This window comes from Chiloscyllium punctatum, chromosome 11 (genome assembly GCF_047496795.1).
Source record: "Chiloscyllium punctatum isolate Juve2018m chromosome 11, sChiPun1.3, whole genome shotgun sequence".
NCBI lineage: Eukaryota > Metazoa > Chordata > Chondrichthyes > Orectolobiformes > Hemiscylliidae > Chiloscyllium > Chiloscyllium punctatum.
In genome coordinates, this window is record NC_092749.1 from 61,630,681 (window position 1) to 62,118,267 (window position 487,587).

The window sequence follows — 487,587 nt, forward strand, 5'->3', positions numbered from 1 at the left end:
ACAACCACTCATGTAACAGGATCCTCAACATGGTACAGTGTCAAGTGTCCTCGGGTTGACAGTATTTTTACAAAGGGGAAACATTATTGTTGCTGATAATGCTTTGGAGTCATTTGCACAAACAAATGTCAATTTTTGTGTGCTTGCATGTTTAATGATCTAATTTGATTAATGAAACTGTACCAGGGTGGGAAAAGATGAATGCATTTCACACATACCTCTGACAAGTGCAGGAATATTTTAAGAATCAGAATTTAACATCTCTTTGCTTTTTCTTAGGTCGCTCAGGAAGGATATGACCTGATGACCAAGATGAAAGGAAAGGAACAGCTGCAGAATTTAATATTGTTTTCTTGCACACTTTTCTCTATGCTGGTAGTGCCACATGGAAGATCTAATGCCAGATGACAGTAAGAAGAGACATCTCCTTCTGACCAAAGTAGCTTGGGTGGATGTTGCAATGGAAGTCAATAACCTTGGCTCATCTTTGATGCAGATCAAGGAAAAACTCAATATCGTTAATGATTCTGCACTGGTGAGAGAGACTATACTTCGGAGATACACAAAACTGAAGAGATGTGGAAAGACCCAATATGTGTGTTATGTTGGCACTGATTGAAGTGCAAGATAAGTTGATGCACTAGAGTGATTGTACACTGCCCTTGAATTTTTTTTGTGGAGGAGAGACAAGAAGTGGGGAATGGTTGCTGTCAGTTTTGCACTGCAGACACCTAAGTCTGTTGAGTTCTGAGAGGTCAGAACAGTGATTGCAATGATTTGGTAGATATTGCACAGGTTGCATTTTCTTTGCAGGAGAAAAGGGGCATACAACACCCATCAAAAATTAAAGATGCGAGGCAGTGTACTAAATCTGGCAGTCCTCACATCAATAGAAAAAGAGTCTTGCATACAACAAATCAAGCAGTTCCGTTGGGGATGTACATTGAAAGGAAAACACAGGTTTGTTAAGACCTGTACAATACAGAGCAATTTGTCTTCACACATTAAGGGCAGGGGCATAGTGTCCTGCGTATTGCATGGAAAGGGGAATGATACCTATTTCTGAACACTCTCATCTATTCGGAATGCGTGTTGGGATCTGTGAAATATGAACATTGGCAACATACCCCAGCACCTGTGTTTAAAATGTGAATGGTGGGACTCGGCAAGATGGCGGTGATTCTGTAGAACTGCTGTGGACAGCTCTGCCTAACAGCCAAGGAATACTGGTGTTTTTGCCATGTCTGGTCAACTTATGTGGTGGAATTATTAGTTTAAAACCTTACAGAACACATATTTGTTAATATTTGGGAGTGGGAAGGAAGCCAAAGGGAAAAGGAGTGAGCAAACAGCAGCAGGGAGGACAATCTCCTGCAGCACCGGGCACACCAGAGACAGCAGCAGCAGCAGCCTCTCCTGAATCCCGCAGGGACCTGACAGACTCACAGGAATTGGCAGCAGCGATGGAAAGACTTACCTTGAAGTTGGGGCTGCGATTGAGGAGATCCGTGGGGAGATTCGTGCCCAGGTCCAACCTATCACCTCCATGCTGCAGAAGCATGAGCAGGAGATCCAGGGCCTCGGGGAGAGGCTGGAGGAGGTGGAGGGTCGATCAAAGGCCTTGGAAGCTGCGATGGAGTCCTCTTCCAGTCAGATCCGGGTGCTGGAGCAAGAGGTGCAGGCCTTGCGAGACCATATTGATGACCTCGAAAATCGAGGTCGGAGGATAAATCTCCGAATTGTTGGGCTCCCTGAAGGTGAGGAAGGTGAGCGGCCAGTCAGCTTCTTTGAAACCTGGCTGCCAAAGTTTTTGGGCCCTCACATCAAGTGCAGCAGGCTGCAGATTGAAAGGGCTTATCGGGTTACAGTGCACAGGTTATGGCCGGTGCACCCACGCTCGGTCCTAGTGCACTTCCATTCATATAAGGACAAGCAAAAAGTTATAGAAGCTTCCAGATCCTTGGAAAAAGATCTGCAGGAACTGCTGTGCAAGGGGTCAAAATCTTGTTTTTCCAGGATTTCTCTGCTGCTTTAATTCAAAAGACGAATTCCTTCGATGAAGTTAAAAAGAGGCTGAGGAACCTGGGCATCCAGTACTTCATGATATACCCCCGCAGTACTCCATTTCAGCCACAAAGACTCAGTTTATACATTTGACTCAGCAGATAAAGCTAAAAACTTTGTAGACTTTTTAAAATAGACTGATTTTAAAGAAGAATACAGTTAATGTTTGTTCTCTTTTCCTTCTTTCCCCTTCCTTTTTTTTATTCCTTTCTTTCTCTCTAATAATTTCTTTTTTTGGAAAGGGGGGAAAATACCTTGGAATAAGTTGTTCCTACTTTTTTTTAATAACTGGATTTTCTGATGGGAAATTTTGTGGATGTTCTTTGTTGTCTCCCCCCTTTTTTGTTTGTTCTGTTTCTCTTCTAGTCACAAGTAGGGGTGATATGAAGCCAGGGATGGGTGGACTGCTCATCCTGACTTTGTCTTTTTTCTGTTGATTTAAGGATCATCTCCTTTTTTTTCTGGCCTAAGGTTCGGGCACAGTCCGGGTTTGAAGGAGCTGTGAAGGGAGGGATGGGTAGAGTGACTGCCCCCTATGGGCAGGGGGAAGAGTCTTCTATTCAAAGTTTTATAGTTGGTTTTCTTTGTAGTTTTTTGGTAGTACTATTTGTTAATAGTTATGATAGAGTAGTTTTTGTATATATTGTTCTTCGACTCCATGAGTCTTTACTTACGCGCGCTTGGTGCTTTGTAAGCAGGGTTCTCCCTCCGAGGGGTTCAAGACTCTCTGAAAGGGGATATGGCTAAATGTTTTATTAAATGGTGCACCTGGAACATTAAGGGAAGTCATTCGCCTGTTAAAAGGAAAAAAGTGCTTTCTAGTCTTAAGAGGGAAAGGGTTGATATTGCTGTGTTGCAAGAAACCCATCTTGATGATGGGAAACACCTGCAATTACAACAGGGGGGTTATGACCAGGAATTCTTTTCATCCTTTACTACTAAAAGTAGGGGAGTGGTGGTACTTATCCAGAAAAATCTTCTGTTCACTTTATGAGAGCAGGTGAAAGATGAGCAGGGACAGTTTGTGATACTGAAAGCCCTGATACATAGGGAGGAATATGGCATTTTAAATGTCTACTGTCCTCTGGCGCATTCCCTCAAATTCAAAGTTTGGGAGGAGATTTGTAGCTCGGGTGCTCGTTGTTATGGTTCTGTTCGCCGAGCTGGGAATTTGTCTTGCAAACGTTTCGTCCCCTGTCTAGGTGACATCCTCAGTGCTTGGGAGCCTCCTGTGAAGCGCTTCTGTGCTGTTTTCTCCAGCATTTATAGTGGCCTGTCTCTGCCGCTTCCGGTTGTCAGTTCGAGCTGTCGGCTGTAGTGGCCGGAGGCAGGAATTAGATGTAAGCCCAGGCTTTCATCAAATGGTGAGAGAGTCTGTAACCTTCAGGACAAGGGCAAGGGAAAACTGCAGTAAGGGCAGAATTACCTTGTGGATGGAGCCTCTGGCAGTACACTTTACTCTGTTTCATTCCTACATACAGCAGGCACTCATCCACAGACTCTATCAACAAACGCAGTCTCATTGCTGGTGGCACAGCTGGGCTATGAATCTACCTTCCCTCTTGTTGTCCAGAATCTCTCCTCCTGGAAGAGGGCAAAACACCTACCCTGAACAAGTTGAAGATCTGGTGTCTATTAATTAAGATGGGTTTACCATTAACTTTGCATCAGAAACATGGACATACACAGAGCATAGAATTCAGCCTATTGTGTACAGTGAAAACTTTCCAAAACTTAACTACGTAAAATTTGTTGAAGTGATGGGACTTACATGAGACCAAAGGTTGGATTCTATGAATCTTCTCAACTTGAAGAGCCATTTTCCCAGGAGAGTGTGTATAGTATGCTGGGGGACACTGCCCATTCTGACCACAAGTGAACTGGTCCGTATAATATGGGGATAGTTAAGATGCCAACTAACCCACCCACTTTTAAGGTCATTGAAGTCCTCAGGTATCCAACTAATGCCTACTTAGGCCGTCATCCCACCTCCAAACCAGAGAAGTTATTAAACACCTCTGGAGCAAGTGGGGCTTGAGCTCAGATCTCCTGGCTCAGAGGTAGAGCCACTGGCACTACACTATAAGGGCCCATAACTTGCTGAACAATGCAAGGAATATGAGAGTGAGAAAGCCTCCTACTAATAAAATAATTGAAAATTCTCTAAGGAAGCAAGGCATGTCTTTTGAGGGGTGCATTGAAGAGACCATCATCCTTCCAAGATCTTATACCCCATTGCCTGCCAGGCCTCTCAAACCCACTGCTCCACCTTACCTCTACCATCACTACACACCCTAATCCGGTCCCAGCTAAATGTCCTTTACATCTTGTGTCCTCCTTGCTGTTCCAGCAGCTCTCGTTTTTGTTTGGTGCTACTAGGAGTGCCCGGGTTGCTGGTCAGTTTGGATGGACACTGTTGAAGATGAGGCTTCCACTCACTGAGGGGTGACAATCCAATCCTTACCTTATTAAAGCCATCCAGAGTGGTTAAAGGCTGCAGCAGAACCTTTTCTGAAATTACCAGAAGGTTCTGAGTAGTAGAAAGCCTAGGTTCAAGTCCCACTGTTCCAGAGGTGTGTTAACACTTGTCTGAACAGGCGAATTGAAAATACCTATACCATCCAAAAAAATAAATCCAACAAATCAGTGAAAGACATCACAACTTGCCTGAACAATGAGGCAGCAGCACAGCTCTGTTTCTAGTTGGTATCAAACGAGGGACAACATGTGAAATGTGATCACCGCTACAATTACAAAAACACAAAAAAAATGAGCAGAGGGTTTATAATTACCTCAGCTGAAAACAAAACCAGTAAAGAAAAAGGCATGTATTCCTGGTAAACACAAACATTATAATGAAAGAAGAACATTACATTCCCATAGCTTCTCATCATTCACCATTATTTTTACACCCACTTGAATTCAAAAATTGCTTGTCTGGTGGCTGTTGACTTAATAATCTATTTTTAACCTATTGTCAATAAAACTAAGCGTAGATGAGGCATGAAATGGAAACACACATCAGTTGTACTTACAAAAGAATTGTTTGTCTAATTGTTATTATCAGAGTCTGCTGTGAAATTGTTACAGCAGATGAACTTTTAGTACCATCACACAATAGCTAGACGTAATTCATTTTATTGCTTTGACAATGGTCTAGCTGAAGCAGTTCTTCAACTTTACACCAGTGGCAAAGTCTGTGCCCTTTCACATCCTTGAATTCAATGAGTTTGCCAGTTAACAAATGAAAGAGCTTGCCTTCATTTAAAATCTTAATGTGACTTGTAAAGATGTCCCGATCACGTCCTTCATAGTGAATTAATTTGAATTTCAGCCATTTGCACTTTGTGGCTGAATGTAGCGATCAGGTTTTGTTTAACATACCAAGGTCCAACAAGCATTAATGGGATAGGTGATCAGTTAATCTGTTGTTGATGCTGTCAGCCTGAAAGGATTGTTGGTTAAATAGAGTCAAGAGTGTGGTGCTGAAAAAGCACAGCCAGTCAGGCTGAAAAAGCAGCATCCGAGGAACAGGAGATTCGATGTTTCAGGCATAAGCCCTTCACAGATTGAAGGTGAGCCTCATCCTGGATGAAAGGCTTATGCCCGAAACATCGATCCTCCTGCTCCTTGGATGCTGCCTGACTGGCTGTGCTTTTCCAGCACCACACTTTCGATTGCAGTCCTCACTTTCTCCCTGTTGGTTAAATAGAGTCTGGAGAAAAGGAAAGCACTGATTGACTCACTGTGTTTGAAATTATAGTTGTGGCAATATATGGTTGATTATAGTCATCAAGGTTTAAATACATGGAAAATAGGATCAGGAGTTGGGAACTCAGAAATTTCTTCCCCAGCTTCTCACAAAGCTCTGGGAAACACCTGACCATGTCCCAGGGATTTATCTATATTTATGCATTTTAACACTGAAGTTTATTTATAACACTAGCTAGGAGAAAGTGAGGACTGCAGATGCTGGAGTTATAACACTAACTATCTACAAGGTTACAATATCACAGACATACAGACATTGTCAGGGTTCTGTGCTTTCTGATCTTACAGTAGATTATACACATAACCGACTAAACACACTGATGCTCTCACACAGAAAGTTTAACCAAAGGTGAAGTTGGGTACCTTTATACTGGATTGCTGTCGGATGAGTGCCATGCCTCTAGGAATTCCCTGGCTGTTCTCTGTTTGGCTTGCCCTATAATGGTAGTGTTGTCCCAGTCGAATTCATGTTACTTGTCGTCTGTGTGTGTGGCTACTAAGGATAGCTGGTCGTGTCGTTTCGTGGCTAGTTGGTGTTCATGTATATGGATCGTTAACTGTCTTCCTGTTTGTCCGATGTAGTGTTTTGTGCAGTCCTTGCATGGGATTTTGTACACTACATTAGTTTTGTTCATGTTGGGTGTCGGGTCCTTCGTTCTGGTGAGTTGTTGTCTGAGCGTGGCTGTTAGTTTGTGTGCTGTTATGAGTCCTAATGGTCGCAGTAGTCTGGCTGTCAGTTCAGAAATGCTCCTGATATATGGTGGTGTGGCTAGTCCTTTGGGTTGCGGCATGTCCTTATTCCGTTGTCTCTCCCTTAGGCATCTGTTGATGAAATTGCGAGGGTATCCGTTTAAGGCGAATACCTTGAATAGGTGTTCCTCTTCCTCTTTTTGCAGTTCTGGTGTGCTGCAGTGTGTTGTGGCCCTTTTGAATTGTGTCCTGATGCAACTTCGTTTGTGTGTGTTGGGGTGGTTGCTTTCATAGTTTAGGACTTGGTCTGTGTGTGTGGCTTTCCTGTAAACCTTTGTGGTGAATTCAGAAGGAGGAACAGTGGTTGAGACGCGGTTGAAAGCCGTCGAGACGGCACATTTTGCGCAGCCTTCGGTGACTAAGCTACAGTGGATCACAGCCCTCCGGGCTGCCTTGAATTCAATACTGACACAAAACGCAAAGAAAGAACTTGCTTTTGCTAGACAAAGGCTGTTCGAATATGGGGATGAGCCAGGGAAGTATTTAGCGTACCTGACTAGGAAAAAGCGTGCTCACCAATCCATTACTGCAATCAGAGACAGCACTGGGGTCCTTACGATGCTAAAAAGATTAACAAGGCTTTTCGGAGCTTTTAGTCTGAATTGTATTGGTCTGAAGGTTGCAAGGACAGGAGGGCTAAAATGGAGGCCTTTTGTTAAGAACCTGGACCTCCCAGGGGTAACCTTGACAGTTCTGGAAATACAGGAGGCAGCTAGGCAACTTCAGAGTGGGAAAACACCTGGTCCTGATGGTCTCTGGGTGAGCTTTATAAGGAGTTGGTAGGGATTCTGTTGTTGGAGATGTACAACCACTCCCATATGCATGAATGCCTACCACCATCTTTGAGAGAAGCTAATATTTCCTTAATTCTTAAGAAGGGGAAAGTTCCTGAGGATTGTGCCTCATACAGACCCATTCTCTATTAAATTCAGATTTCAAGATTCTGTCCAAGATCCTGGCGCTGAGATTGGAAAAGGTATTGCCTTATATTGTTAAAGAGGACAAGATAGGCATTATAAGGGGCCATAGGTCCTCTAATAATATTAGAAGGTTGCTGAATATGAATTTTGTCAGCAATGATAGATTCAGGGGTTGGTAATTTCCTTAGATGCAGAGAAAGCATTTGACCGGGTGGAATGGCCATATCTTTTTTATGTCTTAGAACAGTTTGGGTTGGGTGGGGTCATTGCTAGGTAAGTGGAGGTTTTATATTGCCACCTTCTGGCCGCGGTCATCACCAATAAGGTGAAGTCTGGGAATTTTAAGATTGGTAGGGGTAATTGGCAAGGCTACCTCCTCTCACCTTTGGTGATAGAGCTGCTGGCAGAGGCCATTCGTCAGAAGGTCCACATTACCGCTCTGGAAGTGGGATCGAGGACACACAAGATTGCACTGTATGCGGATGATGTTCTCCTGTTTTTATCAAACCCGATGACCTCCATATCCCATACCTCCGTGCAATGCATCAATTCATTTCGGGCTATTTCAGGATATAAGATTAACTTCGCAAAATCGGAGGCTATGCCTTTGGGGAACCTTAAGGATGTGCCAGAAATTGAAGGTGGCCTGAAGTTCCCTTTTAAATAGTCACAGGCAGGGTTCCAATACCTAGGCATTTTTGTTACCCCAAAGTTTGATCTGTTATTTCGGACTAACTTTGCTCACTTGCTCGACAATATTAGGCGAGTTCTCCAGAGATGGGATGCTTTTCCAATTTCTTGGCTGGGCCGAATATACCTCATTAAGATGAATGTTCATCCTCATTTGCTTTATCCTATGCGTATGCTCTTTATAATGTTTCCCAGGTCAACGCAGTGGAAGCTTATGGGATGGTTTGGTTCCTTTGCCTGGCATCGTGGGTGGCCCCTCATCAAACTTACTAAACTGCAGTTGCCTCAAGGAGAGGGAGGAGTCAATTTCTCAGACATCAGGAGGTATCAATTGAGTTCCCTGCTGTCCTTTGTCTGTGATTGGGTAGGTAATGATCCAAATTCAATATGGCTGGATATTGAGGCCTCCCAGGCAAAGTGCCCTCTTATTAATCTATTGTTCATGGATAAGATGAGGACAGTTATGGACCACTGCCAGAACCCCGTTGTCATTAGTACAATCAAGACATGGAGGGCGATGAGTCAGAGTGAGGGTTGCTTATCCAAGACTTCACCACTTATGCCTATAGTTGGCATGCCAGGGTTCCGACCAAGGATGATGGACTCAGGGTTCAAACTATGGGCAGCGAGAGGAGTTTCTAGTTTGGGAGACTTGTTTGAAGGGGAGGTTATGATGTCTTTTGAGCAACTGAGCTGCAAATACGGGTTGCCCAGCAAAGATCTTTTCCGGTTTTTTTCGGGTTAGGGATTTCATCTGGAAGAAGACGACGCTTCTCACTAAGCCCTATAAGCCTGATACAGAGAGGTTGTTGCTACGTTCCACAAGCACCCTTTCAGTTAGTGCCCTCTATCGCCTGCTGGGTGTCAGGGCCTGGCCTTGTGAGGTCTGGAAGCAAGAGCTAGGAGTGGAGATCTCTTCTGAAACATGGGAGAACATATGGGAGAATGCTCTAAGATCTCAATTTGTAATAGGACATGCGCTAGGCGGTTAAAAGTCCTGCACAGGTTTAATCTGGCACCAGACCATCTCGTGAAGTTTAAAAAAAGGGGCATCTTCAGTGTGCCCCAAATGTAAAATAAGTGTAGGCACTCTTACCCATTGCTTCTGGACAAGCCACAGACCCCATGTTTATTGGAATGCCGTGGCAGGAAGGATAGGGAGGGTATTGAGGACTGAAGTCAAAGTAGACCCAATATCTCTCCTCTTAGGTCTACCAAATTTACCATCTTTAGATGGGCATGGGAAGAAACTATTTAATATTCTTGCATACTGTGCACGGAAGAATATTCTGATGAACTGGGTTGTCTGAAAACCCGCCGGGCTTGCTGGGATGTCAGAAATTAATTATGGAGCACATTCCCTTGGACTTTTTTTACAAACATGGTGCATCACACAACAGACCATTTTTATAAGACGTGGCAGCCCTACTTGAGTTATTTGGATATAGAGTTATCAGTTATCTTAACTAGGGCATTTGTTTAACCAGGATGGTTAGGTTTGTCAAGCCCTGGGCCCTGGAGGGGGGGGGGGGGGGTCTCCTGAGTTAATACGGGTATATATACAATGCTCCCATTCCTTTGTTTGGGAGCTTTGCGCCGAGCTTAGCTGTTCTGTATGAATTAGGTTGCTTTGCGCAGAGTTAGAGTTTGTTTTATATTATAGGGTAGGTTAGTAGTTAGTAAACAGTAGTTGTGTTGTAATTTGTGTTTTTTTCTTTTTATTATACTGATTTTTTTTATTGATTGTATTTTTCAATAATTTTATATGTTTGTAAAGTTAAAAAAATTTGCTAATAAATATATTTACAAAAAAAAATGTGAATGGCAGTAATGTTCCTGGGTTTTTTTTTCCTGTGCAGGTGAACCATCTGATGCTGGCACCAATCCTTTACTGGTTCCCAGATTAACATCTGAGGAGGAACAGGAAACCTCATCTGGTGTTCTTGCTCTGTCCAAAGCATCTGAGGAGGTACTACCACCTCAGGAGGGAACTGCACCTTGGAATGAGGAAGTCTTGGAGTGAGGGAACATTGCAGCATACATGCAGCTGCTAGAGATTGATTTGAAGCAGGGTTTGGGTATTCAGAGTAACACTAGAAGTAATCTAAATGCTGAATCCTAGTCAGAATATGATCCACTGGAGTAAATCAGTAATGTGGAATATGCAAACATCAACATATATGGCAATGTGGAGGGGATAGCACAGGGATGGATGTTCTGGCACAGAATTTGAGGTGCTATTCAGGCCACCAGCTCTGTGATTGTCCAGTTGTCAGAATGCATAGCTTTCTCCATGGATAGACTGCTGACTGACTCGGAGGCAAAACCTAGGACTTTGCAGAAGCAATCATAGGGAAGTATTCTAATCATTACTCCATCATTTTGTTTTATATTCAGAGAACCAGAGCCGGAACTATAAAGGAATTGGAAGAGTGGAGTCACATCTTGGTTCTAGTTCCTCAGGAAAGCCAGTTTATAGAATCCCTAGAGTTCAGAAAAAGACAATTCAGCCTATCAAGTCTGCACCAGCCCTCTGAAGATGATCCTACCAAGATCTTGTGAGCAAATGTGATTCTAAAGGTCACTGTTTAAAAATAAAGAGTCACCCATTTAAGACAGATATTCGAAGTCTTTTTTTATCTAACAGAGGGCTTAAGTCTTTGGAATTCTGTTCCTCAAGAGGTGATGGAAGGAGAGTCTAAAATGTTTAAGGCAGGGATACATAGGTTTATAAACAAGAGGGAACATGTTGTGGGGGTAGGTAAGAATGTGAAGTAATCAGATCATTAAAGATCTCTTATTGAATGGAGGAGTAGGCTTGAAGGGCTGAATGGCCTACCTATGTTTTCATGTAGGTATGAAACCAAGTTGTAAGTATACATAGAGACTACAAAGGAATATGGATAGGTTAAGTGAACACACAAAACATTTACAGGGGAATATAAATTGGAAAATATAAGTTATCCATTTTTGGTAGGAAGAATAGAAAGAGCAGAATGTTATTCAACTGAAGAGAGGTTGCAGAATGCTGCAGTACAGAGGGATCTGGATGTGCTTGTGCATGAAAACATTACATTGTATGCAGCAAGTAATTATGAAGGCAAAATTTAAGAGGGAATAAATATATAAGTAAGGAAATTGTGCTATAGGACTTCAGTGAGGCAACATTTAGAGTCCGGCGTACAATTCTGCTCTCCTTACTTATGGAAAGATATATTTGCATTAGAAATAGTTCAGAGAAGATTCACTAGGCTGATTTCAGAGGATAACGGTGTTGTCTTATGAGGAAAGGAAGCGCAGATTGGGCCTATACTTTATTGAACTTTAAAGGTTATCTGGAGTGAAATACGTGAAGCTCTGAAGGCACTTGAAAGGGATATGCTGAGAGGATATTTCAGTTCATGGGGAATCTAGAACTAGAGGGCACAGTTCAAATTTAATAAGTTTCTCATTAAAAATAGAGATGAGTAGGAATTTATTCTCTCAGTGGGTTAGAATTCTTTTCCATGTAAAACAATTGAGACTAAGTCATTTAATGTATTTAAGGTAAAGTTAGACAGATTTTTTTTATTGATAAGGATTAGAGGAGACAGGCATGTAAGTGGAGTTAAGACCACAATCTTATGATCTTATATGAACTGTGTCTGATTGGCTTGCAACAACTATTCCAGCTCTTCTTAAACAAGAATGAGCACAATTGAATGAGGGCAAAGGGTATATTGTTTGACTACAACTTAATCACTCAATTGTCATTTCAGATAGCCATTGTGATGAAGAGGAAAATACTCTCAATTTGCAAAAAGAAGCCTTGCAGCCAAACTTCTCACTTCAGTTGAAAAGTATTTATTGACAAATCCTTTAAGATCTTTTTATAACACCATTAAATATTATTTCTAGTAGGATGCAAGATAGATTTAAAATTTTAACAAAGTCACAAAGGTGCTTTCTTTGTCCCAGTCAACCTATGGCAGAAAAGCCAAATCCATAAGACTTTATTTTAAAGAAAGCTTCGAGATACATGTAGGACTGGCACAGGCGATATTATGATTAGACTGTATTGATGTTCCCCAATTTATGACAGTTCCAGAAAGATATCTGAAACTGTTAAGCTCTTGTTTGATGGGGAATGAACTGCCCCCCCCCCCTCTATTCACCCACCCCCTTATTGGTCGCACCAGGTTCATTTGAAAAGATCCCTTCCTTGTGATGCCTTTTTCCCAGAACAAATAAAGTTATATTTTAAGAAAAGCCAATTAACCAGGCTTTCTTGAGTTAACAAAAGAATGGTTTATTAGTTACCAAACACAAAATGAATTAATAATGCAAGGCTCATACACAAGTTAAGAATAAGAAGTGAGTCAAAACAAAAGATAGAAATTTAAAAAATATATGGATCAGTCTCTCTTGGTTGTTTGTGAGGAGTAGACCATAAAATATTAATATTTGGGATTCTTGGTTTATGCAGGTCAATTGAAATCTTTATTGTCCCATTTCCTTCTGTCTAGTTTGTTGGCTAGTTGGCTTCTGGCACTCAGACTAAGGAAACAATTTTACTTGCAATGCAGGGGCAATACATGGGTAATTCTTTAACAAGCATTTTCACAGTGTGCGAGGGCTCAAATCCAGGCTAGCACATATGAACCACAGTTCACGAGCACACTTTCTCCCACTAGCACAAACAAACCAAGTCTGCAATTTTTAACTCCATTTTTGTATATTCCGAAGAGCAAAATACAAAAAATGGCTGCAGCACGTAGTTTTCTTCTGATACTTGACATTATTGGCATTATTGCTTCATATTGTATCTCTCTCTGAGTTTGAAATTTCTCTGACATTGTATAGGTGTGACATTCCATGGGTCCAACATACGACTTTGCCAGACAGCAATGAAATTACATCTGTAGCTTATTTTGTTTGTAGCAGTCCTCTTTGGGGGAAAAAACAGATTTTGAAATCAAATGTTAAAATAAATGTTGGTAGCACATGACAAAGATATCTTTCAACTTTGTATAAAAGATGGCAGTTTCCACCGCTGCACCAGTTATTTCTCAATGATCTTTCAGCAATGAAGTTCCCAGGAAACATATCTTCTAGGAAGATATGTGGCTTAGCCACATGGCTTCCAAATGTAGTCATAGACTGGTTTCACACTATTCCGTTGTCTGTAATGTACTCCTAGTTACATTGTAATTTCATCCTGACCAAATAGACTTGCCTGGATTTTCCTATTTAGAAACATATTAGACACAATAGTGTTGCTGAACCAAAAACTAACCTGAGCAAACACTATTTCCCCCCCAATGATTTAAAGGTATAGATCTGTGCTTATTTTGATATTCTCAGACCTTACAGTATTTGTATTAGGTGGAAACATGCCAAATATTTTAACAGCAGGTAAATAGACAAGTTTTCACCAATAATACTGGCAGGGATGTGTAATTATAACACAAGAAGTTTACAAAGATCATTTGCTTTTAAAATGTGTTTATAGATATTTTTATGGAAAGATTGACACAAAAATATGGCAATATAAAGTATGATTTGTAGAAAGAAAAGGAAAGTGGTGTGAAATTTTATTTGTACATATCTTGATCTGGGCAGGATCATCTAATATTCTGTTCTGAAGCCTCACTGAAGCATATCTGAGTTAATTTGAGAATGTAGTTTTTTCAATTATTTTTGTTCATTCCTGCACGTCATGAGCTGTGTCCAATCTCCTGTTCTCTAGTGGTTCTCAAACCTTCAACCTTGACAGCCTGTTCTGAGTAGCAAGGAGGGAGGTGGGACATTGTAGAGAGATGTTTGTATACTGCTTTTATAAGAACATTACTGTTATCCGAATTTGGTATGCCGCAGACGATTTGAAACCAAAAGCCTTATGCTCTTTAGAAATGCAATGATTTAGGTGGAGTCAATTCTTATGGTGTGAAAAAGGATGTATTGGCTATAGCTTTAAATGTCAAGCTTCCTTCTCACGTTCTGTTATGACTCTGCGGAACTAGATGATGAGAAGGAAAATCGAACAAAATTGGTTTCACTTATATCTAGTGCAAATTAAAGGTGAAGATGCAAAGTTCGCCATAGCTGAATATATATATATATATATATATATATGTATAGTGCCGTCTATCGGCCTTCATAATCATGTGTTAGGCTTGCAGGTTAAATTCATCTAAAGAGCTAAAGCTGTAATTTTATGAGAACTCTCTTACAATAGCGGAAAACAAAATGCCTCAAGCTGTTGGAACGCTCCTTGCAGCGACCTGCCTGTTGCCATGTTAGAGACGCGCGTGTGTAACCTAGCAACTAACAGGCAACATGACATTCTCCAGGTGCACTTTGACAAAACAGTCCTGACGAGCAGGCTTCAGGTAAAGCTCAATATCTCTGTTATCACTGCCTCCACCAAAATGCAGCAGGCTCCAAAGGAGCGAGCTTTCATCGAACAAATGGTCACCAGCCGGTTTTAGTAAGTATAATCTTAACAGCATTCCAACCAACTCGAAACTCACCAAGACAAATTAAAATGAAGAACAATGTCCTCCCTGTGCTGCAGTTCCCTGGCATATTTCTCGACGAAAATCAAAAGGGAATAGTCAGACCACCAACAAACTCCAGGCCGAATGCAAACAAAAATCGTACCACCTTATTTATTTGGGAACGGAACACAATAATTATATTTATGCTAAGGCACGATCAGGCATTCTTTTCACGCAAGAGACGTCCTGGGATGCAATTTAACTAATTAGGCCGTGCGCTCACAAGCAAGAACCGTTGTACGTGCAAATACTCTTAAAAAATAGCAGCCCTCTGAAAGGATTTTTAAAATAAGTTTTGCTCTGATTATTACGTAAAAATGTTGACACTAGGATTCACCTAAACGATGATTAAACCCATCACCAATACCAATAATAACTTTGTACCTCAAATACATTAGACGGTAGTGTTTACTTTTGATTTTAATTGGAAAACTAGGTACTGACAATTTTGCGGAATAATCATACGCTATCTAAACGCTGAATATGGTGTAGAAATATGATTAGTAATATATTTTAAAGTCAGATGTTTGCCTTGGCTCCAGAAGTTTATTTATTTGAATATTTATTGAAGATACTTCTAATTTGCCAAGTAGCAGGTCAGTTTCTGTAAAGCAGACTTTCCATTTAGCCATATGCCGTATCGCGGCTCCAATTCTCATAGATTATGATAATCGTTTTTATAATTCTGTTGGACACAGCACGTCTGCAGTTGACAGTGATCAAGTTGAATTGTTAAAAAGGCGAATTTGAGAGAAGAGCTGTGTCTTTAAGTGGTCTCACTAAAGTTAATGTAAGATCCTCCCCATGTTACACTTAAAACATTTCTTGTAATTTACATAAAGTTAAGTAATTTTCTGGGAAATAATTATATCGGTCTAGCAAAAAAAATTGAAGTGATCATAATGCTGATTTAATTGTTTTTCACCAAATGACAAATATTTAAACAATCTTTCTATTAACTTGGAATAAAAGTCAGATAAAAATGTATATGCTCCACTTAAAGCATAATTAATTATATTTTGCAAAATATAGCGTGAATGTGGATTGTATTTGCTTACAATCATCAACTAGTCTATCAAATATTCACAGGATCCAAGCCATAGACCAGTGAGCCTGACAATGGTGGTAGGCAAGTTGTTGGAGGGAATCTTGAGGGACAGGGCTTACATGCATTTGGAAAGTCAAGGACTGATTAGGAAGAGTCAACATGGCTTTGTGCATAGGAAGTCATGTCTCACAAACTTGATTGAGGTTTTTGAAGAAGTAACAAGGAGGATTGATGAGGTCAGAGCAGTGGGCTGATCTGTTTGGACTTTAGTAAGACATTTGACAAGGTTCCTCATGGCCGACCAGTTAGTAAGGTTAGATCTCATGGAACACAGGGAGCCATTTGGATACAGAACTGGGTTGAAGTTAGAAGGCAGAGGGTCAGCGTGGAGATTTGCTTTTCAGACTGGAGGCCTTTGACCAGTGGTGTGCCAGAAGGATAGCTGCTGGGTTCACTGCTTTTTGTCATTTATATAAATGATTTGAATGTGAACATAGAAGGTATGGTTAGTAAGTTTGCAGATGACACCAAAATAGAAGGTGTAGTGGACAGCAAAGAAGGTATTTCAGATTACAATGGTATCTTGATCAGATGGGCCAATGGGTTGAGGGATGGTAGATGGAAATTCATTTAGATAAATATGAGGTGCTGCATTTTGGAAAGACAAATCAGAGCAGGACTTATACACTTAATGGTAAGATCCTGGGGAGTGTTGCTGAACAAAGAGACCTTGGAGTGCAAGTTCATAGTTCCTTGAAAGTGGATTCACAGGTAGAAAGGATAGTGAAGAAGACATTTGGTACACTTTCCTTTATTGATCAGAGCATTGAGGATAGGAGCTGGGAGGTCATGTTGCGGCTGTACAGGACACTGATTAGGAAGCTTTTGGAATATTTTGGGCAATTCTGGTCTCCCTCCTATGGAAGGATGTTATGAAACTTGAAAGGGTTCAGAAAAGATTTACAAGGATGTTGCCATGGTTGGAGGATTTGAGCTATAGGAAGAGGCTGTATAGGCTGGGATTGTTTTACTTAGAGCATTGGAGCCTGAGGGGTGACATTATAAAGGTTTATAAAATCGTGAGGAGCATAAAAAGGGTAAATAGACAAGGTCTATTCCCTGGATGAGAGAGTCCAGAACTAGAGGGCATAGCTTTAAGATGAGGGGGGAAAAGTTTAAAAGGGACTAAGGGGCAACTTTTTCATGGAGAGGTGCGTGTATGGAACGTGCTGCCAGAGGAATTGGTGGATTACATCATTTAAAAGGCATTTGGATGGGTATACGAATAGGAAGGGTTCGGAGGGACATGGGCCAAGTGCTAGCAAATGGGACTAGATTAGGTAAGGATATCAGTTGGCATGGACGAGTTGGACTGAAGGGTGTGTTTCTGTGCCATACATCTCTATGACTCTATATGACCAATCTAATGTTATCACTTGTTCCTAAGTACAAAAAGTATATATTGTTGATGCAGATCAGATGCATAAGAACATGAGAAACAGGAAAATAAGTTGGCGATCCAGCCATTGAATACTTGATAATTGACTCATCTTTTATCTCAACTACACCTTTAATGTGTTTACTATGAAGGACTTTCCAACCTGTTCTCTCATCTGAGGCATGGTGACCCTCACTTCTAACCACCACCAGTTGTCTCTCTCCAGTAGTTTGGTCGGACCATAGCGACTTTACCTTTGATTTGCCTTCAACTTTGATTTCCAAAAATCCAAGATAAAATGTTTGTGGCAAAAACGGAAGTTGCTGGAAAAGCTCAGCAGGTCTGGCAGCATCTGTGAAGAAAATTCACAGTTCACATTTCGGGTCCAGTGACCCTTCCTTAGAATGGAACTGTATGTGCAATTGACTGATTTGAACTCAGCACCCTATCGGGGAAATACTCTTCATATAAATTGGCTCGAAAATAAGAGTTAAGACCTATAAATCACTTCAGTTGAAGCCTATGTAAATTTTGTACTGTGTTTTATCAGAAAATGATGTCAACGACATTGTCAAGGAATAACGTTATCATTACATTCTCTAATAAGAATCATTTTGAAGTTACAATAAAAATCAATTAGAAAGGCATCTTGATGAAATACATTTTGCCCCATTTATACATTGCTCTGGTTAAGAGAAGCATATCATTTTGAATTGAACGTCAATTGTACAATCTCCCAGAATGCAAAAATGCTTCTTGTAATTGACTGTTGTATTTGAGACCACTCCACTCCATTAGCATTTCACTGCTTAGTCATATTGAAGTGAATTACCAAACCATTAACCATTGGCCCATAAAACCAATTGTGGAAAGAAATGCTTGTAAGGAAGTTGTCCAAATATAACAGACAACTAATTTTTCTGGATGCTGTTTAGTGATAAGAGCTATAATAGATTGTCAGTCATAATTGAGTACTATTTGTAATCTAGTATTAATATATTTGACACACTTTGATAGAGTCAGACCGAACAGATGGCTCTGAATTCTGAATTCCAGTGGGATAGTCATGTTAGGTGGATGGCCCTTCCATCGTTGTATGAATAGTGGGAGCTCATAAAGTTGTTCTTCTGTGTAGGACTAACTGTCTTATTGACTATATCAAAATCATTGCAACCATCAAGGAAAGTTCACATTGTGTTTCTTAAGACTATTAGTCAGCCTTTGAATATAACCAATGATTCACATTATAGGTCTGGGAAAAAAATGAAAAGATGTTTTAAAAAAAATGACGAATTAAACGAGCCAACTCATTCAGTCAAGTCTAATGGGAGAAATGCCAGTCCAATTAATTTAAATCATGCTGAATATTTGGAATTTCAAACTGACATTCTTTATCATCATTCATCAGACTTTAACTGCAGCATTAAATGGAAAAGGTTTTGCTTCAGAAGAAAGAACATGGCACATGCCCCTGTACCAGAGTAATTATACTATTAGAACAACGTAAATGTATTAGAACAATGAACATGTAGATTGAGGGAATGGAGAAAATGATCTTACACCAGTGAAAGGGTACCAGCCCTATATGTACACGTATTATAGGAACACCTTACAGTGAGAGGTGCAGACCTTCCAGGAGGTACATGTGATGCAGTATATCAATGGAATAGAAGTGACTCTTTGGTCTGTAGTCGCAGAGGTCATAGCAGTCAAATTGTGATGAATTTTAGAAGTACAATTTTCAGTCCCAGTTAATTTTAATCAATGTTCAGAGATGTTATTACACACCTGCAAAGCAGGCCTCCTAGCTCAGAGTTATGGACACTGCACTGTGCCATGAGTGCCCTGTGTCCAGGCAGAAACATAGCTAAAATTGTAGAGTTACACCTGTATCATGATTGATCAGACGTCAATCTGTTGTTCTCCTTTTACTATTCATTTCAGTCTTTACTTTCCTGTTTCTTCATTTCTTTTTCTTTATTTCTTTATCTTCCATGTTTCTTAACTGTGCTTTCTGTTTTCATGGCCTATTTGATTGTGAAATTTAATTTCTCCCTTGAGGAACAGCAGTCATTACTTGCTTGGTAATTAGATCCATTAAGGGATATTGAATGAATTGTTTGTACAGGAAATGTGTTCACTTGTATTGAAAAAAAACTGAAGCACGAATCACAGGAAAATTTTGGAGAAAGGAATAATAATTTTGTACAATTGCTACTCTTATCAACTCAATTGGATACACTTGATTTGCATATTCACCAGTCTATTCAAACCACAATTTGATGATATTGAGAGTGAGATTCCTAGACTTTGAAACTTTAGCAATGGTATACTATAGCACCATTAATTTAAGGAATTGCAATCATTATTCCAACATTCACTGTTTGAAAAGAAGCCTCTTAACCATCTGTGAGTCTACTGTAGACAAGGTTCTGTAAAATTTGCGACTTTGAATAGGACTTCCAAAATGACTTGAGAGACAAGTTGTTAGTTTCTGTGTGCTCAATTATCGTGCATATGGTGATTCTGAGTACTACTGTATTTGCTTCAATCTGTAACAGTAACAGAGCTTTCAGGAACAGATGACAGTGGTGACAGAGGGCTGCTGGGGCAGACAAATGGATCCTGTCTGGAGGAAAGGGTTTCTTTGGGGCCAGAGACCTCACTGGGAGAAGGATCAGACAGACAAAGAGTTTCCTCAACTGGATGTAAAAAAAAGGCTTAATTCCAAGTGAATACTGTGTCTTCCATGTTTGACTTTAATTTGTCTCATATTTGTAATGACCCAATATCAGAGGAATAAAGATCCCTGCTTTATGTTCTTTTGGGCTGTCTGTATGTTCAAATCTCATGGCGTAATCAACAGGAGTCCATCGCATAACTATCAAGTCATAGGAGATGAGGTTGAAAGGTACCTATTTGAGATGGAACAGATGGTGCAGGATTTGAAAGTGGCAATTTCCACGCAGGAAGCTGAAGCTCCTCTGGCATAATTCAAAGCTCAGCAGACAAAATTGGACCTTCGGGGCCCTTCCATCTCCATTCCTTTGGCACTGTAGAGGAAGGAAGTAGTATTCCTGTATCCCGGGATATTCTGTCCATTGGAGTGGGAAGCTGGACAGATTATGGGGAAGACACATTGGAAAGTGACACCAGTTTCCTCAGCTTAGGAACAGTGCTATCACAGGCTTAAGGCAGAAGAAAAGTGGTTATAGCTCTGTCAGTTGGAATCTCAAGCCAAACAGAAGGAATATGGAGAATTACTCCAGTATGACACTTGAACTGCTAGCTTTGAGGTGGGTTAGTTCCTCGAAATTTAGAGACGTTCTGATCGGCGCAGACTTTGAAATGTTTACAGGCAACAACCCATTCAGCTACTTTCAAACAGCTACCACAGTTGAAGCAATAGAGACGCAATAGGCTGCTGGACTCACTCAATTTTGATTCTAGATCTGGGACAGGTCAGGCAAAAGTAATGCAAATACTGATGCCCTTATTTGGAGGTACACCCTGTCCGGCTGGAAGGCATTGTGGGTGACAACATGTCCACGGTCAAAGGCAGCATTCCAATTCCAATTCCCTCTGATATCAGTCTAAGATGCAGTGGAGTATCACCTGCAGTTATGAGTGAAATTTGAACCTGGTCAGACAAGTAGCCCCAGATATGGTTACACCTTTATCATATACAGGTATCTTGAAAGAAGAACTCAGGCAGCTTCAGCTGATTAACATGGGCATCAATAGACAGCACTATTATTGGAAAGCACACCATCCACCAACATAGTACTAGATGATGAAGGAGTCCAAAAAGGTACAGTAACATTTGAGATGCTGGAAGAAGATCTGGGAGGAGAATGGAGTCCTGTGTCAGCAGGTTCATTTTAAAGACAGAGAGATGAAGCAACTCATTTTTCTTGACATAGAGTCATAGAAATGTACAGCATGGAAACAGACCCTTCGGTCCAACCCGTCCATGCCAACCAGATATCCCAACCCAATCTAATCCCACCTGCCAGCACCCGGCCCATATCCCTCCAAACCCTTCCTATTCATATACCCATCCAAATGTCTCTTAAATGTTGCAATTGTACCAGTCTCCACCATCCTCAAGTCTCAGGTTTTCGGAGCAAGCCATGCTCAAGCAACAATCCAAACATCAGAAAAGCAGATTGTGCTGACTGGAGAGTCATGCTACTTGCTCAGGGTGATTGCTGATATTGATAATTACTGTCAAATTTGAGAGGATGTACTTTGGCCAAAATGGGATACCTGGTCACCAAGAAATCTCAGGAGATCCTTGCAAACAATTTTATTGAGCATAACCCTAGTAGTAATGGGACTGAACACATTCTTGTACTCGGAGACGATTTCAGCTAGTTCATGCAGGCCTTTTCCACCTTTGACCTAAAGGCCTCAGCTATAGCCAGAGTGATAGTGCAGGATGGATTTGTCCAATTCATTGTTCCATGTCAATATTACAATAATTTGAGAACAAAATCCGACAAGACCTTTGCAAGTTAATGGCAGTGCCATGAGCCACACCACTGTCTATCATCCAGAGGGTAATGACATTGTGAACAATTCAATCATTCTTTGCATGATTGTTTGCACACCTTGCCTGCGATGAATAAATAGAAATGGCTTAAGTATATTCTGGATCTCAATTCATTTTCTAATAGCATTCTGCACTCATCCATGGACTATTCTCCCCACAACCTTTTCTTTAGACATGTCCCAGCCCATCTCTTGGATCATCTCCTGGCATGAATCACGTCTTCTGATGGAGATGATCAGGTCAGTGTGTGGATAGCCAAGCATCACATGAGGCTCAGTCAGGTGTTTGAAATGGTATCCAAGAGGATGGAGAGAGAAGTACTGAGAAAAAAAGGCATTAAACAATTGGAAGCCTGATCACCAGTGTAGAGGGATTGTCCTATGAGCAAAGGTTGAATACATTGGGATGTGACTTGTTGGAATTTAGAAGCATGAGAGGTTCTTAAGGGGCTTGGCAGGGTAAATACTGAGAAGATGTTTCCCTTCTAGGACTAGAGGGCATAGTCTCAGAATAAAGGAGTGCCAATGTAACACTGAGATGAGGAGGAATTTCTTCTGTCAGACAATTATGAGTCTTCAGAATTCCTTGCCACAGAGAGCTTTGGAGCAAAACCCTTGTCTATGTTAATGATTTGGCGATACCAGTGTTGGACCAGGGTGTACAAAGTTAAACATCACACAACACCAGGTTATAGTCCAGCAGGTTTATTTGGAAGCACTAGCTTTTGAAGTGCTGCTCCTTCATCAGGTGGTTGTGGAGTGTAAGATTGTAAAACACAGAATTTATAGCAAAAGTTTACAGTGTGATGTAACTGAAATTATATATTGAAAAAGAGCTGGATTGTTTGTTAAGTCTCTCATCTTTTAGAATGAACATGTTGGTTTCAGTTCTTTCATATGTAAATCACAGAGCTTTTTTAAAGTTTCATTCTCAAGTGAACTTTTAACAATCAGTGTCATGTCAGCCCAGATAATGCATTTAAGGTGTAAGCTGTCCTGTGTGAGACAATGTTTAGACTGATTCTAATCTTAAAAACGCATTTACAGAATCTTACATGGATTTGTGCAGTTTTTGAGCAAAACGAAATGTAATTCTGCAAGTATAAATTCACCCCACAAATGTATGTGTGTATGTGTGTGTGGTGGTGGGAGCTTATGAGCGACTGTGAGAGGGTGCATGTGTGCATGTGAATGTATATGTGGGCATATGAGAGAGAGCTTGTGTATGACAGAAGATCTGCATGTGCGTATGGGTCTGTAGGAGTGTGTGTGTGCATGTAGGAGCGTGTGTGTGTGCATGTAGGAGCATGTGTGTGTGTCTGTGTGTGTGTGTGTGTGTGTGTGTGTGTGTGTGTGTGTAAGTGGCCGAGCTGAGGCTGATAGCCAAGTTCGGTCCCCATGGGGATGGCCTCAACCGGGACCTTGGATTCATTTCACACTATAGGTGACTCCACTGCACTACACACAGACGCACACTCACAGACACACACTCCCACAGAGACACACACGCTCCTAGGAGGAGGAGTGAAAGGCAGGAAAGTGAATGTGAGGAATGGTCAGGGAGTGAACCAGACAGAGAGCTGGAACAGTTAAACTAACCCTCTCTGGACGAAAGGGTGTCTTTAATGGAAGCAAGGCTCATGGGGAGGTGGATCAGACACGGAAAGGATTTTCTCAACCAAATGTAAAAAAATACGCAGGCTTAATCCCATGTAAATACTGTGCCTTCCGTGTATACATTTCCTACTTTGTTGAAATGATCGGATGTGAGTAAAATAAATAAACCATACTTTATGATCTTTGGTTGTGTGTGTTAAGATCTAATGTTACACATCTTCATACAGTTGTCCTTGTTGATTGTGAGAGATATATTGCAGTAGTCCACAGGAAGAAAAAGATATGTGTTGGAAGCATATTCTATTACCTTAAGGAGTATCAACTGTAATGCTAATGCATACTTATTGATCATGTCAGTATGAAATAATGCATCATCCAGGCATTGTACTGGTGAAAATTTATGTAATCGATTCCAACGTTGTGGTGGTTCAATATCTGCTTTCATGGAAGTGAATCTTTTAATCTTTACTATTGTCAGTGCTGGAAGCCCCCACACCAGCTACTGTCATCCCCTGCCAGCATTCCAGAGTAACTGCATTTTCGTTTACAACAAGTTATATTTATTTAGCACTCTTATTTCGTAAAGCTTCCCAGGATATTTTACAGGAACATTGTCAAACAGAACTTGATATCAGTCTGCATAACAAGATATTAGGGAAATTGTCCAAAAGATTGGTTAAAGAAGTAGGTTTTAAAAGTGTATTAACAAAGGAAAGAGGGTTGGAAAGGATTCAGGAGGGAACTCCAAAGCTTTGCTTTTTGGCAAACAGTTGATGTGGGTGCAATGGTGGTGCAAGAATGTATTAGATACCAAAATTGGAAACCCTATCTCACAGGGTTATGGAGCTGGCTGAGGTTATCGATATAGCAAGGAGTGAGGCCAAGAAGTAATTTAAATATGAGGATGACCATCTTAAAAACAAATTGATGCTCAACAGGGGAGACAATGTATCATGCAGGAGCGACAGATTAATAGAATTCAGTGTGAGTTAGAATAAGGTAGTGGAATATTGGTGGCACATAATTTATGGCAAGTGGAAGATGGAAGACTGACCAGGAATTAATTAGAAAAGGCAAACAAAGCTATCTCTGAGAGTATCCGCATCACATAAACTGAGACAGGATGGAGTTGGCTGATGTTAATGAGGTGGAAAAAGACAGCCTTACGTAAGGACAGCTAAGTGGTCAGAAGCTCATCTGTGCATCAGTCATGAGAACAGCGTTTGAAGGCATGGTTCAACCTCAGACAGTTGCTAGGAAGAAGAGTGCAATTGGTTGCTAGGGAACAGAACTTATGTCAAGGAGTAAAGACAAAGACTTTGCTCTTCTTAGTGTTTGTTGGAGGAAATCTTTCTTCAACTATCTCTGGATCTCTGATAACCAGTCTGCCAATTTTAAAGTTTGTGGAGGATTCAAAAGAGGTAGAAATGTAATAGAGTTAAGTATGGTCAATGTACTTGTGGAATTTGATGTTTTGTTTTCAGAATATATCACCAAGAAATTAGCATATAACAAGAAACAGGTCGGCCACCACCTGTTGGTTAGAGGTGAGGATGGGAGTGTGGAGGTTTGGGTGTTATGCCAGTTTGGAAGTGGGACATAAAATCCTGGCAACTGCTTATCTAACTATTTGAGAATATATGATAGATAGGTATGGGACCATACAATGGAATCCCACTTAATTGAAGGACAGAGGAAATGAACTTTAGGGGTGCTTTGCTAATGTGATCATTTATGTCAAATGCTGCAGACAGGTTAAGATGGATGGCAAAAGAGAGCTTACTTTGTCACAATCAAATAGAATGCCATTTGTGACTTTGATCAGAATCAGCTTGGTACTGTGATGTCTGATTGGAGGGATTTAAACAGCTCTGGAATGATGAGCATATATTTGCTAAGCAGCTGCATCTGAAGAGAGAAAGTCAAATTTCAGGAGATGAAGTGAAAGTCTCCAAGGGCAGTGGGGCCAACGGATTTTTTAGGAGACAGCAGATGATAGCAGATTTGAAGCGATGGGGTTAGTACCTGTGGAGAAAATCATTACCAATATCGGCTAATAATGGAGTAAGGAAGGTATGTTGAATAGTCAGTAGTTTAATGGGAAAAGGCCAAGAAAGCAGGATGTAGTCCCCATTCCATTCCAATTTTTCTTGCCTCAGAAAGTTCTGTTAGTCATTGCATTAGTTTTTAATCTGTAGACAAACATAATTCTGCTTGTTTAGGAACATTTTTCTGATTTTTTCGACTGTGCAGCAACTAGATCTCCAAGAGTCAGGGTTTTCAGCTGACAGGACATTTTGTCCACCTCTGAAAAAGTCAGTTTTGCAGCAGCTCTGCCAATCACTGCAATTCTGCAGCCTTTTACTGCTCTACTGCACATGGATTGGCTGAAGATCATAGAATCCATTGAATCCCTACAGTGTACATGGAGCCATTTAGCCCAAGTACGAGCCAACCCTCCAAACAGCACCCACCCTATCCCTGCGACCTCACATTTGCCACAGTTAACATCTCTGGACACTTACAGGCTAATCCACATAGACACTGGGAGAATGCGCAAACTCTACACAGACAGATGCCCAAGGCTAGGTTCCTGGTGTTGTGAGGCAGCAGTGCTAACCACTGTGCCGCCCTGAGAGACATTATCTTATTACACGTGGAATCCTGTCTCTGAGAACCAACGGCCATTTGATTGGCCAAGCTTTGTATTTCCAGTTGTGCCACTTGGAGCAGTGGTGACTGCTGGGACCACCAAGGACCTCCTAAATTCAGAGAGTCATAATTGGAGTAGAAGGGGACCCAAGTCTGGGTCAAAGGTGTAGGGAGAGAACACCCAAGGAGGAGGTGAGTGAGCAGACTTTAGGGTGGTTGCATAATCTGAAAGATTATAAAAACATGGTAGATTGAAGGGCCTGTTCCTGCGTTGTACTGTTCCATGTTCTATGATGGAAGCACCTTTTGCCCTCTCAGGTCCAACCAAGCTAACCAACCAGGCTGATTAGTTATTGGCAACTTGATAGCCTCAAATACGAGAGTTTCATTGTGAGTTTCAATTATCAACTATAAAATTGCAGACAGGGCAGAGGCAGGTGGGTAATTAGTTGGAAGGGCAGATGGGAAATTTATTGGTGCTTCTGGCTGCAGTGGAGGCCAATAATACACTATTCAAAGAGCTGTCCCACTGCAGATTGCAAATTGTTTAAAAAATCAATCTAACTGTGGAATAAGGTACCATTCTGAATGTGGGGTGGACTAATAGGAACTCTAGTCCTTTGACTTGAAAGTCCTTAGAGTATAATTCCCATAGTTCCAAAACACCTTTTAAAAAGTCCTGAAGGTACCAGACTGAATTAATGAAGAATTGCTAATAATTTGAGAGTGTGACTGCTTAGAATCAAAGAATCATTCAGCTCAGAAAGAGGCCTTTCGGCCCATCAAATCTGTACTACCAAAAATACACTAAATCTTCACTAGTCTTACTTTCAGCATTCAACCCATAGCCATGAATTTTCTAACACTTCACGTGCTCATCTGAGTACTTTTTAAAGGCTGTGCGGTTACTCAACAACCTTCCCAGGCAGTGCACTCCAGACCCCTACCACTTATGGACACTGTATAATGTGTTTTATGTATTGTGTATATTATACATAAAATTGTGTATACACTAAATATGTGAATGGACCAATCTGCATCATCAGTGAGGTAAGATCAAATGGTAACAAAGCCCACTGAGGCTCAAGCTCTGCCTGACCATCTACATAGTTAGTAGTGTATTCAGTACAAAAGTAGTTTCTAGCTGTCCCCATTGATCTCAACTAAGGAAAGCCCAAGTTAAGATCCATAGTGATGGTAACAGATGTACTGAGCTTGTAAATAGCCTGCTGATCCTAACACACCAACAGAGGAGAGATGTCTGTACCTCCTTCCCTCACTCAATGTGGGAACACTGAGCCAGGTGCATTTTATAAGGGATCTGAACAATGTGGGCTATGGCAAGATGTGTGGCAGTTTCGGACAAGTGCAGCAAGGCCTGGTGCTGTTTATGGCACGCCTTTCTCCACACCTCACCAAATCAGGCTTCAGTACTTATGATTATTGAAATTTAATGGCTAGGAGCTGAACTCTCACTAGTTCTGTAAATCCAAGTTACAGTTGAATATCATGATTCAGCAATTGCCAAGTTTGAATTGATTTAGGTAATGCATCCTACATTCACTGCCCGTATTTAATAGAGATGCTAAATATTGCACTATGATATGATCATGACTCATGGCAACTGTTTTGCCATTGCTTGGTTAATAAGTATATACACGCGCAGTAGCTGAAATGTAGATATATTTTTCGTTCATGATTTTGAGGTTGACTTTGGAAATATGAGGAATTAATCAGTTTTACTTTGGTTGCTGGGTACCTGTTAGAAATTGTTTGAAGATTTCTACTCGCCTGATGAGGAGTGCGTACTGTCTGCCAATGATGATGTAGAGTTCCATAAAATATACATCTCGCTTATCAATCTTCAAAGACCTTAAAAGCAGATTGGCTGGAAAACTGTAAGAATTCTCATCAAAAAATCAGACTTGTATTTATTGAGCTGATTGTCATGACAGTTAGAGTCACTCTAAATCATTTTGCACAGAATAAATTATTTTGCAGCGCTTGTTGCTATGCAAAGGGAGTTAAAACATGCTCAGCTTGATCACGCAAATGAAGATGAGGAATTAGTTTTTTTAAAAAACTATATTGATGGAGAGAGGAGTATTAGCCAAGATATTAGAAGAACTTTTTTTTTCAAATAGCACCAGGAGTCTTTAACATCTATCTGAACCATTGGAACAGGCATACAAGGTCTAATGTTGTTCATCCTCCAAAGGACAGTACATCCAAAAATACTTAAATTTCTTAGCACTGATTTGTGATATAAGCTGAAACCCTTGGAATATTATTATCTTAGCTACTCTGGTCTGTTATTACTAGGAAAATGCATATTTTATTTGTAATGTATAACATTTTCTCCCAGGATGTCTGTTGTTCTTGAACAAGGCACCTTCTATCCATGATCTCATTATAATTAAAATTTATTTTTGAGAATGTCACCTTATTTCAATTTGCTTATACTTTCTGATCAGTGCAAGCTGTGACAGTAATTTGGTGACCCTTATAGCGAGTCACACATTGGCTTTTGCTGTCATCTAATGTCTTTTTCTTATTCTTTCGGTCACTAGACCTTAGTTTGTTTTAACTTGCCTTCTGCATTTCTTTTGAACTTCTCATTCTTTTCTATGCCATCAAGATCCACCTCTGATACCCTTTTTCTCTCGCCCCCATCCCAAATCTGTATAAAAAGATTTCTCATCCTAGACAATTTCAATCCATATCTCAACTACCTGTGCACTTCTCTTTAAATGCTCCTAATTATATTCGCATCCATTGTCTTGACCTCAACATTTCCCATGGTTTCTTTACTCCCATTGTCTGAATGAATGATAAGTCACAAATTTCCTCTTATCCTCTTTTAACTCTACTTATTTCTGCATCTTTCCCTGGAAGCCTTTTCCCCGCCTCGTAGCTGACAGACAACTGCATTTGTTACATATCTGTATATATCTTACTTTGCTTCATGACTTTCTTCTTAATTAAAAATCACTAAGGACGTAAGGAGATGGACTAGAGGCAGAGAATCAGTTAACTTAGTTCTCCAGAAAAATGGTGTGGTTTATTTGTAGAGACAGCAGGGTGCAACAGAGACATTCAAGATTTTCCCCCATCTTGAGGCAGGGGAATGGAGGAGTACAGGCTAGAATATGAAAAGGGGAATATTGGGAAATGGAATAGAGATTTTAGTCATGACAAAGACTAAGCTAAGAAAAGAGTCATGATTTGAAGATGCTGGTGTAAGACTGGGGTGTACAAAGTTAAAAATCACACAACACCAGGTTATAGTCCAACAGGTTTAATTGGAAGCACAAGTTTTTGGAGCGCTGCTCCTTCATCAGGTGGTCATCCACCTGATGAAAGAACAGCACATTGAAAACTTGTGCTTCCAATTAAACATGAGAGACTATAACCTGGTGTTGTGTGATTTTTAACTTTGTACACCCAGTCTTACACCAGCATCTTCAAATCATGACTCTTTTCTTAGCTTAGTCTTTGTCATGACTAAAATCTCTATTCCACTTTCCAATACTCCCCTTCTCATATTCTAGCCTGGTACTCCTCCATTCCCCTGCCTCAAGATGGGGGAAAATCTTGAATGTCTCTGTTGCACCCTGCTGTCTCTACAAATAAACCACACCATTTTTCTGGAGAACTATGTTAACTGATTCTCTGCCTCTAGTCATCTCCTTAAGTCCTTGCCATTTCCTCCCATACCTTTAACAACAACCATAAGGCGTTTTTTTTAAATCAACAAATTAGAGGCCACTCATTCAGCTGTCTCTATTTATTCCCTCATCTAAACATACATTGATCTATAACTCTGTCCTCACCTCAAACCCTTGTTTCTCACCCAAATTTTCATTCTCCCTTCAAGCTCATATAATGTAGGGCACCCATCTCCAGCTCATTCAATCTGACCACTGAATTTCCTTTCCTGTCCCTTATTTGAGCTGATATTGTAAAAAAATTTCCCTAACAAGCACCATATGCTGCTTTCAAATTGGCACCTTCAAGACACTACAGAGAGTGCCTAGCAACGAGCTATTTTCCTTTCTTCTCTGTCAAAGAATGTAAGTAGTGTATGGAAACAAATCAAGAGAAAAGCAATTACTATCAAAGTGAAAGCAATAAAATATACATAAATAAGAAAGCTTATTTTGATTAATGTTGGTGTTTGAAATGTATTTATAACTATTTAATTAAATAACTGTTTGGTCTCCATGGTTTCAGCCCAAATACTTCAGGAATATTCTCTAATGTCCATGATGGCATCAAGGCTTTCCCTCAACGTCCAAGATCACCAAATCGTAATAAACCCCAACCCCACTATGTAAGATACATTAGAAGTAATACAAGATTTATCAATGAGCCATTTGCATATATGGAATCTGAAGATACATTGTCAAAGCAGGTAAGTCTTATGCATCTTAGTTCATGCACGCATCATATTAATTTTATTAATTATTGAATACAGCAAAATTCTTACATAAATGATAATACACAATTATATATTTTATTTTATAATTTATATAAATATTTTTTAAAAGTCAAAGTATTCTGAGTTGGATTTGAACAACAAATATTTGTCTTTATATACAGTCTATAACATAAGCAAATATGATATTTTGAGGAGCTGAAATTAAAAAAAGTGAATGGTAAGCTAAACTGTGAGATATTTAAAGTATGTTTAATGATATGGGTTTGAGAGAAACTTCAAATGGAGACAGGAAGGTAAGATAATTTAAGTCAAGAATTCTGGGTCTAAGTAGCTGAACCATGGCTACCAAAGATGTCTAGAAAGTGAGAGATGCAAAAGAGGTTAGATTTAAATGAATGGAGAAGTTTTCTTGGATTTATAGGGCTGAAGGAGATTATAGTAATAGGTAGGACTAAAATATGGATGAATTTCAACACAATGGGAATTTTGAATTTAAGATAGTATGGGAATTGGGAGCCAGGGTGGTCAGCCGAGGTGATAGGTGATTGTAACTTAATGCAGACTAAGATATGGAAAACAGAATTTGGAATGGCATTGTGCTATGTTTTGACAGAATGGAAAAATTGTAGGTACATAATATAAAATGATGTAGTCAATTAAGTCAAAATGCAGTTCCAAATACATATTCTCATAATATGAATTAACTAAATGCTTGCTAAGAACTGTCAAAAACTCCAGACTTAAATCAATGCATTTCTGTCAACCCTGTTACTCTTAAGGTTAAAATGTAGGTTTCGTTGGCAGCTATGAAGACAGATGCAATGTTGGCAATCATTTCAAGGGATTTACTGCTGAGGCCGTGTAAGCCTTTGGTCAGACTGCATTTGGAATATTGTGAGCAGTTTTGGGCCCCAAATCTAAGGAAAGATGGACTGGACTTGGAGAGGGTCCTTAGGAAGTTCACAAGAATGATCCTGGGAATGAATGGCTTGTCATATGAGGAGTATTCGAGTACTTTGGGTCGGTAGAGTTCAGAAGATGAGAAGGGGAATCTCATTGAAACTTACAGAATACTGAGAGGCTTGAATAAAGTGAACATGGAGAAGATATTTTAACTAGTGGGAGAGACTAGGACCCAACGTCACAGCCTCAGATTGAAAGGTTGACCCTTTAGTACAGAGATAAGAAATTTCTTCAGCCAGAGGGTAGTGAATCTGTGAAAACTGTTGGGTGCAAAAGGCTGTGGAAGTCAAGTCATTGAGTGCTTATAAAACAGAGATATATAGGCTCTTGATTAGTCAGGGGATCAAGGAATACTGGGAGAAAGCAGGAGAATGGAGAAGCACAACCATGATTGAATGGCAGAGCAGACTTGAGAGCTGAAGGGTCTAATCCTGCTCCGCTATCTTATGGCTGAGACTACTTTGAATGCTCTGGTATATATTTCTAAAGTCCTACTGGGAAGATCAGAAAGTTGCTTGTTAACTCCATAGAAGGTTGTTACTTAAAAAAAATTCTAACAAGTATTTATTGATGCTGGGCATTTGATTATTTTCATGCAAATTTTGCATTTCCCATTAAATAATTGTCACAGTTTTCAGCTGATCAATCTAAATAGCTCAAAATGCGTAAAAATGTTTTGAAAAAGTATCTGGATTCTGGAGAATGATTTGTTGAACGTTAACAGGAATTGTTTTTGCCCTGGAGTGCATGAATGGATACAGCTGACACATGCAACTTGAATGTGTTAGGCAACAGACTTGACAGATGATACATTTGGAATTAAGATCTTGTATTTACACAACCACCTAAAGTTTGAAGAACATTCATGTCTACACCATGATCTGAACATGATTATTGTGTAGGTGTTTTTGTTGCAAACTATGCCCTGGAGCAAAAGTGTTTATACATACACAGATATTAAATAATTTACAAATCTTTATAGCACTTTAGTTAATAGGAAAGCATAATTAGTTTTTATTGTAATATACACATTTGCCTCATCTTAAGGTAGATATATTAGCTATATGAAAGGTGGATATTTCCTGTACTGCTATATACAATACTATGAATATTAGCCAGTGAATTATTTTCCACCATACTTTTCCTTTCATGTAATATCATGATACTGAATAGTCAAAATTATGTCCATTAGCAGAAAAAGAAAAAAGAATGGACAATATAAGCACCATTTGCAAAGTGTAAGTAGGAAATCACAGTAACAAGCAAAAATAAATGTGGAACACCTGAATAAAATGAATAAAAAATCCAGCGAATCTTTCAACTTTTATTCTTACTGAAACAGTTTAGAAAGTGTTAGCTGCTGAGAATCAGTTTCTTGTGCTTCTTTTGCATTTCTTATTAAACCACTGTCATGGTTCTTAGTTGATTGATCTGAACAGCTCAAAATAAGTAATAATTCTGTATTTTAAAAAAATCCTGACTCTAGTTATGCAGCATGATTTGTAGAATGGAACTGGGTTATTAGGGTGTGACTCTCTCACTGCCTCTTAGCTATTCAAAACACACTCAAGCTTTACTGATGTAAGTTTGTAATGAAATCCAAGACTCTCACAAATGTTATATTCTTGGACTGAGCCCTAACCATGTTATTGTGAATTATGGACATCTCTGTCAGCTTTTACACAACATGCTCAAAAATCCTAGAATATAATCATACTAATTCCCTTTACGCATCCAGGATCCACTCTGTCAAATATTTTCTGCACTTCAAGGAAATACTGGGGATATTCCATGTAACAGAGCATTGATTGTTGCATTAGCTATTCCTGGCATATAGAAGCAATCATAATTCCAAAACTCTACCATCCACATTTTATTTTGCACATGTTCCCTTACTTAGAGTCATAGAATCATAGAGATGTACAGCATGGAAACAGACCCTTTGGTCCAACCCATCCATGCCGACCATATATCCGAACCCAAACTAGTCCCACCTGCCAGTACCCGGCCCATATCCCTCCAAACCCTTCCTATTCATATACCCATCCAAATGCCTCTTAAATGTTGGAATTGTACCAGCCTCCACCACATCCTCTGGCAGCACATTCCATATACGTACCACCCTCTGCGTGAAAAGGTTGCCCCTTAGGTCTCTTATATCTTTCCCCTCTCACCCTAAACCTATGCCCTCTAGTTCTGGACTCCCTGACCCCAGGGAAAAAGACTTTGTCCTATCCATGCCCCTCATAATTTTGTAAACCTCTATAAGGTCACCCCTCAGCCTCCGACGCTCCAGGGAAAACAGCCCCAGCCTGTTCAGCCTCTCCCTGTAGCTCAGATCCTCCAACTCTGGCAACATCCTTGTAAATCTTTTCTGAACCCTTTCAAGTTTCACAACATCTTTCCGATAGGAAGGAGACGAGAATTGCATGCAATATTCCAACTGTGGCCTAACCATCCATCACATACTGTTGCTGTTGCAAATTCCTCATCACTTTTATCTGTCTCTCCAACCGATCCACTCGATATGATAAGATTCGCATCCAACAGCATTTATGGCAGATATAATCCGCAGTAACCCTTAAACTCTCTTTAAACTCCCACGTCTGACAAGAAGTACATATCACTGCAAAGGCCATTTTTGCTCCTTCACAATCTACAGACCCAGAAAATAACACCGTCTTATTCCTCGACAAACACTGTCCCAGGTTAAATTAATAGCTAAGGCTTATATTTTAAGTTTAATCAAGAGACTTATCTCCAAAAACATATAATCAAGAAAGAATCCACTGTACTCACTATTACAACCTTTCTCTTGGACAGACTTAAAACAACAATTAACTTATCTGATTGCGTGCTGTGAACTTTGCCCAACAGTTCCTCCAAGATTAGTTGTGAATTTCACTGTTTGTTAATTTTCCCAGATGCACTCCGATGTCCAGCAATACACAAATTCAAACAGCAAAGGTGGTAACTGTGCAGGTTTGTTTTCTCTCTCTCTCTCTCTCTCTCTCTCTCTCTCTCCCCTGCACTGTCCTCACCATGTGCTCCCTTTGTCTGCTCTTCTCCCTTTTAAACTGCTGTTGTTTTGCCTTTTTTTCCCCAAAGTTCCAAAACAATGCAACAGCATATAAAACAGTAATTGCTGCTCCTGGAATTCAAGGAAATCACCTCCATCACTCTTCCTCCTGTCTTGACCTGTCTGCTATTTTACTGCATGAGACCTCAGCCAACTAGCTGCCTTTGTCCCAATTGTGGTCCTTAAGTGGGCAAATAATGACAGCTTAAGGGCTATTTTGCACCCAACCTCAATTTTGAAGCTGATGAGAGGAGGAATTCTAGCAAATCACTACGCTTGAACTTAAGGCAGGAAGGGGAGTGCCTTCCTCAATGGGCCCCTTTCCAGAGCAGGTATACCCTAATAAAATTGCTCTCCAACTAATTAATACTTCTTGGTGAAATGGCCAATCCTACAATGGTTTTCTGTCGGGTCTTCATTTCTCAAAGATCACCTCCGTGATTATGTTAATCACAAGGACTTTATTTAGGTAGAAGTGCAAATTAGTAAATGCAATTCTATCTTGAAATTAAATAGACAATGTAAAGTGTTATCATTATCGAAATCTAGCATTTCTAATATCATCTGAGGAAACTTTGGAAACTAACAGTCTACCTGCACCAATACAGCTACTCAGATCATTGTTTACTGATGTAAGTATCTTCCAACTGCTTTACAGTAAAACAACCTCAGCCTCCTTTTAGCCTTCAACAACAGGTAACTTGAACTCCCTCCTTCCCTTCATTTTATAGGTATCCCCCGCTATCTGAAAGTAAGCTGAAATGGTGTAAAGCGAAGAAGCATTAATTTATTTGGGGAAAATTTCACCTTTTCTCGTAAAAGTGGAAATCCTCTTTGGATTTCTTTTGGTAAGCAAAAACAGGTACTAATGTTGGTCTTTTATAAAGCGAAGTGGTGTAAAGCAAACTTTCAAAAAGTAGGGGATACCTATGCCCTAAATTGAAGAGTGAATCCCGAAACACAAATTTGTAGCGATAAAATAAAAAATGAAAACATGAGAAACAGCTTAATTGTTCCTGTTCCATTTCCTGGCATGCTTACATGCCTAAGAAATAAATCAGCAGGTGGAACACAGGGAAACGATGTGGCAAACAGGATATATCACATTTTTAAAAACTCAGTAAGGAAGGAGAATAAAGATTATCACTGCTTTGTCATTGTTTAACAGTTTCATTGGATGAAACATGAATCACCATTTCTGACACAGCATGTACCAGCTTACAGTTTGGAAAGCACCCAAAGGCATGATTACCAGAGAATAATCTCCAAACCTCATCTTCAAACAAGACATGGATGTAATCCAAACAAACATCCTTGTTCAGGCATAGGTAAGCTGCGCATTGGTTGAAAGAATGTAATTTTTATTCAATTGTCACAATCTTCTAATATTGCTGTTAGAAAATAATATTAATTGCAAGTAAGTAGTAGTTTGGAAAATATAGCATTATAAAATCACTTTAAGCTTGACTATTGAAGATGGTGAACTGTAATCATTCTTAATAATTAAATATAATGGTGTCACAAATAGGAACTGATATATTTGGTTAAAACATTGCCCTTTCATCTCTCCTGCATAGATTTGAAAACAGCCAGGAGTTTGGGATATGGCTATTACCTGGTGCTCTCATGGTGTAAGAATTCTGTTTAGATGAAATTGGGCAGTTTGGACATAGTACCTTTTGGGTGTGAGGTTACACTGGAAATCTGTCCTAAAATCTGTCCTAATTGGTGCTAAATTGACAATAGAAATTTTACAGGATATAGATAGTTAGTAGAGAAGGCAGACAAGTCACAGAATTTATGTAGCATTTTTTAAAAAAGTCCTTCATGGGACAGGGGCATCACTGGACAGGCCAGCATTTATTGCCCATCCCTAATTGGCCAGAGGGCAGTTAGATATTAACCATGTGGTCTGGAGTCACATGTAAATCTGACCTGGTAAAGACAGCCATTTCTTTCCCTAAAGGACATCAGCGAACCAGATGCGTTTTTGTAACCATTGATTCATTGTCATCATTAGACTCCTAATTCCAGATATTTATTTAATTCAAATGCCACAACTGCCATGGCAGGATTCAGGATTTCCACCTGCAGTCAGAATGTCTGAAATAATTGCCTGACATGATTTTTGAAGGAATGCAGGAGTGTGTAATGAGGTTTCGTTAAGAGTTCGGCATCCATTAGACAGGTTCAACAGCTGTGCTCTTGGGAAAACATTGCTTGATTGACACCTCTTGCTCTGTGATCTATTCAGTCAATTGCAGTACACTTATTTACAAAAGATAGAAGTTTAAAGTACTTGTACTTTCTGTAATTGAAAATTGATGGATGACAATTTTATAGTGCTGTAGTGAAAGGAGAATCTTTTTTATGCCAGTGGAAAGTTATGACTCTTTCTCCACACATTCTACAATTAATATAGGATTTACTGGCTGTCTATAGAATTTAGAGTGAGTGAATTGACATTGAGGTGGCTTAATGTGCTGTGGAGGCATATGAGGGTCCATGAAGATAGATGGGGTGAGGAGGAGAAGAGACATCAGCTGGCATGGATGGGACATGGAGATGAGGGCCAAAGAAATGCTTTGGTTTTCTGTTATTACTAAACCTGTGACAAGTTCTCAGAGTTCAGTTGCTTTTAACATAACCTGTCCTAGGTTTCAACTGCTTCTCTGTCTGCCCCTGAATTCTTTCCAGGGGTGGTGGGCCTAACCTTGTTATCACCCACGTCCCTGCGAAGGAAAATCCTGCATTTAATGACTGTTTACCCTGAAATGGGCGCAAGGAAATTTCCCAACTCGCATTACCCCCTTTAAGATGAAAATCCAACCAATTGTCTCCACATTCAGCATTGATGCAAATATGGAATAATTTTGTATTGATGATGAACTTGTAGGATTAATACACTGTAACAGTTTTCTCCAGAATGATGTACTGCAGATGTGGGTGTCTTTCAAGTTCCAGCCCTTTCTTTTTGTTCTTGTAATAGGATGTAGGTCACATCCAGAGTACTTAATCGTTGACTGTTTTATTATTGACTCCCCTGTGTTGCTCTTACAGTCATAGTCAGCCAAAAGGTAATGGTACTAATGGTATAACTGGAATTGTGACTGCAAAGTTGAACATTTTATATACATAAACATTTCCGTTTCCAAACCACACAACATTTGATCTATTGTTTCAGGAAGGCCCTGTATGGTTTCCAAATAAATTTATGTAATATTATTTCAAGACAACATGCTTTCAGATTCAGTGCCAGAAACAGTCCAAATATCACCGAGATGTTAAGTTCTATACTTTTTAACTCTTTCTACTCTAAGGCTTGGATTTTCAGTTCTAGTTCAGTAACTCGGTCATCAAACCAGTTCTGTGTCCTGACCGCATAACATGTCACACTCTTTCCAAATAGATATGAGCTAATTGATCCTACAGATGCTTTGGCAGATTTTCTTCCCAGGCTCATTTCAGGAGATCAGAAGTGCCTGGCTGGAAGTGGAGGAGGAGGTGAATATTTCCATAGTAACCGGGAGAACATGGGTCCATCCTCCAAGCACTTAAATCATCCCATAAGATCCAAGATGGTGAGTGTCATGGGCCACCTAAATAACAGGCCTGCATGATACACATCGTCACAAATGTGTAGTTATATTTATTTTGAAAAGAAAGCTTATCTGTCTTTAAAATGGAAGCACAGAACCTTACAAAGTGGCTCCAAGAAATTACGTGATGACCCTGCCAATTCAGTTGGTATTGGGTCCAAATTGTAATTATCCCATAAAGACATTATAAAAGACCTTCTGAAATTCAGTTAATATTTCCAAAAGTAAGCAGGAACTCCTTGACAATGGTTCCTGCTCCTGTTTTATCAACAAACTGACAAGTTGAGAACTATTCAGTTAATTACCTTAAATAAAAGACAATTGATGGCCCTTTTGTGGCACACTGGTGGTGTCTCTACCCCTAGACCGGGAGACAGGGTTCAAATCTCACCTGCTCTAGTGGTGTGTAATAGACTCTGAACAGTCTGATTAGAAAAATAGGTTAAATAGAAAGAAGACAATTCATTGGCCTAAACCATAGATCTAGATTAGAGTGGTGCTGGAAAAGCACAGCAGTTCAGGCAGCATCCAAGGAGCAATAAAATCAATGTTTCGGGCAAAAGCCCTCCATCAGGAATACAGGCAGAGTGCCTGAAGGGTGGAGAGATAAATGAGAGGAGGGTGGGGGTGGGGAGAAAGTAGCATAGAGTACAATAGGTGAGTGGGGGAGAGGATGAAGGTGATAGGTCAGGGGGAAGGGTGGAGTGGATAGGGGGGAAAAAAGATAGGCAGGTAGGACAAGTCATGGAGACAGTGCTGAGCTGGAAGTTTGGAATTGGGGCGAGGTAGGGGAAGGGGAAATGAGGAAACTGTTGAAGTCACATTGATGCCCTGGGGTTGAAGTGTTCCGAGGCAGAAGATGAGGCGTTCTTCCTCCAGGCATCGGGTGGTGAGGGAGCGGCGGTGAAGGAGGCCCAGAACCTCCATGTCCTCGGCAGAGTGGGAGGGGGAGTTGAAATGTTGGGCCACAGGGCGGTGTGGTTGATTGGTGCGGGTGTCCCAGAGATGTTCCCTAAAGCGCTCTGCTAGGAGGCGTCCAGTCTCCCCAATGTAGAGGAGACCGCATCAGGGGCAACGGATACAATAAATGATATTGGTGGATGAGCAGGTAAAACTTTGATGGATGTGGAAGGCTCCTTTAGGGCCTAGGGTGGAGGTGAGGGAGGTGGTGTGGGCACAGGTTTTGCAATTCCTGTGGTGGCAGGGGAAGGTGCCAGGATGGGAGGGTGGGTTGTAGGGGGGGCGTGGACCTGACCAGGTAGTCACGGAGGCAATGGTCTTTGCAGAAGGCAGAACGGGGTGGGGAGGGAAATATATCCCTGGTGGTGGGGTCCGTTTGGAGGTGGTGGAAATGTCGACAGATGATTTGGTTTATGCGAAGGTTGGCAGGTTGGAAGGTGAGCACCAGGGCGTTCTGTCCTTGTTACGGTTGGAGGGGTGGGGTCTGAGGGCAGAGTTGCGGGATGTGGACGAGATGCGTTGGAGGGCATCTTTTATCTAAGCCCTAGATCTAGGCTAGCAAAATATCTAACATGGAAGCATGATTTGACAGTTTTGTCAAATACCAGTCTATAATGTTTAGAGACAAAAAAAATCTGCAGATGCTAGAATCCAAAGTAGACAAACAGGAGGCTGGAAGAACATAGTAAACCAGGCAGCATCAGGATTTGGAGAAGTCAATGTTTTGGGTATAACCCTTCTTCAGGACTAGGTGTGGAGGTAAGGGGAGCTACAGTTAAAGAGAGAGATGAGCATGGGATGGGGAAAGTAGCAGAATGGTGGGGTAGTGATAGATGAACACAGGTAATGGGTATGATCGGCTTGTTCGATGGGAGGGATGAATCTGGTTGGTAGCTGGAAGGAAGGGTCGGTAAGTGGAATGGAAGGGAGGTAGTGGGGCTGGAAAGGGAGCCGGGGATGAGTGGGAAGGTTACTTGAAATTCAAGAACTCAGTGTTAAGTCCTTCGGGCTGTAAGCTGCCCAGGCGGAAGATGAGGTGTTGTTCCTCCAATTTACAGTCTTATTCACTGTGACAATGGAGGAGGCCGAGAATGGACATGTGGGAGGGGGAATTGAAATGGGTGGTAACCAGGAGGTCAGGCTGGCTCTTTCAGGCCCAGTGAAGATGCACAGTGAAATGATCATGTAGTCCACATTGGGTCTCACCAATGTAGAGAAGACCACATTAGAGCACTGGATGCAGTAGACTGGGTCAGAGGAGATATAGGGTGAACCTCTGTCTCACCTGGAAGACTGTACAGGACCCTGGATAGAGGTGAGGGAAGTAGTTATGGGCAGGTATTCCATCTTGTTTGCTTACAGGGGAAGGTACCATTGGGCTGCAGAGGTTGGTGATGTGTGGAACAAACTAGGGAGTGATGAAGAGAACAGTCCTTGCAGAAGTCAGTGTGGGTGGGGAGGGGAAGATGTTCTTGGTGGTGGGGTCTAACTGGAGTTGGTCAAAGTGTTTGAGAACCTTATGTTGGATGTGGAGGCTGGTGGAGTGGAAAGTGAGGACAAGGGGCATCCTATCTTTGTTATATTTGAAATGGGGATGGGATTTAGAGGAGTGGAGTGGAGAATAGAGTAGGTACAGTGGAGAGCTGGATGACAGAAGGAGGACAAAGACGTTGTTTGAAATAGATTGTAAGTTTCAAAACAAATCTCTCTGCATACTCTTGCCACCTATCCAAAAGTAGATTGTTATTTATTTTTTCCCCCTCTTTTAAGCAGTGTGGGTATACTTCCCTTACTCCTGCTGCTTATGAGTTCTGATTTTGCAAGGACTACAGGAAAACTGTAGTAAAGTTAAGCCACACACTCTTAGATGTAGGGGAAATCTCCCGATACAAGCACAATATAAACATACAATGAAATGTAAAAATCAGAACAGATAATGAGAGTAAACAATTAGCAACAATTTAAATCCTGTAAAACTGAGGGGTACCAGGTTATCAATGTTTTTACTTTTAGGATGCAGTCCACAGGTCCAAAGTTGTAATTCCTTTAAAGTTGTGAATTGATTGGTTAGCTAGCAGTTGAGGAGTACTAGGTAGAATCTTCTCTTTAACATTTCTTCAAAAGACTTTATAACAAGTTTTGTTGAAATATGACTTCCATTTTACTGTTTTGGCAAAGGGAGGTTTTTACTTCCAGGATACACAAATACAGATTAGTGGCTAATTTTTACAGGCCAGAGGCTTTTTATTCCCTTTACAGCCTGAAGCTAAGGAAATTGACTTTTTCAGTAAATGTTTTATGGAACAGCACTAACTACTAAACTGCCTGCTATTTCAAAATTCTAGTTAAAAGGCTGTTGGGTTTAATACTGTGGAAGTCATATGAGCAAATACCTGGGGAAGGATTAGCAGATAGCCAACTGTCTATGACCCATTCTAGTGGTTGTGGAAAGACATTAACACATTTTGTTGTAGGATAACTGTAACCTGCCAATTCTGTCATGTGAGGTGCTTTTCCATAGGACATTATAACACATTTATTAGCATTCCAGACCAATCAGGCAGTACACAATATTGATTGTCTGGCTGACATTGACTTTGGAGAAGCTTCTAGAAGGTTGCTTTTCAAATTGATTCATTCGTTGGGCTTGGGCATTGCTAGCTGGCCTGCATTTATTGCCCATCCCTAGTTGCAATTGGAAAGATGATGGTGAGCTGCAGTCCCTATGCTGTGGGTTGACCCACAATGCCATTAAGGAAGGAATTCCAAGATTTTGACCCAGTGACAGTGAAGGAATGACAATATATTTCCAAGTCAGGATGGTGAATGGCTTACAGGGGGATTTGTAGATGGTAGTGTTCCCAGGTATTTACTGCCCTTGTCCTACTAGGTAGAAATGTTTGTAGAATTGGAAGGTGCTGTCCACCTTGTAGATAGTGCACAATGCTATTACTGAATCTTAGAGGTGGAGAGTGATGGATGCTTATAGGTAAAATGGTAATCAAGCTGGTTACTTTATCGTGGATTGCATCAAGCTTCTTGAGTGTTATTGGAGGTAAGTGGAGAATTTCAAGTCAGAGCACTGGCTATGTTAAACCAGAGATTGTGAATTCAAATCTTACTGGCCCCCATTCTGCTTTACCCTGGTACACATAGAGTATAGCCTTGTTGAGAAGGAAATGGAGAAGATAACTGAACACTTGGAAAAACAAAGCTCAATTCATTAGTGTCAGCATGGTTTTATGAAGGACAAGCCATACTTGACAAACCTGCTAGAGTTCTTTGAGGATGGAACCAGCAGGGTGGATAATGGTCATCCGGTGGATGTGGTATATCAAGAATTCCAAAAGGCATGTGAGAGGGTGCCAAATAAAAAAAACTGATCCAGAATGTTAGATCCTAGGCAATTAGGGGTAAAGTATTGGCTTGAGTAAAGGATTGGCTGACTGAAAGAAAGCAGAGGTTCGGATTAAATGGATCCTTCTGTGGATGACGAACTGTAACTAGTAGGGTGCTACAGGTTTCAGTTCTTTGACCTCAACTATTACAATCTATATAAATGATCTGCAAACAGGGACAGCATGTAACATAACAAAATTTGCAGATGATACTGAAATAGTTTGGAAAGTAGGCTGTGATGTGGATATAAAGAGTTTACAGATGGATGTTGATAGGCTAGGAGAATGGTCTAATATCTGGCAGATGGACTTTAATGTGGATAACATTCAATTGGAAAGCAGATTCAAAGTGTGTCAATGCAGAGAGATCTGGGTGTCATTATGCATGAATTGCAGAAAGTGGGTATGCAGGTGTAGCCTATAATAAGAAAGGCAAATTGAAACTCGCCATTTATTGCAAAAGGACTGGATTATAAAAGTAAAGGAGTGCTATAATTATATACGGCATTGGCGAGACCACATCTGGAGTAATGTGCCCAGATTTCATCTCCTTGCTTGAGGAACAGTGTGGTGGTACTGGAGGCAGTTCAGAGGGCATTCATCAGATTGATTCTAGGAATGCTATATCAGGAGTGGTTGAATATCTCGGGCGTGTACTCACTGGAGCTCAGAAGAATAAGGGACCATCTGATTAAGATATGTAAAATACTAAAGGGGATTTATCAGGTGGATGTTGAACAGATGTTCCCCTTGTGGGACAGTCTAGAACAAGAGATCATAGAGAGGACATAGGTTCAAAATTGAGATGTGGAGAAACTACTCTTCTTAAAAGTTTGTGAATCTGTAGAACTCACTGCCCCAGAGTGCAGTGGAGGCAGAATCAAGAAATAAATTGATATGTTTCTGATGAAAAGTGGGATAAAGGGCAGTGGGGAGCAGTCAGGAAAGTAGAGTTGAGATCAGGATAAGATCAGCCATAATCATGATAATTGGCAGACCAGGCTCAAAGGGCCGAATTACCTACTCCCAGTCCTGAAACTTGATGGCGAAGAACTGTTTCCACTTGTTAGATTCAAACTTAGGTATTCCAAAGAAGATTCAGCAGGTCGACAATGTGTATGAAGGGATTTTCTTATAAGGACAAGCTGAGGGCTGATACTGTTGAAATTTAGAAGATTGAGATGAGATTTTATTGATGCAATTAAGATTCTTGTGGAGCTTTGATGTGGAGGTGCTGGTGTTGGACTGGGGTGGACAAAGTTAAAAGTCAGTACAACAGGTTTATTTGGCAGTACTAGTTTTCAGAGCACTGCTCCTTTCATCAGGTAATTTGGGGAGCTTGACAAGGTAGTTTTGGAGAATTTGTTTACTCTTGTGGGTGAGTCTAGCACCAAACAGCGCAATCTTAGAATGAGGGGTTACCCATCTAAGCTAGGGATGACGGGAGTGAAACTGTGAAATTCTTTACTGCAGAGGGATGTCAAAGCTGTATCGTTAAGTATATTCAAGGCTAAGATAGATAGATTTCTAATCAATAACGGAATCAAGGATATGGAGTTAAAACAGGAAAGTGAAGTTGAAGACTATTAGATAAGCCATGATCTCAAAGAATGCCAGGGTAGACTTAACAGGTTGAATGACCTACTTCTGCTCTTCCATCTTATGGAATAGTGGAACTGATCATAGCACTGTGGTCCAGAGTGCATTTCTAGTTAAATGGGAGGCACAGTTAGGGGAGTGGATACTTTTTGCTGCAGCAGAGACAGAGGGTTACAAAGGCTGCATTGTCTACCTGGTATTCCGATTTAAGAAATCTCTTCTGAACCTAGACTAGGAAGGTAAAGATCCAGTTGTTGTGCTCCTTTAGGTACCAACAACATAGATAGGACTAGAGAGGCAGTTCTGCTGAGAAACCATGAGTTACTTGAGATTAAGTTAAAAAGCAGAAGTAGAAAGGTAAAAATCTCTGCATTACTACCTCAACTACATGCAAATTGACACAGGGTAAATAAGATTAGAGAGGTTAATGCATGGCTGAAATCTCAACGTGGGAGAAATGGGTTTTGATCCACACGGAATGAGCATTAGTGTTGGGGAAAGAGAGAACTGTTCCATTAGGATGAATTTCAATAGAATAATGTTAGTCCCAGTATCTTGGCAAATTGTACAATTAGGTTTGTAGATAGTGCTTTAAACTAATTAGGTAGTGGAACTATTTGTCTAAATATTCCAGAATTCACGAGATTCCCGAAGGGTTCTAGCCAATTGGAAATCTCCCTGTTCAAGAAGGGAGAGGGACTGGAATGCTAGGACAGTTAGCCAGTCATCTGTTGATGGGAAAATGCTAGTATGGGTAGAGTTCAATTGAAGGAAAGTTTAAAAACATCAAAACAAAACAAGAGAGCAGAGGTGAAGATGTGAATGGGCATCCAAGTATGACGGGAAGGGATAGAAAATCTATGCTGCAGCAGAAATTAGTACCCAAGAAAGTAAAACTGGTAAAAAGACAAAGCATAAATCTCTTTTTCTGAATGTACACAATTTTTGAGATGGGTGAGTTGATGTCACAAATAGAAGTAACAAATGAATTGCTGGCTATTTTGGAGATGTCAGAAAATGATCAATACTGAACATTAAAGGTATTCAGTATTCTGTAAGAATAGGCCTAAAGGAAAAGGAGGTATGGTAGGTTTGCATAAAGGATTGCATCAATGTATTGAAGAGCAGCGAAGTAAATGCAATAGATCATGATGTAGAGTGAGTTTGGGTGGAATCAGAATAGCAAGGGAAATAGGTTGTGGGTGGGAGTTGTCCATAGGCCTCCAAAGCATTGCCTCTCAGCCGGACAAAGTGTAAGTAAAGCATAAACTTGAAAATAATAGAGGTGTGTAAGGAGGACTGTACAATTTTCATAGGTGATTTTAATCTGCATATTCACTGGATAAGTCAAATGGGCCAGAATAACATGGAAGATGAATATCTACAGTGCATCAGGGATTGTTTCTTAGAATAGTATGTTACATATAAAATAGTATATATAGCAGTATACTGACCCGATAACAGGCTATTTTAGATGTTGTAATGCGTAATGAGTTAGGATTCATGAAATCTCATAGTTAAGGATCATGTAAGGGTTAGCCATTACAACATGATAGAGTTTCATATTCTGTGTGAGGAAGAGGAACTTGGGTCTCAAACTAGTGTCCTCAGCTTAAATAAGGGCAATTATAAGGTATGAAGAAACAGTTGGCTAAATGGGCTGAGGAAGTAGACTAAGGGAAAGTTATTTAATGATCACCAGCAGATGTTGAATCAGCGTAAAAATTTATCTCTGTCAAAAAGGACGATATGAGAAGAAGGAACCAACCACCCATGATCAACAAAGGCAGTCAAGGTGAGTATCCAGTCAAAAACCTAAGAGATTCCAAGTGGCAAAAACTAGTGGTAGGCCAGAGGTTTGGACATTTTTAGGAACTAACAGCAGATGACTAAAAGGCTAATAAAGAGGGAGAAAATTGAATTTGAAGAAAAAAAAACAGATAATGGGAGGAAAGCTCTTGTAACAATCCATCACAAGGGACAAAATATTTGACAAACTAATGGAACTAAAGGCAGACAGATGTCCAGGACCTCATGACCTGCACCGAAAGGTTTTAAGGAAGTGGATGAAGAGATAGTGGAACTATTTGTCTAAATACTCCAGAACTCACGAGATTCCCGAAGGGTTCTAGCCAATTGGAAATCTGCTGATGTTTCCCCTGTTTAAGAAGGGAGAGGGACTGGAAGCAGTAAACGCTAGGCCAATTAGCCAGTCATCTGTTGATGGGAAAGTGCTAGTCATTTATGAGGGAAGAAATAGAAGGAAATTTAGAAACGCTTAACACTGCCAAACAGAGTCAACATGGTTTTATGAAAGGAAAATCGTGTTTGACAAATTAGCTCGAGTTGTTTGAGGGTATAAAAAACATAACTGGCAAAGGGTAACTGGTAAATGTTGTATATTAGGATTTTCAGAAGGCATTTGATAACGTTTTTTTAGAAGGTTGCTGCACAAGATAGGAGCTCACAGTACAGGGGGTGACATATTAACATGGCTTGAGAATTTGTTAACACATACTAGACAAACATTTGGGATTATTGGGTCATTTTCAAGTTGAAAAGATATACATAGTCCCCCCATACCTGCGGGGGATATGTTACAAGACCTATGTGGAAACATGAAATCGGAGGTAGTAACAAACCCATTCATTTAAATGGGAAATTTACCTTCCCAGCAGCCCTCGGTCCGTGGTTCTGGAATGTTCCCTGTAATACGTTCGGGCTGCAGTAAACCATGGATAACTGAAACAGCGGAAACCGATTCCACAGATACAGCAGTCACCATGTAATTATTGGAGTGCCACAAGGATCAGACCTAAGGTCTCAATTATTTATTATCTAAAGTTATAAACTGGAGCAGGAGGCAAACTGGGATGAATGCAGATTGGCTGATAATACATAAATAGGTCAAAGGATGTTGTGACATTAGGAATCTACAAGGGGATATAGATAGGTTGACTGAGTAAGTGAATGGAGTTTAACATAGGAAGTTGGAAGGTCATGTAGCTCGGTGGGAGTAATCAAAAGTCAGACTATTATTTAAATGGAATCCCCCACTATCAACATCCTGTGGGATACCATTAACCAGAAACTCAAATAGACTTGCCACATAAACACAGTGATTACAAGAACAGGTCAGAGACTATGAATATTGAGGCAAGTAACTCACCTCCTGACTCCCCAAAGTTTGTCCATCATCTATAAGGTACAAGTCAGGAGTGTGATGGAATACTACCCACTTGCCTGGATGGATGCAGCTCCAACAGCACTCAAGAAGCTGGACACCTTCTGGGACAAAGTAACCTTCTTAATTAGTACTATATTCACAAGTATGCACTCCCTCCATCACTAAAGCTCAGTAGCAGCAGTGCGTATTAGCTACAAGATACACGGCAGAAATTCACAAAGGTCCTTAGACAGCACCTTCAAAGCCATAACCACTTCCATCTGGAAGGGCAAACACAGCAGATACATGGGAACACAGCCACCTTCAAGTTTCCATCCAAGTCATTCACCATCCTGTCTTGAAAATATATTGCCATTCCTTCACTGTCACTGGGTCAAAATCCTGGAATTCCCAAAATCCTGTAATTGTAGGTCAACCCACAATAGGTGGATCACAATGATCAAGAAGGCAGCTCACCATCACCTTCTCAATGACAGCTAGGGATGGGCAACAAATGCTGGCCAGCTAATAACACCCCCATCCCACAAATGAATTAAGAAAAAGAGATTCCAAACATGTGCAGCATTGAGGGACTTGGTGTTCTTGTGCTTGAAACGCAAAAAGACAATAGGTTGCTGAAATATATAATTACCTTTGGCATTTATTGCTTGTCAGTTGGTGTTTAAAATAGAGAAGTCCTCTTACTGTCCAAGGCACTGGTGAGGCTGTACCTGTATTACTGTGTACAGTTTTGGTCCCCATATTTAGGAAATGATACACCGGCATTGCAGGTGTATCATTCAAAGAAGCTGAAGTTCACCAGACTAAATAAGGGATGAAGGGGATGACTTATAAAGATGGCGAAACACATTAAGCCCTTATTTATTGGAGTTTAGAGGAATAAGAGCTATCTTATTGATTCTATAAAACATATAGGATTCCAAGGAGTCTTGTTGAGGTAGATGTTGAGAAGGTATTTCCATTAGAGGGGAAATTTCAAACAAGGGTGTATAGTTACAGAATAAGAGGACACGCAGATCGCATTGAACAAGGGGCAGGCTCGAGGGGCTGAATGGCGTATTCCTGTTTCTATTTCCACTCTTTTAAAACTGAGATGTGAAGGAATTTCTTCTTCCAGAGGATAGTGAATGTCTGGAATTCTCTACCACAGAAAACTGTAGAGGTTAGAATATTACAAGAATTTAAAGAGAGAGATTTTTGAAATTTCAAGGAGTTGACAGCAATGATAGTGTTGTGGGGAGGGATGTTGTTGGCAGTTTGACAGGTTACTGGCTGCCAGCTAATGTCAGGTCTTTGTTTAAATCAGGGCCCAGTGCTGGTGGCTCACGTTGCCAGCACTGCCTTCTGCATCAGGAGACAATGTGGCTGCCCACTTCCAGAAGCTGAGTTATCGACATTTCCAGTAACTGGTTGTTAATATGCCAGCTAATGTGAGACTACACCTCAGAGTAAGAGGGCCTTGGCCCCAGCTTGTAGTTCTGCCTCTGCATTCCTGCTAGATTCCAAAAATCTCAATCAATATTTCTTCTCTTCTCCACTCATTTTGTTTTCTTTTTATTCAGTCTGTTATGGTTGTCTTATATACATTAGTTTTAATGGTTTATGTAAGAAGGATTAATCTATCTTTTCAAAATGCTGCCTGCTTTGTATTTCTAACATTTTATTTCCTTTGTTTCACAATGGCTCTATCTTAAATCAGTTTAAAGTGATTCTTAACTCCCAAAGGTTTGTTCCTGTGCCTTTCTTTTCTCAGAAAGCTAACATTTAAGCACAGAACTGTGTCTCAGTGAGAGTTTTCCCTGGAGATTCTACTGTAAGTTAGATGAATCTTCTGACCCCGTTTCAAATTGAATTTGGTCATTACAGTCTGAGTGCAGGCTGTTACCTGCATTCATGTACAATGAACTATTGAGACTGGCTTTTCTCACTCTCCAATACTGGCAATCTAATTTGTCTTTCAATTTCAGAAGTATCTTTTCTTGACCCTGTGGCCCAATCCAACACATAGATCTATACGGACTTTGCCCTTCTCAAGACCATCACAGTGTGCATTTTAAAAACATACTCATTCATGGGATGTTAATATCTCTAAGACAACATTTATTACTCACCCCTAATTACCTTCAAGAAGAAGATGGTGAGTTGCTGCCTTGAACTGCTGCAATCTTTGGGGTCACTCACAGTGCTGTTAGGGAGAGTTCCAAGATTTTGACCCAGCAGCACTGAAGAAATGGTGATATTGTTTCAAGTCAGAATGGTTTGTGAAAGCCAGCTCCTTCTTTGCTGTCTGCGTGAGCACGGAATTTAGTGTAGACCGCAGTGCTGTAATCCTCTGTAGTTTGACAAATGAGAGTCTGTCAAAATAGACCTTCTCGGCTGCCTTCAACCGTGCTTCAAGGAGACGTTGCTGCTCACCCTTCTGCCGCTTCCTACTGGTGAAATATGAAATAACTAACCCTCTGGCATAAGCTTTGGCAGTTTCCCAGAGAACAGATGAGCTATCAACTGAGCCGATGTTGATGTCTAGGAATGCCCGAAATTCCCTAGAGAAATACTCCACAAACATGCTGTACATGAGAATAAAGGGGTCCATTTGTCAGTACCTTGAATCCGCTGTAATATCCTTAATTTCAACCATGAGGTACTCTGGAGCATGATCAGAGATGGCAATATAACCAATCGTACAGGATGCCACCAGATCCAGGGTTACCACAGAGGTCAGAAAAAAAATCAATCCTCGTGTGACATCAATGCGGATTGGAGAAAAATGTGAAATCCCTACCTGTATGGTGGAGACACCTCCAGACGTCCACCAATCCTAATTCCCCACACAGACCCAATAACTGTTTATTGAGGGTATCGAGGGACCTTTAGGCAACCTGTCTACTGTGGGGTCCATGAGGCAGTTAAAATCTCCCCCTATAATGATGTGCCGAGACTTGAGACTTATCAGTTTAGAAAAAGCATCTACCAAGAATTTAAGAGGATGACCTGGGGGACAATAAACATATTCTTCCCCACTTATCAAGGCTTTAAGAATTACAAACCTCCCTTATGAGTCTTTAACACATTCCAACAATTTAAATGAGAGATTTTTCCTTACCAATATAGCCACTCCTTGTTGTTCTGGTATTAAATGATGAAAAATAAACTCGGTCAAAGCCAATCTGCTGTAATTTCAGATGCTCCTTGTCATCCAAATGTGTCTCCTGTAACAAAGCAATATCCACCTTCTCCTTTCTAAGACTCAAGAGTACCTTCTTCCTCTTAATTGGTGAGTGACTTCCCTTGATATTCCAGGTACACCATTTAATCAAATCATGAGCCATAATCTTCTGCAATTACATTTAAATTCCAGAGACGAGGAACCCGAATCACAAATTGCTGAGCCTTAGGGTCGCATGGTCCACCAAATATAAAAACTACGTAAACTAAAACCACTACATTGAACAAACATATGAAATTATTAAAAATAAAAAACAACAAAAAACAGAAAACAAACCAACATATAAAGCGCCAATAGCGCTGAGTAGGGGAACTCACCCCCTGCCTGGAGGGGGCAACTACCCATCCCAAACTGCCCATAAATAGACATCTAACCACCTGAACCACCTTCACTTCTCCCAGCTAGAGCCGCATCGCAAGCACAAGCTAAAAAGAATAAATACCCCACAGAATATCAATATGAATTTTAAAAATTCTTTCTTAAAAAAAAAGGGGGAATAAATACCCCACCCATCCTTTGGTACGCCCTAACTTAGAAATTTAAAATGTACATCTTAACCACCGCCAGACATAGTTTGAACAAAATTATTATCAAAAGAGGAAAAAAAAGGGGAAAAACAAAGTTCCAACCAGATTTCCTCCATTTCTTTAACAGAATGATAAACATATACCCAAGCAACAATATTTATACATACTACAATTGTCTAAATTAGGTTAGTTTGTCCACAAAATCTCTTGCCTTCTCCAATCTGTCAAAGAGATGCATGGATCCATCTAAGGTGATCCGAAGCACTGCCGGATATCTCAGGGAGTATTGAATCCCAAACTCCTTTAATCTTCTCTTGACACCATCATACGATTTTCGTTTCTGGATCACCGCCGCTGAAAAGTCCTGAAAAAACATAATCTTAGACACCTCGTAAATTAGGGCCTTTGGATCCTTCCCCTGGAGTCTGGAAACCTCCATGACTCTCTCCTTATCCCGGTGATGATGGAACCGCACCAGGAAAGGATGAGGGCGTTGACCCAGACCCAACCTCCGTGCTGCGACCCGGTGAGCCCTTTCTATCTTCAATCCTCTCATGCCTGTCTCCAAGTCAAGGAATTTCAGAAGCCAATCTTCAACAAATTCCGCAGGCTGCTCACCTTTCTTACCCTCAGGCAGACCGATGATCCAAATGTTTTTTCTCCTGCCCCTGTTTTCAAGATCATCCACTTGGTCACGCAAATTATGAACCTGCGTCTTCAGGGCTTGGATCTCTTCCTTGAATGAACTGGCATCAGCTTCCACCACTGTGACCCTGTGCTCCACCTCATCCGTCCTCTTCTCCAGGTCTCCCAGCTGCTGCTCATGCTTCTGCAGCATGAGAGAGACTGGAGCCAGCTTCTCATCAATCTGTTTCCCCAACATCTCGCGAGATTTCAAGAGCTGGTTCACCAGGTCCTGGAGAGTAATCGGCTCCGAGGCTGCTGCAGGCTGAGCTGCAGGCCCGGCCTCAGATGCTCCCCCTCTCTTTTTAGGCATTTCTGGACAGCTGAAAATACAGGTAAGTCAATTTTTAAATGTTTCTTGGGGCTCCACAATCTTTCCAACACCCCAAGAAATCCTGAAGACCTGGGTTGGGTGGGTTAAAGGACCGTCCTGCTCCTGCTGTGATGCGAAGCTCTGCAGTGTGATCTTCTCAGATCGCCGCCATCTTAGATCCCCGGTCTCTGAGCATTTTAACCTGGTGCTAATCTCCTACCTTAACTCCTTAGCCCAGCAAATTGTTTCTACTTAAATAATCATCCAGTGCCTTTGTGAAAATCAAATGAAGAACACATGGTGGGGATTCCCAAAGATCTAATCAAAAAAGGAGTAGAGTTGGAAAAGTATTGCAATTTGGGAAGGGAGGAGACCAATGAGGGATTTGAAAATAGGTATGAGAAGTTTTAAAAGTAAAGCTATTGCTTGACCAGAAGCCATTGAGCTAATCTGTACACTTCTAGACCTCAGGATTACACCAGTATTAATCAAAGTAAAAACAGCAGAATATATCAGATGAACACTGGTTAAAGAGATGGAGTGAAGAGGAGGGTTTTAGATCCCTGAGGCATTGAGACTAGTTCTGGGGTGGTGGGGCCAGTACAAACTGGACACGTTACACCTGGGCAGACCAGGACTGATTCCTTAGACAGAGTATTTGCTAGGGTGATTGGGGAGGGTTCAAACCAAATTAGCAGGAGGATGAGAACCTATACAAGGAGTCAGAAGAAGGGAAATCAAAGACAAGAGCAAAAGACAGAAATAGAAATAAGAGAAGTGATAGGGAGTGGAATCAAGGGCTGGATTTAAACAAGTTCATAGTAAAAAAAAAATTGGTATCTGAACATTAATTGGTAAGGAACATTAAAAAGACAAGCTTTAAGGCTTTGTGCCTGAATGCACAGAGCATCAAAATAAAGTGGATGAATAAATTGCACAAATAGGTGGAAACAGATATGACATAGTTAGGCTTGTGGAGTGACGGGGAGGGAGGGGTGAAACATCCAGAGGTATTCTGTATTTAGGAAGGATGAACAAAAAGGAAAAGGCAGTGGAGTTGTCATACTGGTGAAAGAGGGTATAAACATAATATTGAGGAACGATATTAGCTCTGACATTGTAGAATTTATGTGGGTAGAACTGAGAAATATCAAGATGCTGAGAATGGCATTCAACAATTAGAGAAGCATGCAAAGAGGAACATTTGTAATTTAGAATTACAGAATTCCTACAGTGTGGAAGCAGGTCATTTGGCTCATCAAGTCCACAGTGACCCTCCGAAGAGCATTCTATCCCCATCCCTATAACCTTGCATTTCCCATGGCTAATCCATGAAACGTGCACATCTTTGGGCTGTGGGAAGAAACAAGAACAGCCAGAGAAAACCCACACAGACAAGGGGAGAATGTGCAAACTCCACACAGTCTCCTGAGGGTAGAATCAAACCCTAGTCTCTGGCGCTATAAAACAGCACTGACCTAACCACGGAGCCACCATGTCATTGTAGGGGTGATTTTAGTCTGTATATTGATTGGGCAAACTAAATTAGGCACAATACCATCAAGGAGGAATTCTAAGAGTGTATACAGGATGGTTTCCTGGATCAATATGTTGAGGAACCATCTCCAGAATAGGCCATCTTTGTCTGGGTACTAAGTAATGAGAAAGGCATAAGTGGTAATGTAGTTGTGAGAGACCTCTTGGGGATAAGCAATCATGATATGATAGGATTCTTTATCAAGGTAGAGAGTGAGGTAGTTGATAATGAGACTAGGGTCAGAAGATCTTAATAATGGAAACTATGATGATATGAGACATGAGTTGGCTATGAGTGATTGGGAAATGTTTCTGAAAGGAATGACAGTGGATAAACAAAGACAAACATTCAAAGAGTAAAGGTGTGAACTACAAAAATTATTTATTCCTGTCTGGCACAAGAATGCAAAGACCACAGTGGCCAAATCATGGCAAATCAGTATTAGTAGAGAAATAGTGTTGGATAAATTGATGGCATTGAAGACTGGTAAATTACTAGGGCTTAATTATCTACATTGTGGAGTACTTAAGAAAGTGGCTCTAGAAATAGTGGATGCCCTGATGGTCATTTTCCAAGATCCTTTAGACACTGAAACAATTCCTACAGATTGAAGGGTAGCTCAGGTTACCCCACTATTTGAAAAAAGAGGTAGAGAAAAAACAGGAAACTTCAGATTAGTAAGTCTGACATCAGTAATGGGAAAGTCACCAGAGTCCTTTAATCAAGGATGTTATTGCAGAGCACATAGACAACTGTGGTAAACAGAGTCAGCATGGGTTTACAAAAGGGAAATCATGCTTGAGAAATCTACTGGAATTCTTTGAGGGCATAACTTGAACAGTTTATCAGGAAGAGCTAGTGGATGTGGCTTGTTTGAACTTTCATTTACTTTCAACAAACTCCCACATAAGAGATTAGTGTGTAAAATTAAAGTGCAGGGGATCAGTTCGTGTATTGAGAGGGAGAGAAAATTGGTTAGTAGGCAGGAAACAAAGAATAGGAAAATGGGATCTTTTTCTGAAAGGCAAGCAACATCTAATGGGATACGATAAGGAGTGGTACGAGGACCACAGCTTTGGCAATATATGTTAATGATTTAGATGAGGGAACTGAATGTAATATGTCAGAATTTAGAGATGACACCAAGTTGGGTGGAAGGGAGAGCTGTAATGAAGATGCAGAGACGTTGCAATGGGATTTGGACAGGCTGAGAGAGCGGGGAAATACATGACAAATCCAGTTTAATGTGGATAAATGCGAGGTTATTCACTTTGGTAGCAAAAATAGGAAAGCAGATTATTATTTGAATGGCTGCAGATTAAGAGAGGGAAATGTTCAATGAAACCTGAGTGTCCTCGTGCACCAGTTCCAAAAGCACACAGGTGCAGCAGGCAGTAAAAAATGCAAACTGTATCTTGGCCTTCAAGATGAGTACAGGAACAAAGATGTCTTGTTGCAATTATACAGGATACTAGTGAGGCCACACTTGAAGTTGTGCATGCCATTTTGATCTCCTTATTTGAGGGATGATGTTCTTGCTATGGAGGTGGCAAGGCAGATGTATGAGGAGAGATTGAATCAGTTAGGATTATATTCACTGGAGTTTATAATGAGGGGGATCTCATACAAATCTATGAATTTCTAACAGGATTACACAGGTTAAAAGCAGGAAGGGTGTTTCCAATTAGAGGGGGAGTCTAGAACCATTACATAAGGAAATGGGATAAACCTTTTACAACCAAGATGAGAAATGTCTTCACACAGAGTGGTGAGCTTGTGGAAGTCACTAGCACAGAAAGTGGTTGAGGCCAAAACATCATGTTTTCAGGAAGGAGGTGGATGGAGCTCTTGTGGCTAAAGGGATTAAGGGATATGTTGGGGGGCAGGGGAGGGGGGGAAACGATGGTGAGGGGGTGCAGGATTAGGATATTGAGCTCAATGAATAACCAGAATAATATTGAATGGTGGAGCAGGCTTGAAAGGTCAAATGGCCTTTTTCTGCTCCTATATGCCTCAGGGATGGAAATATGTCATCCTTGCCCAACTCAGCATACATGTGATTTCAAACCCATAGCAACATGTTGATTTTTAACTGCCCTCTGAAATGGCCTAGCAAGCCACCCACGTCTACTAAATCTCTACATAAAAATTTAACAAGAATAAAATTGGATTGACTACTCTGCATCAGTCTCAATAATCGAAATGAAAAAGCCACAACCTATACCTGATTACCCTGCAAAGTCTTCTCACTAAACATCTGGCAACTTGTCCCATAATTGGAATAGCTGTCCCACAGGTTGATCAAGTAACTGCCTGACTATAGTAAAGTCCCAGTTTTCAAAGAGGGTGCTTTCCGAGAAAAAGTCACAGTAATTTCTGAACAGCAAGAATGGCTGACTGTATATGTGAACTTCCAGGAAACTGCAGATGAGAAAACACTGGAGTCACACACTGTGAAAAGGCGCACACGAGATATCACTTAGGTAAGCAAATGGTGACAACTGTGATATTCACTCGAGAGCAGTAGTCATGAGAGTCATTAACATTGACTCCAGTCTCCATATGTTCTCAGGCCATCAGGTGAAACATGGACAAGTAATATTTCTGGCGATTACCATCCACTGCTTTCTTCATCTGAACAAGCAGTACTCCTACATGTTGAACACCAAGAATGGGAAGGCCATAGCACATACTCTGATTGCAGGACTTTAATGTTCATCATTAAGATTGGCTTTGTAGAACCCGTACTGAGAGATGTGGCTAAATCCTGAATTTCCAGCAGGCAGTGAGAAAAGCAACAAGAGAAAAAAGCTTGCCCTTAACATTCTACGTGTGATAGATGCATCTGTCCATGACAGTATTGGTAGCAGTGTCCATTGTACAGTCCTTGTGAATGTAAATTCCCATTTTCATACTGAGGACACTATGTATCCTCGTATGAAGCTCCACTGCATTCCATATGGAATTGATTCAGAACAGATCTATCAGTTCAAAATTAGGCCCCATGACATGCAGCAGAATTATACTCAACCATGATCTTTAACTTTTGGCCCAGCATATCTCTCATTCTAACATTGCCATCAAATCAGGAAACTAAATTTTTTCAATGAGGTGTGCAGGACAGCATGGCAGAAGTAGTGCTGGCATATTTAAAAATGAGATGACAACCTAATAAAGCTGCAAGACAGGAGTGTATGCTAAACAGCCAATGAAGTACTTTCAAGTGTAGTCACTCTTGAAATGTAGCAAATGTGGTAGCCAATGTAAACACATCTCCCATAAGCACCAATGTGAAACTGACAATTTTCTTTATGTGATGTTGACTGAGAGATAAATTTTTGCTAGGACACCCTGCTCTTATTGAAATAGAGCCGTAGATTCTTTTACATTTACCCAAGCAGGTATATGGGGCCTTGGTTTAATGTCTTATCTAAGAAACAGTATGTTCAGCAGTGTAGCACTCCCCCTGTACTGTACTGGTGTATAGTCTTGATTTTACACTCAATCCCTTGAACATAAGAAATGGGACTGGGAGAATAGGCCATTTGGTCTCTGAGTTATGCCTTACCATTCTACAAGATCATGGCTGATCTGCCGCAGGTCTCAGCTACTTTTTCATAGACCTCAGCCCATAGAGAGTCATAGCAGTTTACAACATGAGAACAGGCACTTTGGCCCAACTTGTCCACGCTGCCCAGTTTTCACAATTAATCTAGTTCCATATGCCTCTATTTGGTCCATATCCCTCCATACCTATCCCATCTATGTTCCTGTCCAAATGTTTCTTAAATGACCGAATTGTACTAACTTCCACCACTACCTCTAGCAGTCCATTCCAGACACTAACTATCCTCTGCGTGAAAAAATTGCCTCTGGATCTTTTGTATGTCTCCCCTCCCACCTGAAACCCTCTCATTTTAGACTCCCCTACCATGGGGAAAAGCTGTTGGCTTCCTACCTTCTCTATGCCTCTCATTATTTTCCAGACATCAATAAGGTCAACCCTCAATCTCCTCTGCACCAGGGAAAAAAAGTTCTAGTCTATCAAGCCTCTCCTTATAACACAAACCTTCCAGTTGAGGTAGCATCCTAGTAAATATTTTCGGCACATTTTCTAATTTAATAATATTCTTTCTTTCCACAGTAAGATGACCAGAACTCATACAGTAATCCAAATGTGGTCTTACCAACATCTTGTACAGCTGCAACAAGATGACCCAATTTTTAAGCTCAATGCTCAGACCAATGAAAGCGAGCATGCCCAAAGCCTTCTTCACCACTCTGTTTAACCATGACTCCACTTTCAAGGAGCTATGAACCTGTAACCTTAAATGTCTTTGTTCTATAACACCCCAGGGACTCACTATTGACAGTGTAAGTCCTGCCATGGTTTGACCTATCAAAAAGCAAAATTAAACTCCATCTGCCATCCTCAGCCCACTGGCCCAGTTGATCAAAACCTTGCTGTATTTCCAAATAAACTTCTTCACTGTCCACTATACCACCAATCCAGGCACCATTCACAAAGTTACAAACCAAAACTCCTACATTCTCATCCAAATCATTTATATAAATGTTGAATAACAGTGGCCCCAGTACTGATCCCTGTGACATACTGCTAGTCACAGGCTTCCAGTTTGAAAAATTTCAGAGTCTTTAAACAGTATTTTAATAGTCTGCTTTGTTTGAATATAGAATGAAGTTCAGAGTCTAAAGGGTAGCGATTTAGCATTTCTACCTAGATAAAAAAAAAGGTCCTGTCTCCTGAACTAATTGCAGGCCAAAAAGTGGAAATAGCAAGCAATGGTCAGAGTTAAGTGATCTCACAAGCAGCAAGTCACATCTAAGCTTTCCTATCCTGCCACATCCAGTTGTGACTGGCAGTAAACAAAAGACGTGAGGTAAGATGAAACTCACTATCCTTGGTAACAAAGTAGTATCTGAACAAGTATGACATCAAGGAGCCCAAGGAAAACTGGAGTCAACAGGAATCAGTAGGTAATCTGCCTGCTGGTTGGAGTCATACATAACACAAAAGAAGGTTGTTGGATGTCAATCATCTCTGCTCCAGGACATCTCTGCCAGAATTCCTTTGAAGACTGTGCTAGGCCTAATCTTCTTCAACTACTTCATCAATGACTTTCCCTCCATCATAAGGTCAGAACTGGGGATGTTCACTGATGATTGCACAATGTTCAGCACTATTCGCAACTCCTCAGATACTAAAGCAGCTTGAGTTTATCATGTAGCAAGATGCATAGAACATTCAGTTCAGGCTGACAAGTGACAATTAGCATTCCTACCACAGAAGTGCCAAACAATGACCATCTCAAACAGAGAGAATCTAACCATGTCCTCTTGACAGTCAATGCTGTTTCCTCCTATCAACATCCTGGCAATTACCATTAAGACCATAAGACCACAAGACATAGGAGCGGAAGTAAGGCCAATCAGCCCATCGAGTCCACTCTGCCATTTAATCATGGCTGATGGGGCATTTGAGCTTCACTTATCCGCATTCTCTCCGTAGCCCTTAATTCCTTGTGACATCAAGAATTTATCAACCTCTGCCTTGAAGACATTTAGCGTCCCGGCCTCCACTGCACTCCGCGGCAATGAATTCCACAGGCCCACCACTCTCTCGCTGAAGAAATGTCTCTGCATTTCTGTTCTGAATTGATCCCCTGTAATTTTAAGGCTGTGCCCACGGGTCCTAGTCTCCCCACCTAACGGAAACAATTTCTTAGCATCCACCCTTTCCCAAGCCATGTATTATCTTGTAAGTTTCTATTAGATCTCCCCTTAACCTTCTAAACTCCAATGAGTACAATCCCAGGATCCTCAGCCATTCCTCGTATGTTGGACCTACCATTCCAAGGATCATCCGTGTGAATCTCCGCTAGACACACTCCAGTGCCAGTATGTCCCTCCTGAGGTGTGAGGTTATACGAGCATGGTGACAAGCCAGACAAATACTTAGCATACCTTGCCAGAAAGAGAAGTGCTCCACAAACCATCACAGCGATTAGGGAAGGGTCTGGGAACCTAACATCTGATTCTAAAAAGATTAATGTGGCGTTCCAGAGATTCTACTCTAAATTATGTCAGTCTGAGAATTGTGAGGAGGGGCAGGCCAAAATGGAATACTTTTTTAGACATCTGAAGCTCCCGGGTGTGACTCTCGAACAACAGTCCCTTCTCAATGCCCCATTATCAGAGCAAGAAGTGCAGGAAGCTGTGAGGCAGCTTCAGAGCGGAAAGGCGCCCGGTGCTGATGGACCTCCCAGTAAATTCTATAAGGAATTTATAAGTATACTGTCAGGCCCGCTGCTGAATATGTTTAATGATTCATGCAGTCATGTTTGTCTCCCACGATCTCTGAGAGAGGCCAATCTTTTACTTAGCCTTAAAAAAGGGAAGGATCAGGAAGACTGTGCTTCATACAGGTCCGTCTCGCTCTTAAATGTGGACTTTAAGATCCTCTCTAAGACTCTTGCGTTAAGGCTGGAGACTGTGTTACCCTCTATTATTAAAGAGGATCAGACGGGCTTCATAAAGGGTCACAGATCCTCCAATAACGTTAGGAGGCTGCTTAACATAATTCAGGCATGCCAACAGCAGTCAATATAGGGATTGGTGATTTCTTTAGATGCAGAGAAGGCATTTGACCGAGTTGAGTGGCCGTACCTTTTCTATACTTTAGACCGGTTTTGTCTGGACAAAGTTTTCATAAGATGGATAAAGGTTCTCTACAGTGTACCTCTCGCTGCGGTCACTACCAACGGGGTACGATCAAGCAATTTTAATATTTCTAGGGGCAGCCGACAGGGCTGTCCCATTTCACCATTACTTTTTACATTGGTGATTGAACTGTTGGCAGAGGCCATTCGTGGGGATCTCAAAATATCAGCTGCAGAAGTGGGGTCAAAATTACATAAGATCTCGCTGTATGCAGATGATGTTCTAGTTTTCTTGACAAATCCAGCCGTCTCAGTGCCTTGCCTGATACAATGCATTCACGCGTTTGGCGCTTTTTCAGGGTATAAGATTAATTTTTCTAAATCAGAGGCTATGCCTATGGGTGGTCATACGAAAGAATTAGCTCTTGAGAGTGACTATAGATTCCCATTTAGGTGGTCACAGGGGGGTTTTGTGTATATGGGCATATTCATTACTCCAGTTCTGGATTGGCTGTCAAAGCCAATTTTGCTCAATTATTTGAAAAAATTAAACAAGATCTCCAAAGATGGGAGGCACTTCCAGTCTCATGGTTAGGTCGGATAGCGCTTATTAAGATGAATATTCTCCCTCGTTTGCGATAGCCTATATGGATGCTCCCCCTGATTTTCAATAAACAAACACTCAGGAGACTGAACAGTTGGTTCAGCTCCTTTATCTGGCACCGTAAACGGCCCCTCATTAAGTTAGCCAAACTGCAGTTGCCTCACAGATTGGGGGGAGTAGACCTTCCGGACATTAAAAATGACCAATTAAGCTTGCTTTTGACCTACGTAAGTGATTGGGACCCTCTTTCAATACGGCTAGATATCGAAGTCTCCCAGGCAAGGTGTCCCCTTACCAATTTGCTGTTTTTGGACAAAGTGAGGACAGTTAGGGAATATTGCCATAACCCAATAGTCATCAATACTGTTAAAGCATGGAAGGCAATTCGGCAGAGGGAAGGTAATATTGGCAAAACATCGTTGTTTACACCTTTACTGGGTATGCTGAGTTTTCCTGAAGAAGGGCTTATGCCCGAAACGTCAATTCTCCTGTTCCTTAGATGCTGCCTGACCTGCTGCGCTTTTCCAGCAACACATTTTCAGCTATGCTGAGTTTTCAACCAGGTATGATAGATTTAGGATTTAAACATTGGGCATGTAGGGGTATATCTTGCACGGGTGATTTATTTGAGGGAGATGTAATGATGTCCTTCAATCAGTTAGTACGGAAGTACGAGTTACCTAATAGAGACCTCTTTTGTTTTTTTCAAGTTAGGAATTTTATTCAAAAAAAAGACCACACTTTTGACCGACATAAAAAGAGGGGTACTAAGGGCTAAGAGTACACTCTCTGTCAGTACTCTATATCACCAATTGGGGGGTGCCACCTCAGATGAGTCTGATCGACTCTGCAAGATGTGGAAAAGAGAGCTGGGTGTTGAAGTTTCTTCAGAGGCATGGGAGGATATTTGGGAGAATGCAAGGAAGATATCAATTTGCAATAGGACCCATGCTTTACAGTTGAAGAGTCTCCACAGGGTCCACTTAGCCCCAGACCATTTGTCAAAATTTAAGCCAGGGGTATCTTCAGCATTTCCCAAGTGCAAGGTCTGTACGGGTACTCTTACCCATTGTCTTTGGTCTTGTGACAGGCTTCAAACATATTGGAGAGCTGTGGTGGGTGCAATGGAGAGGATTTTAGGTGTAGGGGTGGAGAAGGATCCTATTTCGCTCCTTTTGGGCCTACCCATTGCATTTCCTGCAGACTCGCATAAGGAAAAACTTTTCAATATTCTTGCATTCTGTGCAAGGAAGAATATCTTGCTAGGTTGGATATCAGAAAACCTCCCCAGGCCTGTCAGGTTGGCGGAAGATTGTTATGGAGCATATTCCCCTGGATTTTCTCACAAATATGGTACACCACAAAACTGAGAATTTTTACAAGACATGGCAACCCTTTTTGAAATCTGGACACAGATTTATCTGCCACACTAACAAGGGCTTTTATATAGCCATAAGAATTGTGTTTCATGAGTCCAATATCCAGGGAGGAGGAACTGTGAATGTATGAATGTTTGGTTTGGCTGGGCTGAGTTATTACTATTTATTTGTTTGTTGTTAGGTATTTATTTAGTTAAATAGCCTGTTTAGGTTTTTAAAAATTTTTTATACTTCTTTATATATGTTTATACATTCGTATAGGAGGGTGGATTGGGGAATTGTTTTTTATTATTTGCGTTTAGTTTTGTACTATTTTTGTACTGTTTTGAATTGCATAGTTTTGTATTTGTTGTCATATTTAAAAATCTATTTTTTCTTAATAAAAATATTTAAAAACTGCTCAGAGACCAAGTACAGACATGATGGTTCAAATGGTTCCCTTCTGCAGTGTATGGTTCAATGATTCTACACAAATGTAAATTATTTGCTGTCATTTTAAGAATCAGTTTACATTTCAGAAATGATGTGATATTATTCTAAGGATTAGCCACAGAGCTAGCAACTACTGGTTATCCAGTACGAACTGAATGTGTAATTCTGGACTGAAAGAATCATAGAAACTATAGGCTTATGCCAGTGTTAGGTGTGTAACTGGAGTTATCCACTCTAGTTTTATTTTCTTGCCCTTTTCCCATATCCTCTTCTAGGACATGGCTTCCAGTTGGTGAATAGTCAACACCATTTACTTGAATTAATTCTCCAACATTTTTTCTAATGCAGTATTTGTAAGTATTTGTATTTGTAAAGCAACCCTTGTCTAATTAAGATAGTTCTTTGGAAAGCTGATATCCAACCTAACAAGATATTCTTCCTTGCATTGCTTATGGGCTGACTTCCTATTACGATGATCAACCATAAATTGCACACACTACAAAAGCAATCGGTACCCGTAATGTTAATTTTTAATTTTCAAAAATCTTCTAAAGATTTGTATGACCTCTAAAAACTGCATGAATCCATGTAAGATTCTGTAAATCCATTTTTTTACATTAGAATCAGTCTGACCATTGTGGCACAGAGTTTCTCACAGGGTAGCTCACACCTTAAATGCACTATCCGGGCTGACATGACACCAATTGTTAAAGTTCACTCGAGAATGTAACTTTTAAATGTTCTGCCATTTACATATGAAAGAACTGAAACCAACATGCTCATTCTAAAAGATGAGAGGCTTAACAAACAATCCAGCTCTTTTTCAATATATAATTTCAGTTACATCACACTAAACTTTTGCTATAAATTCTGTGTCTTACAATCTTATACTCCACAACCACCTGATGAAGGAGCAGTACTTCGAAAGCTAGTGCTTCCAAATAAACCTGTTGGACTATAACCTGGTGTTGTGTGATTTTTAACTTTGTCCACCCCAGTCCAAGACCAGCATCTCCAAATCATCTCTAAAAAATGTACTGATTATTTACAGATGTCTTGACAGACAGGATTTTAGAATAAATTTCAATAAATTCACATAATTTTAAGACTAGGACAGCAATGGCAGAAAGTTCATACTCCATGGACAAGGCTGCAATTATATCTAAGAACAGAACTGTCAATTGATTTCACCATGCAATGTAATCAAGGCAGATAGTCAGTAGTGGTAGTAACTGTACTGAAATAAACAAAATGAAATCTCAGGGAAATTCTGGAACAAGCAAAATGACAAGCACCAAAAAAAAATCTGATAAGATCTCTGTGAAGTCTTTTTAAATATGCAAAATTTGTTTCCTTTAAGTGGCCATGTTAAAAAATAGAAATATTCTCCATGGTAAGTAGAGATAGGCAATAAATGCAGGCCTTGCCAGTGATATGCATATCCTACAAATTAAGTTTTAAATTACAAGTAATATAGAAGTTATTTTTGTACATTTTGATCTCTAATATTCTCTGTTCTTCACTGGAAGCCACTAAATCCTGCTTGAAGTGATGCACAAAAACCCTAAGGTACTTTGTCATAAAAGACATTCTCCATGACATGACTTACACAAGAAATGTTTACAGGCTATTGGCAGTAGAGGAAATTATAGCTAATCCCAACCTTTGCAGCATCTAGGAACTAATAATATGCACCTTCCAGGAGGTGTCACTGGACAGGAAACCACAATCTCTTTTGCCAGCCAAAGATCAGAATTGCAATGTTGCTGTTTAAGTGGTAGATTTTATTTGAATGGTCACAGAAGCCACCAAATAGTACAGTGTGCAACGAATGGTCATCCAAATTTGGCTTTTCCATTGGGCAGAATCTTACAGATTTTTGGCTGTCCAAGTGAACACTATGTTGTGTGGAGTGATTCATGCCATGAAAACAAGGAAGCTTTCTCACCATAACTTACCAAACATCACACATTAATTGTTGTTTGAGCCTTTGCAGCAAGAATCATGCCTCATCTTTGCCCCCACCTGAGTTCACATTGTTCCCAGAACATCTCATCAGTCATTGAATATCCTAAAATTCACTGTGCCCATGCCATCTTTAAAAAGCCATTATGTTATCAGATGAGCACTGTCGGTCAGAGTCACCCTGTACAGTTCCTGACATTTGCCCAGACAGGAGAGAATATGGAAAATTGGGTCCTGGAGGTCCTACTAGATGGGATGGTGCATAGGTGGCATGTCCTCTTCCCCAGGATGAGCAATGGAGGCCATGACAAAGGTTGACACCCGGGTTAAAACATTCTCAGCTATTTGGATACGTGACACTCATTTAATTATTGCTACTGTATCTACCTTCCACCAAGGGTTATGCTCTACTAACTCTCATCATTGCCTACAACATTCTGCCAACTTGCCCTTATCTATCATCAACCCTGCAATACTCTATGCTGCCTACTCATTTATTCAGGAAACCTCCCACCTGCTGTGTTACCACTTTTGGTTTTATGTAATATCTGTGCCTCTGCCTCTCATTTCACAAGGAAAACAGCCCACAATAGGGCAGAAATACACCAGTGGGTGGTGTGCTATCCATCATTCATCTCCTTAGCTCTTATAAGAAAAGGATCCTGATTTGGACTACACCGCACAGACCCTGGATTGTGAGGTGGTCCTTGATTTACTATGCTGGGATCCCATAAGCAAGGGCTATCCCTCTTGAAGACCGAGGTTTGTTGACAATCATGACATGTTTCTTCCCATTTTATCTATGTTAAATGGCATGGAAAGACAGTAATAATACTGACCTGAATTGCCTGGCTGAAGGGTCAAAATGCAAAAAGGCAAGGAGGTGTAAGATAAAGAAGTTGTGATCATCCAGGTCGGATCAGAGTGAGTGAGCACTATGACAGCAAGCGCAGAGCCTATAGATACAGCTGATACAGTCTAGGAGCTGGATGTGTTCCCTTGAGCACACAGTGTCCTTGCAGTGGCATTAAAATGAATTGCAAGTGCAGTTCAAGGTGCAGCACTGAAGTTCAGAAACATCCTGTAAGTTGTTTGGAAATGATCCTTACAGATTCTTGGAGGCTGGCATATGTTGGATGCCAACATCCATTGTTTTGGATTCAGTGCCTTTGGAGTGGGTCTCGAGATGTTGCCCTTGGTGTCCAACATGGCGGTCATTTGGAGCAAGCGGCAGTTGAACCTGTCAAGAACTCACTCTAGTTTTCATGTTTACTTTTTGCTGATGGACAGTTTGTGAGGTGAGTTTAGTAAAATCACCACCAGTGGCAAGCTAGAGAGTTAACAAAACATTTAACAAGTGATAATGATTGTCAGCTGAGAACTTATTCCTGCCTAGTTAAAATCTCACTTGAGGAAAGTGCATAAAATGAGATGGAAGGCCTGGTTCAGATCCCACCTGCATTTGAGGTATTAATAAGACATTGAATAAGTTGATTAAAAATACCTACAAGATTATTCAACATTAAGTTGGGCTTGCGGAACTTCTTTCTCCCAATTCAGCCACACATCTCTCCGTAATCCATGTTACTCAAAGCCTGGTTAGATTATCCCTACTAAGTCCAAAAATTGGGATTGACCCATTATGAAAAACAGCTCACAACAGAATTTTGAGGTTAGACTCCAAGATCTCTCAAAACCACGACTGAATGATATTTGAATGTAGTAATGACTGAAGGTAAGTGTGATTTCTACAACATTAATGGGGAGACAGGTTGCAACATACTGAACTGACTTGTTGGTGATGTGAAGGTTGTGGTCAGAATTATGCACTTTTGTCCAATATTTAACTTGATATGAGTTTCCTTAATTTTGTTATTTTATGTAAGTACTTAAAAGTCATCTTCACTCACAGGAGAATAATCCAATTCACTTCTGAATTTAATATATGGTTATTTAATTCTATTTGGTCTTGATCTGAAGTTAATCGTCTTTTTTTCTTGAAAGGCTGTCTGGAGTCTTTGAAGATAGTCAGAGGTCAAATGGCTTCCATATATAGTGAGCAAAAGAGCTAGTAGATTAGAAGAATGACATATCATAAACCGGCAAAACAGTTTCTAATAAAAGCAGTTTGCCTAACTGAATTACTGCATGGTAAATATTGTTCGCAACTGTAATCTAAGGCAAGGTCTATCATAGTGTTATTCTATTGTTTATGAATGCAAGGACCATCCCTTGGAGATATGAGTTAGAAGCAGTAGTTATCAATCTTAACAGGAGTTATTTTATTTTGACTTGAGCACACTATTGATTTTACATACTCTGGAAAGTGGCTAGTTAATATTGAAATTGTTATGGATCAAGGGTATGGTGCTGGAAAAGCACAGCAGGTCAGGCAGCATCTGAGGAGCAGGAGAATCGACATTTTGGGAGTAAGCCCTTCATCAGGAAAAGGACTTGTGAGCCAGGGGCTGAGAGATAAATGGGAGGGAAGTGGTGCTGGAGGGAAGGTAGCTGGGAATGTGATCGGTAGATGAAAGTGCGGATGGAAGTGATAGGTTGGATGGATGGAAAGAAAGGAAGATGGACAGGTTGGATTGGTAAAGGGGGTGGTGCTGAGTTGGAGGCTTGGGACTGGGATAAGGTTGGGGGAAGGTAAATGAGGAAACTGGGGAAATCCACATTGATCCCATGTGATTGCAGGGTCCCAAGGCGGAAGATGAATCATTCTTCCCCAGACTTCAGGTAGTAAAGGTTTGGTGATGGAGGAGACCCAGGACTTGCATGCCTTTGGTGAAGGAGGGGGAGTTAAAGTGTTCAGCCAAGGGGAAGTGGGGTTGGTTGGTGCAGGTGTCCCAGACATGTTCTCTGAAATGATCTGCAAGTTGGTCTCCTGTCTTCATGATGTAGAGGAGACCATGTCAGGTGCAACCAATACAGTCATAGTAGCTGAGGAAAAGGTGGGGAATGGTGCTGATGTAGCTGCAGAAGATGGATTGTTCCATGTACCCGATAAAAAAACACGCATAGCTGGGGTGCATATGGATGCCCATGGCTACCCCTTTGGTTTGGAGGATTGGAAGGAAAAGTTGTGGAAGGTGAGGACCAGATCAACCAGGTGAATGAGAGTGTCAGTGGAAGGGTACTGGTTGTGTTGGTATAAGAGGAAGAAACGGAGGGCTTGGAGGCAAGGACTGGATACCTATGGTGAAGATAAGATGTTAGGGGTCAGGGAAATGAAAGTCTTGGAGGAGGTGAAGGGTGTGGGTGGTGTCCTGAACATAGATGGGGAGTTCCAGGACTAAGGGGGACAGGATGGTGTCAAGATATGCAGAGATGAGTTTGGTGGGACAGGAGCAGGTTGAGGTCTGCATCACATGTGACATCACTTCCGCTCCTCACATCATCGCTGATGTCACATGCTCAGTGACTTCCGCCACCCCTACGGTCGTGTCTGCCACCACTTCTGCCCCCACCAACGCCACTCACCTGCATTCTGCTGACAGGCCCCCCACAGATCCCACTGTCACCATTCCCGGCCCCCAGAACCCTGAGGGGAACACTACCCCTGCTCATGACTCCACCCCCATTCCCCCTACCATCACACCCACTCCAGTTACTGGCTCCACCCCCACCCCCAGCTCTACACCCACACCAGATCCCAGCTCCCAGCCCTGCCGAGTTTTCACCATCCCTCCAGACCTTCCCCTCACTGAGGACGAACGGTCAGTCCTCAGCAAAGAACTCACCTTCATCCCCCTCCGACCACGCATCAATGAATTTAATACACGCTGTGATGTCAAACATTTCTTCCGTCGTCTCCGCCTCCGAGCTTACTTTCACAATCAGGACTCCCACCCACCTTCCGAGGACCCCTTCACACCCTCCAGCACACTGCATCCACCTGGACACCCCGCGCTGGCCTATTACCTGCCCTCGACCTCTTCATTTCCAACTGCCATTGGGACATTAACCGCCTCAACCTGCCTAACCCCTCCCCCACTCCAACCTCTCACCCTCACAACGCGCAGCCCTCCAATCCGTCTGCTCCAATCCCAACTTCACCATCAAGCCAGCAGATAAAGGGGGCGCAGTGGTAGTCTGGCGCACTGACCTCTACACTGCTGAAGCCAAACGCCAACTCGAGGACACCTCTTCCTACCGCCTCCTTAACCATGACCCCACCCCCATCACCAAACCATCATCTCCCAGACCATACAGAGCTTCATCACCTCAGGAGATCTCCCACCCACAGCTTCTAACCTCATAGTCCGGGAACCCCGCACTGCCCAGTTCTATCTCCTTCCCAAGATCCACAAGCCTGACCACCCTGGCCAACCCAGCATGCTCCTGCCCCACTGAACTCATCTCTACCTACCTCGACACTGTCCTATCCCCCCTAGTCCAGGAACTCCCCACATACATTCGAGACACCACCCACGCCCTCCACCTCCTCCAAGACTTCTGTTTCCCCAGCCCCCAAAGCCTCATCTTCACCATGGATATCCAATCCCTCTACACCTCGATCCGCCATGACCAGTGCCTCCAAACCCTCTGTTTATTCCTCTCCCGATGTCCCAACAGTACCCTTCCACCGACACTCTCATTCGTTTGGCTGAACTGGTCCTCACCCTTAACAACTTCTCCTTCGAATCCTCCCACTTCCTCCAGACCAAAGGGGTAGCCATAGGCCCCAGCTATGCCTGTATCTTTGTTGGCTATGTAGAACAGTCGATCTTCTGTAATTACACCGGCACCACTCCCCACCTCTTCCTCCGCTACATTGTTGACTGCATTGGCGCCACCTCATGCTCCTGCGAGGAGGTTGAGCAACTCATCAACTTCACCAACACATTCCACCCTGACCTTAAATTTACCTGGACCATCTCTGACACCTCCCTCCCCTTCCTGGACCTCTCCATCTCCATTAATGATGACAGACTTGACACTGACATTTTTTACAAACCCACCGACTCCCACAGCTACCTGGATTACACCTCTTCCCACCCTACCTCTTGCAAAAATGCCATCTCGTATTCCCAATTCCTCCGCCTCCGCCGAATCTGCTCCCAGGAGGACCAGTTCCACCACAGAACACACCAGATGGCCTCCTTCTTTAGAGACTACAATTTCCCTTCCCACGTGGTTAAAGATGCCCTCCAATGCATCTCGTCCACATCCCGCACCTCCGCCCTCAGACCCCACCCCTTCAACCGTAACAAGGACAGAACACCCCTGGTGCTCACCTTCCACCCTACCAACCTTCGCATAAACCAAATCATCCGCCGACATTTCTGCCACCTCCAAAAAGACCCCACCACCAGGGATATATTTCCCTCCCCACCCTTTCTGCCTTCTGCAAAGACCGTTCCCTCCATGACTACCTGGTCAGGTCCACGACCCCTACAACCCACTCTCCCATCCTGGCACCTTCCCCTGCCACCGCAGGAACTGTAAAACCTGCGCCCACACCTCCTCCCTCACCTCTATCCAAGGCACTAAAGGAGCCTTCCACATCCATCAAAGTTTTACCTACACCTCCCCCAATATCATTTATTGTATCCGTTGCTCCCGATGCGATCTCCTCTACATTGGGGAGACTGGGCGCCTCCTAGCAGAGCGCTTTAGGGAACATCTCCGGGACACCCACACCAATCAACCACACTGCCCTGTGTCCCAACATTTCAACTCCCTCTCCCACTCTGCCGAGGACATAGAGGTCCTGGGCCTCCTTCACCACCGTTCCCTCACCACCAGACGCCTGGAGGAAGAACGCCTCATCTTCTGCCTCGGAACACTTCAACCCCAGGGCATCAATGTGGACTTCAACAGTTTCTTCATTTCCCCTTCCCTCACGTCACCCTAGTTCCAAACCTCCAGCTCAGCACTGTCCCCATGACTTGTCCTACCTGCCTATCTTCTTTTCCACCTATCCACTCCACCCTTCCCCCGCCCCTGACCTATCACCTTCATCCCCTCCCCCACTCACCTATTGTACTCTATGCTACTTTCTCCCCACCCCCACCTTCCTCTAGCTTATCTCTCCACGCTTTCTGCCTTTATTCCTGATGAAGGGCTTTTGCCCAAAAAGTCGATTTTACTACACCTCGGATACTGCCTGAACTGCTGTGCTCTTCCAGCACCACTAATCCAGGAGCAGGCTGAGACAGTGGGTCAGCCAGGGCAGTCAGGTTTGTGAATCTTGGAGAGGAGGTAGAATCGGGCTGTGCAGGGTTCTCAGAGTATCATGGAGGAGGCTATGGGTGGGAGATCCCCGGAGGTGATGAAGTTGTGGATGGTCTCGGTGACAATGTTGGGAAGTGATATCGTGGTCGAAGGGGCAGTAGGAGGTGGTGTCTGCGAGTTGGAGCCAGGTTTCAGTTGTGTCGAGGTTTCAGAGAACATCTCTGGGACACCTGTACCAACCAACCCCACTGCCTCATGGCTAATCACTTTAACTCCCCCTCCCACTCCACCAAGGACATGCAAGTTCTGGGCCTCCTCCATTGCCAAACCATTACCATCCAACGTCTGGAGGAAGAACGCCTCATCTTCCGCCTTGGAACCCTGCTTCACCAGTTTCCTCATTTCTTCTCCCCCAACCTTAGCCCAGTCCCAAGCTTCCAACTCAGCACCGCCCTCTTGACTTGTCCTACTTGTCCATCTTCCTTCCTTCCCACTCTCCCCTCTAACCTATCACTTTCACCCACACCTTCATCTACCTATCACATTCCCAGCTACCTTCCCCTCAGCCCCACTCCATCCCATTTATCTCTCAGCCCCCCCGGCTCACCAGCCTCATTCCTGATGAAGGGCTTATGCCCAAAATATTGATTCTCCTGCTCCTCGGATGCTGCCTGACCTGTTGTGCTTTTCCAGTACCATACCCTCGACTCTAATCTCCAGCATCTGTAGTCCTCACTTTATCCTGAGTTTATTGTGGAGCAGGCCAGACACCCCCCCGCCAACCCCCAGCACCCAAAAATATTTCAAGAAGGTAGCCCAGACCGTAACTTTGCTAGTTGTTTACATAGGTCTAAAATGGATATTCTAGGAGTGATGCAGCTGGCCCAACCATTTAGTTTTTAACAAAAACATAATTCATTTGCAAGATTACCGAATGGAATATAAACAAAAGAGAACAGAATACAGAATAACATTAACCACTTCAAAAACCCAGCAGATTATCCCAACTTAATGATACTGTTCCAAATTCCTGCAACAATCCCATTAACACAGTTTCTTATGGGAGAGATGTCAGAGAGAGCGAGATGTCAGAGAGATTCAGCGTGGAACACCTTTGTCCACATAGCTGTTTCTTGGACCAGCTGCCTCAAAACTGACTAGTAGCTCTGAGCAGCCAGACTGCTACAACCCAAAACAAATCAAACCAAACCAGAGAAAAGGTGAGCTGAGAGAACTGGCTGCTCCCCTTTCATTGTACAAGTGTTTTTTTTAAACTTGAAAGCGTTTTGCGTGAGGCAGTATCTGTTAGCTATAATCAAATTGGCCGTAAAACCCATAAAAACCAGACCTCCTCAGAGCCTCAGTATTTATGACCACTCTGAAAAAAAACCAAGGACAACATGACCTTGTTGAAGGAGCAGCATCATCCCACCTCCCCCCCTTAAAAAAACATCAATATCCAAAGATAGCTTCATTTTAAAATCCCCTAATCATAAATTTGCAAATGTATTACTGCAGTTGTTATGGGGGATTTCAACATGCAGATAGACTGGGAGAATCAGGATGGTACTGGACCCCAAGAAAGGGAGTTTGTGGAGTGCCTTCGAGATGGATTCTTAGAACAGCTTATACTGAAGCAATTCTGGATCTGGTGTTGTGCAACAAATGGGATTTGATCAGGGACCTTGAAGTAAAGGAACCATTAGTAGGTAGTGACCATAATATGATAAGTTTTAATCTGCAATTTGAGAGGGAGAAGGGAGAATTGGAAGTGTCAATATTGCAGTTGAACAGAGGGAGCTATGGAGCTATGAGGGAGGAGCTGGCCAAAGTTCAATGGTTCAACACCCTAGCAAGGATGGCAGTGGAACAACAATGGCAGGTATTTCTGGATAAAATGCAGAAGGTGCTGAATCAGTTCAATCTAAAGAGGAAGAAAGATCCTAAGGGGAGGCAGGGGCAGCAGTGGCTGATGAGAGAAGTTAAGGACTGTGTAAAGATAAAAGAGAAGTATAACATAGCAAAGATGAGTGGGAAGTCGGAGGACTGGGAAACTTTTAAAGAGCAACAGAGGATAACTAAAAAGGCAATACATGGAGAAAAAATGAGGTACAAAGGCAAACTGACCAAAAATATAAAGGAGGATAGTAAAAGCTTTATTAGGTATATGAAAAGAAAAAAAAGGTGAAGACTAAAATTGGGCCTTGAAGACAGAAACAGGTGAATTTATTATGGGGAGCAAGAAATGGCAAAAGAGTTGAATTCTGCCTTCTTGGATTCTGCCTTCACTGGGGCAGACACAAGCAATCTCCCAGATGTAAAAGTAGCTGAAGGACCTAGGGTAGTGGAAGAACTGAAGGGAATTTATATTAGGCAGAAAATGGTGTTGGATAGACTGTTGGTCTGAAGGCTGATAAGTCCCCAGGACCTGATGGTCTGCATACCAGGATACTTAAGGAAGTGGCTCTAGAAATTGTGGATGCATTGGTAATCATTTTCCAATGTTTTATAGATTCAAGATCAGTTCCTGCGGATTGGAGGGTGGCTAATGTTATCCCACTTTTCAAGAAAGGAGGGAGAGAGAAAACAGGGAATTATAGACCGGTTAGCCTCATGTCAGTGGTGGGAAAGATGCAGGAGTCAATTATAAAAGATGAAATTACGACTCATTTGGATAGCAGTAACAGGATAGGTCAGAGTCAGCATGGATTTACGAAGGAGAAATTGTGCTTGACCAATCTTCTGGAATTTTTTGAGGATGTAACTATGAAGATGGATAAGGGAGAGCCAGTGGATATAGTATACCTGGACTTTCAGAAAGTCTTTGATAAAGTCGCACAAAGGAGATTAACAAGCAAAATTAGGGCACGTGGTATTGGGGCAAAATACTTACTTGAATTGAAAATTGGCTGACTGACAGGAAGCAAAGAGTAGTGATAAACAGATCCCTTTCAGAATGGCAGGCGGTGAGCACAAGGAGTAAACAGTGGAGTACCACAAGGTTCAGTGCTGGGACCGCAGCTGTTTACAATATACATTAATGACATAGATTAAGGCATTAAAAGCAATATTAGCAAATTTGCTGATGACACAAAGCTGGGTGGCAGGGTGAAACGTGAGGAGGATGTTATGAGAATACAGGATGACTTGGACAGGCTCGGTGCGTTTAATGTGGATAAATGTGTGGTTATCCACTTTGGTGGCAAGAACAGGAAGGCAGTATCCAGATGAAGTCAGGTTAGATAAAGGGGAAGTAAACGGGATCTAGGTGTTCTTGTACATCAGTCAATGAAAGCAAGCATGCAGTTACAGCAGGCAGTGAAGAAAGCTAATAGCATGCTGGCCTTCATAACAAGAGGAATTGAGTAAAGAGGTCCTTCTGCAACTGTACAAGGCCCTGGTGAGACCACACCTGGAATATTGTGTGCAGTTTTGGTCTCCAAATTTGAGGAAGCACATTCTAGCTATTGAGAGAGTGCAGCATAGGTTCACCAGGTCAATTCCCGGAATGGCGGGACTATCATATGTTGAAAGATTGGAGCGACCAGGCCTCTATACACTTGAGTTTAGAAGGATGAAAGGGGATCTGATTGAGATATTTAAGATTATCAAAGGATTGGACACTCTGGAGGCAGAAAGCATGTTTCCGCTGATGGATGAGTCCAGAACCAGAGGACACAGTTTAAAAATAATGGGTAGGCCATTTAGAACAGAGTTGAGGAGAAACTTCTTCACTTAGAGCATGGTGGATATATGGCATGCTCTGCCCCAGAAGGTAGTGGACGCCAAGTCTCTGAATACTTTCAAGAAAGAGATGGATAGAGCTCTGAAAGATAGTGGGATCAAGTGTTATGGGGGTAAAGCAGGAACAGGATACTGATTGTGGATGATCAGCCATGATCATAATGAATGGTGGTGCCAGCTCCAAGGGCTGAGTGGCCTCCTCCTGCACCTATTGTCTATAAATTGTTAGTACATGACAACACCCAAATACAGTACATTCACAATAATCATGCAAACATGCACTACTACACTCTGTTTCAATCTGTTTTATTCCTGCCACTGAATGCTTCCATTTCTCATTCATTTCTTTTTTTAAATAGATATTTTTATTAGAAATTTAATATTTTTACAAGTTTACAAAAATAAACACAACTCTCAAGTACAAACATTGATATACAATTACATCTTAAATAAATAATAACCAAAATTTAACAAAAGAAAAATACCGAGAAAGAAAAAAAACAAACCTCAACTAACTACTAATCTAACCTACAACTAACCAGAGTGTATATTTAAGTCTCTTACATTATTCAAATAAGAGAAAGAAAAAAAAACAACGGATAACACAGAAATTGGGTAGTGAGATACATGCTCGGAATGTGTTAACATCAAATGTAACAAAACCCGTATTCGTGCGGGATTCCTCTCCCAAGGGGCCCTGGACTGGCCAGGTTTGTAATCTCAATTAAATAAAAGCCCTTGTTAGGATAGCCAAAATATCTGTATTCATATAATTCAAGAAGGGCTGCCATATTTTATGAAATAATTTGGTCTTTCAGTGCACCATATTTGTAAGGAAGTCAAGGGGAATACATTCCATAATTAATCTGTGCCAATTTGAAAGTCCAGGGCGGGCCCCAGTTTACCAAAATATTTTTCCTTGCACAGAAAGAGAGAATAGAAAAAAGTCTCTTCCTGTGCATATCTAGGGAGGGTAAGTTCGAAATGCCCAAAAGGAGAGATACAGGGTCCACTTTAATTTCCGTTCCTAAAATTTCCGTCAGAGTACTTGCTACTTTAGTCCAGTATCTACAGATCTTATGACAGGTCCATAGGCAATGTACAAGAGTGCCCACCTCTATTTTACATTTGGGACACATTGGAGATGCTCCTGCCTTAAAGTTTCCCAGCTCGGCGAACAGAACCACAACAACGAGCACCCGAGCTACAAATCATCTCCCAAACGTTGAGCTCCTGCCTTAAATTTTGCCAATCGATCCGGTGCTATATGGGCCCTATAAAGTATCTTCAGCTGGATAGCCTGAGTTCTGTTACAGATGGTGATTCTTCTGGCGTTTTCCCAAATGTCATTCCACGTTTCTATAGAGATTTCTAGTCCCAAATCCTGATCCCATGTTTTAAGCAGATTGTCCATATCTCCCGATACTTCATCATGTAGTAAATGATAAATAGTACTGATGGAAGATACCCCCGTTGGTCATAGTACTCTACATTCTCTATCTGATTTATAAAGACTATCTAATAACGTAGTCTTCTTCTGTATATAGTCTCGAATTTGGAAGTATCGAAAGAGGTCTCCATTAGGTAATCCGAATTTCTGACGCAGCTGTTCAAAAGACATCAGGACCCCATCTTTAAATAGGTCCCCTAGACATGAGATACCCCTGGATCTCCAGAGTTTAAAAGTGGCGTCTGTAAACCCCAGTTGGAATTCCATGCTCCCACTATCCGCGCATAGGGGGATGTTTTATGTGAGTTGCCCTCATTTTGCCGCATTATATTCCAAGCTTTAATTGTGTTTAGTATTATAGGGTTTTTACAGTGATCCGTAATAATTTTCCTCTTGTCTGAAAATAAAAAGATTAATAAGTGGGCATTTTACTTGAGAAGCCTTGATGTCCAGCCAGATTGATTGCGGATCAGACAAGACCCAATCAGCTATGTAACTTAATAGGGAACTTAACTGATATTTCCTAAAATCTGGGAAGTCCAATCTTCCCCTTGCCTGTGGAAGCTGCAGCTTCTTCAGCTTAATGAGGGGCCGTCTATGATTCCAGATAAAGGAACCCAACCAGCATATAATTTACATAGTGCCAGCCTCGGCAGCATCACCGGAAGCATTCTCATAGGATATAGGAGACAGGGCAGGACATTCATTTTAATTAGTGCTATTCTACCCAGCCAAGAAATTGGAAGGTCTCCCCATTGCTGGAGGTCCTGCCTTATCCTTTCCAGTAAATGCACAAAGTTAGCCTTGTATAACTGACCAAATACTGGGGTAATAAAAATGCCTAAATATAAGAAACCCTCCAGGGACCACCGAAAGGGAAAGTGGGATCCGTCCACTAAGTGGGATATCATAGCAAGGCCACTCATTGGCATAGCCTCCGATTTTGAGAAATTAATTTTATAGCCTGAGAATGCACTAAATGTATTAATAACTTGGATTAAGCGAGGTACGGACATCAGAGGATTACTGAGGAATAGAAAAACATCATCTGCATACAGGGTAATTTTATGTTTACCTGTACCAATCCTCAGGGCCGTTATATTAGGATCAGCCCGTATAACTTCTGCTACTGGTTCAATTATTAGCGTAAATAACAATGGCGAGAGAGGACATCCCTGACGGCAGCCCCTACCCACACTGAAGCTATGCGAACCTAATCCATTGGTAACCACGACTGCTTTGGGATCACTATACAATGTTGAGACCCATTTGGTAAACACCTGTCCAACGCCAAACCTTTCCGATGTGTAAAACAAATAAATACCATTCAACCCTATCAAATACCTTTTCCGCGTCTAATGAGACTACTACTCCTGGTATCATTCCCTGATGGCAGGCTTGAATCATATTCAAAACCCTTCTAATATTATTGGATGATCTCCGGCCCTTAATAAACCCTGTCTGATCCTCCTTTATGATATATGGCAATACTCTTTCTAGTCTCAATGCTAACGTTTTAGAAAGGATTTTAAAATCTACATTTAGCAAGGATATTGGTCTGTATGATGCACAATCTTCTGGATCCTTTCCTTTTTTAAGGATAAGAGAGATATTTGCCTCTTTCAGCGAAGGCGGGAGACAGCCCTGACTGTATGCGTAGTTATACAGGTCCATAAGTGGACCAGCCAATATTTCTGTAAATTCTTTATAGAATTCAGCTTGAAAACCATCTGGGCCAGGTGCCTTACCGCTCTGAAGTTGCCTGATTGCGTCAAGTATTTCTTGGACTGTTAGGGGAGCATTTAAGACCGATACCTGTTCTGGAGTTAGGTCTGGAAAGGTCAAATTTTTAAAAAATGATTGCATCCTCCTAGTCCTGTCTTCACAATCCTGCAATTTATATAAATCAGAATAAAACTTTCTCAAGATTGCATTAATCCTTTTATGATCATGAGTCAAAATACTCGTACTTTCCTTGATAGACGTGATGGTTTGAGGGGCCTTTTTTTCTTTGCAAGAAATGCTAAGTATCTACTCGGTTTGTCGCCAAATTCATATAACCTTTGTTTTGCAAATAATACTTCCCTCTTAGCCATTTGGGTAAGCGTGGTGTTTAGAGCTGTCCTGAGGGCTGTAACCCTTTGCAATTTGATAATAGAAGGTCTATCAGCGTATGCTGTTTCAGCTGCTTTTAAGTGAGCTTCGAGCAGACGCTGTTGTTCTCCCTTTATTTTTTTCTCAGTTGCCGAGTAGGAGATGATCAAACCTCGCGCGTAAGCTTTGGTCTCCCACATCATTGATGGGTTGCTAGCTGTACCTAAATTAATTTCTAAAAAAAGTTTTAAATTCTTGAGAGATGTACTTTACAAATTTACTATCTTTCATCAGGAAGGGGTCCATACGCCAATGCCGAGGGGATGTCCCGTTGTTTCTCGCCTTGATTTCCATATATATAGCAGCGTGGTCGGAAATTGCTGTTCTACCTACTTTACAGGATGATATGGAATTTAAAAAAATCGAGGGGGCAAAAAACATATCAATTCTGGTATGACATTTATGTGGATTGGAGTACAAAGAAAAATCTCTGCCCTGTGGATGAAGACATCTCCATACATCTACTAATCCTAATTCTTTGTTCAGATCTACCAATTGTCCAGATCTGGGAGATATTCCTGCAGTACTCTTGGGAATCCTATCTATTTCTGGATCCAGAATACAATTAAAGTCTCCCCCTATAATTGTATGACGGGCACCAAGAGCAATCAATTTTGACAAAGCTTCCGTTATAAATTTAAAGGGGTGTGCCGGGGTGCAGTACAAATTTAAAATCCCATATTCCTCTCCATTTATAAGGGCTTTAATCAGAATATATCATCCAGATTCATCTTTTATCTGATTTAGGATTTTGAAAGGGAAATTCTTCCGAATAAGAATAACAACTCCCTTCCTTTTTGAGCTAAAAGAAGAAAGAATGGCCTGATCAAATCCACCCTGTCGTAATTTCAAGTGTTCTTTATCCAATAGGTGTGTCTCCTGTAGGAGAGCTATATCAACTCTTTCTTTCTTGAGATTTGATAATATTTTCTTCCTTTGGACTGGCGAATTACTCCCCTTGACATTCCAGGTGCACCACTTAACCGACTGATCAACAATAATCGTCCAGGCAAATCCGAGACCCCTCAGGAGGGGAAACCCTATCCAGAATATCCCGAGCATAGAGCATATAAAATTCACAAAGATAAAGGCTCTCTAATACATTCACAACAGTATAATAAAAAAACTATTTCTAAATAATTTTTAAAAATGTATTTAAATGGAGATTTTCCCCCTTGTTCCTAGGGGGTGTCACTTCCTTTCCAAAGGTCGATAGTATCCTCTCCCAGCCAGTGCCCCACCCTTGACCCAGGCACTCCTCAATAGGATGAGGAGAATTCAAATATACTATTAAGCTAGAGTTAACAGTGAGCACCCTACCCGCCACCTCCCCCCCCCCCCCCCACCCCCACACCAACACCTGGATATATTTGGTAATGTTAATACCATGTATAAACATATATAACTATAAAATTACAACCTCAACAAATAATAATTAAATATAATAAAACAAAATAACAAGGGAAAACAACCCTGCTCCTAGAGACAGAGGTAAAATAGAATAAGGTAACCACCTCCTCCCACCAAATTAGCTAGACCCCCCCGGCTTATATATATATATATAATATATATATAGAATAATAAAAAAACCCAAGGGAGGGGAGAAAATCATTAAATAGAGAACAAATAAATAAATCCGTCTCCCCACCCCCCAAGATAATATTAAACAGTAAGGTAAAAAAAAGGAAAAGGGGGGGATATAAACCGAAGTGGGGGGAAGGCAAACCAACATCCATTATCTCTTACAATTTATCTAAGAGAGTCCAAAACTTCCTTAGCCTTTTCCAGCGATCCGAAGTTATACACGGATCTTTCATGGTTAAAGAGTAGCGTCGCTGGGTAGCCTAAGGAGTACTGAATATTTAAATCCCTTAAATGCTTCTTCGCCTCGTCGAATGCCTTCCTCTTTCGGACCAGAGCTGGGGAAAAGTCCTGGAATAACATGATCTTGGATCCTTTATAGATCATGGCTTGGGAATCTTTTCCAAGATTTTTAGAAGCTTCTAGGAATATCTGCTTCTCCTTATAACTCTGCAGCCGGAACAGGACCGGGCGGGGACACTGGTTCGAGCCGGGCCCGCGTATTGCGACCCGGTAGGCCCATTCCACCCTCACCTGGCCTGATCCAGCCTCCAGATTTAAAATCTTTTGAGCAGTGGCTCAGTGTTTAGCACTGCTGCCTCACAGCTCCAAGGATTCAGGTTCAATTCCAGCCTCGGGCGACTGTATATGTGGAGTTAGCACATTCTCCTAATGTCTGCGTGGGTTTCCTCCGGGTGCTCTGATTTCCTTTCACGACCCAAACATGTGCATGTTAGGTGAGTTGGCCATGCTAAATTGCCCATAGTGTTCAGGGATGTGTAGGTTAGGTGCATTGGTCAGGGGTAAATATAGGATAATAGAGTAGGTGAATGGGTCTGGGTGGGTTACTCTTCGGATGGTCGATGTAGACTTGTTGGGCCGATTCTATGAAGCCTTTCTTTTAAAGGTTCATCTATCACTGAAAATAGCACTAACACTATTATCAATAGCAAAGTTGCGAGGTTTTGATTTCTTGTCTGCTTCCTGTTTGATTGTATGCTATGATACTTTTAAATGTTGCCTATCCAATTCCCCCACTCTGTTTAATTATTCCCTAAAACTTGACACATAACCCAAATATGTTGGTCTGACTTATGACTTATCAATTTATCCTTAATCAATTTAGCAGTCCTCTCACTTCATGCCCAAAAACTAATTCAAATGGACTGAATTCGGTCGAATAATTTGATGCATCTCTGATCACATAAAAGTACAGATGGAATTCCTTTATCTCAATCATCTGGATAGTTTTGACTATAAGCCCTCAACATGGTCTTTAATGTCAGGTGCCACCTTTCTAACACTCCGAGACTCTGGATGGTATGCAGTAGATTTGAATTGTTGTATTCCTAAGCTGTCCATAACTTCCTTGAATGACTTTCATGTAAAGTTTAATCCTTGATTTGATTGTATCTCTATGAGTAGTCTGTATCTAGTGAAACATTTGAGTAACTCCTGTACAATCCTTTTAGCTATGATATTGTGTAATGGAATGGCCTCTGGAAATCTAGTGGATCCATCAATTATTGTTTACAAATACTGATTTCCACTTTTTTGTTGTAGATAGCGGTCCTATGCAATCAATTAAAACTCTTGTAAAAGGTTCTTCAAATGCAGGAATAGGTATTAAAGATGCATGTTTTATTACTGCCCGTGGTTTTCCAATTACCTAACATATGTCTGGCAAAATTCAACAACATTCTTGTGCAATCCAGGCGAGTAACAATGTTTTTGCATTTTAGCTTGAGTTTGTCTTACCCCTAAGTGACCCTCTGTTGGTAGTTCATGCCCCACCCGCAACTCTGCCTTTCTATAACCCACTGATTAGATTACTTACAGTGTGGAAACAGGCCCTTCGGCCCAACAAGTCCACACCAACCCGCCAAAGCGCAACCCAGACCCATTCCCCTACATTTACCCCTTCACCTAACACTATGGGCAATTTAGCATGGCCAATTCACCTAACCTGCACGTTTTTGGACTGTGGGAGGAAACTGGAGCACCCGGAGGAAACTCACACAGAATGTACAAACTCCACACAGTCAGTCGCCTGAGGCGGGAATTGAACCCGGGTCTCTGGTGCTGTGAGGCAGCAGTGTTAACCACTGTGCCACTGTGGCGATATGATTTGATGGACTTCTGCCCCTTTCTCATCTGCCTGAATATGTGATGGTCTCCATTTCCTCATTAAGACATCAATTTTAAGATGGTAGCATTCAGGGATACATTCAGATTCTTTTTCCATATATGCCGTTTGATACAACTGGTTTAAATTTTAATCTTTCTGCTGTAACTCAGTTAATTTTTCTGAACTAAAGGTGTCTGCTTTGTCATCTATCTGCTCCTGGTTCGTCTCAACCATCTGATCAAACAGGGTGTCTGCTAATTCTGCTTTAACTTTCTTATCTGTACTCTTTGATCTCTCCTGTTTCAGCTGGTAATTTTGTGACCTTGTTACCATACAGTCAGGAAAAGTCCCAGGATATATGTTATAGTTCAGCTGCCTGAGTTTTCACTGGCATTTCAACCACACTAGGCAGCTCTCCTACCTGTGAACCAGCTATATCATTATCAAGGACAAGTTGTATGCCTGGAGCTGAGAATTTGTCCAGTACTCCTACCATGACTTCTCCACTCTTCACTGGACACTCTAACCTCATTCTACATAATTGAATGTTTCTTGTCTCGCCGTGAATTCCGGGTACTCGCACCTTTTCTGGCAATAGTCCATCAGAGGTACATATCTCCTCATCTTTCAACATCAAAGATTGTAAGGATCCTGTATCTCTTCATATTGTAACCTCTTTACCTGCTGCTCCTGGCCTATGCGAGTAAACTTTACCTCTGGTTTAAGAAGATCAGGCACTTCCTCCTTAACCAACCTCCGACCAGGTTGTACATTCTGATGGAGCTTTTTAACTTCTATTGTGCTTTCTGTTACCACTCTAACAAAATTCACTGGCTTCTTCTGTTTTCCTACATGTGGCATCCAAGTATGTTTCCTAACCCACCAATGCTGTGATTTCATGTGGCCTATTTCATTGGAGTGAAAACACCTGAGCTTTTTAATTTCTTTCCCCTTCAAGGGTTTCCTCTTCACCCTGTGGTAAATTGTCCTTATGATCTCCACTGAGATCTAACTTTCCTTTTCCACGTGAGGATATCTCTTTTCTCCAATTTCTATCCCTCATGGATTGAAATTGATTTTGGAAGCCAAACTTTGATTTATGGACTAATTCATAATCATCAGCCATTTCAGTTGCTAATCTTGCTGTTTTAACTCTCTGCTCTTCCATGAGTTCTCACTACTTCAGGAAGTGAATTTTTGAACTCCTCCAGAATAATCATCTGTCTATGCCCTTATCTACCTATTAAAATTGCCTTATTTGATGCTTTCAGAGTCAATGTAGTTTTGACCAGAGTACCTCCTTAGATTCCTGAGATGTTGTCTGTAGGCTTCTGGCACAAGCTCATATGCACTTAAGATAGCTTTCTTCACCTCCTCATAATCCCCAGATACCTCCTCTGATAGTGATGTGAGTACCTCACTAGCCCTACTTTCAAGTTTTGTTTGGATCAACAATGCCCACATGATCACTGGCCACTGCATTTGTTGAGTCACCTTTTCAAAAGAGATGAAAAGGCTTCCACATGCTTCTCATCAAATTTAGGCAATGTGTGAATGTATTTAAACAGATCCTTTCAGCTACCATGAGTTTGCTTACCCTCATTTTCTTCCTAACTAAACTTACCTTCAGCCTTCATCGCCATTTTTTTTAGGCTGGCTTTCCTGTCTAAGTGGAGAAAGTGAGGACTGCAGATGCTGGAGATCAGAGCTGAAAATGTGTTGCTGGAAAAGCGCAGCAGGTCAGGCAGCATCCAAGGAACAGGAGAATCGACGTTTTGGGCATAAGCCCTTCTTCAGGCTTATGCCCAAAACGTCGATCCTCCTGTTCCTTGGATGCTGCCTGACCTGCAGCGCTTTTCCAGCAACACATTTTCAGCTTTCTTGTCTAAGTGTCAATTTCTGAAGGTCAAACTCCCTCTCTTTCTTCCTTTCCTCTCTTTCCTTTTCTCTCCTTTCTCTCTCTCTCTTCTCTGCTTTTAATCAGAATTCAAACCATTTCATTTCTGTTGCCTTTCCTTGTCTTTTGCCTCTAACTCAAGCCATCATCAGGTTTATACCCAAAACATCAATTCTCCTGCTGCTTGGATGCTGCCTGATCTGCTGTGCTTTTTCAGCACCACACTTTTAGATTCTGATCTCCAGCATCTGCAGTCCTTTCTCCAAGCACATGAAGGAGAAAGGAAAAGCTGCTTAGATGAGAAAAGATGGGAAAAGGCAAATGTAGTATGAAAACTGGTGTGAACTAATCTTGTTTCACAATACTTGTTTCAGTGCCTGAAATCCCGTCCATGAACTTACTCCAACAATTGTCAAACAACTCAATTAGTGGATTAAAGTATTAACTGTTGCATTCTTATGCACAAAAGAACAATATATAATTTCCCAAATGATATGCTACAGAGGAAATTTTCATTTAGCAGTATGAGCTGTTTTAGAAACAGCCTACTCTGCTGAAGTAATACAGGAAAATGATAACAATGAATAACAAGAAAGAAAATAGCAACTTTCCCCTCAGTCAGTAAGATCATGATTGATCTGATGTGTCCTTAATTTCACTTTCCTGACTGTCCATGGTAACCATTGACTTCCTTGTCAATCAAAAATCTGTGCAACTCAGCTTTGGGTGTATGGGTATTTTTATAATGCCATAGTTTCATTTCAGCGAAACCTCGCTTAATAGAAAATCACTTATTGTGAATAATGTGGCCTAAGGGGAAAGTAGGATTAGGGGTAGATCAGCAAAAAATGTCACTCATGATTGCTCAGAAATCACCCAAAAGTCGAACACAAAGAAAGGTGAAGGTTGAAATAAAATTTATTAACAAAACAAAAGAAAATTTAACACAATACATTTTTTAAAAATGTAAGAAAACTGCTCTCTGTACAGCACGTTTCGCAAAATATTGCTCTGTCGGCAGCTGACATTGGTGCATGTACAGAATGACATAAAGCCTGGCACCAGTGCATGCGCAAAATGGCAAAAGCACTGGTGCATGTGCAGAACAATACAGAGATTTCAACGTGCACAATGGCACGTGCGCAGAACAACGCACGCGAGCGAATCCCTGCTGGAATCACACTATTGCCAATGAAGGTAAGCGTTTTCCAAAACACCATTCCCTAATTCTTCAGTGATGTTACAAACAAATCATACTGCCAAAACACGTGTTATCCCAGAACTGCCTGTATTAATTGACCCAAAGCCAACTCAGTTCCAGGACATCTCTGCAGGAGTCCTTCAGGGTAGTGTTCTAGGCCCAACCATCATCAACTCCTTTATCAATGACCTTTCCTCCATCACAAGGTTAGACGATTGTGCAATCATTAGAGAAAATCCAATGTTCAGCACATTCATGACTCCTTAGAAAATGAAGGAGTCCACATTCAAATTCAGTAACATCTGGACCATATCAGGCTTGAGCTGACAAGTGGCAGGTTACATTTGCGCCACACAAATGCTAGGCAATGACCATCTTCAGTCAGAGTCAATTTAAATACCTCCTCTTTATATTCAGTGGAGTTATCATTACTGAATCCCCCACTTCAAAAGTCTGGAGTTTATCATTGACCAGAAACTCAACTTGACTCACCATATAAATACAATGGGTGCAAAAGCGGGTCAGATGCTAGGAATACTGTGGAGAGTAACTGACTTTCTGACTCTCCAGAGGCTGTCCATCATCTACAAGTTACAAGTCAGGAGTATGATAGCAGACGTTAAACTCTGCTTTCTTCCCACAAATGCTGCTGAATCTTGCTGAGTTTTGCCAACAAATTCCATTTAACTTCATATTTCATTACAGCTCTAGTCCAAAATAAACAAAAGTACTAAATTTTGACAAGTAAGATTAAAGTGACTTTTCTTGAGCCTAAGCAAAGTTTAAATCAACAGTTCACTAGTCGGATCCATTTAGAACACATTGGAAGATGCTTGTGGTTGCTGAAAGTCATTCATCTCATTGTTGAACATTTTCCTCTGAGTAATGTTCTAGGCCCAGTCATCTTCGGTTGCTTCATTGACAACCTTCCTTCCACTATAAAATCAGAAGTGGGGCTATTTACTGGTAATTACCTAATGTCCATGTTCCATTCACAACTCTTATGGTACTAAAATAAAAGCAGAGTACGGCAGATGCTAGAGCTCTTGCAGAAAGAAATTTACCACAGTCAAAAATATATGTAAGCTTCTTCTGGCTTATTCTGAGGTGGTAACTGGAAAATTTGATGGAACCAAGGAACATAATATTTAGGTGCTGGCAGGAAAGTAAGAGTTTGGATTTGCAGAACTAATAGATTGTTCACCACTTAATCACAATATTTTAATATCATGCATTCTCTTCCTCAGTGAATTGATGGATTATAAAATGAATTGAAATTCCCTAATGGGCTTCAAAAGATGAAACTGATGAAAGAAATTTAGAGTAATTTGAATTAAGAATATTCTTTTAACTGACCAAAATGAAATTGACTATCAGGTGCCCCATATACATTTCCTGTCCTTTTGCTGATTAAACTGTGGTTTGGAGGTTCACAGGAAAGCATTTGTTGTAAGAATCTGGGGTAAGTAATCAGTTACAGTAATTGCAGTTGCTTGAGAGACAAATTTTGATAAACATTGCAGATATTTTCTTTGCCAATTAAATCTGTTAGATCTGTTAAATATATTTAATCACAGTAAGGTAAGAGAAGGAATTGAGGACAAGCAGACTTGATGAAATTAAGTTCTTGTTATGTAATCAAATGGTCATATATTAGCAGTCTATGATATGTATTTAATCATACCCAAACATAATTAATGTCAGGGTCAATTCTGATTTAATAAGTTGAATTATGTAACATGAAACCTGCAACTTAGAACACAGACTTTATTGTAGAAATAAATGTTGATTATAGTTTGACGTTGGGGATATTAGTACTCTCCATGTCATGCATATTCTTTGGAACAATATGTTTTTTCATCTTAAATCAGTGACATATTGTGTAAATAATTGCTACTTAGGAAGAAATTTGCAGTTATGTGTGATACCTTATTCTGTCCTCAGTCCATTTAGAGTATGTCCCACAATAAATCATTTTATTTTCACAAACATGAATGTCAATTTGTACATAGCAAGGTCTCATAAACAACAAATTAAAGTTAATCTCTTATTAGTGATGTTAGCTGTGTAATGATTGTTGGCTGGAGCATCAGAAGAACTTCCTAGTTTTCTTCTAATAGGACAATGGAATTTTAGTATATTTAGCAGAAAAGCCCTTGATTTAACATTTTTACAGAATGATACACCTCAGTATAGGCTTGGCATTGCACTAAATCAAGCAAGCCTATTGCTTTAAAAAAGCTTCTCAACTATACTATTTAAGTAACATGAGAACTCTTAATTTTGCAATCAGGTTTTGAAGCACAGTTGTAATCAAGGTCTGACAGTGAAGTTCACAACAGTGAAATTCAGCTATATGTAATCTAATAATGACCTCTAGTATATGGTGTTTATATTTTGTGTTGAACTTATCTATTTCTTAAAAATGTCACCAAGTCCCTCAGGCGGATCCTAGGGAATTACTGTCTCCTCCAAAGAATCATCGAGAATACATATCTTTCATTCATCAATACGATGCAAGGAAGTGTCCAAATGAACCCATCAGAGGCAAAGTAAGTTTAAGATTTATAGTTGTGCAAACTGTACTAAAGTATTATGTGACTAATTACTGAATTTGCATCAAAGGCAATTCATGGGCTATGAACTTCAAATGTACTTGAAGGGACTTGTTCAATGGCTAAGAGAGTTATACAATTTGGTGCGGAATGAAACCTTAAAGTTATGAAAGGTTCTGAATTAAATATTCAAGCTGGTTTTTAACCAGCTTTTTTGATTAGATTAGATTACTTACAGTGTGGAAACAGGCCCTTCGGCCCAACAGGTCCACACCGCCCCGCCGAAGCGTAACCCACCCATACCCCTACATCTACCCCTTACCTAACACTACGAGCAATTTAGCATGGCCAATTCACCTGACCTGCACATCTTTGTACTGTGGGAGGAAACCGGAGCACTCGGAGGAAACCCACGCAGACACAGGGAGAACGTGCAAACTCCAAACAGTCAGTCGCCTGAGGCGGGAACTGAACCCGGGTCTCTGGCGCTGTGAGGCAACAGTGCTAACCACTGTGCCACCGTGCCGCCTTATCTTAGCCAATGTGAGTAAAGGAGCAGAATGTGGAAGTGAAAGCCAAAGCAAGTAAGGAAAGAGTCAGAATTGGTGAGAGAGTCAACTGTTATGTACTTACAGCTATAAACTTAATGACAAATTGAAAGTACTAAAGGTAAGAACTTTATACTCTGAGAAACATAGAATCCCACAGTTTGACCTCTGGCTATGCTATTGACTTGCTCTACTAAACTGAGCCAAAACTTCACTTGCTTACTCATAGATTTGGTTTCTTTCTCTAAAACTGAATACACAATAACTTTATTGTCAGACAGTGCATTTATATTTAGTATATGAAATAATACAAATACTCTTGATCCTATTTTTCAAGAGTATTAGAACTGTCACTGCAACTGTACTCATGTTTTAAACCTTTTCGACTGAACTAACAGCAATTACTGTTTTCCAGTGAGGTAGCTAACTAAGAGCAACAAGATCATGATAGTTTATAAAAGTTTATATAAGGCTATCATTACACCACATGTGCTGTTTTAGGCATGCCATTTGGACGTAGTCAGTGCCATTAGAGACAGTCAATATAGATTACCAGGATATTGCTAGACTTAGAAACTATATTTATGACAAGAGAACACAGGAAATAAGAGCAGAAGAATGCCATTCTGCCTTTTGATTATGGCTTCTCTGATTGTGGTTTTGACTGCACTTTTTAGCCTACTCCCCATATTCCTTGATCCCCTTGTCAATCAAAAAGCTGATTCACACAGTCCTAATATATTTAATGACCAGTGTTCACTGGGGAAGAGAATTCCACCTACAAATGATCTCAGAGAGAAGAAATTCTTTTTCATCTATGTCTGAACCGGAAGACTTATTATTTTTAAACTGTGTCCCCTAGTTATAGATTCACTCAAAAGAGGAAACAATGGGCAAAACTTTCTATTGTCTCTGCTGGTAGGTTTGGAGGCAGTAGAATAGAATAGATTAGAATAGCAATCTAATGTCATGCATTTTCACAAAAAAATATGAGTTTTATAAGTCATCATACCACGGTGCCTGTATTCATGACTTAAGTCATAGATAAGAAGAAAAAAAATAAAAACTAAGACAGAGTTCATCGAAGAGAAACTTCAGTTTGGGTAAAGTTGATTAAGACGATGAATGTTGGAATACCCAGAAGCCACTGCTGAAAAATACACATCTAACTAGGCAGGATGGTGGCTTACCTGAGTCTCACCTCTTGTCTGCCTTTTCCAGAATATGAACAAATGGCCTGTGGTCAACCTTCCTACCCTGCTGCCAGTCACAGCTGAAAAACCAATTAATGACCACCTAAGGAGTGTCTCAGCCTGCTTCCACAACCATACAGAGTGCACAACAGCTGCAGCTATGTTGTTAGCTTGTAGTATACCAGGGTGTGGAGATCCTTTGATCAAAGGCACTCAGTGCCTCCTAGAAACTTAACTTTGATAGGGTGAAAGATGCCCACTGGGAACTGCCACCCTCCATTCACAGACTCCATCCCCAAAACTCCTCCCAACAATACTTTTGGTCTGGGTTGTTCTTTGATCCTTGAACTCTGAACTCTTTCATTCCAGCAGCAGTCACTGCCTTCCCTTTAGGGTTGAGTGTGATAACTGATTGGTAAGGGAGATTTCCAATCCTGGAGTCTTGATTCCAAAGAAAGGCATGCTGCCAGCCTAATTGGTCTTTCTCAAAAAAGAGGCAGTACGTGTCTTTCACTGACTCTCAATCCGGTAGAGGATAGGATCATTCTAGGCAACAGATTCTGTCCATCCTCTTAGCAAGTACAATGTCAAATCTCAATAACATAATTTCTCACCTTAATGAATATAGGTCAAATATTCTCAATCTTTCCTCAAAGGAAATGTCTTCATTACAGGGATCAGCTTGATGAACCTTTGCCAAAATGTTTCCAATACTAGTTTATCCCTTCTTAAATAGCTTATAGTCCAACAGGTGTATTTGAAAGTATAAGCTTTTGGAGCATTGCTCCTTCATCAGGTAACTAGTGGGGCAAGATCATAGGACACAGAATTTATGTTAAAAGATCAAAGTGTCATACAACTGATACAATGTATTAAACAAACCTATATTGCTGTTAAGATTTTAATCACTTAGGATGGGGATGCAGGTTTTGATTATATTTTTAAACAAACCTGTTGGGTTATAACCTGGTGTTGTGTGATGTTGAACTTAGTCCACCCCTGTCCTGCACAGGCGCCTGAACATCATGGCCTTCTTAAGTAAGGTGACCAAAACAGTACACTGTGCACAATGTGTGGTTTCACCAATGCCTGTGTAACGCAGACCAGTGTTTCAATTTTCATACATTGTCCCCTTTACAATAAAGGCAGGCATTTCACATGCTTTCCCTCTGTACTTGAATGCTGATTTCTTGTGATTTATATACAAGTACACTCAGATCTCCCTGTACTATAGTAATTTGCAGTGTCACTCTAACTATTCTGCTTTTTCTATTCTTCCTGTCTAAGTGAACAATCTCATATTTGCTGATATTATACTTGATTCACGTTTTTTGTCTATTAATTTAACCTATCAATATTCCTTTGCAAATTCTTAATATCCTCCTCACAACTTGCTTTCCTCCCTGTTTTTGTATCATCTGCAAATATTGTACTATAATAATTGGCCCCGTCTTCTGGCAATTTGTACATAGTTGAAGCCTCAGCATTGATCCTATGGCATTCCACTAATTACTCTTTTCCATTTTGAAATTGGCTCATTGATTATGTGCTTCTTGTTAGTCAGCCAATCCTCTAATCATATTAATATGGCACTTCCAACATGAGGAGCTCTTGTGCAGTAACATTTTATGTGGTACCTCTTATCAAATGGTTTTTGCAAAGCAAAATAAATTACATGTACCAGTTCCCCTTTTTTCCCCACCTACTTGCTACATCCAGTTTTACTTCCAAGGAATGGGTTCATCAGAAACTCATGAGGAACCTTCAGTTCAGGATTCTCCCAGACTTGGTGGGCTGCCAATCCTGAGAGGGATTTTTTTGGCTGGCCAGCAGTAAGTGAGATTGGAGGGCTAATGGCGTCAGTGGTCCATAGGCCTCAGGGAGGATGGTAGGGGCATGAGGGATGGAGATTGGTGGATGCCTCTGGTAAGGGGCAATCAAAGGGTTGCTGCTGGAGATGGGGAGTCTTGTGGCGAGGGAGATTATGGTCTGGTAGCAGGATCAGAGGCTTTGGGGAAGGAGGTTATAGATGAGAGGGGCTGTCTCTCACAGAGGCTGCAGGCAGGCATCTGGAACTAAAAGGCAAAAATATTTAGTTCCTGAGCGCACCATCTTCATCCCAGTAAACCAGATGGGTTCCATAAGATGGGAGGAGCCAAGTGACCAGAGTTAAACTTGAATGAAAGTGAGGCTCACAGGCTCCTTTTCAAATTTAGAGTTCTAACCCACACCCTCAGAGGAAGTTTGGGTCAGGATATAGCTTTTATTTTCAGATTTGGCACCTTGCACAATTAAACAACTCACTGGTGGAGGAGGCTCCAACATTATCCCACCCTGAGCAATGGGGGAGCCTTGCACATCAGTTCAAAAATTAAAGCTGAGGCATTCACAAAAAAACTGCATCGAGATGTGTTGAGTTCATGATCTATTTTGGCCTCCTCCACAGGTCCCCAGCATCACACCTGCAAGTCTACTGCTAATTCAATTTAGTCCACATGTTATCGACAAATGATTGGATGTGCTCGATGCTGCAAAGGCTATGAGTCCTGACAACATTCCAACAATAATATGTAGAACTTGCTACACCCCTAACCAAGCTGTTTCAATACAGCTACAACACTGGCATTTAGCTAACCAAGTAGAAAATTGCCCAGGTATGATCTGTACACAATAAACAGGCCAAATCCAACCCACCCAATTACAGCCACATCAGTCTACTGTTCATCAATAAAGTGACAAAAAGTATTTTCCATAAGTGCTATCAAGAAATACTTGCTTAGCAATACCCTGCTCACTAATGCTCTGTTTGGCTTCCACCAGGGTCACTCAGCTCCTGACCTCATTACAGGCTTTGTCCAAATGTGGACAAAAGAGCTAAATTCCAGAGATGAGGTAGGAGTGACTGCCTTTGACATCAAGGCCACATTTGATTGGACTGTTACATGAAGGAACTCTCACAAAAGTGGAGTTAATAGGAATCAGAAGGAAAACTCTCTGCTGGCACAAAGAAAATGACTATGGTAGTTGGAAGTCAGTCATCTCAGCTCCAGTACATATTTGTAGGGATTCCTCAGGGGATTGTCATTGGTCCAACCATCTTCAGCTGCTTCAACAATGACCTTCACTACATCATTAGTCAGAAATGGGAATGTTCACTGATGACTGCTCAACATTCAGTACCATTCGCAACTCCTCAGATACTGCCAAATGCAGCAAGATCTGGACAATACACAGTTTTGGGTTGACAAGTGACAAATAATATTCCTACTGCACAAGTGCCAGGCAATCATCTCTCACAAGAGAGAATCTAACGATTGCCCCTTGACATTCAATGACATCACCATGACTGAATCCCTCACTATCCTCCACTGTCGGTTACCATTAGATAAACACTGAACTGGACTATTCATCTTATTACAGTGGCAACAAGAGCAGGTCTGATGCTAGGAATCTTGCAATGAATGACTCACCTCCTGAATCCCCAAAGCTTGTCCACTATCTGCAAGGTACACATCAGGAGTGTGATGGAATATTCCCCACCTGCTTGAATGAGTGCAACACCAACAACACTCAAGAAGTTTGCAGGCTTGATACCACATCCACTTCTTCCACTGAAGCTCAGTAGAAGTGTGTACCATTTACAAGATACAATGCAGAAATTTTCTAAACTAAACAGTATCTTCTAAAACCATGACAATAACCTAGAAAGACAAGGGCAGCAGATATTTCACCTGTAAGCTCCCCTCTAAACTACTCACCATCCTAACTTGGAAATATATTAAGGTTCCATCAGTGTCATTGGGTCAAAATCCTGAAATTCCCTCTGTCATGGATTGTTGGTGTACCTACAGCAAATAGACTGCGGCTGTTCAAAATGCTACCTTCTAAAAGGCAACTAGGGATGAGCAATAAATGCTGGCCCAGCTAATGATGGTCACGTCCCTTGATTGAATTTTTAAACAATGATTAAAACAAGTTCAGTCATACAATTCTGAAGTCATTTGGCTCTAAGGGGAGGGAGGGAAAATCAGAAAGCTCGTCAGTCTCATGTATCTCCTCGTAGCATTAGAAGAGTTGCAGGAGCAGCCTCTTTATTCTTCTAATACATGTATTTGCTTCCTGCTTGTATGAAGTGTCCTAGAAGAAAAAAATTATCAAAATTCTAAATCTGTCAGCCCACAATATAATCAACGTGTAACCAAATCATATCCATGCTGCAAGACATGAAATAATTAAGATCAAGCACACCAGTGTAATATTCTAGTCACATGCATTTGAGTAATAAATAATAAATGGATTCAAATTGTAACAGAATAAGAGTCTTATTCTTTTAGTTGTTTCTGAGCCAAAATCTTAATACTTTCCATTGTTGTTTAGTTTCATGAATAAATTGAGCTGACAGAATATCCATTATCTGCAGCCTGTAGATAACTGAGCTATGGTTGATGGCCAGTGGAGTGGGAGAAGCAAGCCAGTGCCAGCACTTGAGCTAATAAATGAACTCAGCTCACAGCTGCATCCAGTAGATGCTTGTGTTCCGCTTGTTAAAGCTGAATTTGTTTCCTTTTCTAGCGTCATGGAGCCTTTGTGTGCGCACAGATAAACTCACAGAGTGGAAAGATAGCTCCCAGAGGAGGAAAGGCATTCCTGGTTACTGAAGGGTCACATTCACTGGAACAGTTAAAAGAAGAAAAAGGAAATGTGGGGGAAGACATATTGGCCTCACCCAAGCCCGGCTCAATGAATTTTCAACAGATGCTTTGTTCTGGAACTTGCTTATCAAAACCAGACCCTGAATAAGCAGCCAAGGTTTATCCCAGAATTCTTACTGAAGGACAAAACAGCTTATGGTCACAGACAGCTGAAGTCCACAGAAGACTCAGTGAACATCAGCAAGTTGCTCTGGATCTTACATCAACAACAAAATCAAAATGTAGCCATGTTAGTACAACTGTTAGCACACCATTGTGTCAATCACTTCCGACAGGGGGCTTTCTTTCTCAAGCAATCGTTAACATGTTACAATCAGCAACAAAACATTAAACAAGCACTGGCAGCAGTCAGCACTTTAAAAAGTATATAATTTGTTTTTTTTTAAATGGCAGGGTTATTCAGTAGTTTAATCTTCTTAACTATCATCATTGTACAAAAAATGGTTTTCTGCATGATAAATGTATAATCTGGTTAATTTTGCTTAAACTTTATTGTTGGAGTACCAATAAAGTATTCCAATACTTTATTGTGGCTAAATGAGTTGGCTACTGTGGCTATTTATGTATTGTTGCCAGCTGCAGCTTTGCTCATGGGCCTGTGCTTCTCAGTGTATTTTATCAGCAGTACAAAGCATTCAAAAATTCTGGCTTAATTTTAAATTGAATATTTTCATTATTCTTGTATACACTGTCATTGCTGCTGTATTCTGTCCTGAGTAAGAACAGACCAGCCATACAGAATATCTATAACTCTGACTTATGCATTACATTCTTATGTGGTAGTGTAAAAAATTGCAATCACAAATGTGAAATAGTGTTGGAAGGTTGAGATATTAAAAACAGGAATTAACTAATTATTCTTAGCATTAAGTGCTGTAGTTCCACATGTACCTCAACAGCACGCAGTTAAAAATTGCATGGTTCCTTTTGGGACTAGAATTGCATACACTTTTTCCTAAACTATCAACTTCAATTTCAATACACTTTTTTGAAATTAGCATATGAACCACTCACACAGTGCCCCAAATATTAGGTCCAATGAGGTCATTTGTTATCCAATATTAAAACAATCAGATGTTTTAGGTTGAGTTTTGGACCCCACTAATGCTAGTTTGTAAATTTGAAGTCAGTTTTTGGAAAATGAAATAAATATAGAATTAAATGTTTCTATTTGCAATTGTGACTGTGTAGCTGCTTATTATGACAAGATCGGTAGTTTACTAATGCCCTTCAGATAAGGAAACTTGTGAACATATCTCCAATTTGGCCTATATGCAACTGCAGATGCAAAGCAATGTGGTTCGCTCTTATGCGCCCCCTAAAATGACTGAGCAAACCTTTCATTTTTCATTTTGCTTCAAAAAATTATAATAAGAATAAAATTGGGTGGTACACACAACATCAGCATGGATGTTGGATTCAGGTACAACAAAGTTCAGTCAAACCTGCAAAATCTTCCAAAATAAAGCTTGGAGCATGTACCAAAGCTATAAGATTTGGAATGCATTTAACAACATTGTGAGGAAGTTCAAGAAAGCAGCATACCATCACCTTCTCAAAAGCAACAACGAATAAGTAAGAGATGCTGGCCCAGTCGGTGACAACCACATCTATGAAGAATAATTTTTTTAAAGTTTATGTTACATGCCATTTCTGGAATCAAAGAACAGGTTTCTTCTATGCTAAACATTCCCCATTGGAGCAGTGAGGCCAAAGCTCAACTTCATTGGTAGCATTAAATGGTAAAATAGTGAATAGCAGCCTGCTTTGTGCCTGATCTGAATTTATTTTCTGTAAGGACGAAAACCAGGATATATAATAGTATGTGCATATCCAACTTACTCACCAATACTCAGAGAGGCTAGATAGGTTGAGACAGAAACAGAAATTACTGGAGACACTCAGCAGATCTGGAGCATCGTGGAGAGAAAACAGAGTTAATATTTTTAGACCAGTGACCCTTCAGAATGGATTCAGTTCAGTTCAGAATTCTTTCAGTTCTGAAGAAGGGTCACTGGACTCGAAATGTTGGCTCTGCTTTTTCTCCACAGATGCTGCCAGTCCTGCTGAGTTTCACCAGCAATTTCTGTTTTTGTTTCGGATCTCCAGCATCTATGTTTCTTTGCTTCATTCTTGACAGGCTGGATTGTTTTCGTCAGAACCGAGAAGGCTGCGGGGAGACCTGAACAAGGTGTATAGTGGTCAAGTGGCCATGGGCCCAAATGTGGACATTTTAAATTGACCCAAAGCTGGGAAAAAGCATGCTTGACAGAAAATTGGCCAAACTAAATGAGAACATAGGACACAGAACAGAACAGAACAGAACAGTACAGGCCATTTGGCCCTCGATGTTGTGCCGACCTTTTATCCTAGTCTACGATCAAACTAACCTATGTACCTTCATTTTACTGTCATCTATGTGCCTATCCAAGAGTTGCTTAAATGTCCCTAATGTATCTGACTACTACCACTGTTGGCAGTGCATTCCACGTGCCACCACTCTCTGTGTAAAGTACTTGCCTCTGACATCTCCCCTAAACCTTCCTCCAATCACCTTAAAGTTATGACCCCTTGTGATAGCCATTTCTGCACTGGGAAAAAGTCTCTGGTTATCTACTCTATCTATGCCTCTCATCATTTTGTACAACTCTATCAGGTCACCTCTCAGCCTTGTTCACATCAATGAGAAAAACCCTAGCTCCCTAAACCTTTCTTCATAAGACAGGCCCTCCAGTCCAGGCAGCATGGTAAATCTCATCTGCATCCACTCAAAGGTTTTCACATCCTTCCCATAATGAGGCGACCAGAACTGAACACAATTTTCCAAGTGTGGTCTAACCAGGGATTTCTGGAGCTGCAGCATAATCTTGTGGCTCTTAAACTCAAACTCCCTACTATTGAAAGCCAACACACCATATGTCTTCTTAACAACCCTATCAATTTGGTTGGCAACTTTGAGGGTTCTAGGATATGGACCCCAAGATCCCTCTGTTCCTCCATACTGCCAAGAATCCTGCCTTTAACTCTGTAATCTGCATTCACATTCAACCTTCCAAATCACTTCACACTTTTCTAGGTTGTACTCCATCTGTCACTTCTCAGCCTAGCTCTGCATGCTGTCAATGTGCTGTTGCAACCTGCAACAGCTGTCCACACTATCCACAACTCCACCAACCTTTGTGTCATTGGCAAACTTACTAACCCACCCTTCCTTATCCAAGTCATTTATAAAAAATTCAAAGAGCAGAAGTCCAGAACAGATCCAGAACACCACTAGTCACCCAGCTCCAGGCTGAATATTTTTCATCTACTACTGCCCTCTGTCTTCTATGGACCAGCCAATTCTGTGTCCAGACAGCCAGATTTCCCAGTATCCCATGTCACCTTACTTTCTGAATGAGCCTACCATGGGGAGCTGGATCAAGCGTCTTACTAAAATTCATATACACCATATCCACTGCTCTACCTTCATCAGTGTGTTTTGTCACATCCTCAAAGAATTCAGTAAGGCTTGTGAAGCATTCTGTCCCTCATGCTGACTATCTCCAACCAAACTATGTTTTTCCAAATAATCATAAATCCTGTCTCTCAGAATCATCTCCAATAATTTGCCCACTACCAACATAAGTGTGACTGGTCTGTAAATCCCAGGGTTATCCCTATTCCCTTTCTTTTACAAGGGTATAACATTTGCCACCCTCCAATCATCTGGCGTTGCTCCAGTGGACAGTAAGAATGCAAAGATCATCACCAAAAATCTCTTCCCTCCCTTCCTGTCGTAACCTTGGGTATGTCCCATCTAGCTCAGGGTACTTATCTATCCTCATGTTTTTCAACATTTCCAGCACATCCTCCTTCTTAACATTAACCTGTTTGAGCATATCAGCCTGATTTACGCTGTTCTCACAAATGACAAGGTCTCTCTCACTAGTGAATATTGAAGCAAAGTATTCATTAAGGACCTCCCCTACCTCCTCCCACTCCAGCACAAGTTTCCTCCACTATCCCTTATTGGCTCTACTCTCACTCTGGCCATCCACTTGTTCCTCATATAAATGTAGAAAGCCTTGGGGTTTTCCTTAATCCTACTCACCAAGGTTATATCATGCCCCCTTCTAGCTCTCCTAAGTCTATTCTTCAGTTCCTTCCTGGCTACCTTGTAACCCTCTAGATCCCTGTCTGATCCTAGCTACCTCAACCTTAAGTAAGCTTCCTTCTTCCTCTTAGTTCCACATTTCTTGTCATCGAAGGTTCCTTCATCCTACCATCCCTTCCTTGCCTCAGTAGGACAAAGCCATCCAGCAATCGCAGCAAGTGCTCCCTAAACAACCTCCACATTTCTGTCATACATTTCCCTGAGAATATCTGTTCCCAATTTATGTTCCACAGTTCCTGCCTAATAGCTTTGTAATTTCCCCTTCCCCAATTAAATACTTTCCCATACTATCTGCTCCTATCCCTCTCCATGACTATAGTAAAGGTCAGGGAGTTGTGATCACTTATCACCAAAACGCTCTCCCACTGAGAGATCTGACACCTGACCTGGTTCATTACTAAGCACCAAATCCAATATGGCCTTCCCTCTAGTTGGCCTATCTACAAATTAAACAGCAGCAATCAGCAACAGAGAACAGTGGAAACCAAGATCAAAGAGGTTACAAAGGTTCAACGGGAACCAGTTACAACCAGGCTGAGAGTTGTGTATTGGAGAATTATCAATCAGACGTTCTGATCTTGACTGCCTGAGTATCTACTCTTAACACTTGCTGGAGCAGCAACAGTGAAGGGTTGCATTTCCTTGAGAATATCTGTTCCCAATTTATGTGAAGGGTGTTAGTGCAAACACCTAGGATGATTTGAACCAAGCTCGTGATCCTACTGGCCAAAGGCAACAAATCATTCTGGAAGTTCCAGGACGAGGGGGGATAAAAAACACACACATATCTGGAAGCCAGCCACTCAGTGAAGACTTGCCAGGATTACTCACAGCAAGACTTGTGGCAGAAGACTCAAGGGAAGATCTGCCCTGACATGCAAGATCCACCTTGGTGAAAGAGAGCCAGCTCTGTGTTTCAGGTGAAGGAAGTTTCAACGGCCCAGCTCAAACATATGGATTGTTGCAGGTATTATATCCTTTCTCATATGGATAGAGCTAAATAGAGAATAACTATTGTGGGAATTTGGGAAGTGCTCACACAATGGTTTTAATAATGAATATTTTGTTCCTAAAATCTGATTGAATTGTTAACCGAATTATGAGTCTCTTTGACTGCCTTACCACCAAGAGTGCTTGGTAAAGTGTTTGTGATACTAAAATCCCTTGGCACGTCCAAAGCACAGACAACATTGGCTTCCCTGGGTGGCTTTGTTTAAAAGTGTTTGTATAACTTCCAAAGTCGAATCACACCAGCCTTGAACTCTTGGACATCCAGCCTAAGCCTGAATTAAGTGAGCAGCTGCCCCACGTGATGGCCAGGATTCTAGCGGGTGAAAGAATGTGAAAGTTTTCGACCAGTGATTGGGCCATAAACTAAGTGATTGTAACATGAGAAAGACAGCCAAAGTTAGTACAGGAACAGGAAATCTAGCAAAGGCTAGTACAGGATCGGGTCCTGTAGAAAACAGAGGAAAGGAAATGGAATACGGGGTCAGAGGACCCACATGGTGGTAAGAATCCAGATAATGGGGTCAGGAACCCACACGGATAGAGAGAAACTAGAGTAAGCTCAGGAACCCAAAAGGTAAGAGACAATGAAAAGAATTGGGGACACGGATGTGTAGACAAGCAAAAAAGCAGTTAATATAGGATCAGGGACCCATGAGAGAGGGAATGAGGAAACAGAAAATTAGAAGGATACAATAGGAGAAACGTCACAAAGCCCAGAGTGGATGAGATAACAAAGTATCAAAATAAGAAGTGGCCCAGGTGGGTCGACCATTGCAGTGAGCAAATATTGGGTCCGGGACCCATGGGACAGAAATGCTGGGAGGTGGCACAGAGGGCTGAACAGAAACATGCTTTAAAACTCAGCAAGACTATGGTGATAGTCAGCTGCATGGAGCAGCTGAGAGGTAGAGAATGGGAGAAAGTGAAGCTAAATAAGGGCTGGAGGAAGTAAGAGTCAAAGCATTAGAACAGGAGAAGAGGAACCAGATGAATGAGGTACACTTGGCACAGTTTCAGACCCAGAGTGATAGAAGGTACCAGGAGGAGCAGACACGGTCAGTGATTGGGGTGCAGCCTAAGAGCTGTTAATGAGCCGAACGAGAATTGCAAAGACTGACTGGTTGTGCTCAGAGTCCTACACCAGACAGGCAAAGAAAACAAAGCTACACTGCGGACCATTCAAAATGCCAGTGCGAGATTGAAAAATTAAAAGTCCCAACTTTCCATGCAAAGGGAAATAATATGCACATTTGGAATAATAAAATCAGATGGAATCACGATTATGTGATAGATTGGGAGGAAATGGAAGTATATATATATTTTGAGAGTGGCGAGATTGGGGAGCCCCACCTCCTTTTCCAGTGGGAGTAGGTCCTTTGACAGTCCCAGGATCTTACCCTGCCTCAATGAACAAACTTACCACAACCCATAAGGATGGCCAGAACAGTAATCCAATAATTTATATAATCCCGTTTACAATGTTGCAATTGAAGATAGCAAAAAAGATTTGAACCCATAGCTGACCCACATATATTTATCAATAGCAACCACCAACAAAGGGTTCTCCATGGGCTTAACAATGTCGAGGAGGTAAAATGAATGTTAATGTGCCTGAGTCCCGCATTCCATTCTGCCTTAATGTTCCAGGATACAAATGCTACAGGAAGGATAGAAAGGGAGGCAAGAGAGGAGGGGGAGCGGCATTTTTGATAAGGGATAACATTACAGCTGTACTGAGGGATGATATTCCTGCCCAGGAAAGTTATTTGGGTGGAACTGAGAAATAAGAGGGGAATGATTACCTTATTGGGATTGTATTATAGACCCCCTAATAGTCAGAGGGAAATTGAGGAACAAATTTGTAAGGAGATCTCAGCCATCTGTAAGAATAATAGGGTGGTTATGGTAGGGGATTTTAACTTTGCAAACATAGACTGGGACTGCCATAGTGTTAAGGGTTTAGATTAAGAGGAATTTGTTAAGTGTGTACAAGAAAATTTTCTGATTCAGTATATGGATGTACCTACTAGAGAAGGTACAAAACTTGACGTACTCTTGGGAAATAAGGCAGGGCAGGTGACTGAGGTGTCAGTGGGGGAGCACTTTGGGGCCAGCAACCATAATTCTATTAGATTTAAAATACTGATGGAAAAGGATAGACCAGATCTAAAAGTTGAAGTTCTAAATTGGAGAAAGGTCAATTTTGATGGTATTAGGCAAGAACTTTCAAAAGCTGACTGGGGCAGATGTTCGCAGGTAAAAAGATGGCTGGAAAATGGGATAACAAGAATCCTGTTAGGATGAAAGGCAAGGCTAGTAGGTACAGGGAATTCTGGATGACTAAAGAAATTGAGGGTTTGGTTCAGAAAAAGAAGGAAGTGTATGTCAGGTATAGACAGGATAGACTGAGTGAATCCTTAGAAGATTATAAAGGAAGTAGGAGTATATTTAAGAGGGAAATCAGGAGGGCAAAAAGGGGACATGAGAGAGCTTTGGCAAATAGAATTAAGGAGAATCCAAAGGGTTTTTACAAATACATTAAGGACCAACGGGTAACTAGGGAGAGAATAGGGCCCCTCAAAGATCAGCAAGGCGGCCTTTGTGTGGAGCCACAGAAAATGGGGGATACTAAACGAGTAATTTGCATCAGTATTTACTGTGGAAAAGGACATTGAAGATATAGAATATAGGGAAATAGATGGTGACATCTTGAAAAATGTCCATATTACAGAAGAGAAAATGCTGGATGTCTTGAAACGCATAAAGATGGATAAATCCCTAGGACCTGATCAGATGTACCTTAGAACGCTGTCTGAAATGAGGAAAGTGATTGCTGGGCCTCTTGAGACATTTGTATCATCGATAGTCACAGGTGATGTGCCGGAAAACTGGAGATTGGCTAATGTGGTGCCAATGTTTAAGAAGGGTGGTAAGGACAAGCCAGGGAACTATAGACCAGTGAGCTTGATATCAGCTGACTGATTTGGATGTGAGCATAAGAGGTATAGTTAGTAAGCTTGCAGATGACACCAAAATTGGAGGGATAGTGGACAGTGAAGAAGGTTACCTCAGATTACACAGGATCTTGATTCGATGGGCCAATGGGCTGAGAAGTGTCAGATGGAGTTTGGGTGCTGCATTTTGGAAAAGCAAATCTTAGCAGAAATTATGCACTTAATGGTAAGGTCCTAGGGGGTGTTTCTGAACAACGAGATCTTGGAGTGCAGGTTCATAGCTCCTTGAAAGTGGAGTCGCAGGTAGGTAGGATAGTGAAGAAGGCGTTTGTTATGCTTTCCTTTATTGGTCAGAGTACTGAGTACAGAAGTTGGGAGGTCATGCTGCGTCTGTACAGAACATTGGTTAGACCACTGTTGGAATATTGCATGCAATTCTGGTCTTCTTCCTATCGGAAAGATGTTATGAAACTTGAAAGGGTTCAGAAAAGATTTACAAGGATATTGCCAGGATTGAAGGATTTGAGCTATCAGGAGAGGCTGAACAGGCTGGGGCTGTTTTCCCTGGAGCTTCGGAGGCTGAGGGGTGACCTTATAGAGGTTTACAAAATTATGAGGGGCATGGATAAGGTAAATAGACAAAGTCATTTCCCTGAGGTTGGAAAGTCCAGAACCAGAGGGCATAGGTTTAGGGTGAGAGGGGAAAGATATAAAAGAGACCTAAGGGGCAACCTTTTCATGCAGAGGGTGGTACATGTATGGAATGAGCTGCCAGAGGAAATGGTGGAGGCTAGCACAATTGCAACATTTAAAAGGCATTTGGATGGGTATATGAATAGGAAGGGTTTGGAGGGATATGGGCTGAGTCCTGGCATGGGGGGACTAGATTGGGTTGGGATATCTGCTCGGCATGGACGGGTTGGACAAAGGATCTGTTTCTATGCTGTACATCTTTATGGTTATGCAATCATCAGAATGTGGGAGATGGGGAGTTGCAGGCCATGCACTCCTTGCTGCTGTAGAATACAATAAGGAAGACCATGGAAGGTTGAAAAAAGTGTAGGCAGCAAAAGGGCGAATACCCAATTGCATTTGCCTAGTGCCTATGGACACTTCACAGGAGTGTTCGCTAACCTGGATCAGACTGTGCTGACACCATAAAACAGGGCGAACTGGCCACTGAAACAGCAAGGACGGCCTGCAAAAATGTTGATCCCAGTGACAACACCTACACAGAACAATGGCTGATTCGGAGGATGTCCCATGCTTGGGAGAAAGAGATTCTTGAATCAGAGCACTCCAAAGCAGACAAGGGAGAAATGCAGGAGAAAATGAGGACTGCAGATGCTGGAGATCAGAGATGAAAATGTGTTGCTGGAAAAGCGCAGCAGGTCAGGCAGCATCCAAGGAGCAGGAGAATCGATTTTTCGGGCATGAGCCCTTCTTCAGGAATGATTCCTGAAGAAGGGCTCATGCCCGAAACGTCGATTCTCCTGCTCCTTGGATGCTGCCTGACCTGCTGCGCTTTTCCAGCAACACATTTTTAGCAAGGGAGAAATGCATCCATAAAAAGCCCCAAACTCCAGTCCCTTGTGGAGGGACAAAGGGGGTGACCAAAACAAGGGAGGTATTATCGGAGCCATTCTCCTCTGTATAGAGACAAAAAACCTGCAGATGCTGGAATCCAAAGTAGACAAACAGAATGCTGGAAGAATACAGCAAGGCAGCATCAGGAGGTGGAGGAGTCAACATTTCAAACCTTCCCATCTATCCCCGGCTCCCTTTCCAGCCCTGCTTCCTCCATTCAATTCCATCTATTAACCTTTCCATTCAGCCATTAACTGGATTCATTCCCATTATCGACCACTACCTGTGTTCACCTATCACTACCTCACCATTCTGCTACTGTCCTCACCACCCCCCCCGCTCTCCCCCTTTACCTGTAGCTGCCCCTACTCCCACATCCAGTTCTAAAGAAGGCATATACCTTATGACTTCTCCACCTCCTGATGCTGTGGCCTGTTTGTTCACCGCCGTATGCCTGCAGTGAGAGATAGGGATCGGCAGCAGAGAGGTTCAGGGCACCAGCAGCTACTGCAAAGGAAATGCCACAATTGTGGAGACACAGGTCACTTCACAAGGACTGCAGAGTACCCAGGCAGTCAGCTCTGTCACAGAGCCAGGGTCACGATCCCTGTCCATCCTGCTGGAAGGACCAAAGAGGCAAGCGGCAGTTAATTTTGGTTAGTCAAAATTAGTGAAGGAAATTCTACTGTCTAACTCCTTATACCCCCAGTTGGATACACTCCCTAAAGTGTGATGGAGCTGCACCTCTCCTCCATAGGTGTGCAACACTAGATGGGACAGTGTGGGATGGCCCTTGGTCGATGGCGAGGTGGAAGGCCAGACTGTTGACTTCTCATGGGACAGAGTGGAGTCCAGAATGACCAGACATTTTCTTAACACATGGCACATCTATAAGAAAATTCTCCTGAATATATTCCCTCGACACCTACAGGATGGGATAGAGGCAGAACTTATTGAATTGTTGGTTAATCTCTATATAGATGCAGAGCACATTTTAGGTTTGGATCTTATGAGGAAGTGTAATTTATTTTTTGATCCAGCCAATTGTATTTGGCAAATGCCAAAGTTTGATGACGACCCAGAAGAGATTGCGGCACACACATGTACACAATGAATTTGTACGGTGGAGGAATTGTGGATTAGGCACACTGCACAAGCAGTTCTCATCAACCACAAATGTATGTTTGCCACTGACAAACATGACTGCAGTCATATAGAGGCAGTTCTAGGTGAACTGCACCCAAAGCTACAAAACCAATACAGTGTCTCCAAGCAGGCAGAGGGGCAAGTGACCAATGTCATTAGCAGCTTGTTAATGCAAAATGCCCTATACACTATAGCTTCAACCAATAACTCACCAATATGACTGGTGGATAAACTGGATAGCTTTGGCAGCTCACCATCAATTACAAGGAACTAAATTACAAGGAACCATAATCACACACTGACAGTAGTGACTAGCCCTAAAACCATGAGGATGCAGGACTCAATAGCAAAATATTTCACCATGCTGGATATTAGTAATGGACTTTGGTCCAATCAAGATGGTGATGGAGTAGGACGCTTTCACCAGAGAACGTCTGCTCTATCCGCTCCTTTAATTTTGTTTTCCCTTTTTTTTCTCTCTCTTTTATTTCCCTTCTGTTCTTCTCTCTTCTCAGCCTCCAGCCTTGGACCTCATGGCCGTTGACATCCCAACCTTGGAACTTGTGGCCTTCAATCTCAGAACACACAACCTCCAATTCTGCAGCTTCAGTGTCTCACGGCCTTCGACCTCACAGCATTGGAATTCCTAGCCTCTGAACCCGTGGCTTCGGACCTCCCAGCCTCTGACCTCATGGCCTCTGCTTAGACCTCAGGCATCATTTTGGCCTGGCGTGGAGGCCTTTTGTTTTCTCTTTTTTTTACTCTTTTGTCTTTTTTTTCTGCTCTTTTATCTTCTCATCCTCCTGGCCTCAGACCTCCAAGCTTCAGAACTCATGACCTCCAACACTGTGGCCTCGAAAATCATGACCTCACGACCTCCGAACTCACGACCTCCAACCTCACAGTCTCAGAGCTCCTAGACTCCAAACTCTGAAATCTCATCCTCTGAACTCTCAGCTTCTGCTTAGACCTAACGAGGTGTCCTCTCAACTTGGCGTGGAGGCCTTTTGGCCCAGCATGGCAGTCTCTTGGCTTAGCGTGGCAATCTCCCAGCAGCCCATTGGGGCAGTCTCTTGGACTGGTGTAGCCTCAGCGTAGAGTTCTGGTCTCAAGGTGATTCCAGGGTGATCTCCCGGTCTTGTGAACCCTGAGTTGAAACCTAGCATAGTCTAGAGTCAAGTCTTGCTGTGGACTAGAGGCTAGGTGCCAACATGGATTTGGTTGGAAGACCGTTGTACTGAACATTTTTTTTCCATTTTAATTGCATAAAATTCATAAAATGTGCAATAATTCTTTATTTTTCTAAGAACTGTAACTGAAGAAACTGTATCTAGGGACCTTTTACCTAAGATGGCGACGTAAGCGGCAAATTATACACTTTTTACTGGATTCATTTGAGTACGTGACAATAAAACTAATTCTAATTCTAATTCCATTCCACTCCACTGACACTGCCAATATAAATTCACCTTCACATTTTATGGTTAGTAGGACCTGCTCGACCCAAGTTTTCACAATTCTCCAACAATATTGGATGATGGCTGAAGGATTAGATAGGTTTTCTCGACCAGACAGTTTGGTACAGTATGTGGACGATGATCTCCTGTGCACACAGACAAGGACTGAACGTTTGACACTCGTAAAGAAACTGTTAATCCTTGGACTAAAAATTAACCCCAAGAAGGCACAGATCATGAGGTTCCAGGTCTCATGCTTGGGAACTTTGAAAGCTTAGAGGGAATTCAAAACAGTGAATTGATGCAATAATCCATTTGCCACTCCCCAGGAATGTGAGCTCACTGTGTTCCTTTCTGGGTTTTTGGGATACTGTCAGAACCACGTCAATAGTTTTACCACTAAAACCACCCACTATCTGAACTCTGAAATGGCCTGTAGGAATGGACTGAACAGCACATAAGCACTGTGGCGGAATTAAAACAGGCGGTAGTGCAGGTTTCTGACTCAGAACTTCCCTTCATCTAGGAAGTTGCAGCCACAGATGCCTCACTGGTAGCAGTGCTTAGAACATAGAATCTCTATAGTGTGGAAGCCACTTGGCCTATTGAGTCCATACTGACTCTTCGAAGAGCACCCAGACTTACCCCACTGTACTTCCAATGGCAAATCCACTTAGTCTGTACACCCCTGGACACAATGGATAATTTAGCATTGCCAATCCACTTAACCTGCACATCTTTGGACCTTGGGAGGAAACTGAGCACCTGGAGAAAACCCACGCAGACATGGGGAGAATGTGCAAACCCCATACAGACAGTTGCCCAAAGGTGGAATCGAACCCAGGTTGCTGTGAGGCAGCAGTGCTAGCCACTGAGCCACCATGTCACCCGTACTTTTCCAAGAACGACACAATAAACTCGGACCAGTAGCCTATGTCTCCCAGACTTTTTCACCAGTAAAGCACGACTTCTCTATGTGTGAGAAGCAATTATTAGCTGTGTTCTAGGCAGAACAACGCTTTGCCTATGTTATTGAGCTGAGCCCCTAATAAGTCTGACAGAGCATGCCTCCATTTGCTGGATGGCAGGATTAAAGATGGTATTGTCAGCCAAAATCACACAGTGTACTGGACCCTAATGCTACAGGGTCATGACAAATGTACCAACATCACTTTGAGCTAAAACAAGGCAAAGGCTGAGTTAAAGCAAGTAAAGGAGGGAATGATTCCTGCCTCGTATATCAAGTAGTAGGACAAGTACTAAGGATGGACTTGTTCTCAAAGGTGGATGCTCCGTGCTCCCAGTCAATGAACAAATCAAGTGATATATCAATGCCATGATTCCAGGGTCATCAAGGGACAGAAACCACAATTGACTGAATTAAGAAATTGTGTAGGTAGCTAGAAATGGGAAAAAAATATAAAACAGTATTTCAAGAATTGTATCATCAAGAACAATGCAGATAAGTATGCCAACAAAGGAAAGTTAAGGCATACTTTGACAGTAGCAGGACCACTTCAAATAGACCATGTCTACCTCCTACCAAAGTCGGGTGTAAATATTTCCTGGTCCTCATGAATGTTTTTAGCAAATGGATAGAGCCATTTCCCCTTTGAATGGATACTGCTAAAGTTGTAGCAGACATTTTAATTCAACACATATTCACTAGATTGGCAAAAATTCGTTCACAAAAATAACTTAACCTGGAACATAGTTTGACCTTTTGTCCTGATACTCATAAGGAGCTCACCTTCTAGTTCAACTGGATTCACTCTTCACATACAATTGACTGGATGCTCCATGAGATGTATTGAACCCTTAATAGGACAGGATGAGACAGAGCCCAAGGTCGAAGCTCTCTGCTTGAGAAAACCATGAAAATTTTATTAGGAAATGTCAAGGTTGCACACAAAGCAGTGGCCATCAGAATGACAAAAAGAAAAAAGTGGAGAAAGGCGTACTTTGATGCGAAGGTGAACTCGGTAGAGTATGAGGTAGGGCAGTGAGTGATGTTACAAACTTTCCAGCCAGGAACATTTCTTTCTCTGAGATATTTAGGTCTCCACTTGGAAGGGGACAAGACCAGCCCATCCATGCACAGAAGTTTGTTAGATTCACGAAAAACTGGATGGTACCACATTAATCAGTTAAAAGGTCTACAGAGCCCAAGGCAACAGCCACTAACCCCATGTGTTTATCGGGGAACTGGAGGAAGTGGATGCTAAACCAGTCCTAATCCAGACTGCGGACCTGTTTTGGTTCAGACCCAATTCAAATTCCTGATCCTGATCCAGAAGCAGCCCCATTTACCGATCCAGCCAAGGATCCTCGACCAACACTGGAAAGTGTCCCTCTTGAAAGCTCAACCATGGGAATTGAACCACAGCTGGCCCCACCAATTCAGGTTAGAAGAGGCACGCCTCAGCATATATCAGCCCTGAAGCGAAAGTGATGGATAGAGACAGGTGTCCAAATTTGGTTCAGTATTACAGGAGGATAATTACAGAGGCCACCTTGATCCATTCTCCAAGATGATGATATACAGCCTTTTGGTCTCAACTGGATTGCCAGGTTACAATTGTCAAAAGCGTTATTTGGGCAAGGGTATACATACCCCGGCTGTAAGTGTTTTGTCCCACCAAAGGCAAATGAATATTTGTGGGTCCATTCCAACAATCCATGATGGGGGGGGGGGGGGTGTTGAGTGCAAAATCTAGCAGGATGTGCACAGAAAGACAACTAGGAGCTCAGATTATTGCTACCAGAGCACAGACACTATGGGTGACTGGTAGGGTTTTCCATAAACAGATATACAGAAATGGGATGTTTGGCTACAGGCCCAAATAAAGGGCTACACATTTGGCAACGATGCCCCAGTAAGGTCATGGGGGAGCAATGTCCCATATGAAGTTATAAATGGACTACAGCCAGACAGACGTGCACCCCTACACATTCGTTTGAGGACTACCCAGGACCACAAGATGACATTGTTTTAAAACACACAGGCAAAATGGTGAATGACAGCATACACAATAAATTGGTACCAGTGCTATTAGATTTATCCAGAACCCAGCTGCTAGAGTGGTGTCTTTCCCAACTTCAAAAATTATATCTGCATTGGACCCATTGGCTATTAAGATGGAAAACATGAATTGACATGGGAAGGCCGGACCCAGGCCAGCGGGGCGTAGTAAAAGAGATATGTTGAATGATTTGATATTTACAGAGCAAGAGTGACCACAGTCAGTCCCCTTGGTTTGTCTAATTTGAATCATCAGCTCAAATGTTTAACCCAGCAAGTAAAACACATCTTAGATAAAATTAACCTGGACAGTCAGCAGATGCCGAGGAGGGGAATTTAAAAAAAATCAGGCAGACCAAAATCTGGTAAAGGTGCTTGGAGGGCATGCCAGGTCCATAAATTAGATCACTGGGGAAAGATAGATGATGACAACAGGCAACAGAATATGACCATGTGCAACATTTATGGCCAGTTAATGGTCAAATGGTTGAGGGAGAATCTCAAGCAGGTTAAGCAAGGACAGGTCTCAATCTTGGATCAGTGATGAGCAGATAGAGCACTTATTCCATGGGACTAGGCACCCTAATATTTCAAAGTTGTCGATTACAATAATTGATCAAGGTCTGGTTTAACAACAATTGAAAGGGAAAGGTCATGTGAATGGTACTGAGGACTCGATCATAACACTCAAAGCAAAGTGGGTTACAAGTCTTCAAGGTAGAAAATGTCAGCATTATTTAAAGGGGAGTGTGGTTAGAATATGGATAGCACCCTTCTGTACCCTGTTGACAGAGGAAAGACTCATAGATACCACTCTAGATAAATGTAAGCAGACAAAATAAGTCATTTTCTGCCCCTAACCCATATATTCAAATGAATGTGCTTTGTGAGGTTTTTGGACAAATGAAAGTTTTAAATTGTACTGTAGAGATCCTGACCTGAACACAGGAGGAGTAAAATCTTTGTCAATGTCAGTGACAAGCTCAGACAAACTTCAGGACATGACTAGGAGAAGTATGACACCAACATTGAACTCCTACCAGAAAAATTACCATAGGTCCAAACAGTATTGGCAAATACACATAAAGTTTTGCTACTGTTATTCAGTAGACAGAGCAAATTCAAAAGGTATCAGGAAAATCAAAGTGTCTAATTGATGGGATAACTTCTGGAACTGGAACTTAAACATGTAGATACACCCCTAAATATGTATTTTATCACACATGGTTGTATTGTTCATCCTGTTTACATTGATCTACCTCATCAACCTCACAGTTAAATTCATCTGCTGGAAGGAAGAACTCATGCAGAAACTACCTATGGACTGTATGTTCCTACAGCAGGGAGCCAAGGGATTAATGACCTCGGACTGCAACATGAAAGAACTATGTAACTTGTGCAGAATGAACTTCATTGAATGCTGTTAATCACCGAAGAGGTTTACAGTTCTGCCAGTGTATGTAAATAGCAGCTAATTCTCAATTTATGTATTAAGATATTTGTATGTAGTACTGCTAAGCTTATTGATGTGCGTATTGATAGTTATTGTACAGGATATTATTGTTTATGTACACTGGGAAACACAGATACTCAGGGAGTTAGATTAACCATCTGAGACTTGATATGTGTCTGCTTGAGAGTGTGGTCTGAACCTGTGATCCTGTTTTCACTAGATGCTTCAAGGGATCAACGGGAGTGTGATGAGACTGTGCCTCTAAGAGAGAGGTGTTATGCGCAGTTTCTCTTACAGAGGAGTATTGCCAGAATGGTGCCAGAAAGTCTCCTTCAGACAGGCAGTCGGTAAACAACTTTTGAGTTCTCCTTGGGTCTTTTTAAAAAGTGTGTCAAAAGAAGCAGGAGTGGGTGGGGTCAGGGCTTATGCAGTCGCAGGAAGACTTTCAGTTTTGTTTTCACAGAGTCATAGAGTCATACAACATGGAAACAGACCCTTCGGTCCAACAAGTCCACACCAACCATGTTCCCAAACTAAATTAGTCCCGCCTTTCTGCATTTAGCCCATATCCCTACAACTGTTTCCTATTCATATACTTATTCAAATGTTTTTACATGTTGTAACTGTACCTGCATCCAACACTTCCTCTGGCAGTTCATTCCACACATGAACCACTCTCTGTGTAAAAGAGTTGTTGCTCGTTTGTCCTTTTCAAATCTTTCTCCTCTCACACCCTAGTTTTGAACTCACCATCTTAGGGGAAAGACCTTTGCTATTCACTTTATCTATGATTTTATAAATCTCTATAAGGTCACCCCTTTGTGGGCGGCACAGTGGCACAGTGGTTAGCACTGCTGCCTCACAGTGCCAGAGACCCGGGTTCAATTCCCGACTCAGGCGACTGTGTGGAGTTTGCACATTCTCCCTGTGTCTGCGTGGGTTTTTTCTGGGTGCTCCGGTTTCCTCCCACAGTCCAAAGATGTGCAGGTCAGGTGAGTTGGCCATGCTAAATTGCCCGTAGTGTTGGGTAAATGTAGGGAAATGGGTGGGTGGTGGGTCAGTGTGGACTTGTTTGGCCAAAGGGCCTGTTTCCACACTGTAAGTAATCTAATCAACTTCTTAGCTCCAGTGAGAAATCCCAGCCTATTTTTATAACTCAAACCCTCCATTCCCAGCAACAACATGGTAAATAGTATCTGAACCCTCTCCCAGTATAGTAACATCCTTCCTATAACAGGGCAACTAGAACTACACACAGTACTCCAGAAGAGGCCTCACCAACATCCTGCACGACCTCAACATGACATCCCAACTCCGACACGCAAACGTCTGAGCAATGAAGGCAAGTGCGCCTCTTGCTTTCTCAACCATTCTGTCTACCTGTCTTGCAAATTTCAAAGAATTGTATACATGAACCCCTTGGTCTCTCTGTTGTACAACATTTGCCAGTCCTTACCATTAATTGTATAAGTCCTGCCCTTGTTTCTTTTACCAAAATGCAATACAGTTAGTGGAAGGTTTCTGTTAGTTGGCTGCTGGAGCTGAAAGCTTATGTTTTCTGCTGTTTAGATAGCAAGGTTTCTTCTTAAAAATAAAAAGGGTTAGATGGTTTCTTTCTTCTAGACAGGAGAGAGACAGCACCTGAGAATCATAATTGTTATGCTGAATTTCATTTTTGCCAAAGGGCATACTTATGGGCTGCTGCCTACATTAGAAGAGTTGATGATTAGTGATTGAGTAATACATTGTCTTGTAAAGTATTTCAAAACAGTTAAAATTTTACTAATTTTGTTTTGTATTTTTCTGTGTTGAAAGGATGAAGTATGTCTTTATTAAAATCTTGACTGTAGTGCTGGAAAAGCACAGCAGGTCAGGCAGCATCCAAGCAGCACGGATATACACATTTCAGGAATGAGGCTTGTGGGTTGGGGCTGAGAGGCAAATGGGAGGGGGGTGAGGTTTGGGGAAATATAGGTGAGAAAGCAATAGGTGGATGAAGGTGAGGGAGAAAGTGATAGGCTAGAGGGGGGGAGTGATGGACAGATCCAGAGGATGGTGCCAAATTAGAGGTTTGGGACTGGGATAATGTGGGGGGAGGGGAAATGAGGAAGCTGTTGAAATCCACATTTATCCCATGTGGTTGCAGGGTCCCAAGGCAGAATATAAGGCGTTCCTCCTCCAGGCATTGGGTGGTAACGGTTTGATGTGGAGGAAGCTCAGGACCTGCATGACAGAGTGGGAGGGAGAGTTGAAGTGTTGGGGTGGTGGGGTTGGTGGGTGCGGGTGTCCCAGAGATGTTCTTTGAAATGATCCACAAGAAGGCATTCTGTCACCCCGATGTACAGAAGACCACACCAGGTGCAATGGATGCAGTTGATGACATTGATAGAGGTACAGGTAAATTTCTGCTGGATGTGGAAGGATTCTTTGGGGCCTTGGATGGAGGTGAGGGGAGTGGTGTGGGCACAGGTTTTGCACTTCCCGCAGTGGCAGGGAAAGGTACCAGGAATGAGTTGTGGGCTAGTGTGGGGGTGTGAACCTGATGAGGGACTCACGGAGGGAATAGATTTTCGGAACACTGGTGGGGAGGGAAATATATTTCTGGTGGTGGTATCCGTTTGGAGGTGGCGGAAGTGGCAGAGGATGATGCCACCCCTCCCAACGCAACAAGGACATGCAAGTCCTCTCTGTGAAGAACATGCAGGTCCTGCGCCTCCTCCACCGCCAAACCGTTACCACCTGATGCCTGGAGGAAGAATGCCTCATATTCTGCCTTGGGACCCTGCAACCACACTGGATAAATGTGAATTTCAACAGCTTCCTCATTTCCCCTCCCCCAACATTATCCCAGCTGCAAGCCTCCAATTTGGCACCACCATCCGGACCTGTCCATCACTCCACCCTCTGACCTATCACCTTCTCCCTCACCTTCATCCAACTATTGCTTTCTCAGCTACCTTCCCCCAAATTCCACCCCCTCTGATTTATCTCTCAGCCCCAACCCACAAGCCTCATTCCTGATGAAGGGCTTATGCCCGAAATGTCGTTTCTCCTCCTCGGATGCTGCCTAACTTGCTGTGCTTATCTAGCACTTCACTCTCGACTCTGATCTCTAGCATCTGCAGTCCTCACTTTCTCCATGTTTTCATTAAAACCTAGTCATGGACCAATTGAATAACATCTGGAACACAATACCTTACAGTTGCCTTTTATTAAATATAAAATTTATGGACTAGACCATTTCCTTACAATAGTTTGCTTAGTGATGGCGGGGGTGTACCTCTGGTCCAGTCCAAAACAGGACAGTTTGTGGTCAAGGAACCACAGTCCCCAAAGTTGAACATTCTAAATTGCCCCACAGCCGGAGAAATCAAGCCTGACAGAAAATTGGCCAAACTAAATTATACAGTGACCAACTATATGCTACAGATAACAGTGAAAACCAAGATCAAAGAAGTTACAAAGTTCAAGAGGAATCCAGTTACAACCAGCCGGAGGGTTGTGGATTGGAGAAGTAATGATCAGATATTGTGGCATCTTGATTGTCTACATGCAATTTATATCTTCCAGCATGGTAATAGTGAAGAAGGTTGATGTAACTCTGTTGGATGATTTGAGTCCCATTGGTCAAAGGCCACAGAGCATTCTAGAAGATTTGGTGCAAGGGAGATAAAAACTCACACACACACACCTGGAAATGAGCCACTAAGTGAAGAGTCAGTGAAGCCTCGCAGCAAACTTCATGCTCAAAGACAGTGCAGCAATCTGTGATTCCCAGAAGGTCTGGCCTGACCCATGGGACCCAGCTTTGAAGAAGTCAGTCCTATGTTGTAGAGGAAAGTGATTTCAACAGCCTTCCATGGATCGTTGCAGGTAATATCCTTTCTCAAACATCTGGAGGTGGATAGAGAGTAAATATTGTGGGAATTTGGGAAATACTCATATAGTGTTTTTAATAAAGAATATTTTGTTAATAAAATCAAAGCTGAATCACAAACTCAATTCTGTGTCCCTTTGTCTGACTCACTGACTTGAGCACTTGGGTTAAGTTTTTAATACATAAACTGGTCAAACTATCCAAAGCACAGATAACAATACAAAGTTATGAAAAATATGGATAAGGAGAAATATTTCCCCTTAGTAGAGATGTTGATAACAAGAAGGCACAGTTTTAGAGCAAGGAGTAGAAAGTGTAGAGGGGATTTGTGGAAAATATTTTCACCCTGGGAGTCATGAATATTTGGAACTCATGCCTAAAAGGGTGTAGAAGGTGTAAAACTCAATACATTCAATAACTATTTAGATGCGCACTTCAAACACTACAGCATACAAGGTTAAAAGCCAAGACCTGGAAAATAGGATTAGAATAGAAAGAAGCTTGATGGCCAGCATGGACACAATGGGCCAAAAGGCCTTTTACTGTGCTGTGAAAACTGTGACTCTCATAGCTTCACATAAAGACTTAGCATGTTCAACAAATTGGCCTTCACCTGTTTTCTGATTTAAATTTCTCTGGTTGAATTTAAGATTGATTTTTAGCTTCTCTTGTGCTTCAAAGCATGATTGAATATTGTATTAGCTTTGTTCTCAAGCGCTTGTGTCTAAATTTCAAAATGTACAGAACTAGTACATTTGGCTGAAAAATAAGACACAATCAAAATTTAATCACTCCTAATCAGTCATACTCTAATAAAATATTACTTCTAAATAGCTTTCTAGATACAAAGTACTAATTCAATCACCATTTTATAGTTTAAATATCGGAAGAATTCAATAAGGAGTTTCATGCAAAGAGAATGCAAATTGAGTATTCAGCCATGGAGGTTCGTATGCCCAAATTTGCTAAGTCTATTATGGATTCATAGAATCATACAGCATGTAAGCAGACCCTTTGGTCCAATTAGTCCATGCTCACCAAGTTTCCCAAACTATATTAGTCTCACTTGCCTGCATTTGGCCCATATCCCTCTAAACCTTTTCTATTCACATACTTATCCAAACGTCTTTTAAATGTTGTAATTGTACCTGCATCTACCGCTTCCTCTAACAGTTATTCCACATACGAACCACCCACTGTGTGAAAAAGTTGCCTCTCAGGTGCCTTTTAAATCTTTCTCCTCTCACATTAAAACTATGCCCCTGTCCACCCTAGGGAAGGAATCTTTGCTATTCACTTTATTTATGCCCCTCACGATTTTCTAAGCTTTTATCCTCAACTTTCTACATTCCAGTGAAAAAAGCTGATCCAGCCTATCTTTATAACTTAAACCCTCCAGTTCTGGCAACGTCCTCCTATATCTTTTCTGAACCCTATCCAATTTAATCATGTCTTTCCTTAAGCAGGGTGACCAGAACTGTACAGAATACTCCAGAAGAGGCCTCACCGACATCCTGTACAATCTCAATATGACATCATTGTTGATTCCTCAATTTTTCATTCTTAATGACTAAATTTTATAACTGGTGCCAAGAGCAGAGCTGCAGTGGGAATATGTCACAAATGTTTTGCAGATTACTCAACAACTGAGAAAGACGGATTACAACAGAAAGTACAGAATATTTTTGGGTGTATCCCTTCATCAGTTATAGCAGGTTACCATCCATTACATTTGCCTTCTTTTCTCTCAGATGCCAACAATTCCTGGTGAACTTCCAACATTTCATACCATTTTATTTGAATTTCCTAGCAGTTACAAAATGGGAAAATGATAAAGAAACTGTAAATCTACCAAATAAAAAATAGAAACTACTTGAGTTTGCTTTATTGCTATATAATTTAAGTGTAATGCATTAAACTTGCAAAGAAATACGTTTTCACAATCCATGTCATCAAATAAAAATAACAAGTTACATGAAAATGTTTTCTTTTACTAAATAGAAGACATCACAGTCTCGTGTGGGAGATCTGAGTTTGAATCTATTGGTTTTAACCTTACTGGGTTTAAGAGTTTTATGTGAAATAGGCTTTGACATTCTCAACACAGTTTCTGCGAATTTGGATTTCTATGAATATGGTCTCAGATTAGAAAACTTCAGCCTATTTAGAGCATACTAGCCAAAGTTAACTCAAAGAAAACAAAAGTGCTTGTTACAAATTTGAGTCTAATGTAGATACTCAAGTTTAGTGACTGTAAAATCATCACATTTATTTAGAGAGTTATCTTACTGTCCTGCATCTAATTTTGTCATAACACTTTTTTTACATTATAATAAACATGCAACAATTAGAGATGAGCTTAAATCCCAGCCTTAAATTCCACATTTCAAGAATCAAAACATATTCAAAAATATTCTAGGTCTTGGCTGTATGGCATGTAAAGCATGAGACTCCAAACTTAAATGTGTGCATCAGATACTCTGAGCTAGTTACAAAGGTATAAATCCTTGTAAAGAAATGTTGCCTGGCCTTACTTGAGATGTTTACTCATTTGTTGTTTTCCATTAATTGTTTCATTGCAGTAATTTTCTTTTTTGTCCACAGTTTTGGGGAGCAGCTGCCTAATGAGTTGTTGGCATAAGCTTCTGCCCCCTGGATTATCAAAACTGCCACCTGAAGATGATTAAATATCAGAATACCAGAGTCTGAACCCAGGAAGGCACATCCTCTAGGAGAAGCCAGATTCACTGGGAGCAGTGCATAATCAGAGAAGGGCAAGTGTATAACTCAACCAGTTAACCATCAACATAATACCTACTTGCCTCCCTCTACCAGAGGAGTATTTGAACTTACCCAGAAGCCCTGGTGTCATTGTGTGCAGGTGAATTACTGGGAGAATTACAACTCTGTCTCAGATGTGCCCTTCGCCTGTTTCCACAGCTTTATAACAACCTGTCTTTTTCAAACATAGCACTAGTGATAGTTTCCAATTGTCATGAACTTTCCAGTCACCATATTGTCCATCACACAAGTGAGAACTGTGTTGATTTGAGCCAGGTTACTTAGTTAGAGCAAAGAAGGTATTACTTTTGCCTAGATATTAGCAGTCTCCTTGAAACCTTCTTATAGGTCCCTAAAGAGTTGATGGACCCTAGGTTGAAGATCCTCTGACAAACAGAACAGGAGATAAATTTGATAACTCTCTGAAAATTAATATGGACATTGCAATGCAACAGTAACCTGTGCCTATTGTTTACAATACAGACACAATGCCACCTTCATTTTGACTACACATTTCAAGGATTTTGATAATGAGGCACACCTCCTTGCTGTTCATAAATAGAACACTAATATCATGAGCCTTCAGAAATATTTAAACATATTTTGCACATTTTAAAGTTGGAGTTGGTGTTGGGCAGTGTGCAAGCAATGAATCTAATCAGGGAAACTTTGAACATAGGAGAGTAGCATTCAAGTGTTTTTTTAATGCTGCACTGGAGTTTGTAGTGGAGATGGGGAAATGATGAAAGATACATCAATTGGGGTGGAGGAAGTTATCAAAAATATCGGCAAAATGGGAACAGATAGCCATGGAGGTTTATACACAAGTTTAGTCCTCAGAATCTGGATGCAGTGCCACAATAGGATAAATGGCTTCACGTGAGTGATCAAGGTCAGTGAATGTGTCTTCAATTTCATACCTCAATAGCTGCACCACCAGTCACAGACAATACTCAATTCACTGCACTCCTGTCACTGACCTACCAACAAGCTTTATCAATCAGGTGTCATAATGTACTTCACAACCATATGCTTCGCTGCACCTTCACATACACAGTACTGTGCAAACTCGGAATTTATAACTCGCAAAAACAGCCAAGTATTCAAGTACCATAGTTAAACCATATAGCAGATTTTATAATATGAATGGATACACTTTTCCCTCTTACAGGAAAAGATAGCATTCAATCATAGAGGGCAGGTATGTAATGGAGTATACTAGACTACATTTCCTAAACTCCATAGGACAGATAGTGTCAGCCATTTTTGAGATATTAATTACTGAGGTTGTTCACAGAGCAGGATTAGAACCATCAAACCGCATAGCTAGTCCTCCTTCACATATTCCACCACCCCCAAATCACACATTCTAATCTGATTTATAAGCACATGTTGTCAGCATGGATCAATTTTTCACCTCCCCGGTCACCACAACTTTAAACATGTGCCTTACTTTTCAGCTACCCATGATTTGCAACTAGACCAGACAATCAAAGAACAGCAGGAAGAGAATGATGTTGAAAATACAGTGTTATGTCATTTCATACTCTCAGCCACCAGATCAGATACTGACATTGACCATAATTTAAAGAATAGCCTTGGTGGTGAGACACCAGATATGAGTGACCGGCAAGAAGGGTAGAGAGCAAGGATAGCAAAGATGCCTGGTTGCTGGACAGTGAGGTTACACAGGGGTTCTGCGTCAGGGGACTCAAATTAACAGCTTGATAAGGTTGCTTACGGAAGAAAACTGTTGCATTTGCTCAATTAAATGCTAAAGAAACCTGATAGCTAATCTTCTACCAATAACTATAATAATGGCACAACCATTCTCCATCTTTTCTGCCATGGAAGTGGTGGCCAAGTCCCTTTACACATTCATGGATTCAAACATGATGGTTAATGCTGCACCAAGTTTAGATTTCTGCCATTCTGGCTGTGGATTGCCATGCGCAAAGGATCTTGTGAAGTATCCTTGCAATCTAGCAATTTGTCCTCAAACAATAAGATTGCCAATGCACTGGCCAGGGCTTGTAGCAGTTTTCTAAGATTAGGGAGGGAACTTAGACTTAGGGAGTGGAGGGGAACCTGCTGACCTCTCTCAAAAAAATCAATACATGCTCTCAGTTGTACTCAGCTATCCATCCATTGCTGTCATGACAGCACAGTCCAGAGTCAGGACTTCTAAATCCAAAGTTGATAAAGGTCATCCTCCAAAGCCATTTACAGTCTATGGCTCTGAAAATAAGCAGTCTTGCATCAGCCATGCTGTAGCCACTTGAGGAACCACTGAGTAGGAGCTCTGGAGCAGGCAAAGGTATACAGAGATGTGCCACTAATGGAATGCACAAGGGTGATGAGTTGACTTCTGCATTCAATTTGCCAATGTTTGATTTAAATATTTGATTTGAAATATTTGGTTTGTGGTAGCCTTTGTTTTAGTTTTGTTGTTAAGAGCATGCTGTGACAGTTAAAAAAGGGAAGGCAGGATGTGGGACTGTTCACCATACTGAAGTCACATGAGTCGATCAGTTGACCCATACAGTGATTGTAATGAGGTCGATCTTTTGGGACTGTTAATCTGGTCCAATCAGGGAGTGCTGGCTGATAGATGTAAACAAGAGTGTCAGAGATTCTGTTCACCGTGAGAGCTGGCCCTGAGGAAGCTGGATCAGTATCAAGGAGTTTCCACGTGTAAATAAAGGGTGATTTGGTGATAGGATACCAGCCTCTGACGTTAATATAGTCCAGCTGGAATGAGGCTGTATTCATTGCCATTCTCTCCATCATCCTCTTGATCCTCAAAGACTCCTGAGCTAGTCTCCATGTGGTTGATGGCAAGGGTTTGCCCTCATGATAGCAAGGTTTTGCAGCGTGGAGCAGACCACAATGAACATGTTCGGCTGAGCACAACAAGGAAATTCCAGAGATGTCCAAGTAATAGAGTTTATGCATCCCAGTGATCTGCTTGATAATATTTCATATGCTGGTATGACTTTTGCAATATGTAGAGTGCGATGCTGGGAAAAGCACAGTAGGTCAGGCAGCATCTGAGGAGCAGGAGAGTCCTAATGAAGGGTCCTACCCAGAACGTTATCCTGATTATCCTGCTCCTCAGATGCTGCCTAATCTGTTGTGCTTTTTCCAGTGCCACACCTTATCTACTCTGACTGTCCTCACTATCATCTGACTTTTGTAATATGAATATTGTCCATGTGTACGGGGGTTGTGCATTTCAATCATGAACCATATGTGCCAACAGATATCCCATTTCATTGAGTAGCATCCTCTACTTTGTTGTAGTAGCTTATAAGGAACTGTGGACTGTTGCTATATTAAAGCATTGTGACTGCTGCCAGAATACATAACATTAAGGTATGTGGGTCACTGCATATGTTTGTAGTAGGATGTTAAAGGCATGGAATCTCTTCGGGTTGACATGCAATACCTACAAAGCAATGTTCATGCAGTCAATGGCACCCTGCACCATGGGGAAGGATGCAATCTTAGTGAAGACGTTCTCACACCATTTGATTTTCGCTGATAACAAAGAATGAGTAGTGAGTTCCATGTCCTTTCTTATGCAACAATGAACAGTATATTCCAAGATATTGCAATAATCTCCAATTCTAGCAAAAACATATAGGTAAGCCTAGATACTAGATTTTCAATGAAACTTTACTATTTTAAGACTATTTCCATTTTACATTTACTGTAGTAAACTAGCAAGGTCAAGGTACTATTTTGTACTAACATGAGGCTAAAGAAACCATTTTGTAATCTGTACTTCATAACTATTCCTGTATTCATCAAGAATTAGTAATCAGCCTGAAATAACTGATTGACTGACATAACGTACCTCAATTAAGCTATAATTGAAGAATCATTAATTAACAGTACAGTTATATTATTTAGCTGGGTTTTGTTAAGAAGTTAAGTTTGTTTTAAAGTACTAATTAGCTGTTATAATGTTCTGTCTAAGGGAACAACATGTGATCAACTACTGTGTGCTAGCTTGGAACATCGATGTCCTTGGTAAAGTCAAGATGAGGAAGTGAGGACTGCAGATGCTGGAGATCAGAGCTGAAAATGTGTTGCTGGAAAAGCGTAGCAGGTCAGGCAGCATCCAAGAAGCAGGAGAATCGACATTTCGGGCATGAGCCCTTCTTCATTCCAGCAACACGTTTTCAGCAAAGTCAAGATGAGCACTGGATTGCGAATAGACACTTGTACAAAATCAGAGAAACTCGTTTCATGTTTTTTGGACGGTTTTTCACGTGTGGCCTTGCAGAATTTCTCCCCATATCTTACCAAAACCACCTCAATGACTATCTACCCCACCCCGTGAAGTCCCATTTGCCCAATTCTAGCTTCAACTTACCACAAACTCTTTCCAGAATAACTCGCCAATCACTGGATATCCATTATAAGATCAGCATCCCTCGTGCCTGTGCCATCCTTAAAAGGCCACTGTGCTTTCTGGTAAGTGTTGACAATCCAGTGTTGTTCCTCATTGGCAATGTAATGGTATAGTAGCCATAAAGGTATGCTGCTTAATCATGTAATCAGCATGGCTGACACTCCCTCGCACGTACAACCCATTGTCTCACATAGTTACTGTTTAACCATCAGGCCACGCGGTTTACCTGCCCTTAGCTACATTCCATCTAATCATTCTCTCACTGCCACTCTATCTCCAATGATGACTGGCAACCTACATCTTGCCCAGTATGAGAACACCACATCCTGGCAGGCAATGTGATAATTTGAAACACAAGCTTTTATCTACAAACAGCAAAAGCGAATAGAAACAAAATGAATAGATTGCAGTTCACTTCCATGTTGCAAACTAATGCTGGCAACATGAGCAACAATTATTTTACATTCCATGATGCACCCATCTTTCATCTATTAGAACTGGGTTTCAATCAGGTTCTATTTGGTTTGTAGCATCTGATACAGTTGACCTTTGTCATGTGCAAGGGGAGCTTCCTTCTCCCCAATGTTCTTGTCTTCCTCCAAAGATTGCTCCTGCTGTCCCAGATCTTCAGCATCTATCACATCAGCTTGTCATCTGTACCAATTGTGCAAGGCACAGTATGAGGGGATAATGCGGAACACTGTCCAGCCTATACTGGAACCACATCTTCAGCAGCCTTATTGTCTGCTCCACCCAGACCCTGGGCAATACATAGACAGCCTTGTACTTGCACTCCATATCAGCTGGAGGTTGAGCAATGGTAACATGAGCCATAGTCGTGTTATTTCCAGTAACCAACTCTGTAAGGCACCATAACCCTGAAACATACCTTGTAACTGAGACTGCTCTAGGATGAGGGAGTTGTGGTCACTTCCAGGGTAGCAAGTACATATCTCCAGATTACCTGATACAACCCTTACCTGTTGATGACTTCCACAGCACTGCAATACAGTCCTCTTAGTGCCATGTGAGTGAACAATGGCACCCTGCACCTTGGAAAAGCGAGCTGATTCCAAATCCTATTGCTCAGACTACAGCACTGACCCCATTAGCGGGAAACAAAATGAATTGATGAGATTTTGCATAGATTACATTATTCACTGTCCCAATGAATTTGTAGGTGCATGCCTGGGAGATCTCATACAGGTTATCTATCACTGGCTGAAAAAAGCCAGACATATAGAAGCTCAAAGCAGCTGTGGCTGTCACAGTCACTAGGAGAGGATCTCCTCCAACTTTTGCAGCCCTCAGATCCCATTGTAGTATCTGATATAGTCCCATCACAATGTCCAGGGACACCCAGAACCTGCCTGATACTGCGCTTTGTTTATCCCCAGGAAGTGAAGTCAGGAGCAAAAACACTTTGATCCTTATGTGGACCTGGTGCAGCCTAAAAAGGCTCTGTGGTTGTGATCTCTGCCTGACCCGGATGTTCCACAGCCTCCATGTCAGTATGCTGCTGTCCCTGGATTTGCCACCAGCCCTGAACCTGCTGCATTTGCTTTGGCCTCCTTAAGAAGGCAGGTACAGTGACAAACATTCCAACTGGGAAAGGGGACATTGCCCTTGCTGGAAATGATGTTCAGAACATAAGGAGCAAAACAGGTTCCTAGGTCTCAGAACAGTCAGTAATCATTTACCCTGGAGCTGAAGGCTGCACATTTGACTCCATACATTGAGACATGCAGCACCCCATACCAGCATCATTCATTTAGCTTCAGCCTCAGCATGTGCACCCACTTGGTTAAGGTGCCACAGCAGTTGTGTGACTGACACTACATCAAAAGGGAGTACCTGCTGAACTCTTATCCTCTTTCCACCCCAGGCCCACATCATTAAACTTTTCATTGCATTCAGTTGTATCTGTCATTATACTTACAACATTGGTGATGAAGTGATTCTCTCTGCCCCCCACAGCACCCTTGGAAGTTGCACAAGTGATGAGTCATTTTTGGCAGCATCTGCCTCTTTTTAAGTCATTATTTCTAACTTCTGAATAATTGAAATACTAATCTTCAAATTTCACTGGTACAAATCACTTTGACTAGCATTTGAATCCTAAGCATGTTCATTTTGCAGGCATTGCAAATGAACAAAGAAATTATTGCAAATTAAATGTACCTGGAATTTGCAAATTCATGCTTTTTGTATTTGTCCATCAATGTCCTAGCATCCAACAGACATAGATCCCATGCTTTCCTATCAAACTAACACTGATTTCACCAAGGCATTTTGCAGCTGCATTTCACATTTAGAGAATTGCAAGTGATGGCAGTGGAGACTGCCCATTAGGTCTGCTCTACCATTCAATGAGATTATGACTGACCTGATATTGATTTTATTTTATTTTATTTGATTTATTATTGTCATGTACTGAGATACAGTGAAAAGTATTGCTTTTCATGCTATCCAGACAAATTAGACGTTACATAAGTACATTAGGATAATAGAATGGAATGCAGAATATAGTGTTACAGCTACAGAGAAGGTGCAGAGAAATATCAGCTCTAAAGGTCCATTCATAAGTCTGATAACAGCTGGGAAGAAACTGTTCTTGAATCTGCTGGTAGATGTTTTCAAACTGTTGCATCTTGTGCCCTATGGAAGAGAGTGGAACAGAGTATAACTGGGATGGGACGGGTATGTGATTATGTTGGCTGCTTTCCCAAGGCAGTGGGAAGTATAGACGGAGTCAATGGAAGGAAGGCTGGTTTTCATGATGCACTGGACTGCGTTCACAATTCTCTGTAATTTCTTGTGGTCATGGGCAGAACAGTTGCCATACCATGCTGTGATGCATCTGGGACAAGATGCTTTCTATTGTGCGTCAATAAAAATTGGTAACAGTCATTGTAGAGATGCTGAATTGCCTTAGTCTTCTGAAGAAGTAGAGGCTTTGTTGTGCTTTCTTCACTGTAGCATTGATGTGGATGGACCAGGACAGATTACTAGTGATATTTACTCCTAAGAACTTGAAGCTGCCAACTATCTCCACCTTAGCACCATTGATACAGATGGGGCTGTGTCCTCCACTCCACTTCCTAAAGTCGATGACAAAACCTTCATTTGTTGAATTGAATAAGAGATTGTTGTCTTTAAGCAATCTATCTCTTTCCCGATCTCTGTCTTGTTGTTGTTTGAGATCCGACCCACTACAGTGGTGTCATCAGCAAGTTTGTAAATGGAATTAGAGTTGAATTTGGCCACACAGTTGTAAGTGTACAAGGAGTATAGAAAGGGGCTGAGTATGCAGCCTTGTGAGGCACCAGTGTTAAGGATAATGGTGGAGGAGGTGTTGTCTCTAATCCTTACTCATTGCGATCTGCGGGTCAGGAAATCAAGGATCCAGTTGCAGAGTGGGGGAGCAGAGTCCTAGGTCTTGGAATTTTGAGATGAGTTTCATTGGAATTATGGTGTTGAAGGCAGAGCTAAAGTCAATAAATAGGAGTCTAATGTAGATGTCCTTGTTATCTAGATACTCCAGGGATGAGCGTAGGGCTGGGAGATGGCATCTGCTGTGACCTATTGTGATAGTAAGCAAATTGTCAAGCCAATTATCAAGGTTGATCAATGCAATCTGGGAATCTGGAGTTAATGTTTTGATTACAAATCTCTCAAAGCACTTCATAATGGTGGATGTCAGAGTCACTGGGCAGTAGCTATCAGGCGCTGTCATTGCGGCACATTGCCTGATTTTTCTTTGACACTGGGATGATAGTGGTCTTCTTGAAGCACGTGGGAAGCTTACTTTGGAGTAGGAAGAAGTTAAAAATGTCTGCAAATACTTGCTGGTCTATGCAGGATTAGAGTGCATGGCTGGGGAGTCCATCTGGGCCAGTCGCTTTCCATGGGTTCATTCTCAAGAAGGCTGATCTGACATCTGCTGCAGTGACTGTGGGTGCAGATACACCTACCCAAGGGGAAGGTGACATCATTTCACTGACCTCCTGTTCAAAATGAGCACAGACTGCTTGAGCTCACGGGGGAGGGATGCACTGTTGTCACCAATTCTACTCAACTTTCCATTGTAATCCATTATATCATGCAGGTCAGTTGATGTGAGTTTGTGTGGTCAGTCTGGGACTCTAATTTAATCTGGTATTGTCTCTTGGCTTCCATGATGGCTTTGCGAAGATTGTACCTAGATTTCCTGCTTAGGTCAGGATCACCCGACTTAAACATCTCAGATTTGTAAATCCTTACTAATTGCAATCTGTGGATCAAGAAGTCAAGGATCCAGTTGCAGATTGGGGAACAGAGTCCTAGGTCTTGGAGTTTGTCAATTTCTAATTCAATGACTTCTCTATATTTTGTCTCATAGTTCAGTGAAAAATCTTTCTCCTCTCACAGCCCTTTGCTGCCTAATTTTTTCCCAGCTCTATTTTTATTGAAGACATGATCCAATGTTAGCTGAAAGGGTTAAAACTGGTTGCATTTCACAAGCACCATCCACTGTGATGATCTCACACAAATTAGTGGGCAGATTAAGAATTTTGATGAAGTCAGATCTTAGACCAGGTCCTCCCAACAATCTTCATAATAATGCATACCAAATTCTTGTCACATGTAAACAGTTGCAGAGATGCAATAAACTATGCTTTGTTTACTACAAGAGACTCTTCTAGTTAGACCAGAAGGTAACTATCCTCATCTACAGCAGTCCACACTGACCTTGTAAGAAAGTATTCCTCAACATACAGGTGGTAGCTGATACAACATAGTGAGTAATGATAGGGATCTAAAGACATGGTGAGCAGTGGTGGAGATCCACAGATTTAATTTAGTTGCTGCACAGTACAACATGGTAAGCAGTAGTGTCGAACTAAATATTTGCTTTAGCTTCACTATATTGTATGGTGATCAACGGTGGTCATCTAAATGGGATCGGAAGAATAATCTGCCGACACATATAGTATTGTGAACAGCACTATGAAGGTTATCAGCAGATATATGCAGGTTTGATGAACTCTTGAGAAAAAAAACCACATAGCAATATTAACATTGAAGAATACATCAAAGACATTTAGAAAGCATTTCAGACCTGATGTGGGACCACTGGAACACGAGAAATATGCTGCTCCCAGGCTACAAGTACAAGCTGCATTGCAACATCTATGGGAGCAGTCCTGAGTTTAAATTCAGACAGTAAGTGAACAGACGTCACAGATTGTTTGAGTCAAAAAATTAAAATCCCTGGTACCAGGGGGAAGTTATCAATGGTGCTGTATTCCAGGCTTGAAGGAAAGCATTTAAGATATAAGTTACAGTTCAGATTATGCACCACTGGTGAGAGGATTTTATGAAGCACAGTAAGAGTGTCAGGGATATTGCAAACCCAGTAATTAAATGCAGATAAGCATTGGGAAAATTAAAGATATGAGCTACTCTGGTCTAACAGAGAAGCCTTTAAGGAGACTTGATTAAGCCTGTGGAAGGCTGGAGATCCTTGATTAAAGTCTCAATAAGACATCATTCATAAAGACACCATAAAGAAAGATGAAATCATGCAGTAAAGCCATAAATAAATACATGACCCTTAATTTATGCTGCAAATGGTGGAAATCCTCCATTAAACCCATACAAAGGTGGGCATCTGCTAGTAAAGTTCTGGGAAATGTGATGATACTATGGCTTTAAGAAATGCATTTTGTCCAGTTTGTCTTTAAAGAGAGGTCTTGAACCATAGGTGGGAGCTGTCTGGTCCAATCCAATAAAGTAACAGCTTGTGAGTCATTGGGTACTTTTTAAAATTGGAACAATAGAGGCAGCATGAATGGATGGAATCAGGCTCCCACATAAACATGGTTTTAGTTTAACTTTCAGCAGTTACTGAGGTTTTGAAGCTGGTTGTAGAAACTCCTACATCTTTCTCTGTGTTATAACTAAACGCTTGGGTGCTCTTTCTGCTGCCAGAATTGCATGTGAGACAATTTGTTCTAATGACTTTGCCTTTGCAAAGGGTGTGTTTATAGGATGTTACTATATTGGAACAGTTGTTGTTTAGGAATTAAATAATCTATTATCCTGTTAAGTTTTCCAAAAGAGTTAGGTTATTCCAATTCTTATTACTTTTGTTTGTGTTTTTACTGGGGGTAAAAATAAAGTGTGATTTGCTTGAAGCCAAGTCGTATGGCTAATCAAATTACATCCAGAACACAGCACCTTGTACTTGCCTTTAAATAATATAAAAGTTAGGGTGCAGATTATCTTCCAGATACATTTGAAGGGGTTTGGCCTGGTTCATAACAGAAGGCAAAATAACCTCCAATCTGGTGAAAGTATAGGAAAGGCTTGTACAACAGCAAAGTGCAGGAGAACTTCAGGATAAAAATCTTTGATAAATATTGATAAAAATATTAAGGACATTATGCAGCTATGGCATCGGAAGTAATATTGCCAGGAAGATTTAATTTCTGGGATGGCCCAATTAGAATACAAAATTGGACATCTTGGAGGAAACAGTTCTTGAAGAAGACATGGAATAACTTCATGCTAAGGTGGAATCTGAGTAAGTAAATACACCCTGTGTATTCTATACAACTGGGACTATAGAAGATGATGTTATAGCTTGCCACATTGTAAAGGAAGCAATCGACATATTTAGGGAGATAAGTGGTGGTGATATAAATGGGATTTGAAGAATAATCTGCCTACTCACATAGTTCCTTCTTTGCTGTCCACTATACCTCCAATTTTGGTGTCAGCTGCAAACTTACTAACTATACTTCCAATGTTTGGATGTGAACAAGTTTGCAGCTGACACCAAAATTGGATGTGTAGTGGACTGCAAAGATGATTACCTCAAAGTACAATGGGATCTTGATTAGATGAGCCAATGGGGAGAGGAGTAGCAGATGGAGATTAATTTAGGTAAATGTGAGGTGTTATATTTTGGAAAGGCGAATCAGGGCAGGACTTATACACTTAATGGTCAGGTCCTAGGAAGTGTTGCTGAACAAAGACACCTTGGAGTACAGATCCATAGATCCTTAGAAGTGGAATCTCAGGTAGATAGGATAGTGAAGAAAACATTTAGTATATTTCCCTTTATTGGTCAGAACATTGACTCTATGTGTTGGGAGGTCATGTTGCAACTGTACAAGACATTGGTTAGGCCACTTTTAGAATATTGTATGCCATCCTGGTCTCCCTCCTATAGGAAGGATGTTGTGAAACTTGGAAGGTTTCAGAAAATATTTACAAGGATGTTGCCAGGATTGGAGGGTTTTAGCTATGGAGAGAGGCTGAACAGGCTGGGGCTGTTTTCCCTGGAGTGTTGGTGGCTGAGGGGTGACTTTATAGAGGTTTATAGAATCATTAGGGGCATGGATAGGATAAATAGACAAGGTCCTTTCCCTGGGTTGGGGAGTCCAAACTAGAGGATGTAGGTTTAGAGTGAGAGGGGAAAGATTTAAAAGATGCCTAAGGGGCAATGTTTTCACGCAAAGGGTGGTGCGTATATGGAATGAGCTGCTAGAGGAAGTGGTTTAGGCGGGTACAATTGCAACATTTAAAAGACATTTAAGTACATGATGAGGAAGGATTTAAATAAGACTAGATTAATTTAGGATATCTGGTCGGCATGGACGACTGGACCAAAGGGTCTGTATCTGTGCTGTACATCTCTATGACTCTATGACTATGACTCTACTGTAAGCAACACCGTGAAGGTCATCAGCAGTTATTTCAATTACTTCAAAAATTATTTCAATCTCAGAACTAATTGAATAAGAATTAACAGAAGAGTTCAGCATCCACAGAAATCTGTAGATGACTTAATTACTAATCTCTACAGACTAATGAAAAGATGTGACACTGATGACTTAAAAGTTAGAATTCATAAACGACCAAATTGTTGTAGGTGTTACTGATGAGTCTTTGTTATACTTATTACAGCGCAAAGATGACCTAACTCTAGAGAAAGCCATTCTGAGTGAGCAAAGCAGATGTCCAGAAACAACATTGATAAATCTAAAGAATCAGCAAAACTTGGCATGGATGATATCAGACACTTTTCAATTCTTAAGTTAAGAAACTGCACAAGACATACATGAACAGCTGATGCAATTTGTAGGAAAACCACCAGATAGTAAAATTCCTTGCAAACGCAATAGAGCAAAAAACATTCAGAGGCGCAAACTGTGATCAGCTGTTAAAACCAAATGCTTTTATTGTAAACAATAGGAGCACTTTCAGACAATGTGCCAATGCAGGCCACAGACACAGAAAAGCAAAAAAAAATCAAAGAAATTCCCACATAAAGGAGTAAATGAAGTGGAATAACATCCAACATTTTGACAAGTGGATATTTATATCAAAGGATGTCTCATGAATCGCAAGTTAGACATTGTAGCAAGTGTCACAATATTTCAGAATGTTGAATAGATACTTTCAGGTAGAGAAAACATCTTCAACTGGCTGAAGTGGAAATGCAAGGTCTGGGGCAATAAGCACTTAATGTTCAAACTATGCTGCAAACAACTCTCTAAAACAGGTGACACCAAATACTTGAAAACCTCTATGTGTTTCACAATGAGGAATTTTTACTCCTGAGTAAAAAGGCATATGTTGACCTCAATGTCATTCAAAGGAAGAGGTCACTAAAGGCCATCAAACACCCTGTCAAGGAATAAGTGACCAAAAAACAGACAGTAGTAGATTTTAACCTAAACAGAAAGCAGAATCCCATGAAGTTAATACAAGGAATTTGCTTCATACTATCAATGAGATGGAAAGGTGTAAGCATATTCATTTTGTGGTAATGTTTTCATTGCTTTTAACACTGAAGAGAGCTCAAAATGGTTTCTGAGAAAACACAAATAAAAGGACAGCAAATGGACAGTCTGCACTGCATGACATAATCAGAACTCAACACAGTTTAGTGAACAACCAATTATATTCATGTTGAGGTAACACAAAAGAGACAAATTCAAGTTGAACATCTCACCTCCTTATCTTCCAATGCAGAATCCCCCAAAATAATAATGGTGAACACACCAACCAATAATTAACATTCAAATAATGGAACTGAAGAGGTAAACCAATTGGTTTCACCAATAGTTCAATTGTTGAGGGCAGATAAGAAAGTCCAAACTAATCAATAAATAAACAGCAATGTCCAAATGTTCAGGATACTGCAAAGAAAAAGGTGCCTGCTCCAACGAGGACAATGTTTTCTGTAAAGAAACCAAAGGGATTAAAAGTTTTCCATTTGGAAGAGAAACTCAGATAGTAGTCCCTGCAGCGCACAGTACAATACAACTACCGTCTACCAAACAAACGATATATCTAGGTTGAAAAGTGTGACGTGGGATAAGCACAAGTCAAGCAGCATCTAAGAAGCAAGAGACTTTTCGGACATAAGCCCTTCATCAGGAATGGTGGGGTGGGGGATGGGGGGGGGATAAGGGACTGAGAGATAAATAAGAGGTGGGTGGGGCTGGGAAGAAGGTAGCTTGGAAGGTGATAGGTAGATGCAGATGGGGGGTGAGTAAGGAATATTTGTACAGGTGATCAAATGTTACTGTATAGAGTGGCATTGCCAGCTTCACATTTATATTCACTCCATGTGCTCTTGCAAATGTGTTTTAACAATAGACACTGAAGAAGCCCTTTACTCATTCAAACTCATTATCCTGAATTGAGCCCATCAATTTGAATTTATTTATGTTGTTAAGCAGTGGATTCTACATTTGGGGTGACAGAAATCATATTTTGTCATATGGCTGTCACCAAAACCTCCAATGTACATATTTCTCCAGGGTTTAGTGTGGCCCGCCTTCTGGTCTCACCCTGTACAGATATTCTTTACCAAAAAGTACACAAAAATGCATGCTTGACTCCATTAAGAGCTATTTGAAAATATGTAAATGTCATTTTGTTTTAAACATCCATTTTAAATTCTGTTTTTTTCTTTATCTGTTTAAGTTAATTATTCCTGAATCAAGTGAATTAGCTGTATTCCATTTCTAAAGCTACGTTAATGCTGCTCTGGCCTACTATATAGAAGCAGCACAAAAATTCACTGTCATGTCTTCCTTCTTTCCCAATGGGGTAAGAGATTCCCTGCAGTCCAGAGCTACTCAGGAATTTTGTATTATCCTATGATATTAGCAATTCGCACTTCACTTTATCAACAATCCTGAACTCTCAGATCATATCAGCAAACTTCGAGATTATTTGTATACCTTACTGTACATCACACTATATTTTCCAGTTTCTGTGTATTCAATGTGTTTGATTTGTCTTTAAGTAGACCAATAAGCACACAGGAAGCTAATTTATTTCATAAGTTCAGTCATAATACAGAGGAGTGAATTTTTGTTTGCTTTTAGTTTCTTTGGCCACAATACTTTAACCTAAAAATTACTTGTCAATATTAGAGTGTGAGCACACATCATAAACATATGATGATCCTCTCTTTGTTTTTTAATGAAGGCTTGTCCCTTCAATTTTAAATATATCTCCCCCCATTTAAGTAATAGATACACAAACATAATTTATTCCTGATTAGCATTCGGCTTCCAGTCCATCATCACTGATGCATCACCACATGTTTTGAAATTCCGTGAACCACTGACTCAAAAGAAAACATTTAAACTTCTATTTCATATTTTTTTGTTCTGGGATTTTGGTCAACTGTAAAGATGGAAACCACAATACTTAGCAAATACAGAGATAATATCTGTTTATTTGTTGAACGCTTTCTGTGCTTCAAGAATGTTTTGATCATTTTAATCAAGTGATTGTTATTAGCAGAGTGGGGATAGATTTACTTTGTTCTTCCTATACTTGTATCTCATAATATCTAATTATTCAATCTTAATAACCTTTTCCTGGAAAAGATCCAAAAACAGAAAATCAGAAAAATATTGTATAACTAGTCCTCATAAGTGAGCTCCAAACCTGTCGAAAGAATAGAGATATTTTAAATATCATGTTTCATGCACAATTTTTCTCATCTACTTAAGTTCATTACTATCTGATTTAGGTGTACCACAACATTTTTTTTAATGCTGATTAACCCTCGGTATTGACCAATATCAGCATCTTCAGATCTTGAGTATATCATATATTTGGATTGGATGTGTGTACTTACTCATTCTGGTAACTGTCTTTGCTGAGGATATTGTTTTTCTCTTCCGGGAGGCATAGATATTGTGGTTATCAAGAGTCCTTTCCTTTCTAACCAAGACCATTCCAGATTCTAGATTTCAAATCTCAACTAGGACTAACAGGCCATTGATAGGAGAACTACATCTAATTGTCTTTCTCTCAAATGTGAAAGACACTTTATCCTTTAATTCCGTTAACACCCTTTATCATTTAATTTCTTGTTCTATGAGTCTAGATTTAATTATATCTTAACGTTTAATAAAATTTAAGATAAGTTAATTTCTCAGAAGTTAGATGAACACAAAAAAAACTAAGGACATGACTAATACTAGAAGTTGTTATCACTTCCTGACCAGAAGTTTGATCCTGACTTCTTCATCACAAAGACTGTCTACTTGCACATCTGTAACACTATTTACCCCTGCAGAGCCTCACCCATATTTTATTGAAACTCTCCTCACTGCCTCTTAACTCGAGGCTTGGCTATCTGCTGTGGTGTCTCGTTTTGTGTTTCAATGGTCTGTTGGCTTCAGCACATCCACACTTCAGCTGTTTGATACTTATTGTTTACCAAGTACCACTTAGCCAACATTTTAGACCTTTTTTAGCTACATTTACATTTGTCCTCCAGTATCTTCAATAAAAAAATGTTGTCCAGATACTTTAATCCCTTCAAGGTATTGTCTTTCTGCATCTATAACCCCCCCCCCCCCCCCCCCACCACCCCCCCTTCATTCCGAACACCTCTTCCAGAACTCTGAATTCCTCCACTAATTGCTTCTTGTACATCACTTTGCTCCCTCTTTGGCTGATGTACTTTTAGCTATCTAGACCCCACATTTTGAAATTTCTTCTCTAAGATCATTTGCCTTTCTACCATCATTACGTTCCCAATAAAACACACCTTTGTTTTGGTCACTTGCTCAAATATTTGCTTTGGCTTGGTATCTTTTTTTTCTCTGATTATCATCTTTATTAAGCTTTTTGAATCAATCTAAGTTTAAGGTGGTATATGAATGCAAGTTGTTAGTGCACAACTACTTAGTATGAAGAGTGAAAAGACCAGAGTTTGATTTCTATTTCATCAACTGGCAAATAGGAGAATAGAACTTTTGAATTCCTACAATGCGGAAAGAGGCCATTCAACCCATCATGTCTACACCTTCCCTCTGAAGAACATCCCACCCAGCCCCAGATCTCATCGTAGCCCCATCACCCCACATTTACCATGACTAACCCATCTAAACTGATGATCCCTGGACGCTATAGACTGTGTGGCAAAGAAGTTAATCTGAATGTTCCTCAATGGAAAACCATGGATGAACCAGGAGATCCATTGCCTACAGAAGACCAGATGTGCAGCATTCAAGTCAGACGACCTTAATCTTTAAGGGAAATGCAGCATGGTTAAATGACTTGGTGCTCTGACCTCAATAATTATGAAGAGCTTCGAGAGGTTAGTAATGGTTCATATCAACTCTCGCCTCCCAAAATGCCTTCATCCCTTGCAATTCACCTATCATCACAACAGATCCACAGTGTGTGCTATTTCCCCGGCCCTACATTCATCCTTGGAACATCTGGATAACAATGATACCTACATCATACTCCTAATTATTGACTACAACTTCAACTTCAACACTATAAATCCAACAAATTAATCTCCAGACTCTCAGACCTAGATCTCTGCTCTATTCTCTACAACTAGATCCTCGACTTCCTGACCCATAGACCACAATCAGTAAGAATAGGCGACAACACCTCCTCCGCCATAATCATTGACACTGGTGCGCAATAAGTCTGAATACTCAGCTCCTTACTATACTCCTTATGGACTCATGACTGTGTGGACAAATTTTGTCCTAATTCTTTCAACAATTTCGCTGATGACACCATGTTGTAGCATGGATCTCAAACAATGACGAGACAGAATACAGGAAAGAGACAGTGTTTGATAGCGTGTGTAGGGATAACAATCTCTTCCTCAATGTCAGCAAAATGAAAGAGCTAGTCATTGACTTTAGGAACAAGGTGGAGGTACCACCCCCCCCCATCATCTGCATTAATGGTGCTGAGGTGGAAATGGTTGACAGCGTCAAATTCCTGGGAGTGATGATCACCAACAATCTGTCCTGGTCCACCCATATTGATGTGATAGTCAAGATGGCACAACAATGCCTCTACTTCCTCAGGAGGCTAAGGAAATTCGGTATGTCTGTAAAGATTTTCACCAATTTTTTTTATAGATGCACCATAGAAAGCATTCTATCTGGATGTGTCATGCCTTGGTTTGGCAACTGCTCTGTCCAGGACCATATGAAACTACAGAGAGTTGTGAACACAACTCATTCCTGATGAACGGCTTTTGCCCGAAACGTTGATTTTCCTGCTCCTAGGATGCTGCCTGACTTCCACTACTCTAATCTTGTCTCTAATCTCCAGCATCTACAGTAGCCACTTCTGCAGAGTTGTGAACACATGAAAGCCAACCTTCCATCCATTTTCTCCACTTATACTTGTCATCAACTTGGAAAGGCAGCAAACACAATCAAAGACCATTGTACACAAAACATAACTTCTCAAAGTACCTAGGTACGTGTGACAATAATAAATTAAATCAAATCTGCCCAATCTACCTAACCTGCACATCTTTGGTCAGTGGGAGGAAACTGGTGCACCTGGAGGAAACCCACACAGACACTAGGTAGAACATGCAAAATCCGCAGTCACCCAAAGCTGGAATCAAACCTGGGTCCCTGGTGCTGTGAGGCAGCACTGCCAGCCACTGAGCCATCATGACTTTTATTTTCAGCAAGTGCAAAATTGCAAATGACATAATATGCTTGGCTATATTTAACGTTTTCTTATTAATGCGACTTTCAAAACATAAAATCCATTAAAATTTCACAATTTACCAAATGTTTCACGGTTATTCCAAAAGTTGAAAACTTCAATGTTCATTCCATAATAGTCATATACTTTTGGTCTTAAATAGTAAACCAGACTTTTACACAGAGTAATAGCCAGCAGTAGCAATTGGCAGCAGCTCAAAGAGACTGTTACATAATCTTTTTGTATTCTTGTGTAGCTTGAGTTTAAAATTTCTGGGATATGCTAAACACAAAATACTTCGTGTTATTCCAGAAATGTTTTGTGTATGCATGTTGCATTGAAATTGCTTTGAGGCAAAATTGTCAGTCAGCGTGTCCACATGTACTAGAAATAGATTACTAGTAATCACATGTAAGTGATTATTTTCACTGATTCTAGCTTTTCTAAATCATTTGGTGGACAAAAACTAGAAAAGAGGAAAATGTCAAAAGTTTACATAAAATGAGAGTAGATCTTTTTATCTATGATACCTAAACGAAAAACGTAAATGAAAATACAGGAACGATTTTTTTCTAAAAGGCAGCATCCCTCATGAAGCATAGAATAACTGTAATAAACATTTCAATAGCTGGAGATAGTTCAGAGTATGTTAGAAGCTTAATTAGAAGGCAATTGCATGTGATAGACATACTTTAGCACATTAGAAATTGAAAATCGAGAGAACAAGGCAAGCTCAATGAAGGTTATGTGATAAGTCCTGTAACTTAGTGGACGTCAAATTTATTTTGGCAGTGATACAAAGAGCACATTAGCAGCCTGTTTCTTGCACAACACAATTTTCTTCTGAGTCAGTAAACAAAGAGGTGCTGGGGCAGGGTGCTGTAGTCGCCCTTGATAGTTTTTGGTTAAAGCACTACTGCTAGTACAATAAGATCTGAGTATTCCCTACATGTTACTCAATGGGTAAGAAATCATGAGGTTGGTTCTCGTTAAGACAGAGATCTTTAAACTTATTAACAACACTATTTACAATACTATATGATCTCAACTTACACATAGAGCAGTCTTCTTAACCCCTAAATGTTGTGGGCTATGGCAAGAAAAAAATTGTGAAAATCAGGTGATATTCGATGAGGCTTTCTCAACATTGAGACCAAAATGTTGCATATTTCAACAAAGTCCTGGACGTTGATACAAGATCCTCATTAGTGAGCAGTGAAAGCCTATTAACCTGAATTATCATTCATTTTCACCCTTACTACTCTAATTTGCAGATTTTGATTCTCTTAACTACTGGATAGAAAATAGACTCTGAAATTTTGTAACATGAAAGCCATGAGACATGGCGACTCTAGCTTGCTGCTTGTTCCTCCAACTGTCATCTTGGACATCCAGCACCAACTTATCAGGGCATAGTCCATGGTCAGTGGCCGCATGCACCGCATATCCATGGGCATTGTACCTGACACATACCAGTCTCTCCCAATTGCGATATTATAAACTTTAGAACTTTAATAACTGTTCATGGATTGAAAGAATCAACAAGGATAAACTGTTACACATGGAAAGAAGCAGCAACAATTGTCTGGAATAAACTATTAAGATATAAGGACAAACTTATACAGAAATTGAAAGCAATTAGGTATGTCTGGGAAGAGAAGGAGTTGAGGCTACATAAACAAAACTGATTCATCAATTATTTGATGAATGGCTGCCTCATGCAGAAGGACAACTGATTGCTTTGCAGAAGAATTTAAAGCTATGTCTTCAAACAGATAAGTTAATGCCAAATGCAACAAGGAACAAAGAAGCTACTGCTGATACTTTTGATAACTTGCACTATTTTGGCTGAAGTAATCTAAAGAATCAGCAATAGTATCACATCATAGAACTGAAGGATAAAAACAATTGTATAAGAAATGAACACCAGAACAATTCAGTAGCAGAACTTCAAAGAACAACACTACATAAGGATCAAATCCTGGACACTTCCAAGGACAGAGACTGTTAGTTTCAATTGTAGCTAATTTCCACCATTAATCAGATAATAGCCAAGTTGTGAGGCTTAACTTGCCTACTTGAGGGATCTTGTTTTGGTTGCTGCATGCAATAAAGTTTGTCATTGTTTTAGTACTTGAATGTCTGTGAGATTTCTTAATAATTAGCTGAATTAAAGGTAACTTGTGGTGATTTACCCACAACACCAACATCATGACACCTCTCTGATCCACTTACAGAACATTTCTGCACATTGGTGCTATACTTTGGAGCACCTTGGAGTGCAGGTTCATAGCTCCTTGAAAGTAGAGTCACAGGTAGATAGTTTAGTGAAGATGGCATTTGATATAGTTTCCTTTATTGGTCAGACTATTGAGTATAGGAGTTGGGAGGTCATGTCACAGCTATACAGGACATTGGTTACGCCATTTTTGGAATATTGCGGTCAATTCTGGTGTCCTTCCTATCGGAAAGATGTTGAAAGGATTCAGAAAAGATTTACAAGAATATTGCCAGGTTTGGAGGATTTGAGCTACAGGGGGAGGTTGATTAAACTAGGGCTGTTTTCCCTGGAGCTTCAGAGGCTTATAAAATCATGAGGGGCATGGATAGGATAAATAAACAAGGTGTTTTCCCTGGGGTGGGGGAATCCAGAACTAGAGGGCATGGGTTTAGGGTGAGAGAGAAAAGATATAAAAGAAACCTAAGGGGCAACTTTTTTAATGCCTAGGGTGATGCATGTGTGGAATGGGCTGCCAGAGGAAGTGGTGGAGCCTAGTACAATTGCAACATTTAAAAGGCATCTGGATGGGTATATGAATAGAAAGGGTTTGGAGGGATATGGGCTGGGTGCTGGCAGGTGGGACTAGATTAGGTGAGGATATCTGGTCAGCATGGACGAGTTGGACCGAAGGGTCTGTTTCCATGCTGTACATCTCTATAACTCTATGACTCCAGCACCTCCAGTTGAAGTGATGCTGCAAGGACACTTTTTACAGGAATAGGCACTTGGATTGAACTAGATTGTAATGTAGGATTCCTCATTTGCTCCCTTAGCAGTCACTTTATGTCTTGCCTGCATTTTTGTGCTTTGGCTCCTCAGCCGGACTTTAAAGATTCACAGCACTTTAGTCTTATCTTTCTATCTATCATGATCAATGCCAGGAATAACTGGTCAAGAGGTTGGACATGTTGCTGTATGGCACCAAATACATCAATGTTACACTTGCACCATGTGTCAGCCATGTAAGTGCATGTACCATGTGCCAGTCATATATCTGTGTCTAAAAGTCTAACTGGAGTAGTCTTCAGTCAAGTCCAGAGATTCCTGGCCCAGTAAATCAAGGGTAGCTAAAATTAATGGTATGTTGGACGTTTGGGGCGGTCAGGGTTAGATTCCTCTTTTTGTAGGGTTGAAGAGAAGAATGCTAGGCATTCCACCACTTATCCTGGCTCTTTTGGCCCTAGTATGGACAGTTTCTCCTGGACTGTGACAAAGGTGAGGATTGAGTGAAATGAAAGTGGATGGCAAGACTGTAGATGGTGGTGGTCCAGAAGAGGCAGAAATGGTGAAATATCCTGTATGAATGCACAGGCAATGCAGGCGGCATGTAGGGTTAGAGAGAGTGAAGCAAGATGTTGCATGAAACATTGAGAGTGGTAGAACATGAGCTCTAGTGAGAAGTGGATGCATAGAAAATGAGGTAGCAGAGAGAAGTTGGTGACATGTATCTGGTGGAATAGAGAAATCGTTGACCTCCTTTTGGCATTGCTAGGCATTTCTTGGGACCATAGAGTCTGCACTGACTCAGGTGACAAGCTTGGACCAGGCTGTAAGGATTTAGTATCTTGTCCTAATCTGCCAGTTCTGGTTGAAGAGAACATCCCTCTTCTGTACCATACCGTACAATAGGATCTCTAGGTGCCTTTCTGCAAAACCAACATCAATGTCCCTTTGTCTGCCATATCTGGGATCAATAGCTGGGACAGGTCTGGACTGTCACCCTGGTCCACATCAACTTCTTAAATCTGGAGCCAGCTTCAGGGATCCAGATGTGGCATAAGACCATATGACATAGGAGCGGAATAGGTCATTCAGCCCAATGAATCTGTTTTGCCATTCAATGAGATCATAGTTTATCTGATAACTTTCAATTCCAATATCCTGCCTTTTCCCCATAATTCTTGATTTCCTTATTGATTAAAAATCTGTCTATATGAGACTTAACTATACTTAATGGTCCAGCCTTGACAACCTTTGTAGTAACAAATTCTTCAGATTCACTATCGGTTCAAAGAAGACATTCCTCTTCCTCTCTCCCTAATTCTGAGATAATGCCCATTGCTCCCAGACTCATAAGAGGAAACAACCTTTTCACATATGCCCTGTCAAGGGAATTTCAAGTACATCTGCTTATGGTGAGTCGGAAAATCCAGCTTGCATCGGCTAATGGGGGTGCCAAATTTGGGATGATGACATACAAAAAGTTGTTAGACCTTGCAAAGAGAAACTCTCAATGAAATGTGATAAAAATAATATTTAGCCAATAAACTGGCTTCTGTGATTACTGCTTTTATTGTAATTACTGCTACTCTTGTCTAGATATATGCTTTTGAGGTTGAAGCAAATGCCTTTTTAACGGAATATCACATGTTGTGATGTAATTTAACTGTGTTAAAAGTACATTTCCTTCTCTGATGTGTAATCAATGCAATAATACAACATTCCCCCATTTAAATAATTTATCATAAATGGGTACAAGAATGCATATGGATATATTATTTCTACACATGAAGCTAACACTGTATGTAATGTATGGTATGACCAGAATTAGTCCTCATATAGTTATCATGACTTGACTGTGTAGCTTCATTCTATGCTGTGCTGTCTGCTTTCACATATAAATAAGCATCATTTATTGTAAATGTGTTATGGCCATGTAGCACTAAAATAATGTTCCTGTTGACACTGTCAACCTGTGTAATGCGTGATTTGATCATATGCAGTTCGACTATATCACTTATTTATTCACAGGGCTTGACTATTGCTTATTACAGTGTCGGCTGAACATGATGATTTAGCATTTTTCACAATGAAAATGATATGAAAATCTCAAACATTTATTTCTTGCCCTGTTCAAGTTAGAATAAGTATCCACATTAATGGTAGGGTCCTGGGGAGTATTACTGAACAAAGATACCTTGGAGTGCAGGTTCATAGATCCTTGGAAGTGGAAGGATAGTGAAAAAGGCATTTGATATGCTTGCCCTATTTAGTCAGTGCATTGAGTATAGTAGTTAGGAGGTTACATTGCGGCTGTTGGTTAGGGCTCTTTTGCAATACATGTTCAATTCTGGTCTCCCTGTTTTAATAAGGATGTTGTGAAACTTGCAAGGGTTCAGAAAAGATTTACAAGGATGTTGCCAGGATTGGAGGGTTTGAGCTATAGGGAGAAGTTGAATACACTGGATCGTCGGAGGCTGAGGGGTGAGCTTATAGAAGTTTATAAAATCATAAGGGGCATGGATATGGTAAATAGTCCTGTGGTTGGGAGTCCAAAGCTACAGGGCATAGGTTTACGGTGAGGGGGAAAGATAAAAAAGGGCAAAAGTGAGGACTGCAGATGCTGGAGATCACAGTCAAGATTAGAGTGGTGCTGGAAAAGCACAGCACGTCAGGCAGCATCCAAGGAGCAGGAAAATCAATGTTTCGGGCAAAAGCCCTTCATCAGGAATGAGGCAGGGAGCCTCCGGGATGGAGAGGTAAATGGGAGGGGATGGGGCTGGGGAGAAGGTAGCTAAGAGTGCAATAGGTGGAGTGCAATAGGTGGAGTTGGGGATGAAGGTGACAGGTTGGAGAGGAGGGTGGAGCGGTTAGGTGGGAAGGAAGATTGGCAGGTAGGACAGGTCATGAGGATGGTGCTGAGCTGGCAAGTTGGAACTGGGGTAAGGTTGGGGGAGGGGAAATGAGGAAACTGGTGAAGTCCACATTGATGCCCTGGGATTGAAGTCTTTATCCCCTTTATCCCCCTCCATCCACGCATCAACAAATTCAAAATGCGTCTTCCACCTTGGAACACTTCAACCCCCTTCATAAACCTTGCCACATTTCTAACTCTATTTCCCCTTTAAAGGCTTCCTCTTTAACTAAGTTTTTGCTCATCAAATCTAATAGCTTCTTATGTGGTTTGGTGATGAATTTTGTTTCATAATGTTCCTTTGAAGCGCTCTGGGATATTTTATTGCATAGTGTAAAAATGCTTTTCATTTCGTACAAAGTAAATTTAAAAAATAATTTTCCCTTAGTAGAGAGAGCAAAACAATTTTGCGGATTAAAAGCAGTTAGCTTTGCATATATAAAGGAAACTGCACAAAAAGGAACCTTTGATCTTTTATGATGAACTTTTGTTGATTTTCAAAATTTTTGTTTATTAAACACTACATAAGTTGGCCAACTCACTAATTGTGAACTTTAAAGCAGTAACTTGTAAGTAGTGGATGGATGCCTAACAGTTCAAAATGAGTTGTGAAAGGGACAGGGTAAGGCTGGTCATCGGAAGTGCAGTGGATGATGGCTGATTATCTGAAAAATTGCCATAGTCAGCATGAACCTCTTTATATTGGAATGGGTCCACTGTATTCTTGACACTAATCCCAGCCCTGTCATGTCACAATGCCACAGTCCAGCCAGACAATTGATTCTGCCACTATTCAATTACCAGGACTTCAGTTCAATGACATAATCCTTCCCTGGACTGACAAGTCCTTAAAGTGCCTTCCCATTGTTCCCATGACAGAATCACCTTCCTCCACACTCCCAAGTTTACACACCTAGTTCTGCTGCTATTCTGATTAGGAATGGAATATAGTTGAATTGCAAGCTTTAAAACGTCCTGGCTGGAAAATTCTGGTCATTTACAGTGTGACCTGTGCATGCACCCTGAATGACAGCCTCAAATGAATTCTGATTTGATATCCCAAAATTTGCTGTATTTGAGCTAGTGGCTCTGGACGTTTGAACAAGTGATGTTGACTCTTCATCAGAGGTTTGGTTTATTGCTTGCCCTTCATGATGAACTTGCGATGACTGTCAGGCACCTGCTCTTGGACATCTGAAAGCAAAAATGCAGAAGGAGGAAAAGTGAACTGCATTGAGTGATTACAGAATGCAAGAGGTCTGTAATCACACCATCTACAGATTACATTGTGCACATCGTGCAAGATAGTAAGATTAGGGTAGGATATGTCTTGATAAGGAACTCTTTTGAGTGAGGGGCAGGATACCTTGAGAAGTCCATGCTAGCTGTATGTTGTGTTAGCCACATATGCTGCTGATGTTCATTCTTGAACATGCAGCCAGTTGTTTTGCATTAGGCTGTCACCTGAGATCATATCAATGAACATGCAGCACCAAGTTTGAGTATTGCCTATCTCATTGGAACTGGATACACGGCCATTCCACATTGCAATTCTCAAACCTGAAAACAGGCCTTAATGATTTTCCTTCCCTAGTATGAGGTACAGACACCAATTTTAGTGCCCTAAAATTCTTATCCAGCTAATATCAACTAGCTCAGTACAGAACCGAAACTTAGCTATAAAGTTGTTGTACATCAAGAGATTGCACTACTATTAAACTGGACAAATTGCTGTCCTCAGCAGTCTTGGTCCCCTTATTTAATGAAGGCTATTTAATTGGAGGCAGCTCAGAGAAAGTTCACCAGGATGATCCGTGGTGTAAAGGGATTGTATTATGAGCAAATGTCAGACTCTACTTGTTGGAATTTAGAAGAATTAGAAGTGATGTCACAGCCCTGGAAGCTTACAACCAAATGGCTTTAACATAGAATTCACCAACTCCCAAACCTCCCACCCCGACTTCATTCCAGGCACGCTCCTCCCTCTCCAACCCGCCCCCTTAACCTGACCCTACCTGTCCATCTTCCTCCCTACCTATCTGCTCCACCCTTCCCACTGACCAATCACAGCCAACTCCTACCTGCATCTACCTATCACCATCCCACCACCTCCCTCTATTTATTTTGCAGCCTCCATCCCTCTCCCAATCCTGATGAAAAGTTCTGACCTGAAACATGGACTCCCCTTCTCCTCTGAATCTGCTTGGCTTGCTGTGCTTTATCCAGCTTAATTCTTTATCCACTCTGACTCTTCAGCACCAACAGTTCTCACTCTCTCCTTGTTAAAGGATTTGACAGGGTAAATGCTGACAGGATATTTTCCCTAATGGGGGAGCATAGAACCAGAGGGCATAGCCTCAGAATAAAGGGGCTCCAATTTAAGAATGAGAAAATAAGGAATTTGTTTTCTCTGGCTGTTGTGACTTTTTGGAATTCCACACCACAGAGAGCTGTGGGGCAGATTGCTTGTGTATATTTGAGGCTGAGATTGATGTATTCTTGATCAGTATGGGAATTAAGGTTCACAGGGAAAATCAGGAAAGTGGATGTGAGGAATGCCAGATCAGTCATGATCCTATTGAATGGTGGAACAGGTCTGAGGGGCTGAATGACCTACTCCTATTTCTTATATGGGCTTATATAGATTAATTATCAACAGAGGTATGATGTGCCAAAGAGGAAACTACACGGTTCCTGAAAATCTTTAATTGTAACATAAACTTGAAATCTACAACAAATGTGGTGGAAAATTACTTTTAAAAAATCTTGGTAGTGCTCTTTCTGTACTTCTAACTATTTTACAGACAAGGAAATCTTTATTAAATTACATTTTAATGAAGTTATGTTATGTAGCACAGGGGCATAGGAATGCTGGATGTGGCAAGAAGGTTATCATAGCATAACATATCAATTTAGTAATCTGTTGGACTGGGTTGGCCTCCCAAATAAAAACAATAGATTACCTTATGGGAGAAAATGTGTATTTATTATATTGATATCACAATATATATGTCACATTCTTCAGGTTGAAGAACAAATTCTCTAGGGTTGCTATGTGACTACAGATACTGGAGAAGACAATTACTGAGGAAAGTATGAAGTATACACTTTAGTTACAACCGGAGTTATTTAAGAATACATAGAAATATTTCTAAACCTCTTCATAAAATACAATGGTTCACCACAAAATTGAAGAAGAATACATTGTGGCTAAATAGATCCACCAGATCTCACATGAAGGACAATTGGCATTTTTTTTACAAAGTGAGATTATTTGCTATATTATGTAATGTCAATGCTTTTTGTTGATTTTCCTTTGTTATTAGAGATGACAATTTTGTTTGTATGTAGAGTTGTGCACTCTCATATGGCGATGTGACTACAGACCTGTGTGGTTCCCATCGTGTTGGCAAGAATGAACTGTCTGATTTTGTGGGGACACATTGTTAATAAGTGCCATCCAAATTGGGTGAGGTAACTTTCATTGTTGAATAGGTTACAGTTGTAAGCTGTGAGATGCAGGTGTGAGGTTTGTAGGAGTTGTGAGATTGGAAATTGGAACATATATATGAACCATGTTTGATAAAGGCTGGGTGAATTAAGGGAGTGTGATGAATTAAGCAGTTTTAGGGGCTATTGGGACACTTGTAGGAAACGATGACCTGACCTTGACCATTCATTTGAGGTCATTCTAGCAGTGCTAGGTTATTGGATTGGAAATTCACTTGGCATTTCAAGCAGCGAAGGAAGCATGACATTGCAGTTATAATAATCAGGAAAATTATATGGCTGCTAAACATTCTTACCTGTGTGTTGCTTGCATTATAAGCTATTTCCTGCCATTGATGATCTCCTAATTTGTTGACTGCTTTTAAAATTTGGGTGTTTTTGTATGTCTCGACATTTCTGAGAAACACTATTTCATTCAATTATGAGCATTAAATTATAAAATGTCAATTGAACTGAAGGCCCAAGTTTCAACATATCTTTTAGGACTTTATATTATATCAGAAAATATTTGAATATACTTGGGTTATGTTATGAGTTCTTATGGGAACTAAATAAGCATTTCTTGCTTGACTGACTTTATATAGAATTGACTCACAAAATTGGGAATCTAACTGTTTTCAATTACAGCTGCAAAACCATATGTTTTCTCTATTTTTGAAGATAGACTGCACCTTTTAAAACCAAATTTCCTGGGACTCAGTGTAAGTGCTATTTACATTGCTCCTTGTTCAAGAATGGGGAGGTTACTACAGATGAGCCAGGTAAAGGGACATCTAGTCAGCAACAAATAGCTGGTTGCTCTGTAGAATGATGAATGGTTGTTGCTGACAAGTCTTTCAGCCTGCCAACAAATATGTGATTGGCTCCCAGGAAGCTGAATAGCCTTTGAGTGTGGATGTTGATCAGAAGCTATCAAACCTCCAAAAAGGAAGTTGTCCTTTTCTCCGCAGTAAACTTAAGTCCAAAAGAAGCCAGTTTATTTTCCCTCATTGGTTGCTGTAAGCTTTTGTGTGTAACCAATAAATTATAGACTTTATAAGTGTGGACAAGTTGATGTGCGTCGGATGCAAGCAAAAATACCCGTAGAAGGAAGATTGAGGAGTGGCAAGTCCTATTAAGCCAAAAGGACGACCTCAGCTATCATTGAACTACCTTCCAAGCCTTTCCCTCCCCCATCATGCTCACGATTTGTTTTTGTACGTATGTGTAGAGGTGTTTGTAAGAGGATTAGAGTTTTAACTCCTGGAACTTAGGGGTAGCACCAAGCACCTGGGTTTGATTCCATCCTTGGATGACTGTCTGTGTGGAGTTTGCACATTCTCTCCATGTCTGCGTGGGTTTCCTCCGGGTACTCTGTTTCCTCCCACAGTCCAAAGATGTGCGGGTTAGGTGGATTGCTTGTGCTAAATTGCCCATAGTCTGCAAGGATGTGCAGGCGAGGTGGGTTAGCCTGGTTTGCAGGGATAGGGTAAGGAGGTGGGTCTGGATAGGTGTGGACTCAACGGGCATAATGGCCTTCTGAAGGGATTCTATTTTATTCTATTCTAATTATATATCAATGGTTAATAACTGTAGCTAGAATATATTTGTTTGTAATAAATAATAATTGTTAAGTACAGAATCCTGACGCATACTTTTTGTCAAACTAGATCTAAAAGAGAAGTGAATTGAGGAACATTGTGTGATTTTATAAAATCTTAAGCTTTACAATGACTCTGGGAATAGTGGGTCTTGACTTCTAGTGCTCTATCCCAGTGAGGTTTAACACGGCCAAGCCTTTTTAAAATGGATTTACTTGTAAATATTTGAATTTATTTGAATGTTCTTTGTTTAGTTCAGTTATCCTCCCATAATGTTCCCATGTACTTTCATTTTCTTCTCATGTGCTCCATAATGTATCTGTTGCTTGCTTTAACTTCAAAATACTGTTCAGCCCTGCAGGGTGTCAAGTCTAAACTTTATCACTGTCCTTTCCAGTATTCCTTTCCGCAAAGGTCTTTACCATTTCTTTAATATTTGCTCATGAGATTGGGTTTCACTCCCTAGGCTAGCATTTCTTGCCCATCCACAATGAGCCTGAGGAAGGTTATGGTGAGCTGCATCTTTGAACCACTGTCGTCCAGCACAGGTAGGTTGGAATGGAATTTCAGGATGTTGACTCAGTGACAGAAAAGATATGTTGACATAGTTCCAAGTCAGGATAGTGTGTGGCTTGAAGGGAAACATGCAGGCAGTGGTTTTCTCATGCATCTTGTGCCCTTGTCCTTCTAACTCAGGGTTATTCAGCCTTTTACCAATAAGCTGATAACTTAAATAAATTAATTTTAAAAATGATAATTCAAAGTGCCAAGCAATAAAGATAACCAATATAAAACCCTTTAGAAATCCTTTTTGTTTAAGAAGCACAGCTAGAACCTGTCATTCCAAAGTAATGAAGGGTTAAGCCCAAAATGTTAACTCTCTTGTTCCTCAGATGCTGTGTGACCAGCTGTGCTTTTTCGAGTGCCACACTTTATCAACTCTGACATCTCTAGTACCTGCAGTTCTCAATATCTCCCTCATGACCAAGACAAACACCTTTGAAGACTCTTAAAATCTGTCAACTGTGATCTACAAATTTCTTGTTTTAGCACACAAATTGGACTTCCTGTATGAGTTTCACAGACGTTTTGATTTTTGAACTGAGCCTTGTAGATCAAAGAGTGAGCTGTCAAAATGATATCAGAAATGCCTCCTGCATCCTCATGATCGTTGACTGTGATGCTACAACACTGCTCTGATTCACTCTATTCAAGATCTCAAATGAGGCTGATAATTTAGCATTTCAATTGACCTAGCATAGCAATCCATCATGGAACAGCTGTATGATTTTTTGGATAACTAGGCCATTCCAGATATGTAGTCAGCCACCTTATTGACACTGACATTGCAAGGTCAATGGAAATGAGGTAAAAGACCATGTTCTGCTTGAGGATTTGTCCTGGATTTGTCACATTGTGAACATCATATCCACAGTGCTGTAATCTGGGTAAAGGTAACACTGACCTTCAGTTAGATTTGTTTTTACCACAATGAATCTGTTCAGGGTGATGCCTCTATCCTTTCTTCTCTATACAGAAGTGAGATAACTCTGTAGTTGCCAAATATTGTTTTACTGTTTTTGTATTTGAAGAGATGAACAAGCAATTTATCACAAAAGTTATTTGGCATTTTTTCTTCATTTTAAATGCATGAGGATATCATGGAAGACCTCTCTTGTCTCAGGGCTTATCATTTCAAATGTTTTGCTGGTATTCCATGTTGCCTGAGTTCATCTGCTTAGTGGTTTTCTTGGTCTCTTCAACAGAGATAGGCAAGACAAGTTCATCAATAACAGGTTGCTGATGAATCTGGTTGAGGTTGCTTGGTTAATGATAGTCAGTTGGTTCTACTTTTATTTCTGCATCATTTTTAATCAAAGATGACCCTTTGACTATGATCAGTTGTGTGCAGTTTGTCCTAAAGGGTCCATACATAGATTCAGGGAAACTGAATCTATGAGCTGTGTGAGCCTAAATAGTGTTGTATTTCTTCTACTATCCTTTCCCACCATCTTTTGTGCACCAGCTAACTCTGACTATTGCTCTTCATGCCAGAATTTGCCTGTTTTAGGGGTTGGATGTTGGATTATTCTGCTACTATATCTATACTTTATTTTTGGCCTGAAGAGTTTGTGTGATATTTTCGTTATTTTCCTCAAAGCAATCCTGATCCATTTATTTCTTCAGGAACAGTGTTTGCTGTTTTAAATTTTCTCCACATCTCAAGGCAGTTTCTATTTGAGGCCAGCTGTGAGCTTCTGATCTGTGTCTTGAAACTGATTACAGTGTGGCTTTGTGCGTGGGAAATCATGTCTCACAAACTTGAATGAGTTTTTTGAAGAAGTAACAAAGAAGATTGACGAGGGCAGAGCAGTAGATGTGATCTACATGGACTTCAGTAAGGTGTTCGACAAGGTTCCCCATGGGAGACTGATTAGCAAGCTTAGATCTCATGGAATATAGGGAGAACTAGCCATTTGGATACAGAACTGGCTTAAGGGTGGTTGTGGAAGGTTGTTTTTCAGACTGGAAGCCTGTGACCAGTGGAGTGCCACAAGATTCAGTGCTGAGCCCTCTACTTTTTGTTATTTACATAAATGATTTGGATGTCAGTATGAGAGGTACAGTTAGTAAGTTTACAGATGACACCAAAATTGGAAGTGTAGTGGACAGCGAAGAGGGTTATCTCAGATTACAACAGGATCTGGACCAGATGGGCCAATGGGCTAAGAAGTGGCAGATGGAGTTTAATTCAGATAAATGTGAGGTGCTGCATTTTGGGAAAGCAAATCTTAGCAGGACATATACACTTAATGGTAAGGTCCTAGGGAGTGTTGCTGAACAAAGAGACCTTGGAATGCAGCTTAATAGCTCCTTGAAAATGGTGTCGCAGGTAGATATTATAGTGAAGAAGCCATTTGGTATGCTTTCCTTTATTGGTCAGAGTATTGAGTACAGGAGTTAGGAGGTCATGTTGCGGCTGTACAGGACATTGGTTAGGCCACTGTTGGAATATTGTGTGCAATTCTGGTCTCCTTCCTATCGGAAAAATGTTGTGAAACTTGAAAGGGTTCAGAAACGATTTACAAGGATGTTGCCAGGGTTGGAGGATCTGAGCTACAGTGAGAGGTTGAACAGGCTGGGGCTGTTTTCCCTGGAGCGTGGGAGGCTGAGGGGTGACCTTATAGAGGTTCACAAAATTATGAGGGACATGGATTGGATAAATAGACAAAGTCTTTTACCTGGGATCAGGGAGTCCAGAACTAGAGGGCATAGGTTTAGGGTGAGAGGGCAAAGATATAAAAGAGGCCTCAGGGGCAACTTTTTCACGCAGAGGGTGGTACGTGTATGGAATGAGCCACCAGAGGATGTGGTGGAGGCTGGTACAATTGCAACATTTAAGAGGCATTTGGATGGGTATATGAAGAGGAAGGGTTTGGAGGGATATGGGCCAGGTGCTGGCAGGTGGGACTAGATTGGATTGGGATATCTGGTCCGCATGGACGGGTTGGACCGAAGGGTCTGTTTCCATGCTGTACATCTCTATGACTCTCAGTGATATTTCTCAGTTAAGCCATACTGAAAGGAGCTCTGATAGCCTTTGGTCACTTATGCTGATTTTGAGCAATTTGAAAGATGAGGATTGTTCTTACCAAGTTTTTGACCTGTCCAAAGTTCTGCACCGTGCATTTCATGGACTTTGTACATCCTGGAGAACTCTCTAATACATGACGATGTAGTTCATCCTATACCATTGTTTTGACCATATGGTTTTGTCGTATCAGATTATTTGGACATTGTGTTGGCAATGCAAAAATGCTCAGCACACTTGCTCGGGAGTAACAAGCCATTCCTGTTAGATTTACCCAGAACTTCTGTTCAGTGATCTCCGAGATACCCCTTATGGATGTTGAAGATCTCCACAATCTTGAGCTTATTACGATTAGATCTGTATTTAATTAATTGATCCTGATCCGTAAGAATTGTTCTTTCTGGTCCACAGGTTTGTTGAGACTTTTTTACATTGAAAATGATGGTTGTGTGCTGTGTTTGTTTCACTGGAACATACAGTTTCATAAGGCATTCGTTGATGTTGGAATGGAGTGTAGTAATGGCTTTCATTAGAGTTCATTTGATCATGAATCTGACACCGTGCATTCTGTCTTCACTCTCCATTTGTCCCTTCCAGAAATATGTGTAACCACCTCCATCTTCCTTTATTGAACCCTCTTTAGTAAGCCTTGACTGACCCAACATTACAACTTTAATGCAATCACACGACAGTTCTTTGGGTATAAAAGCTGTTCTCCTTCTCAGACCCTGTGTTGTTTCTGTCCATATTCCAATGATACGATTGTTTTGGTTCTTTGATTTTACTGTTATTCGACCACTTCGCAGATATTCCATCAGCTGCAGTATGGTTGCCAGACATTTATAGGGCAGGCAATAATTGGGGGACCTTTTCTCACAAAGGTAGACAGTGCTGTCTTGCAGAAGGCTGCCCAATCACTCTGATTGCTGCCAAGCTCATCTGCCCTTGGTACAGAGTTGAGCAGCCACTGGTCTGAGGGCCACCTATGTGCAGGTTTGTGACAATGACTGCTTGTGATCACCTCTCTCAGTCACTTCACCATGCTCCCAATACTGCAGGACCTTTGGAGAAAGAAACAAAGATGAATTTGTACAATAACTTGCTTGGCTGCAGTGGATGACCATGGTGTTTTTAAAAAAATTCATTCATGGGACAAGGGCACTGTAGGCCGGCCAGCATTTGTTTCCCATAATCTGGATTAGTGGTGCTGGAAGAGCACAGCAGTTCAGGCAGCATCCAAGTAGCTTCGAAATCGACGTTTCGGGCAAAAGCCCTTCATCAGGAATAAAGGTAGTGAGCCTGAAGTGTGGAGAGATAAGCTAGAGGAGCGTGGGGGTGGGGAGAAAGTAGCATAGAGTACAATGGGTGAGTGGGGGAGGGGATGAAGGTGATAGGTCAAGGAGGAGAGGGTGGAGTGGATAGGTGGAAAAGAAGATAGGCAGGTAGGACAAGTCCGGACAAGTTAAGGGGACAGTTACTGAGCTGGAAGTTTAGAACTAGGGTGAGGTGGGGGAAGGGGAAATGAGGAAACTGTTGAAGTCCACATTGATGCCCTGGGGTTGAAGTGTTCCAAGGCGGAAGATGAGGCGTTCTTCCTCCAGGCGTCTGGTGGTGAGGGAGTGACGGTGAAGGAGGCCCAGGACCTCCATGTCCTCGGCAGAGTGGGAGGGGGAGTTGAAATGTTAGGCCACGGGGCGGTGTGGTTGATTGGTGCGGGTGTCCCGGAGATGTTCCCTAAAGCGCTCTGCTAGGAGGCGCCCAGTCTCCCCAATGTAGAGGAGACCGCATCGGGAGCAACGGATACAATAAATGATATTAGTGGATGTGCAAGTAAAACTTTGATGGATGTGGAAGGCTCCTTTCGGGCCTTGGATAGAGGTGAGGGAGGTGGTGTGGGCACAGGTTTTACAGTTCCTGTGGTGGCAGGGGAAAGTGCCAGGATTGGAGGGTGGGTTGTTTGGGGGCGTGGACCTGACCAGGTAGTCGCAGAGGGAATGGTCTTTGCGGAAGGCGGAAAGAGGTGGGGAGGGAAATATATCCCTGGTAGTGGGGTCTGTTTGGAGGTGGCGGAAATGTGGGCGGATGATTTGGTTTATGCGAAGGTTGGTAGGGTGGAAGGTGAGCACAGGGGTGTTCTGTCCTTGTTACGGTTGGAGGGGTGGGGTCTGAGGGCGGAGGTGCAGGATGTGGACGAGATGCGTTGGAGGGCATCTTTAACCACGTGGGAAGGGAAATTGTGGTCTTTAAAGAAGGAGGCCATCTGGTGTGTTCTGTGGTGGAACTGGTCCTCCTGGGAGCAGATCCGGCGGAGGCGGAGGAATTGGGAATACGGGATGGCACCCTCCTCTAGCTTATCTCTCCACGCTTCAGGCTCATTGCCTTTATTCCTGATGAAGGACTTTTGCCCGAAATGTCGATTTCGAAGCTACTTGGATGCTGCCTGAACTGCTGTGCTCTTCCAGCACCACTAATCCAGATTCTGGTTTCCAGCATCTGCAGTCATTGTTTTTACCTCAGCATTTGTTTCCCATCCCTAGTTGCTCTTGAGAATGTAGTGGTGAGCTACTTTCTTGAACTGCTGCAGTCAAGTACTGTAAGTAGACCCACAATACCTTAAGGGAGAGAATTCTAGGACTTTGATCCAGCAACAGTGAAGGAATTGTGATATATTTCCAATCAGAATGGTAAGTGGTTTGAAGAGGAACTCACAGGTGGTGGTGTTCCCATGCATCTGCTGACCTTGCCCTTGTAGATGGAAATGATTGTGTGTTTGGAAGATGCTGCCTAAAGATCTTTGGCGAATTTCTGCAGTATATCTAGTCGATAGTACACACTGCTGCTGCTGAGTGTCTGTGGTGGAGGGAATGGATGCGGTGCCAATCAAGGGGCCTACTTTGACTTGGATGGTGTCCAGCATCTTGAGTGTTATTGGAGCCGCATCCATCCAAAAAAGTAGGGAGTATTCCATCACATTCCTGATTTGTGTCTTGTGGATGGTAGACAAGCTTTGGGGAGTCAGGAATGTTACAGTATTCCTAGCCTCTGATCTGCTGTTGCAGCTACTGAATTTATAAGGCAAGTTGAGTTGAGTTTCTGATCAATGGTAACCTCCAGAATGTTGATAGCAGGGAATTCAATGATGATAACACTGCTGAATGTCAAGGGGCAGTGGTTAGGTGGCATCTTATTAGAGATGAGAGGCTCAACATTCGCCTGGATATTATCTAGATCTTGCTACATTTGAACATGGACTGCTTCAGTATCTGAGGAGTCACAAATGGTGCTTTCATTGGCAAACATTGCCAATTCTGACCTTATGATAGAGGGGAGGTAATTGATGAAGCAGCTGAAGATGGTTGAGCCATTCCTGCAGAGATGTCCTGACATTGAGATGACTGGCCTCCTACATCCACAACTATCTTCCTTATGCCAGGTATGACTCCAACCGATGGAGTGCTTACCCCGATTCCCGATTCCAGTTTTGCTTCTTGATGCCATACTTTGTTGAATTTGGCCTTAATATCAAGGGCTGCCACTCTCACTTCAGTTGTATGTGCTTGTCTATGCAATGAGGTCAGGAGCCAAATGGCCCTGGCAGAACCCAAATGGGGCATCAGTGAACAGGTTATTGCTGAGCAGGTGCTGTTTTACAGCACTATTGATGATGCCATCTAACACTTTCCCGAAGATTGACAGTAAACTGATGGGGTAGTTGGATTTGTCCTGATTATTGTGTATAGGACATACCTAGGCAATTTTCCATATTGTCGGGTAAATGTCTGTGTGGTAACTGTACAGGAACAGCTTGGCTCATGTTGTGGCAAGTCTGAAGCACAAACCTTCAATACTATTGTTGGAATGTGATCAGGACTTACAGCCTTTGCAATATCCAGTGATTCCATCTGTTTTTCGACATGAATTGGAGTGAATTGAATTGGCTGAAGACTGGCATCTGTGATACAGGGACTGCTGGAGGACACTGAGATGAAACATCAACTTGGCACTTTAGGCTTAAGATTGCTGCAAATGCTTCATGCTTATCTTTTGCACTGACCTGTTAGGCTCTTCCATTATTGAGCTTTGGGATGTTTGAGGAGCCTCTTCCTCCAGTGAATTGTTTCATTATCCACCACCATTCATGACTGGATATCCAGAGTGAAGATCTGATCCTTTGGTTGTGAATTTGCTGCTTATGCTGTTTGGCATATAAGTAGTTTGGTGAGCTTCACCAAACTGACATCTCAGTTTTTAGGTATGCCTAGTGTTGCTATTGGCAGGCCCTCCAGCACTCTCCATTGAACCAGGGTTGATCCTCTTCTTTGTTGCCGTATGCAAACAACTTCTGGGGGCAACAGGTGACACCTAGGTGTTAGGTGTAGTCCAAAATGAGCAAACTACACAAAGCCCAATAAGTCTCCCATTCTGACTACTTCAGGCAGTATTCAAAGACACAATATAGCATAAAATTACATAACTTAAAGTTTGTACAATTTAGATGTTTTCAAATCAAACTAAACTTGGAAATATTGTAATTGTTAAGCAGCATAATAATTGACTTCATAAACACAGTGACTGAATAAATGGATAGATACATTTTAATGTAGTTAAATGTTTAGCCAAGGCAGAGCAAGCTGAACAAGAAAAGGGGCAGCTATTTTTTAAAATATTTGATTGAATGTGAACATTGCAGGCAAGGCTTAATTGCCCTTGAACTGAATGGTTTTCTGGCCATTTGAGAGAGCAAACACGTTGCTGTGGTTCTGGAGTTGAATGCAGTCAGACCAGAATTCCTTTCCAAAAACATATTAATGAATTAGGTGAATCGTTACAACGATTGACGATAGTTTCATGGTAACCATTACTGAGACTTACTTTCAATTCTGGATTTTATTAACTGAAATTAAATACTATCAACTGACATGGTGAGATTTAAAGCTGTGTTCCCCAAGCATTAACTTGGGTCTCTAGATTACTATTCCAGTAACATTATCATAATGTTACCATCTTCCCCCACCCATCCCCGTAACCAGCTTAGTTTAGGAGATGAAGCTGGTCAAATGAAGGCTTATTGGTGAGACAGTATTTTTGTGACAGTGACTATGATTCAGGAAAAGAATAAAGATAGTTCAGTACTTTTTTTTGAAGTTGGAAGGAGATCAATTTTACTAAGGTGGGGTCTGGTTTGGCAAAAATTGGTCTGGAAATAGCAACTTTAAGAAAATTCAGCATCAGAGCAATTTAAGAAGAATCCAGAGAAGGTTTAGGACAAAGGTGTTTCTAAAAATAAAAGACAGGGACTCTGAAAAGTAAACCCCGCAGAAAGAGCATTCTCTGTAAATAAAACCAGAAAGGGAAGCTTATATCGGGTTCTGAAAGCTCAAGCATAAATAGTGCAGGGTGAAATTAAAAAGTAAATTAGGAGAACAGAAAAGAGCCATGTAAAATAGCTGGCAAGAAAAGTCAAGGAAAATCCAAAAATGTATTATAAAATATAAATGGGATAATGAAAGAGAAAGCAAGGCTGATTAGAGATTAAAAAGATGATGTAATCAGAAATGAAAGATACTGGCATGGTTCTTCATGAATAGTTACAATGTCTTCAAGAAGGGAGGACCAATGCAGACATTGTCTTTAAGGAAAGGAGTGTGAAATATTATACGGGAAAAACATAGAGATATAGGAAATGTTAAGATGTTTGAAAATTGATAAATCCTTAAACTTAGGCTGTTGAGAGAAGCAGTGGTGGACATAATGGAGGCTCAGCCATCATTTTCCAAATCTCTCTGACCAGACATGATGCCAGAAGAAAGAGAGGAGGGCATAGACAGAGAAAGTAAAGGCCAGTTTGACCTCAGAAGAGAGCAAAATTCTAATTCAACAAGGTTCCCCATGGGAGACTGGTTAGCAAGGTTAGATCTCATGGAATACAGGGAGAACTAGCTACTTGGATATAGAACTGACTCAAAGGTAGAAGACAGAGGGTGGTGGTGGAGGGTTGTTCTTCAGACTGGAGGCCTGTGACCAGTGGAGTGCCAGAAGGATTGGTGGTGAGTCCACTACTTTTCATCATTTAATTAAATGATTTGGATGTGAGCAGAAGAGGTATAGTTAGTAAGTTTGCAGATGACACCAAAATTGGAGGTGTAATGGACCGCGAAGAAGGTTATCTCACATTACAATGGGATCTTGATCAGATGGGCCAATGGACTGAGAAGTGGCAGATGTAGTTTAATTTAGATAAAGGTGAGGTGCAGCATTTTGGGAAAGCAAATCTTAGCAGGCCTTATACACTTAAAGGTAAGTCCTCGGTAGTGTTGCTGAACAATGAGACCTTGGAGTGCAGGTTCATAGCTTCTTGAAAGTGGAGTCACAGGTAGATAGGATAGTGAAGAAGCTGTTTGGTATGCTTTTTTATTGGTCAGACTACTGAGTACAGGTGTTGGGAGGTCATGTTAGGCTGTACAGGACATTGGTGAGGCCACTGTTGGAATATTGCATGCAATTCTGGTCTCTTTCCTACCGGAAAGATGTTGTGAAACTTGAAAGGGTTCAGAAAAGATTTACAAGGATGTTGCCAGGGTTGGAGGAGCTATAGGCAGAGGTAGAATAGGCCCGGGCTGTTTTCCCTGGAGCATCGGAGGCTGATCGGTGACCTTATAGAGGTTTAAAAAATCATGAGGGGCATGGATAGGATAAATAGACAGTCTTTTCCATGGGGTCGGGGAGTCCAGAACTAGAGGGCATAGGTTTAGGGTGAGTGGGGAAAGATATAAAAGAGAACTAAGGGGCAACCTTTTCACGCAGAGGACGGTATGTGTACATAATGAGCTGCCAGAGGAAGTGGTGGAGGCTCGTACAATTGCAACATTTAAAAAAGGCATCTGGATGGGTATGTGAATAGGAAGGGTTTGGAGGGATATGGGCCAGGTGCTGGCAGGTGGCACTAGATTGGGTTGGAATATCTGGTCAGCATGGACGGGTTGGACTGAAGGGTCTGTTTCCATGCTGTACATCTCTATCACTCTATAAGTTTTCATTGAGGAAATCAAAAGTAATCAGGGAGACTCAGCATGAAAGTTTAAGGAAAAGTTAGCTAGTTTTTTTTTGAGCAGATAACAAGGTGGGTCAATGAGGATATCATTTTCAATGTCCTCTGTAGGGAACCAGCATAGAGAACCGAGTGGCCTCCTTCTGTACTGTACTGTTTCTATAACTATTCTATGACATCTACATTGATTTTAACCAAAGTTTTAATATGGTACCAAATGGCAGACAGGCCAAAAAGGTAAGAGTCACAGGAAGCAAGAGCAAACGGTAAGTTTGATTTAAGATTGACTCAGTAGCAGGAAGCAAACTAGAATGGCCAGTGGCCTGCAATATGTTTCCAGTAGACTTCTCTGGGCACTCAGTATTAGGTCCCTTCATTTTCATAGCAGATATCAATGATTTAGACTGAAGTATAGGGGCCATGATTAAAAGGTTTGTACAGGATTAAAGAAAAATGGACACATGATTGACAATAAGAAGAAAAGTTGTAGACTGTAGAAAGATATTAGTTGACTGCTCAGGTGATCAGGAAAGTGACAAATGGAATTTAATTCAGAGAAGTATGAGTAGGCCAAACAAAGGAATGCACAATAAACTTTCATCCTTGTTTTCAACCCCTCTGTGGTTTTAGAACATAGAATATTACAGTGCAGTACAGGCCCTTCGGCCCCCGATGTTGTGTCACTCTGTGAAACTAATCTGAAGCCCATCTAACCTGCAATATTCCATTCTCGTCCATATGCTTACCCTATGACCATTTAAATGCCCGAAATGTTGACGAGTCTACAACTGTTGCAGGCAGTGCATTCCACGCCCCTACTGCTCTCTGATTAAAGAAACTACCTCTGACATCTGTCCTATATCTATCACCCCTCAATTTGAAGCTATGCCCCCTCTGCTATCCATAATCATCCTCAGAGAAAGGCTCCCACTATCCACCCAATCTAATCCTCTGATTATCTTATATGTCTCAATTAAGTCGCCTCTCAACCTTCTTCTCTCTAATGAAAACAGCCTCAAGTCCCTCAACCTTTCCTTGTAAGACCTTCTCTCTGTACTAGGCAACATCCTAGTAAATGTCCTCTGAACCCTTTCCAAAGCTTCCACATCCTTCCTATAATGTGGTGACCAGAACTACACGCAATATTCCAAGTGCAGCTGCACCAGAGTTTTGTACAGCTGTAGCATGACCTCATGGTTCCAAAACTCGATCCCTCTACTAATAAAACCTAACATACCATTTGTCTTCTTAACAACCCTATCAGCCTGGGCTGCAACTTTCAGGGATCTATATACATGAACACCAAGATCTTTTTGTTCATCTACACTACCAAGAATCTTACCATTATCCCATTACTCTTTATTCCTGTTGCTCCTTCCAGTGAATCACGCTTTTCCACATTAAACACCATTAGCCACCCCTCAGCCCAACTCTGCAGCTTATCTATGTCCCTCTGTAACCTGCAACATCGAGTCATAGAGATGTACAGCATGGAAACAGGCCCTTCGGTCCAACCCGTCCATGCCAACCAGATATCCCAACCCAATCTAGTCCCACCTGCCAGCAGCCAGCCCATATCCCTCCAAACCCTTCCTATTCATACACCCATCCAAATGCCTCTTAAATGTTGCAATTGTACTAGCCTCCACCACTTCATCTGGCAGCTCATTCCATACACGTACCACCCTCTGTGAAATTGTTGCCCTGTAGGTCTCTTTTATATCTTTACCCTCTCACCCTAAACCGATGCTCTCTAGTTCTGGACTCCCCCACCCCAGGGAAAAGAGTTTGCCTATTTACCCTATCCATGCCCCTCATAATTTTGTAAACCTCTATAAGGTCACCCCTCAACCTCCGACGCTCCAGGGAAAACAGCCTCTGTTCAGCCTCTCCCTATGGCTCAAATCCTCCAACTCTGGCAACATCCTTGTAAATCTTTTCTGAACTTTTTCAGGTTTCACAACATCTTTCCAATAGGAAGGAGACATGACCTCCCAACTCCTGTACTCAATACTCTGACCAATAAAGGAAAGCATACCAAACACCTTCTTCACTATCCTATCTACCTGTGACTCCACTTTCAAGGAGCTATGAACCTGCACTCCAAGGTCTCTTTGTTCAGCAACAACCCCTAGGACCTTTCCATTAAGTATAAGTCCTGCTAAGATTTGCTTTCCCAAAATGCAGCACCTCGCATTTATCTGAATTAAAATCCATCTGCTACTTCTCAGCTCATTGGCCCATCTGTTCAAGATCCTGTTGTAATCTGAGGTAACTCTCTTCGCTGTCCACTATACCTCCAATTTTGGTGTCATCTGCAAACTTACTAACTGTACCTCTTATGCTCGCATCCAAATCATTTATGTAAATGACAAAAAGTAGAGGACGCAGCACCGATCCTTGTGGCACTCCACTGGTCACATGCCTCCAGTCTGAAAAACAACCCTCCACCACCACCCTCTGTCTTCTACCTTTGAGCCAGTTCTGTATCCAAATGGCTAGTTCTCCCTGTATTCTATGAGATCTAACCTTGCTAATCATTCTCCCATGAGAATGCCTTACTGAAGTCCATATAGATCACATCTACCGCTCTGCCCTCATCAATCCTCTTTTTTACTTCCTCAAAAAACTCAATCAAGTTTGTGAGACATGATTTCCCACGCACAAAGCCATGTTGACTATCCCTAATCAGTCCTTGCCTTTCCAAATACATGTACATCCTGTCCCTCAGGATTCCCTCCAAGAACTTGCTCACCACCGACGTCAGGCATCCTTTAGCACTAATCATAACTGCACCGATCTTAGTGTCATCCGCATATTTACTGACCCATCCTTCTCCGCCCTCATCCAGGTCGTCTATAAAAATGACAAACAGCAGTGGACCCAAAACAGATCCTTTCGGTACACCACTAGTAACTGAACTCCAGGATGAAAATTTCCCATTAACCACCATCCTCTGTCTTCTTTCAGCTAGCAATTTCTGATCCAAACTGCTAAATCGTGCTCAATCCCATGCCTCCTTACCTCTACAAGCTCCTACAGATCCACAATACTCTTGAGATCTGTGCTCCTCTAATTTTGCCTTCTTGTGAATCCCCAATTTTAATTGTTCCACAATTGATGACAATGCCTCTAGTTGCTTGGGCCCTAAGGTCTGGAATGCCTGCCCTGTGCCTTTCTGCCTCTATACCTCACTTTCCTCTAAAATACACCTTAAAACCCGCCTCTTTGACCAGTTTTATTTCTGTTATCTGACCTAATATCTAACGTAGCATTAATGCACTTTAGTTTTATGATATAATTATTGGAATGCTTTTTTATGCTAATGGTGCTACTTAAATATAAGTTCCTGTTGTTGTGGCATACTGAGATTTGTACAGGAATAGAGGAATATTGGAATGCATAACCTCAGATCCCTGAAGATATTAGGTTAGTTTATTTGTTTTGATACTTTCCTTTATTGGTAGAGGCATAGAATGTCATTGCAGTAAGGTTCTGTTAGAACTGTACAAAATACTTTTTAGGTCACAGTGAGATTAATGTGTACAGTTGTTACAGGAAGGATGTAACTGAGCTAGAGAAGCTACAATAGAGATTTACAAATTTTTTGCCAGAAATGGAGAATTTTAGGTTTGAGGAAAGAGTAGTTATGTTTGGGCTATTTTCTTTGGAACAGAAAAGGCTGAAGATTGGGCTATGTAAAATAATAAAAGGCATACAATGAATAGATACAAAATATTTCCCTTAGTAGATACGTCAATAGCCTGAAGGCATAAATTTAAAGCATTTGGCAGTAAAATTACAAGGGACTTGAGGAGAAATTTTTCACCCAGAGTGTGATGGGATCTGATGCGAGCTGCCTGAAAGGATGGGGCGGACCGAAATTCTCACTGCATTTAAAAAATACTTGGATATATGCTTTAAGTGTTGTAATCTACAGAAATGAAAAACAGAATTAGGCAGGAACCCTTTATTTAGCTAGCAAAGAGACAATGGGCCAAATGACCCCCTTCTGTGCCATTCATTTTCTCTACAGCATGTATTCCAATAATGGTTCATCTTAAGTAAAAGTCAAATCCCAGCCTTTGGTCTATAAGTCATTAATTTTTCAAATATGCTGTGTGAAGTCAATCCTCAAATTGTGGCTAGAAAATTTAAACTCTTTTTACTTACTACCCCTTGCTGCTGAAGTTAAACACATGCTGGTTAAAAACCTGGTAATTCAAAGATAGTTCCTTGAGTATGCATCCATCAGCATTTGCTGTCAAAGCTATCACTTCCTGCTGTGTTCTGTGTTCTCTCCAATACTGCCCTTTAACATGGCATCAAGAAGAAACAGCAGATAAATAGTCAGTTCAAATTTATAAAGTTGTTGATATTGCAGTGAAGGCAAAATATTGTGAAGCAACTACTGAATTCAAGGCTTTGGAGAACATCAGAGATCGACTCAACCATCAGTGAAGGATTCCAATGGAGAATGGAAAGAAATTGTGACTATAAGATTTTTTGAGGTATTTTCAGCATTGGAGCTGATTTCCTTGAAACCTTGGAGCAGTCATTATGGTTTTATAAGCTGTTGCATTGTTTTGGAACTTTTGAAGTAAAGGGATTAAAAAGGCATTTGGATGATTAAGAAAGGTTTACAGAGATATGGGCCAAATGCTGATAAATGGGACTAGATTAATTTCAGATATCTGGTCAGCTTGGATGAGTTGAACCAAAAGGTCTGTTTCCATGCTGCATGGCTCTATAACTGAAACACCACAGTAACAGGGTCAGTTTCTGGCTTGCAGCATCTGAAGTGATATGCTTTAACTATGATGTCAGAAGAGTGGAATTCAGAAGGTTGTTGCAGTGGTGAATACTTTGGCCTCTCTGGTTGTATAATTCGTTGAGAAGAGCATGCACAATCCATTTGCATAATTAGTTCAGAGTACGAGTGAGATAAGTCACTACAAATCTTGACTAATGGCATGCAATGAATGTCATTTGAGAAAACTCTTGAAACGAAAATTGGAAATGCAGCCGTTAGTATATGATGTCTTGCCAACCTCTCATATTACCTTATTATTTACCAGTTTAAAGCACATATACCTTATGAAGTTAATAGTTTCTGTTGCTCTTGTGCAGTAATGTTGTTCTCCATCTCACAAGATTTGGCATATCTGTATGTGTGTGTCTGAGTCTATCTCATATGCTGCAGGCATGTCCTCAGGCATGGTACATTGTTGAAACTGAGCAAGGCTATGGCAACGGATGAATGGTCACCACACAACAATCAACAGACAGGAGTGTTCCCTCCCAGTTGAAGAACACTTCAGCGGTCCAGGATATTTGACCTCCGACCTTCGGGTGACCATCCTCCAAGGCGGACTTTGGGACAGGCAGCAGCGAAAAGTGGACAAGCAGAGGCTGATAGTTAAGTTTAGTACCCATAGGGAGGACCTCAACCGGGTCCTTGGTTTCATGTCACACTACATGTGACCACCATTGCACTATACACACACACAGACACTCCTACGCACATACGCACACATACACATACAGGCACTCCTATACATAGACACGCACACAGACACTCACACACACTCCCACATGCATCCTCTCACAGACTTAGACACTTTACACTCACACACATATACACACTCTCTCACAGACACTCATATACCACCACCCCAGACACACATAACACACAAACTCCTGCAGACACACACACTCCCACACTCACGCATGCACCCTCTCACAGACTTAGACCACTTTACACTCTCTCTCACACACACAGACACACTCTCTCTCACAGACACTCACAAACTCCCACCCCAGACACATACACATAAATCCACACGCACACATATACATTTGTGAGGTGAATTTGTACTTGCAGAGTTCCATTGTACTTTGCTCAAAAACTGCATGAATCCATGTAAGACTCTTGTTAACTCACTTTTTAAGATTAGAATCAGTCTAAACATTGTGTCAGAGACAGGGAACACAGGGGGATAACACCTTCAACATCTCAACATCTTATCTGTGCTGACACTAATTGTTACAGTTAACCTGAGAATGTAACTTTTTAAAACAAGTTTTGTGATTTACATATGAAAGAAGTGAAACTATTATGGTCATTCTAACAGATGAGAGACTTACCAAACAATCTAGGTATTTTTCAATGTATAATTTCAGTTACATCACACTGTAAACTTTTGCTATAAATTCTGTGTCTTACAATTGTGTACTCCACAAAGACCGTGATGAAGGAGCTCCAAAAGCTAGTGCTTCCAATTAAACCTGTTGGACTGTAACCTGGTGTTGTGTGATTTTGAACTTTAAAAATTCTGAAGTTATTTTAGAACCTTTTTGAGGTGTTGTGGTAAGTTCCTGGATATGACAATGTTGCTGCATCCTTGCAAGGTGGACAGAGGATTTGGTGAATGTCTACATAAGAGCTACAATAGGTATGGGGTTTGGAGTGTTATGTGACAAGGAGTTGGAAGTGAAACTCTGGAGAGAACAAGCTCTTTCTGATGCCTTCTGTCAACTTAAACAGTAACAGGAAACTGTCTTGCAGACTCCATTCCCAACTCCTCAGATACTGATTAAGGTTCTATTTTTTAATTTCCTTCCAGCTCCTGAAAGTTTGATTGTATGAACTTCATATCTATGCTCTCTATGTCATTGGTACCATTGCCCTCCTCTTGCAGAATATTCTATATTTTTTCCATGATGCCCTTTACCTTCGCACCAGAGAGGCAACACACCAAGCAAGACTGTTTCAGAAATGCCTTTCTGCCCTTGGTCTTTTAAGTTTCCTACAACAGCTTCCTGTTAATACTGGGCTGTCCTCTGCCTATTGGTACCAAAGTCAGATCACACTCCTTCAGGATAGCATCACTGCCAGCAGTCTTCAATACAAAGCATTTGTTTGACAGCAGCATGCACCTCGAAGACTCCTACATTTCCTGCCTCTTCCTATTTATTCAGATGACCTCACACCTGCTATCTTGAATGCTAACTGCCAGAGAGTGGCCATCTCTTGAAATGTAAAATCTGAACTATTATCCTTCCTGATGCTCTGTGTTGGCTCCAGCTGGCTGTCAAACCCAGAAATCATAAGTTCAGACTAAAGCACCTGGTTATCCAACTCACATTAAGTTGTGCAGAAGTTCTCACATAGTGCTGGACTTCGAAGCAATGGGTATCAGATGCTCATCTATGATATAAAAAAAATCCCTTTCTTCCCTCTTTCACCATCTAGTTAGTACCCTGGGTAACATGGGATTTGAACACGCAGACAGTCTAAAGATCATGAAGCAGGAACTATGTATTCTACTGGCATCAGATTGCTATAAATATGAAGGGTAATTAAAGTTAAGCAAGAAACTGTGTACATGGAATAAAGCTTGTGGGTTACACTGGGCTGAAGAATTCTTTGTCTGTCTGTTGTCTCATCCCATTAGTGCTTGGCTCACCTGTACCAATCACGTTCCCATAACCTTCTACCTTTACCATTGCTACCGGCTGGAGCAGGTTCCAGCACAGAAGCTTGAGCCCTCCTCTTCTGCACTCTCTCACATTTGCCCTTTGCTACTGGAGTCCCATTACACACTTCTCTGCTTGAAACTTTCTGTTCTGGCAGCTACATGTGGCACACAGTGACCATGCACTCAGCAGTTCTGTGGTTAGCAGGTTCAATTGCAACACAATAGTGAGAATGTTTGCACATTCTGCTCCCAACTTGGAAAACAGTGCAAGGAAAACTTTCTAGAGGTAGAAACTGAAGAAACAAATGTGTTGATAATATGAGTCCCAATATCCTCAAATTGGGATATTGACCTACATCCCGATATGGATGGTCCAATACAGAGTCTCAAGCCCTTGGAATGGTACCAGATAAGAAACTGAGAAGGTCTTGTTGAGAAATTTCTAGTTATACCCTAGTCTTTACCATTTGTCCAGATTGGCAACGTGAGAATGCTGCCACTTGTTGTGCATTTAAAATGCAACAGCCAAACCTTTGTTGTTCAGAAGAAAAAGCAACATAATTAATTGGTTCGTACTGAATATATTTTCTTCTTGTATGTAAAAGTGCCATTGAGGTAATCTTTTAAAGCATGGGAGTAGGCCTGATCACATTGGATAGAACACCTGGATTCACAACTCACAGGCCACTTGGCTTGCTTGCCTCAACAGTTAGGTGCATTAGTGATGGGAAATGTAGAGTTATGGGGTAGGGGATTGGGTTTGTGTGGGATATTCTTTGGCAGGTAAGTGTGGACTTGTTGGGCTAAATGACCTATTTCCACACTGTAGGGATTCTATGAAACATCATTTTTCAGATTCCTGGCCTCATCCAACTCCCATCTGTGAGCTGTGTACTGAGACTGCCCTCCAGATATTGATTCAGCAACATGGGTGGCATGGTAGCTCAGTGGTTAGCATTGCTGCTTCCTAGTGCCAGGGACCTGTGTTCGATCCTTGCCTCAGGTGACTGTGTGGAGTTTGCACATTCTCCCAGTGTCTGTCTGGGTGCTCTGGTTTCCTGCCACATTTGAAAAGATGTGCAGACCAGGTGATTTGGCCATGCTAAATTGCTCATAGTGTCAGGTGCATTAGATGGAGGAAATGAGTCAGGGCGAGTTACTTGTTGGAGGGTCAGTGTGGACTTGTTGGGTCAAAGTGCCTGTTTCCAAACCGTAGGGAATCTAATCTAAAAACATAGACATGGCCACCTGCATCCTGCTGGGTTCAGGATACATCTAGTACCTTATTCCAACCCCTTATATTCTGATTTCGGAGGTACACCCTAATGTGTCGATTGGAAGGTCAGTTCGAGAAGCCTTGCAATCATTCAACATTTTCTTCTCAGCAGTTTTCTCTCACCTTTACTGGCTTAGCTTCATGTGATGCATTGACTTGGCCATTTCCATCAGAAGGTGTGGTGAACCCAAGGAAATGGTCCAGGGGAAGCTCTGATTCTCTTCCAAAGTAGAGATTATGTAGAGAATAACCTATGGATGAATGCAGGGAGCTATTAAAGCATTCCTGAGAAGTACTCAGGAAAGGTTTGTTTACTCTCAGGAGGCAAGGTGCCAGACAGTCATGAAAGATATGGTTGAATCATTAGTAATATCCACTAACTTCTGAATGGTAGGTGGTGGTTGGCAATTCTATAGACTTGTGAAGCTCCTGTAGGATCTTGTTCTCAACCTTGAACACCTGATCACTGTGAATCTGAACATGGAACACAGAAATGGATGAACTAATCATGCAGTAACATTCTGACAAAAGTTGGGACCTTTTGATTGCAGGTAGGAATGTCCTGCGTGAACTTGAAGACATCTGTAAGTAGAAGAACATACTCAGTCCCATTACATCTTGGATTAAGGGCTGTAAAATCATTGCAAGGACCTCTAGGAATTGCTTGGCGACAAAGTAACCATGCTGGAGTGAGGCAGTTTTCCTGCTTATAGTTTACTATTCACAATTTGGGCAGGAATCAACAGCACAGTAGCTATCCCAGGCTACTCCCACCACTCTCTAATCAGGGCAGTCAGCTTTTTTCTAGTTTGGTGTCCTGCTTTATCATGAACTGATACCAACATTTGACATTTGAAGGTTTTGGGAAGGATGAATTGCTTCACCTCTCTTTTCTTGCCATAAACCAACCAAAGAGGACTCCATTTTCTTTCCTGATCTACCTGGAGCACTGGAGACACTTACTATACTATAGTGGTCACCTAACTCACAAGCTGTCCTGAAGTTCCTACACGGTGCAGGACTTGCCACCACAGGTCTCAGATGCTCATTGATAACATAGAAAAATCTCTTCTGACTCTCTTAAACCATCTATGTAGTAGCTTGTTTAAACTATCCATTTATAAACTCTAGACCTGATCAGTGCTTATTTCTTTTAATTTGCATGCAATTATACAAATGCTGATTGAATTGGTTAATTTTTCAGCTCCCTAATTTGAACAAACGTCCTAGACAGAAATAAATTGTTGTCACTCTATCTGTGGCTTCAGCATTCATACTCTCCATGCATTTTTGTGGCAGTGTATACCATCCACAAGGTACACTGTAAAAAACCCATCACACCTCCTTTGCCACCTCCAAACCTGCAACCGCTAGCACATAAAAAAACAAGGACAGAAGATGCAAGGGAGCACCATCATCTGCAGGTTGCCATATAAACCATATATCATTTTGACTTGGAACTATATCACATTCCATCACTGTCACTGGCTAACTACCCTGGAACTCCCTTCCTAATATCACTGTGGGTGTATCTACCCTCCAAGGACTGCAAGCAGTTTAAGAAGGCAGCGCATCATGACATTCCTAAGAGCAACAAATGCTGGCCTAGCCATGATACCCATATCCAGTGAATGAATACGAAGAAGGAGGAAAAAAAACACACTAACCAACCATTTCCACAATTCCCAGTGACATAATTGTTTTTTTACTGCCAAATGTTCCAGTTTTGCTCTTTAGACTCCAGCTGATCTACATGTCTGGTCTTCATATTGCCATAATTGTGTTTCCACTCCTAACACTGCACTGTCTTTCTGCTCTTTACACTGTTGCTGCACATTGGAATACAAAAAGGAATAATCTCCTTCAACTATTCATTGCTCCACAGTTCTGCTTCAACCCCTTCTATTGTGAGCAACTCTGTCCTTCCATAGAACGAGAAGAATGCCAGTGATTGTGGAGCATTGTGATGTATCCATGCTTTGGACCAGGCCAGACCCCTCAAAACATTTTAAGAAGGTAGCCCATAACCTAACTTTTCTAGTTGTTTTAAGCAGATGTAAGGTGAATATTCCAGGAGTGACACAGCTGGTCAAACCACTCAGTTTTAAACAAAACAATTTATTTACACACGAAAAGAAATCCAAATTTAGAATAAAATAACTATTTGAAAACCCAATCAACATGAAAATGCAAGTTAACAAAGAGCTGTTCTGATTTCCTGCAATATCCTATAACACACCCCTCGTAAATTCAAACACAGGTTCTTACAGGAGAGAGACTGCAGAGATGGAGAGGATCAGCATAGAACTGTTTCTTTCCCGCCCCAGCTAAAGCTTGACCAGCAGCTTCAAAAAGACTGCTTGCTAAAACCAAACCAAACCAGATAAAAACCTGAACTGGGAGAACTGGCCATCTTCCCTTTCATTGTACAAATGTTTTAAAAAAAAAATTAAAGCCTTTTCAAATAGATATTTCCAGACAAGTTGGAACCTCTGCCTTTACGACACCTCTTGACAAAAAAAACCAAGGACAACACACCATTGTTAAAGGGGTAGCTTCGTCATAGTCCATCATAGCTGAATATCTGGAAACATGTGAAGGTAGCCAGAGCTGGATGCGAAGCTGACAGCAATGTTAGGTATGAGAGAATGTGGTACAGTATCTGGATGCCAGAAATGGGTACCAAATACCGGGTACTGGTGCTGGATGAGTGATGGAGAAGAGTGTATTGATCAGCATAAATGCCTGCTAGGGTGATGGATAAGAGGTGGAATGGGAAGATTCATTCACTGGCTTGATCACCTGATTGAGGTCATTTGCAGCTTGACTGCCCAGCCCTTGGATCCAACAGGAAAAATTAATTTCCTTGCCACTTGCCTGCAATACCTTATATGGATACTTCTTGACGTTTTCCTGTCCTCCCACAGATCCGTGGCATCTTCACTCCTGTCCAACTGCACTAAGGGTTTCAGATCCACAACATGGACCTGAAGCCTATTCTCTGCCCTCATTGACAATTTTCCTTGTTCGAGAATTGCAACAATACGGTTTTCCTGCATTATTCTGTAATTCAGCATCCTTTTAAAAAAAGAAAGGCTGCCTCTAAGAGAATTGCACTATATGGTTTTAGGACACACTGTTAATCAGTAATATGGCAGTTGCTTGATGCAACAATTCAATCAGGTAATGAGATGGCTGCACCAAAACATGTTACCAACTCATTTGGCACAGTAAGGGCATGGAAAAGCTGCAGATCAGGCATTGCATTTTTTAAAGGGACAAGTAAATGTAGGTTTCAAAAAAATGAATTATTACAGCAGTGCAGAGAGAATATAGGGCAATTTGATTAGTTTTGGGTGCTCTACGAAATGCCAATATAAACATAACAAACTGACTAGCCTCAATCTGGATTATAATGTCATCTCAAAAAATTGAGACTTTCTTCTTCGCAGCCATTGTCTCAGGACCAAGAGTGATTTGCTTCCACTCTGATTCAGTGTTCTGACATGGCTCAGAGCTCTGTGTATTCCCAAGCAATGTTTCAATGTGTTTAGTGCCTTCCATATAAACTTAGTTTTTTGTTAAGTCACAGACCAGAAACTACTGAGTTGGTAGGGATGATTGAACTCCTCAGGTTTACTTTCCTATATTATTTCTTTAGTCTTGCTGGGTGTCTACTGTCGTAACCAGTAGAGCAGGAGCTTTGGAAGACTGGTGTCAGGCATATGAACAACATGCACTAAGTTAAAGAGCTGGTTTTGAGTGATTAGCATCTACATGATGAGCATGGTGGCTTAGGAAAGGATGTTGCTGTTAGATTGTCTTTGATGGTCCATATTTTCCAGGATCTCACCGTTGATTTTAAATATTGTTGGAGTTGTGCTGTGAGAAGTCATGAAAGAGGATTTTAGCTTTCCAGTTGTTTAATAAAAGGCCATTTTCCCATTTGCTTCAGAGTACAAGCTGACAATGACCTGGAACTCAATTTCAGACTAAGTGAAGACCCAGGCATAATCTGCACACTAGAGCTCAGTCTGACTTTAACATGACTTTGATTTAGGATTGAAGGTGATGTAGGTTAACAGCTTTCTTCTGTTCTGTAAAATATATCCACACTTCTGGGTAGTTTGATGAGCTGACATACAGTTTTGCATCAAGGAAGATTGAGTTCGTGGAGACAATACAATAATGAATGGACAGAATTAAGCCAAACATATGCACAAAACAAGTTAAAGAGCAATCAGTAAACATGATTGGAAAGAAATAAAATATAGAATTATAAATTAAGTAGACAAAGAGCTTTAAGAAGTCGTATATGTATTTGTTTCCACATTCAGGCAGTGTAGAAAACAGTGGTAGGAATGAGCCATCTTTACAAGTTCAAAACATGTGTGGAAGATTCGCTTTACAAACAGCATATCATTTGATACAGTTTACAATTTTTAACATTTTTTAACTGGCAAATTCATTGTTTTTGCCAAATTTAAAGAGGCCTACAGGGATTTTTTTTAGCTTGCAATACAATTCTACTCATTCATCGATGAACAAAGCCAGGTAGCATCTTAAAATAAATTTCCTTCCCAGTAGGCATTGAATAAGCTCAGAAGGCTTGCCTATTCAAAAGTAGAGGCTAGTCAGGCATTAACTGGAAACAATGACATCATTTCCTTTACATCACTGCTTATACTTGGTTGTTTACATTTTGAAAGATCAAATCTCATCGTGTTCTAAGGCTGCTGTGATACATTGTCTCAGGACTGGATACCAGGATGTTTTAGAGACTCTTCCCCCAAAACGATTAGGCTTTTTTATTTACAACTCATCAAATGTGTTTTAAGGTTTATAATTATATGTATTCCACCCACTAATAATAGATTAAATTAGATTAAATATTATAAGCTTTTATCTTTTGCGATCAATAATAAAAGTAATTTGTTACAAATAACAGATATACTTCAAGGACATTTACCCACTATAAAATTTAAAAAGACATATTTAAAAGGCCTAAATTCTAGTGAAGAGCTGTGGCCAGAAATGTTAACTTGTCTGTTCTCTGCACAGGAGCTAGCTGGATTGGTAATCTTAGGTTTGATTTGTTTCATACATAAGTTATTGCTCATTTATCAGTAAAACAAATGTAAGTGAGGCAATTTACATGCATAACAGAGCTTACTGAAGCACTGTAAGAATCTTCTTAATCAGAGGGTGAGGGAACTCAGAAAGAGAAGACAATATTGCATTTACAACATTCAAATTTAACATTCCATATTTTAAAATGCAGGCTATGTTCAAAAAATTTAAATCCCCATGGTTACAATTTAAGCCTTAACACTAATCTCTTTTATGGCAGCTTACAGTTGTACATCGCCTCCATTTTATTTTGTGGCAGCCTGTAACATTTTCCTATAAGATTTCTTTTCCCTTTTCGATCTTTGAGGTTTTGAGGTTCACCCAAAGACAGTTTGTTAGTTTCCTGTTCTCACCTCCCTATAACACATAAATAAGCTGATGATTTGCTTTTTTCTCCACCAAACTCCTGACCACTGGTTCCTGCTCTGATTTGACAGTTTATACTTTCCTCTTCATTTTGATATTTCAAACATTGTGTCTCATTTTACTTCCGTTTCATTCACTAATTTCTAAAATAGCTGAAGAGAATAGTAGATTATCATATCTTAAATTGTTGGAAGAATTCTTGTCATGACTATTATTTTATGAACAATGTTCATCATATAAGAAAATCATTAATGAAAAGAGCCCTTAAAATATTGGAAATATCATTAATCATAAAAATGCTATTTTTTTTCTGCAAACATGGCACTATGGTTTAATGCTAAAGCGCTGTCCAGTAAACAAGCCAAGAGTACAAGTCTTCAGCAGTGCCTTTGTTCCAACCGAGACTTTCATCAAAGCTGACTGTGGACAGTCCTGCTCAAGTTACAGGCAGCACAGTGGCTCGGTGGTTAGCACTACAGCTTCACAGCACCAGGGACCAAGGGTTGATTCCAGCCTTCGAGAGTGTGGTGCTGGAAAAGCTCAACAGGTCAGACAGCATCCAAGCAGCAAAAGAATCGACATTTCGTGCATAAGCCCTTCATCAGGAATGCAGATGAAGGACTTATACCCGAAATGTCGGTTCTCCTGCTCCTTGGATACTGCCTGACCTGCTTGTTTTTCCAGCACCACACCCTCGACTCTGATCTCCAACATGTGTAGTCCTCACTTTCTCCTAGTTGATTCCAACCTTGGATGACTGTCTGCGTAGAGTTTGTATGTTCTCCTATTTCTGCTGCGTGCTCTGATTTCCTCCCACAGTCAAAAGATGTGCAGGTTAGGTGGATTTGCCTAGTAAATAGTCAGTGCATACTCAATGAGCCAAATAGCTTCCTTCCAAACTGTAGAGATTATAAATTTCTAACATCTTTAAAATAGGGCTGAAGGGCCTGTACTGTGCTGTTCTGTTCTATGTCTATAATAGGAATGAGACTGGCTAAGAATTTTCTACTTTATAGCAGAAGCTTGGATTAAATATTTCAAAGTGATCATCAGATATGCTTACTAGCCACTTCTGACCTTTCATTAATCTAATTATTTATTCAATTAAAATGCCTTTCTACTGCTTGAAAAATATATTTTCCAATTGTCATGTCTAGCATTCTGTTTTGCTGGAGATGGTAATATAACTGGCAATAAAGTGGACATGGTCAGCATGACCATTTTGACACAAGGGATTAAAGATTCTGTAAGGATCAAAATGCAAGAATAAAACTTCTTGTCATATGGACAGTCAACCTCAAAAGATGATATTATGACAAGTAATCAAAGGTTTTGCCAAAGAAGACAGCCTTTGAGATGAATAGTTCTCAGGGCTAAAAAGATCAACAAGTATTGGGAGAAAGCAGGAACAGGTTACTGCGTTCAATAATCAATCATCATCATTTTAAATGGCCAAGTAGGCTCAAAGAGCTGAATGGCTAAGTCCTGTTTTTTTCCCTATGTTTTAAAGTAAGTCTTAAAGTAGGAAAAAAGATGCAGGGGCAGAAAGCTATAGGTTGGGAATGCCATGGCCTAGAAGATTGAGGACACAACCACCAACTGTGTTGCAATTTGCTCAAAGGGCTAGAATTTAAAAAAATATCTTTTGGAGGATTATGAAGCTGAACAAGATTACAAAGACAGAGGTGGCAAGGCCTTGGAGGAATTTAAGACAGAGAAAATTGAATTTTAAAGTGGAACATTTCTTGACCAGGAGCTGGTTGTTGGTCAGTGAGTACGAAAGTGATAAGTTCGCATGACTTGGCGCAAGTAGAGTCAAGCAGCAGTTTTGCATTACCACAGATTCAAAGAGGGGAAGACCGATCAGGACCACATTAGAATATAAACAAATTAGAGATAACAAGTGTATGGTTGAGGGCTTTAGTAAGCAGATGGACTGAGACATGAATGGAACCAAGGAGTTTCCATTATAAATGTGGAGATAGATATTTTCGCGATGATGTAAATGTATCATTGGAAGTTCATCTTGTGGTTAAATAAGTGGACACCATCTGGTTCAACATCAGACAGTTCCAGGGCCAGGGATGGAGTTGGTAATTAGGAAGGAGTTTGCGGTGGGTACCAAAGACAATAGCTTAAATTTACCCTTTATTTATTTAATCACAGAAACATTTTGTCCATCCATTTCTGAATAAGCAGTCTTACAAGTTAAATACAGTGGAAGAGTTGAGAGAGGTGCTGGTGAGTAGAGCTGGATGTCACAAGAGTATATGTGAAAACTAATGCTGTGCCTTCAAATGATATTGCTGAAGGGCAGCATGCAACTCAGAAAAAGGAGGGTATCAAAAATAGAACCTTGGAGGACACCAGAGGCTATGATGCAGGAGTCGGGGGGGGGGGGGGGGGGGGGGCAATAGCCAAAGCAGGCTATATGCTGGCTTCAATTAGATAGATATAAATAAAACCAAGTGAGTGGCGACTTCCCTACCTCTGAGCCAGGAAACCCAGGTTCAAGTCCCACCTCCTCCATTGTTGTGTAATAATATATCTGATGAGAGGAAAAAAAAATGAGTATAGTACCAACCAGTTACACAATGATAGACAGACATTGGAGGAGAATGGTGTAGTAAATCATTATAAAGGTTGAAGGCAGGTTGAGAAGGATGAGGAAGACGAGATTATCTTTCTCTCAGTCTCACAGGATGCCAATCATTACTTTAATAAGACATCTTTCAGTGGTGGGATTGGTCTTGCATCCTGACTGAATGAACTCAAACATGGAGCTCCCAGAAAGATGGAAAAAGATTGAAGGGTGAAAACAGATGCAGGACTTTAGGAAGAAACACAGAAAAAGACAGTGATTTGTAAGGTCAAATGGATGAAGGGTTCTTTTGGAATAGGGTAATGACAGCATTTTTGAAGAAGAGGGGCAGTACAGGGGAGACAGAAGACAGGGGAGCATTAACAAGATTAAATAACATGGGGACCAGGAAGGGATGCTGATGAGCAGGTATATAATTTGAATAGGATCGAGGGATCAAGACGTGGGTCCCATGAAGAAATTGAGAAGCGCAAGAAGGGAAATAGGAGAGGGAGATGAGTGCAGTGTGATGGAGTGGGGGAAGAACATGACAGGATACTTTAGAGGAGGTGTAAACTGGTGGGCCATGGGAAAGGGGAAAACAATAGCAACAGTTGATCAGGTGGTTTCAATTTTGATGGCAAAAGAAGTCCATAAGCGTCTCTTACATTATTGGAGGTGAGTGTGGAAGAGACAAGGAAGAGGAGTTTTAAAAGATGGTTTGCAGTAAAGAAGCTGGAGATTATCCCTGCATCCCAAGATGTTCCTGAAAATAGTGAATAGGTTTGGTATAGAGTCACAGAGTTGTACAACATGGAAACAGACCCCTTAGTCTAACTCATCCATGCTGATCACATATCCTGAATTAATCTAGTCCCATTTGCCAGTACTTGGCCCATATCCCTCTGAACTCTTCCTATTCATGTACGTGCCTAGATGTCTTTCAAATGTTGTAATTGTACCAGCCTCCACCACTTCTGGCAGCTCATTCCATACACACACCATTCTCTGTATAAAAATGTTGCTCCTTAGGATCCTTTTAAATCTTTTCCCTCTCACCTTAAACCTATGCCCTCTTGTTTTGGACTCCCCAGTCCTGGGAAAAAGACATTGACTATTCACCCTATCCATGCCCCTCATGATTTTATAAACCTCTGTAAGGTCACCCTGAGCCTGCAATTCTCCAGGGAAAATAGCCCTAGCCTTTCAGCTCACTCTCCAATCCCAGTAACATCCTTATAACGTTTTTCTGAACCCTTCCAAGTTCAAAAACATCTTTCTTATAGCAGAGAGACCAGAATTGTATGCAATATTCCAAAAGTGCCCTAACCAAGTGTACCAAATGCCTTCTTCACCAACCTGTCTACTTGTGATTCCACTTTCAATGAACCATGAACCTACACCCCAAGGTCTCTTTGTTTAACAACACTCCCTAGGCACTAAAGCAGAATCCAATAAGGTTTTAATTTGGTCCAGTAGATCTGGCAGTCAAAATGTGTCACCTGCTAAATGGAGCTCTACCAATGGAATAGTCCAGGTGAGAGTGAGTAATGGTTTTAGTAGGGACTGTAGTATCAAAGGTCTAAGTGAGGGCATGGTTGAACAAATCAGTAAGTGCTCCAATGATATGGTGAACCAATATTAGAGTTGGGATTTTTAAAGAGTTCTCCTCCACTCCCACAACCCTCCAAGATATCTGTACTAACATTTCCAGCAATCCTGATTTAATTTGCTCCAACACTGGTGGTCATGCCTTCAACTATTAAGCCCAAAGCTTTGGCACATTCTCCCTCAACCTCTATTCCGCCTCTTTTCTCCTTTAAGCTGATCCTCAAAACTTACCTCTTTGACAAAGCTTTTGGCTATCGGTACTACATTGCCTTATGCGATTTGGTGTCATATTTTGTCTACAACGCTCCAGTTTCAATGCTCCATCTTGGGATTTTACTTTACATTAAAGGTTGAAATCATGGAGGATGAGATTTATCTCCATTTATAATCTCAAAGATGATTAATGTTATTTTTCCAAAAACTTGACCACTCTCGAGTCTGCATGAATCAAGAAAGCAAAGATTTTATGCAATGCGAGAGAGAAGATCTTGATTACTCAGAGTACTTCTCAATAATAGTTTACTGCATATACTTATAATTATCTAATTCACGAAGGCCCTTGTTATCCCAAACTTCAGCCTTTGATCTGCTGACTTCCATAGTGTCTCAACTGTGATTTTTGGCCTTCAGTTCCCCTCATCTCTTTGCATCGCTCTTTGGGAAGAGTAATAAATTAATTCTTGAATCACTTGCTACGTGAAACAACATATTTTCTACCTTTAGTTTTGGCAAAAATTGACTTCTTTTCTAATCAGACCTTTGTATTTTAGAACTAAATTTCTGCAAGTATGTTTGTGCTTTCTCAAAGATAGGTGAGCTGGTTTTGTAAAATGCTTTCAAGAAATGTTTACAAATGCAGTTAAAGGGACATGCATCTCTAATTATTACCAGTTTCATTATTTCCATGATGTTGGATTTTCAACCATTTTTGCTTCTTAAAGTTTACTTTATTTCTTTTTTGCCCTACAACGCTTAAGTCACAGAAAATGTGGAATTTGTTAATTTACCAAATGAGGATCATAGACAGCCTCAATTAAACGCGTTAAGTATGTTAACGACCTAAACCCGAAGAAGTAAACCTGAAATTCTGTAGCTCAAATTTTCTGTTCTGAATCAGAATCCGTACTTCTGACCAAGATCAAACTAAACGTTGCCCCACTTTAAAGAAGTTTTCCATGTGAACCTTCGGGCTAGGAGCCTTCGCAATCCAGGCCGCTCAATCCAGGAATCTGCACAGGCAAAGATTAATTATTTTGGAGCATTACACGTGAGAAAATGCCTACAAAAACATAACTACTTGCAAATAACTACTGTGTTTTGGAACCATGAGCAATATAAACACAAATGCCCTAATTTTTTTAAAACTTAAAAAAAACTCTCCCATGGGAACAACGTGTGATGCTCCAAAAGGTTACTTTTAAAAATTGAATAAGGAATCTCCTTACAATAGTTGTGGTCCACTGGTGTACTTATGTAATAATTCTACACGAAGGTTACAGTATTGGAAGCCATTCTTCGTGATTTTGAATTTCTCTATCAAATCTTCTTCCAACCTTCGCTTGATACAAAAGCCTCAGCTGCTCCAATCCTTCTCTGTAACTGAAGTCCTGCTTCGGAGACCATTCTCACAAATCTTTTCTGCAGCTTCTCTGTAATGACTTCCTAAACCGTGGTACCCAGAATTGGTTATGATACTTCATTAAATTATCTGGCTTTCAACCTCTCTGCGCCTATTGATAACAATAAAATATATAGTTTTTATTAACCGCTCATATATTAAAATTCTACCATCGGTCTCCTCTGGAGCAGTCAACCAGTTCCATGATAATGGTCGAGACTAAAGCGTTAATTTTGGAGAAAACCGTTGGCCACGAGCTGGGCGAGATCCTGGCTACAGCCTCGCGAGGCCGCTTCACCCACACGCGGCGGCGGTTTGTTTATCCCTCCGCCGCAGCGCTGGGCGCCATCGGATCCCGCGAGGCCGCCAACACTGCAGCCTCCGCCCAGAGTCGGCACCGTTCTGGGCTGAGTGTCCAACGCGGGGGCCGTGCACATTGCTGCTGTTGGATGGAATGGAGTGAGGTGACGCTGATTCCTGTCCCCGCCCAGGCCCGGCCCAATCCACCCATCCCCTGCTTGCTGCCTGTGTCAGTGCCTCTGCTTTTGCTCCACGGTGCGGATTGTTTCAGCCTTGGCTCTGGCTCCGGCTCCGGCTCCTGCAGCTTCACATTAATCGCTTCTCTCCGGGTAAAGGTGGGTATTCTTCACCGGGCAAGAACGCTGAGTGGGAAACAGGTCGTATCCAGATCCATTATTTAATTTATGCAGATACATCTCGATTGAGTAGAGCAAGGTATATTGCTGTTTCATTTAAACGAGATGAGTGTGAAGGTGAAGTAGAGAGAGAGAGAAGCCTGAGGTGGGAATATCTGCGGCATCTGACGATTCTCAGTAGCTTTCAGCCAGAGCAGATGGATTTGTTTAATATGTAAGCGTCCTCAACCTGCGTTCGAAGATGAGCTTATTTCCTTTAATTTATTCTGGGATTCGTAGCTGGTGTCCAAGTTTGAGTCTTGTGGATGCCTATCGTTTATTTTTCTCCTCGTTTATCTAACGGTACAGATGTAAATAGGCGTGGCCGCGCGGATCTCGGGCTGCGATCGGAATACGAGCTGTTGAATGCGCGAAAAACTCAGCGCTTTGGTTTTCATTTTCTGATTGCAGCCGTCTCATAAATGGAATTTGTATAGAGAATCTGAGTGTTTTTCAATTTTGCAGCAATCGTATTTTGTTTTAAACGAAAACCCTTGTAGGTCTGAGATTTTTCCCGTAAATGAGCCTTTAGTCTGTTTTTTTTTGTTTAGTTGTCAGTAACATTTAAAGGTAATCAGCAGTGTAAAGCGTGGAAAGTTGCGCATTTTGCCATAGTGAATTGGTAATGAGGTGGGGGTGGGAGTGGTGGTCATAACGCGATGCTTCATTATGGATCGCAATGCTGCAACCCGAATGCGGTGCTTGGGTTTAGCTTGCAGCTGCATTCCATATTCAGCTGCACTGTAGGATAGATTTGTCAGGGTGGGGTTAGATGCAATGTGAGTAATTAAAATGTATGGATTTGCAATTGGAAAACAAGCTTGATGACATTTTGAGAATGCAGAACTAATTATCCTGTTGATTGTACTGTACAGTACTGTACCGTCTCCACCATTTCCAATGGCGTACACAGAGGGGCAGTAAAGGCATCCTTGGTTTTTCGCATCCCCTCTATTTCCTTAATCAAAATGAACTCATTACCGACCCTATTAACGCTTTAAGGTATATAATAAACTTACATGTGAAATTTGACCTGCCGGGCTCTTCCCGATTTTGGAATTTTGTTGGACGTCCCAAATCGAATATTGAATAAATTATTCGAACGTGGTCTTGAAATGATGTTCTCAAGGTTCATTTTGTGGTTTGGGTTTTAAGGTCAGCAGAAAGGACAAAAACATGCTTTTTAAAAAAATAATACTCTGAAATAACCGAAATAATAAAATTGTTAACGGATAACTCCACTAACCATTGCGTTATTTGACGAGTACATGCGGGTCGTACATAAGCGCAGCTAAAATTGCCGTAATTATACATTTTAAAAATGTGCCCTTGTGCACAGAACGCTGTTACTGCATGACTTGTTAAATAAGGCAGCATCAAGTTCCATGGCAATATTTCCTACCCATTCTCTTTACGCTAGAGCCTACGTTGCTGCTGAAACTACAGTGATAACTCTGGATATAATTTTATTTTCTGCTTAACATGCATCTCTTCCAGTGTCCACTTTATTTTCTTGCTGATACACCACAGTAAGTATATTAAAATGTTCTTGATCGACAGGGATGTAATGACGGTTAATTTGGGAATTTCGTGGCTATCCTTAAAACTTAGCCTGAAAATATTATCACTTAGTGTTGATACACTCTGCAAGACATTAACATAATATTAAATTTGCAAGTTCTTCTAAGCAGAGTCTCAACTCTGCTTTATGACTACTACCACCGCCTTTATAATTGACCTATGAAGACATCAGATCTATGTAATGTGTTGATTGGATGTCTTTTCACCATCTTACTTACCAAACAGTTGTTTGGCATTCTCTTCAAAATCATATTTCTCAATCTGTTCCACCAACTACAACTGCTTTTGAATTCAAGATCTACTTTATAGTGATCCAGAAACTAAATATAAGCAGTGTTCATATTGTCTGATGACCAATGTCATTTGGATAAATCTGATTTGACCGATTCAAATTTTGTTCAGTTTTTTTGGGTCAAAGTAGTTCGACATGCCGTGTTTGGATTGGCTGTGATTTTATTTGGAAATGGCCAATATGCACATCATTATAATTAAGAAACTTTACATTCATTTAGAAATAACTTAATGGCAATTATTTCAATATATTTGAACTTACTTCTGCAAAATCCTTGTTTTTTGTGTTCAGTAATAAGCAAGTAAAACCATAATTCAGGTTTTCATACGCTTGTCTTCATTGCTGAGATTTTGGGTGTAGGCAATGGGACATCATGTTGAGACTGTACAGGATGTTGGTGAGGCTTCTTTTGGAGTACTGTTTACCGTCCTAGTCACCCTGCTATAGAAAGGTTACTATTAAACAGAAGGTTCAGAAAAGATTACCAGGGTATTGCCAGGAATGGAGTGTTTTGAGTTATAAAAATAGGCTGTGACTTCCTTCACTTGCATGTAGGAGGTTGAGGTGCAACCTTACTGAAGTTTATAAAATCATGAGGGGCATGGATAATTTGAATGACAAGGGTCTTTTCCCTAAAGTGGGGGAGTTCAAAATTAAGAGGCATATTTTAAAGGTGAGAGGGAAGGACATTAGGGGCAACCTTTCTCCACAGAGTGGTTAGTGTGTGGAATAAAATGTCAGAGGAAGTGGTTGATGCTGGTACAGTTACAATGTTTAAAATACATTTGGATAAGTACATGAGAAGGAATGTTTTGGAGGGATATGGGCCAAATGTAGGCAGGTGCGACTAGTTTTGTTGTGCACCTGTTCGGTGTGGATTAGTTGGACTTAAGGATCTGTTTCCATTCTGTATGACTCGATCTTGTAATTTCCATTGATGTAGGATTTCTTGTGTGTGATTGTTGTTGGAATATACATGGGGTTTGGGGAAAAGCATGGATATACTGCTAGAGCTTTACTCATGCTTTGTAATGTCCTCTTACTTTTTATGTATTGTTGCTATTTTGCAACACATTGTTATTTGTGTTACATAATATGCTTCTAAATGGCTTGCTTGTTGCATTCTGTAATCTTATTGTTGGAAAACTGATATATTCAGTCCTGCTCCAGTATTGATTCCATTGGAAGTTTAGTGCATCAAAACTCTTTTAAAATGTCAAACTCTATAATTCTGCTGAGTGAGGGGGATCCATATAAGTCATAAACATACTAATTATATGGCTAGGCCATTTGACTCCCCAAGCCTGCTCTGTCATTGAATAATATCGTAGCTGATCTGAAGTGGCCTCAACTCCATTTCCTGACTACCCCAATACCATTTGACTTCCTTGTTGTTTCTATCTTAAAATATTCAGTGACCCTATCTCCACATGGACTCCTAGCCAACTGAGAGGAAAAAATTATCTCTATCTCCAAACAAATGGTAGACTTATTAGTTTTAATGCCTGTCCCCATATTCGATTCTGTCCCTCAAGAGGGAAACATCCTTCCAGCATCCACCTTGTCAAGTCCCTGCAGGATGTTATGTGTTTCAGTAAGTTCACCTGTGGTTCTTATATAACATTTCCCTTGCAATAAATAACAATAACTCATTTGCTTTCCTAATCATCTGCTGTGTCTGCATACAGACATTTTGTGATTCCTGTACCAAGACACCCAGCTCCCTCTGCACCTCAAAGTTCTGCGGTGCCTCTATTTACAGGATATGCACTTCTTCATGTATCTGAGAATGCAGTTTTGGCAAGGTCTGAAAAAAAAATTGTATATTGAATATTGCATTCTTCATTAGTCTACCAAAAGCAATACATTCCATTATTTTAAAAAAGCAATACTTTACAACATTATTTTGTTCACTGCCTGGTATTTTACAGTAAGTGAATGATTAAACTTTACTTAGAAACAAACCCAGAGAAATATATTGCTGGAAATGGAACTCTATCCTATTTCATGTATATAGAATGTTGGTATTGGTCACTACCTGGTTTCCTTTAACATGGTGAGGTTCAAGTTCTTTCCATTGTACTCCAGCAAATGTGCCTTAATTTGAACACCTCTTTGACATCAGTGTATGATTTTCACTTATGATATCAGTCAGTGTGCAAACCAAAGCTAATATTAGTCATTCCTGAGATTTTCTGAATTAAAAGTTAACTAGCTTCACCTTAGAGATGTAATGTGGGATGGCCTTTAGGAACTGGATTGTGACTTATTTCCAAACAACTGGTGGGAAAAAAATGTCTGTGCCCCAGTATAAACTGGATTTGAAACCAGTTGGAGGTAAAATGTTGGGCTTTGCCACTTACCTTTCCTGAATTCAACTTTTTTGTGGGATAAAAATCAACCTTAATTTCGACCAGTATGAGCAAATTTCACTTTGTTTTATTAATTTTATCAGAAATGAAATTTTGTACCAATTTACAAATCTTCATTTAAAATAATATTTCTGTAAATCACAATTTATTATCAATCTTAATATTGTTTGCTCACCTGTTCATGCAAACCAATGAATTGGGAACAGAAAGCCTCTCAAGCCTGCTCTGTCATTTAGTAGGATCATAGTTGATGTGTTTGTGTTGCAAATTCAGACTTCCATCTATTCCAGATAACCTTTTGATTCCCTTGCATAACAAGAGTCTGTCTACCTCCGCCACCTCTGAGGCAGAGAATACCTAAGTTGTGCATCCCTCTGAGAATAATATTCTCCTCACCTATCTCCTAAAAACAGTCCCTGCTGCCAGAGCTTTCTCACTTGTTCAGTATTCCTAACATTTCTGACTAATGAAAGTTAATAGACATGTGCCATGTCATGTCTCTACTTCAGATTCCAGCAGCAATCTAGAGAAAACAGGAAATCACTAAAGTCTCTCATTTTCCCCATTATACCTCTATTACATTTATTGGCCCTCAGTACTGTCCACACCATTACTCTTTAAACCTTTGGTCTGGTTTGTTGCCTATCATGAACTTCGTGACTTCTTTGGTCCTACCATCCTGATTTCTTTAGGGCTTTCTATTCACCAGAATTAGTCTAATTCTATCTTAACTCTTATACTGTGAGTGACTTAAAATTATAAATCTATAAGAGAAGGTGCTGTGGGACATAAACATGTTTTCTTTTATTAGACCTATTGTTGTATACAAAATTGAACTTGATAAAATTTCAATAAAAGCAGAAAATTATAACTAAGTGTGGCCTGAAAAATGTATTCCAATCACCATGGTTCCCTGACTAGCTAATGTTTTATCATTAGTTAAATTGAAGTTTGTAAATAACTGAAAGCCAGACCTGTAACTCACCCAAGCATTCGGGCTCTGCAGCAAATTATGCTTGAAGTCGACTTGGGTTTATAACTTTATGGCATGATTATATACTGTGCAGTATAACCTATAGTGGTGCTGTCATTTATAAAATATGTATTCTGTGACTATCACCACTAATGTACATAATATCTTGCATCAAGTACACAGTCCAAATGTAGCATTGACTGTCTAAATAAAAATAAGACGAAAAGAATTATATATGACTTTTGCAAAGTCATCTGTTTTACTAAAAGTCAGGAAAATGTATGTCTCTGACCCTATTTAGATTAGCAGATATATATACATATAGCAGGAGCAGGCCATTCAAGCCTGCTCTGCCATTCATTAATATGATTTGTTTGTGATCTCAGCATGAGCCTCTTGTCTGTCTGCACCACTCCCTCAAACACACACAGTCCTTGATTCCCTTGCCTATCAAAAATCTACCTATCTCAGCCTTAAATAAATTTAATGATGCAACTTGTGGAAGGGAATTCCACAGACTAACCATCCACTGATATTAAACAGATCTCCTCATCTCACTCTTAAAAGGAATAATGGAGACCTCATTTAGATTACTTAGTGTGGAAACAGGCCCTTCGGCCCAACAAGTCCACACCGCCCCGCTGAAGCGCAACCCATCCATACCCCTACATTTACCCCTTACGGACAATTTAGCATGGCCAATTCACCTGACCTGCACATCTTTGGACTGTGGGAGGAAACTGGAGCACCCAGAGGAAACCCACGCAGACACGGGGAGAACGTGCAAACTCCACACAGTCAATTGCCTGAGGTGGGAATTGAACCCAGGTCTCTGGCGCTGTGAGGCAGCAGTGCTAACCACTGTGCCACCGTGCACCTAGTTCTAGTTTATCGCCCCTAGTTCTAGTTTCTCGTAAAGGGAGTGATATCTCAGTAAGACCATCTCTCGTTCTTCCAAATTCCAATGTTTAAAGAAGCGACCTATACAACATTCATAAGATAAGCCCTTTGACCCAGGAATAAGTCAAGCGATCATTTTCTGAACATTTCTAATGTTGTCTTCAAGCATGAAATTTTATAAAAATGTTGCAATCTGCACAATTTTCCCATGAAAAGCAATCAAAACATTGGTTGGCCTGAAGCTACTTTTAGTACTAGATTTTATGGTCAAAAAAGAAGGCCATTCTGAGTTGTTTGAACAGAACGATTCATTGTGCATTATATGATATGACATTTGTGACCTTTATAAAATAGTTTATCATTCAGCTTATGGTGACCAATACCACTGGAAAACGTACCAGTAATTGATCTGAAAAATGGTATGGCAGTACATAAAAATGTCCCATCCATTAAAATGCATATTAATCTTAAAATGCTGATGACTTTCAAATTGCAACCAAAAACTAACTAGCATGCTCCTCTCATCTACAAAAATTGACTAAGTTAGCTGGGTGACATGAGGCTGCATTTGATTTTCGCAATTGTCTTTGAAATGTACATTAGCAAAACTTAAACTTTGCTTTTACTATATATTCAGGATTTTAAAATATGTCACATATTTTGAAATTCTTACAGACATTTGAAATAAGTGAATCAACTTTTATATATGAATGAGCATTTGTTTGACCAGCTTAAGTTCTGAATCTTGGCTTATTCATCTCCTTTTGTTTCATAGAGTCCTGATGTAACTCCTTCAAAATTGGTCACACGTTTCAGTTGGAAATATGAAAGTTTATAAACAGTGAAGTGGGGGTTTTCAGGAGACGATGAGAGATTTCCAGAGCAGGATGAAGTTTGAAATGCAACCTAAATTCATGTTCATTCATTTGCATTTCTTTTGTTTCCAAAGTTACCTGAAGTGGCCTATTTCCACACTGTAGGGAATCTAACCTAATCTAATCAAGAATATTTGCGTAGTGTACTCTTAATTAATATTATCATGTTGAGGTTTCAGAGGATATTCAGAACTTTTAATATTTTGTTAACATTATTGCTTTCCATTTTTACATGGTCTTGTTGCATGTTCTGTTATCTAAGACTTGCAGCTGTATTTTAATTTCCCCCATAGCTATTTTAGTATTGTATCAGGAAAATATGGCACCCATTTTATCCTTCTGATGAGCAAAAGTTCCTCTTGTCAACTTGAAATTTCATCTGTTGTTTAGCACACTTCTGTTTTGTTTAATGATTTAGTCAACCTAGATTGTCATTACTTCGAAGGAATTGTGCAAGTTGATCATTCAGGATCGCCTCCACAAAGTCGTTGGTCTGTTGTTATTTTACAGATAGTCCAGTTCATTCCTCATTAATCACATTGGTCTTTCTTCAACTTCTTGTAAAATAATTTGTCTGTACTAGGCTATATCTGCTTTGGCACCCTTTAAAATAGGCCTTTCTAATTTACTGTTTTCCAATGAATGTCATTGTTTCATAAATCTTGAAAGTATCAACACTTTGGTATAAATGCTGTTTCACCCTGGAGAAATATTCAAATACTTGCAGCTTCCGTTTTTCCATTTATAGTGGCCTTAAATTAAGATCTGGTAGATTTTTTGGGATAGTCTTCTGTTTAGGACTAATCATTCAATAAAATTGTATCATCTTGTGCTTATCTTTAATTTTAAATTCCTTTGAAACTTTTAATGCTCTTGTGTCTGCTCCAAAAAAAATGTCTTATTGGGGGATGATTTTATTAAATCCATTGGATAAATACCTTTTTGTCAAGCTGGCAGGAATTAGCGTGAAAAAGAATAAACTATTCTGTATATACTGTAAATAGTTAACGGTTTGATTTGATCTGAGAAAATTCTTATGAAGTCTGGAGTTCAAGTCAGATTGCCTCTGCCTCTGAATAAATCACCTGTAGCCATTAGAATGCCTTTTAGAAAGCATGCTATGAATTGTGGTGTGCTATTGGAAGCTGTAGGTTTTAATTCTGAGGAACGTAAGAGTTTGTGTGCTTCTGTAACTGACCTATGTTCAGTACTCTAACCAGCACTTTGCTTAAAAACAGCGTATGCAGATTTATGGTTAAGTTTTGGCTACAATTCATATATATGTGTAGAGGAGATAACCTTCATATTTGGGACATAATGTGCAAGCCTTCATTAAACAGTGGTGTAACAAAGCTTTTAATGAAAAAAAATTCTACATGAATAACTGCAAGTATATCAATTTGTATCATAATATTTAATCACTAAATTTGTTTCCATGATGAATCTATAACCACTGACACTTCACCTTGTATTGACTAAAACTAAAATAGTCTCTAAACACAACAGGTTGGAAAGGCAAAATCTATCATTGAGGTTTTTCTTTGGTTCAAGTGAATATAAAACTAATGTTTTGCTTATTTTTTGCTATACTCTATCCAGTTTCTTGGAACAGCACTGAAATGTGCATACCTCAGACAAACCATTTATAGGTATAAGACGTTAATAATAGTGTGAAAGCTCTTTATATGCCTATTTAACAGTTTTTCTGTTTAAAAACTGCCTAATCTTTGTATTATATGCCGCTGTCAATTCGACATTTCTGAATCTGGTACAGTGATGGCCTGTAAATAAATGATTTATTTTGGAGTTAGATATAATGTCCTAATTAAAATTATACAGTTAGCTTATTGTTAAAATATATTAATCTTACCGAATACAGCTGGACAGCAGTATAGTACTTTCTGTTCAGTTGGAAAGTGTGATCATGTTTTGTTTCAATTTGAACAATAGCTTCAATTTGCTGTGAAAAAGTATGATGCTACATTTTAAACTTAAAATAATCTTCACATCAGAGAGAATTTATTTTGTTTTATATATTAATATGCATTTAAACTAAGTAATTATGCATTCTGTTAGAAATGTAGTGTCACCATGTGAAGTGATCCATAGCTTCACTTGTTAATATTGTGAATGCAGCAAAAAGCTGGATTTTGATATTCTGACATCTATATGATGAAATACCACACATGCGTAATACTTTCCTTTTGACTCCTCACCAAGAAACAGTTTGGATATTGACCTGAAAGATATTTTCCTAATCCTGTTCAGATGTTATGACATGCCTCTGGAGCAGATGGGACTTGAAACTCAGGCCTCCTGGCTCAGAGGTAGAGATACTACCATGTATCACAACAGCTCTTGAGATTGACCTCAAAGAATTAAATTGGGAATGCTTGAAACCTGATTTGACTCATTGAAACATCTACTAATTTAGTAAACCTGAATTAGGTTCCCCTCAATCTGATGAATGACTAAATTTAACTCTTACCAAGCATAAAGCTAGGCTACAAATACCTGTTGTGGCACTGTGGTAGTGTCCCTTCCTCTGGTCTAGAAAGCCTGGGTTCAAATCCCACCTGCTCCAGATGTGTGTCATAACAACATGTTTGAGCAGGTTGATGAAATATAGTTTGGACAGTAGTTATGGCAGAGTAGTTGAACAATCATTTGCACTACTCTTGTGACAATGGTAGCCCTACTCTGAGTCAGGAGGCCTACTTTTAAGTCCTACCGCTCCTGAGATATATAATTGCTGAATTGGAAAATGTCTACACAATTAATACAATTAAGCCTCTCTTTTATGAGCTTTTGTGGTATAGTGGTAGTGTCCCTACCTCTAAGCCATGAGGCCGTGGTTCAAGTCCCATCTGCTCCAACAGTGTGCAATAACAACATCTCTGAACAGAATAGTTCAGAAAATACACAAAGCTAGGCTATAAAAAGTGCTCTTGTGATAGAGCCCCTTCCATCTGGGTCAGAAGGAGTTCAAGTCTCATCTCCTTTACATGTCGAGGTTATACAGGATGTTGGTGAGGCATTTTCTGGAATACAATATGTAATTCTGGTTGCCCTCTTATAGGAAGAATACAATTAAATTGGAGAGGATTCAGAAAGGATTTACTAGGATATTGCTGGGAATGGAAGGTTTGAGATATAAAAATAGACTGGAAAGGCTGGGACTTTTTCACTGGAGCGTGGGAGGTTGATGGGTGACCTTATGGAGGTTTATCAAATCTTTAGGGGCATAGATAAGGAGAATGACAAGGGTCTTTTCCTTAAGGTGTAGTAATTCAAAACTAGGGGACATTTTTAAGGTGAGATGAGAAAGATCTAAAAAGGACATGAGTAACTTTTCTCCAGAGTGGTTTGTGTGTGGACTAAACTGCCAGAGGAAGTGGTAGATGTAGGTACAGTTAGAATGTTTAAAAGACATCTGGAGAAGTACATGAACAGGAAAGTTTGAGGGATGTAGGCCAAGTGCAGGCAGATGGGACTAGTTTAGTTTGGGAATATGGTTGGCTTGGACTGAATGGTCCGTTTCCATGCTGTATGACTCTCTGTATATCTGAACAGGATGATTAAAAATACCTAAAGCTAGTCTGCAAGTCTATGCTGAAGACAGTTGAGAGCCAATCATAATTTAAGCATCTGTATTGTCCAGTTTTAATGTTATTGGACTTATGTAAATGTAATCTTGAGCATGGTCCCCAGCTATGTCTGTCTCTTCGTTGGCTACGTGGAACAGTCTATCTTCCATACCTTTTCCTCTGCTACATTGATGACTGCATCGGCGCCACCTCATGCTCCTATAACGAGGTTGAGCAGTTCATCAATTTCACCAACACATTCTACCCTGACCTTAAATTCACATGGACCATTTCTGACACCTCTCTCCCCTTCTTAGGCCTCTCCATCTCCATCAATGACGACCGATTCAACACCAAAGTTTTTTTTTACAAACCCCAATGACTCCCACAGCTACCTGGATTACATCTCCTCCTACCCTACCTCCTGCAAAAATGCTAACCAGTATTCCCAATTCCTCACCCTTTTTCGTATCTGCTCCCAGGAGGACCAATTCCACCACAGAACACACCAGATGGCCTCCTTCTTTAAAGACTATAAGTTCCCCTCACATGTGGTTGAAGATGCCCTCCAATGCATCTCATCCACGTCCCACACCTCCACCCTCAAACCCCCACCCCTCCAACCGCAACAAGGCCAGATTCCCCTGGTCCTCACCTTCCACCACACCAACCTCTGCATAAATTGCATCAACCGCCGACATTTCTACCACCTACAAACTGACCCTACTACCAGGGATATGTTTATCTCCCCATCCCTATCTACTTTCTGCAAAGACTGTTCCCTCCGTGCACTTCGACAAATGTCTCCTTTACATTGGAAAGACTGGACGCCTTCTCGCAGAGCGCTTCAGGGAACATCTCCGTGATAACCACACCAATCGACTCCACTGCCCCATGGCCGAACATTTCAACTCTCCCTACCACCTCTGCCGAGGACATTCAGGTCTTTGGCCGCCTCCACCGCCACTCCCTCACTACCCGATGCCTGGACGAAGAACACTTCATCTTCCACCTTGGAATCCTTCAACCCCAGGCAAAAATGTGAACTTCACTAGTTTCCTCATTTCCCCTCCCCCCACTTTACCGCAGTTCCAACCTTCCAGCTCAGTACCATCCTCATGACCTGTCCCACCTGTCAATCTTTCTTCCCACCTATCCGCTCCACCCTCCTCTCCGACCTATCACCTTTACCCTTTCCTCCATCCACTTATTGCACTCCCAGCTACGTTCTCCCCAGCCTCACGACCTTCCATTTATCTCTTCATCCCCGAGGCTTTCCGCCTTATTCCTGGTGAAGGGTTCCTGCCCGAAACGTTGATTTTCCTGCTTCTCGGATACTGCCTGATCTGTGCATTACCAGCACCACTTTAATCTCCAGCATCTGATTATTTCACCCTCATGAATTATTCCACAGTTACTGAACAAAATGAGTGGTAAAGGTTACAGGTGTGATTCTGTGGTGTCATAATGATGAGTAAATTAAGGAGGTTCACACATAATGCTATTGAAATAGAGCAGAGGTTTGTTTATTACAGCTGTTCACTGGTTCTTGTTACAGGCAAACTTGCTGCCATGTTTCTATGTTCCAATTGTTGTTGCACTTCAAAAAGTAAATTATTGACTCATGGTGTGAAAGGTGCTAAAGGTGCTCTTTAGTTACTTAGACTCTTATTCTGAAATAATCGCCAGTAGTTTTGTCATTAGCTGTAAGTTAAGCATTTTATTTTCTTTCCTTAATGAAATGTAACTGTCAGAAGAACAGTGTTACCGACCACACCAAATCCCCTCAAAATATATCAAGGAGATAGCCCAGACCCCAACTTTTATCTAATTTAAAGGCAATTGTAAGGTGCTGTGTTTCAGATGTGATCCAGTTGGTCCCCTATTCGGCTTTAAGCAAAACATTTTATTCTTACATTAGTTAAAAATCAAACCAAAGAAGAATTGGCATAACTTTAACTCTGTTGAAATATTAATAAAATAATGTATTATTTAACTTCCAATATAATAGCATCACATCAACACACTCCTGACAAAGACAAATTCAGCAAAACATTTTCAATCTTGTGTTAACTCCAGTATAGGAACAAAGAACACTGAAAGAAACAATTCTGGAATAAAGAACGTACTCGAGCTTTTTGCTGCAGCAGAGAGAGTTTTGTATCTATCGGCCTCATCAGCCCCAACTTCAACTTCAATTGAGAACAAACCAAAACCCTGGTCTGTGTCAGCATGATTCTATCCACTCATGCTTCTTTTGTCTAATTTTAAAAAAAACACTCAGAGCTCAAAGCTGTTTAGCCACTACTTCTGAAGCAGACATTCCACTGCAGCTGACAACATCTCTCTGCAAACGAAATGGGACAGAACAAATCCCTCTTAAAGGCAGAATACCATCACAACAGTGACAAAAGTAGCCCCCTCAAACCTAACTGTGGACCTAAAATATGATTTGAAATATATACTTAAGTGATTTGCTTTCACATGACAGTTTAAATTGAGTTACCTTTTGAGTCAATAACCTGAAACTTTTATTGTTTGTAGATCTTTTCAGAGTACAGGCAGCTCGCAGATTGTGAATGGATTATGTTCTTGAGTCCACTTCCAAGTCAATTTGTATGCAAGGTTGGAACACAATGCAGGATAATATAAAATAGCTGTTTGTAAGTACAGGAACTGTTTGTATATTAGATCTTGAAAATTACACCCTTGTATGGGATTGCTTTTGTAAGTATGAGCACTCCTAAATTAGGAACCCCTGTAAATCATTTGAGGTTTAAAGGTCATTTTTATGTTTTTATCTTCATCCCATTTTATTCCCGTCATTGAAGGTGCCAAGTCACACTGGGTAATGGTTCCATGATGACAAAGTTCTTGAGTAATATTACAGGAACATTGGTCAATTTCCTTTTTTTAAACAGTGGGTACCAGGGTCATTCTTGGGAATCATGTCAGTCAACATACCTTTTTTTAATTTACACCTTCCATAGTATGTGGGCATTGTAGGCTCAGCCAGCAATTTATGCCCTAATTGTCCTGGAAAGTGAGCCTTTGAACTGTTAATGGTCATGTGTTGTAGGTACAGCACTGTTAGGAAGGGAGTTCCAGAATTTTGACATTTACCTATGAAGATATTGAAGAATCTAGCATTTAATGAAAAACACATTCTACATAAAATTTTAGCTTTGATAAATATGTTGATTTGGTGCAATTTCATTTTTTTTCAAGGTACTTTTCTTTTTGGCATCTGCCAGCCTTGTATCAATGCACTCTGATGGAAATAACTCTGTCCTAACTAGCAGCTTCTAATTTGAATTTTTACTACATCTGCAGGTGTCATTAATTGAAATGATTTGTAAGTCTGTCTAGAAGGTGATGGCTTAGTGGTGTTATCAGTGGATTGTTAATCCAGAGACCCAGACAATGTTCTGGGACCTTGGTCGATCCCACCATGGCAATTTACTGAAAAATGTGCAATTAAGAGTCTAATGATGATCATGAATCCATTGTTGATTGTCAAAAAGAAACCATCTGGTTCACTTGGCTTTTAGGCAAGGAAACTGCCATCCTTAACTGGTCTGGCCTACGTGACTCCAGACCCAAAGCAATGGCATTGACTCAAAATAGACCTCTGGGCAATTAGTGATTGACAATAAATGCTGGCTGAGCCAGTAATGCCCTTATCTTGTCAATGAATTTTTTAAAAAAATGTAATGGCCAACGGCATTACTACTAGTCTATTAATTCAGAAACTGAGGTTTCCTGGGGACCCAGGTTCAAATACCACCAAGGTAGATGGTGGAATTTGAATTCAATAAAAAGCTGTTGTAGAGCTGTAGTGTCCTAACTTCCAAACTCGTGATCCATGTTCAAGTCTTATCTGCTCTAAAGGTGTGTAATAACGTCTCTGAACAGGTTGATAAGAAAATATCGGGATACAGACAGTAACATATAAATATGAAAGTTTTTAAGGTTACAGTATCTGTAAATTAAAATACATTTCAAATAAATTGAGTTGCTAGGAAATATTAAATTCATTGAAATAAAACCTTACCTGGATGCAGATGGCTGAAATTACAGTGCCACCTAATGTTGACAAAACTGAAATACATGCTTGTGCAAATCAAAGTTAAAACTCACACACAACCAACAAACCTGTTGGACTGTAACCTGGCATTGTGTGACTTTTAACTTTTTGTACACTCCAGTCCAACACCAGCTGCTCCAAATCACTTGCAAATCAACATCTAAATGTGACAAAGTTGTATTATAGGAAGAAAAATTGAGAAAACTTGCCAACTAGAAAAAGGACATATTATGTTATGAACGGACATATCATTGAGGCGAAAGTGAGGACTGCAGATGCTGGAGATTAGAGTCAAGATTAGAGTGGTGCTGGAAAAACACAGCAGGTCAGGCAGAATCTGAGGAGCAGGAAAATCGACGTTTCAGGCAGGAGCCCTTCATCAGGAATGTCATTGATTCTGGTGTCATTCCTATCATTATCTTTGTATTCTCCTGCTTTCAGAATCTCTAATTTGTCATTTGAAATAGCACTGCAGCTTCATTACAGGTTTAAAAAGTAATGTATATACCTACAGTTGTACAGAGAGAAATGAACTAAGTATTACTTCAGCAAATGTCCCTTGATGTTGTTCTTGGTGAGTTGGAATATTGGATATTCTCTAACAATAGAGAGTTTATGCCATGTAGCACACAATGAATTGAGGGCCAGTAGTTTATTGGCATTGAATAAATTTCTAATGTTCTGGATGTAATTGAGATTTAATTCTGCAATTGTCTGTAATTATAATCCTGTGGTTTTATTGTGAATACAAAAGTAAACTTTTTAAATAATATATTCCTTCACCTGCTGACATCTCTTAAAAGCAGAGGACATATAAAGATGTGTTCATGATGACGGAAATTATGTATAATGTTTAACTTTATTGGTGAGTCTGGTGTGAGAGTGTGGTTTTGAATGCAACAGCATTACAGTTGTAGCTTGAGATTTGCAATGGAATTGCTGAACTTTGGCAACACCACAGAAGAATCTTGGTATTTGGCACATTTGGGATTTTGTTCAGTGGGGACATCTGGAATCTGTTGAAAATGAAAGTGGGGAAAGACAAAAGTCTAACAACATTTGGTATGAAATTTGCACCTGGCAGAGCTGACTTATAAACTGCAATAGTTCTCTACTAATAATTAATTAATTATACAGTTTCATAATTGAATCCTGGAGAAAAACTGCTCTGTTGAGGTAAAGATTTTACAGCTACACAAACTTTGTTCTGTTTCTGCCTCTTTGTAGCAGTGACTAGAAACTTGGCTTGTATGATAAATGTATTTTTGTTTTGAACCAGACAATCTCTTATCTCAAAAAGGATAGGAACAGGTGGGAGATGCAACAAACATCATAGAGAGCTTGTTCTTCCAATCACTGATAAATATTCCCAAAACCAGCTCTGAAAATATTATTTATTTGATGAATATTTTTAAGCACGAAGCCCTAACATTGAAGTGATTTGATGTTGCTGTCATGTTAAAGTTGCATGAAAAAAAAACTGACTTTTGCAACTTCTGATCTTTCAGTTAACATAAAATTAGTTTTACGGTTACTCACAGCCAAATCTTATGAGAGCAGTGATTGGTTTATCCTCCTTTCCCTTCATCTTTCTCTTTGTCACTGCTTAACTTGTTCTCTGACTTTAAAGCAAGGCTAACAGCTTTCATTTACTAGTCGAAAATCTGCTCAAAGTCGCTGTTCAGTATGCTTAAACCATTACAAAAACACACCCCGAAATACTGTAATGATTGTTTTCCATTATGGTAAAAAAAAATTTGTCAGCGACTAAAATATTGAACAAAATATACAATCAACATGATCATATTTGAAAATAATATTCTCTCATTTCCTCACAAAACTTTAACATCTTTTTGAAAATATAGTATAACAATTAATTTTATCTGAATTTTTATTAAAATTTGGCCTCCAGCTTTTCTCAAAACTATTTCAACATACAACTAAACCGAAACTGTTGGAACCTCAAAAGGAACCTAATTCAAATAGACAGAATACTGTCACTCCATCCTAGGAAATTGTGCACAATATATGCATTCGAATATATAGCAGGATATATGATGGGAATTTCATTGAAACGTACAGAATACTAAGAGGGAGAAAGTGGAGATTGCGGATGCTGGAAAGTCAGAGTGGAAAAACACTGCTGGAAAAACACAGCAGGTCAGGCAGTATCTGAGGAGCAGAAGAATCAATGTTTTGGGTATAAAACCTTCATCAGGATGAAGAGCTTATAACTGAAATGTCAACAGTCCTGCTCCAGGGAAGCTGCTTGACCTGCTGTGCTTTTCCAGCACCATCCTTTTTGATTTAGAATTCTGAGAGATCTGGGTAAAGTGAATGTCTCAACTGGTAGCAGAGACTACTATCTGCAGGCACAGCCTTTGAGCCCTTAGTAAGGGGATCAAAAGTTATGGAGAGAAGGCAGGAGAATGGGGCTAAGAAACAAATCAGCAGTAATGGATCGAATGGCAGACCAGAGCAGGTCTAATTCTACTCTTAATATCTTGTGAACTTATTTACAACTTAATGTTTCACAAGTCTCCACGAATTTCTCAGAAACACACTTTTCTTGCTATTTGCTTTGTATTCATAATCTTACAATTACTTTACATTTTTTGTTCCGGGTTTACTTTAAACCCATCAACAAAGAATGAAGTGGACATTTATATAAAAATTAAATAAAATGCTTACAGGAATTCGATGTCAAGTATGATCACATAGATATATTTAACTATCTATATATAATCCTTGAATTGAAAATGTTTTAATACTTTCAGCCCCATTGATTTCATTGGAAAATAATGACTCCTGCTATGCCTCCTGCACAGGATGACTTTGTTATCTCTTAAAATAAAGTTGTAAGCAGTGCTGTGTACTTAGTTTTTGTATTAAACATTGATAAAAGGAATAATATTTGGCTAACTAATTGTGAGCTACAATGTGGGAGGTCAGATGTTTAGTAGATATCCTGTGGTGTTGCTCACAGTCAGTTCTCTGTTCCCTTGATCTTTTGTCTATTTTGTTCTGTCTGTCTCTGTACCACAGCATGCTTGTGTATCTTACCAGGTGTTAGTTTTGAATCATTATCTCCATGTTGTTTGTGATTTACAATCTCATGCATAGGTACAATCTTTCATAATTTGTTTTATCCTTTGGAGGTTTATGTCTTCTCTGTCATTGAGACGTTTAACTAACCTCAATGGAAGTAATTTGATTTTTTTTCTCTGCGTTCGCCTGTTTACCTCTGAACCTGTGTGTGTGTGTGAAACAATTAGTTGTTATCATAGATCTCTATCTCCTACTAATTTTTCTGTTTGCATGATCTTTTTGTCTTCCCCTGTCTGTCTCTGCATTCCTGTACACTCAAATGTAGTTTTTTTTTTGTTCTCCTGCTTCTAGCTTCAGTGCTATGCCTCTGACACTTGAATTTTTATATGTTCATTGCTGTTATGAACAGTTTGTTGTCCTTGTCCTCGTGCCTGTTGCAATATCTTTCAGACATGTATATATGTATGTATGTATAAGTTTGCTCACTGAGCTGGAAGGTTCATTTTCAGACGTTTCATCACCATACTAGGTAACATCATTAGTGAGTCTCTGGTGAAGCATTGGTCGTGTGGCCCGCTTTTTATTTGTATTTAGGTTTCCTTGGGTTGGTGATGTCATTTCCTGTTCTTTTTCACAGAAGGTAGTAAATGAGATCCAAGTCCATGTGTTTGATAGGGGTCTGGTTCGAATGCCATGCTTGTAGGAATTCTCATGTGTGTCTCTGTTTGGCTTGTCCTAGTATGGATGTGTTGTCCCAGTCGAAGTGGTGTCCTTCCTCATCTGTATGTAAAGATACTAGTAAGAGTGGGTTATGTCTGTTTGTGGCTAGATGAGGAAGGACACCACTTTGATTGGGACGAAATATCCATCCTAGGACAAGCCAAACAGAGACACGTGCAAAAATTCCTAGAAGCATGGCACGCTAACCAGAACTCTTATCAACAAAGACATTGACTTGGATTCCATTTACCACCCCCTGAGAAAAAGAACAGAAAATGACATCACAAACCCAAGGAAATCTAAACACACAAATAAAAAGCTGGTCATACCATCAGTGTTTCACTAGATGCTCAGTGATTATGACACCTAGAATGGTGATGAAACGTCTGGAAACAAACTTTCCAGCTCAGCAAGCAAACTTAGCTCAGGTTGAAGTTTTGGATCGACAAATCTTCCCAAAACCTGCTAATATATATAAAACAGTCAAAATTAAGCAGAGTAGACAGACAAAACAATAAATGGATGAAAATGAATGTAAGGAATGTCTTCAATGAATAGTTCTGTAGTGAATGAATGGTTGTTTTATTGGTCTCCCCTTCTATTCTCTGTGAGGCTCTTTAGGGAGGGAGTTCATCAGGCGAACTAGAAGAGAGTCAAACTTGATTGACATCATAACCTAATGGAAAGATCTTGCAGCTACATGTACAGGCATTTATTATAAAATGGTGTTTTAAGTATGTCTGTCACGTTACAAGCACTGCATTTGCAGCGTTATCCTTGGAAACCTGTTATTTTGAAGCAAGAAGTTTCTCAGTATTAGCAATTACCAGCTGATGTAGTTAACCTAAAATACAGAGTATATTTGCTGCTAACCATAAGCAATGTCATAGGAAATTCTCTAACCTGTTATAATTCTGTGATAACTTTTCACTGACTAATATTGCTTCTGTTTGAAGTTCCTTCAACCACCTCTAGTTTTTCTGGTTTTCCACTGGTGGTTATGTTACTGAGACCTTAAGTAATAATTGAATTCAAGTTCCACCACATCAGCTGGGGAATGTAAATTTAATTGATTAAATAATTCTGGCATCAATAATAGTGATGACAAAATTATTAGATTGTCTTTAAAACTCACCTGGTTTACTAATCTTCTTTTGGGATGGAAATCTTTGTTATTATTATTAAATCTAACCTTTATTTGTAGCCTCCAATACAGTGTTTGGTTCTTAACTGTATTCTGAAATGTCTTAGCAGTTTGATACAAATAGATAACATTCTATGAAAAACAGCAAGACTAAAACTAGATTGACCATCTGGTACCAAGTTAGAAATTAGACATGACAAAGGCAGTCCAGGCAACTCCACACAAACTGCTTATTTATGCTAAATTTAGGAGACTCTCCCATTAACAAGTCAACCAAGGGCTGACTTAGTGCCAGCCCTGTTATAACATGGGTTGCTTTTAGCACAGCCAACCCATTTTCACTGACACTCAGGCCTATTATCAACATGCCTATCAGCTTTCAACACAGACAACCTCACTGCTACCCTCAACTCTCATTGTCACTTATTCAGCTTCTCTTCTGACCCGGCCTGCCATCTGTAATCCCTTTGTTTACCCCTTCTATATTGCTGTCTCTCTGGGCTCCATCTCCACCTCTACCCCTGCAAGCCGCCCCCCCCTTGCAAAAAAGTTCTCCAGCATAAAAAACAGCTTTTTCCGATTATCAGTTTTGATGAAGTCACTAGACTCATTAACTCTGCTTTCTTCCCACAGATGCTGCCAGACTTGCTGAGTTTGGCCAGCAATTTGTTTCTATTTCAGGTCTCCAGTATCCACAGTTCTTTGTTTTATTCCAACTTGGCCTTACTCAGACTATTATAACTAACAGACTGCTCCATCATGAACCTTGGGTATGTTCTGTCTGACCAACAGGATGGATCCATCAGAGGTGACAGCATAATAGTGTGCAATCAAGAGATTGTGATCCTGGATGTCCAGACATTTACTCTAAACTCAATGAAGTTTCATGACATGAGGTCACGTGTGGGCTACGAACACCCTTGCTAATTACCATCTGCTGTCAAACCTCAACTGATGCATTTAACGACCTTCCATGTAGAGCACGAAGGAGAGCAAGTGTTTAAAATCTACTCTGGGTGGGGGGCTTGTGTGCGTCCCCAAAGCAGCATGGTAGTGTTAATTACAGTGCCAAATCCCTCAGCACATCTGAGGCATCAGCTTTAACGAGTGCAAGATTGTGTCTTGGCTACAAGTGCGGATAAGAGACTGGGTATTCTGTAGTTGTTACTTAACAACTGACTTCTGCAGCTTATCTGCCATCTAGAAAGGACTGTCAGGAATAGGAAAAGGATTAGGCAGTTTAGCCTCTTAGGCCAGCTCTATTATTCAGTAGGATCATTGCAGAGGGGCTCACTTCATTGGTATGTTGCCTACTAACTAAAATATTCATGTCCTGTAACACTAGTACACAGGAGCAACAGTATGTACCATCTACAAGATGCACCACAGCAATTCATCAGGGTTTCTTCATGAGCATCTCTAATAATGTTTGCTGCCTTTGAAGGGCAAGTACATGAGAACACCTTCACCTGCAAGTTTGCTGCTAGATCATGTACCGTCTTGAATCAGAAATATATCACCACTGCTTCATTGTTGGGTCAAAAACCTACAACTTCCTCTGTCTCAACATTGTGGGAGGACCTTTTATCTCTGATTGTAGCAGTACAAGAAGGCAGTTAACTTCCACATTTTCCAGGTCAATTAGGAATAGGTAATATATATTGAACTTGTCAATGTCCACAACCTATAACTGAACTTTTGCATTAGGGAGGAAGTTGTACTTTTATTTTAAAGATTGTATTATTTCCTTTCTCTACACAAAAATTGATAATTTCTCATTTTTGGAGCATTCCACCACCATTGTGGTTTTTCAATTGCTTAAAGCATTTTTGTGTTCCTAGAATTTATTTTTCTACTTCTAACATGATGTTATGGAATTATTTCTCCACTTAGGTTGTATGATCATATGGTCATACAGCATAGAAACAGACATTATCTCTTTATGTAATCCCATTCATGTTTTCATTTACTGGGATAATTGTTTTGGTTTTTTTTTTGTTTTCTCCAGTTTCTTATGACCTATAAATTTTAGCTCAATGTGCTGTAAGAATGCCTGTTCCTCACTGCCATAATATAGTCTGTCATTACTTTACTTTTAAGTGATGGCCTGGAATTTCTGAAAATTTGTATCAAAACAATGGCATGAACATGGCATAATGCGAATTTTCAGAACAGATAAAGACATTTGGATAGATGCTGTTCATGTGAAATGTCTGCAAAACCTTTTATCATATTATCACAGTACAGCTCTTGTTGTTTTCTCCCTCCCTGGCATGCAAAAGTGCAGCTCATGTAAGTTTCCAGTTCTGAATCATCTGTACATTGAATGAACTGAGGATCATTGACACCACCAGAGCCTGTCCAACATTAAATGTCTTTTTTTGTTGGAATGTCTTATCCCACAGCTCCCCCCCTCTAGTTTTCATTATGATGTGGTATCAAGTGTAAAGTCTTACAATGGTGTGACAATAGAGGGAAAAAAAATTCTCCAGAGCAGTGCTTCAGAGACCTATGTAAGATCACATCTTTTTGTTTCCTTTACTTTGGGCTCAAAGCAGTAACTTCACTTTCTTTCACTCCACAGATGAAATGAGATTGTGCAAAGAGGTGGTTGTGGTTTTAATAATCATGTTCACTAGACCACACTGAATTGCATATAATGTTGCAGGTTTCCTGGAACAGTGAAATGAAATTCGAACACTACCGAGCTACTGAGTTCTGAGCTAGAGGAAAAATTGCTTGACAACAAGACTCTGATCAACTCATGATGAGGTGATCACTGCTTGTATGGGGCTAGTGCTGAAGAACTCCCTAACCTGCAAAAAAGATAGCATTATAAATTCTCTCTTGATGGAGGTACCATAAAGTCTTCACATACAACTGGCTATCTTCCACTCACCTTCCCTGGATATCTCCTGCTGAAGGAGGAATAAAGCCCCTTGAAAGACCGTGCACAGACCAATTCTGAACCAGTGAACCACCTACCAACAAAGAATTTAAAGGAATTGGAAGAAACCAAAAGAAACAACTCAACTCCCATGGTCCAGATGTTGATATCAAACTGTATTTCTCTGATTTCTTATTCCTTTTACTGTCTTAGCGTCAGTGTCTGTCGATGTGTGAAGGGGGTAAGCGAGAGCCCATTCAAGAAGGAATAGAGTTCAAGTTATAGAGTTAAATGTTAGCAGTTCATGTTTCCTCAGTTTTTTTGGTTGAAGATAACTTTGTAATGAACAAGTTATTTTTAAAATAACTAAGTTATATAATAGACAATACAGAAACCTGGTGAGTTTTTTAAAATCTTTGTTTAAGAGTCAGCTAAGGACTTTCAACTTAAATTTTATTCTCACATGTACAGGAATACAGTGAAAAAATGTACAAAATTGCCATTCTACATTGCTACAAAATACAAAACAATAATTTAAAAAAAGAAATAAAAGAAGCAGAACCAAAAGATAAATGTCCAGATTTTAAAAGTCCTTATTCAAAAGAAAAAAGGAGGAAGTCCAGATTTTCAGTTCTTATCTTCCAGGGCCTAGCCCTGGCCTGGTGTTTCAGTCAGCAATTGCCTTTGCTTCTGCTGATGCTACCAACGATTGCTGGAACAAGCCCATCTTGTTTCCCCAACAGCAATTAGTTTGACCTACCTGCATTCCGGCTTCCCTAACCACCCTTTGTACCTTTCAGCTGACTTCTAGGACAGCCTGCTCTGGTACCTGCCCAGGGTGACAGTGCTGAGGACTGCCTACCCACCTTCTGGCTCTCACCCAACCTGATGTACCATCCGGCCTGTGGACTGCCCTGACACCTTCCGACTGCCTCTCGGACAGCTCGTCCTGATTACCCCTTCTCAGGACAACAGTGCTCAGACAGCTAACCCACTTGTCTCTCAGGACGATCAGCATCGGGGTCACTTGCCTACCCTCCAGCTTTCGGGGCAGCCTACCCGCTTTCAGGTTCGCAGGATGACCTGCCCACCCTCTGCCTCTCAGGTCATCCTGAAAGCTGTCACCCTATGAGCCTCTCAGCTCACAGTAAGGCCTACCAGACCCAGCGATACAAGACAGTGCAGGTGGTAAACCCAACAAGCAACAAGACAGAGTCCCTTCTAATACAGAATTCATTACCCTAAACACTTTTCTTCAAAATGTAGAGTGCATTCCCAGGAACAGAGTCCACTCCAAACTGCAGAGTCCATTGCCAAAAACAGAGTCCACGACCAAGGGCAGAGTCCACTCTTGAAGGCAACAAATGCATAGCCCACAGCACCGCACACAGGTGTTCAGTCTTCATAGAGGCCTTGTTTATCCATAGAGAACCAGGTTCACTCCCAGGAACACAGCATGTTTTAAAAGGTACAGTTAACTCAGACGGGTTTGGCTCACTCCCAAAGGCAGAGTCCACGCCACTCCAGGATGCAGCAAATACTCACCTCCCAGCACACAATGTTCAATCTTTACAGAAGCTTAGTCCACCAACAAGGGGCAGACCTACCCACAGGAACAGCTCATCTGGAGAGATGTACTTTCTCACAAGAGCTCAGTCCAAACACCAAAAAAAGTGAAAACACATTAAAAAAAAACAAAGAAAACCAGACTACAAGTGCTAAGCCCAGCCACAAAATCAATGTAGTCCTTTTCTCAAAATAAGAAAGAGTGACACACAGGCTGTAGCCAGCCAGTGAAACAACGGTTCCCTAATGAGAACTGAGTTACACTTGAAATACATTGACTGTGTAGATCAGGCAGTTTAGAAATCAGTCCTCAATAAAAAAGGAATACCACTTAACAAAACTGGCGTTGTAAACCAGCCAGTTTAAGAATCCGGTTTCCCCCAAAAAATCACAAACTAACAGTAGCAGTACACACTGGATGTGGGCAGCCAGCTCAGAGTCAGTCCACTTCCTGACATAAATGGAGAGTCCTTGACAGTGCCCCAGCTCCCATGGCAACATTCTTTTTTTAAATTTTATTACAAAATTACAAAACAGTTTACAAAAAGGAAAATTTAACATTTACAGCTATATACAAAAGCAATTTTACAAGGGAGAGGAACAGCAAAGCCAGGCCCCAAACCCTACCGTTCAACCGGTTTACAGGGAGATGAGGACAAACCTCAAATCCCTGTTTCACATGTGAAAAGACAGTGACAATGACATTTGTACATGAGACAATACAGATCCAGCAAGCCCCTGTCCCTCCCACCTTCCTGCCAAACTAAGGCAGCCCGCCCCTACACACCTCCTGACTCTCAGTCCACCCCATGCTCCTTCCAGTTCTCGGTCTGCCCTGACACAACTTTCGGCCATCTCTAGGACAGCCCTCCCCGGTACCCGCCTGGAGTGACAGCGGTCAGGACGGCCTACCCACCTGCCGGTTTCACTAACCACCCTCAGACCTTTCGACCACCTCTGGGGCAGCCCGTCCTGGTACCTGCCCGGGGTGACAGCGCTGAGGACGGCTACCTGCCTTCTAGCTCTCCGTCTGCCCCTATGTACCATTGGGCTCTCACTCACCCCAATGCGCCATCTGGCCAGTGGGCTATTCTGGCACACCTGCCCACCTCAAGGACAGCCCGTCCCCTTCCCTGGGACGACAGCATGTAGGGTAGCCCACAAGCCTTCCGGATCTTAGCCTGCCCCTACGTGCCTTCTGGCTCTCGTCTGCTCTGAAACACCTTTCAACCACCTCTAGGACAGCCCCTAGATTACCCCTTCTCGGGACGACAGCTCTCAGAACTGCCGACCCACCATCTGGCTCTCGGGGCAACTGGCATAAGGGTGGCCTACCCATCCTCTGGCTTTCGGGACAGCCTACCAACCTTCAGGTTCACAGGATGGCCTACCCACCCTCCGGCTCTCAGGGTGACAGCTTTCAGGACAACCCATGAGCCTCCCAGCTCACAGTAAGGCCTGCCAGACCCAGGGACACACAAGACCATGCAAGTGATCGACCCAATAAACAACACAATACAGTTAATTACCGAAAAACAGAGTCCTTTCTGGTACCAATCCAAATAGAGTCTTCAAAATATAGAGTCCATTGCCAGGAATGGAGTCCACTCCAGTTTTTGAGGTGCATGATCCAAAATGGAGTCCATTCCAAACTGCAGAGTCCACGCCTGAAGGCAGCAAATGCACACCCCACAGCACACAGATGTTCAGTCTCCATGGATTCCTGGCCCAGCCTTGGAAAACTAGCCCCACTCACAGGAACATAGTACATTGTACAGGTGCAGTTAACTCACAGGGATTTGATCCACTCCTGAAGGCAAGGCCTTCGCCAAAACTCCAGGATACAGCAAGTGCTCACCTCCCAGCACACACAGGTGTTCAATCTTCAGAGGCCCAGTCCCAGGGCTAGGCCTCTCCACAGGCACAGCTCCTCTGTTAAAATATATATCTTCCACAAGGGCGCAGTCCAAACACCAAAAATAGTGAAGACACGTACAAAAAAAACAAAGGAAACTAGAGTCCAAGGGCTAAGCCCTTCCACAAAATTAACATTGTCGTTTCCTCAAAAAGTGAAAAGAGCAACACACAGGCTATAACCAGCCAGTGAAACAACACCCTCTAATGAGAACTGAGTAACACCTGAAACCAATTATCTGCATCAGGAGTTTAACAATCAGTCCCACTAAAAGGACTGCCAGTTAACAAACTGGCTCAATAATTCAGCCAGTTCAGGAATCAGGTTTCCCCCTCCCAAAAAAAAGGGAAGCAGAAACTAACAGTAACACACTGACTATAACACCAGCCAGCACAGAGTCAGTCCCCTTCCTGACACAAATGGAGAGTCTTTGACAGTGTCCCAGCGCCCTCAGAGCCAGCTCTCATGGCAACATTCCTGTTTTTTTTTAAACCCCCACTTATATTTTTCCCCCAGCACCCATGTGTGTGTGCAGGTGTGGGACACAGTGAAGACATTCCTGTTCTTTTTTTCAGGTGTGAGACACAGTGAGAGGCACAAGGTGTATGAATCTTTATTCAATTTCCACCACCAGGAAGAAAGGAAACACCCAAGTAGCCAGTGACAAGCAGTGCTCTTCACAAAAAAGGGCAATGCTGTGTAATCAAACAGTGAAGGGGAGGGCAGGGACTAAATCAAAATAGAGGTGGAGGGCGAAATAATGCATTCCACTCCCTGCGGTGCCCACCTTTCCCTGAACAACTCCAGGGTGTTTGTGGACACCACGTGCTCCTTCTCCAAGGATACCCGGGCCCTAATGTAACCGTGGGACATTCCTGTTCTTTTTTTTGGTGTGTGCATGCAGGTGTGAGACACAGTGAAAGGCACAAAAGTGCACGAATCTTTATTCGATTTCCGCCACAGGAAGATATGAAAAACACCCGTGTGGCCAGTGACAAGCACTGCCCTTCACATCAAAAGGGCAATGCTGTGTGATCAAAACAGTGAAGGGAAGGGTAGGGACTAAATCAAAATAGAGTTGGACGGGGAAATGATGCACTCCACTCCCTGTGGCGCCCACCTCTCCCTGAACAACTCCAGGGTGTTGGTGGACACCGCGTGCTCCTTCTCCAAGGATACCCGGGCCCTAATGTAACCGTGGGACATTCCTGTTCTTCTCTGTCTGCCTGGGATCCCTGATTGGATCAGATTAACAGCCCCAATCAGGGAACTCATAAAATATGAGATCTACCTGGCTGACCTCATTACAATCACTGAGGAGGCAGTCCAGCAAAGGATCATAGGCTAATCCGGAATATGGAGGGACTGTCTTATGAGAAAAGATTGAGGAAGTCGGGCCTGTACTCATAGGAGTCTAATAAAATGAGAGGTGACCTTATTGAAAAGTAAAGGATTCTTAGGGTGCTTGACAGGATGGATGTGGAAAGGTAATTTCCCCTTGTAGAAGATGGGACCAGCGGGCATAATCACAAATAAGGGTAATTCATTTAAGACTGCTAGGAGGAGGACTTTCTTGTCTCCGAAGGTGGTGAATCTCTGGATTTCTTTTTTACTGCAACTTGCTGTAGAGGCTGGGTTATTTAGCATATTCAGTTTGAGATAGACGCATTTCTAATCAGCAAGGGAATCAATGGTTATGAAGAAAAACCAGCAAACTGGAGTTGAGGATTATCAATTTAGCCACAATTTCATTGAATAATCGAGCATACTCAATGGGCTAAATGAGTCTTGTGCCCAATCTTGGACTAGCTCAGAACTCACTAGCACTTTGCACTTTAAAGGTCACTGTCACCTTATATTGCAATGCTCCCATCAGGTTACTGCATCCAGGGACACATCTATCTCCTGCACTTGCACAGATGCATATCTCTATTCTTTGCTTCTTTTCTAAGCATTGACTCAGTGTGCTCATTTGAACATGTGAAGCTCCTTTGCCTTGCCTTTTTCATTGTCAAAAGGCCAGGTAGCTTGTCACGGTTATCAGCACTGAATAGTCAAAGGATGGATATGTTGTTTTACAGCATCGTTCTGTCTCAGTGTCATACCTGCAAAATGTGCCAGGACCTACCATGGGACAAAACCAAATAGCTATGTCTGAAAGTCTAACAGAGTAGTGTTTAGCAAATGAAGTGGGATTAAGTTGGTCCTGCTGCACTAAGGCAAGGGCATTGTTTAATCTCAGTCAAAGGGGTTAACTGGAATCATATTTAAGGTGATTTAGGTCGTAAACTTTAAGGGAGGTTATCAGGGGACAATCCATGTTTTCCTAAATGTGGGGAAAGTGGAGTTTGGAGCCAATTTGCTGGGACTAAGTGAGGATAATGACTGAAGGAGTGACACGATAAATACAAGGATGCGGTCTGATAGCATAAGATCTTGTGGGAAGAGGTGGGGGATTTACAAGTCAAGGTCATCCTGGCAAAAGGAAGGATTAAGTGAAATGAAAGTGGCACAATGAGCTGTTAATAGTAATGTGAGATCAGAAGGGGTGTCTCAAGTGACTGAATAGGAAGTGCTGGGAGCAGGAGGGTGCAAGTACTTTGGCAGGATGAATGAGTGAAAGCCGTTGAGTGAGGCTACTCCATGCAGTAGTGAGAGCGGTAGACCTGATAGGTGTGTGTTCAGTGACAGAGTTTGTGTGTGGTAGTAGGGAAATACGTGATGGCACTTTTTGGGGACTGTAGAAAGTGAATGACTCTTGTTCTAGCTTGGAATTTCTTCTCATCAGGAAAGGTTGCCATCTTGGTCCATGCCATCAGCGTCTAGTGACGTGGCCTCTTTAGCAGTTGAGAGGAAAGACTGCAGCCCTCTTCTCTTCCATCCCATCTGCTCGACCTACAAGCACCTAGCCATAAGCTAGAGTACCTGCTACCCTTCACAGCTGTTTACAGATAATTTTGGTTGGGGAATAGACTTTTTGTTACAGTTTCTGGCTTGCGGTATTTGACTTGGAGAGTATGTGAGGTTTAAGTATGTCATATCAATTCTGGAAGGCCATCAATTCCACTTTTATGTTTGCACAATTCAACCAGAAGTGTGCCATGGAACCTGATGCATAATGAATGATGTGAGAAGCAGAAGGTTGTGAGAGAATGCTCAACAGAGGGGAACCTTTCAAGAAACTCCCTGTAAATGACACTTAGCCAAAATGGCCAAAATTTAGCCTGGCAGTTTAATGTTGAATTGTTTAACATTATTTATTTTCTAATTAACAAGTGCATAAACTTATTAATGACAAATACTGTTTGATATCATACAACAAAACATTTTCACAATTTTTTGCTGTACTAAATTAGATTAAGGCCACTTTAAAGAAGATCTCGATCTGTCAATTTACATCTACATATACCTACGTAATTATTGCTTTCCATGTATTTATGTTGCAGTCTTTTTTGATGTTCAATGTTTGTTTTTTGTGACAGTTTTATAATTTTATAGATTTACATGACTGATATTATTTACTGGTTTGCAGTTTTGAAACAAAGAACCTAATTTAAACCAGTCCACTCTATAATAATGATTAGTTGTGTAAATTACACACAAAGCATCTGTTAATTTTTGCAGGAAAACATAGTATTAAATCATGTAAGCCACATTGCACATTGTAATATGCATGTAATATACTGTTAATAGTGTAAAGCAATGAGAAAGTACAATCAGCATCATAATATCCCCCTTATAATGTAAATGATGGTAATTATAGATGTATGATATTTACTTCTGAAAACACATTGTGGAAGGCGTCCAAAGCTGAAGGTGCAGCTAAGATTCCCCTTGCACCAATTCTGGCCAGAAGTTGAGCTTAAGAGTTTAGAGTTTTTTTTCAATTGAAGTTACCAAATTTAAGGTGATTTGCAATCAGACTGTTGGTCAGCGTTGATGGAATATAAAGTGGGCTATTGTGTCATAGAATACATTAATTCAATTTGATGGGTATTTGGAACATATTAGAGAAGACTCCAATAGAAGCCTACTGCTTTCCCACATGAAAGGTGTGAATTTACAAGAACAACTTATCCTATGTTCCTGTAAATCACCAGTTGAAGGCTTGGATTTGGTCATGCTGTAAATCTGAAATATAGAAATATCGGGAAGGAAAACAGGACAGTTATATTTATGAGCTTTTGCAACATGTTTGCTATGAGGGAACAGACACTTTATTTTACCCCTATGGTAAATTTCTTAATTTTTACAAAATTATTTTCATGTATTATCAAGATCAGAAATTTTTGATACTGTAATGGAATTTCTAAAAACAATTGCATGATTTCTGGCACTGAAAATTTGATTAAAATGTTATTGCCATTTGGAACTTTGTGGGAGTATACAAAACCTCATAAACTAATAGCAGCGTTCACTCCTGAGAATTCTGTGGTAACTAGCTTATGTGAAAGGAGGTTTGAGCAAGCTTTTTCTGGTTTTACCTAGCTCAAACCAGTTTTCATTAAGCTTCATGAGAAAAAAATAAACATTCTGAAATTAGTTTGGACTTTATAATACTCATGGTGATAAAGGAAATTTGAAATGCAGTGTATGAAAAGATTAGGCAATGTATTTTATTCTGTGCAGTATTTCTGGAGTGTTCTAAACCTTTAAGATAGTTCTTAGGAGGAAAAGCTTTTAATTTACGAATGACAAACTCTTTTGAACAGTCTTTTAGATAAAGTTTTCATATTTTAACTATTTGGGATTTTGACTTACAATACAATCATTTATTACACAAAAGGCATTCTTGTGGTTACTAAATTGTTCACCTAGAAGAAACATAAGCTCAGTTCTTTTATAGATGGATAAACTTGGGTAATCCATGGGAAGGTTTTGGAGGATTGTGGATTCCCATTGATTTTGGTTTTGGATTTTTGTGCAGAATATTCTACATTATAGAGTTCAATAAACTTTAAATTCAAACGTTCACATACTTCTAAGTGCTGTGATGTTGATTCTGTGCCCACATTCTGTTTCTAACAGAGTACAGATGAGCAGTTTCTGAAAAAATACTTCATAGTGTGTGAATTTTGCAAAAGCAAGCTCTGAACTAATATTTTATAAAAAGCTCTTTCTCTCATTTATGTAAAATCATCATGATATGGAATTTAAAATGGAGAATCAGCAGTAAAATAAAATTAGGGTAGGTTGCTCTGCCAGCACTGCCCCGAATCACTGTACATGTCTTGAATATACCAAGAATTAGTGACTTAGAAATTTCCCTGCCTTGATTTCAATGTGTACTGGCCAAAGAATAATAAAAGATTATTTATATTCTTGGTTCCAAATTCTCACCTGGTCTCTGGAAAGCACATCGTATTTCATCTGGTGTTTACTGGCCCTCTAAAGTCTATCCCTTATCTCTCTCAAACCCACACCCCATGCCAGCCCATGACCCCTCAGACTGTTCATGCCATCTCTGTATTGCCCATGCACATGCACGTGAATTTCCTCGAGTCACTCACCCTGTATGTATTGTGTGTAGTCCTCCAAGCAATATCAATGGAAAATATTTGATTTTCATTTGGGGATAAAAATTAATGTATCATCTACTGAGCACTTGCATGCCTTTTGAGACTAAAAGAAATGCATGCTGCTATTTTTCTTTGGCAGGAGTGGTTGGGGGAAGGAATAAGACTTCTAATACTTATGATCCTGTTAGCTTCGTCGGCAAACCAGAAACTACATCAAAGAGGCAATCTGTTGTTATAATGTCTTGAAACTGCCATTCATTCTTTGAATGGGATACCTACTGTGCTGAAACTTATTAGTACATAAACCTCAGTCATTGTTTGGACAGCTCTGGCTATTATCAAAACCAGATTGATAATCTAGGAAGTGAGAACAGGTGTTTTTTTTCCCCAACAATATTATGTCAAATCCAAAATTAAATTCCAGTTTTTCTGTCCAAGTTGAAAACATATTTCTTCATTTTGTGTCAGTTATATAGCACCACTAAAATATGGGACATTTTGTAATATTTTTCACTACTTTGTGGTGCTTTCTCTATTCCATTGGTCAATGTAGCATTTAACTTGTATTTACAATACAGTTGTCAATGATTGGTCTGCATTAAACTTACCATATATCACATTAGAACACCATATAGTGACAAGGTAAAAACAATGACTGCAGATGCTGGAAACCAGATTCTGGATTAGTGGTGCTGGAAGAGCACAGCAGTTCAGGCAGCATCCAAGTAGCTTCAAAGCTACTTGGTAGCTGCCTGAACTGCTGTGCTCTTCCAGCACCACTAATCCAGAACCATATAGTGACAATTGAGTGTGTGCAAACACTTCCCATTTACCTGTGAGTGCTCCAAACATGATCATGGTTTTGATTTTCTTTATGAACCATCAAACCTTGTGTGTTTTTAATAGGCTTCCAAAATTCTGATTTTTGTCTATCATTCCAAATGAGAAACCTGACCTCAGTGGGGGCAGGAATATATTTTGCACATGAGGTATTTCCAACATGCAAAAATGAAGGGGAATGTGGGGAAAAAAATTAAATTGTTTCCAAAGAACGTTGAAGTATGGCAATTAGCGTCCAACCACACTCCTCTAAACAAAAGGCAAAAATTTAGACCCCAATTTGGGAAGATTCTGTGAACATCCATTAAGTTTGTAAGTAAAGTATTCCAGAAATGCTTGTTGTCTTAATACTTTACATTTTTGTGAAAGGCAAAAATCTCTTTGGTTGACATGTTTTAATGTAGATATCTTTGCTGAAGCTATTTGTTGTATGGTGGATTATATAATTCAAATTGCTTGCACTGCTGTTTGGTTACCACGAATCATTAATGTCACATCCTTTGAAGGAAAAATTCAATAGATAATATTTTAACTTTTAAAGTGTTTAAATCTGGAACTTGATTATGTCAATGTGAACTGCATTTGAAATAAATGGAAGTGTAGAACTGCTATGACTTAGCTTTGCTAAGTTTGTCTTTGGAAAGCTTTGACTTATGAACTTTAAAGTGGTCAATAGTAGAGTTTTCAATTTCAGGTACCTAATGTCAGGGCTCAACTCTTGGAAGTTAGATGAAAAGTGTTCTCATATGCTTTCATTGTAGTCCTCACTTCAGAAAAGCGCCCTTTGTCACCAGTGTGATATTTTTACAGTTTGACGCTTTCTGGTGCGAGTAGAATTGTTAATTTTGCATCAATCATTGCTAGTGTTGGGAAAAACTGAAATGAATTTGAAATCTTTACAGCAAGGATGAAAGCATCTAATCTAGTGCACCTCCAAATGCTTATTTTTTTAAAATCTAGTATAAATTAATACTTCACAGGACTTAAATCTATAAGTGGGAAGATTGAATGAAAAATGAGCATTCAATAGAATTGAAGATTTTTTTGCAGCTCTTCGAATTGTTGAGGTTATAAATTCATTCTTTGGTTGAACGCACTGAACAGTTATATAAACGTGAGATGACCCTAAAAGCGTTGTCGATCTAACACTGCAGTAGAATGCAAGACTGTCCGTGTACTCATTCTGAAAATAAAGCAGCTGTTGTTAAGAGGAGTATTCATTGAAAAGCAGAATATGAGGTTAGGCAAAGAGCCATTTTGATCTGTGAAATGCGGCAGTATTCAGTGGTAGTACGAAATGGGTTTCAGTTCCCAGGGAAGAATGCATTTGTATTTCTTTAAAGTGTTCTGCATTGCACTTTCATCAACTGGAAGTAACCCACTTGCTGTGTCAAAAACTAAATGGGTTAAATCTGCCCTTGGTTGAACAAAGGACAATGTAATGTGATAGGATTCTGATTATGGAATACACTGCATTGATAGCATCCTCATTAATATTATCATCTCTACAAATATAAGAAATAAAGAGATTGATTTTTTTTAAAACAACGTGGTGAGTTTGGAGGATTTAACATAATTGATGGATGACCTTTTGCTTCTACCTTACTAAGGTTTGCTTGCTCCAACAACAGAATGCAAAAATACAATGCATGTGCAGGAGCAGGAAAACCCGAGCTGTGTACACACAAAATGGCAGATCAAGTTGCAAAGGCCTTTTTAAAAGAAGAAAAAGTACATGTGGGATCCTTGGCTTTTTTAGTAAACATACAAAGCAGGAGTAGGACACTCAGTCCCTTGCACCTGCTTTGCTCAATAAATTGGACTCCCCCTTGATAACCCTTCAATTGTTTGCTTATCAAGTATCTACCTAATTCTGCCTTAAAAATATTCAAGGATTCTTCTTCCACCATTTGTTAAGGGAGAGAAGACTGAACTCTCTGGGAGAGAAAAGAAATCACCTAATCTTGTTCAGTTGAGAAAGTGGCAGTTTTTCAGCAGAAGCAAAATATTTGTGCCTCTGGCATTTTTGAATGAATGCTCCTTCCTCAACTGAGATAACAAAGTTTTGATGATGTTTCCAAAACACTGCAGCAATTTGTGTGTTTTTCTTAATTGCATCAAAAACGTTCCTTGGCTTTCTTTTGGATTATTTTCATCTGTGCAAGAACAAAAATTGGAATTATATGTTTGAGCTGTTGAAGTTTACTCTGAAGCACAGTGTTGAAAAGGATTTGACTTTTGCAATCTCAGACAGTGTACTAAATTACACTTTCAACATTGGAAAGCTTATTACTATTTCTCGTGTAGAAAATTGTGCGTAATCACATTTTTGATACTTGGCATTCCAAATATGCATTAGATCATGGGTGTATATGTTGGCTAGATTAGAATTAGTGATCAGAATGTGTCCAAGGAGTGATGATGGATGACAATTTCATATTTTTTTTGGCATTATAGTGACAGAATATAACTGCCAAATCTGTACCATAAACTGAATGCCTTGAATTCTTTTTATACTTGATTGTTTTTACACAGGGATGAAGTAATTTACAGCTGTTAGTTTCACCTCACTGTGGCCCACAAAAAATAGTGCATCTTCGAAATCTTTATCACATAAGAACGTGTGAATTAGGAGCAAGAGTAATCCACTTTGACCCTTCATGCCTGCTCTGCCATTTATTAAGGTCATGGATTTTCTGATTGGTCCACTTACCCTCCTATTCTCCAGTAGCCCTCTGCTGTATTGCTTATCTCATTTTTCCTTAAAAATGTTCTAAGAATCTGCTTTCACTGTCTTTTGAGGAAAAGGGTCCAAAGATTCAGAACATTCTGAGAAAAAAATTATCTTCATCTTTGTCTTAAATGGGCGATCCCTTACTTTTAAACTGTTCTCCCTTAAGAGGAAACCGCCTTTCCACACCTACTCTGTCAAGGCTATCACAGAATCTTGTGTTTAAATCAAGTCACTTCTTACTTTCCTAAACTGCAACGCATACAAACCTAGCCTGCCTGACTATTCCTCATAAGAAAACACATCTGTTTCCAGGAATTAGTCTCGTAAACCTTTGCTGACCTGCTTCCAATGCATTTACATCCATTGTCAAATAAGTTGATCATTACTGTATCCATTATCTCAGGTAAGGTCTCACCAATGCCCTGTATAAATGAAACATAACCTCCATACTTTTGTATTCACTACCCTTCACAATAAATAATAAGATTCTTATTCTAATTATTTGTTGTATTGGCAAACTAGACTTTGTGAGTCATGAGCTAGGACATTTAGATCTCTCTGTATCTGAGTCCTGCAGTCTCGTCTTTTAAATGATATGCCTTCTTTTATTATTTCTGCATTTTGATCTCACTTTTTCCCACATTATTACTGCATTTGCCAGGTCTTTCCCAATTCACTTGATCTATATTCTTCTACAATTTGTTGTGAGGATTTTTTTTGAAAAGTAATAAATGAACGTTCTTGCCCAGTATTTTGGGCGGCACGGTGGCTCAGTAGTTAGCACTGCTGCCTCACAGCGTTGGGGACCCGGGTTCAATTCCTGCCTCGGGCAACTGTCTGTGTAGAGTTTGCAATTTCTCCCCATGTCTGCGTGGGTTTCCTCCAGGTGCTCCGGTTTCCTCCCACAGTTCAAAGATGCTCAGGTTAGGTGAATTGGCCATGCTAAATTACCCATAGTGTTAGGTGCAGGGGTAAATGTAGGGGAATGGGTCTGGGTGGGTTGCTCTTCGGAGTGTCGGTGTGGACTTGTTGGGCCTTACGGCCTGTTTCCACACTGTAGGGAATCTAATAGAATGAGCAAATCTCCCTGCTAAGATATTGGTCCCTTTCTAGTTTATGTTAGACCCATCCCTTTTGAACAGATCTGTTCTATCCCAAAAGACATTCCAATTGTTTAAAAACTTGAATCCCTGAACAATACATCAGCTCTTCAGCCATTTATTTTTCTCCTTTAGCTTTTGTTCCTTCCTTCATTTGAGTTTGGCATTGGGAGTAAACCAAAAATTACTACTTCTAACGTTCTACTTTTTAAATCTTCTACCTAACCTCTTAAATTCACTCTGTACTGCTTTAATCTTTTCCCTAAGAATGTCATTCCTACCAATGTTTCTTTAGATTAGATTACTTAGCGTGGAAACAGGCCCTTCGGCCCAACAAGTCCACACCGACCCACAACCCACCCAGATCCATTCCTCTACATTTATCCCTTCACCTAACACTATGGGCAATTTAGTGTGGCCAATTTACCTAACCTGCACATTTTTGGACTTTGGGAAGAAACCGGAGCACCTGGAGGAAACCCACGCAGACACTGGGAGAATGTGCAAACTCTTGAGGCGGGAATTGAACCCGGGTCTCTGGCGTTGTGAGGCAGCAGTGCTAACCATTGTGCCACTGTGCCGCCCACAACGTGTACAATAATTTCTAGCTTCTCAATCTTGCCTTTGACAATATGCTTGAAATGTTTAGCAACATACTTAATCCTTGCATCAAGAAAGGTACAAACCATCCTAAATTTACGCTCATTACCCTGGCAGGAGAGTCCTCTATAGCAATAATTCTATTAAATCTTGTCAAACTCTGCCTAACATAAGAGTCATTCCAAGTGTCCGATAACTAACCAGCCCTTCCATTTTCCTCGGGGAGACTATTTCCTTCAACAGTTCCAAAAACTGATTATCTATTTGATTGAGGAATAGCCGCCAGAGACTTACAAACTACCTTCTCACCTTTCCCGACAGTCACCCATTTAACGGATCCTGCCGTGTAATAACTTTTCTAAATCTACCAGCCATCTCACTCTGTACCTTATATATGGCCTTAATATCATTAAGCCTAAAAAACCAGATGCTTCATTAACACCTTTATATATAAAATAAACTAGCTTTCATTACCTCCAGAAAATAATGTTAAAATGGAATATATATATATCTCACATATATCAAACATATAATACTTAAATACAATCAATCATTTAGCTCATTAACTGAGTTAGAATGACGCCTCTTCAGTAAATTCCTCAAAAAAAAATCTTATCCAGAGCTGACCATGTGTAGGACTCTCTCTGGAATGAAAATACAGCTCCTCCTTATTTTGAACAAACTGTTCAATTTTCAAATAAAACCTTTGAAATGTTAAAAAAGACCTCTAAAACACATATAATCTTTTTTAAATTTCTGAATTTAGAATAAAAGTTATCTCAGCTATTTGCTGTAGACCCTTAAAAGCTCATTTTTTAAAAAAAAGTTTTTTTTAATGTTGATGAAATCTTATTTGTAAAATATAATGACTGCAATAACTGTAAAATAAAAAGTACTAAATCTTTAAGTAAGTCTGCAATCTCAAGAGCAGCTGCAAGATCCACGAGAGACAGGAGAAATGAAAATGACTACTGAACTAAACGTTGTCATTTCACCTTTCATGCATTAGCAAGATATATTACTAGGATCAGCCAGTGTGTACTTTTACTCCTAAATTCCACAAATCCTAAACATGACAGGTGCACTTTGTTGACACGTATCTGTGTGCCAAGTTCAAAATCGATGCATTACACTGTACTAAAAGGTAGATCCAATTTTGGATTCTTTGTTCAGTCTCTGAATGCAAGATACATTTTACTGGAATTTTAAAATGCACATAGGTGGTGACAATCCTAATTGATTTTTTCCTAAAATTAATTTGTTTGATGTGAAATGACTGTAGTATCTTAAACAACTGAAAAGGATAACCTATGGGTGTCCATGTTTGACCATTTGGAATGTATTGTGGTAGTGACGCATGACTGTCACAAAAAAGGAACATTCCAGCCTTCTCATAATTGGGTATCTAGCTTTTCATTTGAAGTAACCTGAAATGAATTGTTGCAATATTTGGTCTGGATAATTTGCGTATGTGGTCTGAACTTGCCCTTTGTGTAATGCCATGTACTCTTGATCTGTGGAAGATGAGGAGGCTCAAACTAATGTTCTGACAACATGAATTCAAATTCTACCAGGGCAGCTGATGGAACTTCTGATCCAGATTTGTTTTCATTTAAAACTATTCTTAGTAATAGCGACTGTGAAACAGTTTTTTGATTGTTGTAAAAGTCCATCTAGTACAATAATATCCTTCAGAAGAGGAAATCTACCATCCTTACCTGGTCTGGTCTACATGAGACTACAGACTAACAGCAATGCCCAAACCCAAGAAGGAATTTTAAAAAGTAGTGATAACTCCTCTTCGGGGTAAGTTTAGGAAGTATTGTTCAGGATTTATCATTGTGCATTACTGGCATCTGTGTAATAACAATTGGCTAAAATGCATTTTGCATTCATTGCTTTTTAGAAATCATCCTATTGGCAATAAGTCTCAGCTCCTGCTTGAACATAAAAACAGCAATACTTGCTTTACTTGTTACCAGTGGTAAGTGAAAATATCAAATTTGAAATGAAGTTTTAATTCAATTAAACATTTAATCCAAAGAAGCCTTTTTCAGTTTTTCATATACTTTATAACATATCTCACAAGTGCAATGCACACTGTTAATGATCGTGCCATATTTGGATCCAGGACAAGGTGATGGAAATGTTTTTCACCAAATGGGTCTTAGTGTTAAAGTTTTGCAAGGCAATTGTATCTTACTATGAACAACCTAACTGTCATGAGAAGGAAGAACAAAGGCATATTAATTTTTTTAAGTTAAAAGATGTTTTTTCTTCTCTCCCCACATTTTCATATTGTGTCTTCATCTAACATCTGCATTTAAAGTGAGCCATTCAACATGATGATTGCTGTTGAAGTCCTAACTATTTGGCATTCATGCATTAGGCATGTGGAGATTACATTCTTGATGTGTCATATATCCATTCAATAAATGTGTAGTCATAATGTATATCTGTCACTCAATACAAAATAGCTGCATAGCACTTCAGGCAGGATTTGAATATTTATTTGCCAGTCCTTCCTGTTGTACATTCCCATATATTCTAATTACAAGGTTAATACTTTTACTCTCATAATTTTATATATAATGACTGATCCTTGTCAAACTGGATAACTAAGACCAAGAATGAATGTAATTCATTAGGTTTCAGGAATTGCTTGTCTATAATTTATCAAATCCACTACCATTCCATAAATTACTCAAAGTGCTTTTGTCAAACGTCAGCAACTTTTATAGCAATGGTAAAATGTTTGAAATTCATTACTCTGATCCTGGGATTACTTTCTCTAGTTTATTTCATACTAGAAACTAACTGTATTTCATGAACCTCTGGACTTTTGCTGGCCTGAATTCTGGCTAATATGAAGTTACTTTTAAAGTTTGAGGGCTAAGGTCAGTCTGATCTATTTCACAATTGGACATTTTCTCTTGCCAGACAAAGGGTATCAGTTATAAATGAAATAGCTGCCTATCTCTCCATACTCTGTCCATACTTCGGAAAATCAGATTACAGTTCTATGATTCTCCTCCCAGCTTACAGTAGAAGCTGAAATGGAAGGATCCTCCTCAGAAAGCAGTACCATGCTGGTCTGAGGCAGCAAAAGAGCTTCACCGGGACTGCTTGGAATCACTGGACTAGGCCATATTCAAGAACCCAGCAGACAACCTATATGACAACCTAGTACGCCACCATTGTCACAGACTTCATTAGCAAGTGTGTGGAGGACTGCATGCCAAAGAAGTCATGTGTACCCCAACCAGAAACCTTGGATGAATTGGGAAATCCACTGGCTACTGAAGACCAGGCTTGCACCATTCAAGTTAGATGACCCGGACCTATTTAGAAAATCCAAGTTTTCAGAGATGTCTAGAGGCAGTACCGGACCAAGTTAGAGACCCAAACCAATCGTACAGACTCCTGCTGCCTTTGGCAAGGCCTGTACAAAATAACGGGATACAGAAAGAAGCAGAGCAAGGTTGTAGACAAAAACCCAACCCTCCCTGATGCGCTCAATGTTTCTATACTCAGGTTGAGCAGAATGCCAGTGGTGCGGCATCACCTGCTCTGACAGTTGCGGATGCACATGTTCTGTCTGTCTGCGGATGACAGATCAATCTTCTGAGAGTCAACCCAAGGAAAGCAGTAGAGTCCCCCAACCATGCACTTATATCTGGTGCGGACCAGCTAGCAAAGGTATTCATGATATTTTCACTTTCTCCCTGCTACAAGCAAAAATCCCCACCTGCTTCTCAGCTGCAAATTGACAATTCTGCTTAAAACTGCATAAAATGGCTTTTAACCCTGCTAAAGCTGCATGATTGACTTTTCCACGGTCTGTTTCAATAAAGATTAGCAGACAATGCTTCCTTTACAGCATAGAAATAACTAGAATAGGTAAGACACTATTGGCCATCCTAACTGACCTTCAAGTGCCTGTGCAAAAACTTGGTTCGTGAGATAAGAATGGCTTAAGTTTTGGAAAACAAAGTTGGTTCCCAGGAAATATCATGGGACTAAGTTGCTGTCAATAAAACCATTCCGTTAATTAATTGATACAATTTTGGCCTGTACCTCTCTTTAAGAAAAGTATTAAAATGTCTTTGTTTTAAGCCATGTGCCTCTGAGGAACATGGAAGTGTTTAACCTTTGTGTTTCTGGATGATCTGTGCCTGGCCATGTAAGAAATAAAGTATAAAGTCTTAAAGGACCAGACCGATTGCGAGTGTTTATTGACCGCTCTCGGAACAGAGAGAGACCCCCCAGGTCCAGATCTTCAGAGCTTTGGAGGTTGACTGGGTGACCTTGTTGAGTTTTATCAAATCAGTAGTAACATAGATAAGGTGAATGACAAAGGTCTTTTCCCTAAGGTGTGGTAATTCAAAACTAAGGGACATATTTTTAAGGTGAGAGGAGAAAGATTAAAAAAAAGACATGAGAGGCAACTTTTATACACCAAGAGGGTTAGTGTATGGAATAAACTGCCAGAGGAAGTGGTGGATGTAGGTACAGTTACAATGTTTAAAAGGCATCTGGATAAGTATGTGAACAGGAAAGTTTTGGAGGGATATGGGCCAAACGCAGGCAGATGGGACTAGCTTAGCTTGGGAACATGGTCAACATGGACTAGTTGGACTGAAGGGTCTGTTTCCATGCTTCGATCTCCTGCAATTTGCCTAACGGTGAAACAGATCCACAGTGGATGCCATTTCCCTCTCCCTGCTTTTATCCCTGGAACATCTGGATAACAGGTAAACCTGTCGGGATCTTACTCACTGACTACAGCTCTTCCTTCAACACGATAATCCTTTCCAGACTAATCTCAAAATTCCAAGATCGAGGTCAGCTCCGCCCTCTACAACTGGACTCACTGATTCCTGACCCACAGATTGCAATCAGTGGAGCTAAACAACAGCACCTCTTCCACAATAATCCTCAACATTGGTGCCCTGCAAGGATGTTCCCAGCTCCCTACTGTACGCCCTGTACTTCTATGACTTGTAGCCAAGTTTCAAATACAGGAAGGAGATAGAGGGCTTGGTGTCATAGTGCAATGATAACAACTCTCAAAGTCAGCAAAACAAAAGAACTGGTCATTGACTTCTGGAAGAAAGGAGGAGGACATGCTCCTTTACATTTGTGGAGCTGGGATGGAGAAGGTCCTCGAAGTGATGATAACCGACCATCTGTCCTGCCTCTCACATCAATACGACAGTCAAGACAGCATAATAATGTCTCTTATTCCTCAGGTGGCTTAGGAAATTCATCATGTCCATAAGGACCCTTACCAACATTTACAGCTGCACCATACAAAGTAATCTATCCAGGTGCATAACAGCCTGATACGGCAACTGCTCTGCCCAGGACTGTAAGAAACTAAAGAAAGTTGTAAGCTCAGCCCAGGTGAGCTAACTGAAGCTAACCTCCCATCCATGGACTCCATTTACACTTCTTGTTGCTTTGGAAAGGCTGCCAAGATAGTCAAAGACCTATCCCACCTCGGCAATGCTCTCTTCCAACCTCTTCCATCAGGCAGAAGATACAGAAGTTTGAACATAGACACCAACAGGTTCAAGAACAGCCTCTTCCCTGGCATTATTAAACTGTTGAATGGGCCTCTCTAACTTCAAATAATATTGATCTTGCTTTGTGCCTTGTATGACTTGTTCTGCTCTAAGTACCCTATGATCGTAGTGGTGTGCCACAAGGATCTGTTTTGGGACCACTGCTGTTTGTCATTTTTGTAAATGACTTAGGACGCAGGCATAGGTGATGAATTAGTAAAGTTGCAGATGACACTAAAGTCAGTGGAGTAGTGGACAGTTTGAAAGAATGTTACAGGTTGCAGGGGGACTTGGATAAACTGCAAAATTGGGCTGAGAGGTGGCAAATGGAGTTCAATGCAGCTAAATGTGAGGTGATGCACTTTGGGAAGAATAACAGGAAGGCAGAGTACTGGGTCAATGGGAAGATTCTTGGTAGTGTGGATATGCAGAGGAATCTTGGAATCCATATACATAGATTCCTGAAAGTTGCCACCCACATTGATAGTGCTGTTAAGAAGGCATATAGTGTGTTAGATTTCATTTGTAAAGGGATTGAGTTCCAGAGCCACAATATCATCCTGCAACTATACAAAATGCTGGTGCGACCACACTTGGAATATTGTGTACAGTTCTGGTTGCCATATTTCAGGAAGGATGTGGAAGCATTGCAAAAGGTGCAGAGGAGATTTACCAGGATGTTGCCTGGTCTGGAGGGAAGGTCTTATGAGGAAAGACTGAGAGACTTGGGTTTGTTCTCAATGGAAAGAAGAAGGTTAAGAGGGGATTTGATTGAGACATACAGGATGATAGAGGATTAGATAGGGTAGACAGTGAAAGTCGTTTTTTCCTAGGATGATGACGTCAGCATGTATGAGGGGGCATAACTACAAATTGAGGGGTGATCAATTTTAAGACAATGTCAGAGGCAAGTTCTTTACTCAGAGTGGTAAGGGCATGGAATGCCCTACCTGTCAATGTAGTCAACTCAGCCACATTAGGGAGATTTAAACAATCCTTAGATAAGCACATGGATGATGATGAGTTAGTGTGGTGGGGGGGGGGGGGGGGGGGGGGGGGGGGGGAGGGAGAGGTGAGAATAGCTCACAGGTCGGCGCAACATCGAGGGCCGAAGGGCCTGTTCTGTGCTGTATTGTTCTATGTTCTATGATCAGTATATCCTTGTGTGCTATAATCTGCCTGTACTGCTCATAAAACAAAGCTTTTCACTGTACTTAGATATTTGTGACTACAAAACATCAAATCAAATCTAGAAAGCAATGATTCCCTTTTCTCAACCTCAAGATTTTTATACCTATCTGGGTAGGAAATTGAAGTATAGAAGGTCATAACTTGGCCTGACTCTTCAAACCGAAAATAGCAACCAGAAATCAACCTGGCTGAAATAACAAGATTATCCTTTGATCAGTGTTAAAATTTATTTCCTTAATGTAAAATAAGGTATTCAGTGAATTGTTCAATTTTGATACATGTACTAATTTTCAATTCAATGTCAATGTTGTGGGCATCTTTGAGGCTGATGTGCATTATCGATTGCTAGTTACTTACTTGCGTGAGTAGTGATAGGAGGCTTGCTTGGTCATTTTGGAGAACTGTTAAGTTTTGACTGTGTTGGTGTGGGATGAAGTTCCTGTTTAGGATAGACTGGGTAAGAATAATTGATTTCTTTCTCTAAAGGCAGTTGGTTATGATCATTATAACATTTTGATCACTTCATTGTCACTTTTACTGACACCATCTTTGATTTCTAGATTTTTAAACTGAATTAAAATTCTTAACCTCTGTTTTTATCTCAAAATCACTGGATTGTTAGTTGAAGCCTCTAGGTTCCACATCTCATAACATTCCCTTGTACCTGTTAACTTGTTAAGATATTCTTAATTTCACCATAAGTCAACATTCTGTCTTGATGGAGATGGCCATTGCCTGGCATTTAAGTGATGTGAATATTCCTTGCCATGTTTAAGCCCAAGCCTTAATGTTGTCCAGGTCTTGCTGCATTTGTACATGGACTGATTTCGTATCTGAGAGTCATTAATTATAGTGGACATAGGCATATTTGATGAAAATTGCACTATTACCAACCTTATGATGGAGGGACAGACATTAATGAAGCAGCTGAAGGTGGTTGGCATAGGACATTTCTCTGAAGAACTCCTGAGGGGTGTCCTGCAACTGAGATGACTGGCCTCCAACAGCCACAGCCATCTTCCTTTGTGCCAGATATTGGATATAACTACATTCCAGTTTTACTAGCTCCTTGATGTCAAGGTCAGTCACTATCACCTCACCTCTAGGATTCAACTCTTTTGACCATGTTTGAACCAAGACAGGAATGAGGTTGGGAGCTGAGTGGTCCTGATAGAACCCAGTCAGAATATCAGTGAGCAGGTTTTTGCTGAGTGAGTGCTGCTTGATAGCAGTATTGCTAACACCTTCCATCACTTGACTGATAATCAAGAGTAGACTGAGAGCAATAATTTTATCTCTCCACTCTGCAGGCACTCTGCCTCTATTCCTGATGAAGGGCTTTTTCCCGAAACATCAATTTTCCTGCTCCTCGGATGCTGCCTGATCTGCTGTGCTTTTCCAACATCACTCTGATCTAGACACTGAGAGCAGTAATTGGCTGAGATGCATTTGTCTTGCTTTTTGTGTCCAGGATGTATCGGGACAATGTTCCATTTTGTCTGGTAGATGCCAGTGTTCTAACTACGCTGGCTAGGGAATGTGGCTAATTCTGGAGGACATCTTCAAGATTATTAACACAATGTTATCAGAGCCTTTGCAGTAAGTATCCAGTGCCTCCATCCATTTCTTGCCATCACATAAAATGAATTGAATTGGCTGAAGGTCGGCACCTATGATGGTGGAGACTATGGAGGAAGCCAAGATGAATCATCCACTTGATGCTTCTGGCTGAAGATTGTTGTGGTATCTTTGGTATATTTGCATGGCTTTTCCCTTTGTTTATGATTAAATGTTGGAAAAGAATGTATGAAAGGGTTTGTTTTAGTATTTTAACTATGCAAAGCTATCATTAATTTCAAACTGGAGTTGAATGACAAATTTGCAAGCAATAATTCTGTTATTAATGTTGCAATTTTTAAAATAAACTGTTAAATTAGTTAAGTCCCAAATTAACCCTTTAGGTTTAGGCTCTGAAAAGACCTATTTCTTCCAGGCTTTGGGCATCACCACTAAAATCTTTGGAGGTCCATTGAAATTTTAAGTAATGTACAACTCATCAAGGTCAGTGACAAAATGGGAGCAAGTGAAGCAACATGGCTGAACATATGGAACATCTCTCCCTTCTTCAGTGGCTTAGTGATCATGCAAGTTTATGACAATGGCAGTGTGTACAACCCTGAGGTCCTAGTTATCACTGAAGAAACTCAGCAGAACGGTTTTCTGAATGGAGTTTGCAACATAGCCATCATGTGCCTGCAAATTGGTTATCCAAACATTACCTTTGTGCCACATTCCATCATCAACAGCTGCAGGTGGGGGCAGCCTGAATTTGCAGAATGTCTCATGGGTCTGCTGATGTCACTGCATATTTTACTGTATGTGATTTGTTTTTTTTTGTATATCAAAGCCAAAATATTATCTTTTGGTTTCTATCCTTGCCAATTGTTAATCTTTTGTTTCTGGTCATGTGATTTTTTTTGGAGAAAATATTAACAATTTAGCAGGAAGCTGGTTGGGTCAGCTCAGTTCAGTTAATGTCATTATTGGCCACCTTCTGTGTTGACTTAAAATGCCTGTGTCAGTTGATTAATTTTAGTATTTACGTGGCAAAATAAATCTCTTTTTTAGCTAAAAGAAATCACTGGCTCCCTATGGATTACCATTAAGTTGTAGAATAGTCCTTCCCGAGGTTCAACACAGTGTGTTTAATAGTAATAACAGAGTTCTGTTTCAACAATCCCCTACATGTAATTTTGCAACAGAATTAGGTTCTCCATTCCACACCTTAACTGAGTTAAAATCACACAATACCGGGTTATAGTCCAAACAGGTTTATTTGGAAGCACTAGCTTCTTCATCAGGTGGTTCACAGGAACAGCGCTCCAAAATCTAGTGCTTCCAAATAAACCTGTTGGACTATAACCTGGTGTTGTGTGATATTTAACTTTGTACACCCAGTCCAACACTGGCACCTCCAAATCATGATATCTTAAGTAATTATCCCATCTCTAAACTGCTTTAGTCTGATTTATTCTGCTGAGCAGAATACGCTCAGAGATCAAACATTGTACAGTTCTGCTCCATATGATTTGTTGAAACATCGGGTAATGCATTTGACAGAGAAAGAGGTAGATCTTAAAAAAAAACTTGCATACATTTTAATTCCTATCAACAATTAATTGCATTTCAAGTTGATAGCCTTGACTCATTAATAGCATTTCACCTCTGACCCCAGGGCATATATGTTCAAGTTCCTTTCCAGAGATTTGACCATATAATCTAGGCTGAGGTTTCAGTGGAGGATTGCACTTGTTGGCAAAGTTGAAGCCCTTAAGGCTCAATGTGACTGTGGCAGCCTGTTTTCAAAAATGACAAGAAACAGTGAATAATGGTTAACAGTTACTTTTCGTATTGAAAGAAGATATACAGCCATTTTTCCAGGGGTAATTTCAGAACCGCTTTTTTAAATGACTTGGGCTTTAGTAATGTAGCACGCAATTCCACAATTTGTAGGTGACAGTTTGAAAGTGCTGTGAACTGTCACAGAAATAGTGACGGACTTAGACTGGTGGAGTGGTTAGAAAAGTGATAGGTAAAATGTAACCAGAAAAATGTGGCGTGATACATTTTAATAGGAAAAGAAAGGAGCAGAAATATAAACTGGAGAGAACATTTCTGAAAGGAATAGAAGTTTGAGTCTGTTCACCATGAAGAAATAGCAAGGCATCTAGATAGAAATTGTCCTATTGGGAAGACGCAACATGGGTTCATGAAGGGCAGGTCATACTTAACTAATGTACTGAAATTCAATGAAGATATTATGAACACAGTGGGCAGTGGGGACCCAGTAGGTGTAGTGTATCTAGATTTACAAAAGGCATTTGACAAAGTGCCGCACAAAAGGCTGCTGCATAAGATTAAGATGCAAGGTGTTACGAGCAATGTATTAGCATGGGTAGAGGATTACTTAACTAACAGGAAGCAAAGACTGGGGTAAATGACTGCTTCTCTGGTTGGCAATCAGTGACAGGTAGTATGCCTCAGGGATCAGTATTAGGACCACAATTATTCATAATTTTCATAGATGATTTGTAGTTGGGCACCACATGTAGTGTGCAAAGTTTGCGGATAACACTAAGATAAGTGGTACAGCAAAGTTTCAATATACTTTAATTGCTGTTTAACTGTGAGCACCTATAAAGCCTAAGATCCCACCTGCCCTTTAAACACCTTTCTCAATCTGGCTTCAATGATTAGTGCACATGTACCCCAGACATTTAGAACATAAGAACTAGGAGTAGGCCATCTGGCCCTTTGAGCCTGCTTCTCCATTCAATAAGATCATGGCTGATCTTTTTGTGGCCTCAGCTCCACTTACCCGCCCTCTCACCAAAACCCTTAATTGCTTTACTGTTCAAAACATTATCCGTCGTAGCTTTAAAAACTTAGAGGAAGCCTCAACTGCTTCATTGGGCAGGAAATTCCATGGATTCACAACCCTCTGGATGAAGAAGCTCCTTCTCGATTCAGTCTCAAATCAGCTTCCCCTAATTTTGAGGCTATGCCCTCTTGTCCTAGTTTCACCTGCCAGTAGAAGTATCCTCTCTACTTCTAACTTATCTATTCCCTTCATAATTTTATATGTTTCTCTGAGATACCCTCTCATTCTTCTAAGTTCCCATGTATATAGTCTACTAAGTCTCTCCTCATAAGCCAATCTCTTCAACTCCGCAATCAATCCTCCTCTGCATCCCCTCCAGTGCCAGTACATCCTTGCTCATGTAAGGGGACCAGAACTGCACACAGCACTCCAGGTGTAGCCTCACCAGCACCTTGTTCAGCTGCAACATAACCTCCCTGCTTTTAAACTTGAACCCTTTACCAATGAAGGACAAAATTCCATTTGCCTTCCTAATTACCTATTGCACGTGCAGACCAACCTTCTGTGATTTATGCACAAGGATGTCCATGTCCTTCTACAGAGCTGAATTTTTTTTTACCATTCAAGTAATAGTCCTTTTTTACTGTTATTCCTACCTATTTATTAACATTGTACTCCATTGGCCAGATCTTTGCCCACTCACTCAAACTATCTATGACCCTTTGCAAAGTTGCACAGTCCTCTGCACACTTCAACTATGAGGGTAGATTGGAGAAATTAGAATAGTTTTCTTAGAGAAGAGGTTGAAATTTAATTTGAGAGGTGCTTAAAATAATGAAGGGTCCACACAGAGTGTTTGAGAGGCAGGGGCTATATATTTAAAACGAGCAACTAGAATCTGGGATGCATTGCTTAAGAGTGTTTTGGAGGAAGATTCAATTGTAGCTTTTGAAAGGGAATTAGTTATGTACTTATTAAAATTTAATATTAAAAGAAACTGTGCAAAGGAAGGGAGTGATCTAGTTGAATTAGTCTTGTAGACATCACTGTTTTGAATTATTTCGTTTTATACAGCAACTATACTGTGATTCCTTTCTTTCTCCTTTGCATTGTTTCATTTGAGAGATGATGCTTTCACTGCATTTCCTGGATGGAATCTGCCCATAGTTACTGGCATATTCTGGGGTGGCTTTTCAGCCACAAATAATACGTGGGTGGATTCAACCAATGTTAAATGGGAAGTAAGCTTCAACCAGAGCATAGTGTGGTGAAAGTAATGTGAAAATAGAATATGCAAGTTGATTTCTTACATTAAGTGCTCTTTAGTCATTCATTGGATGTAGATTGCTTGCAATGTCCTAAGAAATATGCTTTGATGTAGTTTGATTTAAATTATTCCAATTTCTTGCTTGCTTGGTTTTCAGTGGTAGCATGGAAAAAATAACTTTAGTATATTCGTAAAAGTAAGGTTAGTTAAATTCTAGTATGTTGTATGATCCTTTATTGCATTATGTAAGCATTTTAATGTCAACATCCATGAGAAAAAGCTGTAAGAAATGGGAGTACATTTTGAAACCTTGTGCTTTACTATCATGCTTACTTCATATCCTGGATTCTTATAAAGATAGAAAGGAACATAGGAATTGGGAGCAGGAGAAAGCAATTCAGCACTTCGAGCCACTCTACCAGTTAACATGATCATGGATGATCTTATCCTGGTCTCAATTCCACTTCCTGCCCGTTCTACATATCCCTTTGTCCCCTTTTCAGCAGAAACATTTTTTTTCTTGAATCTGTTGATTGATTCTGCCTCCACTGCATTCTGGGGCAGTGAGTTCCACAGACACTAAATCATCTGAGAGAAATAGTTTCTCCTCATCTCAGTTTTGAACTTAAGTCCTCATCCTATATCTATGACCTCTTGTTTGAGATTGTACCAATGTCCACTGACATTTTATATACCTCAATCACATCCCCCCACCTCATTCTTCTGAACGGCAGCAAGTACAAGCCCAAGCAGTTCAACCTCGCCTTGTATGACAGCCCTTTCATCCCTGAAATCAGGAACTATGGCCAAGCACTTGCCAAATTGAATATTCTTGCTTTGGCATAACATTCCAAACGTGAAGAAAATCCTTTGTTAACAAACAAAAATAAAACTCATTCCATGAGATTTACAAATAAGTAAAATATATAAAATTTGTGTAGAATACATGTTGTGATGAGTTTTGACCTTCGTCCTCAAAGGTGAGTGCATTAGGTGATAGTATGTGCTGAATTAATTAGTATTACTAACGTTGTGTGTGGTCAGAATAATATGTAAAGCATAATGGAAGCTGTTAAGCTTACATCATCAACACTCGATTGAGAGAAGGAAACTGGGTTAATGATTAACTTTTACAAATAATACATTGTCCTGATTTTTTAAGGAATTGAAATTTAATAGAACTGCGAGTGCTATAAATGATAATTAAACATCTCTAAATTATGAGAAAAGTTCAGATGTGTAATGGTTCCCTCTGCACCAACTAGCTGTTTAAAGGAATCAGCATTGGATTTTCAGGTGAGGTGATTTTAACTACTTTTGCTGCTGCAGAGTGGGTGAAGATAATGTTTCACTGTTGTTGGAGGACTTCAGAAAAGTTTCTGGAGTCAGAGAGTATTACTGAATTTTCTTTGGGAATTTAGGAGACCTGGCAGTAGAAAGCCTGTGTTCAGTAATGGGAGTTATACTTGCGTATCTCTTGGGCTGTGTGAAAGGGTCAAGGATCATAGGCAGCAGAACTGGAAAGCTGTGAGCAAACTTGAGAGCAGTTGGATTATTTTTTAAAAACGTCAATGAACCATTTTCTCCATGTCAATATTAGCCAAGTGTTCTAAGGAATTACAATGTGAGAAGGTGACTAGGTCTGTAGATGAGGATAGTGCAGTTGGCACAAAGTTAAAAATCACACAGCACACAGGTTTATTTTGAAGCACTAGCTTTCGGTGCACTGCTCCTTCAGGTGGTTGTGGAGTATAAGCTAGTAAGACACAGAATTTATAGCTAAAGTTTACAGTATGATGCAACTGAAATTATATATTGAAAAAGACCTGGATTGTTTGTTAAGACTCTCATCTTTTAGAATGACCATGTTGGTTTCAGTTCTTTCATATGTAAATCCCAGAACTTTATTTCAAAGTTATATTCTCAAGTGAACTTTAGCAATTGGTGCCATGTCAGCCCAGATAATGCTTTGAAGGCGTAAGGTGCCCTGTATGTGCCCAATGTTCAGACTGATTCTATTTCTAAAAAAGGGATTTACAGAATCTTACATGAATTCATGCAGTTTTTGAGCAAAATAAAATGTAATTCTGCAAGTACAAATTCACCCCACAAACTTGTGGGGGTGGTGGCGGGGGGGTGGGGGGGGGGGGGGGTGGGTTGTGGTAAGAGAGTCTGTGAGAGAGTGTGTGTATGAGTGAGTGTAAAGGGGTATAAGTCTGTGAGAGGGTGCGTGTGTGGGCATGAGTGTGGGAGTATACATGTGAGCATATGAGTGAGAGCTTGTGTATGAGAGGGCATGAGTATATGGGTCTGTAGGTGTGTATGTGTGTGTGTTTGTGTAGTGCAGTGGGGTCTCCTGTAGTGTAACATGAATCCAAGGTCCATAGGTTCAGGACAACACCATACAACCTTGTCATGGCAGACGCTGCAAGATGTGTCAGATTGTCAACACTGATACCGCCATTACATGTGGGGACACCACCCACCATGTATGCAGCAGGTACTCGGGTGACTCAGCCAACGTTGCCTATCTCATACGCTGCAGGAAGAATGCCCTGTGGCATGGGACATTGGCGAGACCGAGCAGCGGCTTTGGCAACAGATGAATGGACGCCGCACAACAATCAACCAATAGGAGTGTTCTCTCCCAGTTGGAGAACACTCAGCAGTCTTGGACATCCGATCTTGGACCTTCGGCTGACCATCCTCCAAGGCGGACTTTGGGACAGGCAACAATGCACAGTGACCGAGCAGAGACTGATAGCCATGTTCGGTACCCATGGGGATGGCCTCAACCAGGTGACTCCGTGTCAATCTTAGCCTAGTGTTCTAAGGAATTACAATTTGAGGAGGTCACACTACAGGTGACCCCACTGCATTACGTACATTCTCTCTCTCACTCTAACACACACCGCCACACACACCCCCACACACACACTCCTATAGACCCATACAATCATGCAAACCCTCTTTTATACACAAGCTCTCTCTGATACGCTCACACATGCACACTCACACCCACACATGCACTCTACGCATGGCGAATGATGCACCCCCATCATGAATAAAAAGTGTGCCTACAGCAAGAGCTATAGTGCCACCAGTTGGTGCAGACTTGTGCACGTCTAAAATAATGGTCCTGCTGCCGGGACTGGTTGGGGGTACAGTGGTTGTGATGAACTCAGCTAGGTGGACCTCATTTACAACCTCATTGGGGTTGTTAACCTGGTCCAATCAGGGAACCTGGCTGACATATAAACAGGAGTGTCAGAGGTTCTGTTCACTGTGAGAGCTGGCTTTGAAAAGCCACACCAGTATCAAATATTATGTCCGTGTAAATAAAGGGTGACTTGGTAATGACCTTTGGAGTTATTTCAGTGGTGACAAGAGAAAAACATACGGCCCTGAAGAAAGTAATTCGCAGCAGTCGTCTTTGAGCAAGCATAAGCATTTCTGGCATCATGCTGTTATTTGGGAAGCTTGACTCCTTTGATCCTGCCATTGAAGACTGGTGTCATTATGCAGAAAGAATGCATTTCTTTTCCTGGAAGTTGACACTGGGGCAGATGAAAACCAATGAGTAACTCTCCTGACATCTTGTTTGTTTTGGAATGGTTAAATTGCTCAGCAATATCCAAATCAGAACCAATCAAAGTAAACATCTAGTTAAATGGTCCCCTGATTCTAATGGAGGTTGATACTGATGCAGTTGAATCAGTGATCGTAGAACCAGTCTTTAAAAAAATTCGATCTGGTCTCCAACTCTTAAGTTTGCTTAAGACCTTGGCTACACTGACAACCTATGCCAGGGAATCTTTACAATTAAGGGAACAGCTTCTGTTCCGGCCTAGTATGAGAAGCACCTGGTTCAGTTACCAATGGTTGCAGTAAAAGGCTCAGGCCCAAGCTTGTTGGGGCAAAATTGGTTGAGAAAGATTCATATTGATTGGCTCAACATTTTTCAATTAGAAAATTGCTGCCTGAGAGAAGTCCTAATTAAATATCTGTATGTCTTTCAGGAAGGTCCAGAGACTGTTATAAGGATGTCGCCAGGGTTGGAGGGTTTGAGCTGTAGTGGGAGGCTGAATAGACTGGGACTATTTTCCCTGGAGTATCAGAGGCTAACTGTTATAGAGGTTTATAATATCATGAGGAGCATAAGTAGGGTGAATAGTCAAAGCCTTTTCCCAAGGTAGGGAAGTATGAAACTAGAAGATGTAGGTTTAAGGTGAGAGGGGGAAGATTTAAAAAGGACCTGAGGGGCACGTTTTTCACACAGATGGCAGTATGAGTATGGAATGAACTGGCAGAAGTCATGAAGGCTGGTACAATTACAACATTTAAAAGGCATCTGGATGGTTACATGATGAGGAAGAGTTTAGAGGAATATGGGTGAAATGTTGACCTTATAACATCATGAGGGGCGTGGATAGGCAAGGTCTTTTCCCATGGGTGTGGGGAGTCCAAAACTAGAGGGCATAAGTTTAGCGTGCGAGGGGAAAGATTTATAAGTAACCGAAGAAGCAACCTTTTCTTCCAGAGGATGGTGCGTGTATGGAACGAGCTGCCAGAGGAAGTGGTGGAGGCTGGTACAATTAGTGTTTAAAAGGCATCTGAATGGGTATGTGAATAAGAAGGGTTTAGATGGATATGGGCCAAATGCTGGCAAATGGGACTAGATTAGATTAGGATACCTGGTTGACATGGATGAATTGGACCAAAGGATCTGTTTCCGTGCTGTACATCTCTGTGACTGTATAATTCTAAATGGGACTAGATTGATTTAGGATAGCTAGATAGTGTGGATGAGTTAGAGTGAAGGGTCTGTTTATGTGCTGTATATCTCTATGATTCTATGACTATCAAAGGAGCCAAGGCCATCTTGCATGTTGACCAGGAAGCAATTCCATGATCTTTGCAAGACCAGCCCAGTACCATTTGTCTTGTGTGCAAAAGTAGAGGCAGAAAGGAAGAGGCTGGAGAGTGAAGGAATCATCAAACCAGTCCAGTTTGCAGAAAGGGCAGCACCAGTCATATGAATTGTGAAGCCTAATGAGTTGATTTGCCTTTGTGGGGAATTTAAACAAACAATAAACTGCTTCTTACAGATGGATATATACCCAATCCCTTGCATAAAGGACTAAAATGCACAGCTGGTAGGGGAGCTGTCCTTCAGGAAGCTGGACATGAGCCATGCATATCTACAATTGCGGTTACATGACCATTCTCAGAAGCATGCTACAAATAATACCCATGAGGGTTTGTATCAATATACAAGACTGCCATTTGGGGTATCGTCCTCCTGTACAATTTTTCATTGGGCTTTGGAGATCATTTTACAAGATCTACCCCAGATTGCCATTTATCTGAATGATGTACTAATAACTGGGAAGATCAATAAAGAACAACTAGAGAACTTGGATGTAGTCCTTTGACATTTGTCCAAGAAGGGTGTATGCCTTATAAGGGAAAAATATGTGTTCCAAACACCATGTGACCTACTTAGGCTGCAGAGTTGACAAGATTAGATGCAGACCATGGGTGTCATGGTGGCACAGTGGTTAGCACTGCTGCCTCACAGTACCAGAGACCCGGGTTCAATTCCCACCTCAGGCGACTGTGTGGAGTTTGCACATTCTCCCCGTGTCTGCTTGGGTTTCCTCCAGGTGCTCCGGTTTCCTCCCACAGTCCAAAAATGTGCATGGTCAGGTGAATTGACCATGCTAAATTGCCCGTAGTGTTAGGGGCAGGGTAAATGTAGGGGAATGGGGCTGGGTGGGTTGCGCTTTGGTGGGTCGGTGTGGACTTGTCGGGCCGAAGGGCCTGTTTCCACACTGTAAGTAATCTAATCTAAATCTAAACATCACTGTGTTGGTGGCGCAGTGACCAGAATGTCAACAAGGACAAACATTATCACCAAAAGCCTCTCCCATGTTCCTGGGAATTGCTGGATAAATCCTGGACAGTGGGCCTTTCTTGGGCTCAGTGTTCTTAGCTATTATGGATGCCCATTCCAAACTGGTTGTACATGCATTTGTCAAACACATGGACAGTGATTGAAAAGCTGCAAGCATCTTTTGCGATGCACAGGCTCCTGAAATTGTTGGTCACAGACAACAGGCCATCATTTACCAGCAGGAAATTCGAGTATCTGCTAAAGGTGAAGGGCAGTTGGCGGAAAAGAATAGCTCCATATTGTCCATCATCCAGTGGTCTAGCAGGAAGAGCAGTCTAAACTTTGATGGCAGGCTTAAAGAAACAGCTTACAGCTTCACTTGATACCAAACTGTCCCAGTTCCTATTTCATTATTGGACCACTCATGCAGCTATAGGGATAGCTCCAGCAAAGTTGCTAATGAGGAGAAGACTCTGCAGCAGGTTAAGTCTAATCTTCCTGGACCTGGGGGAGGGGGTGAAATGGCATCATGAATGCCCTCTAAGCAAGAGAGACAGTTTATTTCAGGGGGTAAAGTTTGGTGCCAAAACATCAAAATGGCCTGACATGGGTAAGAGGTCAGATCCCGTGACATATAAAGTTTGGGTCAGTGAGTTGATATTTAACAAGCAGGTGGACCACATGAAAGCTGCAAACTCTCAAATGGGGCAGGAGCAAAACATTCCCACACCTTCAGAACAGCTGCAAAGACTCTGGAAAGCTGTGGGTTCTCCCTTTCTGTCTAGCATCTAAGAAGCTTCAGAATCTGAGATGGACATGGCGGATGTCACAGCCTTGACACCTTTACCGTTTGAAAAAGAGGATGAATTTCTTCTAAGATGCCCTGTTCACAAGAGGCGGGCTGTAGTCCGATACATACTACATATGTCTGAGACAAAGTTGGAGGAGCCAGAGTCGGTGTGAAAACACCCCAAGAGAGGCTACAAGAGAAAGAACAGGCCTTTGCCTCCAGATTAAGGGGGAGGAATATAGTGATTGAAATGAGGGCAGTAAGGTGGACTTTATATAATATGAGTTCCATGATTGGACTATTGTCAGAGGTTTACTCTGAGAGCTGGCTGTGAAGAAGCTGACCAGTGTCAAGCATTATGTATGTGTAAATGAAGGGTGAGTTGGTGATGTGAGGTACTGACTCTGACTCTGTAGAGGATTTCAGGAGATACTTTCCAATACTCTTTTGAACGTGTCTCCAAAGTTGTGATGACCTGCAGTTCCCTTGAACTTAACGCGATGTTTGCAATTAGGTTTTTTGACTTGGATTTTGGGAAGAGAAGAATATGAAGAAAGGTGGAAGCAGTTGAGATATAGCTGTTCTAAATTAGCTAGCCTGAGTAATTTATCATATTACAGTTCCTCTGAAATTTCATCTCCATGTCATCACTGTTCCATAGTTCCTTACCAGGACATGACAAAATATCAACAACAAGTTGACGTTATATTGCAGTTGCAATGTACAGATACATCCCAAGGCAATTCATATAAGTGATTATCAAACGAAGCTTGACACCAAGCTGTGGGGTGGAACATTAGGTTAGATGGCCCAAAGTTTAATTAATATGTATTATAGCGTAGATTCCAGACCCCAAAGACACTGTGTATCTGTAAAACATTGCCATGACATCTTAACCTGTGGTCTAAAGGTAGAAATTTCATCTTCAATCACCCTGTCTTTGTCACAGACTGTGCAGTCAGTCAGGTATGTGTATGTGACATCACTAATCAGAGAATTTTGTCTTTTGAGTAAATCAAGAATAATGAAGGCAGTATATTAATCATGGATGACTTCAATCTTCATGTAGACTGGGAAACTCAGAATGGAAAAGAAAGCCATGAGAGTGTATTTGGGACAGTTTTCTTGAACAGTATGTTTTGGATCCAAACAGGAATCAGCATATTTCAAATGTGGTTATGTGTAATGAGGCAGGATTAATAAACTATGCCATAGTAAAAGATTCCCTCGGAAACCATATCCATAACATGGTAGAATTCTAACATTCAGATGGGAAGGGAAGAACTTGGGTCAGAAAAACCCATGCTAAACTTAAATAAGGATAATTATGCGGGAATGAGCCAAAGCGAGCTACAATGGATTGGGGAAGGGGTTTAGCAGAAAACACAATTGAGGAACAATAGCAGATATTTAAGAAATAGTTCATGGCTCATACCAAAGATGTATCCTAGTGAGAAAGAACAATTCTAGGAAGGGTAGAAGTCAGCCATGGTTAAATAGGGAGATTGTGGTTAGTATCAAATTGAAAGAGTTATCAGAGCATTATTTTTGCCAAAGTCTTAAAATTAGATATATCATGAAAAAAATACCTGCCATTACAGTTTCTAGCAGCAATACTTCAAACAATACACACACAACTGAGCTATTCATTTATGTTCACTCCCTGGTGCCTGTTCTAAAAGTTCCTTTGGTCTAGTATTCCTGCACAATGCTCTCTTTGCAGAACGTCATTTGGCAATTGGCTGTGTTTCATCCAGGGATTTTAGGAGATGCAGGTAGCCTGAAAATTGGATTAAAACTGCAAAATGTGAGTGGGAGGCATGAAGCATGGCTAATTGAGTGAGTTAGAACATCTAGATGTTATGCATGAGCACTGATTGCTGAGTGATGAGCCTGTGATGTATTGAATAGCATTAGAGGTTGATGATATGGAGGATGGAAAATATCAATAGTAAATACATTTACTGAGCTTGACCACTCATGTTATTTCAGGCACAGACTCCTGAAATTTACCTTTCTAACCAGCTTTGCCCAGAGGACCTCTGATCTCCTGCAGAAACATGTGACTCCAGACCCACAGCATTATGGCTGACTTGTATCTGCTCTCTGAAATGGTATAACAAGCCAATCAGTTCAAGGGCAGTTAAGGATGATAATGCCAGCCATATTCTCTGAAAGAATAAGAAAAAATTGGAAACCTGTATCATGGAAAAGTTTATACTAAATTTAAAGTGTGGGTGAAAACCTATTTAGAGGGCATGATTGACGTACCATCATTGCCAGAAATGCCCCATTCATGAAAAAGTCACAAAATATTATCTGTTAATTGCTACATGCTGATTGTTTTGGGAAATTACTACCTCCTCCTCCTGAGCATTCTCGGTTAATTGGCTAACTGGCTAATTTATCAAGTTCGTGAAATATAATTGATATGTAGATACTGTTATGCCAAAGCTACAACATTTCTGCATAAGCACAATATTTTGTGGAAGATATATGAAGAAATATAACTCCCATACATATAAATAATTTTATAAAGAACATCCTGACTTGGATAATACAGCGGTGCAAAGCTGTATGTTGAGTTGTTACTTTGATACACTGCATCATGTGCAAGTCAGGGCTCCCACCTCTTACCTCCAAAACAAAATGGAAAGTGGGATGACCAATTATCCTCGTTTGTCCTTGTACACTCTGGTACCCAGCTAGAGACCAGAAAAGACCAAATCTGGAGCTCTAAAAGAGCAAACAGCAACAAATCAAATACTTTTTCAAAAAAAGTTGTAAATTCTGTTTGATTGAAGTTTACTTTAAGTTATTTGTATTTATCTTAATATATTACCTGCATCTTTCAGCAGTGATTATCTCTTCAAAATGCTAGCCAGTTGCATTACTTGAATCTCAATGTTATCAAAGTAGGAAATTGAAATTTGTAAAATTAGTATTTTAAAAAATTACAATCGGATACAGAAACAATCCTTTTTTTTTCAAAAGGCAGGTTAGCTATGTTGTTTGACCAAGAAGTAATTACTGCGAAGTGGTGAATGAAGCCAGCTTTATGCAGCCAATCATGAAACCTTTGGACCCAAGAGTAGTACTGATGTGTGAATGAGGAATGCAATCGCAATGGAAAAAGTAAGATGTCACGCTTTCCAGGACCTTCTATTCTGCAGTACAATAAAAATATTTTCAATCAATAAGTCTCAGTGTTGAATTCTATTTGAAAAAATGTTGATGCAGTGTCCATGAAGTGAAATTATTTTAAATCTGCCAGTGCATTTATATTCGTAGTCTTGTACAGAAAATCAATAGAGGGAGCAACAATTTTAGAGTGTGGAGAGCAGGGGACTGGTTTCTTTCTGAACACAATGCCAAAAGATGAGGCAACAAGTTTACAAAGTACATGAGGAGTGGCCTCATTATGTACACAACATTAGAGAGAAAGGAGTAAGTTTAAAAAGCACAGAAAGCAGGAATGGCTTTATTCTATACAGAGTACAAAGAATGGAGGCAGCATGTTTTAATAAGAGCACAGAGCTTGGGGAGATTAAGTTCAGAGCAGTCTTAAGAAAGTAAATGCACATTTGGGTTGCAGGGTAATTTTATAAAGTGGATTCAGATTGGCTCAGTTGTAGAAGTCAGAGGAGAATGATCAGTGAAGGTCCCAATAAATAGCTGAACAAGCTCAACAAGCGAAATGACTCACTCCTGTTCCTATATTCCTTCGAAGCAATTTTCTGACTTTCAAGTATAAAGCACTCAAGTAACTTCACAATTAAGTTGAATTGTTTTTGGCATTTTTCTATTTTCCAAATTTTGAAGCTGCTGTTTGAGGTGTCTTGATATGACCCCAGAACCACAGCTATGTGGTCAACTCTTAAATGCCCTCTGAATTGGCCCAACAAGCTAATCAGTTGACTAACCGGTAGCTCTCCTATAATGCTCATTTATTAAAACTGATTTGACTGTAACACAACTAGTGAATTCCCAACCGTGCTTTTTTTATAAAGCAAACTCCTGTTTGCTGTTATGCGATTCTCATCCCTGGCACTGGTTGTCAAGGTGCGTGGAGGAATGACCTCCGCATCAGTATCAGATGATCAGTAGACTCATGTACTTTCTCATGAAGAGTTTCTCATGAAAGATATTGTGAAATGTTCGTTAGTGGACTTGGAAAAGTGTTGTGAAAATGTCTCTACAGCCTGAGGGCAAGAAGCTGGGAGCTGTCTGTTAATTTAAAAACTTAAGGAGTTGAGATACGAGTGAAATTTCACTGGAATTGACTATCAGTAAAAGGACATCATTTATATAAATGATTTGGATATGATCATAGGTATAGTTAATAAGTTTGCAGATGACACCAAAATTGGAGGTGCAGTGGACAGCGAAGAAGGTTACCTCAGATTACAACTGGATCTTGATCAGATGGGCCAATGGGCTGAGGAATGGCAGATGGAGTTTAAATTGGATAAATGCGAGGTGCTACATTTTGGGAAAGTAAATCTTAGCAGGACTTATAAATTTAATGATAAGGTCCTAGGGAGTGTTGTTGAACAAAGAGACCTTGGAGTGCAGCTTCATAGCTCCTTGAAAGTAGAGTCGCAGGTAGATAGGACAGTGAAGGAGGTGTTTGGTATGCTTTTCTTTATTGGTCAGAGCTTTGAGTATAGGAGTTGGGAGGTCATGTTGCAGCTGTACAGGACACTACATTAGGCCACTTTTGGAATATTCCGGTCTCCTTTCTATTGAAAGAATGTTGTGAAACTTAAAAGGATTCAGCAAAGATTTAGAAGGTTGTTGCCAGGTTGGAGGATTTGAGCTATAGGGAGAGGCTGAATAGGCTAGGGCTGTTTTCCCTGGAGTGTCGGAGGCTGAGGGGTGACCTTATAGAGATTCATAAAATCATGAGGATCATGGATAGGTTAAATAGACAAAGTGTTTTCCTGGGGTGGGCGAGTCCAGAACTAGAGGCATAGGTTTAGGGTGAGAGGGGAAAGTTATAAAAAGGGCAACTTTTTCACACAGAGGCTGATGCGTGTATGGAATGAGCTGCCAGAGGAAGTGGTGGTGGCTGGTACAATTGGATTATTTAAAAGGCATCTGGATAGGTATATGAATAGGAAGGGTTTAGAAGGGCATGTGACGAGACTAGGTTGGGATATCTGGTCGGCATGGACTGGCTATTTTGTTTGTATTTTCCTTTTCTTTAAGAAAAATGTATTGATGTTAAAGAATATCTGTAGATTCATGGGAACCTCTTTCAATGACTAATCACTATGGCAATCAACTGTAAAAGAAAATCCAGTATAGGGGTTTGGACATGGCCAGTCAGCTGCTCAGGCTGGTCAGAACCAGTAAAATCTGCACATAGTGGGTTAGGAAGAGAAAGGTGGGTGGCACAGTATCACTTTTGGTGCATGTGTGGAGATGTCCTGAGGGGCGTGAGTAGGCTGTGCAGAAGAGATTCAGGGTTAGATGTTAGTGAGGATGAGTAAGAGTGGGGATGATGTTGGCAGGAAATGGTGGGTACAGTAGCAGAAATAATGAATGTGAGAAACTGGCCCTTTCACTGGCAGAGTGGTGAATGTCATTGATATTCTTCTTACATTCCTTAAGATGTTTGAGACTGCACTAGCCTGGATGATAACCCTGGTCCAGGTTGGTGTTTCCAGTAGGTTGGCCCGGGAGAAAAGGATGTCCTGCCTCTGCATCACCCCATCCCCATCAGCATCTCCATGTTCCTGCCCACAATGAGGTATCAATTTTCCATTGTCTGTCCTGTTTGGAGCCAATGTCAGAGACCATGCAGGGCAACTCTGGACCAACAGCTTTTGGTCTGGGTGCATAAGTTCTTAAAGATAATGCATCATGGGTATTGGTCAATTCTGGGATAGAGTGAAGACTGCAGATGCTGGAGATCAGAGTCGAAGAGTGTGGCACTGGAAAGGCATAGCTGGTCAGGCAACATCCGAGGAGCAAAAGATTTGAAGTTTCAAGCATAACATCAGGGTGGCCCAAGGGGGCTGAGAGATAAGTGGGAGGGGGATGGGGCTGAGGGGAAGGTAGCTGGGATTGCAATAGGTAGATGAAAGTAGGGGGTGATGCTGATAGTTTGGAAAGGAGGGTGGAGCGGATAGATGGGAAGGAAGATGGACAGGCAGGACAGTTCAGGAGGGTATTGCTGAGTTGGAAGGTTGAATCTGGTATATGGTGGAGGGAGTGGATATGAGGAAACTGATGAAATCCACATTGATGCCTTGTGGTTGGAGGGTCCCAAGGCGGAAGATGAGGTGTTCTTCCTTCAGGTGTTGGGTGGCTAGAGTTTGGTGTGGATAAGGCCCAGGACTTGCATGTCCTTGGCTGAGTGGGAGGGGGAGTTGAAGTGTTCAGCCACAGGGTGGTGGGGTTGTTTAGTGCATTTAAACTAATGAGGCTGGAATCGCATTATAGCCAATATATGCTTTCAAACTTCGTGCTTTAGAAACGGTGTCCTCAATTCGTCAATTGCATTATAGCGAATCCGCCCTAACGGAACGTGCATTATGACAGAACGATATGTATCCTATATTTTGTCTGTTGGCCAATGGAGAGCTGAAAGAAGAAACTTTTGAAGCAGGCCCATTTGGAGTTGGTTCTTCAGAAGCAGGTCTTCAATCCTGGTAGACACCTTGATGATGGACACCTTGGTCTGTCAATCCTGCTGTTTGGATCTCCATGATTCAACATTAGCACTGCTGGTGAGATCCTTGAGAGGTTCCAATGTGGTGTTTATAGACAGTCCAAATTCTGCTACAGCAGAGTAGGGTAGTTAAACAGCAGCCTTCTAGACCTGACCTTTGTTGACGTTGTTGCAGCTTGATGAAGGTAACACTGTTAGAGTGAACCAGTTTTGTTTCAAAGTGGCTGTAGGTTTTAAATCCTTAAATTAAAAGTGAAAATGACTTGAGGAAATAATGATTTTGATTGATACTGTTATCCACAATTTCATTTTTAAAGTCATTATAACTAGAGATGCCTCAGGATTGCCCCCAACTTGCTGCCTACAATGTCACATTTCATGGCGCAACAGTCTGTTGTGTACTGACTGAAGTGTCCTTGAAAGCTCATCTTAATTCCTGGCATTTTATACCTCTACCTTGTTGACTGTTACTTACCCCCAATAGTGAGCAACACCTGTGAAGTGAAAATGGGATAACCCCAAATTAAGGGGTGTATTTTCTTATGAATAGGAATATTTAGCTACACAAAATTTACAAGAATGTTAAAAATAACCAATTGGCATGTAATTCACAATGACCAGAAACTGCTGTTCATTGTAACCAACAGAAAGCTGTACAATAAAAAAGTCTAAACCCAGCTTATTCATCCTGGGAAAAGGTTTTAATTAAGTTCTCTCTGGTTTCTCTGCTCAATGATGGTTTGGTCTATAATACTCTTTTAGATGTCCCTGATCTATGTTCTCACCTTCATCTCAGAAGATTGATGTCAGTCCCCTATTTCTTGTGCCAGCAGGATACCCAGTGACACCTGGAATGCATTTGTTCAGTCAGAATAGAGAGATGCTGCACAAGTCCCCCAGCTTTATGAAATAGCCTAATGGCTTATTAATCCAAGGTAACTGAGATTTCTATGGCCTCTAGGATGAGATGGCCACCCGTTCCTTCTGAGCAGTCCTCCTCCAATGGACAGCACAGTTTGCTGATGATGGCTTACGACATCTGTAATCTGCACTTGCAGTGTGTTTCTGAGAGCTCAAGAAAATGACAGTGAAAAATGTAGATTTGTGACTTGTCATTCTCCTCGACCTCCTTTGATAGATCTTCACTTGTTGCTTCTCCCTCTGGAGGCTATGCAACCCCTCCTGGAAGTTGCAGGTTTTGTTGACAAAGGAATTTCTCTCTCCTCCAATGTTGTTTCCCTGTGAAGCAAGGAATCCGCGAGTGGAGTGTTCTTATCAGATGTGTGAACTCCTGATTGATGATGAATGAATCAAGTGGGATGCCAATAATGTAGTGCAGCTAACATGGTTCTACTTTTCAAGGGGGTTGGTAGGGATAATCCAGGGAATTACAGATCAATTAGAGTCTCACAATAGTGGCAGGAAAACTGTTGAAGAAAATTCTGAAGGAGAGAATTAATTTCCACTTGGAGAGGCAAGGTTTGATTGGAATAGTCAGCATGGCTTTGTCAGAGAGAGATCATGTCAAATAAACTTGAATTTTTCAAGGAGGTGATCAGGGTATAGATGAGGATAATACAGCTAATGCTATTTATATGGATTTCAGCAAGGCCTTTGACATGGTCCCACAATGGAGCCTGATGAAGAAGATAAAAGCACATGGGATCCAGCCTAACTTGACAAGATGGATCCAAAATTGGCTGAATGGCAGGAGACACCGTGATGGTAGAAGGCTGTTTGTGAGACTGGAATTGAATATTCAGTGGCATACGATAAGGATCTGAGCTGCACAATACAGATGAAAATGTGGAGTAACGATAAGTAAATTTGTGGATGGCACAAAGTTTACCCACATAGTTAATAGTGAGGAAGAAGGTCTTGGATTACTGGGCGATTAGAAGAGTTGGTCAGATGGACAAATTAGTGGCAGATGGAATTTACCTGATAAATGTGAGGTGATGCACTTTGGAAGAAGTAGTAAGATAAAGAGGTTCTCAATGATTAGCAGGACACTAGGAAAAGTAAAGGACCTGAGGGATGAAGATGCTTGACTACACATTGCTGAAGGTGGCAGGACAGGTTAATTGTCTGGTTATGAAGGTGTACACGACATTTGCTATTATCAGTTGTGGTTCAGGTTATAAGACCAGAGAGTTTTAATTTGAGAGAGTGCAGCAAGGATTTTCAAGGATGTTGCCCTGACTGGAGAGTTTGAGTTAAAGGGAGAGGCTAAATGGCTGGGGCTTTTTTCCCCAGGAGTGTTGGACACTGAGGGGTGACCTTGTAGAGGTTTACAAAATCACGAAGGGCATGGATAGGATGAATAACCAAGGACGATTTCTTATAGTTGGGGAGTCCAAAACTAGAGGATACAGGTTTAAGGTGAGAGAGGAAAGATTTAAAACGGATCTGAGGGGTAACTTCTTCACACAAAGGGTGGTACATGCATGGAATAAGCTGCAACAGGAAGTGGTGGAGGCTGGTATAATTACAACATGTAAAAGGTATCTGGATGGTTATATGAATATGAAGGGCTTAGAAGGATATGGGCCAAATGCTGGCCCTGAGGGATAGGATTTACATGTATTTGGAAAGGCAAGGAATGATTGAGGATAGTCAATGTGCCTTTGTGCATGGGAAATCATGTCTCACTAACTTCATTGAGGGCAGAGCAGAGGATATGGTCTTTCTGGACTTCATTAACGTGTTCACCAAGGTTCCTCGTGGTAGACTGGTTAGCAAGATTAGATCACATGGAATACAGAGAGAACTAGCTATTTGGATACGGAACTGGCTCGAAGGTAGAAGACAGAGGGTGGTGATGGAGGGTTGCTTTTCAGACTGGAGACCTGTGACTAGCGATGTACCACAAGGATCCATTGCTTTTCATCATTTATATAAATGATTTGGATGTGAACATAGGGAACATATGATTAGTAAAATTGCAGATGACACCAAAATTGGAGGTATAGTGGACAGTGAAGAAGGTTACCTCAGAATACAACAGAATCTTAATCAGATGGGCCAATATGCGTGGAGTTGCAGTTGGAGTTTTATTTAGATAAATGTGAGGTGTTGCATTTTGGAAAGACAAGTCAGAGTAGAACTTATACACTTAATGGTAAGGTCCTGGGGAGTGTTGATGAAAAAAGATATCTTCGAATGCAAGTTCATAGTTCCTTGAAAGTGGAGTCACAGGTGAATAGGATAGTGAAGAAGGCATTTGGTAAGGTTTCCTTTATTGATCAGAGCATTGAGTAGAGGAGTTGGGAGATATTGTTGCGGCTGTACAGGAAATTGGTTCGGCCACTATTGGAATACTGTGTTCACATCTGGTCTCCCTGCTATAGGAAGGAAGTTGTGAAACTTGAAATGGTTCAGAAAAGCTTTATAAGGATGATGCCAAGGTTGGAGGGTTTTTGTGCTATAGGGAGAATCTGAATAGGCTGGGGCTATTTTCCCTGGAACTTCGGAGGCTAAGAAAGGAGATGGATAGAGTGAATAGTTGAGGTCTTTTCCCTGGGTTGAGGAGTCAAATGGTAGAGGACATAGGTTCAAGGTGAGAGGGAAAAGACTTAAAAGGGACCCGAGGGGCAACTTTTTTCACAGGGTGGTATGTGTACAGAATGTGCTGCCAGAGGAAGTGGTGGAGGCTGGTACAATTACAACATTTAAAAGGCAATTGGATGGGTAAATGAATAAAGAGGAATTAGATGGATATGGGTTCAATGCTGGCAAATGGGACTAGATTATTTTAGGATATCAGGTCAGCATGGACGAGTTGGACCGAAGGGTCTGTTTCTATGCTGTACATGCTATGACATCTGTGACTCTAAATGGGACTAGGCCAGATTGGAATGTCTGGTCAATGTGGACAAGTTGGACTGAAGGATCTGTTTCTCTGCTGTATGACTCTATAATTTATGTTGATGCTATATAAAACTTTGGTTAAGCTACAGCTGGAGCACCGTGCATAGTTTTGGTCATCTATATGGAGAATGTGACTACAATGGAGGATGTGCATAGGTGATTTTGTAGGCTATTGTTAAGGTTAGAGCATTTTAATTGTGAAGAAGGGCTGTGAAACTGGAAAGGCCCGGGTTGTTTTCTTTAGAACCGAGAAAGCTGAGGGGGGACCTGATTGTCGTTTGTAAGATTAAGCTGCATTGACAGGCTGAATATGAAGCAGCTGTATCTTTTGGTTGAAGGGTCAATAAAAGGGGGCCTAATTTTAATTTGAGTGCAAAGGGCTTGGAGGAAAAACATTTTCATCTAGAGAGTGTTGGAATCAGGAATAACCTTGCACTTTTTAAAGTATAATAACATTCAAGAATATGGGCTATACCTGGAAAGTGGAATTACTGTACTTAGGATAGGTTGGTGCAGATTTGAAGAACCTCTTCAGTGCTATATGACTACATGAATGTTAGAAAGAGAACAGCACTTCAATAACTGAGTCTTCACATCAGTCACAATGAACTATCACTGTGTAATGGAGGCTTCACATGGAGGGCAATGGCATGGATTGATAAAGAGCGCTGAGTTATGTGACCATATCCAGATTTGTGTTTAGAGCCAAAAGCTTCACACTACATTGGGGAATGAAATTCTGGCAAACAAACTCAGCAAAATAGCTCTCCATTTCAAAAATTGTCATCCTTAAACGGACTGTGTATTGCAAACACGTTGTTCAGTGTGCAAAATGGCAGCTCTAAACTTGTGACTTCTAATATCAGGTATAAAATCTGATTTTAAAATGACAAACCCAGGTGAGACCTTTCAATTTAGCATCTGATTAGATTTGCTTATCTGACATGACATTTGATGCAAATTGTAGTGATTGCTTGGGGCCTTAATGTTTAATCTTGGAAAAAGAATGATTTATCAATCAATCACAATTTGATGCCAGATTGGTGCCATTCCTGAATTAGTGGAGGCATGATTAATGTAGATGCCTCTGTCAGAGACTCCAATTCAAAGAATAACGCTGCACTCCCGAAAAATAAACCAGGAACTTAAACATGTCTCATTATTATGCACTTGACTTTGGATCAAAGATGGCACTCATGTCCTCATAGTGATTTGCAGACTCCACCTGAGTCACTGCATGATGCCCTCCATCCTTCATTGTCCCTTTGGTGTTGCTGTCCTTGTGTTCCAGTATCTCTTCATCCTATTTTGTTTATCCCCTTTGCATAACCATTAATGTTCCCAATTTATTCCAGAGCCCATGGCTTTGTGAATTGTTTTGTCCTTGTTGGTTGCACTCTCCTCATGTCATGATCACTTTGACATTACATGTGAAAATTTACTCTGCTAGAGGTTCATGCACCCTCTGTGCTTTAAGATACCACCCTTCTATCTTGAATTTCCCTCTTTCAAATACAGAGGAACCCCGATTATCCAAACGAGATGGGCAGGCACTATTTCGTTCAATTAATTGACTTAAATGCCTTTCCTCTGGGGCTCGGAGTTTTTTCAGACTGCTCCCTGTTCAGCATATGAGACAGCAGTACACCGAGCGCAAGCCCTTGCTGCCAACCCCGTCCAACACCACCCCATGTCTGCCCCCGACCCCATCCAACACCACCCCCACACGCCCCCAATACTGTCCCCCCCCCCCCCCCCCCCCCCCCCCCCCCGTGTGCTGCCCACGCCCCCTTTCCAGGGCAGCCTGACTGGAAACCAACAAGACTACTGCTGCTGCTACTGCCTTTTGGGTGGTGAGTCTCCAAATAACACACGCACAGTCTCTCACACCCAAAACTTTTTACTGCAACTTTTTGACAGGTTCTACTTTTGCCCTGTATAAGGTAATGTTGGAGAGATTATCTGGGGAAGGGGGGTTTAGGGTAAACCTCTCTGTAGAACTCCAGGGAAAGTGTAGGGAGAGAGGGAGGGCGGGAGGTCAGTCATTTGGAGACGGTGCCTGTTAATCACTGTAAACAAAAGACACGGTCAGTGTTGGAAAAGCATCTTTGATGTAATGTTTCTATTGGGACCTTGAGATCTCCTTCGCATAATCCGATATTCGGATAATTGATATTCGGATAATCGAGGTTCCCCTATAATCATCTGCTGGCAATTCAATGCAGTGGATGCCATCCCCAGATTTGAGCTTCTTAGGTTCCCCAGGACTCCATGGTCTGGATCCTGATAAAACCCCTAACTTTTAATTTCAAATTCTCACAGTTTGGTACATTGCTTGACTGAGTCAAAACGTGTGGCGCTGGAAAAGTACAGCAGGTCAGGCAGCAACCAAGAATCAGAAGAGTTGAAGTTTCGGACATAAGCCCCTCAGCAGGAATTCCTGCTCCTCAGATGCTTCCTGACCCACTTTTTATTTCGAGTGCCACACTTTTTGACACTGATCTCCATCATCTGCAGTCCTCACTTTCTCGCGGTCTCCACATTGCTAGACTGACTTGGTAGAATACACTGGCAAAATCCAGCCTCCTGGACTTTGTCTCTACAGTAATCCCAGCTGACCAAACAGTAATCACTGGTTGCAACTGACCTACAAGACTGAGAGTAGCAACCCCTCTGTATTGGAATTGAATGTTGAAAACGTTGGTAACATCCACTGACAGACTGATTGTAATCTTCCTTGACCACACTAAAGACTGCTCCCTTCTGATTCAGACATGTCCATTTATAGGAAGCGCATTTTCCACTTTAGCTGCTCGTATGTGCTGTAGGTGTAGCATTTACATAGCACAGTGCCCTACAGCAAAATGTCCATCCCCTTTCCGGTTCAGCAACTCTGAAACATGACAAGCTGTGCCCACCTCTCCCTCTGCATTAAAAAGCAATGCAAGCCCCAGAAACTAGCAGTTTCCAAGTCAGTGCAACGTGAATACATCCTCAAAAGTTAAGCTAAGAGCCATAAAATGTATCCTTCCTAGATGTGCGAGATGCATGTGGGTCCCTGCGTACAACAGGAACTTGCAAAATCATGTAAGTTATGCGTGTCACTGAGTTCCAAAGTGAAGTCCTGAAGAGGTCTGTCTTCATTCCTGCGATGTGGATGCACTAGCTAGGAAATCATTTGTTTCCTGTCCCTAATTGCCCCTAGGGCAGTTTGTCATCTACATTGTTGTGGGCTATATGTAGTCCAGCTCAGGTGAGGATGGCAGATTTCCTTCTCTGAGGGACACTAGTGAAGCAGATAGGCTTTTATGGTGATCCGCACAGTTACATGGTTGTCATTGGCTAGAGTTTTATTTAAATTTAAATTTTCACTAACTTGAGATTTTGCATTATTAGTTCAGTGACATTACCACTATGCTACTACCTCTGCATGACACATAGGCAGGAGAGAAAATAAGAATGTAGGCAGCACACCCACAGTAAAAATATCACAGTATTTTATGTGGAGTTAGCCATCGGGTTTTCTTGAGTTTGCTTCCCTCATGCTAGTGCTAATAATCATGCAATACCAGTACCAAAGCTGGTGACCACTTAATGGTAACAAATATTCAACTGATAGCAAAGGAGCAAATGAAAATGCCATCTTAATAGTTTTAAACAATTATCTGCCAACACTAGAACTTGGAAGTTGTCTTTCTTAAAAAAAAAAGTGGCAGTTTTGAATCAAATATTTGTATTATTGCTAGTTGTAATGCCCACTGTTGGGTTTTAGTTGAAAGTATGCAGTACTAATATTTGAAACAAAAACAAAGTGCTGGCAAAACTCAGCAGGTCTGGCCACGCCTTTAGGGAGAAAACAGTTAACGTTTCAAGCCTGGTGTCTTTTCATCAGAACTGATAACAGCTAGGAAAAAGTGGTATTTATTCTGAAGAAGTAGTTGGTGAGGAGTTGAGCAGATAAGTGGAGATGGAACTCTGAGATAGAGAGAGAGAAGTAAGGACTAGGCAGCTGAGGAGATTATGGCCAGGACAGAAAAGAAACTAAATAAGTGATCATGAGAGCTAAGACTAGGAGAGAATAGGTAGACTGTGCTGAAAGCATAATTTCTAGATGCTATCAGTTCTGATGAAGAGTCACTGGACTTAAAACATGAACTCAACTGTATCCCCACTGATGCTGCCAGACCTACTGAGTTTTGCCAGCAATTTCTGTTTTGTTTCAGATCTCCAGCATCTGCAGTCCTTTGTTTTGTTTTATTATCAGTATTTTTTTCCAGTATTTTTTTCCAGTATTCTTAGTTAAACCTCAGTGAAGTATTCCAGAGCTGGTTTCTGTCTCTACTGCACAGCTTGATACTGAGCATGTGGAAGGAATTAAACATCCACACAACTCTTGCAGCCCACTCATATTTGGAATATATGTTCTTGAGATGTCAGCAGATGTTTCTGGTAAGATGTTTCCTGCACTGTAAACAAGTGTGGCCAGTAACTTGTATGAGAATCGTAGAGTCCTTACAGTGCAGATAGAAGCAGTTTGGCCTATTCAGTCTGCACAGATCCTCTAAAAGAGCATCCCACCCAGACCATGACCCCCCACCCTTACCCTGTAACCCTACAGGCTAACCACTGAACATTACGGGTCAATTGTCAATCCACCTAACCTGCAGATCCTCGGATGGTGGGAGGAAATTGGAACATCCAGAGGAAATCCACGCAGACACAGGGAGAACATGCAGGCAATCGCCTGAGGCTACAGTTGAACCCGGGTCCCTGGCACTGTGAGGCAGCAGTGATAACCACTGAGCCACCATACCACCTGTGAAATTGGTAATAAAAATAGAGCTGGAGAAACACAACAAATCTGTAAATATCTGTGGACAGAGAAATAGGGTTAACATTTTAGTTTCATTATGGCTGTTCAGAACATTTATTTTAAGATTTCCAGCATCCAACTAATAGTAAAGTTCCTTGATATTCTATATGGCTGGTTTGATATCCTTATAAAACGTTTATTGCTATAAAACCAAAGCAAACCAAACTAGAGCGAATCTGATATTGGAGAACTGGCCACTTCCCTTTCATTGTGCAAGTGTTTTTTTTAAACTGGAAAGCCTTTTGCGAACAGATTATATCTGTTAGCTATAATCAAATTGGTCCTAAAACCCATCCAAACCAGATACATTGGAATATCTGCATTTACAACCCCTCTCAAAAAAATCAAGGGCATCATAATCTTGTCAAAGGAGCAGCATCATTATATTACAGAGTTAAATATAGTGAATGCAAATACATGTTTTAATGTGGGAACTAAGTTCCTGAAAGTGCAATTATTTGTTGTGCAGTATTTAGCATTCATAACTAGGAAAGCAAAATAGTTTTTTAACTGCAACTGAATGTAATCTCCCAGGTTTTGCTTTTTATATTCTGATTAAATCCTAGTGGTAAGAACATCCCTAAATTTGATAGGGTCCTTTATTCCACTGCACTTTGTAGTTTTATCAAAGTTGACATTGATTTGCTTATTATGCAGATTGTGAATTCCTGTTGTTATTTTCTGGAACAGGAAGGACGTCCTCAAAAGTAAAAGGAGGTCCTCGAGAGTAATAATATCTGGATTACTACCGGTGCTATGAGCTAGTGAGGGTAGGATTAGGAGGATAGAGCAGATGAATACATGGCTGAGGAGCTGGTGTATGGGAGAAGGATTCACATTTTTGGATTATTGGAATCTCTTTTGGGGTAGAAGTGACCTGTAGAAGAAGGATGGATTGCACCTAAATTGGAAGGGCACTAATATAGATTGCTTACAGTGTGGAAACAGGCCCTTCGGCCCAAGAAGTCCACACGGACCCGCCGAAGTGCAACCCACCCATACCCCTACATCTACCCCTTACCTAACACTACGGACAATTTAGCATGGCCACTTCACCTGACCTGCACATTTTTGGACTGTGGGAAGAAACCGGAGCACCTGGAGGAAACCCACGCAGACACTGGGAGAATGTGCAAACTCAGTCCGTCGCCTGAGGCAGGAATTGAACCCAGGTCTCTGGCGATGTGAGGCAGCGTTGCTAACCACCGTGCCGCCCCACGGTATAAGGATGTACTGGCAGGGAGATTTGCTAGAGCTGCTCAGGAGGGTTTAAACTAGTAAGTTGGGGTGGGCAGGGACAAGGTAGAGAACAAGGTAGGACTGATAAATTTAACAGGGAAGGCAGATGAACTCAGGGCATGGTTAGCAACATGGGACTGGGATATCATAGCAATTACAGAAACATGGCTCAGGGATGGAAAGGACTGGCAGCTTAATCTTCCAGGATACAAATGCTGCAGAAAGGACAGAAAAGGAGGCAAGAGAGGGGGGGGGGGGGGGAAGGTGGCGTTTTTGATAAGGGATAGCATTACAGCTGGGGAATACATCCAGGGAAATTATTTGGGTGGAACGGAGAAATAAGAAAGGGATGATCACCTTATTGAGATTGTATTATAGACCCCCTAAGAGTCAGGGAAATTGAGAAACAAACTTGTAAGGAGATCTTGGCTATCTGTAAGAATAATAGGGTGGTTATGGTAGGGGATTTTAACTTTCCACACATGGACTGGGACTGCCATAGTGTTAAGGGTTTTGATGGAGAGTATTTGTTAAGTGTGTACAAGACACTTTTCTGATTCAATATGTGGATGTACCTACAAGAGAAGGTGCAAAACTTGACCTACTCTTGGGAAATAAGGCAGGGTAGGTGACTGAGGTATCAGTGGGGGAGCACTTTGGGGCCAGCGACCACAATTCTATTAGTTTTAAAATAGTGATGGAAAAGGATAGACCAGATCTAAAAGTTGAAGTTCTAAATTGAAGAAAGGTCAATTTTGACGGTATTAGGCAAGAACTTTCAAAAGCTGATTGGCAAATAGAATTAAGGAGAATCCAAAGGGTTTTTATAAATACAAAAGGGTGACTAGGGAGAGAATAGGGCCCCTCAAAGATCAGCTGTGTGGAGCTGCAGAAAATGGGGGAGATACTAAATGAATATTTTGCATCAGTATTTACTGTGGAAAAGGACATGGAAGATATAGAATGTAGGGAAATAGATGGTGACATCTTGAAAAATGTCCATATTACAGAGGAGGAAGTGCTGGATATCTTGAAATACATAAGTGGATAAATCCCCAGGATCTGATCAGGTGTACCCTAGAACTCTGTGGGAAGCTGGGGAAGTGATTGCTGGGACTCTTTCTGAGATATTTATATCATCGATAGTCAGAGGAGAGGTGCTAGAAGGCTGGAGGTTGGCTAACGTGGTGCCACTGTTTAAGAAAGATGGGAAGGGAGTGTTGCTGAACAAACAGATTGTGGAGTGCAGGTTCATAGCTCCTTGAAAGTGGAGTCGCAGGTAGATAGGATAGTGAAGACGGCGTTTGGTATGCTTTCCTTTATTGGCCAGAGTATTGAGTACAGGAGTAGGGAGGTCATGTTGCGGCTGTACAGGAAATTGGTTAGGCCACTACTGGAATACTGTGTGCAACTCTGGTTTCCCTTCCATGTTGTGAAACTTGAAAGGATTCAGAAAAGATTTACAAGGATGTTGCCATGGTTGGAGGATTTGAGCTATAGGGGGAGGCTGAACAGGCTGGGGCAGTTTTTCCCTGGAGCGTCAGAAGCTGAGAGGTGACCTTATAGAGGTTTATAAAATTAAGAGGGGCATGGATAGGATAAATGGACAATGGGGTGGGGGAGTCCAGAACTAGAGGGCATATGTTTAGGAATGAGCTGCCAGAGGGAGTGGTGGAGGCTAGTACAATTGCAACATTTAAAAGGCATCTGGATGGGTATATGAATAGGAAGGATTTAAAGGGATATGGGCCGGGTGCTGGCAGGTGGGACTAGCTTGGGTTGGGATATCTGGTCAGCATGGATGGGCTAGACTGAAGGGTCCGTTTCCGTGCTGTACGTCTCTATGAATCTATGACTGTATGATATAAAGGTTTAATGAATACCAAATTTGTATTTCACTTATTTTTATTTAGTTAATTTCACTTTATTGAATAGGTGAAAATTTTCTCTTAAGTGATTACAATGATCCAAGCCCCGTATACAAGGGTTTTGCTAATATAACTACATTATCAAATGGTCTGAATTTAATCATCATATAGCATTATTTACAAAATGGTTTGAAAACTAGCAATGGCTATCAATGAATGTGCTGAGACAGTAGCACATATGAAACATGCGGATGAATGAAAGCAGTTCGCTCCAGGCCAATGAATCCACTGCAAAGATATAATTCAAAGTACTCTTAAGTAATGCTGAAACAAGATTACACATCGCTGTCATCAATGTACAGAGGAATCTTGATTATCCGAATATCAAATTATATGAAGGAGGTCTCGAGGTCCCGATAGAAATATTACATCAAAGAGGTGTTTCCAAAACTGATCATACGTTTTGTTTACAATGATTAAAAACAAACTTGGCTTACTGAAATGCTGCCGAGAACAGCCTGGGACATCGATGGGAGCCCAGGCACCATCTCCAAATGACTGACCTCCCGCCCTCTCTCTCTCCCCACACTTTCCCTGGAGTTCCCTGGGAATCCTATTTTCCCAGATACTCTCTCGAACATTGTCCTGTACAGGGCAAATGTGGAACTTGGCAAAAAGTTGCAGTAAAAAGTTGTGTCTGCGTGTGTGCTATTTGGAGATTCACTTGAGATTTGGCAAAGGCAGTAGAGTCTTACTGTTGGTGTCCAATCTGGCTCTCCTGGGGGTGGGCGGTGCAGTCGGGTTGGACGGGGAGCGATGGCATGGACGGATGGGTGGAGCGGAATGTGGACTCGGGCGGGGTTGGACAGGGTTGGGGGGCAGACGATGGAGGCGGCACGGATGGTGTATGGTGTCAGATGGGGCAGAGGCAGATGGGCAGATGAGGGGTTTGGGGGTGGACTGGGGGCAGGGTGAGATTGGACAGGGGGGCAGGGTCGGACAGGGAACGTGCTTGGATGGGGTTGGGGGGCGGTCAGTCAGGGGGTGGTGGATGGGGGCTCACACGTGGTGTGTTGCTGCCTAGTCTCCTGAACAGGGAGCCAACTTAGTAAGTGTTCGCTGTGTCAATCCCATTGAACTGATCGGGGCGTGGGGGGCTTCAGCAATGCTCCAGGTCCCTTACATACAAGTGTGTCTCTGCTCAGGAAATATACCCTGAGACAGAGAGGGGGAGCAAGGCAGGCAGAACGAGGAAAAAGGAAACTTCAGAAAACTCAGAGCCCCAGAGAGGCATTGAATCAATTAACCGAATAATCAATTATCCGAATGAAATCATGCCCGCCCATCTCGTTCGGATAATCGTGGTTTCTCTGTAAATGTTTTAACAGGATTGTTTGGCATATAGTGCTTGCCATGCATTGTGTGAACTCTTATGATATATAGAATGTACAACTGATATGTATTAATATCATATTTGGATGTCAAAATTAAGATAAAGTTAAAAATCTCACAACACCAAGTTATAGTCCAACATGTTTAATTGGAAGCATACTAGCTTTCGGAGCGACGCTCCTTCATCAGGTGTTAGTGGAGGGCTCAATCCTAACACACAGAATTTATAGCAAAAATTTACAGTGTGATGTAACTGAAATTATACATTGAAAAATTGATTGTCTGTTAAGCCTTTCATCTGTTAGAATACAGTAATAGTTTCACTTCTTTCATGTGTAAATCACAAAACCTTTTTTTAAAAAGTTGCATTCTCAGGTTAGCTGTTAACAATGGTGATAGCTACACAATATGTTGAAGGTGTTGGCCCCCCTGTGTTCTTTGTCTTTGCAATGATGTTTAGATTGATTCTAATCTGAAAAGTGAGATAACGGAGTTTTACACAAATTCATGCAGTTTTTGAGCTCAGAGTTCTACATGAATGCATGCAGTTTTTGAGTAAAGTACAATGTAACCCTGCAAGTACAAATTCACCCCACAAAATATATGTGTGCATGTGGGTCTTTGTCTGTGTATGTGTGTCTGGTTGGGGGTTGTGAGTGTGAGAAAGTGTGTGTGTGTGTGTGTGTGTGTGTGTGTGTGTGTGTGTGTAGTGAGTGCAGAGTTTCTTAAGTCTGTGTGGGAGTGTGTGTAAGGGTGTGTATGGGTGTCTGTGTGCGCGTATGTGTGTATAGGAGTGCCTGTGTTAGTGTGTAGAAGGAATACCTTTGTGTGTGTATAGTGCAATGGTGGTCAATTTATGACAATCTGCACTCACTGCACTCACTATACACACACACACACACACACACACACACACACACACACACACACACACACACACACTTCTCACACTCCCAACCCCCAACCCAGACAGACAGACACACGCACACAGACAAAACCCACATGCACACTTTCAGGGTTACATTGTACTTTGCTCAAAAACTGCATGCATTCATGTAGAACTCTGAGCTAAAAAATTGCATCAATTTATGTAAAACTCCATTATTTCACTTTTTAGATTAGAATCAATCTAAACATCAGGTCATAGACAGAGAACACAGGGGGCAAACATCTCCAAAATATTGTCTAGCTATCACCATTGTTAACAACTAACTCGAGAATGCTACTTTTTAAAAAAAGGTTTTGTAATTTACACATGAAAGAAATGAAACCATGACTGTATTCTAACAGATGAAAGGCTTAACAGACAATCAATTTTTCAATGTATAATTTCAGTTACATCACACTGTAAATTTTTGCTGTAAGTTCTGTGTGTTAGGATTGAGCCCTCCACTACCGCCTGATGAAGGAGCGTCGCTCCGAGAGCTAGTGTGCTTCCAATTAAACCTGTTGGATGAGAACCTGGTGTTGTGTGATTTTTAACTTTGTACACCCCAGTCCAACACCGACATTTCCAAATCAAAATTAAGATAGATACGCCTTGGCTATTTCTGTGAATGGATAAAAAATTTCTGTAATAATGTCTAAATCCATAATTTAGTCAAAGAGCAGGTGACTGCAGACCCCTATGGTATTAATAGAAAGATGTTTAGACTGCTGTGTTTTTGTAAGGTCGGGTAAGGTATAGCCATTAACTTTGTTTTCAATTCAGAAGAATCTAGGATTAAGCAAGTTTTGAATTCAGTTCAGAAAGCACCATTGTTGGGTGGGAAGTAACTTCAGTTTCTCTCATAGAGGAGTTCAGGGGTCTGAAGGGTTTAGTTTGTAAAACTTCCAAACCAGGAGAATTTGGATAGAAATTTGCAGGTTATTAGAACTGAGAAAGTTTAGGTTCCCAGATAGTAGAAAAGTTCATGTCAGCAGAATTGGAAAGGACTTGAAAAAATTGTCTTCATAATTCACAACAAAGACACTGTTCAGAATCAGTAAGTAGAATCATGAAGGGTTAAAATAATGTGCAGTTCATTTGAACTTAAATTTCTGTATGTGAAACAGAACAAAATTTTGTTTTGCTATGTGTCTTAGATTTTTCTAACTGCTTCCTATATTTAGTTAACTTCCATTTAAAAAAAAACAAATATTGTGTATAATTAATGACAAACAGAAGTTTAATAAAATCTGCAGCCTCATTTAAATGTGTTAGTAACTAACTACTATGTTAACTGACTATATAAAAGAAAATAATCTGTCAAGCTAGATTTCATTCAGGGATCTGACTTATCCAATTCTACTATCAGCTGGTACCATCCTAACATTATTCACAATTAATACATCAGATTGATTGTATATTCTTTAACAGATTGCTCTTTCTGAAGCTTGAAACAATACCTATTTGTCTCATTTTTAATGTAATAAAACAAAAGTATTTGACAGCTGTACATTGAGATATTAAGGCAGTTGGCCAAAGATTTGGTCAATGAGGTATATTTTAAGGGCCAGTATAAAGGAAAAAAAGAGAGGTGGAGAGATTTAAGGCAGGAATTTCAGAGCTTAGGACATTGACAGCTGAAAATACAACCATCAATCTGTAATACTTCTCGAAAAGATGATGAAACTGGAAGAGCACGGCTATCTTGGAGGATGTAGGGCTGGTAAGATTACAGTAATTAGGAGGCATGAGGCTGTGAAGTGTTTTAAGGACAAATGAGAATTTTAACAATGAAGAATTTTTAATCAGGATCCAATACAGTCATTGCATACAGGATGATTTGTGAATGGATGTCTAAGTGGTTTTGAATAGAGTTTTGGATGATCTCAAGTTTAGAGAAAGTAAAATGTGATCTAGGTCATGACAAAGTGCAAACAATGGAAGAAGCATACAGAAACCTGAGTATCCCACTTACCTGTAGCGGATATAGCATTGCGCTGTTTAGTCACCTTAGGACCCACAAAACGGGAGTGGAAGAAATCCATTTTGTCTTGTAAGGGGTTGCCTGAAAAGAAAAAGCTAATATAAGTTTACGTATGCATAAGTTCATCTTGGAATCAAGTATGACACAAATTGGTTTAGACTCAGATTGTTGTCACAGGAAGGGATGGAGTTCACAGCTAGGAATCAGAGTTTTTGGTGAGAACTGAAGATCATGGTTACTGTCTTCCTAATACTTAGTTGTTGGAGATTTCTGAGTATCAGACAAACAGTCTGATCAAGAAGTGTGGAGGGTGGAGCTGGATGGTGTTAGTGTACACATGGAAACCAATGTTTTCGGATAATACTGTTGGGGGGAGCATACAGCTCAGAAATAGGGCCGAAGGACAGATAATTGGGGGTATACTAAACCTCATGCTGAGATACTAAGGAAAACATGCTATTGTGAGTGATTTTCTGACTAAAGGTGAATAGACAGGAATGGAAACGTGTGAATGCAATTCTACCCATCTGAGAGATGGTGGAGCAGATTTGAAGGAGGACAGAATGGTCAACCATGTAAAACATTGCAAACAGGTCATGAAGGATAATGAGGAAAGTTTACCTTTTCATGGTCACGTGGAATATTATTTATGACTTTGATAAGAACTACTTCAATACTATAACAGGGCAGAAACCGGATTGGAGGGATTCAACAACTATGGGAACAGTGGGCAATGGGTGGAGACAAATGTTCAAGGATTTAATAAGGAAGGGGAGGTTAGGAATGAGACAAAGTTCATAAAAACCAACTGGCTAAAACAAACGGAATAGTTAATTACTTACATTACATTCAAAATCCTTCAGTGATTTCAACATTGAGTTTTGTGGAACACCAACTTAGTGCTAAAAATTCCTGGGTATTTTTTTAATATCCCATATATTTGGAAGGCTGAAGTTGTATAGTTGCCAAGGACCTTGATAGTGGGGAATTCAGCAATTGTAATAACCAGTGAATGACAATTGTGATAGTCAGATTATCTCTCATTGGAGATTGTCTCACACCTGTCGCCTCAGGCGACTGACTGTGTGGAGTTTGCACGTTCTCCCTGTGTCTGTGTGGGTTTCCTCCGGGTGCTCCGGTTTCCTCCCACAGTCCAAAGATGTGCAGGCCAGGTGAATTGGCCATGCTAAATTGCCCATAGTGTTAGGTAAGGGGTAAATGTAGATGTAGGGGTATGGGTGGGTTACGCTTCGGCGGGGCGGTGTGGACTTGTTGGGCCGAAGGGCCTGTTTCCACACTGTAAGTAATCTAATCTGTGTGGCACAAATATTATTTGCTATGTCATTTCAACACTGACTTTGTCCAAGTCTGGCTGCAGCTGGACATGGACTAGTGCAGTATCTGACAAGTCATGAATGGCTCTGAACATTCTGCAATTGTAAGAGAAATATTTCCATTTCTGACTTTTATGACAGAGGGAAGGCCATTGAAGCAATAAAAAATGGCTTGTAATGGACACTAGCCTGAGGAATTCCTGCAGTCATGTCCCGGAACTGAGGTGACTGACTTATAACAAGCACAGCGATCTTCTTTTGTGCTAGTTATGGTTCCGTTCAGCAGGGGGGTTTTCGCATTGTTCCCATTTTTCACCAAGATTGTACTGAGGTCAGGAGCTGAGTGGGCATAATCCATCAGTGAGCAGTTGATTGTTAAGCAAGTGCTGCTTGATAATATCTTCCATCACTTTACTGATGATCAAAAGTTAATGGATAGGGTGGCAGTTGGCTGGTTTGGATTTGTTCTGCTTTGTGTGTACAGGTTTGTAATTTTGGAGCTCAATGTTTTTGGCCAGAATATTGTCAGGACCCATAACAGTATACAGACTCTTTGGTGCCTCTTGATATTATGAAGAGTAAATCAAATCGACTGAAGACTGACATCTATAACATAGAACATAGAAAAATACAGCGCAGTACAGGCCCTTCGACCCTCGATGTTGCGCCGACCGAAGCCTACCTAACCTACACTTGCCCAATAACCTCCATATGCTTGTCCAATGCCTGTTTAAATAACGCTGGAAATCTTGGGAGGAGGCTGGGATGAATCGTCCACTTGGCATTTATAGCTGAAGATGTTGCAAATGTTTCTGCCTTATGTTTTGCACTGATGTTTTGGGCTCTTCCATTGTTGAGGATGCTGATATTTGTGGAATTGCTATAAGTTGTTTAATTGCCCACCACCAATCACAACTAGATGTGACTGGGCTGCAGAGCTGAGATCAGACATGCTGGTTGTGGGATTATTTAATTCCATTTATCAGTTGCTGCCTATTCTGTTTAGGGTGCAAGGAATTCTGAGTTGTAGCTTTACCAGATTGACACCTCTTCTTTAGGTATGCCTGGTGCTGTCTCTGGCATGCCGTTCTGCGCTCTTGATTTGAACTAGGGGTAATCCCCTGAGCATTGGAAAAGTAACGGATATGCCAGATGTGAGGTTGCAAATTGTGGTTGAATACAATTGTGTTGTTGCTAATGGCCCATAACACCTCATGTAATGCACAGTTGCTAGATCTGTTTGAAACTTATCACACTTAGCGCAGTGATAATGTCGTACAGCATAATGAGGGTATCCCTGATGTGAAGATGGGACTTTGTCTTCACAAGAACTGTGCAGTGATCATTTGTATGGCTACCATTTCAGACAGTTGCATCTGTGGACTTGGTAGTGTGACCTATTAACATGAGACTTATGGGGTCTGGAGTCAATGTTGAGGACTTTCAGGGCAGTTCCTTCCCTGTTCCACCATGTCATCACCTCTGTTGGATCTGTGTTTCTCGTGTGGCAGAATATACTCTGGGACATTGCCAAATACTTTTCCCAGTGTCATAGAGATGTACAGCATGGAAACAGACCCTTCGGTGCAACTCATCCATGCCGACCAGATATCCTAAATTAATCTAGTCCTATTTGCCAGCATTTGGCCTGTATACCTCTAAACCTTTCATAATCAAGTACCCAGATGCTTTTTAAATGTTGTTATTGTACCAGCCTTCAACACTTCCTTTGGCAGCTCATTCCATACACAGACCACCCTCTATGTGAATGTTGCCCCTTAGATCCCTGTTAAATCTTTCCCCTCTCATTTTAAACCTATGCCCTCTAGTTTTGGACTCCCCAATCCCAGGGAAAAGGCCTTGACTTTTACTCAATTCATGCCCCTCATGATTTTATAAACTTCTATGAAGTCACCCCTCAACCTCTGATGCGCCAGGGAAAACAGCACCAGCCTATTCCGCCTCTCCCTGTAGCTCAAACCCTCCAAGCCTGGCAACATGCTTATAAATCTTTTCTGAATCCTTTCAAGTTTCACAACATACTTCCTATAGAAGGGAAACCAGAGTTGCACATAGTATTTCAGTAGTGGCCTAACCAAAGTCCTGTACTGTCGCAACATAACCTCCCAACTCTTATACTCAATGCACTGACCAATACTGTTCTGCTGTATGGGTTATGAAGAGTTAATTATAAAACAAAGTACAGTGAGCAAGCCCAGGATGTTGCATAAGTCTATCCCTACTTCAGTTAAAGAGAAGCCAGTTTCTCAACATCAAATTATTTTAATTATTTCAATCAGAGTAGATCAGAACGTAAAAATTAACCTCATGGCTGCCTATGTGGAGCTTTTCTAGGTTGCCCTGAGTCAAAGGCTTTTAGATTTAACAAAACAAGCCCTTACTAGCTGTGGCAATCAAACAATGGTCTCAATTATTTTACACAATGGCGAACTTCTATTCCCACACAACTAACACACACTAGCCATGAGGTTTTGTTTACAAACAACAATAAAGTGGGAACACTCATCTTTCAGCAGCTCCTGTTGATCGAAAATATGTTTCTTCCATTCTAGTTCACTTGGTTCTTGGACTGATAAGTCCAGTTCACAACCTGCCGCATGCTGGGTAGGCAGTGTTAGAAGGGTTGGGTAGATCATTCATTTGGAGGTTTGTGCACTCACTCCAAGGCCTGGACATCAACTCAGAGTGTTCCTGACAAAGTCTGTCAATCTGTCTGATGCATTCCTGAGTGAAGCTTTTCCATTTTCATTGGTCACAAGGCTGAAAGTCTCCTGCGTTGTCAGGGATATTTGCCTTCCTAGAAATTTTCTAGAGTGACCAAAGTCTGGGTGGAACAGATGCTTCTGTCATGTGGTGTCAGGCATATGAAAGACATGTGGAGCTGGTTTAGTGTGTTTAGCATCTCAATGCTGGCTTGGTAGAGCATTCTGCTATTGGATCACCTTTCTTGTCACCACATTTAGAGGATCATGCAAAGGCACTGTTGGTAGATCTCCAATGCTTTAAGTTGTAGTTTGTCTGTTTTCCTGAAACATTTAGGGAGCTCAGAGACCACGACTATCCAGTAAACAAAGGCATGAGGAAGGGTCAATTGACCTGAAACCTTAACTCTGATTTCACTCCACAGATGATTTTCCAGCAATTTCTATTTTTGTCTATGGCTATTTTAGGTAAGAGACTAGCGATTCTAAGCTATCCCAAATCTGGTACTTGCCTCCAGATGTTAGTGAGTAGAATTTTGCAGGATTGAGTGAACTGAGTTTGCTGTCGTCATTTCTGGTGTCTAGGTTGATGCTAGGTTGTCCAGTTCCCAGTTTCATTTTAGTGGTTCATTTTAGGGGGGGTTTAAACTAACTCTGCAGGGGCATGGGAACCTAGACTGTAGCTTTAGGGTGCAGGACCTGGAGTGTAGGGAGGTTAGGAACATGGCATCAATCTCAAAGGAGGGTGCCTGTAAACAGGAAAGTGGCTTGAAGTGTGTATACTTCAATGCAAGAAGTATACGAAATAAGGTAGGTGAACTTGCAGCGTGGGTTGGTAGCTGGGATTTCGATGTTGTGGCTATTACAGAGACATGGGTAGAACAGGGACAGGATTGGCTGTTGCAGGTTCCAGGGTTTAAATGTTTTAGTAAGGTCAGAGGTGGGGGTAAAAGAGGGGGAGGTGTGGCATTGCTTGTCAAAGATAGTATTACAGCGGTGGAAAGGACGATGGATGAAGACTCGCCATCTGAGGTAGTTTGGGCTGAGGTTAGGAATAGGAAAGGCGAAGTCACCCTGTTAGGAGTTTTTTACAGGCCTCCTAATAGTCCTAGAAACGTAGAAGAAAGGATTGCGAGGATGATTCAGGAGAAGAGTGAAAGTAATAGGGTGGTGGTTATGGGGGCTTTAACCTTCCTGATATTGATTGGGAAAGCTATAGCTCGAGTTCGTTAGATGGATCGGTGTTTGTCCAATGTGTGCAGGAGGGTTTCCTGACACAATATGTAGACAGGCCAACCAGAGGTGAGGCCATACTGGATTTGGTTCTGGGTAACGAATCAGGCCAGGTGTTAGAATTAGAGGTAGGTGAGCACTTTGGGGACAGTGACCACAATTCGGTGACTTTTACTTTAGTGATGGAGAGGGATAAGTGCGCACTGCAGGGCAAGAGTTATATAGCTGGGGGCAGGGAAATTATGATGCGGTGAGGCATGACTTAGGATGCGTGGCTTGGAAAAGTAGGCTTCAAGGCAAGGGCGTAATTGATATGTGGAGCTTGTTCAAGGAGCAGCTATTGAGTGTCCTAGATAAGTATGTACCTGTCAGGCAGGGAGGAAAGGTTCGTGTGAGGGAGCCGTGGTTTAATAAGGAATTGGAATCCCTTGTTAAATGGAAGAGGGCGGCCTATGTAAAGATGAGGCATGAAGGTTCAATTGGGGCGATTGAGAGTTATAAGGTAGCCAGGAAGGTTCTGAAGAGAGAGCTAAGAGCAGCAAGGAGGGGACATGAAAAGTCCTTAGTTGGTAGGATTCGCGAAAACCCAAGGGCTTTCTATAGGTATGTCAGGAATAAAAGAATGACTAGGGTAGGAATAGGTCCAGTCAAGGATAGTAGTGGGAAGTTGCGTGTGGAGGCTGAAGAGATTGGGGAGCTACTGAATGAATACTTTTCATCAGTATTCACTCAGGAACAGGACATTGTTGCCGATGTGAAAACTGAGTCACAATTAATTAGAATGGACGGCTTTGAGGTATGTAGGGAAGAGGTGTTGGAAATTCTGGAAAGGGTGAAAATAGAGAAGTCCCCTGGGCCTGATGGCATTTATCCCAGGATTCTCTGGGAAGCAAGGGAGGAGATTGCAGAGCCATTGGCCTTGATTTTTATGTCCTCGTTGTCTACAGGAATAGTGCCAGAAGACTGGAGGATAGCACATGTGGTTCCCTTGTTCAAGAAGGGGAGTAGGGATAACCCTAGTAACTATAGGCCGGTGAGTCTCACTTCTGTTGTGGGCAAAGTCTTAGAGAGAATTGTGAGGGATGGGATTTATGAACATCTGGATAGGAATAATGTGATCAGGGATAGTCAGCATGGTTTTGTGAAGGGCAGGTCGTGCCTCACAAACCTCATTGAATTCTTCAAGAAGGTGACTAAGGAGGTGAACGAGGGTAAAGCGGTAGATGTGGTGTATATGGATTTTAGTAAGGCATTTCATAAGGTTCCCCATGGTAGGCTTCTGCAAAAAATACGGAGGTATGGCATTGAGGGTGAGTTGGAGGTTTGGATTAGGAATTGGCTGGCTGGAAGAAGACAGAGGGTAGTAGTTGATGGTAAAGGTTCATCTTGGAGTGCAGTTACTAGCGGTGTTCCGCAAGGATCTGTTTTGGGACCATTGCTGTTTGTCATTTTTATAAATGACCTGGAGGAGGGGCTAGAAGGTTGGGTGAGCAAGTTTGCGGATGACACGAAAGTTGGTGGAGTTGTTAACAGTGAGGAAGGATGTGTCAGGTTACAGCGGGATATAGATAAGCTGCAGAGCTGGGCAGAAAGGTGGCAAATGGAGTTCAATGTAGGTAAATGTAAGGTGATTCACTTTGGTAAGAGTCACAAGAAGATGGGGTACTGGGCTAATGGTCAGACACTTGGTAGTGTGGATGAGCAGAGGGATCTTGGTGTCCATGTTCACAGATCTTTGAAAGTTGCCACCCAGGTAAATAGTGCGGTGAAGAAGGCATATGGCGTATTGGTAGAGGAATTGAGTTCCGGAGTCCTGAGGTCATATTGCAGTTGTATAAGACTCTGGTGCGGCCGCATCTGGAATATTGTGTGCAGTTTTGGTCGCCATACTATAGGAAGGATGTGGAGGCACTGGAACGGGTGCAGAGGAGGTTTACCAGGATGTTGCCTGGTATGGTAGGAAGATCGTATGAGGAAAGGCTGAGGCACTTGGGGCTGTTTTCATTGGAGAAAAGAAGGTTTGGGGTGACTTGATAGAGGTGTACAAGATGTTTAGGGGTTTAGGAAGGGTTGACCATGAGAACCTTTTTCCACGTATGGAGTCAGCTATTACGAGGGGGCATAGCTTTAAATTAAGGGGTGGTAGGTATAGGACAGATGTTAGGGGTAGATTCTTTACTCAGTGAGTCGTGAGTTAATGGAATGCCCTGCCAGTAGCAGTGGTGGACTCTCCCTCTTTATGGGCATTTAAACGGGCATTGGATAGGCATATGGCGGATAGTGGGCTAGTGTAGGTTAGGTGGGCTTGGATCAGCGCAACATCGAGGGCCAAAGGGCCTGTACTGCGCTGTATTCTTCTATGTTCTATGGTCTGATAAAACTGAGTAGCGTGCTGGGTCATTTCAGAGGGCTGTTAAGGGACAACCGTGTTGTAGGTCTGGAGTCGCATGTAAGACAGGCTAGATAAAGACAGCAGAATTCCTTCTTTAAAGGGCATTGATAAGTCCCAGATGGGTAATGGTTTCATGGTCATTATTAGACTTTAACTTCCAGGTTTTCTCTTATTGAGATCAAATTTCATTCTCTATCGTGTTAAGATTTGAATCCTGTCCTTAAAGCATTTACCTAGGTCTCTGGATTGCTAGTCCAGCAATTGTACCACAATGTCATCACCTCCCATTTAAAGCAGAGTGATAATCAATGAAGAGATGCAGTGATTTTTTTTAAACTTTGCACTTTTTATTTTAGCAGAGCACTCAACCAATTGAAGTCATGTGCTGACAATTTTTTTACATTTTGAACAAATTCTGATGCATTTTTGCCATGTAGTGGTGATTCACGATACAACGTTATTTTAATTTTGTAACTTGGGTTCTAAATTGGACAGAACCATGTATGGATATAAGTTTGATTTGCATTTCTATATTGTAAATTTGAAAGGCAAGTATGTAGTTTTAATTTCATTCTTGGGTTCTGAGTGATGATGAATTGGCTCGAAATGTATTTCTGTGTATTTAAATAAGGCTTTTTAAACCCTTAAGGTGAATAACAAGGGTATTAAAAGCAAGGGTAAGAAAGAGAGTAAACTTGAGCTGTTGCACTACAACAAAGTGTACTAACAATAAATCCCACATGCTGCATTTGGATTATCTGCATGTTTAAGTTTTGCAAAAGCCAGACCTAGAGACAGAGACAGAAACAAGTTATTTTAGAAAGACAAAGTCATTCAGAAGATCTGTTATTTCTGATAATTGTAATAAAATTGATTCAATTAATTATGTCATGTAAAATAGTTTCTTTTTGTTTCTTTTGTGATAATTTTTGGTGTTTTGTGGTTTACACCACATTGTTAGCCTTTTGTGGATATTACTTAGCACCATAGTAAATAAATTGCAAAAATAAAACTGCCTTTTGGGCCAGGTTTCATTCTGCAGTCTGAATTGTCCAGTATTACTATGATCTGGGATATAAATGCTTAATAAATCTTACATAATGGTCAATGTGAGGATCGATTTACCTTTGCAAGACAGATTGTTATGATGAATCACTGCATTACATCACAAATAAGTAACTAATATTTGACCTTTGAGATTGGCAAAACATTTTACATTTACCTTTCAGAATATTTGACACTTCTGATCAGACTTCACCCAATGGTCACTCTTGCTTCAAAGCCCTAATTGTTTCAGGGCTTCCAAATGGTACACCATCTCTCAACCACCATATATGGGAGGAAATAAAGTCTTCTTGTGGGGAGCCTACAAGGCCTTTTGAAAGGCCACATGAAAATGCTGTGGAGTTGGGAAGGCAAAAGAGGATTGTTCCTTTTTCTTCAAAAAAGCCAAAAAAGATTAGCATTTTATGACCTAATTAACACCTCCATCTGGAGAGGAAAACCTGGCCCAAAACACTTGTTTCATTACAGTTAACAACAAGAATGTCTATTAAGTATCCCTTTTAAGTGAACAACCCAGGGTATTTCACATGAGCATTATCAAGCATAATATGATATGCAGCTTGGTAGAGACATTAGGATAACTGATCAAAAGCTTGATCAAAGACATAGGTTAATGTCTGCTCTAATTAATTAATATTAATGTTCCCTCTAATTTTTTTGTTAGCTTTGAGGACCTCTGATGTTCATGTGCAGCAGTGGCTTTCAGTGACATGCGCGGAACCTTGAAGTGTGCATGATCTGTGCAGCTTGGAGGAAATGTTGGTTAAGGTGTGCCATAAAGGCGAAGAAAGAGGTGAAGAATTATGGGAGAGAACTCCAGAGTGTAGCATCTAAGCATTTGGGTGGTAATCATTGAGCAATGAAAATGATGATGAGGGTGAGCTCAGATTTGGAAGAACACAGATTTCAGGAATGTGGGAGACTGATTGTAGAGTTGAAGGAAGAAGCAAGATCATGTAGCTTTATATGTTGGGATATGATTTTTACTATTTGAGGTGTTGCTGGGCTGACATTCATTATAGGAAAAAAAGATGATGGCTTTGAGCATCTTTTATGTTGGAGAAATTTTCTGCTGATCTAGTACAGGCTGTTGCACCCCCAAAACATAGAACATAACAGCCCAGTACAGGCCCTTCATGTTGCACTGACCTGTGGAAACAACCTGAATTTAGATTAGATTAGATTATCTACAGTGTGGAAACAGGCCCTTCAGCCCAACAAGTCCATACCGCCCCTCCGAAGAGAAACTCACCCAAACCCATTCCCCTACCCTTTATTTACCCTGACTAATGCACCTAACACTGTGGGCAATTTAGCATGGCCAATTCACCTGACCTGCACATCTTTGGATTGTGGGAGGAAACCTACGCAGACACCGGGAGAATGTGCAAACTCCACACAGACAGGCGGGAATCGAACCCAGGACCCTGATGCGGTGAGGCAGCATTGCTAACCACTGAGCCACTGTGCCGCCCATCTGAAGCCCAGATAACCTAAACTATTCCATTCTCGTCCATATGCCTATCCAATGACCATTTAAATGCTCTTAAAGTTGGCGACTGTACAACTGTTGCAGGCAACAATATGTGATAAATTAAAGATAGTGAGGGGTTGAGAGAAGTGGTGATGAGGTAGACCTAGTGTCTTCAGGATATCGAGGACTGGAAATTATGATTTTGGTTCATATTGTTCAGGCATAGCATGTAGATGAGGAAAAAGAGGAGGCCAAGGATTGATCCTTGGGGAGACTCCAGGTGTAACAGTGCTGGATTAGGCAGGAAAACCCTTTTGTGGTTTCTCCCTTTCAATGTATTAAGTATGAAAATTACTATTTTGGAAACTTGTTCAGCATATATTGGTGAACATGCATATCTGTGCAGTTGTAGCACAATACTGTGCAGAATCAAATTTGCAGTATTTTTAATACTGTGATAATTCCAGCAATAAATACTTAGTGTTTAAACGTTTTCCAAAATTCTATTCATGCAAAAGTCTTGGAATACCATCAACTTCTGATAGTTAAGGAGCTCCTTTATTTGTATGAGATTCCGAAGCTCTTGTTTAATTGTGAAGTGATGATGTTTAAATAAAAACCTGCAGCTCGTTGAGCCAGTGGAAATGTAGGTTGATGCCATTGAGAGTGTAACTAAAACCTCAATATAGATATGCACTAGAAAATTGAAAAGCGGGTTTAAGATATCACACTTTTCCTGTATTTATCCACAAATTGATCCAGTTGTACAGTTTGCACATTGATGGATCTGAGAGAGACATTGAAGGAGAGTTGAAGAACAAAGGATTATTGAATAGAATAGAATTGAGTATTGCTGAAAAAGGAGACAGTATGTCAAACCTTTTTCATTTGTGCTCTTCAGTAAAGATAAAAGAATGTCCAAATTTAAAGGGAGGAATAATTTAAACTGCACAAAAAAGTGCTTGAGTATATTTTTAATTGAATGTAAATGTACAGTTGTATGAAAAACTTCTTCCAGTTTCAGACTAAAATGCAAGACCAATTGATTGGAAAACTGAAGCATTGAGTTACAACAAAATATTCTATTAAGATTGAAGATTGTAGGTTTTTACTTGTAAGAATCGTGATTTAAAAACAATTTAAAGTTCTATGCCCCCAAATTCTAATCTATTTTGATTTTGCACTACATAACGTAGAGATGTCATGGAATTTATAATGAGCTATTCACATAACCAGTTTCTTTCAATTAAATGTTCTGTTGGATTTTTTCATATTTCTGTCTTGAAATCCACAGTTGCATGCTTCAGTCAGATATCAAAGTTTGGAGCAGTGACTGCACCAACTATTACCAACATATGTAGTTGTACTGCCACTTAGTGGTTGAAACTGAAAAATTACAACTGATTATTTGCCAAAAAGCAAACTACATGTGAAAATCAAGGCATTAACAGCAACAGAAAATACAGGTGAACAATCAACTAAAGCAGCAATTTGAAAAAATAATCAGACTGTCTCTCCATGGTTCACTTTACTCATACTCTCTTACATTATATTCACATCAATCTAATAAAATATTTTTGGTATGTTGAGAACTTGTATATTTCCAGCATGGATTAGGAGTACAATTTCCCAATGTGTTCCCTGCATGCGTGGGAACGGAAGAGAAAAATAGTTTAGATGCTATACTTAAAAATATGCGTAAGTGCACTTCCTGTACATTGCGTGCAAGATGTCATGCCTTGTTGATTAGCTCAACTTTTGTGCTTGTAAGATAGAAATGCTTTAGAATTATAATAAAAGCTCGAGGGGCACCAGTGTTTAAAGTAAAATTAGTCCAGATTTTTCAAAAGAAAATACTCCTATAATTATATCTTAGGATCAAATTATGTTTTAATGTGCACAGTGTACTTTTTATTGTTTCATGATTAAACTATAGAATTATTTGCTAACAGTTTGTCATCACTTTCAGCTTTCTGTCTTTCTCCTTTTTTCCCTCCTCTTGCTTCCTTCATCCAATTCTATTCTCCGTAACCTAAAGCTTAAACTTGATCTTGGCCCAATTCTACAATTTACCATGGGGAAGTGATCAATTATATATTACTGGTTTCATGTACCAAATTTAACATACAAATGATCAATCTTATGATATTTCTGTAGGTGATGATCTATTAGATATTTCTGCATTTTGAGTTTCACATTGTGTGGGCTCGAACACTAGGTGTTACTCGAATATATTACCTTGATTTAAGAATAGCTTCTACTCTGCTTTATATCAGACTTATGAACGACCTCTTATATATTAAGTTTGATTGTTCTCTGTACCTTCTCTGTAGCTGTAACAGTATATTCTGCTTTCTGTTCTGTTCCCCTGACGTACTTACATAAGGTATGATTTATCTGGTTAGCACACTAAACAACACTCTTTTGACTTTATCTTTGTGGATGTAACAATAAGTCTTATCAAAGATTTTGGTTTGTTGCAATTAAAACAAAAATAGTGTTGGTCATGTTTACATGAGAGATCCGAATGTCTAATATCAATAAAACTAGGATAAAGACAGACAGCCTTTATCTATTTTTAAAAAAATGTATTTTGAAAGCATAGTATCTGAGGAAATGTTAATAGGGAGATAAACTGCTAGTTTGAGGGTGAGGCTAACTGCCAACATAACGTACCCTTGGGAGTGAATTAATTGTTACTCGAGCAAGAGAAAGGACAGGATACAGGAAAGAATTAAGGGGAATGAGAGGAGTAATTTAACAGGAAGGTAAGGGGATAGGGGAAATGATGGAGTGGGATTGGTTAAAAAAAAATACGATAGCTTGGGGTCAGACGACACCTTCCTCAAATGTAGGTTGAATGTGTTGGTGACTCTGTTCTGTACTTGATCACCTGTCAATTCTTGTGCAAAAGACAAAGAAATCAGAAGTAGTTAATGAGAATGAAACATCAATAGAAAATGACACAAGCGGGGCAGAAAATCAGCAACACATGAAGATGAAGTCAAAGACTAACCATATTCCCTGGTCAGTTAAGTATTGACTAGTAGATTAAAAACTTTGCTAATTTGGAGAGACTTTCATGTCAACATTTATGATTGGTAAACACACATAGTGGGAATTTACTAGTGTAAGTAGCTGTCTGTTGTTGTGGAATTGCAAACTCTTTGCTACTAGGAGATGTCCTTCAATTCTAGTCTCTTGGTCAGTGAACCCACCCCATTTATATAATTGATAATTGCAGAACTTTAATGGCAATTTGCTTTCCTTTAAATGTTTTTAGGCATTCCTTGGGTTTCAAGCCTGACCACTCCAATGTGATCAGCTTTAAATGCATTGCTCACATCAGTTAACTTTCCTGTTTCTTTGAGCTCTGTGGGCAAGGTTTCTGACATCTCCCCTGTTAACTTCAGTCTTGTGAACCTCAGTAATTTCTTTAGCTGTGCTGGCCATGCTTATTCTGTGTAGCCTTTTTGTTCAGCCTTGCTTCATATGCAAAACAATAAAGAAATTAAGACAGCAGAAGATTAAGGAAGGAGTTATGGAGTTGAGGCATATTAGGAATTTGAGGGGCAGGGGCTATGATGTCGGTTGGTTTCCAAATAGAAAGAGCAAAGGTGAGAATACACAGGTGGGCACATGCATGCCAGTCTTGAGGCAGTCTGGCTTCTTCAGTGGATCGAATCAGAATCCCAGTAGTGTGGAAGCAGGCCATTTGGCCCATTGAGTCCACATGGACCCTCCGTAGAACATCTCAACCAGGACCAACCTCTACCCTGTAATCCAGCATTTCCCATCGTTAACCTAGCTTACACATCTCTGGACTCTATGGGCAACTTAGCATAGCCATTCCATCCAACATGTGCATCTTTGGACTGTGGGAGACAACTGGACCACCTGGAGGAAACCCACTCAGACATGGAACATGCAAACTTCACAGAAAGTCATCTAAGGGTGAAATCAAGCAGGTCCCTGGGGCTGAGAGGCAGCAGTGCTGACCACTGACCAACATGCCACCCCTTTACTTCTTCAGAACGTCATGCCCATTGTATTCTTAAACAATAGCTTTTCGTAATTTACATAAATGATTCAAATGTGAGCATGGGGTATAGTTAATAAGTTTGCAAAAGACACCAAACTTGGAGGTGTAGTGGACAGCGAAGAAGGTTGCCTCTCAGAGTACAATGGGATCTTGATCAGATGGGCCAATAGGCTGAGGAGTGACAGATGGAGTTTAATTTAGATGAATGTGAGAGACTGAATTTTGGAAAGGTAAATCAGAGCAGGACTTATACACTTAATGGTAAGGTCCTGGGAAGTGTTGCTGAACAAAGAGAACTTGGAGTGCAGGTTCATAGTTCCTTGAAAGTGGAGTCGCAGGTAGATAGGATAGTGAAGGAGGTGTTTAGAGCATCCTTTCCTTTTTTGGAGAGAGCATTGAGTATGGGAGTTGGGAGGTCATGTTGCGGCTGTACAGGATGGTGCAGTTCTGGTCTCCCTCCTCAGAAAGAACACTTGAAAGTGTTTAGAAAAGCTTCACAAGGATGTTGCCAGGGTTGAAGGATTTCAGCTGCAGGGAGAGGCTGAATAGGCTGGGGCTGTTTTTCCTGGAGAGTTGGAGGCTGAGGGGTGAGCTTATAGAGGTTTTATAAAATCATGAGGGGCATAGATAGGGTAAATCGACAGGAGTTGGGGGGTGGGGGAGTCTAGTACTAGAGGGCATAGGTTTAGGGTGAGACCTAAGCGGCAATGTTTTCAAGCAGAGGGTGGTACGTGTATGAATGAGCTGCCAGAGAAAGTGGTGGAGGCTAGTACAATTACAAAACTTAAAAGGCATCTGGATGGATATATGAATAGGAAGGATTTAGAGGCATGTGGACCAAGTACTGGCAAATGGGACTAGATTTATTTAGTATATCTGGACGAGTTGGAATGAAGGGTCTGTTTCCATGCTGTACATCACTGAGTGTATGATTAGACACTTCAGGCCTCATTCCCCCCCACCCCCAACACATCTCAGGTCAAACCTGCCAAACCGTACTGCTCCTTGGAGCCCTGCTGCCAGCTTAGAGCCAACCTATGTCTATTCCCCACACAGTGCACCTTATGTCACCCTTACAAAACATGGTGCCAATCATACCCCTCACACTCCCATGAACATTTATAGCTCTTTCTGTGAAGGGTTGATAAGATCTGTCAAGTTACTTAAATAGCCTGCCTTTCAAAAATAGAAAAAATATTGCCTGTCTGTGTCTGAGACTTGAAAACATTGTTGCCAGAAAATTCAATGACAGGTTTATGTCAACAAACAATGTTAAAGTGGCCAAAGGCTGCACTCTCATTTGGGAGAAACGACTCATGGTGAGTTCAACTTCACTATGCCTCAGGTGAGGGTGAGGTTGAGAAGGCAGGATCTTGATGGTAACCTCAACTGCTTTAGGCATTGAACTCACTCTGCTTTGTAAACCAGCTGTCCAGCCAGTGGAGCTAACTGACCTCCAAACACCATATTATCACTGTAGCATTGACATAGATTTCACAATGCAGTCAAGCAAGCAATATCACAGCAAGTAAGGATTTGTAAATTCAGTTTGATGACAGCTCAAAAAAGTTATTTAGACATTAGCTTGCCTTTGTGGGCAGCTAATGTCTAAATATCAATATAAATTTGTTTTTCCTCACAAAACACCTCCCCAAAGAGAATGAAAATCTATCTTTGAGCCATTTTCATTACTTATCAAAAGTTACCGTAATATTATTGCTATGTCACCTGAACAGTAAGTAATAATATTGACAGAGATCTAGTGAGTTACACAACAACCATGTTTTACATACATCAATGGGCATCACCTCATCAATGTTGTTTATATTGCTGTCGATAAAGCACCCTCAATAATATTTTCTTTGGGAACATAATTTTCAAATTATTCGCTTGGAGAATTTATTCCACGGCAATAATCACAAAAATATTCTGAAATTTTTCCAAGAAAATCAAAGGACTGTGGCCTATAAAAGTAATCCTCCTTCTATGATGCTCATGTAAATTTTAAAATGATGTAAAAGTATCACAAGATTCAAAGTCTCCTTTTCCACTGCAGAATGTTGATGTAATCAATTTCTTTAAATAATAATTGACAGGCCATCCAATCCCCAACTATTCATTTTGCAGTAAAACAGCCCCAATACTGATGACCTTGGCATTAACAGTTAGTTTGAATGGCTTTGCATAATTCAGTGCAGCTAAAATTAATGTGGTTTCTCAGCACAGCTTTCAAGTTTTCAAAGGCACTTTGACACTGGCATCCATTTAAATTTTCTGCCTTTCTGTAACAAATTCATTGAAGCTGCAACAACAGTGCTGAAATGCAGAACAAACCTGTGATAGAATCCAGTCATGCCAGTCTAATGGAAAATTTCACCATTTGTCCTAGGCACAGGGAAAAATCCATGTTTCATTTCTCTAAGTGCTGTTTGGCCTTGTCCCAAAGTGTGGTCCAACTAAGCCACCTTTGTCTTGGTAACTTTGCTCTTTACCAAATTTATAACTTAATTGACTTTTTGTAGTTGAATAAACAGTCAGATGGTATTAATGTTCTTCCCTAGTTTCACTAAAAACAACCAACTCTCAATTGAAATAAGTTATATATTTCTTCCTACCTTATTAGTTAATATATTAAAACATTTGTGTATTTTTTGACTGTTGTGGACGCTCCCAAATAGGGAAAAATCCTCCTACCATCCACCCTATAAAATCCCCTCAGAATCTTATATTTTAATATGATCACCTATCATTCTTTTAAAATCCAATTGGTATATGGTAAATCCAATCTGATAATCTCTCATTAGAAAATAATCCTTTCATTCCAGGACCCTTTGTATCCCTAGTGTGGAGGCAGGCCATTCAGCCCATCAAGTCAACATTGACCATCCAAAGAGCATTCCACTCCCCTAGCCTATCCCTGTAACCTTGCATTTCCCATGGCTAATCTCCCTAGCCTGTACATCCCTGGACACTATGGGCAATTAGCATGGCCAGTCCACCAAACAATTACATCTTTAGATTGTGGGAGGAAACTGGAGCACCGGAAGGAAACCCATGCAGACACAAGGAGTATGTGAAAATGCCACACAGACAGTTGCCCAAGGCTGGAATCAAACCCAGGTTCCTGGCTTTATGAGGCTACAGTGCTAACCACTGAGCCACCATTAGTTAAGTGAACCTTCACTGAACAGCATGATTTTCAGTTATTTATTTTCTTAAGCAAGAAGACTAAATCTTTATGTGGTACTCCAGATGTGTTCTGACTAAGGCCTGTTACAACTGTGTGATGGTCACTTAGGTTAGCTGGCTGGATGGTTAGTTTGCGAATGCAGAGAAATGTTAACAAAGTGGGTTAAATTCCTGTACCCGCTGAGGTTACCATGAATCTCAACGTTATCCCTTCCATGAGAGTGGCGACCTTCAAGGTAAACCACTACCAGTTGTCTTTAATGAGAAAGCAACCCTATAGGACTGTGGTGACTTGCCACAGCACATCTGTACATTTATATTGTATTTCCCTTGTAATAAATACCATCAGAGAGCTGTGGGGGCAGAGTCATTGTATATATTTAAGACTGAGATAGATTCTTGATCAGTAGGGGAATTGAGGGTCTTGGGGAAAGGGCAGGCGGGTGGATATGAGGAATCAGCCAGGATCCTATTGAATAGTGGAGCAGACTCATGGGGCTGAACAGCCTATTTCTGTTTCTATTTCTTATGGTCTTATTCCATTTGTCTTCCTAATTGTTCATTGTGCCTGTGTACCAAATTTTGTGATTCTTTTGCCAGAACATCGAATTACTCTGTATGTAACACTTGCAATCTCTCTCCATTAAAATATTATACAGTTTTTTTTTATTCCTGCTACTTGAACAAATGTGTCATACAAGAGACAGCCTAATCACAAATAATAATTTTAATTTTATGACATTGGATACTTAGCAAATGTTATTCAGTGTGGCCTTTCTCCTCTTATTGAACAGTTTTAAAAAACTTCAATTAATTTAGCAATTTAAAATTGTTTCTGTGGTATTTAGTTTCTCATTTGTGAAACTTTAGGCAAAATATTTTGTCATTGGGTAATTTATTCCACTCTTATGCTGCACTGTATTGATGCACCTTTCTTATAGACCAGTTTACTTGTGCTGTCTATGATAGTACTATTTACGTGCTGATCTGCCTTTGAGCAAGACAGAAATTTAAGATGTGCAATTTCAGATGTGCATTTACAACTTATGATCCTTTGTGTTCTGAAGTGCTGTTCTGATTTGTTTTCAGAATATTTTATGAAAGGCAGCTCATGACGAGGGACATCTAAGAAGATGACAGCAATAGCAACAGACTACGACAACATTGATATTCAACAGCAATATAGTGATGTCAACAATCGTTGGGATGTGGAAGAATGGGATAATGAAAACAGCTCTGCCAGGCTGTTTGAAAGATCCCGTATCAAAGCTTTAGCAGGTATGTTTCATCAATGCAAGACCATTTTTAGTCGAGTTAAACTTACAATATAAAGAGAAGTGTACTTGTTATTTATTTTACAATGTAAGTTTGCCAGTTTGGTTGTTTTCTCATTTCTGGAAGACCATTTGTTATTCATATGGCATGCAGTAATCCAGTTCTTACTGAAGCTTCTATTTATTATTTGGAAGAGAATGAATGCTTGAATGTTATTCACCTACAGAGGACATCAGTCTTGTATTCGTGGTTTGTACACAAACCCAGCTTTCAGCCTGACTTCTTGCATAGTAATTAGGATTAGAAGTCCTAGTCTTTTTCACAAATATATTTTTCCTCCAGGTTCCCTTCCCTTCCCATGTAATGTATGCTATTAATTATATTGGAAACTGTGTAATGCCATTCTACTGTAAAGACAGTATTTGTAACATATTTCTCATTACTGTTGTGAAATTTATTTTAACTGAGTGAATGTCTTTGATTTTAATGTACAATAGTGAAAGGGACAATCACTTAGTAGTATAATGGCTGCAAGTATGTTTTTGATTCTGAAGTGTTTACAAATTTGATGGAATAAATATTTACAATTTTTCTGCTGATCAGCTGCTTTTAAGATAGCACAATGCATCTTTACCAATACCATTCCTAATCAAATGATTGTTTACTACTTGCATTCCTACCACAATCCCTTAACAGATACCTCATTTAGACTGCCACAAACTGGAGTGATCCAGTCAATAATGGGCAATATAAATAATGAGGCAAATGAAGTGGGATACTGACAAGGCACGTTAGCACTCTATGAATTCTGTAAGTACAGTTATGCCCTGAAGTAGGCTGCAGTCTTAAATATTAATTAGTAGACCTGTAAATGAACCAGCATCACAAACTTACAATATATTGTTTGTTTGATTCAGCCTTCCTAAAATAATACATTTGCAGAGCTCTGATGTTCAAGGCTCCACTGATGTTCAACTGGCTAGTTGATGTGCACATGATGACAGCAGCCTTTAATCTAGAGAAGCGTGTTAAGATCTTCACAAATAGGCATTTAAAAAATTGTTAACCTGGGAGAACGCAGTTTGTGATGTCTAATGGATAGGTCAAAGAAGAGTGATTTTGGGGAGCTTTAAAAAGTCACATGAGGCAGCTAAAGACATTTTTCTTTTTCTTGTTCACTCTCTTTAATTTCTAATTTCTTTTCTATTGCTTGTTCTCTCCTTTTCTTCCCTTTATGTGCACCATTCCTCAGAAGAGAAGCTGTCTGTCCCTCACAATAGTGTTATTTTTCCTTCCCAGATACAACTGTGAAAATACTCTGCTTTCAGCACCACAAATCTGAAATATTAAAATTTGTTTCACATATATTGAAAATATTTGTTGGAGGTATTCAAAATTAACAAAACTAGTTAATACTCTTAAAGGGCTGGAGACCTACTTCCCAACAAAAAGACAACCATGCAAAATTAAAGTGGTAAGTGTTGTGATAGTATATTTATTTGTGACCAAGCAAGCATTCACTTTTAAAAGGTGATGTGATGAGATCAGAATGACATCATGCCTTATGATAATCTTGTATGAAGGCATCAATTCCACTTTGAATAGCTACTGCTGTACTTTGAAGAAGAGATGCAAAATGAGAGCAAGCTGTGCAAGACTCCATTTTATTTCCTACCTTTGGCACATTTGGTGGCATCTTAACTCCTATCTAAGTCGAAGAGATTGTAATTCACCATCAACGATAACCACAAATTTGCTGCACTGTACCCAGTTTCAATTATTTCTCTCCCTGCGCAGCAAGAATCTAAATAAATGTAGCCATAGCTGTAAAGTAAAGAAATGCAAAGTATTTTAGCTTGTGATAGCCCAGCAACAATTCTGCAGCAATTTCTGCAAATACAGTAAAGGTGCAGCAAGTGTTTAATTTACAAGTTACACTGATGAACAAATTGTCAATATATATCGACACAGAAATAGACAGCTGAACCAAATCAGCCTTTCTACCTCTGTATCTGCAGCAGAGTAAAATCAAACACCAGGTGGTCACTCTAGTAGTTCCTAACCAGACTTGTGAATAACCAGTCCCAGACTTTGCAAATGATTAATTTCCTGACACTGTTTTTGTATCTACAATAAAAGACTTAATTATTTATTAAATACACAATTTTAGCAGAGAAAACTAAACAACACAGTAAGCTGATTAATGTCTGTGCTTTATCCCAAACCTTTGTCTTTAGCTTCCATTCGCACAAAAGACACAAAGTCAAACAAACATAGTCAAGAAATAAATAAAAGAAAATATCTAAACTGGCCAAATTACTTAAATGGATTTCATAATGCATTGTTATGAAGGCATGAACATGGACTCGTTTGCTGCTGTTTTTGAAACATTGATCAAAGTCACCTCCTAAGTTCACCTAAGTAAAGGCAGCAAAACTTCTAATTCAAATTTCCACTGTTTGAGTTCTGGAGACTGCTGTGTCAGATTAGGCAGGAAGCATTCAAATATTCATGCTGTCTCAGCAGCAGCCCAGAACCATCTCAGAAAATATAGTTCAAATGAACAACTTTAATTCTAGTTCTGCCCTGCTAGACTTTTCTTGAGGCCTCAATTACCATTCATCAACTGCCACCTGCTTGAACATAGGGTCTCTTCTAGTCATGCTGCAATCAATTTCCAAGTACAGACCTCATTAATAGCCAACTTCTGCTAACTGTTGAAACTTCCTGGATCTCCCCATTAGTTAGAACCTTTTTTGATCAAGGCTCACCCTGCAATTTGCCTCCAGGCCTGGCCTCTCAAACAAAGCTTTTTTGGTTTGTTCTTTTGTGTTACATATGTGTTTATCCCAGATAGTACTGTAGAAAGAACTACCACAAAGTTTCTATGGAAGCTATGTCCCATCTATATGTTGAGGAAACCCTGCACCATGTTGTATTGCAATGCCATCATGCTGAATGGGATAGATCTCAAACATACCTAGCACCTCAAACCTGGGCAGCCATCAGCAGCAGAATTGTATTCAATCACAATCCACAACCTCATGGACTCATATGCAACCACTCCACAATTACCATGAAGCCAGGGATCAACCCTTATTTTAGCGATGAGTGTTGGAGGACATGGCAGAAGTGGTACTGAGTATACCCAAAATGAAGTGAAAAGTCTGCTGAAGCTATAATACTGGACTAGTTGCATTTGAAACAGCAGAAACAGCCCACAATAGACAGAGCTAAGTAATCCCATAACCCATGGATCAGTTGAAAGCTCTGAAGTCCTGCCACGTTCAATTGTAAATGGTTTTAGCCAGTTAAACAAGTAACAACAGGAGGAGGCTTCCATATATGCACTCAAGCTGTCTGATGAGTTGGCTCAACATATCAATTTCCAAATAAAGGCTGAAGTGTAAACAAAGTTCTGGAGACACTCAGCAGATCTGTCAGCATTTGTGGAGGGAGAAGCACAGATAACATTTGAGTCCAAAATGACTGTTCTTTAGAACTGCTAGGTGGGAAGAACTAGGTTGGAGTGAAAATCCCTTCTTGACCATACCTGATTATATCTTATATGGGAAAGGTTGAGGACTGCCAATTAACGGCCACTTAAAGGCCTCATTTTGCTGTCCTTGTGGCAGGAACCCAATTGGCCTTCTCGAACTGTATCTTTTGTCTAATGCAACATTCTCCCAACAACAAGAACCTCTTCTGTTGAAAGTAATTCTGTGCTCCAGAATTACTCCATTGCTTCTTAATCAGAAGTCTTCACTGCTACTTATTATTGAAACATGTATCTGTTATATATTCAAATGTTCAGCTCGCTCTTAATATCACATAGAATTAATAAAATTGGCTGAAGGTTTGCATCTGTCAGGAGGATGCCAAGATATAGCATCCATTCAATGCTTTTGGCTCATGCTTCTACCTTGAGCAATTAAAAAATGTTGTCTGATTAAAGACACTTCACATTATTATTTTTGTAAGATTCTACATGATGAGCTACTACGCAAAACAATTACTTTCAGTGTTCACCTCAGTGATCCATCATATATTTAGGAAGGAGCTAAAAAAAATTGCTAATTGAATAATCTAATTGTTCTTGAAATATGCAAGAAGAGACAGACGGTAATGAGTTTGTATAGAAGCAGATAATACAGGAATATAGTTCTTAGAAAGTATTTTTATTTCTCACCATCATTTATGAACATTTTATTTTGAACAATGTGTACCTGTAATCTTGACTATTGTTACAATAGTGAACAAATTGGAAATGCAAGTGAAAATATTCAATGTTCTGCTTGTAGCCACTTCTGCTTTAAATGTTTAAAAAGTGTCCAATTGCACAGTGGAAGCAGATGGCAGATTATTTGTTGAAAACAATCTTGGAATTACATTAACTTTTAATATCGTCTAAGGTTGATAGCACCATTAAATTACTGACTCAAGGTAGGTATTGATATACCTGCAAGTTTCAAAGTAGTGTGAGAGATGGACTCAGAAAAACCTCTGGAGTTTTTGGAAATTGTAATTGCCTAGAAGTTTAGTCATGCAGCAACCATTGTTCAGATACAAACTGTGGTCTTCAGCTTTGAAAATGAAAGCAGAAGCATTTACTTCAGCAGAAAATGTGCCATTCATCTTAAATTACAAGTAAGAGTAGGAATAGGCCTTTCGGACCCTGAAATCTGTTCTATTATTCTGGAAGATCACAGTTGATTTCCTTTCACCTCAGCCGTACCCTCACACACTATCCCCATCCACATTCCTTGATCTCATAGAATCCAGAAGCCTTTTGGTCTCTGAATTAAATATACTTATACTGAGCATCTACATCTTTAAAGTTTGAAAATTCCAAGATTCCACTATCCTTTCAATGAGAATGTGTCTCCTTAATGCAGTAATAAATGGCAACCTTGTTCTGAGACTGGCCATTCATTCTAGAATCTTAAACCAGGGTAGTCACCCTCAATGTTTATTTCAAGAAAATCCACTCTCCATACTTCAAAACTAGGGAGTATATAGTTTAGTCCATACAAATCTGTTCTTATTGCACAATCCCTTCATTGTAAGGCTGGTATATTGTTCCATAGGTAATTTAAACCAATATTCTATATTTGTACACGCCAAAGATACCAAATAAGCAAATTGCTAATGGGAATAAGAATCTTGTAATAATCTCTATCACAAGGGGCAATATATTTGACAAAGTGTTGGGACTAAAGATTTGTATCCAATTTTGAATAGGAAGTAGCTGCAGAGATAATTGAGGCATTAGCTGAAGTATACCAGAACTCATTACATTCCAGGAGGGTTCCAGCAGATTGGAAAACCATTAATATGATGCCCCTATTCAAGAAGTGAGGGAGACAGAAAGCAGGAAATTATGGGCCAGTTAGCCTAATGTCTGTCATTGGAAAATGCTATTGTCCTTTATTAAAGAAAATAGCAGAACATCTGGAAAAACATAATGCAATCAAACAGAGTCAACATGGCCTTATGAAGCAGAAGTAGTGTATAATTTGAGGATATACCAGACAGAATTGATAAAGGGAAACCCATCCATCAGGTGTATTTGAATTTGCAGAAGGTATTTGATAAGTTGTCACAAATATTTATTGCACAAAAATAGGAATTCACGGAATTGGAGGTAATACATTAACATGGACTGAGGATTGGTTAACACAGACAAAACAGATTAATGGATCTTAATGGATTTAATGTATCTTTCAGGTTAGAAAGAAGAAAATAATGGAGTGCCACAAGGATCAGTCCTAGGGCTTCAAATATTTATGATTTGTATTCATGAAGAAGGAGACAGAGTGTAATGTTACCTATATTTGCTGCTGATATAAAAATAGACACAAGGACACGTTGTGATGAATCCATAAGGAATTTGAAAGGGATATCAAGAAATTGAATGTGCTAAACTTGGCAGATGGAGTTTAATGTCACAAAATGTGAGGTCATGCACTTTGGTGTAAAAGATCAAAACAGAGACTATTATTTAAATGGAGAGTGCTTCCAAACAATTGCAGAATAGAGGGAAACACACAAGGTTGTCATGCAGGAACAGCAAATGATTAAGAAGGCAAATGGAACTTTGGCATTTATTGCTGGGAGTTTGGAGGGAAATTGTGTTACAACTGTACAACTATCCCCATGTTTGTGAACAGATGTACTTGCATTGGAGGAAATTGAAAACAGATTCACTCGGCTGATTCCTGGGATGATGGAGTTGATTTATCGAGAATGGCTAAACAGGTTGGGTCTTTATTCATTGGAGTTTAGAAGAATGAGGGATAATCTTATTGAAATAAGAAGTATTCTAAGTGGGTGTGAAGGGTAGATGTTGAGAGATATTTCCATTAGTGGGAGAATCTCAAACTAGGGGACATTGATATGAATAAGAGGACACTCATTTAAAACTAACACACAAAGGGCATTATTTTGAGGGTATTGAAATATCTGGAGAGTTGAGGCTAGATTACTGTAAATATTTTAAGAGGAAAGATTTTTTGAAAAATTAGGGGGTTTAGGCAATGAGGAGCTGAGACAAAAGCAGAGATGAATCCTGTGGCAGATTAACAGTGCTGTTATGGAATGGCAAAGCAGGCTTCAGGGGCTGAACGGCCTGCTCCTAATTCTGTTTATATTAAGAAATAGGTTCTTATGATTTTGGTTCAGGAGATTAGGATGTAGAATCTGTTTTGGAGGAAATAAAGAATTGTAAGGAAAAGAAGTCATTCATGGAAGTGATCTACACCTGCCAATCAGTAACCATGATGTTGGAAGAAGAATATAAGAAGAAATATTAGGTGTTTGTGTTAAAGGGATTGCAATAATTATTGGTGATTTTAAACTCTAGACAAAGTGAAAAAAACAGATTTGTATTAGTAACCTAAGTGAGGAGTTCATAGGATGTCTTTGAGATATCTCTTAGAGCAGCATGTTCTGGAACTGGCCAGAGAGCAATCTTTACGAGGCTTGGTATTGTGTAATGTGGCAGGACTAATTAATGACCTCAGAATAAGGGCAATTCTAGATTGCAGCAATCATAATATGATGGAATTCTACATAGAGTTTGAATGGGCAAAGAGTGGATATGATACTATATTTTAAACTTAAAGGCAACTATGTGGCGCAAAACCTGACCTAGCTGAAGTGAGTTGGGGTACTAAGCTATGAGATAGCTTAGTACCCCAACTCACTTCAGCTAGCTCAGGTTTTGCTATGAGATGGCTTAGTAAAGAAGCAGTGACAGAGATTTAAGGGATATTTCAGAATAAGTGTATTCCTACTATAAAAAAAATTCCCAAGGGATGACCCTCAATCCATGTTAACTAAATAAGTGATGGAGAACATCAAGCATAACGAAAAAGCATATGATTGCACAAAGGTCAGATGAGTGGACAGAATACAAAGAATAGCCAAAAAATGGCTTTAAGGTTAACAGGACAAATAAATTAGATCTATGGGGAAGAAATGTAAAACAGCAAGAATTTCTATAGGTATGCACAAAAGGGAAGAGTAAGTAAAATGAGTTGGTCATTTTAGAAGATGAAAATGGGAGTTGCCACATCCCATGAATGAATTAAAAAGCTAATAGATAATAAAGATTTGTAAGAAATAAATATTTTGCTCCATCTTCTGTAACAAGGTACCCAAAAAATCCAATAAGATACTTGTATGTCAGGAGTTTAAAGAAAGAGATTAACTTGATGAAATTAAAATTTCTAAGGAAGTGGTATTCAGCAAAATGATGGAACTGTGGGTTGATAAGTCTCCAGGATCTGATGGACCTCATCTTAAGGTGTGAGAAGTAGCTAAGGAAGTAGTAGATGCATTGGTGTTAATTTTCTAAAATTCCCTGTATTCAGGAACCTTCCATTAGATTGAAAAATAGCAAATATAACCCCTTATAACAGGTAAGTGAAGGGTCAGTTAGTGTTGAGGAAGCAGAGAGATTGGAGAAGGCCTTGGATGGGCTAGGAGAGTGGGCAAAGAATGGCAGATGGAATACAGCGTGGGAAAATGTGAGGAAAGACTTTGGAACTTTGAAGAACAAAGAAATGTCCATGTCCTAGTTAAAGTTTCTCCAAAGGTTAACATGCAGGTTCAGTTGGCAGTTAGGAAGACAAATGCATTCATTCGAAGAAGACTAGAATAGAAGAGCAGAGATGTATTGCTGAGGCTGTATAATTCTCTGGTAAAACCACATTTGGAACGTCGTTAGCTGTTTTAAGACCGATATCAAAGGAAGGATACACTAGCATTGAAGAGGTCTGGAGGAGGTTTGCAAGATCTATTTATTCCTACTATTTTCTGGAATGGCAAGGCAGGCTTCAGGGGCTGAACGGCCTGCTCTTAATTCTGTTTAGTACTTCATTTTTCTCTCTTCAGCCTTGGCAGACAGTGAGTTGAAGTGGGTTTTTTTAAACTTTCCGAGTATAATCAGACTTTTTACATTCTCAGTTATGCAAATCTTCCTCTATTTATGTCTTCCTTTAAATCTCAAACTCAGCTATTTTGTTGCAGTAAATAGCTGTTGCAGGCCCAGAATCTTTCAAACTATTAGTGTACAACTTTAGCTAGATTGGTACTCATTCTCAATGAAACTCATTTCACTGATGCATGACAATTAGCCCCATCATATATCAGTCCTCTCATTTCTATATATTAAATTATACAAATCATCATCAACCCAAGTGATATAAAATATTGACAAAGTCTGGCATAAGTCTGTCAATCAGCATTAATATGTGCACTCACCTCCACCAATCAGTGTCCACCAATAAGCATTTTCCTCTAATGTAATATAAATGTTAGTTTTGGGCAAAAAAATAAGCACTACCGCAGTTGGGTGGTAGTGTGGGGGTAAAAAGGGGAAAAAAAACAAGATGGTCAGAAGTTCTAACAAAAATATTTTAAAAATGTTAGTTTTCTTCTTGTGAATTGTGCTGATGAATGCATGACGAAGAGCTTTGACAAAATGCATATTGTTTTTAGCAATACTCAAGAAATGTATTATGTTCTGAATCAAAGGTTTTTTCTTGTGAGGTGGAAGTGCTAAGGTATTCCAATTATTGATCAGTGAGGAAAGTGTTCTTGCTCAAAAGTTTAAAACTTGTTTGCTGTTAGGTGCACTCAGCATTATTTAAATCTAGAAGATTTTCTTCCTATTGTGATGACCAAATAACATTACTTCAGTGCTCTTCCTTGTATAGGAAATATTTTATACTATTCTATTAAATATGTTCTTACTGGAAGCTTTACATAAGCAGCTTTATCAGATCAAATCAAATAAAAAAATAAAAGTTCTGCAAAATTTTGGCAACTGTGCCATAAAACACGTGAGCTGTTGAAATTTTACATGGTGATATAATTTGGCAAATAGGTAGGCAATTCTAGATTATTACTTTGAGTAGTGAATGAGATGTTGGCCATGTTGTTCCATGGTGTTTCCAACTGTTATTATGGAAAATATGAAATGATAAGTTCATTTACAAAAGTTGATACTGCGTCAACATTTCAAGATTTTATGCCGACACTTCATTTTCGCTCAAAGACATTGGAATGTTTCCTAAAACTACTTATTACTGGGCATGTTTGTGTATGCATAAAACCAGTACATGCATCATCTTGCATCATCAAAGCATGTGTTTCTTGGAATAGTGTAGATTTATATAACTGCATCCATGCCTATCTTTCCTAGAACTCCATGATTGAATTCTTCCAATCAGTTCTGCACCCTTCTTACAGTACTGAAACAGATTTCATCAAAGTCACAAATTATATCCTGTGTAACAGTAATAAAGATAGACATGCCATCCTCGTCCCTACCTGTCTACAGCCTTTGCCACTTTTGGCTATTGTCCTCCTTTGTCCCTCTACTGTCCCTGTTCCTTGGTTTTATTCTTACCTATCTAATTACAATCAGAGTATCTTTTGAATTGAATTGAATTGAATTGAACTTATTGTCACGTGTACCGAGGCACAGTGGAAAGCTTTGTCTTGCGAGCAATACAGACATCACATAGTTAAGCAGCATAGATAGTAAATAGTAGGTGAACAGTGGCAAAAAAAAACAGATAGAGGCAAATATTAAGGGTTTGTGAGGCCATTCAGTATTCTAACATAAGTAGGGTAGAAACTGTTATGAAACTGGCTGGTGCGTGTTCAGGTTTCTGTACCTTGTCTCCCGATGGTAGAGGTTGTAGAAAAGCATTGCCAGGGTGGGATGGCTCTTTGAGAATGCTGGTGGCCTTTCCTTGACAGTGGGCCTGGTAGATGGAATCTGTAGGTCGGACGTTGGACTTTGTGATTGGCCGGGCTGAGTTCACCACTCTTTGTAACCATCTCCGATCTTGAATAGTACAGTTCCCATACCAGGTAGTGATACATCCAGACAGAATGCTCGTGATGGCGCACCTATAAAAGTTGGCAAGGATATTTGCCGTCATGCCAAATTTCCTCAGCTGCCTGAAGAAGAGATGTTGTTGGGCCTTTGTAACCAGTGCATCCACATGAAGAGTCCAAGAAAGCTTGTTGTGGATGACCATTCCCAGGAGCTTGAATACTCTCCACTCGTTCCACCTCTGTACTGTTATTGTGTAGAAGGGTATGAGTAGCATTCTGTCGAAAGTCAAAAATGAGTTCCTTGGTTTTGCTAGCATTGAGAGCTAGGTTGTTCTCAGTGTACCATTTTTCCAGATATTCCACCTCCCGTCTGTAATCTGTTTCATCACCATCTGAGATTCAACCGACTGTGGTGGTGTCATCAGCGAACTTGTTATTGGCATTAGTCTGGTACTTGGTGACGCAGTCATGGGTATACAGGGAGTACAGTAGGGGGCTGAGTACACACCCCTGGGTGGCTCCAATGTTGAGTGTTAGTGAGGATGAAATATTGTCCTCAATCTTTACTGATTGTGGCCTGTGGGTCAGGAAACTGAGGATCCAACTGCAGAGAGGGGGGCTTAGTCCAACATCACTAAGTTTAGTAATCAGTCTCGAGGGGATAATAGTGTTGAAGGCTGAACTGTAGTTAATGGGTAGGATTCTTACGTAGCTGTTCTTAGTGTCAAGATGTTCAAGGGAGGAGTGATGGGCAAGTGATATGGCATCTGACGTGGCATCTGTTGGTCCAATAAGCAAATCGGAGTGGGTCAAGAGTGATGGGGAGGCTGTAGTTGATTAATACCATGACCAGCCTTTCAAAGAACTTCATGACCACCGACCTTAGGGCCACTAGGTGGTAGTCATTGAGACATGCTGTATGAGCCTTCTTAGGCACAGGGATGATGGCGGCCCTCCTGAAACAGGCAGGGACAGTGGCACAGTAGTTTCTCATCTGCTTCTGCACTGTTAACTCTGGTAATCCTTTAGGATCTATCTTTGGCGGTATTATATCACTCATTTACATGCATTCCTCTCAAAATTGTCATCTAAATGTGCTACTGTTATACCACTTCTCTTAACTCCATTACTGCTAAATTATTAAATAGCTTATTCAATATTTAGTGCTGAATGAGTAGAGATTTCCTCCAATTAAGAATTAGAAAAACTGACACTATTGTTTTCAGTCACCATGCCAAACTCTCTGTACTCCATCCATCAGCATGACAACAGTCTGAGATTAAATGATTCTGTCAAAATTTCAGTGAGATATTTGAGCCTGAGATGACCAATTCGTCATGTAATTGTGCCACTACTAAGACTATCTATTTTCACCACTGTAATATCATCTCTGACTTTGCCCTAACCTTGGCTTATCTGCTGCTGAAACCTTCATCCATTCTTTAATTATCTTTTAGACTTGAATATTCAAACACACTGCTGTCAGGTCTCTACATTCTACCTGCTGTAAACCTGAGATCATCTAAAACTCTGCTAATTGTGTCTTACACTGCACCAAATCCTGTTCACCTTTTACTTCTACACTTAATAGCTCCTACACTGCCTCCCAATCAAGCAGTACCTTCATTTTTGGTTCTCTTCCATGTTTTCAAATCTCTTCATTGCTTTAGCCCATACTATGTCTCTAATCTCTCCAGCTCCACAACCTTCTGAGATACCTGCGCTCATTTAATTCTGACCTATTCGGTATCACTCCACCATTAAACACTTCTCCATTTTGGCTTTTGCTTTCTGTTTCTTAGACCCTAAGCTGTGGAATTCTCTTCCCCCAGTCCCTCTGCCTCTCTATCTTGTTTCGACCCTTAAGTCTCTTATTAAAACCTACCTTTTTAAACAAGTATCCGGTCATTTGGCTTGTATTCTAATGTGACTCAGTATCATAATTTTGTTTTATAACTAATAGTTTTATTAAGCTAATTACACTAAATAAATGTAAATTGTTGTTGTAAAACTTATTTTCTAAAGAGATTTCTTTTCACAGAAACACAATGCTCCTAGAACTTGTGGACGGTAATACAATTTTTATTAACATAATAGGTAAAAAATGCTGATCGTGTGAACATAATATATTCAAATTCCAACCAAAGCAGATGAGATTTTTTTTCAGAATTCAGATTTAATTCGCTTAACATCTAGGATATTACTCTTCCCAAATAATGTTCTAGAAAGGTAGTGGTCAACAATAGCCTTTGTGTATCATAGTTGCTGCAAGTCTGTAGCTTGCTTTCTGTGATTCTTGAAAGCTGTGCTCTTCATTGAGGCCATAAGGTTTGGCTTCAAGGAGAAAATGATTTTGTTTGACTGCAGCAGTGAAATGTTTCATGAATGAAAAATTCCTGACCTTAAACAGACCTCAATAAAGAAAAATAAATGATTTTTTTACCATACATAGATCTTATTTTGTAATGGTGGGAACAGGCAAATTACTTTTAATACTGCTGATGTTCTGCCAGTTATTGTGTGTTTCTGTTTTGTCAAATTAGCAAAGACAAAAATCTTCAGTCCTTGGGGCATTTTACTTGACAGGCCGAAAGTCCGACTGTTGTGTTCTGTATCTGAATCTGAATTTAATTTATCAATTTGACATTGGATCATTCTTTTGCACAAATGATAGTAACACTATGTGGATTCTCTCCAAATTGCTTTCATAAATTGCAAGAATAGGGACAATTTCGGTCAGATTTCCAGAACCAGGACAACACTGAGTAATTGTTGTGGTTCTGTTCGCCTAGCTGGGAATTTGTCTTGCAAACGTTTCGTCCCCTGTCTAGGTGACATCGTCAGTGCTTGGGAGCCTCCTGTGAAGCACTTCTGTGCTGTTTCCACCGGCATTTATAGTGGCTTGTCTCTGCCGCTTCCGGTTGTCAGTTCGAGCTGTCCACTTTAGTGGCCGGTGTATTGGGTCCAGGTCGATGTGTTTGTTGTCGATGTCAACAAACACATCGACCTGGACCCAATACACCGGCCACTACAGTGGACAGCTCGAACTGACAACCGGAAGCAGCAGAGACAGGCCACTATAAATGCCGGAGGAAACAGCACAGAAGCGCTTCACAGGAGGCTCCCAAGCACTGACGATGTCACCTAGACAAGGGACGAAACGTTTGCAAGACAAATTCCCAGCTCGGCGAACAGAACCACAACAACGAGCACCCGAGCTACAAATCTTCTACCAAACTTTGACCACTGAGTAATGTTTAAAAAAAGCACAAAGAATGGCTGGAAATCAGAAATTGCTGGAAAATCTTAGCAGGCCTGGCAGCAGCTGTCAAGAGAAAGCAAAATTAACGTTTGGTTCCAGTTACCCTCCTTTAGAGCTGTTCTGATTATAAGCAGAGAACCTTCTTTAATGATATATCTTTCTGTCCCTGTGCCATTATGTTTGGAGACCCCCAAGATCTTTACTTGGTTCAGTCTTATTTCTCATTAATATGCTTCCCCAACTTACTCTTTTAACCCTTGCATTGCTTATGTGGTGCCAGATTAATGAACCGACATCAAGTCCTGGATTAAACATTAGAAAGACAGGAATCATGATCTTCAGCAGCCCTGTGCAATTTCTATTTTCTGATTTCTATCTCAGATTGAACCATAATGTTTTCAACTTTGACATCCTATTTTCCCCTGGACTAAACCTTCCACTTCCAAGGCTGCTCCATCACCAAGATCATAGATTTCCATCTCAGCAATATCACTAATTCTGCTGCTGTACCCCTAATCCATGTATTTATTACTTCTAGGCTCAACCATTCTATTGGATACCCTGGATTTTCTCCTGTCTTGCAACCCCTGTAATCTAACCATAGATATACTAATTTAGTACATTTAGTACTCCATATAAGTACATCCATCTCTTGTACTTGTTAACCTGAGTTGTTTGCAAGTGAATAAATGGCTGATTTTAAAAATATTGCCCTTGTTTTCAAAGCTGTGCATGGCATTGCTGCTCCCATTTCTGATTTTCAGCAGCCATTCGCCTCTTTGAAAATTTTTTGTTCCTTCTTTTGACCATTTTGTACATCTCTTGTTTCTCACTTCCTTCACCCCAACAGTGGTGATGTCCTTATGTTTAGATCAGAGTGGTGCTGGAAAAGCACAGCAGGTCAGGCAGCATCCGAGGAGCAGGAAAATCGACGTTTCAGGCAAAAGCCCTTCATCAGGAATAGAGGCAGGAAGCGTCCAGAGTGGAGAGATAAGTGGGGGGGTGGGGAGAAGGTAGCAAAGAGTACAATAGGTGAATGGGGGTGGGGATGGAGGTGATAGATCAGAGAGGAGGGTGGAGCGGATAGGTGGGAAGGGAGATTGGCAGGTAGGACATGTCATGAGGACAGTGTGCTCATTTCCTCTCCCCCCACCTTACCTCAGTTCCAACCTTCCAGCTCATCACTGTCCTCATGACCTGTCCTACCTGCCAATCTCCCTTCCCACCTATCCACTCCACCCTCCCCTCTGACCTATCACCTCCATCCTCACCCCCATTCATCTATTGTACTCTTTGCTACCTTCACCCCAGTCCCACCCCCATTTATCTCCACTCTGGAGGCTTCCTGCCTCTATTCCTGATGAAAGGCTTTTGCCCGAAATGTCAATTTTCCTGCTCCTCGGATGCTGCCTGCTGTGCTTTTCCAGCACCACTCTGACCTAATCTCTGGTTTCCAGCATCTGCAGTCCTCAATTTTGCCTAGTGTTGTCCTTCTGTCAACTCTAGGTGGCATGGTGGCTCAATGGTGAGCGCCAGGGACCTGGATTTGATTCCAGCACCGGGTGACTGTGTGGAGTTTGCACATTCTCCCCATGTCTGCATGGGTTTCCTTCAGGTAATCTGGCTTTGTCCCACAGTCCAAAGGTGCGCAGGTTAGGTGGATTGGTTGTGCTAAATTGGCCATCGTGTTTGGGAAGTGCGGGGTTGCAGGATGAGGCTAGGTGGGATGCTCTTCGGAGAGTTAGTGTGGACTGAATGGGCCAAATGGCCTGCTTCCACTCTGTAGGGATTCGATGAAGATGAAGGGGCTTCTCCTTAAAGCTAGTTTCGATGCCCCCTCCCTGCACAATTCCACCTTCTCCGTGAAGAAGCTCCCTCTGATCAAATGTCTGGTTTCATAGCTGAATATCTCCTTTTCCTCTGTGTAAATGTCAACGTAATTATGCTCCTCTTAAGCACCTCGGAATGTTTCACTAATAAATCTTGCATCGATAGTGTTTTCATAGTAAAGTTACTTGAATTAAGACATGGATATTGAAAATGGTATTAGTCCTAACACCATCCCAGCTGTAGTACTGAAGAGACACTCCAGAGATGGCTACACTCTTTGCTATGCTTTTCCAATGCAGCCACAATACTGCCATTCACCTAATGATGTGGAACATTGCCTAGCTATCTTCAGTGCACAAAAGAAAGGACAAATCCAATCTAGCTAATTACTATTTCATCAGTCTGTTCTCATTCAGCAGCAAAGTGCCAGACAGAGTTATTGGCAGTACCACAAAAAGGCAATAATCTTCTCATTTATTCTGAGTTCGTCTTACCTGGACTACTCAGCTCAGACTCCTTTCTCAGTCTTATTCTGGTGAATGGTTCTGCATGACAAATCCCAGTAATGTGGGTAAGTTGAAGAAGATAGGTTATTCCTCCTGAAATTGAAGAGTGCAAAGAAGTTTATGATGAATTTAAACTGAGTAAATATGGATAAACTAATTCATAACCTTAGGATGCAGATTTAAGCATCTTGATTAAAAAGAAATCATCCATTACATGAGGGCAAGCCATCTTTACACAGTGAGTGGTTTGGATTTGGAATGCACTGCTTGATAGAGTGGTGGAAACAGATTCAATTAGTGTCTTTCAAAGGGACAATTGGATAAAAACTTGAAGGTGGAAAAAATTGTCGAGATAGTGGGGAAAAGGCCAGGATGTAAGCTCAGATTGATCACTGTTCAAAAGAATTGGCACAAACCCAGTGGAAAAAGAGCTCCAAGCCTGTGTTGTAATTTTCTATGATTCTACATGAGAGAGTTTTTAATTTGAGGCATCTGTTCTAACTAGACCATTTAGAGCAGTTTGACAAAAATTGTACATTTGGTCGCTATAGTGGGGAACAAGGAAGAAAACAATATGTATGGACGAATTCAAAAGCTTCTCAGATTGCATCGGAAAAGTTTCCTGTCTGTAATGCATTAGTTTGTAGATTTTAATGATTGTCGTAGTAAGATACAGTGCCTCCAAGAAGAGAAGGGAAACAATGAGTATAGATACCACTCCTGATTGACAATTGATAATTTATCCTGGTATATTTGAATGGTCATAGGATTTGGCTAGGCAGTGGCACCTATGAGGACTGTAATTTGCAGACTCACTCATTATTAAGATTATATGTTAAGTAAATGAAAGCATGCTGTAATTATAAGGTGTGCATAGTTTCTGTATTCTCCTTTGAAAATCTGCCAGTATTCATACTATTGAACTAACAGCGTGCTTTCCTACTGCATGGTGTAAAATATTAACTAGGGAGGTTTTATGTTCAGCAGTGAGGCCACTGGCTCCTGATGCATAGGTCTCAGATAGCTGTTCATAATCTCTAAATCCCAGATTCATTAAAATTCTTAGTTATGTATATCAGTAGAACTTGTCTCTAACCTTGGCTGTAATGAAAATGAATCTTTAGCCACAGAGTTATTTGACAAGTTTTACTTTTAGTATTGCTACAAGCTAAATGAGATCCATCTTTGACAAGTCATCACAGAAGCACTAATGCCTTTGTTCGAGTTTGTCCAAAATTTTGGAACTATATTATTCTTTTAATCTGTACATCCCATCCATAGTCAGTCTGCTAGATGTAAGAAAGAAAGGTTTGTCCTTTATAACCCATTTTTCTTTGCTAATGGACTTTTTCATTTTGTCTCATATGATCTAATTGCATGTGCCTCATTTGTTGTGCAGAATTGTTCTTCAGCATGTACCTGCCTGTATGTACTGCTTCAATAAATATTGACTGGGAGCCAAATCAGTTTGATGCAGGAGAACAGTGGTGGGTTATGTTGAATCTGCTTTTATGTAATAATCTCAAATTAATACAAAGGAAGACAGTCGGATTATAACTTGTTGGAAATATTTGACTGCTGTGTTGGGTGGTGATCTGAGTGCAGACTTTGCAAGTTCTGTCATTTATAATGGTTGGCAGTTGCAGTGCAATCACTAATCACTGAAATGACCCCAGCATCCTACTTGCTGTGATTCCTTTGCTTGTTCTTTGTTATGAATTGTAGCCTATTTCTGATGAATGAAATATGATGTCTACCAGAAGGAATCAAGTATGCATCTTATGTTCCAGTGACACAGTTTGATCTCTAACTTTAACCTCAGGCCTGATTGCTGGCAAACATTTCCAGAGGCAGAAGGAACCCAGATATTTATCTTTGTTTTCTTTTGACTTCCATGTAGGCCAGGAAGAGCAGGGATCCTTTGTTGGACTCCAAAAACAAATTGCATGTTTCCTCTACATTGAGTATTCCTTCCTCTACCATGATCACCCTACCGTCTGTCCTTCTGCCTAGCCACATTCCTGTTCGTCTAGGGCCATTCCTTAAGGACCCAATAATGTCCAGCCTCTGAAATCCTACTCCCACTTGACCATAGGCTAATCATTCCCAGCAAGTGTGACATTTCATTTCTGCGCATTACAACCACCCAACTGTGTTTTCTTCACTCACCATCTGCTTCCAATTATGTCTGGAGTTTTCCTTTTAACATGAGAAGCGCTACAGAAAGTCAACTGGTAAGCAATTAAAATTGAGTCCTAAAATCCAGTGAAAAGTACTTTGGTTCTAGGTGTCACAGTACATCCTGTCAAAACGTTCTGTCCTTGTGTTCACACTCATCACTTATTCAGACAAGCTGCTGCTGCATCTTTGCGCAGTTGCAAAACTATCGATTATGCCTATGAAATGTTTAGAGTCATAAAGATGTATAGCATGGAAACAGATTCTTCAGTACATTTCGTCCATGCTGACCAGATATCCCAAATTAATTTTGTCCCATTTGCCAGCAATTTGTGCATATTCCTCTAAACTCTTCCTATTCATGTTCCCATCCAGATGCCTTTTTAAATGTTGTAACTGTATGAGTATCCACTGCTTCCGCAGGCAGCTCATTCCATACACATACCATCTTCTGCATGAAAATGTTGCCCCTTAGGTCCCTATTAAATAATTCTCCTTTCACCTTCAAACTGTGCCCTCTAGTTTTGGACTCCCCTACCCTGGGAAAAAAGATCTTGGCTATTCACCCAATCCATGCCCCCCATGATTTTATAATCCTCTGTAAGGTCATCCCTCAGCCTGTAATGGTCCAGGGAAAATAGCCCCAGTCTATTCAGCCTCTCCCCATAGCTCAAACATCCTTTATAAATCTTTTCTGAATCTTTTCAACTTTAACAACATCTTTCCTATAGAAGAGAGACCAGAATTGAATGCAGTATTACAAAAGTGTTCTAATTAATGTCATATCTGCAATATGACATCCAAATTCCTAAACTCAGTGCACTGACCAGTGAAGGCAAGCGTACCAAATGCCGTCTTTACCACCACATCTACCTGCAACTCTACTTTTGAAGGAACCGTGAACCTATACTCTTTGTTCAGCAACGCTCCCCAGAACCTTACCATTAAGTTTGGAAGTCCTGCCCTGATTTGCCCTGAACACATCAGTTATCGAAACACATCACTGAACACATCACATTTATCCCTCTGTCACTCCACAGCACATTGGCCCATTTGATCAAGGTCCCATTGTACTCCAAGATGACCTTCTTCATTGTGCACTACACCACCAATTTTGGTGTCTTCTGCAAAGTCACAAACCATATCTCGTATTCACATCAAAATCATTTATATAAATGACAGAAATCAGTGAACAAGCATCGATCCTTGCGGCACACCACTGGTCAGTCCTCCAGTCTGAAAAGCAACCCTCCACCAACATCCTCTGTCTCCTGTCTTCAAACCAATTTTGTATCCATACGGCTAGCTCTCCAGATATTCCAAGTGATCTAGCCTTGCTAACAGGTCTATCAAACAGAACCTTGTCAAATGCCTTGCTGAAGTCCATCTAGACAATGTCCACCCCTTTGTCTTCGTTCATCTTCTTTATCACTTAGAGTCATAGAGATGTACAGAATAGAAAAAGACCCTTCAGTCCAACCAGATGTCCTAAATTAATCTAGTCCCATTTGGCTTGGCCCAAATCCCTCTAAACCCTTCCTATTCGTATACCCATCCAGATGCCTATTAAATATTGTAAGTGTATCAGCATTCACCACTTTCTCTGGCAGTTCATTCCATACACACACCACCCTCTGCTTGAAAACGTTGGCCCTTAGATCTCTTTTCAATCTTTGCCCCTCACTCTAAACCTATGCCCTTTAGTTCTAGACTCCACCAGTGCGAGTAAAAGGCCTTCTCTATTTACCCTATCCATGCCCCTCATGATTTTATAAACCTCTATAAGGTCACCCCTCAGCCTCCAGCGCTTCAGGGGAAACAGCCCCAGCCTTATTCAGCCTCTCCCTATAGCTCAAATCCTTCAACCGTGGCAACATCCTTGTAAATCTTTTTTGAACCATTTCAAGTTTCACGACATCCTATAGAAAGGAGACTAGAACTGCACACAATATTCCAAAAAGGGCCTAAACAATGTCCTGTACAGCATGACCTCCCAACTCCTATATTGAGTGCTCTGACCAATAAAGGAAAGCATGCTAAGCACCTTCTTCACTATCCAGAGGAAGTATATTCCTATTGGGGTGAAAAGAAAGGCTGGTAGGTACAGGGAATGCCGGATGACTAAAGAAATTGAGCGTTTAGTTAAGAAAAACAAGGAAGCATAAGGTTTTGACAGGATAGATTGAGTGAATCCTTAGAGTATAAAAGAAGTAGGACTATACTTAAGAGGGAAGTCAGGAGGGCAAAAAGGGGACATGAGATAGCTTTGGCAAATAGAATTAAGGAGAATCCAAAGAGTTTTTACAAATACATAAAGGACAAAAGGGTAACTAGGGAGAGAAAAGGGCCCATCAAAGATCAGCAAGGCAGCCTTTGCTTGGAGCCACAGAAAATGGGGGAGATACTAAATGAGTATTTTGCATCAGAATTTACTGTGGAAAAGGATATGAAAGATATAGAATGTAGGGAAATACATGGTGACATCTTGCAAAATGTCCATATTACAGAGGAGGAAGTGCTGGATGCCTTGAAACACACAAAAGTGGATAAATCCCCAGGACCTGATCAGGTGTACCCTCGACCTCTGTGAGAAACTAGAGAAGTGATTGCTGGGCCTCTTGCTGAGATATTTGTATCATCGATAGTCACAGGTGAGGTGCCGAAAGACTGGAGGTTGGCTAACGTGGTGCCACTGTTTAAGAAGGGTGGTAAGGACAGCCAGGGAACTATAGACCAGTGAGCCTGACCTTGGTGGTGGGCAAGTTGTTGGAGGTAATCCTGAAGGACAGGATGTACATGTATTTGAAAGGCAAAGACCAATTAGGGATAGTCAACATGGCTTTGTGCGTGGGAAATAATGTCTCACAAACTTGATTGAGTTTTGAAGAAGTAACAAAGAGGATTCATGAGGGCAGAGCGGTAGGTGTGATCTATATGGACTTCAGTAAGGCCTTCGACAAGGTTCCCCATGGGAGACTGATTCGCAAGGTTAGATTTCACGGAATACAGGGAGAACTAGCCATTTGGATACAGAACTGGCTCAAAGGTAGAAGACAGAGGGTGGTGGTGGAGGGTTGTTTTTTTATACCGGAGGCCTGTGACCAATGGAGTGCCGCAAGGATCGGTGCTGGGCCCTCTACTTTTTGTCATTTACTTAAATGATTTGGATGTGAGCATAAGAGGTACAGTTAGTAAGTTTGCAGATGACACCAAAATTGGAGGTGTAGTGGACAACGAAGAGGGTTACCTCGGATTATAACAGGATCTGGACCAGATGAACCAATGGGCTGAGAAGTAGCAGATGGAGTTTAATTCAGATAAATGTGAGGTGCTGCATTTTGGGAAAGCAAATCTTTGCACGACTTATACACTTAATGGTAAGGTCCTAGGGAGTATTGCTGAACAAAGAGACCTTTGAATGCAGGTTCATAACTCCTTGAAAGTGGAGTCCCAGTTAGATAGGATAGTGAAGAAGGTGTTTGGTATGCTTTCTTTTATTGGTCAGTGTATTGAGTACAGGAGTTGGGAGGTCATGATGCGGCTGTAAAGGACATTGGTTAGGCCACTGTTGGAATATTGCGTGCAGTTCTGGCCTCCTTCCTATCGGAAAGATGTTGTGAAATTTGAAAGGGTTCAGAAAAGATTTACAAGGATGTTGCCAGGTTTGGAGGATTTGAGCTATAGGGAGATGCTGAACAGACTGGGGCTGTTTTCGCTGGGGCTGTTTTCTCTGGAGCGTCGGAGGCTAAGGGGTGACCTTATAGAGGTTAACAAAATTATGAGGGGCATGGATAGGATAAATAGACAAAGTCTTTTCCCTGGGGTGGGGGAATCCAGAACGAGAGGGCATAGGTTTAGGGTGAGAGGCGAAAGATATAAAAGAGACCTCCAGGGCAACGTTTTCACACAGAGGGTGGTACGTATGGAATGAGCTGCCAGAGGAAGTGGTAGAGGCTGTACAATTGCAACATTTAAGTGGCATGTTGATGGGTATATGAATAGGAAAGGTTTGGAGGGATTTGGCCGGGTGCTTGCAGTTGGGACTAGATTGAGTTGGGAAATCTGGTCGGCATGGACAGTTTGGACCGAAATGTCTGTTTCCATGCTGTACTTCTCTACGACTCTATGACTCTATCTACCTTCAACTCCACTTTCAAGGAACTATGAACCTGCACTCCAAGGTCTCTTTGTTCAACACTTCCCAGGACCTTACTATTAAGGGTATAAGTCCTGCCCAAAATGCCTTTCCAAAATGCAGCACCTAACATTTATCTAAATTAAACTCCATCTGCCAGTCCTCAGCCCATCTGATCAAGATCCCGTTTAACTCTGAGGTAACCTTCTTCGCTATCCACTACACCTCCAACTTTGATGTCATCCTCAAACTCACTAACTATACCTCCTATGTTCACATCCACATTATTTGTATAAATGACGAAAAGCAGTGGACCCAGCACCAATGCTTGTGGCACACCACTGGTCACAGGCCTCCAGTCTGAAAAGCAACTCTTCACCATCACCCTCTGTATTCTACATTTGAGCCAGTTCTGTATCCTTTCTATATATGAGATAAACTCAGAGTCTCTATGACTCTAAGTCTATCGCTGGTTCAATATTTGGGTATTTATGGATGCAATTTGTGCTATTGTGTAAATTCACATCACAAAGAGAAATCTTTTAAGCTTGCTGTTAATTTTCTCGAAAGCACAGACAGCGCACATTTCCAGGAGTTCCCAAAGACGACTTCACTGTTAAGACTGGACACGTTTTCTTTGTAGAATGCAATTATATTTATATATGTAACATGTTGGTTACTAATATTTAGTTGAAAAAAGTACGCATGGTGCAATTTCATGTTAAAGCATGCCTTGGTGCCCTGAACTCTTTCTGCCACTATATAACTCTTTCTGGCCACCGCTATTTCTTACCACATCCTGAAACCACTTGGCCGATCTTCAGATTGGCAGGCCTGACTAGCCTTTCATAGAAAGGAAATCACCCCCCACCCCCAGGACATTCAGAATGTATTGCGGATTTTCTTTTTCTTATACCAATGCTATTTTTGCACCAGACAAAAAGAGCTCCCTCCCATCGTACTTTTTATTTTGTCATTTGTGTATCCCCGTCTACAGTTTGAGGTTATCCAAGGTTAGGATGAGCTGGACTGGTGATTACCATGGCCACCAATTCCCAATGATTGACTGAGTTCAGGTCAGTGTCTGTTTATATTGTATGAGGTTATTTTTTATTTCTGGCCTTTGGGATCATATTCTGTAAATTGTAATTTTCTCAGAAAAATAGGATATCAGATTAAAAAAAAGAGATGTTCTTGTCAAAACCTTCCTTACCCCCTGGAATTACGTAATAGGAGCATTAGCAGACCATTTCAGCCCCTCAAGCCATTCTGTAAGATCATGGCCAATCTGCCCCAGGCCTCAACTCATAACTCCCCGATTTTTCAAAAATCTATCTCCTCTTTAAATATTTCAGTCATGTAACCTCAGCAACTCTCTGGGGTAGAAAATTTCTGACATTCATTACCCCTCAGGAGAAGAAAATCCTTCACCTCTCAAGTCTAAGTGAGTGTCCCTTCATTCTGTAACCAATCTCCGTAGTTTGAGACTCCCGCACTCGGTGAAACAGCTTTTTGACATCTGCCATGTCAAACCCCCTTGGCATCTTGTACATTTCAAGAACATCACCCCATTCTTCTAACCTCTAACCAGTAATGGTCGAACCTGTTCAGATTTTCATAACATGTTAACCCTCTTCATCCCAGGAATTAGCCAGTGATTCTTTTTTTGAAAAGCCTCCGATGCCAGTATATTCTTTATTCCAAAAACAATAGCAAAAGGTGTTCACTGTAGACCAGGTATGGCCTCACAAACACCCTGTACAGTTCTTACAAGACTTAGACACCATTGATGTTGGTCTTCCCTTTAAATAATTCCTATATTAAATGAATCATTTCTTCAATTGCCTTCCAGTGGAAAGGTCTGTGGAGAACTGGGCTCCTAATCAATTTTGCTATTACAGTGTAATGATATGCCACTCTTGCCTCATGTTCACTCCAGTCACCCCTTCATGGGCGACATAGTGGCTCAGTGGTTAACACTGCTAACCTGCAGTGCTAGGGACCCAGGTTCGATTCCAGCCCTGGGTGACCTGTCTGGTGTTTGTGTGTTCTCTTTGTGTGGGTTTCCTCCCACAGTCCAAAGATTTGCAGGTTAGGTGGATTGGCCGTGCTAAATTGTCCATAGTGTCCAGGTATCTATGGGCTAGGCTGGTTAGCCATGAGCAATGGAAGGTTATAGGGATAGGGTAGGAGAGGTGGGACTGAGTGGGATGCTGTTTGGAGAGTCAGTGTGGGCTCGATGGTCCGAATGGCTTGCTTCCACACTGTAGGGGTTTTGCGATTCTAATAATCTGTGAAGCAGGTTGGGACAAGCTTGGTTCATGAGAGGCACTATACAGATGCAAAGCCCCATGGGAGACTGGTTAGCAAGGTTAGATCTCACGGAATACAGGGAGAACTAGCCATTTGGATACAGAATTGGCTCAAAGGTAGAAGACAGAGGGTGGTGGTGGAGAGTTGTTTTTCAGACTGGAGGCCTGTAACCAGTGGAGTGCCACAAGGATTGGTACTGGGTCCTCTACTTTTTGTCATTTACATAAATGATTTGGATGTGAGCATAAGAGGTACAATTAGTAAGTTTGCAGATGACACCAAAATTGGAGGTGTAGTGGACAAAGAAGAGGGTTACTTTAGATTACAACAGTATCTTGACCAGATGGACCAATGGACTGAGAAGTAGCAGATGGAGTTTAATTCAGATAAATGTGAGGTGCTGCATTTTGGGAAAGCAAATCTTTGCACGACTTATACACTTAATGGTAAGGTCCTAGGGAGTGTTGCTGAACAAAGAGACCTTTGAATGAAGGTTCATAACTCCTTGAAAGTGGAGTCCCAGTTAGATAGGATAGTGAAGAAGGCGTTTGGTATGCTTTCTTTTATTGGTCAGTGTATTGAGTACAGGAGTTGGGAGGTCATGATGCGGCTGTAAAGGACATTGGTTAGGCCACTGTTGGAATATTGCGTGCAGTTCTGGCCTCCTTCCTATCGGAAAGATGTTGTGAAATTTGAAAGGGTTCAGAAAAGATTTACAAGGATATTGCTAGGGTTGGAGGATTTGAGCTATAGGGAGATGCTGAACAGGCTGGGGCTGTTTTCCCTGGAGCGTTGGAGGCTAAGGGGTGATCTTATAGAGGTTTACAAAATTATGAGGGGCATGGATAGGATTTAGACAAAGTCTTTTCCCTGGGGTGGGGGAGTCCAGAACGAGAGGGCATAGGTTTAGGGTGAGAGGGGAAAGATATAAAAGAGAACTAAGGGGTAACTTTTTCATGCAGAGGGTGGTACGTGTATGGAATGAGCTGCCAGAGGAAGTGGTGGAGACTGGTACAATTGCAGCATTTAAGAGGCATTTGGATGGGTATGTGAATAGGAAGGGTTTGGAGGGATATGAGCCGAGTGCTGGCAGGTGGGACTAGATTAGGTTGGGATGTCCAATTGGCATGGATGTGTTGGACCGAAGTGTCTGTTTCAATGCTGTACATCTCTATGATTCTATGACTCTAAATGGCTAGTTCTACCTGTTTTTATGTGTGATCTAACCTTGCTAACCAGTCTACGATGAGGAACCTTGTCGAGCACCTTACTGAGGTCCATATAGATCACATCCACCGCGCTGCCCTCATTAATCCTCTTCGTTACATCTTCAAAAAATGTAATCAAGTCAATGCGACATAATTTCCCACACCCAAGGCCATGTAGACTATTTCTAATCAGTCCTTACCTTTCCAAATACATATAAATCCTGTCCCTCAGAATCCACTCTTAACAACTTACTCACCATTGATGTTAGGCTTGCTGGTCTATTATCCCTGGCTTTTCCTTACCATCTTACCATACATTAAGGCACCACATCAGCCAATCTTCAGTCTCCTGGCACTTCACCCGTGGCTATGGATGATACAAGTACCTTACCAAGGGGCCCAGCGATCACTTCCCTACATTTCCACAAAGTTGGTGGGTATACTTGATCAGGTCCCAGGCATGATCCACCTTTATGCATTTTAAGATGTCCAGCTCCACAACTCTGTAATGTAGAAACTTTTCAAGAACTCAGTATTTGTTTCTCCAAGTTCTCTAGCTCCCATATCCTTCTCCAAAGTAAATTCTGACAGAAAATGCTCATACATGAATACATGTATGGCTTTGTTGATCTTTAAGGGGCCTTATTTTTACCTGAGTTACTCTTTTCTCTTTATGTATTTGTAGAATTTATTTGGATTCTCCAAAGCTATCTCATGTCCCCTTTTTGCCTTCCTGATTACCGTCTCAAGTGTACCCCTACTGCGTTTAGGGATTCACTTGATCACCGCAGTCTATAAGTCCTCCTTTTTCTTGATCAGAGCCTCAATTTCTGTGGTCATCCAGCATTCCTGCACCTATCAGCCTTCTCCTCACACGAACAAGAATATGTTGTCTCTGAACTCTGCTTATCTCAATTTTAAACGCCTCCCACTTTCCAGCTGTCCCTTTCCTGTGAATAACTTCCCTCAATCAACTTTTGAAAGTTCTTGCCTAATACCATCAAAATTGGCTTTCCTCTAATTTAAACTTTAACTTTTCGATCATGCCTATCCTTTTCCATAACTATTTTAAACCTAACAGAATTATGATCACTGGCCACAGAGTGTGTCCCCACTGATACCTCAGTCACTTGCCCTCCCTTATTTCCCAAGAGAAGGTCAAGTTTTGCTCCTTCTTGAGTGGGTACATTCACATTCAAAATGTGTGGTGCTGGAAAAACACAGTCGGTCAGACAGAATCCGAGGAGCAGCAGTGTTGACTTTTCAAGCATAATCTCATCATCATTCCTGATGAAAAGCTTATGCTTGAAACGTCGACTCTCCTGCTCCTCGGATGCAGGCTGATTGTCTGCTTTTCCAGCATCACACTTTTTGACTCTGATCTTCAGCATCTGTAGTCCTCACTTTCTCTTGACACATTCACGTACTGAATAAGGAAGTTTTCTTGTACATATTTAAAACTTCCACTCCATCCAAGCCCTTAATACTATAGTAGTCCCAGTCTATGTTTAGAAAGTTAAAATCCCTTCTATTACAACTGTATGTTTTCACAGATAACTGAGATCTCCATACAAATATGCTACTCAATTTTTGTTTAATTTAAAATCCCTTTTGCACAAGCAACAGTTACCTTGTAGTGTTTTAACTCCTATTGTAATAATGACTTCAAAATACAGCAATTTTTAAAAAATATTTAATTATGTTTGGATATTTCTAAGGCATTTTCTTTCTTACTGCTTTTGTCCACTTCATTCAATTGTTTCCTTCACAACAATAATTCAAGATACCATATTGTATATCTGTGTACAAAAAAACTAAAATTATTCCTTGCTTAGCAAATTGTTTGTCAAAGTATTTGATAAGGTAATCATAGAATCGTGTGGAAACGGGCCATTTGGCCCAACAAAGAGTATCCCATCCAGACTCATTCCCCTACCCTATTACTCTACATTTCCCCTGACTAATGCACCCTAACATACACATCCCTGAACACACTGGCAATTTAGCATGGCCATTCACCTAACCTTGACATCTTTGGACTGTGGGAGAAACCCATACAGACATGGGGAGAACATGCAAACTCCACACCGATTCGCCCGAGACCGGAATTGAACCCAATTCCCTGGCTCTATGAGGCAGCAGTACTAACCATTGAGCCACCATGCATGTTGCAAGTTCCTTAAGTTTCAAAATAATATTTGAAAAAATTAAATCCCAAATCTATGTTGGTATAAATGCTGAAAGAGTTCAATCATTTTTGAAATGCAGTTCAATTAATGACCAATTCCCCCTCCTCTTAACAGTACAATGTAACATTGCCCATTCTTTGGGAATACAAGTGTCTTGTCTGTTGCCATCCGTAATTATTGTTCCATAAACAACTTTACAGAACTATATGTTGAAGCAATTTGTTACATTTCGGAAAAAACAAATATGACAGTTAGATTGTTCCACTTGGTTTTCTTTGAAGCATTCCAAACTTCACAGGTACTTGCATCGAGGTTTGTTCAGCTCAGCTTCAATTTATTAGTTCTGAGTCTAAATGTCAGTCCAGAGACTGAACACCTGAATATTGACTGGTATTTCATTGCTCATCTATTGAAAATGCTATCATGAGCATGTCACTATATACAGAGGTTCGACCTGTTCTAGATGTTGGACTATAATTGAACTGTTCTGAATCACCTGTCCCTCATGGAAAAATTTGTAAAGGAAAACACCTTTGACCACAAGTCCATACGTCAATAGTAAGCACATAGTATCCTCGAGACCCTGTGGGGAAAAAGGGAGAGTTGATCTTTGAGCAGACTGTCAGTTAATTGGCAGAATCTGTCATTGCCAGAAGTTTCCAACAAGCACCAAAATATCACTTGGCTAGTAGTGAGAAAGGTACACCTGTGAGATCCTTCATGCACACCCACACTCTCTCCGTCACCACACGCTGCCTTGAAGCAGCCGGGATGGTGGGTCGAGAGTATCCTATATCTCCTTCTGGAATGCTTCTATGCAAACAACATCTGGAGAATAATGCAGTGGTTTTTGTCAAGGTTCGTCCCAAGCAGCTCCATGATGCAGGATTCTGTTCTACTGTCTGTTTCCTGGGATGCACAATGAGACATTCCTGGGATGCACAATGAGACAAACGTGGACAGTGGTTGGAAGGCTATCAACCCAATGAAAGACTCCAGTTGATCTCGACCAAGGGTAAATAGACAAGGCTGATTCACCTAACCTGCACATCTTCGAACTGAGAGAGGAAGCAGGAGCACCTGGAGCAAACCTATGCAGATCTCAGAGAATGTATGGAGTTTGCACAGACAGTTGCCCGAGGCTGGAATCGGATCCAGGTCCCTGGTGCTATGAGACAACAGTGCTAACCACTGAGCTACCATGCCACATATGCATCAAGTATTTCTTTAGGCTTAACAATTTTTTTTAAATGGTGCAAGATCTGTGAAATATTTTTATTTGCCCACATTTGTTCAGATTAATTATTCCTACATCATATGTGATTAATTCTGTCTGTCACTTTCAAAATGAGGACAGGTTTTTGTGAGAGTTTGTACTCTTTCCGGGATGAGGAAGCTCAATGTTGAATCCTTTTCCACTGCTTCTATATTTGATTTAAAATAAAACTTTTACTGCGGTATCTCCCCAGTGTGTTGCAGGTTCAATCTTAACTCTATTGTGCCAAGGCCATGGCTGACAGTTTCTACTGTTCATCGTTCATCCTATGATTTCTCAAGCTGTTTTTATGTTATGCAAAATTCATTCTAAAGACCAGTCTTCCTGACAACTAGTTTCTCAGTAGGACCCTAAATTCAACTTCAGTCTTTCAGTGCGAATCCCACACTTCAGGAAATAGTGGGCAGGATGTTGACTTCATGCAATATGGAAACAGTTTCTGAGTCACCTGTGCAATTAGCTTTTGTTTAGAAATATTCTTGTTTTGCTCGTAACACAAGGAGTTAGATGGAAGCTGGCCAAAACTAATCTTCCTTGGAACATTTATGCCATAGATATTCAAGATGCCCATCCTGTAGTTTGGGCATACCTTTCAATCTGAAGTCTGAGCTGAAATCCAACTGTACCTATCTAGTTTCTTGAAGTAAAATAAAATGCTTCTCAAATATTTGCAGACGGTGTAAGACAATAACTTAAACTTCAGAACATGGCAGCACTCGGTGAAAGTGCTGAAGGTGACAAGAGTGCACTGGCTAAGTCCCAAACCTATGAATTAAAGCAGAAGAAGGTGGTTTGGCTCCTCTGTCCTGCTCTGCCAGTCTATAAGATCATGATATATCTGTGGCTCAATAACACATTACCCACCTACTCCTAAACTCCCTTGTTATTCAAGAACCTAATTTTGCCTTAAAAGTATACAATGACCCCCACTTCACTGTTGGAGAGCAGTCGTGAAAGGGGATACTATTGTAAGGAAAACAGATGTTTCTGCAGCCATGGACAGGGAGGCAACAGCCTAGTGGTAGTTAATATTCTGGGGACCCGGGTTTGAATCCTGCCTTGCCAGGTGGTGGAATGTGAACTCAATGAAAATGTGGAATTAAGAGTCTAACAATGACCATGAAACCATTACCAATTGTCAGTAAAAATCCATCTGGTTCACTAATGCCCTTTAAGGAAGGAAACTGCCATGCTTACTTGGTCTGGTCTACATGTGTCTCCAGACCTACAGTAATGTGCTTGACACTTAACTGCCCTCTGGGTATTAGGGATGGGCAATAAATGCTGCCCTCGCCAGCAGTGCCCACATCCCGTGAGTGAATAAACAATAAAAGAGATAAGTTTCTTCCCAGATGCCAGGGTCAGGGATGTCACTGAATGGCTAGAGGACATTCCGAAGGGATGAAGAGAACAAATCAGATTATTGTCCATGTTTGTATAAATGACATAGGTAAAAAGAGGGATGGGATCCCACAAGCAGAATATAAGGAGCTCCGACATAAATTAAAAAGCAGGAACCTCTCAAAGATACTGAACAACTAATTTTGTTCTGTCTTTACAAAAGAAGACACAAGAAGTTCCCAGAAGTATTAAGGAAGCAAAGGTCATTAAGAAAGGAGAAATTAAAAGAAGCTAGTGTTAGTTTAAAAAAAAGTGCGAGTGAAGCAAATGGGTTTGAAAGCTGATAAATCTCCAGGGTCTTATAATCTACATCCCAGGGTACTAAGGAGGTTACATGCCTCCTTAAATGTAAATAGTGGATATATTGATGACTATCTTTTAAAATTTTGTAGATTCCACAACAGTCCCTGCAGATTTGGAGGGTGGCAAATGTAATCCCATAGATTACAGAAGTAACCATAGAGTCATGTACAGCATGGAAACAGACCCTTCAGTCCAACTCGTCCACGCCAAACAGATATCCTAAATTAATCTTGTCCCATTTGCCGGCACTTGGTCCATATCTGTTCAAACCTTTCCTATTCATATACCCATCCAGATACCTTTTAAATGTTTGCCCTCTCACCCTAAACCTATGCCCTCTAGTTTCACTTGGAATTACCAGTTAGCCTAACATCATAAAATTCCAAAATATGTTATAAAGGATATGATAACAAAACAGTTAAAAGTAAAATCAGTAGTATTACACAAAGTCAGCATCGATTTATAAAAGGGAAATGGTATGTGACAAACTTATTGAAGTTTTCTTGAGGATGTAACAGAAAAGATGAAGGTGAAGCAATGAAAGTGGTGTGTTTAGATTTTCAGAAAGCTTTTGATGAAGTCATAGTCATAAATATCTAAAGCACAGAAAAAGATCCTTTGGCTCATCGAATTTGTGTCAAACAAAGATAACCATCTATCTGTTCTGATCCCAATTTCTAGTATTTGGTGCATATAAAGTCTCACATATGAAGTTATTGTGCAAAGCCAAATGGGATTGGTTGTAACACACTGGCATGAATTGAGAATTGGTTAGCAGACAGGAGACAGTAGGAATAAATGGGTTATTTTCAGTGTGGAAAATGGTAAAATGTGGTGTACTGCAGGGATCCGCACTTGGGCCACAGCTATTCACAATGTATAACAATTTGAATGAGGGACCTGAGTGTGATATCTCCAAGTTTGCTAATAACACAAAATTAGGTGGGAGTTTGAATGTGAGGAGGACATGGAGAAATTCAGGTTGATTTAGAAAGGTGAATGAGTGGGCAGATGTAGTATGCAGTGGATAAATGCAAAGTTGTCCACACTGGTAGTTAAAACAAAAAGTAGAATGTTACTTAAATTATAGATTGGGAAAAGTTAATGCATAAAGGGATCTGGATGCCCATGTACACTGGTCATTGAAAGTAAGCACATAGATGCTGCAAACAGTTAGTAAGGCAAATATATTTGATGAGATTACTTAGTGTGGAAACAGGCCCTTTGGCCCAACAAGTCCACACCGCCCCGCCGAAGCGCAACCCACCCATACCCCTACGTCTACCCCACGGACAATTTAGGATGGCCAATTCACCTGACCTGCACATCTTTGGACTGTGGGAGGAAACCGGAGCACCCGGAGGAAACCCACGCAGACACGGGGAGAATGTGCAAACTCCACACAGTCAGTCGCCTGAGGCGGGAATTGAACCCGGGTCTCTGGCGCTGTGAGGCAGCAGTGCTAACCACTGTGCCATATTTGTTGGCCTTCATTGTACAAAAGTTTGAGTACAGGAGCAAGGGAGTCTTACTGCTGCTGAACAAGGCCTTGGTGAGATTATACCTGGTGTAGTGTATGTGGATTTTGCTCTCTTTACCTGAGAAAAGATAGACTAATCATTGAAATGGAGTGAATTCAGATTGTGAACCCATTTCTTTCCTTTCTTTTAGCTTTGCTTGTTGCATTCTCTGTCACCATGTCCTCACTCCCCTCCCCCAACTCCAGTGGGACCAACTGTTCTTTTCAGTTTGACAGTTGGATATACCATTGATCTGCCATTCTCACTCCGAAAACTTAATCTACACTATCACCACTCTTTCTCCCCCAGCACACTTCCTCCACACTCTTCCATAAACGCTGCCCCCTCCACACTTGACACCAGCTCTCATGAAGAGTCAACTAGACTTGAAATGTTAACCAGCTCTCTCTCTCTGTATGCTACTTGACCCATTGTGATAGCCAGCATTTTTTGTTTGCAGTACAAATTCCAGAACCTGCAGTAATCTGCTCCTACAGTGGCTAATCCTACTCCTATTTTCTAAGTTTCTATGTTAGCTAATTCCTGTCTATGTCAATATATTATGCCCTACATTATAATCTCTTCTTTTACCTTTTGAGGTCGCACTTTATCAGTTGTTTTCTGGAAATCTAGGGGCAGTACATCCATGGGTTATCATTTATCTACATTGCTTGTTACTTTGTCTCTAATAAATATCTAATAAATTAGTTAAACATGATTTATTTTTCACAAAATCAGGTTGGTTGTACCTGATTACATTAAGACATTCTAAGTGCTGTGCTATAACCTCATTAATAATAGATCTTTGTATTTCCCTATGATAATTGGTTAATTGGCCTGTGTTTTCCTACTTTGTCTCCCTCCTCCCTTGAATAGAGGAGTCTCATTTACTGTTCTGCAGTCTGACAGGGCTTTTCCAGAATTTAGGGAAATTGGAAAATTGAAACCAATGCATCCACTATCTCAGCAGCCATTTGTTTTAACATCCTTGGATCTGGATCATGATCATCAGTGCCAGGGAATATATAAGATTTTGGATATAATAATTTCCTCAGTACCTTTTCTAATAGTTTTAAGTTGTTCACTCCCTCTCATCTTGAGATTCCCAGTTATTTCTGGGATGTTATTTTTATCTTCAAGAATGAAAACAGAAGAATATATTCCTGATATTGGGCTTGCAGCAGATAGTAAGGGAACTAACAAGAGGGAAAAAACCTACTAAATCTAGCATTCACCAGACTACTTCTTGCAGATCCATCTGAACTTGGCAGCATGTATGTGACCATAGCACAATCCTTATTATTTGTAAAGACCAAATCTCATCTTTGCAGTGAGCCAACCCTCCTTTGTGCTCTGTGACATTACCATCATGCTAACTGGGATAGATTTTGTACAAAGCTGGCAGTTCAAACCTGGTCAACCATAAAGCACAGTAGGTGACCAGCAGCAGCAGAATGATATCTATCAATGATCTGGAAACTTGTATCCCTAACTTTCCCATTAGCATCAAGCCAAAGGATCAACTGTAGTTCAGTGAAGAATGCAGGAACACGTACATAAAGATGAGGTAATAACCTTGAAAAGCTACAACTCAAGGCCACTTGTATGCTAAACAGCAGAAACAGCAATATTTGACAGAATGGAGCTACCTCTCCAATCATGAACCTTGTCTAAGCTTTACATTCTTCTGTATCCAATGATCAATGGTGTTATTGTACAACTTAACCACTTAACTGGAGAAGGAGGTCATGGAAATATCTCCGTCCTCAATGAAGGGGAAGCCATAAAATTGGTGTAAAAGATAAAGCTGAACCATTTACCATCATCTTCTACTAAAACTGTTGGTGGAGATCCATTTTAGCCTTCTCCTAAAGTCCCCAGCATCATAGATGTCAGTATTCAGCCAATTTAATTCACACCACACAATATCAATAAACAGTTAATGCAGTATCCAATATTTCAACAATGTGCTCCCAAAACATTCCTGGCAATAGTACTGAAGATATGTGCACTAGAATTCTCTCTGAACCCTATCCAAGCAGTTTCAATACATCTACGACACTGACATCTACCTGATAATGTTGACTGCTCAGACATGTTGTGACACACATATAAGACAGATAAGTCTTGAAACTAGACCTCCTGGTTTAGAGGTAGGGACACTATTGTTGTGCCTCAAGAGCCTCACTGTGGAGACGTGTTTTATTGCAAATGCAGGACACACCCAATGTGGCTAATTACCACTCTGTAAGCCTCCTCATAATCATTACCAAATGATGGAAGGTGTCACAAGCACCTTCCATAAATCAGTATTCACACTGCAAAAACCTGTTCAGTATGCACCATCTCGGTTCCACGAGGTTAAGTTACTTGATTCAAACATGGACAGTAATGCTGAGGTGAGAGTAATTGCCTGTCATACCAAGGTGGCTTTTGACTGGTCTGGCATCAAGGAGTCTGAGCAAAACTGAAGTATTTGGGAATCTGGAAAAGCTTCCATTGGTTGGATTTGTAACTAGTAAAAAGGAAGGTGGTTGTGTTGGAGGCCAATTGGATAGTCGCAGGTGCATTGCTGCGTAAATTCTTCAGAAATATTTGAAGCCCAACCAGCCTGAACTTTATCAGCCTATCAGTAACATTCCTTCCAACAAGGTGGAAGTGTGCACTTCTAATTCATAACGTTCAGGACTATTTCCAACTTCTCTGATTCTGAAGCTGTGCATTTGTATATGCAGCAAGACCTAGACAACAGTTAGGTTGACAAGTACCCTTCACACTACGCAAATGCGAGGGAATGCCTATCTGCAACCAGAGGCGTTCACCTGACATTCAATGGCATTACTATTACTGAATCCCCACCCAAATATTGAACTAGTCCAGCCATATAAATACAAAAGCATGGTATCAGCTGCTGTTATATGCAAACACATCCATAGTGTTGCTGTGATCAGAGATCTAGAATTAGACACCATAGATTACTCACAAACTTGGAGTAATCCTGTCCACCACCTATCAATCACGTGATAGAATATTCTCAACTTGCCAAGATGAATGAAGCTCCAACCACCCAAGAAGGGTGGCATGGGGGCACAGTGGTTAGCACTGTTGCCTCACAGTGCCAGGAACCCAAGTTCAATTCCAGCCTTGGGTGATTGTTTATGTGGAGTTTGCAAGTTCTCCCCATGTCTGCGTGGGTTTCCTCCGGGTGCTCCGGTTTCCTCCCACAATTCAAAAGATGTGCAGGTTAGGTGAATTGACCATGCCAAATTACCAGGTCAGAGGTAAATATAGGCCAGGGGATTGGTTCTGGGTGAGTTACTCTTTGGAGTGTTGGTGTGGACTTGTTGGCAGAAGGGCCTGTTTCCATACTGTAGGTAATCTAATTAATAAACAAAAAAGATCAACACCATTCAGGTCAAAATAGCCTGCTTGTTTGACATTCCATTTATCAATGTAAACATCTACTCACTCCTCTACCAATTCACAGTGACAGCATTATGCGTATAGAAAAGATGCACTGCAGCAACTAAGCAAGGTTACTTGCAAATCTATGACCCCAACAACTAGAAGATCAAGCACAGTGATGCATGAGACCAATACCATCTGTAAGTTCCCTTCCAAGCCACACACCATCCCAACTTGGAATGATATCACACTTTCTTTGCGGTTGTAAGGTCAAGATTCTAGATCTCTGATCACAGCAACACTATGGATGTGTTTGCATATAGCAGCAGCTGATACCATTCTTTAAAGGACAGGACAATAAACATTGACACCACATCCCGTGATGGGAAAAAATAAATTGCAAGTGGTATGTTAATATTTGCTTCTGTTCACATTGCTGTCACTGTATACAAAAACATGGATAGACCTTTTTTGTGATTGAGGCAGGATGGCTGGGTCTAAAAATACCAAAACAGGGAAATGAGATGACTTCATAAAGAGAGATGGAGTTTGTGTGGAAGGGATAAAGGCGTTTTAATTTGTTTGGATTTAACTGGATCTTAAGAGCATTTAATTATACGGTTTGCTCAGGTTGTTGTTAATGATAAGAGTTGGAGGTCTAGACATTTGATCTGCAAATCCTGCTTTTTACTCTTCTGTATCTGAGTCTCAAAAAAACTAAAGCAATCTGGGAAGTACTGTTTTGTTTCTCAAGATTTTAAATTGCTGTCACTATTTTAAGGTTTAATAATCAATTTTCAGTAGAAACGCAGACACGTGACTATGGTGTCTAATTCCACTTTTAAGTGATTCCATAAGTTTAAGGGTAATATTGAGATGTTTATACTGCCGTCCTATTGTGTATGGAATGCAACAAAAAGAAGAACATTATTTCTCCTTCCCTTGTGATGGAAATATGAGACTTTCCCGTTACGTGAGGTACTTAAACAAATGATTGTAATTCTTCCATGTTTAAGGAGGGACTCTTACAGGAACTACTTAATTGTGCGTTTTTGTAGAAAACCCCTGTTCATTTAAAAATCGGAGACCTTAAAAATTTAAGTAATCTTGTGTGTGCACAAAGAGCAACTGCTTTTTCTAGCAACTACTCGATTCTTTTTACCATTGCATACCTTTTGTGAACCCCTTTTTTTGCAAGTGGTACATTCCCATTCCTTCCTACTCTTATGTTAATAGTGACATCATTCAAACTGTGACTGCCTACTACTTAAATTACACTGCAGACTGGAGTAATGTGAAGGTGTGCTTATTGGCTTCAGAAAGAAGGAAGATAAGCTGCAGGCTTGTGTTTAGTGGGTGTGCCGTTCAGTCGTTCATTTCCTTGGAAATTTTAAAGCTGCTGGCTAAAATAGTCTGGAGATTAGCGAACTGAACAATCAAAAGGCGATATGATGCTGATCTATGGGTGATGCCTTTTTACACCATCAACCTATAGTGAATGGAGTATGCTGGATTTTCGTTCATTTAAGAAGCTTACTTACAGGCCAGTTACACGAACGGTAACCAGCCACTCTTTTCTACCAGGGTTCTGTGGTGAACTGAGTCTGCAGGAGGATTACATTCCTCTTATTTTTACTGTTTTGTCCTTCATTGCATTACTATCAAATGGAAATACATAGGACATCTAGCATGTCAGGACCATTATCCACTGGCTTTCCTTCTCAGATACCATACAATTATAATCAGCTGGAAGGAAGATTCAAGCAGCTTCAAGGTAAGCATGCTAAGCCATTGTTAGTGCTGTTGTTGGGATCCCTATGAACTCCAGTTAGCAGGTGCAATAACCATGTGGTGCCATAATATTTTTAAAACAAGTTGCACTTTTAAAGCTTTTTGAATAAATGATATAGTGCTAGGTAGAAAATAGCTAAATATTATTAATAAGTTAAAACATTTTTAAAACAGAAAACAGGCTGACAACAACCTTCTAGATGCAGTGATCAGATAATGCACCTTCCCTGTATTTGGCCTTAACCGAGTTAACAGAACATTTTGGTAGCTGAGTGAATGAGAACAATAGAGGAAGAAAAGAGGGAGTGGTCCTTTTTTTAAGACTACTTATGATATTGCTAAATTTTGTTTTGCCATTTAATCTTGTGGGAACAAAGCTTTGCTTTCTGCTTCAGACTGTGAAAGGACTCCCTTGTTCTTCAGCTATGCTTTGAAATATTTAACATTGGCACATAAATTATAAACAGGAGATGGAAGATGACTGAAGCCATGATAATTGTGTTCCAGACAATTATGCCTTTGAGCTTGAAATGGCGAAAGGAGCTTTTATTTGTAAATCAATTTTTTTTTAAGCTGAGAAAGAGGTGATCTTTCTCACTGATTGCAACTTAATAGTTAACTGGTAGATTGCTTCAGCAGTATTATATTCTGGAAGGCTAGTATTGTATTAACTGAAAGAAAAAACTGCCTCATCGCTATTTAAAATGTGAGCAACTAACTACATTATGTGCATGATTCAGCTATAAAAATGTTCTCAAACGTTTCCCTGTTAGCACTGAATTTTTTCTACTATGTTGCCAAATCTTGCTGATCGGGAATGTCCCAGGGGTTTTCTGTGGTCTTGGAAACAGAATAATCTAAGCTGGGTGTTTCTGTGCTTGCTAGTTGGAGACAGATAACTCAGGGTTCCCAACTTCTTGCTATGTAACAGTTAACAATCCCTTTCATTTATTGGGGTGCCGACTGCAGTGATTGATGTATTGTGGTCACATGCTGAGATACAGTGAAAAGTGGTATTTTGTGTGCTATTCAGGCAGTTCATTGCAAGCCAGGCAGCATCAGGAGGTGGAGGTCAACATTCCAGGTGTTACCCTTCTTCAGGATTGAAGGAGCTGCAGATAAGGGGGAGGTGGGAACAGAGTGGTAAAGTGGGGTTAGGTGAAGACAGGTGGAGGGTACGACCTGGTTAGTCATTGGGAGGAATGGATCCGGTGGAATGGGGAAGGAGGTTATTTGAAATTGGAGAACTCAATGTTGAGTCCTCCAGGGTGTAGGGTGCCCTGGCGAAAGATATGGTGTTGATCCTCCAATAGGCGCTGTGGTTTGATTTGGCAATGGAGGAGGTCAAGGATCATCATGGCGGAAAGGGAGCAGTTGGGAGAATTGAAATTGGCGCTGATTGGGAGATCCAATCAGCCCCTGCAGACCTGACTGCAACGTTCTGTGAGCTATTCCCTAAGTTTATATTTGGTCTCCTTGATGTAGAGAAGACCACATCGGGAGCACCTGATGCAATAAACTAGGTTGGAAGAGAGGCAGGTGAACTTCTGTCTCACCTGGAAGGACTATTTGGGGCACTGGATGGAGGTGAGGGGGGTGGTATACTGGCAAGTTTTGCATTTTTTCTAGTTACAGGGAAAGGTACCTGGGTATTTAGTGGCAGGGTGAGGACAAGAGGAACTCTGCCCTTATTGTGTTTGGTGGTGTTTAGAGCGATGGGATGAGGAATGGAGGTGGTGCGACAGAGGGATGTCTAGATGATGGAGGGATGAATAGCGCATTGCTTAAAATAGGTGGACATCTGGGATACTTACGAGTGGAGTGTCTCCTCGTCCAAGCAGAGGCGGAGGAATTGGGAGAATGGGATGGAGTCTTTGCAGGATAGTGGATGGGAGGAGGTGTAGTCCGGGTAGTTATGGGAGTCTGTACATTTGTAGTAGACACCCATCTGCAAACTATTGCCGGAGATAGAAAGGGAAGGGCGAGAAAGGGGAAAGAGGTGTCCGAGATGGACCAAGTGAGTTTGAGGATGGAGTGGAAGTTGTGGGTGCAGTCAATGATCTGCTCCAATTCAACCTGGGTGCAAGACGCTGCACTGATGCAGTCATTGATGTAACAGTGGAAGACTTTGGGTATAGGCCTGTGTAGGTGCTGAAGAGGGACTGTTCAATGTGGCCGGCAAAGAGGCAGCGGAGCTGGGGCCCATCTGGGTACCCATGGCCGCCCACTGGATTTGGAGGAAATGAGAGGAGTTGACGAAAATGCTATTGAGGGTGAGGACCAGGTCAGCTTGGTGGAGGGGGACTACGTCCATGCCCTCCATAGTTTCAACAACTTTCACTTCCCCAGTCCACGGCCTTTCTCTTCACTATGGCTGTGCAATCCTTATACCTGTCTATACCCCACAAAGATGGCTTCCAGGCCCTCAGCTTCTTCCTCTGGAACAGACCCATCCAGTTCCCCCTCTACCAAGAACCTCCTCTGCCTCACTGAACTGGTAGTCACCCTCAATAGCTTTTTCTTCAACTCCTCCCATTTCCTCCAAATCCAGTGGGTGGCCATTGGTACCCAGATGGGCCCAGCTTCACCTACCTTTTTGTCGGCCACATCAAACAGTTCATCTTCACCTACACAGGCATTCTGCCTCAACTTTTCCGCCATTACGTCGGTGACTGCATCAGTGCAGCATCCTGCACCCAGGCTGGACTGGAGCAGTTCATCGACTGCATCCACAACTACATCCCCTCCCTCAAATTCACTTGGTCCATCTCGGACACCTCCCTCCCCTTTCTCAACCTACCATTTCCATCTCCAGCGACAGTTTGCAGATGGAAGTCTACTGCAAACCTACAGACTCCCATAACTACCTGGACTACACCTCCTCCCACCTAGTATCCTGCAAAAACTTCATCTCATTCTCCCTGTTCCTCTGCCGCATCTGCTCGGATGAGGAGACTCTCCACTTCCGAGTATCCCAGATGTCCACCTATTTTGAGCGACGTGCTTTTCTTTCCTCAGTCATCCAGACATCCCACTGCCACACCACCTCCATTCCCTGTTCCACTACACTAAACTGCACCCCCCGGCCCCCCAACACAATAAGGACTGAATCCCCCTTGTGCTCACCTACCACCCCACCAGTCTCCACATCCAATGCATCATCCTCAAACAGTTCCGCCAATTCCAACTAGACCCCACCACCAAGAATATTTTCCCCTCCCCACCCCTCTCAGCCTCCGCAAGGATCATTCCCTCCAACAGTCCTTAGTTCGTGCCACCCCTGCCACCAAACGCTCAGGTACATTCCCTTGTAGTCAGAAAAAGTGCAAAACCTGCCAGTATATCAACCCTCTCCCCTCCATTCATTGCCCTAAACAGTCCTTCTAGGTGAGTCAGCGGTTCACCTCCCTCTCTTCCAACCTATTTTATTGCATCAGGTGCTCCCGATGTGGTCTTCTCTACATCAGGGAGACCGAACATAAACTTAGGGAACAGCTCACAGAACATCGCAATTGGGTCCACAGGGGCCGACTGGACCTCCCAGTCAGCGCCCATTTTAATTCTGCTAACCACTCCCTTTCCGACATGACCATACTTGATCTCTTCCATTGCTAACACAAACCAACAGGAGCAACACCTTATCTTCCGTCTAGGCACCCTACAGCCTGGAGGACTCAACACTGGGTTCTCCAATTTCAAATGATCTCCTTCCCCATCCCCCAGCTCCCTTCCCAGCCTCACCAGTTCACTCTTATTGCTGCTTGCCACCAACCGGATCCATTCCTCCCATTAGGAGAAAGTGAGGACTGCAGATGCTGGAGATCAGAGTCATGAGTGTGGTGCTGGAAAAGCAGTTGCAGATCAGATAGCATCCAAGGAACAAGAAAATCGACACTTCGGGCAAGAGTTTCTGATGAACAGCTCTTTCCCGAAACATCCATTCTCCTGTTCCTCGGATGCTGCCTGACCTGCTGTGCTTTTCCAGCACTACACTCACGACCCTCACCTCTCCCATTGACCAACCTGGTCGTACCCTCCACCTGTCTTCACCTATCCCCATTTCACCACCCTGCCCCCATCTCCCCCTTCATTTGCAGCTTCCCCTACACCAGGAGGGTTACGGGAGGGCTTCTACACCTCCTGATGCTGTCTGGCTTGCTCTGTTCTTCCAGCGTCCTGCCTATCGACTATAGATCCAGCATCTGCAGGGTTTTTTTGTCTCTATACAGGCAGATCATACCATATAAAGTGCATCTGGGTAGCAGAACAAAATGCAGAATGCAGTGTTAAAACTGCAGAAAATGTACAAAGAGAGAGATCAGAATTAACATTTGAGAAGTCCATTCAAAAATCTAATAACAGCAGGGAAGAGGCTGTTCTTCATTATATTCGTACGTCTATTCAAATCTTTATACCTTCTGCCCAACAGAAGAGGGTGGAAGAGAATGTAACCAGGGTGGAAGGGGCCTTTGATTATGATGGTTACTTTCCCAAGTAGCGGGAAGTATGGATAACATGATAATATTACTGCATTTGGTTTAAAACATGTTAACTGTTGTACAGTTTTCAAGGATATACAATATGGTACACCATTAACCTAGGGAAATATTGGTATAAGTTGCAATATGGTATTTACATTACAAGTTTAATAAAATGTTTCTGTGGCAAGTGACAGTGTTCCACTGCATTATAAAATCCAGATAGGTCACTAGTTTACTCCTAGGACTTTACCAAGACCTATCTGATTTATTTTAAGGGCCTGATTTAGTTTTAATTCATTCATGGGACATAGGCATCGCTGGCCAGCCTTGCTGCCCTTGAGAAGATGATGATGAACTGCCTTATTGAGTCAGTGCATTCCATGTGCTAAAGGTAGACCCACAATTGATATTAATGGCAAATTCCAGGGTTTTGATCCATCAACAAGTGAAGGAATGGCAATGTTTTCAAATCGGGATGTTTAGTAACTAGGATGGAACTTGCAGGTAGTGGTGTTCTCATGTCTCTGCTGCCCTTGTCCTTCTCAATGGAAGTCGTCATGGCTTTGGATGGTGTTGTATAAGGATCTTCGGCGAATTTCTGGAGTAGATCGATTTATTTTGTGATCGAGGTAAGATGGGTGGGTTGAAAAATAAGACAGGGAAACAGTGACTTTGTAAAGAGAGGTAGAGATTATGCAGAAGGGAAAAATGAAGGTGGATTTAATTTGTTTTGGAGTTAAATGGATCTTGAAGAGCATTAAGTATATATCTTTCTCACATTGTTATTAATGATAATAGTGGTTGGATGTGCTAGCCACTTGATATACAAATCATAATTTACAACAGCAGCCTGTGAGAAATACTTTGTTCTGACTGGGTACTGTAATACTTGTACAGATGCCAGAAAAATAGGGAGTAAATAGTATTGTAAGACACTACAAAAAGAGACAGATTAGACTAGGAAAATTGTGTGACTTTTAATTTAAATAATTCTAAGATACATTTTTGGAGAAGCAACAAGTAGAATACACATTAAATTTCAAGAAGAGTAGTGAAACAGATTACTTGCAACCTGACATTGAAAGGGGATGCTTGATAGAAAATGGTTTCTTCAATAAAAGTGGTCCCTTTTTTGAAGAAGACACATGGTTTGATCTTATATAAAGCAACTGCTTCAATTTCCAAAAGATTTTTTAACAAGTCATAGAGTTATACAGCATGGAAACAGATCCTTCAGTCCAACCAGTCCATGCTGAACATAGTCCCAAATTTAACTAGTCTCACCTGCCTGATCCTGGCCCATACCCTCCAAAGCTTTCCTATTCATGTACTTACCCAAATATCTGTTCGATGTTGTAACTGTACTCGCATCAACCACTTCCTAAAGAAGTTCATTCTACATGGAACCACTCTCTGTTAATTAAAAAAACAATTGCTCTCTGTCTTTTTAAATTTTTTCTCCTTCCACCTGAAACATGTACCCCTAGTCTTGAAATCCCCTATATTAGGGAAAAGTCAACTACCATTAACTCTATCTTTACCTCTCATTATTTTATAAACTTCTATAAAGTCACCTCTCAATCTCATATGCTCCAGTGAAAAACATCCCAGCCTATCCAGTCTTTCCTTATAACGCATACCTTCCATACCCAGCAACATGCTTGGTGAATCTGTTCAGAACCCTCTCTAGCTTAATAATATCCTTCCCATACCTGAGTGACCAGAGCTGAGACAGGACTCCAGAAAAGACCTTGCTAATGTGCTGTACAACCTTAAAAGGACTTCACAACTCCTTTACTCCAATGGAGTCAACAATGAACAATGAAGGCAAGCATATGAAATGCCTTTTTGAACTACCTTGTTTATATGTGATACAAACTTTAAAGAATTATGTACCTGCATCCCTAGGTGTATCATGTCTTATTTTACCCAAAGTTTCACTGGTTTGCCTGTTTTGCATTTTTAAAAATAAATTGGAAATGGTGATGATTAGCACAACTACTAAATTTGTGAATCTTTTATAACAAAGACTCTGGGAAAGAAAATAAATTGTAGACTATGATTCGTAGTTAATTTGGGACTTGTTTGATGTCTCTCTTTGTTCCTTTTAAAGTATCAAGAGTAAAATTGTGCAAGCAGATTCAAGATAATGGAAAGGAGTCTTGAGAATAATGTTGACAACTTGATAAAGGTTCAATTTCTTGCTGAACAACTGCCACCAAAACAAACCTGTTTCTAGGATGCAGTGTCCAAACTGAATAGTACTTTAGAAAAGTTTTTGGAGACCTCATCAGAGAACTATATTATTGCAATTCCTATAATGAGAACTATATTGGCTTCAAAGAAGATACGATGACAGGCATAGATTCTGACTGTAGCATCCACACTTCCTGTCTAGTATATTGAAATCCTGCTATGATTTTGGATTCAAGTGATTTAAAAAATTGTGGGGATCTTGAAGTTATTGCTGGAATCACTACTATACAGGTGGTCAGTTTGTTTGTTGTTGTGATGTAGCGAAAAAGAACTCTACCTCGACTAAATAGAGAAAGCAGGGAATCTAGTTTCATGTGAGGAAGACTGATATTACTCAGTGATTCATTTGTGGAACTATACTGCATTGCTGCTGGTGAAGACTAACACCCCCACAGTCCTCCAGGAATATGAAACTTCATTTTTGAAATATTACAGAATCCGAGCAGAAAAGAAATATTTTGCACAAAAAGTAACAAGCTATGAATCCTTGTCCATTTGTCTTCAAGGGATAAGACAGAAAGTATTGAGAGAGGTTTATGAAATATTGCCATTTTTAGAAGGTAGTAATGAAGAAAAGGTGTGTTACAGAATGAGAGCAGTAAGACATTGATCTTGTGTGTCATAATTGTTTTTCTTATCCTGAGTACATAACCCTTTAAGACAGATTTAAAGGTTCTGAGATGTTGATTTTTGAAACTAGACTGAAGTATTGATAAAGTGAATTTTAAAAGTCTAGGAAGATAGACATTATAAATAGGTTCTGGATGTAGGTTTGCTCGCTGAGCTGGAAGGTTCGTTTTCAAACGTTTTGTTACCATAATAGGTAACATCAATAAGCCTCGAGATGAAGCTTCATCCAGAAGCTCACTGATGATGTTACCTAGCATGGTGACAAAATGTCTGAAAACTAACTTCCAGCTCAGTGAGCAAACCTACATCCAGAACTTCAACCTGAGCTACAAATTTTCTCAAAACCCGCTAATTATAAATAGGTACATAAAATGTAAAATCAATAAGATAATGCTAAATCTATACAAATCATTGTCTTGAATCACTATTATAGTTAAGATACAGAAGAAATTCACTAAGATTACACCAGGTCTCAGTTGTTTCATTTAAGGAAAAAAAAGGGTTATTTCCATTAGCACAATAAAGATTAGAGCAGATCTGATTGAGAGGTTCAAAAGTTGACAAACTTTGAGGTAAATATTTGTTTCCATTCTTTGTGCAGATCAGTTGCTATCCAGAGAGTATAAATTTACAAAAAGGATAAAAGGAGAAATCTGAAGAATATTCAGTCAGAATTGGTAGGATGTGAAATGGCTGGGCACAAATAACGGTGGAACCAGAATTTATAATCACTTTTCAAAAAACAGCAGAGTAGCACATAAAAAAGGAAGTAAAGTGACTGGGGGCAGGATGGAATGGGAATAGCTACATAGTTCTTTTATAATCAGTGCAGATGCAATGGGTTAAACGGCACATTCTGTGTGTGATACTCTTTATTCTAATGGCCTTTTCTATCTTCTTCCAGATCTCCTCTGTCTCATGCACATTCATTCTCTCACTTTCACTTCCACTTGTATTCTCCCTGCTGCCATTAAGTGACTGCAAGAAAGCAACTGTGTATTTTACATATGCATCACCTCCACAAAAGGCTGTGCAATCAGTTAAGTACTTTTAGACAGTACCTATTTATCATATGCGTACATACTCTGATGTGAGGTTCCCATCTACTTCAAGAAGAGCACTGTCATCTCAGTAGCAAAGAAAAATCAGGCATTGTTCCATAATGACTGCCGCCCAGTGAATCTGACATCCATGGTTATGAAATACTTTAAGAGGTTAGTAATGGCACACGTCAATTCCAGCCTCCCAGATTGCCGTGGTTCATTACAATTCAACTGCTATATCCATGGCAGACCCCATGTCCCAGGACTTACACTCATCCCTGGTACGTCTGGAACAAGAACCCCACCTACGTCAGAGTCCCTATTTATTGACTTTAGCTTTGCCTTCAGCACTATAATTCCAACAAAACACATCTCCAAACTCCCCTCTCAACAACTGGATCCTTGACTTCCTGACCTGCAGACCACAATCAGTAAGGATAGGTGACAATACCTCCTCCATAATAATCATCAACACCAGTGCCCCAGAAGGCTGCGTACTCAGCACATTACTTCAGTCCTTTTATACTCATGACTGTGTGGCCAAATTCGGCTCTAACTGGTGTACAAATTTGCGAATAACACCACCATAGTGGGTTGGATCTCAAACAACAAATAAGACAGGCAGTTTAATGGCATGGTATAAAGACAACAATCTCTCTCCCAATGTCAGCAAAACAAAACAGCTGGTCATTGACTTTAGGAAGCGAAGTAGAGGACACACCCCTGTCCATCAATGGTGCTGACGTGGAGATGGTTGAGAGCTTCAAGTTCCTAGGAGTAAATCTCGCCAACACACTGTCCTGGCCCATCCATGTTGTTCCGGCAATCAAGAAAGCACACCAATACCTCTACTTCATCAGAAGGCTAAGGACATTTGGCATGTTAACAATGTTTCATGAATTTTTATAGATGCACCACAGAAAACGTCCTATCCAAATACAGTATAGCTTTGTATGGCAGCTGCTGTGCCAGAGACCGCAAGAAATTACGGAGAGCTGTGAACGCAACCCAATCTGACACACAACCAGCCTTCCTTCCATTGAATCTGTCTATACTTTCCACTGCCTCAGGAAGGCAACCAACATAATCAAAGACCCCTTCCACCCCAATCTCTTCCATCCTTTTCTGTTGAGTAGAAGATACAAAAATTTGAAAATACAAACCAACAGATCCAAGAACAGCTTCTTTCCTGCTGTTATCAGACTTATGAACAGACCTCTCCTATATTAGAGTTAATCGTGCTGTGCACCTTATCTGTAGTTGTAACACAATATTCTGAATTCTGATCTATTACTCTGACATACTTATGTAAGGTACAATTTGTTTTGAAAATATGCAAAACAATATTTTTCACTGTATCTCAGTATAATAAATCAAGTTTTAAAAAAAGGACCAAACCTAAGAATCAGTTCGAACATTGCAAAGTCCCACAAATAGCAAATAAGATCAATGGCAAATAAGACTTGACCTTGTTAAGTCCTGTCAAAAACAATATTTCTGACAAGCAGTACTGCCTTCATACTACATTAAAATGTTAATCTGTGCTCCAGTTCTGGAGTAGATTGTGACACACAAATGGCTATTGCCATTATGTCAGACTAGCAGGACATTTGAAAGTCTAGGATGAGACTGTGCTTTTGAGTTAGATAAAATAATGAATGGAAGTTATAACTGAAAATAAACCAAAACCGCATGGAGAGCGCAGCATTAACAAAACCTTAAAGACTTAAACCTGGAATAGGAGGGGGAAGGAAATCAATTAATTCCATGCATATGCTGTGGGATATTTTAAAAAAGGATGATTTAAAAAAGCTATTGTTAAATTTCTAAATAACGAATGAAAACTCATATTATCAGCTTTGTTTTTTGTATCAATGTTAGTAACCTGAAGATTTTGAAATGGGATTTGAGCAGAGAATCGATCTTGGGAGTTGCTGTTCTTCCACATTAATTTATTGGCATTTGTATGGTTTATGTTTATGTTCATAGATCACAAATATGTCAGTCAAGATTTAGGTACATTTAAGTCCTCACTTTCTCCTTACATACGCCTAAGGCAGTTGAACTTAGTGATTTGGAACCAGAACACTTAAATCTCAGAATCTTTACTCATAATAGTTTTAATTTGAGTCACCTAGTCTTTTCCCAGTCTCACTAATCGATCATTCAAATAAATCTTCTTCTCACTGAACTGGATTACCTACTTTCTTAATTCTCTGCTTCTTGGCTACTTCACTGCAAATAATCTGATCATGTCTATATTATTGATTTCTTTAAAAATTACATAAATGTTCCCTTCTTAGCCTTTTAATCACTACTGAATCCAAGACATTGCATGATTTCCGTCTTCATAAGCTCAATGAACTGGCATGGAAGAGAGTGATTAGAATATGGAGTTTGCTGTAACAAGAATTCAACAAACCGTGTAAATGCATTTAAGGGGAAGCTAGATATACACATGAGGAAGAAAGGAATGAAAGATTACGCTGGGTAAATGGAATGATGTAAGGTGGAAGAGGCTCAAGTGAAGGACAAATATGGAATCAGATTAAGTGAATTAAATTGCTTATTTCCATTGTGCACATTCAGCTTCTAGTTGCCAGTAGAATTATTCCAAATGACTGACAAACATGTGAACAGTGTCAGCTTGAGCTCCGCTTTCTTGAGTCATAGGTTTTGGGTTCAATTCCCACTCCTGGACTTGAGCACAAAATTGAAATCTGATACTCAAGTGTAGTAATACTATGGATGTAGTGTTCCACCATCCGTGGTGTCATAAGAACTTGGAGAAGGAGTAGACAGTTAGCCCTTGAGCCTGCTCAGCTATTTAATGCCTGATCTCATCTGAGCCCCAATTCCACTTTCCTCCCCACTCCCCATAACCTTCTGACCCATGACTGATAAAAATCCAACTGTCGTCTCCTCAGATTTATTCTGTGTCCTGGCATCCATACTTTTGAGAGAAGCAATTCATTGTGGACGGCACGGTGGCACAGTGGTTAGTACTGCTGCCTCACAGCGCCAGAGACCCGGGTTCAATTCCCGCCTCAGGCGACTGACTGTGTGGAGTTTGCACGTTCTCCCAGTGTCTGCGTGGGTTTCCTCCGGGTGCTCCGGTTTCCTCCCACAGTCCAAAAATGTGCAGTTCAGGTAAATTGGCCACGCTAAATTGCCCGTAGTGTTAGGTAAGGAGTAAATGTAGGGGTATGGGTGGGTTGCGCTTCGGCGGGGCGGTGTGGACTTGTTGGGCCGAAGGGCCTGTTTCCACACTGTAAGTAATCTAATCTAATCTAATCCTCATCTCTGATTTAAATTTGCCAGCCCTTAGCTTAATGACTTCTCATTTTTGATTGCTCCACATTGGAATATCACTCTACATGCATTTTGCCAATACCTGTTAGCATCTTATATGTCACTATAAGGTCTCCTCTCAAGTCATCTAGATTTTAGCAATTATAGACCTAAACTGCTCGATCTCTCGTCATAAGACAAGCCTGTCATCTTTGGAATTAATCTAGTGAACCTTCTCTGAACTGTCTCCAATGAATTACATCCTTTCTCAAGTAAGGACACCATAACTGTATGCTGTACTCTAGATGCAGTCTCACTAATGCTGTGAAGGTTTCTTTCAGTAGTGATCTTAAACTGTCTCCTCCTGTGTCTCCAGGTGGACCTAAAAATCCAATAGAAGAACTTGTGTGTTATCTTGATGTCCTAACCAAAATTTATCCTTCATTTTAAAAAAACAAAAAAGCAGACTATTTGGTCATTCTCACATTCCTATTTCTGAGAGTTTGCTGTTTTTTTCTGCATGCGCGAACATGTCTTCTATTAACAATAAGTGCTTTGAGATATCAGATAGTGATGCAGAGTGTAATATAAGTGCACGTTTCTTTCTTTTTCTAACTGACAAATAAGCTTTTTACTTGGTTTCAGCATTGATCATTTTCAATAGGGAACAATGTGTTGTCACATGGTTGGAGTGTCAGTTTGTTTTAAGTTTTATACCCTTCTCCCTTTGACTAGTCAATCTGTATTTGCTTAAAACTGTCCATCCGGTGTTTGGTTTGAATTGAATTGAATTGAATTTATTGTCATGTGTACTGAGGCACAGTGAAAAGCTTTGTCCTGTGGACAATACAGGCAGATCACATAGTTAAGCAGGATAGATAAGTAACTAACAGGCAAACAGTGGCAAAACAAAAACGCAGGTATAGGCAAATGCTAAGAGTTTGTGAGTCCATTCAGTATTATGACAACAGTTGGGGGAAAAACTGTTTCGAAACCCACTGGTGCATATGTTCAGGCTTCTGTACTTCTCCCCATTGGTAGAGGTTGGAGAAAAACACTGCCAGGGTAGGATGGCAGCCTATCCTTGACAGTGGGCCTGGTAGATGGATTCTGTAGATGGGAGGTTGTCCGTTGTGATGGTCTGGGCCAAGTTCACCACTCTCTGTAACAGTCTCTGATCTTGAATAGTACAGTTGCCATACCAGGGAGTGATACATCCAGACTGAATGCTCTCTATGGCAAACCTATAAAAGTTGGCAAGGGTATTTGCCATCATGCCAAATTTCCTCAGCTACCTGAGGAAAAAGAGACGTTGGGCCTTTGTAACCAGTGTGTCCACATGAAGAGTCCAAGAAAGCTTATTGTGGATGACCACTCCCAGGAGCTTGACATTCTCCACTCATTCCACTTCTGCACTGCTAATGTGTAGGGAGGCATGAGTTTGAAACAAACTGTTAAATATCACAGCAGTCCGTGTGTACTTTGAGATTGGAAAAGGTAGGTTGAAAAAATTGCTTTTGGATAAAATTTTCTTATAATCTAATTAACTCCATTTATAGTCATCTGTGTAATAAGCTGAAATAGGATATTTCTGAGCTGAATTTAAGAGCCAATCTTGAATAAGTTAGAGCATATTCATTATCAACACCTCGTTGTTTTTAACATGTAGAAAAGCCTGTCAATATCATACGCTGTGTATTTTTAGTAGTGGTATACAAATGATGCCCTGTAAAGAAATGTACATCATTTTTATTAGTTCAATATATCAACAAGGGCTTGGGTATTATGGGTGAAGGTTGCTGGTATATAGTCTTTAGCCATTGCAAAGTTTCTAATTGGTTATATTTCTGAGTTTCCTTCACCTCTAACCTATTAAATATATTTTTAAAAATACAGAAGACTCTATTCTCATTCAGGAAAATCTAGAGAGTCCTACCCAGATGGTATCAATGCAATTGGTGTATGTCCAGTCAGGAAATTGCCTCAGTAAAAAAGGAAGGAAACTGAACCTACTTCCTGGGATTGATGTATTACCATATTGAGAATCCGGATACTTTTCTAATCAGACAGAAATCCAGACTTGAGTTAACAACAAAACTACAACGAAATGGTCATGTTTGGTCTTATAGAGATTTAGTTTATGTTCCAGATTCCATGTCTATCAAATTGTATAATGTTGGGAATTTTACAGTGATTCAATTTAGCAAATTTAGCACCAGTGCAAAGCTAGAATCTTGTTCTGAAGAAGGGTTACTGGACTCATTAACTCCGCTTTCTCTCCACAGATGCCAGACATACTGAGTTTCTCAGCAATTTCTGTTCTTGTTTCAGATATTCAACATCTGCAAGGGTTTCTGATTTTTTTTAACTTTCATACAAAAGATCAAATATATGTGAAAGCATTGCTTTGAAAATATGCTGTACAGAGGATCTCTTGACATACAGACCATAAAATTTCACTCTACAGCATCTGTAGTTTTGGTGCTGCAACTATTGCTTGGGAACCAAAATGACTCCTGTGCTACATGTACATGCACTGGATACCATCTGAGGCTGTTAGCCTGGACGTTAGGAGCTTGTGTCAAAAATGCAGAGTAGGCAGACTTTGACATACATGTGCAATGTTTCTTTCCTAGCTTTATCACTTTTGACTTAATTACTCCAAGCTAACATCCTGTCTCAAGTATCACAGATGGCCATGGGTTCAATAGCTGAAAGGACTAGCCTAAGGCAGTATTTAAAGAGCTCATAGATGTGGTTAGTTTTTAATGGACTCAGCAGTCTCTGTATGAACTTATAGAAGAGTTGGTGATACTTTGTACACACAAGAATTATCAACTTTGTGGACATGCCTTGACTTTGACCCTGAGGGCTCTTGGCATTAAGAGGAAGAGGGAGCAGAAGCAGCAAAGACACAAACACATTACTTTCAGAGGGATGGAAAGAAAGGGAAGGACTCTCAGCAAAAGGCCTTCTTTACCAATGCCTTTTAGTACTTTTCTCTACTTTTTTATTAAACAACTTTTAAGCCGACATGCTTAGTTGTTGAGTTGCTTTGGTTTTGCACTAATATTAAATTTCGAATGTGACTTCTTAGATGTGAAGCTTAACTGACTGACAAAGTGAAGTAACACTACGCTTCGGGAGATTTCAGTTTCCTGTATGTTTCAACTGCACCAATTGTTCCGACACTAAAATGTATTGTGGAAATGCACCTTAAAAGAAATGGATCAGTATGAAATAGACAATTTGCCACAGCAAAATATTGTATAAGCTCTTGGACATCTGAAATAAAAGAAATTTCTGGAAATAGTGAGGTCAGGCAGTATCTGTAGTCTGAAGTGATTTGATTTCAGCTGCCTGATTTTCAGAAGTTAGGATCTTTACTAGTGTTCATTCGGCCTAATTGTTAGCACTCTTGAATCTTAAGTTATATGTTGTGTCTTTTGAATTACACATTGGGACTTAGGATTTTGTCAGCATTTCTGGTCTGAGTTACTGCATCTTAGAATGATTTAGGAAGGTAGCAGTGAGTTATCATGCTGAAGGGTATTATTGTTAAGAATGTTTTTCTTAATAAAATACAACCTGTTCTGGTTTGTCACAAAATCTGCTGAATTAGGCAGTTCCCAATTTTGGTGTCCTGTTTGATCTTTAAGCTGATATTCCCACCCAACATCCTATCCATCATGAAATATTACCTTTTTGCCATCAAGTGTCTCTGGTTATGGTGTGCTGCAGTTGTCATGCATACAATTCAACTTGATTCTTCCAATGATTTTCTGGGTGGCCTTCTCATCTTGGACCCTTCGTAAACTCGACATCAACTAAAATGTCACCCACAATGCCATCCTAGCTCATGCCAAATCCCATTTGTTTGTCATACCTGGTCTTGCTCCAAGTCAATCAGTACCATGGTTTTTAAAATACTTAAAATTGTGTTCAAATCACTGCCGGGCTTTTCCCTTCCCTAGCTCTGTATCTTCTGCATCTCTATTACCTTGAGATGTTCTCACTCAGTCCTCTTGTGCATTCTCAGCTTGCTTCATCCCATCATTGCTAGTATTAAGCTGTTTGATCCTAAACTCTATAATATTCTTAACCTCGCTCCCTCTCTGTCTTTGAAGACATTCCTCTCTACATGTTTAACCAATACATCAGTTACACATCCTACTTTCTCCTTGGACGGAATGTAAATATTTATCTTGTCCTTTTATTAGTTAGAGAAGTTGTGTACGTTTTAAATAATGTAAGTATTTTTCCAAACCAGCACCTGTGCTTTTGGAAAAAAAAATGTTTAATTTTGTGGCAAGGGAGTGAAATAAATATATAGTTAGTAATGCTGCACTATTGCTCAAATACAATTCATTTTTGAATGTAATTCAGTGTCCTTGCACAATAAAGCACAGGAATTCCTGCAAATCAGTTACCCAATGGCATCGCTAACTGTCACCGTTATAGTCATAGAGTCATACTGCATGGAAACTGACCCTTCAGTCTAACTTGTCCATGCCAACCAGGTGTCCCAAACTAACCTAATTCCATTTGCCTGTATTTAGCCCGTATCCATCTACTAGGAAAATAATATACCCATAAATGAGAGATTACGTTTAGTCCTAAAATGCTCGCGGGATGAATGTGGCTGATAGTGTAACATTTCATGAATCACTGGCAGTAGTCAAATTTAGGACAAAGGTCATATCAGAGTAAAATTTTCTATACCTGTCTTCAAAATTATAATTTTGTGCGAGAGTCTAAAATCTAGGAATACAAATTTTTCAGTTGGCTCCGTAATACAGATTCCAGTTGGAAATAAATTGTGTAGATTTTGTATTAACTAATTCGAACTAGGGACTGAATTTAAACCGTTTGAGTGAATTGAACATACTGCATATAGTCAGTTCTGATGTAACGCGATAGTTCCGTTCTCATGCGATCTCATGTTATGAGAAAATTGCGCAATAGCTACACCATTTAAACTAATGGGGCCAGAATCGCGCTATAGTCAATAAAGGTAAGGAAGGTTTGCGTTCTATAAATAACAGTCTAAATTCTTCAATCATGTTGAAGAAACATGCGTTATAGCAGAACCGACTACTGCCCATTGTTGTTTCAGATGTTCATAACTTTTTTTGTACTGATGAATTGAATTGAATTTATTGTCACATGTACTGAGGTGCAGTGAAAAGCTTTGTCTTGAAGCAATACAGGCAGATCACATAGTTAAGTAGCATAGGTTAGTAAATAATAGGTAAACAGCAGTAAAAACAAAAAACACAATTGCAGGCGAATGCTAAGAGTTTGAGTCCATTCAGTATTCTAACAAAAGTAGGTTAGAAACTGTTATTAAACCGGCTGGTACATGTGTTAAGGCTTCTCAACCTTCTCCCCGATGGTAGAGGTCGTGGAAAAGCATTGCCAGGGTGGGATGGATCATTGAGAGTGCTGGCGGCCTTTCCTTGACAGCGGGCCTGGTAGATGGCTTTGTGATTGTCCAGGCCAAGTTCACCACTCTCTGTAATCATCTCTGATCTTGCATGGTACAGATGCCATGCCAGGGCGGTCAAGAGTGGTGGGGAGGCTGGAGTTGATTAATGCCATGACAAGCCTTTCAAAGAACTTCATGACCACCGAAGTTAAGGCCACTGGGGGGTAGTAATTGAGACTTGCTGTATAAGCCTTCTTAGGCACAGGGATGATGTTGGCCCTCTTGAAAAAGGTAGGGACAGTGGCCTGCTGCAGGGAGAGGTTGAAGATGTCCAAGAAGACCTCTGCCAGTTGATCTGCATATGCTCTGAGTGCACGGCCTGGTACTCTATCCAGTCCCATCGCTTTCCTTGGATTCACACGAAGGAAAACTGATCTGACCTCTGATGCAGAGACTGTTGTGAAAAAAAGACTTGACGTACGCTTGGGAAATAAGATAGGGCAAGTGACTGAGGTGTCAGTGAGGAAGCATTTTGGGGCCAATGATCACAGTTCTATTAGTTTTAAGATAGTGATGAAAAAGGATAGACTGGATCTAAAAGTTGACGTTTTAAATTGAAGGAAGGCCAATTTTGACGGCATTAGGCAAGAGGATTCCCAAAACTAGAGGGCATAGGTTTAAGGTGAGAGGAGAAAGATTTAAAAGGGACCTAAGGGGCAACCTTTTCACAGAGGGTGGTGCATGTATGAAATGAGTTGCCAGAGAAAGTGGTGCAGGCTGGTACAATTACAACACTGAAAAGGAATATGGAAAAGTATATGAAGAGGAAGGGTTTAGAGGGAAATGGGCCAAGTGCTAGCAAATGGGACTAGATTAATTTAGGACATCTGGTAGACATGGAAGAGTTCGACCAAAGGGTCTGATCCCATGCTGAACATCTGTATGAACTCTATAACTTTTAAAAGTCGATTGATTGGCAGATGTTTGCAGGTAAAGGGACCAGTGGAAAATGGAAAGCTTTCAAAAATGAGATGACGAGAGTCCAGAGACAGTATGTTGTTGTTAGGGTAAAAGGCAAGGGTCGTAGGTGTAGGGAATGTTGGATGACTAGAGAAATTGAGGTATTCTTCAAGAAAAAGAAGGAAGCATATGTCAGCTACAGACAGCTGAGGTCAAGTGAATCCCTAAAAGAGTATAAAGGCAGTAGGGGGAGTATATTTTAGATGAAAATCAAGAGGACATGAGATACCTTTGGATTCTCCTTAACTCTATTTGCCAAAGGGATTTTATAAATACATTAAGGACAAAAGGGTAACGAGGGGGAGAATAGGGCCTCTCAAAACTCAGCAAGACAGCCTATTTGTGGAGCCGCAGGAGATGGGGGAGATAATAAATGAGTATTTTGCATCCGTATTTACTGTGGAGAAGGACATTGAAGCTATAGAATGTGGGGAAATAGATGGTGACATCTTGAAAAATGTTCCTGTTGTAGAAGAGATGGTGCTGGATGTCTTTTAAAATGCATAAATGTGGTTAAATCCCTAGAATCTGATCAGGTGTACCCTAGAACTCTGTGGAAGGCTGGGGAAGTGATTGCTGTGCCCTTGCTGAGATATTTGTATCATCGATAGTAACAAGTGAGGTGCTGGCAGGCTGGAGGTTGGCTAAAGTGGTGCCACTATTTAAGATGGTAAGGAAAAGCCCGGTAACGATAAACTGGTGAGCCTGACATTGGTAGTGGGCAAATTGTTGGAGAGATTCCTGAGGGACGGGGTTTACATGTATTTCGAAAGGCAAGGACTGATTAGGGAAAGTCAACATCGCTTTGTGTGTGGGAAATCACATGCTTGAGTTTTTGAAGAAGTAAGGAAGAGGACTGATGAAGGCAAAGCAGTGGACGTGACCTATGTGGACTTCAGTTCGGCAAGGTTCCTCATGGTAGACTGATTATCAAGGTTAGATCTCACGGAATACAGAGAGAACTAGCCATTTGGATACAGAACTGGCTCGAAGGTAGAAGACAGGGTGGTGGTTGAGGATTTATTTTCAATCTGGAGGCCTGTGACCAGTGGTGTGCCACAAAGATTGATGCTAGGTCCACTGCTTTTTGTCATCTATATAAATGATGTGGATTTAAACATAGGAGGTATAGTAAGTAAGTTTGGGGATGACACCAAAGTTGGAGGTGTAGTGGACAGCGAAGAAGGTCACCGGATCTTGACTGTATGGGCCAATGGGCCAAGGAGTGGCAAATGGAGGTTAATTTAGATAAATATGAGGTGCTGCGTTTTGGAAAGACAAATCAGGATAGGACTTACATACTTAATGGTAAGGTCCTGGGGAGTGTTGCTGAACAAAGAGACCTTGGAGTGTAGATTCACAGTTCCATGAAAGTGGAGTTGCAGGTATACAAGACAATGAAGAAAGCATTTGATATGCTTTCCTTTATTGTTCAGAGCATTAAGAATAGGAATTGAGAGACCATATTATGACTGTACAGGACATTGGTAAGGCCACTTTTAGAATATTGTGTGCAATTCTGGTCTCTGTGAAACTTGAAAGAGTTCAGAAAAGATTTACAAGGATGTTGCCAGGGTTGGAGGGTTTGAGCAGTAGGGAGAGGCCGAATAGGCTGTTTTCTCTAGCATTTTGGAGGCTGAGGGATGACCTTCTAGAGGTTTTTAAAATCATGAGGGGCATGGATAGGGTAAATAGACAAGACCTTTTTCCTGCAGTGTGGGAGTACAGAATGAGAGGGCATAGGTTTAGGGTGAGAGGGAAAAGATTTAAAAGGGACCTAGGGGAAAACTTCTTCACACAGAGGGTAGTGTGTGTATGGAATGAGCTGCCAGAGGAAGTGGTGGAGGTTGGCACAGTTACAACATTTTTTTTTAAAAAGCATCTGGATGAGTATATGAATAGGGAAGGTTTGGAGGGATATGGGCCAAGTTCTGGCAAATGGAACCAGATTAATTTAGGATATCAGGTCGGTATGAATGAGTTAGACCAAAGGGTCTGTTTCAATTCTGTACACCTCTTAAGACTCCATAAGTTTTACCAACTAGTTGCACTCCAAGAGGTACTTTCCTCTCCCTCCTTGGTTGATTTTGTCTTTAGTCCTGTTTTAGAGCCTCGCCTAATGCCGTCAAGATTGGCCTTGCTCCAATTTAGAACTTTAACTTTTAGTTCCAGTCTGTCCTTTTCCATTACTACTTTAAAACTAATAGAATTATGGTTGCTGGCCCCAAAGTGCTCCCCCATTGATCCCTCAGTCACTTGCCCTACCTTATTTTCCAAGAATAGGTTCTGTTTTGTTTCATAGTATAAATTTAACTTGTGTTGTTTTTCAAAAATTGACCTCAATATAGGATATTAATAAATTGATTGAGCACTAAATTGAAATTTGTCACCTCAGTACCATTTCAGAGCATCGGAAAGAGATTTTTTTTCTCTGAAAACTGCTAATTCCTTTAAATATTAACCAAGGTGGAAACCCTGTTGGAAATAGGTAATGGGAGAGTGAAACTGAGCTGATTACTGTGGCATACTCTGTAATCCAGTACTTTAATTGGACAGGTTTGTAGTATCACAGATCACTTGACAGTTGATTGGCCAACTTTATTTATGGCTCTGCGATTCATTTCCTTCTGTTCTAGGTAAACCAACAAATTGGTGATTAAATTAATCATCTGATTCTAGCAACCAAAACAGGCACCTTATTGATGTTGTTTTCTAGATTTTTTTCTGAGTAAATTGGATTAGAAGCAATTAATAGTAGCACTGGGGTTGCCAACTAACCAAAAAATTGGTAGTTTTAACATCTAGTTAAATTGCATCCAGTTATTGAACACTGATCCAGCCAAAAGAAGGGAGAGCTTCCTGCATACTTGGGCGTACTTATTAATTTGATTCTAGAAATGTTCAGTTGACTTTGCTTAAGGCAGTGGTTAACCCCAATATTCTTAAATTAGGGATTTTTTGAAAAGTAATAATTTCTTAAATAATGATGTCAAATAAACCCTGCTAAATTGCTGCAAAGTATGACAATGTATTGTGTAATGCCTTGTTTCACCCCATAGCCTCCTATGGGTAAATGCTGAGATAATGTGAAGTAACATTGCTAATCAAACTAATGTGCCATTTTTTTTCTTTAAAAATGCAGATGGGTTTACTAATGGAAATCTGTCAGTCATGCTTCAGTAGCTCTTACTATAATAAGCCCTTGTGTGCCATTTGTAATCAATAGCATAAAGAGCAAAAGCATTGCATAGGTTTTCTGTCACCTGTGTCTTTGCCAAATTCTATTGACTTCCAACACCTCAGTGTATTGATTGTAAAATACTAGTCTACAGTTCTCTGAAATATTCCACAGGGACACATTCACTAAACAGCCCCACAGCCCTGTGGCCGACACTTTAACACCCCCTCCCGCTCTGCCAAGGATATGCAAGTCCTGGGCCTCATCCACTGCCAAACTCTAGCCATCTGACGCCTGGTGGAAGAATGCCTCATCTTTCACCTTGGGACCCTCCAACCATATGGGATCAATGTCAATTTCATCAGTTTCCTCATTACCTCCCCCCCGCCCCCCACTCCTCCCTTGGGCCATTCCTTGATTCCTCACGAAGAGCTCATGCTTGAAATGTTGACTCTCCTGCTCCTCAGATGCTGCCTGACTAACTGTGCCTTTTCAGCACCACACTTTACTGAATTTGGTGGAAAGCCGTGATTATATTGAACAGTAGAGCAGGCTCAAAGGACCAAATAGCCTCCTCTGGCCATTTTCTTTGTTTTCAAAATAACTTCTGTTACGCAGGAAAATATACTTTATCCATGTAATTTCTTTTTAGCTTTCTTGTGTGAAGTCTTGAGACTATAAAATGACTTCTACAAATTAATTTAGCATTTAAAGCACAACGTGATTTTAAAAGTATCATCTCCTTTATTTTAAATCTCTCCATAGCATCATCTCTGTCTATTTCTGGAATCTTTTCTTGTTCTATTGCCCTGTGATATCTGCACTCCATCCATTTTTGGCTTCTTGAGCACCTATGGTCTTAGCTTTTCCATCATTAGTAGCCATGACTTCCCTAAACTCTGGAATTCTGTTCCGAAGACTCTTTGCTACTTCTCATTCTGCCTTATACTCCTTAAAACGTACTTCATTGACCAATCTATTGATTATGTGTCCTAATATTTTATTAGGTATCAAATTTAGTTTGATTACCCTCTTGTGATGTCTAAAAAGCACTTAGAGTCATATACCCATCCAGATGCCTTTTAAATGTTGCAGATGTAGCCTCCCCCACTTCCTCTGGCAGCTCGTTCCATACACGTACCACCCTCTGCATGAAAAAGTTGCCCCTTAGGTGTCTTTTATATCTTTCCCCTCTGCCCTCTGGTTCTGGACTCCCCTACCCCACGGAAAAGACTTTGTCTATTTATCCTATCCATGCCCCTCATGATTTTATAAACCTCTATAAGGTCACCTCTCAGCCTCTGATGCTCCAGGAAAACAGCCCTAGCCTATTCAACATCTCCCTATAGCTCACTTGTAACTTAACAGCTTACAATATTGTAGCATTTTTATGATGCTGCATACAGATTGTTATAAAGTGCATTCAGTTATGTTCTGGTCAACTATGAAGGTAAATTTGTCACTTTAGTGATCGTACGAGTGCCAGTCTCATTCTTTTCAATTAAATTCTATTAGAAGCAATTTCTTTAAATTGGTTTTAACTATAAAATTTGATTTTCATTTGATTTCCTTTGTACACTGTGTTAAGCTAACTATTCAGGTGGTAGTTCTCTGTATGCGTTGCTTGGAGAAGGGGATAGGTTATAATTACTTGCAGTCGAAAAATGTGGTGCTGGAAAGGCACAGCCGGTCAGGCAGCATCTGAGTAGCAGCAGAGTCGACGTTTTGAGCATAAGTTCTTCAGCAGGAAAGCTTATGCTCAAAACGTCGACTTTGCTGCTCCTTTGAGGTTGCCTGACTGGCTGTGCATTTCCAGCACACACTCTTTAACTCTGATCTCCATCATCTATCGTCCACACTTTCTCCTTCATAATTTAAACTCACATTTTGCAACTCTAATGCAAGTATAAGAGTGGGTTCCTTTTGAGCTTGGATAAATGAATTACACTCTCAAACTCAGAATTGTGCTGCTAATCCACAGACCGATACATTTAATTTTTCCTTTTGAGTGCAAACATTTAATCTTGTCAATAAATATTCTGCCTGATTTGAAGAAGATTTATATAGTGCACTTCACAACTTTGACAAGGTTCCATTGGCTGTAATGCACAGGTTAATGTTGTAGAGAATGGCAATAACCAATTTGCACACAGCAAGGTTCGACAAATGACATTGATCTAAATGATTAGAAAATCTGATTTTAATAATGATTTAAGGGTATATGTTGGTTCGAATGCAAGGACAACTGTCCAGCCATAATTAGATTAGAAATATGAGAGAACATCTCCTAATATCTGAAAGGCGGCACATAGAGTCATAGTCAGTCATACAGCACAAAAACAGACCCTTCCAACTTGTCTGCACCGACCAGACATCCCAATCTGACCTAGTCCCATTTGCCAGCATTTGGCCCGCATTCCCCATAATGCTTCATATACCAATCCATATTCCTTTTCAAACAACCTGCGTATAAAAGTTACCCCTCAGGTCCTTTTTAAATCTTTCCCCTCTCACTTTAAAACTATGCCCTCTCGTTCTGAACTTCCCAACTTAGGAAAAAACATTTGCTTTGCACTTTGGAATATTTTTCCAAAACTGCACTACTTCTCTATCACCATCTTTTTTAAAGCCATTTCTTAAAACATTACGCTTCAAGCTTTTGATCACAAGCCCTGTTATTTGCTTATGCAATGTGATGTCAGAATTTGTTTGATAGCAGCCTTGTAACATGTCTTGGGACCTTTTACTCCAAATCATTGCAGTGATTATAGGTCAAAATTAATTCATTAACTCTAAAGCACTTGGGATTTGCTGAGGTTGTGAAAGATGTGATATAAATCTAAGAATTTTTTTGTGTTATGTAAATATGTGTTCTGTTAGTATCCTTAATGGCCTTTCGTTTTGCATGTCTCTGATCTCTGCATTTCTGAGGCATTGTGTTAGCATACCATAATAAAAAAGGTAGCAATTAGCCACTTAAGTATGTGCTCCGTAGATCTCCATCCTACTCCATGTAGAGAAATAGATGGTGACATCTTGAAAAATGTCCATGTCTTGAAACACAAGTGTATAAATCCTGACCAGGTGTCCACTAGAACTCTGTGGGAAGCTAGGGAAGTGATTGCTGGGCCTCTTACTGAGATATTTGTCTCATCGATAATTACAGGCGAGGTGCCGGAAGACGGGAGGTTGGCTAACGTAGTGCCACTGTTTAAGAAAGGTGGTAAGGACAAGCCAGCGAACTATAGACCAGTGAGCCTGACGTCGGTGGTGGGCAAGTTGTCGGAGGGAATCCTGAGGGACAGGATGTACATTTATTTGGAAAGGCAAGGACTGATTAGGGATATAGTCAAAATGGCTTTGTGTGTGGGAAATTATGTCTTACAAACTTGATTTGAGTTTTTTGAAGAATTAACAAAGAGGATTGATAAAGGCAGAATGATGGATGTGAATGTATGGACCTCAGTAAGGTGTTCGTCAAGGTTCCCCATGGGAGACTGGTTAACAAGATTAGATCTCATGGAATACAGGGAGAACTAGCCATTTGGATACAGAACTGGCTCAAAGGTAGAAGACAGAGGGTGGTAGTGGACGGTTCTTTTTCAGACTGGAGGCCTGTGACCAGTGGAGTGCCACAAGGATCAGTGCTGGGTCCACGACTTTTTGTCATGTATATACATGATTTGGATGTGAGCATAAGAGGTATAGTTAGTAAGTTTGCAGATGACACAAAAATTGGAGGTGTAGTGGACAGCGAAGAGGGTTGCCTTAGATTACAACGGGATCTTGATCAGATGGGCCAATGAGCTGAGGAATGGCAGATGGAGTTTAATTTAGATAACTGAAAGGTGCTGCATTTTGGGAAAGAAAATCTTAGCAGGACTTGTAAATTTAATGGTAAAGCCCTAGGGAGTGTTGCTGAACAAAGAGACTTTGGAGTGCAGGTTCATAGTTCCTTGAAAGTGGAGTCGCAGGTACTTAAGATAGTGAAGAAGACATTTGGTATGCTTTACTTTATTGGTCAGAGTATTGAATACAGGAGTTGGGAGGTCATGTTGTGGCTCTGCAGGACATTGGTTAGGCCACTTTTGGAATATTGTGTGCAATTCTCATTTACTTCCTATCTGAAGGATGTTGTGAAACTTGAAAGGGTTCAGAGAAGATTTACAAGGATGTTGCCAGGGTTGGAAGATTTGGGCTATAAGGGTAGGTTGAGTCGGCTGGGGCTATTTTTTCCTAGAGCGTCAGAGGCTGAGGGGTGACCTTTATAGAGGTTTATAAAATCATGAGGAGCATGGATAGGGTAAATAGACAAGGTCTTTTTCCCTGGGGTGGGGGAGTCCAGAACTAGAGGGCATAGGTTTATGGTGAGAGGGGAAAGGTTTAAAAATTACCTAAGGGGCAACTTTTTCACACAGAGAGTAATACGCATATAGAATAAGCTGCCAGAGGAAGTGATGGATGCTAGTACAATTGCAACATTTAAAAGGCATTTGGATGGGTATATGAAGAGGAAGGGTTTGGAGGGAAATGGGTGAGGTGCTGGCAGTTGGGAATAGATTGCATTGGGATATCTGGTCAGCATGAACAAGTTGGACCAAAGGGTCTGTTTCCATGCTATATGTCTCTATGACTCATACAAGGGAAAGAGAGAATAGAATTATATTTTAAGCCTTTGTCATCTCACGCACTTTATGCAGACAAAAAACCACTGCAAAACATGAACCTAATGAATCATTCACAGGACAGATTAATGCAAATGATGGTGGTTACTATGTGGCTTAAACATCCTTCTCCAGACAAATTCAAGCTTTGAGAGCCAAAATATGTTACTCAGTTTCTGAGTACACTTGGAGTCAGTATGGTATGAAAGCTGTATTACTTTATACTTTACTGGACCTTAGTGACCTGACTGTTTGGTGGTAAACAACTGAAATTGATGCAAAATTGTATCCATGGAGATTGAGGCTGCTTTCACAAATCTTTGCACACAAAACTAGCAAACAAAAGTTAAACATATGAATGTTAGATCTGTATTAATGCAACCTTGTTGCTGTTTTAATGGATATTTTGCTATTGCTTTTTATTCCACTTGAGTGAGGGTGGGAAGTTTGTCATCTGGAAACAAGATGTATTGATCATTTTCTTTTTTGGTTGGGTTTTGTTATGCATCCATGAATTTGACTTCCTTTAATCCTCACTTATAAAAGTACAAAATGAATAATACCCACTCGCGCATGTGACTTCTACTTTTGTCACTAAGGTCACGATGGTGGGAGAGTCATTGCTAGACAAAGAAGCTCATATAGCCTTGTTGGAATACGAACTGTTGGAGGAGAGTGTGTTCTTTGTGAGGGAACAACTGTAGAGAAATCGACATTAACTAGTCTTAGTAGCAGCATTGAATGCTTCACTGTGTCCCACTTGAAAAAAATGTGAAACTGTGGAGCCTTTCAATTCAGAGGAATAGATGATTTAAATAGCAGTACAGTGATTAGTGTGGTCATGAATTTCAGGGCTTTAAGATCATGTGAATTTTTTGAAATTATTGTATTATTCAGCGTCTTTTCCATAACTGAAGTCAAGTTCAGTATTGAAAAACATAGTCAAATATCCAGCAATAGCACAGCTCATTTCTCGTTATTATTTTCAGTGCAAATAAATCAGTATTGCTTAGCAACTGAACAGTTTTAAATAATTGGAGTTTATTTACTGAACAAGAAAAAGTTCAAGTGGACAAGTAAAAGTGACCAGAGTGCTTCATCTCATGGCATTCAAAAATTGGTGCTGAAAATGTGTTGCTGGAAAAGCTCAGCAGGTCAGGCAGCATCCAAGGAGCAGGAGAATCGACGTTTTGGGCATGAGCCCTCGAAGATTCAAAAATTGGTGTCCAGTACTGCTGGCGATAGGATTTTATTTATCAGCATGGCTCTTTGCTTAGTTAAAATTGTTCTTTATCTGCCAGTTCTGAGAATGGATTTTGCGCCAACAGTAGCCACATCAAATTAAATACCTGGGTTTGTTACGAAAGGCACACATGTTTTTATTGACTCTTTCTTAGCCTGGTCTTCCTGTCAACATGGGTGTTGGAAGTATTGTCGCATACATTTGTTCTTTCTGTAGTTGTTGTGCTGCATTGTTAAGATATCACTGTACTTAATGCTTGTGCACAGGCCAAAGCATCCCACTCAGTCTGTGCATGGAGTGATGGACAGCACATGACAACTGGAGCTCTTACAAAGAGTTATGAAGGAGAATGATTCAGTAACTTTGCTCTCCAAAGACTGAAAAGAAAGTCTGTAATCTTGAGTGCTTATAAGTGGTTTTATGTATCCATTTCCCACATCTTTCTTTACCTTAGCACAAAGTATATAAAACTTGATTTTGATACATATGGTAAAACATCTACTTGGTCTTCAGTGAGGCAGGATCTGTTTATTTATCATTTGATGCAGTATGATTGACTAAATTAGACTCAGTAAACCTAATGATTGGACAAAAGGCCTGAACAGATTTATTGCCAAGGTTTAGCATCTTGTCACAGCCTTTCACATACTTCTATCCAAAACTGTAATATAAAATAGCCTAAGATAATTGAAGTGAAAGTAAGTTAAGTTTTTCAACAACCACATATTATCTTTTGTCCAACTTATAGGTAACATGATCCATATTTTAATGTCAAAATTTCTGGGACAACTGTTATTTAGTTTATTAAGAGTTTCTGCATCTTGGATGAAAAGAAGTTTCACAATACATTAGTGATATCTTGCATTTCTAAGGTGCTTTCAACATGGGTAAATGTCCCACAGTTAAGCAAGATAACCAAAGAATTGGTTTAAAAAGTGGCTTTTAAAGCATACCAAGCCATTTAAAGCAAATAAATTTTGGACACTTAAAAAAGTATGTGGTTATAGACTAATACCAACATTTTTTCAAGAACAAGAATGTGTCAACAGTATTAAGAAAAGTGAGAAAACCTCTATTACAAGTGCACAAAGTGGAAAAAAGATCTGCGTAGTGGCATGGCGGCGCAATAGTTAATACTGCTACTTCATAGTACCAGGGACCCAGGTTCGAATCCAATTTTGGGTGACTTTTGTGGAGGTTGAATGTTCTTCCCATGCCTGCATGGGTTTTCTCCCGCAGTTCATCTACACTACAAACATCTATCCAACACTCTGGAAAATTGTCAAAGTTGTGCAGGTTAGGTGGACTGGCTAAGCTAAATTGCCCCATATTGTCCAGGGATGTGCAGGCTAGGTGGTTAGTCATAGTAAATGGGGGATTATGATGATAGGGTGGGGATGTTCTTCAGAATGTTAGTGCTGACTCAGTAGGCCAAATGGCCTCTAACTGCATTGAAGGGATTCTGTGACTCAAAGTATGGGAAAACCCTTTAGAACAGTAGCAAAGTACGGGAGACCCACTATTACTCTGGACTTAAAATCTTTAAAGAAGATAAAATATCAAATTGCAGTTGGAAACTATGGTATCCGAAGTAATAATACTGCCAGAAATATTTACTTTGAGAGAGGGACAAAACAGAACACGAAATTGGACTTTCTGAAGAAGAAAATTCTTAAATATGGAATAGCTTCTAAATTGGTTTATAAGACAAAAGCTGAACAAGTCAATATACGGTGTCTCAGTGGTTAGCGCTGCTGCCTCACAGTGCTAGGGACTCTGGTTCAGTTCCACCCTCTGGCAACTGTCTGTGTGGAGTTTGCATGTTCTCCCCGTGTCTGCATGGGTTTCCTTCGGGTGCTCCGGTTTCCCCTCTCAGTCCAAAGCTGTTCAGGTTAGGTGAATTAACCATGCAAAGTTGCCCATAGTGGTCAGGGCTGTGTAGGTTAGGTGCATTAGTTGGGGAAATGTAGAGTAATAAGGTTGGGAATGGGTCTGGGTGGGTTACTGTTCGGAGAGTTGGTGTGGACTTGTTGCGCCAAATGGCCTGTTTCCACACTAGGGATTTTTTGATACTTTTGCACACAATTAGGAGAGTGGCAGGTGCTGTTATTGTTCCCCAAGGTGGGAAACTGAAGTATACAACAAACTTAGAGATCCATTGGAAGTCGTTGACAATGATTGCAACCTCTGATCTAATAATATTTTTGAAAAGGCAAGATTTAACAAAAGTGTAGAATATCATAGGCTCATGGACAGTTGTGTGTATGGTAATTTAATGTCATAATTCATAAGAGATCAGATTGTTGGCTTTACTTGGATGGCATGGTGGCTCAGTGGTTTGCAGTGCTGCCTCACAGTGGCAGGGACCTGGGTTCTATTTAAGCCTTCGGTGACTATGTGTGGGATAAGGTGGGATCTGGGTCAGATGTTCTTTGGAGCGTTGGTGCAGACTTGATGGGCCAAATGTCCTTTTTACTGCACTGAAAGGGTTCTGTGATTCTGGTATTGATGAATTATTGATAATTTCTTACAGTACAGAGAAGAACTAACTCTCAAAGTTGTTGTGAGTGTAAGCAAAACACATCAATCCTAACATGAGAAGATAATACTTGGTAAGGAGCTCTACAGAATTTATACATTTCTTAGATGACAAAAGCCATACTAGACAAACCAATATAGGAGGGCAGACACCAGACATAAAACTTCTTCTGGTGTGAGAAGCTTCTAATATGAATGTTTTCATTGCAAACAAGTAGGCCACTTTCAGAAAATGTGCAAAAACAAGACAAAGCACAAAAAAGCAAAACTCAAAAGAATGAGTGACACAAGGACTTAAATCAGATAGAACCATTATTATAGACAATAAACATGAAGTTTTCCTAAGAATAAGAATTATATTTCCAGAATAGAAGGGCATGTATTGTCCTCAATCACTTTTTCAAAATGTAGAAGAGATTAAATCAAAGAAGAAAAAGGAGATGCTGATTTTAAAAAGAAAAAAGTTCCTGACTATCATTCTGGCTATTGAGGGAGTGCAGCGTAGGTTCACAAGGTCAATTCCTGGAATGGTAGGACAACCTTACGCTGAAAGACTGGAGCGACTGGGCTTGTATACCCTTGAGTTTAGAAGACTGAGAGGGGATCTGATTGAGACATATAAGATTATTAAAGGACTGGACACTCTGGAGGCAGGAAACCTGTTTCAGCTGATGGGTGCGTGCCGAACCAGAGGACACAGCTTAAAAATACGGGGTAGACCATTTAGGACAGAGATGAGGAGAAACCTCTTCACCCAGAGAGTGGTGGCTGTGTGAAATGCTCTGCCTCAGAGAGGAGTGGAGGCCCAGTCTCTGGATTCATTTAAGAAAGAGTTGGATAGAGCTCTCAAGGATAGTGGAATCAAGGGTTATGGAGATAAGGCAGGAACAGGATACTGATTAAGGATGATCAGCCATGATCATATTGAATGGTGGTGCAGACTCGAAGGGCAGAATGGCCTACTCCTGCACCTATTATCTATTGAATGTTGTAAGTTCATGATACACAACAACCAAGATATCAATTGGATGTAGGTTTGCTCCTGAGCTGAAAGGGTCATTTCCAGACGTTTTGTTACCTTACTAGATAATATCTTCAGTGGACCTCATGCGAAGCAATGCTGAAAATTCCTGCTTTCTATTTATATGTTTGGGTTTCTTTGGGTTGGGATGTCATTTCCTGTGGTGAAGTCACTTCCTGTTCCTTTTCTCAGGGGGTGGTAGATGGGGTCTAACTTGATGTGTTTGTTGATAGAGTTCTGGTTAGAATGCCTTGCTTCTAGGCATTCTCGTGCGTGTCTTTGTTTGGCTTGTTCTAGGATGGAATAATTGTCCCAGTCAAAGTGGTGTCCGTCTTCAACCGTATGTGAGAATACTAGTTAGAGAGGGTCATGTCTTTTTGTGGCTAGTTGGTGTTCCTGTATCCTGGTGACTAGTTTTCTGCCTGTTTGTCCAATGTAGTGTTTGTTATAGTCCTTGCATGGTATTTTGTAAATGACATTAGTTTTTCTCATTGTCTGGACATTTTGGAAGCAGGTGGTCTCTATGATTCAGAGGATATGGTGTTGGAGCTCACCTTTGAGTTGGAAAATGTTAAGGCAGAGGGACTGAATTATTAGTTAGGGTACAGAGTAATATCAGCAATTAAAAAATAGCAGAGATTTTGACATGTTCACTGACCCCTATAACATAGCTTGACAACAGGAATCTTGGAAGGTAGCTTCTCCTGTCCGCTCCATCATTCAATAAGAGCATGACTGATTTGGTTGTTCCACATTTCCATCTACCTATGCTTTAAAAATATTCAAACAATCTCTTCCTCTAAGAAGTGGTGGAAGCAGAGTTCCAAAGACACTCAACCCTGTGAGAAAATAATATTCCTTATCTCTGTCTTAAATGAACCCTTATTTTAGAACTGTGACCTCTAGTTTTGGATTCTCCCATAAGTGGAAACATCAGAGAGGAATTTAATAACCAGGATATTAAACGATTAATAAATAAGCTAATTCACACAGGTTAGGTTAGTTTGGGTCTTAAATTTAAGATTGTAATGGAAGGCTCTTGACTTGGTGTATGGTGAGCAAAACCTTGCAGTGTACTAATTCTTTTATAGAAGGTCCAAACTAAATGTCTTTACATTCAATCGTCAGTCTTAAGATGTATAATTTTACTGTCTTAACAGTTATTTTTAAACTTGTCTTTTCAGTGATATATGGATGTTTAGTTTCTTCTCTTTAACTGCCATTGATCTGAGAGGCGTAAGCAGATAGTTGACAAACCTCAAGCAAAATCTGAAATTGGAGTTTTCACACTTCTCCTCTTCCAGACCATCATTCCACATGATGTTGAATGCAAGGAATTCTATCCCAGAGAAAACAATTAATTATGTCAATTAGGGTGGCATGGTGGCACAGTGGTTAGACCCAGATTCAATTCCCGGCTCAGGCAACTGTCTGTGTGGAGTTTGCACGTTCTCCCCATGTCTGCGTGGGTTTCCTCTGGGTGCACTGGTTTCCTCCCACAGTCCAAAAATGTGCAGGTTAGGTGAATTGGCCATGCTAAATTGCCCGTAGTGTTAGGTGTAGGGGAATGGGTCTGGGTGGGTTGCTCTTCAGAGGGTCAGTGTGGACTTGTTGGGCCAAAGGGCCTGTTTCCACACTGAAAGTGATCTAAAAAAAATGTACTTTTTTAAAGTAAGAAATGGGCAAACTGAGAAATGGAATGGTCCAGAATACCAAATAAGATTAGATTCTTGTCTGCTATACTTGTCAGAATGCAAGATCTTGCACAGAATATGGGAATCACTGACTAGACCAGCAGTTGTGCACGCCTCTATTAGAAGGTGGTGATGAGTTGCTGCCTTGACCCATTTTGTGGTACTCATGATATAGGTGCACCCAGGGGAACTGCTGTGAGGAATTAAGGCTCTAGTTGTGCAATGTTGGTGTCTCTCCTGTGAGCCAGGAGTCCTCAGTTCACACCTCACCTGCTCCAAATGTAATAACATCTTTAACAGATTGATAAGAAAATATCTATCTTTTCACGCAGAGGGTGGTACATGTATGGAATGAGCTGCCAGAGGAAGTGGTGGAGGCTGGTACAAGTGCAACATTTAAGAGGCAGTTGGATGGATATATGAATAGGAAGGGTTTGGAGGGATATGGGCTGGGTGCTGGCAGTTGGGACTAGATTGGGTTGGGATATCTGATTGGCATGGACAAGTTGGACTGAAAAGTCTGTTTCCATGCTGTACATCTCTTTGACTCTAAGGAACTCCAGCATATCCTGAGACTGAAGTAGCTGATCTCCAACAACCATTACCGTCTTCTTCTGTGCGAAGTATGATTACAACCAGTGGAGAATTTTCGTCCAATTCACATTGCTTTACTCAGGATCCTTGATGCCACAGTCAGTCAAAGGCTGCATTTTAGGGCAATAACATTCATCTCAACTCTGGAGTACGTCCATGTTTGAACCAAGGCTGTAAGAACAGAAGTTGGATGGCTCTGGCAGAATCCAAATTGATCCTCCGTGCATAATTTATTGTTGGGTAATTGTCATTTCAATAGATAGCACTATCAGTGACATCTTCATTTGCTGATGATTAAGAGTAGACTGATTAGGTAGTAATTGACCAGGTTGGGTTTCTCCAGTTTTTGTTTAGGGCAGGGCAGGTTTGGGCAATCAAAGAATCCCTACTGTGGGGATAGAGGCCATTTGGCCCATCGAACATCTGCACCAGCATCCCACCCTATCTCCATAATCACTTACTTATCATGGTTAATCCACCTAATCTGCACATCCCTGGACACTATCAGGAGATTTATTATAGCCAATCCACCTAATCTGAACACCTTTGGTAATTTCCCACATTATTGGATAGATGTTTGTACTGTAGACGAACTGGAGTGGCTTGACCAAGGTGTGACCGGTTCTGGAGCACAGGCTTTGATGTTATCCAAATCCACGGCCTTTGTGGTATCTTCTGCTTTCAATTGTTTCTTGATATCATGTCGAGTAACTCAAACTGGTTAAAGATTGTCATCAGTGATACAGGGGACCTCAGAAGGTGATTGAGATACATCATGCAGTTGGCATTCCAATTGAAGAAGGTAGCTTTATCTTTTTTGCACTAATGTGTTGGTGTCCCCCATCATTTAGAATAAGGGTATTTGTGTAACCACCTCATGCAGTTTTTGTTTAAGTGGCTCTCACCATTCATGACTGGATATGGCAGGACTGCAGAGCTTAGATCTGATCATTTGTGCATTACTTAGCTCTGTCTATTTTGAGACTCTTCCTTTCGTAAAAGAAATGTTTTGGGTGTAACACAAGCAGTGAATTCTATGTAGTTTATGGAAGGAATGTGTTTAATTGCCTCTTTCTGTTCTGTACTTTTTTGATACTGCTGAAAATGTCAGAGAAATAATTGACAAGCTATAAAATCAAGAAGCACAGAAGGGAAACATGCAACCATTCATTCTTTTCAAACTCTTTGAAGAGCAATTCAGTTTCTCCCACTTCCTTGCTCTTTCCCCATAAATGCTGCAATTTTTTTTCTTTCCAAGTCTTTTTTGAAACAGACTATTGAATTTGCTTCCCCCACTGAGGCATTCTTTCCAGATTATAAGAATGTTACATTATAAAAAGATCATCGCTCCCTTTTTGGCACATAACCACAGGACGTAGCGTTAAGATATCAACCGTGCTGTCAGTGAAAAGATTCTCCACCTTTACTCATCAAAACTCCTCAATTTTGAACATCTCTGTATATTATTGCTCAGACTTTTAATATAGGAGTTGGGACTTTATGTTGAGGTTGCACAAGACATGTGTGAGGCCTCTTCTGCAGTACTGTGTCCAGTTCTAGTTGCCCTTTAATAAGAAGAATATTAAGCTGGAGAGGGTTCAGAAGGGATTTACAATATGTTGCTGGGAATGGAGCATTTGAGTTATAAGGAGAGCTTGGATTGGCTGTGATGTTCACTGGAGCTGCATGGTGCAATTTAGGGAGATCCACAACTCCAGTCAATGCTGCAGAAACAAGTGTAGGATATTGGAATATCGAGGTTGTTGATTCAACCTGAGGGGACTAAGTCATGAAGAAAGGATCAAACAATTAAAGATCTTGTTAGTTGAGTCCGTCATTAGGATAAAATATGTGAGAAGATGTACGCTGGACTACTGACCCATTATGCTTCATTTTACCTTCTTTTACAAAGTTGAAATCTGTTCCCATTCTGGTTTGGTACAGCTACTTGTTTATATACAATGGAAAGGCCCACCAGAATGATGACCACCATTGATTCCTTCCCATTTTGTAATTAGTAGTTTCTGAAACATTTATAATGTGATATTTTCTATATAATGATGGGAAATTGGCTTGGTTTCTAAAAGTTTTAAAATACTCAAATGCAGGCTGACATATTCAGTTTTCGAAAATGCTTCCTGTTATGGTAAATTGTTCATATATTTCTATAATAAATTTACAGTATAATTACAATTATGTCATTGCGTGAAGTCAGAAAAATCAAGTCTATGTTGTTGCAACACTTTACCAGAAAAGTGGGGTTATGTTAAATATTTTGGAAATGCATGATATTTAATGACCTCTAAAACAACGGGTGTTCTTTTTAATACTGAAATGAAAGTTGTGCGTATAGTGTGAGATTGTGTTTCTTATTGATAGATGCCAATGAATTAAGGAGCATTTTATACAATATATTTTGTTTTTGCTTTAATAACAATGTAATTTGATAGTGGTTTAGAACTCGAATATAGTTCTGTCAACAGAGTTCTTATTTAACATGTATTTAGAGCAATGGAAATGGATGATTTATTGCAGGACATGCTCCTCAGTTTTTCCCCAACATGTAGATGTTAAAAGTTCACAATTTGCTTCTTTAATGGGAAGTGACAAAGACAGCATTTGTGGCTTTGGTAATGTCTATTGTTCTATTGTGGAAGTTTGTGCATTGTTTCCTGAAAATGATTATATCCTGTGTACCTGAATACATCGTAAATTCAATGATAAATCTTTTAAAAAAAAGCACTAGGAAAGGATACTTGGTAAGACCTTGCAGAGATTTTGTGATATAACATAATAATGAAAAACATTGCACTCCTAGGCTTCTTACACTGTCAAAATGTCCAAGTGTATTCTGTGAATATATCCACATAGTGAAAAGATATTTACAACACAATACATTCATGCATTCAATGTTACTATGTTTATGCCTTAGAACTGTTTCATTTCTGGGAATGAACCTTTTGCAGTCATAGCTATGACTGCACAAGCTAAAGCTTGAACGATTTCTGTGTCTGTTGTTATTGACACTTTTAAACATATCTCAGGACTTATGAAGTTCTCAAGCTCTGGGAACTTGAGGCAGAATTTCAAGACATTATGTAGGTGAATACATTGTCAAAGTTGCTTTGAATTTATCCAAAAACATATTGGTTGTACACAATATGAAAATATTAAAAACTCCATGAAAGCATGTTATAAGTTGACAAATATTAATCTGCTAAAAGATCAGAGTGGCATTTAACATTTGATTCTGCAAAGTTAGAGGTATTATCCCTTGATACGCATCATGGTTTCATACATGGGAAAACAAAATTATAATTGTCAGTTATCTCAAGTCCCAGCTATCTCATCAGGTGGTTTTCATGGGACCTACTTTGAATTTGCTTTTGCTTTACAGGGTTCACAAAAGATGTGCAATCTGTGGCAAAATAAAACAAGGTTTAATTGGTACTTTAACTTTAATTAGGGTAAATCATAGAATGTTGCAACATAGAAGCAGACTATTGAGCCCATTGTGTCTGTATTAGTTCCTCACTGGATTAGTGCAATCCAGTGAGTCGACTTTCTGGCTGTTTCTCCATACCCCTATTTGTGTTTTCCCTACAAGCATTTATCCAAATTTCCTTTTGAAATTTAATTTGATTCTGCTTAAACTATGCAAAAAGAATGCCTGTTTTATGAAAAATCGCATCAGAGCGACCTCACAATTCAGATATTTACAGTGGGTTGCATTGCTCAATTTCCAGCTGCAAAGTTGATTATGGAGCTTTGTGTATGTTAGACGTCTGCACTCATAAATCAAATTGCATTCAATTTGTTGAGCATTCTCTATATGTAAACATTCAAACACGTTGCCTTCCATCTTTCATCACCTTCTCCATCATCTTCCCTTCCATTTGAACCTTCCTAAACCAGACTCTTGCTTTGTTTCCAAAATTGAATATACTTTGAATTGGCAATATCTGAATATGCATGAATAATTCCTAACTAACTTCTCCAAGTTGCTGTTGTATGTATATTACGTTAAACAAATTCTGCAGGAAGGGCTAGATTTCCTTAACTGACTGTTGTCCAAGGACGTGTACTGCTCTTTGTTCTGAACTCAACCAGAACAAATGGTATTCCTGTACCTAGAAGTGCATTAAATGTTGGTGTCCATTCTTGACACTTTTTATTTTAAAAATGCTGGCATACTGAAATTAGTTATTTAGTGGCTTTTATAAATTTGGTCAAGCCTACATTCCAGACAGTATTTAGATTGCTTTTCTGTATGTGCTGGACAAATTAGAAATGTTAATTTCAAACTTTAATATGAGCAAGGAGATGCTTGCAATATTTTCCATCAGTCACGTAGCATTCTGATTTCATTGCACTGTTCCTGCATATTCCATGTAGAATTTATTAAAAATTGAAATGTGATTGTATTCATTGTTATGAAACCACCCTCTGTAACAGAAATGCCTAGCTAACCTCTTGCAGTTCCTGATGTTGAATACACTATATGCAGACAAATTCAGAAATGCAAAAACAGAAATTGCTGGAACATCTCAGCAGGATCTGTAGAGAGAAATCAGAATTAAAGTTTCAGGTACAGTGACCTATCGGAGGTTCAAACACTTCCCCCTCCCCTCTCTTGCAAACAAGAATGCAGAACAAGCAGTGACAGAATACAGGTAAGAGAGTAAGTGATTGCTGACATGGTGCAAGATAAGCTTTACAGCTGACAACTGCTAAGAGCTTCCAGTTGCTTGCCACTTCAACATGCCTCTGAGTTTCCACACTGACAGCAGTGTTCCAGCGAACCTCAGCGCAAGCTTGAAGGACAACATCTCACTTTTCCACTTGGGGACCCAGCAGTCTCTAGGACTCAACATTGAGTTCAATAACTTTATGGCCTAATTCCATACTTCCAAACTTCTATCAATCTCATACCCAACCTTTCTATGACATATTTTGCTTTCAATACAACCTCTCCCTCAACGTCAGCAAAATCTAAAGGGCTAATAATCAACTTCAGGAAGCAAAGAGGAGGGCATGCCCATACCTATATCAGTGGAGCTAAGGTGGACATGGTCGAGACTGTCAAGTTCCTAGGGATGATGATGACCAACAGTCGGTCCTGGACTACCCACGTTGATGCAACAGTAAAGAAGGCACAACAACATCTCCTCTTCCTCAGGGGTCTAAGGAAATTTGGCATGTCCATAAGGATCCTCACTAACTTGTACCGATGCACCATAGAAAGCATTCTATCTGGATGTATCACAGCTTGATACGACAGCTAGTCTGCTTAGGACCGTAAGAAACCACAGAGTCGTGAATATAGCTCAGACTATCACGTGAGCCAACCTTCTATCCACGGACTCCATCTATACTTCTCATTGTGGAAAGACAGCCAACATCATCAAAACTCCCTCGCACCCTGGTTATAATCTCTTACAAACTCGCCCGTCGGGCAGAAGATACAAAAGTTTAAATCCGTGTACCAATAGCAAGAACAGCTGTTATTAGACTTCTGAATGGATCTCTCAAATTTCAAATCTCATGTTGATCTTGCTTTTTGTGCATTTTGTTTTGCAGCCGGAACTTGTATTCCTCGCTGTTCAATTATCTTATGATCTTTGTATGTTATGATCTGCCTGTAAAACAAAATGGTTCACTGTACTTAGGTACAAATGAGGATAATAAATAAAACCAAACTTTTCACAGGGATTGTTCCCTTTTGGGATACTTTTTTGTCCACTCCTCCTTCATTTCCCAACACTACCTCTCGCTGCCACAGCACCTTCCCATGCAATCACACGTGCTCATTTACCTCCTCCCTCCTCACCATCCTAGGCCCCAGTCACACCTTCTAGATCAATCAGCAATTTACCTGTGCTTCATTAAATCTAATCTACTGTATTTGCTGTTCACAGTGTAGGCTCCTTTGCATTAGGAAGATGAAACACAACACAAACTAGGTAATTCCATATGCTGGAAAATGGCTTTAGAATGGATAGATGTTTGACGAGCACAGACATGATGGATCAAAGATCCTCTTTCAATGTTTTTGGTCGATTGCAATAAAAGCTTTATTTCTCTTTTGGCATGTAGCTATATCACATCTTAATTAAATATAGTACGAGTTCAAATTAAGGAGAAAATCACAAGATTATTTTGACTGAAAGGAAGGAATTTTATTACTTTACCTGAGAAAAATAATAAACATGGCATTAAATGCAAACGCAAACACAGTTACAAATTTTTAAAAAGGAGACAGTTCTAGTGTAGACAGGAAGAATAAAGAATATGTAATTCAAGAGTCCTTGAGGTGTTGGAATTTTAAACCCAGGAGATCATGGTTGATGATTTGTATCCTGAGCAGCAGCAAAATAACCTTTTTGAGTTTTTAGTGAATGGTTGTTTGTCCAATTTGCTTTTTACACCTAGTGTTATCTCCTGAGGCTGAGTGAAACAACAAGAAAAGAGAGGGTGATACTTGCTGTTGCCATTCCATTTTTTTGATCTCCCTGTCTGCTGCTCTCCCAATGTGGTTCACTTGCACATTTCCAAGTGTGTCTTTTTCAAGTAGGCAATCTTTCATGTCAAATATGTGCCATTTATCATACAAATCCAAATCAAAACAGAAGATGAGGTGGCACAGTGATTAGCATGCTGCCTCATAGTGCCAGGAACCCAGTTCTATTCAATTTTATGGACTTTGCACATACTCCCCATGTCTGCGTGGGTTTCCTCCCACAGTCCAAAGATGTGCAGGTTAGGTGGATTGACTTTCTAAATTGCCAATAGTGTTTAGGGATGTGCAGACTAGGTGGATTAACCGAGGGAGATACAGAGGAAGGATGAAGGGTGGGTGTGGGTGGCATACTCTTCGGTGTGGGGGGGGGGGCGGTGGGTGGGTGGGGTCAATGTGGACTCAATGGGCTGCATGGCCCGGTTTCAAACTGGAGGGATTCTATGAATCCGTGAGAGTTTCTTGATGCTTGATTCATCTGAAAAGTTTCAATGTCAAATTATAATATTAGTTTTGGTTTTTTTAATTCCACATTGCTTTCATGAACTCCCCTCAATCTGTGTCTGATTATTGCTGCTATTTTAGATCCGTGTTTTTTTTCCTTTTTAAAACCACTTCCGTCCATGAAGACCTCTGTATGATAATCAAATTATGGAAGTTGGAAATCCGTACTTTATCATCCTAATTGGCCTAACAACCCAGAGGCCAAATCCTGATGCTATTGCTCTGAGAAAGAACCTTGGCAAAGCTTGCTCCTTCACCAGTCAGGTTCTCAACTCATAAATGAGCCCACTGTTCTGGTAGGAACTGTTATAATAAAACTCCAAATGACTTCTGCTCTCAACCTTTCCCTTTCTTTCCAGAAACACAATGGATTTTGCCTTGTCCCAAACTTACTTTCTACCAGACTGTAGATTTAAGTAATCATTCTCCACTAGATCCACCACCTCCAGTTGATGGTATCACAAAACTAATCTACCTGCCCCCTTCCTTTTCAGCATTTCAAAGAGACTTCTTTGAGACTCCCTGGTCCACTCCTTATTCCCACACAACAGCCACCCTTCTTCTAATAGCATATTCCCATTTGAATTTGCAAAGCTGCCATTTTAACTCCTCATTTTCTTCTATTTAGTGTGCCTAATGTTCCTTTGAAGTGAAACAATGATTTGCTTCAATTTCACATATTGTATTTACTGCTCACAATATGGTCTTCTCTACTCTGAGACGAAATACCAATTTGCTTCTATTCAGTTCACAAGGGGTGAACCCAAGCTTCCAAGGTGGCACAATGGCTCAGTGGTTAATACTGCTGCGTCACAGCACCAGAGACCTGGGTTTGATTCCATCCTCTGACAGAATTGCCCCTCTGTGTGGAGTTTGCACCTTCTCCCTGTGAATGCGTGGGTTTCCTCTGGGTGCTCCGGTTTTCTCCCACTGTCCGAAAATGTGCAGGTTAGGTGGATTTTTTTTTCAGTTTATTCATTTGTGGGATGTGGGTGTGGTTAGCATTATTGCTGGTCCCTAGTTGCGTTTTGAGAAGGTAGTGATGAGCTACCTTCTTGAACTGCTGCAGTCCACCTGCTGTGTGTTAAACCATAATGCCATTAGGGAGCGAATTCCAGGAGCTTGAACCAGTGACAGTGAAGGATTAAGTGATATATATCCAAGTCAGGATAGTGAGTGGCTTGGAGAGGATATTGAAGATGGTGGTGCTCCCATTTATCTCCTGCCCTTGCCCTTCTAGATAGAAGTGATCATGGTTTTGGTAGATGCTGTCTGAGGCTCTTTAGTGAATTTCTGCAGTGAACCTTGTAGATAGTACATACTGCTGCTACTGAGCATCGGTGGTGGAGGGAGTGGATGCTTATGGGTGTTGTACCAAACAAGCTGGCTGCTTTGTCCTGGATAGTGTCCAGCTTCTTGTGTTGTTGGAGTTGCTCTCATCCAGGCAATTGGGGAGTATTCTATCTCACTTCTGACTTGTGCCTTGTAGGTGGTGGACAGGCTTTTGGGAGTCAGGAGGTGTGTTCCTTGCTGCAGTATTCCTAATCTCTGACTTGCTCTTGTATCCACTGTGGTGAGTCCAGTTGAGTTTCTGGTCAATGATAACCCCCAGGATGTTGACAGTGGGGGCTTCAGTGATGGTGACGCTTCTGAATGTCAAGGAGTGTTGGTTAGATTGTCTCTTGATGATGATGGTCATAGCCTGGCATTTGTGTGGCACAAATGTTACTTGCCACTTGTCATCCCAAGCCTAGATATTGTCCAGATCTTGTTGCATTTGGACATGGACTGGTTCAGTGTCTGAGGTGTCTTGAATGATGCTGAACATTGTGCAATTATTGGCGAACATTCCCACTTCTGACCTTTTGATGGAGGAAAGCTCATTGATCAAGCAGCTGAAGATGGTTGGGTGAAGGAAACGACCCTGAAGAACCCCTGCAGAGATATCCTAGGACTCCAGATGACTGACCCCCAACAACCATAAATATCTTCTATGTATTACTCTAATTACTGGAGAGTTTACCCCCGTATTCCCATTGATTCCAGATTTGCTAGGGCTCCTTGATGCCACACTTATTTAAATACAGCCTTGATGTCAGGGCTATCACGCTCACCTCACCTCTGGAATTCAACTCCTTTGTCCATGTTTAAACCAAGACTGTATGAGATCAAGAACTGAGTGGTTCTGAGCAGAAACCAAACTGGGTGTCACTGAACAGGTTATTGCAGAGCAGGTGTTGCTTCATCGTACTGTTGTTGATCATCAGGAAAGTGGTGGAAGGCGTCGAGAGTAGACTGATGGTATGGTAAGTGGCTGGGTAGGATTTATCCTGTTTTTTTATGTACATGATATACATGGGCAATTTTCCACATTGTTGGATTGATGCCAGTGATTGGCCATATTGAATTGACCATCGTGTACGGGGATATGTAGATTAAGTGGATATAGAGTCTGGGTGAGATGCTGTTCGGATGGGCCAAATGGCCTGCTTCCACACTATGGAAGTTTCTATTATTCATCTGGGTGACCTGTCAATTTAATTTGTTTTCCTCCCCCCTCACTCTGATCCGTCTTTGAACAAGGATCAATGTAAGTCAAAAAAAAATACCTTGTCTTTCTGTAGCTACTTTACAAACTTACAGACTCAATTTTGAATTAGCAATTTCACAACGTAGCCTCATTTAATCTTAACTGAAGGCATTGATGAGGACATGAAAGTAAATTTGAACAAAAGTGAACTGACAGGTTAGGCTAATGAATAGGCCAATAGAGTTGCAGTGGCAGACATAGAGCAGAGATACTCCAATAAAAAATAAAAATTTCTAAGGAAAAAAACACTAGTTGTACTTAACTAAAAAAGCTAAAGCTAGTATTAAGCTTAAAGAGAAAGCATATACAGAGGAACCTTGATTATCCAAACGAAACTGGCAGGAGTATTTTGTTAAGGTAATCGAATGTTCGGATAATTGAATGCCGGATAACACAGTTTAGCCAAGCATCAGGACCTTGCGACCTTGCTCGGATAATCCAAAATTTGGATAATCGAATGCTGGATAATTGAGGTTTCTTTGTAATTGTGGAAAGAAGAGTGGCAGATCAGAGGAAAAAGTAGCAATACATGCCTAAAAGATTAAGGAGGAGGAAAATGTTAGAGTGCAAGAGAAAGCTAGCCAGAACATAAAAAATGGAGAGTAAGAGTTTCAAAGGGTATGACAAAGGGAGTATAGATCTTATGGGAATTGATAATGGGAAATAGCAGAGAAATTAAATAAATAATTTGCATTGATCTCGCCATGGTGGGTATAAGTAACATCCCAGAAATAGTTGTAAATCCACTGCAAATCAGAAAATAGTTAAAAGGTACGGAACAAGTACAATCAAGTAATCAGGAGCATAGGTTGCATTATTGCAATGAACGTGAAGCACACAAATAAGGCAGTCTCAGTACACTTATAAAAGGTTTGGTCAGATCGCACTTGAATTTTTGTGTGCAGTTTCAGTCTCCACATTTAAGGAAAAATATACTTACATTAGAGGCAGTGTATTAACTCATGGGATGAAAGGATTGTCTTATGATGAAACACCAACTAAATTGAGTGCACACTCTGGATTTTACAAGAGTGAGAGATGATGCTCTAATTAAAGCTCATTAACCTGAAACCTTAATTCTTTTTTTCTTCCCCTAGATTCTGCCAGACTTGCTGAGTATTTCCACTGAAAAGCTTTGATAAATTCGCTGCAAGTTAGTTTCCCCTAGCTGGGGAATCTGGCAGACTGGCATAGTCAAACTGGACAGATACTTGGTATCTCAGGAAGTTGAGAGATATGGGGAGAGGACAGGAAGGTAGAGATGAAACTAAAGATTACTTTGTGATAGTATAGAATGGCAGAACAGGCTTGATGGACCTTATGGTTTACTCCTGCTTCTAAATCTTGCGTTGTTTTGTTCAACCTCATCTGCTGATCACAGACCTTCCAATTTGTCCTTCCTCAGCTTTTCAACTCCTCCGTTCTAGCTTAAAACCTGTTAAATCTTTAAATTTCTCCAGCTTTGATTATAAAAATCTAAAGGATTTATTCTGTGTTTCTCCTACACTGGTACTTTATTGTCAGTATTTTCAGTTATCATTTCAGATTTGCAGAATTTGCAGCATTTGCTTTTGTATTGCATTTGTATTTGCTTTTGTACCGGGTGTTCTGCTGTTGATGTGCTAAACTGTATATTCTAAACTGCTGATTTATATTTGATACTCTAAGTGCTTAATTACCACTCTTGGTCTTTACTTTGTCTCTTGCATGCATCCACCTGCCTACTCACTTATCCCTACCAGCACGCATGTATATATGTTCACCTACACATGCTTACCTGCTTGAGACTTGGTTGGACTGCTTAAATATAATGTTATACTGTGATAAAGCTTTTATTGGTTTAGTAGTTTTTCTATCTATGTTATGTATAAAGTGCATTCATCGGAACTATATTAATTTTGATCACGAGGATAATTGTGTCAGTTCACTTTCGTAAAAGGAAATTAGGCACTATAAATGACAAGTGAAGCAAAGGTTTTAAAAGTAACTGCAATTATAAAGCTTCTCAAAACTAACATTGTCTAAAATTTTGTTTCATACTGTGTTCAAGCACATTTGATAGGATTATATGCAAGATTTTTGAGATTCTTATTTGAAAGCAGCTATGTCAAATGTTTCTTTTTGTACTCATATTTTAATGTCATTTTTGGTTCTGATATTATGACCCTAATGTTGGGAATCTCAAAATACAATATTGCATTGTATGATCTAATTAATTTTTAGCATCAGTTTTCTTTTTAAAGTAAGTCTGTTTGCTGGCTGATTTTACAATACACAGTCTTCTGAAGGGTGTTCTAGGTTGGTGAAAGGAGCAATAAAATATACTTGTACGTTTTAAGTTTTCCCTTTATCATTTTATTTCTACAGATCTTCAGGGAGGGAGAAGAATTAGGTTAACCAAATAACAACCACATTTTCTGCTAATGATATTGATGCAGTAACTGAAATCCTTAATGTGGTAACTCTAAACTGTGTGCTATTTCCGTCAAGAGGAAACTTCCTTTTGTGTTACTTGAAGATAACACTCAGTGACTACTTTATTATCAATGCAAATGTTCATGCAGTTTCCTTTTTCCTGTGTTAGTTCTTCATAGAATATGTTCTGTTTCTTTGCCCCTGGGAAAACATTCACATAAATATGCAAGATAAATAACACCCCACCTATATCTTGTAGTTTTCCCCTGAGTTTCTTGAATAACTAAAATAAAATACTATTTACTTGTAAGTTTCTTAAGTGACAGTGGGAACTTTTAAGATGAACAGATTTGAGTCATGTTGACAGCTGTTCATATACCCTATCACACTTAATAGCTGACTAGTTCTAAGGTCTTAAAAGTTTGACTTCAGATGTGCAGTTTGCCAGTGATGTCAAAATGATCCTGATGTCATATTATGCAGTAGATGCCTTTAATATATTAAGGAGAAATAATAATATCAAACAAACATTTAATCTTTGCATTTATTATCCTTTTTAATACTTGTTTTTAAAATAGTGTAGGATATAAAGAAAAAGGTAGAGTTTGAATGTTATATTTCATAAATTACGCAGTTTTGTAATTTGTCTTTTACAATTAGTCAGTTAGCTGGCTGACACTTGTCTCTCATCATGAAAACAAGGTCAGTATAAAGAGTATTCAAATTATGCCAGCTGTTGATTTATTTGCAGGTGTGGTTGAGGAAGATGTTTTTAGCACTCCAGAACTGTGGGACCATTCTATTAATATTCAGATTTGCAGCTACCAGTACTTGTGCCTATTTAAAAAAAAGTACTTAACCAATGATACACACAGCATTCCTAGAGCCAATAAAAAGCAATATTACATGCTTTTGGGAATAACCCATTTTATGTTTAGCCACAGCACTATTGTTCTGTAATTAGTTTTTAAATTAATTTTCTATTTCTATTTAATTCAGGTAATAGAATAGATTTTCAGTGTCAGACCTACTATGGAGTGCTTAGATTGAAGAGCTCATTTATTTGTTTCTCAAGCCTCAGTTGAAGCTCACTTGGTGCATTATTTGTTGCTTAGCAGCGCTATTTGAATTATTGTCAAAACAATGGTACTTGTGTGGCCCATAAATATTCTAAGCATATAATTCCTCCATTGGCTTGAAAAAGTAGCAGAATTTGCTATGCAGTAGTTTAAAAAGAAACTGTCTTTTAACATGAGTTGGGCTTTGATCAGATTTAGGCATTGTGTTAAATGTGTGAGGAAACTGCTGTTTGTAAAATGCTGTAGACTACACATGCATTGCAAGTCTGTCAGTAAGGACTGTAATTACTATTTTTGAGCTCAACTATGTTTGATGTGAATTTCTATTTCAGTGGCACCACCCAATTGTATCCATTACCCTTTTCAATTCTAATTACTAAATCAATCATGGCACAGAGATCAGCTGTAGCCATGGAAGTTAATATGCAATCACAAGCATTGAAATGGTAGGGATTATATGATACATTCTTCTCGTGCATTAAACTTGATTTACCTAATTTTCAACATCCTTAGCTAAGGTGTAAAGATTCCGGTTTTATTAAAACCCAACTAAAAATGCTGAATTTCAAAATGAAATTGATAACAATAAACACTAGAATTCAAGGTACAAAGCATTCCTTAAAAACGAAGTCCTACTTGCGTGATTGTGACGGGAAAGTAGGACCAAGGGGTTCATTCTGTACATAGTTGCTTGTCTACGTTAATTATGTGTATACTGACTCAGCTGTGCCAGATTCATTATGAATCTATCAAATCTCAGACGCCATGTGAACCAAAAACTGCAGAAGATTACTCTAATTTTAACATCATGATATGAGAAATCTGAAAATTTTGATTTCCAAATCAACATCATAGCACCAATATAAAGTGACCCATTTTTTTACAATACCAAAGGTGTCTGAGGTACTCTGCTAGAGATTACTCTAATTTTAACATCATGATATGAGAAATCAGAAAATTTTGACGCAGAAGTCATAAATATAGCAATAATTCTAATCACAGGACACATTGCAATATATAGTTAACGTGTTGAATTTCCAAATGTAACCCATGATGAAAGACATGTGATCTTCGTGTCCTTTGTTAAGACTAGTTGGTTCAAAACTAGTATGAAGCTGAAGAAGATGTTGAACCTGCATTTGCCCATGCCGTTTTTAGATTAGAGTTGGTGTAGTCATGGTAATTTTTTTTCTCCCTGAGGTCTGGTGCTTAAATTGACTCCTTGCTATAATGTAAAGTGAGAGACTAATTTGAATTGATTAAATGCCTCAGATGTATTGGAATCCACCATTTTCTGTACTTGGCATTCAATGGCACTAGAAGATTTAGAAGTTGAGCCTTATTTTGCTATCCATTGCAGTCCTGATCCAGAATCTGTTTCTACATTTGTGAACAATGAATTCGAGTAACATCAGAAGATGTAGGATGATTTACCTTTTTTTTTAAATCTGAATGTACATGAAAGCTAAACTGAAAGTACAGCTTGTTGCAGATTAGAAATTAATGTAAATCTGCTATTGTATTTCTGGCCTGATCTTTAAGAGCAACCAACCCTCCACTTTGAACTCACATTGTCATCTGTCTCTCAGCAAGCCAGTTGGAAATTAGACTAAGCTATGTAATGTCTGCACAGACAGGCTGTGATTGTTTAATTAGTGTACATGTATGAAATATTGACTGATAAAGTGATGTTAGGTATGATCTTTGCATGCTCTTATCACGATGTACCTTACATTATATAGCACTTTAAAATAAACATACTTTTCAAGCAATTCACAGACCCCATATTACAGGACTTACAAAGCATTAATCATTGCACATTTACTTGGTTTAGACAGATTGGCAGTTAACAAAATCCAATTTTTAAAAAATTGCTCTAGCCTTAGTAAATCTAGTGAAATTAGGTTAGGGTGAATACATTAGAGACAAAAGAAATGCAGATGCTGGAATCCTAAGTAGACAAGCAGGAGACTGGGAGAACAAAGTAAGCCAGGCAGCATCAAGAGGTGGAGAAGTTGAAGCTTCAGGTGTAACCCTTCTTCAGGACTTGGGGTGAGTGTAGAGGGAGCTGCAGATAAAGTGGGTGGCAGAGAGAGGGTGGTGAAGTGGGGATAGATGATGGTAGGCAGTGGTTAGAAACAAAAACTAATTACAGATGCTGTGGTTAGAGACAAGTGTCATAGAATAACACCAATATACAGTGACCCATTTTTTTACAATACCAAAGGTGTCTGAGGTATATTTTGCTTACTATTTAGCAATCTTTCACAGAATGGCTCTTCATGAAGAGCCAATCAGAAAGGATTGAAGCTTCACATATCCATAATTCTAAGATAATGGTTTATTTGCAAACTGAGATAAAGTCATAGAGATAGAAAGCATGGAAACATGCTGACCAGATATCCGAAATAAATCTAGCCCCATTTGCCAGCATTTGGCCCATATCCCTGTAAACCCTTCCTATTCAAATACCCATCCAGATGCCTTTTAAATGTTGTAATTGTACTAGCCTCCACCACCTCCTCTGGCAGCTCATTCCATACACTTATCACCCTCTGTGTGAAAAAGTTGCCCCTTTTAAATCTTGCCCCTTTCATCTGAAACCTGTGCCCTCTGGTTTTGGACTCCCCGTCCCAGGGAAATATTTACCCTAGTCATGTCCCTCATGATTTTATAATCCTTTTTTATAAAGTCACCCCTCAACCTCTGACGCTCAGGGAAAATAGCCCAAGTCTATTCAGCCTCTCCCTGTAGCTCAAACCCTCCAACCTTGGCAACATCCTTGTAAATCTTTTCTGAACCCTTTCAAGTTTCACAGCATCCTTCCTGTAGCAGGGAGAACAGAATTACATGCAGTATTCCATTAAAAAATCACAACACCAGGCTATAGTCCAACAGGTTTATTTGGAAGCTCTAGCTTTCAGAACGCTGCTCCCTCATCAGGCACTTCGAAAGCTAGTGCTTCAAAATAAACCTGTTGGACCATTACCTGGTGTTGGGTGATTTTTAACTTTGTCCACCCTAGTCCAATACTGGCTCCTCCACATTAGTTTTCCAATAGAAGCCAAATCAATGTCTTGTACAGCCGCAACATGACCTTCCAAATCCTATATTCCATGCACTGACCAATAAAGGAAAGCATACCAAATGCCTTCATCGCTATCCTGTCTACCTGCCACTCTACTTTCAAGGAGCTATGAACCTGCACTCCAAGGTCTCTTTGTTCAGCACACACACCTGTTTTTTTTTACCATCAATGTATAAGCCCTGCCCTGATTTGCTTTACCAAAAATGCAGCACCTCAGATTTATCTAAATTTAACTCCAGCTGCCACTCCTTGTCCATTCGCCCATCTGATCACGATCCTACTGTACTTTGAGGTAACCTTCTTTGCTGTCCACTACGCCCCCAATTTTGGTGTTATCTGCAAACGTACAAACCATTCCTATGTTCACCTCCAGATCATATATATAAATATCTAACTGCTTCTGGGATTTACTTTTTTGTAGAAATAATGAAAAGGTTATATTCTGAGAATATATAAATGCTGTAAGTATAGAGTGCTGTTTGAACTGATATCAGGGACTTAGTGCCTGGCAGTAAGGCAAAATGCAGAATTGGGGTGTTTTTCAGTCAGAGCTAGCCTCTGGTGGGAAACTGATTAAATTTCAGATTTTCACTTGAATGATCCCTGAATTTAGATGACTTACAGCTAGCTGGGTCAGATGAACTGTGGACCTAATTTGGAATGCCCACAGCAGCCATCATTTGAGGGAACTGAGATGTTACAGAGAAACCTGGAAATACCTGTTTTGCAGGCTTAGTGACAAGTGGTCTTTTGAAATGCTGAACAATGATTAAACAAGCATTTTGATTGTTTTCATTTACAGATGAACGTGAAGCTGTTCAAAAGAAGACTTTCACAAAATGGGTAAACTCACACTTGGCACGGGTGTCTTGCAGAATCACAGATTTGTACACAGACTTGCGCGATGGCCGAATGCTGATCAAATTACTTGAGGTGTTGTCAGGAGAAAGACTTGTAAGTATTGAATTGCCAAAAAACCAATAATAATGTTCTATTTTTCTCACACATGCTTGTAAACTATGGAAGAATATATATATTAAATTAAAATTTGTACATAAATTGCAGCTTCAGTTGTAACCTTTTGAGAAGGAAAGAATGGCTTTCATTACAGCACAGTTTTGCTTCGGGCTGAAAGTAATTTCATTATTTATTAAAAGTTATTCTGACTAGTAAAAATATTTAATAGTGATTTTTTAAAAACACTAATATGCCTTGGCTTTCTGGAGATGATGTCCTTTAGCTCAGTTGGCTGGCAAGCTAGAATGTGGCACAGAATAATATCAACAGCATGAACTTGATGCTTATATCAACTGAGGTATTACTTGTATCTTGCTCCTCCCCTTACCCTTTTTGTGATATCATGGCATAATCCATTATTAACAAATCTTGGATTTTGAAGATGCTACTGAAGATACCATATCTCTTTATTTTGTGTTGTTTTTAATCGTGGATTGAATAGAACAAGTACCACTGTTAAAATCAAGGCTTGTGGAAAGGGTTGCTACACCTTTTTAAAAGGAATCTTCCAATTGTATTGCTGTAAATGTTGTTTGCATTGCTGTTATACAAGTAATAGGGTGGAGGTTACTGCAGCTGAGCTGGAGCTAGGGATATGTACAAAGGAAGATTAAGCCAGCAACAAGTAGCTGTTTGATCGGTGGGGTGGTGACAAGTTGTTGATGATCTTCTGCCTGCCAATAACTACATAATTAGCTCATGTAGCTGAACAACTTGTGGTGTGAATGTTAAGATGAGAAGCCATTGGACCTTCAGAAAGGTTTCTGCCCGTACTCTACAGTAAAAGAAAACACCCATAGCCTGAAGAAAGTCAGTTTATTTTCCCTCGTGAGTTGCTGTAAAGTGTTGTCTTTAGTCAGTAATTCAGGTACCTTTATAATTTGAGAACAAGTTGTACCTCCTGCAAGAAAATGAAAAACACTAGGGGAAAGAGATCAGTGAATAGCAAGCCCTGACAAGTCAAAAGGATAACCTCAGTAAACCCCGTGGACAGGAACAATTAAACTGTCTTTCCAGCTTGTCCTTCCACCTGTTTTTGTCTGTTTTATATATGTCCACATGCATGTAAGGGGAGTTTTATAAGGGGTTTATATATTGATGGTTCTTAGTTTTTCCTGTAGCTATAAACAATTTACAGTATTTGAAATAAATAATAACCTCTAAGTGCAGAAACCTGGTCCATGCTTTCTATTAACCTGGATGTAAAGGACAGGTAAACTTGTGAGTTTTCCATTCTTTTTGATTTCCAGAGCACCACTCCAGTGAGATATGATACTACTTCAAGAGAATGATGCAAAAAGAGCTCAACATCATCATTTTATTTTTGCTGTTAAAATTTTGAATAAAAGCTCTTAGCATGGCCATTGCTGAGCTCTGGTGCCATATTTTATATCTCGTGTGCTTTAATAAAATATGAACTTAAAAATGTTACATTTGAGGTGTAATGTTTATCAGAGTAAGTCCATGCGTAGCACTGGCCTTACAGGTTTCAGCTATTCGAAGAAGAATCCGACAGAAATCTTAGACGTGAGATTGCTTGAGGGAAGAAAGCTATTCCAAATGCATAAATAAAATTATTAATAGTTATTGTGCCATCATTTAAGGTCATCGCAGTTATTACTTTAAATTGTCCTTGTTTATGATTTAAACAGTTTAAATTTGAAACTTGGGAACTGATCTTGAGATTGAAAGCTGGAGCAGGCCTACCAACCAGAACTGGGCATCTCACCATATCCTCCCAGCATCAGGCTGCTCAGCTACCCTGGACTTTGAAATCCTGCACAAAGTCTAGGACCCAATTTTCTACTTTGGGAAATTGCTGAAAGGAATCTTCGCTAACCACCACCTGCAGACATACACGAAGGTTGCTGGCTAAAAGAGAATTATCCTCCCAGTGTTCCTGTGACTGGAAAGCCTGAGACATTTTGTTGATACCTGAGAAAGGTTGAGACATATCTCAAGAAATTCTATGTATCACCTGATTAGCCACTGCACAAACATGAGCATTCCCCCAGAAGGTAGGCATCTTGAACATAGAGGTAACCATTCCTAGACAGCAGCTGCACAAGTCTCTGCATCAAAATGCCAAATACTTACCTTTTAACATGCACTCTTGACTCCCATCTAGCTCCTGAGAGAGCAAATATTTTTTAGGTACCCTAAAGTCCCTACTTGAAGATTGGCTTCGACCCCAGTAGTTAGAAAAAGAATGCACTGGACTATGCATGATGGGAAGATCTGCTTCATCAAGGTGTAGCTTTCTTCGAAGCGAATGATGAACAAAGAAGAATGAGAGCAAGAAGAAAGCTCAAGAAAGCACACAACCCCTTGTTGACCATTGATTGACCATTAAACTTGACTAATGATTGACTGCCTGTGTGGAATATGGATTTAGATTATTTTGATGCTGTTTGTTCCTTAGACTTTTACTTCCATTTTCCTTCACCTCTGCATTTCACTGACCTTACTCCTATCTCTTAAGGCAGCTTTCTTTCTCTTCCATTTTCTTTTTTCTTCTTTCACCTCCTTAGAGGGATAAGCATCGCTCTCTAAAGAAGCACCAAGAATGTTTGTTTCTTAGGTTATAAACTAATATGATTGTAAAATCATTCGTATATTTGCCTTTCCTAGTATTCCTTGTAGATTTTGGATGAACTCATTATGTAGCTCTCAAAGGATATATTATTGCTGTTAATATTCCTTGTCTTCAGTCACATTATAAATCGTAACATGTGTTGTGTTAAAATGGGCTCAATTTTTAAGAATGCAAGCTAATTGATTAAATATTCTGGCCTCATTTCTCATGAACTCTAGCGCCTTTCAACATGTGGTCATATCATGTGGTACACACATGCAATAAAAAAATCTTTGGAATTTTGTTTTCCTTCACAACATGATTTCGGGTCTTTAGCAGTCACCTGAATGTCTACAGATCTTCTTGCCAAACAATGCCAGCATTCAATACTCCTTTAATTGCAGTAACAGCGTAGTTTATGCATTGACGCTCAAATGTGGAGTTTGAACAGCCATCTAACTGAGAGGTTACATTGCTATCAACTGAGACAATTTAAATGGCTATTGTTGAATCCTGCTTTGAAAAGGAATAAAGATTAATATTTAACCATTTATTGTTTCAGTAACATTGTGTTGCAGATTGCTATCTGTGTGATGAATGAATTATTGGTTTTTTAAAATTTAGTAGGGTGGTGTTAATTGTGAATCCAGAAATAAGGATCTCATGCAGCCAGAACAATTCCAACTTTTTCGATTGGTCCAACCAAATACTGAGGCAACTGAAGTCATTATCTTCAGTATCTGTTGCAAACCTTGTTACCAGCTATCAACTCCATTTTTCTTCACAGACAGATAATTGCCTTCTTATTTGACCCATAGCTGAGCTTCTAACCTCATACTGTCTTGATCGCCAAAGCCATCCACATTCAACTCCTTAATGTTGTCCCTCTTTGTCTCGGCTTCAGCTCATTTTCCACAGAAACCATTGTCCATTGTTATCTTTAGACAAAAGTATATTAATATTCTCCCAATTAGTGTTAAACTCATTAGTTGGGCTTGCATCTTGTCCTCTTATCCATCCCTGTATTAGCTCTTTGTTTGAGCTGAAAATGTGTTGCTGGAAAAGCGCAGCAGGTCAGGCAGCATCCAGGGAGCAGGAGAATCGACATTTCGGGCATGAGCTCTTTTTCAGGAACGAAACATTGATTCTCCTGCTCCCTGGATGCTGCCTGACCTGCTGCGCTTTTCCAGCAACACATTTTCAGCTCTGATCTCCAGCATCTGCAGTCCTCAATTTCTCCTTAGCTCTTTGTTTGACAACAATTTGATTTTAAAATTTTTGTTCTTGTTTTAAAGTCTCTACACATTTTCTCTTCTCCTATCTCTATAACCTCCTGCTATCCCTACAACTTGTGATCTTTTGTGCTGCTCTAAGTTTGGATCTCCTGCATACCTTGATTTAATGCTGCATACAATTTACGACTGTGCCTTGACTTGATTATGTTCTGAGCTCTAGAATTTCCTCCCTAGAACCTGTCCATCTCTCTATCACACTTCTCTTTAAAGACTCTCCTTAAATCTATCTCTTTGCCTATCTGAATTATTTTCTAAGAAGAAATCTGTTAATTGTTTTGAGAATTAATATTTCCCCTGTTAATTTAATCTAGAGTAATGTTGGGAATAAAAGGGGAAGGTATTGTGATCAGTGAAAAACAATGTATTTGCTGTTGACCTTTATGAAAGCAGTCCATAAAAGTTCTGAGCCATGGATTAGTTGTTAGAAATATCTCTTTGAATCTTGCACCAAGTCAGAGTGTCAAGTTGAAAGTAAGCATGCAGATGCAGCAGGCAGTGAGGACGACAAATAGTATGATGGGCATCATAACGAGGATTTGGGTACAGGAGCAGGCATGTCTTGCTGCAGTAGTACAGGGCATTGGTAAAACCATATCTGGAATATTGTGTGCATTTTTGGTCTCCTTACTTGAGCAAGGATGTTATGACTACGGAGAGAGTCCTGGGTATAGCAAGATTGGTGTTTGGGAAGAGACTGGATGACTTAGGACTATATTCACTACTAGAGTTTAGAAGAATTGGGAGGGAAGCTTATAGAAACCTGTAAAATTCTAATAAAATTTGACACGATAGATGCAGAAAGGATGTTCTCAATCATTGGGGAATGCTGAACCCAAGGTCAAAGTCTTCAGGATAAAGGAAAGAGATGAGAAGAAATTTCTTCACCCGGAGAGTGGTGAGCCATTGGAATTCTGTGCCACAAAGTGGTGAGGATGAAATATTTAATGATCTTAAGAAGGAGATAGATTTTGTTTCTTGAGGCTAAAGGCGTTAAAGGATGTGAGGAGAAAATGGGAACAGGGTACTGAATTGACTAATCAGACATGATTGTATTGAATGGCAGAGCAGTCTCAAAGGGCTAAATGGCCTATTGCTGCTCCTATATTCTACGGTTCAAAGTTTTGTAAACTGCTGGTATTTTGATGTATTTTCAGAGAACAAACTTGGAAGTTAAAAACTCCGAATCTTCCAATTTTAATTTTAAAAGAATATAGATGATAGGGATATACACATGGATTAAATACAAGCTCATATAATTATAAATCACAAAATAAATATCTTGCATTTCTCCAACTATGGGTTTGAAAACGGGGGCACACAAAATGAAGTTGTTTTCCATCAACCACCCACTCTCCCCAGAACTGTAAACTTTTGCAGGCATAGAGGAAGGATCAGGTGGCCTACCTACTTTGGGGCCAATAGATGGATACTTAAGTGCCTCATCTTGCCTTCTGATTTTTTTTATATACGTGTCCACCAATAGACCCAAGGGTGGGTAAACTGCCCAACTCTTACCTTATCCTTGTACCATCTTACAATGATTTCACCCTTCCCGATACTTAACTGGAAATTTCTTCACATGCAGTATCAGTTGGTTAAGCAATGTGATAGCAACAATAGAGAAATAAAGGTTCTGATGAAGAGTCACTGGATTCAAAAGATTAACTCTACTTTCTGTCTACAGATGCTGCCAGACCTGAGTTCCCCAGCAATTTCTGTTTTTGTTATAGAGTTGTCGAGTAAAGTGGTGGTGGTGAGGTCGAGCTGGTCATCCGAGTATATGTGAAAACTAATGCTTTGCTTTTATGATATCAAGAAAGAACAGCATGTAAGTGAGAAAAAGGAGGGGACCAAGTATAGATCCATGGGAACGCCAGATGTAATGGTGTAAAAGCAAGAAGAGAAGTCATTCAAAGTGGTTTTTTTCTATATTTCAATAAGAATGGAACTGGGTGAATATATTTGCTATGATAGGAGACAAATGAAGTAGCTGAAAATCATTGGGACTATGATAGCCTACGGAGCTCCCATATAGGTGTCTTGTAGCTGAAATTGTAGACTTCCAACACACTCAATCATCTTCCTTTGTGCTCAAATGCTACCTTTTTGTCAAGGGCAATCACACTGAATTTTCCTCTTGAGCCCATCTCTTTTGCCCGTGTCTGGACTGAAACTGCAGTGAAGTCAGGAGCTGAGTGGACCTGGCAGAAACCAAACTACTTCACTGAGCAAGTTATTGTTGCACTGCCAATAATATATTCCATTGCTTTAATGATAATTAAATCTTGACTTATAGGGTGGTAGTTGGCCAGGTTGGATTTGACCTGCTGTTTGTGGACACGACATATCTAGATAATTTTTCATAATCCCAGATAGATGTCAGTGTTGGATTTGTACTAGAACCGCATAGAACACTATTTTTCAGAACTTTTGTTGGAAATTTCTCACTTACAAGCATACGAATTAGGAATAGGAATAGGCCATTCAGCTCCTTCAGGCTGCTCTGTCATTTAATAAGATCATGGCTGGTCTGATTGTAATGTCAAATTAATATTCCGACCTGTACCGATTACAGTCCTCCCCTCCTTGCTTTAACATGAAGAAATCTATTCCGACCTTTAAAATATTCAAGGATTCTGTTTCCACCAGCTTTTCATGAAGTGAGTTCCAAACGCTAATCTCTGAGAGATACAATTAATCTCATCTCTGTTGTAAGTGGGCAGTGTTATTATTGACCCCTAATCCTAGATTCTGTCATAAGGAGAAAATCCTCTGTATATCTAGTCTATAAAGATCCATTAAAATTTTATATTTCAATCGAATTACCTCTTACTGACCAGTGAACACAAGTCCAGCCTGTCCAGTGTTTCCTCATAAGAAAATTTCCCATTCCAGATATTATCCTTTAAAATTTGGCTGAACTGCCTCCAGTACATTTACATCCTTCCTTAAATAAGGTGACTAGTACTATACACTGTACTCCTGATGTGTTCTTGCCAGTTCCCGGTGTAACTAAAGCATGTCAACTCTGTATTTCATTCCTTTTGCAATAAATGACAACATTCTGTTAGCTTTCCTAATACAGCTGGAGCTATGTGCTAACCATTTTGTGATTCATACGTGAGGACACCCAGAATCCCACTGTATCTCAGATCTCTACAAGCTCTCACAATTAGATAATATGTTTATAATTCTTCCTGCCAAAATGGACAGTTTCATATTTTCCCATGTTATATTGCATTTACCTTGTCTTTGTCTACTCAGTTAGCCCACAGTGAATCTTTCTGTAGTTTCCTTTTATCCTGTTCGCAATTTACTTTCCTATCTATTTTGCACTGTCAGCAAGTTTGGCAACTATATTTCCATCCCATCATCTAGTCATTCATATAAACTGTAAGCATTTTGAGGTCTCAGCTGAAATCCCTGTGGTACACCACTAATCACGTATCACCAATCTCAAAAAGACTAATTTACACCTACTGTCCACTTCCTCTTAGCCAGCCAGTCTTCTATTGACACTAGTGAGCTGTCTCGACAGTTTTTATTTTTTTCAATAACGTTTTGAGGTGATGCATTATCAGATGCCTCCGAGAAATCTGAGTATTGTACATCCACTAGTTACGTTTTATTCACAGCAAAAATACCCTCTCAAAGAATTCCAAGAGATTGGTTAAACATGGTTTCCTTTTCACAAAATCATGTTGACTCAGCCTAATTCCCTTAAACTTAGCCAAATGTCTTCCCATAACTTCTTTAATAATATTTTCTAATGCAATTTCTACAATTGGCATTAAGCTAACTAGTGTCTGTCTCCCTCTGTGTTTGAATAAGGAGGTTACATGCACTATCATGTAATCTACTGGTATCTTTCCTGAATAAAATAAGTTTTGCAAAATTAAATTAACCAAAACTGCATCAACTATCGCACTAGCCACTTCTTTTAAGATCCTTAGATGAAGTCCATTAGCCCGCATCTCTAACCATTCACTCTGTTCCTCCCTTCCTTTCCTGATTTGTTATTACTTCTGAAATGTTACTTGTATCCTCATACAAAGATTCATACAAAATACCTTTCAATTAATCTCCGTTGTCCATGTATCTGTCATAATGCCATCTGCATTATTTTACATTACTAATTCTCCAGTGTCCCTATCTTCTTCTTTGTGTATTAACAGAAACTCTTGCTATCCATTTTTGTATTTATGATTAGCTTTTTTCCTCATTCTAATATTTCCCTGCCATTAATTTTTTGATCATTCTTGCTGTTTTTATATTCTGTCCAATCTTCTGGCCTGTCACCTTCCTTTGCAATAGTTATACACCATTTTTTTTAGTTTGATACTATCTTTAGCATTTCTAGTTGGCCACAGTGGTGGGGTCTGGACCTTTGGTGTTTTCTTAATCCTTGGAATATATCTATTTCATATATTCTAATATATTTCCTAAAATGTCAGAGAACGCATCCCTGTTTACTTTATTCTTGAGGTAAAATTCTTGAACCTAATTTACCATTTCATTTGCATCAGCTCTGCTTTCATCCCCTAATAGTTCCCCTTATTTAACTTTTTAAGAATAGCTTTTGACCCACTCCTCTCTCCTTCAACTAACTAAATGTAAAATTCAGTCATATTATGATCATTACTACCTCGGAGCACCTTCACTGTAAGATCATTACCTAATTCTATTTCATTATGCAATGTCACATTTAGTAGAGTTAGCTCTCTGGGCAGTTCTAGAACATGCTGTTCTAAGAAGCTATCTTGAAACTTTCAATGAACTCCTCATCGATGCTACACATGACAACTGACTTTTCTAGGTGATCAGTAGATTAAAATCTAACAATTATTAGCATGTCTTTCTGACAAGTTATAATATTTCTTCCTTTATGCTCCACCCTACTATTCAGTTACTGTTCGGGGGCCTGTATACCACTTCCATAAATGACTTTTTGCCTTTATCATTTCTCATTTCTATTTCCACATCTTAGTTCCCTGAATTTATCCCTTGCTTTTATGCTAATGCTCTGTGTGACAATGCTGCTCCTATGACAAGGTTATGTTGTCCATGGTTTTCTTTTCAGAATGGTTGTAAACCCAGACACTCCAGGAGGTTCAGGTTTGAAGGGTTTTAGGGCCAATTTGTTTATAGCTAACATATGCTGCCTCAGGCAAAAGGTTTTCAAGATGTTTAAAAAAACGCTTGCACATTGAAAGTGAAGTGGCCAGTTTTCTTGCTTGGTTTGGTTTGGATTTAGCGGTCTGGCTGTTCATTGAAAGCAGTCAGTCAGTTTGAGGCTGCTGTTCCAAGGAACAGCTATGTGGGAGAGGGTGTTCCATACTGAATCTCTCTGTCATTTCTCTCTCGCTCGCTCGCTCTCTCGTGCGCTCTCTCTCTTGCTCGCTCTCTCTTGTGCTCTTGCTCTCTCTGTGTCTCCCCTGCCCCCAACTCTCTCTCTCTCTCTCTCTCTCTCTCTCTCTCTCTCTCTCTCTCTCTCTCTCTCCCCTGTAAGACCCTGTGTTTCATTCGTTTTTTTTGCTAGGGGTCTTTGTGGGGATTGCCGCAGGAATTTTGAACAGCATCAATAAGTTGGGTAATCTTTTGGGTTTGCAGATAAATAAGTTATTCTATATTCTGTTCTCTTTTGTGTGTATTTCATTCGATAATCTTGCAAATAAATTCTGTTTTGTTTAAAACTAAGTGACTGTGCCAGCTACATCACTCCGGTATATCCATTGTACACTACCTTAAAACAACTAGCAAAGTTAGGGAGTTGGGGATACTTTTAGAAATGTTTTGAGAGGGTCTGACCCTGGCCATAACAGACTGGGGAAATTTTGCGGGATTTGTTCTGTTGTTCAGATTTGGTATTAAGGTTGCCTGGCTTGAAGGCATTGAGTGCTAGGTGTTAGTGTCTTTTGTTCTGGGTGTTGATTTTGGTTGGTTTAAACCATGCTTGGGAGGCTCTTTCAGTCACTAAGAGTTTTCTGGCAGTGGAAGAATGGGACTTCAGAGGTTTTACAAAATATGATTAAAACCAAGCTACTGGAATTAGCAGACAAGTTGGGGTTGGAGCGGCCTCCTCCCCATAATGAAAGGAGAGATAATTGCAAATATAACTCGGTATTTAAAATTGTTGGAAACGCCATCTGAATCTTTAGAGATGGCTAAAGTTCAATTGAAATGAAGTAGCTTGAGTTAGAGGCAAAAGACTCGGAAAGGGCCACAGAAATGAAACTCTTTGTTTGAATTACAATTAAAAGCAGGGGAAAGAAAAAGAATGAAAAACCCCAGCAGAATAAAAAGGAACGGACTAAATCACCTTAGCAGAACAAAAAAAAGAGAGCGCGAAGGGAGAGAAAAGGGGAGTGAGGGAAGGAAGAAAGAGAAGGAGATTGAACTTCAGGAAATGGTACTTAGACAGGAAAAGTCAGCTTAAAAGGATGTAGATGAAAGTGAAGATAAGCTTGGTAAGGAAGAGAGTGAGAGTGAACAAACTCATGGTAGCCAAAGACCTGATGAGAATCTATTTCAATATATTCAAGTATTGCCTAAATTTGATGGTAAGGATGTGGAAGCCTTTTTATCTCATTTGAAAAGGTGGCTAAACAAATGCAGTGGCCAGTGATTATGTGATCCAAACAAAACTTGTAGGTAGAGTGAGTGAGGTATTTGCATCACTATCAGAGGAGGTATCTAAGGCCTATGAGGTGGTGAAGAAAGCTATCTTAAGTGCATAAGAGCTCGTGCCAGAAGCCAACAGACATTTCAGGAATCTAGGAAGGCACCCTGGTCAAACCTACATTGAGGTTGGAAGGATCAAACAAGGCAATTTTGGTAGGTGGATAAGGGCATTAAACATACAGTAAACCTATGATGCTCTTAGACGGATGGTAATTTTGAACGAGTTAAAAAAATTCACTTCCTGAAGTAGTAAGAACTCATGGAAGAGCAGAGAGTTAAAATGGCAAGCTGAATAACAGCTGAAATGGCTGATGACTATGAGTTGGCCCATAAATCAAAGTTTGGCTTCCAACATCAATTTCAATCCATGAGGGATAGAAATTGGGGTAAAGAAAAATCCTCACATGAAAAGGGAAAGGTAGATCTCGGTGAAGATCATAGGGATAACTTCCCACAGGGTAAAAAGGAAGCCCTTGAAAGGGAAAGAGAAGTTTAAAAAGCTCTGGTGTTTTCACTGCAACAAAATAGGCCACATGAAATCATAGTGTTGGTAGGTTAGGAAAAGCACTGGGAAGCCAACTGTAGGAAAACAGAGTAAGCCAGTGAATTTTGTTGAAGTGGTAATGGAAAGCACAATGGAGGCTAGAAAGTTTCACTAAAATGTATAACCTGGTCAGAGTTTGGTTCAGGAGGAAGTGCCAGATCTTGAACCATATACCTGAGAAGGTAAAGTTTACTCATGTAGGTGAGTAGCAGCAGGTAAAGAGGTTACAATACGAAAAAACCCAGGAACTTCTCAATCATTTTGATTTAGAAAGATGAGGAAATAAGTACCTTTTGAAGGACTATTGCCAGAAAAGGTGCAAGTATGAGGAATTCACAGTGGGACAAGAAGCACTCAATTATGTAAAGTGAAGTTAGAGTGTCCAATGAAGAATGAAGAAGTCATGGTAGGAGTACTGGACAAACTCTTAGCTCCAGGTATACAATTTGTCTTTGCTAATGATACAGCAGGTTCACAGGTAAGGTTGCTGTCTACTGTGGTTGAAAAGCCAGTCGAAACTCAGGCAATTGAACTACTGCAGCACATATATCCTTGGATTTTTCCCGACTGTGTGGTTATGAGGTCACAAAGTCCCCAATTGAAACCGGAAAGAACAAACAGTACAGATAAGAAGGTTGAAGTGGAATTAATAGAGACCCTGTTTGATCAGATGGTTGAGACAAACCAGGAGCAGATACATGACAAAGCAGACATCTTTAGCTCAGATATATTAACTGGGTTACAGCAAAAAGATGAAAATTTAAACCAATTATATCAAAAGCCATGCACGGAAAAAGAATCTGAATGTATCCCTGAATACTGCTATTAAGAAATGATGTCTTAATGAGGAAATGGAAACCATCACATATTCAAGCAGATGAGAAATGGGCAGAAATTCATCAAGTCATATTGCCAGTGGGTTATAGAAAGGCGGTGTTGCAGGTGGGACATGAACTACCAGTAGGGGAATATTTAGGGGTAAGAAAAACACAAGCTAAAATACAAAAAAAAATACTGGCATGGACTGCGCAAGGATAAGATTGAATTTTGCCAGACAAGTCATACATGTCAAGTAATTGGAAAACCACAGGCAGTAGTAAAGCCCACACCTTTAATACCTATTTCTGCATTTAAGGAACCTTTTACAATAATCTTAGGATTCAATCTTGTAAAGACTCTTATCTAAAATAAAAAGTCGAAATCAGTATTTAATGGCATTAATGGATGTGCCTGCTAGATTTCCAGAGGCCATTCCATTATGCAGTATCGCAGCTAAAAGGATGGTAGAGGAGTTAGTCAATTTCTTTCACTAAATCTGGTCTACCCACAGGGATACAATCAGATCAAGGGTCAAACTTTACATCGAAATTATTCAAGGAAGTTATGGACAGTTAACAATTCAAACCCACTGCATACTATCCAGAATCACGGAGTGCTAGAAAGGTGGTATCAGACACGAAAGACCATGTTGAGGGCTTACAGTCAAGACTATTCAGATGATTGGGATAAAGGAATTCCGTTTGTACTTTTTGCCATCAAAGATGCACCCTATTAAATTGACCAAATTTATTCCATTTAAATTAGTTTTTGGGCTTGAAGCGAGAGGACCACTAAAATTGATTAAGGAGATATTAGAATGTTAGAATTCGGAGACCACATATTTGGACCTTGTGTCAGATTCAAAGGAACAGTTCAATGGAGCAAGGGTGTTGGCTCGTCAGCATTTAAAGATATCACCGTATATAATGAAATGGGAAGCAGACAAGAAATCAAAACCTCGCAATTTTACTATCAGGAATAAAGTGTTATTGTTACTTGCAGTCATAGGTGAACCTTTAAAGCAAGGTTTAGTGGACCTTATCAAGTTGAAAGGAAATTGAGTGAGATGAACTATTTGATAAGGACACCAGACAGAAAGAAATCTCAGTGTGTGTCATGTGAATATGCTCAAATGGTATTTTGACGAGGAAGGAAAGCCAAAGGAGATTGTATTATTGGTTACAATACAGATTGAAGAACCAAGTTATGAGGATTCTGAACTGGACATTCCCCAAATTAAATTGGCCAATGAGGAAATTGATCCACATTTTTGCCAATCATTGAATTACCTTCCTGAGGAATATCAAAATGACCTGAAAGAGTTATTACTATCACAAGGGGAGATATGTGGAAATAATAGGTAAGTACTTCACAGTTTATGCATGATGTAGATACAGGAGATGCTGTTCCGATGAAGCAACATTCTTATAGGCATAACCCTCTAAAGTTGGCACAGGTTCAAAAGGAGATTGAAAGCTTGGTCCAATACGACATAATCAAAGTGAGTTACAGTGATAGGAGCTCACCCATAGTAATGGTTCCAAAACCAGATGGTACCCAATGATCATGAGTAGACTGTTGCAAAGTGCAGTTACAAAGACTGATGCATATCTAATTCCATGTTTGAAAGAATGTATTGAAAAGGTGGGGCTAGCAACTTATGTTTCTAAGTTTGGCTTGCTTAGAGGATACTGGCACATAACTTTGTCTTAAAGACTGAAGACAATTTCGGCTTTTGTAATGGACTGTATCAGTTTAAAGTCATGCTGTTTGGTATGAAAGATGCACCAGCCACATTTCAGAGACTAACCAGTAAAGTCATTGCCAAATGATCCAATTGTATATTTTATATTGATGACCTAGTGATTTTTAAAACCATATGGAAGGAACATTTGCAACATTTATCAGAATTGTTCAATTGAATTCAAGAGGTAGGCTTGGTGATAAACCTGGCTAAAACTGAATTTACCACAGCCCAAGCCACCTTCCTAGGCCATGTTATTGGACATGAACAAATGGCCCCATGGAATGAAAAAACAGTAATTGAGGAGTTTCAGTACCATTTGACAAAAAGAGCAATACTACTGTTGCTGGGATTGAGTGGATTTTATTGAAAATTCGTACCAAATTTTAGCAGTGTGGTGGCTCCACTCATTGAATTGCTAAAGAAAGGCAAGAAGTTTCATTGGACTGTCAGAAGGCACTTAATAGCATGAAAGCTGTGTTAACCACTGCCCCAGTGCCTAACTACACAAAGGCATTCAGAGTGGCTGTTAGTGCGAGTGATGTAGATGTTAGTGCTGTGCTTTACCAGGAAAATGAGAAGATAGAAAGACCACTTGTGTATGTCTACAGGAAATTGAACATTCATCAGAAGTATTGGACAGTTGAGAAGGAATCTTTGAGTTTGGTGTTGGCATTACTACATTTCAATGTTTATGTTACCAGTAATGTATCTGAGACAATCATATACACTGATCATAACCTGTTTTTGTGGAGAAATTTAAGGACAAAAATTCCAAATTGTTTAGATGGAGCTTGTTGTTGCAGCCATTCATTTTTGAATATTGTGCATGTGACAGGATGAGAAAACGTGATTGCTGACACATTGTTGAGACTTGAATGAGAAATGGAGGCATTTGGTGGCAAGAATAAAACAGACTGAAACAAAATGTAGTAGTGCATGTTTGCATGATTATTGTCAACATTATGCATATGGGTATTGTAGTATACTAACAATTTAAGATTAAGGTGTTTTAAAATGAAGCCATCTTTTGATATTGATGGTTCTTTTTTAAAAGGGAGGAGATATGATGATGCTGCTCTTTTAATGACATTATGTTCACCTGGCTTTTTTTTCAGAGCCGTCATAAACCCAGTAACTCCAGGTGGTCTAGGTTTGAAGGGTTTTGGGTCAGTTTGATTATAACTAACAGATACTGCCTCAGGAAAAATGCTTTCAGTTTTTTTTTAAGAAAAACATTTCGTACAATGAAAGGGGATTGGCCAGTTCTCCCAGCTCTGCTTTTCTGTTGTTTGGTTTTGTCTTTAGCAGTCTGGCTGTTTTATTGAAAGCAGTCAGTCAGTTTGAGGCTGCTGGTCCAAGAAACAGCTACATGGAAGAAGGTGTTCCGTGCTGAACCTGTCTGTCACATCTCTCTCTCTCTCTCTCTCTCTCTCTCTCTCTCTCTCTCTCTCTCTCTCTCTCTCTCTCTCTCTCTCTCTCCTATAAGCCCCTTTTGTTTGATTTTTACCTTCTTTTTGCCAAGGGGTGTTTATGGGGATTGTTGCAGGAATTTGGAACAGCATCATTAAGTTGGGATCATCTTTTGGGTTTTTAGATAGATTGCTATTCTGTACTCTGTTCTCTTTTGTTTGTATTTTATTCGCTAATCTCGCAAATAAATTCTGCTTGGTTTAAAACTTAGTGACTGGGCCAGCTGCATCACTCCTGGAATAAAAGAACTCGCAACATTCGGGCCCAGGCTACTTTCTTGAATTGTTTTGAAGGGGTCTGGCCTGGTGCATAACACATAATTAAATAGCAGAACTACACCTCTACCTTTTCCTAGTGCCAATGCCCCACAAACTGGAACCCAATTTCCATTTTGAGCCATGCATTTTCATATCTCTAATCTGATATGCCCTATGGCAATTTGCGTGTTGTTTTGGTAATAATACAGAGATTTAAGATTAATCTTTTAAGGTTCTTCTTAATGTGAGGTCGTTCTCCTCATGTTGCCTATGCAAATTTCATTCTTTGTCATGTGTATGTTGTTGATACCTACAAGGGCCATAGCAGCCGATCCTCCCGCCTTACTTGTCTGAGCAGAGGTCCTAAACCTTACCTCCTAGGCAGACAATGCAGAGAATAGTATTAATCACTCTATCACCCCAAATTACCACTACATTTCTTCTTTTGGCCCTGTCTTGAATAGCATCCTGTAACAGAATCAAATAGTGAATTCATATTCATGCAATAGCTCAGAGGTTCTTTAAACTTGTTTGGATAGTAAGGCGTTCGACAAGGTTACTCATGGTAGACTGGTTCACAAGGTTAGATCAATGGAATGCAGCGCGAATGAGCCATTTAGATATAGAACTGGCTAGAAGGTAGAAAACAGAGGGTGGTGGTGGAGGGTTGCCTTTCAGACTGGAGGCCTGTGACCAGTGGTGTGCCACAAGGATCGGTGCTGGGTTTACTGCTTTTTGTCATCTATATAAGTGATTTGGATGTGTGTATAAGAGGTATAGTTGGTAAGTTTGCAGATGACACCAAACCTGGAGGTATAATGGATAGCGAAGAAGGTTACCTTTAGAGTACAATGGAATCTTGATCAGATGGGGCAGTGGGCTGAGGAGTTGCAGATGGAGTTCAATTTAGATAAATGTGAGGTGCTGCATTTTGGAAAGGCAAATCAAAGCAGGACTTATCCATTTAATTGTAAGGTCTTTGGGAGTGTTGCTGAACAAAGAGACCTTGGAGTGCAGGTTCAAAATTCCTTGAAGGTGGGGTTGCAGATAGATTGGATAATGAAGAAGGCATTTGGTATGCTGTCCTTTATTGGTCAGAGCAGTGAGTATAGGATTAGGGAGGTCATGTTGCGGCTGTACAGGACATTGGTTGGGCCACTTTTGAAATGTCGTGCGTAATTCTGATCTCCCTCCTATTGAAAGGAGTTACGAAACTTGCAAGAGTTCAGAAAAGATTTACAAGGATGTTGCCAGGGTTGGAGGATTTGAGCTATAGGGAGAGGCTGAATAGGCTGAAGCATCGGAGACTGAAGGGTGACCTTATAGAAGTTTATAAAATCATGAGGGGCATGGATAGGGTAAGTGTTTTCCCTGGCATCAGGGAGTTCAGAGCTAGAGGGCATAGGTTTAGGGTGAGGGGAGAAAAATTTAAAAGGGACCTAAGGGGCAACGTTTTCATGCACAGGATGAGGAAGTGATGGAGGCTGGTACGTTTACAACATTTAAAAGGCATCTAGATGGGTACATGAATCGAAAAGGTTTAGAGGGATATGGGCCGCGTGCTGGAAAATGGGACGAGATTTGTTTAGGATATCTGGTCAGCGTGGACAAGTTGGACCGAAGGGTCTGTTTCTGTGCTGTACGTCTCTATGACTCTAATTGGAAAGGCCAGTGCTCGTGTGCTCCTGTTCTCTGGGTTACCTTACCTGCCTCACCCAGAGTCACACAGCCCTATCCCTGAATCATAAAATCCCTACAGCATGGAAACAGGCTATTTGCCCCAACAAGTCCGAAGAGTAAACCCCACCCCCACCGCCCCACCAAGGCCCGTTCCCCTTCCGAATTTACCCTTGACTAATTACCCAACCCGCACATCCTAGAACACTGTGGGGAATTTAGCATAGCTGGTTCACCTAATCTGCACATCTTTGGATTGTGGGAAGAATCCAGAGCATCGTGAGGAAACACACACATTACAAGGGGAGAATGTGCAAACTCCACGCAGGCAGTCATCTGAGGCTGGAATTGAACCGTGTCACTAGCGTTGTGAGTCAGCAGTACTAACCACTGAGCCACCATGCTGCCCCTGAACACTGACCAAATCGGACAACCAGACTCTAGGAGGTGTGGGTGATGAGTCCCACTGCCTATAGTTCAGTCTCTAACTCAAACCCTGAATCAAAGTTGCTCAAATTTGCCGCAGGTGTCCTTGATCTGAATTTAAACTGGCATCTAGCAACTCCTACATGTTGGAACTGAGATACAATACCAGTCCTGCCATCCTTAATGTGCTGAAAGGTACTACTTATTTTCAATTTTAAATTTAGTTATGTTTTTATCTGTTTGATTAACCATACCCCCAGTTGCTATATTATGTTGAACGTTAGGAATTGAATAAATCATAGTCGCAAACCTTAGGTATGTTGTCTTTGCTGTACCAAGTGACTTCAACTGTCTCTTGTTATCACATGGTACAAATTGGATTGGCTGAAGACAGGCATTTGGGATGTTATGGACCTCCAGGACTGATAGTCAGTTGGTATTTTGGGTCAAAAAACAGTGTTGTAAATGGCATGCTTGGTAAAGATAGGAACAGTTTTGGGAGATAGCAAAATAGTTCAAGGATTTTAGACAAGAGAAAAAGTTTAGAAATGGTGGTTTGATTTGATATTTTCATCAGTTCATTAATTTTTCATTGATTGCATTTTTGGAAAATCTCAACAGCACATTCTCTGGAGAAGTGTAGAATTGCTGATGGCCACATCTGGATTTTTATCTCTAACTGCGCAAATGGATTCTGGAAATTACTATCAGTTTCAATAGAGTAATGACAGAGAATGCTGAACATGTTGCTGTCATTACAACTGCAAACCTTGAGTCTACATTTATTTGGTATGTCAGCAACATAGTTCTTTTGCATGATGTTTGGCATTTATGTGCATATTCCCTCTGTCTTTGTCTATCAGCCCAAACCAACAAAAGGACGAATGCGAATTCATTGTCTTGAAAATGTTGACAAAGCCCTTCAGTTTCTTAAAGAGCAAAGAGTACATTTAGAAAATATGGGATCTCATGATATCGTGGATGGAAACCACCGGCTGACTCTTGGTCTAATTTGGACCATCATTCTCCGATTCCAGGTAAATTCAACAGTGCAGTGAGTGTCACTAAGATCTTGATGCTTGCTTTAATTTTTATTCTAATTTTTGACCACTTGTTTCCAAGAATGATACATGTATGTCAAAGTTTGTGAGAAGATTTGTAGCTCGGGTGCTCGTTGTTGTGGTTCTGTTCGCCGAGCTGGGAATTTGTGTTGCAGACGTTTTGTCCCCTGTCTAGGTGACATTCTCAGTGCTTGGGAGCCTCCTGTGAAGTGCTTCTGTGATCTTTCCTCCGGCATTTGTAGTGGTTTGAATCTGCCGCTTCCGGTTGTCAGTTCCAGCTGTCCACTGCAGTGGTCGGTATATTGGGTCCAGGTCGATGTGCTTTATTGATTGAATCTGTGGATGAGTGCCATGCCTCTAGGAATTCCCTGACTGTTCTCTGTTTGGTTTGTCCTATAATAGTAGTGTTGTCCCAGTCGAATTCATGTTGCTTGTCACCTGCGTGTGTGGCTACTAAGGATAGCTGGTCGTGTCGTTTCGTGGTTAGTTGGTGTTCATGGATACGGATCGTTAGCTGTCTTCCTGTTTGTCCTATGTAGTGTTTTGTGCAGTCCTTGCATGGGATTTTGTACACTACATTGGTTTTGCTCATGCTGGGTATCGGGTCCTTCGTTCTGGTGAGTTGTTGTCTGAGAGTGGCTGTTGGTTTGTGTACTGTTATGAGTCCCAGTGGTTGCAGTAGTCTGGCTGTCAGTTCAGAAATGCTGTTGATGTATGGTAAAGTGGCTAATCCTTTGGGTTGTGGCAGGTCCTCATTCCGTTGTCTTTCCCTTCGGCATCTGTTGATGATAAAATTGCGGGGGTATCCGTTTTTGGCGAATACATTGTATAGGTGTTCTTCCTCTTTTTGCAGTTCTGGTGTACTGCAGTGTGTTGTGGCCCTTTTGAATAGTGTCTTGATGCAACTACTTTTGTGTGTGTTGGGGTGATTGCTTTCGTAGTTTAGGACTTGGTCTGTGTGTGTGGCTTTCCTGTATACCTTTGTAGTGAATTCTCCGTTCGGTGTTCTCTGTACCATCACGTCTAGGAATGGGAGTTGGTTGGCTTTTTCTTCCTCTCTAGTGAATCGGATTCCTGTGAGTGTGGTGTTGATGATCCGGTGTGTGTTCTCTGTTTCTGTGTTTTTAATGATTACAAGCACTGAGGATGTTACCTGGACAGAGGACGAAGCGTCTGCAACACAAATTCCCAGCTTGGCGAACAGAACCACAATTAAGGGTGAAGTCACTAAGATATGAACAGGAGAAACAGTGTAGATAAAGATAAATTAGTCCTACTGATTGGAGATTCTAGAAAAAGGAATAATCTGAGAATTAGGGCCAGATCATTCAGGAGAGATGTTAGAACAGAGAGATGTTAGATTAATTGTCAATTTTAAATCTGAGACAGATGGTTTTTTGTTAAGCAAAGGTATTAAGGAATATTTTCCAAAGGCAGGTGTGGAGAAACAAGCTTGAGGGATTGAATGGCCTACTCTTGTTCCTGTGTTGAGCAAATATGAACATTCCCCTTGTTAAAGCAACCAAATTGAAATTGCCTAAATCTGCTTCCTTTCAATAGCTTCTTTAGCTTTCGGGAAATTATTAAGTCATGCAAGTGAGACAATCCATTTGACAGAATTCATTTTTATTCCCAAGATCCAAGATATCAGTGTTGAATCAGAAGACAACAAGGAAAAGAAATCTGCAAAAGATGCTTTGCTGTTATGGTGCCAGATGAAAACTGCAGGGTGAGTGTTATCAGTGGAATTGTTGTCACAACGTTTCCACAAGACAGTAGGCTCGATTTTATGAGGCATAAGCTCCTCACCCACCAGTCAAAAAGGGGAGGCAGTGACATTGATATTGTCACTGGACTAGTAATCCAGAGGCCCACACTAATGTTCTGAGGATATGGGTTTGATATTTGATGATTTACAGTTCACAGGAGCTTTAGAATAATGACCTATGTGATTCATAGGGATCACACTGGATCTCATTTCTGATTAGGGGTGATAAATACAGTTCTTTGTGCCTTCCCCACTCCTTATTCCCCAGGAAGTTAGACCTTTCCAAAGATTGAAAGTTTAAGGTACTGCCGTCTTAATAATGAAAATACCCTGCGGAAGGGATGGTGGGGAATATTAAATTAAAATAAATTGTGGCAGATGGTGAGATTTTAATGCAGTAAAAATCTGGAATTAAAAGCCAGATAGTGGCAACCATGTAACCATTGTCGATTTATCATAAATAGCCACCTGGTTCACTATGGTGCTTTAGGGAATGAAATCTATAAACCTTACCCAGTCTGACTGTTTGTCTCTCCAGATACATTAGCACTGTGGTTGACTCTTAATTGCCTTCATACCACCCAACTCACTTCAATCACACCAGCAGAGACCCATACAATGCAGCTGAGTGATTTTTTTTCTTAGTTGAATCTTGAACCTGAATAACACCATTAAAATAAATTGTTTTGATGGAATGCTTCATCCAAGTCTTACTTGGATTTTCAAAACAAAACCATAATACTTTGTTTTTTCATTATGAAGGAAAATACATTTAATAGTTGTATCATGTAGTAGTGTCCACAATTGGAAATTTTCTTTTAATTAACTATTTGTGAACCCCTCTTTTTGCAGTGATTGTATTGGTACTTGGAAATAATGTGAAATTGAATACTTAACTAACTTTGGTTGAATATCTCAGTAAATTATTCCTGCAGAATACCTATGAGGTAGATCCATGTATAATCGAGGTTCCTTTGTATTCTCAATCCTTAAGTCTTGCGCACAACTGACATGTATCCATTCACTCATGTACATGCAAGTGTGCAACATTTGCTTTAAGATTGCCATTTGTGATATTAAGTGAATTAATTTTGGCATTGGTTTCCATAAAGTTTTGTAATTCTGTATAATACCAGCAAAAGTATGAATAAATTAACTCCATATTTGTGTTTTGTTTAAACTGCCCTAATTTTTCAAATACCTGTATTTTGACCTTATTTGACAACCTCCTCGTCATATCAGGTAAAAAGTTAGTTACCTCAAATAATAATGGCTCCACATTTGCTAACTGAATTTTAATGCTGGGGAAGTAATTATTTTCTAGTTACTGTATGCTAGTGTTATGGACCAGATCAGACTCCTCCTCAAAATATTTTAAGAAGGTCGCCTAGATCCCAAGTTTTTCAAGCAAAACCACAATTTATTAAAACACTATAGTTTAAATATAAATAAAAGAAATACTTAAAATATCTTAACTCTATTGGAAAACTTAACCAAATAATAGATACATTAACTGTTACAATATAGTAACATCCCATAAACACTCCCTTGTGAAAAAAGGCAAATTCAGAAAAGTAGATTTGTCCAACAGGTAACTCAGCAGCAGAGAGAAACCCCAGCTTCTAGCTGTAACCAAAAGAGGGAAAAGGTAACTTCTACCTCTTCAAGTCCCCACCAGCAACTGCTTAAAGCTAAGCCTAAAATCTAAACAAAACGGAAAACCTGCTCAGTGACAGCTGACCACATCTATTCAAGCTGCCTCCATTGTTCCAATTTAAAAAAAAAACAAGTTTCCTCTAGTGGTTTTGGTAGACTGTTCGGCACCTCTGCCTTACAACTTCTATTTAAAAACAACATTCAGAAAAAACCCTTAAAGCCACAACATTGTCACAGTTAGAATTGTAGCCAGTTTTCCTATTTTTCTGGCACAACTGTAAAGATCATGTTTACCAGAGATGAGGATTTACTTAAATGACCACAATTCGGTAACAATATTGCAAATCATAAGGAGACTCCCTCTGTAACCAAATTAGAATTCTGTCTTTGAAGAATACACAGATGATTCTGCTATAATGCGTGTTTCGTTGTGAATTTGCCATAACGTGATTGACAAATTGGGGCCTCTATTTCAAAGGTATGAACTTTTACAATGTGTATTGGCTGTAATACGATTACATCACCGACACTTTAAGCACTGTTTCTAAAGAGCGATTTTTTTTTTCCCCTAAACACGGGGTTGCACAAGTACATGACCATCCATTATAGAACCACCTGTTTCTAAAGTTTACCAAAATGACAACCATGAATCGATCTGGAATGTTAACTTTAGCTTGTTGCATTTGGTTCTCAATTTAGTTTTCAATATAGAAATAAAATCTTACACTGCCTTTTTCTCTCTGTAGCTACCCCAATGTCAATATTCACAACTTTACCACCAGCTGGAGGGATGGCATGGCATTCAATGCTGTTATACACAAGCATAGGTATGTTGGCATTGCTAGCTTCAAATAAATATTTAAATCGCATTGTTTGCATTTATTTTGCAGTATGTATGTGGTCTATATTTTCTCACTCTATTATCATTTGGTCAGGCCGGACTTGATTGATTTTGACAAGCTTAAGAAATCTAATGCTCACTACAATCTCCAGAATGCTTTCAACCTAGCAGAGCAGCACCTTGGGCTTACCAAACTGTTAGACCCTGAAGGTTAGTTTTTTTAATATTTCATTTTTAAATGTTAGCATGTTCATGTGTAATTTACTGCTTGACAGTATTTGAAGAATGTTATTTGGATTCTGTAATGTTAATTCCCCACTCATAAACAATCAGCCTTTAATTTCCCGAACTCTCCTCCACTCCATTCCTCTCACCATCTTTCCAAATTGATGTTATAGTAGGTTTAAATTGAGTTTGGATTCAAAAGTGGCTCTGAAATATTACCAATATTATTTGTTTCCTCTCCCTTGTTATCTTTAAAAAGCACATTACCATCAATGACCTTCATGGTCACTGTCATGTAATGATCCTTAAAACTGGTAGTTCCCCTTTATTTACAATTTATACAAGCTGTTTGGCCACTACTATGCAGCTAGATAATACTCACCATTTATTCACCAGATGTCAGTGTTGATCATCCTGATGAAAAGTCAATTATTACCTATGTGGTGACATACTACCACTACTTCTCAAAGATGAAGGCCCTGGCTGTGGAAGGAAAGCGCATTGGAAAGGTATTTCAAAATTTCTTGTAAACTACTGTGTATTAATTTTGAGGAGAATGCCCAGTAAGATTGAGAACAGTATGAATGTTTTTCAGTGGGGAGATATATTTATAGCAGTTGTGATAACATGTGAAATTGAATCGTATTGAAGTGTAATCATCCCATCTTAAGTATTTAAATTCCATTACCAATGGTCCAACCTTTTTTCTGCTTTGTGTCTGCAAATGTGTAGAGACCAGTTACTTGCCTTAGTTTTAGCAAGATACCACTCCAGCCAGATTTACCACTCTCTGGCTGAAAAAAATTCCTCTTCCTTTCAGTTCCAAAGGACCTCGTCTTCACTCTGAGGCTGTGCCATGGGTTCTTGTCTCTCCTCCTAGTGGACACATTTTCTCCATGTTCATTCTGTCCAGTCCTCTCAATATTCTAAGTTTCAATGAGATATCCCATCCCACGCCTTTCCAAACTCTATCAAGTACTGATGTAGAGTCCTCAACCGTTCCTCACATGACAAGCCCTTCATCCCTGGGATCATTCATGTAAACCCCTAGACCCCTAAACCTCTAAATCCCTACTAGCTAGTAGATTTGTCCTTAGCTATAGGGCCCACATACAGTCTGACCAAAGTCTTGTACAGCTTCAACAGCACATCTCTACTCTTGTATTCTAGCCCTCTTGAAATGGATACTAATATAGCATTTGCCTTCCTAACTGCCAACTGAACCTACATGCTAACCTTAAGAAAAGCCTGAACTAAGATTCCTAAGTCCCTTTACTTCAGATTTCTGAAAATTTTCCCCATTTAGAAAATAGTCTTTATTCTACCTACCAAAGTGCATAACCTCACACTTTCTCATATTGTATTCCATCTGCTACTTTTTTGCCCGCTTTCCTAGTCTGACAAGTCCTTCTGCAGCCACTCTGCTTCGTGCATACTGCCTGTCCATCCATCTATCTTTGTCAACTGCAAACTTAGCGGCATGCCCTCAGTCCATCTTCAAAGGTAACAAAGTTGCTATTTAGTCTATTGGTTGCTGAGCTTAAAATGCTTGAGTCATCTAACCTCCTTGATCGTGTTACCATCACTTAACCCATTCCAAGGCATCCATTCTAATATGATTAACACATTAAACAATCCCAGAAGTTATTTTTTTTAATTATTATTGAGTATTCTTTTTGCAAATTTGGCATTTCTTGAGTTTTGTTTACTTTAAACTTGTTCTGTTTTCACATGTGACAGGTACTTGATTATGCAATTGAAACTGAAAAAATGATAGAAAAATATGAATCATTGGCATCTGATCTGCTGGAGTGGATCGAACAGACTATCATCATCCTGAACAATCGTAAATTTGCCAATTCACTGGTTGGCGTTCAGCAGCAGCTACAAGCTTTTAACACATATCGCACTGTAGAAAAACCATCAAAGTAAGATTATTAAATAGTTACTAACTTGCTACTTAAACTAGCTTCATCAGTCACTTGGGAAAACATAAATAAGAGCTGAACATTTCTCATAGCTATCTGACTCAGTATAGTTAACATTACATTTGTGTCATAGCGCACAAATAGTGGTAAACTACATTAAAATTTCAATAAGAAAAGCTTAGAGGGGTGATGATGGTGAGGTAAGCTCTTCAGAATGATTTAATTTTTTTTAAGTTTATGGAGATGGGTGACACTGAGACTTGATTTTTTACTTTAATTGGTTTGTGAAGATACTGGAAGCATGTTTCCTGCAGGTGATTGCTATCATCAGTGGAGAATTTCAAAATTTTATCAAGCAACAATTAAAAAATGAAATTTTAGGTCTAAGTCAGGTTAGTATTTCATTGGGAAATGATGATGTTTCCATTTTGCTGTTGTGCTTTTCACTACCACAAGGGGCTGAGAGGTACATAGAATGGCATTCCTACTGATAATATGTGCTGTAGTTATAGTTTGTTGATGATAGAAGGGAATGAATATTAAGTCAGCGGAAGGGCTGGCATTCAAGCAGACTGTTCTGTTACTGAATATTGTCAAACTTCTTGAAAACTCTTGTGACTGAGCATCATGTGTTTTGAGTGGTCAGGACATACTCTCTAACAAAAACATAAATTGCTGGAGAAATTCAGCAGGTCTGGCAGCATCTGTGGAGAGAAAGCAGAGTTAATGTTTTGAGTCCAGTGACCTTTCTTCAGAACAAATGTTACATGCTGCTATTCTATCAAAGCTGAATATTATTTGATCGAGAGCAGGCTTTTCACAGTACAAACAGGCAATTCTGATTTTTCAAAGCTCAATTTGCCAAAGCTCCTCTTCCTTGCTGTTATCAGGAAGAATGTAAGTTCATTTCATATATGCCAAGTGTAATTTTCTAGAACTTCCAATTAATTCTATCACAACTAAACTTGTGCATCACCCGTTGAGTTTTGCAACAGAAACATGAAAAGAATACAATTTGCATTATTCTTGTGTAATATCTAAAATAACTTATCTGCTATTTTGTTTCCTTCTGATATAGGTTTACAGAGAAAGGAAATCTAGAAGTATTGCTTTTCACTATTCAAAGCAAAATGAGGGCAAACAATCAGAAAGTATATATGCCAAGAGAAGGCAAACTCATCTCTGATATCAACAAGGTAATTACCAAAATTTCATTTTCTTCTGGAAGGAAATATATTTAACCTTGTCAGAAGCCTGTTGTAGTTTGTACAGGCAGCTACATCCTTGGAGTCGAACTAACATTTATTGCACCCTGGTTTCTGGGTTTTGCCCAAGACAAGAATTCAGCTGAGCACATAAACTTCAAATCATAGAGTAGAACTGCGCAAAGATAAGTAATTTAGCCATCAAGCCTGCATGGCTTTTTCAGAGAGCAATCTATTTAGTTCCACTTTCAACTCTTCTGATACATTTAAGCAACGTTCTCTCCTTTGCATGTTTATCGTAAGTTCTTTTGAAAACTGTTGTTGAATCTGAACGCTTCATGAAACACACAATGCGTTCCAGTCCCAATTGCTTGTTTGAAAAGTTTTTCATTATGTTGATTCTGGTTCTTTTAGAAAATACTGGAAAGGTCTATGTCCTTTCAGCCTTGGAAACAGATTTTCTTTAGCTTGCATAGTTTTAAACACCTTTACCAAATCTCTTTTTGACACCACTGTTCTAAGAAAAACAAGTCCAGTATGTCCAGAGTATTTACGTAGCTAATCTCTCATCTTTGGAACAATTCCAGTAAACCACACTGCATCCTTTCCTAAACCTTCACATCCTTCCTCAAGTATAAAATCACATGACTATAGTCCAACAAATTTATTTGAAACAGCAAGCTTTCGGATCCCTGGCTCCTTCCTCAGGCAGCTAGTGAGAGAGAATGTATCGGACACAGAATTTATAAGTTAATGATCAAAGGGTCATACAATGCATGCAACAATATTGAACAAACCTAGATGGCTATTAATTCTTTAATCCGTTTGAATGGGGGTGCAAGCTTTGATTGATTGATATGTAAATCCCAGCGTTTCTTTTAAGTCACTGCCCTAAGATAACTTCAAGTTTTGTCTGAATAAAGGTGACACCTCTGATCAGACAATGAATGTTAGGTGTGAGGCCATGTTTCCAGTCTGTTTGTATCTGTCAGACCTCCATTTTAATTGATTAAAGATTTAATAGCCATCTAGGTTTGTTTAGTACATTCTCATAAATTGAATGATCCTTTGACCTATTACTTCGAATAAATCGGACACAGAATATGTCAGTACAAGATCAAAGGGTCATACAATTTATGCACCTTTATTCTGATAAATCCTGAGTTATCTTGGGGCAGTGACTTTGAAGAAATTCTGAGATTTACATATTAATCAATCAAAACCTGCACCCCATTCTTTCAGATTAAAAACTTAATAGCCATCAGGTTTGTCCATTACATTTGCAGAAGTTATATAATCCTTTGATCTTTATTTATTGTGTCCAATGCATTCTGTCTCACTAGCTGCCTGAAGAAAGCTTGTTGGACTAAGACGTGGTGTTGTGTGATTTTTGACTTTGTCCACCCTAGTCCAATACCGGCACGTCCACATCGTTCCTAAAATATAGCTGTGGAGAACTGAACTCAACACTACGGCTAAGACAGAACTAGTGTTATCATAAACTTCTGGCTTTTTCACTCTATTCCTCAATTTATAAAGCCTAGGATTCCCATGATCTGCTTTCTTAAACTGTCACATTAGCTTTAAAAATTTGTGCATGAGCACCTGAGGTGCCTCTCTTCTGACACCATCTTTGAAATTGAACCATTTAACATGTATTGCTTCATCCCATTTCCAAATGATATCCTGTGATGGGAAGTATCCAGTAAGGGCAAAATTTAGATGAACATAAGGAAAGATCAGGAATAGATGGTAAATAAATGGTTAATCCATGACCGGGGTGGTACAGCATTGGAGAGTAGCATTTCTTCTAATATTTGTGATTTTTTTTTCCAAATAATGGCTGTGTTATATTGTCATATGTGTTGTCTCTCGTCCCAGTGCATTTTTATTTCCCACCACTCCCTTAAGATGCTGTTAAAGCCATGAGCTATCTCAGTACAGAGGAGCCTCAATTATCCGAATGTTGATTATCCGAATTTTGGATTATCTTCACAAGATCGCAAGGTCCCAATGTTTGGCTAAACTGTGTTATCCAGCATTTGATTATCTGAACAAAATACTCCCTGCCCATGTCGATCAGATAATTGAAGTTCCTTTGTACTATCAGATCCTGGGTCTCAATGTCATAAGACATAGAAGCAGAAATAGGACGTTTGGCTCATTGAGATTGCTCTGCCATTCAGTGAGATCATGGCTGATCTAATAACCCTCAACTTCACTTTCCTGGTTTTTTTTCCCAAACCCGAGACTCCTTTACTGATGAAAGATTTTTCTGTGTCAGCCATGAATATACAGCCCAACCTCTACAGTAACCATCTATAGTTAGGAATTCCACAGATTCACTATCCTCTGCAAGAAGAATTTCCTCCTCATCCCTATCTTAAATGGTCAACCCCTTGCTCAGAGATTATGTCCCTGGTCCAAGTATCTCCCAAAAGGGGAATTAACCTTTCTGCATCTACCCTTTCAAATCCCCCGAGAACCCTTTTGTTTCAGTAAAGTCACCTCACATTCTTCAAAGCTCCAATGAGTACAGATCCAATCTACTCAACCTCTCTTCATAAGCAAATCTCTCCATACTTGGGACCTTTCTAATTTCTGGGGAAGGTATGACCTGTACAAGCCTGACAGTTGCACCGGAACCAGAACCAAGTCAACATCCTTGATTCTTGGTTTGCTAGTGCTGTTACTGGGGGTTTCTGGCAGTGGTCTGAGATACAAGTGAAGTACAATAGGAGGTTATGCACAGATAAATATAGAAGAAAAATCAAGTCAGTCTAAAAGACAGTGCAAATACAATCCAATTAAGGCAGAAGGATGGCATTTATTTTAATGCAAAGAGTCTTGCGAGTGAGGCAGATGAGTTGAGGGTGTTGACTAACAGATATGTAGGCACACTTCACGTGTAAAATAAATAGGGTGATAATAGTAGGGGATTTAAACTTCCTCAATATTAACTTGAATAGACAAAGTGTGAAAGGCTTAGAGGAGGACAGAATTCTTAACATGTGTTCAGGAGAGCTTCTTAAGCCAGCATTTAAGAGGAGGTGGTGGAAGTGGGTATAATAGCAATGTTTAAGAGGCATTTTGACAGATTTATGAATAGGCAGGGAATAGTGGGATTTGGGCCTCTTGCTGAGATATTTGTATCATCGATAGTTACAGGTGAGGTGCCGGAAGACTGGAGGTTGGCAAACGTGCCACTGTTTAAGAAGGGCGGTAAAGACAAGCCAGGGAACTACAGACCAGTGAGCCTGACCTCAGTGCTGGGCAGGTTGTTGGAGGAAATCCTGAGGGACAGGATGGACATGTATTTGGAAAGGCAAGGACTGATTAGGGATAGTCAACATGGCTTTGTGCGTGGGAAATCATGTCTCACAAACTTGATTGAATTTTTTGAAGAAATAATAAAGAGGATTGATGAGGGCAGAGCGGTAGGTATGATCTATATGAACTTCAATAAAGCGTTCGACAAGGTTCCCCATGGGAGACTGATTCGCAAGGTTAGATTTCATGAAATACAGGGAGAACTAGCCATTTGGATACGGAACTGGCTCAAAGGTAGAAGACAGAGGGTGGTGGCGGAGGGTTGTTTTTTATACTGGAGGCCTGTGACCAATGGAGTGCCACAAGGATCGGTGCTGGGCCCTCTACTTTTTGTCATGTATATAAATGATTTGGATGCGAGCATAAGAGGTACAGTTAGTAAGTTTGCAGATGACACAAAAATTGGAGGTGTAGTGGACAGCGAAGAGGGTTACCTCAGATTACAACAGGATCTAGACGAGATGGGCTAATGGGCTGAGAAATGGCAGATGGAGTTTAATTCAGATAAATGTGAGGTGCTGCATTTTGGGAAAGCAAATCTTAGCAGGACGTATACACTTAATGGTAAGGTCCGAGGGAGTGTTGCTGAACAAAGAGACCTTGGAGTGCAGGTTCATAACTCCTTGAAAGTGGAGTCGCAGGTAGATAGGATAGTGAAGAAGGTGTTTGGTATGCTTTCCTTTATTGGTCAGAGTATTGAGTACAGGAGTTTGGAGGTCATGTTGCTGCTGTTCAGGACATTGGTTAGGCCACTATTGGAATATTGTGTGCAATTCTGATCTCCTTCCTATTGGAAAGATATTGTGAAACTTGAAAGGGTTCAGAAAAGATTTACAAGGATGTTGCCAGGGTTGGAGGATCTGAGCTACAGTGAGAGGCTGAATAGGCTGGGGCTGTTTTCCCTGGAGCGTTGGAGGCTGAGGGATGACCTTATAGAGTTTTACAAAAGTATGAGGGGCATGGATAGAATATATAGGCAAAGTCTTTTCCCTGGGGTGGAGGAGTTCACAACGAGAGGGCACAAGTTTAGGGTGAGAGGCGAAAGATATAAAAGAGACCTCCAGGGCAACTTTTTCACTCTGTGGTGGAGGCTGGTACAATTGCAACATTTAAGAGGCATTTGGATGAGTATATGAATAGGAAGGGTTTGGAGGAATATGGGCCGGGTGGTGGCAGGGGGAACAAGATTGGGTTGGGATATCTAGTCGACATGGACGGGTGGGACCGAAGGGTCTGTTGCCATATTGTACATCTCTATGACTGTATCGAGGCAAAAGTTTTTTTGTTTAGAAAGGCATCATGTTTCAGTGTAGTTTTGGTGCGCTGAAGGGCCTGTTCCAGTTTGTTACTGTTTTTTGTTCTTTAGCAAAAGAAAATCCTCCAAGAGAGCTGGACATAGGTTTGGAGGACGAAGCCGGGCAAGTGGTAAATGTGGTTGTGGGTGAAGAAATTACTTCTAGAATAGTATTAGGGGAGAGTGAATAACCAGGGAAAGAGTAGGGCCCATCAGGGGCCAAAGTGGCATCTGTATTTAGAAGAAGAAAACATAGCTAAGGTTTTAACTGAGTACATTGTATCTATTATCGTGGTAACAAAGGACATTGTAGATATAGAAATCAGGGGTACAAACTGTGATGTATTTAAATGAGTTATCACTACGAGCGCAAGATGTTAGCAATCTGAGTGGGCTGGAATGCAGTTAAATTCCCAAGTCCAGATGAGATCTCTCCCAGGCTGCATGGGAGTTGAGGAAGCAGATTTCAGGGCCTCTGCCATTCGTTTTCAAATCCTCTCTGACCGTTGGAGTGGATACCAGATGGCCGGAGTACAGATAACATGATGCCATATTCAAGAAGGATTTTAAAATCACTGGCATGTAGTTTCCTGGTTTATCCCTAACAGCTGTAGTATGGAAGTTTTTGAAAAATGTTTTGAGGGACAGAATTATTCTCCACTTGGAGAGGTAAGAACTAATCAAGGATAGTCAGCCTGGCTTTGTAAGGGGGAAACGAAATCCAACAAATTTGAAAGATTTAAGGAGGTGACTAAGTGTGTTAATGAAGTTGGTGCATCTAATGTAGCTTATATGTACTTCATTAATCCTTTTGACAAAGTTTTGCACGGCAGACTGATTGTGAAGCTAAGACCCCAAGGGACCCAGGGTAAACTAGATCCAAGATTGATCTGGTGGCAGGAAGCGGAGGCTGTTGGTTGAAGGGATTTTTTGTGACTGGAAGCTTGTATCCATTGCTGCACCACAGGGTTCTGTGCTGGGTCCCTTGCATTTTGTAATGTACTTTAATGATCAAGACATAAGTATAAGAATTTAATTAATAAGTTCACAGATGACACAAAAATCGGTAGAGTGCAAGGGGGAAAGTTTAGACTACAGGGCGATTATAGTTGGGTTGGGCAGAATAATGGCAAATTGCATTTAATCCTGAAAAGTAAGAGGTGATGCATTTTGGGAGGACTAACAAGATGAGGGAGTACATGTTCAATAGTATGACCAGAGGAAGTACAGAGGATCAGATGGACCTTGAGATGAATAACCATAGATCCTTAAAGGCAGGAGGACAGGTAGATAAGGTGGTTAAAAAAAGCTTATGGGATATTTACCTTTATTCGTCAAGGCATTGAACACAAGAACAAGGTGGTTATGATGGGGACTTGTATATAACATCAATTAGACAACAGTTAGAGTACTGTGCAGTTCTGATCGCCACAAGATATAGGAAAAACGTGATTGCATTAGAGAAGGTACAGAAGAGAAACGGTATGTTGCCTGGGCTGGACCAATTCAGCTATGATAGTTTGGGGTTATTTTCCTTGGAACAGGGAAGGCTGAGGGGGAATTCTGATTGAGGTATACAAAATTCAGATAAGCCTTGGCATGGTAGATAGGGAGAAAATTGTTCCATAATAGAGGAGTTAATAACTGGGGATGGGAATGTTGGGGGGTTGCAGTTTTAAGGTAAAGAACAGGAGATTAAGGATCGAGGGGGGGAAAAAAAGAAAATTCACCCCGAGGTTGTGGATATCTGGAACTCTTTGCCTAAAGGTATAGTTGAAGCAGAAATCCTCAAGACAATTTGAGGACTGTTCAGCTGAACATTTGAAATGCCAAAGCATACAAGGATAGGGGCCAAATGCTGGAAAATAGGACTAGAAAATATGGATGTATGCTGACTGGCATGGACACAATGGATTGAAGGGCCTCTTTCCATGATATAAAAGCTCTGATTTCACTAGTCCCAGGGTCACCCTCAGTACTGAATAATTATTATGTCTGGTGCAATCTGGCTGAATATACATGAACAGGAGTAGGCCATTCAGGATCTGAGTCATTCTGTCATTCAGTTAAATCTGTACCTCACCGTCATTTACCTACCATATTGCTTGATAACCTGTTACCGAACATACCTCTGAAAATCGAAAATATGTTGACTCAACATCCATAATCTTTTCTAGGGAGAGTGTTCTTTATTTCTAATAAACATGGGTGCAAAAGTAATCTTTAATCTCTTTCACAAAAGCCCTTCCTTCTCACTATGTGCAACCACAGAAGATCTTCAACGAAAGAAGACTTGTGCGAAATGTTTCAATATGCATCACATTTTCCCTTTGGAGATTGATTAACTTGCCCAAGCCACCACCATCACCAAAACCCTGCCTTCCTATAAAAAATGCCTACATTCCAGCTCAACCGAGTAGTGCATCTGCTGATCAAATATAAATATAGGATGACAGTTCTTGCTTTAACTGTAATGCTATGGTTTCCTATTTTTGATTGAAATAAGAGATATCAAAATAACACAATATATATTAGAGTCATAGAGATGTACAGCACGGAAATAGACCCTTCGGTCCAACTCATCCATGCCGACCAGATATCCCACCCAATCTAGTCCCATCTGCCAGCACCCGGCCCATATCCTTCCAAACCCTTCCTATTCATATACCCATTCAGATGCCTTTTAAACGTTGCAGTTGTACTAGCCTCCACTACTTCCTCTGGCAGCTCATTCCATACACGTACCACTCTCTGCGTGAAAAAGTTGCCCCTTAGGTCTCTTTTATATCTTTCGCCTCTCACCCTAAACTTATGCCCTCTACTTTCGGACTACCCCACTCGAGTGAAGAGACTTTGTCTATTTATCCTATCCATGCCCCTAGTGATCTTATAAACCTCTATAAGGTCAGCCCTCAGCTTCTGACACTCCAGGGAAAACAGCCCCAGTCTATTCAACCTCTCCCTATAGCTGAAATCCCCCAACCCTGGCAACATCCTTGTAAATCTTTTCTGAACCCTTTCAAGTTTCACAACATCCTTCTGATAGGAAGGAGACCAGAATTGCACACAATATTACAACAGTGGCCTAACCAATGTCCTGTACAGCCGCAGCATGACCTCCCAACTCCTGTACTCAATACACTGACCAATAAAAGAATGTATACCAAATGTCTTCTTCACTATCCTATCTAACTGCAACTGTACTTTGAAGGAGCTATGAACCTGCACTCCAGGGTCTCTTTGTTCAGCAACATTCCCTAGGACCTTACCTTTAAGTGTATAAGTCCTGCTAAGATTTGCTTTCCCCAAAATGCAGCTTCTCGCATTTATCTAAATTAAGCTCCATTTTACAAGAGTTGACAGCAAAGGTTTCGTTTGTGTATTTGAATTCCTTCATTAAGAATTTTACTTTGATGTTTTCACATCTTTTAAATTGCTTGGAGTCTGTAGTTGATTGTTATCCCACAGAGATCTGAAAGTTTGGCCTTTTTTTCTTTACCCAAAAAGATTTCAAGATTCTTACGTTTTACAGAGGACCATTAGTGTTTGCAAATCTTTATGGAGCTTTGGTGGCAATTTAACCATGTTTTTGTCCTTCATTTTGGGATCAGTTTATGAGCTTCTTATGGCACCTGTGTATTGCTGCTCAGTCTGTCTCCATATGACTGGGTCACAAATAACAAAACTTGTATTTTTTTCCATCTTCAGCCACTTTCATCTATTATAGGTAATCCTAATTTTACCAGGAACATTAGCTATTATTCATTTCATTTTTAATGCAGTTCAGTGAGTAATTAATTAATTAAAGGTTGTCATTACTGAATACCAATCTTACAGGCCTGGGAAAGACTGGAAAAAGCTGAACATGAACGAGAACTGGCATTAAGGACTGAGTTGATCAGACAAGAAAAGCTGGAACAACTTGCACGTCGATTTGATCGTAAAGCTGCTATGAGGGAAACCTGGCTAAGTGAAAACCAGCGCCTTGTTTCTCAGGTGATGTTTCATCTGATTTCAATATACAGCAAAAATAATATAGTTTTAAATCAATTCATTTAATCAAGGTTTTAGAATGCTTTTATAACTCAGAATTTGAAAGAGTGAAGGTGAAGGCTGATGCTACCGTTCTTATTCATTTAATGTTTCATAAACAGCTGGTTGAACTTGAGATAATCCAGGTACAAAGAGCTCACTTATTATATTAAAATAAAAATCATTATCTATGTTTAATAAAAGTCAAATACAACTGGTAATATATTATCATTGATAATGTTCAAGTAGGAATAAATAGCACAATCAACGATCATAAAATTAACAATTTCAGGTGCTTCTTGCAGCTCCAGAAGTCTTTTCACTGTCCAGGTTCAGAGCATAACATAAAACAACTTTTCCAGTTCATCTCATCAGTTATATGGTGGTACACAAAAATAAGGAGACCGATGATCATGGATTTATTTTTCAGTACCTCTCTTCCAGAACTTATGCACTACTTTAAAGTCATTGGCAATCATTCCCTAATAATTATCGTCCACCTCAGAAATTCCCTGTCACTGATCATGCTTTCAAAGGGTTCTGGTGTGGCTGATGAGCCTGATCCTAGAAAACATATCCCTGACCACACATTTGGTAAGTGTTTCTGGGCAGTGGAACTGGACTCTGGCCTTAATTATGAGCATTCCTTTCTCCGGTTCCTTCTCCATACTTTCTTTTGCCAAAGGGTGTTCTCAAAGAATTGTATCCCTTCATATAGGAGATTCCTCCAAGTCAGTTTCTTCTGGACAAGAGTCTCCCATGCTTTGATATTTGTTACATTTCTTGAGGTAAGCCTTCAGAGACTGTTTGAAATGCTTCCCTGGTCCTCTTTCATTTGAGTGCCTTCCTTGAGCTAGGCAAAGAGGATTTGCCTAGGTAGTCAAAATTCAGGCATGCTCAGCATGTGGCTGACCCAATGGAAGTTGGTTTTAGATAATCATATTCTCATTGCTGGTGGTGTTGACTCCTTCAAGGGTGCTAATATAAAGAATCTGTCTCAAACCGCTTTGGTGGTACTTCTCCCAGGCCTTGAGGTGGCATCTATACATAGTTCCAAGTTTCAGAGCCATATAAAAGAGTCATAAAGGCAGTTGCCTTAAAAACAAGAGTCTTGGTATCTGTACAAATGTTTTGGTTGTCAAAGGGTCTCATCCGTAAAAATTCTAAGGTGGTGCTTGTGGATTGGACCTTCATGTCAAAATCAGCAGTAGATGAGAGGTGGAACCCCAGATAGGGAAAATGTTCCACGTTTGGAGGATTTTTCTGTTGATCTAAATGGTGGGATTGACCAGAACCTACCCTGGTAAAGGACTTGAGTCGTCTTCAGATTGAGGCTGAGGCCAATTCTTTGGTATACTTCTGCAAAGTTGATAGCGAGGCTTGAAGATTCTCTTCCACAAAAGTATAGATGACATTGTCATTTGAATACTGAAGTTTCGCAAGCAAGTTTGGTGTTCTTTTTTCCTTTGGACTTCAACCTATTGAGGTAGAAAACCTTTCCGTCTCTTTTAGACAATATCCAAATCACTGGAATGCTTATTCTTGACCAGATAAAGGATGGTGGCGATGAAGATGGAAAAAAGAGTGGGGCAATAACAAATGCCTGCTTGACCTCAAAGGATTCTGTCATAATACTGTCAGAGAGGGCTGTCACCAACCTCTTGTTCTAGAAGAGATGGAGAATGTTGATGAATTTCTGTGGACAACCAGCCTTTGGCATGGTCTTCCATAACACTTCCCAATCGACTAACTCAAAAACCTTGATCAGATAAATGAAGGCCTTGTGTATTTCCACAGTTTATATGGACTGACTCCCTAACAGATTTCTTCAGAGAATGGAGAAGGTGCCCAGTGAGGATTCGGGAAATGATTTTCCCAGCGATGGAGAGTAGGCAGAACTCTCAGTAATGGCAGGTGAATCGACGTTTCGGGCATGAGCCCTTCTTCAGGAATGAGGAAAGTGTGCCAAGCAGGCTAAGATAAAAGGTAGGGAGAAGGGACTTGGGGAGGGGCGTTGGAAATGCGATAGGTGGAAGGAGGTTAAGGTGAGGGTGATAGGCCAGAGTGGGGGTGGGGGCGGAGAGGTCAGGAAGAAGATTGCAGGTTAGGAAGGTGGTGCTGAGTTTGAGGGTTGGGACTGAGACAAGGTGGGGGGAGGGGAAATGAGGAAACTGGAGAAATCTGAGTTCATCCCTTGTGGTTGGAGGGTTCCTAGGCGGAAGATGAGGCGTTCTTCCTCCAGCCATTATGTTGCTATGGTTTGACGATGGAGGAATCCAAGGACCTGCATGTCCTTGGTGGAGTGGGAGGGGGAGTTGAAGTGTTGAGCCACTGGGTGGTTGGGTTGGTTGGTGCGGGTGTCCCAGATGTGTTCTCTGAAACGTTCCGCAAGTTGGCGGCCTGTCTCCCCAATATAGAGGAGGCCACATCGGGTGCAGCGGATGCAGTAAATGATGTGTGTGGAGGTGCAGGTTAATTTGTGGCGGATATGGAAGGATCCCTTGGGGCCTTGGAGAGAAGTAAGGGGGGAGGTGTGGGCGCAAGTTTTGCATTTCTTGCGGTTGCAGGGGAAGGTGCCGGGAGTGGAGGTTGGGTTGGTGGGGGCTCCTCCGCCCTTCAGCCCCGCCCCTCCAATCGCCACCAGGACAGAACCCTACTGGTCCTCACCTACCACACCACCAGCCTCCATATACATTGTATCATCCGTCGTCATTTCCGCCACCTCCAAACGACCCCACCACCAGGGATATATTTCCCTCCCCTCCCCTATCAGCGTTCCGAAAAGACCACTCCCTCTGTGACTCCCTCGTCAGGTCCACACCCCCCCCCACCAACCAACCTCCACTCCTGGCACCTTCCCCTGCAACCGCAAGAAATGCAAAACTTGCGGCCACACCTCCCCCCTTACTTCCCTCCCAGGCCCCAAGGGATCCTTCCATATCCGCCACAAATTAACCTGCACCTCCACACACACCATTTACAGCATCCGCTGCACCCGATGTGGCCTCCTCTATATTGGGGAGACAGGCCGCCTACTTGTGGAACGTTTCAGAGAACACATCTGGGACACCGGGATCAACCAAACCAACCACCCTGTGGCTCAACACTTCAACTCTCCCCTCCCACTCCACCAAAGACATGCAGGTGTTTGAATTCCTCCATCGCCAAACCATAGCAACATGATGGCTGGAGGAAGAGCATCTCATCTTTTGCCTAAGAACCCTCCAACCACAAGGGATGAACTCAGATTTCTCCAGTTTCCTAATTTCCCCTCCCCCCACCTTGTCTCAGTCCCAACCCTCAAACTCAGCGCCGCCTTCCTAACCTGCAATTTTCTTTCTGACCTCTCCGCCCCCTTCCCCACTCCGGCCTATCACCCTCACCTTAACCTCCTTCCACCTATCGCATTTCCAACGACCCTCCTCCCTACCTTTTATCTTAGCCTGCTTGGCACATTTTCCTCATTCCTGAAGAAAGGCTCATGCCCGAAATATCGACTCTCCTGCTCCTTGGATGCTGCCTGACCAGCTGCGCTTTTCCAGCAACTCATTTTCAGCTCTGATCTTCAGCATCTGCAGTCCTCACTTTCTCCTAGAAGAACTCTCAGTAATACTCAAAGTTGATTTGACTCCTTCCTTGAAGATGGTGGCGATAGCAGCATTCCTGAGATCAGAGATTTCTTCATTGTCCCAGATTTTCATTAACAGTTGAAGGAGATGACAGGTAAATTCTGCACCTCCAAGTTTGAAAATTACCTCTGGAATCCTATCCCATTTGTGCAGCTTTTCCAATCTTCATATGTAACTTCAACCTCTGCCATGTTAGATGATGTTCCAAGATCATCTTTGGTGGAGAGTTGGAGGATTTCCTCAAAGATGTCCTCTTCTACAATTTTTCTGCAATGTAGGAGTTATAGAGTCATAGAGACGTACAGCATGGAAACAGACCCTTCGGTCCAACCTGTCCATGCCGACCAGATATCCCAACCCAATCTAGTCCCACCTACATGTTTTCTCCATTGAAGGCTGATGGTCTCTATATCTTTTAAAAGGTTCTTTCCTGCTGTGCACCAGTTTAAGGCCAAGGGTATTGGATCCATATATTGCCTTGGTAGCACTGAAGAAGTCCCACATGTCATGCTTGTTGGTAAGGAATTGCAGCTCCTTAGGTTTCTGAAGCCACCATTGGTTCTTGATTTTCCTAGTTGTTCTTTGTAAATCTGCCTTGCTGATGATGTCATCTTACAAGGTGTCGAGAGCTTTCCTCAATGTCAATGATCGTGGATGATGGAGTCATTCTCTTCAAAGCTGTCTTCGCGTGTTCTGCTCTTGTAACCAATGGTTTTTTTTTTACAGCATGAGATGATGGCTGTCTTAAGCTCTTTAGAGATTTCCTTCACTCCTCTCCCTCAAAATAAGCACTTTGGAAATTTTGATGAAGTCATTGTTGGAACTAATGTTATAGTCCCACAAGCCGTAATAAATTCCTGATCCTGAAACTTAGTTGTCCTCACCATGTTGCAAACTTTCTGGCTAAATCAGTCCAGGTCATGGCGGTGAATGAGATTGTTGCATTCGTCAATTACATATTGTCATTCGTAGAGGCTTTTGAGGAGGGCAATTATATATTAACTTGAATACTGTTTGATGAGTTGTGGCAAGAAAATTAATAATTTTGAGGCAGGTGAGTAAAATTAAGAAAATCTTGTGTTCAACTACATACTTTCCTATAATGAGAACTTAAAAATATATTGTGCTACTATTGTGATGCAACTATTTAAAGCTGTCGTTTTTTAATACTTTTTCATCTTTTTTGGTAGGCTTTTGAAAATCATGTATATTTCATTAATCCATCCGTTTGGTTGTACCCACAGATGTCCATCTTTCTGAATATTTTAAAATGCCATCATCTAATATGACTTCTAACTCTTGTGCCACAGGACAATTTTGGTTTTGATCTCCCAGCTGTGGAAGCTGCCACTAAGAAGCATGAAGCTATTGAGACAGACATTGCTGCTTATGAAGAGCGAGTGCAGGCAGTAGTGGCTGTGGCCAAGGAGCTCGAAGCAGAGAATTACCATGACATCAAACGCATCACTGCACGGAAAGAGAATGTCTACAGACTGTGGGAATACCTACTGGAATTACTCCGAGCTCGTCGTCATCGTTTAGAGATGAATCTCAACTTGCAAAAGATTTTTCAGGAAATGCTGTATATCATGGACTGGATGGATGAAATGAAGGTAGAGAAATCAACTTTTCCAATATTATAGAGGTGTACTGTGGAATTTATTCCATTTACATAAGCTATAACTTACAAATGTACCCAAAGCAATTTTTAACTGCATATATACAAAATAGGTGATTTGAAATTTCCATTCTAAATAACTTGCTAATGCTTTATAAATCCTTTTTGTTGATTTCAGTATATTTGGCCTAATGCTTAATGGAAGTTGTTGAAATTATTGCAGGTTCTTTTGCTGTCACAAGATTATGGGAAACATTTACTTGGCGTAGAGGATCTCCTGCAGAAACATGCACTGGTGGAAGCAGATATTGCTATCCAGGCTGACAGAGTGAAAGTTGTCAATGCTTCTGCTCAGAAATTTGCTTCTGAAGGTGAAGGTATGTCTTAAGCTTTCTCTCTTTCTGTCTTGGCTTTTTATGTAATACTTTGGATGCCAGAGTTGTGGCTCAGTGTATAATATGCTATATTGACAATGAGGATTGAACCTTACTAGAAATCTATGAAGTGCCTTGTTTGGAAAGATACATAGAGGGTTACACACCGTGAACCCTAGTGAGTTTTCTCATACTGTCCTCCCAAACCTGCTTCATTACCAATGCACTCGACCCTATGGTGCCCCAATGATCATCATCTCCTAATTTTCATGTCAGAAGTTGTCAAATCTAGTTTCTTTCCAGTAGGATTTGCACAAACAGCAATGAAGTGTTATAGAATCTTCATTATTATACTATAATGGACTCTTGCAAGTCACTAGTGAAAATCTCATTCAACAGTTGGGTGAAAAATGGGATTTTTTTTGCTCACAATGGAAGGAAGCCACCCATTGCTGATCTCACATGGTTCTCCCAACTGTCTCACCAATGTCCACATCAATCAATGCTTTTGAAGGTTCTGTACTGAACAATCTGTGTAGAACAGGAATGCATTTGGTTTCATTGCAGGAGACAGCGGAAATGAGAAATCATGAAATGTTTCAGTTTCTTAATTGTGCTTCCGTCATTCCTGCTGAGAAAGACACATGGTGTGCCATTGAGCAATACTAACGATGGAGTTAAACTCTGACTTTCTTAAATGCTCGCAACCATGATGGCAATGAGGAAAAAAGTTGTAAAATGCTAGAAAATTACAAATTGTTAAATTTAGAATCTTGTAAATCATGTTCACACAAATAAGAAACTGGAGCTACAGTTCTATTTCACAGCTATTTTAATATGTCATTTTGTAGCCACTTTAGAATGACATTGGTGTAACTCTGTGCATAGGTCATTTATCATCTTCAATCTGACTTCCATACATAACTATTGGGGATAAAAGTACAGAAACTTCATGAAAGTTGAAGGTGTAGTGGACAGCGAAGAAAGTTACCCCAGAGTACAATGGAATCTTGATCAGATGGCTAAGGTGTGGCAGATGAAGTTCAATTGAGATAAATGTGAAGTGCTGCATTTTGGAAAGGCAAATCAGCAGGACTTATACACTTAATGGTAAGGTCCTGGTGAGTGTTGCTGAACAAAGAGACCTTGGAGTGCAGGTTCGTAATTCCTTGAAAGCAGAGTCACAGATAGATAGGATAATGGAAAATACGATTGGTATGCTTTCCTTTATAGGTCAGAGGATGGAGTGTAGGAGTTGGGAGGTCATGTTACAGCTGTACAGGACATTGGTTAGGAATATTTTAGAATATTGTGCGCAATTCTGGTCTCCCTGCTATTGGAAAAATGTTGTGAAACTTGAAAGGGTTCAGAAAAGATTTACAAGGATATTGCTAGGATAGGAGGATTTGAGGTATAGGGAAAGGCTGATTAGCCTGGGGCTGTTTTCCCTGGAGCATCAAAGGCTAAGGGGTGGTCTTATGGTATTTTATAAAATCTTGAAGGGCATGGAAAGGGTAAATAAGCAAGATCTTTTCCCTGGGTTTGGCAAGTCCACTGCCAGAGGGCATAGAGGGGACCTAAGGGACAGTGCTTTTGTGCTGAGTGTGGTGCATGTATGGAAGAGCTGCCAGAGGAAGTGGGGGAGGCCAGTACAATTACAACATTTAACAGGCATCTGGATGGGTATATGAATAAGAAAGCTTTAGAGGGATATAGGCCAACTGCTGGAAAATTGGACTAGATTTATTCAGGATATCTGGTCAGCATGGACGAGTTGGATCAGAGGATCTGTTTCCGTGCTGTACATCTCTATAATTCTATGACTCTAAATATATGTTTTAGAAATGGTAGGAGTTCCAGTTGGCATACAGGAGTCTATACTGTTGCTGTCCTACTAAACTCAATTGAAATGGGTTTTGTTGGTAAGTTTATGAACATGTTGAAAGAGGCATTTTCTTCTCCTCCCCCTTCAGGTTACAAACCATGTGACCCACAGGTTATTCGTGATCGTGTGACCCACCTGGAATTCTGTTACCAGGAGCTTTGTCAGCTGGCAGCTGAGCGAAGGGCTCGTTTGGAAGAGTCCCGACGCCTCTGGAAGTTCTTCTGGGAGATGGCAGAGGAAGAAGGCTGGATCCGGGAGAAAGAGCAGATACTTTCATCAGCTGACTATGGCAAAGATCTGACCAGTGTAATTCGTCTTCTCAGTAAGCACAAGGCATTTGAGGATGAAATGAGTGGACGGCGTGGACCTCTTCAACAAACGATAAAAGAAGGTGAAGCAATGGTATCAGAGGAGCACTTTGGATCAGAAAAGATTAAGGAGAGGATTAAAGACATCCAGGAGCAGTGGGCCCACCTTGAACAACTATCTGCAGTTCAGAAAAAGCGATTGGAAGAAGCTGCTAATGTTCACCAGTTTAAAGCTGATGGCGATGATATTGATGTGTGGATGTTAGATATTCTGAGGATTGTCTCCAGTAATGATGTTGGTCATGACGAATACTCCACTCAAGCCCTAGTGAAGAAACACAAAGATGTTGGTGAGGAGATTGCGAGCTACAGACAAATCATTGATGCACTACATGAACAGGGGCAAAGTCTGCCGGATGAGTATTACAAGTCACCAGAAATAGAAGGGAGATTGACTGATATTGAGGAGCGTTACAAGGAGTTAGCAGAACTGGCACGGCTTCGTAAACAAGCCCTCCAGGATGCGCTGTCACAGTACAAAATGTTCAGTGAAGCAGATGCATGTGAATTATGGATTGATGAAAAGGAACAGTGGCTGAACAGCATGGAGATACCAGAAAAACTTGAAGATCTCGAGGTTATCCAACATAGGTAAGGAATAAAGTGTTCGCATTATGAAAGGTAAAAGACGATTAATTATTCAAGGCCCATGTTAAAAGAGACGTGAATGAAAATTGAAATTGAAATCAAATATTGTAAGTCAGAGGTCAGCAAACTTAATACCAAGAAGAGATTTTTTTTAATTTACTGAAGATAATGAAAAACATGACAGAGAACATTTCAAAGGCTTTTATGAGAAACATGTTATTGGAATAGTGTTTTCTTGACTCGCTGCACCTGTCTGAGTAGAAATTACCCTGAATGTTCTAACTACTTATAGAGTAAGTCAAGCATTGGTAACAATTCTCATCAGCTGTTCAACAGGACTCTGCAGAATTAATCCTTTTGTGAATTTAAACTCTCAGCCAGACATACTTTGTGATACCGCTTCATTTCCAGAGAATTACGAACAGGTGAATTATATATCTAGGCAGTTCGGCACATCCTAATATTGTTGTACATTGTGTAGATTGGATGAATATATATGTAAGAGCCATGAGTTGGCAATGAAAGGTATGAGGGGGAATTGGGGATAGGCAGGAGTGGCATGAAGCTGAAAGGGGCTATGGGGATGGGTGGAATGCATGAGTTGGCATGAAGAGTGAGCATGGGTAAGACCTTTTGAACTTATCTTTCAAAAGATTTTGAGTTCAAATTATGGTTTGCAGCTCCTGTGAGATCTGTGAACCATGTTTCATAGACAAGGTGGCTTAACTCTAAAGTTTTTGGGATCTAGGAGAATTCTACTCTTGTAATTGGGCCAGCTAGATTAAAGTAAAGCCCACACTGGAAGTTGGGAGTTCTGAGAATTAGGGTAAAAATCTGTAATCAGGTCCTGTCATTGCTTTTAAGTGCCTCCCATCTGGGTCTATGTTAATAAATATTTTTTATGAAAAGGAAAAGCCATTTATTTAACTTCAAAATGGGTGTGATTAATGAAGAGCAGCTAACAAACAAGGCTGTAATGAGCTGCTTGTGGTTCCAGAGCAGATCCAGATCTGGGTGCATAGTGTGTGAATGCTTTGTTGTAAGAGAAATGCATTTACTGATTATTTCAGCATTTCTGTTTTGATTCCATGTAAGTATGAATTCATTGTTCTTCATTTTAAAATTAACACCTTTTAATGTTTAAATAGCATGGTGCTTGTTAATACCATGCCAGTGTATTGAAGTACTAGTTCTACGGTTACAAGTTTTATCATGTACAGTATACCCTTAGGTTGCCCCCAAATTGTATGTAAGGCTATTTTAATGGCTGAAGAACAAAATATCATGAGTCGGAACAGAAAATGCTGGGAAACATTCAATGGGTCAGGCAACATCAATGAAGAGGAAAATAACATTTCATTAGAATAGTGGCACCCAACCTGTGGTCCACAGAGAACACACCAGAGCATTTCATCCAGCCTTGAATCACAGCACAAACATGAATCTTTCAAGAAACTGCTTGTCCAAGCAGGGGTTCTTCCTGGCCTGCCTGTTGCAGGTTTGCTTGTGTGCCGATCAGCAACCAATTTAAGAAGAGAACCATTCTGTGATTCAAATATGCATGTGCAGCTAGAGGCCTCGAGCCCTGGCAGTGAGTCTGCAGGCAGGCTCTAGAAACCAAAGATTTTCATCAGGGATCGCTGGTGACTGGGGCAGGAGGAAGAAAGTGAGATCTGGGACTTAGGAAGAGACTGCTCATTTGCTTCATCCTCCCCTGGACTACACAAAGCAGTCACTGGGGACACGTGGTGGCAGGCGTAAATGTGTTAGCTTGCCTTATTCTTGTAGAAGGGGAAATCCTCGATAATGTACTAGTCGATCTGCCTGAAGGTTAGCTTCTTGTCGGGGGTATAGTGGGTGGCTGTGGCAACCAGGGCTGAGCAGGAGTGCAAGGACTAGGCCAACTCAAGCAGCTGCTCCTGGCTGGCTGGGGCAACCACTCCAGGTCACTACCGCTGAATGCGGGAGATGAAGGGTGCAGGAAGGTGGGGAGGGACCCAGTCTCTGTCCATGCAGGTAAGGAAGCAGGGAGCCACTGACCATACCCCATTGAACTTGTAAGGATTGGTGGTTTCTGGGTACTCGCCCAGCAGGTATCTGGTCTATGGTACATGTTGAAGTGTTCCCAGTAAACTACCATTTTGGAGACATGCAGTGCTGCCTTCACGCACAAAAGGAGTTTGAATGCATTTCCAAAAATTTTCTAAAGCAGTTTTGCTGTTCATCATGCTTCATTTCCCTTGAAAAATTTGTTCTTCTTAAAGAAGTTCTTTGGAGCACAGAATCCCAGGGGTTATTTTCTAAACTGGTTCAGAGAGTGGGAAGAGTGAGAGAGAGAAAGAAGGGGAGGGCATGAAAGAAGAAGAGAAGGAAAGCAGCTTGTGAGAGGAGGAAACCCAGTCTAAACATCAACTCACTTTCAACCCTCATGTTTCCTGTGAAGTTTTGGCAAGGACATGTTGGAGTGACCTCCAACAGAAGCAATGCAAAGTCAGCATTAGCTAAATCTCAATCCTTAGCTTGGCCCCAGTCATCACCCTCTCCCCTCGTGAAAATGAATTGGGTCTTATTCTTTTTCTCTCCTGTGCTTTGCTTGACCAAAAAAGCAAAGATTTGGCAATATTGTTAAGCTTTGATTCTTGGTACTTTTTAAAATCACTTCTATTAAATACTCATTTGAATAGTCAGTTTACTTCTTCAGAATTTTTTTGGTGAGGTTAATGTTTACTGTTGATTGATTTGTTGATGTCACTTGTACTGAGATACAGTGAAAGTGTTGTTTTACATGCTTTACAGGCAGATCGTACCATACAAAGTGCACTAGGGTAGCAGACCAGAGTGCAAAATACAGTGTTACTACTGTGGAGAAGGTGCAGAGAGGGAGAGAGAGATCAGAATTAACATTTGAAAGGTCCACTCAAAAGTCTGATAACAGTGGGGAAGAGGCTGTTCTTGAACTTATTTGTGTGTGTATTCAAACTTTTATATCTTTTGCCCGGTGGTGGATCAGAGTATAACCGGGGTGGGAGGGGTCTTTGATTATGTTGGTTGCTTTCCCAAGGCAGTAGAAAATATAAGTGGAATCAATAGATGGAAGACTGGTTTACAGTATGAGCCCCCACCTGGATTGGCCACAATTGCATTAGAATAATCACCTTTTATTGTTGAGTGTTTAAATACACTGCTGCTGATTTGTGTTACTAAATTATCAAGCTATCAAATCCCTGGATCCTTGGCTAGGGTTGACTAATCTGATCACTGCTGAATTCTTGATGAACACTACAGTGTGTCTACAAACCTTTGGTTTTGAGAACTGAAAATTCAGCCAATATTTCGCTTCGAATGGCTATTCAGTAATGTATCCTGAAACAGTGTGCCACAGTGCATTATATGTAAGTATAAGATTGAGCTAATCTGACCTATCTCCACAATTGGAGTCTGCCAGTACTATTTATCCCAGTTCATATATTGAATACCCACCATGGTAGAGACCAGAAAGCTATAAGTATCACTGACCTCTTATTATTGCATAAATTGCTTTATTCACTTATGGAACAAGAAGATAGAAAGTTGGAGACAGAATACGTTATATAAGTTCTGGATGTAAGTTTGCTTACTGAGCTGGAATGTTTGTATTCAGGTTTGTATTCGGTGAACCTCCAGTGAAGCACTGGTGTTGGTGACCCGCTTTCTGTTTATGTGTTTAGGTTTCCTTGGGTTGGCGACGTCAAAACTCGCTCACTTTATGCAAGTATAAAACTAACCAAATATTAGGTTTTGTACATGTTCCCAGACTCCTCTTAATAATAATATTATTCAATATTTTTGCTTTTAAAGAATTAGGGAATCAAGCCCATATTCAAACTTTTGATTTATTTAATTTTCTTCTGTATTTCTACTCCAGGTTTGAAAGTCTGGAGCCAGAAATGAACAACCAGGCTTCTCGTATTGCAGTGGTAAACCAAATTGCTCGTCAGTTGATCCACAGTGGACATCCCAGTGAAAAGGAGATCAAAGCACAGCAAGATAAACTAAATACAAGGTATGTTTGGCACCCAAAAAATAAATATTGAGTAATTAGAAAATTGAATATGATTGAAAAATTTTGTGGAAAGAATTTTGCATTGAGCATCAGTACCTATAGAAAATCTAATGTCTAATTTTATACATGATTTACAATTTTATGAATTTTGGTGCATATCTCCTAAAGTATCTCCTGCTATATGATTCTAGAATACTTAGAACATTTAATTTCTTTGCTGCCATCTAATTCAAGCTATCACTAGTTACATTGGCAAAATGGTCAATAGATCCTTTGCTGATGCATCAAATGAATTACAACAGCGTTATTTGCCACCTTATCACTTGAGAGCAATAAATATATTCCTCATTTTAATTTTGCTGCAGTTTTCTTATAGCCTAATCTGTAAGGTATGAACCATCTGCAATCAGTTAATTAGACTTGGGTATAATTTTCAGTTCTACCCGCCTAACCTACCACTTACTTATATATGTTCAGTAGTTCACTAGATTTGTGTTTACTGGTTTCTTAACATAGTGTAGGCAGTTATGTTGCATGTATGTTTTTGATTATACGTGGATTGGACTTAAAACTGTCAAGTCAAGTGAGCACTTTATTCCTCATTCAAAAGATATTTGTCAGTTTATTGTAGAGTGAAACATTTCATGTATCAAACTTGAATGGGTTAAAATCTGAATAGATGCCACAAAAGGTAAAAGCACAAAGACATGCATTTTGATTTTAACTACTCCACCTGGCAGTAATCTGGATGGTAGTGAACAGCAATTTAAATATGCTTGTTGCTTACCCCTCAAGCTTTCTTGTGGCCAAGAAGGGCAAAATTCTGTGTGTCTGGAAATTTGATTCCATTTTCTATTCTGATTCTAGATGGAGTCAATTCCGTCAACTAGTGGACCAAAAGAAAGATGCACTCAATTCTGCACTCAGCATTCAGAATTACCACCTTGAATGCAATGAAACAAAGTCTTGGATTAGGGAAAAGACCAAAGTCATTGAATCCACGCAAGATCTGGGCAATGATCTTGCTGGTGTCATGGCCCTCCAAAGGAAATTAACTGGAATGGAGCGTGATTTGACAGCTATTGAAGCTAAGCTAGATGATCTACAGAAAGAAGCTGAAAGACTAGCTGCTGAACATCCTGATCAGGCAAATGCAATCATGAGCCGACTTTCAGAAATTAATGATGTCTGGGAAGAAATGAAATGTACTTTGAAGAACCGAGAAGAATCACTTGGTGAGGCAAATAAGCTTCAGCAATTCCTGCGCGATTTGGATGACTTCCAGTCTTGGCTTTCAAGAACCCAAACTGCTATTGCTTCTGAAGATATGCCCAACACTCTGGCAGAAGGGGAGAAGCTGCTCACCCAGCATGAAAACATCAAAAATGAAATTAATAATTATGAAGAAGACTACCAGAAAATGCGTGATATGGGTGAAATGGTAACACAGGGACAGACAGATGCCCAATATATGTTCTTACACCAGCGTCTGCAAGCTTTGGATACTGGATGGAATGAGCTGCACAAAATGTGGGAGAACAGGCAGAATCACTTGTCTCAATCTCATTCATACCAATTGTTTTTAAGAGACACAAAACAAGCAGAGGGGTTCCTCAACAACCAGGTAAGATAAATATGGACTTACTTTTAATATTGACTTTCAATTCCACTGTAAGTCCTGGAGCATTTGGTATGTTTCTAATATTGACCTAGCATCTTCCTTAGTGCATTATAACATTTTTCTTCACTTTTTAAAATTTTACTTAAATTTGATGATACTGAAATTCCAGTGGCCCACTGTTTGAAACCTGTTGCCTTTTGGTCCAGATCAACACAAACCTCTCAGCTGAGCAGATATAAACAGTAAAATAGATAAACTTTTTTTCTGATTAGAAGTCAATAGGTTTTTTTTAGTATTACTCTAAATTTGCTTCTTATTCTTTCATGGAATGTGAATGTTGCTAGCGTTTGTTGCCGGGCACTAAATGCCTTTAAAGTGAGAGGCCTACTTGAACTGCTGCAATACATCTGGTGTGGATTCACTCCCAGTACTATTAGTTGCATCTGGGCGTGCAAATCAAAATTTAAGCAATGAAATATAACAATATAAAGGCAATTATAAGAATTTAGAAAATAGTGAACTGTAATCCAAGCTGTTCCAAGAAAACTCTTGTACAGAGCATATATTATGTTCAAACGTGGAACTTGTCATTTTATGTGCAATCGATGTATTACTTCTCAGATTACAAGTAGCAGTACGAAGCTGATTGGCAATTCTTTCCTTTTGTTGAAATAAAGGAATATGTCTTGGCACACACTGAAATGCCCACCACACTGGAGGGTGCTGAAGCTGCCATAAAGAAGCAGGAGGACTTCATGACTACCATGGATGCGAATGAAGATAAGATAAATGGAGTGGTGGAGACAGGCAGGAGACTAGTCAGCGATGGCAATATTTATTCTGACAAAATCCAGGAAAAAGTTGACTCAATTGATGAAAGGTATAAATACACCAATCAAGTGAGGTTCAGTTCTTCCTGTAAATCCCTGAGTTTAATATTCTATTTTTATGAAGTATTTGCTCTGAAAATTCTACATTATTATGTGTTTTATTATATAATATTGGAACCTTGTTGGAGAATGCGTCATGAAAGGAATTTCCATTGAATGCCTATTATAGTACCAAAATTTGACTTTTAATCAGGAAAACAACTCGACGTTTTAAGGTTATATAGGAACAGTTCTCAACTATAAATTCTCCTGTTCCCTCTGGCACTAAATCTTTATTTAATCTTGCTAATATCTTTCTTTTCATATATTGATGGAAGCTTTTATAGTTTCTATCATCTCACCTCTTTTTTTTCCCAAAAGTTCCTTTACTGCAGCATTGGTGCTGACTTGATAACCCAGTCAATGTACAAATCTATCGTCCATTATTACTGTGTAACACACGTCACATGCATCTCTAAAATCCTAATTTGTAGTATGCCCAACACCTCATATCTTAGCTTCGCTGTCTATAAACAACTCTCACCAATGTTTGTTTCCCCTTGCTGTTCTTCTTAACCCATGTCCCATTGGGTTGCATGTAAGCTTAGAGGAAATGCCTCAAGACTCAACTATTGTTGATTTGTCCTTGAATTTGACCAAATCTGAATCGTAGACTTGTGTTACATCATTGTTTTGTGGTGTCATTTTCAAGCTTTAATCATTGTGTTTAGTGTATAGAATGGACTAATGAATTCCTTTTTCTTTGGCCCATTCAGAAGCTCCATTTCATCAGGGTGCAATAACAGGGAAGAAAAGGGGAAAAGTGACACATTTAAAATTTAGTGCTTGATAATCTTTAGGAGAATTCCTTTTTTTAAAAAAAAAGCAAATTTTTTAAATTTACAAAATTTAGTCTAAACAGCTTCTTAAAAATGTTCCTATTAAATTTAACTTACAGACATAAGAAGAATCGTGAGGCTGCCAGTGAACTACTTATGCGCCTTAAGGACAACAGAGATCTGCAGAAGTTCCTTCAAGACTGTCAGGAAGTAAGCTTGCTTTACAACTCATTTTACCAAATTAACATATGCTGTTTTGTTGTATCTCACTGCAAATAATTATTGCTTTGTTCCTTAAATAATAATGTTTTTCTTTTGCAGCTGTCCCTTTGGATCAGTGAGAAGATGCTCACTGCTCAGGACATGTCCTATGATGAAGCGAGAAATTTGCATAGCAAATGGCAGAAACATCAGGCTTTTATGGCAGAGCTTGCATCAAATAAAGAATGGCTGGATAAAATTGATAAGGTTTGATGGAATTTTGAATACTCTGAGCACTTTTCTGTGATAAATATATAGCAGTTCTATTTTTATTTTTGTGACAATAATAAAATAGTTAATAATTTATGTCAACTTATTAGATGTATACAATGTTAAACCTTGCAGTATTAAAATAAGGTGCTTGCTTCTCATGAAGTAGAGGGAAAAACAACAAATATAAATTGCCAACTGGTATTTTTGCTTTACTTATTTGCTAAAATACTGCAGAGCTAGATTACATTTTTACTTAAATTATGTTCTCCCCTTTCTGGTTTACTACTTTTTCCAAATCAGCTTTGCAATCTTAACCTTTTTGTAGTTACCAAACAGCCTAACTTCTCCTATCATTACCTAAATTCTCACAAGTCTGAATTTAATGAGCTAGTATTTCAACGAAATGTATAATTTTAGGTATAAGTGGTTGATAGTAATGTGTTTAAATAAGGAACCTGGAAACTCTACAATCTCATTCTCACAATCTCACTCTTACTCTCTGTCTCTCTCTCTCTCTCTCTCTCTCTCTCACTCTCCGGCTCAGTCACACTCAACATTGCCTCCCTCGCAAGCTGTCTCACTCACACACTCACTTGCATTCACTCTCTTCCAGTTTCTCAGCAACTCTCACTCTTCCTCAATCACCATTTCTGTCTCTCACTCACTTTCTGTCTTCCACTCACACTTGCTCTTTCTTGCACTTTCTCTCTCTTCCACTCTCACTCGCTCGCACTCTGTCATTAACAATCACACACTCATACTGTCTCTCTGTCTCAGGCTCACTCCAATTCTCTGCCATTACCTCTGTCACTATCTCCCACTCATTCTCACTGAACCTCTCCCACTCAACTTCTTCTCCTACACGCGCACACTCTAATTACCACTTTCATTCTCTCACTCACTGACGTGCTCACCCTCTCATTCTTTTGCTCTTTCTCACTGTTTCGTTCTCATTCATTTTCACTCATTCTCTCACTCATTATTTCATTCTCATTCACTCATTCTCTCATGGTTTAGCACTGAAGCTCTCACTCACTGTCTCACTCATATACACTCACTCTTAGTCTCATTCATTCTCAATCATGCAGAATCTTTTTTGCTTCCCCACTCTCTCTCTCTCTCTCTCTCTCTCTCTCTCTCTCTCACTCTCACACACACACACGCACACACACGCACACACACACACAAACTTACACTGTCTATCTCACTCATGCTATCCCTCACTAATGTTGCATCTTACTGGCAAATACTCACACAATATCATAAATTCACACTTTCTGTCACACTACCCCTTTCCCTCATGCATGTTCCCTCTCGGCGGCGTTCCAGACCACCGCCCCCCCCCCCACCCCTCCCTCACACAACCCCTCCTCAGTGCCATCTCCCAGGCGCGCTTTCGACCCCTCTCTCTCGCACAACCCCTCTCCCTCCCTCTCTACCCCTCATGCTCTCGCCCCCTTCTTTTGCGATCTTGTCCCCTCCCTCCTGGCGCTTTCACTCCTGTCCCTCCTCGTGTGCTCTCACTTCCCTCCCTCCTTGTGTGGTCTCGCCCCCTCCATCCTTGTGCGCTTCGTCCCCTTCTTCCTCTTTCCCTCACGCACTCTCACCCCCTCCTTCCTCCAGTGCTCTTGCACTCTCCCTCCTCGCGCGTTCTCACCCCCTTCCTCCTTGCATGCTGTCGTCCCCCTCTTTCCCGTGCCCCCACCTCATCGCACACTCTCGCCCCCTGCCTCCTCGTGTGCTTTCGCGCCCTTGCATACTCTTCGCCCCTTGGTCTCTCGCACCTCCTCCCAACTCGCATTCCCTTGCTCCTCGCGCTCGCACACGCTCTCGCCAACTTGCTCCCTCATGCACTCTCGCCTCCTCCCCCTCGCACGCTTTCACTCACTTGCACATTCTCGCGCACTCTTGCTTCCTTGTGCTCTCTTGTCCCCGCCCTCCTCATCACCCCCTCTCTCCCTTGCTCAATCTCACTCCGTCCCTCCTTGCACGCTCTCGTCTCCGCCTTCCTTGAACGCTCTCGCTCACTTGCACGCTCTCCCACACCCATGCGTACTTTTGCCCTCTCTGTACTAGCGAGCTTTCGCCTCCTCACACTCTCTCACCCCCTCCTTCCTCATGCTCTCTAGCCTCCTCATGCTTTCTTCCTCTCTGTTCCCTGCGTGCTCTCGCCCCTCTCTCCCTCCTGCATTGTGCCACCCTCTCCCTCCCACGCGCACTCACTTCCTCGAGCACTCTAGTTTCCTCATGCGCTGTCACTCCCTTGCATGTTCATGTCCCTCTCTCTCGTGCGCTCTCGCCACCCTCTCTCCCTCACGCGCTTGCGCCACTTCTGGCCCTCACGCTGTCTCGCACCCTGTCTCCCTCTTTCCCTCATGCTCTGTCACCTTCTTTCTCCCTTGCGTGCTCTCGCCCTCCTCTCCCTTATTTAATATTGTGCACACTGTTCTTAAATCACACTGCACAACAGGATATTCACATTCTCAAGTACTTCAATTTTGTAATCAAATGCAAAGAATTAACATTTTAAACCACTTAAAATAGCTTTCTTAAATTTCCACCATTACTTGGAAAATTGCAAAAACTGGTAAATATTAAATATAATTTCAATTTCTCCTGTAGGACGGCATGCAGCTAACTGCCGAGAAGCCAGAGACTGAGGTGGTTGTGAAGGAAAAGCTGACAGCCCTTCACCATTTGTGGGAAGAACTAGAATCTACGACTCAGGCCAAAGCTCAGCGTCTGTTTGATGCTAACAAAGCAGAGCTTTTCACCCAGAGCTGTGCTGATTTAGACAAATGGCTACATAACCTGGAAGGACAGCTCCAGTCTGATGATTATGGCAAAGACCTTACCAGTGTCTCCATTCTACTCAAGAAACAACAGGTATGTACCCAATTTGTTCAGTTAGACAGGGGAGCATGGGCCAGCTGAACCTTCAAATGTGCATTTTGGTTTAATATTCCTCTGATCATCCATTTCAAAATAAATGATCCAGCACAATTTTGTTAGGCATCTTGGTAATTAAGTGTATGTTGGAGCTTAGAGATTATTCTCATTACTTTAGTAACATCCTGTACTAAGTCAAATTATATATTCATGTGAAAATAGCAGCTATATAAATATGAAACCTCAGTGCAGAGAAAAGATTGAGATGGCAACTTTTGAAAACTAATTGCAGTATAATAAAGTTCCCAGCTACAGCTTATTATTTTCAAAATAATGTGAAATAATAGGAAGTTTACAACATCAGGAATTTTTAAAAACATCATTTTACATATCTTTGATTTTTTTTTGTCTAAACAGTGTGTTTCAGTGAAATTGTCATCAGGAAACTCCAAATACATGCTATGTTTCCAGAATCATCTTTAGGGTTAGGCGAATGGGGTGACTGCCTAAGGGCACATGCTTGGACCAAGGGCAACTGGGGGGGAGGATCCGTAAGCAAGCGTTGAGGGGGGGGCGGGCGGGGGCGGGGGTGGGGTGGCAGGGGGGCGGGGGTGGGGGTTGACCTTCGATTGTAGAATAGGTGGAACAGCTGGAAGTGCATGGTGGGGTCACACAGTGTGATTTGTCCTGGAGGCCCACAGAGTGCAAGTTGTCATAGGTGTTGTATCCTAACTCTGTATGTTTCTGTATCCCATTTACTTTTCAGTAGAGTAAGCAGTAAAAATAATGAGGAATAACATGTTTTCACTGGAAATCATAAGATTCAGACTGGTTGGTTGGGCGGCTTCTTTGGGGCACTTTGCTAATTTAGCTTTTTGTTGTGAATCCACAGCAACTATAACTTATTAACTTAATTTAATGCCTTAAAATTAATGAACACTTCCAAGGTGCCTCACAGGAGTGTTCTCAAACAAAATGTGATGCTGTGCCACTTAAGGAAATAGCAGATAAAAGTAGTTTTTAAGGAGCATCTTAAAAGAGGAAAGAGAAGTGACAGGGGTTACGGAGATAGCTGGTGAACCTAGGGCCCTGACACATATGGTTGCTGGTAGTGGAGCAATTAAGATTGAGGATAAAAAGCCAGGTATAACACAGCATAAAAGTCTTGGAGGATTCTAAGGCTGGAAGAGGATACAGAGACACGGAAAAATTCGACAAGGCAAGTATTTGAAAACAAGGTTGAGAAATTTAAAATTGAAGTGACTGTCGTGTACTGATTTGCATTCTTCTGTTAACGGTCTAGTGATTTTTGGATTAGATCTGCTTTTGTTCCCAAAATAACTGCAAAGCACAGGGAGGAATTCTGTATTTCAGCTCATTTGTCATTTGGTGCAAGTTAGAAACTACTTTCTTACACCCCTCTCTCATTAGATGTTAGAAAATCAGATTGAAGTGCGAAAGAAAGAAGTGGAGGAATTGAAGAGTCAGGCTCAGATTTTGAGCCAAGAAGGTAAAGATATTGATGAGGTGGATAGCAAGCGCACAGTAGTGGAAAAAAGATTTCTGCAGCTACTGGAACCCTTAAATGAAAGGAAACACTACTTGTTGGCATCTAAAGAAATACATCAATTCAACAGAGATCTGGAGGATGAAATTGTAAGTAGAAATCTCAATGTGTGTCATTTAAACAGAGCATGTAAACTTGAACCTTGTTTTGGTTTGAATAAAATCCATGCAGGAATTAGACACTATATCTATATTGCTGTTGTTTTAGGTTCAATCTTTTTGTTAATTGCAACCTGTTAGATCAAAGATTACATTTCTTGACTGCAAAGTAACTGATACTTGCTTTAATGTGTTTCAAAAATGCATATACAGTCTTGTAAATAAACATCGTTGAACCTTTCGTAATGCTTGAAAGGCCATTTAATTACTAGTAAGGATAGAATCGTCAACACTATCCTTAATGACTTATGTAAAGTACTTTTATTTAATTTGTTCCCAATTAGAACAGGTAGAAAAATGGTAAAATTACAAATTGACACTCCAATCTGTTAATGTTCTGAATAAAAAGACACATTCTTATTGCTGTATGAAACTGAAGAATGGCTGTATAAGTGACAAGCATATAAACTTTCAGGTATCCTCTGTTCTAAGTTATTTTTGTTCAAAAATACACTTTTAAAATGTACAACAAACATTTATGGCAATAAATGTTTATGGCAATATGAAGCCAACTATAAAAGAAAAGTTTATTGCGTAAGATAAAATATATTTTATTAACAGACATACCACAAGTATTGATATGGGCAATAATAAAAAAAATAGCAAACATTGAGATTCCTTTTTATCTTTTTTAGTTGTGGGCTGAAGAACGCATGCCTCTTGCAACATCCACTGACCATGGCCATAACCTCCAGACTGTACAGATGCTGATCAAGAAAAATCAGGTGAAAAATGGAAAATATAAATACAAATGTTTTAAAAATGAAGCATGATCATTCACTGGTAGTAGCCTAATAGCCCAAAATATCCATTGACTTAGACTATTGCTTTTCAGTTAGAGGTTTGTGGCTTCCAGTCTGTATGTAGGATTTGCATAAGTAATTCACACTAATACTTCACTGCTATACCAAAGAGGTGCTGCATTGACGTAAGTGCCTTCTCCTAAATGAGATGTTAAACCAAACTCTCATTCCTTTTACGGATGGATCCTTTGACACCGTTTGAAGTGCGTCGACTACTTATGCATTTTATTGATGCTTGTGATAACTTGCTATTTATGAACTCACTGCCACATATGCTTAAAAAAAACAATAACAATGATGTTTCAAGAATAATTCTTGAATATGCAATACTTTGGATTATCTTGATTATGAGAAAGTTGGAGAAAGTGAGGACTGCAGATGCTGGAGATCAGAGCAGAAAACTGTGTTGCTGGAAAAGCGCAGCAGGTCAGGCAGCATTCAAGGAGCAGGAGAATCGACGTTTCGGGCATAAGCCCTTCTTCAGGAATGCCATTTATGAGAAAGTTGCCAATCAGTACAAGCTATTTTTTCTGTGATGTAGAAGAATGGAAAATGTAATCTAATCATGATTTAGTTTCAAACTTACAATAATATCAGATAAATTAAACTGTGATTTTAACAGTATTGAAATATAGTGCCCATCACTTAAATGGCCACATTTTAAAATATTACACTCAATTATAACAGCCAAAAAGACAATATACCTTTGTTACTCTGCAATATCATCAATTTCAAAGCCGCCAGTTCTGGTGACTTAAATACTACATTTGTCTTGGACAGAAATTACTTTTTAAATACACTGGTACATATCCTGTTGCACAGAAGAAATGTAAGTATGTAGTACATTGGCACAGTGCACTGCATGTACTAAAGGGCTTATTGAGACAGATTTCACTTTCCTTGGTCTGTATGCTTGCTTTATTGAGTGAGAGGCATCAGCCCAAATTTTGTGGCAGTAGTAATGGTGAGCATTGTCTTACTTGAAGGCTTAATTTGACAGCAGCTTATTAGTGTTCATATTTCTATTCAATGCAGCAACCTAGAAATTGCTGTTAAAAGTATCTAACTCCTCCAATATTACACTGGAATCATAAATGCATGAATTAGGATAATGAGGGAGCCATACTTTTGTTTTGAATCAGGATCCTGAGAATGGGATCAAATGGCTGTTCTGAACTGGCACTGTGTTAGGAACATTTATCCATTAGAGATTTTTCATGACTTGTCTAGTTAGAGCCCAGAGGACATGTTCACTGTCCACTTGGAGCTAACAGGCAATTAAGAGGCCTCCCAGTACACGTGATGCAGCAGCATCCCTCCTCAGATTAAGGAGGGAGTGAACACCTCCATCTTGAGGCATTGTTCAGCCACTTTACCAAATTTTGAATATTAAAAGCAATCAGGCCAACCCTAAAGAGGAGGGAAGTTCTTACTGGAAGTTCTTAACTGGAAAATTCCAATTGACCTTTGATAAGTAGTTTTAATTAGTCTTCTGCTTGATCTTAATTGCCTTCTGTTACATGCAGGCAAGACTGGAGGTTCTTATGGTGGTATCCCTATCTCTGAGCCAAGAAGCCTGAGTTTGGGTTCCACTTGCTCAAATATCTCTATTAACATCTCTAAATAGGTTGGTTAGAAATATCTACTTATGGGCAGGAATCTTATGTCATCCTCCATTTCTTCTCAGAAAATTGGTCCAGAGGCAAGATGGTGCCAGCATGCTACCTGATGGCGTGACTTTATGGAAGCAAAAATTCTTCCCTGCATATTATGCTAAACATTATTGGTAACATTACAGCTAAGGCATATTAAAGAGAAAGTGAGTTTGTACCAGTGTAATACATGATGATTACAGCTAAACAACACATCTGTGCCACAAGAAAATTATAAGTTATAAATTTTATTCTTTCTACCAATCTAAAAGAAAAGTTTGGGATAAACATGATTTTTTAAAATAATTTTCTGTACAGTGAAGGGCAATTTTTTTTCCTTCCAGGACTCCTCTTGAGATTTTTTAGAGTGCTACTGTTTGATTTTTGAAGCTACTTTTTGACATGATGCAGTCATGCAGTAACATTTTCCTCTGTATTTGTGTTAACGTATTAGGTATATGAATGCAGAAACCAAATTAGAATTCATTAATATTCTCAATAATTGTCAACTATGGGCGGCATGGTGGCACAGTGGTTAGCACTGCTGCCTCACAGCATCAGAGACCCAGGTTCAGTTCCCGCCTCAGGCGACTGTCTGTGTGGAATTTGCACATTCTCCCCGTGTCTGCGTGGGTTTCCTCTGGGTGCTCCGGTTTCCTCCCAGAGTCCAAAAATGTGCAGGTTAGGTGAGTTAGCCATGCTAAATTGCCCATAGTGTTAGGTGAAGGGGTAAATGTAGGGGAATGGGTCTGGGTGGGTTGCGCTTTGGCGGGTTGGTGTGAATTTGTTGGGCCGAAGGGCCTGTTTTCACGCTTAAGTAATCTAATCTAATCTATTGATTAAATTTAAAGCCACAACGCACAAGGAAAGCGTTGATTTCCTACACATCACAATATTTAATTTGGTATAATGATCATAGGTTAGCAACAGGATTTTGGTTTTTAAGAAAATTGATTCACAAAGTCATCATCCTAAACACAGCTTCCAGATTGGTTGATGTCGCAGCTAATGCATTCACATCATATATTCACAAAGCTGGAATAATTTATTTGAGTCAGGTATTTGGAACATGAAGGGCAATGGTTTTATTTTAATTTATATTTCCTGTTTTTACTTGTTTGCAATCTGTGAAGATTTTTTTAGTCTGGTAGGAACCATTCTGCTGTTTTCCCTGATGACAAATATACTCTAGAGAGCACCATCATCGGTCACATACAGGATGCTGTATGCTGACAAGTCCATGAAAAGTCTTTGGCCAATCAAAAATAAGATGATCAGTGAAAGACATTCATTAACTGTTTTACATTTTGTCAGCAGTTGGTCTTTAATAATCTCGCATATAACCTGTCACGCAGCTAAAATTACCAAACAGTACACAATGAGGCTGTCTCAGCAATAGTCCAGCAGTTGTGTCTTTCAAACCAGGCACCCCATCTAAACAGAAAGTTTATGATTAAAAATAGCAATATTTATATAGTCTTAAAATTAGATTGTGGTGAGATTGCAAACTCTTTTAAAAGAACAACTGCATTTGACATAGTAACTCATCAAGCCAAATGGTCAAGGTGCTTCACATTCGATAAATTTGCAGTAATTAATAGCTATCACCTATGGTAGGTAAATCATGTTCATTGGGTGCACTCATTATCACCAATAGAGATTGTATTGGTCCTCTCTTATAGTGATAATGCTACATGTGTTTTTGTCCTGTCTAGACTCTTCAAAAGGAAATTCAAGGACATAAGCCACGTATTGATGATATATTCGAGAGAAGCCAAAGTACAGTAGCTGCAGATTCCCCAAGTGCTAAGGCTATTCAGCAGAGATTATCAGATCTACGAGAACTTTGGAAATTATTGTCTGAAGAAACAGAGAAGCGGCACAATCGGCTGGTGGAGTCTCACAAAGCCCAACAGTACTATTTTGATGCTGCAGAGGCTGAAGCATGGATGAGTGAACAAGAATTGTACATGATGTCGGAAGAGAAAGCGAAGGTTGAATATTGTGTATTTTATACTCTGATAGATGTGCTGAATAACAAAAAAGCAAAGGAACTGTGTTAGAATTGGGGAAAAGATACAGAACAATTGTTAAAGTAGCATTCATTAGTAAAAGTGAATGACAGCTCTATGAAGTGAAGTTTGTGGACAAATTGTTTAATATCCATTGAGACTTTTTCCTAGAACTTCCAGTGGATGATATCCCATCATGTTATGTTTCTTTATTTTTATAGTATTTCCAAAGAAAATTACCTATAATACCCAATCCAGCCAAAGGTATTGACATATTGGTCAACATACTCAGAGCAAAATATGATTGCTGTTATTTCCCTTTTTTTTTACAATTTGCAATTTTAAACATCTTTAAAAACCCTGTAACAGTGTTACTTAAATGATTAGTCACAGTGCTTGTGGTAATCTCTTTTATTTAACATTTTAAAATAAAAATTTAAAAGCTTCTCAGGAATCTGTTGAAAGCAACTTTTGATGATGTGTCACTTTGCAGGATGAGCCAAGTGCAGTGATGATGTTGAAAAAACATCAGATTTTGGAGCTGGCGGTGGAGGATTATGCTGAGACTGTGCATCAGCTTTCAAAGACCAGCAGAGCTCTAGTGGCAGATGGACACCCAGAGAGGTTAGTTTAATCTTTGGCATTATTACATCTGTTGTATGTTATGCTTGTGACAGGAGGAATACACTGGAAATAAAGTCCAAATAAACCACCAATTGCATCATTTGTACAAATGTGTTGATTCAATCACCTAATGCTCTAATTGCTTTTTTCCTGTACTACTATTTGGCATGCTTGCCTTCATTGATCAGAGCATTGAGTATAGGAGTTTTGATGTCATGTTGCAGCTGTACAGGACATTGGTGAGGCCATTTTTATAATACTGTGTGCAATTCTGATTGTCCAGCTATCAGAAGGATGATGTTAAACTTGAAAGGGTGCAGAAATGATTTAGGATGTTGCCACAGTTGGAGGGTTTGAGCTATGGGGAAAAGCTGAGTAGACTAGGGTTATTTTCCTTGGAGCATCAGAAGCTGAGGGGTGACTTTAGAAAGTTTTATAAAATCATGAGGGGCTAGGATGGGGTGAATAGCCACGGTCTAGTTCCGAGGTTGGGAAGTCCAAAACTAGAAAATGTAGGTTTAAGGTGAGAGGGGAAGGATTTTAAAAGGACCTGAAGAATAACTTTTTCCAGCGAGTGTATGAAACAAACTGCCAGAGGTGTGTCCAGTTACAATGTTTAAAAGGCATTCGGATAGTTACATCAATTGGGGGGATTTAGGGGGCTGTGGGCCAAATGCTGGCATATATGGGTCTAGGCTAGATTGGACTGTCTGATCGGTGTGGGCGAGTTGACTGAGCGGTCTGTTTCCATGCTGTGTGACTCCATCCAAAATACAAGTGACCTTCATATGTCTTCTTTAATAACTCAAAATAATCTGTTTATTGTAACAAAATATTATTTCTGAAAACAAATTGCAAACACTTTAATATCTAAGCTTTCATCTAGAATTACAACTGTTGGCTGTATTTTATTGATTTTAACTAAGTGCAAGTTGTGTCAAGGTTTGGGGGAAATTCTTGCCACAAGGGCCAGCAAAATTTGTCACCACAACTTACCAAATCCACCCCGGTAGCTACGTACCCTAACCCAGTATTGTCCCTTACATTCAATTCTTTCACCATCTTACCCATGTTCCCTGAATAACTCTCCATTCATTGGATATCTACCTAAAGGCCAGCACCCCTTGTGCCCATGCCATTCATAAAAGCCCATTGTGCAGCTGGATAACCATTGCCTGTCCAGAGCTGTCCTGCGCACAATTCCTGATATTTGTTGACATGTAGATGAGAAGAAATTATCACTGCTGCCGAATCAGGTCCTGGAGATCCTGCTGGATAGGTAAGTGCAAATGTCGAGCTTCCTATTCCTCCTTCTCACCATCAGCCCCTCCCCAAAAAAGCAGCAGTGGAAGCCACAACATCCGACCGTGTCACTTGGTTTGAGGTTGCCACCCTGCTTAAAATGCATGCAGCCATTGGGAGGATTGCCTACCATTATAGGAAGATGACATCGTCCTTCTCTACTCTTCCAACATATATGCTACCATCCTCTCTGTGATACCTCTCTCACTTTATCTTTGTTACTGTGTCAACCTCTCACGAAGACGTACGTAGCTCTACAGCTCTCAATATTGCCTACAACATCTTCCTTCACATGTTGTCACTAACCTCAAACCCGATACCACTAGCCCTGCATGTCATCTGTGTTGCCTACTCACTCACTTGAGACACCTCCCCATCTACACTAAAGGAAAGCTGTGCCACCCATTTTCACTTTGAAGGGATGTCTTTCCTTGCGGGAGAGACTAGAACCGGAACTCACTAAGAATAAGCAATCTTGCTTTAAGATGTGAAGTTTTTTTCACTCGTCATTTGCTTGTGGAAATCTCTTCAGAAAACAGAAGAGACTGGATTATTGAATGTATTCAAGACTCTGTCTGTCAGATTTTCATAGATGAGAGAACCAAGAGTTATGAAAGGCAGACAGGAAAGAAGAGTTGAGACCACAACCAGATCAGCCATTATGTTATTGAATGGCAGAGTATGCTCAAAGAGCCAAATGGCCCATTTGTCATTCTGAATCCTATATCCATATTTGTAATGTTAAGACTAATTACAGCATGAAACTTGGCAAACGTAGGTGAATGTCAAGTTAGAACCATGGTATCATAGGGCATGCCATTCCTGAAGAAGGGCTTATGCCCGAAACGTCGATTCTCCTGCACCTTGGATGCTGCCTGACCTGCTGTGCTTTTCCAGCAACACATTTTTCAGCTCTGATCTCCAACATCTGCAGTCCTCACTTCTACCATGGTATCATAGATTAGATAGCAAGTATGTGATTTAGATGTCTTTTCCCCATATCACTATGCAATTGCAGAAAACCATACTCTTCTTGGGCTTATTTTAGATTAGATTACATTACATTACAGTGTGGAAACAGGCCCTTCGGCCCAACAAGTCCACACCGACCCGCTGGTGTGGTTCTTAGTTTGGTTCTTAGTTCCATTGGGTATGGTGTGACTGACATTTACCTGTACAGGAAACCTTACTATCCATTAATTTTTAACATCTTTTGTTTTTCAGTGAGCGTATCAGCATGCGCCAGTCCCAGGTGGACAAGCTTTATGCTGGCTTGAAAGATTTGGCTGAGGAGAGAAGAGGAAAACTGGATGAGAGGTATCGCCTTTTTCAATTAAACAGGGAGGTGGATGATTTGGAGCAATGGATAGCTGAACGCGAGGTGGTCGCTGGATCGCATGAACTTGGGCAGGATTATGAGCATGTTACGGTAAATATTCACCTCAAATGTATATGTAAAATATGTATACATGCTACTTTATCTCTGGAAAATATTTCAGTCTACTACTAATTTCTTTTCATACCTCATGAAAAATATGATTGACTGAAATTTATTTAGCTGGACAGTTGGTCAAGCATTTATTATTGTAAAAATCCAGGTATTTCCATTTTGATTCTCTAGAAGGTACTTGCAGGAATGACCGGAGAGTCCCAGAGAACTGGAAAATGGTTAAGGTAACACTGTTCAAGAAGGGAGGGAGGCAGAAGACAGAAAATGAAAGGCCAGTTAACCTGACCTCAGTCGTTCGTTCGATTTTAGAGTCCGTTATTAAGGATGAGATTCCGGCGTACTTGGAAGTGGGATGAGTCAGCATGGCTTCATCAAGCGGAGGACATGCCTGACATCTGTTAGAATTCTTTGAGCAGGTAACGAGCAAGTTTGCCAAAAGAGAACCAGTGGAAGTGATCTATTTGGATTTTCAGTAGGCCTTTGGCAAGGTGCCACCTCAGATAAATAAGATGAGAGCCCATGGTGTTAGGGGCAAGATATGGTTAGAGGATTGGCTGTCTGGCAGAAGGCAGGGAATAGGGAAAAGGGGATCTTTTTCAGGATGGCAGCTGGTGATTACTGGAGTTTCACAGGAGTTAGTGTTGGGGCCCACAGCTATTCACATTATACATTAATGATCTCGATGGAGAAACTGAGGGCATTGTTGTTAATTTTCAGATGACACAAAGATAGATGACGTGACAGGTAGCGATGCGGAAACAAGGCGACTGCAGAAGGTCTGAGCTATAATGATATTTGAGTGGATAGTTTTGACATAAATTACGACAGAAGCTGAGCCACCTCCATTCAGTGCTGCAAAATAGTTGGATCCATAAGTGTATTATTGACTTGGCAATGTTGGAAATGATGAATGAGCTCTTGTCAAAGTACTGTGCCAAATTGGCATTGGACTCCTTACTCCCTGATGTAGATCATAGACTTTCTAGAAGACTGTTGTTGAGTCTATTGGGCACCAGTTCCTCTTTTGAGAAGAAACTATCCTTATGGACTTCCCACACTTAATTCTTAACTAACCTATTTATTTCTAAGGTTCAAGTTTGGTTCTCTAATTTCTTGATTATATACTGTTAATATCAAACTTTGGACAACAACTAAATATAAGGCCAGCATCTTCAACCAAAAGGTCTGACTGACATTATAAACCAGTTCATAGGGATTCTTGTGGTGCAGTGGTAGTGTGCCTAAATTTAAATTGATTTGTCCCCTTAAACTTCAATTTAATTTCCCGTTGTGTCCCTGTACTATCAACTTGTATCAAGTTCTTTCATCAGTCCTAGTTTCAGAATTTCAAAACTAATTATGTCCAGGCTTGGTGGTTTTAAATGGTACTTCTATATTGGATTCACAAGTAATTGCCATCAGTTCAGGGATCCCCATTCTCAAAGCACTTTGTTTCAGCACTTTGGTTCTGTCGCTGTGTTGTTGAAATGTATTGAAGAAGCCCAAAGTGTTATAACACCCAAATGTGTGTGTAATTTCAGAAATCCAAAGCCTAGTCCTGTCCAAAATCTCTTATCTGCTGACACAAACGTGCAGAAAGATTTAAAAGCTATCAGCAGAAAAGTTAATTCTCTGCTAGTTTGAGAAGGGGCAAAGCCCAAGTCACCAGGTGATGTCATGTCATATCTGTTTTAGGTGTTTTCTCACTCTTATGTTTTGTGGGTTTTTTCTTCCTAGAAACTAGAATAAATACTTGGATGATTGCCAAATTTCCACTTAACAGTACATTTTTGGAACACACTTTTCACTGCACAGATTTTTTAAAAAATTAAAATTGAAGAGTAAAGTTAACACTACTTCCAAACATTTGCCTCAACCTTTGGATTCTTTCTGAAATAAATTTTGAGTTGGTCGTGCTTGTGGACTCTTTTCCCCCATTGTAGTCCTGATTTTCATTGAATTATAAAATATTCTCTCATTGTAACAGTCATGAGAAGTCTGTGTGAATCCAATCCAATTTTCACTTTAGCCTTGGCTGGGGAAAGGGACTTTTGGAGTCTTAAATCTCTTGCTTAACTGTGCCTAAGGGTCCTTCACCCACCTATTCCTGCTCCTGGGTGATGTTATACACCAGGTCTGTACACACCTCACTGCACAGAGACAAGTTGTTTTGTGAGGTAGCAGCTGCAGTCTGTTCAGATCTCTGCTTGACATGTTTTGGTTTTAGTTAAATCAAAGGAAAAGTCAGTTTCATCATTTAGTTTCAAAGTCGATTGCAGTTGTAATGCTGGATCTAACTGCAGTGTTTTTTTTTATGTCATACATTGGCGACATAGCATTCCTGTGAACAATCAATTTTACTGCACAGCATGTTTTACCAATTTCCACAACTTTTTATTTTCCTCATCCAACTTTAAAGCCCATAATGGTGTACCATCGGTTAACTTATTCCAGACTGTTTCTAAGAAACACTGGTAAATACTGTTGTATATTTCTAAATTCTCCAGTACAGCTTCCACTATTGATGATTCTACCTATCCCATTAAACTGGTAGTCACATTTTAAGTTACTTTTAGTGATTTCCTGTTTTAATTTAAGAACTGTTCAGCGTGTGTTTAACTGCATCTAGCTTCTCAAACTTAAAGCCAATTAAATTTTGACTTCTGTGGCATCCAACTTCTGGCACCACTGTTGATTTTAGGGGTTTATGAAATAGTCACCTAATAATAAGCAGTCAACAATTTACGGGAATTTTCTGATAGTTTGTTAAGTTTAGAAATGATACATTTTTTAATTAGGTAATGAATACAACCATGACAATTGAGGAAGGTTCATTGATAGCAGAGGATAAACAGGTTGTTGGTGTGCAATGTGTTGGTCTCATTACATTGTGTTAACATTGTATACTCTTTAGCCATGGTTTTAGGGAGCTTTTCCCCATGTCATCATCTTATGTCCTTCTACCATCTGGAGAAGTCAGCTTTCTGAGGACTATCCATGAAGACTGCTACCTACAAGGACTGCCTGATGAGGACTGTCCTCTGCCCCTGAGCACATAATGATGATACATTCTATTTCTAGCAGGCTGATAGTTTAGATTGTGTCAATCAGTTATCTGAATAGTTTTGGCCAGTGACCATGAACAGCTACTCATGATGTTGGAAGGACATTGTCCCCTTTCCCACCTCCATTTGTATGTAAGAACGAAGAGCAGGACTAGGCCGTCCGGCTCTTAGAGCCTGCTCCACCACTCAATAAGATCATGGCTAAATTTTTCATGGACTCAACTCCACTTACCTATATTTTCTTCATATCCTTTAATTCCTTTATTTTTCAAAGAAGTATCTACCTTAGCTTTAAAAGCGATTATGGAAGTAGCATCAATTACTTCCCTGGGCAAGGAATTCCATAGACTAACAACCCTCCAGGTAAAGAATTTCCTTCTCTGTTCATTTCTAAACCTGCTTCCTTTAATCTTGAGGCCATGCCCTCTTGTCAGAGTTTCACCTGCCAGTGGAAGCATCTTATCTATTTCTATTTTATCGATTCCCTTCATAATTTTATGTTTCCATAAGATCCCCCTCATTCTTCTGAATTCCAACGAATATAATCCCAATCTACTCAGTCTCTCCTCATTAGCCAACTCCCTCAACTCCAGAACAAACCTAGTGAACCTCCTCTGCACCCCTTCCAGCACCAGTACGTCCTTTCTTAAGTAAGGATACCAAATATGTGCACACTACTCCAGGTGTAGCCTCACCAGCACCTTGTACAGTTGTAACATTACCTCTCTGCTTTTAAACTCAACCTCTTTAGTAATGAAGGACAAAATTCCATTTGCCTTCCTAATTATTTGTCGTATTTGCAGACCAACCTTCTGTGATTCATGCACCAGGACACCCAGGTCCCTCTGCAAATCAGCATGAATGAAACTTTTTACCATTCCAGTAATAATCTATTTTGCTGTTGCTCATACCAAAATGTATGACTTCACATTTATCAACATTGTATTCCATCTGCTAGGCCTTTGCCCATTCACTCATTGTATCTATGTTCCTCTGCAAATTCCTCTGCATGCTTTGCACTGCCACTCATCTGTGTCATTGACAAACTTTGACACCGTACACATGGTCACCAACTCCAAATCATCTATATAAATTGTAAATAATTGTAGTCCCAACACCACTCCCTGAGGCACACCACTAGTCACTGATTGTTAGCCAGAAAAGCACTCATTTATTCCCACTCTTTGCTTCCTATCAGTCACCCAATCCTCTATCCACGCTAATACTCTATCCCTAATACCATGCATCTTATGCAGCAGCCTCATGTGCAGCATTTTGTTAAAGGCCTTTTGGAAATCTAAGTATTTCACATCCACTGGGTCCCCGTTGTTCACCTTGCTTGAAATACCTTCATAGAATTCCAAAACATTGGTGAAGCATGACCTTCCCTTCATGAACCCATGCTGCGTTTGTACAATGGTGCAACTTCTTTCAAGATGCCCTGCTATTTCTTCCTTGATAATAGACTCCAGCATCTTCTCCACTACAGAGATTAAGCTCACTGGTCTATAATTGCCCATCTTTTGCCTACTTCCCTTTTTAAACAGTGGCATCATATTTGCTACTTTCCAATTTGCTGGGACTGCCCCAGAGTCCAGCGAATTTTGGGAAATTACTGCCAATCCACCTGCTATTTCTCCCACCATCTCTTTTAGTACTTTGGGATGTATTCCATCAGGGCTAGGAGACTTGTCTATCTTAGCTCCATTAGCTTGCCCAACACTAGCTCTTCCGTAAGAATAATTGTTTCCAGGACCTCACCTACCTCCATCTCTTTGTCACTTACTGGCATGTTATTAGTATTCTCCTTGTGAAGAACGATGCAAAGTACCTGTTCAACACCTCAGCCATTTCATCATATCCCATAACTAACTGCTCCTTCTCATCCTCTAAAGTACCAACTTTTACTTTAGCCTCTCTTCTTCATTGAAGGTTAGCTTTCAACAGCAAAACTGTGTGAGAGGTGAATTATGAGGTGGATGAAGAGATGTTTGATTGTGATTTGGATAAATTGAATGAGTGGCCATTTGTTTGGTAGATGAAGTATAACGTGCATAAATGTGATATAATCCAGTTTAGTAACAAAAACAAGAAGGCAGATTATTATCTGAATGGCAAATATATCAGTTACTGAAAGTAAGCATGTAGGTGCAGCAGGTGATGAGGAAGGTAGAAGTTATGCTGGTCTTCATAGCCAGAGGATTTTAGTGCAGGAGCAGGGATATCTTGCAGCAATTGTACAATAATGAGACTACCCCTGGTGTATTGTATTCAGTTTTGGCCTCGTTATCTGAGGAAGGATGTTCCGGCTTTTGAGGGAGTGCATCGAATGCACCAGTCTGATTCCTGGGATGTCAGGACTGACCTATGAAGAGAGATTAGACTATTAGGACTATATTCACTGGAGTTTAGAAGAATGAGGAGGAGATTCTTATAAAATCTGTAAAATCTGAACAGGACTAGACAGGGTAAACACAGGAAGGATTTTCCTAATGACTGGGGAGTCCAGAACCGGGGTCACAGTCTAAGGGTAAGGACTAGGCCATGTAGGACTGAGATGAGGAGAAATTTCTTCATCCAGAGAGTGAATTCTTTGCCACAGAGAGCAGATGAGGCCAAATCATTGAATGTTTTCAAGGAGGAGTTAGATGTGTTTTTTTAGGACTAAAGGAATCAAATGATCTGAAGCAAAAGCAGGAACAGGATACTGAGTAGGATGATCAACCATGATATTGTTTTGTGGAACACACTTGAATGGCTGAATGACCTACTCCTGTTCCTTTTTTTTTGTATACCTATCCCTTTTCTGAACAAAATCTTACTTTTGAAAATATTACACTCATAATAAATGTGGTGCCTGATAAATCATTTGTTTATCCTTGTGGAAGGCTAATTACTATTGTATCACAGTTAAGTGAGATCATATGCTAGACAGGAAATACTGAATATGAAATACAGAAAGCATATTATTTTGAAGGACACCCTATTTCCAACACCTTCTAAAACACAGTGCATTTTTTTCTATATCCCATTAACCATTTTCTGTAATCTACCACATTGAAATGCTGCCTGAGGGTTTTGCAAGAGAATCTAATTGCAACCACTCCCTCCTGTGAGCTGACACCTATGATACTTTTGTCCTCTTTCCTGGCTGCACTCATGATCAGTATCTCACCATATCCACTTCTGAACTGTGCTCTTAAATTATGCACAGCATTTGTTATCTGAGCTGGCAGCTTGGATATCAGATTGGGTGACAGTACCAATGAAGAAACACTATCTTGATGTTGCAAACACGCCCTGGCCAGATTGAAGTTCTTTTGGGAGTAAGAAGAAAAGGGACAAGAGTTGTGTTGAGATGTGAGAGGGGAAGAGTAACAAGAGGTGAATGCTCACCATTTGGAAGAGATTGTGGAATGAGGGAAAGTGAGATGTGACAAGGAGTTTTATATTGTTGCCATCTATTGTTTCAGCCCTGCAGTGGCTTCTCCCATGATTTGGCAAGCACTATCTCCTACATGAACATAAGGATGTTGACCACATTTATTCCTCACCTGTTCATGCTTGCTGCCTCAGGTTGTGTAATTCCTTGACTCTAAACAGTGAAAATGTGTTAGTGTGGTGCAATGCACCTTAGTGATATGACTGTTATAACCAATAGTAACTGTACGGATAGTTCTCCTGTAATGCTTGTTTATTCAACATGATTTGTCTGTAACGCAATTTGTGAATTGCCGACGTTTTTAAAGCGAACTCCCATTCGCTGTTACGCAATTCTCATTCCCAGCACTAGATGTGGTGGTACACTGAGGACTGGACTCTGTATCAGCATCACATGATCAGTAGGCATGTGTGCTTTCTCTTGAAAATCTTGGTAAAAGATGTTATGAAGTGTTTGTGTAAGTGGACTTGGAAAAGCATCGTGAAAATGTTTCTACAGCCTGAAGACATGAAGCTGGGAGCGGTCTTTTAATTTAAAGAATTGAGATAAGAGTGAAATTTCACTGGAATTGACTAACCGTAAAAGGGCTGTTGAGGAGCAGTTTGAAACTTGGCTTTGTTGTTTATGTTAAGAGCTTTTTTCCTCTCTTTTTAGAAGTTAAAGAATATCTGCAGACTTGTGTGAATTTGTTTCGGTGACTAATCGCGATGGCAACCAACTACAAAAAAAACTATACAGGGTCTTAGACATGGTCAGTCAGGTGCTCAGGGTGGTCAGAGTCAGGAAACTCTGCACATAGTGGGTGAGGGAGAGAAAAATAGGTGACATACTGTTACTTTTGGTGCATTGTGGAAATGTCCTGAGGGATTGGGTAGGCCATGCAAAACAAATTCAGGGTCAGTCAGAGTCAGATGTTAAAGAGGATGAGAGTGAGGGGGAAGATGTTGCAGGAAATCGTGACTATAGTAGCAGAGATAGAGAGAGTGAGTATGAGGTACCATTGAGAAGACGATGGCACTTTCACTGGCAGAGTGGAGAAGGTTAGTGATCATCCCCCTACATTCTGTGCATTCCCTTAGATAGTTGAATCTGCGTTGTCTAGATGATAACCCTGGTCCACGTTGGTGTGGTTCCAGTAGAATGAAGTCCTCTGGCCTAGGAGAAAAGGACATCCTGCTTCTGCATCACCCCATCCCCATCAGCAGCATCTCCATGTTCCTGTCCACAAGAAGAGACACCAATTTTCCATTGACTGCTATGTCCAGGGCTAATGTCAGGGACCATGCAGGGCAGCTCTGACCTGACAGGTCTTATCTGGGTGCACAATATCTTTTTTTAAAATGGTGCTGCACCATGGATGTTGGTCAATTCTGGGATATCCAGGAGGTGGTGAGTTGTTTTGGAAATGGCACACGGTATGATGGTGCTAGAAGATGTAAGGGGGGTACCAAAGGGTGGGGTAGATAATAAATCAGGTGGATTTTGTAAAATAAGGTGATGGATGTCCCCAAGCGTCACAGTGTGAAACTCTCCAAAACACATAACAAAACTGACACTTAGAAAAATAAATTTAAGGTTCGGTCCTTGATCTGTCAAGGCAGGTTTCATTCTGGGATCTGACTTGTGCAGTGTTACCATTGGATGGCATCAGAAGACTGGCTAGAATGTAGTGCAGCCAGCAGATGTAGATGTCAATCAAGAGAAATTAGTTGAAGATTCTGATGAATTGCACCATACAGTACTAGGCAAAAGTGAGGACTGCAGATGCTGGAAATCAGAGTCTAGATTAGAGTGGTGCTGGAAAAGCACAGCAGGTCAGGCAGCATCCGAGGAGTAGGAAAATCAACGTTTCAGGCAAAAGCCCTTCATCAGGAAGGGCTGACGAAGGGTTTTTGCCCAAAGTGTAAATTTTACTGCTCCTCTGATGCTGCCTGACCTGCTGTGCTTTTCTAGGACCATTCTAAACTATACAGTACCATACAACAGGTCAGCTACAACAGATCAAAGTTTGCTTAGAGGCTAAATTTTATCATTATTTTATCTTTTTTCCATGTCATTGTGAATTCTATAATGACTTTCTAGCACAACCTCCAGCCACAGTGCACCCTTATAAGTATCAGCCTTTAAGTACTGCAGTCTATAAGTGATGGTAGCCTTTCTCATGTTGTGCTCCCTGTTAAAGCATACCAGCAAACTTGGTGCTGGCTGCACAATGCCACTGTTTAATAAAGCAGGCAACATTAAGTTTGCTTGTTGCCTACCTCGAGCAGTGGATGTAAGTTAATCACACACCACAAGCCCCATGCCCATTTTCAAAGCTAAATGTTTTTTAAATAGATGGTTGGGCCAGACACTGCAGTAGGTATCAGCTTCTTGTTTACAGGACCTAATGTTTCATTTTAAAAATTAATTCCTAGAATGTGTGCTAAGTTGCCATGTATTTTGTATTTTCCTTTTTTTTTCCACATTACCCAGCTTTTATAACACATCAGGATGAGCACTTCAAATATCAGGGCAAATATCAGGTGGCTATGGATCCAAGTGCAGGTAAATGGGATTTGTGTAGTTTGGAGTTTATTGGTCAGCAATGATATGGTGGGCCAGAGACCCTTTTCTATGCTGTATTTCTCTCTGTCAGGCAAGCAGGAGGCTGGAAGAACACAGCAAGTCAGGCAGCATCAGGAGGTGGAGAAATCAATGTTTCTGGTGTAACCCTTCTTCAGGTGGTGAAGCAGATTTGGCAGCATCTATGGAGAGCAATCACAAGAGTTAATGTTTCAGGTTCAGTAACTCTTCCTCAGAACTGATGTTAGTTAGGAGAAAGTTGTTTTCTTATGCAGTAGGTTGGGGGGGGGGGGGGAGGCGGGGGAGGGAGGGGTTAAGGAGTAACCGATAGATGGAAATAGAGCCCAAAGAGAAGGAAGAACAGTTGGACAGACAAAGGAATCGAGAACGATCAGCCTGTGAGAATGAATAGCTAGTAGTGGACAATTAGTGGCTAACGATGGGTGGTGTGTAATAGCAGACAGTGTAATAACAAGGCCTGATTAATGGGGGTAGGCTAAGGACATGGCAGAAGGTGTCTCAAGCCTTAAAAGTCAGTATCGAGTCCAAAGTCTGTAGAGTTCCCAAGCAGAAAATGAGGTGCTGTTCTTCCAGCTGGTGCTGAGTTTCGCTGCTGTACTCTAACAAGCCTGAGACAGAGATGCTGGCCAGGGAACTAGGTGGTTTATTGAAATGGCAGACAACTGGAAGCTCAGGGTCTTTTTGTGCAAACAGAATGTAGGTGTTCTGCGAAGTGGTCACCCAGTCTACGCTTTGTTTCCCCAATGTGGCAAAGACTACATTGTGAACTGCGAATGCAGTAGACTAAATTGAGTGAAGTGCAGGTAAAGCGCTGCATCACCTGAAAGGTGTATGTGGGTCCTTGAATACTGCAGAGGGAGGAATTGAACGGCAGGTGTTACACTTCCTGTGGTTGCAAGGCAAGATGCCTTGGGGTTAAGACAGGATGTTCAGAGTGAAGGAGGAGTGAATCAAGGAACGGTCCTTGCGGAAGGCTAACAGGGAAGGGAAGTATATGTCTGGAGGCGGCATCTGACTGGATGTGGCAAATAAAGATCCTGTGGTGGGATGGTAGGTGAGGTCAAGAGAATCCTATCACTGTTATGGGAGGAAAGAGAGAGTTTGAGAGCTGAGGTGTGGGAGATGGGTCAGATCCAGGTGAGAACCCTATCAGCTATCGCACTGAGGAATACTTGGTTTCAGGAAGAAGGTGAACATTTCAGAGGCCCCCTCGTCAAAGTTGGAATAATTAGAACAGATGCAATGGAGACTGAGGAGCTGGAAGGATGGAATAGAGTCTTTACAGGAGCAGGATGTATAGTCAATTTACTGGGAGTTGGTTTATAGTGCATATTAGTGGCAAGCTTATCCTCAGAAATTGAAGTAGAGATGTCAAAGATCATCTCTGACTCTTCCCTTCCCTTCCTTGAAACGTCTGCCACTTCAACATACCGCCATGTTCCCTGGCCAACATCTCTGTTTCAGGCTTGCTGCAGCTCAGTACAAGCTGGTAGAACAGCACTTCATTTTCCGCTTAGGAACTCTGTAGTCTTCTGAGCTCAATATTGAATTCAACAGTTTTTGGATTTGAGGCACCTTCTCCCATGTCCTTACCTCAACGCCCACATACAAGGCTTTGTTATCACACTTTCTGCTGTTACATGCTACCCATCATTAGCCATTAATTGTCCACTGACAGCTACTCATTCTCCCAGGTTGATCATTATTGATTCCTTTGTCTGTCCATCTGTTTTTCTCTCTCTTTGGGCTCTCTCTCCACCTATCATTTACTCCTTCCCCCTTCCCGCTACCCTGTTTTCTGCATAAAAGCCAACTTTTTCCTAGCTAACATCAGTTCTGAGGAAGGTCACTGAACCTGAAACATCAACTCTGATTTCTGTCCACAGATGCTGCCAGACCTCCTCAGCCTCTGCAGCAATTTCTGATTTTGTTTTTGATTTCCAGCATCCATAGTTCTTTCAGGTTTTTGTATTATGGAAACTTGATTTCAGAGCTACAGGTTCCTCTGTATTGAGGAACCCTCAACCTCTTCACTGGACAGGGATTTCCATAGGTTCACAATCCATCTCAATTCAGTCCAAAATCTCCCTAATTTTGAGGTTGTGCTCTCTTGTTCTAGTTTCATCCGCCAGTAGAAATATTTCTACTTCTATCTTATCTATTCCCTTCATAATTTTATATGTTTCTATAAGATGCCCCCTCATTCTTCTAAATTTCAGTGAATATAATCCTAGTTTACTCAGTCTCTCCTCATAAGCCAACCCCCTCATCTCCAGAATCAATCTAGTGAATCTCCTCTGTACTTCTTCTAATGCCAATACATCCTTTCTCAAGGAGATCAAAACTGCATGCAGTACTCCAGGTGTGACCTCACCCGCACCTTGTACTCCATCTGCCAGATCTTTGCCCACTCATTTAAACTATCTATGTCCCTTTACAAAGTTTCACAGTCCTCTGCAAACTTTGCTCTACAGCTCATTTTAGTGTCATCTGCAAACATTGACACACAACACCCCCAACTCTAATTCATCTAGGTAAATTGTGAATAATTGTGGTCCCAACACTGATCCCTGAGTCACACCGCTAGTCACTGCCAACCAGATAAGCACTCATTTACCCCCACGCTTTGCTTCTGTATCCATGCTAATGTATTGCCCATAATGCCTGCATCTTTATGTTACCCAACAGCATTTTGTGCAGCACCTTGTTGAATGCCCTTGGGAAATCTAGATATCCACATCTGAGTTGCTGAAGTCCACCATGTTTGTAATGTCTTCAAAGAATTCCAAAAGATTAGTTCAGCATGACCTGCCCTTCATGAACCCAAGCTGCGTCTGTCCAGATGGAAATTTCTATCTAAGTGCCTTGCTATTTCTTCCTTGATAATAGACTCAAGCATTTCCCCCACCTCAGAAATTAAGCTAACGAGTCTGTAATTACTCAACTTTTGACTACCTCCCTTTTTAAATAGTAGCGTCACATTTGCTGTTTTCTAATCTGCTGGAACTGCCCCAGAGTCCAGTGAATTTTGGAAAATTATCACAAATGTATTTGCTATTTGTCCTGCTATCTCTTTTGGCACCCTGGGACACATTCCATCAGGGCTAGGAGGGTTGTCTACCCTTAGCTCCATTAACTTGCCCAACACTACCTCTTTCATGATAATGATTATTTCCAGGTCCTTATCTATCTTAGTCTCTTTGTCATTTGCTGCCATGTTATTCGTGTCCTCCACTGAAGACCGACACAAAACACCTATTCGTTGCATTGGCTATTTCCTCGAATCCCATTACTAAATTCCCTTTCTCATCCTCTCGAAAAGAGCAAATGTTTACTTTAGCCACTTTTGTTTTATATATTTATAGAATCCTTTGCTATCTGTCTTTATATTCTGAGCTAGTTTTTTTTTCTCAAAACATGTCTTACATTTTTTATAGCTCTTTTTGTGGCTTTCTATTGACCTCTAAAGCATTCCCAATCTTTTAGTTTCCTGCTGATCTTGGCCATTTTGTATACCTTCTCTTTCAATTTGATAGGAACGTCGATTCTCCTGCTCCTTGGATGCTGCCTGACCTGCTGCGCTTTTCCAGCAACACATTTTCAGCTTTCAATTTGATAGCCTCCCTTATTTCCTTAGACATCCATGGAAGATTACCCCTCTTCCTACAGCCCGTCTTTTTCATTGGTATATACTTTTGCTGAGCATTTTGAAACATTGCTTTGAAATTCTTCCACTGTTCACCATCTGTCTTTGCTTCCAGTCTACTTCAGCCATGTCCTCCCTCATCCTACTATAGTTCCCTCGTTTAAACACAGGGCCCTGGTATTGGATTTTATCTTCGCACTTTCCATCTGTATTCTGAATTCAACCGTACTGTGATCGCTCATTCCAAGAGAATCATCTCTAACCATCGCCTTGATGTCGTTCTTAAATATCAGAGCTATACCACCTCCCTGTCTGTGTTTCCGAATAGTCCGATACCCTTGCATATTTAACTCCCAGTCATGACCATCCTGCAACCATGTCTCCATAATGGCTACTAGATCACATTCATTCACGATTTGTGTCGTTAACTCATCTAACTTGTTACGAATGCTCTGAGCATTCAGGTAAAGTGCCCTTATACTAGTTTTTATACCCTGTTTATGAATTCCAACATCTCCAAAAACATATCTCCTTTCTTTCTACTTCTTTCATAGTCTTGCCATATGGTTAAACACTCCTGCATACAAGTTAACCTGCTGCTTTCCTTTTATTTGCCACCATACTCCCTGTTGTTTTCCCCTTCCCTTTCCTCCGACTCACTAGTTTAAAGTCCTAGTGACTATCCTATTTATCCTTTTCATTAGAACACTGGTTCCAGATGAGTTCAGGTGGAGACCGTCCTATTTCCCCCTACCCCGGTTCCAAAACTGATGCCATTGCCCCATGAAATGGAAACCCTCTTTCCCACACCACTCCCTTAGTCATATGTTTACTTCCCTAATCTTCTTATCCCTAAGCCAATTTTCACATGGTTCAGGTAGTAATCGGTGATCATAACCCTTGAGGACCCGTTCCTTAATTTTGTACCTAGTGCTTGATAATCCCCACATAGATCTTCCTTCCTAGCCTTGCCTATGTTGTTTGTCCCAATGAGAACCACAACAACTGGATCATTGCCCTCCTGTTCCAATATCCTTTCAACCCGGTCAGAGGTGTCCTGTACCCTGGTATCAGGCAGGTAACGCACCATATGGGACTCCCGATCCTACTAACAATGGACACTGTCTATCCCCCTAATTATAGAATCCCCTACAACTACCACTTGTCTTTTTGCTCTTGAATGGCCTTCTGCACCGTGTTGCCATGGGCAGCTGGCTTATCCTCCCTGCAACCCTTTTCCTCATTCACAGGGAGCAAATACCTCATACCTGTTGGATAAGGTCAAGAGCTGAGGCTCCTCCGTTCCTGAATTCAAGATTCCCCAACTGCCTTAGTTGCAATCACACCCTGCTATCCCTCATGACTGATTGATTGATTGATTGAATTTGAAGTACTTTTTCCCCTCCCAGATGTGCTGCAGTGTTTGAAGCTAAGATTCCAGATGATCAGTTTTAAGCCTGAGTTCATCCAACAACCAACACTTGCTGCAGATGTTTACTGCAGCTCACAATGTGATTAGCCAGCTCCCACATCATACATCTGTAGTACATCACCTGCCCCATCATCTCTACTTAGTTACTTAATTAACTCATAAGTTTATATAAATTAATACATTTCTTAATACTTCTTTGCTATGCTCTTTTTCAAACTTCGTGCAGGTTTCCTTCCAGCCAACCAGGTCACAGCTTCCTTGTGATGTCACTCCAGTATTATTTTTGCAGCTACAGTGTACCCCGAGTTTTATACACTCTATGCAGCGGCTGCTGCTGCTCCTTCCGACTGTTCCCTGCAGACGAAGTTGCACTCCTGAGTTTAATTTCATCTCAAACCTCCACATATTAATTAGGGATATTTCGACAGGGCTATTAATGTTGCTGTTTGACCAATGCTAACGTCAATGCTAAGTCTTCCACATTTTGTTGCTTGCTTTGTGGCAGTTTTGTTACAGCTGAGTGGCTTGCATGGCCATTTCAGAAGGTAGTTAAGAGTCAACCACATTGCAATAGATCTGGATTGCATATAGGTCAGATTAGGTGAGGATGGCAGATTTCCTTCCCTGAAAGATGTTGTGATAGGTTATTATGACAATCAGCTATGTTTGCATGGTCATTCGGCCAGCTTTTTAATTCCAGATTTTATTGAAATCAAATATCACCATCTACTGTAGCAGGATTTGAAACCATGCTTCTAGAGCATTAGACTGAGGCTCTGAAATAGTGACATTAGCAATGCGCCAAGATAGAGATTGAGCTAAGTAACAATCAAAACACAGGCTGTTCTTCTTTTTTATAAATTATATTTCTTTTCAGATGTTGCAAGAGAGGTTCCGTGAATTTGCTCGTGATACTGGTAACATTGGCCAGGAGCGAGTTGACAGTGTGAATCGTATGGCTGATGAGCTGATTAATTCTGGGCATTCTGATGCTGCCACAGTTGCTGAATGGAAAGATGGACTCAATGAGGCTTGGGCTGATCTCCTTGAGCTTATTGACACCAGAACACAGATTCTAGCAGCTTCTTATGAGTTGCACAAGTTTTACCATGATGCCAAGGAGATCTTTGGACGAATTCAAGACAAGCACAAGAAGCTTCCAGAGGAGCTAGGAAGAGATCAGAACACTGTGGAAGCGTTGCAGAGAATGCATACGACATTTGAACATGACATTCAAGCTCTTGGTACTCAGGTAAAACATCTAACATTCTCAATATGATGATTAGAGTGCAAGTCTGATACAACACATAAGGATATATTGTGAATTTACCTGTGAATTTACTTATAGCTTGAGGGGCCCATTACTCCAAATAAAGAAAATCACAAATGGAAAACTCATTTTTATTTATCTTACTTGGGCATGTAGAAATGTATGTTTCTTCATTTGAAATAATTGGCCCATGTTGTAAATGGATATATAAGTGGATTCTCCTGATTGCCCAATAAACTTTGACAGAAAATCTGTAGAACCCCAGATAATCGCAATCATGAATCATTTTTCCTGCTGAAAGGAAATTATTTTCTCCTTTTAAAATTCAACTTCAACCCCACATAGCTACTTAATTTTATAAAGCACACACTGAATAAATATACAGGTGCAAAGCTTCCTTGCTATTTTTAACTTCAGCATCTGTTTTCTGGATGCTATTTTATGGTTCCTATACTTGAAAATTTTACTTCCATCTTGAGATACAAAGAAAGCTGAAAGAAGGGTCTGATCTCAGGAGATTTTTTGACACTTCTATTATTTTGTATTGATTTTGGCATCCTATGCATGTATTTGGTAATAAATAATAGAACCAAACCTTCGCTGAGATCATCAGTTAATAATTTTAATTGTCGAGAGTATGGCGCTGGAAAAGCGCAATAGGTCAGGCAGCATCCGAGGAGCAGGAGAATCAACATTTCGGGCATAAGCCCTTCATCAGGAATAATTTTAACTGTCCAGCTTTAGATCAGTACAGCTATAACACATACTCACCTCTTGGACACCAACATCCACATTATAATGAATTTCTTCTATATTAATAAGATAACAGCCATAGATTGGACATGCAAACCTTTTTAATGGAATATTCCATAGTAACAATACATTTGCAAATTAACTTACACTTAAGTACGGCTTCTAAGTTAAAATGGTATCACTGTGAGTTTTTGAAGATCACTGCACAATGTGAGTACAAGATGTTGAAATGGTGTTGTTAAGACTGTAACCACCTGTCCAACATTCAAGAATGCAGCTCACCATCCACCACTGTCTCAGCTGGTAAAGAACAATAGAGGCTGGCCTACTCAGTCACACCCATTTCCCCATAGGCAATATTTTTGTAATTTTTAAAAAATGTATATTTTTCTACTAAAATTGCTTATGCTGAGGATTGAGCTGAAGAGACCATTCACTTAAATCTTGCAGATGACACATACCAGGTGACCTTTTGTATGAATTGCTATATTTCCATTAAAGCTGTTGATAACTGAGGATAAATATGATGCTTTTTAAATTAAAAATGATATTTCTTTTATTGGCCTGCATCTCCAGCAAAACACTGAGTTGGTAACCTTGTACAGGACTCTCACAGTGTCATATTGAAATTGAAATCAAGAAACTGTACATGTTTGACAGGCCTTTCATTCGTCTCCATCTTTTGTGAGAAAGCAGTGGGTTTTCTCAATGTCTTGTCATGACTCTGTGGCAGACTTGTGGCCTCACTGCAGGTATTGATAACTACAAACAACCACCTTGTGGTACACTGCAGATCAAATCACTTTAATACCCTGTATTGTCAACATTATTCTGTAGTCGCACATACAATGAAGATCAAGCTGTCTTGCATTATATTAAAGCGTGCAGTGTTAAGAAATATAGCAGAAAATTAATTTCATATTCTCAAAGAAGAATTTTGCAGTTGCCTTAAAGTATTCTCCTTAATTATTCACAATTATTGTATATCCTTTACTGCAAATTAAAGATTGAAGTCAGAGGTTATTTGATTTTCTCAACATTACCATAGCTTCTATCTTAAGTATAATTTGATGAAGCATAATTGCATCTTTTATTAAAAAAAACAAAGGAAATAGTTCAGAAGATCCTGAATATAAATTCAAAAGTTTAGAAAAAAACTTCTGTTGAGGGGGAGCGTTTACAATAATAGCCTTTATAAATGATTTAATCATTTGATTTATGTAAAGTTATCGATAGTACTGATTTTTGACCATAGAAATACATGGAGTTATGAGATAAGAAATTGAGTGACATAAATTATGGAGATGTTAAATCACTAATACTTTTCTGTTTCTTGCTTCTAAGTGGAAAATGTGTAATTATTATGTGTGAATGTATACAAAGTATGTGCTTTGCAAACATTTTAATAATTTAAGTCTTTTAAAAGTGTGATTTTAGCATGAGTTTTAGAACAAGATCAGCCATATAACTTTGAAAATACTGTTGTTATATGCTACAAAACACGTAGACCCAAGCTATCATGAAGTTACTGTTTTAATTTCTAATTATTAGTTTTTGCTTTGTTGTTGCATTTGTGATATGGGAACCATGTGCTGTTTGTGATAAGAATAAACGATTACAGTACATTGCTGACACATTTTTTATTACAGGTAAGACAGCTGCAGGAGGATGCTGCTCGTCTTCAGGCTGCTTACGCTGGTGACAAGGCTGATGACATTCAAAAACGTGAAGCAGAAGTATTGGAAGCGTGGAAGACACTTCTTGATGCATGTGAAGCTCGGAGGGCAAAACTTTTTGATACTGGAGATAAGTTCCGTTTCTTTAGCATGGTGCGTGATCTGATGCTATGGATGGAAGATGTTATTCGGCAAATTGAAACCCAAGAGAAACCAAGGTAAAATGAATGTGCTAAGTTAAAGGCAGGGAGATAATAATTAGTAATTATTAGCTAGTATTTTGAGCATTTTTTTTATCTCGACTATCATTTCATCTGGTATTTGATTTGTGCTTCAAATATTTTGTACAGTCATGATGCAGTAATTGGAGTATATATATTTTATCTTGTTTCAGAGATGTTTCATCAGTGGAATTGCTAATGAACAATCACCAAGGCATCAAAGCTGAGATTGATGCCCGTAATGACAGTTTCACTACGTGCATTGAACTTGGCAAATCTCTCCTGGCAAGAAAACATTATGCATCTGAAGAGGTAGCACACCCCTTATCAGAACAATGTACTTAGTTCTGATGTTAAGATTGCTGACCACAATTTTGTCAGTTCTCATTGTGATTCAGTTACCTGGTCATTAAATATTAACTATAAAAATACTGCTAGTTTTACTGGAGTATTAGAACACAGGAGAATTTTAGTTATGCTGTAATGATGTTTGAGTGAATTATTTACTTATGAAGTTCTAAGAAAGATGAGTACTGGGGAATAGAATACTCGCTACTTTGAACACCATTAAAACACTCTCAAGCCAGATGGAACATTAACAGCACCAGGTGTTATTAGATGCTTGTTGTAGAAATGACTCTCCGTTTATATCGATATTTAAGGAGTTGACAACTTTTATTAAGTTCCTTCTTTGCATAGATGTTTGTCTCAATTTCTGAATGAATGCTTCATTATTGTATTTCCTTGTAATATGAGAAAAGGAAGGCATTATGAAATGAATAGTAATACCAGTAAGGTTTATCCTACCACTACTTGAATTAATTCTCTTTTCACATATAGATTAAAGAGAAATTGCTGCAACTAACGGATAAGAGGAAAGAAATGATTGACAAATGGGAGGACAGGTGGGAGTGGCTCAGACTAGGTAAATACTAGCTATCATTCTTTCACAGCAGAAATCGTGATTAAGATTTTTTTGAATGTGTGCATTGTTCTACAATTGAATTCTTTGTAAGAATTTTTGGTCAATCTTTCTGACTATGTTGCAATGGAGAGATTTTTTTCAGAATATTTTGTCTTACAGTTGCATCTGATGTTGATTGCAAATCTGTGAACATTATTGCTTTGCAACTGCTTTCTGTCTTTAATTTGTGAATCCTCCTTTCAAGTTTCATTTTGTTTTTGCTTAGTTTTGGAAGTGCATCAGTTTGCTAGAGATGCAGGTGTGGCAGAAGCCTGGCTTTTAGGCCAAGAACCATATCTGTCCAGTCGAGAATTGGGTCAGAGTGTGGATGAAGTAGAGAAATTGATTAAGAGACATGAGGCATTTGAGAAATCAGCAGCTACATGGGATGAAAGATTTTCAGCATTGGAGAGACTGACGACAGTGAGTATATTTTATAAATAATCCCTTTTTAATACCCCATAAAAACATGTCATCAGTACAGATCTAGTGCTTCAATCATTTCTTAAAAATAACTAGTCAGCTTGACTTAGTTGGATTTTATTTTGGGTTCTGGGCTAGAATGTTATTTGAGTCAAATGCCTTAATTTTAACTGATTTTCCAATTCTATACAGAGGTGATTTTCTCAAGTGCATGCTGAAATTCATTTGACATTTAATTGAAATAGAGCAGCACGTTTTTCTGTAAAGCAATTAATTGTTCAATTAATCAAAAAGAGAGATTTCAGTGACATGATAATGACGTGATATAGTTCTAATTATCTTCACAAATGCAAATTCAAATAGTATAATCATAAAATCAGTTTTATGTTTTTATAATCTACATGGTTTTTAATAACTGAACATTAGCTTGTCTCTAGAATTCCTTTTTATTTTTGGAGTAACTTACAAAAAGAGAAACATGCTATATTATTTCTGTGAGACAGGCCAGGAAAATGGGCATCCAGCAAAAGGGAAAAGAGAAACTTAGAGAACTTTATAAGGGAAGGGATTTTAGACTTTTGAATTTGGGGCGGAAGACAGTAAAGTCGAGTGTGAGAACTTCTGTAGAATAGAGGCAAGGGGAAGATGTGAAGTAGACTAATGTCTACTTCAGAAGAATGAAACAGTCATGAGGGGCAAGTATAGCTAATGGAAATCTTTTGAGTTTAGAATGGTGAATCTGTGGAAAGATTTCAAGGTGAAGGTAAACATTTTGAAATCAATTTTCTGGAGGACTGTGTAGGCTTGGAAGGCAAGGGAGGCTGTACAGGCAAGGTAGGCAGGCAGGAGGCTGAAAGAACACAGCAAGCCAGGCAGCATCAGGAGATGGAGAAGTCAACGTTTCAGGTGTAACTCTTCTTCAGGAATGGGGGTGGGTGTAGGGGGAGCTGTACATAAAGGGAGTGGCAGGGTAGGGTGGTGAAGTAAGGATAGGTGAAGACAGGTAGAGGGTACAACCTGGTTGGTCATTGGGAGGAATGAATCCACTTGATGGCAGGCAGGAGTGGAAGGGATGGGGAGGGGCTGGGAAGGGGGTCGGGAGATGGGAAGGGAGGCTATTTGAAATTGGTGACCTCAATTTTGAGTCCTCCAGGCTGTAGGCTTGAACTTGTAGGATCTTGTGCAAATAAATAGGATCATAAAGTTTTGAATAAATTGTTTATAGAAATGAGAAGAATATTACAAATATCAGCCTGAGGATAAAATAAGTGTTAGAATTGTGGCAACAATGGGGCTGAGGCAGACTTCTGATACAAAGAATTTAATTTCACAAGTTCTGAAATTGAGATTGTACCATGATGTATCTTGATAATTTTCTAATTAATTTTTACATTTGACATACAAAATAGACACATTCTGAATTTCAAAAGATTAAAACAAACCGAGAATAATGACCCATAATAGGCTTTATTATTTGAAATCATACAAATGTGAACCTTACATTTCTTCTTCTTACAGCTGGAACTGCTTGAAGTGCGGAGGAGGCAAGAAGAGGAGGAAAGAAAGAGGCAGCCATCCCCACAGCCAACCTCACAGCCTTCTGACGAGTCTGAATCACCACAACAGTAAGATATTATGAAAGATTTTAAATACAACTTTTTAAAAAGCTTTAGCTCTTTGGAAAGTAATAGTCACATTAATGTACTAACTAATCACCGTACTTAATAATATTCAGTAGAATTTGAATAATGCTCAGACATTAAACATTTTGTAAGAGCTTGAGTGGAAGGGAATATCATTGCTTTAGTTTATTTGATCAAAAACAGTTAAGTTTATTTTGTTCCTCAAGCAGAATACAATAATTTCTTGCTTAACATTGCAATTGCTTTTCTGAAAAGTATAACTCTAAATGAAACAGTTCAAGGATTCGATTTTCCCGTTACAAGCAACATAAAAACTTTATTTAGAATTATTTAGACCTTCATATCGGAATAAAGTATTAAAACAGTTCATAAACGCAGCTCACCACTGCCTTCCCATAGGCAACTAAGGGTGGGCAATAAAGGCTGGTCCAGCAAGCAATGCCCACATTTCATGAATTAATTTTTTAAAATGTAATCGAAGTAACATAAAACAGAGAAACTTAAAGCAAAGACTGACTGTAGTCACCTATCCTCAGCCTCGTGAAAATGGCCAAGTACAGTATGAAGGTGGGACTTCTGGCCACTCCACCCAGTACTCTCTCTGTTTGGTCCCAGTCGTAAATTCATATGCCAGCTAAGCATACCTAGTTGTAGTTTAAATATAAAATGATAAAGAATATCCACTTTACAGACAGAAAATTGTGTTTGCCCATGGATGTTCACTCGCATGCATCTTATCTCATGAAGTTTTTCTCCTGTTTTCTTTTCCCCAGGGAAGGAACTAGAGAAGGAGAACACGTTTCTCAGAATGGATTACCATCAGACCAGGAGTCCCCACGGGTTAGTTACCGCTCTCAAAACTACCAAACCTACAAAAACTTTCAGAACAGACGAGCTGGCAATGAATGGGCCCGATCTGGACTGTGAAATTCAAACCAATCAGAATGCAGTATTTGTACATTTTGAGACTAACCCATACACACATTCATTTCTCTTTAACAGATGCTTTTTTCATCTACTTTGTTTATCAAAATCAGTTTAGTTAATGAGTAATCCTGCGAAGAGTATCCATTCATCTCAAGCATTCATACTGCTTTTGGTTCTCTGCCATAAATAATAGCCAGCAATGTATTTGGCATCCTTGTATGATAAGAACATAAGAAATTGAAAATTTGTTTGTGAACTTAAGAGCTTGTAAGGGGGAATGGCCACACGATTAACCAAATAACCTTCCTGATGCAAGCAGCTTTTATATTGCAGTTATAAGAATAACTAGATGTAATTCATGAGACACGATGACTCCTTGTTATTGGAACAGGTGAAAATTTTGTTTTGTTGGGCAGCCATCCAAGTTTGAACTGGAGAGATGTGGGAATGGTCAAATATTCTCATCTTTTGTTACAATAAGCAATTAGCAAGGATTTAGCCATAATCTTTTTTAGAAGACTGAATGACTGGCATGGAGTTTGAAGTAAGACAAATTATACCTGGTCTACGTAAGGAATGAGTTTTTATTGTTCTTGTTTTATGTTCTATAATTCCGCTTCTGGGAGCAATTAGAATGACTGAAAGTATTGAGAGTTTGAAAATGTCGTTTAGCAACAGGGTCATTAATCATTTGTCACAGCAAAACATCCTAATTAAGGGTTACAACAATCAATTCTGTGATTCTGTGGAAACATGAGCTCATTTGAAAAACAATGTTGTAGCTAACCTCACCAGATATAACACGATCGGCTCATTTTATAGCTTTACTCGTGCTCCTTGCAGAGCTGAAACCTTACACATACAGTCTATTGAAGTAAGCAGTGGCATCAGCAGTGCAATTGGAGTATGTGGTGAATAGAACTAATCCAAAGCATACAGCCTTGAAAGAACTGTACTGTAAATACAAAGGGGTACAACCACAGAGATAAATTGCTGACAGCTTTGAAATGATTGCATCGGTTTTTTTATCTTTGCACGTGTAGTTATTATGGGATGGGGGTGTCAAATTGATTGGTGATGTGAGATGGTTAAGCTTAGTAACACAAAGACGCAAAACAGGCAAATAAAAGAGTGGTGTTGCCCCAACGCTCAGAAACAATGGCTGCATGAAGCATTAACAAGGGCAATTATTCTGTGTTACTCTCAAGAACATTCTTTCCAGAAGGTGGCAGTGTATTATACCTAGCAGGAGGTGGTAATAAACTGGACTGCCTACAACACCTGGAAATGGGGTGCATGAGAAGACAGTGCTCTTTCGTCTTAAATGCATCATTCTTGTTCAATAGTTAGATTCATAGAGGTGTACAGCACGGAAACAGACCCTTCAGTCTGACTCATCCATGTGGACCAGATATCCCAACCCAGTCTAGTCCCATCTGCCAGTACCTGGCCCATATCCCTCCAAACCCCTCCTATTCATAATTCCCATCCCGATGCCTTTTAAATGTTGCAATTTTACCAGCCTCCACCACTTCCTCTGGCAGCTCATTCTATACACATACCATCCTCTATGTGAAAAAGTTGCCCATTAAGTATCTTTTTTTTATATCTTTTCCCTCTCACCCTAAACCTATACCCTTTAGTTCCGGACTCCCCCACTCCAGGGAAAATATCTTGTCTATTTATCCTATCAATGCCCCTCTTGATTTTGTAAACCTCTATAAGGTCACCCCTCACCACTTTAGGGAAAACAGCGCTAGCCTATTTAATCTCTCCCTGTAGCTCAAATCCTCCAAACCTGGCAACACCCTTGTAAATCTTTTCTGAACCCTTTCAAGTTTCACAACATCTTTCCAATAGGAAGGAGACCAGAATATTCAAACAGTGGCCTAACCGATGTCCTGTACAGCTGCAACATGACCTCCCAACTCCTATACTCAATACTCTGACCAATAAAGGAAAGCATACCAAGCGCCTTCTTCACTATCCTATCTACCTGCAACTCCACTTTCAAGGAGCTATGAACCTGCACTCCAAGGTCTCTTTGTTCAGCAACACTCCCTAGGACCTTACCATTCATTCCACAGATTGGTGCCTGTTTTCTATTCTGCATTTACAGGCATACCTATCTGACTGTCAGAATGTTGATGCTTCTATTTTATAACATGTTTACGTATTTCAGAATAGGTAGTCACTATGCATAAACAATTGAAAACCTAGCCTCACACTCATTGTCTTCATGTTGGATATGTGACAATAATCTCTTCCACTTAAGAAAATGTTCCATGCAGTGACATACAGTAGACACATCAAGGTATGTGGTGTGAAGGAAATTTTTGTAAAGTTCTGGTTTTGCTGAGCAAAACATCATTCACCAGGGATAAGCCATAAATATACCAATTGATAACTATAACGACTTTTGCAATGCTAGTAATGCCACAACTATGTTAAACATTTACTGTAGGGTCAAATCCCTATTCAGTTCACCTGTTGCTCAGTGAGGCACTCATCCGTACTGGAGGTTTTGTGTCGCATTCTACCTTCTGATCTCTTTTTCATCATCTACATATCAACTATTTAAAAAATTATTTGAAGTGTTTTAAAAGCAAGTTTTCGTGAAGGTATTTATTTAAAAAATGGTCCAGTGGTTTTCAAGAAGTAAATACAGTTCTTAAATCTGAAACACATCTAACAAACTACTGCTTTCATTCCCATTCCAAATGGAATCCACAACAAAGGAAGGGCAGACTTGGTACAAATATGTCCAAATTGTAGTAGATGGCAGTTTAAATATAATGTGAGTGAAATCTAGATACTGTGTGTTTCATGCATGTAAAAAGTATAGGTACAAATACTTTGTTCCCTCAAAAATAGCAAGGAACTGAATTGCAGATCCAATAGAAATTAGAATCGTGTCTGCTCTCCTAATTCAGTACTCCCTTTGGAACAGTTGCCTAGCTGTTCTCCTGAATTACTGTGCAGCATTTTATCAGACTGAACAATCACGTATCTACATAACATAGTAACCTTGTTTATACTATTAATGGACAATAGGCCATATTATTCCATTGACATAACGTCAAATGCTAAGGCTGTTAACTCTGGTTCTATTTGTGTGTTTCAGAGAAAATTACTTTATCCTCTATTGAGGTGTTTGCATAATTAAAGTGGGTTAAAGAGGTTGATTGAAGGTTGCCTGCAAAGAGATGCCAGGTAGACGAATTACGTAAAGCTCATTATTATACCAATGTAATGCCAGGATTCTCTTATCTATAGCGTAGGTTTTACTTAACATCAGTAAAGATAAACAACATTGTATTTGTAAGCTTTGATTTCTGATCTACAGTTTTTACTGTGAATATTTCTCTTAATCAAATTGACAAATAATGTCTAACTAATAAAGTGGCTGTCCCAGATGAGATGGAGATTATTTCATAAAACTGATGAGTGTTGTTCAGTGTCTACGCAGTAAGACCAGTCATACTCCAGATAATCTGAGTGTTGCATTAAATATATCAATCACTATTTAATATGGTCCCCAGGAGGGAAATACTTAAGATAATGGTTTTATGTTTTATTTCTGGCTGGTGCTGACATCGGGGGAAAGCAAAATTCAGCACATTCCAGTCACTTATAAATTATTTCTGAAAAGAGATTTGGTAACAACAAATTTTGGCAATGCCAAAGTGTCAGCAGACTTTTAAGCTTACTGTCAGCTTTTTAAGTTTTAACAGTTATTTTTAATTTGGTCTTTCAATTTTTCAAGCAAAAACTATTTTTTGCTTAAAAGCAAATAAAATTCAACATATGAAAGAGAATATATACTGTTTAAGTGAACTTAGTGTCAGTGACAGTGGTTTTCTGCATTCTGATTGCAGAAATGATTTTCCTTACTGCAGGAAAATATGTCTTGAGTAGTTTACATGAAATCTGAGACATTGAGCACTAAGCTGAGAAGGATTTATTAATAAATTGCTAGCAAGTTTGAAAGCCGCTCATACAAGCGATAGTCATCAAGGCTTTCTCATATATTCAAATAACATGAAGCACATTAACATCACTAAACAGAATCCAGAGCTATTAGGGTATTTTTTTCTGAATCAAATATTGCAAAGCAACAAAACTAGGTGTTAAAACTTCCTCCAAATATACATTAAATAACAAATACTAAAATACTAAATTTTGTTCATGTTCATTATAGGAGTACATGTGGAATTTTTGCACATACAGTGGAGTTATCATTTTGAATTATTTTCATATTCTCCATTGTAGCTAAATTACAAACAATCTATCACTTTACTATCAATTGATTCAAATGAATTAGTTACTTCTCTCCCTTGTATCATCTTCTCTGTACCTTGCACTGTTTGTTGTTGCAATATTAATATTTTGTTTTTTCTCTGTGATGATGATGGATTATGCACATCGATATAGGAGCTCTGTTTGGGGGAATGATTCATAAAAGACTTCACTGGTGAACATCTTGTATGTTGGCAATTTCATTGAATGAGTTGTGTTGAAACCTTAAAATTCTGATAACAAAATTAACTTTTGAGTAGTATATCTTGATTCTGTTTAATAGCGGTTAAGTCAAAATTTGATGGAGTTCTAAGCAAATTGTTAATAATTTACTCTACATTTTTAAATATAAGAATCGGTCAGTTCTCAAATATTCAAAGTTCCTAATAAGTCTGGTTTTATTCTTCAGCAGCTGGAAGGATCAAAGCTTGTGTGATTTGCCAATCTATTTCTCTTTTAAATAACATTTATTGAAATTTAATTTAGGCCCAATTTAAACTTTCTCTTTTGGGTGTTTGCCATTTAATTTTTTTCAAATGTAATCTGTCTTTGAACCACTTTAATTGTTTTGTGCTCGCAAAGTTTGTTGATACGTTTTATTTTCACCTTTAATCATAGGCTGTTCTTACTGCATGTTTGTTCATTTTGATTCAATTGTTAGCCATTGACTAATTGAACATTAAAGCATTGCTACTAACACATATGAATGGAACAATTCTGACATTAGTTTTGATTCTGTTGTAACTGTCACTTGATTACCTAACTTGTGTCATTTTTGTTTTCAATGGTATTTATTTTTGCATGTGTTTAGCATGTTTAAACCTTAATTATTAAAGTTCACCTTATATTTAATGTTTGTTAACTTTGTGTTTGTGTTTCTGAAAGAGCATTGTCATAGTTTTGTACATATGTTTCTCACTCAGAACAGTATGTCTTTAAAGTATTAATGTGAATAACTTTAAACTTAAAAGGCCAGAGGTCACAATAACACAAATGCCTAGTATTCTGTTTTGTGTTCTCTCTGAATTTACAAACACAATTTTACTTTGTTAGTCCTATTCATTTAATTAGATTCTTTGAAGTATTTCCCATTAACTGCATTTTTTTTACAGCAGAGGGTGCCTTAGAGTTAATTTACAGTATTCAGTATAACTGATTCTTGACAGAGCTTTCAATTTTGACCAGGAAGCATTCATGCATATATTTGCAGGTTTTTAGATGTTTTCTAATCAGTCTGTTAAAATATGTTACTGCACAGCTCTGGAGCAGTTAGGACTTGAACCGAGGCCTCTTGGCACATAGGTAAGAACCACTCCACCACAAGAGCCTCTTTACTGTCAGCTTTTTATTTTACCAAATTCTATGGAAAATCATTGAGAAAGATAATTGGCAATTTAAAGAAAGATGTCATCAAATGAGACTGGCAGAATTATCATATGTACCAAATATATGGCAGAGAAGGCTATTTAATGCCATCTCAGCCCAAGAAATGGCTTCACTATGAGATTTGTGATATCAAATTAAAATGTCAGACAAAAATCTTTATTTTGCCCCACCCAATTTTCCTTTGTGCATCAGTCTCTTTTCAGCTATTAATGAATGATTAATCATTGAGCTGAGGAATTGTTTATATATCTATTTACCTAAAGAAAGTATGAGTGTTATTGTGCCAACGGGCAATTTGAGATATGTAAGTGCTTAAACATATTTGTCATGTAAAAATTTTGGAAGTTGTCTGTTTCTGCAATGTCAGGATTTTTTTAATCATGAGTTAATGTGCAAAGTATGAGGGAAATAAGACAGCTTTTCTAAAAAAGTTGTATATGTGAAGTCGTATTTGAAAGTCTAAAGAGCTATCAGTATAGTCTGTACAATATTGGAAAGCATAAAAGGGACAATCAATCAGATTTATAAGGCAATGCTCTAGTCACCTGAATTAATTCATATTCGGTATCTGCTTCTAATGTAAGAAGAATTCAAGATGTTACCTCTTGGCCTGATATGAATTTGCAACTGTGCACATTTGACACTCTATTAATTGAAACTAAAGCACTAGAAAATATTTTGCTTTAGCTAATTACATGATGTTTATAGTGTGGCTAGATAACTGCAGCATGTACCTTACAAATATGATTCAGAAAAGTTAGAGAAAAGTATTGATAGCATGAAAACCAAGAGTGATCTGCATTTCTGTGGCTAAATATAGTGGAATTATAATTCAAATAATTTGAATGACTGGATTCTGAAGATACCCACCCTATCCAGATAGAGACTGCAGAGCTGCTGGAAGCTTGGCTGCTCTCTAGGTTGTCAGGATCACACTGCAGCAAGCGGCACGAACAACAAAGCGAGTGATGGACAAGACCTTAGGTCTGTCTGTTTTTGGGGGTAAATAACTGTGTTGGCTTTGAGTGACTTCTTTGGCTTTCTTAACAAAATTTCAAATTCGTAATATAGTTTAAAATGTTATGATTAGTCTGCTTAAAATGCTGTTTGCATTGAAAGCTGTGTTCCTTCTTTTATCTTATTAAATTACAAATCACTAAATCTAGGTGGTGGAATTGGTCTGCATGATGTGATTCATAAACATTAAAATCTCTGCATGCCTAAATGATGTCTTAATTGAAAAAAAGTGAATGAGCATAAGCAAAGTCTCAGCTAAAAGAGAGCTCAATCTATATTGAAGGGGAGCTAATTGGATTGTGATAGTACAAGGCTTTTGGTTGCCTTGTCATTTTCTTTGTCTGGTTGGGTACACCCTCAAAATTTTCACAGTCTTCCCATTAGCATCTGTATAAAGACCACTCTAGAATTAGTTTATGTTTAGTAAAGTGCATCAGGTTGGCTTGGGGATAGCACATTTATATGCTGGCATTGATTGATGTAAAACTTTACATTGAGTTTTCCTTTCCATTTCAAAAATCCAGCTGCAGTGCTCTTTGTTCTTGATTCTACTGAAGCGATTTGATGCCACATTCTCTCAGCAGTGTCAGATCTGAATTGCCTTAAGATTATATTCAACAGACAAACCAAGTATTAATGGGTTAATCTTAATTCTAGCTGAGAAAAATATAAAAAAGGAAAAATGTTTAGAAAAAATCTTATAGTAAATACTTCATTTTTTAAAAAAGATAGTACTTTGATATAGACTTTGTTTATATTCATTTCATATTCATAACAGTTTACCTTGGCGAGGTCACTGTTAAAGTAGCTGTGTGCTTAGCGTCACTGGTTGGAAGAAAAAATTGATATGCAAGAATGCTTTGAATCTGCTTCCTACTTAGAGGCTGCTGTTACATGTCAGTCATTTCTACTTCAGGGGTTACGGGAGCTTCCTGGTAATTGTCCAATAGGTTCCACTATGTTAATCTTAGGAATAAAGATTTTCACAAGGAGCAATTTCCTTTTTTCTTTCATTAAAATTGGCAATACCAGCAGTTTACTCCGTTCCCCTTTTTTCATGAGATTTGGAAAATTCAGAAACGAGCAACTTTTGTTCAAGTACACGTGCACCAGTAGCTTTCTGCTACCTATTCAAGTTACCACATAAAATTAGAAATCAAGTATTAGCACTAGCTTTATTGAGCATTCTGATCATTATCATTGGGCTTGCTCCTCCATATCCAGGTACATTCAATTTGAGCTTGGATCAATGGCTGAGCATTTAGAGTTAAAATCCTGCTTTTTTCCCCCCTGCTACTGTAAGAGTCCTATTGTCTCCAACTAATTCCTGTTATAACATGAATCCAAGTTAGGATGTTAGTTACCCACATAATTAAATACACTGTGCTGGTGTCCAGACAACCTTTTCTCATCAATTCATAGACATCCATAAATACCTGAATGTACTGTAACTCGCATCCATTGTACTTATCAATAAATGAAATTCATACACCAATATTAAAACTTTCAGTGCATGTAGAATGCAAAGCCTCTGGTGTGTGTTTGGTCTCAGTCTCTTTTTGGACTGCATTAAAATAGTGATTAATCTGTTATCTATTTAATTCAGGTGTCTCAGACAATTGAAACAAACGAGATGGTGAATGGTGCTACTGAACAGAGAACCAGTTCAAAAGAACCCAGCCCTGCAGCTTCGCCAACTTCAGATCGCAAAACTAAGACCTCACCTTTGCAGGCTCAATCTGCTACTTTACCTGTTAAGTCACAAGAAACTCCTTCAGCACAGATGGAAGGATTCCTACATCGCAAACATGAATGGGAAACCCACAACAAGAAAGCATCAAGCAGGTGTGTCATTTTCTCAAGTGCACACAAGTATGTGAAGTTGCTTGAATCTAGGCTGTCTAATGCAGTTCCTTTTTAATTTATTCAGATTGTGAACCCTTCTTTGTTCAGCTTGCACCTCTAGTAGCAAAGAGAGAAATTTGTTCTCAGGCCTTCTTAATTCTGCCCACAATTTCCTGCCTTAGGCCTTGATCTTTTGTTTCTTCTTGTATCTCTGTCTATCTTTCTAACTGCATAATGTTTGAATGGACAGGCCCCTTAAATTATTTTGCGTGATCTGTATCTTAGAGGTAACTTAGCTGTAACTTACAGGCCAACTTGTGCAAACTTGCATGGAATCTTTCAGGTCATGGCTGTACAATCTATTCTGTCGTCTTCACCTGTAAGCAGGAGTGTTTAGCACTGGTTGTTGTATCGGCTGTACTGCATTGCAATACAGCAAACAGTTATTTTGAGTCATCATTTAGTATTTTAGTAATTCAATAGGCATATTAAGGACTTCTACAGAATGCAAAAACCATTGAGATATGTTAAAGTTATTTTTATATAGTGTAAAAAGTGGCCCATGTAGAGGTAATCTATTAAGAGTTCAAACTGGTTTTGGGAAGAGGATCTGATTTGTGCTATTTGGTAGGTATACAGGGGGTTTTCAAAATAGGTGTTAACTAATCAATCTCAGTAAAATGTTCAACAAGGAGAATTCCTTTGTGGATTACTAAATAAACACAAAGCTAGGAACATTACTCAACCAGATGAAGTCCCGCGTTCAATACTCAAACTATTCCAAGCCAGTTGATATTCCTCAGATTAAATGGATTGAACAGTTGAAGTTAAGAAGGGGACAGTCTGCCATGGAAACAGTGTGAAACCCTGGTATGGATGTTCCATAAATCTGAATTGTGTTTGGCTGTTGTATAATAGTTAACGTCAGTATGGAATTCACAAGGAGAATTGACTGAATAAAACACTCATAGGCTTATCGAATCCAGGGAAAATAATACTTAGAATCTGAGTTTGATCCTTAAGAGAAAAGTAGAACATCTTAAATTCAACATTATGGCATTGATTGTGTAAATGTTGATATCTTAAATAACTGTAGGACTATTAATGAGAAATTTTATTTTTTTTTCAGATCTTGGCACAATGTGTATTGTGTGATAAACAATCAAGAGATGGGCTTTTATAAAGATGCAAAGAATGCTAGTTCAGGTATCACGTATCATGGTGAGGTTCCAATTAGCCTAAAAGAAGCACTCTGTGAAGTAGCTGTTGATTATAAGAAGAAGAAGCACGTTTTTAAGCTAAAGTAAGTAATTTTTTCTTTGTCCCTTTTTGTGCTATACTCAACACATGAAACGTGCAATATATATCTTTCAAATCCATTCTAAAAGATCATAAGCTGTAGAAACAGAGTAACCCATCGAGTTTGCTCCACACCTTGAGATCACAGCTGAACTAATAATTCTCAAATCCACTTTTCTGCCTTTCCTCCACGCCCTTGATTCCTTTACTCATTAAAAAAAACTATATCTCAGCCTTGAATATACTTTATGACCTTTCCTCTACAGTCCTCATTGGTAAAAAATTCCATAGATTCCATACCCTCCAATGGAAGAAATTCCTCCTCATCCATTTTTTAAATGGGAGACCCCTTATTTTGTGATTATGCACTCGGTATCACAAGGAGAGATGTTCTTTCCATATCTATCCTGTCAGGTCTCCTAAGAATGTCATATGTTTTAATAAGGTTGCCCTTCATTCTTCTAAACTCCAATGAGGACAGGCCCAAACAAATGAACCCCATTCTCATAAAACAGACTCTATATTGGGATCAGCTTTGTGAACTTTCTCTGGACTGCCTCAAATGCTAATGTAAATTTCCTTAGAGATGGGGCCCAAAACTGTTCATGGTATTCCTATTGTGGTCTGATTAATGCAATGTACAGTTTTAACAAGAAATCCCTATTTTTATCCTCTACTTCCTTTGGAATAAAGGCCAACATTCCATTTTCCTTCACTATCAACTTTTGAACATGGATGCTAGTTTCTTGTGATTGATGCATGACGACTCCCAAATCCTCTGTACTGCAGCTATCTTAAGGCTTTCTTCATTTAAATAATATTCAGCACTTTTATTCTTCTTGTCAAATGCATAACCTTGTTTACCCATATTCCATTTTCCAAGTTTTAATCCACTTGCCTTCCCACCTTTTTATTTGTCATTGGTAAATTGGGCTTTGGTACATTCACTTTTCTCACCCAGGTCATAGCTTTTCATGACTTACAGATTGCCATCCCTTATCCCAATTCTGTCTTCTGGTAGCTAGCTAATAATCCATCCATGCCGTTATACTACCTCTAACACCATGAACTCTTACCTTATTACATGGCCTAACTTGTGGTACCTTATTAAACATCTTCAACGATTCAAAATATATTACAGCCACTGTCTCCCCTTTTATGTATCCTACTTCCTACAACCTCAAAAATTCTAATAAATTTTTCAAGCATGATTTCTACTTTTTGAAACCATGCTGTTTGTATTATGTATTTCTAAATACTCTGCTATTACATCCTTTATAATAGACTTTAATATTTTCCCAATAACATATAGTTACAAGATTCTTGCAACCTGTGCTGACAAGTGGATGCAATGAGGATGAACAAACTGACCACAGCTGATCAAGTGGGCGGAGGAAATAGATGTGTTGTTGTAATGGTAATGGGCAGGAGTGGTAAGGAACAGTAAGAAGGATAAATATTGGGATTTGCAGCATGAGCGTAACTCCCGAAGACTGTGCCTGCCCCATGCCTAGATTATGGACATCTCCTTCCTGCTGGAGAAGAACTTGTAGTGGGAAGGTTGTGGTCCAGTAGTCATCATCCATGTTGGTACCAATAATAATGATAAGACAAGGCAGGAGGTTCTGCTGAAAGATTTAAAATAGTTTGGAGCCAAACTCGAAAGTAGAACTTCAAAGTTAATAATCTGTGGATTACTACACAAACCATGGGTAAATTGGCAGATGGTTTAAAGATATGTCAAGAATCTAAATATGTGGTTCAGAGATTGGTGTGGGTGGGTGGAATGGATTTCAGGTTATCAGGTACTAGCACTGGTACTGGGGTAGAAAGGAGCTGTTTTATGAGATGGACTTCACTTGGGACCAGTGTTGTAGTGAGTCCACTAGCTAAGGCAGTAGAGAGGGCTTTAAACTAATGAGGAAGGGACTTGTTTGGGAGAAAGGAAGTGTAGCCTTACCAAGCCACAATATATGGTAGCATTACAGGGCATCTATTTGGATAGTGATACCCAGTGTGAGACAGGAAGAGATAGATTGAACAAACTTCAAGAAAAAAGCAGTAAATAGGGTCAGGGAGAAAAATGCTAAGAAGATCAAATTAATTTTATCTCTTTACTTAAATTCTTGTAATATTTAATACAAAATAAATGAAATAATTGTGCAGATCAAGGTTAATAGGTATGATTTTATTGAAGTTGTGGAGACATGGTTACACAGAGATCAATGTTGGAAAGTAAACACTCAGGGATATGTTAAATTTGGAAAGAGAAGCAGGATAGCATTGTTAGCACCGGATGGGTTAAGTATGATAGCAAGAAATAATCTTAAATCAAAAAATATAGAATCCATATGGGTGGGGTTAAGAAATTAAAAAGGGTAAGACACTGGTAAGAGTTGTCTGAGTCCTCCTAAAGAAGCTGTGCGGTATGATAGAGAAGGAAATAATGAGGATAAGTTAAAAATACATTATGCTAATCCTAGATGACTTTAATCTTTTTGTAGATTGCAGTAGCCAGATTGGCAGAAATAGCCACAAAGAAAAATTCAGTGTGTGTATTTGGGGCAGTTTCCTAGAACAATATTTGTGGACCCAACGAGGGATTAAGCTGTTTTGGATCTGGTGATGTGCAGTGAGATGGGTTTAATAAATGATGCCAGTGTAAAATATCCCTGGGAAACAGTGACAGTAGCAGAATTTTACATTCAGTTTGAGAGGGATCAACTTAGATCAGAAACAACTGTGCTCAGCTTAAATAAGGATAATTACAAAGAAATGAGGGCAAAACTGGCTGGAGTGAATTAGGAAATGAGTTTAGCAGCAAAGAAGATTGAGGAACAATACTAGGCATTTAAGCAAATTGTTCATGGCTCACATAAAAGATATGTCCCAACTGAGAAAGAAGGATTCTATGAAAGGGAGAAGCCGACTATGGTTCACAAGAGAAACTAATGATAGCATTAAATTGAATGAACAAATATACAATGTGGTAAAGTTTAGTGGTAAGCTGAAGGACTGGGGAAGTTTTAAAACTGACAGAAGACAACCAGTAAAAAGAGGGAGAAGATAAACTAAGGGCAAACAGCAAGTAATATTAAGATTGACAGCACAATAAAAAGGGACAGGTAGAAGTGAGCACAGACCCATTACAGAATAAGGTGGGGAAATAATAATGGGGAACCAGGAGATGGCGGCAGAGTTGAATAAATGCTTTGCCTCACTCTTCACAGTAGAAGACACGACGAGCATCCCAAAATTACTAAGTAATCAAGGGGAAAAAGGAGGAGTGAAAATAAATACAACAGCTATCATTAGAAAAGAAGTGTGAGGGAAACAACAGAATATTCCTCGTGGATAATTAACTCCTGAAAGAGAAAATAGGACAACATTTTGGGTGTTGCTTGAATATAATTTTCAAGTCATAGATAAAATAGTTAGAAGATGTAATACTAAGAAAGAGCAAAGCAAAGTTAGCAAATTTTTAATCATGAAGAATTGTATCCGAGCTGAATTAGCAATGGTAATAATTACAAATGAAATGCAGCCAAATCAGGTTCCTATTGAACGTCGCTATGAGACAAAGTTACTGTGTTTCCTTCACACAGATTTGCAAAAATTGCTATCAGTTACTTGAATTATTTGCATAAATTTCCATTCAAACTGATTCTCATTAGTCTTTCGATTTTTTTTATTATTTAGAGATTCTAGGAACTCATTGCATCCATCCATGATATTTACAATACCTGGTTCATATAGATCAATTTGTAAACTACTAATTGGTCAGACATGTTTACCTGTTGTTTCAATAATATAATCTCTTCATTGATTTGAGTGAAACAGTCCATTCAAGTAGTGCTTTGCAACAGTGTGATGCAAATAGAGTTTTTTTTACTGTAATTTCCTCTCAAAGTTGAGTTTGTACCATGGTATAGAACTACAGATTGCCGATACCCCTTAATACTTTGTGCCATTCCTGCGAGAACCTCAACAATGATGTCAGTTAACAAGCTACTGAGACCAAAAGGGTCAACCGATCATTTTGCCTACTATCCAACCACAAATGCTTGTTTTGAAGGCTAGATAATGACGTATGTACCCTGACATTTTAATTGCCTTCCCTACCTTAACCCTAAGGCAGTTTCTACCTGTGCTGTGGTCAACAAGTTCATTTCAGCTTGAGATTAAATCTACAATCTTTTTAGTAGGCAGGGCTGTTTAAGATGCTGGGCAGGTTCATCAATTACTGATATAGTGAAGATTGAAGAAAAGTGATTAGAAATTAGCATTTAGTACATGATTCTGCATTTCTGTTTCACCTATAGGGTCAATTGTGTGCAAAAATGACTAAATATTTCTAATGGATGCAATTTTTAAAAAAAATTTCAAGTATTAGCTACAAAAGATATATATATAATGCAGTCTATTATCTATTCCACCTTACCTCCCAAAGATGATATTGGGTTTGCTTGAATGGTGTTTGCTGGTTTCTCACAAGCAACTATTCTTTGTATGTACAGTTTCTGGATTAGTGGTGCTGGAAGAGCACAGCAGTTCAGGCAGCATCCGAGGAGCAATAAAATTGATGTTTCGGGCTATTCCTGATGAAGGGCTTTTGCCCGAAATGTCAATTTTACTGCTCCTCGGATGCTGCCTGAACTGCTGTGCTCTTCCAGCACCACTAATCCAGAATCTGGTTCCCAGCACCTGCAGTCATTGTTTTTACCCCTTTGTATGTACAGTGTCCAGTAGCTCACCAGTTGATTGTGGGAGCATCCTTCTCCCCTTTATCCTCTTCAAAACATCCACAAAAACTAAACAGTTTTTTCTGTTAGTAGTTAGTGGATGAAACCAGTAACTATGGTATGGTTAGTTTTATACTGTGACAGAGCCAAATGCAAGTAATGTGTTTTTCTCGTTAAAAACAGGCTGAGCGATGGCAATGAATATCTCTTCCAAGCTAAAGATGATGTAAGTTTCTAAATTAGTCAAGGACAAATTTAAGCATTTATTATTTTGTTTGCATTTCATTATTCAGGTTATTTTTATTTCCCCAGTAATATATTCCTGAATCTTTGATGTGTGAATTAAATCTACAGTGTTTAATTGTGTACAAACTCTCTTGTTTCTTAATTATAACTTTTGCTAAATGTTCAAGGTTCAGTGTAATCTACTTTGTCCAGTCATGGATCCTTTACTTGTTTATGCATAAAGCAAACTTTTGATGAAGGGTGCCGTTAAGACTGAATCTTTTTTTTTCTGCATTTTGATTGTGGACCAAAATGGGAAAAGGACTTTTTTTTTAAATTATTGAACATGATAAATGCAACTTACTAAAATTCATTGTTAGTGTTGTTTATGCCACTGTTTGTTTGACCGGTCTGGTTACAGACAGGCTGGATACCAGGGGTAGATACAATCATTAAAAGCTGAAACCACATCTGCAGCTATAAGAGAGATTATTCTCTTCAAAGAAGGGTGTTTGTTAAGCTAGATATGCTTGCACAAACAGCTACTAGTATCTGCATCTTGCTTCTGCAGATGTCACAAGGCGGAATCATGAGGGTGTATACCAAGAAATAACTAACCGAAAAGGGAGGTGGTCAGCTGGTAGAAACAGATGTATTGACATGACAGTTGCAATTGTCATGCACATAGGGAGTTAATATGAACAAGATAACCAAATAAGACCCAGTGTTGCATCAGCAAAGTAATAAGACTCCGCTATCAAGGGGGGGATGGGGTTGTACGCTAACAGGCCAGACAGATGTGGTAAGCCGATTAGATTAGCAGATGCACAGAGCAATACAACTGTCACACATGAGGTAAAAGGGGAGGTACAGAGAGACTCATAGAAAACTGTAAAAATGTGCAATAAAATTATTCAGAAGTGTGCCTACTTTGTGGTCACCCAGGCTTGCAAGAACGTATGAATAAAGACTGCTTCAGAATTTGACTCAGACTGAAATTATTGAACAGTGAGCTTCATTTCTCACAACTTTGAGGATCAAAGATTGGCATTAGTATGACTGGTAATTACAAGCTGATCCATACAACTTTTGTCATGTGAGTCTTAAATTTGAAAGGTTGGAAAATGTGTGTTTGAAGGGAAGGTAAGGATGTCGTCCATAGATGATAGCTACTCCCAGGATGACTTCTCAAATCAGAAAGTACTAGGGGTGGAGGAAAAAAATCAAAAGCCAAAGTTTTTTTTTGTCACAAGGTGGGTCACGTTTGTCAGAATGCCAGAAATTGCTAAGTTATCAGAACTTGTAAGAATGAGTCAAAAAAGGAAACTCAAAAGGAAAAGGCCACAGCTGAAACTGTAGCTGTAACTGCAATGAAGAGAGAAGAGGTAAACACTGCTGAGATTATATGAGTCAGATGACAGACTGGCACTGGGGGTGTGTACAAAATGAGTCCTGGCTGGCAACAAAGAGCTAATTGTTTCGTGGAGCTGTGACCAGTTGTAGCTGACAAATTGTCTCTCTGCCAATAACTATATGGTTGGTTCCTGGGTAACTGGACAGCTTGAGGATGTGAACAATATTGCCAAAAGCCATTGGTTCCCCAGAAGGAGAATTAGTGTGTCTCTGCAATAAAAGTAAGTGAAGCTTGAAGAAAGCCAGTTATTTTCTCCCATCAGTCGGTGTAAGCTGTTGGTTTTGATGAATAAGTCAGACACTTAACAATTTGTGGCATAGTTGCTCTCCAAACATGGCAAGGAAGTGAAAGTATCTGGAAAAGAGAGGTCGAAGAACATCAAGGCCATTAAAATGCCTTTGCAGATTTTCCTTCCACCCATAACACTTTTTCTGTCTGTGTTTGTCTATATGTTTGTCTAAGGAAGTGTTTTATAAGAGATTTAAAATTATAGCTCCTATAGTTACATGTCAACAGTCCTAGTTGTTTATCTGCAGCTAGGGTTAAATTATTTATAATAAATAGCCAATGTTGTTAAGACAGAAAGCTGGTTTTCAGTTTTCCTGACTTTACAAAGTAAGATAATTTGCACACTTTGATAAAATATTTTAACTTGGTGACAACCTCCATTTTTTAAAACAGGAGGAAATGAACAGCTGGATTCAAGCTATCACCTCGACTGTGTCTACAGACAAGAGTGAGGCAACTCCAAGCAGTCAGAGTACCCCAGCAGCTAGTCGTGCACAGACCCTACCAGCCAGTGTTGTCTTGACTGGGGAATCCAGCCCTGGGAGACGAGAAAAAGACAAAGAGAAAGACAAAGAGAAGAGATTCAGTCTGTTTGGCAAGAAGAAGTAAAGCAGCTCAACAGCCTTCGTTTCTTTATCAACAAAACTCCAGCATGAGCATTTAGAACCAGTGCATTATACTTTGTGCCTCATGTACCTCAAGCCAGTTAGTTTTAATTTATGGAGATCATCAAAGAGTTGCTTAATCTCTAGAATGTGAGGTGCATTTGGCAGTTTTCATTTACAATTAAAGGGCCAGTTGTTGATGATTTGTATGTAGTTTAGGATCCAAATATCTAAATTTCTCCTCAATTTTGTGAGGCTGTCTTGGAAATAAAACAACTTACATCCATGTGCTACTGGAATGCAAGGCAGCAATGCTTTTGAAATCTTTTATTGTGCACATGGAATATGGATTAAAAAGATCCAAAATACTTGTCCAACTCCATTTATCAAAGTTGCTATTCCTGAGTCTTGGCTAGTAGAAACTTCCATTTTACATTTATTTAAAACGTATATTGTATCATCTTTGCTATGACAAAAGGCAAATGTGCATTAATTTGCATTTTAATTAAATAAAAATCATGTTAGCCTGGCAGCAGATATTAACAGAAACTATTGGGTTTTTGTGCAGCAAGCGTGAATAAAGAATGTTGGTATATAAGAATGAATTAGTATACTGATTCACTTTTAAATAATCTGTAATTTTAACTTCCTTTTTTGTTGCTCAGTTGCATTATACTGTATGTTTCAAATAATTCTAGTACAAAGTATAAAACCTTAGATGTATATTAAAACCTTTCAAAGCATTGATGTTAAGTGTTGAAGTGGGGATTCATTATCTGGAAAAGTAATGTTACTCAAATGGTTATTTGCTTGTTGGCTAAAGCACTGTGTCATAATTTTGCTATATTATCTTACTATTTGATACATAGTGTGTATTTCTGTCATTGTAACTATTGTAATGAAAAATTCATCTTACTGCACAATCAGGATACATAATAGGAATGAATCCTTGCAAAAACTGGGCCTGTAGTCAAATAGTACAACAGGCTTTCCGTTGTATGGGACTGCACCTGTAGAGTTTTACCCTATCTGTTAAAATGTGCGATGTCATTAAATGCTTTTAAAACTTATTGTGCCATGGGTATTCTTGTATAAGTTTCAATAAACCTTCCTGTTTTAGAGCTAAATGTGGTTTGTGTACACTGTAGAAACCTTTGCCTCAATATATATCGTTTCAGTGTTCAACTGTTGTATGTAATCACCAAATTCATTACTTCGGAAAGATTCTTACCAACTTATCCCCAGCATTGAACCACAGCAGTTTAAATGCAGGGCTAAAATGATTGGCAGCAATATGTATTAATCTAAACTGGCTAAGATTGTGTGCACAAAATTTTATTTTTCCATACCAGTTTTCCTTGCATTTCTGAGGGTGCCTAATATTGCCAAATTACAGGTGGATTTATCTTGCTGGCTGTACTAGTTTATAATCCAATCTAAACCAAATCCAAAATTTTACATGGCTACTTTCATTAGCTAGGTGTTAATATCCTATCCAAAGCTGTCTGTTGTAAATGCTTTTTGCCAGAAAAATCTTATTGCAAAACATGTAGTTGATGGATTGTAAGACTAGGTTAGTCTAATCCCTTTGTCATTTTAAAGTCCTCAATCATGTCCTCACAAATTATGCACTTTTCTCAATAAAAGTTCTGTAAACCTTCCTGACATCTGTGGATTTCAAAACTAATTATCGAGCTAGTGACCTGCATTTGAACATTTTTCAGAGCCTCTACATACACCACCTTGTGAAGGAACTTCAATTGGAGACAGTATTCGAAATAAAGCTGGACTAAAGCCTTTATACAAGATAAAGCAACATCCTGAGTTCTAGGTATTTTAAATCAAAGTATTCATTATGACACATGTCTGGAACAGGCAGGACAGGATCCCAGAACTACTTATCCAGAGGTAGGGACATAGCACTGGACAACAAGAAACCTATACTCCGTTCTGTTCTCTCCCTTTATATCTGCAGCCCTGCCAGTAGATTTCCTTCATGTTTATCTAACTTCCAAGAATTGTATTCTTGGAATGAACACAAGATATCAACACAAAACGTTAATGTTCTGCATTTCTGCACCAACATGGCATTGGTAATGGATCTTCAATATTGTAGAACCTTCTGCTCAGCTTCAGACTAATTCAGTGATAGCAATCACTCACTAATGAGTACGATTGTCCATCTAAGAAATTGGTCAAAACTTCTGAGTGCTTATATGGCTGATGAACCCAATCCTAGAATCATATCTCTAATCACATGTTTCACAGGTGTTTCTGGGAAGAGGATTTGGTCCTTGGTCTCATCGAGGTCATTGGCATTCCTATGTCCGGTTCCTTTTCTGTAATTGCTCTTAAAGAAGTGTCCCTTTGTACAAAAGGTTCTATCAGGTTGGTTCCTTCCGAATGAGAGCCTCCCAAACATTGACATCTTTATTGCATTCCTTGAATTAAGCCTTCAGGAAATCTTTGAAACGCTTCCTAGGTCAGCCTTTCATTCAAGTGCCTTCATTGAATGGAACAAAGAAGATTTATTTGGGTAGTTCAAGCTCAGGCATCCTTAGCAGGTGAGTGCCCAACGGAGTTGGTTTGGGATGATCATGGCATCGATGCTGGTGCTATTAGCTGCTTCGAAGATACCGTTGTTAATACATCTGTCCTCCCAGCTGATGTGGAGAAGCTGTCTTAATCAACATTGGTGGTACCTCTCCAGGGCCATGAGGTAGAATCTGTATGTAATCCAAGTTCTAGAGCCATATAGAAGAATCAAGCTAATTAGGATAGTGTCTGAGGTCTGCATGTCATCAACAAACTTATTGATGCTCTGCCAGTGCCTTTGAACTGATCATTATTAAGGACGGTGATCAGCAATGGATGACTGTGCAATTCCAGGAGTAAGTAGCCACAAACAGAGCTAATCAGATTAATTACCGCCACCTGCTTATGCAGTGTAACCACTCCTGATGAAGGGCTTTTGCCCAACATGTCGATTTCGAAGCTCCTTGGATGCTGCCTGAACTGCTGTGCTCTTCCAGCACCACTAATCCAGAATCTGGTTTCCAGCATCTGCAGTGATTGTTTTTACCAATTTGATATCCAACCTATAATTTTAACATTCTATGGAATTTAAGTTTTACTTAGAAGTCATTTTGATAGTGTTTTGTCAATTTTTTTTAATGGACCCACTCAGCTTCAAGCAAGCTCAAGTCAGATTTGATGTAGCAGAAGTGCAGGAAAAGAACCCTCACTCTGTTTGAACGGCAGTTGCCAATATTGAAAGAACACCCAGCTTAATGTGACCAAGTGACAATTTTCTTCTTTTGAATGTGTGTGCTAACTGCTAATTTAGGGACATTGAGGGCAGGCATTGAGCAGCATAAATCCAATTACCTTACTGAACATGTACGTTAAGGAGCTATCTCGGTGACAAGCCTGCATCAGGAGGCCATACTAACACAGCTTCTACAATTTTGCCATGGCCGTCTCCATTCCCACCATTTGTGGCCTAGTAAAACTCTGCCTGTAGAGTTATTAAAGCAGAAAAGAAAGCTATTTGGTCCATTAATCCCATGTCAGTCCTCTGTAGAGCAACATCCTGAGTTCTAGGTATTTTTAATCAAAGTATTCATTATGACACATCTCTGGAACAGGCAGGACAGGATCCTAAACCTACTGATCCAGAGGTAGGGACATACCACTGGACCACAAGAAACCTATACTCCATTCTGTTCTCTCCCTTTATATCTGCAGCCCTGCCAGTACATTTCCTTTGTGTTTATGTAACTTTCAAGTCATGCCCATTCACCATGCAAGAAGTTTCATACTGCAAGGTTTGTAGCTCAGGTTGAGGTTTAGGGTGTAGGTTTGCTCACTGAGCTGTAGGTTTGATATCCAGATTCATTACCTGGCTAGGTAACATCATCGTGGTGACCTCCAAATGAAGCGAAGCTGTTGTCTCCTACTTTCTATTTATATCTTTCTCCTGGATGGGGTTCCTGGGGTTTGTGGTGATGTCATTTCCTGTTCGTTTTCTGAGGGGTTGATAGATGGCATCTAGATCTGTATTTTTTTTAATGGCGTTGTGGTTGGAGTGCCAGGCCTCTAGGAATTCTCTGGCATGTCTTTGCTTAGCCTGTCCCAGGATAGATGTGTAGTCCCAGTTGAAATGGTGGGTTTTTTTCATCCGTGTGTAAGGCTATGAGGGAGAGAGGGTCATGTCTTTTTGTGGCTAGCTGGTGTTCGTGTATCCTGGTGGCTAACTTTCTTCCTGTTTGTCCTACATAGTGTTTGTGGCAGTCCTTGCATGGAATTTTGTAGGCGACATTGGTTTTGTCCATGGGTTGTACTGGGTCTTTTAAGTTTGTTAGTCTTTGATTGAGAGTGTTGGTGGTTTTGTGTGCTACTAGGATTCTGAGGGGTCTTAGTGGTCTGGCTGTCATTTCTGAAACTTCTTTGATGTATGATAAGGTGGTTAGGATTTCTGGCTGTGTTTGGTCTGCTTGTCATGGTTTGTTCTTGAGGAATCTGAGCACTGTATTTTTTGAGTATCCATTCTTCTTGAATACGTTGTATAGGTGGTTCTCCTCTGTTTTCCGAAGTTCGTCTGTGCTGCAGTGTGTGGTGGCTCGTTGGAATAGTGTTCTGATGCAGCTTTGTTTGTGTGTGTTGGGATGGTTGCTGGTGTAGTTAAGTATTTGGTCAGTGTTTGTTGGTTTTCTGTATACGCAGGTTTGTAGTTCTCCATTGTCCTTTCTTTCAACTGTGACATCCAGGAATGCGAGTTTATTGTCGGTTTCTTCCTCCTTGGTGAACTTTATGCCTGTGAGGGTGTTGTTGATGATGTTAAATGTCTCTTCTATCTTGTTTCGTTTTGTGATGACAAAGGTGTCATCTACGTTGCAGACCCAGATTCCTAGTAGCACACAAACCCACCAACACTCTCAAACAAAAACTAACAAACTTAAAAGACCCACTACAACCCATAGACAAAACCAATGTCATCTACAAACTTCCATGCAAGGACTGCCACAAACACTACGTCGGACAAACAGGAAGAAAGTTAGCCACCAGGATACACGAACACAAAAAGACACGACCCTCTCTCCCTACACACGGATGAAAAAAACCACCATTTCGACTGGGACAACACATCTATCCTGGGACAGGCTAAGCAAAGACATGCCAGAGAACTCTTAGAGGCCTGGCACTCCAACCACAATGCCATAAACAAACACACAGATCTAGATGCCATCTATCAACCCCTCAGAAAATGAACAGGAAATGACATCACCACAAACCCCAGGAACCCCATCCAGGAGAAAGATATAAATAGAAAGCAGGAGAAAACCGCTTCGCTTCACTCGGAGGCCGCCACTGATGATGTTACCTAGCCAGTTATTTCTGCAACATATCAAATCCACATCCTTCCTAAATTGTGGTGATAAGAACTGAACAGTGATCTAGTTGTGGCTTAACCAGAGTTTAAAATACCCTGCCTTTGCAGTCAATGGCCTACACCTTCTGAGCACCAGAAATGATGAGCAGATTATTGCCATGGTCTAAGATTCCCTTGACTTTCATACTGCAGCACATTTTTGCAGCACATCTGTCAAAGAAATGTACAGCACAGCATCCCTCAGGAAACTTCATCGAGTATAATTGGGGAAGGCAGGACAATGCCCTTTTTATGGCACTAAATGCTGTGGGGCAAATGTGAGGATATAGTCTTTGAATGTTATTGATTCATCCACTGATCTATTTATTACGTTGGTAGGGTGAGTAGGTTGAGAAGATAAAGTCGAAGCTGGAAAGACCATGGATGTGGAAATTTGTAGGTGAGTGGTTTGGTCAGGGGATAGTCAGATAACCATGGGGGTACTTGGCTTGTGCAAGTAATTAAGTGGTCAGTAGAATAGCCAAAGGATCAGCGCTTGATTGAGTAGGCAGTTATGAAGTTACCCGGGTATTAACCTAGGCTTTAATCTGCCTTAATATTTCCTAGGTAACTATTCAGGTAAGTAATGTGGAATTGTCTGAAGAATCCAACACCAGCTTTGAATCTGAAACATTGGCTAAGGGTCCTGAAGAGAAGGGGAATTGTCTATAAGATATTTTAACTTCTCTGACAATTACCATATAGGTCCATGCATTTTGACTTCAATAGGGTCCTGAAACATTTTTAGTCATAGATCCAGTATCCAATCATCCAGAGATCAGAAGATTTAGCCAAATAACTTTATTAAACCTCATTCCATATGCTTTGCTAAGTACTTTTGAAGTGTCATTTTCAAAAGTCCGTGTACATGCTCTCCCTAACCTCCACCCATTAGCATTCATTCGAACAGTACCATTAAGCATTTGGTGTCTTTGTATCCCTTTTGCTAGAATGAGTCACTTTAATTACTGTGTTAAATTCTATCTGCTACTTGTTTGTCCATTTTGTCAGTCTATGTACTTTTGAAGTCAAATAGTATTTTTCTTACAATTTGCCACACCTCAAGTTTGATATCAAAACAAATTTTGAAATTTTAACCTGTACTTAAATTTCAAAGTCATTTATTTATAATTTTTAAAATGGTGGGCCTCACACTGATTCTTTGGAATCACTACTGATGACTATCTTCTAGTCAGAAAAATAACCATTTGCCATAACTTTCTTTCCTTGTCTTTTCTTTATCCAATCTAACACTGACCTGCCTATTCCAAGAACTTCAGTTTTGTTCAACTGCTATTTTTGTGTCACTTTGTCAAATGTTCTTAAAATGGAAAGCGACCTCGGAATTCCCTTTATCAACCTGCTATGTTACTTCGTCAACATTCAATCAGATAAGTCAAGCACCAACTACCTTTTACAAATTCACGTTGGTAATCCTTAGTTAGTTTGAACCTCTCCAAGTGTGTCACGTTTTTCCTTAATTATTGTTTCTAAACTTTACTCAACATTGATATTAAACTGACCAACCTGTAGTGACAATTAATTCTCTCACTCTTGAATAGGAATTTACATTTGTTGCTTTCTAATCCACTGACCTCCCCCCACATACCTAGGGAAGGTTGAAAAGTTCTTCTGCTATATACATCCCAAATGCCCCTAGTTACCTGAAGTGCAAACCATCCAGACTAGTCAATTTAACCACTCTAACCACAACCAGCCATTCCACTACATTTGCCTATCAATTTCACTCTATCCATTAGCTCTAACAGCTCCACTTTCACGGATACTTTTGGTCAGTACCTTTTTTCTTCAGAAACATCTGTACAATGGAGTTGTTGGGCTATATTTTGCGGTTGCAAAAGTGGAAAACTGCATCACAATTTGCAGCATGCAGTCATGCACCAAAAACCCAAAGTTGTGACAGTAGCTGAATCTTATCAGAAATTGGCCAAGTGTTTCATTTGTTGAGTTCCATAAATGGCTTCTCCTTATGAGGCCTAATAGCTTTTCTCACATAATCATTCCAAAATCCCCCGATTAACCATCTACCATTCCCCTAAAGCTGATCCTATTTTCCTACTCACCAAAGGCCAATGTGTGTGCAACAGCCAGGAGCTCCAGGATTACTGGACATTTCAAAACCTGCGGTGCACCCATTCCAAGTGCTGGCAATCTGCTTGATCCCTTTGAAAAGTCCTGGAGACAACAGATAAGGGTAAATTGGTGTCCACTTTGTGGACAGGGGTTTGGAGATCCTAGTGGTCAAGATGGCACAGAGATGTCCACATACCTCAAAATCAGCAGAGGACACCACAACATTAGAGTACCTGCCTTGTCTTAGGCTGTCAATCTGGTCAATGGGGGTCCAAAAGTGTGGTACTGGAAAAGCACAGCCGGTCAGGCAGCATCTGAGGAACAGCAGAATCAATGTTTCGAGCATAAACTCTTCATCAGGAATTCTTCAGATGATGCCTGACTTGCTGTGCTTTTCCATTGCCACACGTTTTGACTCTGATCTTGAGCATCTGCAGTCCTCATTTTCTCCTGGTCAATGAGATTCCCTTCATTCTTAGGAATATCCAGTCATCTAAGATGGAGGTCAATGAATTTCTCTGCTCCTTCAGGGTGAGTGCTTGAGTTTGATTTATTGTTTTCACGTACCAAGACGCCCTGAAAAGGTTTGTTTTGCATGTTATGCAGGCATATCATTCCATACAATGTGCAACAGGGTAGCAGAACATGCTCAGAATACAGTGTTACAACCACAGAGAAGGTGTAGAGAGAGATAGATCAGAACTAATGTTTGTGAGAGATCCATTCAAAAGTCTGATAACATCAGGGAAGAAGCTGTTCTTGAATCTGTTTGTATATATATTCAAACTTTTATATCTTTTGCCTGACTGAAGAGGATGAAAGAGTAAAACTGAGGTGGGAGAGGTCTTTAATTATATGGTTGCTTTCCTGAGGCAGTAGAAAGTATAAACGGAGTCAATGGATGGAAGGCAGGTTTGCTTGATGGAATTGGCTGTGTTCATGACTCTAGTTCCTTCCTCCCAGTTGCCATACCATGTCGTGATGTATCCAGATAGGATCCTTTCTGTGGTGCACCTGTAACAATTGGTAAGAGTCCTTTTGGATATGCTGAGTTTCCTTAGCTTCCTGAGGAAGTGGAAGTATTGTTGTGCTGTGTTGACTGTCTTGCTGATGTGTGTCGAACAGGACAGATTGTTGGTGATCGTCATTCCCAGAAACTTGACCCTCTCGACCAATTCCACCTCAGCACCGTTGATGCAGACAGGAGTGTGCCCTCCACTCCACTTCCTGAAGTTAATGATGAGCTTCTCCATTTTGCTGCTGTTGATGAGGAGATTGTTGTCATATGCCATGCCATGAAGCACTCAATCTCTTTCCTGTATTCTGTCTCATCATTGTCTGAGATCCACCCTACAACAGGAGTGTGATTGGAAAATTTGTAAATGGAGTTGTTGAGGAATTTGGCCACACACTCATGGGTGTACAAGGAGTCCAGTAGAGGGTGTGTTCGCAGCCTTGCAGGGCACCAGTGTCCAGGATTATGGTGGAGGAGGTATTGCTTATTCTTACTGATTGCAGTCTATGGGTCAAGACGTCGAGGATCCAGTTACAGAGAGGAGAGTTTAGAGATGAGTTTGTTTGGAATTATAGTGTTGAAGGTGGAGCAGTAGTCAATAAGTAGGATTAGTGGTGCTGGAAGAGCACAGCAGTTCAGGCAGCATCCAACGAGCAGCTGTGCTCTTCCAGCACCACTAATCCAGTATTTGGTTTTCAGCATCTGCAGTCATTGTTTTTACCTTGTCAATAAGTAGGAACCTGACGTAGGTATCCTTGTTATCCAGATGTTCCAGGGATGATTATATGGCCAGGGAGATGCTATCTTCCACAGATCCGTTGCGCCAGTAGGCGAATTACAAAGGATCAAGGCAGTTTGGGAGGATGGAGTTGATGTGAGCCATGACTAATTTCTCAAAGCACTTCATAATTATGGAGGTCAGCACCACTGGATGGCAATTATTGAGATACACTGTATGATTTTGTTTTGGCACTGGGATGAGGGTGGTGGTCTTCTTGAAGTGGTTGGGGACTTCAGATCGCAGTAAGGAGAGGTTAAAGATGTCTGTGAATACTCCCGCCAGCTGGTCCACACAGTATCTGAGTGCACAGCCGGGGCATCTAACCAGGCTAGCTACTTTCCATGGGTTCACTCTCAAAAAAACCAATCTAACGCCCAGAGCATGACCATTGGTACAAGTGCATCCAAAGGTGTTGAGATAGGCGACATTGTTTTCCTGATCTTCTGTTCAAAGTGAGCATAGAATGCATCGAGCTCATCGGGTAGGAATGTACTGTGCTTCCATCTTCTTTCTGATATCAAACAGTCACACTATATCTGCTACTGTACCCACCTCCCTGCAAGGTTCATGCTTCACTATAGCATACAACATCTTCCCTCACTCATTTCTACAAATCCCAACCAGTCCTATAGAGACATCAAAATATCCAAGTCCTGACAACCTAGTAAGAAGCATTATCCATTGCTGTGCTAATCTCCCATTGCTCCTACTGTGAATGTATTAGTAATATGCCAGAACTTTTACCTCTTTTTTTTATATAGATTACTTACAGCGTGAAAACAAGTCCTTCAGTCCAACAAGTCCACACCGACCCTCTGAAGAGCAACTCACCCAGACCCATTCCCCTACATTTACCCCTTCACCTAACACTACGGGCAATTTAGCATGGCCAATTCACCTAATCAGCACATCTTTGTGACTGTGGGAGGAAACCCACTCAGACACAGGGAGAACATGCAAGCTCCACACAGACAGTTGCCCAAGGTGGGAATTGAACCCAGGTCTCTAGCGCTGTGAGGCAGCAGTGCTAACCACTGTGCCACCGCGTTTGTAATGCATTTTATCTTTTGTCTGCTGCAGGCAAAAGTGGCATTGTCTCTGTTGCCAAGAGGGTGGCCCTACAAGAGACCCCCTTCCTCCACCACAGAGAAAGAGAGCACAGATGTCTTAGAGGAAGCACAAGTCGACAGCATTCTGCAGCCTGCATCAACTCAGACACTGACATCTCAGTAGATTAGAGTTGGAAGTGCTGCTGACTCAATGATTCACCCTTCCACATTATTTCATTCTTTTCGATGCTATATCGACTCCCTCCTTATATGTTGAGTTTACCCTTTATAACTATTATCCTCTCCATCCCAGCATTCTTTGTTCCCCACATTCTCTCCACCAACAGTGACTCCTGATAATCTCTGCTTGAATTTTATTGGTCAGACCCCCAAGACTGACTTTGGCCCAACCCCTTTGACTGAAGTAGATGAACAGCCCCGAATAATGAGTGAGCACACCACGGAATTAGATCAGTACGGTTCCCCAACTGACATCTTGAGACATCCCTTTCTGGATGTGCTGGACCCAAGATGCTGATTTGGCCCACTCCATGCACTGTAGTAAAATGACCCTCTGACCATGAGAACCCTGGATGGTCAACCAAGTGTGTCCAAGCCTCAAGACTGATAGGGGAAGCTGCCCTTAACTGATTATGCTGGGACCCAATGGCTTAACTGTGCCTCCCTTAATTTGACTGAGGACTACTCACTGTAGACTTTGAGATATGGCCTTTTGTTTACAGCACATGCAATGTATATGCCACTACACTACAGACTATGGTGCGCGTGGGAGATTGATGTAGCACAGTGCCATACAACAACATGTCCAGCCACACAACTGACCACTGAATAAGCTGCCTGGCTTTGTGTCTGCACTGAAAAACAATTTGTCAGAAGTACAACGAGCCTGTTCTGACTGGCTCAGGGGTCAAGATACAAAAACGCAAGGCAGGGATTTTATGAGCATCCAAGCAGATGCAGAGTGAATGAGCACTATGAAAACAAGGTGTATGAGGCAGCCTGGGAGAATCTATGAGTTGGGTGAAAAGTGTTGCAGCAGCACTCCAATGAAAGGTGCCAGTCTGGTCCATTGTACAGCATTGAATTGCAGAACCTTATTTGTTGTGGGTAAAGCACCACAAACTACCTTTATTTTGGTTATGTATTAAGACAATCAAGTACTAAAACAATGATTTAAACTTCATGCATGTAGCAACCAAAATACAATCACTCAAGTAAACAAATCAAGCCTCACAATTCAACTTGGCTACTCCCCAATTAATGGTAGAATTTAACTATGATTCTAACCAACAGTATCTATCTCTGAAGGTCTAGGATTTTGCCCATGTGTAGTGTTGATCTTCAAAGTTCTGCTACTGGGCTGTTCTGGTGTTGGATTCTTATACAGATTTTCAGTCTTTAGGTCTATGATGTGGTTCTTCAGATTCTTTCATCCACAATACTACAGCTTGCTTTTTTTTATCAGAAGTAGCTTCTTTGTTCCTTGTAACATTTGACCTGAACTGTCTATTTGAGCACACAGCTTTCCTGAGATTAACTCCTTAAATTCTTCTGCAGGATAACCAGTTGCCCTTGTGACTTAATGCAGCCGGTTATTGAGCAGATGCCAAAACAGTTTTGTTCATGTATCAGTTTCATCTCCCTCTTTTCCTAAACATGGCTAATTGTTTTCAATTCCTATATAAGGTTGTCCTTATCTTTAATAGTTTATTCCAGACAGAGTTATTACTGCTTCTTTCCATGTCTGATAGACAAGCAAGAGTCCGGCAGCAAGCCCAAGCAGTGTCAGGAAGTGGAAAAGTCAACATTTCGGATGTAACCCTTCAGGACTGGGGGTGGGTGTAAGGGGAGCTGCAGATAAAGGGAGGATGGGGGAAGGTTTTGGATGAGGAGAGGAGTGGAGTAGAATTGTCAATATCTACTGTCTACCCGATAAGTGGAAGATAGGAAATTGCATTTTAATGAGGTTAAATGAAGAAATAATAAGATATTAATACATGCTAATGTATGCAAATAGGCCTCTTGCTGCTCACTAGTGAGAATCTCATTCAACACATTTTTGGGAAATAGGACTTTTTTTGCTCTCAACTTCATCCAATATATCCGGAAGAACCACTGCTGATGATCCTGGCAAACTGCATTTTAAAGCAACAGGAACACATACTTCGAAATGTCAGTTGATTGAATACAAGCATCAACAGAATCTCACACCATATTTTTAGAGCTGGTATTAGCAAGATCCACTATTCCAGAAGAGCAGCATTTAAATTTTGAATTGTGTTTGTTAAATATAAACTTTAAGCACATCAAACCCCTTATTTATCTGACTTATTGACAAGATTGAGTTACTAAGACTGATAAATTTGAAAAAAATTACAAGTTTTGTAATCCTGTTTACATGAATATGGGATTGACTTCAAAATAATTGAGACTATTTTTCTAACATTCAGTGGCATAATCCCTGCCCCACCTCGGGAAAGTGGAGCAAGTTACATTCTGTTTTAGCAGCAATTCCTTGTTTCAAAATTTTTGAGGTAACTCTTGCTGAACAATGTAAAATTGAGATGCTTGGTACAATTGTCAAACATGCTGTGTTAATATTTATTTCCTATTTTGTAAACTATTGTAATATTAAATGACTCACTAATAAAATAATATTGAACATTTCAGAATGACTACAGGCAGTGTAAAAACAACAGATTTAAATAGAACATGAACAGTAAATATAAATGTCTACAAACACGACAATGAAACATTACCTTTAAACACCAAGAAATCTAGCCTGCAATCTGATTTTATGCCAAGATAAGGAAACCAAAACTGTAAATAGTATTCTAGGTGTGGCCTCACCAATGTCCTGTATAGTTGTAACAAATATCTCTACATTTATATTCCATTCCCCTTGCAATAAATGACAACAGTCCATTTTGCCTTCTGAGTCACTTTCTGTGGCTGCATCCTAACCTTTCAGATTCCAGCATCCACAGTAATCATATAACAGGATCCTTCTGCACTGGATTTCTCCAATCTATTGCTATTAGATAACATGCTGCTTTTCAATTCTTGCTGCAAATTGGTCAAGTTGACATTTTTCTACATTATACTACTTCTACCAGATTCTTACACTCACTCACATAAAGAATGGCCTGGATAAGGCATAAAGCACATGGGAAAAGCATACAAAAAAAAAGAGGTCAATTAAAGGCTTTAAGCTTTTTCTAAAAATATGAAAAATATTAGTAACACAAGCTATAAATCAGTAGCATTCTTGAAAACAGTATTTCCCCATCATCTAGCAAGCTAAGGCTCTGTGTCACAGACAAGGAGAGAATGGATGACTGCCAGTAGAGAAAGAAGACAAGGCAGGCAGTGTATGAGTCCCCTGTGGCCAATTCCCAGAAAAACAGATTTATTGCTTTGGAGATTGTTACGAGGAATGGTCTCTCAGAAGAAAGTCACAACTGCCAAACTTATTGCACTGCGATTGGCTCTGCCTCACAGGAGAGGAGGAATATTCAGGAACGCTATAATGACAGGGGATTCAATGGTAAGGAGAACAGACCGACATTTCTGTAGGACATCTAATGAAGTCCTATAAACAGAATATAAAAAGTTAGGAAGCAGGTTAAAATGTGGGACCTCAAAAGTGTTGATCCCTGGATCATGTGCTATTCAAAATAGGAATACCAGGATATAACAGATGAAAATGTACCTGGAGAGATTCATCCTTGTTCTTGGCAATATAATTGGTACCAAAGTTTACCACAATCACTGGATGTTCACCGTCCCACTTCTGAATGTCCTGTAGCTGCTGCAAGACATTATTTGCAACTACAGAAATGTCCATCTGTTCCCCTTACCATTGAATCTCCTATCACTAAAGCATTCCCATGTATTCCTCCTCTCCTGTACAACAGAGCCAACCACAGAATAATGAATAAAAGCAAATTACTGCGGATGCTGGAATCTGAAACCAAAAGAGAAAATGCTGGAAAATCTCAGCAGGTCTGGCAGCATCTGTAAGGAGAGAAAAAAGCTGACGTTTCGAGTCTAACTGACCCTTTATCAAAGCTGTATGTTCCCCAAAGCTTAATGAAGAATAACAGAATAATGAATTTGGCCATTGTGACTTTCCTCTGAGAGGCCACCCCCCCCATCCCCAAAGGATTAGGGGTAGTGTACTGAGAACTGTTTGGCAGACAGGCACCAAAGAGTAGGAATAAATAAGTCTGTTTTCAAGTGGCAGGCAGTGATTAGTGTGATACCAATAGCTTGCACCCTCGCTATTCACAACATATATCAATTATTTAGATGTGGGAACTAAACGTAAAATCTCCATGTTTGTATATGACCAGAAGTTGGGCTGCAAGAAGGATGATTTAGACAAGTTGAGTGAGTGGGAAAAAAAATGACAGATGCAGTAACCTGTGGATAAATATGAGGTTATCATGTCAGCAAACCAGGAAGCTGGATTATTATCTGAATCGTCACAGGGAAGGAGACCAGATCAAATCAAATTCACTAATACTGGATTTGCAACTTAATGAAATTAAAACTTTTGACGACCTTCAAAATTGCCCAATTGTTCCTAATTAAACTTTGAGAACAACAGATATCAGACACCAAGTTTATAATTTAAATTGAAATTTACAATTTAATATTAACACTGTAACTTTAGCAGAACAAAGTTAAACAACACGCTCATAAAATTAATGTCTATGATTTAAACTTCTTTGATCATTACTACCATTATTTACATAGACAGAGAGACAGAGAGACAGACAGAGTTAAGGATTAAATTATAAAGAAAATAAAAGAGTAGTAATTTGCCAATTCAATTTCCCTTTCAACAATGAGAATCAGGTCTTTATGGAATCCTTGAATGATGTGTTGTATCATAAACACATGGGAATATATACTACCTGAATTCTAAAGTCACAAGTAAATGCAAACAGCTTCCAGCAGACTCCAAAGAAAATTTCTTATAAACTGGGATTCTTTTTTTAGAACATTCAACATTTTTTTAACTGAATATAAACTACAGAGAGAGTAAAATTCAAACATAGCTCCCCAGTCTAGCAGCTTCTAAGCACACAACTCTCTGCGCAAAAAGCTCACTCAAAAACCAATTCAATCTATGGTTACTCTTCCTTTATCTGTTGTTAGCTGGTCAGCACCGGCCTCGCCTTGATTGACCAATACAACATCTGACAAGCTGCCAGTCCTCAAGCATAACACATTCTGGTGCCAAAATGTCTCCAATATTCTTAGAACAATATTAACCTTTCTAGGCCAGTTCCCATTTTCCAATATCAATTTGCTTGTTCCCATTTAAAAAAGACAAGCTGTTGTTCAAAGTTCAACATTCAGTTCTCAACTTCAGCTCATAAAACAAACAGAATTTTAAAAATAAAATTAAATTGTGATGGTCTCAATAGAATGGTGATACATTGGGAAAGGGAGAGATGTAAATGTGTTGCTGGAAAAGTGCAGCAGGTCAGGCAGCATCCAAGGAACAGGAGAATCGACGTTTCGAGCATAAGCCCTTCTTCAGGAATTTTTTTTTAAATGTCGCGGCGGCAGTTGGCTATGAAGAGATCGAGGGCGGGTAAGAGGCCAGCACAGGGTGTCCAGGTGGATGGGGTGTGTTGGAGATGGGAGAAGGGGTCGTCAGAGGGTGGGCGAGAGTCTTGGTTGAAGAAATAGGCTCGGAGGCGAAGGCGGCGGAAGAATTGTTTGATGTCACGCCGCGTGTTGAACTCGTTAATCCGAGAGCGTAGGGGAATGAAGGTGAGGCCTCTGCTGAGAACTGATCTTTCATCCTCAGAGAGGGGTAGTTCTGGAGGGATGGTGAAAACACAGCAGGGCTGGGAGCTAGGATCTGGTGTGGAGCTGGAGCTGGGAGTGGGGGCGGGAACGGAGATCGGCTTGAGGGCGGAGTTGGTGTGGTGTCCTGAAGAAGGGCTTATGCCCGAAACATCGATTCTCCTGTTCCTTGGATGCTGCCTGACCTGCTGCGCTTTTCCAGCAACACATTTTCAGCTCTGATCTCCAGCATCTGCAGTCCTCACTTTCTCCCCAAAGGGAGAGATGTATCAAGACCTGGATGTCCTCATACACCAGTCATTGAAAGTAAGCATGCAGGTGCAGCAGGCAGTGAAGAAGGCAAATAATATGTTAGTCTTCACATTGAGAGAGTTCAAGTACAGAAACAGGAATGTCTTGTTTTGCGTTTATACAGGGCGTTGATGAGACAATGCTTGGAGCATTGTGTAAAGTTTTGGTATCTTTACCTGAGGAAGGATATCCTGGCTTTGGAGAGAGTACAAGGAGAAAGAGAACTGCAGACACTGGAGATCAGGGTTGAAGAGTGTGATGTTGGAAAGTCAACATTTTGGGCATAAGCCCTTCATCAGGGTTCCTTGGATGCTGCCTGACCAACTGTGCTTTTCCAGCACCACACTCTTCAACATTGGAGAGAGTACAACAAGTTTTACCGGTCTGATTCCTGGGTTGGCTGAACTGACATGTAAAGAAAAACTAAATCGGATAAGATTATGTTCACTGGAATTTAAAGGAATGAGTGGGGATCTCACAGAAACTTCTAAAATTCTAGCAGGATTAGAGAGGGTAAATGGAGGAATGGTGTTCCTGTTAAATGGGGAGTCCAGACCAGGGCTCACTGTCTAAGAATATGGGATAGGCCATTTAGGAATGAGATGAAAAGAAATATATTCATACAGAGAGCAGTGAGCCTGTGGAATTCTCTGCCCGAGAAAGCATTTGAGCCCCCCAGCATTGACTGTTTTCAAAAAGGAGTTAGGTGTAGTTCTTAGGGTGAAAGGGATCTAAGATTATTGGGAGAAAGTGAGAAAAGAGTACTGAGTTGGGTAATCACCTTGCAGTGCTGATATTTGAGTGTTACCTATACCAACATTGCCAGAATTTTCAACACAACTCAAAAAGCGCAGATTGTTAGTCTGATAGTGGTTACAAAGCTTCCTCCCCTCACTGATACACTGCTTAGAAGGAGTTCTTTTAGTGCTTGCTCATATCTATCTGAGAGAGATTATGATTCAAGATTGAACAAGTACGATTGAGTCCATGAGAAACCAGTTCATTTTCTCTAACACATATAAATCTCAAAATGGAATTAGAAAGGAGTTCTTGGGTGGGAAGAACAAAGACATTGCTATTGTATCCACCTCCACCTCCTCCTTTGACAGCGCATTTCATGCACTTACCACCCTCTATGTAAGAAGCTTGTCTTTCATATCTCCTTTAAACTTACTGCCTTTTATCTTAAACCTATACCCTTTTGTAATTGCCATTTCTACCTGGGAGAAAGACTCCAGCCATGCCTCTCATAATTTTGTAAACATCTATCCAGTTGTCCCTCATTCTTTGACATTTATGTAAAATCAAACTAAGTTTTTCCAATCTTTCCTCGTAGTTAATGTACTCCAAACCGGCAACATCCTGGCAACCATTTCTGTATCCTCTCCAAAGCCTCCACATCTTCTTGTTGTGTTGCAACCAGACTTGAACACAATATTCCAAATGTGGCTGAACTTAAGTTCTACACAGCCGAAACACGACTTGCTAATTTTAATACTAATCACCAAGCCCTCTATCTCCTTGATGTATTCTGACTTGTCATTGTTTGATATCTGTCTAATCACAGTGGTGTCGTCAGCAAACTTACAATGGCATTTGTTTGGAATTTGGCAACATAGTTGTGGGTGTCCATGGAGTACAGTAGGGGGCTAAAGATGCATCCTTTGGGGGGGTCCAATGTGGGAGGACGTGCAGTTGTCTATCTTCACTGATTGCAGTCTATAGGTCAGAAAGCTGAGGATCCAGTTGCAGAGGGCAGAGCTGAGACTAAGGTCTCAGAATTTGGAGGTCAGTCTGGAGGAGATAAGGTGTTGAAGGCGGCACTGTAGTCAATGAGCAGGAGTCTGACATAGGTGTCATTGTTGTCCAGATGTTCCAAGGATGAATGCAGGGCTAGGGAAATGGGGTCCACTGTAGACCTGTTATGTCTTTTAGGCAAATTGTGGGGATCATGTAAGGCTGGGAGCCTAGAGTTGATGTGGGCCTAGACCAGCCTCTCAAAGCACTTCATGATTATGGAGGTCATAACCACTGGGCGGTAGTCATTAATGCTGTTGCGTATTCTTTTTTGGGTATGGGGATGATGGTGGTCTTCTTGAAGCAGATGGGGACTTCAGATTGTAGAAGTGAGAGGTTGAACATATCAGTGAATGCCTCTGCCAATTGGTCTGCACAGGATCTAAGTGGTCATCTGGGGACTTCGTCTGGGCCCATTGCTTTCCTTAGGTTGGCTTCGAGGAAGTCCAATCTGAAATCAGAGCCATAACAGTGGGCACAGGTGTGTCTGTAGCTGTCGGGGAAGGTGACACATATCTCTGGCATTCTGCTCAAACTGAGCAAAGAAAGCATTTTGCACATCAAGGAGGGACGTGTCTTTGTTGGCTATCTTGCTCTGCTTTGTTTTATATCCAGTAATGTTGTTTAAGCCTTGCCATAAGCAACGGGAGTCTGTTTGGTTGGTTTTGGTCTCTAACTTGGTCCAGTACTGCTTCTGACATCCCTGATGACTTTGTGGAGGTCAAATCTGGATTTCCTTGTAGGTTTTCTGCATCTGGACAGTCCTGGGAGTTGGTGTGTGAGCCTGCTGCTCCTGCAGGTGAGTGAGCCAGGCTTGATAGGGCCGGGCTGCCTCGGGGTCTGGTAGTCGAGAGATCGGGGATCAGACCTAGGCTAGTTGGATCTTCTTGGTGTCTGGGTTGGGTGTCGAGTTGGTAAGGCCTCCATGGGTTCTTCTGTTTTTTGATACAATAAGAATTCTACTGTCTACTGTCTACTTTCCTCCTGCATTAGATCTTCCAAAATGCATCACTTTACATTTGTCCAGATTAAAGTCCATCTGCTGTTTTTTTGGCCCAAGTCACCAGCCTATCTATATCCTGCTATATCCTTTGGCAATTCTCCTCACTATCCATAGCTCCTCAATCTTCGTGTCATCCGCACACTTACTAATCAGACTACCCACATTGCCCTCCAAATCATTTCTATATAATAAATCATCAAGGGTTCCAGCACTCACCTCTGCGGAGGACTACTATTCACAGATTTCCACTCAAAAAAACACCCTTCTACCACTACTCTCTGTCTTCTATGACTATGCTAGCTCTGCATCCCTCTCATCAGCTCACTGCAGATTCACGTTTTTATATCAGCTTGCCATGAGGGACTAAAGTTCATACAGACAACATCTACCACCCTGTCCTCAAAAATCATCTTTGTTACTTCCTCAAAATAACTCAGTTAAATTTCTGAGACATGACCTTCCCTGCACAAAGCCATGATGCCTATAGAACCACATCTTTCCAAATGTGAGTAATTCCTATTCCTAAGAATCTTCTCCAATAATTTCCCCATCATTGATGTCAAGCTCACTGGCCTATAATTTCCCAAATTATCGCTGTTGACCTTCTTAAACAAAAGAAGAGCACTGGCTATTTTCTAGTCCTCTTGAACATCTCCTGTGACTAAACGGGATACAAAGATTTCATACATGGCCCCAGCAATTTCCTCATCTGCCTCCCTCAGCATTCTGCGATAGATACCATCAGGTCCCAGGGACTTATCTACTTAATGCTTTTTAAAATACCCAACACCTCTTCCTTCATTACAGTGAGATGCCCCAGAAGACCCTCCTGAGACTCACCATCCATCATGTCCTTCTCCATTGTGAATACCAGTGCAAAGTATACATTAAGGATCTCACATACTTTCTCTAATTCCACGCATACATTCCATCCTTTGTCCTTTCCCTAATCTACCCTCTTGCTTATTAAAATGTATAAAATGCCTTGAAATTTTCCTTAATCTTGTTTGCCAAAGATTTTTTATGACCTTTTTAGCTCTCCTAATTGTTTGTTTGAGTCCTTTCCCACTATCTTTTAATTTTTCAAGTGCTCTGCCTACATTCAGTTTCCCAAATCTTATGTATGCCTCCTTTTTCTTTTTGACTAAGCTCTGAATTCCTCTTGTCATCCAAGGTTCCCTAATCTTGCCATCTTTATTCTTCATTTTCACAACAACATGCTGATCCTGAACTCTAATCAACTAACCTTTGAAAAGTTCTCACATGCCAGATGTACATTTACCCTAAAACAACTGTACATCCCCAGTGTACATTCCCAATTTCCTGCCTAATATTGCATTGGTTAGGCTTCACCCAAATTGTTACTTTCACACGAGGACTACACTTATCAATATCTATAATTAACTTAAAACTTAGAAAATTATTGTCACTGTTCCCAAAATGCTCCTACACTGAAACTTCAATCACCTGGACAGGCTCATTCCCCAATACCAGGTCTAATATGGCCCCTTGCTTGGTTGGACTATTTACATTTTGTTTCAAAAAACAGTCCTGGACTCACCTAACAAATTCTTGCCCATCCAAGCCCCTGGCACAAAGCAAGTTCCAGTGAAGTTAAAATCATCCACAGAACAACCCTGTTGTTTTCACATTTTTCCATAATCTGTATACATTTTTGTTCTTTTATCACCCACTGACATTTGGGAAGCCTGAGTACAATCCCTAAAAGTGATTGCTTCCGACCTATTCCTGAACTCTACCCATAAGGCCTGACTGCATGAGTCACCTAAGGTGCCCTCCCTCAGTAGAGCTTTAATAGACTCCCTTATTAGGAATGCAATCCACCACCTCTTTTACATCCCTCTATATCATGCCTGAAACATTTAAATACTGGTTCCCCTCTTAACCAAATCTCTAAATTAACTTC

At 40.3% G+C, this 487,587-nt stretch overlaps 2 protein-coding genes across 5 annotated transcripts; both read left to right on the plus strand.

Annotated features, from left to right (window-relative positions):
• Positions 1-14,507: 14,507 nt before the first annotated feature.
• Positions 14,508-95,139, plus strand: LOC140483032 (ciliary microtubule inner protein 6-like). The gene is made up of 5 exons (XM_072580915.1): positions 14,508-14,664; positions 30,277-30,457; positions 35,695-35,854; positions 87,391-87,506; positions 93,823-95,139. The coding sequence occupies exons 1-5, from the start codon at positions 14,606-14,608 to the stop codon at positions 94,048-94,050; spliced, it is 744 nt and encodes a 247-aa protein (XP_072437016.1). The 5' UTR covers positions 14,508-14,605; the 3' UTR covers positions 94,051-95,139.
• Positions 95,140-178,029: 82,890 nt separating this feature from the next.
• Positions 178,030-467,422, plus strand: sptbn1 (spectrin, beta, non-erythrocytic 1). Of its 4 annotated transcripts, XM_072580913.1 has the most exons (38): positions 178,030-178,176; positions 216,883-216,960; positions 237,063-237,203; positions 275,443-275,631; positions 363,375-363,526; positions 381,944-382,117; positions 383,779-383,870; positions 386,312-386,392; positions 386,501-386,616; positions 387,028-387,140; positions 388,372-388,559; positions 389,638-389,755; positions 398,226-398,384; positions 403,360-403,662; positions 403,891-404,044; positions 406,015-406,885; positions 410,787-410,924; positions 411,792-412,548; positions 413,223-413,425; positions 414,373-414,463; positions 414,575-414,721; positions 417,350-417,613; positions 419,048-419,272; positions 419,977-420,066; positions 423,512-423,790; positions 424,302-424,432; positions 426,959-427,163; positions 442,233-442,607; positions 445,028-445,272; positions 445,449-445,587; positions 446,116-446,200; positions 446,466-446,662; positions 448,181-448,287; positions 449,079-449,145; positions 457,541-457,779; positions 458,909-459,082; positions 464,004-464,046; positions 466,141-467,422. In XM_072580913.1, the coding sequence occupies exons 4-38, from the start codon at positions 275,487-275,489 to the stop codon at positions 466,354-466,356; spliced, it is 7,083 nt and encodes a 2,360-aa protein (XP_072437014.1). In that variant the 5' UTR covers positions 178,030-178,176; positions 216,883-216,960; positions 237,063-237,203; positions 275,443-275,486; the 3' UTR covers positions 466,357-467,422. The 4 variants fall into 4 exon arrangements, with proteins under 4 accessions (XP_072437014.1, XP_072437012.1, XP_072437013.1 ...); XM_072580911.1 differs by lacking the exon at positions 237,063-237,203; XM_072580912.1 differs by lacking the exons at positions 216,883-216,960; positions 237,063-237,203 and having other exon boundaries at positions 178,033-178,176.
• Positions 467,423-487,587: the final 20,165 nt, after the last annotated feature.

Excerpts from the sequence above, each read along its gene's own strand:
- LOC140483032 (XM_072580915.1), top strand. The coding sequence starts at position 14,606 with ATGCAGCAGGCTCCAAAGGAGCGAGCTTTCATCGAACAAATGGTCACC. Across the intron at positions 30,458-35,694 it reads AAGATACATTGTCAAAGCAG|TTTCATTGGATGAAACATGA; the intron begins GTAAGTCTTATG and ends ATTGTTTAACAG. Across the intron at positions 87,507-93,822 it reads ATGAACCCATCAGAGGCAAA|CGTCATGGAGCCTTTGTGTG; the intron begins GTAAGTTTAAGA and ends TTCCTTTTCTAG.
- sptbn1 (XM_072580913.1), top strand. The coding sequence starts at position 275,487 with ATGACAGCAATAGCAACAGACTACGACAACATTGATATTCAACAGCAA. Across the intron at positions 424,433-426,958 it reads GCAGATGGACACCCAGAGAG|TGAGCGTATCAGCATGCGCC; the intron begins GTTAGTTTAATC and ends TTTGTTTTTCAG. Across the intron at positions 464,047-466,140 it reads TCTTCCAAGCTAAAGATGAT|GAGGAAATGAACAGCTGGAT; the intron begins GTAAGTTTCTAA and ends TTTTTAAAACAG.